General features: G+C 44.8%; 4 protein-coding genes across 7 annotated transcripts; 2 read left to right on the top strand and 2 right to left on the bottom strand.

Annotated features, from left to right (window-relative positions):
* Positions 1-94358: 94358 nt before the first annotated feature.
* Positions 94359-125707, bottom strand: PURG (purine rich element binding protein G). Its single transcript, XM_040325346.1, has 4 exons — positions 125590-125707; positions 99726-99789; positions 95678-96960; positions 94359-95519 (listed from the first exon to the last, which is right to left on the bottom strand). Exon 3 carries the CDS (start codon positions 96940-96942, stop codon positions 95968-95970), a length of 975 nt encoding a protein of 324 aa, XP_040181280.1. The 5' UTR covers positions 96943-96960; positions 99726-99789; positions 125590-125707; the 3' UTR covers positions 94359-95519; positions 95678-95967.
* A 63-nt stretch (positions 125708-125770) lies between these two features.
* On the top strand, positions 125771-383719 carry WRN (WRN RecQ like helicase). Of its 2 annotated transcripts, none has more exons than XM_040325345.1 (35): positions 125771-125999; positions 139525-139633; positions 149707-149822; positions 152788-152933; positions 157303-157451; positions 159007-159156; positions 162241-162313; positions 162396-162510; positions 163127-163475; positions 166283-166363; positions 179987-180122; positions 191853-191928; positions 203511-203578; positions 206638-206746; positions 208988-209056; positions 218014-218096; positions 221703-221809; positions 225014-225201; positions 229806-229980; positions 243129-243310; positions 248027-248128; positions 261455-261547; positions 271337-271472; positions 287394-287564; positions 288781-288878; positions 296307-296382; positions 298917-298987; positions 302321-302387; positions 304171-304283; positions 306192-306306; positions 343150-343287; positions 346112-346274; positions 370939-371153; positions 376455-376610; positions 382363-383719. In XM_040325345.1, the coding sequence occupies exons 2-35, from the start codon at positions 139553-139555 to the stop codon at positions 382471-382473; spliced, it is 4278 nt and encodes a 1425-aa protein (XP_040181279.1). In that variant the 5' UTR covers positions 125771-125999; positions 139525-139552; the 3' UTR covers positions 382474-383719. The 2 variants fall into 2 exon arrangements, with proteins under 2 accessions (XP_040181279.1, XP_040181278.1); XM_040325344.1 differs by having other exon boundaries at positions 376452-376610.
* A 47257-nt stretch (positions 383720-430976) lies between these two features.
* PPP2CB (protein phosphatase 2 catalytic subunit beta) lies at positions 430977-473619 on the top strand. The gene is made up of 7 exons (XM_040325343.1): positions 430977-431398; positions 443851-444060; positions 460590-460763; positions 462874-462963; positions 464473-464634; positions 469038-469156; positions 472908-473619. Exons 1-7 carry the CDS (start codon positions 431297-431299, stop codon positions 472978-472980), a joined length of 930 nt encoding a protein of 309 aa, XP_040181277.1. The 5' UTR covers positions 430977-431296; the 3' UTR covers positions 472981-473619.
* Positions 473620-496264: 22645 nt separating this feature from the next.
* Positions 496265-574304, bottom strand: UBXN8 (UBX domain protein 8). Of its 3 annotated transcripts, none has more exons than XM_040325340.1 (8): positions 574172-574303; positions 567075-567197; positions 560173-560243; positions 555221-555343; positions 528216-528347; positions 509440-509481; positions 499425-499499; positions 496265-496805 (listed from the first exon to the last, which is right to left on the bottom strand). In XM_040325340.1, exons 1-8 carry the CDS (start codon positions 574299-574301, stop codon positions 496641-496643), a joined length of 861 nt encoding a protein of 286 aa, XP_040181274.1. In that variant the 5' UTR covers positions 574302-574303; the 3' UTR covers positions 496265-496640. The 3 variants fall into 3 exon arrangements, with proteins under 3 accessions (XP_040181274.1, XP_040181275.1, XP_040181276.1); XM_040325341.1 differs by having other exon boundaries at positions 528216-528344; positions 574172-574302; XM_040325342.1 differs by lacking the exon at positions 499425-499499 and having other exon boundaries at positions 574172-574304.
* Between the last annotated feature and the right edge of the window lie 2412 nt (positions 574305-576716).

Genomic DNA, 576716 nt, shown 5'->3' with positions numbered 1-576716 from the left:
AGGCAACACCACAGCTCAGTCATATGTGGACCTCGGAGCAAAGCTCACCGGCCACCTCAGGAGTCATGAGGTATGGCGTGGCAGACCAAGCCTCTTTGCAAAGGTGTGCCCACGCTTGCTGGTCGGACTGAGTAGACTACAAGGATCTATAATATCCAGCCTGTCTCTCAGCCAACAGTTGAAAGAAGATTCTTCAAGAAAAAGTAAAGTAAAATAAAATAAAATTTCTCCTCAGGGCGCTGGGCCCAAAGGGAGCCATACGTCCTTCTCCTTTGCTAGGCAGAACGAAACTGAGGCTGCAAGCTGCAGTGAGGAGGGTTATGTCTGGAGGGACCGCCCCCTGGGCGGGGCTGTTCAACTCTGTTAATGTAACATGTATTTAACTATTTAACATGTTTCTGCCTAGTCCTCTCCTGTAAACAGGGAACATAACCCACTTGTCAAGATTTAAGGAGCTGTGTCCGTCCATGGACGATAAGAGAAAAGGGACCCGGCTTGCGGCAGGGTTCCTTCCCCTTGGAGGACTGAGGGAGGAGAGTGCTCTTCCCTCCTGTGACATCCTTGATAATGTTGTCCAGTGAAGACACAAAAAGCCTCCCACCCTTTGAAGGGTAAATCCGCCAGGGCCTTCTTAGAGGCCTGGTCCGCAGACCAGCATTTTAGCCAAAGCAGGCGGCGTAAAACCACCGCTGAAACAGAAGCCTTGGATATCATGGGTGCTGCATCTAATGAAGCATCACAAACATAGACAAGGCCCTGGACCAGCTGGTCAGCCAGTCTAATCACCTTGGATGGGAGCTGGTGCTCCTCTGTGGCCTGGAGCAAAATCTTTGCCCACTCAGTAAGTGTCTGAGACACCAGGGTAGTGGCCACAATAGGCCGCAAGGCAGACCCCAGCATGGTAAACATGGAGCGGGTCAGTGCTTCGGATCTTCTATCAGTCTGATCCTTAAAAGCAGGAGTTCCCTCTATAGGGAGAGTGGTCACCTTGTTTAGCCGGGCGACCGGAGGGTCCACCACCGGAGAAGAAGTCCACTTCTTTAAAAGGTTCTCCTCAAAGGGGTACCGAACCGCCAAGCGGTGAGGGACTACAAAAGCCTTCTGCGGCTTTTCCCATTCTGCATCAATGAATTTATCAAAGAAGGACACATAAGGAAAAACCTTAACAGAGCGGTTTGATTTGTGTGACCCAAAGGAGACAGAGCCCTCAGCGGATACCTCAGCTGCACTATCCAGCTTAAGAGAGTCCCTTACAGCATTGATAAGCTCCCTGACAAGTGCCTTATCATGCCCTAACCCAGTTACAGTGTCTTCCTCACCAGGAAGGTCCTGGTCCACATCCTCAGATAAAACAGAACCAGGTGCCTGAGCCGCAGCCAGGTCCTGGTCTGAATCTGAACATTCCTCTGGGGATAGCGGAGGGAGGGAGCGCTTTTTACCCCCCTTAGTGCCACACTCCGCTTCCACCCTGGCAACAAATATTTTTTTGCATTTTTTGCTGTGAAAATGACAATGGTCCCAAAAATGTGTCAAAATTGTCCGAAGTGTCCGCCATAATGTCGCAGTCACGAAAAAAATCGCTGATTGCCGCCATTAGTAGTAAAAAAAAAAAAAAAATAATAAAAATGCAATAAAACTATCCCCTATTTTGTAAACGCTATAAATTTTGCGCAAACCAATCGATTTTTTTTTACCAAAAATAGGTAGAAGAATACGTATCGGCCTAAACTGAGGGAAAAAAATAATTTATATATTTTTGGGGGATATTTATTATAGCAAAATGTAAAAAATATTGCATTTTTTTCAAAATTGTCGCTCTATTTTTGTTTATAGCGAAAAATACCACCAAAAGAAAGCTCTATTTGTGGGAAAAAAAGGACGTCAGATTTGTTTGGGAGCCACGACCGCGCAATTGTCAGTTAAAGCGACGCAGTGCCGAATCGCAAAACCTGGCCTGGGCATTTAGCTGCCTAAAGGTCCGGGGCTTAAGTGGTTAAATGGACTGTAGTGCAAATCTGCAAAAAGCACTAAAAATGCATAGGTGTGAATCCAGCCTAAATGCGAAACAAATCCCTGCAATCCTTTAGACCTGGTTCACACCTATTCAGGTTGCAGTTTGTATATTCCAAGTACATTTCATTTTTCAATACTCGTTTTTGATCCATTGAAGTCTATGGAACAAAAAACACAACTCATCCACGACCCTTTCCATAAAATGCACAGATGTGAATGTGACCCATAAGAAACCGTGTTAAATGCATGTAAAAAGCATAAAAAAAGCAGGATAAGGCTCGATTCACACCTATGCATGTTGCTTTTGAGCGTTTCTGCAGTGCTTTTTGCGGTGCTTGCCGCGTTTTTCGACATGCGTTTTGACCGCAACTTTCCCACAGTGTTCTTCCTCTGCCGCTGCTCCTCTTCCGATGCTGTGTCCTGCTGATCTGTCAGCGCCGATGTCCTGCATTACTTCAATAACGGCAGGGGCGTGGCAATCAGATTACATCATCCAGTGGCCACGCCCCTTGTGACGTCACAAACCTATAATGCCCCGGGTGGTGACGTCACAAGGGGGCGTGGCCTCCGAATGAGGCAATCCGATTGCCACGCCCTGCCGTTATTTAAGAAATGCAGGACATTGGCACTGACAGATCAGCGGGACACAGCATCGGAGGAGAAGCGGCGGCAGAGGAAGAAAAACACTGAACAAAGAAGACAGAAGAACAGCGGGAAGCCCAATGACAACTGATGACTTATCAGTTGTTTAGGACGCAGCGGCTGACTTCCTGGCCCCCTCCTTAGCAACCAGCTATATACAGTGTAAAAAAAATAATAATAAAAAAATGCAAATCTCAGCAAAATCACAGTAAAATCACTGAAAAAAGGCATGTCGAAAAACGCGGCAAGCACTGCAAAAAGCAATGCAGAAACGCTCAAAAGCAACATGCATAGATGTGAATCCAGCCTTAACGTGAAATGAATCCCTGCAATCCTTTAGGCCTGATTCACACCTATGCATTTTAGGTGCTTTTTGCATTTTTCAGATTTGCACTACCATCCATTTACCATGGTTTCCTATGGAACAAATCTGCAAAATGCAAAAAGCACTAAAAATGCATAGGTGTGAATCCAGCCTTATAGCCTAGGAAGCTGCCATGGAATCTGATCTTCTGCCATAGTGCTGTAAATGTGATCAGTTATGACACCGGCCATTTGATGGCTTGACAGTTTGTGAGCACAAGCAATGGTGATAGTTATCATTTGGCATGTCATGAATGTAACCGTTTTGGAAAACTGTTAACTCTGCTTTAACTTAAGGCCCCACACGGGGCGGATTTCACACCCCTCTAGCTCTGGGTCGGATCCTGTCCGCTCGCTAACAGCTAACACATCCCCTGCTGATCAGAACAGAGCGAGTAGATGACACTTTTAAGTCCACTAGAGTTTCATAGACATAGCTTGCTCTACTCTATGGGCGTCCGAGATTATCAAAACTGAATGACAGAGCTGGCGACTCCAAATCCTGGTTGGCCAGGAGTAAACAGACTTTGCTGTCCATTTACACCCAACCTCCTCTGATCTGATTTGCCTAAATGTAAGAGCAGGCAGGATCCAACCCAGAGCTAAAGGGGTGTAAACGTATACAAGTCCATTTACACTATAGCGCAGAACCTGGGGGGGGGGGGGGGGGTGTACAAATACTGCGGCAAAACAGCATACTGAGGCAAAACAGAGGGGCCGTGCTGCAACTGCGTATAATGCACACCATGGGGATTATTTACTAAAGGCAAATCCACTTTGCACTACAAGTGCAAACTGCACTTGAAATTGCACTAGAAGTACACTTGGAAGTGCAGTCGCTGTAGATCTGAGGGGTAGATCTGAAATGAGGGGAAGCTCTGCTGATTTTATTATCCAATCATGTACATTACATTATTTTCCTTGCATGTCCCCTCGGATCTACAGCGACTGCACTTCCAAGCCCACTTTCAGTGCAATTTCAAGTGCACTTTGCACTTGTAGTACAAAGTGGATTTGCCTTTTCATAAATAACCCCCATAGTCTAACTGCCTGTGATTACCACAGCGCCGACTTCCTGCACGTGGGGTTTGCGAACATGCCTGAGCTCATCCTTATTTAAAATCTGATCTTTGATCTAAAATCTAAAGCCCTGTACATGCGATCGGAAAATCGAACGAAAAATACAGATTTCGGTGCGATCGTACGATAATCCGATTGTTAGTACAGAGCTTTCGAGAGCCAATCAGGATCAGTTCATCCAATATTATTTGATCGGACAAGCACTAAAAAAAAAAAAAAATTGTACGAGGCCAGATCGTACGATTTTCGTTTAATCAGTACAGTCGTCGTTCGAAAATGTAATACAAATACACCACAACACATTTACATCACTCTAGCATTTTTATTCTATCGGACGAGAATTTTTCCTGCCTTTAGTAAACTCTTCAGGTTCGATCTGAGATTAGCATGCAAAAGAAAACGGACGATCATTCGTCTGATAATCTCATTGTGTGTACCAGGCATAAGCTTTAAAATCAAATTTAAGATCTAATTTTGAATCTTTTAAATCAAATTTAAGATCCAGGGTTTGACAAATTTGCTTGGAATCTAGGAGCCAGCTAAAAAGTTAGGAGCCAGAAAACGCACCCCGTCCCGACGAGCTTGCACGCAGAAGTGAACACATACGTGAGTAGCGCCGGGATATGTAAACGATATTCAAACCACACATGTGAGGTATCGCCATGATCGTTAGAGCGAGAGCAATAATTCAAGCTCTAGACCTTTTCTGTAACTCAAAACATGCAACCTGTAGATTTTTTTAAACGTTGCCTATGGAGATTTTAAAGGGTAAAAGTTTGTCGGCATTCCACAAGCGGACGCAATTTTGAAGCGTGACATGTTGGATATCAATTTACTCGGCGTAACATTATCTTTCACAATATAAAAAAAATTGGGATAACTTTACTGTTGTCTTATTTTTTAATTAAAAAAAGTGTATTTTTTCCCCGAAAAAGTGTGCTTGGAAGACCGCTGTGCAAATACAGCGTGACAGAAAGTATTGCAACGATCGCCATTTTATTCTCTAAGCCGCGGCCTCAATTACCGGCGGGCGCCATGTCACAATTTCTTGTCGCAATTGCGACCTGGCGCCCGGATTTTGTCTTAACAAGATCTAATAACGAATTTCACACTGAAGCGTTTTTACAGCGTTTTAGTGTTAAAAATAGCGCTATAAAAATGCTCATAAAACGCTCTCCATGCATGTCAATGGACCCTTTCACACGGAGTCCTGCACGCAGCATCTTTGGAGCAGCTTTTGGGCGCTGAAAAAAACGCCCCTCTCCATTGAAATGAATTAAAAGCGCTGTAAAAACGCCTTACCCTTTCACACTGAGGCGTTGCACTGGCGGGGCGTTGAGAAAAGTCCTGCAAGCAGCATCGTTGGTGCAGCTTTTGGGCGCTAAAAAAAAACACTCCAAAAACTCCCCTCTCCATTGAAATGAAAGCGCTGTAAAAACGCCTTAGGCTCCATTTACACCTAGGCAGACAAATTTGCGGCGTTTTGTACCGCGATTTTCGGCGACAAAACACCGGTATTGTCCGCCTAGATGTGCCCCAGATTGACCCCCTCTATGGAGATGGTTCCCATCTCCTAGCCGAACGCCGAAAGCCGCCTGAAAAAAAGGTTCGGGACCTTTTTTCAGGCGGCAGGCGTCCGGCGTGGAGATGTGAACCATCTCCATAGAGGGACATGTGTTTTCATCCCTCTGGCGGCAGCGGCGTAGCACTACAGGCGTTAAAATGCCTAGGTGTGAATGGGGGCTTACCCTTTCACACTGAGGCACTGCAAAAACGCCCTAAAACCTTAGGGCCTTAGCGGTGCTTTGCCAGCACATTGGGATTGCAGATGAGGCTTCGCACGAATAATGCTCGAAAAACGTTTGAATGACGCTCGAAAAACGCCCCAGTGTGAAAGGGACCTAAAATCGAATTCAAGATCTGAACTCTTAGCTTTAAAATCGAATTTAAGATCTAATATCAAATCTTTAAAATCGAATTTAAGATCTAATATCAAATCTTTAAAATCGAATTTAAGATCTAATATCAAATCTTTAAAATCGAATTTAAGATCTAATGTCAAATCTTTAAAATCGAATTTAAGATCTGAAATCTAAGCTTTAAATCGAATTAAAGATCTAAAAGAAGTGTGGAATAAACTCCTGTCGGTGTGAAGCAATCCTAAAATTACACATCAATCCCCTCAGCCAAAAAACAGAAGAGTACACAAGTGGGAACCGATATGAGAAAACACCTAACTCCAATAAATGCGCAGCAGGGGCGGTTGCTATTGGTTACAGCCGTTAAACACCCCCTATATACTATGACAGGACCATGCGCGGGGCTCAAGGAGCGGGCAGCGCAGGGCCCCCAACAATCATAGGGCCCTGGGCAAATGTCCCTTTTGTCCTGCGTTAAAGACGGTCCTGATTGTAGTGAGAGTAGAACGCTTACCATCGACTCCGTTCAACGTCTTTCTCCGGTCAGACAGGGCACTCTAACCCTCACTCACCAACGCCCACCAACAACCTGGCTCCTCTAACGTTCCGCTCTCCAAACTAACCAATCAGAGTGGCCGCTCAGCCTGTAAGGCGTCCAATGAGCAGACCATATCCAGAACGTCCTAGCGCAGCATGGCCTGACAGTAATGTCACCATCCTATAAAAAATGAGACCCCTTTGGCCGATCTCCTATTCTGAAGATGTGGGTGAGAACACTTACCTCACACAGCGCTGGGCACTTCTCCATCTGGCCGGTAGACAGTGATGATCCCTGATCCGGACGGTGCGTGGTCACGTGCTCCGTGCTGTCAGTCAGCTCTGTAGACAGCAGAGATCTCGGCGTTCTCTCCTTCAGACGCTGTGTGCAGTTATCAGTCAGTTCCCAGTGGCACGATCATGTCGCCAAGGGATTGCTGTAGCAGATAAAGTGACATCTTGTTATCCTGGAGCTAATTGGCAGTAATAGACGGTGCTGAGAGGTGGGATGTTGGGGGAAGCACCTGTGTTTGTTGTCACCTGTCACTTCTAACTACAGCTCAAGCTTTGTCATACTCCAAAGCTGGCCATGCACCTGTAGAATGGCGTCGCTGTATCGCCGCGTCCTCGTCGCCGCCAGTTGTGGGGAACCCATCATGACTCTGCCTTTGGGAGTAACTGCCATCATACCTAAAGGCTCGTACACACTATAAGAAAATGGGGCGAACGTTTTCATCCTAAGAACGATCGCACGATTTTCTGATAGTGTGTACACAACTTTCCACAACCGATTCCAACAAAAATTTCCAAAGAGACAAACTTTTTTCCTAAGTTAAAAAAATTTCTGTACGAGACCAGAATAGTAGGGTGACCAGACATCCCCAGTTTCAGGAGACAGTCCCGTGATTGAGGACACTGTCCCCGGACCAAGTCTGTCCCTGGTTTTGTCCCCAGATTGTCTTTGAAATTGCCCCTGCCCCCTATTAAATCCAATCAGTGCAGAATTAAAATAAAAAAAAATGGAATTACACACCCCCAATCCGCCGTGCCTACTAGCATAGGGGGGTTGTATTTTTCCCATTATCTGTGCCCCTTTCTGATGATCATGTGCTGGTCGGAGCGGAGGGAATATTTCTTCAGTTTCGGGCACATGCCCATTCAGCTCCGCTCGCATGTTCTTCTGCCTTGGCTCAAATCCTGGCCAGCCACTTGCCTATCTCCTTGCCTTCCCTGGAGGAATGATCTTCCTCCGCTCCCCATCCAGTAGTAGCCGGGGCCCGGAGAGTAAGACTTGAGAGGCTGTGAGGCGGGCGGCGACGGGCAGAGAGTCGCTGATTGCCGCCATTACTAGTAAAGAAAAAATATGTCCCCGGATTTCATTTAAAAAATCTGGTCACCTTACAGAATAGACCATTTTTTTTTAACTGCTTGCCGACCGTATATAGTATATATACAGTGAGGAAAAAAGTATTCGATCCCCTGCTGATTTTGTACGTTTGTCCACTGACAAAAGGATCAGGCTATAATTTTAGGCCTAGGTTCACACTGCTGCGAATTCAAAATCGCGGTAAAATGTGCGATTTTACCGCGATTTCGCGGCTGCGATTTCGGCCGCAATTTAATGTAAATCGCGGCCCGAAATCGCAAAAAGTAGTACAGGAACTACTTTTTGAAATCGCAGATGCGGCGTCGCACTGATTAGGACAGTGCCATTGCCGACAATTGCCGCCGATTTGAGATGCGATTTGACATGTCAAATCGCATCTCAAATCGTTCCAAATCGTACCCAGTGTGAACCAGGGCTAATGGTAGGTTTATTTTAACAGTGAGAGACAGAATAACAGCAAAAATATCCAGAAAAACACAAATTGATTTGCATTTTAATGAGTGAAATAAGTATTTGATCGCCTATCAATCAGCAAGATTTCTGTCTCCCAGGTTGCTTCTATACCGATAACGAGCTGAAATTAGGAGCACTCTCTTAAAGGGAGTGCTCCTAATCTTAGCTTGTTACCTGTATATAAGACCCCTTTCACACTGTACGTGCTTGTTTTAGCGGCGCTTTAGTGCTGTTTACGCGGTGCTTTTGGAACGCTAGCGAGGCGCTTTTAACCGCAAAAAAGGGGTTAAAAATGGTTATGGCTAGTTGGGGAGCCACAGTCCAGTCTGAATCATGTGTCCGGGTTTCAGTAATCCTGAAACCTGGACACATGATTTAAAACCCGGACTGTCCGGGTGAATCCTGGACAGGTGGCAACCCTAAGCAGCCCCTGCCCCAGCTCAGCAACAGTTGCTAGTCATTCAGGAGGAGATACTGCTGAATTCCGAATGCCTGTTTTTTTTAAAATGTTAGCTCACCTTTACAAAAAAACTGCCTGTGCAGTTTGTAGATTAAAACGGAGGTCCCGTTTAAAAAAAAAATTAAAAGTCAGCAGCTACTAACACTGTAGCTGCTGACTTTTAATAAGGAGACTTACCTGTCCAGGGTGCCTGCGATGACGGCAGCCGAAGCCGAGCAAACGCTCGGGGCTCGGCTGCCCCGCTGCCATCCTCGGTGAGGAAATCAGGAAGTGAAGCCTTGTGGCTTCACCACCCGATTCCATACTCTGCATGCGTGAGCCACGTGATGTGAATGGGTGATGTCTCCTGGGACACACACAAGGTCCCAGAAGACACCGCTTCCCCATTCCCCAGGAGGCAGCCGAGGAGGAAAAGAAAGAAGACGGACCGCGGATCAGGAAGTGGCAGATTAGGACGATCTGCCTAGCAACAGTTTAGGTATGTATAAAAAAAATAAAAAAACATTTATTTATTTTTGCAGCATTTTTGATTTTTTTTTCTTGGTGGAGCTCCGCTTTAAAGCAAATTGTGCAGCTCTGACTAAAGATGAATAATACCCTTGCTATAGGTGTAGGTGATTTACATACATTATGAAGCCTGACTGGAATACTCCCAGGACGTTGCTAAGTGAGGCCTAGTCGTCACTGTTCACCTCCACCATCACAGGAGTGAGCTCTTTGTCTGATTCAAACCCCTTACATACTCTCGCTCCCCCCTGATGCAGTAGCTCTGAGCTCAGCATTTAAGAGCTCACTCCTGTGATGGTGGAGGTGAACAGTGATGATGACTAGACCTCCCCTAACAACGTCCTGGGAGTACTTGGCAACGTCCTAGTAGTATTCCAGTCAGGTTTCATAAGGTATGTAAATGGCCTACACTTATAATAAGGGCATTATGTAACTTTAGTCAGAGCTGCACAGCTTATTTTTATCTACAGATGCCTCCTATCTGCATAGGTAGTTTTGTGGTAAAGGTGAACTTTCCCTTTAAAGTTTTCTGACAGACAAATGGGCATTTTATATGTAAATATTGTGCTTGGCTCAAGGTTGTAGCATTCACTTCAGTGGTGCAGATCCTATAAAACAGCTTGTCAGACTACATTGTACTACAGAAAAATGGCTTCTGATCACACACACAGGACACAAACTCAATGAGACCAAAGGCGAAATCAGGTCATGTAAGATGGCTTCAGCCAGTGCCGATCCTGACCTCCCTGGGGCCCTAAGCAAATTGACATGGCACATTAAAAATGAGAAGCGGGGGGCGCTGACGACAGTGACATGTCACATTAAAGAAAGTTGAGAAGTGGGGGAGGGGGTGTTCTGCTGTCGCAAATGACTCAGCCAGCGAGTTTAGAAGTGGGATGAGGGGGCGAAAATGACTTCTCACCGGGCGGGGCCTCTAGTAATTTGGGGGGCCCCGCCCTTCGCAGCTTTGCGGGGCCCTAAGCGGCTTGCATAGTGAGCCTATAGGGAGGATCGGCCCTGGCTTCAGCTATGCTCTCCACCCGCAGGAGAGGTCCCTCCTACATGTTTCACCTGCCTCAACGATTAAGCTGTCTAGGGGGCGAAACGCATCTAAGAGACCTCTCCTGTGGGTGGAGAGCATAGCTGAAGTTATCTTACACTGTCTGGTTCAGTTTTGGTCACAGTGAGTCAGTGTCCTGTGTGCGATCATGCCATTTTTCTGGGCTGCATTTCGTGTTGGGACTAAACGTCAAATGCGACAGAGGACATTATTTTTGTTGTGGCTGCGAAGCAAAACACATCCCTAAGTGGCTGCATGTTCTATTTTAAATGGGAGGCCAAGGGAGGTAAAACCATAGATCACTTGCCTGTTTTTACAGTCACCTGTGTGAATGAGGCCAAATGGCCTATTTTCAGCAGCGCTTTACCGCCGCTTTTGCTACGTTTTAACCCCCACTAGCGGCCGAAAAAGGGTTAAAAGCACCCGCAAAGCGCCTCTACAGATTTCAATGGGCAGGGGCGTTTTAGGAGCGGTGCAAAGAAGCTGCTTGCAGGACTTTTTTTTTACGTCCTGCCAGCGCAGCGCCTCAGTGTGAACGCATTCAGACTTTCACATTGGGACTACAGATGAGGCTTCTTTCAGGCGCTTTACAGGCAGCACCTGAAAAACGCCTCCAGTGGCAAAGGGGTCTTAGAACCCTTTCCCACAGGGGGTTTTACAGGCGCTTTAGCGCTAAAATAAACTGCCTGATAGAAGCCTCATCTGCAATCCCAATGTGAAAGCCTGAGTGCTTTCACACTAAGGCGCTGCGCTGGCAGGGCGTCAAAAAAAGTCCTGCAAGCAACTTCTTTGCAGCGCTTTAGGAGTGGTGAATACACCGCTCCTAAAGCGCCCCTTCCCATTGAAATCAATGGGAAGCACCAGCAAAGCGCCTTGGCAGCTGCGCTTTGTGGGCGCTTTAAACCCTTAATTCAGGCACTAGTGGGGGTTAAAAGCGCCCTGATAGCGCCCAAAAAATGCAGGTAAAACACAGCTAGTTTTAGCGGCACTTAACAGCGTTTTTCAATGGTACCTAAAATGCGGTGCGGTTTTCCTGTGATTTTTGCACGATTTAACACGTGGCAATTATGGCATTGCATTAAGCTCGTTGCCCAAAAAGGAGCTTCTTTTGGGTGACGTGCTTCACGTAATGCAATTTCCAGGTCAGATCAAAAACTAAGGCTTAAAGTGGAGGTTCACCCTAAAAACAAGTATATACCATTCAATCCAGCATACTGCCGACATGTACAATATGCTGTTTTTTTTATTTTTTTTACAGTTTACATACCGTAGCATAGGTATTTTCCCCCCGGCTTCCGGGTAGTGAATCCCGCGGGAGTGGGTGTTCCTATTCAGAGACTAAGTGATTGACGTATGACAAAAGCTTCATCCCTGGCGCATAATGCGCGTCACCAGTTTCCAAAAGAAGCCGAACTGCGAGTTGGCTCTATACGGCGCCTGCCCAACCGACGTTCGGCTTTTTTCCGAAACTGGTGACGCGCCTTTTGCGCCGGGGGTGAAGCTTTTGTCATACGTCAATCACTTAGTCTCTGAATAGGAACGTTCACTACACGGAAGCCGGGGGGGAAAATACCTATACTATGGTATGTAAACCGGAAAAAAAAAAAACAGCATACTGTACTTGTCGGCAGTATGCTGGATTGAATGGTATATACTTGTTTTTAGGGTGAATCTCCGCTTTAAGGGCCAATTCACACTCCAACACAGAGCATCCGTAGAAATCCATCGCTCTGGCCGCTCTGCATTTCCAGCTACTCTATGGGGCAGTGTGGTGTGCAATTCATTGCATCGCACTGTTCCCCTTTATTTTATTTGTATGAGCTTCACTTTAAGTGTACAAAATGCACACTTCGCTCACTGTAATGTTGGCCGTGTGCTGCGCTGCCTGACATTGCAGTGCAATTCAAGTGATAAAATGCAGCACCCATTGTGAATGGGACACAGAACAATTGTTCCTGTTTGTCCCTGCAGTGACAGGCATTTTACTAGGCGGTAAAACGTCTGTCACCGAACATAGTGTGCATTGGCCACGAACATAATCCAAAGGTGAGTCCAGAGGACAGACCTGAGGTAATTTCTGGCCCTCACCCCACCCTGTAACAGGAGAGGATATACAAAAAAAAAAGGTTACACTGACTGGCCAGCAGTTTTCCCTCCAAAAGACTTGTCACCAATGAGTGCTGACTGAAGATCTGCCCAGCAGCTGAGGTAAATCTTCCTAGCAACAGCCGATAGCAAAAATACAAAACAGAAGAACCAGCAAACCAGCCCCCATAGAGACATACACACCACAGTCTTAATAGCCCTCTATTATGAATAGAATTAATATAACCACTTCAGCCCCAAAAGTTTTACCCCCTCCCTGACCAGGCCATTTTTTGCGATACGGCACTGTGTTACTTTAATTCGGGATTTTCCTAGTTATCATGACGGAAAATCTGAGTTATATGATGACAGGAGGCGAATATCTTGCATTAATCTTTCTTTTTAATGCTCATAGCAGAAAAACATAAACATTTGTTTCTTTAAATTTTTGAGAAAAAACTTCATAGAACTACAGTACCCAGATGCCCCATGGACCCCTCCCCCATGTCCTTGTCTCTATATAAGGGGCTGTCTGGGTCTCCTCCTCCTCTTTCTTTATGCGACGTTGACAAATCCAAAATTTCTCGTAACTTTGCCGTAGTAGACAACGCGTTCCACTGTGGTCTGGAGATCTGTCCCCAACGCTGGGAGTAGGCCAACCGGGCCTTGTCGACAGTAATACCTGGAGGATGCTCCGACGGTCATAATAGTGCTCAACTGGAACAAAAACAAAATAACCGTCATACTGGAACTCCAGAACCTTTTCTTATCTTCCGCATAGGCGTAGACTCCACCCATCAATAGCCTGAAACGAGAAAAGACATCGTGATAGGGTGGGTAGGGTGGGAAGATATTCGCCTCCTGTCATCATATAACTCAGATTTTCCGTCATGATAACTAGGAAAATCCCGAATTATATATCAGACAGGAGGCTTCATATCTTGCATGTTTAAAGCTAACAGACTTAGTATGATACATGCAACAATGTTAAAATATTGAAGAGGAAACATGACTTTGAGGTCGGAAGTAATAGCGACGAAACGTCGTTTCTGACGACCAATCCGCCGCTAGTAGGAGGTCTGAGAGAGAACCGCCCGATGTGACCACCTTAGTAGCCATGGCCCCTCTGGTGGAATGAGCTCCGAAGAGCGAGATGTCGATCCCAGCCATTTCCATGGCCGTTCTCACCCATCTGGCCAATGATGCTGAAGACACTGGTAGGTGGGGTTTCACATAAGAGACCAGTAATTGGGTACAAATGGGCGACCTCAGGGTTGCGGTCCGATGTTCATATTGCTGTAAACATCGCACCACGCAGATGTGTGGGTGGTCAGTGAAAAGGGGATAGAACACTGTCTGTATTCCCGTTTTCGTCCGACGAACCACAGAGAATCTAACTCCTTCTGGCAGGAATTGGCGTCGGGATATGTCTAGAGCTCTAACATCCGAGACCCTTTTTATGGAAATAAGGCATAAGAGGGTAGAAAGTTTGACAGAAAGTTTCTTCAGAGAGAGGGCCTCATTGTCCCCCCACGAAGTGAAGAGTTGTAGAACCCGAGAGACATCCCAAGTGGATTGATACCTTGGTCGGGGAGGTCGTTTGAATCTCACTCCCCGTAGAAGTCTACAGACCAGAGGGTGTTTACCCACCGGTGCTGCGTCAACCTGACAGTGATAGGCCGATATGGCAGACCTATAGACATTCAGAGAACTGTAGGATCTACCTGTCTCATACGCGTCTGCTAAGTAGTTCACTACCGCTGCTACAGGTGCATGAACGGCATCAATTTGCCGTTGATCACACCAACGAACCCACATGGTCCAGGCAGATCTGTACGCCGACCTAGTCCCGGGGGCCCAGGCCAGGGCGAGGAGATCTCTAGCCGATTGTGAAAAGTTGATGTCAGTGGTTCCGAACCCGATACTAACCATGCTAACAGTGGGAGGTTGCCCTCCAGCAGCAATGGATGGCAACCCTTGGACGCGTTTGATAGGAGCTGAGGTGAGAAGGGAAGCAACCGGGGGTAATCGATTGACATCCCCAGCAGAAGGGGAAACCACGGTTGCGTCGGCCACCAGGGGGTGACCAACACCACCGTCGCCCCTTGAGTCACTACCTGTAGAAGGGTTCTGGTGATCATATTGAACGGAGGGAACGCATACTGTGTCCCTCTCGTCCAAATTTGTCGGAATGCATCGACTGCCAATGCTTCCGGATCCGGCCTCCAGCTGTAAAAGCGGAGTAGTTGTCTGTTGAGGCGGGAAGCGAAAAGGTCCGTATGAAAGGGACCCCACATTGTTTGCAAAGTCAGGAAAACTGAACGATCCAGTGACCAGTCGCTGGAATCCGTCAGATAACGCGAGTTCCAATCTGCGACTGTGTTGGAAATCCCGGGGAGGTATTCCGCTACCGGGGTGGTATTTATTGACAGACAGAATTGCCAGAATTCTGACGCGATGTCTGCTAATATCTTGGATTTTGTTCCCCCCAAGCGGTTGACATATTGAACCGCTGCTATGTTGTCCATGCGTAAGAGTACGCATTTGTTGGACGTATGTGGAAGAAAACTTTTGATCGCAAAGAATGCTGCCAAAAGTTCCAAAGCATTTATGTGGAGACGAGTTTCCTCCACTGACCATTTCCCCCCGGTGGTAATTTGTCCGCATCGAGCGCCCCAACCTTGGCGACTCGCATCGGATTCTATGATCACATCTGGGTATGAATTGAAAATTGTTCTGCCGTTCCATTCTACTGCGTGGCGGAGCCACCACAGCAATTCCTCCACTGCGTCCGAGTCTAACGAGACTTCGTCTGCGTATCGCAAGCCCTGGCGCAGATGGAGTGTTTTTAGGCGCTGTAGAGCGCGATAGTGTAAGGGTGCTGGGAAGATTGCCTGAATAGACGCCGATAGAAGGCCTACTATACGAGCAATCAACCGCAGGGATACCTGCCCTTTGCGCAACGTGGCTCTGATTTCTTTGCGAATCAGAGCTAGTTTCGCCTTCGGTAACAGGAGCAAAGCCTGTTTGGTGTCTACCAGAAAACCCAAGAATTCCATCTCCTGAGATGGTACTAGAACGGATTTCTTGTAGTTGATAAGGAATCCGAGTTCCCTCAGCAAGGACACCGCCCATTGGCTGTGTAGGGTCGCTTGTGTTCTGGAACGTGCCATGATCAGCATGTCGTCCAAGTAGATGATTAGGCGTACCCCCCTGCTCCTCAGAGCAGCTACTACTGGTTTGAGTAGTTTGGTGAAGCACCAGGGGGCTGATGACAATCCGAATGGAAGGCAGGTGAACTGCCACATTCGGTCCCGCCACAGAAATCTTAGGAAAGATTGAGATTGCTTGTGCATAGGGACCGTAAGGTATGCGTCTTTTAGATCTATTTTTATTAGCCAGTCTCCTGGCCACAGGAGGTCTCGTAACAGGTGCATACCTTCCATCTTGAAATGGCGGTAGGTCACGTGTTGGTTGAGTTCCCTCAGATTTATGACGGGGCGGTAGCCGCCGTCTTTCTTCTTTACTAGAAAGATGTTGCTGACGAAGCCATTGGAGAGGGGATCTACCTCCTGAACCGCTCCTTTGGACAGAAGTTCTTTGAGTTCTTCGTCTATTAATTCTACGTTTTGAGTAGCAAAATGAATAGGAGGGGGTATGACATTCAGTGTTGGGGGAGACACGAACTCTATCCGGTAACCCGTTACCGTCGAGAGGATCCATGCGTCCGCCGAGATCGTGGACCAGGCGTGGGAAAAATACATCAATCTCCCCCCCACCTGTGTGTGTGGAATCGTATGTAGAGATAAACTCACCGGTCGGTGGTCTCGATCTGGGGAATCCACGTCCTCCGCGTCCTCTCCAGGGGCGTCCGCGAGGAGGGAAGAAGGGTGGTGGTTGAGCCATAGGCATGGCGTACGGCTGTGGAGCAGGAGCATACTGCTGGTTTGGTCTTGCATAGGGCCTGTACTGAGCCATGCGGCCGGTAGATCGCCCTCTGCCTCTACCGGCCTTGCCAAAAACCTTGCCCGGTTGAGATTTCCGTAGCGAGGTCTGTGCCTTGTCTAGGCTTGAAAATAAGCTGACAAACTTATTTATATTCTTTATTAGGTCATCACCGAATAGAAGGCCATCGGCGGATGGTCCCGGTTCGTTCTCAGCGAGATGACTTAGTTGGGGATCCAACTTCATCAGTATGGAACGTCGGCGCTCCACTGAGCAGGTCGTGTTGGCAGTGCCCAGCAGGCATATAGCCCGTTGCGCCCAGCCTCTAAGCTGTGTCAGGTCAACAGGTTGGGCTGCTGACGCCGCCTGTTCTGACAAGTTTAAGATTTTGGTGAGCGGACCAAGGAGGTCCAATATGCGGTCTTGAATGACTTTAAAGGACCGCTCGATGCCTTTTTTGGCGTATTTCCCGGATCTCGTGAGATATTTAAGTAATACCGGGTCTATCTCTGGGGTGATAGCCACTTTGTTTGCCACCTGAGGTCTGGGGCATTCTGCCCGCAATTTATTGCGGTTACCTCTATCTAAAGACCGTCTGGTCCATAATTCAAGATATTGGGCCACATGAGGTAATGGGGTCCAGTCCCCCGAACGAGGGTGCGAAATCTCGTCCGGATTAAACAGGGATTGCCCCTGGGCATCCAATATGGCATTATGTAACACTTCAGTGTTGGCATCCGCCGTAAACCCCGTCTCCTCTTCCTCACTTATGTCAGAGTCAGAGGTCTCGGCGTTGTCAGACAATTCAGATTCGTCTTCAGACGTGTCAAATGAATTTGGTTTAATGCGCCTGGCGGCTCTTTGCCCTTTTATAATCTCCTTGGGGCCCAAGGGTCGCATGTGGTCTGGCCTGTGTGAGGCCTGGCAGGTCTGGTCAGATCCTGCTTGGGGCACATTATAAACTTCCCCTGCCGGGGAGTCGAGGTGCACTGACAAGTGCTTCAACTTTTGGGATGCCTTGCCCTTAGTAGGGGGGCAGCCCGAGGTGGATGGCACTGGTAACTGGTGTTTTGCATTGGCTGTCAGCGCTGCATGGATTGACTTTGAAATCAGTTCTTGAATTTGGGCTGTGGATAGCAGATGCGACGCATCCATATCCACTACCTCTTTTGCCAGTCCATCAGTATTTGCCATTCTTACCACTTTTAAATTTTAAATATATATATTTTTACAATATTTCTTGGATCCAGAGAGCTTGTCAGGGATAAATCACTGACACTCTCCCACTATTTGTTAATAGGCAGGGAGGGGGGGTTAGGTCACTCTATTCCCGATTGGTCTAGTCAGGGACAGTGTGTCTAATCGTTCCCCCCAAGCGTAGTAAGGTACCTGACCGAGGGTTATCTGGCAGCAGGCCGTATCGTCCCCAGCGCTCCCCTGTGCTCTCCGTCCGTACAGTGAGAGTCAGGGAGACGGCGCGCTGTTAGTAACTCCTCGGCCGTAATCTCGCGAGATTACGGCCGAGAGTGTTCTGATAGGTCGGCTGACGGTGCAGAGGCGTGTCGAGGACACGCGTCGCTCGGCCACGCCCCCGTGCAGGAGAAAAAGCCCGCGAAGCGCGGCTGAGTGAAGGGGGGAAGGTGGATGAGGAGAGGGCCGTGTACTATGGAGCCTGACTAAGCCAGGAGGTCAGTCAGGGTAATACACGGATCGGAATAGCGGGATTACCGCGGCAACCTGTAATAGAATTACATAATAGACCTATACCAAACATTCAACATCCATATATACATATATAGGATTAAATAAATAAATAAATAATGACAATCAATATGACACAAAAGAAAAAATTGTACTTATCTCTATGCCATGAGCAGAAAGAAAGAGGAGGAGGAGACCCAGACAGCCCCTTATATAGAGACAAGGACATGGGGGAGGGGTCCATGGGGCATCTGGGTACTGTAGTTCTATGAAGTTTTTTCTCAAAAATTTAAAGAAACAAATGTTTATGTTTTTCTGCTATGAGCATTAAAAAGAAAGATTAATGCAAGATATGAAGCCTCCTGTCTGATATATAACTGACAATTGCACGGTCGTGGGACGTTGTACCCAAATAAAATTGATGTCCCTTTTTTCCCCACAAATAGAGCTTTCTTTTGGTGGTAATTGATCATCTCTGCGGTTTTTATTTTTTGTACTATAAAAAAAATAAAAAGAGTGAACATTTTGAAAAAAAAAAATATATATATGTCCTTTCTGCTGTAAAGCATATCCAATAAAAAAAAATTAAAAATCTAATTTCTACATGAATTTAGGCCAATATATATTCTGCTATGTATTTTTGGTAAAGAAAAAAATCTCAATAAGTGTTTATTGATTTGTTTTTGCAAAAGTTATATTGTCTACAATTTATGGGATATTTTTATGGCATTTTATTTCTTTACTAGTAATGGTGGTGATCAGCGATTTTTAGCGAGACTGTGACATTGCGGCAGACAAATCGGACACCTTATGCCTCGTACACACGGCCGGACTGTCCGAGAAAAAAAGTCAGACAAGCTTTTTTTCTCGGAAAGTCCGGCTGTGTGTAGCCTCCATCTGACTTTTTTACTCGGAAGTCCGACGGACCTTAGATAGAGAACCTGTCTCTATCTTTGCAAGTCCGACCGTGTGTACAAGGCATAACGGACACTTTTGACACTTTTTTGGGGACCAGTTACTGTACTAATGACACTGGGAGGGAAGGGGTTAACACCAGTGGGGATCAAAGGTATTAAGTGTGTCCCTAGGGGCTGCTTTCTTACTGTGGGGTGGGGGGGGGGGTTGCTTTGACTGGGTGAAGACAGCGATCAGTGTTCCTGCTTATCTCCATCTTCTCCCCTGTCAGAACAGTGCTCTGCCTTGTTTACATAGGCAGATCGCCATTCTGCCTCTCTGGCGAACGATCGCTGGACCCGCTGATTGGCATTCCCTGTGTCCAATCAGTATGCGATCGCACCTCCGGCGGCGCACGCGCACCCTCAAGCGTCTGTAGCACGAAATCACGCACAGGTATGTGATTTCGCGCAATAGAGCCGACCTGCCCCAGTAAATATGCAGTATGCAGTCGGCAAGGGGTTAAAAACAAACGAGTGATAAGAGTGACAATCCCACAGGGCCACTTTTCTAGTTTTTTCTTTTGCGGCCCTAACATTTCAGAAGCAGGTAGGTAGTGGATGAAATTTTAAGGACTTTCAGACAAAATTTGTTGATTTATCAATGTCAAGATCAAACAATTTTTCTAAATTTCTGTAAAAACGTTCTATTAGTGTGGGCCAGTTTTTATTTCCACTTTATTCCAAACACTGTTCATCATTGCTAATTACCTGCTGGCACATATCATCTTCAAAGACGCTTTGTAATGGAATCTGTATTTCAGGGGTGCCCAACCTTTTGAAGGCCGAGGGCCACTTAAGTGACTTGGTAAACAGTCGCGGGCCACAATGAGCAGAGTGGGCAGCTGACAGGTCTGTGTCCAGTCTGCATATGCAAAGCAGACACAGGCACAGCCCAATCTACGCTATGGGCCCTCTGATCCAATCAAATAGAAGAAGATGGATCCACTTCTGTTTTTTAGCAGATAGGATTGGAGGTAGGCGGGTGTAAACGGACAAAAGTCTGTTAACAGCTGCCGCTCCATAGAGGTGAATGGAGGGTCCGATTGTTCGTGTGAAAGGGGCCTAAGGCTGCTTTTACACTGAGTTCCCATTCACACCTAGGCGTTTTGTCGCCTGTAGTGTGACGCCGCTGCCGCCAGAGGGCTGGAAACACATTGCCCTCTATGGAGATGGTTCACATCTCCACGCCGAACGCCTGTCGCCTGAAAAAAGGTCCCGGACCTTTTTTTCAGGCGGCTTTCGGCGTTCGGGGACCATCTCCATAGAGGGGCGCATCCTAGGGGCACATCTAGGCGGACAATCGCGGCGACAATCTAGGCGCAAATCGCGGTACAAAACGCTGCTATTTGCCGCCACAATTCGCGAGAAAAAACGCCGCGATTTCGTCCGCCTAGATGTGAATGGAGCCTAAATGTCTGTGGTCTACCCACACCGTGGGTGCGGCGCAGTGTTGCTGTGGTTTTCCTACTTTTCCATAGACGTTTATTATATCCTGCAGGTTTGGTGCACTTTCTGAAAAGCCACTTGCTTCCTCTACTGCTGCCTTCACTAAAAATTTAAAAAAATGATATATGTATACAAGTAAGATATGAGTCCTCCTGGTTGTGCACTGTTCTGGGTACAACCAGGAGGACTCATATCTTACTTGTATACATATATAATTTTTTGGAATTTTCATTTTTTTTCAATGGTTTTCCCTCTGTGATATTTCAATTGTGGTTCATCACATTCTATTACTGTCACCTCCTCACCTTAAAGCGGAGGTTCACCCTAAAAAACATCTATGTACCATCCCATAAAGCATACTAGCGTCAGCTACAGTATGCCTTTTTTTTTTTTTTGCGCTGTACTTACAGTTTAATGCTTTAGTTTCGTTTCAGACTCCCGCGGGGAGTAGGCGTTCCTATGAAGAGGGGAACATGATTGACGTCCGGCTATGGCGCGTCACGCGTTCCAAAAATAGCCGGAGTAGGACTCGGCGCTATACGGCGCCTGCGCACAGACTAGGAGCTGACTGCGCAGGCGCCGTATATATCCGAGTCCTATTTCGGCTATTTTCGGAACGTGTGACGCGCCATAGCCGGACGTCAATCATGTTCCCCTCTTCATAGGAACGCCTATTTCCCCGCCGGAGTCTGAAACAAAACTGGACGATTAAACGGTAAGTACAGCGACAAAAAAAAAAAAAAAAAAGGCATACTGTAGCTGACGCTAGTATGCTGGAATGGATGTTAGATAAAGAATTTATTTTTTTAGGGTGAACCCCCGCTTTAATGGAAGCCTAGTAGGCACACCTAGAGGGCTGACCTGCCCTAGATACACACTCTTTCAGCACACCACATTTTTCTATTTTTCATTTTTCACTCACACGCCCATTGGAGGGCCCAATTTATCCTTTTTTTGCGTATCACCATCTCATTCATGGTGGTGGTTTGGAGTTGTCCCAGTAACTGGAGAGCAAATCCCACCGCTGCCAACCAATGTGACGAGATCCTTCCTCGCCCAGGTCCTGCTCTCCCGACACTCCTCTACTACCAGTGAGTCAGCTTGCAGATTGCAACGTCTGATGGTCCAGTCATCCAAGGTTCCGGGATCCGAACTACAGCTATGTGCCATTCGGACCCATTAAGAACAAACACCAGGCAGGCTGTATGTAAGTTCCAACAGGACTCTTTATTTTCAAGTACACAGCACACTTTTATACAGAATTTTGGAACATCCCACTCCCAACAACCGCTTTCCTATTGGTCAATTGTAAAGTATATCCAGTCTTCACTCAAGTCCTCCTTGACCATGCAAATGAGGACTTGAAATTGTCAACAGGGATTGGTCCAATAGCTTGGATAGAAAGACTTGTGTATTGAGACAGAAGCCCCAGGGGGTAATCAATGTACACAATAACCCGGGCTACTTAATTACTACCTCTGAGAGGTTACATTGCTTTAGACAATAGAATGCTAATTCAATACAGCTGACAGGAGGCTTCTGACCTTTAGAACAATAAACACATACATCTTCACACATACATTCTAGATTCAATTAACCTTCAATCCATAGTTTTTTTAGCCAGACGGAGTGTCTCCGACACCCGCTCTTAGCCTGCAGAGCACAATAAAAGGTATTTCTCTAGCTGGTTCCACTTAGCATTTCAATAGCCGGTGTCCTTGCATTGAATGTCCCTCTCCTGTGTAACAGATGTCAAGTAGAAACACTTTAATATCTTAAGATCCATGACATTACTTCCCCTGGGAAACAGTCCAACAGCCGCAGTGGGACCCAAACGGGTCAACTCGAGGATGTTGGAAAAGTAGTCTTAAGGTTCCAGGACTGTCCGCTGGGATGACCCATCTGCCTTCCTGTTTTGAGGTCCTGGCCCATAATCGGATGGCAAGAGGCTCACATTCAGTCCTCTCCAAAAGCCCCTGTCCCGGCTAGGTCTGTCACACATCTCCCCCTTTGGCAGGAGACTAACACTGGGAGAGATCCCAATTCCGGTACCCACCCAGTACCCCAGATACCTTGTCCCAAACAGAGCATTACTCACCCAGCCAATCTCTGCCTCTCTCAGAGAACACGCCTGCCGCTGGGGAGAGGCCTGGACTGGCCCTTCTCCCTGGAGTCCTTTCAGCCGCTGGAGAGAAGACAGGGTGGCTGGGCTCAGTTCATCATGCTGTTGGGAACCTGGGCCAACTGGCCACCATTCCTGGGGTATACCAGTGGAGACTGAAGTCCCATCCACTGATGCTAGGTGAAAATCCCCCGGTGCTTGCAAAGCAAAGCCGACATCCTCCTGTCTCAGTGCCGCACCATTTTCTGGGGTTGTGTCAGTGGAGATCGGAGTCCCATCCACTACCACAGGAACCCCCTCTTCTGTTAGTTGAGAGCAGAGGCCCGGGGCACTCTGCTCTGTTGCCAGCTCTTCCGCTGGGCTGCTGTGAGTGGAGACCACAGTCCCATCCACCGATATCTGCTCAAGCTGTAGTGGTGTGCAGCAGCCAGTAGCATCCTGCCCTGCTGCCAGTGATTCAGCTGGGAGTAACAGCTTCACTACCTCAGCTTGTTGCTGGGGAGGGGGGCCAACCGCCCCGGCTCCCTGGAACTCCACAGTTGGTCCCGGTGCTGGGCAGAGATGGCTAGCACTCTGCCCTGTTGCCAGCACTTCTGCTGGGGGGATGAACATTGGGGTAGTGTCCAATTGCTGGGGAGGGAGAATTGCTTCCTCTACTCCCGGTGGGGATATCTGCTGTTGGGACAACAGCTCATGCAGATCCTCTCTCAGACTCTCCGGATCCCCCTCTTTTTCTGATGCTGGGCAGATGCCAGAGGCATTCTGCCCTGTAGCCAGCGCTTCTGCTGGGGCACCCGATGAGATACTCTGGACTTGCTGCTGATCATCATTTCCCAGCCTTCCAGCGCCTGTCTCAACTCCCCTTTCTGAGACCTTCATGCTATTAGCTTGTCTCGCTGCCTGGGGGACCTCCGGTGCGTTCTTGCATTCTAGCGCTCGCAGTGCCCTCTGTATCATCGCTGCTTCTTCCAGTGCGGTTAGAACGGGAAAACGTAGGGTCACCCCTGGCCCCATTTGCTCCTCATCTTTTTGACTGTCTGCTATTTCTCCCAGACAGTCCCAGGCAACGGGAGCCCCACCCTGCTGCTGAGCAGAGTCTAGCAGCTGTCTGTAGGCGGTCTCCAGCTCCTCTTGCCGCTCTCGTTCTCTCTGTTGCCGCTCTCGTTCTCTCTGTTCCTGCAGCTGGAGGTCTCTAATAGTATTCTGTATGGCCGTCTCTGATGGGTTAGCACCATATAATGCTAACCGTTGTTGAACTCGCTGCTGGAACAAGTCTTCAACTGACCGGGGTCCTGCATCACCATCCCTCTGATCCATCTCGGCTAGCGCAATGATCAGGGTGGCCTTGTTCTTCCCACCGGTTCCTCCACAGCTCTCAAGCAAGTCTTTTAGCATGGTTCTCCTCCAGGCTGCATAGCTGGTCATTCATGGTGGTGGTTTGGAGTTGTCCCAGTAACTGGAGAGCAAATCCCACCGCTGCCAACCAATGTGACGAGATCCTTCCTCGCCCAGGTCCTGCTCTCCCGACACTCCTCTACTACCAGTGAGTCAGCTTGCAGATTGCAACGTCTGATGGTCCAGTCATCCAAGGTTCCGGGATCCGAACTACAGCTATGTGCCATTCGGACCCATTAAGAACAAACACCAGGCAGGCTGTATGTAAGTTCCAACAGGACTCTTTATTTTCAAGTACACAGCACACTTTTATACAGAATTTTGGAACATCCCACTCCCAACAACCGCTTTCCTATTGGTCAATTGTAAAGTATATCCAGTCTTCACTCAAGTCCTCCTTGACCATGCAAATGAGGACTTGAAATTGTCAACAGGGATTGGTCCAATAGCTTGGATAGAAAGACTTGTGTATTGAGACAGAAGCCCCAGGGGGTAATCAATGTACACAATAACCCGGGCTACTTAATTACTACCTCTGAGAGGTTACATTGCTTTAGACAATAGAATGCTAATTCAATACAGCTGACAGGAGGCTTCTGACCTTTAGAACAATAAACACATACATCTTCACACATACATTCTAGATTCAATTAACCTTCAATCCATAGTTTTTTTAGCCAGACGGAGTGTCTCCGACACCCGCTCTTAGCCTGCAGAGCACAATAAAAGGTATTTCTCTAGCTGGTTCCACTTAGCATTTCAATAGCCGGTGTCCTTGCATTGAATGTCCCTCTCCTGTGTAACAGATGTCAAGTAGAAACACTTTAATATCTTAAGATCCATGACAGGGGGAAATACCTATACTACGGTATGTAAACCGAAAAAAAAAAAAAACAGCATACTGTACTTGTCGGCAGTATGCTGGATTGAATGGTATATACTTGTTTTTAGGGTGAACCTCCGCTTTAAGGGCCAATTCACACTGCAACACAGAGCATCCGTAGAAATCCATCGCTCTGGCCGCTCTGCATTTCCAGCTACTCTAGGGGGCAGTGTGGTGTGCAATTCATTGCATCGCACTGTTCCCCTTTATTTTATTTGTATGAGCTTCACTTTAAGTGTACAAAATGCACACTTCGCTCACTGTAATGTTGGCCGTGTGCTGCGCTGCCTGACATTGCAGTGCAATTCAAGTGATAAAATGCAGCACCCATTGTGAATGGGACACAGAACAATTGTTCCTGTGTGTCCCTGCAGTGACAGGCATTTTACTAGGCGGTAAAACGTCTGTCACCGAACATAGTGTGCATTGGCCACGAACATAATCCAAAGGTGAGTCCAGAGGACAGACCTGAGGTAATTTCTGGCCCTCACCCCACCCTGTAACAGGAGAGGATATACAAAAAAAAGGTTACACTGACTGGCCAGCAGTTTTCCCTCCAAAAGACTTGTCACCAATGAGTGCTGACTGAAGATCTGCCCAGCAGCTGAGCTAAATCTTCCTAGCAACAGCCGATAGCAAAAATACAAAACAGAAGAACCAGCAAACCAGCCCCATAGAGACATACACACCACAGTCTTAATAGCCCTCTATTATGAATAGAATTAATATAACCACTTCAGCCTCAAAAAGCTTTACCCCCTCCCTGACCAGGCCATTTTTTGCAATACGGCACTGTGTTACTTTAACTGACAATTGCACGGTCGTGGGACGTTGTACCCAAATAAAATTGATGTCCCTTTTTTCCCCACAAATAGAGCTTTCTTTTGGTGGTAATTGATCACCTCTGCGGTTTTTATTTTTTGTACTATAAAAAAAATAAATAGAGTGAACATTTTGGAAAAAAAATAATTTTTTCCTTTCTGCTGTAAAGCATATCCAATAAAAAAAAATTAAAAATCAAATTTCTACATGAATTTTGGCCAATATATATTTTGCTTTGTATTTTTGGTAAAGAAAAAAATCTCAATAAGTGTTTATTGATTTGTTTTCGCAAAAGTTATATTGTCTACAATTTATGGGATATTTTTATGGCATTTTATTTCTTTACTAGTAATGGTGGTGATCAGCGATTTTTAGCGAGACTGTGACATTGCGGCAGACAAATCGGACACCATATGCCTCGTACACACGGCCGGACTGTCTGAGAAAAAAAGTCAGACGAGCTTTTTTTCCTCGGAAAGTCCGGCTGTGTGTAGCCTCCATCTGACTTTTTTACTCGGAAGTCCGACGGACCTTAGATAGAGAACCTGTCTCTATCTTTGCATGGTCAAAAGTCAAAAGTCCGACCGTGTGTACTAGGCATAACGGACACTTGACACTTTTTTGGGGACCAGTTACTGTACTAATGACACTGGGAGGGAAGGGGTTAACACCAGTGGGGATCAAAGGTATAACGTGTGTCCCTAGGGGCTGCTTTCTTACTGTGGGGGGGGGTTGCTTTGACTGGGTGAAGACAGAGATCAGTGTTCCTGCTTATCTCCATCTTCTCCCCTGTCAGAACGGTGGTCTGCCTTGTTTACATAGGCAGATCGCCATTCTGCCTCTCTGGCGAACGATCGCTGGACCCGCTGATTGGCATTCCCTGTGTCCAATCAGTGTGCGATCGCACCTCCGGCGGTGCACGCGCACCCTCAAGCATCTGTAGCACGAAATCACGCACAGGTATGTGATTTCGCGCAATAGAGCCGACCTGCCCCACTAAATATGCAGTATGCAGTCGGCAAGGGGTTAAAAACAAACGGTTGATAAGAGTGACAATCCCACAGGGCCACTTTTCTAGTTTTTTCTTTTGCGGCTCTAACATTTCAGAAGCAGGTAGGTAGTGGATGAAATTTTAAAGGGGTTGTAAAGGAAACATTTTTTTTTCATAATAAGCATCCTTTACCTGCAGACATTCCTCTTTTCACTTCCTCATTGTTCGTTTTTGCTCAGAAGTTGCTCTATTTCTTCTCTGTTCTGTTCACTTCCTGCTTGTCTGATTTTACTGACCACCGTGATGGGAGGCTTTACTGCGGTGGTCAGTAACGTGCTCACCCCCTCCTGGGAACTACATCTGTGTGGCAGGACGCTCTCTACGTGTTAGAGACTTCAAGGAGGTGTGAATTACTGGGCGTGCCGCAATGCATACTGGGAAATGTAGTTCTTACATGAACGAACGATGCAAACCAGGAAGTGAATGAGAGAACAGAAACTAGAATACCGGAGGTGATATAGATGAAGGAATATAATAGGTATTTACTCGTTTTTTTAACAGAATCATTACACTATTCAGTCTGTCTACCTTGCAGACATTAATTTTAGGCAAAAAAAAACATTTTCCTTTAGTGACCCTTTAAAGCGGGGGTTCACCCGTACATAAAACTTTTTCCCCCTAGATGGATGCTCGTTTTGTCTAGGGGAATCGGCTAGTTGTTTTAAAATATGAGCATTACTTACTGTTTACGAGATGCATCTTCTCCGTCGCTTCCGGGTATGGGCTGCGGGAATGGGCGTTCCTATTTTGATTGACAGTCTTCCGAGAGGCTTCCGACGGTCGCATCCATCGCGTCACGATTTTCCGAAAGAAGCCGAACGTCGGTGCGCAGGCGCAGTATAGAGCCGCACCGACGTTCGGCTTCTTTCGGCTACTAGTGACGCGATGGATGCGACCGTCGGAAGCCTCTCGGAAGACTGTCAATCAAGAAGGAACGCCCGCTCCCGAAGACCCATATCTGGAAGCGACGGAGAAGATGCATCTCGAAAACGGGTAAGTACAGCTCATATTTTAAAACAACTAGCCGATTCCCCTAGACAAAACGAGCATCCATCTAAGGGGATTTTTTGAAAATGTTATCTTATGGGTGAACTCCCGCTTTAAGGACTTTCAGACAAAATTTGTTGATTTATCAATGTCAAGATCAAAAATTTTTCTAAATTTCTGTAAAAACGTTCTACTAGTGTGGGCCAGTTTTTATTTCCACTTTATTCCAAACACCATTCGTCATTGCTAGTTACCTGCTGGCACATATCATCTTCAAAGACGCTTTGTAATGGAATCTGTATTTCAGGGGTGCCCAACCTTTTGAAGGCTGAGGGCCACTTAAGTTAAGGTGACCAGATTTTTAAAATGAAATCCGGGGACATATTTTTTTACTAGTAATGGCGGCAATCAGCCCGTCACCGCCTCCACCCACCTGACAGCCTGTCAAGTCTCACTCTCTGGGCCCCGGCTACTACTGGGTGGGGAGCAGAGGAAGATCACTCCACCAGTGTAGGCAAGGAGATAAAACAGGCAGCTGGCTGGGACTTGAGCCAAGGCAGAAGAACATGCGAGGGGAGCTAAATGGGCACCCGAAACTGAAGAAATATTCCCTCCACTCCGACCAGCACATAATCATCAGAAAGGGGCACAGATAATGGAAAAAATACACCCCCCTAATCTAGTAGGAGCAGCGGAGTGTGGGGGGGGGGGGGTGTAATTCAGATTTTTTTTTTTTATTCTGCACTGACTGTCTTTGAAATTGCCTCAGCCCCTGTTCAAATCCAATCTGGGGACAAAACTGGGGACGCACTTGGTCTGGGGACAGTGTCCTCAATCTGGGGACTGTCCCCTGAAACCGGGGATGCCTGGTCACCCTAACTTAAGTGACTTGGTAAACAGTCGCGGGCCACAATGAGCAGAGTGGGCAGCTGACAGGTCTGTGTCCAGTCTGCATAGGCAAAGCAGACACAGGCACAGCCCAATCTACGCTATGGGCCCTCTGATTCAATAAAATAGAAGAAGATGGATCCACTTCTGTTTTTTAGCAGATAGGATTGGAGGTAGGCGGGTGTAAACGGACAAAAGTCTGTTTACAGCTGCCGCTCCATAGAGGTGAATGGAGGGTCTGATTGGGTCGGACTGTTCGTGTGAAAGGGGCCTAAGGCTGCTTTTACACTAAATGTCTGTGGTCTACCCACACCGTGGGTGCGGCGCAGTGTTTCTTTTGGTTTTCCAACTTTGCTATAGACGTTTATTATTTCCTGCAGGTTTGGTGCACTTTCTGAAAAGCCACTTGCTTCCTCTACTGCCGGCTTCATTCACAACACTGATGTTCTGAGATGGCAGGTGGGCAACCTGCAATCTGGGCTTGCCAACCAGCCATCCCAGAGCAGGAGGTCGTGGGCCACATCAGAGGGCTCGGCGGGCCACATGTGGCCCCCGGGCCACTGGTTGGGCACCCCTGCTGTATTTAGTAGTTGTAGCACTACCCCCGAAGGAGCTGCTGGTTTGATTTGGGTGGCATGTTACCTCTTGTCTTCTCGCCGTCTAGGGTACTGGATGAGAGCTGTAATAAATTCAATGGGCCAGATCCACAGAAGAATTACACCGGCGTATCTATTGATACGCCGCGTAATGTCAAATTTCCCGCGTCGTATCTTTTTTTTGTATCTACAAAACAAGATACGACTGCATCTGGGCTCGATCCGACTGGCGTACGTCTTAGTACGCCGTCGGATCGTAGGTGCATTTTTCCGCCGGCTGCTAGGTGGCGTTTCCGTCGAATTCCGCGTCGAGTATGCAAATTAGCTAGTTACAGCGATCCACGAACGTACGTACGGCTGGCGCATTTTTTTACGTCGTTTGCGTTCGGCTTTTTCCGGCGTATAGTTACCCCTGATATATGAGGCGCACTCAATGTTAAGTATGGCTGTCGTTCCCGCGTCGAATTTTGAATATTTTTACGTCGTTTGCGTAAGTCGTTCGCGAATTGGGATTTGCGTAGAATGACGTCACCGTCGTAAACATTGGCTTGTTCCGGTTTAATTTCGAGCATGCGCACTGGGATACCCCCACGGACGGCGCATGCGCCGTTAAAAAAAAAAAGGTTGTTTACGTCGGGTCACGACGTATTTACATAAAACACGCCCCCATCACATCGATTTGAATTGCGCGCCCTTACACCGCCAAAGATACACTACGCCGCCGTAACTTACGGCGCACATTCTTTGAGGATTCGAAAAAAGAAAGTAAGTTACGGCGCAAATATGCGCCGATGTACGTGGACCCAATGTCTTTTCTGTGCTTTTATTACCCAGCCGGGTAAAAACGATAGAAGTAGAAGTAGGTGAAGGGATAGAAGAAATGGAAATTCAGGGTTAACTGGCACGGAAACAGTCCTGCTTCCAATGATAAATCTCTTCACCACTCTAGCCAGAATGGGTACAGTGCACCCGGACAGGCCTCTCTCACCAGCCTAGCAGCCAGAGTGTCACTCGGAACTTTAGGTTAAAGTCTCTGCCACAGACCCTTCTAAAGGTGGAGACAATCTCGGTCCAAAATCCCTCTCAACTGGATTCAGCACCCGGATCTCCTTCAAATAGCTTCAATTGCATCAATAACTGACAGGCGACCAGCGTCCAGCCTCTCAGCCTCGTGCTCGGTGTCCCTCAGACAGGTTCTCCATCAACCGGCTTCCTCCACTTTGGACGGACAGCACAGGACCACTTGTAAATTTGTAGACTCAGGGCTAGATCCACGAAGCAGTTACGCTGGCGTATCTATTGATCTGCCGTGTAACTGCTAGTTTGCTCCGGCGTATCTTTGTTTTGTATCCACAAAACAAGATACGCCTGAAGCTGGGCTAGATTCGACTGGCGTACGTCTTAGTACGTCGTCAGATCTAAGGTGCATATTTACGCAAATTAGCTAGATACGGCGATCCACGAACGTACGTCTGGCCGGCGCATTTTTCTACGTAGTTTTCGTAAGGCTTTTTTCGGCGTATAGTTACCCCTGCTATATGAGGCGTATCCTATGTTAAGTATGGCCGTTGTTCCCGCGTCGAATTTTGAAAATTTTACGTTTTAAGTCGTTCGCCAAAAGGGCTTTGCGTAGACTTACGTTCACGTCGTAAGCATTGGCTTGTTGCGGGTTAATTTCGAGCATGCGCACTGGGATACCCCCACGGACGGCGCATGCGCCGTACAGAAAAAACGTCATTTACGTTGGGTCAAGTAAAATTAACATAAAACACGCCCACATCTTTAACATTTTAATTCCGTGCCCTTACGCCGGCAGATTTACGCAACGCCGCCGTAACTTTAGAGGCAAGTGCTTTGTGAATACAGCACTTGCCTCTCAAAGTTGCGGCGGCGTAGCGTTAATACGATACACTACGCCGGACTAAAATTACGATCCGCTACGTGGATCTGGCCCTCTGTCTGCTTACTGAGCCTACTAGGTAGATTGATGCTCCGGACCAACGTGGCCCCCGGAGCCAGCAACACACACACCCCGGCCAGGAGGGCCACACACGGGGGTGGTAGGACGACTGCCCAGGTGGAAGGCGTGGGGCGGCGACGACCCAAACCAATGGCGTCTGCCCCTTAAATACACCTCCCCAGCATGCACAGCGAGGCGATCAACCCTCCTGATTGGCTGCCAAGGAGGAGTATCCACACTACCCTGATTCTACTGCTGCCCCCTACCGTCTGGGGGGTGACTGAAGTCCCCAGACAGGAGGATAGGCACACAGCACAGCCAGGGCTGGAACAGAGGCCTCAAATTTAGCCAAATTAACATGGTCAGAGCCAATAAACTCTCTGACCCCCTTCTAAATATACAAGAGCACCTGCTATAAAAGTAGCCAGGCACTACACAGTCATCATAAGGCGTTATTGTGACATTTATCTAAAAGGGCCCATTCACACCATATGTGTTGGGCAGTCCAAACACATAGCTGAGGCATTTTCCTTTATGCGCTGTGTTAACCCGACCCTATATGATTGTTTTTTTTCATCGCAGCCGGTCAACCTAGGTCAATCGAAACCATCATCGTCTTTTCTTTATTGCTCGTCCATGTCATTTTGTGTCTCTCATATGATGTCCTGTTTAATTGTGTTGTCGAATAAGACATCGGTCACTCAGTTTTATCCCACTGGCACTGCCACCGTAAAAGGGATCTCTTCTCACAATTTTCAAAGCGCTTGTTTTGGTTACATTCACTCTGACGATTTAGGCCTGAGCGGCAGGAATCTTCTGATTCCTGCTGCAGACCTGAGCTGCTAGATGCGACTGCCGGCCCTGTTCATTATGACAGGTTGCTGGTGGCTGCCACTATTAATGGCTTTTTGCACAGTCAGCAATAGCCGTGCTGATCACTGCTGGACGCACTTTGTGCAGACAGCCGCCAATAGCTTTGGAACCCCGGCGACCTGTCATTATAGCCACATCCAGCCGCATAGGCTTAAATCGCTGTTATAAAATGAGCCTCATGCCGCGTACACACGACCGTTTTTCATGACGAGAAAAAAGCTTTTTTTTTAATTGGTTGTGAGTCGTGAAAAACATTGTTCTTTTGCATGACATAAATAACGGTTGTGTGTGTATATGCGGCATTACAATCAGGGCTCAATTCCTGCGGGAACGCGTGGGAACGGAATTCCTGCACTTTTTTCACAGCAGTTCCCTTTGCAGGACTAGAGCAGCTGAGAGCAGCCGAGCCACCCGAGCCAATCCTTCACTAAGCGGCGACGCCCAGCTCCAGTCACTGTCAGGGGCAGGAGAACATTAGTAATCCTTTATGTTACTGGCCGCTTCCTGTATATGGATTCATCAGGTAGTGTGCGGGTATTCCGTCACTTCCTCGATGCCACAATGTCTCCTGGGAGCTTTTGTCATTGTTCCCAGGAGACATTGCGGAGGTCTGCCACGAGTTATCGTGGAATTTAGAAAGAACTTGCTACCCGATGAATCCAAATACAGGAAGCGGCCAGTAACATAAAGGATTACTAAGGTACAGTGGATTACAATTGTTCAGATAAATGACAGCGGGGCTAAGATAAATGTCACTGAAATATGATATTGTGATTCCTATAACTGCAGAAGGAGGAGTGAGACTGCAGGCTGTGGTGGGGGTGCAAAGATGGATACTTCAGTAGGGAGATCCCTCCACTGATTAAAGCGGAGGTTCACCCGTATATATGACTATTTCCCCCTAGATGGATGCTCGTTTTGTCTAGGGGAATCGGCTAGTTGTTTTAAAATATGAGCAGTACTTACGGTTTACGAGATGCATCTTCTCCGTCGCTTCCGGGTATGGGCTGCGGGACTGGGCGTTCCTATTTTGATTGACAGTCTTCCGAGAGGCTTCCGACGGTCGCATCCATCGCGTCACGATTTTCCGAAAGAAGCCGAACGTCGGTGCGCAGGCGCAGTATAGAGCCGCACCGACCTTCGGCTTCTTTCGGCTACTAGTGACGCGATGGATGCGACCGTCGGAAGCCTCTCGGAAGACTGTCAATCAAGAAGGAACGCCCGCTCCCGAAGACCCATACCCCGGAAGCGACAGAGAAGATGCATCTCGAAAACGGGTAAGTACTGCTCATATTTTAAAACAACTAGCCGATTCCCCTAGACAAAACGAGCAGGAATCTAAGGGGAAAAGGTAAAAAAACAAATAAATGGGTAAACTCCCGCTTTAATGGCTTGTTCAAACCATATTCTTTGGGCTACATACTATATAGTGTCAAAAGTGTTGGTACACATGCCTTTTCAGAAACTTTAATGGCATCCCAGTCTAATGCTGGCCATACACTATACAAAAAATCGTCCGAAATTCGGTCGGTCAGACAGTTCTTTCGTTTTTCGAACAGTTAATGGGCACAAAATCGATAATCGTTGGGACGTTTTTGAGCTGAAAAAACGAAGGACAAGTTTGGAAATTTTCTGCCTAACGAACGATAAATTGGAAGGTTAATGTGTTTCCCGTCCGAACTTTCTGCACTAGGTATATGTAAAAAAAAAATGTTGTTTATTTATGTCCACTGAACGATTTATCGGTCATTACATGATGGCAATATCGTTTGCGCTAATGACCGAACGTTCGTTTTTCGAAAGTTCGTTCGGACGACTGTTCGTAGAGTGTATGGCCAGCATTAGTCTGTAGGATTCAATATTGAGTTGGCCCACATTTTACAGCTATAACTGCCTCAGCTCTTCTGGGAAGGCTGTCCACAAGGTTTAGGGGTGTGTCTATGGGAATGTTTGACCTTTCTTCCAGAAGCGCATTTGTGAGGTCAGGCACTGATGTAGGACGGGAAGGCCTGGCTCGCAGTCTCCGCTCTAATTCATCCAAAAGGTGTTCTATTGGGTTGAGGTCAGGACCCTGTGCATGCCAGTCAAGTTACTCCACCCCAAACTCACTCATCCATGTCTTTATGGACCTTGCTTTGTGCACTGGTGCGTAGTCATGTTGGAACAGGAAGGGGCCATCCCCAAACTGTTCCCACAAAGTTGGGAGTATGAATTGTCCAAAATGTCTTGGTATGCTGACGCCTTAAGTGTTCCCTTCACTGGAACTAAGGGGTCAAGCCCAACCCCTAAAAAACACCCCCACACCATAATCCCCCCTCCACCAAATGATTTGAACCAGTGCATAAAGCAAGGTTTATAAAGACATGGATGAACAAGTTTGGGATCCCCCGCTTGCTCGTCACTTCCCTTTCTTTACCTGCCGGGCTGCATCCTCAAAGGGTCTGGTATCGATTTGGGGGGGGGGGGGTCCACACCATGTATTTGTTTTTATTTTGGTGTGGGGTTTCCCTCCAAATCCATACCAGCCCCTTTAGGACTGGAATGAATCTGGTGGGTTCTGTTTTTTTCACACATTTATTTTGCCGGCAATTATTTTTGTATATTCAGCTGTCAGCGGGGTACCTCACTGACAGCTGATGATACATCGGTTGTTAAAGGAGAAGTCCAGCCTGAGTTTTTTAGGCTGGGCTTCTCCTGTGAGTTATAGGAGTGCAATTTAGTTTTGCACTCCTGTGAACGGTTTTCAGCGGAGAGCGGTCTCAAGTCCGCTCTCCACTGACGTCACTGCCATCAGTCGGGCAGCGCGTCATCATGTTTACCAAGTTGAGATACACCAGCTGCCTTGATTGATGGCAGTCTCAGCGAGCCACTGAGATGGCCACGCCCGCCCCTCCACGGCTCAGCGCTCCAATGAGCGCTGAGAAGTAGAGCAGAAGCGATGCTGACTGACAGTCAGCATGGCTCTGCACGGGGAGGAGTGAGAACCAAGCCATCGGCGGTGTTCGGTGGCTCGGTTCTCAGTGCAGAGACGCCGGGGGACAGATGCAGCATCGGTCTGATGCTGCATCCACTGAGGTAAGTATGATTAGGAAAAAATAAATAAAACCCATACTTCTCTTTTAAGGAAGCAGCAGACGGCTTCCCAGTCCACTCCTTAGCAACCAGCTCTATACAGTGTTTTTAATAGGCAAAAAAAAAAACGCACGGCAAAACGTACGGCTAGTTCAGTTCCTGTGTTTGAGGTGCAGCAAAATTCCATTGAGCAATAAACATGACAGTATAGAGGCTGCATTTGACTTGCTTTGCATGTTTTTTCTGTAGATGTCCCATGAATCAGCTCCAAGCCTTTTCTGCCACTTTTTGTCTACATTTACTGCACTCTTTTGCTAGAATATTTCTTAGAGCCCCCAAATATTCTAAATATTATTAAAGCAAAGGCCCTATAAAATAAGTTGGTGGGTGTTGCAATTTTTTTATGTCACGTGATATTTGCGCAGAGTTTTTTCAAATGCAATTTTTGGGGAAAAATACACTTTGTTTTTAACTAAATGCAAAAAAACACAATACATACCCATTTTTTTGTAAAATATAAAAGATAATGTTATGCTGAGTACATAGATATCAAACATGGCACACTTTAAAATTTCACACACTCACGCAACGGCATCAAAACATAAATGTTTCTATCCATAGGCGATGCTTCAAAAGCCCTTACAGGTAGAGATGGGTAGAGATGGGCTGAACACCCCCTGAACGGCAAACTCCATTGAAGTCTATGGGAGCCAAATATGAGAACTCAAAAGTCCCCAATTTGAAGGCTTATATGCAAGTAATTGGCCATAAAAGGGTATGGGGGTCCGAGTACTGCAATGAGGGACATGTATCAATACAAAAAATATGTTTTAAAAACAGTTAGTCCACTCTCCCCACAGTCAGAAACACCTCCCTAGGGAACACTTAACCAATTGATCACCCTCTAGTGTTAACCCCTTCCCTGCCAGTGTCATTTATACAGTAATCAGTGGCTATTTTTAGCTCTGAACGCTGTACCAATGTCGATGGTCCCAAAAAAAGTGTCAAATGTGTCTGTCCACCGCAATGTCACAGTCCCGCTAAAAATCGCTGATGACTGCCATTACTAGTAAACAAATAATAATAATAAAAATGGCATAAATATATCCCCTATTTTGTAGACACTATACATTTTGTGTAAACCAATCAATATGTGCCTATTGCGATTTTTTTACCAAAGATATGTAGAAGAATGCATATTGGCCTAAACTGATGAAGAAATGCTTTTTTTTCCGGATTTCTAGGTAACTAGAGTGCCTTGCAAAAGTATTCACCCCCCAGAAAAAAGTAAATGTGCATAACAATTCACCCCCCTAAAGTCAATACTTTGTAGAGCCACCTTTTGCAGCTATCACAGCTCCAAGTCGCTTTGGATAAGTCTCTATGAGCTTGCCACATCTTACCACTGGGATTTTTGCCCATTTCTCTTTGCAAAACTACTCCAGCTCCTTCAAGTTGGATGGTTTGCGCTTGTGAACAGCAATCTTAAATGCCGCGTACACACGATGGGAAATTCTGACAACAAATGTTCGATGTGAGCTTTTTGTCAGAAATTCCGACCATGTGTAGGCTTCATCGGACATTTGCTGTCAGAATTTCCGACAAGAAAAATTTGAGAGTTGGTTCTCAATTTTTCCGACAGCAAAAGTTCTTGTCGGAAATTCCGATCGTCTGTATGCAATTCCGACCCACAAAACTCCTACACATGCTCGGAATCAATTCGACGCATGTTCGGAATCATTGAACTTTATTTTTCTCGGCTCGTTGTAGTGTTGTACGTCACCGCGTTCTTGACGTTCGGAATTTCTGACAATATTTGTGTGACCGTGTGTATGCAAGACAAGTTTGAGCCAAAATTCCATCAGAAAAAAAATCCACAGTTTTGTTGTCGGAATTTCCAATCGTGTGTACGCGGCATAAGTCTGACCACAGATTTTCTATTGGATTGAGGTCTGGGCTTTGACAAGGCCATTCCAACACATTTACATATTTCCCCTTAAATCACTCAAGTGTTGCTTTAGCAGAGTGTTTGGGGTTGTTTGGGGTCATTGTCCTGCTGGAAGGTGAACCTCTGTCCTAGCCTCAAATCACACACAGAGTGGTACAGGTTTTGCTCAAGAATACCCTGTATTTAGCACCATCCATCTTTCCCTCAACTCTGACCGGTTTCCCAGTCCCAAATTCTGAAAAACATCCCCACAGCATGATGCTACCACCACCATGTTTCACTGTGGGGATGGTGTTCTTTAGGTGATATGATGTGTTGGGTTTGCGTCAGACATAGCGTTTTCTTTGATGGCCAAAAAGTAAAATTTTAGTCTCATCAGACCAGAGCATCTTCCTCCATACATTTTAGGAGTCTCCCACATGCCTTTTCGCAAACTCAAAACGTGCCATTTTGTTTTTTGCTTAAAGTAATGGATTTCTTCTGGCCACTCTGCCATAAAGCCCAACTCTATGGAGCGTATGGCTTATTGTCGTCCTATGTACAGATATTCCAGTCTCTGCTGTGGAACTCTGCAGCTCCTCCAGGGTTACCTTAAGTCTCTGTGCTGTCTCTCTGATTTATGCCCTCCTTGCCCGGTCCATGAGTTATGGTGTGCGGCTGTCTCTTGGTAGGTTTGCTGTTGTGCCATATTCTTTCCATTTGGTTATCATAGAATTGATGGTGCTCCTAGGGATCATCTAAAATTTGGATATTTTTTTATAACCTAACCCTGACTTGTACTTCTCAACAACATTGTGCCTTACTTGTTTGGAGAGTTCCTTGGTCTTCATGGCAGTGTTTGGTTAGTGGTGCCTCTTGCTTAGGTGTTGCAGCCTTTGGGGCCTTTCAAAAAGGTGTGTATATGTAATGCCAGATCATGTGACACTTAGATTGCATACAGGTGGACATCATTTCACTAATTATGTGACTTATGAAGGTAATTGGTTGCACCAGAGATTTTTATGGCCTTCATAACAAAGGTGGTGAATACATATGCAAATGCCAATTATCAGTTTTTAATTTCTGAAAAATTGTTTTATGTATATATTTTTCTAATTTTACTTCAGCAACTTAGACTATTGTGTTTTGATCCATCACATATAATTCAGATAAAAAAAAAACATAAGGCTGTAATGTAACAAAATAGGTAAAAAGCCAAGGGGGGTGAATACTTTTGCAAGGCACTGTAATTCCTCTTCTGCTGAGGATACAGTGGTTTGGGACACTTTCAAAGCTGTGATGAGGGGGGCATAGATTTCTACCATAAAAACCATTAGAAATTAGCATTATTCCCTCCGAGTGACTTTACAGGATGAGGAACATAGGTGTGAGGAGGCCTATGCAACTAACCCTGGTAACTTGATCTATGCAGCTCTGTTGGGAGCTAAGCGTCAACTCGCTCTGCATGACACCAATCTGGCACACACTAACCTTCTTCACAGGGTGGAGTGTCTTTTCAAAAAGGGGGATAAAAATAGTTAGCTATTGGCAATGCTAGTAGCTGATCAGCGTGCTAAAGTTAGTGTTCCCTGTATCCGTTCCCTGATTGGGGAGCTGGTCACGGACCCTGAGACCATTATGTCCATGTTTACTGGCTACTATTCCTCGTGTATACCCCTATTACTTCCAATGATGAGACAGAGCTCATACCCTCTTTGGATGCGGATGACAGAGCCTGGTTCGATTGTGACATTGCTCTTACTGAGATTAGGGTGGCCATCCACTCATTTCCCCTGCATAAATCCCCAGGACCGGCTGGGTTCCTAGTAGAGTGGTATCCCAGTAGAATGGTACTCTGACCCCGGGTGCAATCTCTATATTCTTATTGTTTTGAGCATACTACTTTGACGATCTGAAACAAACGTTTGACTTGTCCAACCCTTGTCTTTTTAGATACCACCAGCTGCAACATGCCTTTATCTCCCAATTCGGCTTCACTCATGTGGAGATTCAGCCCTCCTCTTTGGAGAATGTACTATTCGATGACTCTATAAAAAAAACCTGTTCTGAATTTTACAAAGAAATGTTTCCTGTCCCTTCACCTTTGGTGACTAAATGCAAGAAGAAATGGGTAGAGGATGTCCCTGATCTTAACGGAGAGGACTGGGATGACATGTGGAGTTTCCCCTTTGCTCATTGCTGAAACAATGAGGGCCTCCTTTCTCCCAAACCAGAGGCAGTGTCTGGTGATTAAAACATTCCCCAGGGGAACAAAAGTAAGGCAATAAAGGTTTCACCTGCCAGTCAGTGCTGAACAAATATTTAAAGCGACAGGCGGACAGTTACACTTACTACACTGTGATGCCTTGTACACACGACCGGTTCTCCCATCTGCAAAACTGCCATGAGAGCTTTTGGCCGGGTAAACCGGCCGTGTGTATGCTCCATCGCAGTTTTCCCGACGAGAAAACTGCTGAAAAAAAAGAGAACCAGCTTTCTTTTTTCCTGCCGGGAAAACCAGTTGTGTGTATGCTTTTCCGAGGGGAAAAAAACTTGCAAAATCTGAAGTATGAGATGGGAGCGCTCTTTCTGGTAAAACTAGCGTTCGTAATGGAGATTTCACATTTATCCTGCTTCAAATAATTGCATCGTTTAATGCAGCACATGAAAAGCGCAAATCGTCTCTCACCAAACTTTTACTAACACGAGGATCAGCAAAAGCAGCCCAAAGGGTGGCGCCATTTGAATGGAACTTCCCCTTTATAGTCCCGTCATACGTGTTGTACGTCACCGCACTTTGGATGGGCGGTATTTGGCCTGAACGTATGCAAGGCAGGCTTGAGAGGAATCCTTTAGGAAAAACATTGTTTTTTTCCCTGCTGAGAAAAATGGTCGTGTGTACGGGGCATAAGAGTTCTTCTATGGTGGAGTCTGTTCCCTTATCCTCAGCCTATCTCGGAGGGGGTCTCATAGCGGAGAGATGTCTACCTAGGATCCACCTATCCTATTCAACCAAAGCTCAATTTGACGTATTGTAAAAGTGGTCAAACACCTCTGGTGAGTTGCCATCTACCTCATGAGCACTCATGGCGAAGCTTGTATTTGAAAGAACATCAAATAAGACGAATTTATTTCTACATGTATATGGTGTTAGGAATGTCACTTTGAACTTTATTAGTTTGCTTTTTTGCACATGGTATACTTATACCAATTTATATGATGTATTCATTAATGATGTTTTATAGCGCCAACACCTTTACCTTTGCTTATTCACTTATTAAGTTTACACTTTTTTTAAGGGGCAGTTGTCATTTATAACAAAACATTATTTCAGGCACCACATTCAACCCACATTTTTTTCACATAGAAACTAATCAGTTTCCAGGTTTTTTGTCAAAGCTTAATTGAACAAGCTGAAGTTAGAAGTTGATTGGCTACCATGCACAGATGCACCAGATTTTGCACTCTCCGATTTTAGTAACTCATCCCTTACCTGTCAATGCATCTTTCAACACAACAGCCACACCACATCTCCTTACTGTACTATTTTTAACGCCTACACTAATGTAGCATATCAGCTTTCATTCTAATACTCTACAAGCAACACAAGTACACAGTGTTCACCTTGTTTATTTGTTTTTTTCTTTTTTGAAAGTTTTTTTAAACTTTATTGACAGACAACATATTTTGTGACAACATGTATGAACAAAATAATAAAACACCCATTTGCATTGATACCCCAAAAACTGTGCAAGTCAATGTAAATCAAAATGTAAAAACAAAATACAGCGGGGATCGAAAGTTTGGGCACCCCAGGTAAAAATTTGTGTTAATGTGCATAACGAAGCCAAGGAAAGATGGAAAAATCTCCAAAAGGCATCAAATTACAGATTAGACATTCTTATAATATGTCAAAAAAAGTTAGATATTATTTCCATCATTTACACTTTCAAAATTACAGAAAACAAAAAAATGTCATCTGCAAAGGATTGGGCACCCTGCAGAGTTAATATCTTGTACTGCCCCCTTTGGCAAGTATCACAGCTTTTAAACGCTTTTTGTAGCCAGCCAAGAGTCTTTCAATTCTTGTTTGAGGTATCTTTGCCTGTTCTTCCTTACAAAAGTCTTCCAGTTTTTTGAGATTTCTGGGCTGTCTGTCACGCACTGATCTTTTAAGGTCTATCCATAGATTTTCAATTATGTTGAGGTCAGGAGATTGTAAAGGCCATGGCAAAACCTTCAGTTTATGCCTCTTGATGTAATCCCCCATGGATTTTGAGGTGTGTTTAGGATCATTATCCATTTGTAGAAGCCATCCTCTCTTTAACTTCAGCTTTTTCACAGATGGCATCAAGTTACCATCCAAAATTTGCTGAAATATTATTGAATCCACTTTTCCTACTTGTGAAATGTTCCCTGTGCCACTGGCTGCAATACAACCCCAAAGCATGATTGATCCACTCCCACGCTTAACAGTTGGACAGAGGTTCTTTTCATTAAATTCTGTGCCCTTTCTTCTCCAAACGTACCTTTGCTCATTCCGGACAAAAAGTTATATTTTAACCTCATCGGTCCACAGAACTTGTTTCCAAAATGCATCAGGCTTGTCTATATGTTCATTTGCAAAGTTCAAACGCTGATTTTTGTTGTGAGGACGTAGAAGAGGTTTTCTTCTGATGACTCTTCCATGAAGACCATATTTGTACAAGTATCTGTTTATAGTGGAATAGTGTACCACAACTCCAGTGTCTGCCAGATCTTTCTGGAAGGATCGTGCAGTCAAACGTGGGTTTTGAATGGCTTTTTTCACAATCCTGCGAGCTGTTCTGTCTGATATTTTTCTTGGTCTTCCAGATCTTGCTTTAACTTCCACTGTTCTTGATGACTGCCATTTCTTAATTACATTCCGAACAGAGGATATTGACATCTGAAAACGATTTGCTATCTTCTTATAGCCTTCTCCAGCTTTGTGAGTGTCAACTATTTTCAGTTTCAGTTTTCTAGACAACTGCTTAGAAGAACCCATGGTGCTGATTGTTGGGGCAAGGTCAGATGAGTCTGGGCATTTAAAACCTTTGAGATTGACATCACCTGGTCTTCCCAGATGATGATTGAGAACAATCCATGACACTGGCAGGTCTCAGCTTTGCAAAGGTGGCAGTGCATCCTATAAATTCTGCAGGGTGCCCAAACTTTTGCAGACACCATTTTTTTGTTTTCTGTAATTTTTAAAGTGTAAATGATGGAAATAAAATCTAACTTTTTTTGGACATATTATAATAATGTCTAATCTGTAATTTGATGCCTTTTGGAGATTTTTCCATCTTTCCTTGGCTTTGTTATGCACATTAACCTCTTTACCACCAAGGACGTCCCTGGGACGTCCTCCACTTTGAGCGGTGATATCTCAATGATGCCTGCAGCTACAGGCATCATTAAGATATCCCCGTCTTCAGCCGCCGATTCTCTGCACTATAAGAATGATCAAAGCGGCGGTTCCACCGCTTGATTGTTCTTATAGGCAGCGGGAGGGGCCGCCGCCATCCGGTGCTTCTCGGGGCTCTCCCGTGCCATCGGGGGCCCGGAGAGCGAATCGGTCAGCGTCCGCTGCAGAACCATAGAGATGACTGGTGACCAGACGGTCACAGTCATCTCTATTACCGTCGGAGGACCGGGCGCGACGTTATGACATCACGCCCGGTACCCGGAAGTAAACAAAGCCGCAATCGCGGCTGTTGGCTTGTGATCGGTGATTCTTTTTTCACCGATTTCATGCTTGTAAGCCTGGAGGAGAGATGTGGGGTCTTATTGACCCCACATCTCTCCATAAAGAGGACCTGTCACACTGATTCATATTACAAGGGATGTTTACATTCTTTGTAATAGGAATAAAAGTGATCAAAATTTTTATTTTTTTAAAAAAAGTGTAAAAATAAAAAAAATTAAGTAAAATAAAAATAAAATTAATTTTTTTTTCCAAAACGCCCCTGTCCTCGATATCTCGCGCACAGAAGCGAACACGCATGCAGGTCCCGCCCACATTTAAACACCGTTTAAACCCCACATGTGAGGTATCGTTGCATGCGTTAGAGCGTGTGCAACAATTCTAGCACTAGACCTACTCTGAAACTCGAAAATAGTAACCTGTAAAAAATGTTAAAGCGTCACCTATGGAGATTTTTAAGTACCGAAGTTTGGCGCCATTCCATGAATGTGCGCAATTTTAAAGCGTGACATGTTAGGTATCTATTTACTCGGCGTAACATAATCTTTCACATTATACAAAAAAAATTGGGCTAACTGAGCTTACATTCACCCCAGGGCTGAGTCCATGGCTATAATGGGAAGTTAGAACAAATGTGGGCGCCAGTCACTTTAGTATTTTTCAATGCTTTAATGTAGAACTTGGAAGCAGTAATAGGATAGAGGGTTAGGGGAGATTTCAGATACCTTTAGCAGATCACTGACGGACTCCTTGAATCCAAAGGACGAAAACAGCTTTCTTTTAGCAGATTTTGAATTTACCTGGATAGGTCTTTCACAAAGACCTAGCAATTGGTATGGTTTCTGGATAAGCCTCTCTCACAGGACTTAGCAGCCAGTAGCACTCATGGATAAGTCTCTCTCACAGACCTAGCGATCAGTATGATTTCTGGATAAGCCTCTCTCACAGGCTTAGCAGCCAGAAGAACTCCTGGACAAGCCTTTCTCACAGGCTTAGCAGACCGTAGCTAGTTACCTTGATGTCAAATTGTAGAACAGCTTCACAGTACCAGAACCTTTAAGCCAACCCGGCAGTACTGTGAGGGTAGTTTAGCTTAGATGCGCCCTCCAAACGAGTCACAAGGCCCTCCTGAGAGACCAGCCTACATCCTGGCTCTCTCCAGCAAAGGGTCCTCCCCTGGATTTTTTCAGCTTGGCTCGGCTTCTTCCACGCAGGAAAGACAGCCTAGGACCACCTCAGGATTAGTAGGCCCCAGACAGGCTTCTGGGCCTACTTGCAGGGCTTGCAGTAATGTGCCCTCTGGCCAGGAGAGCCATGAGGTAAGAACTGACTAGAGCACATGGTGTCTGTCCCATAAATACCCTTTCCCAAAATGCACAGGGACCAGGAACCTCCTACTGGGCTGTTTCTGGAAAAATAATATTCATTACAGCTCAACTTGTTGTAATTCTCATACTGGCTTGTGGTACCAGTGACACCTACTGGCAACAGTGAAAAATGCACAACTAACCAAGTTCAAGACAGAAACCAAATAAACTATATACAATCAATCTGAGCTGTTTGCTGCTCAGCCAAAATTTTTTTTTACATTATAGCCCCATTTCTTTAGGAACAGGGGGCTACATGTTCTATTTAAAGTGGAACTTTACCCAAAAGGGGAGGTTTTGCTCTTCTTCCCCCTCTCACTTTTTTTGGGAGGGGGGAGCAGGTACCATTATTTTGACAAGTACCTGCTCTCCCACTTCCAGTCGGATTGTCGCACTGATCCGAGTGAAAGTTAGGCCCCCCTCCTTCCCCTGCAGACTGTGGGACAAATCACAAAGCTCGCACATGCACAGTTGGAAGTTGACTGAGAAGCCACAAGGCTTCACTGCTGGTTTCCCTTTGTCAAGATGACGGTGCCTAGACCCAAAGCTGTCTGAAGAATCGGCTTGCAAGGACAGTGCTGGATCCAGGGGCAGGTAAGTGTCCTTATATTAAAAGTCAGCAGCTACAGTATTTGTAGCTGCTGACTTTTAATTTTACTTTAGGGAGACTGGAGATTCTCTTTAAATATAGGTTGGGGGATAGGTGGAGTTATGTAGTCCAGCAGGCATTGCTTACAATGCTGGTTGGTATTTTAGTGCAGCAGAGGCACCGTGTTGTCAGCCTAAACAGAAAGTTAGTATCACACTGTATTTCTGGCGGGTCAACAGGTATTTTTCTGTGTTTGCAACCTTTATAAAACTATCACATGGAGAGTAGGGATGAGCTTTGTATTCGAGTCAAACTCATGTTCGACTCGAACATCGTATGTTCGATCGTTCATCGAATTATGAAAGTTTTTGGGCCGTTCGCGCCAAATTCGAGTTACGTTTCACAGCCCATAATTCACTGCGGCATCGCAGTGCACGGATGGCTGATGATTGGCCAATCACAGCTTGCAAAAAACGGAGAGCCATAATTGGCCAAAGCCAGGGTGGCTTTGGCCAATTATGGCTCAGGGGGTTTAGTACACGCCCCACACTATAAAAGGCCGCCTGCAGGTCGGCCTGTGTAGTGTGTTGCGGTGGTTAAAAGAGAGAAGACAGAGAGAGAGAGAGAGTGTACTTTTTAGTAGGTAGATAGAGCAGGCAGGCAGGCAGGCAGGCTAGTCAGTTAAAGTTACACTGTGTAGAGGATATATATGCATCCCAGGTGTTGTATATATATTTATACACTGTATAGTTTAGCTAGATCAGCTTTTCCTAATTTACTGGCAGGCAGGTGATTGTGCTAGCTGCAGTATTCTCACGTGGTGTGTTGCCTGTGTCCTCTGCAGTGTGCACCATAAAGCTACGTGGTGTGTGTACTGCCTTTGTCCTCTGCAGTTTGCACCTAAAGCTACTTGGTGTGTACTGCCCGTGTCCTCTGCAGATTGCACCTAAAGCTACGTAGTGTGTACTGCCCATGTCCTCTGCAGTGTGTACCTAAAGCTACGTGGTGTGTGTACTGTCTGTGTCCTCTGCAGTGTGCACCTAAAGCTACGTAGTGTGTACTGCCCGTGTCCTCTGCAGTGTGCACCTAAAGCTACATGGTGTGTGTACTGTCTGTGTCTGTGCTATTTTTCTCAATGATTTTCATCCATATTGCAGGGACCAGACATTACATTAAAGCCGCAAGCACTTTTAAATTACTTTTTTCTTATAGTAATCTCATTTTGTGCAGGGACAGTTCTAAACACGTGCCACTTCACAGGCATACTATAGACACCCAGAAGGTATGATATTTAACCACTTAAGCCCCGGACCATTTTGTTGCTAAATGCCCAGGCCAGGTTTTGCGATTCGGCACTGCGTCGCTTTAACAGACAATTGCGCGGTCGTGCGACGTGGCTCCCAAACAAAATTGGCGTCCTTTTTTCCCCACAAATAGAGCTTTCTTTTGGTGGTATTTGATCACCTCTGCGGTTTTTATTTTTTGCGCTATAAACAAAAATAGAGCGACAATTTTGAAAAAAATGCAATATTTTTAACTTTTTGCTATAATAAATACCCCCCAAAAACATATATACATTCTTTTTCCTCAGTTTAGGCCGATACGTATTCTTCTACCTATTTTTGGTAAAAAAAATCGCAATAAGCGTTTATCAATTGGTTTGCGCAAAATTTATAGCGTTTACAAAATAGGGGATAGTTTTATTGCATTTTTATAAAAAAAAAAATTTTTACTACTAATGGCGGCGATCAGCGTTTTTTTTCGTGACTGCGACATTATGGCGGACACTTCGGACAATTTTGACACATTTTTGGGACCATTGTCATTTTCACAGCAAAAAAAGCATTTAAATTGCATTGTTTATTGTGAAAATGACAGTTGCAGTTTGGGAGTTAACCACAGGGGGGCGCTGTAGGAGTTAGGGTTCACCTAGTGTGTGTTTACAACTGTAGGGGGGTGTGGCTGTAGGACTGACGTCATCGATCGAGTCTCCCTATAAAAGGGATCACTCGATCGATGCAGCCGCCACAGTGAAGCACGGGGAAGCCGTGTTTACTTACGGCTCTCCCCGTTCTTCAGCTCCAGGGAGCGATCGCGACGGAGCGGCTATAAACGAATAGCCGTGCCGTCGTCCCGGATCGCTCCCCGTGGGTTACCGACCGCCGCATGTAGCGGGGGGGGTACGCCCATATGCCTGTATGTGCCATTCTGTGGACGTACATGTACATGCGGCGGTCGGCAACCGGTTAAAGGAATTTTTCATTTTTTTAAATTTAAGCATCATTAAAATCACTGCTCCAGAAAAAACAACAGTTTTTAAAACTTTTTTTCCATTGATACATGTTCCCTGGGGCAAGACCCGGGTTCTCAAAGAGATTTTTAACGACAATAACTTGCATATTAGGCTTTAAAATGAGCACTTTTGAATTCGAACGGTCGAGTCCCATAGACTTCAATGGGGTTCTAAATGTTCGCGCGAACGGTCGGTCCGTTCGAAGGTTCTGGTGCGAACCGAATGGGGGGGGGGGTCGTCTCATCCCTAATGGAGAGATGTACATTTAAAAAAAAAAAAGATAATTCTCAGGCATATGCTTTACATAGCTATCTTTAGCTATTTCCTACTAATTAGCTAGCACAAAGTGCTATGTGATATTTTCCATCCATGATTTTCTTTCTCTCTTTATCCTGCTCTTTACATACTTCTTTAAAGTGTAAATCCACTTTTGTAGAGAAAAAAACATTCCCCTCTGGGTAATCTATGTACATTGCAAGGATTATAACAACCTTTGTTGCAGATTCCTACCTTTTTGTTATTCTAAAGAAATCCTTGTTTGTTCCTCTGTGCCTCTGTTCTGAGTGGGTCTAATGGGAGTGGTTTCATAATTATCTGTCAGCTGTGCAGCTTCAGAGCACTAATGAGGAAATCTGATGGGCCTGCATCCCTTTAGATGTGTTACTATTGAAAATGTTGCTCCAAAAATGTCATTTTTGTTGCAGCAGATGCCTAAAATCTGATTTGTATCTTAGGCAGACTTCTGAGAAAATTGGTGAGCCAATCACACAGGCAGGAAATTATGTTTCTGGGGTGTGTCCAGTACACATTCTGTGTACAGAACAACTCCAGGTAGCCACATTGCAATGCATTTTCAGAAAATAACAGTGGCTGCAGATTGAAAAGGAAAGGTAATAAATCAATTGCAATATGACTTGTATCGCAATTATATCCACTACATTATTTTCTCTTTATTTGCAATTTTTTTCTCCTCAAAAGTGGAGATACCTTTTAACCACTTGACATCCGCCCGCCGTCAAATGATGGCGGGCGGAATGGTCTATTGTTCTGACAGGACGTCATATGACGTCCTGTCTTTTAAAGCCTCTAGGGCGCGCGGCCGGCGCGCGCGCACCCGTCGCGTCACTGGGAACACAGTGCGCGTGCCCGGCGGCCGCCGGGCACCCCGCGATTGCCCAGTAACTGTGCAGGGACGTGGGCCATGTCCTGTCAGGGACAGAGGAGACCGATGCTGTTTTCCTTGTACATAGGGACACAGATCGATCACCTCCCCCAGTCACCCCCCTCCCCCCACAGTTAGAACACACCCAGGATACACATTTAACCCCTTCCCTGCCCCCTAGTGGTTAACCCCTTCCCTGCCACTCACATTTATACAGTAATCAATGCATATTTATAGCACTGTTCACTGTATAAATGTGAATGGTCCCAAAAATGTGTCAAAAGTGTCCGATGTGTCCGCTATAATGTCGCAGTCCCGAAAAAACGCAGATCCCCGCCATTACTAGTAAAAAATAAATTAAAACAAAATCATTATGTCCCCTATTTTGTAGGCAATATAACTTTTGCGCAAACCAGGTTATTGCAATTTTTTTTTTTTTTTTACCAAAAATATGTAGAAGAATACGTATCGGCCTAAACTGAGAAAAAAGTAAAAAATATTGTGTTTTTTTTCAAAATTGATGCTCTTTTTTTGTTTATAGCCCAAAAAATAAAAACCGCACAGGCGAACAAATACCACCAAAAGAAAGCTCTATTTGTGGGGGAAAAAAGGACGTTAATTTTGTTTGGGAGCCACGTCGCATGACCGCGCAATTGTCAGTTAAAGCGACGCAGTGCCGGAAGCTAAAATCTCGTCTGGGCAGGAAGGGGCTGTATGTGCACAGTAGGCAAGTGGTTAAACAAATCTCCTAGCTGTGAATGTGCGATGTGGCTCCCAAACAAAACTTGCGTCCTTTTTTCCCCACAAACAAAGCTTTCTTTTGGTGGTATTTGATCGCCTGTGCGGTTTTTATTTTTTGTGCTATAAACAAAAAAAGAGCGTAAATTTTGAAAAAAAACACAATATTTTTTACTTTTTGCTATAATAAATATCCCATTTTTTTTTAAAAGAAATTAATTTTTCTCAGTTTAGGCCGATACGTATTCTTCTACATATTTTTGGTAAAAAAATCGCAATAAGCGTATAGTGACTGGTTTGCGCAAAAGTTATATAGTGCCTACAAAATAGGGGACATAATTATGATTTTTTTTATTATTTTTATTTTACTAGGAATGGCGGCGATCTGCGATTTTTATTGGGACTGCGACATTATAGCGGACACATCTGACACTTTTGACACATTTTTGGGACCATTCACATTTATACAGTGAACAGTGCTATAAATATGCACTGATAACTGTATAAATGTGACTGGCAGGGAAGGGGTTAACACTAGGGGGCGAGGGAAGTGGTTAAATGTGTAGCCTAGTGAGTGAGTCTAACTGTAGGGGGAGGGGACTGACTGGGGAGGTGATCGATCTTTGTCCCTATGTACAAGGGACACAGCATCAGTCTCATCTCCCTGACAGGACGTGGATCTCTGTGTTTACACACAGAGATCCACGGTCCTGCCCAATTACTGGGCAATCGCGGGTGCCCGGCGGCCATCGCGGCCACCGGGCACGCTCATCGTGTTCCCAGTAACGCGGCGGGGGAGCGCGCGCCCCCCTAGCGGCTTTAAAAGACGAGGACGTCATATGACGTCTTGTCAGAACAATTGAGCTAATGTGCCGCCGTCAATTGACGGCGGTCGGTAGTAGAGTGATTAAAGCTTTTTATTATGCTGTATAGTATATATGTATATATGGAAAGAAATATCCTAGCTATACTCTGAAGTGTGTTTTAACTAAATAAACAGAATGCACAGAAGTAATTTTCTTCTCATTAATGCTCTGTAATTCTGGAGTGTGGTTCTGCTTCAGTTCTCTTTTTCATCAAACCAAAATGGACCCCTGCTGTATATTTTTTAGTCTTATTCCAGTACTATAGTAAATCAAAGCTGTGTGCTAGCTTAGTCTAAAGCAGCATATAAGAGCGGAGTGCTTACTAATACAGATATACAAATAAAATCTCATCTATTTTGTATACTGTGAAATATTACTTGACATATATCACCCTGTATTGTGTGAATTGTTTTAACCTCTTAATGACCATGCACAGAATATCTACCTAATTTGCAGCGTGTTTCCACATGACAGGATCGAACTGTTTACTAAAAGCTTTAGTCCCAGAGATAGTGCTGAGAACCAATCATTGTGGCAGAAGACAAAGCAGAGTATAGTAATTACACTGCTTATGTTCTTCTTCTTCCTTCCTCTGTTGTTTCTCGCAAATTGAAATAAAACAAACCAAAAAAAAAAAAACAGCACTATAACGTCCCTAAACATACAAATAAATACAATTGATATACAGTAACTGCATAACCTATAAAAATACATGCAAAATTCACATAAAAATAAGTTATGCAAACACAGAAAAGAGAAGGGAGCAGGGAGTATGGAGCATGCAACCTTAGCTCTCTGTGCCATATCTGTCAGACACAGCAAAACAGCAAACTGATCTCATGTAAAAAACCTTCCTGTATGCAACCTTCATAGCCACAGGATATTTCCCTCAACTGCTATCTTTTGGCATTGTATGGGTTAACTTAACAGCAGCCACTGCTAGTGTGAAGAGTGGCAGCACTTGGATGCCCCTTCTTGTTCTCTGCACCATTGAGAGATTCATACTTCTATTTTCCCACAATGCATTATGTTCTGTAAATAGAGGAGCGGATGAATGACAGGATCTCTACAGTGGAACTGGGCGCAGCCCTCCACCTGGTAATTTAAAGCTTAACAAAAATCTGCCAAAATCTAAATGCACAGATCAAATACATATATGGGAGCTGTTTTCCTGCAAGAGGATTTGCATTGCTATCCATCCAACCTTGAAATTTACACAGCTTTGTGTCACAGCTTAGATGGGAGGAGCATACTACCGATACCACTTAGCCAGTGAAGCTGCAGCAGACTGATGAGTAGAGTTCGGCAAACCGTTTGATCTGAGCAAAAGCTTGGCCTGAACATCCTGTTCGGCAAACACCCGAATTTGCAATGTACAGTGCATTATAAGCCCTATTTGGGCAAAGCTTTGCCCAATCAGGACACAGTGAATAGCTGTTTTTTTTGGAGCAGGCCGGTAAGCCAGTCACTGAGTCCTTAACCACTTACTGAGAACTTAAATCCCCTTCTTTCCCAGGACATTTTGCAGCTTTCAGCACAGTCACTTTTTGAATGACAATTGCACGATCATGCTACACTGTACCCATATGACATTTTTATAATTTTTGTTCACTAAAATAGAGCTTTCTTTAAGTGGTATTTAGTTTGCAAACAGTTAATATTTCTCCTTCATTGATGTGCGCTGATGAGGCTGCACTGATAGGCACTGATGGGCCCTGATAGGTGGCACTGATGGGGCTGCACTGATAGGTGACACTGATGGGCAATGATAGATGGCACTGCAGGAAACTGATAGGCACTGGTAGGTGACATTTATAGACAGCACTTATAGATGGCACTGATTGGTGGCACTGATGGGTACTACTTAGCAGTGCTGATATGCACTGGTGGGCACTGCTTAGCAGCAGTGGGTCTGGAGTGTACAGGACCGATGTCTGCTTTTTTTTCCCTCCTGCTAACAGTGTGAGGAAAAAAAAAATCAGAATACCGGCTATGTTTCATTGTCTGACAGCTAATCGCGTGGTAAGGGGCTGACTCGCTGATCACAGAGTGAGCCGCAGGTACCAGACAGGGGGCACACAGGCAGCTCATGCATGGGAGGATGTACATGGATGTCCTCATGGCAATTTAGACTATAGTGTGGTTGGGAAGAGGTTAACAATTGTCATCAGCTTCAATGGACTTCTCCGCTGACAGCTGAATGAAAAAAAAATTGCTGGAAATAAAATAAAAAAAAAGTGAAAAAAATGGCATGGGGCTTCCCCCATCCATACCAGGCCCTTCAGGTCTGGTATGGATGTGACAGGGAACCCCACACCAAAAGTAAAAAAAAAAAAAAATGGTGTGGGCCCCCCCCCCCAAAATCCATACCCAACCCTTATCCGAGCATGCAGCCTGACAGAACAGGAAAGGGGACAGCATGAGCGAGTGCCCCCCTCCTGAACTGAACCATACCAGGCCACATGCCCTCAACATGGGGGGTGCTTTGGGGCACCTGGGCAGTAGTTGTGGGGGTCTGTGGGCGGGGGGCTTATTGGAATCTTAAATCCCCCTTTAACCACTTCATTACCAATTTTCAGCGCTGACGCATTTTTAAGGACAATTGCGCGGTCATACAACACTGTACCCAAATTATTTTTTTATCATTTTTTTTAACACAAATAGAGCTTTCTTTTGGTGGTATTTGATCATCTCTGCGATTTTTATTTTTTGCACTATAAACAAAAAAAGACAAAAAATTCAAAAAAAAACAAAACAATATTTTTCACTTTTTGTTATAATATCCCAATTTTTTTTTTTTTATATTTTTTTCCTCAGTTTAGGCCGATACGTATTCTTTTACATATTTTTGTTAAAAAAAAAAATCGCAATAAGCGTATATTGATTGGTTTGCGCAAAAGTTATAGCGCCTACAAAATAGAGGATAGATTTATGATTTTTTTTTATTTACATTTTTTTACTAGTAATGGCGGCGATCTGCGATTTTTTTTTTGTCAGGCCTGTGATATTGCGGCGGACATATCGGACACTTTTGACACTGTTTTGGGACCATTCACATTTATACAGCGATCGGTGCTATAAAAATGCTTTGCTTACTGTATAAATGTGACTGGCAGGGAAGGGGTTAACACTAGGGGGCGAGGAAGGGGTTAAATGTATTCCCTGGGTGTGATTCTTACTGTGTGTGGAGGGGACTGACTGGGGGAGGTGACCGATGCTGTGTCCCTATGTACAAGGGACACAGCATCGGTCTCTTCTCTCCCTGACAGGACGTAGACATCGTGGCCGCCAGGCACGCGCATCGGCATCTCAGCAATGCGCCGGGCACAGTTTTTCCCCGCGCACGCGGGGAATGCAAATAAAAGGACGTCCACCCGGCAGTTGAGAGCCGCGCTGTGGATGTCTTTTGTCTACAGCGCAGGTCTCAAGTGGTTAATAAGTGGGCCCCCAGATTCCACACGCTAAGTAAATGAGTATGGGGTACATTGTACCCCTACTCATTCACATAAAAAAAGTGTAGAAACCGAACCCCCCAAAAAAATGCTCTGCCCACAACGAAGGCTAACCGCTGAATGCCTGCTCTGCTGTTTGACAGTTCTTGAATAGGTAAGGGGTGGGGCCACCTGGTGACATGGCCCCCTTGTGACATCACCGACCCAGCATGCAACAGTCAGTGATGTCACAAGGGGGCGTGGCCACCAGGTGATGTACCCAGATGGTCCCATCCCTTACCTATTTAAGATTAGGGATGAGCCGAATATGCGAACAGGCAAAAAATGTGTTCACACGTGAACACTGTTAAAGCCTATGGGACACGAACATAAAAAATAAAAAGTGCTAATTTTAAAGGCTGTCATAAAAAGTATTTGGGGACCTGGGTCCTGCCCCAGGGGACATGTATCAATACAAAAAAAAGTTTTGAAAACGGCCATTTTTTTAGGAGCAGTGATTTTAATAATGCTTAAATGAAACAATAAAAGTGAAATATTCCTTTAAATTGTACCTGGGGGTTGTTCCAGCGCCGTAATCCTTCTACGAGTCCAACCCGCCGCTATGAACAATACCCCCTCAATAGGAAGCTCCCGGCCGAATGACGCGAGACTTTTATAACCGAGGGCCGGGCCACCTCTGACGTGGATGGGTGACCCTGCGCCCCCCCCCACTGACGCAACAGGGGGTTTCCCCCATGGTGTCACGGGAAACCCCTGTGGCGTCAGAGGGGGCGGGGTCACCCATGTCAGTTTTTTTCAATTACTTTTATCTGTATTGCCGGGACCCGACAATTCATTATAGTAGCGAGTAGTTTTAAATGACTTGTTTTTCCTTTAGAAATGTCATTTTGTGCAGGGACTGTTATAAACACGGGAAACATGCGCTACTTTACAGGCATACTATGGACACCCCCCAGGTATGAAATTTAAAGTAATATTTCACTTTTATTGTTTCACTTTAAGCATTATTAAAATCACTAGGAGGTTCAGAGTCAGGGGTGCTGGGAAGAAGGAAGGTGCAAGGGGGTTCAGTGGTAGTGGTGCTGAGTGGGAGATGTCAGGATGCAGAGTGTCAGTGGTACTGGGTAAGTCACAATACAAAAGCTGTATACTTATAAGTAGGAATGGACAAATCTGCCTAGGTTCAATTCACAGAGTTCATAAAATCCTGCGTTATAATTCACAAAACCCAAATTTAGCAGCAAATCCCATGTCCATAGGGGGGGTATTTTGATATTAAGTTCTGGGCCATTGTTAGGGCAAGCTAGGGTAAAAAAAATAGGATTTTTGTACTCACCGTAAAATCCATTTCTCTGAGTTCATGGACGGACACAGCAGCCTTTGACCTTAGGGTTATATCCGCTTCCTTCCAGGAGACTTAGGCAGAAACAAAGCACTTTAAGTGTTAACACTTTCCTCAGTGCAGCTCCTCCCAGGGGGCGTGGTTCCCCGGGTATAACCCACACCCTGTTTTAGCAGCTCCAGTTCGTAACAAGCAGTACAAACAAAAAGGAGGGGTGGGTGCTGTGTCCGTCCATGAACTCAGAGAAATGGATTTTACGGTGAGTACAAAAATCCTATTTTCTCTTCCGTTCATGGACGGGCACAGCAGCCTTTGACCTTAGGGATGTCCCCAAGCAGTGTCAAAAAATTTGAGGGGTGGGAAAAACAATACAGCAAACCAAGCTACACCCCAAACAAAACCGGAGTTACTCAACGGAGGAACTCCAACTTTAAACTGCCGCCTGTAACACCTTGCGGCCGAAGGAGGCATCAGAAAATGCACTCACATCCACCTTGTAAAACTTTGAAAAAGTGTGGACCGACGACCAGGTCGCTGCCTTACACAACTGTAACACAGAGGCTTGATACCGGAAAGCCCAAGAGGCACCGATCGCCCTGGTCGAATGCGCCGTAACCCGAAAGGGAAGCGCCTGCCCCTTTAGGGCATAAGCCTGAAGCCCAACCTGTCGTATCCACCTAGAAATGGTGGCCGACAAGACTGCCAGACCTATTCTGGGACCAGCCACCGATACGGACAGTGAGTCTGACTTCCAGAACGGAGCCGTAGCAGAGAAGTACACCTGTAAGGCCCGAACCACATCCAGGGAAAGTAAAGTGGCCTCCTTCTGGTTTTTCGGCTAAGGATATAAGGATGGAAGAACAATGGGCCAAATCCACAAAGCAGATGCGCCGACTTAACTCGAGATTTCTAATTTTACTCCGCGCGTATCTTTGCGCCCGATCCTCAAAACGAGATACGCCTTAAAATCCGTATTTTCCGTCCTACCTAAAATAATTACACCGGCGCATCCTCGGACGCAAATTACGCTAGTCACGCCGCTGTTTTTGATAGGCAAAGATGCAAATGAGGAAGATAGGGCGATCCACATAATTAAGTGTGTGCGCCGTAGATTACGCCCTGTGCGCACCTGTTAGTTTCCCTGCGCAAATGTACACGTTATAAAAGCAGCCCTAATTTTACACATGCTGTGTAAAGGTCTGCTGAAGCAACAGCATTGAGGAAGAGCTAAGCACACATATTTGCTGGACTTCAATCTGTCTGCCAACATGCCCGGGCCATCCATGATCCTAACGGCACTCGCTACTTTAGAGGCGCAAAGAAGGAGGAGGGCACGGAGGAGGAGGAGGGCACAGGAGAGGGTATACCGCCCACGCCGAGATCTCTTTGGCATGCCTGCTTCTGAGGTCTATGGCAACTTCCGTTTTAACCGGGAAGCCATCCTTGAATTAACCCGAATCCTGCAGGATGATCTCACCACCCCAACCCAACGATCCCATGCCCTGCCACCTCTCATCAAAGTAATGGCAACACTCCATTTCCTTGCCACTGGGTCTTTCCAACGCACATGTGGAGGTCTGGCTGGGATGGCACAATCCTCCATGAGCAGGTGTGTCCATCAAGTAGTCCCTGCAATACTGCGGCGCATGGGCAATCAATTTCAAAAACCCACCCAGGAGGACCAGCGATTGCAAACCATGACGGACTTTTACTACATTGCCCGATTCCCACGGACCATCGGGGCCATTGATTGTACCCATGTGGCACTATAGCCCCCCCATGAGACAGAGCACCTGTTCCGGAATCGGAAGCACTGGCATTCCATAAATGTCCAGGTAATCGTAGATGCCCATGGCCTCCTCTGGCACGTCTGTGCAAAATTCCCTGGATCCTGCCATGACAGCTATATATTCCGGCAGACCAAAATCTCCAGAGATTTGGAACTGAACATGTATGGAGACAGCTGGCTGATTGGTGAGTGACATGGGTGTCAGGTATGTCCCCCCCATGATGCAGACATCACGAGGGGCACATGCATGACTAACATCCTCCTGTCTTTTCCCTTCCAGGTGACTCTGGATATGCCCTGGGACCACATATGATGACCCCATTCAGGAACCCCCAAACCCCAGGAGAGCAACGCTACAACGAGGCTCACATACGCACCCGGGCAGTTGTGGAGCGCACATTTGGGCTGCTGAAGTCCCGCTTCAGATGCCTGGATAAGTCTGGGGGTACATTGTTGTATTCCCCAGACTTTGTGTGCCAGATCATCGGTGCATGTTGTATTCTGCACAACTTTGCCATGAGAAGGGGACTGGAGATTGACATACGTGCTGACCTGACCCCCGACCCAGGCAATCCCCCCCTAACCCACTCTACCCGGTCTGCTGAGGGCAGCAGCCAGGAGACGCCTCGCAGAAGACATCTTTTCACAGTAAACGCACATGAATAATGTCACAATGAGAATGTTTCTTTTCACAGTAAACGCACATTAATTATGTCACAATGAGAATGCATGAATGCACACAACTGTGGTCCCTAGCACAGACACATCACATGCACATCGAATTGGATTAGATCCAAGTACCCCCCCCCCCCCTTTGGTACTTGGGACCAGTAACGCCATGCCACGGCTTCAATTATGTCACTGTGCATTCATACACCATTTAGGAACCTGGGATCACTTCTCCCTGGTCCTGGGGATCCCTTCTCCACCAAAACTGAGGGTGACACCCTTATTTTATCAGGAATGCCACCCCCCCACATTCACGCACATAAACCAAATCATAAGTACAGTATAATAAACAAAATCATAAAAATAAAAAATAAAGTACCCCTGCAAATTAATTCCGGCGGCGAGTGCTCCGTCTGGGCTGCCCAAGGGCACGGGCACGGCCAACTGGAGGATCTTCACGGGGGGGGGGGTGTTAGCAGGGAAGGGAGTATCTTCATGGGGGGGGTGAGTGAGCAGGGGAAGGAGCCTCCCCTGGTGTCTGTCCTCCTGCTGGCCTGCCCTCCAAGGCCACTGCTATCCTGTACAGACAGCCAGTGATGGCAGCCGTATTGGCCTGGCCAGCCCGGTTATTGTCCTGCACAGCCCGGGTATTGTCCTGCACAGCCTGGGTCAGGGCAGTCACCTCCTGGGCCACGCCTGTTGTGGCGGTCTTCAGGTCCCACAAACATGTGATGACCCCCAAAGAGTTTGTGGCCACATCACCGAGTGACTCCCTCATTGCACCCAGGCTGTGCTCCATCTTGGTAAGAGTTTTTTTAATCTCACCCAGAGTGCGGGTCTGCCGGGCATTGTCCTTCTGCAGACTGGCCGGCAGACGCTCAAACACCCCCCTGGTCTCCTGGGTCACCATCCTGCCTGCCCCTGAGGCTTGTGGCTCTGGAGGAGGGGAGAGAGTGACCCTTGTGGTTTGCAGCCTGTTGGGGGAAAGGTGGGAGTGGCTACCCCTGATGGTGGCCTGACTGCTGCCAGCCTCTGGGGTAGCCTCAAGGGTATCCTCAAATGTCATTAGATCAGAGGCCAGAAGGATTTCCCTGCCAAGCTGCAGATCTTCTTCTTCCACCCCCTCATCCTCCTCCCCCTCATCCTCCTCACGAGGGGAGGTTTGGCCACTCCCCTCCCCTGGGGACTCCTCAGCAGCCTCCTGTCCTTGGGGTGGTGCAGCAGCCTGGCCTGATGGCCCAGCATCCTCCTGGCCTGATGGGCCAGCAATCTCCTGGTCATCTGTGGAGGACACCAAACAATCACAGGTTTGAGGATCCACACACTTGGCACATCTTCCCTTCCCCCACCCACACATGCTAATCACCAGATAGAAAAACAAAAAATGTACCTGGTCTCACAGGAACATCAGAGTCAAAGCCATGCAGGCCCACCACCTGCTCTGGTCGGAAACACCGGGCCACTGCCCATTCCTCCTCAGTCAGCCGTATGGGGCATGGTCCCCCTCCTCCAGTGCCCCTCCTATGGGCAGTGAGCTTTGCCACCTTATTGCGGACCACGCTCCTCAGATCATTGATCTTTTTCTGTATGCCAGCGGGGGTCCTCGTCTCCCCCCCCCCCCCACCGCATTTATCTGATCTGTAATTTTTTTGTATATATTCTTCCTTTGGGCCGGGGAGGTGTTCCGGCTCTCAAGCCCATGTAAATATCGCCCATATTGGATGATATACCTGGCAAGGATTTGCTTCTCCACATGTGTAAAATTAAGCTTCCTGCGCTTGGGTGCCATCACAGACACCACTCAGCAACAAGAAAACTCACAGGACAAACAAACAAAAATACACACACAACAAACAAACAACAATCAAAAACACACAGGCAGACAGCTACTACAAAGTCAAAAACAAACACACAAAAAACAAACACAAAATCCAAGCAGAAAAAAAAAAAAAAAAAAAAAAACACAGCAGAAACAATCAAACAAAAAATACACTTATCAGAAACAAACAACAACTACAATCTAATACTCCTCCAAAACTTCTCTATCACACACAACTCACCAACAAACACTGACAAACGTTCAGAGCAGAAGCAACTTGCTCTAGGAAGGGAACACAGGGAAATACTTTTGCAAGGGAAGTGTGTTTGACTGGGGCTATTTACACACAGGGCGATCCTCAAACTAAGTATGCTTGGCCTTTTACCTATCTCACTGATTGCGCCGAGCAAAGTTCTGCACATGCCCAGTGAGCAGCAGATTCGTGCGCGCATGCGCAGTACGGCCGGCCCTTCATTTGCATGGGGTCACGGCTCATTACAATGAAGCACGCCCACTTCCTTCCCACTTGCAATAACCCCGCCTTACGCCTCGGAATTTAAGTTACGTAAGCGCTATTTTGTGCGCAAATGCGCTGTGGATACGGCACTTACGACACCAACTTAGGGCGCCGTAACTTAAATGACATAAGTTTTGAAAAACTTAATTTCCGCCGCTGTGGATTTGGCACAATGTCCTCATTAATGTGGAAAGCCGAAACCACTTTCGGGAGAAAAAACGGCTGCAGCCGCAGCACCACCTTATCCTCATGGATGACCAAATAGGGAGCCTTGCAAGACAAGGCCGCCAGTTTAGATACTCGTCTGATCGAGGTAATCGCTACCAGAAAAAACACCTTTTGTGACTGAGTCAACAAAGGGGTCTTTCGGATGTCCCCAAAGGGAGCATCCTGAAGCACCGAAAGGACTAAATTCAAGTCCCATGGGGGTAGTGGATGGCGCACCGGAGGAGCCACATGTCGGACCCCCTGTACAAACGTACGCACCAAGGACTGCGCCGCCAAGAAATCTGACTCTTAACCGTACTCAAGGCGAGAGCCTGATCCACTCCCCGCTGTAAAAAACAGCAGAATCCTAGACACCACGTATGAAGGAGGGTGCCACTTCATCTCCTCACACATAGAGATGTAGGCCTTCCACGTACGATGGTAAATCCTACGTGAGGTAGACTTCCGTGCACGCAGCATGGTAGAGACCAACGAGCCTAACAGGCCTCGGTCCATCAGTACCTGGCTCTCAACAGCCACGCCGTTAAAGCCAGCGACTGTAAAGCAGGGTGGAAGATCAGACCCTGCGACAGAAGATCTGTTCTCAGAGGTAGACGCCAGGGGGCGTCTGCCACCAGACGCACCAGGTCCGCGTACCAGGAGCGGCGCAGCCAGTCTGGGGTGATCAGGATTGTTGGAATCCCTTCGGCTTCCACTCTGCGCAGCAGGCGAGGAAGAAGCTTCAGAGGAGGGAAGGCGTAAATCAGTCGATAGTGACCCCAAGGAGCCACCAACGCATCTGATGCGTCCGCCCACGGGTCCTTCAACCTGGCCGCGAACCATGGCACCTTCCGGTTGAGACGGGACGCTAGAAGGTCCACGTCTGGAGTGCCCCACTTTTTGCACAGACCCCGAAACACTTCCGGGTGAAGTGACCATTCTCCTGGGTCCACTGATTGGCGACTTAAGTAGTCGGCTTGCCAATTCTGAACACCCGGAATGTACACGGCCGATAGAGCCGGAACGGACCTTTCGGCCCACCGAAGGGTGTGCGCTACTTCCAGCGCTGCAGCCAAGCTTCGTGTGCCTCCCTGATGATTGACTTACGCCACGGCCGTGGCATTGTCGGACTGGATCCTGACCGGTCGACCCTGCAGCTCCAGGGACCACCCGGCAAGGCACAGCTTGAGTGCTCGGAGCTCCAGAACATTGATCGGCAGGCGAGACTCCTCCTGAGTCCAGCGCCCCTGGGCTGACTGGGTGCCCCAAACGCCCCCCCAGCCGGAGAGGCTGGCATCCGTCGCGACCACTGTCCAGTGACATCGCAGAAATGACTTCCCGGCCCGAAGCACCGGAGACGTCAGCCACCACACCAGGGAAGACTTGACCAGTTGACTCAACTGAATCTGGGAATCCAGAGAAGACGGGAGCCTGTCCCAACGTGACAGAATCTCCTTCTGTAGTTCCCTGGTGTGGAATTGGGCATAAGGAACTGCCTCGAAAGAGGCCACCATCAGACCCAGAACCCTCATGCAGAATCGAAGAGACGACCACTTCTGGGTCAACATCTGCTTCACCACAGATTGCAGAGTCTGAAGTTTCTCCGTTGGGAGAAACTCTCTCGCCTCCGGAATCCAGGACTAGCCCTAGGTATTCCAGACACAGAGACGGAACCAACACTGACTTCTGGATATTCAGAAGCCAGACGAACTCTTGGAGAGTCTGACACATGATAGACACGTCCTCTTCTAATTCTGAGCCTGAGGAAGCTCTCAGGAGAAGGTCGTCCAGATATCCCACGATAGCGATCCCTCGCTGTCTCAGCAGGGCCAGTATAGGGGCGAGCACCGTGGTGCCTAGGCCAGGCCGAACTGGAGGGCCACAAATTGAAAGTGGTCCTCCCCGATCGCAAAGCGCAGAACCTCTGGTGCCTTGTGCATACGGAAACATGCAGGTATGCGTCCATGATATCCAAGGATGCCATGAAGTCCCCCTGATGGAGCGCTGCTATTACCGAGCGAATCGACTCCATCCTGAATTTTTGCACTTTGACAAAGCAATTGAGGGCCTTAAGGTCCAGGATTGGACGGACCCCTCCTTTTTGGGGGCTACAAACAGATTGGAGTAAAACCCCTGAAACCGTTCCATCGAGGGAACTGGCACAATCACTCCCCTGACCAGAAAATCCTGGACAGCCCCTGACAGAGCCTGCCGGCAAACCGGAGGAAACTGGAGGCTGGAAGGAAAAAATCTGTTTGGTGGACAAGAGAGAAACTCTGTCTTGTACCCCGAGGAAACTACTTTGCAAACCCAACAGTTGGAGAGGAGAGACCTCCACGAAGCCGGCCCCCTACCCAAGACCCGGGCGGGGGCAGACCTTCATGCGGAAGCAGGTTTGTCCGCAGGCTTGCGGAACCAGGGGCGCTTCTGCCCTGCAGCGGGCGCCTTAGCACCTTGCAAACTTTTTCCTGCAGCACAGGGCGCACGAAAAAAACGCTTTGGGGTAGTAAAAGAGGGCCCTTGCCTACGACGAGGCTCCTTGCCCTCCCCAGACTGTGGGAGCAGTGTGCTCTTACCACCTGTGGCATCCTTAATGATGTCATCCAGGGACGCCCCAAAAAGCCACTCACCCTTAAAGGGCAAATCCACCAAGGCCTTCTTGGAGGATCGGTCCGCAGACCAGCATTTCAGCCACACAAGGTGGCGTAGTACCACCGCATAGCCAGAGGCTCTGGAAAGCAAGGGAAGCGTATCCAGGGCCGACTCACAGACAAATGTTAGACCCTGAACCAATTGTTCAGCCAGGTCCTTGCAGGTCTCGGAAGCATCCTGCACCTCCAGCTTCTGCAGCAATAACTTTGCCCGTTCGTCAGTGTCTGCGACACCAGAGACCCCGCCACAACCGGTCTCACAGCCGAACCCACAACCGTGAACATAGAGCGGGCCACAGCCTCCACTCTCCTATCAGTGGGGTCCGTAAAAGCAGGAGCCCCCACCACAGGCAATGTGGTGGCCTTACTCAGTCTGGACACAGGAGGGTCCGCTGACGGAGGAGAGACCCACATATATTATATATATATATATATATATATAAATATACATTTTTTTTTTTTAAAGTCCTCCTCAAAGGGATAACGGACCGCAAAGTTTTTTAGGAACAGCAAAAACTTTTTGTGGCGTGTCCCATCCTTACATAGCAAATGCTCCAAATAAGGAACACAAGGAAATACTTTTTTTGCGGTGCTGGGTGGCTTGCGGAACCCAAAAGGGACCGGCACAACTGGTGCTCCCGCCAAATCCTCAAGTTTATGAGTATCACGCACAGCAGAATAAGAGCTCCAACAAATTCTATAATTTACTGACCCTGTGGCAGAATCATCCTCACAGTCCGTGTGGGTTAAGCCTGCATTGACAGAGACATCCCCAGAAGCAGGCTCAGGGAGGGGGCGCTTTGTACCCCCTTACTGGGCACCAGCTGCTTCAAACCTGCCGAGAAACGCCTCAAGTACAGCCGACATTGCCTCAACAGATACGGCAGGAGCAGGGGAATAAAGTATAAATCAGGCATTGCTGGGGCAGAAACACCAGGTTCAGGTTCATATTGCCCCACCGCTGTGTACTGCAAGACAGAACAACCCACCGGTCACCTCCTGGCTGCAAAAATAGAAGCAGAGGCCTCCCAGGGACTCACCACCCCACCCAGCTGCAGAGAGAGCTGAAAACCTGAGGTGTGCTCCGATGTGCTGGCTGTGCTGTGTCTGTCACCCCAGGGAAGAATCACAGCGTTTCACAGCACTAAAACTGTCACAAGAGACCAAGAGATTTCCAAGATGGCCACCGTCTGAGGTAAAAATCACCTCATACAACACAGCAGCACCCCCCCAGAGTAACAACACAGTCCCCCAACAACACACGGGCCCCGGCGGTAATAAAGAAAACCCAGGAGGCCCCCCTTTACAGCCGCTACCCAGTCAGGGGAAGGAGGAAGGGGAGAGAGGAAAGCAGGGCGGACCCTCAGTCGACCTCCCCAGGGAAAACACCAGCCATACCTGAGCAAGGGGCCACTACTTACCTGTCCTGCGACCACCGTCTGGAGGTATCCCAGACAGAACCAACGTCCACTAACGGCATGGCTGTCGGCCAGACACACTGTGACAAAGCCATAGAGACCGGTCATATGTGTGTCCTGGAACATGTAGTTCCCCGGCCGCCCCTGGAGCAATGGGGCCTGTCGTGGACGACCCAGAGCTGAGGGCCGGCACATGCTCGATGGCCGAACATGGGGGGACTACAAGAGTCAAGACCCAGCCTGTGACCCAGTCGGCTGTTGATAATAGAATCACAGGATTCAAAAATGCAGGAACAAAATAAAAAAAAGCGAGAAAAATCGCAAGAAAAAAATCTCCAGAGTGCCTGCCTCTTCTGTCGTTAGGCAGAAAAAAACTGGAGCTGCTAGAGCAGGGTGTGGGTTATACCCGGGGAACCACGCCCCCTGGGAGGAGCTGCACTGAGGAGTGCTTTGTTTCTGCCTAACTCTCCTGGAAGGAAGCCGATATAACCCTAAGCTCAAAGGCTGCTGTGTCCGTCCATGAAAGGAAGAGAAAGGGCATGGAATGCTGGACACTGCCCTGGGCATCTAACAAAGCAAAAAAATTAAAACTTTTTAAAATACTGCATAGCAAGGAGAGGGTCCTTTTCATCTTGATGACTACATAGAAGAAAAAAACAGTAATCATTTAAATTACATGCTTGGGACATAACATTAAGGTGTATGGAACAGTATGACAATTACAGTGTCGTAATTTGGCATCACATCTTTTGTGTAGCTCTCACCCCCAGAGGGGCTGCCAAGAATAGTCCGGTTCTCCCAAGTAGTAGAGAGGCTGCGAATCACAAAAGCACAATCCCATACACACCAACAATTCTGGCTCAGTCTAGGGGATGTCTTTTTTTTTGTATTTATTGCTGAAGAACTTTAACAGGAGAGACACTTAGGGTCACAGGATATTCCCACATGATCAGTACAATGCTGGGAAGACAAACTTTCTTCTAATAGCAGCTTTCTGGATATAGCAAGGAATGGCCAGTATATCTAGGACCCTGTCTCAACAGTCCATAGGGCACCCTTTGGCACTTTGCTTCCTTCTGGCACATGTGCAACTAACAGTCCCCAGCAAGGTCTTTACTTCAGCCAGGAGACAGCCACGGTAGAGACTTTTTATTTATTTTTGCTAATCTTAACACTTTTAAAGCCGATTTCCATGTTTCCTTTAACTTTAAATAGCAATTTGCTTAACTATGTGCTGCAGTGTCTCTGAGCCCTGCATGTAGCTTCAGCTACATACAGTACACAGTGCTGTGTTACGGCTGGGAGACTTTCCTTCTCACACCCAATGCAGAGTCGGTCTCAGCCATTCATAGGCAGATATGTATTCTTTCAATGAATACAAAGCATTCTATGACTGAGTAATGCCCTGTACACACGATAGGTTAGTCTGATGAAAACGGTCTGATGGATTTTTCCATCAGTTATCCGATGAAGCTGACTGATCATCAGTCTTGCCTACACACCATCAGTTAAAAAAACGATCGTGTCAGAACGCGGTGACGTAAAACACTACGACGTGCTGAAAAAACAAAGTTCAATGCTTCCAAGCATGCGTCGACTTGATTCTGAGCATGCGTGGATTTTTAACTGATGGACGTAGCCAGAGACGATCGTTTTTTTCTATAGGTTTTTTTATCCATCAGATAATTTTAAAACAAGTTCCTATTTTTTTAACCTATGGATAAATAACCGATGGGGCCCACACGCGATAGGTTTGGTCTGATGAAAACAGTCCATCAGACCGTTTTCATCAGACTAACCCATCGTGTGTACGCAGCATTAGAGTGGCGGGCTTATGATATTACACTCTCCAACTTGACCAGTCAGAGAATGTTTTGTATTTATTCACAGAATACAAAGCTGCCTATGAATGGCCAAGCACCGTTTAGACTGATTCTGCATTGTTTCAGGTGTGAGATGAGAATTCTCTGTGTCACAGCTTGAACCCAGCACTGTGTACTGTATGTAGCTGAAGCTACATGTAGTACATGCTGTACTTAGAGACACTGCAGCACTAGGTTAAGAAAATAGTTAGTTTGGACCAGCTTGGCCCAAATAAACTATTTAAAATGAAAGAAAACAAGGAAATCAGCTTTAAATGGTCGGTTCACCCAAACACGTATTTGTTTTTTGGGAGACGCCTGGAAAGTTAAACCACCTGACGGTTTCTTATATGGGAGGGGGGGGGGGGTGCCCCACTCTCCCATTTGTATTGGAATTCACTTTATGTTATGATGACTGCAACAGAAGAAACTTTGTTGTGGCAAATGTACCAGAAGAAACTTGAAGTAGGAACGCTCAAAACTTCTAGGAAAGAAAACTTTAGGATTATGGCAAGATCACACTGTTGGGCTATTCAGGACATAAAAGAAGACCAGAAGGTCCAAATAAGGCCATCATGCCTTACCTATAACTAAAGTATCACTTGTGGGTAGACTAGCCCTTTAAGGCAGGGCAAATACTGTATTATAAAGTAGACATGTGCAGTTAGTTTCGTTCAGTAATGAAATTCAGACAAAATTGTTGCTATGTATCCAAATTACAATCGTAATGAATTTAAATGAATCCAAATAAATTTTGAATTATTACCATACTGCTGATTTTCTTGAAAGACTATGTATATTAGTGTTAGAATATAGCTGTCTTCTGAAATTCAAATTTAGAAAATACTAGAATGTAAAAAGGAAAATCATAGAATAGAAAAGAACAGATTTGAATAGGATAGATTAAAATAGAAAGAAAATAGCCATCTTCCAAAAAAATTATTTTGAAAATAGAATAGAAAAGAATAGAGAAAAAAATTGAATAGAAAGATTATAGCTGTCTTCCAGGATTCAAATTTCAAACAGAATAGAAAATAAAAGAATATGTTTAAATAACCAAACTCCTTGTCCAGCATAATCAGACTTCATTTGTTAATACATAATGGGGGTTATTTACGAAAAGGCAAATCGACTTTGCACTACAAGTGCACTTGAAATTGCACTTGGAAGTGCAGTCGCTGTAGATCCTAGGGGGACATGCAAGGAAAATAAAAAACAGCATTTTAGCTTGCACATGAGTGGATGATAAAATCAGCAGAGCTTCTCCTCATTTCAGATTTACAGTGACTGCACTTCCAGTGTAATTTCAAGTGCACTTTGCACTTGTAGTGCAAAGGGGGATTTGCCTTTTGTAAATAACCCTCATAGTGTACTTCATTGCATCCCTGGACCCTCCTTTAATGTAGGTAGTACTTGGATCTCAACTTGATTGTCACCTAGCAGGTTAGGACCAGCTGTTCCAACTCCTACAGTTACTCTGCTTAGAAACAAGGACATACTGTACATGCTCTGCTGAACTATAAAGAAAAGAACACAGCAACACTGACTTGCTATGCTGCGTCTAAAAACAAAATTCACGTAAAAGCACATTTCTGCTCCCCTATATGCAAGTGTTATATCTAGTGCAGTGCTATCTCTGCACAAATAAAAGTAATCGTTGTAATATGTGCAAGCTGGTGTTCTGTGTTTTTTTTTTCAATAATGCCACAACTTGTAGTCTTGCCTAATAGGTCCCATATTAAAGTCCTGCACCAGGTGTCTTATGCCGCGTACACATGATCAGAATTCCCGACAAGAAAAGTTTGATGTGAGCTTTTGGTCGGAAATTCCGATCACGTGTAGGCCCCATCGGACTTTTTTTGTCGGAATTTCCGACAGCAAAAATTTGAGAGCTGGTTCTCAAATTTTCAGACGGGAAAAGTTCTTGTGGGAAATTTCGATCGTCTGTATGCAAATCCAACGCACAAAAATCCTACGCATGCTTGGAATTATTGAACTTCATTTTTCTCGGCTCGTCGTAGTGTTGTACGTCACCGCATTCTTGACGGTTTGCATTTCCGACAACATTTGTGACCGTGTGTATGTAACACAAGTTTGAGCCAACACTCCGTTGGAAAAAAACGTGTTTTTCTCGTCAGAAATTCCGATCGTGTGTACACAGCATAAACGTAGAACTATAGGCAAAACTTTTTAGAGTAGAAGGTTATATAACCCATTATATTTTTCCGCTGTATCCTATTGGGGAGATTTCCCCTCTCTTCCTGTTCCATAGTCAAATAGGAAGCGAGAGGGAATCCCTTGGGCCCCCCAGGTCACCAGAACTAGTATGCTCATTGGAAGATTTCCCTCATTACTTTTCTTGGGACGACCCAAAATTTGGGATTTTCTTTTACTTTCAATAATGGTAAACAGGACAACTAGAAAGGGTAATTCGCCTTAACAGGGACACAGACAGCAAAAAACAAAACAAACAAGTCCTAATCCCTCTCCACTCTATCCAAAACTGAAAATAAAAGTTTGGACTTTAGTTAGTTATACGCCAGCACACCAGTAAATAGCAATAAAAAAAATTTACTTGCACAATGTAAATCTGTGCGGCCCCAAAACATTGTTGGTTTAGATGACATGCAATTGGAAGTCTTTTGCTTACTATGTACTGGTGTGCTGGCAGCTGTTCCGTTTGTGGTTTTAAAATCTGGCACTGCTAGAGCATGGGCTAGGTTGTAGTAGAGGGGGGTTAACTCGGAGAAAGGAAGAAGCACCGCTCACCGACCCAGTGCATGCCTTTGCCAGTGCCGCTCCAGCCATGCCCCACTGACATGTTTCGCAGGGTGCAACATGTTAGGAGGGACATTGCCAGAGTGCACTGGCTAAGGCCACACTCATTCACATAGTCATGCACTGGGTTGGCGAGCGGTGCCTCTTCCTTTCTGCGATGATGCTTCCATGCCTCTGAATGGTGCATACCAACGGGGAGATCTTTATACCAGCTTAGAGCAGCACTGCAAGTTATACCTGGATCACAGAGGGGTGGCAATTGTTAAATTTTATGCTAAGCAGTTGAATAATAGCCACTCACAGACTTATGCTGGCCATACAAAGTACGGAAAAACATTCAAACCCAATTTTCAAAAAAACAAACATTCGGCCGAAATCGCTCAATGGACATAAATTAATACATTTTTTGTTGTTTTTTTTTTTGGCTCAAAAACATCCCAACTGATTACTGATTTGTCCCATTACCTGGCCAAAAAAACGAATGAACTGACTAAATCAGTGGTCATCAACCCTGTCCTCAGGGCCCAGTAACAGGCCAGGTTTGCAAGATAACTGAAATACATCACAGGTGATATAATTTGCTGCTCAGTGATTGCAGTATTCTAGTCTGCATCTCCCCAAGGTAATACATAAACCCTGGCCTGTTAGTGGGCCCTGAGGACAGGGTTGATGACCACTTGACTAAATGACTGAATTTTCACAGATTATTCGTGTAGGCCGGTGCAAATTGTAACGGCAGTTCCTTCTAAGGCCCCGTACACACGGTCGGACCGAACCGATGAGAATGGTCCGACGGACCATTTTCATCGGTTCACCGCAGAAGTGGCCTGATAGTCTGATGTGTGTACACACCATCAGTTCAAAATCCGATCGGGTCAGAACGCGGTGACGTAAAACACACGACCTGCTGGAAAAAATGAAGTTCAATTCTTCCAAGCATGCATCGACTTGATTCTGAGCATGCGCGGGTTTTGAACCGATGCTTTTCTGTACAAACCATCGGTTTGGTCCGATCGGGCAGCGGTCCATCGGTTCGGTTTTGAAGCATGTTTTAAAATTATGGACCGGAGGAAAACAGACCGATGGCCTATAAACACGGTCGGTTTGGTCCAATGAAACTGAACTTCGGTTCATTCTCATCGGTTCGGTCCGACCGTGTGTACGGGGTCTATGGCTCACAGCGGCTAGGTGTGGCAGCCGGCCCTATTCAGTATAATTACAGGTCACCAGTAGCTGCAGCTATTCATGACGTCAGTTGCGCAGGAGCTGCCGGACGTGCCATTGCTTCAGTGACAATGACTTCGGCATATGCAAACACAGGGGATATTTCCTAAACCGTGCAGGTTTAGGAGATATCCTGGGTAGCTACAGGTCAGCCTTAATATAGGCTTACTTGTAGCATAAAGTGTGTTGTAAGGGTTTACAACCACTTTAAACTGAATCTGCATAAGTCACATATCAGCCCTTGTTCACACCAATGCACTTTGACAGTTCAAAAACGCATGACAAGTCAAACCCTTTAATTGGTAATGGAACTGTTCAAATCATTGAGACTCAAATCGCAGAGACTTTGAAAAAGGTCGCTGCACTACTTTTCTGTGATTTCATTGCGACTTGCATTGACTTCACAAGCTGCAATGAAATGGCTGATCTGCGGCTTTGAAATTGTGCTGAAGCAGTGCGATTTCAAAGGCGCACTGGTGTGAACCAGGGCTTAGTGGTTTGGTAGAGTCTTATAAACTCTTCATTACACAGATCATATATACTTCAGTGATACAATGAAAGAAACATAATGCAAGAAAGCACTTTATTAACTGAAAGGAAAACACAGACTCCAGAATACACACAGAAGCAAATTTATTTTATTATTTTTTTTTAAGACAGAACAAATATAGTGGCAAACATCAAATAAGCAAATTTACCATATAACTGGGGTAAACAGAGACTTCAAATACAAAATATAATTAAGGGGTCGTATTTAATAGTGTTTGAAGAGCAGCTCAGGTCTCCATGTTTGTTTCTACCTATTCTGGTAAAATGTATTTCAGGTTTAATCCAGCAGGCCAAGAAACTTTAACAATGGGACTATAAAGGAAAACGTGATTTAGTTTAATAAAACAATTATGAAAAAAGCTTCTGTGTTATGAGGAAAATAGCACTAAAAACGCCATTGCTTATTATGCTTAGAAGGCACAGATTCAGAAGCTCTATGCAGCCATTTGCCTGTTATCTGTGCTGTTAGGCAGTGAACTATTTTTGGAATTTTCAAAAAACAAACTCCCATTAGAAACGCTCAAGAATGATGAATCATTTATGTTTTATTACCTGATCTAACCATCTTTTTGCAAAAGCTAAAAAAAAATGTAAGCCTTTCAGAATTGTCTTTAATTTTATACTTTTTTGATAAAAAAAAAAAAAAAAAGCAGTCAGATTTTTTTTCTTAAACTAGGTTTCTTTACACGTTATCTCATTACATATCTTCTAACATTTACTAAATGCATTTTATATATAAAACACATGCCTAAGTGTATGCACTGGGTGTGAAACTGTGTGCATATCAGCTGGCAGGTGCCCTGCCTGCAGGGTACATTGAACCCCTACAAATAGTGCTGATGAAATATTGTACAAACTGAACCATATCCACATGTGTCTAAGGCAATTATAGGCGGTTGTGTGCAGAAGGATTAAAATGCAAAATATATTCAACATTAATAAGTGGCTGCCCAAAGTGAAAATACGATAAAAGGCTCAAGCTATTTCTATCATAATCTTTGCTCATTGTGCATAACTATAAACCTTAATGTTCATAAAAAAAAATTAGGCCACATTCAGGAAGTCCTGATGAAAGTGTAAGGCCCCTTTCACATGAGTGGTCCAAATCACGTCTGGCTGTCTATTTATGAGACAGACCCAATTGGACCCTTCATTATCCTCTATGAAATGGCAGATGTAAATGGACTTGTTTGCATTTACACACACCTACCTCCAATTCAATCTGGCAAAAACAAAGGAAAGGGGGATCTGTCCACCTCTTTCTGGCTGGATCAGATTGGAGGGCAGTCGGGTGTGAATGGAAAACCAGTCCATTTACATCCAACTGCTTATAGAGCATAGCGGGGTGTGTCAGTGAACAAATCTCTTGCTGAGCAAACTGGGAGTTAGGCAAAGTATGGCTCGTGTGAAAGGGGCCCAAGTGTTGTTTTAACAGACAATTGTATGAGTAAAGGTTTAAAATCCAAGGGGCGATCATAAAAGCCCTGCTATGCTACATTCAACAGCAAAACCTGTCAAGGGGTAGTGAGAGCGGCTACGAACAAAATGGAGTGCCCCGTAAAAACCAAGAGGCAAAAATTCGAGAGGAAAGGCATTTTACATGCCGCTGCTATGATCTGTTTATCAGCTATGAAAATGTGATTCGCTAGCACACGTTGCAGCCTCGTCAAGTCCAATATAGGTTTATGAAGCAAAACTTCCCAAGGGTTTTTACATATATTGGAGTGAAAAATGGTATTGACCATTGCATAGACCGATATTTTTATCCATCAATTTAGCCTCTTACAATACTCTGTTTAGCTTCTGCACTCCTTATGTATCTATATAAAAGGCCTGAAACAACCTTTCCAGTAAAAATAAAACAGATTTTTGGCAGGGCTTAAAAATAGAGCCGTAGGAAAACGATATATCAATATTCCATTGTATTGGGAAGGGCTTCTTGTACAGTTAAAATAAACATGAAAAAATAAAAAGATAAAAAATGGTTAAACAGAGCTTCCAATCAAGCAAAATCACATGTAAAAAAAAAACAAAAAAATAAAATAAACGGTCAGATAAATAAAAACAAAATTATGAAAAATTTAGAATGTCAACTTTCTTGTAAAAGCTGAGCTTCAACTTTGCCTTTTACCATTTGGGTAGTATGACTACATGTCACAACAAAGAGGCCTGAAGGAAAAGTCACAGAACTTATGTTTTTATTTTCTATCAATCAGTATCCCCTTGTGCAGGTTTGCACCAGATTCACTTTACTGTACCGAAAAGGAGATGGCAGAAGTATGGGTAGCAACAGTCACCCTTATATTTTCTGGGTTTTGACATTTTTGCAAAGAAATTTAGTACATGTCTTCGCACCGCATGATGTCTGTAGCTAGATTAAGTTTCTTCTTTCTGCTATGTGGATTAAGGTGTGACCAGATATAGTTCAATGTAATGATTAAGATATGAATTAATCTTGCAGCAATAATAGTAATGCTGAGCATCTACAGCCTTGGAGCAGTAAAAATGAAAAATGCTTGCAAGGGATACACAACACCCTGGACTATTGTAAACTTTTCAAAATAATTTTGTAAATTTTTGGCAGAATTTACCTCTTTTTACCATGTAGTCACAGGTCTACTGAAAGAAATCTGAATTTACGGATTGCCCTTATACACACACAATTGATACACTCAATTACCTTAGTCAAAGCATAAGAAAATCTCTAAAATTTCAAATTCAGTAGAATATCCCCATTTAGTGACACGTATGTGTACTTTACCTACACAATCAAAAATGAATACTCATATCTTCATAAATATAAAAATCTAAATGGATCTAAAAAATTTTTCTTCAAGATTTAAAGTTAATATGGTAAATTGATAGCCTCTCACTGGGTCTCAACCTAATCCTTCTACTTTGGGGGGACTGTATTTGGGAAATGGATAAATACGTAATGTTTTAAAAACATACCCATGTTCATTGCAATAATCCTTGGAGATTTGAAAGGATTTGGGAAAAAGTGGATTGATGCATTGTGTTTAAATTTTAATCAAAATCCTTGATAAATACTAGGGGTTAGTGTTTTCTGTCGCCCCCTTACTTTGGCTTGGGGCGCGGGAAGAATGTAAAAGATTTATATACTACATGTGCCACAGTATTTCTGGATATCTTTGAATATTCCAGAAAATTTTTGAATATTTTTGATGATCTATGAATATTGTATAGAGTATCTGTGATGACCATGCATCTGTGATTATCATTATCACTGGATGTAGTTGTTTAGAATGATGATTTAACCTTTGTTGTTGTGCATTTGTTGTAAAATTTTCAAAAGTGAAATAATAATAATAAAAAAATATGAAAATGAACCAATTCAATACACACGATTCTTGCCAATGACTGGTGGTTGCCTTGTCAAGGGGAGCAGGGTGCATTAACAAACAAAGCATTATACAGAGAAGATTTGCCTATATAGTTTTCCGAGCCATCAGTAACGCCAAATGTATGAGAAGTGCATGACTGTTGTAGATCCATTAGTACAACATTTTAATGGTCATCTTATTTGTATTGGGCAGTACTGTGGCTAAGTGGATAGCACTTCTGCCTAGCAGCACTGGGGTTGTTGGTTTGAATTCCAACCATGGCACTACCTAAACAGAGTTTGCATGTTCTGCCTGAGCCTGCATGGGTTTACTCCCACACGCCAAAGACATAGTATGTGTATGTATGAATGAATGCAAGTTAGGGACCTTAGATTGTAAGCTCCTTGAGGGCAAGGACTGGTGGGAATGTACAGCACTATACAAGTACCCTAAATATATATAAATATTGTTGATTAACATAGACAAATAAATTTGGTGGTAAGATATACAGCCATCTATTAAAATGTGAATCTTGGTAGAAAACTGATGTTGAACGTTATTTTGTTTTAAGGTGCTATTTTCCTCGGAATATTGAATATGATTGATTTGTTTGCCAGGAAAAAAAAAAGCTGAAGAAAATGGAATCATGCAAACCACATGCCAAAAATACCATGCAAAAACATTCACGTAACAGTTTACATAACATCAATATGTCAAGGGATGGTGGATCCACAAGGCTTGTCAGCAAGGTATACCATTCTAAAACACCTACTTATTATTTATAGAAATGTACATAGCTATTTTACATTGGAGTGATACTATGAATCCTTGCAAAGCCCAGAAAGGTTCTTGGCCGTATCAGGATTGAGTGGTAAAATTGTAACTCCATTTGTCTTGCAAAAGAGACTCAAGTTAAATTGTCATTGAAATTCCTTGGTTAGAACAGAGAGGACTGAGATCTGAGAATGGAACATGGGTTTATGAAGGATCAGAGCTGCTTTCTCAAAGAAAACAAAAATCAAGAGCAAAAGAATACCCCACATACAAACAGGACAGAGATTGTCAATCAGTCTCTGAAAGAAAATTTTCAAGTGTATCAAAAAATTGTTCTGTCATTACAAACAGACAATGCTGCAAAATAGGACTTAGTATCTTCAAGCTTTGCTTAGCATGTGTGCAGTTAGCGTCCACAGAAGCACCATAGAAGTAGCACCACAGATATGTTTTTTTTTTTGTTTTCTTTTTTAGAAGCTAACTGTCAACGTGCATTGGAAAACTTGGAACTGGTGTTGATACACGCTAAGGTCCAAATAACAAGGCCATTTATAGTTATTTCAATACAGTACAATACGTTTTAAAGAGAACACGTTTAAAATACAGTACAAAAGGAACTTCACCATGCACCCTGTGGAAACTGGAATATGGAAAACCATAACGGAATAACAAGCACATCATGTCATATGGCGTTAAACACCAGATTCACCATTTTAGCCTGTTTATTCTTTTTTTTTATTATGTTAGTAATGCAGCTGTAGATAACTGCACCTTGCAAATGAAGAATACAAACTAAACCTGCAAGGTGAATTTGACACATGTATGAACACAGACAGCGGCCTGTAGCATTAAATAGACATTGATATCAGTCACATCTCACTAAGACTATGGGCCACATATTAGTTATTGCAATGTGTTGCAGCAGAGTTTATGTCAAAAATGTGGCTCCACCAGAGGGGTTATAGTTTTCCACATCCGTAGCAGGAACATATTTGCTACAATGAACAGAGATATACAATCGGAAAACAATGTACAAATTATACACCAAGTTAAAATTCACATTTGTTGCAACACCAAGCTTTGTCCACTAGGCTCCAGAAATCATAATACCCCGTGCCCTCTGAGAACAATCTTTTTTTTTTAAATTAGATGGGTTTGCCACCCTTGGGTATGGTACAGAAACCCTCTCCACTAGCCTGCAGATAATTACTAACAGGAGGCACCTCTCTCTGACCTCTGGCAATCGGCTGTTTTCTAGCCCCATTTCCTTGTAGGATTTAATCTTAACTTCTGAATTGAACTGCATTCACTGGGATTCCAAGACCAGGGAGCTATATCGTGCCAGCCAAGCATGTCAGAGCGCTAACAGAAATAGCTCACCAAATGGTTCAGTGTTTTCAACATTATAGCTTAAGATAGGAACCCTTTTGACATGTTAGTAAAAATGCACTGTATCCATAAATGTTACAGGGAACACTAGAAGGCAGAAGAAGGCACTTGACTGTGATGTTACCTACTTCAAGCCAAAAGTGCATTTTCAACCTACTGTGGCTAAGGAGACAGACCCCAAGTACTGCATTAATATTTATTGGTTTTGAGGTTAACTACTGTATAATAATGATAATAATAATAATAATAATGTACTGTACAAGAAGGTAGGAGGTATAGTACATGCATTTTGATGGGGAGAAAAATCAGAGACACAAGCAATATACAAATAAAAATACAAGGTTCACTGAAAGAAGGGAATGTAATACTGTACATACAGTACACACCAACAGCTTAGATCCAACCATCATATACTAAACTAGAAACAAAAAAAACGAAATTATGTAGATCTATTATGCAAATACAACAAAATTATATGTGCAATATTTTGTATACTACTTTCAGAGGATATACAACACAAAAAAGGTTTATGGGTTAAGCATCTATTACGCTTACCAACTGGGGATTTAATCTAGGATATAACATTTTTTTTTGTCATGCATTTTACTAAATGAGAAGTAAACCATTAGGACATAATAAAAAGTAAAACACCAAGGATTGCATAAAGTTATTTTCCAGTCTCTTAATTGATATAAGAGATCAATTATTTTAAAACAGATGAAAGGAAAAGTGGTGGTTATACTTTCAACCTTTAACCTACACCAGATAAAAATGAAAGTTGGAGTCCTACTGCTTAGTATAGGTCTTCCCTTCATTCATACACAAAAGTATCTGTGTCTTTTGTATGTAAATCAAATGAAAGGACTCAAATATAATATACTAACTACATGTGCTTCTTACAAAGCTCAGCTTTTACTCATAGTTTTGAATGGGTGCCAACAACATAATCATGCACTAGCTTTATATCTCTGGGACTCCATGGTGAGATTCTTCAACCAATATCCAAGTCCTCCTCAACAGCCAGTTGCCACTGAAAAGCCAAAGATGAGGCTCTCCCCTAATACATTCTAAATCCATGTGGGGAGGGGGAGGGAGAGCTCTTGTGGCTGAGGGTGTAGGCAAACTACTGTGGAGATATCTCAACATTAGCACTTCTACGGCTGGCCATAGACAGAGAGCAATTTTATTTCCTGCAACCACAGTCAGTGTTGATGGGGGGGATCCCTCCCACGTAGCCATTGTGTTCTCCTGGTGTGGGGCCATAGGGAAAACACAGTGATTATTGCTAGTGGCTACAACAGCCACTCGCAATAATTGCATGTACAGTCTGTACCCAAGTCGATTGATCAATCAACATGGGTAAAATCAGCCTGCCCATACATGGTTCAAATCTGCTGAACCTGCAGAGACTCAAACCATCTATGACCGGCTTAAGAGATACGAGAACCTGATGCAAGATTCAACGGTCATCAACACTGAAACGGTCATTAATAGCTAAAGCTGGCCTTTAATAAGATGATCTATAAAAAACAATTTTTGCAATAAATGAATGAATGATCTCATGATACTGTGATAAGGGACATACATTTGAGGTTTTACAGAGAAAGCAGCACCTGTTTAAAACACAAACATTTTACACAGACCCTGTTTATTTTGAGAAGTAACAACTTGTAGTTAGTAAAGAGCTCAACTGACACACCTTGATTACAAATTAACAATAATTGCAAAAATGTAAAGCCGACAGTTAGAAAGTTAAACCCAAACCTAAAAAAAATACTCTAAAATCTATTTGGGCTGTCTTACTATTATAAAAAGGAAGAGAAAAATACAAGCTGACCCTTGTATATATTAAATAAATCCAACTGAAATGGCATATTGGTTAGGAAATAATAAAAAAAAAATAAAAAAAAATAATCTACACAGAGGGGGCTTGGCAACAGAAGTAAAAAAAAATGTAACACTACAATAGCAACCTAAATAAATCTAAACTAAAAGATAACATAACCACGCAACCCTCAAATATTGGTCAAGTACTAGAGCTAAGAGGAATAGGAAGTTAGATTTGGTAGGTTTATAATAGCACCGCAAGGAAAACTTACACAACATCACCAACGGTAACTGTAAAGTACATTTCCAAGTCACACACATTTATATTTACAACATAATAAGCACCAAAATTACCAACGTGTTTGTGGGGTATCTTGTGCTAAATTAGGCCTCACAGAGCCAAAGAAAGCACTACAATATAAGCATACATTGCTTCCTCAGCCTGTTCGCTAGTCTCCAAGAGGTGATAAGGTGGAAGATCATAAAGAACCCCTTTAAATAAAGTGCTGGATTTAAATGCTGCAACTGGCCACACTATCACCTCTGGTAACCATTTTTCAGTCCATAGGAAACACTTGGACCACTTAACCTACTATTCCTAACTTGGCATGTTAAAATTGCTCATCAATTATTATAGAATGTAGAATAAAAAAACGATAATATCCAACCTCTATGAGAGCTGCAGCTCTCATACAATGAAGGGATTTTCCTCTACCCTTGTCTTGTATTCTGTGGACAGAATACAAAGGCGTTCAGTGAATGGAGAGGGGAGAGGAGGGTTCAGATAAAAACTAAAAAAAAAAAACACACGATACCTTAAAAATTGCATGCTCTCATTACTTCAGCACTGGAAGTACAGGGCTAGCTGTACTTTTCAGCGTGGGGGGGGCTAACATACATAATTACAGGTAACTTTTTTTTTGTACACACCACAAAAATCAGTCTGCCTGGAATTCTGCCCCAAGGTATTTTACTTTTATTTTAAAGCAGATGATAGTCGACATAACTGTCCATTGGAAACTGCAAATTAACACCTTTTTAGATTTTTGCTTATGTAATTTGCCTTTTACCTCTGATCAGCCCGGAATAGTTTTGCATATCAATGTGTTTACTTGAACCAATAATTATAAAGACAACCATATCTTACAAGTCAGTTCCCATTGATAAAGTAAGCTAAGGAAAGGAATCCATGTTCCAGAATGCTAGTTTTCTTGGAGAATTGGAAAATTATAAAATTTGGACAACTTTCCTGAAAGTTCACCAAATCACACCAAGGGCGTATTTAGTAGAAAACAGAGTAAAGAAAATTAATAAAATGCACAGAAGATTGTTACTGTTGTGGTCTGCTGCACCGGAAAAAAATGCTGAATGCCTGTTTGGTCCTTTCCTGTATGTTGGCAAAGTATTCAAAATGAACACAATGTGTTCGCGTGTTAACATGTGGCACGTGTGTTAATGCAATGCACTGAAACAAAGAAGTGTGAATTCAGTCCGACTTATTTTTGCCAAAGCATAAATGGTGACTAAAGACAACAACCCACTTTTGTTTCACTTTTTTTCCTTTAGATTTAATAAATTCTGGCAACATTGCTTTTGTTTTTGCTGTGTTCCCCATTATATTTATGCTTTAATATAAAATAGCCAGAAAGACATTGCAATATATATATCTTTTACAGTTTTTTTTTTTTTTATTGGTGTCTAACAGAAGTTTTTAATAAAAAATAAATCACAACTATAACATACTAAATATTTAGCACATGCCAAGTTCTTAAATGCAAGGCAAATGAACGTGAAAACATCTAAGGAATTTTCTGAAATAATTTGTATGTGTGTCCGTATGCATGTAGTACCCTATAGCTTTCTATGCCTTAGACACTGTAATATTTAGATATTTTCAAAAGTGCTTTGTCTCAATAGTGTCTCTGCACTGCCCATAACAAAAAGGCATTATTCATTATCACTTGATTTCCCATTACTGATCCATGTGGGAATAACCGCTTTATGTAAAGATTAAAGTGGAGTTCGGGCCAAAATTACACTTTTTAAATAAAAATACCCCAATAATACACAAGCTTAATGTATTTTAGTAAAGTTAGTCTGCAAACTAAGGTCTGTTTTGTTAGATTACAGCATTTTGAAAGGTTATAAACTAGCATTAGACCGTGGCCATCTTAAGTGTGGGCATTTGAAGCCAGACTGTATTACTTCCTGGATTTCATGCTTGCAGATCTCGCACACGCTCAGTGCTGCACAAGCGGTGTAATAGGTTTCATGTCAGGTTTCCATAGCAACGGCATTGTTAGAGGAAGTTGTCCTTATCTATGCAAACCTCTCCTCCCTGCAGGAACCCGGAAATATACCGCATGCTCAAAGAATATTATTCATGAAAAATATATATAGATATCTTGTTATATATATTTCTTGTTCTGTGTGTGTGTGTGCTCCTCCATCGCAGCGCCCCTGGCAAATTGCATCGCCCCAGCACATCGCATTGCCCCCGCCAAATCGCATCTCTTCCACCGTAACGCCCCCCGCCAAATGACATCATATTGCCCCAGCACATTGCATCGCACCCCCAACAAATCGCATTGCCCCAGCAAATCGCATTGCCCCCCGCCACATTGCATTGCCCGTCAGCCAAATCGCATCTCTATCGCAGCGCCCCCTGCCAAATTGCATCGCGCCAGCACATTGCATCGCACCCACCAAATCGCATTTCCCCCACCAAATCGCATCTCCTCCATTGCAGCGCCCCCTCGCCAAATGACATCGTATTGCCCCAGCACATTGTATCGCACCCCCACCAAATCGCATTTCCCCGCCACACTGCATCTCCTCCATCGCAGCGCCCCCGCCAAATTACATTATATTGCCCCAGCACATTGCATCGCACCCCACCAAATCGCATTGCCCTTAATAAATCGCATCTCCTCCATTGCAGCGCCTCCTCGCCAAATGACATCGTATTGCCCCAGCACATTGCATCACACCCCCACCAAATCGCATTGCCCCCCGTCAAAATCGCATCTTCTCCATCGCAGAGCCCCCTGCCAAATTACATCGTATTGCCCCAGCACATTGTATCGCACCCCCACCAAATCGCATCTCCTCTATCACAGCGCCCCCGCACATTGCATCGCACCCCCACCAAATACTGAGAAGCGGGGGTGGGGGGCTGCAGGACATTTAAAAAAAGCGGAGAGGCAGGGGGGGTGTAGATCGGGGTGTTCACGGGTGCCGCGATTCGCGGGATATAAAAAAAAAAGGATGTATCGCGGCACCCGCCCGCTTCTCCGTTTTTTTTATATCACGCGAATCGCGGCACCCGCAGACTCCCCCCACGCTCCTCGGCGGGGGGGGGGGGGGGTGCGCGGGTGCAGCGATTACCGCAAACGGGGTAATTTAAAAAAAACTGGGGGCAGGGGCTAGCGTCCGGCTCCTTGGTAACAGGGAGGACAGGACATCAGCTGCCCCTCTAGGCATGAATGGCCAATAAGAAACGGGAGGGCGTGGCGTAGGGAAATCGCTGCACAGCAAACAACTGCCTTCTGCCAAACATCTCCCAGGAGGCATTGCGGAGGGGGGATGGCTCGCACTACTTTTGGTGCCGTCTGGTGCGATTTCAGCCCATTCAAATGAATGGGCTGAAATCCGGGTGCAGTGTGATTACATGTGAATCACACAGGACCCCACAGTGCAATCCTGTGAGATTCATGGTGTGAACCGGCCCTAAAGCTATACTTCTGTGAAAGGCACACACTCAGGTCATGTGAGTGCGTTATTGATTAATAAAAGTTTTTATTTCACTAGTGGTGTGCTTCCTTTGTGTTCTTTTGTTTACTGGAGGGAAAAAAGTATTTAATCCCCTGCTGATTTTGTGCGTTTGCCTACTGACATTAGCAGTCTAAAATCTTAATGGTAGGTTTATTTTAACAGTGAGACAGAAGAACCAAAATGATACATGATTGATCACATGATATTGGCATTACACACGTGGGCTTGTATACAGGCTGCAGTGGAAATCACCTCCTACCTGAACTCTCAGCACTGGAGAAACTGTGCAGTTTACTTTTTTTCCCCTCCCTGTAGGCTGCAAAGAGAAAACCTATTCGAGGTATCAGTGGCATCAATTTTTAACATATATGTGGAAGATGCACTCTATATATAGAATAAGTATCATTACAAATTACAATTTTTACATTGTTCTGCCCCCCATGGGACAACGTGATTGCAGCACCAGGTGCTTCTGAAGTCTATTAAAAAAAAAAGGACCTGCCTCCCTCCCCTTCCTCGCGTCCATCCATTTGGACAACAGCCAGGAAGGAGACAGATCCCCGATAACGGCAGCTTGCCTTTGCTAAGATCACTTTCCGCAGGCAAGCTGCGGCAAGTGGAATGCAGACACACAGGAGGCCAAAACCCTCACCTTCTGCATTCCTCGTCTCAGGAGAGACAAGATGCCATTATGATGCAGTCATTCCTTTCCTAACCCCTCTCTCCTTCCCAGACACAGTGGAAGGAGAGGGGGGACAGGTTGGACTAGGCATGGAACAAACTTCTACATGTACTTTGTCCCACGCATGACAGAACAATGTATAAAACGTAATGAATGTTCTTCTTTAAGATGCCTCTACATAATTTTGTCTTTACCCAATTAAAAAAAATATTTATCCTTGCATGTTGAGGCAACGGATATACGTAAATTAATATTACTTGGATGCCACCATACATCTTTTTACCAGTTATCCAAAAATTTGAGATTTACAAAATGCATGAGTGCACCTGAAATCAACTCCTAAACACGACCCTTAACCTCAACCTTGACATGGCACTTTTATCCAATATCTAACAATAAACCATAGGTTTACCTTAAAGGGGGAGGTTCGCCTTTACAGAAAAACCTGTAAAAGTGAACTTACACAGGACGCCCTCCTCACCCCCCACTGACCTGGAGTGCAGCGATCACCCGCACTGACACTTTGTTATTTGTGTAATAAAAGCTTCACTAACGTTTTAACCTGGAGGCGCCTTTTGTTTTCTTCTTCCTGTATACATGTTTGGAGTCCCTGCTCTGGTCTCCCCTGCTTTGAAAGGCTTGCCCTGGGACAGCGTTTTTGGGACAATCAGCTCTACACAGAACAGTGTCTCTTCCTTCATGATCCACTGCATCACTAACTAATCCCAGGTTTTACTATTTATTTTTCATCTTCATTTTTAATTTTTGTTCTAATATATATATTTTTTAAATCTTTTATTTTTGTAATAAGGATTCATCTCCTATCCAGCGGACTTTATCCTACCCCTGTGTCATTTATTTGCAGCGCCACAAATTTCTTTGTTGCACTGACACATCGGGTCGCTGTCTCACCCTCCGGTGTTTAGAAATCCCCCACAGCTTAATCTCCAAAATGTACCAGGAGGTACCTTTAGGTCAGCGCCAACCAATCAGAACCTGTATAGCCCATCCTGTCACAGTGGGTGAAGAGGGGAGAAAACCGCGGGGATTGGACCGGACCAACTGCGATACGAGCGAGGGACCACCGGACTCCAGGTTAGCAGGACCACAAGTGAAAAAGATGTACTTGAAAACTATTTTGCAAGATCCTCAGCCCACCTACATGAACCAGCCTGGCCAACATTAGCAATATCTGGCATCAGTACACAAAACAAACAGTCTCTACCTTCCAGAATCTGGTAAGAAGATCTGAAGCATACCAACCAAGTGGACACAGGAAACCATAGAACACTGGGTATAATTTTTCTTGCATTTGTTGTCCAACCAATTAGGAGAAAAAAAAAAAATGTAGACCTCGTCTGGCTGCCTTAAAGGATCACTAAAGGAATTTTTTTTTTTAGCTAAATAGCTTCCTTTACCTTACTGCAGTACTGGTTTCATGTCCTCATTGTTCGTTTTTGTTTTGAAGTAGCTGTAATTCTGCTGTGATCTCCACACTTCCTGGTTGCCTGTTTCCTTATAACCATGTTACTGGGAGATTTTCACGGTGGTCTAAGCTGTCATTACTGTGTGTCTAAAACTCCTCAGAACCAATCAGATTCATTTTAAAAACAAAACACTGCCCTGGATTTGTTTGTTTTTGTTCTGCGAGTCTTCCCGACTCACCTCTCACCCGGAACTTCATGTATGTACCTTTAAAACCGAAAGTGAAACTAGAGGCACATTATATGATAGATTAAATTCAATTTTTAAAAGGAATCAGTTAACTTTTATGTCTCTATACCCAATAAACAGTCATTTCAGCAAAAAAAAAAAAAAATTTCCTTTAGTGACCCTTTAAGTCTAGAACACATTAGAAAAATAGATGAAAATATTCATATTCAGAAAGGCCCTTCCATTTTCTGTTCATTAGTATACTGCTTTCGAGGGCCGATGTTGACTCTTCAGACTAAAATTTCAGAAGTGACATGCTGGAAGTGTTCTCAGTTAGCAGAGCAAACGATTTTCGTTCAATTAGTACAATATTCATCTTTAAAAATAAATCAAATGATGAAAGACTGTGCATAATTGGAAGCAAGGATCTACCCTGGAACAAGTTTAGGTGGATCTTCACACAATACATTTACAAACTTCAAGATTGTTCAGATTAATAGGTGTGGGCATAAAATAATAATTGAGATACAATGTGAAAATTTATGATTTTACATTTTGACCATAGATCAGCTTTAAGGTTCAAAACTTGGTAACCTCCCTACCCCCAGCATATGACTGGCCAAAGAAGGAGCAGCATTTTGATGAGGTCAAATTTTTCTTTGTCAGCATATGTACAGTACATTAAAGTGGTTGTAAACCTCGGACATGAAATATGAATAAATCATACCCTCCATCGTGTGCACTTGTCTCAATCCAGGGCACTAAGTGTTATTTTTGTCTGCTGCTTCTTTCCTCTACTATCTAACAAGTTTTCTGGACACCAAGAGATAAAAAGGTGAAAGGAGAGGGAGCTCCAACACACATCCTGTGATTGACAGCATCAGCTCTGTTCCGTCGTGCGGTGTGAAGGGGGAAGAGGGGTGTCCCTTTCCTTCCATCAACTCTCCTCACTGAGCTCTGTTGAGTGTAACTTCAGTTTGCCACCCCTGCTTTCTAAAAGCTCAGACAAGCTGTATAAATTGTGAATTTTGAATTGCTGCACAGAAGACAAGACTGCAGATATACAGGTATAATATGTAAGAGTATTTGTTTCATCTTTGTGCAATATGAGGCTAGTCACTTCACGAGGTATATGTAAGGGTTTACAAGCACTTTATCAACATTTGGTTGGTCCCTAGAGCTGCCACCCCTCTCCCAGTCAATGTTTAAACTGAACTTTTATACAGTAAATATTTAGGCAGGCATTAGGAATATTGCATGATTATGGTGTATTTTCTTAAAAGATAGGATTATAATTTAAGCATTCTGAATGTTTAAACTGTTTAAAGCTTTAGAAGCAACTTTTTTAAATTAAATTTGTTAAAACACGTAATTCACAAAAATAAAATTAAATTCAGAAAAAATTACAATATACAGAACCTCATATAAATGTACTTTTTTTTCCTCAAAAATAAGTATTTTCCCACCAAAAAATATCATTACATGCAGGGGGAACTTCTATTAGGTTGCCTTGGTTATCTTCTATGAAATCTTGAAAACTGACTATTGACTATTAATGCAGCTTGCATTCATGGCTATGAATCCTCATTCATTGTAAGAAAAACCCTAATTTCTATGGCTGTAAATTCATACCAATATTTCTACAAGCGCATCTAGGATACTTTCTAAACCCTTAGGCCTCTTGCACACAATATTCTGGTTTGAGCATCTACTTTTCCAGACAATTTTTTTGTATGTATTTGCACATATTTTCACACATATGTGGTCGCAGAATTTTGTGCGCATTTACACGAAAACATATTCCCTTGTTCTTGTAAATGGACATTTCTACCCCATTTATGTGCAATCGTGCATATTTGCAAGCATGAGGCATACATTTCTGACCAAAAAGTGCAGATTTTTCTATTTTTTTTTTTACTGAAGAATGCACACCGCTTGTTTACGCAAAAACAAACAAACAAAAAAAAAAAGCTGTACTGAGCTTTTTCAAGCTGCAGTGTGCAAGAGGCCTTACTGGTATTCTTGTGATATTGCAGACACTGCAATGCATGTTAATATCCTTTGAGCCTTTTGTTTCTCTAGTACAATGAGCTGGAGTGCTCCACTCTGTCCACTACTAGGGAAGGTGTTCAGTCTTGAGTGTTAAAAGAGGTATGGTCAAAGCTTGTTTGGTCATACCTCATGTGGGTCACAGGGGTGCACTTAGTTGTGCTCTTCTGTGACCCAGAATCGACTGACAGTTGGCTAAAGTCTGCTTTTGGCTCACATCATACAGCAGCTCCTAGCTCTGGATGTATCCCAACAATGATGTTGGGATCCACTGAGATGCCGGACTGGCAGCTGTCTCGGCCTCCAAGTGCACTGCTGAGTGCCTAAGCTGCCTGCTTCAGCCCAGCGCTGTGGTAAGCATTGAAGGGGCAGAGAGTGGGGACTGACAGTCACCACTCTGTGCTCAGAGTGGACCCAGGAACTGAGTGATCAGCAGTCATGTGTTCATAAATTGTTTGGGCTTAGAGCCAGCAGGAGCAAGCTGCAGCATCTGACCAATGCTTCAGCCATATAGGTATGTGTGTTTGTTTTTTATTTCTCTGCACTTGTCCATATGCATTTTTGGGCCTCTCTGTAAGCGCATCATCACAGTCCGTCTGCTCAACCACTACACTACTTTTTTAAAGCTTTAAATTAAAATAAACTGAATTGACCAGAGCTAACGGCTTACATTTAAATGTCAAAGCTTACAAAATGGAAGAAATTAGCAATTGTCTGTATCAGACAGGAAATTGCCCTTAAACCAAGGTGTATAATGTAATGCCCAGTTCAAGTAAGGTCATTGGCGTAATAATGTATAGTCTTGGTCCTATTAGGATATGGTCTGTGAGGTTGCGTTTTGTCTAGTAGTGATACATCTGCGTGAATATGGAAAAAAAATTAAAAATAACTTTGAATCATGGTTGCATTTGGGCCCATTCACACCAGCAGGCACGCATTCAGGTGTGCATAAAGTGCACCCATGCTATCCTTTACAAAGCAATGTAGTGCTTGCCGCATTATTTTTTTTTTTTTACTTTACGAAATTGGAAACTCTTACTGGTAGCACGCGAGTGCCTTTTTTGGACGCCAACCAATTGCAAAAAAAGTAACACGTACTACCTTTTTTCAGCACACACCAAAGTGTGCTGAACTGATGGGCAGTGTTGCCAACACAGCTCCAACCTAACGGGGCTGGTGTGAGCAAACCTCTGTAAAAGAACAGCAAATTCTATGTTAAGCGTAACATGCTACGATATCTAAAAAAAAAATATATATTTTTTTTGCTTCAAACACATTTTATATTATTTTATTTTATTTTATATTATTTCAAAATTGTAGACTATATTTTTATCATTTAAACTCTAAATACATATCCATTTTTAAAACTTTATGGTAGAAAAACAACTAAGTTTTTTTCTGCTAAAGAAATACCATAATAGCAGAACTCAATTTAATACACAAGATAATATGATTTATGTACAAGACTGAAAATGCTACAGTAATCTATCAATCCAATTTTAATAAAAATTCTACAATCATACAAGCAATAAAAAGGGAAAAAACATTGCACATTTGAAGAAAAGGAAGGACTCCCACTATGCCAAAATCCAATAGGTATATAGAAGGGTTGAAAGAGTAAAACTTGCAGAAAAAGGCGGACTCTGTGGGCATAATTATATATAAAAAAGTATTTTTATTACAAAAATTATTAAAAATTACATTTAACAGACAACACCCTATTACTTGACAAGGTCAACAGATACCCTACAGAAGAGACCTGGAGGTATGGATCCTTTCACTAAGTAGATGAAAAAAATCCATGATAGATGCAAATGAGCAGTATGTGTATATATCAGGACATACTGGGTAGGTGCAGTTATGAAATAAAAAATTATCCAAAAAAAAAAAGAAAAAAAAGGAGAGAATATAAAGTATCTATAGTTTTTAAACATTTATATATGTTCAAAAGTATTAAGCAATTATACATATGTATCTTGGGCAAACAAGACAAAACCACATAAACGATTGCCTGATAGGCCTTGAAACCAGGTATAGGATGACACTACACAAAGACAAAATATGAATCAAAGCAACCAATTAGAGCATGGATCTCCAAACATTCTAAAGAAAGGGCCAGTTTTCTGTCCATCAGAGTTTAGGGGGGCCGGACTGTGCCCAGCGGGAGTAAATAATGCCCAATCTTGGGGAAGAAATAGTTGGTGTCGTTGGGAGCAATAGTGCCCCATTTTTGTTGTCAGTGGAAAGAATTATGCCCCAACGTTGGTGTCAGTAGCAGGAAAGCCTCAAGGGCCGGATAAAAGCAAGCAAAGGGTCAAATCCGGCCCCAGGGCCGCAGTTTGGAGACCACTGCTTTAGGGGGGGGGGGGGATCAACTCCTGGGTGTTAAAGGCATTCAACTATTCACATGTGACACCTGGACCGAAGAGGGCGAAGGGAATCAATACTCCAAAATAACCAAAGTCACTGATGATTCTATAAGTGAAATAAATAGTATTCTATGAAATGTCTCTCAATCTATACATATGTAAAAGGCCTATACCTATTATATGATGTGAATCAATTGAATCACCCTGCGGATAAGAGGGGGACAACATCAACCACCAAGGTTTAGGTGTGAATATCTGGGGGTACACATAATATAGTTCCATATGTCGTCAATTCCCTAGATATAGAATATATATGTCTAAATGGCGCCAAAACAATTGAACGCAAGTGGAGCCGCATCTTGCCACTGACATCATGTCCGTGTCATCCCATACAACGCAACACGGCCACGACGCAACACGGCCATGCATGCCCCAAAGTATGCGTCGGGAGATAAAAATGAGGAAAAACTGATGGCTGTGGGTTTTTTCCTGGCTGCTGTGGCGGTGTCCTTGGCTGTCCCGTTCAGATGTGTCTGAGCATGCGCAGCATTTTCATGATGTTACGATTGTGACATCACTGATAAGATGTTCCGCGGCACATGACTTGTGCACTGACGCCATGGAGATGTTCATCTCCCGACGCATACTTCCAGGCATGCGTGGCAGTGTATGGGATGACATCAGCGGCAAAACGCTGCTCCGCCTGTCTTAAATTGTTTTGGTGCCATTTAGACATACATAGGGAGATAGCGACCGCCCCTCCCTTTTGCACCAGTGGGGACACCTGTACGTTTACGATTTCAAGATGAGGCGAGTTAGACGTGGATGGTACCCTTCAAAATCTCCTGTGATACCCTACATCTCTTGGCATTATGGCGGTTGTCATTTTGTTCAACGCCATAGATACAGGATGTGATATAATACATGAAAGGCTTATACTAAGCTTTGTCGCTTTGCATACCTAGGCACCCCTACTCTACTCAGGATTTTTGGGTCTCCAGTAGTTGAGCCCCCCAGGTGAGGGATACCCAATATATTCTTGAAAGGTGCAAGATTTTAATTCCTTTTCCCCCTCTCCCTCTTATAGTATATATGCAATCTTTATTCCTCCACATAACATACTGATTTACTCACAGGCTTCTTCCTTCCTATTTTTGATGATTGGTCAATTCCACCTGAAAGTACATGCAAGAGGCAGCTGTAACTTTGAGAGGTCTCCTTACTATTTTTGATGTGAGCACCATGTAGCTTTAATAGAAATACAGCTTTAGACTTGATTCAGTTACTATATGGAAATATATATGGTTTACCCCCATATATTCACACGTGAACCTTGGTGGTTGATGTTGTCCCCCTCTTATCCGCAGGGTGCTCTAATTGATTCACATCATTCGGTTTCTAATAAGCAAGATACATCATATGATATGTATAGGCCTTTTATATATGTATGGATTAAGAGACATTTCATAGAATATTATTTATTTCGCTTATAGAATCATCAGCGACTTTGGGAATTTTGGAGGTTGGATTCCCTTCCCCCTCCTCTTTGATCCAGGTGTCACATGTGAATAGTTGAATGCCTTTAACACCTGGATTTTGATCCCCTTGAAGGTTTGGTTTAATTCATATTTTGTCTTGTGTGGTGTCATCCTATACCTGGTTTCAAGGCCTATCAGGCAAGTATATATGTGGGGTTTGTTTTTCTTGTTCACGTACATAAATTTTCCAAAATACATACACACACATAAAAATAAATTGCTTAATACTTTTGTGCATATATAAAATGTTTAAACAATGGAGATACATTTTCTCTTTTTGTAGAATTTTTTATTTCATATCAGCACCTACCCAATATGTCCAGAGGAAGCTATGTAATTTTGAAATGCATTGACAAGCAAGCATGGAGGAGTTTATGGACCTAAACCCCTGATATATTCACATACTGCTCATTTACATCTATCTTGGGCTTTTTTCATCTATTTAGTGAAAAGATCCATAACTCCATGTATGTTTTATTGGGTATCTGTAGACCTTGTCAAGTAATAATAGGGTGTTGTCTGTTATATGTCATTTTTAATAATTTTTGGAATAGATACAATTTTTTAGAACTGCCTCATGATATGCCCACAATGTCCGGCTTTTTTTAGTGCGTTTCTACTCTTTCAACTCTTCTATATTATATTGCACATTTGCTCAAAATCAGTGACACATATTAGACCTAAGAATCAAAAACCAAATAATCAAAATGACAGTGACGTGGAAAATTAAACATTCCGGCCCAGATTCAGATACAAATGTGTATCTTTATGCGGGCGTAGCGTATCTCCTATACGCTACGCCGCCGTAACTTTGTGAGCCGCGTATGGTATTCAGAAAGCCTGCCTAATTCAAATGTTGAAGATGTGGGCGTGTTTTATTAAAATTATGTGTGACCCCATGTAATTGAAGTTTCTAACGAACGGCGCATGCGCCGTCCGTAAACGTATCCCAGTGCGCATGCTCCAAATTACGCCGCAATAGTCAATGCTTTCGACGTGAACGTAAATTACGCACAGCCCTATTCGCAAACTACGCAATTGACGGAAAATTTGACGCCGGCCCGACGTCCATACTTAACATTGCATACGCCTCATATAGCAGGGGTAACTTTACGCCGGAAAAAGGCTTAGGAAGGAAAAAAATGCGCCGGGCACACGTACGTTTCTGAATCGGCGTATCTAGGTTATTCGCATATTCTACGCGGAAATCTACGGAAGCGCCCCTAGCGGCCAGCGTAAAATTGCACACAATTATACGCCGGCGTATGCAAGTTACGTCGGCGGAGGAAGCCTATTTTTAAGCGTATCTGCCTTTGAGAATCGGCGTAAGGATACGACGACGCAGTTTTTAAATTACGGCGGGGTATCTGGAGATACGCCACTGGAAAAAATCTGCTGCTCCCACGGTGTCGTACTGGAATGGGTTGGTTAATTCAGTAATACACATGTATAACGCTACATAAAGGTCAAGGGGTTGTAATAAAAAGTTTGCTAGGGTTTGGAAGGCTTGGCTTGACTCTCCGGAAACGGTGGGTTAGGTTGCTAGGTTAATAGGATTGGAATGCACTCCCCTCTGGGTTTCTTTTGAATGGAGATGTTGTGTATAGAATAGCGTGGGATTGTCACAGGAGGACAAATTTTATCACAAATTCAATTTTATTTTTCAGTTCAAGTTATGTGAAGTGTTCTACTTCAATTCTACTTACTTCAAATTGGGTTGTGTAACATTATTCCTGGAATGTACAGGGTGCTTCGGTATGGGATTGTTGGGCAAGGTGTTTGGTCGGGTGTGGGGGGGTGGGGAGTTTTCAAGGGTTCTCTATGTCACCGTTTTGTGTGTGTCGGCCCTGCGTGGCCAATATCAGGGTGGGTATGTTGCCTACCTGGTGTTTGTGTTGTTTTGTGTGCAAAAAAATATTTAAAAAAAAAAATGTATATATATAAAAAAAAAAGAAACTTCAGCTTTAACTCAGAACTTAAGGTGCTTGTTTCTCCACAATTTTCCACAGCATAGGAATGAAGCAATGACCCATCCAACCTGCCCAAAACTGAGAACTTTAGTTTGTATGAAATTGGTCTTTTTAAGAAGAGCCACATTCAGGATAAAGCAGTACATCTACATATTAGATTATATGCACTTTTTGTATTCAGTTGTGACTTACAGCTTTATCTTTTTTTATTTGTTCCTAAGGCAGGCCATATACGGGGCAAATTTCCTTCCTGTAACCATGGGTTGCAGACAGACTGTGTTGACAGGGAAATCCCTCACGTGGAGCCTATAGCAATAATTTCACTTAATATTTGTCAGGCTGGTTGTATCCAAGTTGATCGATTGATTCGCTTAGGTACATTTTAGCTTGTCCATATACATGGTCTGAATCTCGGCCGGTTCCTGCTAAAACGGTCTAGATTCGAACCATCTACATCCAACAGTTGTTCTAATCTGCAGAAGTTTGTGGACAGTAGGTGAGGTTCATTGTTAAATTAAACCGCATGGTTTATTTAATTAATAGATTGGAATGATCAGTACACACACACACACATATATATATATATATATATATATATATATATATATATATATATATATATATATATATATATATATATATATATATACGGTATGTAAAGTTCTATAGTACAGAAAGGTTCCAGGCCCTACATTTTATGGTAAATTATTCTGTAACTCCAACTTGTGCATTCAAAAACAAAATGCAGGAATATGCAAGTATATTTTCTTTTTACATACTTATTGCTAAACAGTATGTCCTGCCAGCAGCACTTTTACTGATCCCATTACAATCAGAGGTAGGTTACAATTTAATTGCCAGGGCAATTTTAATGATTTGTAAACTGTGCCTGGATTTACATGTTAAAGGTGGCTATTAGCTAGCGTAAAAATATGTGAGCTGGCATTGCAAGGTGCCAGTTATGGCGCTGTAATCCTATCATTGCTATATACTAAGACTGAACCCAATCAAGTATGTAGATAGTTAGAACTTCAAACTTGCATGCTTGTTCATGTATGTGACTCATTAGCTATTAAAGTATTAATGAAGATACCATGGTAGCTCCCATTTTTTACGTTTTTCACACTTCATAAAAATGATTGAATTGCATTTGATGTCTGACAGATGACTACCTTGAAGTTTGCCTCTTCTTATGCTGTAGACCAAATGCTGACCTATTTGTAACCTATGTTGTAACAGTTTCCTGATGTTGTTTTGCTTCTTTATGGTGTATAATTTACTGCCTGCAGAGAGCCGACTGTGTCTTTTTAAAATTAAGAATTTACAAAAAATTATGGAATTGCTCATGATTTCGTGATTTTAATGCAAACCCAAATACGGTATTTGATATATTTCAAGATTAAACTGAAGAAAGACACAGACAAGGGGTGTATATTACACTTGGCTTCTACAAAGCATATACAAAAAAAACTTCCCTTATTTCTTTAATGAACGTTCAATCACTAGGATACCATTGATTTCTGCAGGAAGTAGACATGTACCTAATTTCAGGCAAGGTAAGCTTTTTAAACAAAAAAAGTATTTCACCTGTGATACTTGGTGAAAAAAAACAAAAAAAAAAAAAGAAGAGGTTCTCCATAAAAGAATAATCATGGACTAAAAAAAGAAAGGATGCTAATCTTGACAACACAGAAGGCAATCACCTACACCATCAATCTACAACTTATGCTGCGTACACACGATCAGGCTTTTACCCAGCCAAATCACATCGGGAAAAAAAATAGAACATGTTCCATATCTAAACTCTGATGGAATTAATCGGAATTTCCGATGAAAAAAAATCAGATGGGGCTCCACACGATCGGAAAATCTGATGGAAAATGTTCATCAGACTTTCTCCATCGGAAATTCTGATCGTGTGTACGGGGCATTAGACCCCTTCTGTCATTTCAAACAATGTGTTTTTAGCTGGGAGAAAAAAATAAATAAAATTATATCAGATAACATATTGTATTCATACAGCTCTAAATTAATATTATTCAAGGGCTGGCTGGTCAAACCAGCAAGAAGACATAGAAAGTTAGACAAAACTTACTACACAGACCAAAATGAATGTACATTGCAACGCCTGAAGAATACTCAACTGCGTAAGTTACTTTAGAAGGCCACCTAATCTCAAGGGTCTACTTAATTGAAAGCTTTATGTCCCAAATGGTGTAATAGCGAGACAAATTATACGTACAATGCATAAAACAGGCATTACCTCTACATATAAGTTCAAGCAAAACTGATATTTAAATTTTAACTAAAGATATCTGTCAGCCGTACTAGGGCAAGATCATCCTACAGTACATTGGCACCTACAACAGTAATAACAAGTACAGGGAAAAGGGTTTAACGCTTCTGCACATAATATACAGCTGTGAGGCTATACAGTACCATCTACTAGGATACAGCTGAGAATGCAGGCACATTGATCTTGCTGCTGAAACCCCTTTAAAAGTAAAGAGGGTAAGCTTTTTTTAACCAACACGTAAATTATCAGTTTTGAAAGGACGGACCCATAAGGTGCTTCATTGTAACAGTCCAGTGTGGATAAATACAAGCTAACATACACCTATTCTGGAAACAAGATATGAACTAAATAAAAAGAAAGGGATCAATTTTGGCTATTATTAGCTAAACAAGCACATTTTACCACGGTTACAAGCATTTCAGACATTCTCTAAAATAAAAATAAAAAATAATTAAAGTGATCATTGCCAAAGACAGAAAACATATTGGAGAATAACGTTAGGATAAAGTGATGATGTGCTTTGGTGCAGACTTCAACATTTTTTTAAATTTAACTGAATTTATTTTGTAATTTAACATGAAGGTCACTGAACAAGAATTGGAATGAGAAATGGCATTTCCTGACAGACAAAGAAAATGCCATTTGTTGACAAAGGAATTACAGTTACCATGAATGTGGGATATACATGGCCAAAATGACCTGTTGTTACATTCGTACATCCGGTTAGCCATGTGAACATGTTCTTCGTTACTACAGGCACAGTGATTAGCAGCAACAGCGTTCAGTGATACTTACTGTATACCCCACTTATAATCTTTACTAAAAGGTAACTCTATAGGTATGCTCAACATGCATAACTATGATATACATACATTTTGCAATTAACTAAACACTAACGGTGTATAGCTATATATAGATATATTTATAGATATATATATGTATTTTTTTTTCTTTAAATAAAAATAAAACTTTTCAGTGCTTGTACACCAACATACAAAGTCAGCAACCCTTGTGCAAAACAATACGCAAGTAAGGGCAGATTTGGTATGGTTCGGTTGTCCATTGTTATGAATGAGAACCCTATGCCACTATTCAGGTGGGACAAAGGTTTTCTATTTAAGCATCCACGTTTTCTTTGCTAAGAGATGCTGCATAAACATTTCAGTCAAACGACATCTAAATAAAAGAATACTTGAACATTCATCAGGTTTTTTTTTTTCAATGTGACCAAATACGCACGCACGCACACAGGAAAGAAGACAGGGAAGAGAGAGTATTTAAACTTACAGTATAAACAAACTTCCATGGAACAACAGGCCTATACAGGGGTGCACCATTATATATATATTTATATATAGAGAGAGATATATTCATATATAAAATAGCTGTGATGGGAGAAGTTTTGTTAAAAGGCATAACTGAACACTCTTTTACCTTTTTAAATTGCTACTTGTTCATCCCATACTTCTTTCTGTGCAGCTATTTGTGTTGGTTTTTAACAGTTTTAAATCTTGAGATGTAGAAATCCTTGGCTGGAAACAGTGTAAACAGTTAACACACACTGTCAGCTTCCATTCTACTCTTTGTCACTGATGGTTCCTGTGTCCGCTAAACATTCAGAACTCCAACAGAAGAGCTCTGCAAACATGTAAATGCATTTCCTATACATTCACAGTAATAAATGCCCTGTAAATAAGCTTGGCAGAACTTTTGTTTTTATCAAATCAAAATGCACAGAAAAAAAAAAAAAAAAAAAAAAAAATGTTTTAGATAATATTTCTCATGTGTATAATATATCTATACATCTATAAAAGTAGAAATATAGATATATGTAATTAGCTTTGATAGTGCAATTCAAGTCTTACCTAAGGTATCTTAAATGTTGAACTTTGTGCTGATCAAAAACATACTTGGAATAGTCTTGAATTATTGAAGCAGCTCCAAGGGAGGCTGGTACGCTCGTAAGAGTATTTGTGTTGTAGATAAACCTAAATACCAGACTCTTGATGTATTATTTTTGTCCAAAGGTATTCTGCTAAAAAATAAAGAAGTTAACAGAAAATGAAAAATAGGGAAATCTTCTAAAATACTATAGCATTTGTCTTCAATAAAAAGCTTCATTTTTTTTCCGTATGATGTTCCAGTGGCATTTGATCTACTCAGGACACTCTTGCTCTTCACTACTGTCCACACGTATATCCATTCTCTTTTCTTTATGGCCATTGTAAATTTTTCTCATTTCTTCTTCATATTTGATAAAATTGTCACCAAACCTCGTCCATACCTTGTAAGGAACTGTAATAGTGTTGCGGTAGGGTGGTCTAACCTCACTTACCCTTAAGAATATGCCATAACGGTTGGAACCAACATCAAAGTAGAACCTTTTGTTATCCACTCTGAATGATGTTCCTTCTGGAAGCTCAGGGGGTTCATCTGCACCACCTCTTCGCTCTTCAATGTCTCCTTCTCCATAGTCTTCAATAAGCTGAACCAGAGCATCCCTAAATTCAATCATACCTTGAGCTGGCAGAACAATAGTTTGCTCCTGACCCAGACTCTGGCCAAAATAGCCAATCATCCCAGGCCCTCTGGTCATAGTTTGTCTAATTCTTAAAAAACGTCCACGCTGGTTTTCTTTAAGGTCTAGATAATATTTTCTGTTGTCTCGTTCAATGTATTCAGTCTTCAGAACACTGTGTGTTGTAGGTTCTTCTGATCCAACAGACCCTGAAGGCGATACTGGATGCGGTCTCCTCCTGGAATCGTGCTCTTTTTCACTTCCATGGTCGCTGCGTTGGGAATGACTGCTTCGAAGACCCAGGTGGGCATAATGCTCAATGAAATCTCCCAAACAATCCTTTAATTCAGCAGCAACGGACAAAGATAAAGTCAGTTTACTTTTTCTGATGTTATCCTGTCGTCCTCTACCAATCCACACCTCTGCTATCTTCAAAAAACGGCCTCGAGCACTCTGCTTAACATCCAAATAAAATCTCTTTTTCTGAATGTCTACTCTCTTAGATGCCAATTCCTGTATCTCTAAATTCTGGGAGGAGGGGTAGTTGTATTGTTGTGGGTAAACATTTCTGCTCATGCTTGCACCTTCCCTTTGGCCTCTTCCTCGCTCCATGTTTATTCTCTCAAACAACTGTAAAAAGAAAGCAATAAAAGATATAACAGATTGGAATAGTAAAAAGATGAATGCCTTGTAGAAAACCCTGGTATGTGGTTTTTGACCTACTACTTAATGTGCATAAAAACAACTTCAAGGGCAACTATATTTTTTAAGTTTCAAGCATGATGTGTTTTCATACATGAAAGAGATCATCTTAAAGCGGACCTTCAGTAATTTTTTCATCTTTCCATCTATTAAATCTTCAGCCCTTGTCGTTTTAACTTTGGATAGTAAAATATTTATTTTCTGACAGTAAATCCCTTATACAGCTCACTTCCTGATTCTTGCCTAGGCTTATGACATCATGCAAAGCGCTTTCTTTCATCAGAGTTTGCAAGGAAGGGAAGATGATGAGTCATAAGAGGTCCAATGAGAGCTGTAGAGCTGGGGTGTGCCTCTGGGTGTCTGTGTAAATCCAAGAAGTGAACAGGCTGCAGCTTCAGATACCCACAGTTAAGATGGATTCAGCCAGACTCAGTGGAGGAAGATTTCTGCAGCATACTTGAAAAGTACAAAATCACAGTATATATAAAATATGCAAAGTGGTTGGAGGGAAACTTTAGAATGTTTTTATTAAAAATTATGTGAGCAGACCGCAGTTCCTCTTTAAAGTGTAACTAAACCCACATCATAAAAAAATAAATAAATGCTATAGTACAAAATATTCAAATAAATAGGAAACCTTAATTTTGTTTGCAAATATTAAAGATTCTAATTACCAGCAAGAACAAGTCCTTTCATTTAAAGAGCACCTGTCATTTCAGATCCATCATGGCAGCGCCCGTTTGTGGGCATCCACTCACCTGCTGCCACCACGTCCCTCACCTTGTTGTGTCACTGCCGCATCACCAACTGTCCCATTAATCTTAATGGGGCTGTCGGTGAGTGAACAGCGGCTCAGAGAGGACAGTTGCACTTTAAAAATTATGATTTAAATCAAGCCTTTTTACTAGTGATTTAAATCGACCGGATTTAAATCAAATACACACTGGGACAATGTAAATGAAACAGTGTGTGTTTAGCATTACTTTAAAGCGGATGTGCCATGGGAACAAAATATTAAAAGTCAGCAGCTACAAATACTGCAGCTGCTGACTTTTAATATTAGGACACTTACCTGTCCTGGAGTCCAGCGCCGATCGCAGCAGAGCACGAGCGATCGCTCGTCACTCTGCTGCTCCCCCCGCCATCCACGCTGAGGGAACCAGGAAGTGAAGCGCTGCGGCTTCACTGCCCGGTTCCCTACGGCGCATGCGCGAGTCGCGCTGCGCCCGCCGATTGGCTCACACGCTGTGTGCTGGGAGCCGAGTGTTCCCAGCACACAACGGGCGACAGACGGGATGTGACGGAATGCCCGTCTTTCGCCCGTATCGTGTGGCCGGAAGTGGGTGCAAATACCTGTCTTTAGACAGGTGTCTGCACCCCCCTCCCCCCTGAAAGGTGTCAAATGTGACACCGGAGGGGGGGAGGGTTCCGATCAGCGGGACTCCACTTTAGGGTGGAGGACCGCTTTAATGTAGATTTATCAATGTGGGCCAATGCACTTAAGAAAAACAAAACAAAATTGTTTACACACACACACACACACACACACACTATATTTTACTTACGGCCTGCTTTATACCTATGCATTTTTAGTGCTTTTGGCATTTTGCAGATTTGCACTACAAAATGCGTTCCATAGGAAACCGTGAGGGATGGACTGTAATGCAAAACTGTAAAATGAAAAAAGCACTAAAAATTCATAGGTGTGAATCAGGCCTAGATAATATTGTGATATGGTAGCCTGGTGCACAGTAATTGACTACTGCAGGGGGCATTTACCCCATCTGTTGCAAAACTCTAATATCCCAATTACTGAAAGGGGCAGCGGTAAGTATATGCTACGGAATTTCATCCGGGGTGGGGGTAGCTTAATTTTACTTTTTTTTTCTTTAGTTAGTTCTTGAGGTACAGGATATCAGTATATGTGTGTGTTTTAAAGGAATCCTCACATTAAAAGGAAGTGGAAAACAGATTTACTAAAACTGGTGCACAAAGAATGTAGTGCATATGTGCATAGTAAAATCAATCAGCTTCTAAGGTTTAGCCCTGGTTCACATTGCAGGGATTTGGCATGCAATTTAACATGTCAAATCACATGCCAATTCAGCAGCTATTGCTGGCAATGGCACTGCCCAAATCGGTGAGATGCCGGCTTTGCGTCGCCGCACCGATTTCCAAAAGTAGTTTCTGTACTACTTTTGGTGACTTCGGGGGGGTGCAATTTTAATAGATATATGTGCAGAAACCTGCACAGATGACTCCCAGAAGTCGGGACTGACACGCGGGAATGAAATCATGCGATTTTATTCCCGCTGTCAGTGTGAACCTAGGCTCAATATTAAAGCTTAGTTGAACAAGCTGAAGTTAGAAGTTGAGTAGTTACTATGCACAGCTGCACTAGATTCTGGGTGCTCCTGTTTTAGTAAATCTCCATGGTCTCCAAATAAAACACCTTCCCCTTCAAATATCTCAAAATTGTCAACACTTTTTGGGATTAAAAAAGTGGATCCAAAATAATTGATTGCAATAACAAAGAGCATTGTTTTTGCCTCCTGGATCTTCTTGTCTGATATGATATACTTCATTTTCATATGAACTGAAAACTTCACACACTTAAAATATTGCACAAAGAGGAACCAAATGCCTTTATATTTCACCTACAAGCAAAGTTGAATGCACACATAAAGACTCACCTGTGCCAAAGCAAAGATATCATCAAGGTCTTTCAGTACTTTCTCAACACCAGAGTTACAGCTCCTATTAAAGAAGATTAAATAATAAAACGCACAATTAAAATATGCTATTGGAAACACAACAAAATTAAAGAGAACAATCAGACAAATGTAAGGTTGCCATTGCTGAATTCACGTTCTGGAAATTCTAATTTACTGGCTGTCATACCAATGAAATGACATTATGCTGAATTTAGGTTGCTTTAACCACTTCAGCCCCGGAAGAATTTACCCCCTTCCTGATCAAGGCACTTTTTGCGATACGGCACTGCGTCCGACAATTGCACGGTCGTGCAACGTTGCACCCAAACAAAATTGCCGTCCTTTATTCCCCACAAATAGAGCTTTCTTTTGGTGGAATTTGAGCACCTCTGCGGTTTTTATTTTTTTGCGCTATAAATAAAAAAACAGCGACAATTTTGAAATAAAAGCAATATTTTTGACTTTTTGTTATAATAAATATCCCCGCAAAATATATATATAAAAAAAATTTCCCCTCAGTTTAGACCGTTTATATGTATTCTTCTACATATTTTTGGTAGGAGAAAAAAAAAATATTGCAATAAGCGTATATTGATTGGTTTGTGCAAGAGAGTTTACAAAAAAGGGGAGAGATTTATGCCATTTTTGTTAGTAATGGCAGCGATCTGCGATTTTTTCATGACTGGGACATTATGACGGACACATCGGACACTATTTTGTGATCAGTGCTATAAAAATGCACGGATTACAGTGTTTACTGGCAGGGAAGGGGTTAAACACTAGGGGCAATCAAAGGGTTAAGTGTGTCCAAGGTAGTGATTCTAACTGTGGGGGGATGGACTACCACTGACATGACAGCAATCACTGCTCCCGATGACAGGAAACAGTAGATCCCTGTTATGTCACTAGGCAGAACAGGGACGTGCCTTGTTGACATAGGCATCTCCCCATTCTGCCTCTCCGCGTCAAGCTCGCAGGCTGCCGGTGAACATGGAGTTCACGGGGCCCATGGACACAGAGAAAGCGGCCACGTGGCAAATTAAAGGGGACGTAAAGTGGTCGGCAAGTGGTTAACTGCCACCCCAACATTCTCGTTTTTGTCAGAATTGCTTCTCTCTTTATACAAGTCTATAGGAATGCAAAATCTGCTTAAAGTAGGTGAAATTCATGTCACAAGGAGGTGAATTGCAAGTAAAATGCACCTGCAATGATCTTAGAAGGGTCTCACCACGATATGAAAAACACTTTGCTGGCCAAATTCCTTCAATTCGATCTTCTCTCTGTCGCAAGCTAAATATAATGTTTCCACAAAGACCATTCTATATTCATATACTAAATCAGGGTTTGACAAATTTGCTTGGAATCTAGGACCCAGCTAAAAAAGTTAGGAGCCAGAAAACGCACCCCGTCCCGACGAGCTTGCGCGCAGAAGCGAACACATATGTGAGCAGCGCCCGCATATGTAAACGGTGTTCAAACCACACATGTAAGGCATCGCCGCGATTGGTAGAGCGAGAGCAATAATTATAGCCCTAGACCTCCTCTAACTCAAAACATGCAACCTGTAGATTTTTTTAAACGTCGCCTATGAAGATTTTAAAGGGTAAAAGTTTGTCGGCATTCCACGAGCGGACGCAATTTTGAAGCGTGACATGTGGAGTATGAATTTACTTGGCGTAACATTATCTTTCATAATATTAAAAAAAAAGGGGATAACTTTACTTAAGTGTAATTTTTTCCCAAAAAAAGTGCGCTAGTAAGACCGCTGCGCAAATACGGCGTGACAGAAAGTATTGCAACGATCGCCATTTTATTCTTTAGGGTGTTAGGATAAAAAATATGTTTGGGGGTTCTAATTAGAGGGAAGAAGATGGCAGTGAAAAATGACATTAGAATTGCTGTTTAACTTGTAATGCTTAACTTGTAATACCAACGGCCACCACCAGATGGCGCCAGCTCGCACAAGGAAGAGCTGGGGACTTCACAAGGCCGCGGCCTCAATTACCGGACATCACGGGCCTCCCGCGATTGAGCGGCGGGGGAGGTGGGGCCTAGTCCGCAGCGATCCTGGGGAAAAGAACCTGCGTGGACTAGGCCGAAGCCTCACCTAAAACATCCTGCCCGCAGCGATCCTGGGAAAAAGGCCGCGACCTTTTCCCGGGATCGCGGCGAGCAGGATGTTTTAGGCGAGGTCGCGGCTTCGGCCTAGTCCGCGGAGCGCCGGTCCTATGAACAAAATATTTTTATTTTTTGCCCACCTTCCAAGCCAAGTCGCCAGGACGCTATTTCTAGTCGCCATGGCGACCGGGATTTGTCGAGCCCTGTACTAAATTATAACATACTGTGTAACAAATAATCCATAAAACTGCACTATATCAAAAGGGGAAGGATTACATGAAAGACAACGAAAGGCTTTGTTAAACGATGGATTCAATCTTCCTACAGTGAATGTCAAGTCAAAACGTTATTCTTCGTTTTGGATAGAGTGGGTAAGTGTTATAAATCCTGTCTGGTTTTTACTATTATGTTACTATCTCAATTAGAGAGTTACCCTCCATTCCCGTCCTAACAAGGCTTTACCAAACAGGAAGTGCTTTACCGGGATTATGGCTGAAGCTGTCAGAAATAACCCCAGTATCTTTTTCAGCTGGATTTCTCTTGAAAGCATTGTGAGAGGCTCATGAGCCGCTGGAACCCTTTCAGAAGCAGGAGGGGACTCCTCCCTTTCCCTGCTGTATCTTGGGCTTACCGTTTTTACCGGGGCACCTGAGAAACGATCTGACAATGCGGCCAGCTGGTCAAAGAGGCGATAAAAGACTAGATTGTCTGATTGCCTCCATGGCCTAGGAGTACCGGAGCGTAGTCATGATATCACTTCCAGTCCAGGGTGGAAGTAAATTTTAGTTTTTTAAGCAAAAGATCCAAAAATTATATATTTTTTTTAATCTTCTGCTTTTAAAAAAAGGAAAAGAAGAGATTTGGGGTATTTTTAAACACTAGATATCTCCATAAAGAGGACCTGCCATATTTATTTCTATTACAATGGATGTTTGTAATAGAAATAAAGTGATCAAAAGAAGAAAGAAAGAAGAAAAAAAAAACGGAAAATTGTATCATACATACCAGTAATTTTCCTTTCCTGGTGCCTATCCATGGCAGCATACCTGTGACAAGCTCCGCCTTGGCTCCTCCCTCAGGATTAGTGAATATTATAAAAGAGTCGGTGAACACCGCCCCCACATTCTCCGTAATATAGAACACCGAGGGTGGGAGCGTATGCTGCCATGGATAGGCACCAGGAAAGGAAAATTACTGGTAAGTATGATACAATTTTCCGTTTTCCTGGTGCCTCCATGGCAGCATACCTGTGACAAATAACTAGCTGAAACGGGTGGGATGCTGCTTAGAAGTTTTATTACAAGGACATCATTAACAAAGGTTAACAAAGAGAGGAGGCGACGGCTGACTTGATCGCCTGTCTGCCAAACTCTACCGAAGAAAGAGCTCCTGGGTCCACCCGGTAACGTTTCATAAACGTGTGTTGGGACGACCAGGTCGCTGCCCTACAGATAGTCTCGATCGACATGTTCGCCCTTGCTGCCCAAGAGGCAGAGACTGCCCTCGTGGAGTGCGCCTTAACCGTCAACGGAGGATCCAGACCTCTTGCCCTGTACGCTTTATGAATTAGCTTCACAATCCATGAGGAGATTGTTCTCGCTGACGCCTCCTCACCCTTTCTTTTCCCCCAGGGGATTATGAGCAACTTGGAAGAGTTTCTGAAAGACGCTGTGGCCTGGATATAATGCTTCAGTGTGGAGGCAATGTCTAGCTCGTGAAAAGAGCCCGAGTCCTGCTCTAGGAATGTTGGGAGTGCCCAGGGCTCCGACATGGATAAGGATGATGCAACTTTGGGGATAAACCCACGAACTGTCCTGAGTTCCACCCTGTCGGGGTAGAACACAATGTGATTGTCGTCTGCTCCTAGAGCTTGGAGCTCTGAAACCCGTCTGCCCGATGTTATGGCTATGAAAAATGTAAGCTTCAAGGTTAGATTCCACAGTGATGCTGAGCCCGAAGGGGCAAAAGGCGGATTGACTAGGGATTCTAGGATGATAGCGAGGTCCCAGGTGGGAAAAGACTGCCTAGTTGGTGGCCGGATCCTTCTGACGGCCTTGAAGAATTGGACTATTAGTAGGTCCTCGGCCCACCTCTTCCTGGTTGCAGATGAAATTGCTGCTACTTGTACCTTTAATGTACTTAGGGCAAGACCCTTGTTTAGGCCTGCCTGCAAAAAATCAAGAATTTGAGAAGATGATGGAAGCTCCGGATCGCCGCTTTTGTCAGACATGAAGGACCTGAACTTGTTCCACACTTTCCCGTATATATTGTTTGTGGAAGGCTTTCTAGCCCTTAGGAGGGTAGCAATAACTTCGCTGGAGCAACCTAGAGATTCGAACTTTTGCCTTTCAGTCGCCAGATGTGAAGGTTCAGCCTGCCTGGATCTGGATGAGTGTGACACCCCTGTGACAGGAGGAAGGGAATCAGCGGAATCTTGACTGGGGGTTGCATACATTGCCATAGGAAACCAGGGACGTCTCGGCCAGTATGGTAGAGCTGCTATTACTATTGTGGATTCGATCATTACCCTCGCCAGGAGTTTTGGTATCAGAGGCCGTGGCGGGAATGCATAGGCCAGATCGCATGTCCAAGGGGCTGTGAGAGCGTCCACTGCTTCTGCTTGGGGATGCGGTAGCCTTGAGATGAACCTCGGAAGCTTGCAATTGCTGGCAGTTGCGAATAGGTCCAGCTCGGGGGGGCCCCCAGTGGTCCGTTATCCAATTGAAGATGTTGGGGTGAAGAGACCACTCGTTGGCGTCTACGAACTTGCGAGATAGGAGGTCGGCTTGCACGTTGAGACGTCCTGGCAGGTAAACTGCCCTTAAGTCCTCGAGATTTTTTTCTGCCCACAGGATTATGGGTTCCACTTCCCTCAGCAGGGGTCTGCTGTGTGTCCCTCCTTGACGATGTATGTAAGATACGGCGGCCCTGTTGTCCATCCGTAAGAGCACTGGTTTCCCTGAGATCTCGAACTCTAGGGCTAGAAATGCCCGGCAGACTGCACGGATTTCCAGGATATTGGATACCAGGCCTGTCGCCTGAAAAGACCATCTGCCTTGTACTGAAATTTGATTGCAGTGTGCGTCGGTGGTAATTATGGTCCAGTTGACATGCCCTAACGCACGTGGCTTCATCAGAGTTTGTTTCTTCATCCACCAATGGAGGCCTCTGAGCATCAGGGTCGTCAGGCATATGTGTTGAGCTAGAAATCGTTTGTTCCACTGCCTCAAGAACTCCAGTTGAAAATATCTCAAATGCCAATGGGCCCAAGGGACCATCGGGATGCAAGATGACATCCTGCCTATCAGGCTCAGGCAGTTTGAGGCAGTCAGATATGGTCTGGAACTCACATTCTTCATCTGTCGGATGATAGACTTCACCTTCTGGGGTGGAAGGGACACTGTACCCTTCCCTGTGTTAAAAAGTGCTCCCAGATAGATCATTTCCTGGGTTGGAGAAAGATGACTCTTCTCCTGGTTTACCTTCCATCCGAATCTCGTCAGTGCTGTCAAGAGAACTTCTCTGTGTTCCAGTAGCTGGGCTGGATCTTTCGCTAGGAGAAGAAGATCATCTAAATAGTGGTATACTCTGAGCCCCTGTTCCCTTAAAGGGGCTATGAAGGCGATCAGGATCTTCGTGAAGACTCTTGGAGATGTGCAGAGGCCGAAGGGGAGACTGCGAAATTGAAGATGCACTTGGCCTACTGCGAACCTCAGATACTTCTGGAAGGATGGGAGTATAGGTAAATGCAGGTAGGCATCCTGCAGGTCTATGGACAGCATCCAGTCCCCCGGTTGGACTACCCGAATGATCGTTTGTAATGATTCCATCTTGAATTTTTCTAGGAAGATGTAGCGATTTAGCCTTTTCAAGTCTATGACTGGTCTCCAACCACCCGTTTTTTTGGGGACCAGAAACAGAGTGGAATAAAAACCTGAAAACCTTTCTGATGGAGGTACAGGAACCACCGCCTGCTGATCCTGCAAGGAGAGAAGATATTGTTGCAGCGCTTCTGCTTTTTGAGGAGACTTTGACATCTCTGTCGGAGAGAAGAAATCTTTGGGGGGGTTTGTCTAAAAACGTTCAGAAATGACCGTATTTGATCGTGGAAACTACCCACGGATCCTTGCATTCTTGCTCCCAGATCTTTGAGAAGAGTTGAAGTCTGGCTCCCACAGGGACTGCTTGGGACGGCTTGGCGTCAAAAAGACTTAGTGGGATCCTGTGGAGTAGAGGCTGTTGCCTGTCTGCGGTTTTTCAGGAAGGTGGACTGGGTGCTTCTCCAGTTTTGTCTGAAGCCTTTTCCCTGCCTGGGTTGACGATAGTCCTTATTCTTAGAGTACTGGAATCTAGGCACAAAAGACCTGGAGCGCCTGGGCCGTCTGTCTTGGGGTAACAGGCCCGATTTCCCACCAGTGACGCGAGAGATGGCTTTATCTAATCTCTCCCCGAAGAGGGCTTTCCCATCAAATGGTATCTTGCACCAATTCTGTTTCGATGCAACATCTGCCGACCAAGGCTTCAGCCACAGGGCCCGCTTGGCCAATACTGTGTGGAGCATGGATCTTGCGGAGCATCGAATTGAATCGATGGCAGCTTCTCCAATAAAGTCTGCAGAAAGTTTAAGTTCATCTAAGGCTTTAATAATGTCCTCCTTCGGCACCTCCTGCTGGATGGCCGCCTCTATGTTATCCGTCCACACACGTAGCGCGTTGGATACTGATGTCAGGGCTATTGTGGGTTTACAGGCATTGCCCGCCATCTGGTAAGCTTTCCTTAAATCTAGGTCCATTCTCCTATCGAGAGGATCTTTGAATGAAGTCGAGTCCTCCATCGGTAGTGTAACGTTCTTTGCTAATCTTACCACTGCTGCATCAACTGTTGGAGGGCCTTCAAGCATTGCGGAGTCTGCCTCTGAGAGGGGGTATAGTTTCCCCAGGCGATTGAGGGAAAATCTTTTCTCCGTTCTCTTCCACTCTTCCTCAATCACGCCTTTAATTTCATCCATGAGAGGAAAAACGGAAATCTGACGCTTGAGATGGGGAAAAAAGGCTTTAGACTTTTTGATCTCTGTCTCGGGCTCATCCCAGCCGATTGCTTGTTTTACGGCTTGTACATAGGGTTGGACCATGGCAAAGGCAAAGCCAGATGCTTCCATGTCGTCAGAGGAGTCACCTGAGACGTCATTCTCTTCTTGAGGTTTAGAGGAGGAAGCAGGCGCTGGGCGCAGCATTCCACTTGTGGAGGGCCCTGGGAAGGCCTCCTCAGCCGGATGGTCCTGAGGAGGAGACGCCGGCTGCTGTGGCGGCATTGTGGCTACCAACTCCGCAAAAGAATCTTTTATTGCCTTTTTAAGGAGGTCCGCCACCTGTCTGCTTTCGGACTCTCTGTCCGTCGCATAGTCCTTCAGGCAGGTTCGGCAAAGCCGCTTATGTGGAAGTGGGGAAGCCCCACAGGCCTGGCATTTTGGAGATCTCTGTCTCGGGGAGCGTGAGTGATGGCGCTTCTTGGCTGATGCCTTCTTGCCATTTCCATGGTCATTACGCTTTGGAGACCTGCCTCTGCTGAGACTAGAATCAGAATCTTCATGTCGCCTGAAGGTCTTCTTAGACGTCTTCTGGCGTACAGGGCTGTAATAAATAAAAGGTACCAGCCTCAGTGCACTCTTTTTTTTTTTTAAAAGCATAGACCTACCTGGATGTAGGTCCTTACCTTAGGTGTGGAGTAGGTTCTTGTATGGGCGGCGAATGGCTCATATTTGGCGGCTTAACGGAGGCAGCAGCTAAGGAAAAGATCCGGGAGAAAGCAAAGGGTTAACACTTTAAGTCATATCCTGGCTCAGGGGGTGCTATTGGTTCCTTATTTATATAAATATTAAGCTCAGGTTTTTTTTTTTTTTGGACCCCCGACCCCAAAGAATTGTTCCGAGAAGAAAAGGGAAAAATTCGTCCCCCTTTTTTCTTTTTTTTAAAAACCCCCTTTTTTTTTTTTTAACCGGGAAAAAAAAAGTTATTAGGTTCTGGAGCTCTTGGTGGATGACCTTCTCCCGACAGCCTCAGAGCCCTTCTGAGGCCGTCGGGGAGTTAAAATAGGATCCACCAGTCCAGGGAACACCTCCGCCCTGAACTCATTGAGTTACTGGCAGGAAAACCTTACCTTTCCCCTTAACCAAGATTGCCGCCGCGGCTTCCGGACCTATCGCGCATGCGCGAACCGGCGGCCCTAGGACCCGGAGATCCCGGCCGTCGGCGCCTGCGCAGAACGCGGCGGAGGACGCCGCAAGTAAATAAATAATGATAGGGATGGCGTGCGCGCTCCCTAGGGGGGAAGACTACAGGGGAAGGGGCGCACTTTGCGTGGAGATGGATCAGAAATCCATCAGTGTAGAGGGGGGCCCGAGGAGGAAGAGGGGGGGAGAGAGAGGAAAAACAAAAAAAAGGCTCCAGTATGCTGGGTGTACAGTAAGAGAGGGGGAGAGGAAAATAAAAGGAGAGATGAAAGATGTAAGGATAGCTGCTGCCTCTGAGCCCTGAAGAGCTAATGCCTGATAGATGCCTGACAAACACAGGCAACAAACACAAAGTTGCAGATAGCATTCATATCTAAGGGCTAAGTCTGCTTGTCCCAAAAGAACCTACAGAAGGGACTCCCAACCTTATCAGCGCGTTTAGCTGCCCAAGAGAAGGGACCGCATCCGGGAGAGGCTTGAACCCGGATGGACGCTGCCGAATGCATAAGGTAAGGACAATTTGTTCCAGTAAATTCACTGCCATGAGGTTTGAGGAAAAAAAGGAGAATGTGGGGGCGGTGTTCACCGACTCTTTTATAATATTCACTAATCCTGAGGGAGGAGCCAAGGCGGAGCTTGTCACAGGTATGCTGCCATGGAGGCACCAGGAAAAGAAAGTAAAGAGCCCCCATCCCTCCATGCATACCCAAGTTGTGCACGCATATGTAAATGGTGTTCGCACCACACATGTAAATGGTGTTCGCACCACACATTTGCGATATCGCCACAAACGTTAGAGCAAAAGCAATAATTCTAGGGCTAGAACTGCGTTGTAACTCTAAAAAGGTAACTTGTAAAAATTCTTAACGCATCGCCTATGGAGATTTTTAAATAACCATAGTCTGTGGCAATTCCACGAGAATGTGCAATTTTAAAACATGACAACATGTTAGGTATCCATTTACTTGGCGTTACATCTTTCATATTTAAAAAAAAAAAAAAAGTGTGTGTGCATGTGTCTGTGTATTTTTTGAATTCATTAAAGTTTTTTTTTCCCTAAAAAATTGTGTGTCACTGCTGCGCAAATACCGTGGGACATAAAATATTGCAACGATCTCCATTTTATCCCCTAGGGCACAGGTGCCAAACAAAAGGCCCACGGGCTGAATCCAGCCCTCCAGGCCATTTCATGTGGCCCTCGCACCTCTCCTGCAGCTGCAGGAGAGCTCCAGCCCTCCTCTAGACCGATACTTTCTGATTTCAAGCAATGCATCCAGCTTCTTCCCAGCAGCAGCATAAGGAAAGGGGGTGCACTGTGATGTAAGGGAGAGTGGGGGACTGAACTTCTGATGGTGGGGTGGCTCTTGACATCTAATGTAAAGGGGAGAGGGATGCGCTGGACATCTAATCTTACAGATATAACCAGCCCTTTTGAGGGCAATCATAATGCTCATGCAGCCCACAATGAAATTGAGTTTGACACCCCTGCCCTAGGGTGTCTGCTAAAAATAAATAAAAATACATAATGTTTCTTATATGTTTTGGGGTTACAAGTCATTTTCAAGGAAAAAAATACTGACTTGTAGATAAAAAGTGCCAGAAAAGGCTTGGTCATCAAGTGGTTAAACATTATGTACTGAAAGGAGAGGTATTAGTATCATATATTTGCACATCTATACATTTTCAAATCTATGTGAAAGCCACACTGCCTCATCAAGCCCATCTACGCAGTTTGGTCCCCAATTCTAGAATAACAAAGCACCTACCCTGGAGCATACACAGCAATAAATAGATTAAAGGCATGTATGCCTGGAGGTATCTGATTCTTGATAAAAAAAGGTGCAGAGACACACCAGAGGACCAGAATATCAGAGCACAGCACAAAGGCAGCTGAAGGCTTCAAGCATGCCTCAGCAATCAATAACTAGCAATTTAAAGAATGGTGCATGTTACCAGTACACTTACCAGACAGTCAGCAAAGCACCCAAGATAGGGGTTTATTAGTCTGAGTGTGGGTGGTCTTCAAACTTTCCATCCTTCAGACTTTATGCTGGCTGGAATGTGGCCATTGTGAGTAGAAAATGCTTTGGTGTCAATGGTATTAGTGGGAGGAATGGTGCCGACTCTTGGTTGCAAGAGAAGAAATAGTGCCCTATCATTGTGTCAGTGGGAAGAATGGTGCTCCATTGTTGGTGTCATTCTGAAAAACAGTCCCTTGTATTAGCAGGTGAAATATTGCCAATCATTGGTGTCAGTGGAAGGAATGGTGGTTCATTGCTGGTGTCCAAGGGCCAGTTAAAGGCAAGCAAAGGACTGTATCTGGCACTGGGCCACAGTTTTGAGACCACTGGGGTGGAATTAGGGACCGTGAGTGCTTCCATATAGATTTTCAAATATGTCCTACTAGCACCCGCTCTTAATATATAGGGTCAGATCCACAAAGCAGTTACGCTGGCGTATCTATTGATACGCCGCGTAACTGCTAGGTTGCTCCGGCGTATCTTTGTTTTGTATCCACAAAACAAGATACGCCTGAAGCTGGGCTAGATCCGACTGGCGTACGTCTTAGTACGCCATCGGATCTAAGGTGCATATTTACGCTGGCCGCTAGGTGGCGTTTCCGTAGATTTCCGCGTCGAGTATGCAAATTAGCTAGATACGGCGATCCACGAACGTACGTCCGGCGCATTTTTTTTACGTAGTTTCCGTAAGGCTTTTTTCGGCGTATAGTTACCCCTGCTATATGAGGCGTATCCTATGTTAAGTATGGACGTCATTCCTGCGTCGAATTTTGAATTTTTTACGTCGTTTGCGTAAGTCGTTCGTGAATAGGGTTTTACGTAGAATGACGTTCACGTCGTAAGCATTGGCTTGTTGCGGGTTAATTTCGAGCATGTGCACTGGGATACCCCCACGGACGGCGCATGCGGCGTTCAGAAAAAACGTAATTTACGTTGGGTCAAGTAAAATTAACATAAAACACGCCCACATCTTTAACATTTGAATTCCGTGCCCTTACGCCGGCAGAATTACGCTACGCCACCGTAACTTTAGAGGCAAGTGCTTTGTGAATACAGCACTTGCCTCTCAAAGTTGCCGCGGCGTAGCGTTATTACGCTACGCCGGAATAAAAATACGATCCACTACGTGGATCTGGCCCATAGTGTTTAAGTAGTGCTGGCCATTTCTTTCATTTGAATTTAAAGGGGTTTTCCACCCATTTTGTAAGTTTATTAAAAGTCAGCAGCTACAAAAAGTGTAGCTGCTGGCTTTTAATAAACCGACACTTACCTGCTCCACGGCTCCAGCGACGCGCCGGACGGGGCTCCGCTCCTCGCCCCCCCTCACCGGCCGGCGTCTTCATGCTCAGTGTGGGAACCCGGCCGTGACAGCTTTCGGCTTCACGGCCGGGCACCCACTGCGCATGCGCGAGCGGCGCCGTCTGATTGGACAGGCGATCGCCGAGGACCTGTCACATGTCCTGGGCGATCGCCTACAGCAGCCCCTTCCTGTAGGTGATTAAGCTTAATCGCCTAGGCAATTAGGCTTAATCGTCTACCCGGAAGGAGGAAGTGGGACAGGAAGTCCCACTCCTCCTGAAGCCCCCACTCCCCCCCCCAAAAAATTACATGCCAAATGTGGCATGTAAGGGGGAGAGGAGTGGGTTAAGAGGAAGTTCCAAATTTGGGTGGAACTCCTCTTTAAGCAGTAAAAATCCAACAGGGTTTACACGCTTTCCCTTTTACAAAAAAAAATAAATAAAAAATAAGTTTTTCAATAAGGCCCTTTTCAGACGGACGGCTGTTTTGCCGAAGTAAAAAGCACTACCAATGTTTTGTGAAATTCAAGGCTCCAGGCACTGCGATTAGCTGCATTTGCACATTGCGATTACATGCTTTTACGTGCGTTTAATTGCGGCCGCGTTTAGCTGCGGTATTCATTTCCATAGCAACCCTTTTTATTTTTTGGGATTATGATGTGCTTCCTGTTCTTTTTTTTCCAACGCTGCTATCCGCAGTTGACAAAAAAGACTGTGATTACCTGCGGTTATGTGCATATAGCTGCGCTACATCGCACCTGGACGCATTCAATAAAATTTTTTCTATTCGCACCAAACCGCATGTAACAAAATCGCACGTAAACGCTGTGTGTGAATGGGGCCATAGGAAAACATTTTGTGCTTTTAGCTGCGGTAGAAAAATAGAAAATCCGCAGCTAAAAGCACCATTCTATCCTTCCGTCTGAAAGGGGCCTAACACTTGCATCGTTATTTCTTTCTACAAAAACAAAATAATATTCAAGCATGTATTATTTTATTTATTTATTTAAAAAGTACCTTCTATTGAGCCTGCTTCACATTTATTTTGTTTGCTGCTGTGGTCCTACTTCCCATTAGACCCCTTTTAGACTTGTCCAACTTGTCCTGCGACTTAGGACTGCAAAGTCACATGGCAAGTTGTTCCTCTATGATTTCCAATGAGTACCATTCATATTTGTGCGACTTCAAGGTAGTCCCTGTACTAAATAGAGCCACACATGAGCCATTGACGTCACTTCAAGGTTACAGTCGCCGCCCACCCCCCCAATCTGCTAATTTCAGAGGCAGCACATAAATATACAACGGCATGAGGATTAATACATGATCCCATGCATGCCTGGATGGATAGTCACTATTCAAGCACGGCCCAATGCAAGTACAGAATCTAACCACATCAGATCAACCAGCCCTTTGCTTAAAGCGGGGGTTCTCCCTAAAAAATTTTTTTTTTCTAGCATGTCATTCAGCATAGTAGCGTGAGCTACAGTATGCCTTTATATTTTTTTTTGGCGCCGTACTCCCTGTTTAATCGCGTAGTAAAGTTTCAGGGGAATGGGCGTTCCTATGCAGAGGGCTCGTGATTGACGGCCGGCTATGGCGCGTCACGGAAATAGCCGAAATAAGTGTTTGCTCTTCACAGCGCCTGCGCAGTCAGCTCCGATGTCTGTGCGCAGGCGCCGTATAGCGCCGTGAAGAGCCGAGACCTACTCCGGCTATTTTCGTGAAGCGTGACGCGCCATAGCCGGCCGTCAATCACGAGCCCTCTGCATAGGAACGCCCATTCCCCGCGGGGAGTCTGAAACTTTACTACGCGATTAAACAGTGAGTACGGCGCCAAAAAAATATATAAAGGCATACTGTAGCTCGCGCTACTATGCTGAATGACATGCTATAAAGTTGTTTTTTAGGGTGAAACACCGCTTTAAGTTGTTTGAGGGTTAGTTTAGATCATGATCTTTGTAGTATACTCACTTCCAATTACAAATAATTTAATTCCTCAATTTTATTTGCCTATAGAGCTTCTACCCCTCTTGCATAATCGCAGTTGGGTATTGGACTACATTGAACGGATGACCTACTTGAACTATGTTAGCATTCAAGATTAATAACCGTATTCAATAAATATATAAGTTCTTCCCGTTTATTGTATTTTGGTTTAGGGTCACATTTTTCACATTTATAACACATGGTAGCTTCTGTATACTTAATGTATTGTCACAACATTCCCACTAGTACACAGTGGGTTGATATCACCCAGTCACTTAATTACACCATTTCACCTCACATTATTTCATTCTTGAGACTACCTTGTTTGTTGTTTGACAGTCTTGTATAGCCGGATTCAAAAAGACTTACGACGGCATATCAGTAGATACGCCGTCGTAAGTCCGAATGCGCTCCGTCGTATATTGGCTAAGATACGACCGGCATAGGTCTCCAACGCCGTCGTATCTTATGTGCATATTTACGCTGGCCGCTAGGTTCGTGTACAGGGATTTACGCGTCGAATATGCAAATGACCTAGATACGCCGATTCACGAACGTACTTGCGCCCAATACGCTGTTTACGTAAGGCGTTTTTCCGGCGTAAAGATAAACCACCAAAAAGATGGTGCAGCCCATGCAAGGTATGGACGACGGAACAGCCGTCGTATTTTACGTCGTTTGCGTAAGCGTACGTTAATGGGGCTGGGAGTAGGTTACGTTCACGTCGAAAGCAATGAGTATTTGCGACATGATTCTGAGCATGCGCGCGCATGCGCCGTACAAACGGCCCTCATTTACATGGGGTCACGGCTACTTTACATGTAGCACGCCCACTACCTGCCTAATTTGAATTAGGCGGGGTTACGCTGGGCCATTTGCGCGTCAGTCCTTTTACACAGTTAAACATTAAGCAATGGAACACTGTGTATATCTGTATTTGCATCACTGTACCATGGAATATGTATTGTATCCTATAGCCTGTATTTATATTTTAATTGTAACATGACATTTGAATTTCTTAATAAAGAATGTTTTTACTTATTTCATCTTGGACATAGTTATATTGCTGCTAAAACCCCCCTTTGGGGGAATTTTCCTATTTCATTCATTTCGGGGGGGGTGGGGGGAGGGCAGCCTCCATATCTCTACCATATGTTTTTTCCCCCATTTTGTCCCTGTACTACTTTGGTTTGACTTTGATGCGAGTTACACAGGCAGTCCCTGAAATCGTGTCGAAATTGCAGTAGTGTTAAAGGGTCTTAGAGGTTCGCCCCCTCACCTCTTTTCGCCGCCGCCATCCAATTAGAAAGTACTGTGGGATCTGGCTGTTAAGCGGAAAGGCTTCCTGCATGTATCCTTACCTGTCAAATGTCTCCCTTCTGTCTGTTACAAGAACTGAAAAACTGCAGATTCTGTGGGTGGATCTGTTTGGAGCTCGGTGGGTGGAGTCGTGATGTCAGTAGACTCCCCACCCTCCTCTACACTCCCCTTGTCAACATGCATTTTCTTCTGTGTATTTCTTACACTGAACTTCTGCTATGATCACTAACATCCAGTCAAAATCCAGGAAAGTCACCACATGACTTCAGAAAAGGAGTGGTGGTGGGAATTAAAAAATAATGCCTGTCTCCAGGCTAGTGCATGAGATATGTAAATAACCTGTCACTCACAGCCAGGGGGCAAAATGGACTAAGGTTTTTCTTTGTAAGTCCATTTTATTTCACTGAACAATAAAAGAGGATTGCTCAGAGCTGGATCAACTCTGTGTGGCAAGACTGGGCATTGTACATTGTGACATCAAAAAAAAAAAAAAAAAAAAATGTCAGGTTTACATCCACTTTAAGGAAAGGAATATACCACAAATGGATTTAAGTACCCAATTGTGAGAACAGAAGCATAAGTCCCCCATAGTAAACTTTGTGCCCATTGCTACTCCATCACCAGTGAATACTAGCAGTGTCATTTAAAGTGGAGTTCCACCCACAATTTCACTTTTTAAATATAAATACCCCTGTAATACACAAGCTTAATGTATTCTAGTAAAGTTAGTCTGTAAACTAAAGTCCGTTTTGTTAGGTTGTTACATCATTTAGATTTATATAATTATTAATTATAGTTTATAATCTAGAAATAGACCGTGGCCATCTTAAATGTGGGCATCATGAAGCCAGACTGTATGACTTCCTGGATTTCAGCTTTGCATATCTCGCACATGCTCAGTGCACAAGCAATGTAATAGGTTTCAGTCAGGTTTGCAAGGACTACTGGGAAACATGATGCCTATCCCAGAAGCCCTTGCAAATAGCCTAGGCTAATAAGGAGGAGAAAGTAATGAAGGACTACAAAATAAAGGTATTTACAAGCAACAAATTAAATAAAAATTGCCCATTCTGAACACTATGAGATTAGAGCATGCAGCACAGACAAACATAAAAAAATGGGTGGAACTCCACTTTAATGAAAACATGCACCTCCGAAACAATTTATTTCAGCACAATGGATAGTGATCGGTAGGGGTGCAACGGATCACAGTTGATCCGTGATCCGAACGGGTCACCCCCTTCGGATCGGATCACACTGTGATCCGCGGATTGCCACGGCTCCGGAGCTAGGCCGAAGCCGCGGCCTTTCCTAATGTTACGGCGGCGGCTCCGGAGCTAGGCCGAAGCCGCAGCCTTTCCTAATGTTATGGCCGCGGCTTCGGCCTACCTCCGGAGCGCAACCATAACGCTAGGAAAGGCCGCGGCTTTGGCCAAGCTCCGGAGCCGCGGCCATCTTGGTACACCCGGCGGCAGCCCTCCTCTGTTTACACCCACAGAGGAGGAGCCCGCACTCGGACACACCGCTCGGGGAGTGCCTGTCGGTACTAGCTCAGGGGGGGGGTCACTGTACTGAGGAGGGGTCACTGTACTGAGGGGTCACTGTACTGAGGAGGGGGGGTCACTGTACTGAGGAGGGGGTCACTGTACTGAGGAGGGGGTCACTGTACTGAGGAGGGGGGCCACTGTACGGAGGGGGGGGATCACTGTACGGAGGGGGGGGGGATCACTGTACGGAGGGGGGGGGATCACTGTACGGAGGGGGGGGGGATCACTGTACGGAGGGGGGGGGGATCACTGTACGGAGGGAGGGGATCACTGTACTGTACGGAGGGGGGGTCACTGTACTGAGAGGAGGGGGTCACTGTACTGAGAGGAGGGGGGGGTGTCTGCACTGAGGGGGTACTATAGTTGGTGGGGGGGGGGGACATGTGGATATTACAGTGGGGGAGATTTTTTTTTTGTTGCCGATCCGAAAAATGATCCGATCCGTGACTCCTGATCCGAGGAACGATCCGAACTGAGTTTTTTGATCCGTTGCACCCCTAGTGATCGGTAAATAAATCGCACTCTGTGCCACTCAAGTTGTAAAAGTTTATGATATTAAACTATAAAATTAGCACATGAAGAACATTGCTGACCTTTCACCTGATTTTATGCTTGGATAGGCTCTGCATAGGACACAGTTAAACTAAAGAATGTTTCTGTTTCGAGCTTCTTGACTGAGCAACAGACTGACATTCATCATTTTCAAACAACTTTCTTTTGTTTATCTGGAAAAAAATCCTGAGCATTGCAGGAATGAGGGAAACTATTCTGGGCCTACTGATGGTGTCAGAGTGGGCTGTGAACCATTAAAATCGAATTTTACGTTTCCTGGCAAGATTCAGGGCTCATTCAGGAGGTGCAAAGCCCTGTAAAGCAAGGAGAGCCTTTTATCTTTGTGTACTGGCAGCCAATAAAAGTAAATAAATACACAGAGATCTCCTGGCTTCTCCTGTGGGCAGATCTTTAGCCGTCTTGATTGGCCAGCACAAGATGATATCACCACCGCGCAAGGGCAGGCACTGTGCTAGAATGCTAGCACAGCTCAGTGTACATTCTACAGATTGTGAATGGGCAGGTAAGAAAATGTTATTGCAGAAGCGACATCACATGTCTTTTCTGCAAAAAATGCCCCGCTTGTTCACAATTTTTTATTTTACTTTAGATACGCTTTAAATTGTGTGTCTCAACCCTCTAACTGACACTTTAGCTGGACAGCATGTCCTGTTAAAGGAAGTAAAAAAAAAATAACAGACTTACTGGCCAGATACCACTTCCTTACTGGGCACTTAAACCCACCTCCTGCCCAGAACAGCTTTCAGCGCTGACGCATTTTGTATGACAATTGTGCGGTCATACAATGCTGTACCCAAATTAAATTTTTATAATTTTTTTCACACAAATAGAGCTTTCTTTTGGTGGTATTTAACCACTTAAGACTCGGACCTTTATGCAGGTAAAGGACCTGGCCAGTTTTTGGGTTTCGGCACTGCATCGCTTTAACTGACAATTGCGCGGTCATGCGATGTGGCTCCCAAACAAAATTGGCGTCCTTTTTTCCCCACAAATAGAGCTTTCTTTTGGTGGTATTTGATCACCTCTGCGGTTTTTATTTTTTGCGCTATAAACAAAAATAGAGCAATATTTTTTACTTTTTGCTATAATAAATGCCCCCAAAGAAGATATAGTTTAGGCCGATACGTATTCTTCTACATATTTTTGGCAAAAAAAAAGAAATCGCAATAAGCGTTGAACGATTGGTTTGCGCAAAATTTATAGCATTTACAAAATAGGGGATAGTTTTATGGCATTTTTATTAATATTTTTTTATTTTTACTACTAATGGCGGCGATCAGCGATTTTTTTTTGTGACTGCGACATTATGGCAGACACATCAGACAATTTTGACACATTTTTGGGACCATTGTCATTTTCACAGCAAAAAATGCTATAAAATTGCATTGTTTATTGTGAAAATGACAATTGCAGTTTAGGAGTTAACCATTAGGGGGCGCTGTAGGGGTTATGTGTGACCTCATATGTTTTTCTAACTGTAAGGGGGCGGGGCTGGACATGTGATGTCATTGATCGTGTTTCCCTATGAAGAATGGGGAAGGTGTGTTTACCCATACCTCTCCCCGTTCTTCAGCTCCGGGGGGCGATCGTGGGACTTCAGTGGCGATCGGGTCCGTGGGTCCTGTGGCCACGGAGCTTCGGACCGGGTCGCGGGCACGCGCAACCCACGGCTGGGCACTTAAAGGGGACGTACAGGTACGTGCCTGTGCCCAGCCGTGCCATTCTGCCGACGTATATCTGCAGGAGGCGGTCCTTAAGTGGTTAATCACCGCTGGGGCTTTTATTTTTTTGATAAACAAACAAAAAAACATGGAAAATGTTGAAAAAATAAATACATAATCATGTTTCATAGTTTGTTATAAAATTTAGCAAACGGGTCATTTTTCTCCTTCATTGATATGCGCTGATGAGGCGGCACTGGTGGGCACTGATAGGCACAGATAAGGCAGCATTAATGGGGACATATAAGGCGCTAATAGGTGGCACTGATAGGCGTCACTGATGGGCGGCACTGGTGTGTACTGGCAGGTGGCACAGGTCCCGGTCTCCCAGATCAGGACCGATGTCCCTCTGACAGCCGCCGGTGATCAGCTTTTTTTTCTCCTCACACTATTGGCTCTGTTTACATCACATGATCAGCTGTCATTGGCTGACAGCTGATCACGTGGTAAGGGGTCGGGATCGACCCCTTACTCCGATTCGTGATCGGCCGAGTCTCATTGACTCACTAATCACAGCGGGCGCACAGGCCGCTTGAGAACGGGAGAACGTCCATGGACGCCCTCCCGGATATCAGGTCTGCGCTGTAGCCGTCTTTCGGCTATAGTGCGGGTCTGAAGTAGTTAAAAATCCTAAAAAAAAAAAAAAAACTGATGCAGCCAACGCATTTAAAGCAGAACTATATCCTCCTTTACGTTAAAGTCGAGAAAGTTACCATCTTGGTCTCACTTTTGTCTGTAGTTACCATGGTGTAGAGCTGCACGATTAATCGTGGAGAGAATCGCAATCTCGATTCTCCCCGTCCGCGATCTCCCCGCAGGAAGACCCACGATTCTTCTGTGTCTGTGGACGTAAAATTAGAATGCTTTATATAGGAATAAGGAGCTGGGGAGCGCAGTGCATCTTGGGAGTTGTAGTTTCAGGCTGAGGCGCTGCCCTTCCGCTCGGGACTACAGCTCTCTTCCCGCTGACACGGGCTACGTCCCGCCCACTGCTTTTGGATTTCCCCCTGAAATCAACAGGTCGGTACTGAGTTGAGTTCCTGCTTCTTATCAGTGGGGGTGGGGAGGGTGCACTATGTGTGTGGTGTCCATAGAGGAGGGACAGAGTCGAGCTTCCCCACAGCGGCTCCTATCTGCCACCCTGTGCAGTGTACACGGCTCGTCTGACACTGTTTTTATATGTTTAGAAGTACTGCCGTGATTGGTAACCGGCCCTCACAAGGGGAGCCCTGTGTGTACAAAGTTGACATAGCCTGACAAGCGAAGCAGGCCTGAGGGGCCCTCGGGGTGGCAGGGGCCCCGGAAACTGGGCTGGAGGGTGGCTCGTATCATCTGTGACGGGGACATACACACCTGTGTGCTGCCAATGGCACAGGGAGACCTCCTGCGTGTGTTTACACTGGGGGACTACAGTTCCCAGCATGCACCTCTCTTGCAGTGCGTGATAGGACTAGAAGCTCCAGCATGCCTTGCTCCTCTATTGCAGCCTGTGATAGAACTACAAGTCCCAGCATGAATGCTTTGCACTTTCATTGTAGCCTAGGTTACTGGGTGGCTGGGCTAGAACTACAAGTCCCAGCATGCTCTGCACCTCTCTTGCAGTCTCTAATAGAACCCAATAAGTCCCATTGTACTCTGCTGAATCATTGCAGCCTGTGATAGAACTAGAAGCTCTGGCATGCCTTGCTCCTCTCTTGCAGCCTGTGATAGAACTAAAAGTCCCAGCATGCTTTGCATTTCTATTGCAGCCTGGAGTCCTGAGTGGTTTGGCTGGAACTACAAGTCCCAGCATGCCGTGCAGCTTCACTATAGCCTGTGATAGAACTACAAGTGCCATCATGCTTTGAATGTCCATTACAGCCCGGAGTCCTGAGTAGCTGGACTGGCACTATATGTCCCAGCATATGCTGCACCTACATTACAGCCTGTGATAGAAGTCCCAACATGCTCTGCACCTCCATTAACACCATGGGATCCTGGGCATCTGGGCTGGGACTACAAGCCCCAGCATGCACTGCAGAGCTGCTCCTGTCATCCAGGGGAAGAAACCAGGAACACAGGTGGTGGTAAAATTCATAACATATTATAATGGATAGCAGTTGCCGGTATTTTAAGTCCTTTCCTCACATGCCCCCCTTTAATAGCCTGAAGTTTTTGAGAATTGTGATCTTCATTCTAAGCAAAAGAATCGCGATTCTCATTTTTCCCCAGAATCGTGCAGCTCTACCATGGTGTTGCACATGTGTCCAGTTAGGACACCAGCCGTTTGATGGCTTGATAGTTTGACTGAAAACAAATGTGACAAATATTTATGCCATGGTATTTGATCACCTCAGCGGTTTTTATTTTTTGCGCTATAAACAAAAATAGAGCGACAATTTTGAAAAAAATGCAATATTTTTTACGATAATAAATATCCCCAAAAATACATAAAAAATAATTGTTTTTCCTCAGTTTAGGCCGATACGTATTCTTCTACCTATTTTTGGTAAAAAAAAAAAAAAAAAAAACGCAATAAGCGCTTATCGGTTGGTTTGCGCACAATTTATAGCGTTTACAAAATAGGGGACAGTTTTGTTGCTTTTTTATTAATTATTATTTTTTTACTACTAATGGCGGCGATCGGCGATTTTTTTCATGACTGCGACATTATGGCGGACACTTCGGACATTTTTGGGACCATTGTCATTTTCACAGCAAAAAATGCATTTAAAATACATTGTTTACTGTGAAAATTACAATTGCAGTTTGGGAGTTAACCACAAGGGGGCGCTGATGGGGTTATGTATGACCTCATCCGTGTTTCTAACTGTAGGGGGGTGTGGCTGTAGGTGTGACGTCATCGATTGTGATTCCCTATATAAGGGAACACACGATTGATGACGGCGCCACAGTGAAGAACGGGGAAGCTGTGTTTACAAACAGCTCTCCCCGTTCTTCAGCTCCGGGGACCGATCGCGGGACTCCAGCGGCGATCAGGTCCGCGGAGCTTCGGACCGGGTCGCGTACACGCGCGACCCCACAGCTGGGCTTAAAGGGCAACGTTCAGTTAAGTTGATGTGCCTAGCCGTGCCATTCTGCCGACGTATATCGGTGTGAAGGGGTCCTTAAGTGGTTAAAGAAAGTTGAAAAACAAGGAGACTTACTGGCTGGACACCTAGGTAATAAACTATGATATAAGGGGACTCAAAAAACAAGGACTGCACTGTTATTGCTACTAAAAGATTTTTGTTAAACATTGCCTGCCAACAAACACAAAACTATGTGTTTAAGCTTTTTAGCGCCACCCTTTGGGCAACTTCTGCTACTGGTGTGTTATGGTGAGCATTCCTTCCGAGCATCTATGTTTGTAGCTTGGAGTTTTGTCCGATGGACTTGTGTAATCTGATCGTGTGTACGAGGCTTAAGTCTTAAATAGAGTTTATCTTTCAATGACCTGTGCTGTCTATGGTGCTGAAAAGCCAAATAAAAATTAATTATATAGATTTGCTGATGGCTATTAACCACGACACCCAAATCTTGAGTTTACATTAAAGAGGTTGTAAAGGTAAAAAAAAGAATCCCTAAATAGCTTCCTTTACCTTAGTGCAGTCCTCCTTCACTTACCTCATCTTTCCATTTTGCTTTTAAATGTCCTTATTTCTTCTGAAATCCTCACTTCCTGTTCTTCTGTCTGCAACTCCACACAGTAATGCAAGGCTTTCTCCCTGGTGTGGAGAAAGCCTCTTGAGTGGGTGAGCAGGAGTGTCAGGACAACCACTAACACAAAGCTCCTTTCTCTATCTGCAAAGTAGACAGTGTCCTGACACTCCTGCTCGCCCCCTCAAGAGGCTTTCTCCACACCAGGGAGAAAGCCTTGCATCACGGTGGTGAGTTACAGACAGAAGAACAGGAAGTGAGGATTTCTCAGAAGAAATAAGGACATTTAAAAAGCAAAATGGAAGGATGAGGTAAGTGAAGGAGGACTCCAAGGTAAAGGAAGCTATTTAGGGAAAAAATGTTTTACCATTACAACCCCTTTAACATTTTCTTTGCTATCCATGGTCCTGGAAAGCCCAATACTAAATACATGATCTAGTGTTGCTAATGGCAATCTTAAAGCGGGAGTTCACCCATTTAAAAAAAAAAAAAAATCTCCCCTTAGCTTCCTGCTCGTTCGGTCTAGGGGAATCGGCTATTTATATTAAAATATGATCCGTACTTACCCGTTTTCGAGATGCATCCTCTCCGTCGCTTCCGGGTATGGGTCTTCGGGAGCGGGCGTTCCTTCTTGATTGACATTCTTCCGAGAGGCTTCCGACGGTCGCATCCATCGCGTCACTCGTAGCCGAAAGAAGCCGAACGTCGGTGCGGCTCTATACTGCGCCTGCGCACCGACGTTCGGCTTCTTTCGGAAAATCGTGACGCGATGGATGCGACCGTCGGAAGCCTCTCGGAAACCTGTCAATCAAGAAGGAACGCCCATTCCCGAAGCCCATACCCGGAAGCGACGGAGAGGATGCGTCTCGTAAACGGGTAAGTACTGCACATATTTTAAAATAAATAGCCGATTCCCCTAGTAATAACGAGCAGGAATCTAAGGGGAAAAAGTGTTCTCTATGGGTGAACCTCCGCTTTAACCTCAACATTCAGCTAAGCTTTTCTATCTTTTCATCCTACTGTGTTGTCAATTGTGCTGGAAAGCTAAATAAATGTCAGTGTCTAGATAATCATGACACCCAACTAAGGCCTTGTTCATGCCATGGTGCAGATGCCAAGGGCTAAAAAAAAAAAAAAAAAAAATGGTTCTCTATGTGCTCTGTTCACACCACACCATATGAATTGTTCCTATGCAGAAATCTGCAACATGAATGCAGTATTCTTCATGGGAAAAAAATGGACATGACATCAATATCGGTGTGAATAAGGCACATAACTGATGTGATGTCCACATGCATGAAAACTGATGTCTCTGCAAGTAAAATCTGCTCGGTTTTTACGCATGCTTGTCCGTGTACGGACTCCGCTTTGCTCAGCAAAGATCGACCCGCTGATTCCTGTCGAGTAGGCGGATGAAAACGATAGGGTTTAGTTTCACTTTAAAGTGGAGATTTAGTCAGAAAATTAAATCCTGCTAGATCACTTCAGGTTGGCCCCTTTTGCAAGAATAGCTATGTAAAACATGAAAAATAAGTGTCTATACTGCTTAGTATCCAGTATCTCACCTTGCTTTGCACATGCTCCATTGCTCTCTTATTTTAGGCTGAGTTTGTAGAGGCCGATCTGCTGACAGCCTAAAAGCAGAATTACACCCTCCTATGGTTTACAGCCAAGGAAGCTGTTTGTTTGATCTGCAACCGCCATGGTGCTGCACACGTGTTCAGTTAGGACACCAGCCATTTGATGGTTTGACAGTTTGGTTGCAAGCTTAAGCAAATGGGACAGTTAGCAATCCACACATTCAAGGAATGCAACGTTTTTTTAAACCCGTAACATCAATGGGTTTAGTTCCGCTTTATGATTTACTGCTGTTCAGGGGCTCTGGACTTCAGAAAAATGTCAGCCTTCAGCAAGAAGAAACAGGAGCTATGCTGGAAGCAATATATAGCACACTCATTTTGGTAGCATAATTATTAATGTGGAAGATATGTTCCTTGCTAAAGAACATTATTTCTTTATCAAGCTGTTATAAGTAAAGTTCCACTTTAAGGTAAGCTGTAAACGATAACCGTTTCAGATATTATGTTTATGATAGCTGTTAACTGATCTGTCAAACCATCAAATAGCTGGGGTCATAGCTGATCAGCGGTGATGTGCTTAGGTAAGTTCAGAAGCTAGTTCGAACCCACCTGAGCAGGCCTGCCAGGAAGCGGTCACTGAATTGTGGCTGCTGTCAGGGCATTTCCTGCAGCCACACATATACAATGGGCGTGTATATGTGTACCTGCCAAGGCCGAGAATGTCTTGCACTCTGATGATTGGCCCAGTGCAGTGACAGCTACCTGGCCAGCTTGCTCAGATGGGTTCAGACTAGGATCTGAACACACCTGAGCCCATCCCTACGGATGCAAATCAAACAGGGGCTAAGATGGCAGCTTCTTTGGCTGTATGGGAAAGGAAGGTGTGGATCTGCTTAAAAGAGATTATTTCTTCTACTGTTCAGTGTTTACTAAAGTGGTGTGTATGAAACATAAAATGTATATATTTTTCAATTTTAATAAGGAGCGGTTTTCATTTTTTTTTGCTATATCTGATGGATTTTCTGCAGCCTCTTTCTGTATACTAGCACTCGCTCCAGTGATGGCTGCACATCTTTGCTTAGGTCTGGCTTCCTGTGCATGGCCAATTGCAGTGAATGCAACAACGCAAGAAAGCCCCTTGGAGACAGGGACAGCGTGTTGTCACCCTGCAACAGCACATTTATGGCAGGATCACCAGCTATTTTAATAAAAGCTATTAAAAAAGACGCTAACGCGTTTAAGAGATTTTATTGGTTGGGTCGACATCTACCTTTACAGAAAGAGGGGGGGAGGGCATACTTGTACGATACAACAGCCCACAGCGATCATCTCTCCGGCTTACATCAGACATCTCATCTGCTTACTCAGGGTAAATGCACGATACAAGTTTGCAAGCGCATGCTAAAAATAGAAAAAAAAAAAAAAAAAAAGCACCGTGCAAATCGAACGCCGCGCTTGTAGCATTAACTGGATGGGCAGATCAAGCCTTGGATTTACCCTCTGCACTGACATCCTATAGAAATGGGCAGGATGCATGTGTGATCAAATCTATAGCAGCCCATTTCAAGGTGTAGAAAGCATAAGAGGTCATGCATCCATGAGCAGTGTCGTGCATAGGGTTAGGGGAAGCAGCAATGGCCGGTAAATGTACCAGCCATCCTTTCCTGACCTTGCAGCTTTCCCTATGAGGATAGCAGAGAGCTACAGACATGCTGGGGGAGGGGAGGGTGACAGGTCCCTGCACCATGTCTGTCCTGTCACAAGCTTCCATGCATTGTAGCCGTCCGCAGCAGGAGAGGCCTCTTACTCACTGTTACATTGCAGGCCTCCCCGCTCCTTGGTTCAGCCTGGACACCTGCGCTCCTCCTGTTTTCATGGCCGTCCAGGAATGATTTCTCCATCTGCGCGTTGGCGCAGAATGACGTCACCAGCACGGAGCGGCAAGGTCCTGGAGACAAGCCTGACAGGGCGGAAGCTGTCTACACTCTCGGACGGGATTGTGGGGGACACGGCTTGGACCAATCACAAGGCCGACTAGAGTGCGGGCGGAAGAGTTCTCTCTTGTCGGCTTCAGCTGAGCGGGTGACGGCGCGCCGACTGAACGTGCCTGGCTGTGAGGGCTCAGTGTGTGGGATATGTGTTGTTGGGGGGCTTAGTATGCCCGGCTGTTGTCCTCCCCCTTTCTGGAAAGTTCTAATAGACGTACAGTGACGTTTGGCAAGTAAGTAAAACTTTTCTGGGCGGTCTCACCTGTCCTGCCATGTGTGGGAAGAATACAGCCCTAGGGGGTGAGCGGGTTCCTCTATCACAGAATGGACTGGAGGGAGACAACTGAGATCACGTCATGCAGAATGCATTTACTGCAATAATGCATGTATACATACATCATATACTGGGGGGGAGGTTTACGGAAACTGGAGTGCAAAATCTGCTGCAGCTCTGCATAGAAACCAATCAGCTTGTTCAATTAAAGTGATTGTAAAACGATCACCTTGTAAAGCAACCCATTCAGTTTAACCACTTCAGCCCCGGAAGAATATAAATGTCACTGTCAGGGAAGGGGTTAAACACTAGGGGGCGATGAAGGGGTTAAGTGTGTCCTAGGGAGTGATTCTATCTGTTGGGGCTGGGCTACCACTGACATGACAGAGATCACTGCCTGTCAGTAGATTTTTGTCCTGTCACAATGCAGAACAGGGAAATGCCTTGTTTACGTAGGCACCCCCCTCCCCCCCCCCGTTCTGCAGCGCTGTGATACAATCGGGTTTGCGTGGTCACGGAGAGTGCGCCAGCCACGCAGCTTTTTAAAGGGGAAGAACCTGTACGCCCATTTGCCCTCCGCTGCCATTGTGCCAACGTATATCGGCGTGCAGCGGTCGGCAAGTGGTTAAAATAGAAATAACAAACATGTTTGTATAGATCTATAAAAAAGTACAGATTTTCCCTCATAATAAAATATTTACACAAAGAATTTGATGAAACTACTCATTCTGCACCAAAACTCAAGAAAATCTGGGAAGTATCTGAAATGATTCTAAAGAATTTACAACAGAGCTATGTGCCAGAAAGAGATATCGGCATAGATGAAAGTCTAATGGCCTACATCAGCTGGGTACAATACATTGCATCAAAGAGAGTACGGTTTGGTGTAAAATCCTTCATGCTATGCGAATCGTCAACTGGCTACATTTGGGATTCAGTCCTATACCAGGAAAAGGAACAAAATTCTATCCAAAATATAACTATGGAATGGCAACATCTTCCGTTCTTTCACTGATTGCGTAAATACTAACAACTTTTACACATCTCTTGATCTGTATGAGTTTCTTATGTAAAACAAAACCGATGCCTACGGGACCGTTAGGGTTAACCGGCATGACATGCCGCCAATGTTTGGAGAAATGGTTACCTGGTAGAAAGGCAAAATGATGGCACTGCGATGGTGTGACAAGGAAGATGTGTGCCTAAATGAAGCCACAAGTAGTGATAGATTACAATAACACCATGGGAGGTGTTGACAGAGCCGACCAAGCAATGACATTTATACCTAGCAATGAGGAAACGGCAAAAGAAGTACTACAAGAAGATCTTCAGTAGGGATTAGCCGAACACTCCCTGGTTCATTTCGCACTAGAACCTGCGAACGGACCGAAAGTTTGCGCAAACTTTAGAACCCCATTAAAGTCTATGGGACTCAGCGTTCAAAATCAAAAGTGCTAATATGCAAATTATTGTCCTAAAAAGGGTCTGGGGACCCGGATCCTGCCCCAGGGAGCATATATCAATGCAAAAAAAGTCTTAAAAACTACCGTTTGTTTTTTTCCGGGAGCAGTGATTTTAACCACTTTTATACTGGGCACTTATTCACCTTCCTGCCCAGACCAATTTTCAGCTTTCAGCGCTGTTGCACTTTGAATGCCAATTACACAGTCATGCTACACTGTACCCAAACTAAATTTTTATAATTTTGTTCCCACAAATAGAGCTTTCTAGCATACTAGCTCATTATGTGTCACTTACCTGAGAGCGAAGTCCTCAGTCCTGTCCACCGCCGCCATGTCCCCTCTGAGATTTCTTCCTGTTATCGCTGCTCCGGCACTGTGATTGGCCGGAGCGGTGATGGCGTGCCCAGAACCAAAAATTTTCTTACAAGCTATCGGCATGATCATTGAGGAGTAAGACGATAGTCACTCAGCATCAGCATAGACAGTCTTAAAGGAATCTGACAATTCAAAAAAAAAAATATTTCGGTTACATCAGCATCAGGTGCTTGGTAGTTGGTGGTGATCCAAGACTGATTCATTTTTATGAAGGTCTATTGAACGACCGAGTCGGTGGACAGGCGCACCCTGTGATCAGTTACAAAGCCTCCAGCAGCACTGAATATGCGTTCTGAAAGAACGCTGGATGCAGGACAAGCCAGTAGCTCAATCGAGGCACATGTGTAAGACTGCGCTGTGTTTTATAAGCATTTTAATAAATAAATAAATAAATTGCATACTGTGCAAGCTCTGGCCAGTGATCCATCCTCAAGACCCAGTAACCCAGAGGATTTTCGGTGGAAAAGGTGTCCAAGTCTGATCTTGCCCCTAGGTATTCCTGCACCATGTAAAACAGACGCTGGCGATGGTTGCTGGAACCGATCATACCTTGGGGCTGCGGACTAAAAAATTGTCTGAACGCATTGGTCAGACGGCAACCTTCTCAACCACTCCTTCTTTGACCGGAGCCTCAGCAACACGTTGTCAAGGACCAGGATTTTGTAACCTCCCAGTCTCTGGGAACGCATTGCACAGACCTTTTTGCAAGGCCTCCCGAAGATGTTTCATCCTCTGCGACGGCAAGATAAGGTCTGCAACCTTACCCATTTAACGTGGATCAAGGAGGGTTGCCAGCCAGTAATGATGCCTCTCCTTGATACCACGAATGCAAGGATCCTTCCGCAGGCTTTGCAGGATCAGGGAGGCCATGCAGCGTAGGTTTGCTGAGGCATTCGGTCCGGAGTCCTCTGGGTCACTCAGGACGACATGATCCACAGCCACCTCCTCCCAGCCACGTACAAGTCCATGGGTTTCTTGGGACTGTAATTGATTCCTTTTGAAGGCTGATGCTGAGTGCTAGGCTCCACCTCCATGCTGACAGTCGTCGTCCTCCTCCTCGTCCTTTTCCTGTGTGATAGGTGGGCCAGCAGGAACACTGTCTGAATAAAGGGGGCCTTGAGAGGTAAGGAAGTCCTCCTGTTCCTCCCTCTGTTCTGCCTCAAGTTCCCTGTCCATTATTCCATGCAGCGTGTGCTCCAACAGGTGGATAAGAGGGACAGTGTCACTGATGTATGCACTGTCACTGCTCACCATCCTCGTGGCCTCCTCAAATGGTGACGGGACAGTGGATGCATCCCTGATCATGGCCCACTGGCATGGGGAAATAAACCAAGCTCCTCTGACCCTGTCCTGGTGCCATATTGGCACAGATACTCATTAATGGCCCTCTGCTGCGTGTGCAGCCGCTGCAGCATGGCCAACATAGAGTTCCACCTGGTGGGTATGTCACAGATTAGACGGTTCTTGGTCAGGTTGTATTCCTTTTTGGAGGTCTGCCAGCCGAGCACTGGCTTTATATGACTGGAAATGCACACAGAGTTTCCTGGCCTGCGGACATCCTGTAAGCCCGGGTACCTACCCAAGAACCGATGCACCACTAAGTTAAAGAAGTGAGCTAAACAGGGCACATGGGTCAGGGGAGGGGAGAGAGGAGGTTGGCGCCATTGTTGCAAACCACCATTCCTGGCTTAAGCTTGCGTGACGTCAACCACCTCTGAGCCTGCCCCTGCAGAGCTGACAGAACCTCTGCCCCAGTGTGGCTCCTGTCCACCAAGCACACCAGCTCAAGCACTGCATGGCATCTTTTTGCCTGCGTACTTGTGTAGCCCCTTGAACGGCTACGGAGCACCGCTGGTTCCGAGGACAAAACACAGGAAGAGGCCATGGAGGAAGAAGAGGAGGGGGTGGAGGAGACAGGTGTGTCACAATCGCCATTAGTAGCATTTTGGAGGTGTGGTGGCGGAACAACCTCCAACACTACTGTACCTTGTCCTGCATCCTTCCCAGCTGCCAGCAAATTCACCCAATGCTCCGTGAAAGATAGGTAACATTCCTGTCCATGCCTGCTGGACCATGAGTCAGCGGTAATATGCACTTTACCGCTGACCGCCCTGTCCAGCGAGGCATGGACATTGCCTTCCACATGCCGCTAGAGAGCCGGAATCGCCTTCCGTGAGAAAAAGTGGCATTTGGGAACCTGCCACTGAGGTACCGTACATTCCACAAACTCGCGGAAGGGGGCAGATTTTTCCAACTGGAAAGGCAGCAGTTGAAGTGCTAGCAATTTAGCCAAGCTAGCATTCAACCGCTGGGCGTGTGGATGGCTGGGAGCGAACTTCTTTTGACGCTGCAGTAGCTAGGGCGGAGAAGTTTGCCTGGTACAATCTGACGTTGGTGTACCGATAGCGGATTGCCCGCAAGTACTTGGCTGTGACACACCTAATTCTACACCTTCATTCCTCTCGGTGCAGGTTTCAGAAAGGACTGAAGGTATAGTGGGGTTGGAGATCCCAGCTGATGAGGAGCAAGGAGAGGTCCGCTTTGTTCTTTGGTGTGGGTCTTTTAGGTACGCTTGCCAACGAACTGCATGGCAGGTCGACATATGTCTGGTCAAGCATGTGGTGCCCAAGTGGGTGATGACTCGATTGAAATGACTCTCTCTCTCTCACCGCCGCCGCAACACACTACACAAGGCTGCCACGCAGGCGGCCTTATATAGTGTGGGGCGTGTACTAAACCCCCTGAGACATAATTGGCCTAAGCCACCCTGGCTTTGGCCAATTATGGCTCTCTTTGCTTACGGCGCTGTGATTGGCCAAGCATGCGGGTCATAGTGCATGCTTGGCCAATCATCAGCCAGCAATACACTGCGATGCCGCAGTGAATTATGGGCCGTGACGCGCCACTCGAATTTGGCACTAACGTCCCATAATGTTCGAAATTCTGCGAGCGGCCGAACAGACGATGTTTGAGTCGAACATGGGTTCGACTCGAACTCGAAGCTCATCCCTAATCTTTAGGCATCTTCTTGAGCAATGCTTGTGGAATGCCTACATTCTGCTAAAAAAAAGTGACAAGCCTGTGATTCATTCTGACATGCCGTATTTTTCGCTTCATAAGACGCACCTGACCATAAGACGCATCTAGGTTTTAGAAGAGGGAAAAAAAGGAAAAAAAAATTCTGAACCAAATGGTGTACTAAAATACTTATTATAGTACTACTATAGGTGGGTGGTGGACACGCAGCAATACCACCCCTCCTATCAAATCGGCTATACCTGGGTGGTGGTGGTGGTGGACACAGCAACCTCCCCTCCCTTCCCAGATCAGCTCAGGGTGGCCAGGCAGACACAAACACCCCTTCAGCCTCTTCTATCACAGCAGCTCAGGTGACTAGGCAGTGGCTACCATGCCAGCGCACACCTCCCACCCCCTCATCACCAGCTTACCTCAGGCAGTGGAGGACACTGCTATTACAATGCACAACCCCCTCTGGCTGGCTCTAAGCCTCAGATGCACCCGGGCAGCAGCTAGGAAGGAGGACTGGGGACATAGTTTGCAGCTGCCGGTGGAAAGAGCAGGAAGTGAGACTGGACCAGACCACGGCACAGGGGTGTTACAGCTAAAAAGAAAAAACAGCAAAGGCTCTTGCTGCTTTTCGGAATGGTATCAGATTTGGCGGGTGTCAACTGACCTGGGTGCGGAGTGCACCCCCATAACGATGCCACTGACACCCCCAAGTTTTGGCATCCCGGCAGACCGCCTCCCCCCCACTTCCACTTGGTATGCACCTGCAAGGATCTGCCTCTCATCCTGTCCTCTCTCCTCCACAGAGAAGCCGAGCGTCAATATTCTGACGCGATGGAGGGGCAGTGCCTGGATAGTATTCGCTCCATAAGACGTAGGGCCATTTTTCCCCCATTTTTTTGGGGAGGGGGGGGGGGGGGTGACGACTGCGTCTTATGGTGCGAAAAATACGGTAATTTGGAAAGTTGCCGAACGGATCTTTGTGAACCACCAAACACTATGAATGGCTGTGAATAGAGCTGTACGTCAGGGGGTTGGCATTGTCAACCCGGAACGCCTGACTGGTCGTCACTTCATGGACTACATCCCACCAACCGAGAAAAAGTCAGCACCTACAAAAATGTGCGTGGTTTGTTGCTCAAACGAGATGGCAGTGGAAAGAAAATCCGAACGGAAACCAGGTTCCATTGTCCTGATTGTGACGTTAGAGTTTGCAGTCCCTTGTTTTAAATTTTTTCATACCCGGGATGTTTACTAAACCAATATGAAGTGACTAGTAATATTGCACCCTTGTGTTTTTGATTTGATTACATTATTAAATAAAATGTATTATTATATTATTTGTTACTTATAGTTATTTATTATTTTGTGTTTCAAACTTTTATCATACCTGGGATGTCTACTAGACTTGTTTGAACAGATTTAAGTGACTTATTCCTAAGAATTACAGGCCTACAATATAAAGCAAAAAATGTCCATGCAAAACAATGTACCGCTTTGACATTTTTAAAAATCGGACATAATCATACCGCCAGGGAGGTTAAACATGTGGCCAAAAGTTTTGAGAAATGACACGTATATTAATTTTCACAAAATCTGCTGCCAGTTTTTCTTTTATTTATATATATATATATATAGCAATTTGCATATACTCCAGAATGCTATGAAGAGCGATCCAATTAATTACAAGGTCCCTCTTTGCCATGAAAATTAACTTAAAGCGGTGGTTCCCCCTTAAAAACAACTTTTTTTATTCCACTGCCCCCCCACATTCCATCACGATTAAGGCTCTTATTATTTTTTTCCTGCTGTACATACCTTAGTACAGCATCTTCACCCGTGCATCCAGGTTGCGAGTCCCTCACATGCTGTTGGGCGTTCCTCACATGCTGTTGATTGACGTTTTGCCCAAAAACGAGCTCCCCCCTGTCGCGTAAGCCGCGTCACGGTTGGCGAAAGGAGCCGAACGGCGAGTCGGCGCTATACTGCGCATGCGCATCGCCGTTCGGCTCCTTTCGCCAATCGTGACGCGGCTTACGCGACGGGGGGAGAGCTCGTTTTTGGGCAAAACGTCAATCAACAGCATGTGAGGAACGCCCACTCCCGCGGCACTCGCAACCCGGATGCATATGCTGGGTGAATATGCTGTACTAAGGTATGTACAGCAGGAAAAAAATAATAAGAGCCTTAATCGTGATGGAATGTGGGGGGGCAGTGGAATAAGAAAAAGTCGTTTTTAAGGGGGAACCACCGCTTTAACTCCATGAAAAAAACATTTCCACTGAATTTGTGAAGAAGGCTTCAGGGCATCCAAGAAAGTCCAGCAAGCGTATGGACCATCTCTTATGGTTGATTCAGCTGCTTTTTTGCAATGCCTTTTCCAGCATGATGGAGCACCTTGCCATGGGGCAAAATTCATAACTTGGTGGCTTGGGGAACAAAACATTGAACTTTGGATCCATAGCTAGGAAATTCCCCAGACCTTAATCCTATTGAGAACCCCCCCACAAATTCTGACAAACTCCAAGCATTGATTATGCAAGAATGGGTTGCCATCAGTCAGGATGTGGCCCAGAAGTTGATTGACAGCATGCAAATTGCAGAGGTCTTGAAAAAGAAGGGTCAACACTGCAGTAGTATTGACTCTTTGTATAAACTTGAAGCCTTTGACACGTATGAAATGCTTGTAATTATACTTCAGTATACCATAGTAACATCTGACAAAAGATCTAAAAGCACTAAAGCAGCAGACTTTGTAATTATTAATATTGGTGTCATTCTCAAAACTTTTCGCCATGGATGTAAACAAAAAGTGGCATTAAAAAGCCGGGTCGACGATTAATCTTTAACAAAACAAATAAACAAAGCTGATTGGCTACCATGTATAGCTGCACCAGATTGTGCACTTTCCAATTTTTTTAGTAAATCAACTCTTGTATGTGTATAGGTTGTGTTCACATTGTCATAACGTACACACAGCAAGGACAATCTCTAACAATATACACTGCTCAAAAAAACTTTTGAATCACAACTCCTGGGATATTGATCTGGTCAATTAAGTATCAGAGGGGGAGGGGTGTATACAGAGGGGGTTGTTAATCAGTTTCAGCTGATTTGCTGTTAATTGAAATTAACAACAGGTGCACTAGATGGGCAACAATGAGACGACCTCCAAAACAGGAATGTTTTTTCAGGTGGAGGTGTCTGACATTTTTTTTTTTTTCCTACTCATCTTTTCTGACTGTTTTTCACTAGTTTTGCATTTGGCTCGGGTCAGTGTCACTACTGGTAGCACAAGGTGATACTTGGACCCTATAAAGTTTGCACAGGCTGTCCAACTCCTCCAGGATGGCACATCAATACATGTCATTGCCAGAAGGTTTTCCGTGTCTCCCAGCACAGTGTCTCGAGCATGGAGGAGATTCCAGGAGACAGGCAGTTACTCTAGGAGAGCTGGACAGAGCCGTAGAAGGTTCTTGACCCATCAGCAGGACTGGTATCTGCTCCTTTTGTGCAAGGAGGAACAGCATGAGCACTGTCGGAGCCCTACAAAATGACCTCCAGCAGGCCACTGGTGTGAATGTCTCTGACCAAACAACGATTGTCGGGCAGAGACACAGGACGGAGCTCTACCTATGAAAACCAGGCAGAGCTCCAAACAGACTTCATGGGGGTGACCTGAGGGCCCGACTTCCTCTAGTGTGCTCTGTGCTCACTTCCCGGACACTGTGGAGCTTGATTGGCATTTTCCATTGAACACCAGAATTGGCAGGTCTGCCACTGGTGCCCCATGCCTTACACAGATGAGAGCAGGTTCACCCTGAGCATAAGTGACAGACGTGAAAGGGTCTGGAGAAGCAGAGGAGTACTTTATGCTGCCTGTAACATCGTTCAGCATGACCGGTTCGGTGTTGGGTCTGTGATGGTCTGGGGAGGCATATCCATGGAGGGACGCACAGACCTCTTCAGGCTACACAATGGCACACTGACTGCCATTAGGTATTGGGATGAAGTCCTTGGACCCATTGTCAGACCCTACGCTGGTGCAGTGGGTCCTAGGTTCCTCCAGGTGCACGACAATGCCCAGCCTCATCTGGCAAGAGCATGCAGCCAGTTCCTGGAGGATGAAGAAATAGATACCATTGAATGGCCCCCACGCTCACCTGACCTAAATCCAAAAGAACACCTTATGTTTCGGTCCATCCGGTGCCGCCAGGTTGCACCTCAGTCTGTTCATGGGGCTCAGGGATGCTCTGGTCCAAATCTGGAAGGAAATACCCCAGGACACCATCCGTCGTCTCATTAGGAGTATGACCTGATGTTGTCAGCACTTGGGGGCCATACAAATTACTGAGGACCATTTTGAGTTGTTGCAATGAAATTTCAGCAAAATGGACTAGCTTTCGGCATAATTTTTTCACTTTGATTTTCGGGGTGTCTTTGAATTCAGCCCTCTGTAGGTGGATAATTTTCATTTCCATCAAATGATGGAATCATTCCTAACACATTACCCAGTCCATATCAGTATAGATATCCAGCATGAGATTTTTGCCTGTTGATATCTGATATGTTTTCAAAGTGTTCCTTTAATTTTTTTTGAGCAGTGTATTAACCACTTCCAGACCGCCCCATAACAGATTCACTGCTACAGGTCGGCCGTTCTGTGGGGAATCGCATATACATGTGATTCTGCACTTCTGCCTAGGGGGCGCACTGCTTGTGCTGTGATTACTCGCAGCAGAAACCGAGTCCTGGGTGATGGATGTCCGTCGGCACCCACCTATTGTGGGGCAGAGACACAGGACGGAGCTCTACCTATGAAAACCAGGCAGAGCTCCATTTTGACAGGAGGAAAGTGAGGGATTTTGTATTCCTGCAAAGCAGGGAAAAAAATCATCACATCCCTTTAGTAAAAGCAGCACTGTATCTAAACTGTATCTGAGCACTACATTTTTTATATTTAAAGCAAGCTCCCCCATCCATCCATGTCTCAGTGCTTTATTTTGTTGAGAAATTGCTTTGAAGCACACCCCATGGCATTTCTAGCTTTGACCATCTTGAGTACGGCGCATTTCACTCTGAGAAGTTTTAGGTTTAGCACTAAAAATAGCGCCTAAATACCGCCTGAAAAACTCCTTCCCTGCAGTCTCAATGTGAAAGCCCGAGGGCTTTCACACTGAGGCGATGCGCTGGCGGGACCGCTCCAAAAGTCCTGCCAGCAGCATCTTTGGAGCGGTGTGTTTACCGCTCCTTCCTATTGAAAGCAATGGGCACCGTGGTAATACCATCGGCAATGCGCCTCTGCAGAGGGGTTAATACCGCACCGCTAGTGGCCGAATACCTCTGCAATTCCGCGGCAATTCAGACGGTATAGCGCTGCTAAAAATAGCGGCGCTATACCGCCACCGCACATCCCACCTCAGTGTGAAATGGGCCTAAGGGTAGATGATTCATGTAGCATTTACTTTATGGAATCCATCCGCCCTTTGCTCAAGCATGCAGTCAAATGAACGAAAAATAAATGCCCATGAAGATTTTTGGGATGTGTGAATTTTTTTTGGACCTAGGCCAGAAACAGGAAGAAATGTAGAAAAAAGTTAAAATAAGTATATATAATATACCTTCCTGTCTATTTGCTAATGATAACAGTATAAGGATTAAAAATGGGTAATGTTGATTTAGAGAGCTTAGTTCCGCTTGCAGGAGGATTTGGCTTAGAAAGTAAATTACTTTTTTGTTTACTTTAAGCACTTCCGGATCGCCCACTGCACATATACTGCGGCAGTATTATATAATATAATTTTTTTTTCTTTGGATATGTATTATAGCAGAAAGTAAAAAGTTGTGTTTTTTTTTTATTTTTTTTTCTCAAAATTTACAGTCTTTTTTTGTTTATAGCACAAACAATTAAAACCGCAGAGGTTATCAAATGCTACCATAAAAAACACTCTACTTGTGGGGAAAAAAGAGCATCAGTTTTGTTTGGGTACAATGTCGCACAACTGCGCAATTGTCAGTTAAAGCGACGCAGTGTCCTTTCGCAAGAAAATGTCCTGGTCATTAAGGGGGTAAATCCTTCCGGGGCTGAAGTGGTTTAGGCTTGTGCATCACACAAGGCCTCTTTCACACTTGTCCTGTCACTTGTCATGCAACTTCCAAGTCGTACCCTATGATTTCCAATGAGTACCATTCATATATGTGCAGGGGGTTACAGTGGTGGGGCAGAGGGTTGTACAGTGATCTGAGGTGTGAAGGTCCATGAATTGGGGCTGATCTGAGGCGTGAGAGTGCAGGATGTTAACTTCTCACTATTTGAGCCAGTTCACACCACATGCAGTTCAGTGTTTTTTTTTTTTTTTTTTGCACCAAAAACACATGGAAAGTAGGTAATATGGTTTTTAATGGCATAGTTCACACCAGTGCTTGCAGTTTCAGAAATAAAAGTAGAACATGCTGCATTTTTCCTGCACTGGACTGTACTGGAATGCTGTAAAAAGCATCAAAAACAAACTGGAATGCATCGGAACACACTGGAACACACATGTCCTTAATTAAGGTTAAGAAAAGGAAGGGGGGAAAAATGCACTGGACTGCACCAATGACCCGTCAAAACCGCACTGGAACGCATTTAAAAGTCAAAAACGTGCATGCAGAAAAGCATAAGCGCTGCGCAAACTGTTGGCGCTATATAAATCCTGTATAATAATAATAATAATCAGGAACGCATCCGGACTGCATTTCTATGGTGTGAACTGGCCCTCACTCAAGTCGTTTACAGCATTTACTTTATAAAAATCCTTTCGGATTGGGAGTGTAAAGTAGAATTTTTTTTGTTATGAAATCGGCACGCTCAATTTCTTTGAAAACATTTTTCGGCACACTGTGCTCAAAAGGTTGCCTACCCCTGATCTAGGGCAATCAAGGGGTTATATGTGTGACCAACATGTGTTAATGTATGTGCTGTGTGCTGTTTTTACTTCCTGCTTTACAAGGAAAAAAACAGCACATTACTGCTGTCAGATGTTGCATACACGGGGCTCTCTTCGGTAATTACTGGATGCAATTGGTGGGTGCTGTCAACCAATCAGCAGCTGGCACCCGCTAATTGGTTTGTGTTGCAGGGAATCACAGCACAGCCAAGGCAGCAGGGGCACGCAGATCACATACTTGGTACGTGATCCTGCACAGAGCGGCCGCTGTGATGCAGTATATCTGTTGTGGACGGTTTGCAAGTAGTTAAAGAGATTGAGTGAATATCAACTTACTTATTCTATTGCACCTTATCCATTCTTAGATGTGATGGCTGCAATAATTTTAGGCTTTTTATTTTTTTTATTTTATTTTCATCTGGTGATCCAGCCAGTACATCGGTCAGTAATTTTTCAAAAACACAAGTTCTCCTGCGACGAATGATTACCATTGACAGGGGTGCCTACAATAATCAGCTTTTATTTATTCACATAGAACCTTTTTATTGCAAAAGAAAGAACAGTTACTGTAACTGCAGTGTGCGCTGGAGTTTGTCTTCAATTTGTTAGATGTACTACCGTAGCAGATTTAGATACACTAACACTTCCCTTCTCCAGGCCTGACATTGCTCAAGGTGCTCTAATACAGGAGGTGTGTTACTAGCCAGATCTCCAGGGGAAATGGGCGGGGGAATCCTTAAAAACACAATAAACCCCTTTGTGCCTAGGGGTAAAACATATTTTAATGCCTAAGCCCAATTTTGCAACTTTGACATCATCACAACTACTTTGTGCATCCAGGTGGATTAAACCTTGTGTTTTTCAGGATAAATTGGGCTTTCTTTTGGTGGTAAATGGTAATAGATATTTCCCTGATTTTTATTTTTTATTTTGATCTAGGTATTTTTTTCTTCTTTTTTTTTTTTTTTTTATTATTATCAGAAAACACAGGCTATCACAGCGATCAGGTGACCCAGAATCGGATGTTCTGGGTCCCGATCGTTAAAATGGGGCTTTTGGTGAGACCCCGGCCTCTGTGCTGGGAGCGCGCCATGTGGCACGCTCCCAGCGCAAAGGGAGATACGCAAATATGCGGCCCCAGGGAAAAAAGGCCAGACCAGTGGAGCTGCATATTTGCATACAGTCGGCGTAAAGGGGTTGATGCAATGATTAAGGCCTTTTATTGATTTATACCTACAGATAAGCCTATAATAAGGGTTACCTGCGGGTACAGTAAATCTCCTTAATGTACATGGTTTAGAAGATATTTACTTTAGCAGCAGCTGGTGACATCATGGCGCATGTGCACTGCTCTGTCATTGGGCGGCATACTATTCATTGAGAGAGCTGTGCCGGAGGTGTAGCTTCCCGCCTGCATGCACAGGAGTGAAATCATCGCAGCTTGGCTATTATAATGGTCAGAGCTCAGGAACCCAAAAGGAAGACCTGGGGAAGATGGAAGCCCTACCAGCAGTGACAGTGCGCTGCTGGAGAGCTTCATTTTGAGGTAGGTCATTCCTAGTGTGCTAGGGGAAAGAATGTTTGGGTGTTTTGTTGTGGTTTACTACCGCTTTAATAATTGGTAAGCTGCAATATAATACGTTTTTGGTTTAATGCCATGTTTATGTTTCATAAACCATTATTTTTGCAGGTGTTTGTTTCTTTTACTTTGTGTTTCTATGAAAATGAGCGGAGACCAAAGAAAGCTTCCCAGCTGGATGTCTGACAAGGATGCAAGTGGCCCTAGTGAAGTAAAAAAGGCAAGTGGGAATTCATTCACAATTCTTTTTTAGAGGCATTTTTAGCCACAAAATGTTTTCAAATAGTATGTACCAGTACATACCAGAAAGTGGCTGATATTCTTGTACTACAATCCATTGTGTGAAACATAAGTGCCTTCCTTCTTGATTCCTGTACTGCCCCATAAGCCCATGTCACCGGCCCATACACAGGAATATTTATTAAGCCACTATTGTCAAGGCATCATTTTTAAGATAGATGATGCTGTGTGCAAGGAACCTTACACCACAGCCTAAAAATGTAACATCTGTTGGGATGAAGTTTACAATAACCATGAATCCCAGGAGAGGAATTTCTTAAAGTGAACCTCTTGCCAGAATATTTATTTCAGAAGCGGCCTTAATGCATTTACCTTATTATTTACCTGATAAAGCCTCTCTTGTGTAGACATCCAAAAACCCAAGACTGTTGCTCAGTGCCACCATCTGGTATATCGGTAGCGCCAACAAACTCAGCCCTTGCTCAAGTGACGTTTTATCGTATAAACTTTCACTTTTTACCCAGCAGCTACATTATAGGTTGTATAGCATTGTTAACTTTGTCAACAAAAATATTTTTGTTGACTTAATTAACCAGTTAAGCCCCGGACCTTTAAGGCAGCCTAAAGACCCAAGGTGTTTTTACAGTTCGGGACTGCGTCGCTTTAACAGACAATTGCGCGGTCGTGCGACGTGGCTCCCAAACAAAATTGGCGTCCTTTCCCCCCCACAAATAGAGCTTTATTTTGGTGGTATTTGATCACATCTGCGGTTTTTAGTTTTTGCGCTATAAACAAAAATAGAGCGACAATTTTGAAAAAAATGCAATATTTTTTACTTTTTGCTGTAATAAATATCCCCCAAAAACATATATAAAAACATTTTTTTTCCTCAGTTTAGCCCGATACGTATTCTTCTACCTATTTTTAGTAAAAAAAATCGCAATAACCGTTTATCGATTGGTTTGCGCAAAATTTATAGTGTTTGCAAAATAGGGGATAGTTTTATTGCATTTTTATTAATTTTATTTTTTTTACTACTAATGGCGGCGATCAGCAATTTTTTTCGTGACTGCGACATTATGGCGGACACTTCGGACAATTTTGACACATTTTTGGGACCATTGTCATTTTCACAGCAAAAAATGCATTTAAATTGCATTCTTTATTGTGAAAATGACAGTTGCAGTTTGGGAGTTAACCACAGGGGGCGCTGTAGGAGTTAGGGTGCACTTAGTATGTGTTTACAACTGTAGGGGGGTGTGGCTGTAGGAATGACGTCATCGATCGTGTCTTCCCTATAAAGGGAATGACGCGATCGATGCGCCGCCATAGTGAAGGACGGGGAAGCCGTGTTTACATACGGCTCTCCCCGTTCTTCAGCTCCGGGGAGCGATCGCGACGGAGCGGCTATAAACAAATAGCCGCGCCGTGGTCCCGGATCGCTCCCCGATCGGACCCCCCACCCGCTAATAGGCGAGGACGTACGTGTACGCCCATGTGCCTGTACGTGCCATATTGTGGACGTATATGTACATGCGGGGGTCGGGAACTGGTTAACACTATTTTAGGCTACTAAAATACAAAAAAAAAATTAAAATGATTCAGATGACTAAAATATGACTAAAACTAAAATGCCTTTTTAGTCAAAAGAATATGACTAAAACTATGACTAATCGAAATTTGATATCCAAATGAACACTGCACTACCAAATAAGAATAGGTAGGGGGCATCTACTAAGCTGGTTTTCTTAAAAAAAAAAATAATAATTTTATATTGGATAATATATTCAGCCCTGGGAGGTTTTACTCCCTTAATGACCAGGCCATTTTTTGGCATACGGCACTGCGTTACTTTAACTGACAACTGCGCTGTCGTGAGACGTTGTACCCAAATAACATTCTACTTTTTTTCCCCACAAATAGAGCTTTCTTTTGGTGGTATTTGTTCACCTCTGCAGGTTTTTATTTTTTGCGCAAAAAAAATATATTTTTTTACTTTCTGTTTATAAAACATATCCATTAAAAAGATATAATTTCTTTATCAGTTTAGGCCAGTGGTCTCAAAGTACCGGCCCGCGGGCCATTTGCGGCCCGCGGACCAGTTATAAATGGCCCCCAGGCAGGGTGGAAGTGAGGGGAGCAAAAAAAAAAAAAACATTTTTTGAGCTGGCGCCATCTGGTGGTGAGCCGTTGGTATTACAAGTTATTACCACCAGATGTGAGCTGGCGCCATCTGGTGGTGGCCGTTGGTATTACAAGTTAAGCATTACAAGTTAAACAGCAATTCTAATGTAATTTTACACTATTTTCACTGCCATATTCTTCCCTCTAATTAGAACCCCCAAACATTATATATATTTTTTATCCTAACACCCTAGAGAATAAAATGGCGATCGTTGCAATACTTTCTGTTACGCCGTATTTGCGCAGCGGTCTTACAAGCGCACTTTTTTGGGAAAAAATTACACTTTTTTTAATTAAAAAATAAGACAACAGTAAAGTTATCCCCATTTTTTTTTAATATTATGAAAGATAATGTTACGCCGAGTAAATTCATACCCAACATGTCACGCTTCAAAATTGTGTCCGCTTGTGGAATGCCGACAAACTTTTTTACCCTTTAAAATCTTCATAGGCGAGGTTTAAAAAAATCTACAGGTTGCATGTTTTTAAGTTACTGAGGAGCTAGAATTATTGCTCTCACTCTACCATTCGCGGCGATACCTTACATGTGTGGTTTGAACACCGTTTACATATGCGGGCGCTGCTCACGTATGTGTTCGCTTCTGCGCGCAAGCTCGTCGGGACGGGGTGCGTTTTCTGGCTCCTAACTTTTTTAGCTGGCTCCTAGATTCCAAGCAAATTTGTCAAACCCTGACTTACACCAGTGCTGGTGGTAATAATGCGCTCGCTGACACCAGTGCTGGGGGTTAATAATGTGTTCGCTGACACCAGTACTGTTGTTTTTGAAGTTTGAAAGTTTGCATGCGGCCCCCCATGGCATATGAAAACTTGTCTTGTGGCCCTCAGGTAATTTGAGTTTGAGACCCCTGGTTTAGGCCAATATGTATTCTGCTACACACTTTGGTAAACAAAATCCCAATAAACGTATATTGATTGGTTTGTGCAAAAGTTATAGCATCTACAAACTAAGGGATAGATTTATGGAGTTTTTATTTACTTGTTTTTTTTTTTAATAGTAATGGTGTAGATCAGCGACTTGTGACAATTGGCGACAATAGTGGGACTGCGATATTGCAGTGGAAAATTGGACACCTAACTAACTTTGGGAACCGGTGACATTACTACAGTAATCCGTGCTAAAAATATGCACTAATGACACTGACATGGAAGGGGTCAACACCAGGAGTGATCAAAGGGTTAAGTGTGTCTTTAGGTATTGCTTTCTAACTGTGTGGGGGATGAACTCAGTAGAGTAACAAAGAGATCCGTGTTCCTGTGTAGCAGGAACACAAGATCACTGTGTTCATCTCTTAGAGAATGGCGGTCCGCCTTGTTTACATCAGCAGACCACCGTTCGATCTCTCTAATACTACTAGTACCCCCGAGAGACACAAACAAAGGTTAATACCCCCTGAAGACCTACAACTCCCCCCCCCACAAAGCAAGACATGGCCGACATGATTGATATGATCTGCCGCCTGGAGCGGACTATTTAAAGGGGAGATGGGAGCAACAAGGAAAGATATACATAATGTTTTACAAAGAGTTGAAGGGATAGAAGAACAACTAGAAGAACATAAAAAATGCAATATCAGAACTAAGAGAGAGAGCTGATATGGACTGGATAGAGATAAGAAATGCCCGATATAAATTAGAGGACCAAGAAAATCGCAGCAGGAGGAGAAACCTTCGGATTAAAGGGCTTCCCGAGGAAGTTAAAGATGAAGAACTGGGGGATGTACTTTGTGATCTTTTTAACGCTGCCTTGAAGCGGGACTTGTCTTTGCCTATGACAGACACATTGAAATTAAAAGATGTAATGAAGGGAGATACTCTGAGTCCCCTGATAGATCTACAAGAAAGGTTTGGAGCCAGGGAAGGCGATTGGTTGGAGGTATAGACAAGTCCAGCACTTTGTCCAATCTCTACCAAAGCCCCTACGGGCATTGGACGAGTAGAACGGAGGGGCAGGGGTAGACAAGGGATTTCAAACATATACAGTATACTACTGGCGGCGAGAGGGTTAGAGATGCCCAAGTCTGTAAGGGCCTGGGAAGTGGAACTAAAAATAAATTTACCGGAAGATAAGAAGAGACAGGTTTTGGATTATGTCCACTCTTCTTCTATAGATACTAAAACAAAAGAGATGAATTATAAGCTTTTGACCAGATGGTATTTTGTCCCACCAAGACTTCACAGAATAGACGGAGAAACGTCACCCTTATGCTGGCGAGGCTGTGGACAAGAGGGAACTCGCGCCCACATCTGGTGGCAGTGCCCTCGGATACAGATATTCTGGAAAGAGGTCTTAGGTCTGATAAAAAAGATTAGCGGGATAGAGGTGAAAAGCGACCCTTGGGCCTGTCTGTTCCACTGTATGAGGACCCCCAAGGAAAAAATACAGAATGTCACTGGCCCCTAACTTAATGAATGGAGCAAAGGCAGTAATACTTAAAAAATGGAAGGAAGATAAAGCCCCATCAGTGGGGGATTGGATTAGGGAGGTGGACAGGATGGGAGATATGGAGGAACTATTGTCAATCCAAAATGAATGTAGAGCAAGACATGAGGAGATCTGGGGAAGCTGGAGAGAGTTTAGGAGAACAGAAATTTTTATTAACAATTTAGGCCAATAGGGGGGGTGGGGTGGAGGAGAGAACACATGTTTTTTTTTTTTTTTTTTTTTATTATGCACATGCACCTTTTTAGAGTTTTTACACTTCAAGTATTTAGACTTGGACCTAAGAGGCCTCTGAGAAGGTCATGTCCAGTTCACACAAGCTGGGGAGGGATTGGGATTATACGCCTAGCCTCGTTAATTAGCTTTGGCATAGGGTAAATAGTCTAACACTTACACATGTTTAAAAATTTGTATTTTTTTTTTTTATTATTCAAAAACCTTTTAGAGTTCTTACACTCCAAGGGCCAGATCCACAGCCAGCGCCGCAAATTAAGTTACTCAAAACGTATGTCATTTAAGTTACGGCGCCCTAAGTTGGTGTCGTAATTGCCGTATCCACAGCGCATTTGCGCACAAAATTGCGCTTGCGTAACTTAAATTCCGAGGCGTAAGGCGGGGTTATTGCAAGTGGGAAGGAAGTGGGCGTGCTTCATTGTAATGAGCCGTGACCCCATGCAAATGAAGGGCCGGCCGTACTGCGCATGCGCGCACGAATCTGCTGCTCACTGGGCATGTGCAGAACTTTGCTCGGCGCAATCAGTGAGATAGGTAAAAGGCCAAGCGTACTTAGTTTGAGGATCGCCCTGTGTATAAATAGCCCCAGTCAAACACACTTCCCTTGCAAAAGTATTTCCCTGTGTTACCCTTCCTAAAGCAAGTTGCTTCTGCTCTGAATGTTTGTCGGTGTTTGTTGGTGAGTTGTGTGTGATAGAGAAGTTTTGGAGGAGTATTAGATAGTAGTTGGTGTTTGTTTCTGCTAAGTGTATTTTCTGTTTGTTTTTTTCTGAGTGTGTTTTTTTTTTGATTGTATATTGTGTTTGTTTTTTTCTGATTGTATTTTGCGTTTGTTTTTTGCGTGTTTTGTTTTTGAATTTGTAGTAGCTGTCTGCTTGTGTGTTTTTGCTTTTTGTGTGTTTCTTCTGTGAGTGTTCTTGTTTTTTGTGTGTGTATTTTTGTTTGTTTGTCCTGTGAGTTTCTTGTTGCTGAGTGGTGTCTGTGATGGCACCCAAGCGCAGGAAGCTCAATTTTAATCAGGTTGAGAAGCAAATCCTTGCTAGGTCCATCGTCCTATATGGGCGCTATTTACATGGGCCTGATAGCCGGAACACCTCCCCGGCCCAGAGGAAGGCGATATTAAAAAAGGTTACGGATCAGATCAATGCGGCGGGGGGGGGAGACGAGGACCCCCGCTGGCATACAAAAAAAGATAAATGATCTGAAGAGCGTGGTCCGGAACAAGATGGCTAAGATCACTGCCCATACCAGGGGCACTGGAGGAGGGGGACCCTGCCCCATCCGTCTGAGTGAGGAGGAATGGGCAGTGGCCCGGTGTTTCCAGCCAGAGCAGGTGGTGGGCCTGCGTGGGTATCAGACAGGTGTTCCTGTGGGGCCAGGTAAGTTTTTGGTTTTTCTATCTGGTGATTAGCATGTGTGGGTGGGGGAAGGGAAGATGTGCCAAGTGTGTGGATCCTCAAACCTGTGATTGTTTTGTGTCCTCCACAGATGACCAGGAGATATCAGGCCAGGAGGTTGCTGGCCCATCAGGCCAGGCTGCTGCACCACCCCAAGGACAAGAGGCTGCTGAGGATTCCCCAGGGGAGGGGAGTGGCCAAACCTCCCCTCATGAGGAGGATGAGGGGGAGGAGGATGAGGGGGTGGAGGAAGAAGATCTTCAAATTGGCCGGGAAGTCCTTTTGGCCTCTGATATGATGACCTTTGAGGATACCCTTGAGGCTACCCCAGAGCCTACCCCAGAGGCTGGCAGCAGTCAGGCCACCATCAGGGATAGCCCCTCCCACTCCTCCCCCAACAGGCCGCAACTCACAAGGGTCACTCTCCCCCCTCCTCCCAGGCCACAAGCCTCAGGGGCAGGCAGGATGTCGACCCATGAGACCAGGGGGGTGGCCGAGCGTCTGCCGGACAGTCTTCAGAAGGTCAATGCCCGGCAGACCCGCACTCTGGGTCAGATTAAAGTCACTCTGACCCAGATGGAGCACAGCCTGGGTGTAATGAAGGAGTCACTCGGTGATGTGGCCACCAACTCATTGGCGGTCATCACATGTTTGTGGGACCTGAAGACCGCCACAACAGGCGTGGCCCAGGAGGTGACTGCCCTGACCCAGGCTGTGCAGGACAATACCCGGGCTGTCCAGGACAATACCCGGGCTGGCCAGGCCAATACGGCTGCCGTCACTGTCTGTCTGACAAGGATAGCAGTGGCCTTGGAGGGCAGGCCAGCAGGAGGACAGACACCAGGGGAGGCTCCTCCTTCCCGTGCTCACCCACCCCCCCATGAAGATACTCCGTCCCCTGCTAACACCCCCCCCCATGAAGATACTCCCTCCCCTGCTAACACCCCCCCCTCCATGAAGATACTCCCTCCCCTGCTAACACCCCCCCCCATGAAGATTCTCCAGTTGGCCGTGCCCGTGTCCGTGGGCAGCCCAGACGGAGCAAACGCCGCCAAAATTAATTTGCAGGGGTACTTTTGATTTTTTTTTTTTTTTATATTTTTATGATTTTGTTTTGTATACTGTACTTATGATTTGGTTTGTGTGTGAATGTGGGGGGGTGGCATTCCTGATTAAATAAGGGTGTCACCCTCAGTTTTGGTGGAGAAGGGATCCCCAGGACCAGGGAGAAGTGATCCCAGGTTCCTGAATGGTGTATGAATGCACAGTGACATAATTGGAGCCGTGGCGTGGCGTTACTGCTCCCAAGTACCAATGGGGGGGGGGGTACTTGGATCTAATCCAATTAGATGTGCATGTGATATGTCTGTGCTAGGGACCACAGTGGGTGTGCATTTATACATTCTCATTGTGACATAATTAATGTGTGTTTACTATGCAAAGATGCATTCTGCGAGGCGTCTCCTGACTGCTGTTCCCTCAGAAGAGGGGGTACCCTGGGTTACTAAAGTCACTAGTCTAGCTATGCGCATGGATGCCCCTGGCATGTTGGCATACAGATTGTAGTCCAGCAAGTGTGTGTGCTCAGCTCTTCCTTAATGGTGTTGCTTTAGCTGACCATTACACGGCATGTGTAAAATTAGGGCTGCTTTTATAAAGTGTAACTTTACACATTGAAACTAAGAGAAGCGCACAGGGCGTAATCTACGGCGCACACACTTTAATTTTGTGGATCGCCCTATCTCCCTCATTTGCATCTTTGCCTATCAAAACAGCGGCGTTTCTAGCGTAATTTGCGCACAGAAAAGCGCCGGTGTAATTATTTTAGGTAGGACGGAAAAACAGGATTTTAAGGCGTATCTCGTTTTGAGGATCAGGCGCAAATATACGCGCCGTGTAAATTTCAATTACGCCGCGTATCTCGAGTTAAGTCGGCGCATTTGCTTTGTGAATCTGGCCCCAAGTATTTAGACTTGGACCTAAGAGGCCTCTGAGAAGGTCATGCCCAGTTCACTGAAGTTGGGGAGGGATTGGGAGTGTACGCCTAGCCCTGTTAATAAGCTATTTACCCTACGCCAAAGCTAAACACTTACACACTTTTAAAAATAATGATTTTTTTTTTTTCCCCCCCTTTTACATTAAGTAAGATATATAGCACTTGCACACTGTCACTTTATAGGGTGGGCTACTCAAAAATTGTAAAACTGGAACAAAGAGGCAAGATCCGTTGGGTCACGCCCACATACATGGGATTTTAAATGTGTAAAATATTCACTAAGTAGATTCTCCCTTAGGTAAAGGGTCACAGGCACTGGCACTTTAGTCTTAACGTGGGGATCTCTCCCCCCCCCCCTTCTTTCTTTTCTTTTTCCTTCCTCTTCTGTGTTTCCTCCCCCTCCTTTATAATCCCCCCTTGGCCCCCTCTCACGCTCTCTTCATAGATTATGGAGACCCTGACCTCCTTTGTAGAGTAATATTTTTGTTCAACCCTTAGCTTAGATAAGAAGTTAGTACCATAGAGAAGACTAGGAACCCGGTATCCCGGGGTATCTCTTAAGCTAAAAACTGTTAGATGGTTGAGGTGAACATGTTGAGACCGAGTGGAATGGGGAAGGGGAATGTATGTTACATTTTTCTTTATGTATATGTAAGAAGATTGTATCTATTTTGTAATAATGTTGAAATGAAAACTAATAAAGAAATATTTGAAAAAAAAAAAAAAAAGTTTATGAAACTTGGTTTTATTTATAAAGACATTTAAATGGTTACATAGTTAGGTTGAAAAAATACACAAATTCATCTAGTTCAACCATAAAAATAAATAAAATAAAAAATATCGTACAATCCCATATACCCAATTCTATACCCACAGTTGATCCAGAGGAAGGCGAAAAACCCCAGCAGAGCATGATCCAGTTTGCTACAGCAGGGGAAAAAAAACCTTCCTGATTATGTATCGCAACAGCTACATCTGTGTCTGTAGTGCATGTTCAAACCTTAATACCATAAATAATACCATGTTATTAGATTTTTACTCCAGGAGTTTCTAATGAGTTTGCAATTTCTAGAGAAATGCTTAAAGCGGAGGTTCACCCTAAAAATCATCTATATACCATTACATCCAGCATACTGCTGACATCTACAGTATGCTGGTATTTTTTTTTCGCTGTACTTACTGTCTTATAGTTCTTTTTCACCAGGCTTCGAGTTCTCACTCGGGGAGTAGGCGTTCCTATAAAGAGGCGTAGTTGATTGACGTGTGGGTAAGGCGCGTCACGAAAATAGACGAACTAGGACTCGGTTCTATACGGCGCCTGCGCCTGCCGTGTAGAACTGACTGATCAGACGCCATATAAAGCCGAGTCCTAGTTCGTCTATTTTTGGAACGCGTGACGCGACTTACCCGCATGTCAATCATCTACACATCTTCATAGGAACGCCTACTCCCTGGGGCAGTGAAAACCCAGAAGCCGGGTGAAAAGAACTATAAGTACAACGGGGGAAAAAAATACCAGCATACTGTAGATGTCAGCAGTATGCTGGATGTAACCGTATATAATTGTTTTAGGGTGAACCTCCGCTTTAAATAATGCATTACAATTTTACTAAACCGATTTTTGATTTTGGTTGACAAAAACAAAAAGCATTCAGATGAATAATATACGACTAAAACTAAAATGGAATTTTAGTCAAAAGACTATGACTAAAACAAAATCGAAATTTGACATCAATTACCATTGCAACTGTGAATTGATACTGTTTTTTGTTGTTACTTAGAAATTTGTGTGGAAGAAGAACATTTTGGAGGATAGTCTGCCATTCCTGGAATTCAGTGGTTCTGTTTACTATAGTTATGAGTCCAATGATTGCTCTTACTTGTCAGAGTGTATCAGGTAAGCATACAATGCAGTGCTTATAATGGTTAGCTTGCTTCTATTTTAGTAATGCAAGTTCAATCAGTAGCCATGTTTTTGATATAAATTGTCACTCTTGCTTTCTGGGTAAAACTCTGGTTTTTAGGTTCATAATATTAGATCGGCCTCGTCGGGTCCAGCGTCCGTCTGTGGCTTCGGTGGTGTCCTCCTCATCTGGTCCGGCGTCCTTCTGCGGTGTCCTCCCCGCTCGATCCCCCCTTCCCGCGCTGAGTTTGAACCACTGCGCTGGCATATACCGAGCACAGTACACTCGGGTATAGTCGGGCAGGCCCGGCTCCTCTCGCGGTCACGTCCTGTACGTCCAGGACATGACCGCGAGAGGAGCCGAGCCTGCCCGACTATACCCGAGTGCACTGCGCTCGGTATATGCCGGAGCAGTGGTTCAAACTCGGCACGGGAAGCGGGTATCAGCGCATATCACGCACCCACGATTTTGCCCTGATTTTCAGGGCAAAAAAGTGCGCGGTATACGCCGATAAATACGGTACTTTAACATGGGGGAATTCTTTTTTTTAATAGTGTCCTCGAGAGTGGATATGTTTTCTTCAGCTGTTCTGCTTGAAAGAATTTTCTGTTGCTGTTGGTAGATTCATGCCATGTATGTTAAATCATGGACGTCTCTCCAGTCAGCCAACAGTGCTGAATATGTTAAATCCTCAAAGTGTCTTTAGTTGGCCCACAAGCACATTTAATCTATTTTTTTCAGTTACATTTATTCATTACAGGTACTTGTATAGTGTGTGTCAATTTACGCAGAGCTTTACATCTAGATATACATTTTTACATTCACATCACTCCCTGCCCTCAAGTGGCTTACAATCTAAGGTCCCTAACTCGCATTCATACATACACATACTAGGGCAAATTTTGACAGGAGCCTATATACAAGAATTTCTTGTATAGTGGGGAGGAACTGGAATACCCCTAGGAAACTCACACAGACACAGGGAGAACATGCAAACTCCGTACAGGGTTCAAACTGACGACCCTAGGTGGAAGTGTTAACCACTTAGCTACCGTGCTGTATTGGTTTTCTTTTTGTAATAAACCTACAGTCCGCATCGACATATTGTCTGTGTTCCGTTTACCACAAGCCGCACAGTGTATCGGGGGATCCCTTGCTAACTTACTGGGATCAGTTCATCTGACCCCATCTCTGAAGACTCCCTATTGTATGGTATTGTGTTTTGACATCCTGTTACACCTAGTTAAACAGTTTCTTTGGTTCTATAGTTAAGCTGGGATACATTCCTAATATTGTCTATCTTGGGAAAGTTAGGGGCATTTCTCTATTCTCCCGTGTTTCAGTGACCATGCACTTTTATGTACAACTGCCCTTTTGTAATTCCCACTGTTGCACAAGGGCTAGGATTTGATAGTGCACAGTGAATTTCCTGTCCTGGACAGCACTTCACATTCCCACATTTTCTATCAAGGTGTAGGCAATCCTGATCTATGTTCTTCCTCCTTCTTCCAACCTCTTCTTCACAGGAGCGAGATAGAGGATGTTCTGATGATTTTCATTGTGCTGCCCAGGCAGATGTGGTGAACCTACCTGGATTCCATGGGCTCTTTTTAATCTTCGGGTTCTTCTGCCCCTCCACTTTGCTATTTTACTTCACAATCACAGTTTCTATATTTAACTGTATGGCTGTTTAAGCCCTATTTTTTTTATTTTTTTTTAAATCAGGGCAACTTTGAATCTCAAAAAAAGGGGGGAAGTTTGGGACTTTGAAAGAGGCACAAGAAAAGGAAACAAATGTTTAATCAAACAGGTTTATTAAGACAAGTATAAATATCATACACATCCACTATATACATGTATACAAATGGTAAGCTAATCAGCAGACCAGTGACCCAATAAAGGACATTCTGATGTAGAGGTATTGGCATGGAATAAAATGAGATGAGATAAAGAATTGGTTCATGACTTAATTTATTTCATGTCATTTTATTTCGTGCCGATACCTCTACATATAAATGTCCTTGATTGGGTCACTGGAGTGGTGATTAACATTATTATTATTATTATACAGGAAGAATCAGAGGGTCCTGCTTATTAGAGCTTACAGCTTACAATCAACTTACGATTTGTATACATTTATATAGTGAAGGTGTATGATATTTGTACGTGTTTTAAAAAAAAAAGTTGTTTTATATATATTTCCTTTTATGTGCCTCATTCAAAATCCCAAACTCACCCCCCCCCCTTTTTTTTGTTTTTTGTTTTTTTGCAATTGACAGAGATTGAGGTACCTATTCCCAGGTGCTTAATTCAAAGTCCCAATTTTTCCTTCTTGAATCTCAGGGCTTACAGTACTAACATACCAAGTGGGAGTAATGCTGGAAGTAATGCCATTTCTGTTGTAAGGACTGTTTAAAGTAAGTACTGGTGTAGAATTTTAATCTTGCAATTAAATAAATATGGAGTTACTTGCAGTTGGCCTCCCTCTGCACTGAACAGAATAAATGCTTGTTTATGCATAGGGTACAAGCTGTTTTACTTTATATGCCTTATCTCTCACTCCTCAACCTTTCTCCCTGAGACTTCATGGTTGTCAGCTGTCCATTGGTGTACTCATGTACAATATAGGGCTCTAGAATTCTACTTCAAGTAGGATTCCTTTTGTCTACTGTGTGTGATCACCTAACACACACAAGATGGCTTAGGAAACTGTAAATGCTGCAGGCCGATCGGATCTTGTCCTGCTCTCCTTGCATCTGTGTATTACAGTGTTCATTTTAGGACCAACCCAAGCATTTCTCAAAACACCTTATAAATCTGCTTCCCATACCTTCAAATTCATTTTTCCACTCCAAATCTTTAGAGAAAACATAATCAAATAATTTTACTGTGTTCTCAATTTTCCTTTTTCCCCTTTTTTTTATTTTCATGTTTCTTTTTTTTGTTTTCTTTTTTTAGAGAAAAACTTTCAGATGGAGCAGCAATTGGGTTTGACATTGAATGGCCTCCTGTTTACATTAAAGGGAAAACCGGAAAGGTTTCACTCATTCAAGTGTGTCTTTCAGAGTTGGAATGCTACTTATTTCATGTTTCATGCATGACAGGTATATTATTCTTTAAATTGGCTTACTATATAGGCCCAATTGCTCTTTTATTGTTTTGCTCACTGAATGGGTTGGAATTGGGACTGAGCAGATTACTCTTTATATGTTTATGTACTTGATAAAAATTGATAAAAATATGAACACGTATGATTTAAAGAACCTTATATATATATATATATATATATATATATATATATATATATATATATATATATAATGTGTGTGTATATGTATATATATATATATATATATATACTGCACAGTCATTTTACCACAAGCTTTATGAACTATGAGTATTCTGTAACAAAATAGCATTGTAAGATTCCTCAGATAAAAGCTGCTGTTCTCTGTTTTTTTGGTTGCACACTTATTTAGGATGGGCAAGCTAAATGTATTCAGTTTCGCCATAAGTGACCATCAGAGCTTATTGCTATGCAGGAATCAGCTAATGGCTTTCTAAGGCTTATTGACCACAGGCAGTCAATCTAAGGTCATATCTGCAGAGTTTTCGGCCAAAAGGCTGTTGATCTTTTAATTGTTTTTCTGACTGGGTTACCAATCTGTCATTATTTTTTGCTGTGGGCTGTTAACGGTTCTATTCCTTAGACTTGGACATTGCTATTAGTTTCTTTCTTCTACAACATGTGCCTCTGTCTATATAGATAAAATATATTTTTTAACCTTAAAACAACTCGGTCACTATGTTAAAAGGTGGGTTCACCTTTGCAATGTACTACATGTTCCACCTGTATTTACGGTGGAACATGTAACCTGTCCCCATCCCAAGGTGGTTCTCCCTGCACCCGCTGTCACCTGTGCAGGGCTCCACCCATACAGGTGAGCCATTCATTCACAGATTTCTGTGACTGAATAAACTACAAGTACCAACTGTTTTCAATGGACTGCGGGGGTGTTGATGAGCACTCTTGTAGCCTACTTACACATCCTCCAGCTTTCAAACGGAAAGCCCATAGACAGATATAGTCTGAAAGCCAGAGGCCATGTCTGCAGGAGCCCAGATTGCAACCGTGATCTACTAATCTTAGGTACAATGCTTTCCAGGCTCCTGCAAGAAAAAAATGCTCATTTTGTTTCCTGCAACAATATGTGCATTTTATTTTATTGTTTTTCTGTAAAGGTGAACTTGGCCTTCAAAGCAAACTGCTATCTGGTGGTATAAAGAGTGGGCATCTGGTGATGCTAGCATGTACATGCAGCTGCCCCCTTGCCGCGGCTGTTATGCCCTAATGATGAAGCTGAAAACACTTGCTGGTAGTGATAAGGCTTCCCAATTCTTAATTGTCTCCTTTGTTTTCCTTAAGTCCCGTGAGGCAGCCCATTATATTGCTAGGCGGTTAAAGATTTAGGGACAGCTGGTGGTGGGCAAGCTTAAAACTACCTGAAATTTTTTGCCTGTTAGAATGGACCTGCAGTTCATACTAAAGGCAGAGCCCTGGAGGCTGCTACAAGCATGTGCAGGCAGCTCTAGGTGCCTGAATTTTATACCTGCAGCAGTTTCTTTGATTTGGTTTAGTGCTTCAAGTAACAATCATAAAAGAAGTACAGGGGCTGCCATCGCTGACCACTTGAAAATGCTAGTTATGCTTACCAGTTCGACTAAATGCTAGGGGATTGATTTACTAAAACTAGAGAATGCAAAATCTGGTTCCAAAATTCAACTTGTTCGAGTAGGCTTGACAAAAAAAACCTGGAAGCTGATTGGTTTCTATGCAGAGCTGCACCAGATTTTGCACTCTCCAGGCTTAATAAATCAACCATTTTGAGTCACTGACTCAAGAATATAAAATGCTGGAGACATTTCTGATTTCTTACTTGATTCAATCTAATAAAACAATAGAGCAGTGGCAGTGCGTCCATAGAGGGCGCAGGAGCACCGCCCCCTCTCGCTCCTGCACCGCCACTAAAAAAGATACATAGATTCATGCATTTCATAAATCTATGTATCGTCGCCAGTGCCCACTATTCCGATGGCTGACCCACTGTTGAGCGGCGGCCATCTGAATAACGGCAGCTGGTTGGCTTTGGAAGTGTTGGCTCTGATAGGCTTTCCGATTACAGCCTGAGGTCTGTAATCGGCTTCCAAATAGTTAACCAGGGGACGCAGGGGGTGTGCGTTCCTTGTTTAACACTGACAGGCGTCTCAGCCAATCAGGTTCAACCTGATTGTCTGAAGCGTCATCGAGGGCGGGACTACTTCGAGGGATCGTAGAGCAAGATCCGAGGATGGCTGACCGAGAAAGGTAAGTGCCAGGCGGGAGGGGGGGGGGTTGCAATTGATGGGCACAATGGTAACAATTGATGGGCACAGTGGCTGTGTATGGCATGGCACAGTGGCGACAATTGATGGGCACAGTGGCGACAATGGCATGGCACAGTGGCTGCGTTTGGCATGGCACAGTGGTGATAATTGATGGCACAGTGGCTGTGTTTAACATGGCACAGTGGCGACAATGGCATGGCACAGTGGCGACAATTGGTGGCACAGTGGCTTCTTTGGCATGGAATAGTGGCGACAATGGCATGGCACAGTGGCGACTATTGATGGGCACAGTGGCGACAATTGATGGCACAGTGGCTGCGTTTGTTGGCATGGCACAGTGGCTGCGCTTGGCATGGAATAGTGGCGACAATGGCATGGCACAGTGGCGACTATTGATGGGCACAGTGGCGACTATTGATGGGCACAGTGGCGACTATTGATGGGCACAGTGGCGACTATTGATGGGCACAGTGGCGACTATTGATGGGCACAGTGGCGACAATGACATGGCACAGTGGCTGCGTTTGGCATGGCACAGTGGTGACAATTGATGGGCACAGTGGCAACAATTGGTGGCACAGTGGCTGCGTTTGTTGGCATGGCACAGTGGCTGCGTTTGTTGGCATGGCACAGTGGCTGCGTTTGACATGGCACAGAGGCGACAATTGATGGGCACAGTGGCAACAATTTATGGGCACAGGGGCTGCGTTTGATGGCATGGCACAGTGGCAACAATTGTATGGCACAGTGGCTGCGGTTTAAGGGGCACAGTGAGGCTGCAATTTTTTTAATTTTTTTTTTAGTTTGTTTGCGCCCCCCCAAAATTTTGAGCACCAGCCTGCAATAGAGGGTCAACATTACAGCCAAGCATTTAACATTTTCCAGGACGACAGAAAGAGATCTTGGATTCTTTTTAATAAGATGTTTGCTTGAATGTTCTATACCTGTGGTGTGAACACTGTGTTTAACTTGTTACCTATACTGTAAATAGATTTTGTTGAGGCTATACTATTATATATGCAGAAAACTTTATTACTGCAACATTTTATATTCCTGATATGTGTCTGTTGTACATAAAGTATCCTGTTCTCTTTACATTGCTATATTTGTGTAAAATATCTGGTGATACTGCCAGTCCCTCTTCTTTCTTTTTTAAAACTGAACATCCTAATCACCCATCTCAGAGTGGTCTGTTTTCTGGCTGTGCTGGGAGAATAGCCTGCCTGTCTTCCAATGGCCAAGACTGTGTTGGCATGCCCACCTGCGCAGCTAATGATTGGGAAGATCAGTGTACTGCTGTTTCTCTGTCTTCTGCTGACACCCACCTGCAGTCACCACCCCCACTGTTCTAAGCCCCTAAGGGCCCATTCACACTAGAAACTGCACATCTGCTGCGTGTTTTTTAAGGATGAGCTCCGGCGTGTTCGCTAATCACAAGCAGTAAGACATTTCCCAATATCTTACTGCCTGTGATTAGCGCAGCCCAGTGCCGACTTCCTGGTGGGCTGTGCGAATATGCCGGAGCTCATCCTTTAGTGTTTTATTCTTTGCACTTATGCATGCATTTTATGTGCGTTTTTTTTTTTTTTAATGTGCATTTACATGCAGTTGAGGCTTGATTTTCTATCTGCATTTGCCCTGTGAGGTCATTTCCTTCTTTCTCACCCTGGGCTTCTATGTGTAGTGTGATGCATTTCAGTGCGTTTTTGCATGCTTGCCCCTGTGAAAATCTGCGGCATGCCTTACTTTTTTACTGCAGCACACTGTACTGCAATAATGTGAACTATGCCATAAGCATTACCTTGATTTTGGACTCTATGTAGTTGGAGTGCAGCCAACTGCATCCCACTGCATTCGGTGTGAATGTGTTATGAAGTTGAGAACAGAGATTATGTGATCACATATTTAGAAAAAAATAAATACAAAATTTACAAATGTTTTTGCCTTTCATTTCTATTTTAAAACTGAATATTTTTTAATTTTTTTTGCAAGGTCAACAAATATACGGTAGTTAGTTCTTGTTTCTGAAACATGACGACTGGGATATATGTGATAATGTTTATAACTATTAGTTCTTACTCTGAACAGGTTTTCCTAAAGGTCTAAAGAGGCTGCTTGAAGATGAGTCTATAAAAAAAGTTGGTGTGGGGATTGAAGGGGATCAATGGAAACTACTGAGTGACACTGATGTGAAGTTAAAGGGATTTATTGAGCTTACTGATGTGGCCAATGAAAAAGTACGTTGTGCTACTTTTTTGTTTTATATAAAATTGTTTTGCGGCCTCCAAATGATGTATGCGTTACCTGCCTGCTGCTCTGTATACTCCTGGAAGGTACACTGGATAACAGATGATAACCAATGGTTCAGCTAGGACATAATCACAATGGAAAGAGAGGGGTAGAGTGGCAATATAGGGGCAAATGATCCTTTATGGCATGTTTCATTACTTTAGGAACATACCACCTATCAAACACACTCGGATTGCTCTTTAGGGGAGCAGCAGGGCCTGTTGCACTTGTAAATGAGCCCCTAGTTGCATTCAGTAGCGGCACCCTTAGTGGTCATTCACACCTAAAATTAGGGGGGGGTGTAGGGGTGGCAAAACCCTATGGTTGAGTCGTGGTTTTACCCCCCTCATTCCCTAACCCCTTTAGCTGCTGAGGCAACAGCCAAAGGTGTATACATGCTGCAACAGGAATTAGGCCACCTGTTGCTTTTGGTGGGTGCTACTGCCAGACAATCACGACCCATTCAATTAAATGGGGCCACTCTGCCAGTGCCCCGCAACTACATGCTTCTGTGGGGTCCAAGGGGTTAAAGCAGGTGGTGAGAAAACACAACACTGCCTGTGTTAACCCATTGTTTGCTGTATTCACAATGTTGCAGGGCAATTGCACAGTGGCCTCATTCACTTGAATGGGTCATACTGGGCAGGTGCCCACCAACCATGACAAGGCGTATAACTCCTGCTGTAGCTGCGACATGTGTACACCCCTGGCCACTGCAGCTAAAGGGGTGCGGTTGGGGTGGGGATGATAAACACATCTTAACTATGGGGTTTTACCGATCCCCAAACTGCATATATAAATGAACACTTACTGTTCTGAGCCCCCAATAAGGCTGCTTTCACACTGATGTTCTGTGGTTTACCTGCACCGCAGGTGCAATGCAGTGTGTCTGAGACTTTCCTGGGTTAGCTGCGCTTTGCCATAGACTTTTATTTTATCCTGCGGGTTAGTTGCACTTTCTGAAAGGGCACCAAAACTCCCACATTCGGTAGTTTTGGTGCCCTTTCAGAAAGTGCACCTAACCTGCAGAATATAATACACTGCACTGCACCCGTGGCGTGGTTAGATCGCAGCACATCAGTGTGAAATCAGCGCTATACTATTATGCCCAGGGTATTGCTTTACACTGACCCGTAAAAATCTTCTTTCCTGCTGCTGGCACCACTCTGGGGACCGCTAGCTGGGATAAGAGGTGAAGTGCAGTTGGTATCGTGAGTCAGGAGCCAGCACTACAGAGGAGGCATTGACTTATGTGGCTCTTGCTACAGCTCCAACTTTAGTAGTCCCTCTGCATTGCACTTTGCCTTGCACTCTGAGGCCCTAGGATAGTGAGTCACCAAGCCCAGACCACGATCCCCAGGTAAATGACAATCTACAGGTTGCTGCCCCCTGTTCTAAATGTTGTCCACAAAATTGATTTTCCATTATTATAATAGAAATCTGTAATTGTAAAGCAAAATAGTTGGTGATGAACGTGTGGATTAATTTTTTCTGTTTGTGCAGCTTAAATGCAGAGAAAAGTGGAGTTTGAATGGCTTGGTTAAACACCTCTTTAGCAAGCAGCTCCTCAAGGATAACTCGGTTCGTTGTAGTAGCTGGGATAAGTTTCCTCTTAGTGATGAGCAGAGACTCTATGCTGCCTCAGATGCTTATGTAAGTTACATTACCGGTTAATTGTTCTAATATTGGTCATTTAAAGTGTAATAATGTCTGACAACTAATGTGCATTTCTAGCCAAAAAAGGGTTGGTACTTTTTAAAAAAAATTTTTTATGATGATAACTTTGTTGTCAACGTGGCAGGAAGTGAGGAGTTCCCCCACTGAGCTACAAATATATATATATGCCGAGACCTACTCCGGCTATCTTCGGGGAGCGTGACGTGCCATAGCCGGCCGTCAATCATCTTCCCTCTGGATAGGAATGCCCATTCCCCGCGGGGAGTCTGAATCTTCACTATAGGATTAAACAGTGAGTACGGGGCAAACAAAAATAAATAAAGGCATACTGTAGCTCGCGCTACTATGCTTAATTTAATGCTAGAATGTTGTTATTGAGGGTGAACCACCGCTTTAAGTTTTATCTTCAGACTACAAACCCCTCCTCCTCTCCTTTTCATACCAAGGAATCATTTAACTGATGAGAGTGCAGTGCACAAATGGAGAACAGGAAGTTATCCGCTAACTCGATTTTTTTTTTTTGCAAGGTCAACAGATTGTTTTCCACTTATCAAACATATATAAAAAATTGCTTTCAAATGTATGTTTAACAGGCCAAAAAGGACCAAGTAAATGAAGTTGGCGGGTTATGGTTTACATAACTAGTTCAGACAAAATACAATATTTCCTGGCGCAAAGTAGGAGCTGAATAATAGGGTAAAATATACAAAATAATCCACAAATAGTCCATTAATTCATAAGGGACACATACAGGGCCAGACTTACTATTGGGCTTGACCTGGCTCAAGCCCATGGGCCCCGCCCAATAGGGGGCCCCGGGCTCAATCGTGGCAACCCCCGCTCGCAGGAAACCCCTCCCGCAATATCGCGGCAACCCCCTCAACAACTTTGGCGGATGGATTTAATCCTCGGCACCCCCCGCGCTCAACTACTTTGGCGGATAGATTCTCGGATCCAGCCCCCCCCCACCCCCCTCAACAACTATGATCGGTCGGCGGTAACAACCCACCCTCCGCCTTTCTGCTCCAGGGGGCCCCTTCGATTATTAAGCCCAGGGGCCCCCACCACCATAAGTCTTGCCCTGGACACATGCATACTGTATGTGTCCATATGAAAATAAGGATAGGAGGCGGCTGCTATCCTCAGAGTACAGACAGCTCTGCATCAAAGACAAGAATAGGGGAATAAAAGGGAGGCGCCAACTAAGTGTAGAGGTTAAAAGTTAATTTAATAACACAAGGATTAAGATTCCCTTACAAGATAATGTAGTATAAAAGGCTCATCAAGGGAAGGGAGGGGCCCATACCACAGCATCCTCTGGATTCAGCACCGTCCACAGGATTTGTGAGTTGTTACCAAATCCTCCAAGTGTCCTCTGGCCACCAGGAAGCAAACCAGCATGTAACACGAGCGGAAATGATGGCCGGGCTTGGCTGTTGGGAGATCAGGCTATGCGCTTGGAGCTCCAGTTCCTTCTACAGGCCTGTAGATGACTTGATAAGAACTCGCACAAACCTTGTGAACGGTGCTGAATCTGGAGGATGTTATGGCATGACATCTCTCCCTTCCCTGCTTTTGATGAGCCATTTAAGCCTTTTATACTACATTATCTTGTAAATGATTCTTAATTATTGTGCTATTAAATGAACTTCTAACCTATACACTTACCTGTAGGTGGTGCTTCCCTTTTCTTGCCTATTTCTTATGGTTTACATAACCTTTTAAGGATGACAATGTAAATAATTCTTCTTTTATGGCGTTTGTTTAAATAAATGAAAAAGGTTGGAGACTTTTTTTTTGTGTAGATTTTTAGTTTTGATAAACCCTCTCGCCGCCACCGACATATGGCATAGATTAGCAGCAGCAGCAAGAGGTTTTACACACACTCTTGGCTGCTGTAGTGCATGTAAATCTGACAAGACTGTCAGATGGAAGCAATCAAGTGACTGTACATCCATCTGATCGCCTCCATGGGCCCCAGTAGTGCACTTTTTCTCTTATGCCACCCCTAAACAATGTTTTCTTGGGTTTTGCTGTTTCTCCTGCGGTCAAAGGAGGAGGGAGATTGGTAAAAATAAACAAGGAAGTGACGTTCATTACATCACTTCCACGTTTGGCTATCACCCCCCCCCCCCCCCAAAAAAATCAAATAAAAAATTTTGAGACCACTACATACATAAATATACAAATTTTAAACGTATGCACCAGAGTTTCTTTAGAGCACATGAAGATTTTTTTTTTGTTACCAAAATCTCACATCATACATATTTGATGAACTGACACTTTTACTATATAAACTGGCACAGTCTAATATTTGGTGAACATTAAGGATGAGATTTCATGCCTCATTTTCACTATTTCATTTTTTTTTTTTTTTTAGCACATTGGAATTTTAGTTGAATTGTGTATATTACATTTTCTAGCACTTATGTCTCGCTCACATATTTGCAGAGACTGGTAGCGCAGCACTTTTGTGAATTACACGCCAGGGGTGCCCAAGTACAGAAACTTTGTTTGTGGTACACCTGTATTGCTGTGCACGAGTTAATGCAATATTTCTAGAACCATTATTCATGGTTAATGCTAAACTGATGAATTATAGGGACTTTTAAAGTGTTTCCTATGAAAAATGTTGACTTCCAAAGTGAATCATGTTTCACGGGCATGTGTAATTTTAAAGCTTGACATGTTGGGTATCTATTTGCTTAACACAACCTCATATTTTAGATTTTACCAAAATTGGCTAATTGTATTGCATTTGTGTGCTTTAAAAGTTAACTTTAGTGTATTGTTTTACAGAAAATTTGCACTTGATAAATCATTGCATTAATATTGCTTGTGACATAAAAATTTAGAACTACGATTTTATTCTCCAGGATCTCTACTTTCAGAAATTAAATAATGTTTGCAGGTTTTCACTTTCACTTATTTTAAAAAATTGCAAGAATGGCCCTGGCAGTGAGAGGGGTAACAGATTTCTTTAGCAGTCAAAGGCGATCTGATCAAGTAAAACTATTTTGAAGTCTTGCATGAAGTTTGAGATTCTTGTTTACTTTTCAGGCTGGTCTTCTAATTTACCAAAAACTAGAGAACATGGAGGAGAGAGAACGGGATCTGTTCCATGTCAGTACAGGTAATTTTCTATAGGCATTCGCTAAACAAAATTGACTTCATAAATGATATATGTACTGCTATGATTACTATGTGTATTACAGAAGATAGTTCAGCTTCGCTTGAGATGAAGGACAAGCTGAAAGCTCTGTCACAGGAGTGCCTTGATTTAGTGGATCAAGTCCCATATGATTTTGAAATCGGTGGAAAGGCACAAAGGTAATTATTTGTGTAACATTACCTTATTGTAAATCATGATCTATTGTAATGCAAATGTGAGGTGATGGAACAGGTGCTATGGCAGTTTTTATTGGAAGGGAAGTACTGTTTAAATCTTTGGCATTTGGTTTGCGGTTCTGGCATGCTCCAACTGAGCTTAATGGCTGTGTTTGACAAGTGTTGCCCCCTGTCAATTTCAGCAAGCTACATAAAAATTGCCACAAAGCATGTATACAGCCCTATCAGGCTGCAATGGTAGAATTTAGATGGGAGGTTGGAGGGTGGTAAAAACAAAGCTCAACCACCTGTTGTAACCACGTCCTGGCCACCTTTGTGAAATTAGCCACTCTGCAAGCTGAGATAAAACTGCTGCTGCCGGCTGGGGTGGCACATGTTCAGCCCTATCTGTAGCTGTAATGGTAGAATTTAGCTTTGGCAAAACTAGCACAAACCATCTGTTTTTACTGCCCCTGGCTGCTGCTGTGACAGGAGCCTTACTGCAATGAAATTTACTGATGGGACTGTCTGACACTTTTCTTGTCTGATCATTACCTGTAGCAAGATCTGAGCAACTGAAATGCCACATTTTTAAACCCATGAAAATATAATTTCTTAGAGCTGCAGATATTCTTGCAAAGCTTTCTGAGAGTCTGGAAGATGTCAGAAGTATACTTGCAGAAGCAACAAAGGCACAGGAGGACTCTAAAGAATTGGTTTGTGAAGGCTCACCAGAGGATAGTAACAAAGCTGGAACCTGTGTTTCTGATGGTGAAATCCACTCAGTTAATAAAGATGATGACTGCACACAAGAAACAAATGATAAATCTACTGAAGAAAATGATGCCCGTTTTAAGCAGAACTTGGACCAGGACTTTGGCATGACTTTAGGCATAACTGAAGAGGAACTTCAGCTGATGGAAACGATAGGGAAAATCCAATGCAAGAAAGATGATGAAGCTATAGAGGTGAGCTTTAAACATTAATTATATTGTACTCATTTAAGCTTATTTAAAGGACACCCCTCATTACATTTCAGATATGTATTTGTATCCTGGAAAATGGCAGGGATCCAGACAACCGCACTAAATTCAAACCAATTGTTAGTGGCGCTAGATCAATTATAAGTCATGCACCTATCTCGGTCCAGAAACATTAAAGTTTCTCTACAGCTGTAGGGCTTTTGACTGGCATTGACGATATGTGTGATGATGTCACAGCGGCCAGGCCCCACTCCTATGCATTTTGTTGAAATATGATGTCTTCCAGGGGTTCTGGAGTGCCATTCACGCATATGCTTTGATATATTCTGACAAAACTCGTAGGGGCAGGGCTTGGATGCTGCAACGTCCTCATGCATATCAGCAATCCTGGTCGGAATCCCCACAAATAGAGCTTTCTTTTGGTGGTATTTGATCACCTCTGCGGTTTCTCGGAATAAGTGTATATTGATTGGTTTGCGCAAAAGTTATAGCGGCTACAAAATAGGGGATAGATTTATAGCATTTTTATTTATTATTATTTTTTTACTAGTAATGGCGGTGATCAGTGATTTTTATCATGACTGCGATATTGCGGCGGACACATCGGACACTTTTGACACTATTTTGGGACCATTCACATTTATACAGCGAACAGTGCTATAAATATGCACTGATTACTGTGTAAATGTGACTGGCAGGGAAGGGGTTAACAATAGGGGCGATCAAGGGGTTAAATGTGAATCCTAGTGAGTGATTCTAACTGTAGGGGGAGGGGACTTACTGGGGGAGGTGACCGATCTGTGTCCCTATATACAAGGGACACAGCATCGGTCCCCTCTCCCTGACAGGACGTGGATCTCCTGTGTTTACACACGGAGATTCACGGTCCTGCTCAGTTACTGGGCAATCGCGGGTGCCCAAAGGCCATCGCGGCCGCTGGGCACGCGCATCGGGTTCCCAGTAACGCGACGGGTGCGCGTGCAACCGGCGGCACAAGCGCACCCCCTAGTGGCTCTGCAAGGCGAGGACGTCATATGACGTCCTCCCAGAACAAGAGCACTATCGTGCCGCCGTCAATTGATGCCGGCCGGTAGTAAAGTGGTTAAAGTATTGTACCCTTATTTATTTTGCTGCATAAATTTTTCAATACTTTTACTTTGACCTTAAATTTTCACATACAGTGGGGAAATTAATGATTTGATCCTCTGCAGTTTGCCCACTTACAAAGGACTAAAGGGTCTCTAATTTTTATCATAGGTGTATTTTAATTTCTAGAGACAGAATAGCAACCAAAAATCCAGAAAAAAACACAACACAAATGTTATAAATTGAGTTGCAGTTCACTGAGTAAAATAAGTATTTGATCCCCAAGCAAAACATGATTGGTACTTGGTGTAGAAACCCTTGTTGACAAGCACAGAGGTAAGATGTTTCTTGTAATTGGTTACCAGGTTTGCACACATCTCACATCTCACTCTTCTTTAGAGATCTTCTCTAAATCCTTTAGGTTTCTTGGTTTCTTTTGTCGCTTTACAACTTCGAAAATTTCAGCTCCCTCCATACATTTTCTATAGAATTAAGGTCTTGAGGCTGGCTAGGCCACTCATGACCTTAATGTGTGTCTTTTTGAGCCACTCCTTTGTTGCCTTGGCTGTATGTTTTGGGTCATTGTTGGGCTAGAAGACCAATCCACAACCCATCTTCAGTGTTCTGGCTGAGAGAAGAAGGATCTCATCCAAGATTTTACAATACATGGCCCCGTTTATTGGCTCTACAATGCGGCAAAGTTGGCCTGTACCTTTAGCAGAGAAACTTCCCCCAAAGCATAATGTTTCCACGTCCGTGCTTGACTGTATGGATGGTGTTCTTCTTGAGGAAGAGGACCTTGCGGGCACTGCAGGATTTCATTTCATTTCGGCGTATTGTGTTACCGCTCGTTTGTTAGGGGACTGTGGTCCCAACTGTCTTTCACAAGCTCCCCCTGTGTAGTTCTGGGCTGATTGATCCTTCACTTATCTCATGATCATACTTTCCCCATGAGTCAAAATCTTGCATGGAGCTCCAGACCGAGGGCTATTGATGGTTTTTATTCAGTATTTCGTATATTTGTGAATAATCGCTCCAATAGCTGTCTCGTTTTTCACCAAGCTTGTTGCTTTATGGTCTTGTAGCCCATTCCAGCCTTGTGCAGGTCTACCTTCTTGTCCCTGATGATTTTTGACAGCTCTTTGGGCTTGCCCATGATGGTGGGTTTGAATAAAAGAATTAGATTCTGTGGACAAGTGTCTTCTTTACACATAATGAGTTGTAAGGTGCACCTTCTTAAATGGACAGGACTAATCTGTGTACCACATGAGCACATACTGTAGCCAGTCTGTGGGAGCAAAAATTATTGTTGGTTGTTAGGGAATCAAATACTTATTTTACTCACTTAACTAATTTTATAACATTTGTATCGGTTTTTTTTTTCTGGATTTTGGGTTTTGTATTCTGTCTCTATCATTTAAAATACATACACAACTATTACACAAATTATAGACCCTTAATTTTTTTGTAAGTGGGCAAACTTACAAAATCTGCAGAGGATCAAATAATTATTTCCCCCACTGTCTATGTGATTATATTTTTATTTATTTATTTATATATATATATATATATATATATATATATATATATATATAAATAATATATATATATATATATATATATATATATATATATATATATATATAAATATTCTGTTGGCACTGTTTGGTGTGAACTGTGATGTTGATCCGTCTACTACACAACAGGAATATACAGACTTTGATGATGAAATTCACCACAAACCGGTCGTGGAGAGTGATGAAGAGCTGGAGAATGAAATGCTCAAGGTATACATCATCATCTTTTATCAGTAATTATGTTCTAACATGTTTTCTTTCTTTGTGACCACAGACCAGTTGCATATCAATCTATATTCAGTTATATGGAACACACTAACATTCGTGAAACGGACATTGAGAAAAATATAAATCGTGCTATCTCTAAACCGTGTGAAACAAATGTTTGAATCACAAAACACACAAAACTATGTAATATATTGATATAAATCATAAACTATGTGGTATATGATAGTATATATAAATCACTAATATACCAAAAAACAAGAGAGGTTGATAGCCACTAGAGGGCACTATATAGCACTCTCAAGTCCCTCAATAACAGTGAAACAGTGATAATATTGATAATGAACATCAAAAAGATTTGGATCATATCATTAGATCAATACATATTAACCAAATAAAAATATATATAGACATATAAATAAAACAAATATTGTAGCAATAAAGTCCATAAATGTTTAACACATGAAATGCCAGACACCCGTGCTCTGTGCCAAGTTCCAAAATTAGTTGAAAACGTGTCCAAAGCAAAGTGATGAATCCTCCACCAAACTATAGATTGGCTCCTTACCAAATCGCCATGATCCCTTATGACAGGGGATCATGAACAGCATATAATAGGTAGTCACTCCCAGTCTTGCAGTTCAGACAGATACGATCCTTAACATTGGGTCTCATCCACAAGTGATTAAACTTCACCAACATCAATGCCCACCATTTAAAAAACAATAACAGCTCCACATAGCGCATTAAATGAGTAAAAATTATTAATTAAAAGTTGTATTGCACTTGCAAACATGCAGTAAAAAATGCCTCGAATCTGATGTGCCGGCCGGTACACAAATTCCCAGACACCCATCCACTGGGGAAACGTTTGGAGCTCTTGGGTGATGACAGCACGCCGCTCCGCCCTACATCCGTTTCGTAAAATATTACTTCTTCCAGGGGCCATGACACAGACATGACTTGTGAAATTAAGTTTAGAGGCCGACTAGCTTCAATCAGTGTATTTTTGTCTTTGCTTAATCAAACATCATAGTACACGGGATCAGTTCATATTCATGGCTACTTGGGCAACGCCGCCACCTTTATGTGAATGGACACTGGCCAAAAAAATCAGCAATTTCACACCAAGGCGTGACAACTCCAAGCTCAGCTAGACCTCAGTCCTGAGTCAGTTTTTCTTCAGTCCTGAACGTGCCCCAACAGGTCATGTTTTCAGGATTTCCCTCAGATAAAATGGCTGTGGTAATTACTAAGGCAGTGAAACTGATCAAATTGCCTGTGCAAAATAATGGGAAGCCTGAAAACATCACCTGTTGGGGCACCTTAAGGACTGGAGTTGAGAAACCCTGCCTTAAAGGATCAGTAAAGGAAATATTTTTTTGGGCTGAATTGCTTCTTTTACCTTCTAGCAGTCCTGCTTTCATGTCCTCATTGTTCGTTTTTGCTTTGAAGTTGCTGTAATCCTTTGGTGACCTCCACACTTCCTGCTTGTCTGTTTCCTTATTAAAAAATAATGGGAGCTTTTCACTGTGGTCCAAGACGTGCTCGTCCCTGTCCTTTGAACTACAGCACTGTGTCTGAACGTGAACCAGAGATTTCAAGGGGGTGTGAGCATTGTGTGTCTAAAAGACCATAGTACCTCCTCCCTTTGAATAACTTTTGTTTCTTTCCCCTGCACTGCCCCGCCTGGACCCCGCCCCCTTGCTTTCTGGAGATATAGTGGGCGGTTTAGGCCTCTTTCACACGGAGTGGACCGTTTTTGTGTCCGCTCCGTGTGTGTCCGTCGGCTCAGCGGGGATCATCCGTAATCCCCGCTGAGCTGTCGGCGGACAGAGCGGTCCCCGCACACTGTGCAGAGACCGCCCTGTCTTTCCTCCGCTCTCCCCTATGGGGAATCGGATGAAGACGGACCGTCTGTCCGTCTTCATCCGATCCGTTCCGCCGGACGGAAGAAAAATAGTTTTTTCTTCCGTCCGAAAAACCTGACGGACGCAGATGGTTGCGGACGTTAGCGGATGCTCCATCCGCTAACGGACGCGATCCCATAGGGATGCATTACAATTCCGTAAACGGACTTGTAATAAACGGACAAACGGTCCACCAATGTGAAAGGGGCCTTATTCAAATAGTGTGAATGAGCGCTCCTGCCCGTTTTTTTTAAACTGCGCATGCGCGATGCGCAAAGGATACTGGGAAATGTAGTTTTCAACACTACGGTGAGGTCCATCACACAGACGAGCGCCGCCATACAGGAGATAAAAAGAAGAAACCAAAATCGAAACCACAGGCAACTTACATGATGGAATATAATTACTTTTTAAATGTTTTTAAAAGTAAACGAGTAACGAGTAAACTATTCTGTCTGTATTCATTGCAGACAGACATTTTAGCCCAATTTTTTCCCCCCTAGGTCGTCTTTCAGGACAGCACCTTAGAGAGATCCTGGCTCCTCCCCTTCTAGGAAACACCGCCTTCTTCCAAACTTTAAAGCCTCATCCTCCCACTGGCCCTTCAGTTATGGTGTTTCCTCCGGTGGGGAGACACCGCTGGGGAACCAGGGCTATTAGCTGGGGAGGCTAAGGCAGTGTTTTTAGAGAAGGGCAGGATCCAGGAGGTGCCTGGTTTTCTGTGCTCTTTTTTTCCTTTTTGAATTTTGGCGCCAGGTAAAAACGAGGGCGTTTGTTTACCTGTAGAGGCGACGTGCATCCCAAGCGCACTTTGGAAAGATGGCAGCTGGGAGGTCCGCTCTTTCGTGCGCCTAGGGTGGGGCTGTGTGCTGGATCCACTCCCCCCTCCACTTCAGCCTGTAGCTCAGTGGCTGCGTCGGACGGCGGGTGATGTCAGTTCCGGCGGGGGAGGCGGGTCTGACACACGAGGCCGCGTCTTCCGGTTCCGGACGCGGCCTAGAAAGGTGGACCGAGCACTTGGCTGGTGCGGTCACCGATACTGCTGTAGGGACAGCGCTTCTCAGACCGGAGGCCACCGTTTGCTGTGCGGGAGGATGTCGGAGGCAGAGGCTTCTAAAATCGCTCCTGGTGAAAAGGACTCCAGCCAAGCTAAGGTCAGTGGATCCCTGGGGTGGTGCTCCCTGACTCACAAAAACCCCTGTTAGCTCCACAGAGGTGTTTTTCCCTGCCTGGTGGTCGGTGGGAGTGGAGTGGTTCCCTGGTGGTGGTCGGTCCTGGGGATTAGTTACTCCTGGTGTTCTCTGTTATTTAGCTGGGGGGTTCTGGCTAACGCTGCTGCTCTCTCTTTTTTTCTGGTTTCAGAAATACACTAGCAAGTCGCTCCATGGCTCCAAGAGAAAGTGCCCTGTCTGCAGAACCACATTAGGGGAGACTTGAGACAAAACTCTCTGTAGGGGGTGTATGGATGCAGTAATGAGAGAGCAGGCAGCAGAACAGGGGGTAGATCTGGCGGCCTCAGTTAAGGAGCTTTCAAGCACCTTTCAATCGTTCAAATCTCTGTTTACTAATTTGCAATTGCCCCAGAGCACCCCTCCCCCAGTGCAACAGGCGGTTTCACCTGATCCACTGGAAACCCTCACCATTAGTGCGGAGAAACCGGCAGGGTCTGCAGAGGAAGTTGAGGAAGAATCAGGCAGCGCTCCTTCTGATTCTCAAGAAGAATCGGATGGAGATGGGGTGGACGGGGAGTCCACAAAATCCTCTCGTTACAAGCTATCTCTGGAGGAGGTGGAGGAGCTCTTAGGAGCTATCCACGCCACTCTAGGGATTCAGGAGGAAAGGAAAACGCTGTCCCTGCACGATCAAATGTACAGGGGCTTGGGGGAACAAAAGAGAAAAGTGTTCCCAGTCCATGACGTTTTGGTCGACGCCATCAAGAGGGAATGGCAAGACCCAGAAAGGAAACTTTTTTTCTCAAAGGTTCTAAAAAGAAGATTTCCTTTTGAGGAGGGAGAAACCCTAATTTGGAACAAGTCGCCTAAACTTGATGCAGCTTTTTCCCAGGTCTCTAGACATACTTTCCCTACGATCCTAAAAGGGGTGGCCTATTTGGCAGACGCCTCGGCGGAATCTATACATATGTCCGCAAGGTCTGCAGCACTGTGCAATTCAGCCAGAAGAGCCTTGTGGCTCAAAACGTGGCAGGGAGACAGTGCTTCCAAAGTGAAACTTTGTGGTATCCCCCTGACAGGGAATTTATTGTTTGGTCCTGGCCTGGAGGCAGTCCTAGATCGGACCGCCGACAAAAAGAAGGCGTTTCCCGTTAAAAAGAAGTTTGGGCAACAACCAAAAAAGAATTTTCGTTTTCAAAGAAAATCACAGACACCCAGGTCTGGTCCCCAGAAGAAAGCTTGGGGACAGAAGGGGAAGGGCTGAGGAGGGGCAATTTTTCACCCTCCTGAACCCCCCAAAAAGACCCAGTGACAGCCCAAAGGTGGGAGGAAGATTGGGGGTCTTCCTCCCACAATGGGAGATGATTACCTCCGACCAGTACATCTTGGGAATCATCCGAAGGGGTTACAGGCTAGAATTCTCAAACACTCCCCCCCTCAGACTGTTAATCACCAATCTACCAAAATGTGCGGAAAAGTCTTCGGCCCTCCTCTCCTCACTGCAGGAGTTGGAAGAGCAGCAGGTGGTTGTCCAGGTACCGACCAAAGATATAGGCGGGGGCTTTTACTCCCACATCTTTGTGGTCCGCAAGCCCTCGGGGAAGTTCAGGCTTATCCTCAACCTGAAACCCTTAAATATCTCGGTCAGGTACAAGGGATTTTGAATGGACTCGATCTATTCAGTAAAGGCTCTTCTCCCGCCAAACTGCTTTATGGCTTCGATAGATTTAAAGGATGCGTACTTACACATCCCCATAGCGGAGGACCATCAGAGGTTCCTGAGGCTAGCCATAAACACAAGGGAAGAGGTACTGCACCTACAATTCAAAGCCCTTCCTTTTGGCTTGTCATCTTCCCCCTGCATATTCACCAAGGTGATGGCAGAGGTCTTGGCCTTCCTGCGTCTCAGGGGAATCCTAATAGTCGCTTATCTGGACGACCTACTCTTGTTCGCTCCTTTCCCCGGAGCAATTGAACCAGGACTTGCAGTCAACCAGAGACATCCTGGAAAGCTTAGGTTAGCTCATAAATCTAGAAAAATCCAACCTAATCCCATCTCAGAGGGTGCCTTTCCTGGGATTTGTTTTGGATTCGACAGAGCAAAAGGGTCTTCCTTCCCCCCAGAAAAGATTCAAAAGGTGGACAAGGCCATGCTGTTTCTGCAGGGCAGTGGCCAAGTCTCCATAAGGAAGGCCATGTCCGCCCTGGGGTTGCTGACCTCCACTCTTCCAGCAGTGCAGTGGGCGGGCCTTCATTTCCGTCCTCTTCAACTGTTCATCTTGAAGGTCTGGGACCACAGTCGGGAATCATTGGACTCCCTAGTCTCTGTTCCAAGTCCGGTCAAACGGTCCCTCTGGTGGTGGAGAAGGGGAGCAAACTTATCCCAGGGTCTGGAGTGGATTCTACCAATTTCCAGAACGGTCACAACCGATGCCAGCAGCACAGGTTGGGGAGCACACCTGGGTTCCCGCTGGGTGCAAGGCACCTGGGAGCCAGTGGACGCAGTGAAGTCCTCCAATTGGAGAGAGTTGAGGGCAGTTTCCCTGGCCCTTGTCTCTTTCCAGAAAGAACTTCGGGGTCACCATGTACGAATTCGTACAGGCAACTCCTCAGCAGTGGCCTACGTCAACAGGCAGGGGGGTACGAGGTGCTGCTCCCTTTTAGCTGTTGGCGGAAACCATTCTCAAATGGGCCGAGATCAATGTCCTGTCCCTGACAGCCTTGCATCTGAAGGGGGATCAAAATCTGTTAGCGGACTTCCTCAGCAGAACAACGCTGAGGGAGGGCGATTGGTCTCTGAATCAGGAGGTTTTCAGTATGATAGTCCAGAGGTGGGGGTTACCATGCGTGGACCTATTTGCCTCCAAACAGAATGCCAAAGTGGACCTGTTCTTTTCTCTAAGCAGGTACGATGGAGCTTTAGGGATAGATGCACTAGCTCAGAAATGGACATTTTCCAGGTGCTATGCTTTCCCCCCTCTGGTTCTGATCCCTGCTGTGTTGAGGAAGTTTCAACAAGAGAACACAACCTTAATTCTAATTGCCCCGCATTGGCCCAGGAGACCGTGGTTTTCAATTCTAAAGAACTTGGCGGTAGAACCCCCCTGGCTTCTACCAGTTCGGGACAACCTTCTCACTCAAGGTCCAGTCTGCTGCCCTCATGTGGACAGGTGGAACCTTGCGGCCTGGTTTCTGAGAAGGAACTGCTAAGGGGCAAAGGGTTTTCAGATCGCCTTGTTGCGACTCTCCTAAATTGTAGGAAGAAGGAAACGCAAACCATTTACCGTAAGGTGTGGAGACGGTTCAACTCCTGGTGTTCAGAAAGCTCCTTTAGTATACACAGTTCTGTAGCAGTACTAGAATTCCTTCGGGCTGGGGCGGATAAGGGATTAGCTCTCAGTACCTTGAAGGGACAGGTGTCGGCCCTGAGTGTCTATTTGGAGAAGAATCTAGCAGCGGATCCCTGGATAGTGAGATTTTTTTAAAGCTTTGAGTAGACAGAGGCCAGTTGGTGTCGCCTCTTTTCCCGTGTGGGATCTTTCCTTAGTTTTGCAGGCCCTTACAGGAGATCCTTTTGAACCATTGGGGTCCTGCACCTTGAAGTTAATCACTCTCAAGACGGCTTTTTTAGTAGCAATTACGACGGCACGCCGAGTAAGTGAACTCGAGGCCCTCTCAATTAGAACTCCTTTTTTTCCAAAGAGAAGAAAGATATATAAAAGCAGAACAACATATACAAAAACATGTAAAATACCACAAATGATGCAAAACCAGAAGTAGAGACGGAATAAAATAAAAAAAAAATAAAAAAGGAAAAAAAAAAAGAAAGGGAAAAAAAAAAAAACTCCTTTTTTTCAAGTTTTTACGGATCGTATTGTTTTTAAGACAGATCCGGCCTTTTTGCCAAAGGTGGCCTCGAAATTTCATAGAGGCTAAGAAATTATTCTACCTACTTTTTGTTCAAACTCGGTGAGGGAAAAAGAGCTTATTTTTCACAACTTGGACGTAAGGAGGTGCGTCCTTCAATATTTGGAGTGCACCAGACAGTTTAGGAAGTCAGACTCCCTTTTTGTTTTATTTTCAGGGGCCGGAAAGGGTTCTAGAGCCTCCAGACGTACTATAGCTAGTTGGATAAGAACAGCTATCAGTCAGGCTTATGTGATAAGGGCATTAGAGCCTCCAGTGGGAGTCAGGGCACATTCTACCAGAGCAGCAGCGACTTCGCAAGCAGAATGGGCTGGTGCTTCTCCGGAGCAGATCTGCAGAGCAGCAACATGGTCAAGTTTTGCTACATTCGTTAAGCACTACAGACTAGACCTGCTGTCAGCACAGGACCAAGCCTTTGGCCGCAAAGTGTTACAGGCAGTAGTCCCACCCTAAGGTAAGGTGCTCGCTTATCCTCTCTAAGGTGCTGTCCTGAAAGACTACCTAGGGAAAAATGGAGTTACTTACCGGTAATGTCCTTTTCCAGGAGTCTTTCAGGACAGCACCGTTACCCACCCAGGGTTTGAAGATTGGAGAACTCATCACATAAGGACGTCAGGTAAGATGAGAAATTGTTGTATGACGTTGTCTTGTGTCTCCCCAGTTGGCCGGAGGTGCTCTTGAAGAACTGAAGGGCCAGTGGGAGGATGAGGTTTTAAAGTTTGGAAGAAGGCGGTGTTTCCTAGAAGGGGAGGACCCAGGATCTCTCTAAGGTGCTGTCCTGAAAGACTCCTGGAAAAGGACGTTACCGGTAAGTAACTCCATTTTTTTTCCTTTACTGATCCTTTAAGTGATGGATGTGCATCACATATGCCTCTCTCCGAAACAATTTTCTTTTTGTGTGCTTTTGTCCCATGTTTTTTTGCCTGTTCTGACCACCATCACTGAGGTAGGGAAGAGCTTTATCTGGATTGGTCTACTATAGCCTGAAGGCCAAGAACAACTGCACTCAAACCTTACATGTGAGAGCTGGGAGAGCCTGTAATGTGGCAGGTCAGCTCTATATCCTGTAAGCAACGATCTCCATGGTGTACTGTATATCTGTTAACCTACCGGATTTACAGGCCCCAGTAGTGATCCAATGGTGAGGAGTCAAGTCCCTGGAGGCACGGCGTGGCGTGCTAGCCATGAAGGGAGCTGGACTGATGTTGACTGATATTGACTTCATTGCACACGTCTGAGCAGCTGCCATTTTGTCTGTTCCCCTGGCATAATAACACATGTGAATGGAGGCTTCCAGGGTTTACAGCACAAATACAGCTCCAGCAGTCCTGCCATATGCTGTCACAGCCCCTGCACAGGTACAGTACGCCTACAGTGCATCAGTGTCAAGGCACAGCAAGTATTGAGACACTTGTATGTTAGGGGTGACTTGCCACTTTTGTGTCTGTCTAATGCCAGCACCCCTTTAGCAGGGGGGCTGATCCCTTACAGGGAACACTAATCAAGCCATGGCATTGCTCTGGCGTAGAGATGGTTGGGGGAGGACAATAGGATGGGCCCCCAAATCGGGTAGGAAGGACCCTCTGCCTAGTTAGGCCCTTCACCCTGTGATGTTCACAGAAATATTGTCTGCGATGGGGGCCACTGCGTGTGGATTGCTTGACATCTAGATTTAACAACTAGGATAGAGTTGTGTCCCGGACCAGGGATCCTCAGGCATTTGTAATAGATGCCCTGGTGACTCCTTGGGATCAATTTTCTGCAGTCTGTGCCATTTCTGCACTACAGCTTCTTCATCTGTTGCACAGGATAAAGGTAGAGGATGTCCTGGTTATTATGAGCGCACCTGCTTGGCCAAGAAGAATCTGGTATGCAGACATCATAAATCTCTTGCAAGACAAGCCATGGGCTTTTCAGATGTTTCTGTTTTGGCTTTTCTCCAGTCTTGTGTGGAGAAGTCTTTGGCTTTAGTACCATCAAAAGGAAGGATCTCGGCCATGGATGTTCTATTTCAAAGACCTATCCTGTCTCATTCCTTAGTAAAGAACTTTGTTCAAAATTTCACATGGATTGTTTTGCCTGTGCGACCCCCTTTGTCTTCTTTGAACTTTAATTTGGTCTCCTGTGTTTTGCAGACTCTCCTTTTGAGCCTCCCCCAAAGACTCTCTTGTAGCTGTTTAAGTGCAAGGTTCTCTTTTTGGTTGCCATTACTTCAGATTTCAAGGTATTGGAGTTGGCTACCCTTTCCTATAAGAACCCTTTTCTGGTTCTTCGTTAGGATAAGGTGGTATGGAGGCCTTAGTCTTTTTTTTTTTTTTCGTGTTTGTTTTTTGTTTTAACATAAGGTGGCTCTTTTGTTCCATCTGAATCAGGACATTGTGTTACCATCCTCTTGTTCTAATTCTAAGCAGTCTCAGGAAAAGGCGTTTCACTCTTTGAATGTTGTTCTAGGTGTTTGAATTTATCTGAAGTCTACAGCTTCATTTGGACAGTCTTGAGTCCCTGTTTCTTTTACCTGGGAGCCCTCACAAGAGTCAGGCTGCCACTCAATCCACCTTTTTCTATTTGCATTTGTCAGTTTACTTCTCAGGCTTATTGTATTAAGGGAAAGGTTCCTCCATTCCATTTGAAGGCCTGTTTCACCGAGAGTGCTTGTGCTTCCTGGGCAATTCAGCATCAAGCTTCTGTTAAAGTTTGTTTGGTCTTTACCTTTATGAAGTTCCACTAGATCGATGTTCACAGACACCAGTTTTGGGGCGAAAGGTTTTGCAAGCGGCTTTGTAGTGGGGTTTTCCTCTATTCTGCTTTGGGTTTTGGGCACATTGTTTTTTTTTATTTTTTTGTGTTCCCCCATCCCTCATGTTCAGTGCTTTGGAACATACCAGAGCACAAGGATTCCTCCCTTCTTTGGTTGGTTGGTTGCTACAAAACCGAGGCTTAGCTGAGCTGGAAAGGTTTATCTTTGGGCAGGGAATTCTTGCTTTTTTCTTTATCGTACACCACGGGACACAGAGCCTTAAATCATTACATAATGGGATGTATGGTCACCAGAGGTGATTGGACACTGGCACAACCAATCAGACAGTTCCCCTCCATATAACCCCTCCCATCAGGGAAGTACCTTCGTTTTTTCACCAGTGTCTAAGGTGTTGGACGCAAGGAAAATGTGCTGAAGAAAGCTATGCCTAAGAAGCCCTATGAGGGTAGAGAGCTACACTGTGGGTCCATCCAAGACGCTTAATTATATTACGCTAAAACTGGATGGTATACGGACCTCATGGACGAGGTGTTGCCTGTAGTGTCTCTCTCTCCGGAGGACTGGGCTCTGGGGTCCAGCACTTTCGCTCTATACGCTAAAAGTCCTGGTAAGAGTCTTTTACAAGGCCTAGGGAAGAGGGGTTGTAAAGGTAAAAAAAAAATCCTTTACCTTAGTGCAATCCTCCTTCACTTACCTCATCCTTCGATTTTGCTTTTAAATGTCCTTATTTCTTCTGAGAAATCCTGACTTCCTGTTCTTTTGTCTGCAACTACACACAGTAATGCAAGGCTTTCTCCCTGGTGTGGAGAAAGCCTCTTGAGGGGGCAGGGGGCAAGCAGGAGTGTCAGGACGCCCACTAATACATAGCTCCTTTCTCTATCTGCAAAGTAGATGGCATCCTGACCCTCCTGCTCACCCCCTCTCCCCTAAAGAGGCTTTCTCCACACCAGGGAGAAAGTGTCGCATTACTATGTTTAGTTACAGACAGAAGAACAGGAAGTGAGGATTTTTCAGAAGAAATAAGGACATTTAAAAGCAAAATCGAAAGATGAGGTAAGTGAAGGAGGACTGCAAAGGTAAAGGAAGCTATTTAGGGAAATAATGTTTTACCTTTACAACCCCTTTAAGTAGGAACCCATACCCCTGAAGGTTGTCACGCAGACTCCGCCGAGATGGGGGAAGATTGGTATCTGCCTGGCGGGGACAAGGTGACTTAGGAAAAAGTCCTAGGTTTTAAACTTGGTGACTTTTCCTATTTTAGAGTGGGTGTAATTTTTTAAGCCGCCACTGGAGGGCGTAGAGAGCTGAGTTTTCACTCGCCAAGCTCCAAAGCAGTGTCAGTCCAAACGACAAGCACACTCCTTTCGCTGCAAGATCTGCATTGCCCTCCTCCCTCTTCCACAGAAAGCTGAAGGATCTCCAAACACGCCATGAACCGCACAGGGGTGCGGAGAATGCCCCTAGGATGCACGCGGGGGTGCAGTTTATGACGATCTCAGTGGGGGGGGGGGGCAAACCTTGCATGTCTGGAGATTCCCTGCAAGAGACACAGCTAGGGTTGCCACCTCATCCCTTTAAAACAGAACACATATGAATTCCACAGGTTCTGAGGCTAATTTAATTTAGATAAGGCTCCACTTGAGTTCAATTACCACCTTAATCAGCCACAGAACCTGTGTAATTCATATGTGTTCTGTTTTAAAGGGATGAGGTGGCAACCCTAGACACAGCAGCGTTTAAGGGCACGTAAGATCTCCATGTGGTTGGCTGAGCACTCCCAAAGGATAAGACACCCACTCTGGCATGAAACTATGTGTTATTAGTTGCATACTTATATGTAGTTTGCTAAACATTAGTATATGCATTTGTTGGTACCTTGGCTTTGCTTGGCATTATTTCTGGGAGAAGCAAAAAAGCATTGCCGCCAGAGACAGGAGGCTCTAGCCACGCCTGCTCGGTACCCTCATCTCCTGTAATACCTTAAGTATTTATACAAGATGAGCCATTACCTCTATCAGGGGTTGCAGCCTCTACTGTGGTGCCTGTGCCTGCAATTGTCACTGAAGACACTTTGGCAATAGCCCTAAACAATTTAGAAGGGAGAATCACTGCGTTAATCGCAAAGTCCTCAGAAAAGGACAAAAAGCGAAGCAGACCTCCTCCTGTTTTAGATCTCCTTGCAGAAAGGTCTGAGGAGGATGAGGCCCCATCAGGGGATGAGGACTTGGAGGGATCCGAGCTATCAGAGGAACCTTTTTCTGCATCTCGGGTACTAAAATTACAGGTGCAATATTATACTGAAGCAGTGCACTCCACATTCAGATTACCCTCTAAAGAGTTAACTGAATCACCTGTCTCCTCTCTGGGCTCGTTAAAATCCCCACAGGCTGCTTGTGGCTTTCTGATTCATCCTTTATTGGAGAATCTGATTTACGCAGACTGGAAAATCCCAGATAAGCGTTTTGCTCCTTCTATGAAGTTTGAAGTGCTTTATCCTATGGAGGAGAAGTTTACCAAGAAGTGGAGTCTGCCTTCTGTGGATGCAGCGATTTCTTCTGTAAACAAAAGTCTAACTTGTAAGGTGGACAATGCCCGGGTATTTAAAGATTCTTCTGAAAAAAGGTTGGAATCTTTACTAAAATCATCTTTACTCCTGGCAGGTGCAGTAACCCATCCTGCTGTAGCAGCGGTGGGTATGTGTCAGGTCTTAAAGGACCAGGTGAAACAGGATGAAAGATCTGACTGCTGAACAGATCAAATTCTGGGAGAATATGCCCAGGGCCTTATTTTTTACAGTGGATGCCATTAGACATTCTATCCAACAGGCATCCCGCCTCATGCTGCAGCTGGTGTTTATGCGCAAAATTCTTTGGCTAAAGCATTGGTCAGCAGAAGCCCCATGCAAGAAGCTTTTAGCCAGCTTCCCCTTCCATGGCAAATACCTTTTTGGGGAAGATTTGGAGATATGTATCCTAAAGATATTGTGTGGTAAAACTTCCCTTTTAACAGAGAAGAAGAAAAACAAGCGTCCTTGTTTTAAGCGTTCCCTTTCCCCGGCTCCTGGTAGATCTAACTCCAGCCAGTGGCGACGGGATTTTCAGCCAGCCACAAAAGCTAAGGAAGACCAAGCAAGGAAAAACAAGCAGTGGGGTTCCAAAGGCTAACAAGCAAAACCCCAAAGCCTCTTCATGAAGAGGCGCCCCCACTCGGCTGAGTGGGGGGACGACTTTGGCAGTTTTCAGTGGCATGGCAGACAGAAATCCAGGACAAGTGGGTAGTATCCACAGTATCCCTAGGATACAAACTGGAATTTCAAGAAATCTCATCTTCTCAATTCCGAAGCTCAAGACTCTCCAAAGATCCACTAAAAAGAGTTTCCTTCTTCAAAGGATTGGATCTTTTGCTGTCCCAAGGGGTGATCACAGAAGTACCCCTAAAGGAGCAAGCTTCAGGTTTTTATTCAAACCTCTTTGTGATTCCAAAACCAAATGGAGACGCCAGGCCCATCCTGGATCCAAGATCTCTAAATCAGTTTTTGAACATTTGCCATTTCTGAATGGAAACTATTCGATTAGTGGTCGCCTCCCTACAAGGCGGAGAATTCATGGCGTCGATAGACATCAAGGACGCATATATACATGTGCCTATCCACCCCGATTTATTTTATACTATTATTTTTTACAGGGTAAAATATAAATAAAGTTTAATGTGAGCCATAATAAGAATAAATTATATCAATAATTGTTGATACTGTAAGTTTGCATTCCACTTTTACAGAAACATGTACTGTAGCAGTTATTTCATGTCTAGAAATAATTTTTGTGCTTACTAAATTTTTCAGTCTGTAGAGGATCTGGAAAACAGTCCTGAGTATGACACTGGAAAAAAATCATTCTCCACGAATAGTAAATATTTAAATAATGTTGTGGATGATGAAGAAGATGAAGGCATCGAAGAAGAGATTGAAGAAGACTGGGGTAAGCTCTTCCAAATTTAAAGGGTGTTCTGTTAATTTTATAGATATGCAAATCCTATCCTCATATCGATTAATGATTTTAAATTAATAGCTACTGCAGTAGGGCACAGACACAAAACAGTACACCCAGCATCTTTCCATCGGCACATTTGAAGTTTGTTTATACACATGATTACGTCGGTATCACATTAATATTACAGTTATACTTTTATGGTAACATAGGCAGGATAATTTCTAATCAGGACTCGAAAAATGCAAACATATAATCAAAACCTTATTAGTGCCGTGTGCACTACATAGGCAAAGTATAAAAAATAAAATCCAGTTGTATAAACAATGTTCAATTTCTTTTACTGGGGTAACCACTTTTGAGGGAAAAAATGGCAAATAAAAAATAATATAGCATTTACATTTACAATTGCACCACAAGTCTTCTTGTAATTGAATGTTATTAAAAATTACCTTTCCTTTTCAATCTGCAGTGCTGTAATTTTCTGTAAAATGCAACATGGCAACCTGGAGGTGCTTTGTACACAGAAATTTAATTTTCTGCTTGTATGATGGGCTTACTCATATTTGCAGAAGTCGGCACTAAGATACAAGTGAGATTTTTGGCATCCCCTGCAACAAGAATGTCATTTTTGGTTAGATACTTCTAAAAGGAAATCGCGTCTAAAGAAACGCAAACCCTGCCATCTCGTTAGTACCCAGCAAGTGCAGCAGCTGATTGATATCTATGAATTCATTTCCATGCTCATTAATTTTGCACATGGACACAGACAAACAAATAGCCATTTCTTCAGAATAACAAAAGGTAGGAACCTGCAGCAAAGTTTGTAAACCACTTCAGCCCCAGAATAATTAGCTGCCCAATGACCAGGCCTTTTTTTGCGATTCGCCACTGCGTCGCTTTAACTGACAATTGCGCGGTCGTGCGATATTGCACTCATTGCACTCAAACAAAATTTACGTCTTTCTTTTCCCACAAATAGAGCTTTCTTTTGGTGGTATTTGATCACCTCTTTTTTCTTTCTTGTTTTTTTTTTTTGCGCTATAAACAAAAAAAGAGCGACAATTTTAAAAAACAAGCAATATTTTTTACTTTTTTACTATAATATCCTCAAAAAATATCGAAAAAATAAATGGTTTCCTCAGTTTAGGCCGATATGTATTCTTCTACATATTTTTGGTAAAAAAAAAAAAAAACGCAATTAGCGTATATTGATTGGTTTGCACAAAAATTATAGCATCTACAAAATGGGGGATAGTTTTTTTGGCATTTTTATTCTCTTTTTTTTTTTTTTTTTACTAGTAATGGCAGCGATCTGAGATTTTTATCGTGACTGCAATATTGCGGCAGACACATCGGACACTTTTTTGACACTATTTTGGGACCATTGTCATTTATACAGCGATCCGTGCTATAAAAATGCACTGATTACTGTGTAAATGACACTGGCAGGGAAGGAGTTAAACACTAGGGGGCGATGAAGGGGTTAAGTGGGCTACAAGTGACACAACAGTGATCACTTCTCCCGATGACAGGGAGCAGTGGATCACTGTTCTGTCACTAGGCAGAACAGAGAAATGCTTTTGTGCTCCGTGACATGATTGCAGGACACCAGTGGACATCGAGTTTGTGGGTCCCATGGGCAAGGTCACAGAGCTCGTGGCGACGCGCCCGCTAGGCCGTGGACTCAAAGCAACGTATGGGTATGTTGCTTTGCCTGCCCGTGGCATTCTGCGGACGTATTTAGTCGTGAGGCAGTAAGCAAGTGGTTAAAATCCTTGCAGTGTACAAAGATCACCCAGAGGGGAATGTTTTGTTGATAAAAAAAAAAAATGTGGAGTTGTATTTTAAATGTTATATTTATTGCAGAGAACAGTTTTATGCACAGTAGTATTTGCTGCAATTTAAGAGCAACTGATTTCTAGTCGCCAGCATTGCCCATTACTGAAATGTATTGCTGTATATTTATTACATGCTGTATGTACGGAGTGTGTGTGTGTGTGTGTGTGTACAGTATATTGTGTTAATTTAAAAGTTTGGAATCACTTAGAAATATTTTTCATATTTCTGGGCCAACAAGGCTGAGAAATTATAGTAAGAGAATGTAGGATGTAATGTCATATAATTGTATTAATCCATGAGAGTGCTCAGTTTTCAACAATTTCAGACCTTTTGGCATTCTAGCTGTTCGTCTTTAAGGATATTTTTACCCATGGCTTTTTGTTACTATTCTCAAAGGTGCAGTTTGGGATTTAAGCTTTTCCCACAAAATTGTGATACATTTGAGATATTTTATACCCAAAAGGGACACCCCCTTAGGGACTTTATAGGCAAATAAACAAAAAAACAAAACAGTGAGTTAAAAGGTAAGTTTACCAACTTTATTTCAGAATCTTAAAGTTAAAATGTAAATTGGCAATATAGGTATATGTGTACAAAACATAATATTATACGGTCACAGATGCTCTCTATGTCCAAGATGTCACAGTGTAAGCTGCCTGAGTGTGGCCAAGTAGCTCTAAGGCCCCGTACTCACGACCAAACATGTCTGCTGAAACTGGTCCGCAGGCCAGTTTCAGCAGACATGTTTGGTCGTGTGTGGGCGCGAGCGGGCCGAATTCCAGCAAACATTTGCCCGCCGGGCCTTTTCCCAGCAGACAAATATTCCTGGACTTGTTTTAAAACAGACCGCTGGAATTCTGCCCGCTCGGACATGTACGGTCGTCAGTACAGACCTACCGTACATGTCCAGGCGCCCGCCGTCCCTCGCATGCGTCGAATGACTTCGACGCATGCGTGGAAGCATTTTAAAGGCGGGCCGCCCACGTCGCTGCGTCATTGTCGCGGCGACACCGCGTCATCGACGCGGCGACACCGCGGACACGCCCCGCGTATTGTTTACGCGCGGACTTCTGTACGATGGTGTGTACAACCATCGTACAGAAGCCCTCTGGCAGACATGTATGGTGAAAACGGTCCAACGGACCGCTTTCACCATACATGTTTGGTCGTGAGTACCCGGCCTCATATGCCTGGCATAACACATGCTTTTATTCTCAGTAGATGTTCCTACTTGGTACACTATATACTATGTGGTCCACCCGGTCTACCCCTGAAGAAGGAATATGTTTTTAAAATGCGTTCGGTTTCTTTGTCTGGATGCTATGTGTTAGAGCTATTTTGCACACTTTAACAATATCAAGGATACTACTAAAAGGAAGAACACCCATATTCCCCAGCAGCAGAAGCAGAATAAGAAGAATGCTGCCAAGTCATCTCTCTCTGACTGTCAGGTCACATCCCTTTCGTTTTCCTGCTTCCTCAATTTCATTTTTGAGACCCCCAATGTTTGCTTCTAATCCACTGGCGTTTCAAGTGAAATTCTCAGACAAACCTTCCTTTGAATCAGCATGCGCCCCTACCTTCCAGCACAGGAAGTCGTCTGTCACACCTCCTAATTTTTCAGGTTCAACCTTCCTGGCTTCTGCAGACTTCAAATATGCCTATTTGTGTATACTCATCTTTCCAATGCATCAGCAGTTTCTATGCTTTGGCATTGGGCCCCTACATTACCAGTTTGTGGTCCTGCTTTCGACCTCTCCTCTTTACCTCAGGTGTTAACCAGGGTGCTGGCTCCAGTATTGGCCCTGTTGCATTCCTGAGGCCTGCCCATTGGGGATTCTTGGATGTCCTCCAGAGGAAAGAGTCAGTAAGGGCTATGGTGGATAACGCTGGAACAGATTTTTAGCTTGGAGTATCTAGGTCTAGTCTTGGACATGTCCCATGCCAGTGTCTATCTTCTCAGGAAAAACAGATACCCCAGTCTCAGGGATGTACTTTCAGTCCAGAAGCTGTCTGCTCTCCACTTGAACATACAAGTCTTGGGGCTGTTGATAGCCTCTTTTGAGGTAGCCCCCTTTACCCAATTTTAGTCCAGACATTTGCAATGCAGTAGTCTGTTGTAATGGGACAAGTCAGTCCTGTCCCTGGACAAACCTATTTGGTTGACGTCTGAGAACAGACTGTCCTTAGCTTGGTTTTAGAAATATTGCTCTGGATTATGTGAAAATTTCTGCTTCCTGCCTGTCAGACCCATAAACTTGTGTTAAAGTCGACTTTGTTCACTATAGTTGGCCATAATCCTCTTTTAGAAGAGGGTTTTCAAAGTGTTATGGAGGACTTTATGATGTAAATTACCAAGTAAATATTTGATCCTTACCATATAGGCCACAAACTCACTAAAACACGTTCCTCTGCAGACTCTAAATTGCTGTAGTTGCAGACTGATGAGCCTTCCTCTGAGGAGTCGGTCTTCTGCTGACCATCACTCACCTTAACAAGGCGCTTACTATTTCAGTGAAGAATGTCCCTTCTTTTAGGGCACATATGTCAAACACAAGGTGCACGTGCCAAATGCGGCCCTCCAAGCCTTGTCATGTGACCCTCACACCTAGTTTGGAGCTTCATTGTGCTGGAACTTTATTCCACGACCTCTGGCACTCACCCTCTGTTCCCACTCCCTCCTGTCTTCTGTGTTCACAAGGGACAGCTTTTCTCTCAGGAACTAACAAATCCCTACAAGCACTTATGGCAAAGCTTGATGGGGACATATCTACAGAATCTGAATGATCTCCCTGCAAGGAGAGGCAGAGTAGCCTACATCAGGAGGTACTACAGCCAGGTCAGGTAGGAGAGAGAGATACGAAGAAGCTTTGGGAGAGGGGGGGGTTGGTGTTCCACACTGTGCATAGTGCACCCTCAAACTCTGCACTCTATACACAGCACATCCCTAAACTCTACACAACACACCCGTAAACTCTGTACCTAACGCACTCCTGAACCCTGCACTCTGTACATAGTGCACCCTGAACCCTGCACTCTGTACATGGTGAACCCCTGCACTCTCTGCATAATGCACTCATGAACTCTGCACTTAGCGCACCCCAGATACAACCGGCCCTCTGAGGGCAACCATACTGCTAATGTGGCCCACAAAGAGACTGGAAGCTTTTCTAGGCCCATATTTTCCTTGCAGGTTTATTTTGCACCCAGTTATGGCTGTAGTTCTTGTCCCCAGACCATGGCTAAATCCCTGAAATGTGATCTCACTGTTGCTAACATTGACCCGCTGAGCATTGATTACATGATGTCTCTGGCTTTGAATTTTTGCTGTGATGACTTGTTGGATCATCTGTCTCGCATTGGTCCTTATGTCAGTACACCTGTGCACGGCTTTGTTCCTGATGGGCTGGACTGTCAAATTTGGTTTCAAGAAGTGTTTACTCCGCACAGCCTTGGATGGTATCTTCAAAGATGCTACTTGAGTAAGCGTACTTTTCTTCCCCAGCTAAAATAAAGTCTAAGGAACAGACTTGCGAGTCTTCTATTTCTCTTACCACCTTCCAGGACGGCACCCGAGAGATGATGGCTCCTCCTGCAGGAAACACAATCACATGACAGTTTAAAAGGCCCCGCCCTTCCCCTTGCTCCTCAGTATTGATTGTGTTTCTCCAACACAGCGACACGTTTGTTTTGTTTTGGAAACCTAGAGACCGGGGAGGGTCGAAGGTACCCCTGTGAGACAGGTTTAAGGGAGGCCGGGGAGGGCTGAACTTACCTGTAGACTTTGGTCCAAACTCACAGGTGGCCCTATGGAAGCACCAGTGCTCTGAGCTGCGGGGAGGTGAGCCATCACTGCGTGCTATCGAATCCACCACCATTCGAATCGCCGTTTTCCCGGGTCTCCAGACGTAAAAACGCCGCGCTCCAGGCCTCATTCTGAGACAGGAACTGCATCACAGGAAGTGGGCGGTTCCGGACGGCGTAACCCGGAAGTTCCCAGTGGAGCGAGGAGACAGCGTGGGTGGTGGACGGGTCGGCTTGCGGTGACCAGTACAGGAGTACCGACAGCCAGGACCGAGTCACCCTCCTCATGGAAGAGGACGGAAAGACCGACACGACCGCTGGCAGATCCAGGTCGGGGGGCGGTAAGTACCAATCCCCCTGGAAAGGGAGGGGGGAAGTGGTGAGAGTTCCCAAACTTTTAGGGAACGACCGGAGCAGGATCTGGTCCCTTCTCGTCTACTTCCTCCCCTCCCCAGTACAGCCAGCAGTCTTGGGGAAAGACAATTTAAATGTACATTTCATGTCTTTTCAGAAACCCCCAGCGGACCCCAGGAGGCCTCAGCTCAGTCTCCTTCCGCTACAGGGCATAGTTCCTCTAAAAAATGTGGGAATTGTAGAGAGAAGCTCCCCAAGTCCTACACAAAACCTTTCTGCTACAAATGTATTAATATACTGGCGGGAAAGGAGGCTGCTGCCATGATGAAGAGTTTTCTCTCATCCATGCAAACAGAAATGTTAGCAACAGTCAGAGCCTTTCGGGAGGCAGCCGGGCAGTCGGCACAGACTGAAACAGAGGAACTTACCCCTAAGGAAGGCACTTCCTCTCAGGAGACCCCCTTTTCTAAGGGCCCAAGTGTTTTCTTTACACCTTCACAAAATCCCCCTTTGGGGGAAGCAGATGGTGAAGAGAGTGAGGTAGCCAGTCTACCTAGGTCTAGGCACAGCTCAGGGGAGGTAGATGGAGACTCCATTAGTCAGTCTCAGGAGGACACACGTCCAAGAAAACACCTCTTTGCTGTAGAAGATCTAGAGAGTCTCCTCCAGGCTATCTACGCCACAGAGGAAATTCCTGAGACCCCTAAACCTACCTCAGCACAGGATAAAGTTTATAGGGGCCTGAGTGACGCTCAATCTAAAGTATTCCCCCTGCACAAATCCCTCAAGGAGTTAGTCCTTCAGGAGTGGAGAGACCCTGAAAGGAGAATAATCAAACAAAAAACCTGGAAAAGAAGGTTCCCCTTCTCCCAGGAAGATGAGGAAGTCTTTTTTAAGCTTCCTAGACTTGATGCGGCTTTGTCGCAAGTCACTAAATTGTCTGATCTCTCCTTTGAGGATACAGGTAACATCAAGGATGTGATGGACCGTCGAGCAGAGTCTCTCCTTAGGAAAGCTGGGAGGCCAATGCGGCAGCACTAAGCCCAGCCTTAGCAGCAGCATGTGTAGCTAGGAATACAGATGTTTGGGTAGAGACACTCACCGACCACCTCGCCCAGAATTCGGAGGCGGAGGAGGTAGTTGAGTCACTTACAGTAGTAAGGAAGGCGATTGCTTACCTAGCAAATGCAGCTACGGAATCTGCAAGGGCAGCAGCCAAGACAGCAGCCCTCATTAACTCTACTAGGAGGGCAGTTTGGATCAAGGCCTGGGAAGGAGATGCTACATCCAAGGGAAAACTCTGTGGCATCCCCTTTCAAGGTTCCCTGTTGTTTGGGAAAGACCTGGATGATGTCCTGGCTAGGTCATCAGAAAAAGGTAAAAAATTCCCAGTTAAACCCAAAAAAGAAGGTTTCAAGAAAACTTTTCGAGGCCCCCAGGGGCAGGGTAGACAAAAAGCCAAAAAGGAACCTTTCAGGCGTTGGAACTTTGGCAAAGGGAACAGGAAGAACAACCTCCTTTTCCCTCCTCCAAAACCCAGCGACAAACCGTCCAAGTGACGACGTAGTCAGAGTGGGGGGTCGACTATCTCAATTCCTTCCCCTATGGGAAAAAATTTCGAACAGTCATTACATCTGCCAAATAATTCAAAAAGGCTATCGCCTAGAATTTCTGGCTACACCCCCCACCATGATCACCATTACTCACCTTCCCAGGGATACCCTGAAAAGGTCTGCCCTCTTGGAGGGCATACAGGACTTAGCCAAACAACTAGTGGTAGTACCAGTACCAAAAGCTCAGCAGTACCAGGGATTTTATTCCCATATTTTCGTAGTACGGAAACCCTCCGGGAAATACCGTCTAATAGTAAACTTGAGAAACCTGAACAAGTTTCTGGAATACAAAAAGTTTGCTATGGAAAGTATTTATTCGGTAAGAAAGAACCTCATGAAGGAGGTCTTCTTGGTGACCCTAGATCTCAAAGATGCCTATCTCCACGTGCCAATCCACGTGGATCACCAGGTATATCTGAGGTTTGCGGTCGTGGTGGAAGGAGAAACCTTCCACTGGCAGTTCAGAGCACTACCATTCGGGCTAACCTCCAGCCCAAGGATTTTTACAAAAGTCCTTGCAGAAGCGGTGGCATACCTGCACCTTCAGGGCATATCCCTTATACCTTATTTAGACGACTTGCTGATTTCAGGAAAATCAGCCGCCCAAGTCACGCTGGATGCCAACAAAGCAATGGCACTCCTAGAGAGCCTAGGGTGGATAATCAACATAGAAAAATCCTCCCTCAACCCAGAACAGGTCAAGACCTTCCTGGGATACGTAGTGGACACCAGGCAGCAGAGACTCTTCTTACCAGAAGAAAAAGTTTTAAAACTAGCCTCAGCAGTCGGGAACCTTATCAAAAACCCCAAACTCTCCAGACGAAATGTTCTGAGAGTTCTAGGCCTGATGTCAGCAAGCATCCCAGCGGTGGTTTGGGCTCAGCTTCATGCAAGGGCATTACACTTCTTCTTCCTGTCCTCATGGGACAAAAGGAAAGAGTCCTTAGATCAGGATATACTACTCACCCCCCAGGTTCTGTCCTCCCTGGAGTGGTGGACATCTCCCCAAAACCTGAGGGGAGGGCGACCGTGGGCTCAGTGGAACCCAGTGAAGGTTACCACGGATGCCAGTTCCTGGGGGTGGGGCGCCCACCTGGAGGGGAAAAAAGCGCAGGGGCAATGGGACAGCTCACTAGCTCGCAGGTCATCCAATTACAAAGAACTCAGAGCAGTGGGGGAAGCCTTAATAGCCTTCCAGGAAGACATCAGAGGCAGAGAAGTCCAAGTAAGCTCAGACAACTCTACAGTAGTAGCGTACCTAGGTCACCAGGGAGGGACCAGGTCCAGTCCCCTACTAGAACTTTCCAGGGAAATACTAACCTGGGCAGAAGAAAGAGTACTCTCTATCTCAGCCATATACATAAAGGGGACGAGCAATATAGAAGCAGACTTCCTCAGCCGTCACAAGTTGAGGGAGGAGGAATGGGAACTGAACCCAGAGGTGTTTCAACACCTAGTCCAGTATTTCGGGGAACCGGAAATAGACTTGTTTGCCAACAGACTAAACAGGAAGGTAGAAAGGTATTTCTCGATTTCCTGGGAACTACAGTCGGAAGGTCTGGATACGCTATCCCAGACCTGGCGCTTCGGGCTGGCCTATGCCTTCCCGCCGGTAGCGCTCATTCCGCGAGTTCTTCAGAAACTCAGCAGGTCTCCAGGCCAGATTCTTCTGATAGCACCATGGTGGCCAAAAAGAACTTGGTTCGCAAACCTAAGAGCCATGGCAATGGTGGAGCCTCTGAAGCTCCCGTACAGGGCAGATCTCCTCAGGCAGGGCCCAGTACTCCATCCAAAGCCGGAATTCTTCCAGCTAGCAGCCTGGTTAGTGAGCGCCAGATTCTAGAACGCAAAGGCTGCTCAGAGAGGGTCATAGATACCCTTCTCATGAGCAGAAAACCAGTAACTCAAAAAATTTACCAAAAGGTATGGAAGACCTTCTGTTCCTGGCGTAAGGAAAGACAGGTAGCTTCAACTTCTATCCCGGTTATCCTGGACTTCCTCCAGGATGGGGTAGATTTAGGATTAAAAGTTAGTACCCTTCGGGTCCAAATAACGGCTCTTTCAGTCTATCTGGATAAAAGATTGGCGAAAGAGGACCTTATAAAACGTTTCTTGTTAGCTAGAGAAAGAATTTCTCCAGTCCAAAAATATAATTGTCCGCCTTGGGACTTAACTAGGGTGTTAGAGGCGTTATCTATACACCCATTCGAACCTCTGGAAGAGGTTCCCCTTAAGTTTCTAACCTTAAAGTTGACTTTTTTGTTAGCCATTACTTCGGCCAGGAGGGTAGGGGATTTGCAGGCGCTATCAATGAAAGAACCCTTCCTGAGGGTACAGCCAGATAGGATCACCCTCAGAGCAGACCCCCTGTACCTGCCGAAGGTGGCATCCCTATTTCATAGGACGCAAGACATACTATTGCCGTCCTTTTGTTCTGAACCAAAGAACGAAAAAGAAAGAAATTTCATTTGTTAGACGTGAGAAGGTGTCTTCTCATTTATCTAGAGAGAACTAAAAGTTTTAGAAGATCTAACCACCTGCTAGTTCTACATGCTGGGCCCAGGAAGGGACTGCAGGCATCAAAAGCCTCAGTCTCAAGATGGATTAGAGAAGCAATATCCAAAGCCTATGTATGTACTGGAGCAACAGCTCCCAAAAAGATCAAGGCTCACTCTACCAGAGCCATAGCAACTTCCTGGGCTGAGAAAGCAGGGGCCTCCTGGGAACAAATCCGCAGTGCGGCCACCTGGTCCAGCCATCATACATTCCTGAAGCACTACCGTGTGGAAATGTTGTCACAGCAAGACTTAGCCTTTGGTCGAAAGGTGCTACAAGCTGTGGTCCCACCCTGAAGGGAGGCCTGTGTTTATTACTCAATTATCCTCTCGGGTGCCGTCCTGGAAGGTGGTAAGAGAAAACCAACGTTAGACCTACCGGTAACGGTATTTCTATGAACCTTCCAGGACGGCAGGCCTACTTCCCACCCTATGTGGAGGGAAAAAAGGTAAGTACCTGTAAGGACTACGTCCCTTGTGAACCAGTTCAGGATTACTCTATTGCATACTGAGGAGCAAGGGGAAGGGCGGGGCCTTTTAAACTGTCATGTGATTGTGTTTCCTGCAGGAGGAGCCATCATCTCTCGGGTGCCGTCCTGGAAGGTTCATAGAAATACCGTTACCGGTAGGTCTAACGTTGGTTTTTTTTTATTACTTCTCTGAAGTGTCCCCTGTCCCTTTGACTTGGTTCTTCAACCACCCACAAGATCTGGCATTCCAAGTCTGCCAAATCTACCGACAAGCTCTCTTTGGCATAAAGGTGTGCCCCTAAATTCCAAAGTGAGGGGATGTCTGTTGTCATTAACAGTTACTTAAAGGTTTTGCATTCCCCTTGCCCAGATGCTGAGGTTGTTTCCTAGGGTTATAACCTTGAGCTTCGTTCCCTGCTCATTCACTTCTGAACCACTAATTTCCCTGTGTCCCTTCAGAACCTGCCGATCTCCATCAGAAGCTCTCTGGACTCTTGGACTGAGAGTCACTACTCTCTGTTCCAAGCTGACTACGAACTGAACGATCAGCGGTCATGTGATTGTTCAGCTCTCGGTCTTAGAGCCAACGTAGTACAGCTGCAGCATCAGATTGATTCTGCAGCCTGGAGGTGAGTATTTATTTTTATATATGGGTTTGTTTTTGTTTTTTTATACAGCTTAAATTTCTCCTTTTTAGCAATGTGCTATTCTGTGATGCCTGATTGTTGAAAATTTCTTAAAAATATCCCAAAAGTTAACTCCATTATTTCAAACAGTAATAGCCGTTTGTAAAATGTTTAGCTTTTTGAAACATAGTTATGTCTTGGCTATATTTATGCATTTATTTTATGGTTCTTGATGATAAAAAAAAAAAATATCAATGCTTTAAAAAAGCAAAGATAGTTCTTATTGATGCCAAACTTTTACATTTTGTATTCTTCTTTATGAACTACAGCGGATTACAATGCAGTGTACTGCGTCACAAAAAAACCTCTGTGCTGAAAAAAGTACAGCATGTCCTACTTTTTTTTCAGTTTTTTTTTTGTTTATTATTTTCATTTAAATTTCTCTTTTTCCAAACAGATCCAAGTGTGCCTGAACCAAATACTGACCAAATAGCTTGCTTGAAGACCTATTTTGGTCATTCAGGTTTTAAACCGTAAGTATACACTGGGTAGGGATCAGGCAACATTTTTCATTTTTTTTAAAAACTATATGAAAAACATTTAAACACTATTATGCTTCAGGGGTTACTCAGAAATATTTGCAGTTTACATGATGCTATTCATCTAAAGAGTTGTATAATTGATGATGTTATATATTGTATTTGTTGAATCCATTGAAAGGCCTCAATTTTTTTCTTAAAGCGTATCTAAACCCAAAAACAAAAATGTAATATATTTTAGCTTACCAATAATTGGATGTGGTGGCTGTGTTCGTTTTTCTTTTTTAAAGCTTTTATCCATTTATTTTCAACTGTTGTTCAGCTAGTAATACACCTCCTGCCTTGGGGTGGCTATACTTTTGCTGGACAGCTTGATCTGTCTTGACCTGGAAGTTTAGAAACAACAGACTTAATGGCTGGTTTACCAAGTAAAAAACTGTTATAAGAGGAACTGCTGTGTTAATGCTAGTGAAGGAAAGTATTTTATATGTCATTTTTTTATTTTGGCCATAGTTGCATTTTAATTCTTACTGTCCGCTTTGGAAATTGTACCTGCTACTTTTTCTTTCACCAGTGAAAAATATCAATACAAATTGCATTCTAAAATAAAAAAACACTATTGTGCCAAAAAAAAATATTCCTTTAATAGTGTCTTCTTGCATGATTATTTGGAGGTGAAGACAACTAGAAAAGAGAGGGTTTGGTTAAAATTTATACAAAAAAAAAAATTGGGCTAACTTTTTTTTTTTTATCATTCATTAAAGACAGTGCGCAAATACAGTGCGACATAAAATATTGCAACAACCACCATTTTATTCTCTAGGTTCTCTACTAAAAAATATATATATAATGTTTTGGGGTTCTAAGTAATTTTCTAGCAAAAAAAGAAAAATGATTTTAATTTGAAAACAGCTGTCAGAAAAAGGTTTGGTGTTTAATTGGTTAAACGTTCCTAATTTACATACAGAAGTCTATTCCTTTGATGTAAAAGTCAAATTGATACAATGTTTAGACTTAACATTCCACTGATAGAATGTTTTCAAAACTTGGCAGACTGCCCAGACTTTGACTTTTGGTTGAGAGCAGAGAGGAATTTTTTTGCATACCAAAGTGCAGAAAGAAAATTATTTGCATACCAAAAATTGTGAAACCCTGTGTCAAGATTGCAAGGGAAAAAGATCACTTATTGATTCTTGAAGATTAATCGTGCAGCTTTATGGGAGAGTGCAATAAAATCATCTCCTAAAATGTGTTCACAAAGTCTTGCTGGTATACAACTCAAACGTTTCAGCCTAGAATGGAAGGGATCACTGCAAAGGCTTAAATTAGTAAATTGATGCAGACACATTACATTTGGAAGCAATTTCATTAGCAAATTGCTAAACAGGCACTGCACAGGGCTTGACTATAGGGATGGTGTTCTTGTCATGAATATGCAACAAGTCTGTCTGCTTACCTGATCTCCATGTGTTCATTAGAGGCTGACCCTGCTCTGGTTCCCCTTTTTATCACTTCCTCTTCCTGTATGGCTCCACCCTAGTCCATCCCAGGAAGCCTATATTAACCGTTGCTCTACAGGTCTGCAGTGCTGTTCAACAGTGTTCCTATGCTTAGTTCCTGTCTGCAGTGTAGTTTGCTAGTTCCTGTTTGCAGAGTGCTACGATCATCTTTCCGTGTACCGTTTTGGCTTGTCCTCGACTTCCTTGTCTGCCTGTGCCCCTGACTATTTGCATGTCCCATGGTTATCCTTGTCTGCCTGTTGCCCTGACCTCGGCCTGTCCATCACCACTGTTTGTCCTGCTGGCTGCTTCCCCTTTCTCCCTGCGGAGTGTGACTTAAGGAATCCCGGGAACGCGACCTGGACCCAGTTGCGGCCAAGACCATCCTTACCATCAAAGGCTCTGGTGAATACAAAACTGGGTCTTAGACTCCGCGCCCTGGGTGATCTTAAGTTCACGCTTCGTCTCTGCTAGCAGTAGTCGGCCATAGGGTTCACCACCCTGTGGTGCATCCCTGACCCCAACGGGGTGCACTCGTCACCTGGCTACAGGTGACCTGACAGTTTGAACAGCCATGAACCCGGCCGACGTGACGCTCCCCGCAGACGATCCATTACAGTACATTGTTCGCAGACTCGAGACGCATGAAGCTAATCAGGATCAGGCGATGCGTTTCCTTCAGGATCTGGCTTCCCGCTTTGATCAGTTTCAGACCTCGCTGGGAACCCCGAATCCGCAACCCCAAGTACAACCAGCAGCTGCACCTGTTGCACCAGTCGCAGAGTCGCATTTACTGAAGCTATCACCTCCAATCCGTTTTTCTGGAGACTCCAAAGCCTGCAGTGGATTCCTTAGCCAATGCACTATTCATTTTGAGCTCCTGCCCCAGTACTTCTTGTCTGATCGGGCCAAGATAGCCTATATCATTTCTCTCCTCTCCGGGGAAGCCTTAGCCTGGGCTGCCCCTCTGTGGGAATTGAATGATCCAGTGGTTTCTAGCCTGCCTGTTTTCTTGAAACTTTTTCGGAATATCTTTGAAGAACCGGCTCGTGTCTCTTCAGCAGCCAGCGCCCTTTTACGTCTCCGCCAAGAATCCCGTTCAGTGGGACAATATGCTCTTCAGTTCCGTATCCACTCAGTTGAACTGAGCTGGAACAATGAGGCCTTAGTCGCAACCTTTTTGCATGGCCTATCTGATAGAGTGAAGGATGAACTAGCAGGAAGAACCATTCCCACTGATCTGGATGGAGTGATCTCCTTGTGTAATCAGATCGATATTCGCTTTCAGGAAAGGACCCTAGAAAAGCGACGCCAACATCCCTTGGCCCTTAGCCTGAGCTCCCCTCTCTTCGACCCGTGGAGCATCCCTTGCCAACTGAGGAACCCATGCAGCTGGGTGGGACCAGGCTATCTCCTGAGGAACGTGCCAGGCGCAGAACTCTAGGCCTGTGTCTATACTGTGGGGGCAAAAGTCATTTTCGTGACACTTGCCCTCTTCACCCCGAGAAACGCTCGGGTTCAATACATCTGGAAGGTGGAGTATTGGATCCAGAAATATCTCCTTCACCTTCTCGTCTTTTTCTTCCTGTGTCCCTTCATTTTGGTTCTTCTTCTCATTCGGTCTCGGCATATCTGGATTCCGGAGCCGCTGGCAATTTCATGGACTGGGAAATCGCATCGTCCATGAGACTTACCCTTTTGCCCCTCACCACACCATTGGTGGTCTTGGCGATTGATGGCACTGTTCTCCCGGGGGGTCCTATTCGCTTCCAGACAGTCCCTGTTAAGATGTCGATAGGCACACTTCACCAGGAGTGGATATCCTTCCTTGTTCTACCTAAGGCCTCAGCTCCTATCGTTTTGGGTCTTCCTTGGTTAAGACTCCATTCTCCTCACATTGACTGGACTGCCGGACAGATCCTGGCTTGGGGTCCCTCCTGTTCCACGTCTTGCTTACCCAAGGTTGCCCCAAAAGAGAAACTTCCTGTTGCCACCATTCCAGTATCTTTTGCTCGTCCTAACACATGTAGTGGTGTCCGGAATGTGTCCTGCAATAGTCAGGCTGATGCACTTTCTAGCCAATGTAGCACTCTGGATGAGGAGCCTGTCTGTGAACCTGACCCGATCATTCACTCCAGTTTACCGTTGTCTGTCCCTAAAACGCACAGCCAGGCTAACTTGTCTGCGAGTTCTGCAGTCACTACGCCTTGTGATGCGATTCGGGTAATCACTACACCGGACTATGCTATTTCGGCCTGTGCATCAGCTATGCCAGGTCAGCCCATGCCCAGTGAGCCTCCTACCTTTTCTTGTTCAGGCCCTCCTGCAACCTGTCTAAGGGGCTCAATCCATCCTTTGGATAGATTGCCTCATTCGGCCAAATGGGGTTTTCTACCTTGTTTTCAGGGCTCTCTGCATTCTGCTGGTTTCCCTGCTATCCAGCTTGACTCCTGTGCCCTGTCACCTTCTAACCAACCTGACTTCAGGGTTCCTCTGACCTCTGCCCAGTCTGATGGTCCTGTGCTTAATTCCCAGTTCATCTTTAAGGGTCTGCTTGCTCCTCCTCAGATTCCTGTTGACCCTCTCATGCCCTTACTTATTCCTAAAAGGCCTTTGGTCCTCAATAAATCCTCTCCTCCTGTCCCTACTTCAGTTCTGGTCAATGAGGATACTCAAGTTCTGGATTCTCGTCTCTGCAGAGGCATTCTTCACTACCTTGTGCTTTGGAGAGGATTTGGTCCTGAGGTGGCGTCTTGGATCTCTGCATCTGAGATCTTTGCGCCCCGTTTGTTGAGGAGGTTTCTTCTGGGATTCCCCTTTAGCCCTGGCTCCAGGCTGGGGAGGGGGAGGGGCCTTAAGAGGGAGGGTACTGTCATGAATATGCAACAAGTCTGTCTGCTTACCTGATCTCCATGTGTTCATTAGAGGCTGACCCTGCTCTGGTTCCCCTTTTTATCACTTCCTCTTCCTGTATGGCTCCACCCTAGTCCATCCCAGGAAGCCTATATTAACCGTTGCTCTACAGGTCTGCAGTGCTGTTCAACAGTGTTCCTATGCTTAGTTCCTGTCTGCAGTGTAGTTTGCTAGTTCCTGTGTGCAGAGTGCTACGATCATCTTTCCGTGTACCGTTTTGGCTTGTCCCCGACTTCCTTGTCTGCCTGTGCCCCTGACTATTTGCATGTCCCACGGTTATCCTTGTCTGCCTGTTGCCCTGACCTCGGCCTGTCCATCACCACTGTTTGTCCTGCTGGCTGCTTCCCCTTTCTCCCTGCGGAGTGTGACTTAAGGAATCCCGGGAACGCGACCTGGACCCAGTTGCGGCCAAGACCATCCTTACCATCAAAGGCTCTGGTGAATACAAAACTGGGTCTTAGACTCCGCGCCCTGGGTGATCTTAAGTTCACGCTTCGTCTCTGCTAGCAGTAGTCGGCCATAGGGTTCACCACCCTGTGGTGCATCCCTGACCCCAACGGGGTGCACTCGTCACCTGGCTACAGGTGACCTGACAGTTCTTAGGGTCATAGTAAGCATTTTTCTTCCTCCCAAACATGGTGAGTCCCCCTTCTCAAGAAGGCACATGTACAGGCATGCCAATGAACATTTAAATTATTCGGAGAAGGATTGGGAGAAAGGGCTGTGGTCAGATGAGACCAAAATGTTGCTCTTTGGCATTAACTCGACTCGTGGTTGGAGGAAGAAAATTGCTATGACCCCAAGAACTCCATCCCTACAGTCAAGCACGGAGGTGGAAACATGATGCTTTGGGGCTGTTTCTCCTCTAATGGTACAGGCCCCCTTTGCCACATTGAAGGGCCAATGGACAGGGCTGGAAATGTGTAAATCTCGTGCCAACCAAATGTATATTAATAAGTTAAAAATGAACTATAACTAAAATAAGCTGCACCCCAAAAAATCAGTGTGAACTGAAATATGTGATAAGTGAAAGGAGGGTAGGGGGCGCTAAATAACAGTAATAATAAGTGAATAATGCCAATACAATTGCATAAATGTGCATAACACAATTAAAAGAAATTCAAACATTGATATAATCAAGTGATGTGAAAAATGGCACCTTACCAAATGTTGTTGACCCTTTTAATTAAAAAAGAGGTCAATCATAGCTTGATATCACAAAGTGTGTGGCTTCATGGCTTCATGTAGTGCTCAGACTCCTTAGATTCAACCAAAACTCTGGTGTCAATAAAGGAAAGAAAGCGCAATAGTGTAATTCCGTATTTAAAAAAAAAATATATAAAACAAAGCGCCAAATGGCTCCTTTACTCTTGTCAGTGCCTGTAACCCCGGCACTGAGGCTGGAAAGCATTAGTTGGTGGAGAGATGGCCCCTGACGCTGGGGAGGCTGGCGTGCGTTCCACCTCCAGATTTGGTGAACCAGCTACGCAACTTCCGGTTCCGCTGGTTCACCAAATCTGGAGGTGGAACGCACACCAGCCTCCCCAGCGTCAGGGGCCATCTCTCCACTAACTGTAACGCTTTCCAGCCTCGGTGCCGGGTCACAGGCACCAACAAGAGGTAATGAGCCATTTGGCGCTTTGTTTTATATTTCTTTTATTAAAATACGGAATTACACTATTGCGGTTTCTTTCCTTTATTCCGTTTATTTTGTTCGAATCTAAGGAGTCTGAGCACTACATGAAGCCACACACTTTGTGATAACAAGCTGTGATTGACCTCTTTTTTTAATTAAAAGGGTCAACAACATTTGGTAAGGTGCTATCCTCTCTTTGAGCACAGGTTGGGTGATCTTTTCACAGTCGGTGAAGGTGGACATTAGTTACAGTGGATTTGAAGGCTATTGATCGAGCACATATCACTTGTTTAAAGGACTTTTCAACCAGTCACTTTTTTCTATTAGTGGTATTTACCACAATAATGAACTGCAGTTTGATTTTGTTTATGTATTGATTAAGTCTGGTGTGTTTTTTGGGTATTTTTCACATCACTTGATTATATTAACGTTTGAATTTCTTTTAATTGTGTTATGCACATTTATGCAATTGAATGGACAGGGCTGTTTATTGTAAAATATTGGATAAGAACCTTCTTTCCTCAGCCAGAACACTAAATATGGGTCGTGGATGGGTGTTCTAGCATGACAATGACCCAAATCATCCCATCCAAGGCAACAGTAGAGTGGCTCAAGAAGAAGCACATTAAGGTCATGGAGTGGCCTAGTTAGTCTTCATAGAAAATGTACGGAGGGAGCTGAAACTTCGAGTTGCCAAGAGACAGCCAAGAAACCTTAAAGGGGTTGTAAACCCTCAGTTTTTCACCCTAATGAATTCTATGCATTAAGGTGAAAAACATTCTATAGTGCAGCTTCACCCCAGAGCCCCCCTTTTCTTACCTGAACCAGATTGTTTCAGCGACAGGGACAAGCACAGCAGCTTCAGCCGCTGTCTCGGGTCCTCATTGGATAGATTCATGGCAGCCGCAGCCATTGGCTCCCACTGCTGGTAAATCAAATCCAGTAACGCGTGAGCCGGGGGGCAGGGCCGAGTTCTGCTGTCTGTGTCAATGGACGCAGCAGCAGGACTCTAGAGCACGCCTGCACAAGTGCCCCCATGGAATGCGGCTCTCCGTGAGAGCAATCAATGAGGAGCCAGGAGCATAGCTGTGGGATCCCAGAAAAGGAGTATCGGAGACCCCTCTGTGCAAAACCCTTGCACAGAGGAGGCAAGTGTGAAATATTTGTTATTTAAAAAAAAAAAAAAAAAAAAAAAACCCTTTACAACCCCTTTAAGGATTTAATGAAGATCTGTAAAGAAGAGTGGATCAAAACCCTACCTGAGATGTGTGCAAACCTGGTCACCAACAAGAAGAAACGTCTTCCCTCTGTGTTTGCCAACAAGGGTTTCTCCACCAAGTACTAAGTCATGTTTTGCTTGCGGATCAAATACTTATTTTACTCACTGAACTGCAACTTAATTTATAGCATTTGTTTTATGTGTTTTTTCTGTATTTTTGGGTGGTATTTTGTATCTATCATTTAAAATACCCTACTATGATAAAAATTATAGACCCTTTATTTCTTTGTAAGTGGGCAAACCTACAAAATCTGCAGGGGATCAACAAAAAAAAATTCCCTACCGTTTTAAGAATACTTGCTGAAGAGAAGTAATGTAAACATGAAAGAAAAGCATATAAAACATATGCAGTACATCTTTGCAATACATCTGACAATATTTTATACTATACCTTTTTTAAATACCCAGAAAATACAGAAAAATAACCTTTGATCTGAGAGAATGAAGCTAGGCTACTAATTTCTAATTTTGGGTTGACAACACACATTATGAACATGGATTGTGAACTGAGTGGTGTCAGCTCTCTCCGTGCTCTTTTGCCAAATCAAACCCATTGTCCTCCTATCCATAGCTAAAGGACTAATTCACTTGTAGTCCAAAACACCAACAGAAAGCATAGGACAGCTCTGAATTTCTGTAGTGATCCACAGTATTTTTCTTTTTACCCCTTTAGCCAGACATAACAAAATTATTTCAATGGTATATTTAACCAGCCAAACATACGCAAATAAGTAGCAAAATTTTTAGGATCCCTCCCCATCAGCAGAGCAGCACAGGGAAGTGTCAGTGAGAGACTAATGCATTCCAATTTCAGAATTCCCCAAGCCGCACCTGCACTGAGGGGCAGGCACTGTGCCCCCACACATTGTAAAAGATGGGAAACACTGGGGGTTATTTACGAAAGGCAAATCCACTTTGCACTACAAGTGCAAAGTGCACTTATAAATGGCACTGAAAGTGCACTTGGAAGTGCAGTTGCTGTAAATCTGAGGGGTAGATCTGAAATGAGGAGAAGCTCTGATGATTTTATTATCCAATCATGTGCAAGCTAAAATGCTGTTTTTTTATCTTCCTTGCATGTCCCCCTCGTATCTACAGTGACTGCACTTCCAAGTGCATTTTCAGTGCAATTTCAAGTGCACTTTGCACTTGTAGTGCAAAGTGGAGTTGCCTTTTGTAAATAACCCCCAATGTTTTTTCTAACTTAGCTGTAGCTGCGATCGTCAGCTTTTAGGATGGGGAAAAGATTGGGTGCAGTTCTGCTAGGGGACAGCGATCCCTGTTTCCAGGAGGAGGAGGACTGTCATTGGCCACTGTTAAAGCCAGTCACAGTTCTGCTAGCCCCGCCCACCATCTGGAGGCAGATGACTCGCTTGGTTGCCACTACCAATCTCGGAAAGAAGGGATTTCACTGTGATTGAGAAAACCACAATCAAGTGACAATTTGTGAAATTACTGCTGAGCTTCTGGGAACTTTGTTGAAATTATTCCTGAACTTTAGTGTCACTTACCACTGAACCCCTGCACTCTGTGTCCCTTTAAGCCACAGCCAGTATTCAGCGCAATGAAAATCACACCCAACTTTTGCTCTTCTGCACCGCACTTTTTCTCAGCTGCGGGGGCCCAACCTATGATCCTGCACACAGGACCACTGCTTTCAGAAAATACCCCTGACCTGAGCTCATCATTGCACATCCTTTCCAGATACTTGTATGTGACATCACATACAAGCATGTGGGCTAGATGAGAGAGGTGGATTAGCAGGATGAGTGTGTCAGGACAGGTAGATGTGTCTCATCTCTGCTTCCTTTCACCACTCTGCATATCATAGATGAGAAGAGGGTACAGCGGTGGGGAAAATGAGCGGAAGGGGTTCAGCGATGAGACAGATGTGCAGGGAGGTACCGTGGTGGAAGAGATGAGAAGGGGCTTCAGCAGTGGGACAGAAGAGTAGGGGGGAACAGTAATGGGGCAGATGAGCAGGGGGGTTCAGTGTTGGGCCAGATAAGCAGGGGGTTACAGTGGTGGGAAAGATGAGCGGGGGGTTCAGTGTGGGGACTGATGAGAAGGGGGTTCAGCGGCGGGACAGAAGAGCGGGGTTTACAGCGGTGGGGCAGTTGTGAAAGGAGGTGTATTGGTGGGGCAGAAGGGGAGGGTGTTACAGTGGTTGGGCAGAAGAGCAGGGGGGTTACAGAGGTGGGGCAGAGGAGAAAGGAGGTACATTAGTGGGGCAGAAGAGCAGGGGGAACAGAGGTGGGACAGATGTGCAGGAGGTACATTGGTGTGGCAGATGAAAAAGGGGGTTACAGTGGTGGGACAGATGAGCAGGTAAGTTCAATGTTAGGACAGAAGAGAAGATGGTCCAGTGGTGAGACAGAAGAGCATGGGGGTATGGCGGTGGAGCAGATGTGCAGGGGGGGTTACAGTGGTGGGACAGATGTTTAGGGGGGACAGTGATCTGAGGTGTGAAGGCGCATGAATTGGGGCTGATCTGAAGTGTGGAGTTGCAGGAATTGGGGCTGATCTGAGACGTGCATGCAGGATGTTAAAGGGGTTGTAAAGGTTTGTTTTTATTTTCTAAATGGGTTCCTTTATTGCTTCGGTCACTTTCTTCCTTTATTTTTATGGTATGCTTTGTTCTGCTCTCACCCAGAGTGATTTGTCATGTACTATGCTTTTTGTTTTCCCAATAAAGACCAACCTTGTTGTTAAAAAAAAAAAAAATAGGTTCCTTTAAGCTAGTGCATTGTTGGTTCACTAACCTTTTTCCTTCGACTTGCCTTCTAAAAAATTTGTTTAATTTGTCTGAATTTCTCACTTCCTGTTCCTCCTCAGTAAGCTGTTCTGGCTGACCAAACACTGCTCGGATGATGGGGGCAAGCTTACTGAGGAGAAACAGGAAGTGAGAAATTCAGACAAAGAAAATTTTTTTTTAGAAGGCAAGTCGAAGGAAAAGCTAAGTGAACCAAAAATGCATTAGCTTAAAGGATCCTATTTAGTAAAGTAAAAAACAAACCTTTACAACCCCTTTAATTTCTCACTACTACTCAAGTAGTTCACAGCATTTACTTTATAAAAGATCCTTTTTGTGATTGAGAGTGTGAAGTTGACATTTTCTTGTTATAAAATCGGCACTCTCAATTTCTTTGAAAATATTTTTGGGCGCAAAAGTTTGCCTACCCCTGCTTTAAGACTTATTGATCAGGGGTAAGGATTGTTACACATGGAAAAAAATGTTGCTTTGACTTCCATTCTAATAAACAAAGTAACCAGACTGTTCATGTCTCTTACTATATTATTACTTGATAGGTTAGCTTTGTAATAAAAATGATGTTTCTTTACACAAATAAGCTAGTTAGGTGAACAACGCTCAAAAACGTTTTTTCTTGTAAGATACAACCAACATGAAACAGATCATAGGTTGTTGATACTATTTTGTCACATTATTAGTAAGCAAATCTAATTGGCACTTTACTTTCAGTGTTTTATAATACTTTATATATAATTGTTATTATTTATTAAAATACCTGATATGGACTACACATCCAGATGAGTTACTAGGTGCTGATGTTGAGTTCAGGACAACTGTGGATGAGGCTGCATCTTTTAGGCCTCATGTATACTGCTGCTGGTAAACCTACATTTAGGAGCAGTTGGGCATGTTTTTTTTCAGTTGCCCCTGAACTCTCCTCTGTTATCTTATCAGTACATGTACACAGAGTCGTTTATAGGCTGCTGAGTTTAGAAGCATTTTTTGGAAGCAAAAAAATGCGTTCAGGACGGATGTTCAGAGGCATTTGAAACGCCAAGTGCTTGTAAACGTGGTAACTCGCGTTTTAGCCGTGTTTCATTTCCACGCGTTTTCAATGGAGATACATTTTTGAGAAAAATAAAAATAACGCTTCTAAACACAAACGTGACATATAACTGCGGCAAAACTGACGTTTCTAAACGTCGGTAACTATCTGTTAAGTAAAATTTTTCAGGAGGGGTTTTAAAACGTCCCGTGTACATTAAGCCTTAAAACAAGTCAGAGATGACCATACTTTTATCCTTACAGATTCCCTTTAAGATAAACTGAGTGAACCCTTTTACTTCAGCAGGGTTTCCTGGATAGCACTAGTAGCTCAGTTACTAACACATGTTGCCTTCAGCTGCTTTATTTAATTACTAGTTTTACTAATTTCATCAAATCTTCTGTTCTATAGATTTTTGCAATCATAACGATAACATTTCTTCTTTAACGCAGAGTTCAGTGGAAAGTCATTCATTCCATTTTAAAAGAAAGAAGAGACAACCTTGTTGTCATGGCAACAGGTAAATGCATTATAATGCAGTGCTGCACTAAAGCAATAACCGCACAAGACAGTGATTTCTATAAATGGTCTCTGTAGTCAACCTCTGCATCACATTAGTGTGGAGGGAATCAGGCTTTTGGCTGCAGCATTGCTCACATTCTGTTTCCTCAGTCTTTTATGGCAGGGAGGGGGAGGGAATGTGAAACATCAGGGGTAACACATGAAATGAAGAATAGGAGGGACATGGAATGAGGAACAATAAGTACGTTTCATTACCCTCCTTAATTACACACATATATTCATATTGTTTTTGCATTTTTTAGTACTGCACAAATGATTTACTTGAGAAAGAGAATCTTTCATTTTAGTGAGAATCCGTTAACACTTCCAGTACTTCCAGCTCTAATTTAAAGAAATCTGCAGAGAGAAATGTGGAGGATGTTATTGCTGACCCCCTGTAGAAGTATTATCTGTCCACTTCTGGCTTCAGTACTTTCTAAATTACTTACCCAGAATAAACATGCAGATCGGCAAAGAAAGAAGTCAGAACGCCTGATTCAATGATTTATATAGTATCAAAGCCTTTGAATCTGCATGACAGCCAGGGAACTGACATTTTCAATCTTGGTTACCAACGACAGCAAAGCCTTTGGATCTGCATGACAGCCAGGGAACTGACATTTTCAAGCGTGGTTACCAATGACAGCTTTTACTGTATATGTCCACACTACAGATTCCGCCTAAATCTACAGTTACTGTGTTCAATTGTATTAAGACAATTGTGTTCACTTTCACCTAATTCTTTTTGAACAACTGTGCAGTGTTCCTTCAATTCATATCTGCCAGCTGGTGGGAGTAAAGCTATGTAACACAATGTGATCATGCTCTGCTGCTGGCAGGGCTATTATAGGAAGTGGGGAAGAATGTTATTAGCACGTTTACTCTAATGAGCGCCATAAGTGAAAACCCTGTTTAATGCAAAGCCTGTCATACATGAGGGATAGTTTCCACCCTTATTATAAATTCGTAAGTTGAGGTTTGTGTTGTGTTTTTACAGCTGGTGGTTGTAAAATTCTAACTAAAGTTGCCCATACTCTATGCCAATTTTGGCCCATTTCTGATGAATCATGCAAAAGTTGCTCAGTTGTGCTGCTTAATTTGCTGACTGAGTAAAACACTAGTCCATGTGCTTGTGCAAGAACTATTTGTCTTCATTATCTGGGCTGCAGTGATAGTAGGCAAGTTTTGGTAGACAATTAGGTTTATTTACTAAAACTGGAAAGTGCAAAATCTGGTGCAGCCCAGCAAAGGAACCAATTGGTTTCTAACTTCAGCTTGTTCAATGAAAGTGTTACTGAACCCTGTAATTTGAAAACAGTCCACCCCCGCAGTGCCCACAGCTTATAAATTTAATTACCTTTAATTTACCTTAAAATCCTGCCACTATGTACCTTTTTGGCTAATCTGTATACCACGGTCACAGGATAAACTTCAGGGTCTGCCTGAGTGCTGAGTGTTCAGATTGGAGATTTCCACTCTAGCCTTTGTCCTCATGCTGTTATGGGAGGCGAATCTTCCATCAATCAAGATGTGACATCCCACACACTGTTCTTTTTTTAGTTATTGGGCATGGAGAAGAAGGGAGGGACTTGGCTGTTTTTTAGGATCTGTGTAAACGCCCACATGTGTGATGTCCATATCATGTGAAGTGCTCTGATCAACCAGGACATTTTTTCTCCAGCAATTAGAGACCAACACTGAGCATGTGCAGCAGTACTACCCTCACTGTGTCTTATCTGGCCTTGCCGAGAGAGACCCTGCAGGAGGGGAGAATCTGTCCTTGCAGGATCACAGAGCCTTTTTACACAATACAGAGAATTAACCCCTTAAGTTTCACAGTAAGTATAACGAGCATGCTATTTTGCATATACAGACAGATTTTACTGTTGTGGGTTTAGTAACACTTTAAGTTTTGACAAAAAAATGGAAGCTGATTGGTTTCTATGCAGAGCTGCACCAGATTTTGCACACTCCACTTTTGTTAAATCCACCCCAATGTATTCATGATCAGGCAGCTAGTGCAGCACAATTCATAGAGTTGCCAAATACCCAAGTTTAGTTGATCAAATAATACCTAGATTAATACCCAAAAATATCAGACCGAGGGCTAAGAATTTATAACCAGTAATGCATGTGGTCTCCCTACAGCTGATCTTTTCCAAATTATTGATTTGCCATACCTTGTTCTGCACTGCCTTTTTCTGTGAGGGGACCATATTTTTAGAGGAGCAGGGTTTTACTTCCTCATGTCAGAGCATCAAGCAAGGAGGGCAGTGAGCAGCACATTAGTGACCTCATTAATTCTTACTCCAAATCACCTAAGAATAGCAGTCGGAGAAAGCAGTGCCTTAGATCTCCCAGTGTGGGTATAGTTTAGGTTAACTTTCTTTCTTTCTTTCTTTCTTTTTTTTTTTAAGGTTTTTAAGTCAACTTTAAAGCGGGAGTTCACCCAAAAATCAACTTTCTGCAGTTAGATCCAGCATACTGCTGACATCTGCAGTATGCTGGTCTTTTTTTTTTTTTTTTTTTACTTATCGTTTTAGCAGTAATTCTTCTATTGCTCCGAGCGGGGATTACTTCCTGGTATAGGCGTTCCCTTCAAGACAAGCAAGTTGATTGACAGCCTTCGATAGCGCGTCACGGCTTTCGAAAATACACGAGTGCCGCTCTGCAATTTACGGCGCCTGCGCAGTCAGCTCTACACGGCAGGCGCAGGCGCCTTAAACAGCCAAGTGTCACCTCGGCTGTTTTCGGAGGCCGTGACGTGCTATCGAAGGCCGTCAATCAACTTGCTTGCCTTCGGGAACGCATATTCCCCGAAGGATTCCCCGCTCGGAGCCATAGAAGAAATACTGCTAAAACGATAAGTACCAAAATAAAATAAAAAAAACAGTATACTGTAGATGTCAGCAGTATGCTGGATCTAACTGCAGAAAGTTGATTTTTGGGTGAACTTCCGCTTTAAAATATGATTCAGTATGTGTAAATAGATCTATTCATTTATTTATTTCCCATTAGGTTATGGAAAGAGTTTATGCTATCAGTTTGCACCAGTTTACACCTCTGGTATTGGGATTGTCATCTGTCCCCTGATTTCACTCATGGAAGACCAAGTATTGCAGTTAGAGTAAGTTTCACTCTTATATTTTGTGTAGACTTCTGTTTGCTTTCTTCCTGTGAGAATTTCTTCATTTACCTGGGTAATCGCATTTTGTCAAAACATATTGCACATGTATTTGTGTTGTTTAGCTACAGTGTCGGAAAAGTAACCAGGCTTATGTTATATTGCCTATGTGGTCTTATGAAGAATTTGCCTGAGGACCTGAATATTTTCTTGGTTACAAATACAAGTATTTTCTGTTGTAAAGGCATTCAGTGTTTTAAGTTTATAACATACATCCAATACTGAATTTTCAATTGTGGGTGGAATGAGATTTTTGGCAATACTTTTTATCATTATACCATACAAACAGCAATAACCAGTAATTATTATAAAAAGCTGACACTCTTAAAGGGTTGATTCACCTTTACTAAAGAAAAACTGCTTATGCAGATAAGGGACATCTGTAGATAAAAACAAGACAGTTGTGACTAAAGTTGAATAATGCCCTTTCTATAGATGTAAGCCTTTTTCATATCTTATGAAGCCTGACTTGAAAACTTCTAGGATGTTTCTAATCTAAGCCTAGTGTTACTGCTCACCTTCACCATCACAGGAGTGAGCTCAGAGCTACTGCATTAGGGAAGAGAGAGCATGTGTGAAGGGGTTTAAATCTGAGAAAGAGCTTGCTCCTGTGATGATGCAGGTGAGCAGTAATGGTAGGCTTCTCTTGGAAACATCCTAGAAGTATTTCAGTCAGGCTTCATAAGGTATGTAAGTGGCCTGCGCCTATAGAAAAGACATTATTCAACTTTGGTCTAAACTACATGGCTTTTTTTTATCTACAGATGTCCCTTATCTGCATTGGCAGTTTTTTGGTAAACCCAAGGGTACTTGGGGAACTCAGTCAAGTAATTGCCAGACCATTGTACCTAATTTTTACTGACAGTCTACTGACTGGAATAGTACCAGCGGATTGGAGAAAAGCCAATGTAGCACCAATATTTAAAAAGGGCCCAATATGCATCGCTGGGAATTACAGACCAGTTACCGTAACATCAATCGTATGCAAGTTCTTGGAGGCGGTGATAAGGGACTATATACAAGATTTTAGTAATGAAAACGGTATGCTTAGCAATAATCAGCAGGGATTCATGAAGAATCGTTCTTGCCAAACCAATCTATTAACCTTCTATGAGGAAGTGAGTTGCCATCTAGGTAAAAGAAGGCCTGTATCTGCATTTTGCAAAATCATTTGACACTGTTCCCCATAAACGTTTACTGTACAAAATAAGGTATGTTGGCATGGACCATAGGGTGAGTACATGGATTGAAACCTGGCTACAAGGCGAGTTTAGAGGATGGTGATAAATGGGGAGTACTCGGAATGGTCAGGGGTGGGTAGTGCGGTCCCGCAGGGTTCTGTGCTGGGACTAATCCTATTTAATTTATTCATAAATGACCTGAAGGATGGGGTAAACAGTTCCATCTCTGTATTTTTGGACGATACTAAGCTAAGCAGGGCAATAACTTCTCCGCAGAATGTGGAAACCTTACAAGAAGATCTGAACAAAAATATTAAGTCCACTGAAAACTCAAATAGGTAGAGTCCCAATGTGCACTATTAGTGTGCACACAAATGGTCAATCCTGAAAATAGAATCCTCCAAAAACGTCAACACCACCGTGACAACAAATGTGTTTTCATACTGAAGTGAGCATCCACCACCTACCAGAAGGGCAAGCTCGATTAGCAATCAGCTATAGCCCTGCCGCGGCCTTTAGGGACTGTAGTGACTCACAGGGTTAAAAGTTTCCAGATCAGGCTTCCAGTGCATTCACAGACTCGTCCAGATGAACATGGATAGAGAAAAGGTGCACCATAGCGTAATTCCATACAACGTATTTATTTAAAAAGATGTAAGGGGTACTTACAAAGCAGATAAAATCATCAGACATATGATAAAACGCGTCTGAGAGGATGCACAGTGACGTCACCACGCTAAGGTGGAAGGGCTCCGCTTGTTGTCAGCTTTTTGTTCAGTTTTGGATGAAGAGTAGAATTGTTTTTATTGGAGAAACTTTCCTGCACTTCTATTTCTTGTGCACTACACTGGAAGTAATGCAAAGTCCCCAAAGCAGGATTACAGCTGTCAATACGGCACTTTCTGACTCAAAACATAAGATATATAGTTTTGGCAAAAGTTCATCTTTAAACATATATTCCTTTTACGCACACTTATTTTATTGTGTTTCTCTTTAATGTTAGAATGTCAAACATCCCTGCTTGTTTTCTTGGATCTGCGCAGTCCAAAAACGTCATGCAAGATGTGAAGGCGTGAGTATTTCAGTTTATCAATATTGTTGATGACCCTTGTTATGGAATAAGATAATTCTTGTCTACAGTTTTCCAAATTTTAATATTTAATTTACTACAAGGAAAAGTTATTTATATACACACATACATACATTGTGAAAAGTATTGGGATGTCTGCCTTTACATGCACATGAACTTTAATGGCACAATGAAAGCTGTCCACAAAGTTTAGGAGTGTGTCTATGACAATGTTTGATCATTCCTTGAGAAGCGCATTTGTGAGGTCAGGCACTGATGTTGGACGGGAAGGCCAGTCAAGTTGCCTTGCTATGTGCACTGGTCCAAATCATTTGTTAGAGGGGGGATTATGGTGCAGGGTTGTTTTTCAGGGGTTGGTCTTGGCCCCTTGGTTCCAGTGAAGGGAACTCTTTAAGGCATCAGCATATCAAGACACTTTGGACAATTTCATACTCCCAACTTTGTGAGAACAGTTTGGGGATGGCCCCTTCCTGTTCCAACATGACTGCGTACCAGTGCCAAAAGCAAGGTCTATTAAGACATGGATGAGTGAGTTTGAGGTGGAGGAACTTGACTGGCCTGCACAGAATTCTGCCATCAACCCAACAGAACACCTTTGGGATGAATTAGAGCAGAGACTGCAAGCCAGGCCTTCTTGTCCAACATCAGTGCTTGACCTCACAAATGCCTTTCTGGAAGAATGGTCAAACATTCTCATAGACACACTCCTAAACTTTGTGGGCAGCCTTCCCAGAAGAGTTGAAGCTGTTTTTGCAGCAAAGGGTGGACCAACTCAATATTGAACCCTACAGTCCCAATGCTTTTGACAATATAGTGTATATACAGTGGGGAAAATATTTTTTTCTTTCGTTCATGGACGGACACGGCACTCTCTTGACAAAATGGGGTATTCAGCCTTCAACCAAGGAGAGGACTAGGCAGAAAACAGGTTAAATGTTTAAACACATCAAAAAACTGTACAACTGGGGGCGGTCCCTCTAGGTACAACCCCTCTCCATGCACCATGCAGCCCAGTTTTTTTCTGCCTAGTAAAGGAGAAGGACATGGCTCCCTTCAGGCCCATGGATCTTGGAGGTTTTTTTTTTTCTGTCCCTTAGATCTGCTAGCAACTGCCTCCTGGGTGATAGGCTGGATCCCAGATCCTTGGAGTCTCCCCAGATTTCGGCCATCAAGCGCGCTAGGTTTTCCACGACATGCCCCGTCGTTCCAGGGGTGGCCAGTGTGCTACGTGCTCCGGGGTACACATATGACCGGGCTCTATGCTTGAATCACAGTGTGCCGGGCCGACAATCACATCCGTCGCTAAGTGCGGAAGATGGCCTGTCAGGGATGCTTCCAGCGAGTCCAAGCAGGACAGGTAAGTGGCAGTTTTTTCCCTACTTTGGTGGGGGGGACATGGCTGGGCATTCCTGGGGAGGTCGATTGAGGGAGTTTTCACCATGTTTCTTCTCTCCTTTCCCTCCCTCCTCCCTGTGCTAGACTAGCTGCGTGTATCGGGGTTCCGCCTGGGGGGGGGCGTCATCTGCTGGCGGAGGGCCTCTTTTGTGTTCAGCCATTTTCTTGTGGCACGCGCCTTTTTTACACAGTCTGCCACTCGGTGGCCATTTTGGCGGAGGTTTTGTCCTCTAGTGTCTTGTATTGCGGCGCGAACGGCAGGCGCACACCACAGGGGGACAGCGTGACTCTCTCAACGGCGCTGAGAGGCTTCTCAGGCGGGAGACGGACGACAGGGCTGTGCAGTATCCGTTATTGGGTGGTGAGTCCTCTGGGGTGATCCCTCGTTCTCTGCGGTAGCTAGGAGGGTGGATAGTTGCTTTGGCCTTAGTCCCTGTGTCACACACGTGGGTCAGCATGGCGTCAGAAGCTGGCGCCTCCTCCCCAGAAACACCTGAATTGGCAACTGGTGCCCCTGCACCTGCGGTGTCAGTGGATGCTATGTCGACGGTCCTGGAGGCCTGTGTTGCCAGGGTGGAAGCGGCGCGCGGGAACCCGGGTGGTAAAAAAAGCCACCCTCCCCCCGCCATCTTCCAGGGACAATTCTGATGCTGAGTCGAGCCCGGCTGCGGCTTATGGCCCGGATTCTGATGCATCAGAGACCGCAGGCTGCGGCCATTCAGATAGTGAGGATGGGTCTGGGTCAGCACGCGAAAAAGCTCTGGTAAGTGATCTCATCACTGCGATAGGGGACACGCTGAAAATGGAAGACTCTGCAGAAGCAGCTGAGGTATCGGTCTCTTTTGGGTTCCGCAAGCCGGTCCGCAATGGCAAGGTGTGTCTTATCTTGATAAGCTCTTATACAAGGATTGGGAAAGACCCCAGAAGGTTTTTTTTGTTCCAAAAAAATTGGCGGTCCGGTATCCCTTTGAGGAGAGCTTCCTGAAGGAATGGACCTCTCCTCCGGTAGTGGACCATCCTGTGTCCAGACTCAACAAAGTGACCACAATTCTGGTGGAAGGGGCTCCTGCTTTCAAGGACCCTGCTGACAAGAAGGCGGAGGCAATCGCCCGCTATCTATAGTAGGTGGTGGGCTCAGCAGTGTGCCCTGCAGTGGCTGGGGCTCTGGTATCTCAAACACTGACTGAATGGGCAAAGATACTGCTCCAGGGGCTTAAAGCTCGTCAGGCAACTCCGGATGAGGTGGCTTTGGCCGTCCAGCTAGTGCAGGGCCTTAAGTTTGTCTGCGAGTCTGACCTGGAGACTATTCCCTTGTTGTCCAGAGCCTCGTTCTATACAGTGGTGTTGCGTTGCCTGATCTGGCTTAAGTGTTGGTCGGCGGACCAGTCTTCTAAAAAGGCCCTGATGGATTTACCTTTTAAGGGCGACAGACTTTTTGGGGCCTCTCTTGATGATATTATTAAGGATGCCACAGGGGGGTAAGAGCACGCTGCTCCCACAATCTAAAAAGAGTCAGGAACCACGCCGCCGGTAGGGACCTTCCTTCACCACGCACAAGTGATTTTTTTCGTCCGCCCAGTACTGCGGGTAAACGCTCCCAGGCTGACAAGGCACCTACTGAGGGTCAGAAACTACCCTGGTTTCGCAAAACCACAGTCAGAATGAAGGTTTGCCCCCACCCATCTTTCGGGTGGGGGGACGTCTTTGCGACTCTGTGGTCGTCTCTGATCTCCGACCGTTGGGTTTGCAAAGTGGTCTCCTTGGGTTTCAAGATAGTTTCTTTCTCGTCCACCGAGCAGATTTTTTTCCCTCCAGCTTCAGCCGTAGCATCGGGAAGCCCTGTTAGGGGCGGTTCAGGATCTCCTGGCTCATACCTGTTCCGTCGCAGGAACGGTTTCAAGGGTTTTACTCAAACCTATTCGTAGTGCCAAAGAAGGACGGGGTCCGTCCAATCCTGGATCTCAAAGCCCTCAATTGCTTTGTGAGAGTGCAAAAGTTCAGGATGGAGTCAGTTCGCTCTGTTGTCGCAGCTCTCCATCCGGTGGACTTTCTGGCGTGCTTGGACATCAAGGATGCATACTTGCATGTCCCCGTCTGCACCAGACATCAGAGATTCCTGTGGTTTGTGGTTGGGGAGGATCACTCTGTTTGTGGCTCTCCCCTTTGGCTTGGCATCAGCACCAAGGGTGTTTACCAAGGTGCTGGCTCCGGGTTCTGGCCCTGCTAAGACAGCGTGGCATCGCTATCGTGGGCTACTTGGACGGCCTTCTTCTGAGGGCCACTTCAAGCTCAGAATTAGAGGAGGGCGTGTCTATAGCATGTCAGACCCTCCAGAAATTTAGTTGGGGCGTTGAACACCCAGAAGTCGGTTTTGGCTCCGACTCAACGCCTTGAATACCTAGGGTTGATTCTGGACTCTTCAGTGGCGAGGGTGTTTCTTCCAGTGGAAAAACTGCAGTCTTTTCGGACGGCGGTGCAGCGGTTGACATCCCAAAGCTGGTCGTCACTCCATTTTTGCATGCGGGTCCTGGGTCTCATGGTACCTTCTTTCGAGGCGGTGCCGTATGCTCAATTTCACACTCGAGTGCTGCAGAAGGAAATTCTGTTCCGATTGGACAAGTGCCCATCGTCACTGGATCGCCAGATACGAGTGGGCCACCGGGTCAGGGCCTCCCTGGTTTGGTGGCTGACATCAAGGAGAGGGGTTGTACCTAGAGGGACCGTCCCTGGGGCGGTACTGTACAGTTTTTTGATGTGTTTAAACATTTAACCTGTTTTCTGCCTAGTCCTCTCCTGGTTGAAGGCTGAATACCCCACTTTGTCAAGAGAGTGCTGTGTCCGTCCATGAACTCAGAGAAAAGGATTTTACGGTGAGTACAAAAATCCTATTATTTGATCCCCTGCAGATTCAAGTTTGCCCACTTACAAAGAAATGAAAGGTCTATAATTTTTATCATAGGTATTTTTTAAATGATAGAGACTGAATATCAACCAAAAATACAGAAAAAAAACACATGATACAAATGTTATAAATTGATTTGCAGCTTAGTGAGAAAAATAAATACTGTATTTAATCCCCAAGCAAAAAATGACTTGGTAATTGATAGAGAAACCATTGTTGGCAAACTTCTTGTCCTTGGTTACCAGGTTTGCACAGATCTTCTCTCAAACCTTAAGGTTTCTTGGCTGTCGCTTGGCAACTGGAAGTTTCTCCTCCCTCCATACATTCTGTATAGAATTAAGGTCTGGAGACTGGCTAGGCTACTCCATGACCTTCATTTTCTTCTTCTTGAGACACTCCTTTGTTGCCTTGGTGGTAAGTTTTCGGTCATTGTCCTACTGGAAGATCCATCTTCAATGTTCTGGCAAGGGGAAGAAGGTTCTCATCCAAGATTTTACAATACATGGCCCTGTCTATTGGCCCTTCAATGCGGCAAAGTCTTGTACCTTTTAGCAGAGAAACGGCTCAAAAACATAATGTTTCCACCTCTGTGCTTGACTGTAGGGATGGTGTTCCTTGGGTTATAGTCGGCTTTTTTGTTCCTCCAAACACGGCAAGTCGAGTTAATGCCACAGAGCTAAATTTTGGTCTTCTCCTGACCACAACACTTTCTCCTAATCCTTCTCTCAATCATTTAGATGTTTATTGGCAATCTCCAGACAGGCCTGTACTAAAGCTGCACGATTCTGGCCAAAATGAGAATCTCAATTTTTTTGCTTAGAATAAATATCACGATTCTCGCGGTGTTACATCATCTTTCACATTATCCAAAAACATGCGCTAACTTTACGGTTTAGTTTATTTATTAAAGTGTGCTTTTTCCCAAAAAATTGCATTTGAAAGACCGTTGCGCCAGTACAGTGTGACATAAAATATTGAAACAACTGCCATTTTATTCTCTAGGGTCCCTGCTTAAGAAAAAAAAATATATATATATTATGTTTGGGGGTTCTAAGTAATTTTGTAGCAAAAAATACTGATTTTAACTTGTAAACAACAAGTGTCAGAAACAGGTTTTGTCTTTAAGTGGTTAAACTTCCCTCATTTACAGACTGTTAGATCAAAGGAATGAACTTCAAAGTGTTACAATGTTTCTCTTTATCTCCATCTAAGCAATGTTGTCATAAACTTGGCAGGCTGCTTTTTTTTTTTTTTTTTTTTTTTTTTACAGCTGTCAGCTGTGAGCAAAGAACGCTGCAAAGAATCGGGAAAATGCTGTGTTAAGATCGCAAGAGGGGAAGAATTGCGATCTGATTCTTTAACGATTAATCGTGCAGCTCTAGCCTGTGCATGTGCCTTTTAGGAGGGTGACCTTGCAGGTGCTGCAGGATTTCAATCCATGGCGGCATATTGTGTTACCAATGGTTTATTTGGTGACTGTGGTCTCAACTGCCTTAAAATCATTCACAAGCTCCTCCTGTGTAGATATGGGCTGATCCCTCACTTTTCTCATGATCATCCTTACACCATGAGGCAAATCTTACTTGGAGCTCTAGACCGAGGGCGGTTGATGGTTATTTTGTATTTCTTCCATTCGAGAATTATCGCTCCAACAGTTGCCTCCTTCTCACCAAGCTTCTTGCTGATGGTCTTGTAGCCCATTCCAGTCTTGTGCAGGTCTTCAATCTTGTCCCTGACATTCTTTGATCGCTCTTTGGTCTTGCCCATGATGGTGAGGTTTGAATGGAAGGAGAACCTTAACCACTTGAGCCCCAGAAGAATTTCCCCCTTCTTGACCAGACAAACAATTGTTTGTGTCTGTTTTTCTCCCACAAATAGTTTTTTTTGGTGGTATTTGATCACCTCTGCAGTTTTAATTTTTTGCGCTATAAACAAAAAAAGCACGTCAATTTTGAAAAAAAAAAAACTATTTTTTACTTTTTGCTGTTTTTCAACATTAAACCTCATTTGCCATGTAGTTGCCCACCCCATTGATTTGTTTAGATCTTCTTGCAAGGTTTCCACATCCTGCATAGAAGTTATTCCCCTGCTTAACTTAGTATTGTCCACAAATACAGAGATTAAGCTTTATATCCTGTCCTCCAGATTGTTTATGAATAGAATAAATAGGATTGGTCCCAGGACAGACCCCTGGGGGACCCCACTTTCCACACCAGACCATTCCAATTACTCCCCATTCAACACCACCCTCTGGACTCGACCCCTCAGCCAATTTTCAATCCATGATGAGAAACCTTAGTTTGTAAAGTAAACGTATATGGGGAACCGTGTGGAATGACTTTGCAAAATCCAGATACACCACATCTACAGGACTTCCTTTATCAAGATGGCAGATCAATAAAGTGATCTGGCAAGAACGATTTTTCATGAATCCATGCTGATTACTGCTAATAATACCGTTCTTATTACTAAAATCTTGTTTATAGTCCCTTTATCATCCTCTTCAAGAGCTTTATTGATGTTAGGCTAACTGGTCTGTAGTTTCCAGGGATATATCTTGCCTCTTTTTTAAATATTGGTGCTACATTGGCTTTTCTCCAATCAGATGTTACCATTCAAGTCGACTGTCCATAAAAACGAGGAACAATGGTCTGGCTATCACTTGACTGAGTTCCTTAAGGACCCTCGGGTGCAAGCCATTTGGTCCTGGTGACTTAGTCGTATGCAAAAGTTTAGGAACCCCTGACAATTTCCATGATTGTCATTTATAAATATTTGGGTGTTTGGATCAGCAATTTCATTTTAATTTATCAAATCACTGAAGGAAACCGTAATATTTCAGTGGTGAAATGGAGTAATAGTAGTAATTGGATTAACAGAAAATGCACAATATGCATCAAAACAAAATTTAGACAGGTGCATAAATTTGGGCACCCTTTTTGTCATTTTGTTGATTTGAATACCTGTAACCACATGGCACTGATTAATTGGAACACACAATTAGTTTAGTGAGCTTATTTAGCCTTGAACTTCATAGATGGGTGCATCCAATTATGAGAAAGGTATTTAAGGTGGCCAATTGCAAGATGATCTCTTTGACTCTCCTCTGAAGAGGGGCAACATGGGGCCTCAAAACAACTCTTAAATGACCTGAAAACAAAGATTATTCTACATTAAGGCTATACAAAGTTATCGCAGATATAAGCTGTCAGTCTCCACTGTGAGGAACATAGTGAGGAAATGGAAGACCACAGGCACAGTTCTAGAAGTGGCAGGCCACATAAAATATTGGAGAGGCAAAGTCAAAGGATGGTGAGAACGGTCAAAAACAGCCCATGGACCACCTCCAAAGACCTACAACATCAACTTGCTGCAGATGGTGTCACTGTGCATCCTTCAACAATTCAGCGCACTTTGCACAAGGAGAAGCTGTATAGGAGAGTGATGTGAAAGAAGCCTTTTCTGCACACACGTCACAAACGGAGTCGCTTGAGGTATGCAAACGCACATTTGGACAAGCCAGTTTCATTTTGGAATAAGGTGCTGTGGACTGATGAAACAAAGATTGAGTTATTTGGTCATAACAAGGGACGTTCTGCATGGCGGCAAAAGAACACAGTGTTCCAAGAAAAACACTTGCTACCCACAATTAAGTTTGGTGGAGGTTTAATCGTGCTGTGGGGCGGTGTGGCCAGTGCCGGTACTGGGAATCTGGTTAAAGTTGAGGGTCACATGGATTCCACTCAATATCAGCAGATTCTTGAGAATAATGTTGAGGAAGCAGTCACAAAGTTAGTTACGCCAGGGCCGGATATTTCATCAAGACAACGACCCAAAACACTTCTCAAAATCTACTCGGGCATTTATGCAGAGTAACAAGTACAATGTTCTGGAATGGCCATCCCAGTCCCCAGACCTGAATATCGTTGAACATCTGTGGGGTGATTTGAAGCGGGCTGTCCATGCTCGGCAACCATCAAACCTAACTCATTACAGGCTATAGGAAGTTTCTAGAGGCTGTTATTTCTGCTAAAGGAGGCTCTACTAAATATTGATGTGATTTTTCTGTTGGGGTGCCCAAATTTATGCACCTGTCTAATTTCGTTTTGATGCATATTGCGCATTTTCTGTTAATCCAATAAACCTCATTTCACTACTGAAATATTACTTATTTGATAGATCAAAATGAAATTGCTGATCCAAACGCCCAAATATTTATAAATGACAATCGTGGAAATTGTCAGGGGTTCCCAAACATTTGCATACAACTGTATTTATGTTACATTTTTAATGTTTATTTCTAATTCTATCCTCTGTTAGCCATACAGGTGCTTCCTGTGACATGTTGTGTAAATAAACATTACAATCTTGTTTGCCGAATTCCCCCCCCCCCCCCCCCCAGTTCCCTAGTGAAGACTGAGGAGAAGAATAAATTCAAAACTTTCGCCATCTCTCCGTCTTTTGTAACCATATTCCCTTCACCATCCTTTATGGGGCCAATGTGTTCTGACCTCCCTTTCTTACTAATCCAATTTTCTCCCCCAGTGTTTGGCTTCAGCTGTATTTGTATACTTTTTAAAAGGAATGTGTGAAATCAGTTTACAAGAGATAATATTTTTCTTTTTCTTTTTGGGTTTCTTAGGGGCAAAATTAAAGTTATTTACATGACTCCTGAATTCTGTTCCAGAGGCATTACATTGCTTCAAGACCTAGACGACAAATTTGGTATATTAACAGTTTTGTTGTGTTTTATTTGAAGTTGTTAATGTGTGTGTTTTGTTATTTAAATGTTAAAGTTAGGCTAAATGGTATTTTACCTCTGAGCTTTTCTTAACACAGGTATACAATACTGGCCAGTCGGACAAAATATTTTTTTAATACATTTCCTTTTAAGAATACATATAACAACAAGGGGGGGAGTTAAGGTGGGTTGGTGGAGAGGGAATATGCCAATTGATACAACAAATGTATGTAGCCCTCTTTTTGGAGGGGGTAGGGGAGAGGTTGGTTATGACAAATGGCCCTCCCCAAACAGGATATTGCACTAAACCTGTAGTTCAATAATACAACAAGAACCTTTGCTAAGTGGACAAGCGAGTTTGATAATAAAAGTTGGCAGTGCCTCCACCCAGGACAGGGCCTCCTAGAGGGAATGCCCTTACTGGGAAATTAACCAGTAATCCAATCAAAGTAATTGGGACCAGAGGAACAACTCCAGTATAGAGATAATACAATCTTTATACAAGAAAGAATCGTTAATAGTGCTAACATCCAATGTACAAATAAGTATTGTTGGCAAAGAACCCAACAAGAGTCCTAGTGGAATTCTGCACATATACCCAGGTATATATATATATAGTTATTAATAGAGATGCCTTCAGATGAATATTGTAGCAAAGTTCAGTGGCAGGGGCCCCTGAGAATAGTTACAATGCGATATCCGTCTTTGTGTTGGAGACCTGAAATCAAGATCTGCAATAATGGAGAGATCCTCCAAATGTTGTCCAACCTACCTGGAACGCAGCTTCTCACTGGCAAAAACTGTGGTGTGGCACTGAAACTCAGTCAGCCTATCTACTCTGTGCTTTTAGTCCTTAGTAGTTTTAATCTGATGTGCAACCAGAACTCTGACTACCAAAAGTGCCCTACGCAAAAACAGCTATGGAATCCAGACCAAGAAGACAGGGTTAACTAAAATAACAGAGCTGCTTTTTAATGAACCGTATTGCAATAGACACGTTTACCTACTAATATACTGGAAGGTGATCACTATATATACAGTAGCACAGACCTAGCTATCCATTCCATATAAGTTATTTTTTAGTAATATAAAAATCCAAAAGAGTTGAATGTATTTTATCTTATCAAACATGCCATCTTACTAGAACTGACCTTGTGGGAAAACGGAGGGCAAGCTGGTAATGGATCTTGGGGTATAGGTAGTGGTGAGGGAGTGGACCACTGTAATAATTGACTGAGTAGGAGCTCACCATGGACCATGAAAGAAAAGGAAGAATGTGGTCTGTTTTGTTCTTGGTTACAATCAGATCAATTGCAAGCAGATAATTTCTTTGCATGTCCTTCTTCTCAGAAGTAATATGTTATCCTTTATGACCTTTCACCCTGGCATTTTGTTGATGATTGAATCCTTCTTAAGTGTGTTGCACTATTGCATACCCAATATAACAGTCCCATATACCAGTTAATTAGAAGTCCATAAATAGTAATAGTGCGAAATGTGAGAAATAAATCCAGTAGTGCATAAAATATCACATGCTTTCAAAATCCAGTGCCGTGAATACCTCCACCATCACAGTGCGCCTACCAGCGCAACAGATCCCGCAGTGCAAAGGTCAAATCATGCAAATCAGTTTGATCCTCCAGGCTGGTGGCTCTGAGAACCCTGCTGCATTTGGAAGGCATGCACTCCCATACAAAAGATGACTGCTATCACTAAGGAGCAAACTTTTCTTCTGTGCTTCCAGTATTCAGCATATATCACTCGAATACATTTATTTAAATAAATAAAAATATAATCATAATTACAAGGACATTAAAAAGATGTACACACAATAACCTTGCCTGCGTAATGATGTCACCACTATTGGCCCTCGTCTGACACGTTTCGTTCCACAGAATGTGCTCAGAGGGTTTCCGGAGTTTTGATGATGGTGAAGGTCTACAGTACCTTTTGATTATAATGCTTTATGTCTTTGGTCGGATTATCAGAATATGCTGCAAAATTCCTTTGTCAAATGTTATGTTTGTGATATATCATTTTGATTTCTAGCATTGCAATTTGCTCTGAAAAATTCTATTTTTTTTTTCTTTTTTTTTCTTTTTTTTTCTTTTTTTTTTCTGGAAAGTTTCCAGAACGAGAATTTGTGTTTTTCCACTTTTGCAATCATTCACAGCATATCTAGAAATATTTTATTTTCTAGGTGTTTGGAGACAGTCTTGGGCAGACTGCAGCTATTTGAAATAAGAGGAAACGCGTTCGGTTCCCAGTGACAAAGAGGGACACATTGCGTTTCCTCTCATTTATGTATAATGCAGAAGCCCAGCTTCTAGATCTCTAACTTATTTTGGGACAGGCAGTATTTAAATCTAGTTTTCTACTGATAATGAGATCTTCCAGCACAGTACAGACAGGGATTATTATGGTAAACAGTAACTTCCCAGCCCCCTCTGCATAGCAGTTGAAAACCTCTGTTCTAGAGTTTCCAGTAAAGAGCAAGTAAAATACAGGCAGCATTTTTGGATATTTTCTAAGTTATGATCTGTGAATGAGAACATGTAACAAATATAAAGTAAATGTTATCCCAGTTTGACTGCAAAAGTGGAAATACACCTTGAGGTGTTTTTTTTAAAAAGTTCAGAGTTTCTTCCTGTGAAACTACATATGCCTTCATTCTGTGCAAATAGGGGCAAAATCAAATGATATCAGGCTATGTTTATTCCAGGATAAATGTTATTTATTCACACACAATAGTCAATCAGGAAAATGTCACATTATGGCCACTGGATGCAGATGATGATCATAGGAAATAAAAATTTATTAACTATGATCCTCTGCTCCATCTAGTGGGTTTCTAATGATAATTTTTGATTCGCATTTGACCTGGAAAGAAAATAGGCTAATAGTCAATTTTCCTCCATTCGCAATTAACGAATATACGCTGTTCTTGCCGTTCACAGGACGAATAGGCTTTACAATTATTTTTATTATAAACACACCACTAAGTATTGCTAAGGTGAAAGTAGAATGAGAAGCAATATATGATTATCATCCACTGGAAGAAAATATAGAGAAAGATTGGTAATGAAGTGGATTTGAGAGAGAGAGTGATAGAAGTAGCTGATCATTGGCAGGGTTTAAAATAACCACTTTTTCTTCTGATATGTGAAGTTCGGGTGCAGCTGTTTGCACTAGATGTGACCACTTTGTATCAAGTGTTAGGATAGTGGGAGGAAATGTTGAAACTTATTGGGAAAGAGCAGGGCTGAGCAGCTGCAGGATCTTCTATATGTATGAAGGGACAGCTGGACAGGAGTGCTGGCGATTTTAAATCTGGGCTGGAAAACTGCTCTGAGCACTCTTAGGAAATGGTATCCATAAACCTTATTTAAAAAAAATAAGTATTAATCCCTTCAGTTTGTTTTTTAATATGAATAGGGTAAAAGTTTAATGTTGTGTGAAATTAAAAATCCACTACAGTCATTATTCATTGGATCACATATTTTATATTATTATAATTTTTTGTCTGTTTTGTTCCAATTTCCTCCCTCCTTCCTGTCTTCTGAGCTAATTGTATGCTCTGTGTTTTGTAGGTATAACTCTTATAGCAATTGATGAAGCCCACTGCATTTCAGAATGGGGTCATGACTTCAGAAGTGCCTACCGGGACTTGGGCTCGCTCAAGAAAATGCTTCCATCTGTAAGAATTCCAGAAACTTTTGTTCACCTGAAAGGAGATGTTTCCTTTGTCTCCAGTAGATTGACACAGCTATGGTTTTAAATAAGTACACAATTTTGTTTTAAATCTCTCCCTCGCTCCTAATGCTCTCTGGCCCTGCATTGTTTGGGTCCTGGATTTAATATGGCTTGGGCACCACCAAAGTAGTACAGGAAACTTTCCCAAAACTGCTGCATGCTGAGTAACATTGATACGAATAGACACTGTTGAAAACAACGCCGTTTCCCTTTTCATGCGTTTCTGTTTGACTCAAGTCACATCTGAAATTGCGCTAGTGAGCACCAGGCCAAAATGAGAAGTTAATACCCATATTTGGTTTTATTAACTAACCATTTGCTAAACTGGCTGTAAATTACTTTTTTTAATGAGAGTAACAAAAAAAAGTACATAGATTACTGTCTGCTAATCTCTGATATAGGGAACGTTGTGTATTTATAGTAATTAAAGGCTTGTAAAGGTGAGAAAAGCAATTAACAGCAAAGCAATATATCACTATTGTACACTTTACTTTTATCTACCAGGTGCTGATCGCTCAGTAAAATGCTTTACAGTGCCATGCTTAAGAATCTGTAATTGCTTTATTAAATTAATTTAAAGTGACCCTAAACTCTGTTTAAGGAAGATTGTAGCCATTCTCTTTTGATTGTTTCCGAAATGGACTAATCACTATGGATTATGGCCCCTAGTCTATCTTGGGAGAAAGCAAGAGAGGGCAGTTACTCTCATACATACAGTGGGACCATGGACCCTCTTAGCGGAAGTCAGACCACAGCAGCAAAAATAAAGGAATTTGGAGGAGGCTAAGAGCAATAGAACTGTACTGCAGATGGGCAGCCCCTACAGGCAAAAGGTACATCACTGCCTGTTTCTGTGTTTAGGGCGCTTGCATGCGCCCCCTGCCAACAACCACTGTGATTGTACACAGGGAATATGTCAGCAGGTCCCGGGAAATGATTCATGGCCAGGATCGGCTGTGTCCAATTACAGCCCAGTGCCCTGTGTTGACAATCAATACATGGCTCTGTACAGAGGGAACAATCTCTTGGTTTCTTAACCCTGCATAGCGGGGGGTAAGAAACAGAGACCTTTTAATAAAAAGTAGCACACATTACACAAATTAATACTTGTTTGGGTACACATTTAACACCTTAATTTCCTGAGATCTTAACCCCTTCCCAGCAAGTGTCATAAGTTCAGTGACTGTGTATAGTATTATCACTGATCACTGTATTATTGTCACTGGTGATTGTGTCAGTTTCTCAATTCTACTTCTTTTTTTTTTTAGCTACTCAATTCTTACCCAATGTCCATTAGTGTCATATTGGCCACTGCACTATCACAGTCCCATTAGAAGTCGCTGATCACCGCCATTAGTAGTATACAAAAATAAAAAATTCCATTATATATACCATAGTTTTTAGACACTAAAACTTTCATACAAACCAACCAATATACACATATTGGGATTTGTTTTAACAAAGGCATGTAGCAGAATAAATTTTGGCCAAAATATATGAAGACATTTTATTTTTGTATTGGATTTGTTTTATAGCAGAAAGTAAAAACATATTTAAAATATATTGGTAAAAATTTTCGGTCTTTTTTTTTTTATAATAATAAAAAAAAAACTTAGTGGTGGTCAAATACCCCCAAAAGAAAGCTCTATTTGTGTGTTAAAAAATTATATAAATTTATATTGGGTACAGCGTTGCATGACCAGGCAATTACCAATCAAATTAGCGCAGTGCTAAATAGCAAAAATATGACCTGATCATGAAGGGGGGGTAAATCCTTCCCGAAGCGGAGGGGGTTAAAATATTAACACATACTTAATTTTTTAATTTTTTTTTATTTCTAGACCAATGTTAAAGTGGATGTAAACATAATTCATGAAATTTGACCTAAGCACATATGTGTAGTGTTTTTCTTATCTCCCTCCATAGCCCGGAGTCCCGTGTCTTTCTGCTGCTCGGTTCTTCTGTTATCAGCATGATAACTTCTGACAAGTTGTCAACAAGATAAAACCAGCCTGAAATTTGTGTCCCAGGAGGTTGATATGAATAAATTGGCAGAGAGCTTGTCTTGTCACAGCATAGCTCTGCAAGTCTCTGCCTATTTGAAGTTGGGGGGGGGGTGGCTGTGCTTTTCCTCCAATCAGCTGTCTTGGCTGTATGCCAAGAAGCCACTCCCAGTGCTGAACAGGAAGAGAAAATCTCTAACACCATATGCACTTTCTAAAGAATATAGAAAGCTGAAGACAGCAGATGTACATGTAAAACTTACATAGTAAGATTTGTTTAATCTCTCTGTATCATTTGAGGCTATTCACTTCACAGGGCATTGGAGAGGGCTTACATGCACTTTAAGTGTCACTTTAATGTGTTGTGTAATTAAACAGATATAACCGAACAATATTTGGAACCAGATACAATAAACACCTCTTGAGGAGTTTACACTAGTCCAGAAAAGTGCTTGGACACTTCTACCTAAGGACATTGTTATGAGAGAGAGAGACTGCTATTGCTGAACTTTATTTGGAAATGTTCGTTCTCTAGCTGTCGTTTTTTTATGCCGTGACTACAATGTGGTCTGTGTTGCTGACCTGGAACAAATGTAGAAATTGGTTCTGGCACTTTTCTTAGACTCATTTCCAGCATACTTTTTCGGACTGTGACTGAAACATACTGAAGACTTAGTTGGGTATCTTGTATTTTTAGGAGGCCTGTAATGGTAGTCCCATGTAAATGCTAAAATTACAAGACCTTGAAATACATTTTACCAAATGAACAAGCCACCCTAACGTAGTCCATCAATCTCCCATTGTCATTAAGCAGTGCTAATCCTGCTTATAATTCTCAGTGTGGACTTGCTGATTTCATCACAATATTATTTGTTTGATTTGGTTAGTAGGTAAGATCTCTATACACTAAATGCGGTCCACTATGGAACATGTGCAAAAATGCCATTAATGACATGACAATTTTAGTTCTGTCATGTTCTAGTATACATTACCTTTTCCTTATATCTATGCTGTCTTTAGGAGGATTTGTGACTTTTCAGCAAGCTGTGTTGGCTTCTTTGAATTACAAAGTAAATCACGTTAGAAAATGACTTAATGACTAATTAACCAAGTCTGCTTCCGTTTTCTGTTCTCAATCAATCCAGGTACCTATTGTTGCTTTGACAGCAACAGCCAGTCCCTCAATTCGTGAAGATATTTTGAAATCCTTAAATTTGCGCGATCCACAAGTCACGTGCACTAGTTTTGATCGTCCAAACCTTTTTCTGGAAGTAGGAAGGAAGACTACAAATATCATACAGGATCTTCAAAAGTTTCTTACTAAGAAGCCAAGGTAAGGGTGTGGGATGTAAAGCATTGTAAGTGCATGAGATGTAAAGCATTATATAAGCATAGTTGTTTTTATACAAGGTGTTTCGATTGTGTAACCACACATAGCAAACATGCATCATGCCTTCCTCCTCCCATCATCTTACCCTATCCTCTATATCTCCATTGAGAGGTAGAGATCTACCTGAACAGCATGAAAGAGATCAAAGATCACCTGGGTTCGGCACCCTTTTTTTCAAAGAAATTGCCTAGCAAGGCCTAACTAAATAGTAAGGAAAACGTATTAAAATATAATAAAACAAATGTCAGTGCAGAACTATAAAGTTAGTCTACCTTAAAAGTGGACCGTGTCAGTCAGGAGGGCAGTGGACAGTGTATGGATGGTGTCAACAGGGCAGTGGACGGACTATCAATGTGCTTACAAATAAAAATCTAAAAAATTGCATTTGTGTTCAGCCCCCCTGGCTCAATACTTTGTAGAACCACCTTTCGCTGCAATTACAGCTGCAAGTCATTTTGGGGATGTCTCTACCAGCTTTGCACATCTAGAGAGTGACATTTTTGAAAAATGTCTCAAGCTCTGTCAGATTGGATGGAGAGCATCTGTGAACAGCAATTTTCATGTCTTGCCACAGATTTTCAATTAGATTCAGGTCTGGACTTTGAATGGGCCGTTATAACACGTATGCACAATATGCTTTGATCTAAACCATTCCATTGTGGCTCTGGCTGTATGTTTAGGGTCGTTGTCCTTTTGGAAGGTGAACCTCCGCCTCTGTCTCAAGTCTTTTGCAGACTGTAACATGTTTTCTTCTAAGATTGCCCTGTATTTGGCTCCATCCATCTTCCCGTCAACTCTGACCAGTTTCCCTGTCCCTGCTGAAGAAAAGAATGATGCTGCCACCATCAGGTTTCACGTGGATGGTGTGCACAGGGTGATGTGCAGTGTTTTCTGCCACACATAGCATTTTGCTTTTAGGCCAAAAAGTTAAATTTTGATCTCATCTGAACAGAGAACCTTCTCCCACATGTTTGCTGTGTCCCCACATGGCTTCTCACAAACTGCAAATGGGACTTTTTATGGCTTTCATTCAACAATGGCTTTCTTCTTGCTATTCTTCTATAAAGGCCAGATTTGTGGAGTGCATGGCTAATAGTTGCTCTTTGGACAGAGTCTCCTATCTGAGCTGTGGATCTCTGCAGCTCCTCCAGAGTTACCATGAGCCTCTTGGCTGCTTCTCTGATTAATGCTCTGCTTGTCTGGCCTGTCAGTTTAGATGGACAGCCATGTCTTGGTAGGTTTGCAATTGTGCCATATTCTTTCCAATTTCGAATGATGGATTGAACAGTGCTCCGTGAGATGTTCAAAGCTTGGGATATTTCTAAACTTCTCCACAACTTTATGCCTGTCTGGTGTGTTTCTTGGCCATCGTGATACTGTTTGTTCACTAAGATTCTCTAACAAACCTCTGAAGGCTTCACAGAACAGCTGTATTTATTGAGCAATACGGGAAGTAATGAAGGTTTGAGAGCAATCCATTACAGCATTGGAGACCAGAAACCTGATCATCTGGGTATCGTTATCCTCCTGATTTCTATTTCACCTAGCCGTGGTGTCTGACTTGGTTTTATATTATCAGAACTCTGGAAACCATTTTATTTATTCCAGTTTGGCAGCACATATTGGATCATGTAATGGATGTGCAATAATTAATTAAGGTTAATGATAGCACTGTATTAACCCCTAATTCATGTATTTATACTGAGTTTAAATTACAAATAGGTGGACTCTAGGTGCCCTCTATTTACTAGTTAGGTGATTTCTGAAGGCAATTGGTTCCACTAGATTTTGGTTGGGGGTATCAGAGTAAAGGGGGCTGAATACAAATGACCGCCACACTTTTCAGATATTAATTTATTAAAAAGTTTGAACAATTTGCCTTCCACTTCACAATTATGTGCCAATTTGTGTTGGCCTATCACATAAAATCCCAATACAATACATTTATGTTTTTGGTTCTATCATGACAAAATTTGGAAAATGTCAAGAGGTATAAATACCTTTTCAAGGCACTGTAGTTGCACTTTAGGAATTGTAATGGCATGCTTTGTTGAAGACCTGTGTTGTCTGAATTCTAATTACAGAGGGATTTTGGCTGGTAAGCGTATTCAGCTAGAATATCATGTAAATGGATTGAGGAGCTTGCTGTCTAAGTTGCAGCTGAGACACTGAGAGACAGGCTGTATTTGTTAGGAGTCTTTTGTCAGATTTCATGGTAGCAAAAATGCACAGATGTTGTCACTGATGGGAAGGGCTTGAAGGCCAAATACAAATTTAATGTAAATAATTTCTCTGAGGGCCTCCTTCAGGTAAAGTAAAAGGATCATTTTACCAAACCTATCATTAGGAGTAAAATGAGTCTAAGGAATGAAAATTCATGTGGTGATAATTGGCATAGTTTTATATTCTCTGTCTTATTGCAGGTCTATGCAATTTTACTAAGTTTTTATATTTACATTGCCACAGTTTGCAAAACATGTGAACATAAAAAATACATTTGTAACCATTAGGGTTTCATACGGGCATTCCAATCATGTCTGCCTCTGTTTCTCAGGCAGATCTGATGGGAAGCTCCATGCAGCTCTATGGACAGGCAGGTGTAAACGGATACGTATATGTCCTTTTATATCGCCTACCTCAGAGTCTGTTCAGGTCCTGAATGGACACAAATCTGTTCATATTGGGCTGCCCATAATTCCATCAAGGGTCTGCCCATGTCCGCCTGATCAAGACAAGTTAGCTGATTTGAACACTGCTTTTGGTTGATAGTGTGGAGGTGTAGTAATGAGAGATACAGATTATTGAGCATTGCCCGTCGAAGATATGTAGGGGTGTTGTAATGAGAACTTTACATTTGAGCATCGCATGTACTGTAAAGAGGTGTGAAAATGAGACCTTATAGGCTGGCCACAGATGACCTCTGGCTGATCGGAAAAAAAACAACAACAAAAAACTGTTTTCTCCACCAACACATGCAATGTGGATAGAGGAATCCCCTTTTCTGTGCCATTGTATTGTCACAGTGGCTGCAGCCAAATGATCGAGAATTTTTTTCCAACAGTCACATTTGACAGAAGTTGATCGACTTCTGTAAAGCGAGAAAGGCCAGAGATGGATTGAAATTTGTCCGGTCCCTGCTGAACCAGCTACATTTCAATCCATCTATAGGGCAGCTTTATAAAGGTCTTGTGCTAGGGGGTTTGAATTTGAACATCACTCCTGTCAGATAGTGTAGACATGTGGTGATGGGAGCTTCAGATTTGCACATCACCTGTGGCAGATAGTGTAGAATGCTATGGTGAGTGCTTCGGAGTTGAGCATCTGCTGTGTCAGGTAGTATAGATGTCTGGTAATGAGAGATTCAAGTTCAAGCATTTCATGTGGTAAATAGTGTAGATGTGCGGTAATACAATTTTGAGGCATCTCCATGAACATTGTAGTGAGAAAATGTATTCTAGGGCCATATTTACTCAATGCAGCCTCATCTATTATATTTTACCAAAAATGTTGCATTATATTTTGTCTGTGTGCATTCAATTATTTTAGTGTATTTTTCTCTGAAAATAAGCGTTTGATAAACATTTGCACAAATACCATGCAACATAAAAAATTGCAGCTGGTTCCATTATATTCTACAGAAACAAATGCAGATTTTAACATGTTTGTGAACATTTTTAAATTGACCCCTATAGAAAAGTGGTTAAAGGTAAAGTGGCTGCACTATTGTAACAATTTGAAAGTGATTGTAAAGTCAAATGGTTTTTCATCTTATTGCATTCTATGCATTAAGTTGAAAATTCTTCTTTGCTGCAGCTGCCTCCAGTGCCCCCCCCCCCCCCCTTACCTGAGTCCATTTGATTTAGCGATGTGCATGAGCCCAGTGGCTCCAGCTGCTGTCTCTGTCCTCATTGAGTAGATTAATAGCCATTGGCTCCCACTCCTGTCAATCAAATCCAGTGACACGGTCTCGCTGTTGGTGTAAAGGGACAGCAGTGGGACTCGGCGTGGGGGTGTATGTTCGCACGGGTGCCCCCAATGTAAGCGGCTCTCCATAGGGGCACCCGATGAAGGGGAGGATCAAGAAGCGCTGGCCGGGTACCTCAGAAGGGGAGGATTGGGGCTGCTCTGTGCCAAACCCTTGCACAGAGCAGGTAAGTATAACATGTTTGTTTTCTTCAAAAAAATTGAACCTTTACAACCCCTCTATGGTCAGCGTCTTACAAACGTATATTCCTAACAGGTTCTTTATAAGTTCATTTTGTAATGAAGATCTTGGTAAGGAAAGCTAACACTCACTTAGCTCCACTGATTTCTTTTTTTTTTTCTACATTGCATCTTTTATTAAATACTGCTTTTCTTGTTAAATGTGACAGAGAATGGTAATCTGAAAGTTCCCAAGTTAAAAAAAACTATTCTCTGTTTGATCTAATGCAAGATTTATTAAAAGCAGACATTCCTGTTTCTATGTTTCCAACTAGAACAGCAGATCTGAGCATTGCTTACTTTGTTATGATAAAGAGATACTAAACTGGGAATACCTCCTGCAGGTCTGGATGGGAATTTGAAGGAGCCACAATTGTTTATTGTCCCACCAGAAAGACATCTGAACAAGTAACCTTAGAATTGTCTAAGTTGGGCATTTCATGTGGCACTTACCATGCTGGAATAGGGATCAAGCCAAGAAGGGAAGTGCACCATCGCTTCATGAGAGATGAAATACAGGTAAGATTTTGGGTCTAATGTAAAATAACTGCTCTTGGGATTGACCATACATGCAAGATTTTTCTTAGACTTTAAAAGATAAAAAAATAGTTGCCAGGGATAATACACCTAGATCAGGTCGGCTTTGTGAGTGGCCGTGAGGCTAGGGACAATACCCTAAAGATCCTTCTTTTAACTGATTATACCCGGTCTCACGAGGTCCCATTGTGCCTCTTAACGGTCGATGCCGAGAAGGCATTTGACCGTGTAGACTGGCAGTTCCTTCGACTATCCCTGCAACAAATAGGCTTGGGACCTAATATGATCGCAAAGATAATGTCCCTTTACTCTTCTCCATCTGCTAGGGTTCGATTGAACGGCTCGCTATCTCCAACCTTCTCTATATCTAATGGGACTCGAAAGGGTTGCCCACTGTCCCCCCTCCTCTATGTTCTTACAATGGAACATTGCTCTACGTAACAATCCCTCGGTCCAGGGCATAACAATCGGGCCCACCCATACTAAACTCACCCTTTTTGCGGATGATCTGCTCTTGTTCGTGACACACCCACATACATCCTTGCCTTCAGTGTTGCAGGAGTTTCAGAAATTTGGAGAGGTTAGCAATTTCAAGGTGAACTACACCAAATCTGAAATCCTTAACGTATCTTTGTCCAAGTCAGACCTACGGAGACTATCCACTACTTTTTCCTTCAAGACTGGCTCTACCTCCATCAGGTACCTCGGAATTCAAATCCCGGCGGATCCATCCCAACTCCTTTCCCTGAACTTTACCCCCCTACTTCTTAGGACCCAAGCAGATCTAACTACTTATGCGTCCAAACGGATCTCATGGCTAGGTAGAGTAAATGCCCTGAAAATGGATGTCCTCCCTAGGTTCCTATATTTGTTCCAAACCATCCCTATTCATATACCTAATTTGTACTTTAAGAAGCTGCGCCGGATGTTCTCCAAATTAATTTGTAATGCTGCACGTCCCAGAATACGATATGAAACATTATCTCTTCCAAAGGTTAGGGGGGAGCTGGAGCCCCAGACGCCTCCTTGTACCATAAGGCTGCGGTGCTCACTCGTATATTAGACTGGTTCCATCACTCTTCAACCAAACACTGTGTTCAGTTGGAAAGCCACATGAACCCAGTTGAACTCTCCGCTCTCCCATGGTCCTCACCTACGGTTCGGGGGGGGGGGTTCGGGCCCTTTAGGCAACCTTACCCTTCAAACGCTCCAGATTTGGGATCGCCTGCGATCCAGGAGGGGCTTGTCGAACCACATGGGTCCTATGACTCCCTTCTTTGGGACCCCGGCCTTCCCGCCGGCCATGTCCGTAACGAGATTCGGATCATGGCGAAAGGAGGATCATGGGAGGCTTGCCCAGGTCCTTCGAGCAGACCCCACCCTGAGGGCTGATACCCCGACCGATCCGACCTCCCGACACCCCATGCGGTGGCTTCAGAGGCAACAGATTACTTCTTGCATTAGAACCTTCCCATCCATTCCGGACATCCTTGCTGAACCAACGGGGTTTGAGGCGCTGCTTCTTCAGGCGGAACCTCCAACACATGTGGTATCTCAACTCTACTCCATGTTGCTCAGTATCTTCTCCCCTGACCCCCCACCATTTACAGTGGCCTGGGAGACGGACCTTCGTCACTCTATTTCCCTTATAGACTGGAAGAAGTGTTTTATCCTGACGCACAAGCTATCCTAAATCTACGCATTACTCTGTGTAGTAAAAAATTCTCTGTAAAGCTTTTTGTAATGAGATACTATAAGAAATATTAAGGTCCAGCTATACTATCCACTTGTTTTTAACATTTTTATGTTCATTTCATATGATTTTTGTATTGTTAAATGTTATATTCAGTCACATATATTTTTTACATATTGCAGGTCCATGTTTGTTTAAAAACTTGGTTAAGTGTTGATAACATGGTACTGAGCTGGTTAATTATCCGGACACCATCATGTGGGGTGTTTTTTCCAGCTATAAGTGGCCAGTCTGGTGGGATAACAATTAAAGGGTCACTAAAGGAAAAAAACATTTTTTGCTGAAATGACTGTTTACAGGGTATAGAGACATAAAAGTTAACCGATTCCTTTTAAAAATGATTACAAATAGATAAAAAATCAATCATATAATGTGCCTGTAGGTTAGTTTCACTTTTAAACTGTTTTCATGTTCCTGTGAACTAGAGAGACACACAGAACAAAAACAAACAAATCCAGGGCAGTGTTTTGTTTTTAAAATGAATCTGATTGGTTCTGTTAAGTTTTAGACACACAGTAATGACAGCTCAGACCTACAGTGTAAAGCTCCCAGTACGATGGTTGTAAGGAAAAAGACAACCAGGAAGTGTGGAGATCAGAGCAGAATGACAGCCACTTCAAAGCAAAAACGAATAATAAGGGCATGAAACCAGTACTGCAGTAAGGTAAAGGAAGCTATTTAGCTAAAAAAAAAAATTCCTTTAGTGATCCTTTAAGCTTTGATAAAGCACAATTAATGTGTGAAAAACGATAGCCGTCCTCCCCTGCTGGTACATGTTGTAATCACTATGTACTTTATACATGAATAAAGGTGTTTTGTATCTCAGTTTCGGTCTGCAGCCATACGGATTTCTTTTTACTTGATTACTACAGCTTCGACTGGGTGGGCATCCTACCTTGAGGAGATCATGCCGAAGTCAGCTCACCTTTGAACAGCATGAATCTTTCTGTCTCTGAGCAGAGGGTTTCACTAGCCGCAATGATTATAGCTCTCTGGCCTTTTTTGGGGAGCTCTGGGGGTGTGTGCCTACCCTTAGGGGTTAATGTGCCATAGCTGGGGATGACATTCACATATTCACAGCCAGCAATGTGTGAGATGTATGGCCGTTATATGGCCGTTATAAATTTGGAGCCATTTTCTGCTGCATGGTTTCCTGGATCATTTTGCGCAGACCTGGCTCCATGCTTATAACAAGCTCTGCAGTCCCTACACACCTAGCAAATCTCAGGACATTTTTGAGTTTCCTGCTACCTTCATTGACACTGCCACTTCAGCTGGTAACCCTTCTTGCTCCACAGGTTTCATGAATATCCCTAGTGGAGTCTTCCTTACGAAGGAAAAGCTCATGATTCGCCATGCCCATCTTCATATTCCTCATATTCTTTACTCCAAGAAGCAACAAAACCTTCTTTTCTACTTGAGGGTTCTGGGCCTAATGGAAGCCTCCTTTATTGCAGTCCCATATGCCCAGATTCACTCCAGACTGTTTCAACGCAACATTCTGGAGGACAAGAAGTCTCAGTCTTCGGACCTACGCATGGAGGGTCACAAGGTTAAGCCCTGGAGTCAGTAAAATCTTTCCTGTCTCTGCTGAAAGGTCATAACAAGCCAGCCTTTTAGGCTGTGGTGGAATACTGGACTATTTCTTGGCCCAAGGGACTTGGATGGAAGTTCGTCTCCTGTTCAGCATTCTGGAGCTCAGAGTGTTTCACTTATGGGTTCAACATGGGACTGTGGGGTCATCTGACCAGAATTTTATAATAAAAAAAAAAAATGCCACAGAAATGGCTTGCATTAGCAGTCCCCAACATTGTTGATACCAGGGCCCAGTCTTGTGGAAGACAACCCCCTCCACGGACCAGATGGGGGGGGTTGTATTGGGGTTGGAGCTTGTCATCTGGGGAAGGGGGTGTTGGGGTGCAATTCCACATGACAGAAATTCACTGGAAGTCTTGTGGTGTGAGCAAAGGCTTCTATTAAGCTGTGGCAGACTAAGCACAGACTGCGCACTGCCAGGTGCTGTAGACAGGGCAATCGTGCACTGTGACCAGTGTTGTGGTGGCTGTGGGCACTTTGAATTAATTCTCTGGGTGGAAAATGGTGCTGGGAGAAAGGTTTTGTACGCAGGACTTCAGGCCGCTGTCATGCTGTGCGTCGAGGTCATGCCGAGGATACTCCCATCTGCGTTATCCATGAGGCGTATTGGCGCCAAGTGCCTGGTGGATGTTTCCGCTCATGTGCTGGCGTCACCTCTCCCCTCACGCGCCTGCCTGACGTTGGTGGTTACCCATTGGCTGTCTTTGAGTATTTATACTCCCCCCAGTGTGTTCAATGACTCCTTGTGGCTGGTTGTGTGGACACTATCCAAATTTAGTCTAGTACAGCGATCTAGACTCTATGGTAATAATTTTACTTTTTATGTCCCCTTCTCTGTCTTTTCACGCTGTGGGTCTGCTTCTGGTCTCTTTTGCCTTCCTTGTTTTACAGATCTATTGTATTGCTTCTTGCAACTCCTTATTTTCTATTTACATGTAGGCATATCTTGCACACTCTGTTGCTCTATTTACCAATGTTTGGAACCATTATTGGTCCGTAATTCACATACCTACTTGGTACATTGCACTGTGCTTTGTCCAATTATATATATTAATTTATCCATCTACATAGATTTATGGTGATGTTATATAACCCCTCTTTCACGGGACATCATTTTTCTTGATTAATTGTTCCCTGATGGTCTGTCATCATATGCCTTAGGATATACCACCTCAACTCCAAGGACTGATAAGTACCCTGGCTTGCTTTCGGCCCTTGTCACTACTTACCCAGACTCCAACTTGATTCATAAAAGGGTGGGTTTCTTTCCACTACTTTATTTTCTTTGTGTCCCCTCTCCCATGCTCAGACCCATTGATGACTACCATTATTTATTACCATTTTTAGATTTAGATGCATCTGCTCCTGATGACTGGAACTATTCCACGAAACGCGTTGAGCAATTGGATGCTAATTACGTGTTACACTGCATGAACATCTTCTAAACTCATATTGTATTATGCTGATAATATTATGTATTTCTTTACTTTTTACTCACATGGATCAAATTAGTCTGTTATTATGTATTACTATTTATTATGCTATGATGCTTTTATGTATTACATGTATGGAATAAATCAATTTTTTTTTTACACAAATCATTCTTTGTTTACCTTGATATATAGCGGTTATACTATTATAAGCTACTCGTCAGACATACTTGCTATCCATGTGTATCGCATGCTTCATATAAAGTCCCAAATTTTCCTTTTTTGTGCTACCCTTGCAATTGGAGGTTATGAACGATCGTGTCCTAAACCTCATATAAAGTTTTTAATCCTTTTTAGCTGGGAGAAAGGTAGTGGGCGCCCCCTGGTAGTTGGAGATGTGGACATTACAGTGGGGGAAGATGTGGATATTACAGTGGGGGGAGATGTGGATATTACAGTGGGGGGAGATGTGGATATTACAGTGGGGGGACATGTGGATATTACAGTTAGGGGGATGCGGACATTAAATTGGGGGAGACTAAGGACAGTGATGTGGGAGAGCTGAGAAATGTAATGTGGGGGTAATGAGGACAGTAATGTGAAGGGGGCTGAGGATAGTAATGTGGGGGGATAATGTAAATATGGTCAAAAGACAGGACTGGCAGTGGGGGGTTGGTGTCAAGGAAGTGCGAGAACATTACTGTGGAGGGGGATGATCTAAAGGAGGACCTGAGGACACTCATCAAGAGAGAGAGGACTGTGATGTGCACTGGGGACTGAGGATGCTGATGTAAGAATGGATTTAGATCTGTACATGTGCATTAGGTGCACACGTCGTGGGTAGGTTGGCCCATTTTAATGGGCTGCACTACCCTCAAGAAACACGGAGAATGACGTCTTTGATGTCTTTTCAAAAATAGTGCGGCAGCAACATGCGGTTTGGCACATGCAAAAAAGCGCCACATTTAACGACATGATGTTTGGACCTCGACTGGAAGAAAATGTTGCTGATTGGACCACAGTGAATTTAAATTCATTACCCCTGCCTTAGGAGGTATGCCTACCCTGGTAGGCCTAGCTTGGACCCTTAGCAGGCCCAACATTGTTGATAAGCCAGGGCAGGGTTTCTCTGTATGTTGTCACTGTGTACTGTGCAGTTTTAAAGGCAGAGGAAATGGAAGTTATTCAGTTTATTGTGTTAACTCCTGCACCTTTGTCTCTAGTGTTTCTTAAGTTGCAAATTCTTTCTGTCTGACTTCTGCCGAGAATGCAAAAACCACATCTGCCCCATGGAAGTCACTGGAGGAAAAAGTACTTTTACTTCACAAAGCACAACTTATGGGCCACCAAAACAAACTGCCATAAATCCATACCAGACCCTTATCCACGCATGCAGGTCAAAAAAGAGGTGGGATGAGGACGAGCGAGGACCCCCTCTTCCACCGAACAATGCCAGGCTCTGCCCCACCCCAAAGCACCTTGTCCCCAAGGGGGACAAGGGCCTCTTCCCGACAACCCTGGCTGTGGTTGTGGGGGACTGTGGGCAGGGGCTTATCGGAATTTAAAAGACCCCTTTAACAAAGAGTGCCTCTCTATCCCAGCCACCTCCCTATGTAAATGAATATTACCCATTCACCCAAAAAATTGGCAAAAATAAATAGGAAATTTTTATAAAAGAAAAAAAAATGTCCCCTGATGTAGATCCATTGTCAATCACGACGCCCACCGGAACTGAAAATAAATGCTCCGCCCAGGGCGAAGTTTAACTGCCGGATACCTTCTCTGCCGTTTGACAGTTCTTAAATGGGTAAGGGGCTTGTCCCCCTGATGACATCACCTTTTTCTACTACCTACAATGTGTTTTTTTCTTTCTCGTACATCACGGGACACAGAGCGGCATATTCATTACTAGTGGGTTATATGGAGTACCTTCAGGTGATGGACACTGGCAATCTCAAACAGGAAGTGCCCCTCCCTATATAACCCCCTCCCATAGGAGGAGTACCTCAGTTTTTTCGCCAGTGTCTTAGGTGTTGGTGCACGTTGAGGCTGTGCCTGTAGTAGTCCTTGGGACCAGGGCCAGCTGACCGGATCCGTCCAAGGTGCTTCATAGCCAAAGTGGGCGGTACCCGGGCCCCAATTCGTGGATGGGGTTTTGCCTATAATGCCTCTCCTTGGAGGGCTGGACCCTGGGTTCCAGGTCTGGTTTCTAACCTAGAGAATACCTGTTGCCAGTGGTGCTGTATAGGTCCAGGTTGTGGTGTTCTTTTTAAGACCCCAGTCCCTGAAGGTCTATGACCATACCCACGGTGAAGGGTGAAGATTGGGCCTCTTGCAGAGCAATACCCTGCGGCGTGGAAAGGTAAGCAGGGGGCCTACGGAACTTGGTTTGTCAGTAGGCTTCCTACAGGGGATTCTTGGGCAGCCTATTTATGCCTCTGTGCATGGGCAAAGGAGAACCACAAAGTTTTCAAACGGGATGGCTCAAAACACCCAGGTATGGTTCCCCTGGCTGGGCTAGTAGGCTGCTGCTGCTTCTGTCACAAGGAGGGCCTTTTTTTGGGCAGGGTGTTCCACAGACAAGGAACCATACCATTAGGGAGACAGTTTAAAGCTTCCCTTTTACCTGTGTCTGCTGCTCCAGCGTCTAGGGTCCTGGTGTCTCCTCTCCACATGGCTTCCTGCTTCCCCTAGCGGCGTTTAACGCGCGCGTGCGCACGCTTTTACTTATCTGTGCGCGCGCTTGCGCGCATGCGCGCGGCGACGCCGCGGGGAGGGGGCGGTTGACGCCGGACGGCTCCTCCCCCCTACACACAGGGAGGATAAATCCTGGAGGGCTGTTCAGTCTGTAAAGGCTGTGAGGGGACACGGAGCAGCGATGCTGGCTACAGCATAGGAAGGTTTGACAGAGCTTTCTGGCACAGTGACACCCGGTGGCAGTTGTGGGAAGTACACCTTACTAAGGAGCCTCTGGCTTAAAAGTTTGCATTCAAGCCTGTGTACTAAGCAGCGCCTTTGAACACTTAGGGTGCTCACCTAGCCCAGCATTAGGGGGTCAATACCAGATAAAAAAAAAAAAAAAAAAAAAAAAATATTTTTTCTGGTTGAAGCCCTTGGGGCTCAGTATTGATTTTCCCTTTTTATAGGTTATGGGAGGTTTGGAGTCCCTCTAACATTACCCTATCCTATTGTTTCACATTTATTTGATTATATGTGTATTTTCTCCAGCTATTACAGTCAGTTGTATACTAGCGGAGTGCCTCAGAATTTGTATATTATGGCTCCTAAGGGTGCAGGTAGCGCTAAGAACGCTAAAACGGTTAAAAAACCAAAAGGTTCTCCATCGGGTTCTGAGGATATCCAAAATCTAGTGGCCCCTACTACTCCGGAATGCCCGGAAGTTGTTGTCCTAGGTGAGCCATCAGGGTTGCTAGGTGCTATGGCTGGCCCTACTCAACCAGCTCCTTCCTATGTAACGGAAGAGATGTTAGCCTCCACCTTGGGTGGATTGGAAAGGAGGATGGCCGCTCTAATTACGGCATCTTTGGCAGGGAAGAAGCGGGTTAGATCCCCGTCTCCCAGGTCTGAGTCTCTGGAGGCAGAGAAGCAGTTGAAGGGTTGCTGCATACTGGGGGCAAGAAGAAAGACTGTGGGTTCAGTCCCTAACGGATATGGTGCGGTTGGCTTTTAAGATACCTGTGCCTCAGCCTCTGGCCTCCGCGGTATCCTCATTGGGCTCCCTGAAAGCGCCCCAAGCCAATTTGGTATTCCCGGTACATCCTTTGTTAAAGGACCTGATTTTTCAGGACTGGGCTAAGCCAGACAGGTAACTCTTAGAGGAAGAGTTTTCAAAGAGATGGGCTGTCCCTACTGTGGACGCAGCCATCTCATGTGTGAACAGATCTTTAGCTTGTCCTGTAGAAAACTTGCAGGTGTTTAAGGATCCGGTTGATAAACGCTTGGAAACATTACTTAAGGCCTCCTTTACTTCAGCAGGGGCGATAGTTCAGCCCGCTGTGGCTGCTATTGGAGTGGCCCAAGCATTATCAGATAAGACTAAGCAAATGCTTAAACTTATCCCTGCCCAGCAGGCAGAGGAATTTTGGATATACCCAGGGCTATACGCTTTACGGTGGATGCTATCGAGGACTCCATCCAGCAGGCGTCACGTTTATCCTTATTTCTAATCCATATGAGAAGGCTCTTATGGTTGAAGAATTGGGAGGCTGAGCCCCCGTGCAAAAAACTCCTGGTAGGGTTCCCTTCCATGGAGGACGTCTCTTCAGAGAAGACTTGGATAGATATATTCAGACTATATCAAGCGGCAAAAGCACTCTCTTGCCAGTCAAGAAGAAGGCCTGAGGGCCCGCATTTAGGCGCCAGCCCTCCCCGGGGCAGGGGCCCTCTAATACCAAACAGTATCGACGGCCTCCTGCAAGATCAGGCATTAACAATAAGCCGCAGGGCCAAGCCACTGGGGGCAAGAAGCAGTGGTACTGCAAGCCTGCGAAGCCAGCCCCCAAGTCGGCCCTATGAAGGGGCGCCACCACCCACGATGGTGGGGGGAAGGCTGCGTCTCTTTGCAGAGGTTTGGGAGGCCACCATTCCCGACTGCTGGGTACGGTCTTCCGTGACCACGGGCTACAAGCTAGAATTTCTAAAATTCCCTCCTCCTCATTACCAGGAGTCAAGAGTACCAGGCGACCCTGTGAAAGGAGCCGCATTGATGGCGGCATTGAATCATCTGCTATGCCAGAAAGTGATAGTAGAAGTACCAGTCCGGGAACAGGGATTGGGGTTCTACTCCAACCTGTTTATCATCCCAAAGCCCAACGGCGATGTCAGGCCAATTTTGGACTTAAAGGGAGTAAATGCGTATCTAAAGGTCCGCTCATTCCGGATGGAAACTATTCGGTCAGCTGTCGCCGTGCTCCAGAAGGACGACTTCATGGCGTCCATAGACATAAAGGATGCTTACCTTCATGTGCCAATTTTTCAGCCACATCAAGTATTTCTATGCTTCTCGGTGGCTCAGCGTCATTTCCAATTTGTGGCGCTCCCCTTCGGGTTGGCTACGGCCCCCCGGGTATTCACGAAGGTCCTAGCCCCAATCCTAGCCAATCTAAGGATCCAGGGGGTCACGGTCCTGGCTTACCTGGACGACCTCTTGGTCGTAGACCATTCGTCTCCTGGCCTGGAAAGAGCAGTGGCCCTCACGGTTCAGTACCTCGAGAGGTTCGGCTGGGTCCTAAATCGAGACAAGTCAGCATTCCTGCCCACAAGGCAGCTGGGTCTCGGCATGAGATTGGATACAGAACAACAGAGGGTGTTTCTACCCCTATTAAAGGCCATCAAAGAGCTAATACAAATGGTTCTAAGCAAGAGAAGGCCAACCGTTCGCCTATGTATGCGGCTACTAGGCAAGATGGTGGCCACATTCGAGGCGGTTCCGTACGCTCAGAGCCACACTCGCATCCTGCAGGCAGCCATCCTGTCAGCCTGGAGCAAGAGGCCTCAGGCCTTAGAAATTCCTTGGCCACTCTCACCAAGAGTGCGGCAAAGTCTAGCTTGGTGGTTAAACCCTCAGAATCTCCTGAAGGGAAAGACTTTCAGTCCTGTGACCTGGAAGATAGTAACCACAGACGCCAGCCTGATGGGCTGGGGAGCAATTTTGGATGGTTGCACTCGCCAGGGCTCTTGGGCAGCGGCAGAGAAGCAGTTGCCCATCAATATCTTGGAGCTCAGAGCTGCTCGACTAGCCCTCAGGGCTTGGACGTCCAAACTACAAGGGTTCCCGGTGAAAATACAATCGGACAATGCCACGGCGGTGGCATATATATAAATCACCAAGGGGGAACCAAGAGTCAAGCCGCTCAGAAAGAAGTGAGCTTGATTTTCTTGTGGGCAGAAGCCCATGTGCCCTGCATATCGGCTATATTCATTCCTGGAGTCGACAACCTACAGGCGGACTTCTTAAGTCGCCAGACTCTGTTGCCGGGGGAGTGGTCTCTGCATCCACAGGTCTTTCAGACACTCCGCCAGAAATGGGGAGTGCCGGACGTGGATATCATGGCATCAAGACTGAACAAGAAGCTAGACAGGTTCATGTCCCGCACAAGGGATCCCAGGGCCTGCGGAACCGATGCGTTAGTTGCCCTTGGCATCAGTTCAAACTTCTTTAGGCATTTTCCCCGCTCCAGTTACTACCCCGCCTGCTGCGCAGGATCAGGGTGGAGCACATACCAGTCTTCCTGGTAGCTCCAGCATGGCCCAGAAGGGCATGGTATTCACTAATCCTAAGGATGGTAGTGGGAGACCCTTGGACTCTTCCTCTACGGCCAGTACTGCTATCGCAAGGTCCGATCCTCCACCCTGCCTTACGGCATCTAAATTTGACGGCCTGGAAGCTGAATCCCTGATTCTCAGGGGTAGAGGTCTGTCTCAGAAAGTAATCTCTACCCTAATCAGAGCCAGGAAACCGGTCTCTAGGGTGATTTATTACAGGGTCTGGAAGGCCTATGTAGGCTGGTGTGAGTCCAAGTTATGGCTTTCTCGTAAGTTTACCATCGATAGAGTATTAAGTTTTCTCCAGCTAGGAGTGGGTAGAGGACTGGCATTAAGCACAATCAAAGGACAGATTTCAGCTTTGTCAGTATGGTTTCAGCGGCCGCTGGCCACCCACTCGCTGGTTAAGACCTTCATTCAAGGGGTCTTACGTATTAATCCTCCAGTTAAATCCCCGCTTTGTCCGTGGGATTTAAATCTTGTTCTGTCAAGTTTACAGAAACAACCTTTTGAGCCGTTGGCTGAAATTCCTTTGGTTTTACTGACAAGGAAGTTAGTATTTTTGGTCGCCATAGTTTCCGCCAGAAGAGTATCGGAACTGGCAGCCTTATCCTGTAAGGAACCATATCTTATTTTACATAAGGACAAGGTCGTTCTCCGCCCTCATCCTTCCTTTCTACCAAAGGTTATATCCAGTTTTCATCTAAACCAGGATTTGGTATTACCATCCTTCTTTCCTAAACCTACTTCCAGAAAGGAAGGGTTGCTGCATACCTTGGATATTGTCAGGGCCATGAAGGCCTATCTTAAAGCTACAGAGAAGATCCGGAAAACAGATGTGTTGTTCATTTTACCGGATGGGCCCAAGAAGGGGCAGGCAACTGCAAAATCCACCATCTCGAGGTGGATTAAGCAGTTAATCACTCAGGCCTACGGCTTGAAGGGGTTGCCTCCTCCGTTATCATTAAAGGCTCATTCTACTAAGGCCATGGGCGCCTCCTGGGCAGCACACCACCAGATCTCTATGGCTCAAGTTTGCAAGGCGGCAACCTGGTCTTCTGTCCACACGTTTACAAGGTTCTACCAGTTGGACGTAAGAAGGAATACTGATGCAGCCTTTGGGCAGGCAGTACTGCGGGCTGCAGTTTGAGACCCTCGGATTCCGGGGGCTCCCTTTTGAGTAAAATTTAAAATTTAAATTTATTTTTCTCAACTAAGTTGGATTTATTATGATTTGAGTATATCTCTAAATTAAATCCTTTTGTCTTGGGAAGATGTCTCCCTCCCCTCATTGTAAGCATTGCTTTGGGACATCCCACTAGTAATGAATATGCCGCTCTGTGTCCCGTGATGTACGAGAAAGAAAAAGGGATTTTTAATACAGCTTACCTGTAAAATCCTTTTCTTGGAGTACATCACGGGACACAGAGCTCCCACCCCTCTTATGGGGACCTTTTTGGGAGGCATACTGCTTGCTACAAAACTGAGGTACTCCTCCTATGGGAGGGGGTTATATAGGGAGGGGCACTTCCTGTTTGAGATTGCCAGTGTCCATCACCTGAAGGTACTCCATATAACCCACTAGTAATGAATATGCCGCTCTGTGTCCCGTGATGTACTCCAAGAAAAGGATTTTACAGGTAAGCTGTATTAAAAATCCCTTTTTTTCCATTCGGATGTCGGTGGGGAAGCCCGTTGACAGCTGATGAATGATCCTTTAAGGATGCCGCGGCTGGCTTCCCGGCCTGGTCCTTAACAACTAGCTGTTCACTGTGCCCTGATTGGAGAAAGCTTTGCCCAATCAGAGCTTAGAATGTCCTGATTGGGCAAGTTCGGGTGTTTGGAAGTAATTGTGTCTCTCTAATTACTACAGAATGAAGCCTCTGTAAATATTAGAAAATTAAAACAGCCAGCATTGGTAAGCTGAAATCCTAATGTTTGCATTTGAGTTTAATACCGCTTTAAGTATTTTTTTCATACTGTATATTTAGTTACAGTTAAAGTTAAAAACTTGATATCTTGTCCCTTGGAGTGTATAATAAAAGATGACCATTATTTTCTGTCAGTGTGTTGTTGCCACTGTTGCTTTTGGTATGGGGATCAATAAGCCGGACATTCGCCAAGTTATCCACTATGGAGCCCCTAAAGAAATGGAATCCTATTATCAGGAGATTGGAAGAGCTGGAAGAGATGGGCTGCCGAGCAGATGTCATGTTTTATGGGCTCCCACAGATATGAATTTTAACCGGTAAATATGATCTGCTAAGTCAGTAGTCAGGAAAAAATGTTGTCTGGGAAAAAAAATCATTATTCTGATGGGGTGGGTTCGATGGACTTGGACAGACATCGAAATGTACAGCCTAGGTGTTGGATGTAGAAAGTACAGGGATTGATTTGAAGGCTAAGGCTGGGTTCACACTGGTACGACAAATGCTCCGACATTGGGAGCTCATGTTGCATGACGTGTGAAAATCAATGTTTGCCTATGGGAGCCGTCTTAACTGGTCCGATTAAAGCCAGTCCGACTTTGAAAATGCTCCCTGTACTACTTTGGTCGGACTTTGATCCTACTTCAGCCTATTGAATATCATTGAAGTCGGGAAGGCAGTCTTGCATGATCCGACTTTGGCATGCGACTTGTGCTCTGCTGATCTTGAGGGGGAACTCCACACCAAATTTTAAATAAAAAAAGCGCATGGTTTCCCCCTCCAAGAGCATTCTTCGGTCTGGTATGGATTTTAAGGGGAACCCCTACGCCCCAAAATCCATACCAGACCCTTATCCAAGCACGAGCGCCCCCCTCCTGAACCGTACCAGGCCGCATGCCCTCAACATGGGGGGTGGGTGCTTTGGGGCATGGGGGCACCCTGCGGCCCCCCCACCCCAAAGCACCCTGTCCCCAAGTTAATGAGGATAAGGGCTTCTTCCTGACAACCCTGGCTGTTGGTTGTCGGGGTCTGCGGGCAGGGCGCTTATTGGAATCAGATCCCGGCCCCCCACCCTATGTGAATGAGTGAATCGTACCCCTACCCATTTACCTGGGGGGGGGTTGTAAAAAAAAAAAAACTAGACAGGTTTTTAAAGTAATTTATTAGGCAGCTCCGGGGGTTTTCTTCCGACTTTGGGGGTCTCGTCCGACTTCTCCGCTCTCCGGTTCTTCTCCCGCTCTCTGGTGCCTTCTGCTGGGCTCCTCCGCTATGTTCATCCAGCTCTTTTACTAGCGTTGGCCCGGTCTTCTCCGTCATCTTCTTCCCTCTTCTCTTCTTCCGATGTTGACACAACACTCTCTCCCGCTGTAATGCTGTGACTTCATAAGGGGCGGGGTCACCGGGTGACATTGCCCCATGCCTATGCAAGTCGTTGTGCACCCCATTACAGCGGGAGAGAGCATTGTGTCAACATTGGAATAAGACGACGGAGAAGACCGGGCCAACGCTAATAAAAGAGCTGGCAGAAGATAGCGGAGGAGCTCGGCAGAAGGCACCGGAGAAGTCGGAAGAGATCCCCAAAATTGGAAGAAGATCCCCAGAGCTGCCTAATAAATTACTTTAAAATCTTGTGTTTTTTTTATTGACACTTTTTCCCCCCCAGGTGAATGGGTAGGGGTACGATGTACTTGTACCTCATACTCATTCACATAGGGTGGGGATTTGGGGGCCCCCTTATTAAAGGGGGCTCCCAGATTCTATAAGCCCCCCGCCCGCAGACCCCGACAACCAACAGCCAGGGTTGTCGGAAAGAGGCCCTTGTCCTCAACATGGGAAAAGGGTGCTTTGGTGTTGGGGGGCCGCAGGTCGCCCCAAAGCAGCCACCGCCCATGTTGAGGGCATGCGGCCTGGTACGTTTCAGGAGGGGGGCGCTCGCTCGTCCCCACCCCCTTCCTGACTGGCCGGGCTGCTTGCTCGGGTAAGGGTCTAGTATAGATTTTGGGGGGACCCCTCACGCTTTTTTTTTCCGGCCTAGGGGGTTCCCCTTAAAAAACATACCAGAACAAAGGACCTGGTATGCTCTTGGAGGGGGAAACCATGCCAGTCTTTTATTTAAAATTTGGCGTGGAGTTCCCCCTCAAGATTCATACCAAACACAGTGCCTGGTATTGGCGGGGATCCAAGTCGAATCCCCGTTCATTGAAGTCTGACGCGTCTCTGACTTCAAGTCACAGGGCAAAGTCGGATCCAAATTTGGGCGAGTGTCGTGTCGCAGCAGTGTGGACCCAGCCTAACACATGTCACCCTGTCTGCACTTCAGTGCTGCTGGAGAGTGCAAAATCAGGCTCACTTCTGCATAGAAACCAATCGGCTTTTAACCTCAGCTTGTTCAATTAAGCTTTGGCAATAAAACCTTGGTTTATATGCAGTGAGCTTAATTTTGCAATCTCCAGCTTTAGTAAATAAACCCTGAAACATATAAAATATAGATGCGCTAATATTAACTTAAAAGGTGATAAAACGTACAAAGAAAACTAATCAGGGAGAACACTCCATAAACTGTGAATTACTAATATGTCCTTAATTAGTGCACAGTGATTAGCAGGATTCCATGCAGGGAAAAAATCACTCTCTTCAATCTGAATGCTAATCCAGCCCTCCACCGCTGTGATCAGATGATACAGGCACTCACAGACAGGGATTGCATGAAAGAAAAGAGAAAAAATCTCATTGCGCAATATTCGATGACAGATCAAAAAATGTAATCAGAGCATTGACATATGCACTCACGAATCCCCGCTTTCAGTAAAGCATGAAAACGCCACTCAGTATGTTGTTTCCTCAGCTCGATCCGATGCACTCGGATTCGATCGCAGGCTCCTCCCTACGCGTTACATCACAGGCACGCGACTTACTCATGAGTAAGTCGCATGCCTGTGATGTAACGCGTAGGGAGGAGCCTGCGATCGAATCCGAGTGCATCGGATCGAGCTGAGGAAACCACATACTGAGTGGCGTTTTCATGCTTTACTGAAAGCGGGGATTCGTGAGTGCATATGTCAATGCTCTGATTACATTTTTTGATCTGTCATCGAATATTGCGCAATGAGATTTTTTCTCTTTTCTTTCATGCAATCCCTGTCTGTGAGTGCCTGTATCATCTGATCACAGCGGTGGAGGGCTGGATTAGCATTCAGATTGAAGAGAGTGATTTTTTCCCTGCATGGAATCCTGCTAATCACTGTGCACTAATTAAGGCCCCTTTCACATTGAGGAGTTTTTCAGGCGGTAAAGCGCTAAAAATAGCGCTGCTATCCCGCCTGAAAAACTCCTGCACTGCAGACTCAATGTGAAAGCCTGAGGGCTTTCACACTGAGGCGATGCGCTGGCGGGAGACAAAAAAATCTCCTGTCAGCAGCATCTTTGGAGCGGTGAGAGGAGCGGCGTGTATACCGCTCCTTCACCGCTCCTTCCCATTGAAAACAATGGGAACCGCGGCAATACCGCCCGCAATGCGCCTCTATAGAGGCGCATTGCGGGCGATATTAACTCTTTATCGGCCGCTAGCGGGGGTTAATACCGCACCGCTAGCGGCTGATACCCGCGGCAATTCCGGCGGTATAGCGCCGCTATTTTTAGCGGCGTTATACCGCCACCGCAGCTCCTGCCTCAGTCTGAAAGGGGCCTAAGGACATATTAGTAATTCACAGTTTATGAAGTGTTCTCCCTGATTAGTTTTCTTTGTACGTTTTATCACCTTTTAAGTTAATATTAGCGCATCTATATTTTATATGTTTCACTGTTTGGATTTGGTATCACTCAAGATAGCAGCTTTATTATTTGTTTTTTTATTTAGGTGCACGTGGAATTGATTATTTAATTAGCGCTGTAGTATATTTTTCACAGTAAATAAACCCTCATGCTAGTTAAAGGGGTTGTAAAGGAAATTATTTTTTTCTCTAAATAGCTTCCTTTACCTTAGTGCAGTCCTCCTTCACTTACCTCATCCTTGGATTTTGCTTTTAAATGTCCTTATTTCTTCTGAGAAATGCTCACTTCCTGTTCTGTCTGTAACTACACACCGTAATGCAAGGCTTTCTCCCTGGTGTGGAGAAAGCCTCTTGAGGGGGAAGGGGGCGAGCAGGCAAGTCAGGACACTCTCTACTTTGCAAATAGAGAAAGGAGCTGTGTGTTAGTGGGCGTCCTGACACTCCTGCTCGCCCCCTCAAGAGGCTTTCTCCACACCAGGAAGAAAGCCTTGCATTACTGTGTGGAGTTACAGACAGAAGAACAGGAAGTGAGGATTTCTCAGAAGAAATAAGGACATTTAAAAGCAAAATTGAAGGATGAGGCAAGTGAAGGAGGATTGCACTAAGGTAAAGGAAGCTTTTTAGGGGGAAAAAATGTTTTCCTTTACAACCCCTTTAAAGCTGAACTAGAGTCACCCACCAGCCCCCCCCCCCCCAATTGCAATGGTTAAATGCTTTTTTTTGTCTAAAAATAATAGTAATATTACAATAATGATAATATAATCCTCCTCGCTGTCAGGAAAAATGTTTATATAAGTCCAACTCCCTCTGAATGAAATGACCAATAACTCACAAAGAAAACTGTTCAAAAAATAAAGCCATAGAAAAAATACCCACTCTCATAAGAACCCAACATGTTTGCCTATAAGGCTTCATTAGGGGTGAAAATAATGACATTGTGCAAAAATATGTGTCCCATATAGGCCATAGTGGTCTATCTCGGGAAGGTTTTGGTCCAACCAAAAGATTTGCCTGGAAATGGGCTTTGAGCTGTCCACTTGGTCCCAAAGGGATATAAAACCTGGATTCAGTAAGAGGAGTATTTCTTGATCATTGAAACACATTTATTTTTCTTCAAAGTAATGTATTCCTATTTTTTTGGGGCTAGCAGATAATTTAATGAATTGATGCTATTGCTGACTTTTTGTACTGTCTTGTGCAATTACCCTGTATGTTTTCTGCTATATTTGGAGTATCTTTTTTAAATTATATTTTTTTTCTTCCAAGGCACATGCTGGGTGAGATCCAAAATAAAAGTTTTCGAGAGTACAAACTGAAAATGTTAGCAAAGATGGAAAAATATCTTCTTTCAAATAGTTGCAGACGCAAGTATGATAACATACTGATTTAAATTTTATACTTCAAATACTATTAAGTTTAAAAGGAGAATACTGCATATTCAGAATGCTTTTCAGAGAACTTGCTTTGTGAGAACCTATTTGAAATTATGCATGCTAATCTAATTTGAATTATTAATAGTAATTAGGGTAATGTAATGGATCACACAAGTTTAACCCTATTTGCTGTGGTCAAAACCAACCTTAACGTTACAGTCCAAATACATACTTTGCTTAAACCTGCTCCCTCCCCCATTCTAATGCCCCGTACACACCATCACTTTATGTGATGAAAAAAAAAACGACACTTTCTGTGAAGTAAAAAATGACGTTTTTGAAACTTCAATTTTGAAAGACGAAGTTGCCTACACACCATCGTTTTTCTCACAATGTTCTTGCAAAGTGAGGTTACGTTCCACCACGTTTTACCATTGAAGCTTGCTTCATAAGTAGCTTCTGGGCATGCGCGGATGAAAAAACGTCTTAGAAAACGACGTTTTTTGCTACACACGGTCAATTTCTGTGAAGTAAAAAGTGCACTTTTGAAAAACGACACATAAAATTGAAGCATGCTTCAATTTTTTTTGGTCGTTTTTTACAAGACATAAAACGACATTTTCCCCCACACACAGTCAATTAAAGTGACGTTTTTAAAAACGTCATTTTTTTTCATCACATAAAGTGATGGTGTGTACGCGGCATAAGACCTATACCAATGACTTTGTAACGCAAATTTGTCGAACACAAGGCCCGTGGGCTGAATCCGGCCCTGCAAGCTATTTCATGTGACCCTCAAACCCAGGTTTTTTTTTTTGCAGCAAGTAACATGACAAACCTCACCGCCTCTGGCTTTCGCCCTCTGTCACTTGTTAACATAGAAGCCATTTGTGTTTACAAGGACAGCTGGAGATGCAGGTGCAGTGTGGGATGGGGAATCACGTGGTAAGCTGCACTGTGATCCCCAGCTGTCCCTGGGTGGACAGATGCTGACCAATGATCTCCCTGCCCGTGAGAGAGAGGCAGAGCTGCCTACACTGCCCGAAGGTACTAGAGCTTGGCAATGGAGGTGGGATTTGAGGAAGATTTTTTTTTGGGGGGGGGGGGTGAAGTCTGTGTGGGGGGTGAGGTGAGTGGTGCATTCTGTACTCTGCATATAACGCACTCCTGGCATTTATTGCCCTTTTAAGAGCCTCCTACTGTGCAATTTAGACCACCATTCAATGCAGTTCAGCAAGGTGTTCTTCCACTTATTCTCTGGGGGGAAAAAATGCTGTGTTGTGTGTGTGTGTGTGTGTGTGTGTGTGTGTGTGTAATAAATATATATATAATTATTATTTTTTTCTTTAATAAGGGATCACATAATCTCTGTTCTCAGCTGCATAGGGGGCTTGGCCAAGTGATGGTGGATCCTCCAAGATCAGGCTGTTCTCCCAGTGCAGCCAGAAAACTGACCACGCCTGTGCTCCATGCCTAACGTGGTTATTTAAAATAGGAAATCAGGGGGACTGGCAGGAACACCAGGTATTCCACACAGGAGGCAATGCAAAGAGAACAGGATACTTTACACAAGTATATGGTATAACAGACACATGTCAGGAATATGAATTGTTGGGGTAACCTATATTCTTTAATGTACAAACAGTTTTGCTACTTTTGGCACATGTTAGTAAAACTACATGTCGCAACTAGTGTATCAAGGTGAATTATACCTTTTATTTTTTCAGGCTAGATTGGACCTTCGTTTGTTGGTAAATGTTGATGGATAACTCCTGATTTTGTTTTATTATAAAGCAAATTGGCCCAAAATAGTGATATACCCCTAGTAGGGCCATGAAACATTAGTACACATTTTGTTCTTGTTTTTTGCTTTCCCTTACTTAGAAGTTGTAAAGGTAAAAAAAAAAATTCCTAAATGGCTTCCTTTACCTTAGTGCAGTCCTCCTTCACTTACCTCATCCTTCGATTTTGCTTTTAAATGTCCTTATTTCTTCGGAGAAATCCTCACTTCCTGTTCTTCTGTCTGTAACACCACACAGTAATGCAAGGCTTTCTCCCTGATGTGGAGTGTCGTGCTCGCCCCCTCCCTTTTTTTTTCCTTGCTGAAGAAGATCTTAGATGAGTAACGGCACAGGGTTGGACTACAGAGTAAATGATCACTGTCATAGCAATTCACAGGCTATCACAGTGATCATGTGATCGGGATCCGGTTCTCCTGGGCCACATTCATTAGTAGGAGACCTGGGGTTGTCACCAACAGCTTTCTCTCAGTACTGGGAGCTCACGATCAAGCACGATTCCATCACAAACAGAGTAACACATGCAGAATAAACCCATTTCCTGAATGCCACATACAGTGCCTTGAAAAAGTATTCATACCCGTTGAAATTTTTGACATTCTGTCATGTTACAACCAAAAACGTAAGTTTTTATTCATTGAGATTTTATGTGATAGACCAACACAACGTGGCACATAATTGTGAAGTGGAAGGAAAATTATAAATGGTTTTCAAAACGTTTTACAAATATGTGAAAAGTGTGGCGTGCATTTGTATTCAGCCCCCCGAGTCAATACTTTGTAGAACCACCTTTCTCAAGTCGTCTTCCAGGACGGCACCCTGAGAGAGGACTGGTCCCACCTGACAGGAAACACAATCAATAAAGAGGTTAAAAACCCCATCCCTCCCTGTGCTCCTCAGTTTTTTTTATTGTGTTTCCCCACAGCAAATTTATTTTTTATTTTTTCCTAGACCCAAATCCGTTTTTGTCTTAGGGTGGCAGCAGTATTGTAAGAGATCTGAAGAATCCTGGGCACAGTGGAGGTTCCCAGAACCTTCCTTACCTGATGGGGTGATCAGGGTACAGGATGCTGTGGGTCGGCATCTTTCTGAGCGGCAGTAGTAACGTTGTTCCTTCCAGGTCTCCGGAAGTGACGTCACAGCCAATTGAGCAGGACACTTCTGGTTTCGGCAAGGCTTCCAGATAATGGCGGCGGAACGCTCAGAATGGCGTGGCGGTGCTCCCTCCAGGAGTGAAATCCAGATCGGCAGGGGCCAGACATCTATATCCTACTCTCGCCAGGACACTGGTGTTATGGAGGAGTGTAATGGCCACAGCAATGGAGGAGACCACGGGGGGTGAGTCTACCCAGCTGGCAGGGGTAATGGGGGGTCCCCCCAACCCTTACCCTTGCATGGTACGGCGGATGGTTCTTTTTTCTTGTACCTAATTATGGTACATCTCTTGCAGAGATAGAGGCAGTTGCCCAGGGAGTCGCCAGTAGACCTAAATCTAAAACCACCTCCCGTTCCAAGAGGTGTGGATATTGCAATGATAAATTGTCGCAGGACCACACCAAACCATTCTGCTACAAATGTATCCACAAGTTGTCTGAAAAAGAGACCTCTCGGGTCATGAAGGATTTTCTCTCCGTACAGACGGTGATGTTGACAACCCTCAAAGCTTTCCAGACAACTCTAGTAAAGAAGCCCCACTCTAGTAAAGAAGGTTTGTCCTCGCAGGAAAGTTCATGCACTAACAGGGATAGCAGGTGCAGGTGTCCTGAGCTCCCGAAAACCCTTGCTTCTTAGGATTCTGAGGAGGAGGCAGAGGCCTCCGATTGGAATTTTCCTGAGGAGGGAGAGGATGTAGAGGATAGCCAGGAGGAGGAAGAAGACTCCAGGCCAGGCAGACACATCTTTTCGGCTGATGATATGGAGGATCTCCTGGGGGGCAGTATACTCCTCAGAAGATATACAGGAGCCAGCAGAGCAGGTTTCTACCCAGGACAGGATGTATAGAGTCCTGGCAATGCCGCAGTCGAGGGTTCTCCCAATCCACCAGTTCCTCATGGATATCATTTTGAGAGAGTCAAAAGAGCCGGATAGGAAACTTGAAATTTTAAGACCTGGAAACGCAGGTGCCCCTTTAAAAAGGAGGAGACATTTTTAAGACACCCAGACTGGATGACTCTAGCACAGGTGTCCAAACAATCTGACCTCTCCTTTTGAGGATGCAGGCAATATCCGGGACCAAATGGACCGCCAGTCCAAGACCCTCCTGAGCTGGGCCTGGGTGGCCAATGCAGCAACCATGAGTTCAGCCCTGGCATCAGCCTGTGTGGCAGGGAACGCGGACATGTGGGTGACCAAGTTAATGGATCACGTAGCAGGTCTTGGACTCCTTGGAGGTGATTGGAAGGGCGGGAGGTTACCTGGCGGATGCAGCAGTTGAAATTGTGCGTACGGCTGCAAAATCTGCAGCCCTCCTAAACTCTGCCAGGAGCGCCTTGTGGGTCAAAAACATGTTTGTGTGGTTTGCCATTTGAAGGGTCCCTACTCTTTGGCACTGTTTTGGACCAGGCCCTATCTAGATCTACAGAGGAAGGGAAGAAGTTTCCCATGAAGCCTAAAAATGATGAGGATTTTTTTTTTTTGCGAGGCCCCCCAGTTTAATAACCGTTTCAGAAATTGTAAGGAAGGCAAGAAATGGGGCATCAGCAAGGGCAAGCAAAAGGGAGGTCTCGGGTCCCAAAGCCTGCTGGAAAAGATTCTAAGTGACACCAGGGTAGAGGGGAGGCTCTCGCAGTTCATCACACAGTGGGAGAGTGTCACGCAGAGTCCCCTTATCCTGCAATGGATAAGAGAGTGCTGTAAGCTGGAGCTTACCTCCAGACCCCCTCCCAAATTTCCTTCTAACCCATCTACCCAGGGACCGACAAGAAGTGGTAGATCTCCTAAAGAGCGTCAGGCAGTTGGCAGATCAGGTCGTCATATTGCCGGTTCCAGCAGAACAGTGCTGGCAGGGGTTTTATTCTCACATTTTGTGGTCCCAAAACCCTCGAGGAAGTACCGCCTTATAATAAATCTAAGAAGACTTTCCTTATGGAAAGTGTGTACACCTTCAGGAATCATCTCTTGAAGGAGGTCTTTATGGTCACTATAGACCTAAAAGATGCATACCTACACATCCCCATTTTTCAAGAGCGTCAAATCCTTCTGTGCTTTTCACAGACCAAGGCATCCAACATTGTCAGTTCTGCACCCTGCCCTTCAGTCTGGGGGCCAGCCCAAGAGTCTACAAAGATTCTTGCAGAAGTCATCTCTCACTTCCATCTCCAGGGGATTGCACTGATCCCCCTATCTGGATGACCAATTGGTCTGCAAACAGTCCCAGGACCTCCTACTCTCTGACCTGGACAAGGTGATACACGCCTTAGAATCCCTGGGGTGATCAATCAGCCAGGAGAAGTCTTCGCTGGTTCCATCACAACCCAAGGGCTACCTGGATTTCCCGGTGGATTCAGTGGCACAGAAGCTGGTACTACCTGAAGAGAAGGTAGAAAGTCTGATGGGAGCAGTTATGTCCATCATAGAAACCAGAGAGGCCTCCCACAGGAGCATTATGAGGATTCTCGGATTAATAGCATCCTGCATTCCCGTGGTACCTTGGGCCCAGCTCCACTCCATAACTCTTCAGTAATTCCTGCTCTTCACTTGGGATGGAAACATTAGACAGGCAGGTTTCTATTCCAGGGGAGGTAAAGAAGTCACTTCAGGGAACTCCTGAATGTCAGAGAAGCTCTAAAAGCATTCGAGGAAAGGATCAGGGGAAGAGCGATCCAGATCCTCTCCGACAACTCAACGGTGGCCTTCCTGAATTGCCAGGGAGGAACCAGGCCTCACACACTTATGAGCTTAATTTGGCAGTACATATAAGGGGTGTCTGCAACGTAAAAGTGGACTATCTCAGTTGGCAGCCTATTCACCAGGGGGAATGAGAATTAAATCCTGGGGTATTCGCTCCTGTGTGTCGGCACGTCAGAGATAGACTTCTTTGCCCATAGAGGGAACAGAAGGGTTAGAAGGTTCTTTTCTCTGTCCAGAGATGAGGGGTTCCGAAGGAGGTGGACGCGTTGGCACAAGACTGGGAGTTCGACATGGCCTATTCCTTTCCCCCCTTAGCCCTGAACCCGAGAACAGTGCAGAAACTGAGTCTATCCAATGGCAGTCAGATATTGGTCGCTCCCCGGTGGCCCAGGAGGACCTGGTTTCCTACCCTGGGAAATTTGGTCAATGCCCCCAGACCCCCCCCCCCCCCCCCCCCCGGCAGCGCCTCCTGGAACCCCAGGGCCTTCTCCTTCGGGTCTACTTTACCACCGGAAGCCCGTATTTTATTATTATTTTTTTTTAAGACAACGGCTTGGCTCTTGAGAGGGAGAGCCTGTGATCGAAAGGGTGTTCCTGAGAAAGTAATCAAGACCCTTTTACTGAGCAGGAAGCCGATTCCCAGATGCATTTATGCCAGGGTCTGGGGGGTCTTTTCTCGTTGGTGTCAAACAAAGGGGGTCTTCCAACAGGATATCCCTGCGATCATGGACTTCCTCCAGAAGGGTGTGTATCAAGGCCTGGCAACCAAGACCCTCAGGGTCCAAATGGAAGCCCTGCCCAGCTTTTTGGACAGGAGTTTGGCTCTGGAGCCCTTGATTAAAAGTTTTTTGACAGCTAGGGAGAGGATGTCCCCCGTTCCAATGAGTAAATTTCCACCATGGGACCTGTCCCTAGTCTTGGAGGCCCTAACCAGGGCACCTTTTGGGCTGTTGGCTCAAGTTACACTTAAGTTGCTTTCTCCTAAGACAGCCTTTCTTCTGGCCATTAAAACAGCCAGGAGAGTAGGCAATCTACAGGCTCTGTCAATAAAAGAGCCCTTTTTCCTATTATTTGAGGACAGGGTTATACTCAGGCAGGATCCCCTGTACTTTCCTAAAGTGGCCTCAGGATTTCACAGGTCACAGGAGATTGTCTTTCCTTCCTTTTGCGTTAACCCTTATGCCGCGTACACACGACCGTTTTTAATGGTCTAGAAAAAACAACATTTTTTTCAACCCGATTATTGTTAAGCCGGCCTTGCCTACACACGATCTTGAAAAAAAAATGCTCTAGCAAAGCGCGGTGACGTACAACGGCACTATAAAGGGGAAGTACCATTCGGATGGCGCCACCCTTGGGGCTGCTTTTGCTGATTTTGTGTTGGTAAAACTTTAGTGAGAGACGATTCGCGCTTTTCAGTCTGTTACAGCGTGATGAATGTGCCATTTCCATTAAGAACGGTAGTTTTACCAGAACGAGCGCTCCCATCTCATAACTTGCTTCTGAGCATGCTCGTTTTTTTCATGTCGTTAAAGCCCACACACGACCATTTTTTACAACGTTAAAAACACGAAAATTTAGAGCATGTTCAAAATTTTTAATGCCCATTTTTAACTGGAGCCCACACACGATCGTTTTTAATGACATTAAAAAAAAATTACATTTTTTTACATCGCAAAAAATGGTCGTGTGTACGCGGTATAAGAATAAGGAAGGATCTTTTCATTTATTAGATGTCAGACGGTCTGCTACTTTTATTTAGACAGAGTAAAAGAATTTAGAAAGTCCAATCATCTGTTAGTCAGTTATTGTGGAAAAAAAAGAGAGCACCAAGAACAACCATAGCAAGATGATTAGACAAACCATGCCATAGAACAGGCGCATTCTACACGGTCTCTGGCGACCTCTTGGGCAAAAAGGGCCAGAGCATTGGTAGAGCAGATCTGCAGAGCAGCAACCTGGGCAAGCCAGAACACGTTCCTGAGGCATTACAGGGTGGAGCTGCTGTCACCTCAGGATCTGACATTCGGTAGAAATGTCCTACAAGCTGTTGTCCCTCCCTAAGGTAGGCCAGAGCTACCTGCTTTTCTTTCAGGGTGCCGTCCTGGAGGACGACTTGAGAAAGTGACCAATTACCCTTACCGGTAACGGTGTTTCTGAGAAGTCTTCCAGGACGGCAGGCCTATATCCCACCTATTTTGTGTTTATTATTAATGTATGAACATTTGATGTGTCTTCACTCTCGTGCACTGGTGTGGGTCAATACTTTTCACAACTGAGGAGCACAGGGAGGGGTGGGGTTTTTAACCTCTTTATTTATTGTGTTTCCTGTCAGGTGGGACCAGTCTTCTCTAGGGGTGCCATCCTGGAAGACTTCCCAGAAACACTGTTACTGGTAAGTGTAATTGGTCATTTTTGCTGCAATTATAGCTACAAGTCTTTTTGGGTATGTTTCTACCAGCTTTGCACATCTGGAGAGTGAATTTTTTGCCCATTCTTCTTTGCAAAATAGCTCAATCTCTGTCAGATTGGATGGAGAGCTTCTGTGAACAGCAACTTTCAAGTCTTGCCACAGATTCTCAATTGGATTTCGGTCTGGACTTTGAATGGGCCATTCTAACACATGAATATTTGATCTAAACCATTCCATTGTAGCTCTCGCTGTATGTTTAGGGTCGTTTTCCTTCTGGAAGGTGAACCTCTGCTCCAGCCTCAAGTCTTTTACAGACTCTAACAGGTTTTCTTGCCCTGTATTTGGCTCCATCCATCAACTCTGACCAGCTTCCCTCTCCTTGCTGAAGAAAAGCATTCCCATAACATGATGCAGCCACCACCAGGTTTCACCGTGAGGATGGTGTGTTCAGGGTAATGTGCAGTGTTGGTTTTCTGCCACACAGCATTTTGATTTTAGGCCAAAAGGTTACATTTTGGTTTCATGTGACCAGAGCACCTTCTTCCACATGTTTGCTGTGTCCCCTAAATTGCTTATCGCAAACTGCAAATGGGACTTCTTATGGCTTTCTTCTTGTCACTCTTCCATAAAGGCCAGATTTGTGGAATGCATGATTAATAGTTGTCCTGTGCACAGATTCTCCCAGCTGAGCTGTGGATCTCTGCAGCTCCTCCAGAGTTACCATGGGCCTCTTGGCTGCTTCTCTGATTAATGCTCTCAGTTTAGGTGGACGGCCATGTCTTAATAGGTTTTCAGTTGTGTCATACTCTTTCCATTTTCAGATGATAGATAGAACAGTGCTCCGTGAGATGTTCAAAGCGTGTTTTTTTTTTTTTTTTAACCTAGCCCTGCTTTAAAGTGATTTTAAAGGCACATTTTTTATTCATTTTTTTTTTAAATAACAAACATGTTATACTTCCCTTCTCTGTGCAGTTAATTTTGCACAGAGAAACCTGTATCCTCCTTTTCTCGGGTCCCTCTTTGCTGATCCTAGCCCCTGCCTCCTTTTGAGTGCTCCTCAGCCAGCAGCTTGCCACAGGGGCCACCGAAGCGGAGTCAGAGCTGCGTGTATCTATTCAGACATGGAGCCCCGCCCCCTCTCTCCCCTGATTGCTAACTGACTTTGACAGCTGTGGGAGCCAATGGCACGGCTGCTCTGTCTCAGCCAATCAGTAGTGTCCTGGGTGGCTGAGGGGATCGTGGCTATCGCTGGAGAGAGTAGGGGCTCAGTTAGGTAATTGGGGGGGGGGGTGATGGGGGCTGCTACAACTCCTTTAAACTTCTCCACAACTTTATCCCTGACCTGTCTGGTGTGTTCCTTGAACTTCATGGTGCTGTTTGTTCACTGAGTTTCTCTAACAAATCTCGCGAGGGCTTCATAGAACAGCTGTATTCATGCTGAAAATAAATTACACACAGGTGGACTTAGAGGTATCAGAGTAAAGGGGCTGAGTACAAATACATGCCTCACTTTTGACCTATTTATTTGTAAAAAAAAAAATGAAAACCATTTTTTTATTTTCCTTCCACTTCACAATTATGTGTTGGTCTATAACATAAAATCGCTATAAAATACATTTACGTTTTTGGTTGTAACATGACCAAATGTAGAAAATTTCAAGGGGTATGAATATTTTTTCTAGGTATTAAAAGGGATTAAATTGTTGCCATGATAAAACCTGCAACCAATTTTTGCAGACATCATTCATACAAGAATTTCTGTCAGCACTGCAGGGGCACAGCAGGCTCTGACTGCCAAATAGACAGTTTGTTCCAATGACTATAGTAGGCAGAAAAGCTACAGTTTTGGAGGAAGCCACATGCATAAGAGGGACTCACAGGTTGTTCTGTGGAATTTTTTTTTTAAGGTAGCGCTAAGCTTTTCACCTGGTTAAAGAAGTTGATAGTGTATTATCTTTATTCAAAGTGCATCTGCCTTAACAACCAATCATTTTTCTCTAGTCTAATAAGTCAAAAATTAAATTAAATAGCACATAATGTCATGCATTTTGCACAATAGATTGTGAGTATGGCTTCTAAATTAAACAGTGGCTGTTTTAAAGTATGTATCTATATATAAAACTCGTGTGTGTGTGTGTGTGTGTGTGTGTGTGTGTGTGTGTGTGCATGTATGTATGTATGTTCCAGCATCACGTCCAAACGGCTAAAGACATTAACATGAAACTTGGCACACATGTTACTTATATGTCAGCAACAAACATAGGATAGGTGGTTTAACCCTTACCCACCCCCATTTGCCATGGTCGGGGTTTTTCTTTAAAGTCCCATTCAACTCTATGGGAAATACATGTTACTTCATAACTTCCAAACGGCTGTACATATTTCGATAACACTTGGTCACATGTTACTTATATGTCCACTTAACCACTTCCAGACCTTACGTGTTTTTCAGATTCGGTGTTTGCAAGACTAAAACAGTTTTTTCTGCTAGAAAATTACTTAAAACCCCCAAACATTATATATATATTTTTTTCTAACACCCTAGAGAATAAAATAGTGGTCATTCCAATACTTTTTGTCACACTGTATTTGCGCAGCGGTCTTACAAGCGCACTTTTTTTTGGAAAAAATTCACTTTTTTGAATTAAAAAATAAGACAACAATACATTTGGCCCAATTGTTTTATATATTTTGAAAGATAATGTTACGCCGAGTAAAATGATGCCCAACATGTCACGCTTAAAAATTGCACCCGCTCGTGGCATGGCGTCAAACTTTTACCCTTAAAAATCTTGATAGGCGACGTTTAAAAAATTCTACAGGTTGCATTTTTTGAGTTACAGAGTAGGCCTAAGGCTAAAATTATTGCTCTCACTCTAACGATCGCGGCGATACCTCACTTGTGTGGTTTGAATACCGTTTTCATATGTCGGCGCTACTCGCGTATGCGTTCGCTTCTACGCGCGAGCTCGTCGGGACGGGGCGCTTTAAAAAATTTTTTTTTTGCTTTTCGCATTTATTTTTAATTATTTTAGAATTTTTAACACTGAAAAAAAAAAAAAAAAAAAAATTATCACTTTTATTCCTATTACAAGGAATGTAAACATCCCTTGTAATAGAAAAAAGCATGACAGGTCCTCTTAAATATGAGATCTGGGGTCAAAAAGACCTCAGATCTCATATTTGGGCTTAAATGCAAAAAATAGAAAAAAAATAAAAAATGTCATTTTTTCAAATGACCAAAAAAAAAATTTGTCTCTTTAAGAGGCTGGGCGGGACTGACGTTTTGACGTCACTTCCGCCCAGCCGAGCTATGGGGACGGGCGAAGGAGATTTTTCCTTCAGTCTCGTCCCCGCTCACCAGCCGACAGCATCCGATCGCCTCCGCCGCTACCGACGGCTCCGGTAAGCGGCGGAGGGCGCGGGAGAGCGGCGGGAGGGGGGGGGGCCCCTCTCCCGCCACCGATAACGGCGATCTCGCGGTGAATCCGCCGCGGAGACCGCCATTATCGGATTCCAGACCGCGCACACTAAAGATGGATACCTCGGTTGTGACAGCAGCTGCTGCCGTTACCGAGATATCCGTCTTTAAAAATAGGACGTACATCGTCGTGCGCAGGTCTGGAAGTGGTTAAACTATAGGATAGTTAATTTATCCCTTAACTACCCCCATTTGTGAGGGTCGGGGTTTTTGTTTAAAGTCCCATGCAAATCAATGGGAAATGTATGTTCCCACATAACTTCTGTACGCCTGGAGATATTTCAATAATACCTGGTACACATATTACTTATATGCCAAAAAAAAAAAAAATATATGACAGTTAAATTAACCCTTACCTACACCCTTATATAAAAGATGGGTATATTTATATTACTATGATTTTCCTCCCCAAAAGGTTAAGATAGGAAGACCGGGCAACGCCGGGTATTCAGCTAGTTGTAATCTAAAGAAAGATGGCAAATTTGATTGCATGTTTCATTGTTGACAAACTAACTAGTTTATTAACAAAAGAAATTTATTCCGGACCTAATGGTAATGACTAAGCGCTAACATTTGCGCGAAATGCATCTACCTCTTTGTCCCCTGCTCCATCTGTCTACCACTGGTCATATCAAGCTTCAGTAAAAGGATTTTTGGAAGTGCAGCCGTCCGGAATCATTTTCTTATGTTCCACAGCATGTGAGCTGGGTTAGCACCTGACTAGTGTGTGGGGATTAACCAGAGACTCGCTCACCTCGAGCGGCTTTTCTAGTTTATTAACAAATTCAATATCCTAAAACAGGGGCGCCCAACCTTTTAAAGCATGAGGGCCACTTAAGCGACTTGGTAACTGGTCACGGCACAATCAGTGGTTTACATCTGCTACTCCTTAGAGGTGAATAGAGGGTCCAATTGGGTCGGACTGAAGTGTGAAAAGGGCCCATGGCTACTTTCACACTGATGCGCTGTTGTTTACCCGCACCACGGGTGCAACGCAGTGTACCTTTGGCTTTTCTGCACTTTGCAATAGACTTATATTATATTCTGCAGGTTTGGTGCACTTTCAGAAAGCTCACCAAACTCGCAGGTAATAACAGAAGTCTATGGCTCAGTGCAGGTAACCCACAGGTGCTCTGCATCTGTGTATTAGTTTGAAAGCAGCCCAGTAACCACTGCAGAACACATATGCCCAAATATACACTGTGATTTTAGTAATGAATTGACCTTTATTAACATTATTCTATTCTATTCCATCCCAAAGCAGAAGGTCGCAAGCCACATCAGAGGGCTCCACGGGCCACTGGTTGGGCATCCCTGTCCTAAAATGTTAAAAAAAGAAAACATTTACCTAAATATGGTAGCATAGATATGCCCAGTTCTAAATGATTTTCAGTAATAACTGGAGGCTGTACAAGACAGTTTTCTGCTCTCTGCAGTTTGAATATATGGGAATTTGTTTTTTAGGAACTGTGTGTGGTAATAAAAGCTGTTGCTTTTTTTTTTGAGTGATATAATAGACCGACAGATATATAAATAAAATAACATTATTTTATAAAGTTGACTTTGGTTTTGAGTGACATCTCTTTATAGTTTTACCACGTCCATCTGCTTGCCTTTCATTGAGAATGACATCACTGTCTGTGAATTAAACAAAGCTGAATAATTGCGTCCCCTAAGAACAAATTAATGAAGATGGTTTTAGCCCATTGTTGTGCTCATTCAATTTAACGTGTAAATTCTTGTTCTTTTTTATTTACTTCACTTTGTTCCCTTGTGTAGGATCATCTTGTCTCATTTTGAAGACAAACAACTCCGTAAGGTCTCTTCTGGTATCATGGGAACTGAAAAATGTTGTGATAACTGCAAGACCAGGTAAAAGCTCTCTCCCGAGAATGAATGCCCGGACAATTATATATTTATATATTTTTTACTTTTAAAAAGCAGTGCAAACTGTAGCATAAGACTGTTACTACAATGGTTCCTGTTATACTTGCTTTGTAGTACTCCTATTTTTGCCCTGAAAACTACACTTAAACAATTTATAAAAACTGGAAAAGGGCAACATAGATGTAAAATTGCAACCTCTAATGCAAATGCATAAACCAACACCTAGTAGTACAATAAACCTCTTGCTGAAAAGACGCAACCTGTAACTAAAATCACTTTCTAACATTAAGCAACGAGCATTTGAGATCATGCTCAGTTTATATTTTGGGCCTGAAAGTGTGATATTTTACTCAACTCTTGTTTATTATAATTCATAGTTTTCTGTATCTCTAATACAGCAAAGTTTTCAATAAAACTCAAAAGAGCAAATATCCTACCTAGGTGATTATATGGAAGCTCACTTATTTTCCCATTTGAGGCCCAGACTTTCAAACCGTGCACATGATTTGTACAAAAAAGGAATGATTATTTTTGATACTTTACCACTTCCCGCCCACCCTGTTGTCAAATGACGGCTGTAGCTGGGATCATTTATGCTGACTGGGCGTCCTATGACGTCCAGCAGGATAAGCCACTCGCACACGCTGATCGGTAGTGCGGTGTGTCATTGTGACACACTGCATCTCAGATCTTGGTAAAGAACCTATTATGTAGGCACTTTACCATGTGATTAGCTGTGTCCAATCACAGCTGATCACATGGTATCCAGGAAGTGCCATTAATCGGCTTTTCCTCTATTCATGCTGACAAGGCCAGAGTAGAGGAAAGCTCATCAGCAGCTCTCCTGACAGGGCGATTTGCGCTGTTAATCAGCGCATCGATTATCAGTGCAGGCCCTTCAGGCATGCCCAGCAAGGTTGCCAACCCATGCCCACCAGGGATGGCAATCCGTGCCCATTTTAGGGTTGCCAATCAGTGCCGACTTCAGGAATGGCAATCAGTGCCTCCTCATCAGTGTTGCCTATCAGAGCCACCCATCGGTGCCACCTGTCAGTGCCCACAGTTCTGCATATCGGTGCTGCATATTAGTGCTTTATCAGTGTCCGTCAGTGAAGAAGAAAAATTACTTATTTGCAAAAATTTATAACTGAAACAAAAATAAGTTTTTTTTTATATTTAGCAAAAAATGTAAAACCCAGCGGTGATTAAATACCACCAAAAAAAAAAATCTCTAGTTGTAGGAAGAAAAAAATGATAAAACTGTAATTTGGGTACAGTGTTGCATAACCACACAGTTGTCATTCAAAGTGTGAGACCCTGAAAGCTGAAAATTGGCCTGGGCAGGAAGGGGGTGAAAGTTCCCGGTATTGAAGTGATTTAAACAATGACAGCAAAATTTATTTTGCTAGTTTTCTGAAAACTGAACATTTGTCCGCTTTGTGTGAATTTATTTGGAGTTATTGCAACACATGTAAGAACATGTGTTGCTACAAATAAACTTCAAACTACTTTTTAGTGAGTACTGCTTACTCTACATATTCAGGCGCTTAGGATTGCAGACCGTCTCTAACGTAAATCATCTGGGAATTGGGTAGATGGCACTGGAACCTACGGCTAGAAGTGGGTAATAGTCTTGTTTTAAATTGTTGTCATGGTTACGTTAATATGATTCTTGTCGAGCATCTGATTTAGAGGTAGGCTGCTTCTGCAAACTGATGGGTCCCAATTGCAACCTTGGGTTATGTAGGCAAAACTCTGATCCAGGGATTGAAGTGCCACACCATAAGGCTATATTTAGAAAGAAGTTTGATTTGGTGTAGTATCCAATGCTTTCAGCGGGCCAAAATCTGCACTTTATCAGGGTTAAAAAAAAATGTAGCGTTAACAGTCAAAATCCTGGGGTATTTGGTGATTTTAGCTGGTGTGCGCACATTGCAACACAGGGTCTTGCAGACACTGGTTTAAGAATAAAGAAAGAAAAGTAATGTATTTTATTTCTTATGCTTTTCGATAACTAGCAATTACTGTTAATGATACATATGTGTATTTTGTTTGGTAGGTCATAAATTAAATCTTTGCAAAGTTTTAATGCTAGATTGGCTATGGCTCTGTTCTTGGAGCCTTTCTAATCTACTCATTTTGACTGTGCCACATTAGAGAATCTCAGGCAAAATGCTAGATGAATGCTGCTTGCCATGACACCTGAACTATGCTAATGTATTTGCAATCACTTCCATTCATATTTTTTATTCTTTTCATCAAGTTTGTAGATGGTGTTGACTTTCTTTCTTTCTTCTCTTTCTATGTTTTATTTCATTTACAGATTGAGCATTTGTTTTTATTTCTTAAACACAATTGAGCATCTTCTAGGACAGTGGTCTCCAAACTGCGGCCCGGGTGCCAGATGTGGCCTGTTGCTTGCTTTTATCAGGCCCTTGGGGCACTATGTCATCCACTAATACCAACAATGAGGCAGAATTCATCCAACTGACATTAATGATGGGGCACACCTCCTCCCACCAACAAAGGAGTACAATCTCACCCAATGACACCAACAATGGGGCACAATGACACCAATGATGGAGCACAATCCTTCCCAAAGATGGCGCATTGTTTATTCCCACTGACGTTGGGACCTTTTCTACTCCCAATGGCCACAGTCCGGCCCCCCCAAAGTCCGAGAGACAGTAAACTGGCCCCCTGTTCAGAAAGTTTGGAGACCCCTGTTCTAGGAGATGAATGTACCTTGCACCATGCAGTAGCATTTTTCCATTTTGATATATAGCAGAACAAGGACTTTGATTTACAGAGTTACAGTGAGGTTATCAGAGACGTGTTAAATATATTTCTGATGGGAAAATGGAGGATGGATACTGGCAAGAAAACTGTGGGCCAGCCCAGGATAATCTCTTTCACCACTGTTTTCAACCTGAAATCCTGTTATTCTCTGCTCCTAGAGTTAAATTTTTCTTCAGGGTTTTACAATGGCTCCAACTAACTCTGACAGCAGAGGCTATATGTGAGCTCCTTGGCCTCCTCCACAGATCCTTTAGCTGATCTGCACAATGCCATGCTTCTAAAATATCTGGTGCAATGTATCTTTCTAACGCTGACCCTGGAGGATTGCCCAGTTGTCTCCAGTCTCAATTCTTTTAGAGTTCCCAAAGCAGCACCAGCTGTTTTTGAGTTCTTCCTATATAGGGATTTGAGTCACCTTGACAAACTTTGACACCTACCAAATGCTTAGTAGTTCCCATTTGGAAAGAATTTTGTAAAACCTTGTTATACCCACAAGGGACAACATCTCTTTGGACCAGTCCTTGAAATTAGTAGCACCCACCTGTCTTGGCACATGAAACTTTCAGAAAGGTTTGCAAAGTCTTAAAGGGGTGTTTCAGTAATTTTTTTATGTTTATTAAAAGTCAGCAGCTACAAAAAGTGTAGCTGCTGGCTTTTAATAAACATACACTCACCTGCTCCACGTTCCAGCGACGCGCCGGCCGGGGCTCCGCTCCTCTCCGGCCGGCGTCTTCATTCCAAGTGTGGGCACCCGGCCGTGACAGCTTTCGGCTTCACGGCCGGCACCCACTGCGCATGCGCATGCGTCACTGCGCCATCCAATTGGACAGGTGATCGCCTGGGACCTGTCGCGTGTCCCAGGCGATCGCCTACAGGGAGGGGCTTCAGAAAGGCGATTAGACTATTCGCCTTAGCAGCCCCTCGGCGGAAGGAGGAAGTGGGACAGGAAGTCCCACTCCACCTGAAGCCCCCACTCCCCCCCCCCAAAAAAAAATTACATGCCAAAAAGTGGCATGTAAGGGGGCGAGGAGTGGATTAAGCGGAAGTTCCACTTTTGGGTGGAACTCCACTTTAAGCATTTTTGTTTCTTTACCCCTGGATTATGAATTCTAGGTTTCCCAAAATTAGTTCTATGACCACCCACAAAGCTGGTGGTAGAAAGCCTGGTATACCATCAAAACATTTTTTTGTGGTATCTGCTTGCTGCTTCCCCATGGGCAACTCACATCTAATCTTCCTGTGTCATCACACAGATATCATATTTCCATCTAGCCTGTTGGAGTCTTCTAAACTAAGATGTAATTGCCCCAATTAATGTGACAGAATGGTTTCAGGAGTTGTACTCCTAACCTGATTACTGTTCTCTTTCTCAAAGAGAACATCTGCCTCATTTGGAACCTGCAAGTCCAAACAATTCTGCATGGTATCCACCAGATCTCCCATTGCTTCCCTTATCCGATATTCTTTACTCTAGATTGGCCTGGGCAAAAGTTACTTTGCTGGCCTGGTAAGGTTCCTGACTGCTGCTTTTGTGGTCTCTAACAAATTGTTAGATTGGGAGCATGTCTAAATCCTTGCTGCTTACAGGATAGGAAGGATGTTCCAGAAAGATCTATTATCCCTTGCCTAAGACCCTTGTTTTTTTTTTAAGTTGGGCCTATGAACAATTGTTTGCTGGTTGCCCACCCCTCAGTTGGACTATTTTATGACATCTAGAAGGTGAATGTCTTTCTGTATCCCTCAATGATAGAGAAATAAAATGGGATATTTTTACTTTTCTTGGGGTCCATTAGGAGACACAGGTCGTGCCCCTCCATGTGCTTGATCATGTTCTCGGTACTGATTTGCTACTAAACTGAGGCATGCTGGTAGTGGGCGGGGTTATTTAGGGCTGGTCAACAGATTTTTCTTGTTTGGCAATGTGCAGTTGTAGGAGATGGTATAACCCAAAGGCTAAAGTCTTCCTGTGTCTTTCAATGAATAAAAAAAAAAAAGGAAGTTATGGCGAGTGCAGAAATCTTATATTTTTTAAGACTTCAGGTTTTTGAGAGGATATATGAATGGTGATTGGGTGGGTGATTGAAAAGTTCACTGTGTCTATTCACAGATCCTGTTTCATTCATGGAAGCTGTAGTACTGCTTCTGTGAATGGAGGAGCTGGGCGGAAATGGCAGGCATATTCAGGCACTCTTGGTGGGAGCTTGTGACAGCTTCCACAGTTCTGTTAACCCTTGCTGCACTGGATTATTAAGGCTGCTGGGGTGAATGTACTCCTAATGTCCCTTGTGTGGATTTTGTGTTGTTTATTTTATTTTTTTGGTTGCACTTGGACTTGCCTTGAGTTCTATTTGCCTTTTAGGTCACTAAGGTCGTTAATGTCAAGATTCATAAATATGCATATAAGACCCAGACCTATCAAATACTCATTAGACCCAACTTGTGTTTTATAGCTCTGCTGTAGTCTGTCTTTTTTTATTTCTGAATGGGAGAGCGAAATTGCTAAAAAACAAAGTAGAAAAATTCTTATCTTGGCATACACCTCCTTCTTGTATACTAACCTGGAAGACTATAATTACGGTACAAATTATTAGCCAGATGGTATATACTCCCTACATGAAGTATGATCCCCAATCATCACCTGTGTTGGAGGGGTGTGTGCCACCAGGGTTTTTTGCAACAGGTGGGCCTGCCCAATTATATAGATTGCTGCAAAGATATTCTCTGCTTGGTTTAGAAAGTACTCTCTCTTATAATCCTTGGACAATTCTCTGCCACAACACCTTGTCCTCTGTTGACAGTATAACAAGTCCTTGATACCCCATCTGTTAAATGCAGATTACAGTCTGATATCAAAATATGGAAGATCATCCATCCCACACCTTCTCAGGGAATAGCTATTCAGAGTAAAAGATTTCTCATTGAGGAGATTGCATATGAAAATAAATCAGTTTATTAGCAATTTTGCATTAATTATGCTGGCTGTTTTTAACAAATTACTGTTATTTATAAACCCACACAATGAGGTAGCCCAGTAAAGATCTAGAAAAGAGAGTGTGTTTATGTTTTTCTTGCCTATCTGGCTCAAAGTGATACTAAAGCCTTGTTTTTTGTTTTTTTTTCATTTAAAAATAACAAATATGTTATACTTGCCTGCTCTGTGCAATGGTTTTTCACAGGTCATCCTCTTCTCGGGTTCCTCTTCGACCCTTCTGGCCCCTCTCCCCTGCCAAATGCCCCCATAGTATGCAGCTTGATATGGGGGCACCTGAGCCAAGTTGCAACTCCCTGTGTCCATGTTCCTTTCATACTTGTGATGTCATTTTTTTATTTTTAATAAAGATTTCGAGGAGTGCAGCAATATTTTGGACTTTTGTATAGGGCTGCAACTAACGATTATTTTCATAATCGATTAGTTGGCCGATTATTGTTTCGATTAATCGGATAATAGACTTAAAAAAAAACCGCATTTTTGAATTCTTTTGGGCCAATTTGTTGTTGGGCAGATTACAAAACACAAATTGCCGCAAAAACACATTACATGCTTTTCTGCAGCTGCTTCATTGAAGTATATTGAACCAAAAAAAAAAATGGCACCGTTTTGCGTTAAAAAGTCCTTGCCCTTTCCAAATACGCAGCAGCTGAAAAAAAATCATGGATGTGAACGTGTCCCATAGGAAAACATGTAAATGAACTGTAGTGTGTTTCTGCAAAAAGGGTTAAAAAAAAACAAAAATAAGTACAAAAAGAGCAAATAATTGCTACTGTAAGGGGTTCATTTTTTTTTACTGTGGGACAGTGAAAGTAATATTTACAGTAGCGATTTGCCTTTTTGTACTATAAATGGCTAATTTTAGTTTTTTTTTTAACCCCATTATGTTACTGGCCGATTAATCGATTATGAAAATTGTAATCAATTAATTTCATAATCGATTAGTTGTCGATTCATCGATTAGTTGTTTCGCCCCTACTTTTTGTATACTTCTTGGTCTCACAGATGAACTGTGCAGCACCTTCGTTCCTTGCTCACAACATACCAGAATGGCATTGGGAGCTGCATTGACTTGTTTTTTTGTGAGTTTTAGCGAATGTAATCAATTGGTGTACTATAACCCACCCCATATTATTTAGAAATATGAGGGCATGGAGGAGGGGGGAAGAAGGGAAGTGTCATTGACCACTGTGTATACACACTCTGGGGCAGATCCAAAGAGATCTGCACCCGCGCAGCGTATCTGAGATACGCTACGCCGCCGTAACTTACCCGGCTTTGGTTCGAATCCATAAAGATTTTGCGCCGTAAGTTACGGCGGCATAGTCCATCTCTCGCGGCGTAACGGCGTGTAATTCAAATCGCCGAGTAGGGGGCGTGTTTCATTTAAATGAAGCGCGTCCCCGCGCCGAACGAACTGCGCATTGCGCCGTCCCTAAATTTCCCGCCGTGCATTGCGCTAAATGACGTCGCAAGGACGTCATTGTTTTGACGTGGACGTAAATTACGTACATCCCGATTCACTGACGACTTACGCAAACAAAAAAATAAATAGCAGGTTTAACTATATGTCGAAAAAAGCCGACTAGAGACGAGGTAAAAGAATGCGACGGCCGCTCGTACGTTCGTGGATCGCCGGAAATAGCTAATTTGCATAGTCGACGCGGAAAACGACGTGGACGCCGAAGAATTGCATCTTAGATCCGAAGGCGTACGAAGATGTACGCCTGTCGGATCGAACCCAGATGCCGTCGTATCTTGTTTTGAGGATTCAAAACAAAGATACGACGCGGGAAATTTGAAAGTACGCCGGCGTATCAGTAGATACGCCGGCATACTCGCTTTGTGGATCTGCCCCTCTGTACTCATGTGGGCAGTGGTGCATTTTGGTTTTGTGATGCCCTAGGAAAGACTAAAACACCAGGCCAGTAAGGGGTGTGTAGTGTTCTATGAGGTGGGGGCGGGGTTTATAGGGAGGGGTGGGCAACTGAAACTGCATGTTCAGTAGATGACAACAGCTGGTCTTCACAATCTCAGCTGCAGTAGGGACAAAGGGAAGATGGAAGGGATAGGTAAAGGCAGGATTGTTATATAGCATACAATGAGTTTTTCAGCGCCTGGGTTTAAGGGAAAGTGTTGGAAGGAATTCTGAGACAGTGGATTATGCTGCCTCCTTTAGGAGAATTTGACACTGGGAACAAAAGTGTTTAATAGGTAGTAAAATCCCTCCCACTCATGCTTCAGTTTTTTTTTTTTTGCTGTTGTCCTAGGAGAATGGGCATCTTTTCTTCTCAGAAAAAAGCAAATACAATTTTTTTTTTTTTTTAAGACATTTTCTTCTTCAGTCAAGGTTGTTTTGGAATAACGATCGAGGTATGAGTGACTCTGCCTAATGATATGTGATATCCCCAAAAATGGTACAAACTAAAAATAAATGTAAATATAATAAAGTGACCTCAGTGTGCTGTCTCTTTAAATACTTTATTTTTTCTATCGCGTTAGGCCAAAAATTCTATCATGCTGGGGTGCTTGAAGCGATCAGACATCTTCCATCTAACAGCCCACAGTTGGTTTGTCTGATTTACACATGTTTAAAGCCCCCTACTGCTGCTGACGTACAAAATAAGTCAGCGGTAAAAAAGGGTTAAAGGCTGCCCCAAGCCACTGTATTTTTATGAATAAGTAAAATCTGAACTGTAGATTAAACAGGAGAACATTCAATTTCCAGAAAAAATAAAGGGGAGGGAGGGTGGGATATTTTTCCCAACGTAACTTCACTCTGACTGAAGGCCTCCTAGGACCCCTAGCTTGCCTACTCCCTGCAGCTCCACCTGTTAATGTCCTAGACACCAATCAAATGAGTACCATTTTTTTATGTTTTAGACAGAAAAATTCCATCAACACAAATTTAGCCCGGCCCCACAAATGCAAAACTAGTACAGTCTAATATTGATACCGACTTTCCAATCTAACCCATGATTTTTCTTTATTTAAAAATCCAATCTAACCCATGATTTTTCTTTTGGTCTTTTTTACCCATGCAATCACCCGTGACATAAGAATAGCGGTGTAATTCATTTTTTAATCTGGTAGCCCCAAACCACCTTGTGCCTTATCTCACCTCCAGACTTATACGGGGCTTTTTGTTCTGCCAAATGAACCTAAGCAATAGCGTGTTTAATATTTTAAAATATGTATTTGGGATTGGTAACATCTGCAGTTTATATAATATTTTAGGAAGGATTACCATTTTAAAACAGTTTATCCTACCTACCCATGACCTTTGTCTAGAGGCTATTTTATTTAAGTCGGTTTTGATGACATTCAACAGAGGGATAAAGTTCAGCTGGTAAATAGTCTCTAGTGAGGTTGTTATTTTAACTCCCAAGTATTTTAACTTGGTATCCCTCCATACAAATGAGAAGTCCTGTTTGAAAATTCTCTCCTCCTGTAGCCTCACACTTTTATATTGAGGATTTTGAAGTTTGAGACCTCACCATCGTTTTTTAGGGTTTTCATAAGGTTGGGGAGGGTTGTCCTGGGGCTTGTAATATAAAACAAAATATCATCGGCGTAAGCCGCTAGTTTATATTCCTCCCCATCGATTGATATTCCCGATATTGTGATTTTGTCTAATCCCAGCCAGCAAGGGTTCCAATACTAGAACATTCGATTTCGCCCCATTCACATAGAACAAATGTAGCAGCATTTTTGCTAGGCAAATATCTTTTTTTTTTTTTTTTTTGTATAATTGCACACCTAATGTTTTTTTTTATGTAAGGACTGGTACAAAAGACATGCAAAATATTTTTTTGGGGTTACATTTCCCTGTTATGTGATCACATGGTCTTGTATGTCATATATTCTCCTATATACACTTATGATAGGGTGCTTTTTTACCCTATTAACTAATGTTTTGTTATTTCTGTATTTGTATTGAATGAAAACTCTCAATAATAACTTGTTTTTTATGTGTGTTTTTGTAGATTAAAATATAACCTTAAGGATGTAGAAGATAGTCTTGAAGACTTTGGTCCACAGACCCTTCAGCTCTTATCTGCAGTAGAAGCGTTGGGTGAAAAATTTGGCATTGGTGTCCCTGTTTTGTTTCTTCGTGGATCTGTAAGTATCTGTGGTAAAGTTTTAAACCTTATATTTGCCATTATTTCTTTCCATACCACTGCAGGGAATGCATCATTATGGTTTGATCTACTGATGGCAACATTCGTTTTTTTTTTATCTTATGTTAAACTTTATAACCAGAACAGCCTGCTATGTATTTCTATTGAACTTTCTTGCAATCATGCATGACCGGAAGGTGGATCAATAGACATACATAGCAGGTGAATAGGTTTATATTCGTACTATAAAGAATGGGAATTCATAGTTGTCATTCCCATACTCTTATTGTACAAGTTTTAACATTTTTTTCACTATTGGGGCATGAAAGGTTTTAACAAAATCACTCGTCTGCAAGTCGTTCAAAATACGGCCGTTCGACTTGTGACTGGGAAAAAAACATGGGAATCAATCTCACCTTCTCTGAGATCCCTTCATTGGTTGCCGGTAAAAGACAGAATCACTTTCAAGGCACTCTGCCTAATGCATAAGTGTATTCAAGGTAACGCCCCCCAATATCTATGCGAAAAAATAAAAGCCCAAAACCCCAATCGCATTCTGCGATCCACCAATCAAAACCTACTCCAGATACACAAAGCCAGATACAAGTCAAAGGAGATCGAAGATTTGCAGTCCAGGGACCTCGACTGTGGAACGCTCTACCAGCCACCATCCGAATGGAGTTAGACCACTTGGCCTTCAGGAGAAAGATTAAAACCCATCTCTTCTGAGGTCAAAGGGTTCCTTGCCCTGAGAATGGATACAGCGCCCAGAGGCGATTCAGTTCGCATGTGCTGCGCTATATAAGTTTTTCACTCACTCACTCACTACCAGGCCCTGGTCTCACTGAAGTTGAGAACCACTAAAATATAAAGATGGACATCTTTTTGAAGTTATTTTTGTCATTGCTGAGCTGGTCTACATGTACAGTTATTTGGATCAGCCTTTCCTAAGCCTAAATTTAGATTGTTGTATCCAGACCCCACTACACTTGGACATGTAGTGCTATTCTGCAATGTGACCTTTGGCCACAGGTTTCTGCATTGTGGCATCTTCCAGACGCGTACACACGATCGGAAATTCTGACAACAAATGTTCGATGTGAGCTTTTTGTCGGAAATTCCGACCGTGTGTAGACTCCATCGGACATTTGCTGTCGTAATTTCCGACAACAAAAATTTGAGAGCCGGTTCTCAAATTTTCCGACAGCAAAAGTCCTTTTCGGAAATTCCGATCGTCTGTATGCAATTCTGACGCACAAAAATCATACGCATGCTCGGAATCGTTGAACTTCATTTTTCTCGGCTTGTCGTCGTTTTGTACGACTGCGTTCCTGACGTGTATGCAACACAAGTTTGAGCCACCATTCCGTTGGAAAAAAATCCACGGTTTTGTTGGAACTTCCGATCGTGTGTACGCGGCATTAGAGTTAGCTGTGTAGCATTTTCCAAGCCCAGAGAAATGACAATGCATGAGCCCCTGACCCTGTCTCTAAGGACTCACCTTCTGAATACGCAATGCACTGGAAACTACCTAGTTGCTAGGACTGCCAATCACCTGTAAGTTTCCCACTTCTTGACAGTCTCATTGTGAACTGGTTAGCGCTGAAGTCATCCACTGGGTAGAGTGTTGCATATGTGTGCTCCCTCTCCTGCCCTTCAACATTAAAGAAGCATCTTTTTCCTGCTGCTCCTATTTGCAAGAGACCTTGAATTCTATTCCTTTTTAATTTTTACTGCCCACGTACATTAACCTGGTCTCTTTCAGTCACCTGACCATTCACTTGTTGCTGGGTTTTTCGAGTACCAAATGCTACATTGTCTAGCACTGCAACATATCTTATTCTGGACACAGTCGGCTATTTCTGCTGTACCAGGTGCCCCAACTCGCACTCGACTAGCTGTTGCCGTGCTGCTAACAGCACAAATTCGGAGTCCCCTAACTCCAGTGGCTTGGAATTTTGCTTTCTGCTAAAGTATATGCCATCTTTATAGTCTTCCTTAGTCTGAGGTGGGTCCCTCCTCAAGGGAAGAATGTTGAGTCTTCTCAGAAGAAAATACAATTCCACGAACAACAAAGGTACCTTCAGATACCTTGTGGTTTCTGCTCATAGCCTTGTGGTGTTTGATCAAATTAGGCAAATGTGACAGGTTCACTTTAAGGTGTACACAGTTTAATTTTGTAGATATGTTTGATACTACAACCACATCTAAGTAAAACTTTTTGGCTTTTATGATCGCTTTCAATCAATTTTGTAAGGTTGAATCAAACAGGAAGAAATTACCATCTGCAAAAAATATTTTCACAGAAGTATAAAACTAGGATTTTTTTTTCTATTTCTGTCTTTTGCAAGTTGGAGAGTTGACTGACTGACTACCTCTAAATAATATATATTTGAAATTTCGGAATTTCAGTCCAATTTGGAAAACTGCTCTTGTGTGCGATAGAGTTGAAAGAAAACAATCCTAAATGCAATCAAAACTTCTTGAATGAAGCAATAACCACAGTATGGATGCAAAAAGGACTAGAATAGGCCTTAAAGACAATGGGGCAGATCCACAGAGCGAGTACGCCGACGTATCTACTGATACGCCGGCGTACTTTCAAATTACCCGCGTCGTATCTCTGTTTTGAATCCTCAAAACAAGATACGACGGCATCTGGGTTAGATCCGACAGGCTTACGTCTTCGTACGCCTTCGGATCTAAGATGCAATTCTTCAGCGTCCGCTGGGTGGCGTTCACTTCGTTTTCCGCGTCGAATATGCAAATTAGCTATTTCTGACGATCCACGAATGTACGAGCGGCCGTCGCATTTTTTTCCGGCGTCTCTAGTCGGCTTTTTCCGGCGTATAGTTAAAGCTGGTATTTAGTTGCGTATAGTTAAACCTGCTATGTTAAGTATTGCCGTCGTTCCCGCGTTTATTTTCAAATTTTTTTTTCCGTTTGCGTAAGTCGTCCGTGAATCGGGTGCGACGTCATTTAGCGCAATGCACGGCGAGAAATTTAGAAACGGAGCATGCGCAGTTCGTTCGGCGCGGGGACGCGCTTCATTTAAATGAAACACGCCCCCTACTCGCCGCATTTGAATTCCGCGCCGTTACGCCGCTTGAGATGCACTACGCCGCCGTAACACGGCGGAAATTCTTTATGGATTCGATTTAAAGCCAGGTAAGGTACGGCGGCTTAACGTATCTCCGATACGATGCACCGGGGCAGATCTTTGTGGATCTGCGCCAATGTTTCCAAAATAAGCTTTGGCCTATTCACACTGCATTTTCGTGTGCAAAACTCATTCATGCTGGTGTACATTTTTAAATCAAATAACTTTTTATTGAAAAGATATGGTTGTTTACAGCATAAAGGAACATATGACACAGCATAGGGAGAGACAAGGAAATAAGGCACACATTCGCCTGTGTAGCAGGTATTAAAGTAGTAAGTAATGCGGACCATCGTCAAGTTCCCAGGCACTAGCTAGCACAAAGCTGAGGTCGTATATCATATCATAGTCAAACACATAAGTGTACTGCAAAACATTAAACATGGGGGGAGTCACAGGAGAACTCCCAATAGGAGGGAGAAAGAAAGAAGGGACAGAAAATAAATAAAATGAGGGGTAGAGAGGAAAGAAGAGGGAGAGGTGATCGAGTTAGCTCATTTACCTTATCATGGCTGGTCCTCCCGAAGGCGCCAGGGCCCCCAGACAATGTCGTGGGTTTCCAATCTGTCCTGTATCCTGGCAGTCATTCTCTCCATCAGCTCCACATCCTTGATTCTAGCATGCAAGGCCTCTGGGCTAGGGGGGGAGCGTTTTTTCCAATTTAGGGCTATAAGGCAGCGGGCAGCTGTGAGGATATGGCGTGTTAACTTTTTACAAGGCGTAGAGACTCTCAGGGGAGATAGGCCAAATAGGAAAAATTTGGGGGACATGGGGACCTGTGTATCAGCAGTCGATACACCTCGGTCCAGTAGGGGGTGATCAACGGGCAACTCCAGTAAATGTGGAAGAGGGAGCCTTTATCCCCCTGACATCGCCAGCATCGATCAGAACTAGTGGGGTATATGGCGTGAAGCACGTCAGGGGTCATATGGGCAGCACAGTGGTGCAGTGAGTAGCAGCAAAAGGTTCGCTGGTTCGAATCCCAACCACGACACCATCTGCCTGGAGTTTGCATGTTCTCCCTGTGTCTGCGTGGGTTTCCTCCGGGTACTCCGGTTTCCTCCCACACTCCAAAGACATGCTGGTAGGTAAATTGGATCTCGTCCAAAAAAATTGGCCCAGTCTATATGTGTGTATGACTGTGTGTCCCTAGTGTGTCATGATCCTACGGGGTAAAAATGACCGCACCAGCCAAGCAGATACTGGCTGGAAAAAGCGCCCAGAGGCGATTCAGTTCACATGCGTTGCGCTATACAAGTCATTCATTCATATACCAAAATAGAAGGACCTTATATGCATTCTCCTTATACAGCGTACAAAGTGAGCTCTTAGCTGCCTGGGACCAGATAGTCCGCCATTGCTCTATGGGTATAAACGCTCCGAGGACAGTCCACACGATCGCGACAGCCGACGCCAAAGTCGTCGGAGCTGTGACATGGAGCCCAGCAAGCGTTCAGGGGGATCCTCCACATTCGCACTCCAGAGCAAGTTATTAGGGTGAGTCGGGGCTAGCCAAAATGTTTCTGGTGTACATTTTTACTGCAATGTGTTGTCAACACGAATTGCAGTGCTCTATTTTTGTATTTCTTTACTTTACATTTCAATGTATTGTAAAATGCCACAGCATGTTGTGTTACAGAAAACTGGAATGTGCTGCACAAAAATGCAATATATTCTACCTGTTTTCTGCATGTGGGTTGGTACGAACTGAAGCAATAGGACATAAGGCAAATTGCCTGTTTGTTTTTGTTTTTTTACAGAAACCTTTGCTCAGCAATGCAGCCCAATGCAGTTGATGCAAATGAGCCCTAATGCCTGATTCACAGCTTTGCAGGTTGCAGTTTGCTTATTGCAGGTGCATTTTTCATTTTTTCAATGCATGCTTTTCATCCATTGAAAACTATGGAACAAAAAAACAGAAAAAAGTCCCTGGTCCTTTCCATAAAACACAGATGTGAACTACATCCATAGGAAACTGTACTGTGTTTCTGCAAAACTGAAAAGGCAATAAAAAATGCATAGGTGTGAACCAGGCCTAAATCCTTCATTGGAGTCAGATGCACTGCTCCTTTTGTTCTCCCTCCTTCTTGAAAAGATATACCCAAGAAAAAAAATAAACTACACTGGTTAACAGTCAATAATAGGGTGGCTGCATTAGTTGTTTTCTTTTTTCTGGCTAAGAATATTTTCTGAAATTACAAAAAAAATCCTGTTGATCTTGCTAAACATCTGGTGGCTTTGTAACAACTAACCCCCCAAATCTAAACAATTTTGTCATCTTTTCCACCTATCTTCTGTGAACTATAGTGCAACTGTCCTATGTGTAATGGAGATGAAAGGGGAAAGTGTTTTGTAGATTCTATCAGGAAAGCAGCTTAGTATCATAACACTGCTCCTCCATAAGTTTATGAGTGATTATTGCCACCCAAGGACAGGAGGCGTTGAATTCAGCTGTTAGGAAAATATTAGAAAGTACTGCCGAGGGCAGTTACTTTTTGTTGACCTTTGGAGCCCAACATTTGGTAGCATCCAAACTGGGATCTGGCAGTTATGAACTAATAGGCTTATAACATTAACCACTTCCATACCAGGTACTTACGCAGCTTCCCGCCCAAGCCAATTTTCAGCTTTCAGCACTGTCGCACTTTGAATGGCAATTGCGCGGTCATGCTACACTGTACCCAAACAAAATTGGCGTCCTTTTTTCCCCACAAATAGAGCTTTCTTTTGGTGGTATTTGATCACCTCTGCGATTTTTTTTTTTTGCGCAACAACTAAAAAAAGGCTGAAAATTTGGAAAAAAAATTACGTTTTTATTTTTTTCTGTTAATTTTTTTGTAAATAAGTTTTCTCTTTCAATTACGGGCACTGATATGGCGGCACTAATGGGCACCGATGAGATGGCACTGATGGACATCGATGAGGTAGTACTGACGGGCACAGATGAGGTGGCACTGATTGGCGGCGCTGGTATGCGACACTGATGGGCACACATAGGCGGCACTGATGGGCACACATAGGCGGCACTGATGGGCACACATAGGCGGCACTGATGGGCACTCATGGGCGGCACTGGGCACTCATAGGCGGCACAGATGGGCACTCATGGGCGGCACAGATGGGCACTCATGGGTGGCACAGATGGGCACTGCTAGGTGGGCACTGGGCATGGATGGGCACTGTGGGGTGGCACTGATGGACACTGGGGTGGCGCTGATGGACACTGGGGTGGCGCTGATGGACACTGGGGTGGCGCTGATGGACACTGGGGTGGCAGCACTGATTGTTGCCAGTCAGTGCCCATTTGTGGGCACTGACTGGCATCTTTTTTCTTTATGTTTTATTTTTTATTTATTTTTTTGACTTTTTTTTTTTTTTTTAGCTTTTTTTTTTTTTTGCCCACCCTGGTGCTCCAGGGTGGGCACCCTGGTGGTCCAGTGTGGCGATCCGAGGGGGGGCTGCGCTGATAAACAATCAGCGCTAACCCCCCCTGTCAGGAGAGCCGCCGATCGGCTATCCTCTACTCGCGTCTGTCAGACGCGAGTGAGGAAGAGCCATCGGCGGCTCTTCCTGTTTACATCGTGATCAGCCGTGGTTGGACACGGCTGATCACGTGGTAAAGAGTCTCCGCCGGAGGCTCTTTACCGAGATCGGAGATGCAGGGTGTCAGACTGACACCCCGCATCACCGATCGCCGCGATGCGCGCCCCCACGGGCGCGCGCGGCATGAAATCCTGCAGGACGTTCTAGAACGTCCTGTCAGGATTTCATAACCACTTCCCGGACGTAAATCGGCCATAGGCCGGGCGGGAAGTGGTTAAACAGGTTTGCATTAAGCTTCATGTCAATTGTTTCATGATTTGCACAGATACTGCAACTTCTGCATATCTAAACAATACAGTGGCTCTTTTAAAATAATTTTTGTTTTTGATTCACCTGTCTTTTGCATTATGTAAAAAAGTTAGTACAAATTGTCTTTGCAAAAAATGCAATATATAAATCTTTAAAAAGCCATTTAAAATAATTTACCAGACGAAATGATTATTTTTGTTTTTCATACACCTGTACATTTTATCCCTCATGATAACTAGCTGCAGATGGGCTTTCAGGCAGTCCCAAAATAGATCACAGGAGGGGGATCAGGTTTCGTCTATTTATATGAAAAACTAGTCAGTCTGGTGAAGTGAAAGTTCTCCTGGGAACTTTCGAATTAGGACGTTGTCATTGATGAAATTTTATACTGCCTTTGTTACGATGAAAGATAAAGAGATCTCCAGAAAGGAAACCTCTAAAGTAAAAAAAAAAAGAAAGAAAGAAATAAGTGGTTTGCTGTGTCTGATCACATTTAATGAGATGTTTCTCAAATCAGTCTGCAAAGGCAGCAATCATAACTGATTTGTAGTTTCAATGTTTTCTGCTTTTAATGCTAAGATATCACTTTCATTTAATTATTAGTCGGTGTTCCTGTTAATAAACCACCAATTGTTGGTGTACAGTTTAGATCAAAACACTTTATAAGGGCCTGTTCAGATGCAAATCAACTGCTTTAACCACTTAAGCCCCGAACCTTTAGGCAGCTAAATGCCCAGGCCAGGTTTTGCGATTCTGCACTGCGTCGCTTTAACTGACAATTGCGCGGTCGTGCGACGTGGCTTCCAAACAAAATTGACGTCCTTTTTTTCCTACAAATAGAGCTTTCTTTTGGTGGTATTTGATCACCTCTGCGGTTTTTATTTTTTGCCCTATAAACAAAAATAGAGTGACAATTTTGAAAAAAAATGCAATATTTTTTACTTGTGGCTATAATAAATATCCCCCAAAAACATATATAAAAATTTTATTTTTCCTCAGTTTAGGCCGGTACGTATTCTTCTACCTATTTTTGGTAAAAAAAAATCGCAATAAGCATTTATCAATTGGTTTGCGCAAAATTTATAGCGTTTACAAAATAGGGGATAGTTTTTTTTTTTTTTTTACTACTAATGGCGGTGATCAGCGATTTTTTTCGTGACTGCGACATTATGGCAGACACTTAGGACAATTTTTACACATTTTTGGGACCAAAAATTGCATTGTTTATTGTGAAAATGACAGTTGCAGTTTGGGAGTTAACCACAGGGGGCGCTGAAGGAGTTCAGCTTCACCTAGTGTGTGTTTACAACTGTAGGGGGGTTTGGCTGTAGGTCTGACGTCATCGATCGAGTCTCCCTATAAAAGGGATGACTCGATCTATGCAGCCGCCACAGTGAAGCACGGGGAAGCCGTGTTTACATACGGCTCTCCCTGTTCTTCAGCTCCGGGGAGCAATCGCGAGGGGGCGGCTAAAAACGAATAGCCGTGCCCTCATCCCGGATCGCTCCCTGAGGCTTTCCGACCGCCGCATGTCCTGGGGGGTCCCGATCGGACCCGCGGAAAGGCAGCTAAGTGCGGGCACGTCGTTCTGCCTGTCCGTGCCATTTTGCCGACGTATATGTACATGCATCGGTCATTAAGAGGTTAAAGGCGCAACTAATCCTTGTATTCTTCCCAGTTTCGGCCATCGAGCGTGTGCCGACTGTAGCTGCGCGCTGGGTCGTCCACGACATGCCCGTTGCTCTACGGGTGGCCGGTGAGCTATGTGCTCCAGGGCTTGCATAAAGACCGGTCTACAGGGCCGAGTCGCAGTAGCCTGGCCGACAATCATCTCTGTTACCATGCGGAAGATGCGCCGTCCAGGATGCTCCAGCATAAATCCACAGGAGGGTAAGTACTACTACCTTGCTTCGGCAAGAAAATAGAGCTGGGCATCCCTGGAGAGGTGAGTAAAGGGCTCTATATTTCCCTTCTCCCCTCCTTCCCCTTCCCTCCTCCCTAGACTGCTGAGGTGGGGGTTGCCCTGGGGAGCTCCACCTGAGAACCAATATAAAGTATAAGTGCATAGATATGGCATAGTTGTGTCCATGTTGTCAGCTGCTGCTTCCCCCTTTAATGTAGAGAGCTGCATAAGAGATTCTGCTGCTGTGTGTCTGGCGACCATTTTTTCTGTGACCATGCTGGATTGTTTGTAAACCTGGCGGCCATTTTCTTGTAGCCACTGTTGGCCTCTACTCGGAGCTCGGCGGCCATACTTCTGGGGTCTATATGCACTACGGTGGCCATTTTCTTGTAGCCGCTCAGCGCTGGAGGTGTTGCTCACACGGCGCCAAAGGGGGGGCTGTACCGCGTCTCCCGGCCGCTCAGCGGCCTGCGCCCCAAGAAGGGCGCTTAGAACAGCTATTTCCGGCAGCATTTCCCCATGAAACTGGGGCCTCTAGCATCCCGCCCAGCGGCCATTATTTGGTAGCCCATGAAAGTATTACAGCATTGGCGGCCATGCTTTTGGGGCCTCAGTATGCTTGACCTCTAGCGCCAGAGCGGCGGCCATCTTATAAATCAGCAGCCAAACAGACACACGCTGCTGACTAGCAAACAAGCTGATAAGGACAGCAGCCTTGTAGATAGCAGCCATTTAGCAGACTGACAGTTATATTCAGTGGACAAGAAGCAGCTCAGCTAAATGGCACTGCACTGCACTGCTGGTTCCAGGGTGGTGAGTCCTCTGGGGGGGGGGGGGTACCCCTCATCTCTGCTGCAGTTAGGAGGGTGGGTTGTCCACCTTGCATGGAATCCCTGTGTCAAGCGTGTGGGCAGCATGGCGTCAGAAACAGACGTTTTTTTCCCTGAAACACCTGAGCTGGCAATTGATGCCCCTGTACCCGATGTATCAGTGGGACGCTATGTCGGCAATCCTAGATGCCTTCATTGCCAAGGTGTAATCCGCGTGTGGAAGAACGGGGGCTAGAAAGCACCCCCCGCCATCTTCTGGGGACAACTCCGATACGGAGCCAGGTCTAGCTACCACTCAGGACCCTGCCAGGTATCTGACGGTGCAGACCTAGAGCGGCCAGACAGTGAGGATGACTCTGAACCCAGGTCAGCTTGCGAGAAGGCTCTGGTGAGTGACCTTATCACTGCAGTGCGAGGTACCCTAAAAATAGAGGGGTCTGTAGAAGCAACAGAAGCGCCGGTCCCCTTTGGGTTCCGTAAGGCGACACGCACTGCTAAAGTGTTCCCTTTTGTGTCTTATTTAGACAAACTTTTATACAAGGAATGGGACAGACCACAAAAAAATGTTGTACCTAAAAACCTAGCGGTATGTTACCCACTGGAGGAGAGTTTCTTAAAGAAATGGACCTCGCCCCCCATAGTGGACCCTCCTGTGTCCAGACTAAACAAGCTTGCTACCCTTCAAGGACCCGGCGGACAAGAAGGCAGAGTCACTCACGGAGTGGGCAAAGTTACTGCTCAATGGGTTACAAACACATCATGCTTCCACCCACGAGGTAGCCCTAGCGGTGGCTGTTATGTCAGCTAAGACGGGTTCTGAGCTGGCAGCCTTGTCATGAAAGGCTCCCTATCTGATCTTCCACAAGGATAAGATGGTGCTGCCTTAGATTCTTCCTATGGTCATTTCAACCTTCCATCTCAAGGAAGACATTGTACTGCCATACTTGTGTCCTCATCCGTCGAATCCTAAGGAGACGACGTGGCATTCCTCGGACGCTGTCCGAGCTCCGAGAATATACTTGTCTGTTACTGCTCCGTTCCGGAGTTCAGACTCACTGTTTGTTTCGGTGGCTGGTCCCAAGAAGGGCCCAGCAGTCTCATCGGCCACCATTTTGAGGTGGACCCGACAGATCCTGATCAGGCTTACGCCATAAAGGGTCGAGCGCCTCCCTATCATGATGCATTCGACCAGGGCAATGGTGCCTCTTGGGGTTTCTGACATCAAGTGTCTGTTTCCCAGGTGTGTAAAACTCACACCTTAACTAAAGGTGAGCATAAAATCCAATTTTTTTTGCAGGTAACAGCGAGACGCAATGAACTACCTCGATGCTCCATAGCGCAGTGATAGTTCATTGATGACTACAAGCTAACATCCTCTAAGGACGTTGGGACTTGTAGTTCATTCAAACATACAGAACTCTGTGTCTGAATGACCCGGCCATTTTGTTTTCAAACCATGACAGCTAGTACGGGAAACTTTTCTCCCCATACCGCTGACACAGAGAGAGGGGCAGCGGGCAGTGGCTGCAGCAGTGGGACAATGTAACCTGTTCAACCCTAAAATTGGATAGAACATGTAACATGTTCCCTAAGGTCAACTTATCCTTTAAAGTGATTCAGTTTCTCTGTCATGAATGTAGCTGTATACAGAATATAAATTGTGAGAGAGAGAGAGAGAGACTTGTAAAGCGCAACACATGCAAACTGAATCGCCTCTGGGCGCTGTATCCATTTCATGGGTAAGGAACCCCTTGACCTCAGAAGAGATGGGTTTTAATCTTTCTCCTGAAGGCCAAGTGGTCCGACTCCAGTCGGATGGTGGTTGGTAGTGCATTCCACAGGCGAGGTCCCTGGACTGCAAATCTTCGATCTCCTTTGGACTTGTATCTGGCCTTGGGTATCTGGAGGAGGTTTTGATTGGTGGACCGCAGAATGCGATTGGGGTTATGGGCTTTTATTTTTTCGCATAGATATTGGGGGGCGTTGCCTTGAATACACTTATGTATTAGGCAGAGTTGTGATTCAAATGAGGTGCCAACATCCTAATATATAATTTAGAGCAGGGTTCTCAAATGATCATGACTCTGCCTGTGGGAGTCATGCTTACATAGTTAGTCAGGTTGAAAAAATACACAAGTCCATCCAGTTCAACTATAAAAAAAATAATGATAATATAATACAATCCCATATACCCAATTCTATACCCACAGTTGATTCAGAGGAAGGCAAAAAAAAACAGCAGAGCATGTTCCAATTTGCTACAGCAGGGGAAAAAATTCCTTCCTGATCCCCCGAGAGGCAATCAAATTTTCCCCGGATCAACTTTACCTATAAATGTTAGTACCCAGTTATATTATGTACATTTAGGAAAGAATCCAGACCTTTCCTAAAGCAATCTACTGAGCTGGCCAGAACCACCTCTGCAGGGAGTCTGTTCCACATTTTCACAGCTCTTACTGTGAAGAAACCTTTCTGTATTTGGAGATAAAATCTCTTACTCTAGATGTAAAGAGTGCCCCCTTGTCCTTTGTGTTGACCGTAAAGTGAATAACTCAACACCACGTTCACTATATGGACCCCTTGTATATCTGTACCTGTTGATCATATTCCCCCTTAATCTTCTCTTCTCAAGAGTAAATAAATTCAGTTCTTCTAATCTTTCCTCATAGCTGAGCTCCTCCATGCCTCTTATCAGTCAGCCTGCTTAACTGTCAGCCTTGCAATGCCTCAACTTGTAGTTTTGCAACAGCTGGAGGGCCGCCTGTTCGAGACCACTGATTTAGGCCCCTTTCACACTGGGGCAGGACGTGAGGTGGCGGTATAGCAGTGCTAAAAATATACCGTCTGAATTGCCGCGGAATTGCAGCGTATTCGGCTGCTAGCGGTGCAGTATTAACCCCCGCTAACGACTGAAAAAGGGTTAATACCGCCCGCAATGCGCCTCTGCCGGGGGGCATTGACGGCGATATTACCGCGGTTTCCCATTGTTTTCAATGGGAAGGAGCGGTAAACACACCGCTCCAAAGATGCTGCTTGCAGAAGAATTTTTTTCTCCCGCCAGCGCATCGCTTCAGTGTGAAAGCCCTCGGGCTTTCACATTGAGAATGCAGTGCAGGAGTTTTTCAGGCGGTATTTAGGCGCTATTTTTAGCGCTAAACTGCCTGAAAAACTCCTCGGTGTGAAAGGGGCCTTAGAGGAACCAATACAAAAATACCCAAATATATAAAAACTTAATTGACTTTTCTTTTATACAGAGAATAAAATTGTATAAAAACGGTGGCTAATTAGACAGAGAAAAAAATATTCACTCATAAATACACTATTTCAAAATCTCAATATTAGAGTATCCATAAGATGACAAACACGAATTCCTGTAAATGACATATATGCTTTGTTGTAAATGTGGTAATCAACACACAAAGAATATAATGGGATTTAGCCCTTGCCCACTGCATTTCAAGTAACTTTTCCTCATGGGCAGAGATGAAACTTCAAGATCTGTATATTGATACACAATAAGATCGTAAATGCCCTGGACATGGTTAAACAATGAGAGTATATACTTATTAGCTTATGCAAGTTCAAATCAATCCAGCCCTTGAATCCAGTGGGCACCCATGGCACATGGAGAGGGGAGGAGCCTGCAAAAACTGTGACAGCTAATCAGCCTTATTTGGAAAAATAACTAATAACTACTATCATGTAAGAAAGGGGAATCTCGCAGGACCACTATATACATATAAATCCCAACAATTTGTCCTATTTCCCACAAAGTGATATTTTTACAATCCCATAGCTCTGGCAGAACAAAAACCTTAAACCTTATATTTATATGCTATCACCCTAAATGCAGCTTTGTAAAAATGTGCACAAAAAATTTAAAATAACAAAAGGAAAACAGTAATTGTAACTAGGGTTGTACCGATACCACTTTTTTAGGACCGAGTACAAGTACCGATACTTTTTTTCAAGTACTCGCCGATACCGAATACCGATACTTTTTTTTAAATGTGTCCCCAAATGCAGCCATGTCCCCCCACAAATGCAGCCATGTCCCCCCACATATGCAGCCATGTCCCCCCACATATGCAGCCATGTCCCCCCACATATGCAGCCATGTCCCCCCACATATGCAGCCATGTCCCCCCTATATGCAGCCATGTCCCCCCTATATGCAGCCAGGTCCCCCCATACCTAGATGCCGCCACCGCCGCATGGGTTAAACAGCGTGCGGGGAAAATCACAGCTTTCATTTGAATAGCTGTAGTATTGCGGATGGGGCAAGTATTCTATTTAGGTATCGGGGGTATTTGAGGGAGTACAAGTACTCCCGCAAATACTCGGTATCGATACTGGTATCGGTATCGGGACAACCCTAATTGTAACTTTTGTTTTTTTATAGTTCACCACTGTGAAAATGCATTTTCATAAACAGTGTACCCTCTGTTCTCCAAGACCAAACAAAGCACTAGTTTGTAACAAACATCTTCCAACTGTGTGTGCCTGAATAACTCACTAGATATACAGTATCTCAAAAAAGTGAATACACCCCTCAAATTTTTGTAAATCATTTTTTTTATATCTTTTCATGTGACAACATTGAAGAAATTACACTTTGCTTATAATGTAATGTAGTGAGTGTACAGCTTGTATAACTTTGCTATCCCCTCAAAATAACTCCACTCACACAGTCACTAATGTCTAAACCGCTGACAACAAAAGTGAGTACACCCATAAGTGAAAATGTCCAAATTAGCCACCAACATCCCCCCCCCCCACTGTCATGTGACTCATTAGTGTTACAAGGTCTCAGGTGTGAATGGGCAGCAGGTGTGTTTCAATTTGGTGTTCTTGCTATCACTCTCTCATACTGGTCACTGGGAGTTTAACATGGCACCTCATGGCAAAGAACTCTCTAAAGGATCTGAAAAAGAAGAATTGTTGCTCTACATAAAGCTGTCCTAGGCTATAAGAAGATTGCCAAGACCCTGAAACTGAGCTGCAGCACAGTGGCCAAGACCATACAGCGGTTTAACAGGACAGGTTCCACTCAGAACAGGCCTCGCCATGATAAACCAAAGGAGTTGAGTGCACATGCTAAGCGTCATATCCAGAGGTTGTCTTTGGGAAATAGACATATGAGTGCTGCCAGAATTTCTGCAGAGGTTGAAGGGGTGGGAAGTCAGCTGTAATTGCTCAGACCATACGCCGCACACTGCATCAAATTGGTCAGAGGAAGCCTCTTCTAATGATGATGCACAAGAAATCCCTCAAACAGTTTGCTAAAGGCAAGCAGACTAAGGACATGGATTACTGGAACCATGTCCTGTGGTCTGATGAGACCAAGGTAAACTTGGTTCAGATGGTGTCAAGCATGTGTGGTTGCAACCAGGTGAGGAGTACCAAGACAATAGTGTCTTTCCTACAGTCAAGCATGGTGGTGGGAGTGTCATGGTCTGGGGCTGCATGAGTGCTGCCAGCACTGGGGAGCTACAGTTCATTGAGGGAACCATGAATGCCAACATGTACTGTGACATACTAAAGCAGTGCATGATCCCTTCCCTTTGGAGACTGGGCCACAGCGCAGTATGCCAACATAACGATAACCCCAAACACCCCTCCAAGACCACAGCCTTGCTAAAGAAGCTGAAGGGCTTGTGTTCTCTGGTGCAGCCCTTTGCATGGATGCTGCTGAGTTACACCTCCTATACTTTACGCTGTACGTACAACTTGCGCGCACCAGTCGTAGCCTGCGTCGGGCGCAAGTACGATCGTGATTTGGCGTATCTCCCTCATTTGCATATTTGAAAAGATAATCAATCGGAGCGCCATATGCCCCCACTCTACGCTGGCGTAGGCAGGTTACGTCGGTGGAATGAAGCTTGTTTTTAGGCATATCTTAGTTTTGTGGTCACGGCGCATAGATACGACGGCGCATATTTGCACTTGCGCGGCGTATCTCGAGATCGGCGCAAGTGCTATGTGAATCCGGGCCACTGTGTCTAAATGTATTCCTATGATTCTAAATAGGGATAGCTACTTCCCGTTCCATCCATAAGTGTTGATTATAAATATGCTGTAAACCATTTTTTTTTTTTTTCAGTTACACACTTGATAACCAAGCATAAGATGTTTTCTTCATTGTAAATCAATTTTTTATTTTTTTTGCAATCATAGACTTCTCAGCGTTTACCAGACAGATATCGCCGCCATCCTCTGTTTGGTAAGGGAAAATCTTGGACTGAGGTTTTCTGGAAGGCTTTGGCACGGCTATTGATCACTGAAGGCTATCTCCAAGAGTCCACTGGTCACAGCAAGTTTGCAACTACATGTGGTCTTGCAAACAAGGTAAAACTTTTTAAGGAGAAATTGCACTTTTTTTGTTTTTTACAGTAGAGCTGCACGATTCTGGCCAAAATGAGAATCACGATTTTTTTGCTTAGAATGAAGATCACGATTCTCACGGCGTAAAATCTTTTACATTTATACAAAAAAATATGGGCTAACTTTACTGGCTAGTTTTTTTTTTTAATTCATTAAAGTAATTTTTTCCAAAACGATTGCATTTAAAAAGACTGCTGCGCAAATACAGTGCAACACAAAATATTGCAGCAACCACCATTTTATTCTCTAGGGTCTCTACTAAAAAATGATATAATGTTTGGGGGTTCTAAGTACTTTTCCAGCAAAAAAAATAATGATTTTAACTTGAAAAGAGCTGTCAGAAAAAGGTTTGGTGTTTAAGTGGTTAAACGTTCCTAATTTACATACAGAAGTTTATTCCTTTGATGTACAAGTCAATGTGATACAATGTTTAGACTTAACTTTCCACTGATCAAGAATGTTTTCAAAACTTGGCAGGCTGCCCAGACTTTGACTTTTGGCTGAGAGCAGACAGGAAATTCTTTGCATACCAAAGTGCAGAGAGGAAAAAATTTTCATGTCGAAGATCTTGAAACCCTGTGTCAATAATTCGCAATGGGAAAAAGATCGCGATAACGATTCTTGACGATTAATCGTGCAGCTCTATTTTACAGTATGCAGCTCTGGGTGGGAAAAAGTACATGTTGTACCTTGTCCCATTGTCTAAGGTGCCTTGTAACACTAGCTACAATGTCAAACAGTCCTCCCCTTTTGACGTATGACTGCCTGGCACCACAGATAGCAGGTAGATGACTGCATTGCTAGCAAACGCTTGTCTCTGGCACTGGCAAGAGGGAAGTGAGGCGCCGCACCTCTCTGCATTCCTTATGCTGGTGCTGGCCACCAGCTCAACATATATTATTGTACTGAATCAGGAAGCAAATGCTTCCAGCCTAGTTCTGCCCTGGTTTAGAGATCAAATCACTACTTATCAAATTAACTGCGGAAGCAGTTAAGATTTCCAAAATAACTCCACTCAGGCATTTGGAGGACAGATTTGGTTATCTCTAAAACCGTTTATAATGGAGAATAGATATCGATGTTTAAAATCTTCTATTTCTCAACCGATCAAACGGTCGGCACAGAACCTGTTAGTGATTTTAAGTGCTTTGATTTTTTATTTAATTTTTGTCTTTGGCAGGGAAGAGACTGGATGAGTAAAGCCATGAATGAGTCCTGTCCATCCCTGCTTCTGCAACCAAATGAGGAGTTGTGTTCTCAAAGACCGCCTGCTGTAAGGTAACTTGTCACTGAGCAGCCAAAATCCCATTTTTTTTTGCAGTACCAAAGATAAATGTAGGTAGCGCATCATTTTTGTGTGTGTGTATGTATATACAATGTGGGTGGCTTTATATCAGAATAACTTCAGCAGAAACGAGAAGTGATCCATTATTGACTTTAACCACTTCAGCCCCGGACCATATTGCTGGTCAATGACCGGGCCCCTTTTTGCGATTCTGCACTGCGTCGCTTTAACTGACAATTGCGCGGTCATGCGACGTGGCTCCCAAACGAAATTGGCGTCCTTTTTCCCCACAAATAGAGCTTTCTTTTGGTGGTATTTGATCACCTCTGCGGTTTTTATTTTCTTTATCGTACATCACGGGACACAGAGCGGCATTCATTACTATATGGAGTACCTTCAGGTGTAGACACTGGCAATCTCAAACAGGAAATGCCCCTCCCTATATAACCCCCTCCCATAGGAGGAGTACCTCAGTTTTTACGCCAGTGTCTTAGGTGTTAGTCATGGTTTAGCTTGCCTCCGCATCCTTGGGATTAGGTGAGCTACCGGTTCTGTCCAAAAAAGCCTCAGCGCTAAAGTGGTCAGTAACCGGACCCCAAACCCTTGGGGTATAGCCCATAATGCTTTTCTTTTTAGAGAGCTGGACCCTGGGCCCAGAACTTAGAAACCTTTGGGTACCTAAAGTTTTCTGTTGCCAGGGTGCTATATGGGCCCAGGACAGTGGATCCTTCATAGGAACCCAGGGCCTGAAGGTCTAGACATCCCCACGGAGATGGGGGAAGATTGGGCCTCTTGCTTGGCAAAGTCCTGCGGCATGGAGCAGGTAAGTGAGGGGAAAACTTGCGGAACTTGGTTCTTAGCAGGTTTTTTTCTGGGGGGTCACAGGGGACATGCCTAAAGTTATGCACTGCATCTGGCAAACTAGTCACATATCATAAAGATAGGATGGCTCTCTATGTATTATTCCCCATAAGATGTGACCTCCCTTGTAGTGTTGGAAAAGCATTGAGTGGGGCCTGTGTTATATAAAAATATATGTGTGTGTCAGAGAGCTTTGCTTACCTGCAGGCCTCCAGGCGATGCTCCATTCAGTCTTCCTCCTCAGAGCCTGCAAGCAGGCAAAACGCTGGCCTCCTCATGGTTCCAGGCTGCAGGCCGCAGTTTGCTGGAACAGAGAGGTCCCTTCCTCCCAAAATCCCCCCCCCCTCCCCCTGTCGGGAGGGGCATTTCCTGTTTGAGGTTGCTGGGGGGGAAGGGCGGGTCAGTGGCTTAAAGGAAGGGGCGGCCCTTCCTTGTTTGTTCCATCAATACTTTGGAACTGAGGAGAAAGACCAGAGCGGCAGCACGGGGCGCCGAGGACACACAGTGGCCAGAAAGGATATTGCAGTCTTCAGAGGACTGTTTTGTCAAGCCTAGAAATAGGCTGTTTCTTTTCCATCTCATAGTTTTTCTTTGCAATACTACTCAGGGGGACAGAATGTTTTTTCTTTCCTGGATTTGAAACAAAAACGAAAAAAAAAAAAAAAAAAAGTCATCTAGGGGAGAGGAAGCATTTTTTTATCCCCCAAACAGGTGTTTGGACAATTAACTTTTATAGTTCCAAATACCAATAGGTAGCAGGTGTACCTCGGTATTGTACCATGGTATGCCGCTGTTTTCCCTACAGGGAGCCTTGGGGCCATCGGGATCTGGGGCTGGAGCTGACGCGGGTCAGTCCAACCCTAAGATGGTCACGGAGGAGGTATTACTCACCTCTTTAAAAGAGATGAGAAAAGCATGGGAAAAAAAAAAAAAAAATGATATCCGCAGCTATGCGGGGCAGTAAGCGGAATAGATCTCCGTCGCCCGAGCGCGGACCCTCAGAAGAGGAGGTCCTTTCCTCAGGGGAATTGGACGACCTCTTGGACACGGACCAAGTAGGTTCAGGGATCGAAGACCCGGATACAGAGGAGTCTGGGGCAGTCTCCCTGAGGGAGAGCTGGTGGATTCAAGGATTGTCGGACTTGGTCCATAGGACATTCAACTTGCCAGTACCAGATCTCCAGGTATCGACGGTTTCAGCTTTGGGCTCACTGAGGGCGCCTCAAAGCAATGCTGTGTTTCCGATCCATCCTCTATTAGAGGGAATTTTGTTCCAAGATTGGAACAAGCCAGATAAGATCTTCTTACCACCTAAAAGGTTCTCTGTCCTATATCCTATGGAAGAAAAATTTTCCAAAAGATGGGCTACTCCTGCAGTGGACGCAGCCATCTCATGTGTTAACAGATCGTTAACATGCCCTGTAGAAAACATACAGGTGTTCAAGGATCCAGTTGATAAGCGCTTGGAAGCACTACTTAAGAACTCCTTCACTACTGCAGGGGCAGTAGTACAGCCAGCTGTGGCTGCGATTGGGGTCGCTCAAGCATTATCGGATCAATTTAAGCAGATGCTTAAACTTATTCCGGCCCAGCAGGCAGAAAAATTTTCGGATGTCCCTAAGGCCATATGTTTTACGGTAGACGCAATCAAGGATTCTATCCAGCAAGCGTCACGTTTATCGTTATCCCTTATCCATATGAGAAGACTCTTATGGTTAAAAAGCTGGGAGGCTGAGCCCCCATGCAAGAAGCTCCTGGTAGGGTTCCCCTTCCATGGAGGACGACTCTTCGGAGAAGACCTAGATAAATACATTCAGACCATTTCAAACGGCAAGAGTACTCTCTTGCCAACTAAGAAGAAGGTTCAGGGACCTGCGTTTAAACGACAGTATTCCCCTGGGCAGGGGCCCTCTAATGCCAAGCAGTATCGACGGCCTCCTGCAAAAGCAAACTTCGGCTTCAACAGCAGATCACAAGGACAGGCTGTTAGAGGCAAAAGGCAGTGGTTTCGCAAACCAGCAAAACCAGCCCCCAAGCCAACCTTATGAAGGGGCGCCCCCACCCACGAAGGTGGGGGGAAGGCTGCGACTCTTTTCAGAGATTTGGGAAGCCAGCATTCCCGACGAGTGGGTACGGTCTTCCGTGGCCACAGGCTACAAATTAGATTTCCTAAGGTTTCCTCCTCCTCATTTCCAGAAGTCGAGGATTCCAAACGATCCGGAAAAGGGAGCCGCATTAAGATCGGCATTAGATCATCTACTTTCCCAGGAAATAATAGTAGAGGTACCAGTCCTGGAACAGGGGCTGGGTTTCTACTCCAACCTATTCATCATCCCAAAATCCAATGGAGATGTCAGGCCAATTTTGGACCTAAAGATGGTAAATGCATATCTAAAGATCCGCTCATTTCGGATGGAATCCGTGCGGTCAGCAGCTGCCACACTCCAGAAGGACGACTTCATGGCGTCCATAGACATAAAGGATGCCTACCTTCATGTTCCAATTTATCAGCCACATCAAAGATATCTACGCTTCATGGTGGCTTCGCGTCACTTCCAATTCGTGGCGCTTCCCTTCGGGTTGGCTACGGCCCCCCGGGTGTTCACGAAGGTCCTAGCTCCAATCCTAGCCAAACTAAGGATCCAAGGGGTCACGATCCTAGCATACCTGGACGACCTCCTAGTCATAGATCACTCGTCTCCCGGCTTGGAGCGAGCAGTGGCCCTCACGGTCCAATACCTCGAGAGGTTCGGCTGGGTCCTAAATCGAGAAAAGTCAGCTTTCCAGCCCACAAAGCAGTTGGAATATCTCGGCATGAGATTAGACACAGAACAACAAGGAGTGTTCCTACCTCTGAGGAAGGTAAAAGCCATCAAGGAATTAATCCTACTGGTTCTAAGCAAGAAAGAACCGACTATTCGCCTATGTATGAGGTTACTAGGCAAGATGGTGGCCACATTCGAGGCGGTACCATACGCCCAGAGCCACACTCGCATCCTACAGGCAGCCATCCTGTCAGCATGGAGCAGAAGGCCACAGGCCTTGGATATCCCGTTGCCGCTCTCATCAAGAGTCCGACAAAGTCTGTGTTGGTGGTTAGACCCTCAGAATCTACTGAAGGGGAGGTCTTTCAGCCCAGTGGCTTGGAAGATAGTGACCACAGACGCCAGCCTGACGGGCTGGGGAGCAATTTTGGATGGTTGCACTCGCCAAGGTACTTGGGCAAAGCCAGAGAAGCAGTTGCCCATCAACATCTTGGAGCTCAGAGCTGCTCGACTAGCCCTCAGGGCTTGGACGTCAAAATTGCAGGGGTTCCCGGTGAGAATTCAATCAGACAATGCCACGGCCGTGGCACACATAAATCACCAAGGGGGAACCAGGAGTCAAACCGCTCAGAGAGAGGTGAGCTTGATTCTTCTATGGGCAGAGGCTCATGTGCCCTGCATATCGGCAATATTCATTCCAGGAGTGGACAACTTTCAGGCGGACTTCTTAAGCCGCCAGACTCTATGGCCGGGGGAATGGTCTCTGCATCCACTAGTCTTTCAAGCACTCTGCCAAAGATGGGGAGTGCCGGACGTGGATATCATGGCATCGAGACTCAACAAGAAACTAGACAGGTTCATGTCCCGCTCAAGGGATCCGATGGCCTGCGGAACCGATGCGTTGGTTTGCCCTTGGCATCAGTTCAAACTTCTTTATGCGTTTCCCCCGCTCCAGTTACTACCCCGCCTGCTGCGCAGGATCCGGGTGGAGCACATACCAGTCATCCTGGTAGCTCCAGCATGGCCCAGAAGGGCATGGTACTCACTAATCTTAAGGATGGTAGTGGGAGACCCTTGGACTCTTCCTCTACGGCCAGACCTGCTATCGCAAGGTCCGATCCTCCACCCTGCCTTACGGCATCTAAATTTGACGGCCTGGAAGCTGAATCCCTGATTCTCAGGGGTAGAGGTCTGTCTCAGAAAGTAATCTCTACCCTAATCAGAGCCAGGAAACCGGTCTCTAGGGTGATTTATTACAGGGTCTGAAAGGCCTATGTAGGCTGGTGTGAGTCCAAGCGATGGCTTTCTCGCAAATTTACCATCGATAGAGTATTAAGTTTTCTCCAGCTAGGAGTGGATAAAGGATTGGCATTAAGCACAATCAAAGGACAGATTTCTGCTCTGTCAGTGTGGTTTCAGCGGCCGCTGGCCACCCACTCGCTGGTTAAGACCTTCCTTCAAGGGGTCTTACGTATTAGACCTCCAGTTAAATCCCCGCTTTGTCCGTGGGATTTAAATCTTGTTCTGTCAAAGTTTACAGAAACAACCGTTTGAGCCGTTGGCTGATATTCCTTTGGTTCTACTGACAAGGAAGTTAGTATTTTTGGTTGCCATAGTTTCCGCAAGAAGAGTTTCGGAGCTGGCAGCCTTATCCTGTAAGGAACCATATCTTGTTTTTCATAAGGACAGGGTCGTTCTCCGCCCTCATCCTTCCTTCCTTCCGAAGGTCATATCCAGTTTTCATTTGAACCAGGATTTGGTATTACCATCCTTCTTCCCTAAACCTACTTCCAGAAAGGAAGGGTTGCTGCATACCTTGGATATTGTCAGGGCCATGAAGGCCTATCTTAAAGCTACAAAGAAGATCCGGAAGACAGATGTGCTGTTCATTCTACCGGATGGGCCCAAGAAGGGGCAGGCAGCTGCAAAGTCCACCATTTCTAGGTGGATTAAGCAATTAATCACTCAGGCCTACGGCTTGAAAGGGTTGCCTCCTCCAGTATCATTAAAGGCTCATTCTACTAGAGCCATGGGCGCCTCCTGGGCAGCACACCACCAGATCTCTATGGCTCAAGTTTGCAAGGCGGCAACCTGGTCTTCTGTCCACACGTTTACAAAATTCTACAAGTTGGACGTAAGAAGGAATACTGATACTGCCTTCGGGCAGGCAGTGCTGCAGGCTGCAGTTTGAGACCCTCGGATTCCGGGGGCTCCTCTTGTTCGAGTTAAATTTAAAAAAATTTATTTTTCTCAACTAAGTTGGATTTATTATGATTTGAGTATATCTCTAAATTAAATCCTTTTGTCTTGGAGATGTTCTCCCTCCCCTCATTGTAAGCATTGCTTTGGGACATCCCATATAGTAATGAATGCCGCTCTGTGTCCCGTGATGTACGATAAAGAAAAAGAGATTTTTAATACAGCTTACCTGTAAAATCTTTTTCTTGGAGTACATCACGGGACACAGAGCTCCCACCCCTCTTTTTTTGAGGACCATTTTGGGAGGCATACTGCTTGCTACAAAACTGAGGTACTCCTCCTATGGGAGGGGGTTATATAGGGAGGGGCATTTCCTGTTTGAGATTGCCAGTGTCTACACCTGAAGGTACTCCATATAGTAATGAATGCCGCTCTGTGTCCCGTGATGTACTCCAAGAAAAAGATTTTACAGGTAAGCTGTATTAAAAATCTCTTTTTTTGCGCTATAAACAAAAATAGAGCGACAATTTTGAAAAAAAAAGAATATTTTTTACTTTTTGCTATAATAAATAGGGGTGTGGCGGCGAACCTCAAAAAAAATACTAGCTACCTAGTGGCACGAGCGACACTAATACAGCTGGCAAAAGGGGGTAAAAGGGTTAACTAGGGGGTGATCAAGGGGTTAAAAGTGTTACGTCCCCCCCCCCCCAATAAAGGTTTTAACCCCTTGATCACCCCCTAGTTAACCCTTTCACCCCCCTTTTGCCAGCGTCACTAAGCGATCGTTTTTCTGATTGCTGTATTGGTGTCGCTCGTGCCGCTAGGTAGCTAGTTTTTTTTGAGGTCCGGAAGTGGTTAAATAACAAACATGTTATACTTACATTCTCTGTGCTGTTGGTTTTGCACAGAGAAGCCCAGATCCTCCTCTTCTCGGGTCCCTCTTTGCTGCTCCTAGCCTTTTCCCTCAGCCAGCAGCTTGCTACAGGGGGAACCCAAGCTGAGTCAGAGCTCTGTGTATCTATTCAGACATGGAGGCCTAAGGGCCTCATGTACACTGCTGGATGTGGTTTCTCCGCATCCCATTCGCATTGTAGGAGATTGTAACCGGCTATCTGTGGAGCCGGTTCACACATCTCTGCAGTGGCTCCGGTGCGAATTGCACAGTAAACCTGTGTGTTTATTTGGTCCATTTCAGGTCTGAATTCAGCCCAAAATTTGGGCTGAAATTGGACCTGAAATGGTGAATTGAGACGCACCGGACTCCTGTTGTGAGCCGCTTCATTCTCAAGCGTGAATCCAGCCTTAATGTTCAATGTGGTCCCAGGCTAATACTGCCCAGAGAAGTCATTTCAGAGCATAGATTGGCCTGCTGTTGTTGTTTTATAGGTGGTACCAAAGGCAATAAATTGTATTGAGTTCCTTGGTGATTCACTTTCATTTTTTTTTTCAATTTGTTTTCTCGGTTATGAAGTCTACATTTAGTCAAAAGTGGACAATGCCTGTGTTTTTTTTCTTTTCACTTTAATCATAGTTTTTCTGCCAAAATTGTTTTAAATCGAAAATGGAATTGTTTTTAACCACTCCACTTTTGAACAGTTTACAGCCTCGCTCTCCTTTGGTCATTCAGCCTTCGCCTCATAGGACGTCCAGTAAACCTGTTGCTGACAATCAGGTTAGCTTTATTTTCTTACAATGCCTTAGTTAGTTTAAGTGGCTAAGTAAGTTTTTAAACAATATATCCTATGTGATAGAAAAAGTAAATTGGGTAAATGTAGTTTCTCTCCCCAGCTACTTGGATGGGAGCTTAGAAATTCCATGCTTCATTTTGTACACACAATAGGTTTCTGTAAAGTTTGCATAATGTCTTAGAAAATATACAGTTGTGCTCCTAAGTTTACATACCCTGGCAGAATTTATAATTCCTTGCCCATTTTTCTGAGAATATGAATAACAAAAAAAATTATTTCACTCATGGTTAGTGTTTGGTTAAAGCCATTTATTATCAATCAACTGTGTTTACTCTTTTTAAATCATAATGACAACATGAACTACCTAAATGACCCTGATCAAGAGTTTACATACCCCAGTTATTAATACCCTGAATTGCATCAATTTAACATCAATGACAGCTTGAAGTGTTTTGTGGTATTTGTGTGTAAAGCTGCCCATTCCTCTTGGCAAAAAGCCTCCAGTTCCTGTAAATTCTTGGGCTGTCTTGCATGAACTGCATGTTTGAGATCTCCCCAGAGTGTCTCAATGATATTGAGGTCAGGAGAATGAGATGGCCACTCCAGAACCTTCACTTTATTCTGCTGTAGCCAATGACTGGCCTTGTGTTTTGGATCATTGTCATGTTGGAATGTCCAAGTACGTCCCATGCGCAGCTTCCTGGCTGATGAATGCAAATTTTCCTCCAGTATTTTTTTAATAACATACTGCATTTATCTTGCAATCAATTTTGACCAAATTTTCTGTGCCTTTGTAGCTCACACATCCCCAAAACATCAGCGATCCACCTCGTGTTTCACAGTAGGAATGGTGTACCTTTCATCATAGGCCTTGTAGACTTCTCTCCAAATGTAGCGTTTATGGTTGTGGCCAAAAAGCAACATTTTGGTCTTATCACTCCAAATTACTTTGTGCCAGAAGGTTTGAGGATTGTCTCTGTGCTGTTTGGCATATTGTAATGCTTTGTGGCATTTGCGTAATAAAGGCAACTTGACCTTGCAGCCCATCTTTCTTCAAGTGCCTCCTTATTGTGCATCTTGAAACGGCCACACCACATGCTTTCAGAGAGTCCTGTATTTCACCTAAAGTTATTTGTGGGTTTTTCTTTGCATCCAGAACAATTTTCCTGCCAGTTACGGCTGAAATTTTAGTTGGTCTATCTGACCATGGTTTGGTTTCAACAGAACCCCTCATTTTCCAGAGTTTGAACACTGCTGATTGGCATTCTTAATTCCTTGGATATCTTTTTATATCCCATTCCTATACAGTTTTAACTACTTTTTCTCACAGATCCTTTGACATTTCCTTTGCCTTCCCCATGACTCAGAATCCAGAAACATCAGTGCAGCACTAGATGAAAGATGCAAGGGTCTGTCAGGAGTCCAGAAATTCATTGACCTTTTATATACACACACTAATTACAAGAAAACATATCACAGATGAGGATGGTTACCTTTAATAGCCATTCAAGCCCCTTTGTGTCAACTTGTGTGCATGTTATCAGGCCAAAATTACCAGGGTATGTAAGCTTTTCATCAGGGTCATTTGGGTAGTTTCTGTTGTCATTATGATTTAAAAAGAGTAAACACAGTTGATTGATAATAAGTGGCTTCATCCAAACACTAACCATGAGTGAAAGCAAGGTTTTTGTGTTATCGTTCATAATCTTTGTAAAATGGCCTAGAAATCATAAATTCTGTTAGGGTATGTAAACTTATGAGCACAACTGTATGTGTTTTGCTTGATCAAACAGCTTCCTTGTCTTTATTTAAACTAAACGCATATTCACTATCTGTAGTGTTTACTTGTCTCTCTCCAAAGCTCTAAGTGTAGTTTCTCTCTGGTACTTCATTCCTATGTTATTAGCACAAGAAATTTCTGACAAGTTTTCCCGATACATGAGATAACATGAGCTAAAATTTGTGTTGGGGAGGGAGATGAGCACACAGCTTGTCTATTCAGAATACAGCTCTGCATGTTCTTTCCTTCCTCTGCCTATGTGGAGGGGGGTGTCCCTTCCCCCAATCAGCTCTCACACAGCGTAACTGCAGTTCTCTACCCCCCCCCCCCCCCTCTGTACTTCTCACTGGTGCAGAAGGATTTTATCACAAATTATCACTTTGAAGGGTTGTAGAGAAGAGAAGACTGCAGTTAAAAAGTAAAACTTATGTAGGAGAATTTGTTTCATATCTGTGAATCATCTGAGGCTATTCACTTTACTGGGTATATGTGAGGGTTTACATACGCTATAAAGTAGATATTATTTAAAAAGTGATCCCTTTTCGGTGAATTTGCCAAGATAGAACTCTGGACTTTGCCACTGGAGATTTTATTGTGATGTGTTCTGGGGCAGGCATATACCTTCTAAGGCATGTCAGCAGTGGTAGCTTCCATGTTTTGTCTGACTGATAGATTTTACCATTTTGTTTGCATAGCGGCAAATGGAAGATTACTGTATGAAATTGCATGTATTTACAGACATTTTCCCTGAGAGGCAAGTTCTCCTTCCAAGAGGCTGAGAAGCTTCCTAAAGTGGAATCTAAAACCAGGTATTTTTTTTATTTACAGTTTAGGCTAGGTTCACACCACGATTTTACCATCCGATAAACGGACCGTTAAATCGGATGGAATCGTATGTGACAAAATCGTATGTAATCGTATGTCAAAATTTTCACTAAAAAATCGGATCCTGATTTTAAATAATGTCTGGGAAAAAGAAGATTTTTGAAGTTATGGATATTCAGGGGAACCCCGCCGTCAATTTAAAACAAAAATGACGTGCGGTTCCCCCTAAATATCCATAACCAGACCCTTCAGGTCTGGTATGGATATTCAGGGGAACCCCGCCATCAATTTAAAACAAAAATGACGTGCGGTTCCCCCTAAATATCCATAACCAGACCCGTTATCCGAGCACGTTGACCTGGCCGGCCGCAGAAAAGAGGGGGGGACAGAGTGCGGCCCCCCCTCTCTCCTGAACCGCACCAGGCCATATGCCCTCAACATGGGGAGGATGTCCCCATGTTGATGGGGACAAGGGTCTCATCCCCACAACCCTTGCCCGGTGGTTGTGGGGGTATGCGGGCGGGAGGTTTATCAGAATCTGGAAGACCCCTTTAACAAAGGGGACCCCCAGATCCTGACCCCCCCCCCCTGTGTGAAATGGTAATGGGGTACACTGTACCTCTACCATTTCACGAAGGAAGTGTAAAGTATTGTAAAAAAACACACTGACACCAAAGAATAAAGTCCTTTATTAAAAAAAAAAAAACATCCAGCGGTGACAAATCCACTCGTTCCCGGCTTCCTGCGTTGTCCTGATCCTGCGACGGCTGCGGGTGATCTCCCGCGATGAGAAGATCCAGCGTCGGGTGATCTCCGCTCCGGCGATGTGAAGATCCATCCATCCGGCGCAGCAGCATCCCGGTCCTCCTCTCACCGCTGGGCACAGCCCAGAGAATGAGCGGCTGAAGCTGTAACATTACGTATATAGAGGAGGCAGAGCCACCTGTCACGTGACCCCGCCCCCTCTGACGTACCCTCTGCTACGTCACTGGGGAAGCCCGAGAAGAGGAAAGGTCTTTCCTCTTCTTGGGCTTCCCCAGTGACGTAGCAGAGGGTACGTCAGAGGAGGCGGGGTCAAGTGACGGGTGGCTCTGCCTCCTCTATATAAGAAATGTCACAGCTTCAGCCGCTCATTCGCTGGGCTGTGCTCAGCGGTGAGAGGAGGTCCGGGAGGACCATGATATTTAGGGGGAACCGCACGTCATTTTTGTTTTAAATTGACGGCGGGGTTCCCCTGAATATCCATACCAGACCTAAAGGGTCTGGTTATAGAATTTGCGGGGACCTCCGTTCGGGTTCGCTCAACCCTAGTAATAAAAAATCGGGTACGATTTATCGAATAAAAACGCACAGTCATCTGATTTAGTACGATTTACATTGACCACAATATAAAAAAAAACGGACACGATTTTAATACGATTTCAAATCAGGACCAAAAATCGTGGTCAAACACGATTTTTGATACGATTTTAAATCGTATCAAATCGTATGCGGATCAAATCGGATGCACTTGGGGACCTAAATTAATGAATGGCAGTGAATGGATCCGTTTTGCCATACAGATTTGTACGATTTTAAAGCTAAAATCGTGAGTAAAAAAAGGATGACAAAATCGTGGTGTGAATGCACCCTTAGAAAACATGCATCATAATAAGTATTAAATATAATAAAAAGTGCAAAGCAACGTTTCTGTGTCAAATTCTCCCATCTACACCTATGTGTGAATATGTCGCCTAATAAACCTCAGGCGCTACCTTCTATGCATACTGTATATGTATTCATAATATTTAAATATGCAAGAAGCACAAAGTAAAGAATAGACAATAAAACACAAAGCCAGCTATTTTACACATTACATTAATCAACATTCCAGTGATATAAATATATACACTGAAAATAATAAAAGTCCATATATTTGGTGAATTATATCCACTGTGTGCTTGTAACTATTCTTGTGCAGTTTTCCCATGTGAGTTCTACCATCTTTCACTCAGCGTGCTCATCTGAACGAATTGACCTATCGAATCAGTAGGTCACTATGCGCTTTCCCTTTTAATCCTCTCCTTTAGGATATCTCCAGATTTACCATCAGACCAACTCCTCTCTTAAAGGGGAAAGCGCATAGAGACCTTATTGACTTTCTAGACCAGTGGTGGCGAACCTTGGCACCCCAGATGTTTTGGAACTACATTTCCCATGATGCTCATGACCTCTGCAGCATAGTTGAGCATCATGGGAAATGTAGTTCAAAAACATCTGTGTTGCCAAGGTTCGCCATTACTGCTCTAGACCAACTTGTTCATTTGAGCACACTGTGTTGAAAGGTGATGGAACTCACGTGGGAAAGTTGCACAAGAACAGTTACAAACACACAGTTGATTTATATCACCAAATCTATGGATTTGTTTTGAGGATTATTTTGAATATATATTTTTAATATATCACTGGAACATTGCTTAATGCACGTAAAATGTTATGTTTATGCTTTATGTTTTGATGTTTATTCTTTACCTAGTGTTTTTAGTACATATTTTATTTTCAATTTTTCTGGGTGAATTTGATTGGAATAACTTAATAATGGGTTGCACAGAGAATCATTAATATAAATTATAGTGAGTATTGCAGACCATGATTGTCAATAATAAACCCCTTCCTTCCCCTCCCACGTGCAGAAACACAGCAATTTATTTTATTAAAAATCCTAAGGAGAAAAATAAAATATATACTTACTGTACTTCTGCCCATGGCGCCTAGATGACATTATAACCCTTCTGGAGAGATCCTGGGCAGGCTGAGGATCCCGAATTTCACAAAGACACTCCTGCACTGTGATGTAGCCTCTTACAAGATTTCAGAAATTTCAGTGTTCCTAAGGTCTCATCAGAAAGATTGTGATGTCGCCAGTCTCGTCTTTCTCAAGCTTGTGCCTCGTTGAAGTTTGGAAGTAAACGTTATCACTGAGTGTTCACCTTTCAAGACCTGCGAGTTTCACCAGGTCGTTTGTTATGCTTTGCTCTTGGATATTTGTGCAATGGATTATATATATATATATATATATATATATATATATATATATATATATATATATATTATGGTCTGCTTTAAGATTGCAGTCTGTAAAGCTTTCATGTCATCACAATCTTTCTGATGCGTGTGTTCCTGTATGTCAATAGAATTCTGAACATTTGTCTTTAATAAATGCCTTGAAAAATGAGTACTTATAGACTGAACTTGTACACAGTAACAAGAGCATGTTTATTTGCCCACTATGGTTCACTTAAAAAATTCTGTTATTTTATTTATTTTATTCGGAGCAGTTTGGGGACTCGGCAACCATGTAAGCCACCTGAACCCACAATTTCTGCAAGAGATATGGAACTGCAGGTTTGTTGTATACATTTTATGAAGCGCTTGTTACTATTCTTAGAGTATTGCATTTGAAAGTAACATAATTTAATTATATTATTGTAAATATTTTAGTTTTGATCATGTAGTGATGCAAAACTTGCTGTAGGTATTTAGGCTGCAGTCATGCTACAACGTTTTGAATCATGGGCAGATTTGCCGCGGATTTGACAGCACCGAGGTGTGAATGACAAAACGTGGGACTCGTATTCAAGATGCCATTCATTTGCATGAAACCTCTAATCGCGGTGCGGGTTGCAGCTAGCTGCTAAGACTGTCGCTTCCCGTCCCTCCACAGCTTAGCGCTCCAATGAGCGTGGAGGAGGAGAGCTGCTGACTGACAGGCAGCAGCTCTCTGCTCGGGGAGCTGAGAGAATCGAGCCAACGGCGGTGTACGATGACTCGGTTCTCAGTGCAGAGGTGGTGGGGACAGATGCAGCATCGGACCGATGCTGCATCCACCTAGGTAAGTATGATTATGGGGAAAAAAATAATCTCTTTTAATGGCACAGCAAGTGTGATGTGCATCCTTCACGTGTTCTGTGACCGCACACAGAAAAATGCACTTTTGTGCACGTTCCTTAAATGCTTAGATGTGAATAGAGACTCAATAAAGATCTGTTTACATCACAGCATGGAATTCATAAGAATTTTGTCAACCTCTTGCCACCAAACCAAATATTTATCCTGACAATTGGCAGGTCTGTGTAACTCTGTAGGAACATTTAATGCTTTTGTTTCCAAGGTCTGCATTCATATTATCACACCTTTCAGTGTCATCTTGTATTTGCAAGTGAAGTGGAAAATTACTGCATAAGGCTTTAATTCTTCCAGCACTTGTACACTGCATTGTCCTTCGCTTTGTGAAAGCATACATTAGTCAGAAGCCTTTGTAGGGCATTTAACATTCTGTGAGTGGACAGCCAGTAATAACTGTATAGTGATAATTCTTGTAAAAACATGCATAAATAACTACATAATTTCCAAGTGGGACAATCTCTCATACAGAAGCAAGTTACACTGGATGATGGGTTGAAATGCCACCTGAGAATGTGGAGGTTAAGGCGGTAGTAAACCCGCAACTGCTGGGAAAATAAAAAAAATTCCTGGAAGGCAATGTCAAAATGCGCTACATTATGAGAAATGTACCTTTTAAAACAAAGCCCTCCAGCGCCACAATGTCACTGCTGAGGGCTGACATCTTCCCCTGGTTTTCCTTCCAGGTTCATGGCCTCCTACTACATGACTGGCTAGGGGAGTGATGATGTAACCTATGTGCATGTGCACAGGAGCCGCCATTTACAGCACAGGCTCTGAAGGTCTAGCACTGTAAGCCGGACCTTCAGCGTGCATGCGCTGATGATGTCACTGGCTGCATGCACTTTGAATATCTCCTAAACTGTGCAAGTTTTGAAGATATTCACATACAGGTAAGCCTTATATTACGAGTTTAATACCACTTTAAGGTCTCAAGCTGTCACACAAACACATTGTAAATATGGGTTAAGTCACCTCTATGCAGAATTGTGTATAGGGCTTAGGCCATTTATACTGCACAAATTGAAACCTATTGATTCAGAAATGTTTATTGTTTGGAAAAATAGAGTTGTTTTAAACACAAGATTTATAGCCTTTAAACTTTAACTATAACAAAAGGCGCTGCTTGGTATACGCATTGTGATTTCTATCTCTATATATTTACTACACTCTCTGACAATTTTGTTGTCTTCTAAAAGAACAACTTGTGTTTTATTTTCTACAGACTACACTATATGGCAAGCTGGTATCAGCTAGGCAAAAAATAGCCAGTGAGAAGGACATCCCACCAGCTGTGTTGGCCACTAACAAGGTTCTTGTGGACATGGCTAAAATGAGGTACAAAAAATATTAACTTCTATTTTTTATTTGTATGCCTAACCGCAAAAGATTCATAGAGCCTGCTAAAATATGATTCTGGGATAAGTCAGATTTCTAAAATATCTGAGATTTCTGAGATAGTAGCTCAGATTTCTGAGATGATAATTGGATTTCTAATAGCCAGTGGGATTTACTCAAGGGGGTTCGGGGGAACTTTTGTACAGTTTTCCAAAAGTGCATTTCACTAGGGGAAATACTTGCCTGCAGTTCCGATTAGTCTTCACTTGGTGGCTCATTTTGCTTGGGGGTATCCACTACAGCGTATTTTTATTCACAGTGCAGTGCGCAAAAACAAAACCCCAATTGTGAAAAAAAAAGCTCACATGCAAAAATGTGCACCTAGGGTGGTGATATGGTAGTGCACGAAATGGAACCTCTATCTGACCAGCCCCCATAGCACAAGACTCCTGACAAGTTTAAGGCACACTCATGTCTCTAGCCAAAAGGCCCGGCAGTCCTCTCTGCTCATGATCAGTCTAGCCAACCAAACAAGTACAAGATAGGGGCCTCTCCCAAAGAGAGAGCCCCCAAGGAATGAACCTTATGGCCATACATTCTCCCCCTAGACATCAGGGTAGGCCTGAAGATCCACACCCCACCATCTTGAGTGAAAAGGAAATACATGTGACATGTCGGAAAAAAAAATGCTATTGCAGGTATTTCCCATTACCCTGGCACCCTAAGGAAGCTTCTTAAGCTGCCTTGTGCTTGCGCTGGCCCTGTGTGACAGGCAGAGCCAGGCTGTCATTAGTACACAGCACCAATCAGTGAATGGTGTCATGTGGGGGAAGTGATGAGGAGCTCCGATGATGCCAGCCATTGTAGTCAGGGCTGGCACAAGGCTCCCCGGCTCTGGCAGTGATGAAGGGGGGAGAGGGGTTAATGTTGTCCCCCCCCTCCCAGGACAGGTCCATGATTATTATGACAGAGAAGTGTCTACTCACTGATCTCCCTCTTCCCCCTAATGGATGATGAGGTGTTGGGGATTCCCTAGGTCGATCTCGGCTGTCTCCGCTCTGCTCCTCCAATGGCTGCACATAGCCCGGCACCGGCTTGACATCGCAGAGGGAGGCAGGCAGAGACCGACACTGGCACCACTCAGATCCCAAGTAAAGATGGTTGCTACGGGCCGATTGAATGGCTGCAAATCATGCCCCCCCCCCCCCTTCATGTGAGTCAGTGTGTGATCACGGCTGCAGAGCAGGGAAGAGACAAAGACAGGCCGAGCTTTGACATCCCCGCCCTGCAATAATCTCCACCACCACAGGAGACACACTCCTCACTGGGGACTACAGACACTGCACAGAGGATAGCCTGAAGCCAATGGACATGGGTGTGACCTAGGCGGCTGCCTAGTTTGCCTAGTGGTAGCGCCGGCCCTGCTTCATCATTACCAAGCTCTGTGTTTTAAGCACTTTAATGCCAGTATGTTACTTTATTTACAAAAAAATAGCGGCAAAAAATTAGGTCACATTGGGGTGTCTACTTTCCAAAAAGGGGTAATTTTGGGGTGTTCATACTGTCCTGGCACCTCCTAATTGGTAAGTTCTATAACAAAAAGGAAGGCAAACATTTTTTTTTATTATTTTTTTTTTAAAAATTCTTTATTTCCCCCCTATTTATAGTAAAAAAAAAAAAACTCAGACGTTCTTGAATACCAGCAAAGCAAATTTCTATTTGTATATAAAAAAAATATATAAAAATAATTTAGGTACAGTGTTACATGACCGAGCAATTGTCAAACAATTACAGCACTGAAAAATTACCTGGCAAAAAAAAGGGGGTTATTACAGGATGATACACACTATATCTTGTTTCATTATGTTATGCCTACAAAGTGATGAATATTCTGCATTTATTTTGAAGACCAACAACAATTGAAAATATGAAGAAGCTTGATGGAGTCTCAGAAGCCAAAGCTAACATGTTGGCTCCTCTTGTGGAAGTGGTTAAGGAGTTCTGTGTGGCCAACACTCTGAAGGTATAGTTTTATCTTTTCTTGTGATTTGATATGGTCAAATATTTTGGTGAAATTTAGTGTCAGTCTGTAGGTTAAAATGCTCTTTTTATGTAGCTCAGTGGATTTTTACAGTTAGAAGAATTATGCAAAGTCTTTATGAGCTTAACAAAAGGGTGCCTAGCAGGCAATTCTGATGCTAAACAGCCAAGCTTTGGTCTCATTCAGTTTGGCCCTAAAGTGTATGTATACCCCAACTATAAATATATCTTTTTGCTCCCTTTTGGTGTGTTAAATGTAACATTAAATGTTTTTCTCTTCCGTTCATAGACGGACACAGCATCCTTGACAGTAGGGTTATGCACCTTCCTTCCAGGAGAGACTTAGGCAGAAATGTACAGCACTTAAAACGTTAAAGCCTTTCCTAAGTGCCGCTCCTCCCAGGGGGCGTGGCTCCCCAGGTATAACCCACACCCTGCTCTAGCAGCCCCAGTTTTTTTTCTGCCTAACGACAGGAGAGGCAGGCACTCTCTGGAGTCCTGAACTCTGGAGTTTTTTTCTTGCAATGTTTCTCACTTTTATTATTTTGTTCCTGCATTTTTTAATCCTCTGATTCTTCTATCAACAGCCGACTGGGTGACAGGCTGGGTCCTCGACTCTTGTAGTCCCCCCATGTTCGGCCATCGAGCGTGTGGCGGCCCTTAGCTCAGCTTTGGGACGTCCACGACAGGCCCCGTTGCTCCAGGGGCGGCCGGGGAACTTCGGTTCTAGGGCACACATATGACCGGTCTTTTATGGCTTTGTGTGGCACAGTGTGTCTGGCTGACAGCCATGCCGTTTAGCGGACGTTGGATCTGTCTGGGATACCTCCAGCCGGTGGTCGCAGGACGGGTAAGTAGTGGCCCCTTGCTCAGGTAAGTGGTCTGGCTGGAACTGTTCCCCTGGGAGGTCGACTGAGGGCTTGCCTTGCTTTCCTCTCTCCCTTATTTTTCCTCTCCCTCCTCTCCCATTGGGGCGGCTGTGTAGGGGGGGTTTTCTGGGGTCTCATAATTACCCGGACCCGTGTGTGTAGCGGGGGCTGTGTGTTATCACTGCAGGGGGCTGTGGTGTTCACTACAGGGCTTTTTCTGTGTGCTGGGCTGGCTGTTTGCTGTGTCACTGTCTTTTTAAATGCTGCGCAACGGTGGCCATTTTGCCTGAGCAGCGCTCTATATATCTTGGCGGCCATTTTAGTGTGGTCCTGGGCTGTTTTTTGATCGTTTGGCAGCCATCTTATAATTCGCTTGGCCTCTTGTGACGGCTCTGGCGCTGCAAAAAAGACCACGAATGTGTCTGAGGAGAGACAGACGCAGAGCTGCACGGCTAATCAGCACACCTTGTCCTTCACAGACCGTGCTGCACCGGGAAGGGTGGTGAGTCCCAGGGGCCCCCATACTCTGTGATAGCAGCCAGGAGGTGACCAGTGTTTTTTTTTTTCCTGCTTTGCAGTGAGGGTGACACAGCGCTGGCATTATGGAACCTGAACCAGGTACTTCTTCCCCAGCAATGCCTGAGTTAACCCTTGACGCCCCTCCCCCTGCTACATCTGTTGAGGCAATGTCAGCTGTCCTGGAGTCCTTTCTTACCAGGTTTGAAGCGGCTAGTGCCCGTATGGGGGGTAAAAAGCGCCCCCTCCCTGAGCCTGCTTCTGGGGATGCCTCTGACGCAGAATCTGACCATGCTATTGCTGCTTCTGGTTCTGTTCTGTCTGAGGATGCGGGCTTAACCCACATGGACTGTGAGGATGACTCTGCTTCAGAGTCAGTTGCTGACAAGGAATTTGTTGGAGCTCTTATTTCTGCGGTGCGTGATACTCTGAAACTTGAGGAGGTGGCGGAGGCACCTGCCGTGCCAGTCGCTTTTGGTTTCCGCAAACTGCCGACCACCGCTAAAGTGTTTCCTTGTGTTCCTTATCTGGACAATATGTTGTATAAGGAATGGGATACACCGCAAAAAGTTTTTACCGTTCCAAAAAACTTTGCAACCCGTTACCCCCTTGAGGAGGACTTTTTGAAAAAGTGGGTCTCTCCTCCGTCAGTGGACCCTCCCGTGTCCAGACTGAGCAAGGCTACCACGTTGCCTGTGGAAGGGGTTCCTGCATTTAGGGACCCTGCTGATAGGAGAGTGGAGGCTGTGGCCCGCTCCCTATTCACGGTGGTGGGTTCAACGGTGAGGCCGGCTCTGGCCGGGACCCTGGTGGCGCAGACCCTGACTGAAAGGGCGAAGCTCCTACTGCAGGAGCTGGAAGAACGAGACGCTTCCGAGCCCTCTAGGGATCTGGCTGAACAATTGGTTCAGATTCTAAAATTTCTCTGCGAGGTGGCCATGGATACGATACCTTTGCTTTCCAGGGCATCCGTCTATGCGGTGGTTTTGAGCCGCCTTGTGTGGCTGAAATGCTGGTCGGCTGACCAGTCCTCTAAGAAGGCTTTGGTGGATTTGCCCTTTAAGGGTGACCGGCTTTTTGGGGCTTCCCTGGATGATATCATTAAGGATGCCACGGGTGGTAAAAGCACGCTGCTCCCACAGTCTGGGAAGGGTAAGGAGCCTCGCCGCAAGCGAGGCCCTACTTTTACTACCCCTAAGCGTTTTTTTTGTGCGCCCAGCACGGCAGGAAAAGGTCCGCAAGGTGCAAAAGCCCCCGCTGCGGGGCAAAAGCGCACCTGGTTCAACAAACCCAACAAGCCTGCGCCCGCATGAAGGTCTGCCCCCGCCCGGGTTTCGGGTGGGACGACGACTTCGCGAACTCGCGGATCGGTGGAAGTCCCTTCTGTCCGACCGTTGGGTTTGCAAAGTGGTTGCCTCGGGGGAACAGATTTTTTCCTTCCAGCCTCCAGCTTCCTCCTGTCGGGGGCTGTCCAGGGTCTTCTGGACAGGGGGGTGATTGTGCCGGTTCCCTCGCAGGAACGGTTTCAGGGGTTTTACTCCAATCTTTTCGTGGTCCCCAAGAAGGAAGGGGTTCGCCCTATCCTGGACCTCAAGGCCCTCAATTGCTTTGTCAAGGTGCAAAAATTCAGGATGGAGTAGATTCGATCGGTGATAGCGGCACTCCACCAGGGGGACTTCTTGGCGTCCTTGGATATCATGGACGCGTACCTACATGTTCCCATTTGCACAAGACACCAAAGGTTTCTGCGCTTTGCGATCGGTGAGGATCACTTTCAATTTGTGGCCCTCCCGTTCGGTCTGGCCTCGGCACCTCGGGTTTTCACCAAGGTGCTCGCCCCGATACTGGCCCTGCTGAGGCAGCGAGGGATCGCTATCATGGGATATCTGGACGACCTTCTCCTGAGAGCTTCCTCAGGCTCAGAGTTAGAGGAGGACGTGTCTATCACGTGTCAGAATCTCCAAGAGTTCGGCTGGCTTCTGAATCTCCAGAAGTCAGTGTTGGTTCCGTCCCAGAGACTGGAATACCTGGGACTAGTCCTGGATTCTGTGGAGGCGAGAGTGTTCCTCCCATCGCGAAACTGAAGACCCTGCAATCTGCAGTGAGGCAGTGGTCGACCCAGAAGTGGTCATCTCTTCGCTTCTGCATGAGAGTTCTGGGTCTGATGGTGGCCTCCTTCGAGGCGGTTCCGTATGCCCAATTCCACACCAGGGAACTACAGAAAGAGATTGTCACGTTGGGACAAGCTCCCGTCTTCTCTGGATTACCAGATTCAGTTGAGCCATCTGGCCAAGTCTTCCCTGGTGTGGTGGCTGACGTCTCCGGTGCTGCGGACCGGGAAGTCGTTTCTGCCGTGCCGCTGGACAGTGGTCACGATGGATGCCAGCCTCTCCGGCTGGGGGGGCGTTTGGGGCACTCAATCTGCCCAGGGGCGATGGACTCAGGAGGAGTCCCGTCTGCCGATCAATATTCTGGAGCTCCGTGCAATCAAGCTGTGCCTTGCCAGGTGGTCCCTGGAGCTGCAAGACCGACCGGTCAGGATCCAGTCCGACAACGCCACGGCCGTGGCGTACGTCAATCATCAGGGTGGCACAAGGAGCTCGGCTGCAGCGACGGAGGTCGCACACATCCTTCGGTGGGCCGAAAGGTCCGTTCCGGCTCTGTCGGCCGTGTACATTCCGGGAGTCCAGAATTGGCAAGCCGATTTCCTAAGTCGCACAACTCTGGATCAAGAGGAGTGGTCTCTCCACCCGGAGGTGTTTCAGAGTCTGTGCCAAAAATGGGGCACTCCAGATGTGGACCTTCTAGCGTCCCGTCTCAATCGGAAGGTGCCACGGTTCGTGGCCAGGTCAAGAGACCCGTGGGCGGACGCGTCGGACGCGTTGGTGGCTCCTTGGGGTCACTATCGCCTGATTTACGCTTTCCCTCCTCTGAAGCTCCTCCCTCGCCTGCTGCACAGGGTGGAAGCCGAAGGGATTCCAACAATCCTGATCGCCCCAGACTGGCCGCGCCGCTCTTGGTACGCGGATCTTGTACGTCTGTCACAGGGTCCGATCTTCCATCCTGCTTTACAGTCGCTGGCTTTAACGGCGTGGCTGTTGAGAGCCAGGTACTGAAGGACCGGGGCCTGTCGGGCTGGGTGATCTCTACTATGCTCCGCGCACGGAAGTCTACTTCACGAAAGATTTACCATCGTACATGGAAAGCCTACATCTCTATGTGTAAAGAGATGAAGTGGCATCCTCGTACATACGTGGTGTCCCGGATTCTGCTGTTCTTACAGCGGGGAGTGGATCAGGCTCTCGCCTTGAGCACGGTCAAGAGTCAGATTTCTACTCTGGCTGTTTACTTTCAGTGACCCCTGGCGCACTCTTTGATTCGCACGTTTGTACAGGGGGTCCGCCATGTGGCCCCTCCGATGCGCCCACATGGGACTTGAATTTGGTCCTCTCTGTGCTTCAGCGAGCTCCTTTTGAGGACATCCGGAAGATCCCCTTGTTGACTCTGTCACAAAAGGTGGTTTTTCTGGTAGCTATTACCTCTATCAGACGCGTGTCTGAACTGGCGGCCTTGTCCTGCAAGGCCCCCTACTTGGTCATCCATCAGGATAAGGCGGTGCTGCGTCCGCAGCCCTCCTTTCTTCCAAAGGTCGTTTCGGCCTTTCACATTAATGAGGACATTGTTCTTCCATCCTTATGTCCTCAGCCGAAAAACCAGAAGGAGGCCACTTTGCATTCTCTAGATGTAGTTCGGGCCCTTCAAGTTTACTTATCGGCAACGGCTCCGTTCCGGAAGTCGGACTCACTGTTCGTGTCGGTGTCTGGTCCCAGAAAGGGTCTGGCAGTCTCGTCGGCCACCATTTCCAGGTGGATCCGACAGGTTGTGCTTCAGGCCTATGCCCTGAAGGGGCGGGCGCCTCCTTTTCGGGTCATGGCGCATTCGACCAGGGCGATCAGTGCCTCTTGGGCTTTCCGACATCAAGCCTCTGTATTACAGGTGTGTAAGGCAGCGACCTGGTCGTCGGTCCACACCTTTTCAAATTTTACAAGGTGGATGTGAGTGCATCTTCTGATGCCTCCTTCGGCCGCAGGGTGTTACAGGCGGCAGTTTAAGGTTGGAGTTCCTCCATTGAGTAACTCCGGTTTTGTTTGGGGTGAAGCTTGGTTTGCTGTGTTGTTTTTTCCCACCCCTCAAATTATTTTTGACACTGCTTGGGGACGTCCCTACTGTCAAGGATGCTGTGTCCGTCTATGAACGAAAGAGAAAATAGAATTTTTGTACTCACCGTAAAATCCATTTCTCTGAGTTCATAGACGGACACAGTACCCACCCCTCCTTTGTTTGTACTGCTTGTTACGAACTGGGGCTGCTAGAGCAGGGTGTGGGTTATACCTGGGGAGCCACGCCCCCTGGGAGGAGCGGCACTTAGGCAGAAATTTACAGCACTTAAAGCGTTAAAGCCTTTCCTAAGTCTCTCCTGGAAGGAAGGTGCATAACCCTACTGTCAAGGATGCTGTGTCCGTCTATGAACTCAGAAAAATGGATTTTACGGTGAGTACAAAAATCCTATTTTTTTTATTATATTTATTTAACAAGTGCAAAAAAAAGTGAAAATTGCATGCGATGTGAATTCGGCCATACAGATTGTATGACTGAATTTGCATCGCATTTGTACCGTTTCATGTCCGAACTGACAGTTCGCACTGCGATATGCAAACTGATCTGGGGTGTCATTAACTTTGTATTGACACCTGCAGCAGTTCACATAAGGCAGTGTGAACTGCCTTTGCGAGTCAGGTGTGATGTGGGAACCCACAGTAGATTTGCAGCGTTCCTGCATCGCACCCATGTGAACCGAGCCTTAAGGTTGCATTATGACTTTTGACATGTTTAAAACTGTTCAGCGAGGTGATAAAGTACACAGATTTGTACAAACAGGAAAGAGGGGGTTTCTACACACACTGTTGGTGGCTACAGCCACCGGTAGTGTGTGTATATCTGACAAGCCGACTCATGGCTGTCAGATGAAAGCAGTTCAGCACATCAGCAGCTGCCAGATTGCTTCCACATCCCCCAGATAACAGACGTGCACCCCGCAGATGGGCAAGCGGAGCCTGGGACTGGCATGGCGGGTGCTGCCGGGAAGAGGGGAGGGAGCTGAGTGGGCATGCGCCCCTTGCTGACCTGGAAGCAACCTGTATGACCTCACTTCCAAGTCCCCCTTTCACAACAATCTAATGCAGTGTGATCTGCACTGCATTAGATTAAGTACACTCAAGCACATAAAATCCTCCCACCCCCACCTACACGCATATAAAAATGTAAAAGCACGTGGCTGGGCCACCTATACACAACAATTTTGATTTTGATACTCTTGTTACATTTCGTTGTGCACGCCAGTGTGAAAGCAATATTTCTACCGCCAGACAGACCTCCTCCATAACACTAAACTGATGACCTGTAAAGGGCTTTTAAAGCGTTGCCTATTAAAAATGTAGGGTACTGAAGTTTGTTGCCATTTCACAGGCACACATTTAAAGTTTGACATGTTGGGTATCTATCCAGAGCAACCTCTAACAATTTATTTTAGTGTATTTTTTTCATGAAATTTCAGCATTTTGTAAACCTATGTGGTAATATTGTGTAACATAAACAATTGGAACAACCACTATTTCTTTATCGTACATCACGGGACACAGAGAAGCATAGTAATTACTATGTGGGTTATAGAGTCTACCTTCAGGTGATGGACACTGGCACGCCCTTAAGGCAGAAAGTTCCCTCCCCTATATAACCCCTCCCATACCGGGAGTGCCTCAGTTTTTTCGCCAGTGTCTAAGGTGTTGGTCACGAGTGAACATGTGCTCTAAAGAGCTCCACTGGAGGGATCCATGCTGGATTTAAAAACCCTCCATATAAACCGGATCCGTCCAAAGTGATTCTTAGCCAAAGTGGAAGGTACCCGGACCCCCGGTTGAGAAGAACGGGGTTTGGCCTGTAATGCTCCTCTTTTGAGGGCTTGATGCTGGGTATTCAGTGCTTTGGTCAATTTCCCAATACCAAAAGCTTACTGACAGGGTGCGATATGGGTCCAGGGGTGTGGTATTCCTGTCCATGGACCCCGGTCCCTGAAGGTCTGCAGACTCGGCTCTCCGTGATGGGCGAAGATTGGACTGCCTGTATTTTGCAGAGTCCTGCAGCGTTGGATAAGGTAAGTGAAGGGTCTTTCAGAAAGTTTCCTTCTTTTGAGCCATTATGCTAGTTTTCCTAAAGTTTGCCTGTCTGTGCCTCTCTCTCCTTTCATTGTCCTGGTGTAGCAGTGATTGTGAGGTTTATCTATAATGAGTACTTGCCTGAGTGCGTCATTTAGCCTCCACCTGCTGGTAGTTGGTTCCTGGGGAAGGTTCCTCCAAAACTTTGGCTACAAGGTGTTTGTTTTTGGTCCTCACATGCTGGCTACGGCTGACAGCAACCTTGTGCACGGGCGCGTCAGCGTCACATGCAAGCGTGCGCAATAGTCATCATAGGCGCACGCACAATAGCCTACTTTTATGCGTCCCGGCAGCGTGTGTACACGCGCGCGGCCTCGGAATAGGTGTGCGCGGCGGGACACGCGCGCATGTGCACGGCCTTGTAATAGGCGCGCATGGCGGCGACGCGCGCACAAGGATTTGTTTCAGCTGCTCTCTATGAGCCTGAAATTGCAGGACAGAGCAGGTCAGGTGAGTTGCACCTAGTCCATAAAGCTCAGTCTACCTCACCCATCCTGGCTGACGGTGAACACAGAGTTTTTTTGTGCATAATTTGACAGTGGCATTTTCTTAAGGCGCATAGTGTGCGCTGCATCTCGCTGACCATCAAATAGCAGTGTCAGTGCTGGTCTATAGGTCCGCAAGTGGATGCAATTCCTGGCTGTGAGTACCTCAGCTTTACTATAGCAAAAGGGCTCAGGGACTAAAAATGCAAAAAGACAAAGGGTTCGCCATCGGGCTCAGAGGATCTCGGGCATGCTCCTGCGGCTTTTTTCTTTCCTGATAAATTAGAGGTGTTTCTGTCTCCTGAAAAAAATATATATATTATTTTTCCCATGGAGGAGAATTTCACAAAAAAATGGTGTGTCACTGCAGTGGACACAGCTATCACCTGTGTGAACAAGACTCTGACCTGTCTGGTGGACAACGTGCAGATGTTTAAAGACCCGACAGATAAGCGACTGGAGACGTTGTTAAAAACATAATTCGTCACAGCCACAGGGGTAACCCAACCTGCAGTAGCAGCTATTGGTATCTGCCAAGCCTTAAAAGACCAGATGAAGCAGGTCTTGAAAGATGTCCCGGCTCAGCAAGCTCGGGAGTTGGCCGACTTTCCCAAGGCATTATGCTTTGCAGTAGATGCCATCAAGGACTTTATACAACAGTCCTCCCGCCTTACGCTACTTTTAGTACATATGCGTAGGCTGCTCTGGTTGAAAAACTGGTTTGCTGAAACCCCTTGCAAGAAGCTTCTAGCCGGGTTTCCCTTCCATGGAGAGCGTTTGTTTGGGCAAGATCTGGATAGGTATATCCAGAAAATTTCCAGGGGCAAAGCACGCTGTTGCCAGTTAAAAAGAAGTTTAGGGGTCCCCCCTCCTTTAAGAGGCTCTCCTCTCCAGTTCCTGGGCCTTCTGGCCCCAGGCAGTCCCGACGGCCTCCCGGAAGGTTTAATGCAGGAGGAAAACCTCAAGGGCAATCTCAGGCTCCCAAGAAACCCTGGAACCGTAAGCCGGCCAAGCCTGCGTCTAAGTCAGCATTATAAAGGTTCACCCCCACTCAGCCGGGTGGGGGGAAGACTTCAGCTGTTTGCAGGGACCTGGCAAGAATGGATCCAAGACAATTGGGTTCTCTCCACGGTTTCCGAGGGGTACAGGCTGGAGTTGCAAGAGTTTCCTCCACCCTGCTTCCTGGCCTCAAGCATCCCGAAAGACCCAGGAAAAAGAAAGTCTCTAGCGTTGGCCTTGGATCATATGCTCTTCTCTACCCATCAACCCTCAAGAGGCCAATTTAGAGGGGATTTTATGGGAAGACCAGCCCAACAACAAAGTCATCCACAATCGGGGGGGGGGGAATGGAGGGGATGGAAAGAACCTTACAAAATCCCCTACAAAACCCCTACTACCCCTGTCCACCCCCAGAAAACAGACCCCGAAAAATAGGGAGACGAGGGGGAGGAAGGACGAAAAAGAACTCGAGACAACTGAATGAGGGTTTATTTAATCTGGCAGGAGTCGACTTCTCCAGTGCAGAATTGGAAGTTCTGTCAAAAGGCATGAAATTCTGCCCAGACAAAAACATTAACAAATTTGAAGTTTTTATAGAGGTTGAGAAATATATAAGGAAACTCAATATTAAAAAACATTTTTCGCAACAGAGTACCAGTATACCTATTGCTGAAGAAGACACCTTTGTTCATACAGGATTGAAAAACAATTCTGTTTTCAATCCCAAAAAGGGAACCCACCATCATGTGGAAGTTTTTAAAAATATGATCCAAGGAGATATCAGAGATTTGGAGGTCAAACATGCAAACAGTAAAGGTCTAATAACAGAAGGAATCAAAAAGCTGGAGGAAAATAAGAACATCAATATTCGCTCCGCAGATAAAGGGGGGGGGGGGTAGTGGTTCTCAACAAAGAGAGCTACTACAGGGAAATTCAAAGAATATTGGAAGATGTAACCACATACAAACCACTCCGAGGAGACCCTCTGGTAAAGCTGAAGGAGCAACTCCAACTGTGGACATCAGAGGGCACATCAAAATCCATTTTGACTACAAAGGAGGCACGGTATCTAGTTCCCAATACACCTAGGACTCCTGTCCTTTATATAGTTCCTAAGGTGCACAAAGACAAGACGAACCCACCAGGAAGGCCCATAATAAGTGGAATCGGATCCCTATATTCCCAGATTGGTGAATACCTGGACACATTTCTCCAGCCCCTGGTCACCAAAGGTAAATCATCCCTGAAAGATAGCCGGGAACTTATTAAATCTCTATCCTCCCTAACGGTCACAGAGTCTACCTGGTTGGTTACAGTAGACGTTGAGTCTTTGTACACCAACATCCGACAGGAGGATGCCTTGGAAGCAGTAACTCTGGCACTTAGGACTGATCCTAGGTTACCGGAGGTCCAGGTCAAGTATCTTGTCGATGGACTACAACAGGCAATGGGGAACAATTACTTCTGGGCACTGGGATCGTTCTACAATCAAATCAAGGGTGTTGCAATGGGGGCTCGATATGCCCCCAGTGTTGCAAACCTGGTATTGAACAAATGGGAGGAGGAAACCATCTATCAAGACAACCATGTACCCCTCATCTATTACATGAGATATATAGATGATATTATTCTCATGTGGGAGGGGTCCTGGACCACTTTGGAAATATTTTTGAACGGATTGAACAATAACCAATACGGACTCAAATTTACAGCTACGTCAAGTCTGGCATCCATCAACTATCTGGATTTAATTCTATCTAAAAATGGTGATAAAGTCAGCACGCGTACGTACTTTAAAAGTACAGATAGGAATGCATTTGTACCAATCAACAGCTGCCACCATTCCTAAAGGACAATACATGAGGATCCGTCGTAAATGTGATGATATCTCAGATTTCCAATCCCAATCCGAGATCCTAACAGAGAAGTTTAAAGAAAAAGGATACCTCCCTCAAACACTAGAAAAAACAGCTCTATAAGTACTTAATATGGACCGGGACCAACTTCTGACCACCAAGAAAAGGGCCCCATTTTCAGGAGATCTGGCCTTCTTTTCAGGTTTCCATCGCCAATACCAAAGCATTGAAAAAATCTTTAAGAAACACTGGCCTATCCTGCTTAAAGATAATGACTTGGCCGCAATTTTACCCCCCAAACCCAAATTTGTGTATAGGAGGGCACCAGGATTAAGGAACATGATTGCTCCCAATGTACCGGACCCTCCACCTCGACCTCCAACTTTTCTCGATGGATCAGGTTTCCATCACTGCACTAGGTGCAAATCATGCAAAAACACCACTAGAACAAGCAGAAAAATCACCAAATTTAAATCCAACATAACACAAAAAGAATATACGGTGAAACCTCTTATAACTTACTCGAGTGCCCATGTTCTCTACAATATGTGGGTCGTACCACCAGAAAATTGAGAGTAAGAATTAACAAACACGTAGCCAACATTAAAAATGGCTTCCCTAACCACAGCATGTCACGGCACTTCGAACAATACCATGATAAAGATCCCAGAAAGCTATCATTTGTTGGTATAGACAGGATAACCAGTCACTGGAGAGGCACCAACATGACACAGGCTGTCTCACAGAACGAGACCATGTGGATCCATCGTCTGGGGACGATGCATCCGCATGGCCTCAACATTGAGCTAGACCTGAACTGCTTCCTCACTAATTATTGATATAGGGTATTGAGTAAACTAAAATGTTCATTCATTAATTTTAAATTTTAGCATGATTCATTTATTTAAATTTAAAAAAATGAATTTTTTTATATACTTGGTCTAAATAGAATATGTCATGTAAACTATCAGCCGATTATTACTTTAACAACTAGTGAGAATTGGTAATCTAGGTTAACAATAGGAATGTCACAACCAATCCTTTCCATAAAGGGGTTAACCTGGATATGGTAACATTACCCAATTTACAGTTCGTTTGTATGGTTTAAATATTTTAGGTTCTCTGGCTTCTATTTTTAATATGTCCCAACCCAGTAACAGTTTGGTACATTTTTAGTTTGTTGATATCATAGCCGTTAACGCAGTCCATTACGATAATTGTACTAAACTGTATGAACCCTGTAGAATGTAGGGGGCGTGACGGTATTGCCACTGAACACGTTACTGTAGCATCCAATCCGCTACTGAGGCTGGTATCAGTCGCTCCCCGCCCATACTAATTGACGGACAAATAAATATACCTAAACAGCGTGGTTGGGCACGCCTCCTGAGGACGTTCACCACGAAACGTACGTCGGGGCGGCACCCAACCACGCAATTGTACCTGTCACTTCCTGTATCCTGCATCGCTGGCTCCGTTCATCGTGGACGTGGAACGCACGCTCGAGACACGAGCTGAGCATCCAAGCGCCCAGGATCTTGCATTTTGACCCTATGCTACTGAGCCTCAGTGCCGGGTTTGAGGCACCTCAAAAAGTAAGCGGCCACTTGGCTCCCTCTGTACATTATTTTTAACATTTATTAAACAAAGTTACACTATGTTTGGCCATATTTTATTTTGCATGCATTCATAGGATTTCTATTGATTACAACTGTTACCACTGCTAGGACGTATTTGCCACTACAGGTGATCCTGTGACAAGCCTTCAATGTCCTCCTTTTTGATACCAAAATAGGGGGCATTTTCATTTGGTAAGGAGCCAATTTATCCATTCACTTTGGGTGTATGTCAGCATTATGGTGAAGGTGGACCAATAGTTTGATTGGAAGCACGCAACTTTCTTCAATTGAGGACTACTTAAGGGAACAACTCTTTCCAACCACTTATGCTTTTATTGGACTTTATTATCATTATTAACTTTTATATGTTCTGGCACCATCTACTTTTGAGCACTATAGATATCAGCATCATAGTAATCTTGGACTTTTTTACTAGATCATTCACTATTAACAGGTAGGTGTTATAGTATCTTACATTTCGTATATTAATTTATATTTAACTATGTATTACTACTGATTGAGTAGCGCACCCACTTATATATATAACCCCCAAGGGGTGATTATAGAACTACCAGTGGAAGAGCAAGGTTTGGGTTTCTATTCAAATCTTTTTACCGTCCCAAGCCAAACGGAGACATAAGACCCATTCTGGATCTCAAGGCCTAAACCAGTTCCTAAATGTCCGATCCTTTCGGATGGAATCAATTCGGTCAGTGACCGCCTCCCTGCGAAGAGGGGAACTATTAGCGTCCATAGATATCAAGGACGCATACCTACACATACCTACCATATTTATCGGCGTATACCGCGCACTTTTTTGCCCTGAAAATCATGGCAAAATCGTGGGTGCGCGATATACACTGATACCCGCTTCCCGCGCTGTTTGAACCACTGCGCCGGCATATACCGAGCGCAGTATAGTCGGGCAGGCTCGGCTCCTCTCGCGGTCACGTCCTGTACGTCCTTTACACGAGAGGAGCCGAGCCTGCCCGACTATACCCGAGTGTACTGCGCTCGGTATATGTTGGCGCAGTGGTTCAAACACAGCGCGGGGATCGAGCGGGGAGGACACCTCGATGGCCGCAGAAGGACGCCGGACTGGACGAGGCCACCGATGGACGACGGGCAAGACACCGACGAGGGGCATCCAAACTGTAAGTATTTTTATTTTTTTCAGGAATTTTCCTTCAAGTTCGGGGGTGCGCGCTATACGCCGGGACGCGTTATAGCCAGATAAATACGGTATCTTCACGGCCGTCAGAAGCTGTTACGCTTTGCGATAAATCAGCGCCATTTTCAGTTCATGGCTTTACTTTTCGGACTAGCCACGGCACCTCGGGTGTTCACGAAGATGCTGGCCCCCCTGTTGGCCAATCTAAGGTCTCACGGCATATCTATAGTAGCCTGTCTGGACGATCTGTTGCTGGTAGATCGCTCAATTACCGATCTGAATCAAGCAATACGCAGAACCGTGAGGTACCTGGAGTCCATGGGTTGGATTCTCAACCTGGACAAGTCCGCTTTAGTTCCTGTGAAGAGGCTGGAATATTTAGGTCTGCTCATAGACACAGATCAGAGTAAGATATCTTTGCCTCAAATGAAGATCGATTCTTTAAAGGGAACTAGTCCAGTTGGTCAGTTCAAAGCGCCAGCCTTCCATTCGCCTTTGTATGCGACTCCTGGGGAAAATGGTAGCCTCATTTGAGGTCGTCCCATTTCCAGTTCCACTCAAGGAGACTACAACACGCCATCCTATCCGCTTGGAACAAGAAAGCCCAAGCCTTAGACTTCCCTATGTTGCTCTCCCCTACAGTTCGGCAGAGCCTTTGCTGGTGGCCGGTTCCCCAGAAATTGCTAAGGGAAGTCCTTTGTTCCAATATCTTGGCGGGTTGTAACTACTGATGCCAGTCTGCTAGGCTGGGGTGCAGTCCTGGAGCAGCTATCTCTCCAGGGAAAGTGGTCGGTCTCCGAGATATCTCTACCCATCAACCTGTTAGAGATTCGGGCAGCTCGTCTAGTCCTATCAGCATGGACAGACAAGTTGCGGGGGTATCCAGCCAGGATATAATCTGACAATGCCACAGCTGTGGCATACATAAATCACCATGGTGGCACGAGGAGTCGTGCGGCCCAAAAAGAAGTGGATCAGATCCTGATTTGGGCAGAAAAGCATGTCCCGTGCATATCGGCGATTTTCATTCCGGGAGTAGACAATTGGCAGGCAGACTTCCTAAGTCGCCAGCAGTTGCTCCCAGGAGAGTGGGTTCTTCACCCCAGACATCTTCCGGGGCATTTGTCAGAGGTGGGGAACACCAGATGTGGATCTCTTTGCATCAAGGTTCAACACGAAGGTGGACAATTTTCTGTCCCGAACGAGGGATCCGCTCGCTTGCGGAATAGATGCGCTGGTGTTCCGTGGGATCGGTTCTCCCTGATCTATGCGCTTCCTCCACTGCAATTGTTACCCCGCCTCCTTCGCAGGATAAAGTCGGAAGAAAAAACAGTAATTCTGGTCGCTCCAGCTTGGCCCAGAAGGGCTTGGTACGCAGAGATTGTAAGGATGTCAATAGGACATCCATGGATTCTTCCGCTCCGTCCAGACCTGCTCTCTCACAGGAGCCAATATTCCACCCTTCCTTGCGGTCTCTATATTTAACGGTCTGGCTGTTAAAACCCATATCCTTAAGAGGAGGGGTCTCTCTAATTCTGTAATGTCTACACTAATGCCAGAAAGCAATCTTCTAGGCTTATTTATTACAGAGTTTGGAAGGCATATGTGGCCTGGTGCGAAGCCAAAGGGTGGCATCCTCACAGGTATCTCATTGGCAGAATACTAAAGTTTCTGCAGTTAGGGGGCAGACATAAGATTAGCCTTGAGTTCCATCAAGGGCCAGGTCTCGGCCTTATTAATATTTTTTCAAAGGCCACTGGCTGCACATTCTTTGGTTAAGACCTTCTTACAGCGGGTGATTCGTATTAATCCTCCAATTAAAACCCCCTTGTGCCCGTGGGACCTGAATCTGGTTCTCTCTGCCCTACAGAAGCAACCCTTAGAGCCTCTGGCTCACATTCCCTTGGTCCTCTTGACCAGGAAGGTGGTGTTCTTGGTAGCCATAGCCTCTGCTAGGAGGGTATCGGAGTTGGCGGCCCTTTCATGTAAAGAGCCTACCTAATTCTTCATAAGGACAGAGTGGTCCTGCGGCCTCATCCGGCCTTCCTCCCCAAGGTAGTTTCAAACTTCCATCTGAACCAGGATCTGGTTCTCCCTTCTTTTTTTCCAGAACCTAGTTCTGCAACAGAAAGATCGTTGCATACTCTGGATGTACTGAGTGCAGTAAAAATCTATCTTAAAGCTACTGTTCAGATTCGGAAATCTGACTTTTCTTTCTCGTACATCACGGGACACAGAGCGGCATATTCATTACTAGTGGGTTATATGGAGTACCTTCAGGTGATGGACACTGGCAATCTCAAACAGGAAGTGCCCCTCCCTATATAACCCCCTCCCATAGGAGGAGTACCTCGGTTTTTTCGCCAGTGTCTTAGGTGTTGGTGCATGTTGAGGCTGTGCCTGTAGTAGTCCTTGGGACCAGGGCCAGCTGACCGGATCCGTCCAAGGTGCTTCATAGCCAAAGTGGACGGTACCCGGGCCCCAATTCGTGGATGGGGTTTTGCCTATAATGCCTCTCCTTGGAGGGCTGGACCCTGGGTTCCAGGTCTGGTTTCTAACCTAGAGAATACCTGTTGCCAGTGGTGCTGTATAGGTCCAGGTTGTGGTGTTCTTTTAAGACCCCAGTCCCTGAAGGTCTATGACCATACCCACGGTGAAGGGTGAAGATTGGGCCTCTTGCAGAGCAATACCCTGCGGCGTGGAAAGGTAAGCAGGGGGCCTACGGAACTTGGTTTGTCAGTAGGCTTCCTACAGGGGATTCTTGGGCAGCCTATTTATGCCTCTGTGCATGGGCAAAGGAGAACCACAAAGTTTTCAAACGGGATGGCTCAAAACACCCAGGTATGGTTCCCCTGGCTGGGCTAGTAGGCTGCTGCTGCTTCTGTCACAAGGAGGGCCTTTTTTTGGGCAGGGTGTTCCACAGAGAAGGAACCATACCATTAGGGAGACAGTTTAAAGCTTCCCTTTTACCTGTGTCTGCTGCTCCAGCGTCTAGGATCCTGGTGTCTCCTCTCCACATGGCTTCCTGTTTCCCCTAGCGGCGTTTGACGCGCGCGTGCGCACGCTTTTACTTATCTGTGCGCGCGCGCGGCGACGCCGCGGGGAGGGGGCGGTTGACGCCGGGCGGCTCCTCCCCCCTACACACAGGGAGGATAAATCCTGGAGGGCTGTTCAGTCTGTAAAGGCTGTGAGGGGACACGGAGCAGCGATGCTGGCTACAGCATAGGAAGGTTTGACAGAGCTTTCTGGCACAGTGACACCCGGTGGCAGTTGTGGGAAGTACACCTTACTAAGGAGCCTCTGGCTTAAAAGTTTGCATTCAAGCCTGTGTACTAAGCAGCGCCTTTGAACACTTAGGGTGCTCACCTAGCCCAGCATTAGGGGGTCAATACCAGATAAAAAAAAAAAAGATTTTTTCTGGTTGAAGCCCTTGAGGCTCAGTATTGATTTTCCCTTTTTATAGGTTATGGGAGGTTTGGAGTCCCTCTAACATTACCCTATCCTATTGTTTCACATTTATTTGATTATATGTGTATTTTCTCCAGCTATTACAGTCAGTTGTATACTAGCGGAGTGCCTCAGAATTTGTATATTATGGCTCCTAAGGGTGCAGGTAGCGCTAAGAACGCTAAAACGGTTAAAAAACCAAAAGGTTCTCCATCGGGCTCTGAGGATATCCAAAATCTAGTGGCCCCTACTACTCCGGAATGCCCGGAAGTTGTTGTCCTAGGTGAGCCATCAGGGTTGCTAGGTGCTATGGCTGGCCCTACTCAACCAGCTCCTTCCTATGTAACGGAAGAGATGTTAGCCTCCACCTTGGGTGGATTGGAAAGGAGGATGGCCGCTCTAATTACGGCATCTTTGGCAGGGAAGAAGCGGGTTAGATCCCCGTCTCCCAGGTCTGAGTCTCTGGAGGAGGATATCCTCTCCGACTGACGAATTGGAGGATCAAGGAGACCAGACAGAGGGAGGTCAGGATCACCTTGACCATTTAGGTTCTGAGGATTCTACAATAGAGGAACCTTTTTCAGCTTCTCACGCAGAAAGACTGTGGGTTCAGTCCCTAACGGATATGGTGCGGTTGGCTTTTAAGATACCTGTGCCTCAGCCTCTGGCCTCCGCGGTATCCTCATTGGGCTCCCTGAAAGCGCCCCAAGCCAATTTGGTATTCCCGGTACATCCTTTGTTAAAGGACCTGATTTTTCAGGACTGGGCTAAGCCAGACAGGTAACCCTTAGAGGAAGAGTTTTCAAAGAGATGGGCTGTCCCTACTGTGGACGCAGCCATCTCATGTGTGAACAGATCTTTAGCTTGTCCTGTAGAAAACTTGCAGGTGTTTAAGGATCCGGTTGATAAACGCTTGGAAACATTACTTAGGGCCTCCTTTACTTCAGCAGGGGCGATAGTTCAGCCCGCTGTGGCTGCTATTGGAGTGGCCCAAGCATTATCAGATAAGACTAAGCAAATGCTTAAACTTATCCCTGCCCAGCAGGCAGAGGAATTTTGGATATACCCAGGGCTATACGCTTTACGGTGGATGCTATCAAGGACTCCATCCAGCAGGCGTCACGTTTATCCTTATTTCTAATCCATATGAGAAGGCTCTTATGGTTGAAGAATTGGGAGGCTGAGCCCCCGTGCAAAAAACTCCTGGTAGGGTTCCCTTCCATGGAGGACGTCTCTTCAGAGAAGACTTGGATAGATATATTCAGACTATATCAAGCGGCAAAAGCACTCTCTTGCCAGTCAAGAAGAAGGCCTGAGGGCCCGCATTTAGGCGCCAGCCCTCCCCGGGGCAGGGGCCCTCTAATACCAAACAGTATCGACGGCCTCCTGCAAGATCAGGCATTAACAATAAGCCGCAGGGCCAAGCCACTGGGGGCAAGAAGCAGTGGTACCACAAGCCTGCGAAGCCAGCCCCCAAGTCGGCCCTATGAAGGGGCGCCACCACCCACGATGGTGGGGGGAAGGCTGCGTCTCTTTGCAGAGGTTTGGGAGGCCACCATTCCCGACTGCTGGGTACGGTCTTCCGTGACCACGGGCTACAAGCTAGAATTTCTAAAATTCCCTCCTCCTCATTACCAGGAGTCAAGAGTACCAGGCGACCCTGTGAAAGGAGCCGCATTGATGGCGGCATTGAATCATCTGCTATGCCAGAAAGTGATAGTAGAAGTAACAGTCTGGGAACAGGGATTGGGGTTCTACTCCAACCTGTTTATCATCCCAAAGCCCAACGGCGATGTCAGGCCAATTTTGGACTTAAAGGGAGTAAATGCGTATCTAAAGGTCCGCTCATTCCGGATGGAAACTATTCGGTCAGCTGTCGCCGTGCTCCAGAAGGACGACTTCATGGCGTCCATAGACATAAAGGATGCTTACCTTCATGTGCCAATTTTTCAGCCACATCAAGTATTTCTATGCTTCTTGGTGGCTCAGCGTCATTTCCAATTTGTGGCGCTCCCCTTCGGGTTGGCTACGCCCCCCCGGGTATTCACGAAGGTCCTAGCCCCAATCCTAGCCAATCTAAGGATCCAGGGGGTCACGGTCCTGGCTTACCTGGATGACCTCTTGGTCGTAGACCATTCGTCTCCTGGCCTGGAAAGAGCAGTGGCCCTCACGGTTCAGTACCTCGAGAGGTTCGGCTGGGTCCTAAATCGAGACAAGTCAGCATTCCTGCCCACAAGGCAGCTGGATTATCTCGGCATGAGATTGGATACAGAACAACAGAGGGTGTTTCTACCCCTATTAAAGGCCATCAAAGAGCTAATACAAATGGTTCTAAGCAAGAGAAGGCCAACCGTTCGCCTATGTATGCGGCTACTAGGCAAGATGGTGGCCACATTCGAGGCGGTTCCGTACGCTCAGAGCCACACTCGCATCCTGCAGGCAGCCATCCTGTCAGCCTGGAGCAAGAGGCCTCAGGCCTTAGAAATTCCTTGGCCACTCTCACCAAGAGTGCGGCAAAGTCTAAAGCGGTGGTTAAACCCTCAGAATCTCCTGAAGGGAAAGACTTTCAGTCCTGTGACCTGGAAGATAGTAACCACAGACGCCAGCCTGATGGGCTGGGGAGCAATTTTGGATGGTTGCACTCGCCAGGGCTCTTGGGCAGCGGCAGAGAAGCAGTTGCCCATCAATATCTTGGAGCTCAGAGCTGCTCGACTAGCCCTCAGGGCTTGGACGTCCAAACTACAAGGGTTCCCGGTGAAAATACAATCGGACAATGCCACGGCGGTGGCATATATATAAATCACCAAGAGGGAACCAAGAGTCAAGCCGCTCAGAAAGAAGTGAGCTTGATTTTCTTGTGGGCAGAAGCCCATGTGCCCTGCATATCGGCTATATTCATTCCTGGAGTCGACAACCTACAGGCGGACTTCTTAAGTCGCCAGACTCTGTTGCCGGGGGAGTGGTCTCTGCATCCACAGGTCTTTCAGACACTCTGCCAGAAATGGGGAGTGCCGGACGTGGATATCATGGCATCAAGACTGAACAAGAAGCTAGACAGGTTCATGTCCCGCACAAGGGATCCCAGGGCCTGCGGAACCGATGCGTTAGTTTGCCCTTGGCATCAGTTCAAACTTCTTTATGCATTTTCCCCGCTCCAGTTACTACCCCGCCTGCTGCGCAGGATCAGGGTGGAGCACATACCAGTCTTCCTGGTAGCTCCAGCATGGCCCAGAAGGGCATGATATTCACTAATCCTAAGGATGGTAGTGGGAGACCCTTGGACTCTTCCTCTACGGCCAGTACTGCTATCGCAAGGTCCGATCCTCCACCCTGCCTTACGGCATCTAAATTTGACGGCCTGGAAGCTGAATCCCTGATTCTCAGGGGTAGAGGTCTGTCTCAGAAAGTAATCTCTACCCTAATCAGAGCCAGGAAACCGGTCTCTAGGGTGATTTATTACAGGGTCTGGAAGGCCTATGTAGGCCGGTGTGAGTCCAAGTTATGGCTTTCTCGTAAGTTTACCATCGATAGAGTATTAAGTTTTCTCCAGCTAGGAGTGGGTAGAGGACTGGCATTAAGCACAATCAAAGGACAGATTTCAGCTTTGTCAGTATGGTTTCAGCGGCCGCTGGCCACCCACTCGCTGGTTAAGACCTTCATTCAAGGGGTCTTGCGTATTAATCCTCCAGTTAAATCCCCGCTTTGTCCGTGGGATTTAAATCTTGTTCTGTCAAGTTTACAGAAACAACCTTTTGAGCCGTTGGCTGAAATTCCTTTGGTTTTACTGACAAGGAAGTTAGTATTTTTGGTCGCCATAGTTTCCGCCAGAAGAGTATCGGAACTGGCAGCCTTATCCTGTAAGGAACCATATCTTATTTTACATAAGGACAAGGTCGTTCTCCGCCCTCATCCTTCCTTCCTACCAAAGGTTATATCCAGTTTTCATCTAAACCAGGATTTGGTATTACCATCCTTCTTTCCTAAACCTACTTCCAGAAAGGAAGGGTTGCTGCATACCTTGGATATTGTCAGGGCCATGAAGGCCTATCTTAAAGCTACAGAGAAGATCCGGAAAACAGATGTGTTGTTCATTTTACCGGATGGGCCCAAGAAGGGGCAGGCAACTGCAAAATCCACCATCTCGAGGTGGATTAAACAGTTAATCACTCAGGCCTACGGCTTGAAGGGGTTGCCTCCTCCGTTATCATTAAAGGCTCATTCTACTAAGGCCATGGGCGCCTCCTGGGCAGCACACCACCAGATCTCTATGGCTCAAGTTTGCAAGGCGGCAACCTGGTCTTCTGTCCACACGTTTACAAGGTTCTACCAGTTGGACGTAAGAAGGAATACTGATGCAGCCTTTGGGCAGGCAGTGCTGCGGGCTGCAGTTTGAGACCCTCGGATTCCGGGGGCTCCCTTTTGAGTAAAATTTAAAATTTAAATTTATTTTTCTCAACTAAGTTGGATTTATTATGATTTGAGTATATCTCTAAATTAAATCCTTTTGTCTTGGGAAGATGTCTCCCTCCCCTCATTGTAAGCATTGCTTTGGGACATCCCACTAGTAATGAATATGCCGCTCTGTGTCCCGTGATGTACGAGAAAGAAAAAGGGATTTTTAATACAGCTTACCTGTAAAATCCTTTTCTTGGAGTACATCACGGGACACAGAGCTCCCACCCCTCTTATGGGGACCTTTTTGGGAGGCATACTGCTTGCTACAAAACTGAGGTACTCCTCCTATGGGAGGGGGTTATATAGGGAGGGGCACTTCCTGTTTGAGATTGCCAGTGTCCATCACCTGAAGGTACTCCATATAACCCACTAGTAATGAATATGCCGCTCTGTGTCCCGTGATGTACTCCAAGAAAAGGATTTTACAGGTAAGCTGTATTAAAAATCCCTTTTTTATTCGTTCTGCCGGATAGTCCCAGAAACGGACAGGCAGCGTCTAAGTCCACTATTTCTAAATGGATTCGACAGGTCATTACTCAAGCCTATGGCTTGAAAGGAAAGATTCCTCCGCTTAAGGTTAAAGCGCACTCCACTAGAGCGGTTGGCACTTTCTGGGCAGTGCATCATCATGCCTCCATGGCTCAGGTCTGTAAGGCCGCGACCTGGTGGTCAGTCCATACTTTCACAAAATTTTACCAATTGGATATACGAAAGAGTGAGGAAGGCGCCTTTGGGCGCAGTGTGCTGCAGGCTGCAGTTTGATTCCTCACATCTGATGGTGCCCGGCGAGCTTTGGTGTCTCCCTCCCCTCATTTGGCATTGCTTTGGGATGTCACACTTAGTAATTACTATGCTTCTCTGTGTCCCGTGATGTACGATAAAGAAAATCGGATTTTTATAACAGCTTACCTGTAAAATCCTTTTCTTGGAGTACATCACGGGACACAGAGCTCCCGCCCCTCTTGATGGGGATATTGGGACACTTATTGCTTTGCTACAAAACTGAGGCACTCCCGGTATGGGAGGGGTTATATAGGGGTTCCTGCCTTAAGAGCATGCCAGTGTCCATCACCTGAAGGTAGACTCTATAACCCACATAGTAATTACTATGCTTCTCTGTGTCCCGTGATGTACTCCAAGAAAAGGATTTTACAGGTAAGCTGTTATAAAAATCCTATTTTTATTTTCTAGGGTGTATTTTAGAAAATGTATAGTTTTGAAGGTTTATGCAATTTTTTAAAAAAAATTAAAAAGGGGATGCTACACAGTGCTAAACATGGCCATGTCCCAACTTTTTGAGACATGTTGCTGCCATTCATTTCAAAATCATCTTATTTTTTTAAATGGTAAATTTTTTTCAGTTTAAACCTTTGATATATTTTCTCTTATTCATTAACTGTTATCGGTAGGAGAAGATTTACATCCAGCACCACATTCCATATTTTTGTTTTTGAAACTCGCTACTCTACAAAGAAAGGGACTTTAACCACTTCAGCTTCAGACAGTTTACCCCCCCTTCATAACCAGGCCAGTTTTTGGGATACTGCACTGCGTTACTTTAACTGATAATTGCACAGCCGTGCAACGCTGTACCCAAATAAAATCGATGTCCTTTTTTTCCCCACAAATAGAGCTTTCTTTTGGAGGTATTTGATCACCTCTGCGTTTTTTATTTTTTACACTATAAACCAAAAAAATACTGACAATTTAGAAAAAAAATATATAAGTTTTACTTTCTGCTATAAAACGCATCCAATAAAAAATGTAAAAAAATTGAATTTCTTCAATTTAGGCCAATATGTATTTCTCTTTCGTTCATGGACGGACACAGCCATAATCTTGACAACGTGGGAAATAGCCTTCCTTTAGGAGTGACTAGGCAGAAAGTGTTAAAAAATTCAAAGCTGAACAGCCCCGCCCAGGGTGCGGTCCTACTGACTATATCCCCTCAGCCAGCACCAAGCAGTTCAGTTTTTATCTGCCTAGTTGAGGAGAAGACATGGCTCCCTTCGGGCCCATAGGCCTGAAGGCTTTATTTCAAATCTACTTTGGATTTTGGTTTTATTTTTTAATATATTTTTTCCTGTGATCTTCGATCAACTGCCGACTGGGTGACAGGCTGGATCCCAGATCCTTGTAGTCCCCCCCCCCCCCCCCCCCCCCCCCCGGTTTCGGCCATCGAGCGTGTGCCGACCATAGCTACGCACTGGGTCGTCCACGACATGCCTGTCGCTCTATGGGTGGCCGGTGAGCTAGACACTCCAGGGCACGCATATGACCGGTCTATAGGGCCGAGACGCAGCTGGGCCGACAGTCACCTCCGTTACCTTGCGGGAGATGGTCTGTCTAGGATGCTTCCAGCACAACCCTCAGGAAGGGTAAGTAGTAATCCCCTGCTTCAGCAGGAAGACTGAGCTGTGCATCCCTGGATGGGTGAGTAAAGGGCCTTATCCCCCTTCTCTCCTCCCTCCCTTCCCTCCTCAGACTCTCTGAGCTAGCTGCTGGGCAGGGGTTCTTCTGGGGAGCTTCACTTTGGGAACCATAAGTCACTAAATCAGTGTTTAAAGCTGCATAAGAGATTCTGCTTACCTGCTCTCCATGCTGTCGGCGGCCATGTTTGGTGTGTCCATGCTGTATTTCTTTACTTGCACAATGTATAAAGCTGCATAAGAGATTCTGCTTATCTGTGTGCCCTGCTCCATGCTGTCGGTGGCCATGTTTGGTGTGTCCATGCTGTGTTTCTTTACTTGCACTGGCGGCCATATTCTTGTAGCCGCATCTGTATTGGCCTCTAGCGATGCTCCGCGGCCATTTTCCTGGTGATTTCTGCGGATGTGTACTGACTGCTGCACTGTGGTTTTCTGCCCTGTTGGCCTCTAGTGTCAGATCGGCTGGCATTGTAACATGAATCAGACCATTTAAAGACAGCAGATGAACAGATACACGCTGCTGACTGAGCAGTCTGAAAGATTGACAAAAATAGCAGCCCCACAAACAGCCTTCGATCCCTGGGTGGTGAGTCCTCTGGGGGGGGGCGAACCCCTCGTCTCTGCTGCAGCCAGGAGTGGTGGGTTACTTGTTTGTGAGTCCCCGTGTCAGGTGTATGGACAGCATGGCGCCCCCCGAGACACCTGAGCTGGCAATTGATGCCCCTGCACCCGATGTATCGGTGTGGACGCTATGTCGGCAATCCTAGATGCCTCCGTGGCCAAGGTGGAAGCAGCGCGTGGGAGAACGGGGGGCTAGAAAGCGCACCCCTCCCCCGCCATCTTCTGGGGACAACTCGGATGCAGAGCCGGGTCCAGCTAGCGCTCATGACCCTGGCTCTGAGGTATCTGAGGATGCGGACCAAGATCGCCCAGACAGTGAGGACGACCTCGGACCCAGGTCAGCACGCGATAGGGCTCTAGTAAGTGACCTTATCACCGCAGTGCGAGATACTAAAAAAATATAACCAGAGCCGTGCAGCACAGGCTACCCCCCCCGGGACACATGATATCTATTCTTTATTAAGACTTCCAACCTTCTGGCTTGTCCTGTATTGGACATTGCAGTGCGGCTGCCCGTTTTTTGGACTTAGTTTCCATCCTGGCTTTGTCCCCTGCTGTGCTGGTCCCGGTTTGTTACTTTGGCTCTGGTTATATTTCAGATTCTATCTATATTTATTTGATACATATGGGTCTGTCACCAACTATAGGAAGCCTCTTTTTATCTAGCTGCATTAAGCTTTTTCCATAAGCTATATACCACTCGTACATCTGTGACTCTATTTGTCTTCGGTGCATTCGGATGGCTAGCGATTTAACTGATTTATGAAATTAGCAATACTTTATTGTCAAACTGTCTCAAACTCGTCCTGAAGAAGCCGCTAGGCGAAACGCGTAGGCGAGATGAAAGGAAATATTGCTTGTGAATGTATATTTTGTACTTTTTCTATGTATTTTACTGTATGTATTTTTTGTAATTAAAATGTATATTTTTCTAATTCCAATGTCCCTGTGTTGCATTTAAAAAGTCCGCCTTGTCACTACCCCGAGTAGTAAATTTTTTCTTGATTCAATATTTCGGATGTTGGCAAATGTGAGTGCCTTTTTTGTTTCCCTTCCCTATCTTTTTGGGATAAACCACAGAAGGTTTTTTCAGTCCCTAAAAATCTAGCGGTGCATTACCCTCTTGAAGAGTTTGTGGAGGGGGCTCCCGCCTTCAAAGATCATGCGGACAAGAAGGCTAAGGTGATCACCCGCAACCTGTGCACAGTAGTGGGTTCGGCGGTACGCCCAACCATAGTTGGGGCCCTGGTGTCTGACACTCACTGAATGGGCAAAGATGCTGCTCAATGGGTTACAAGCATGTCAGGCTTCCTCGAACGAGGTAGCCCTAGCTGACCAACTAGTTCAAGGCCTAAAATTCATTTCTGAATCAGCCTTGGACACTATTCCTCTGCTGGCCAGAGCTTCAGGTTAGGCAGTGGCGTTACGCCATCTACTTTGGTTAAAGATTTGGTCCACCGACCAATCTTCCAGGAAGCTCTGATGAACTTGCCCTTAAAGGGCGACAGACTTTTTGGACAACCAACTCGTCGTGAAGCCCTATTTGGGGCAGTTCAAGACCTGCTGAAACGCAGGGTGGTTATTCCTGTCCCAGTACAGGATCGGTTTCAGGAGTTTTACTTCAATGTGTTCATAGTACCAAAAAAGAAGGACGTTCTCCCAATTCTGGACCTCAGGGCCCTCAATTGCTTTGTGAAGGTACAAAGATTCCGGATGGAATCGGTTACTCTGTCGTCACTGCCCTCCAACCGGGGGACTTTCTGGCATCCTTGGACATCAGGGATGCCTTTTTACATGTCCCCATATGCACAAAGTATCAGAGACTAATGCGCTTTGCGGTCGGGGAAGACCACTATCAATTTGTGGCTCTCCCCTTTGGCCTGGCATCGGCACCAAGGGTGTTCACCAAGGTGCTTGCCCCAATTCTCGCCCTACTAAGACAACGTGGCATCGCTATCGTGGGCTACTTGGACGACCTGCTTCTGAGGGCCGCTTCAGCCTCAGAATTAGAGGTGAGCGTGTCTATAACCTGTCAAACCCTCCGACACTTTGGGTACTGAACATTCAGAAGTCAGTAATGGTACAGACTTAACGCCTAGTATATCTGGGGTTGATTCTGGACTCCTCAGAGGCAAAGGCTTGTTTCCCTGTGAAAAAGTTGCAGACCCTTCAGGCTGCGTTGCGGCAGTTGACATCCCAGAAATGGTCGTCACTCCGCTTTTGCATGCGAGTCCTGGGCCTCATGGTGGCCTCCTTTGAGGCGGTACCATATGCTCAATCTCACACGCGAGTGCTACAGATGAAAATTCTGTCCAGATGGGACAAGCGCCCATCATCCCTGCATTATCAAATCCGGGTGAGCCACCTGGTCAGGACCTCTCGTTTGGTGGCTGACCTCACCGGCACTTCTGTCCGGAAAGTCGTTCCTTACCTTTCACTGGATAGTCATCACGACGGACGCCAGCCTTACCGGTTCGGTGGAGTCTGGAGGGTTCAGTCGACCCAGGGTCGCTGGTCCCCGGAGGATCCCCACTTGCCGATCAATGTCCTGGAACTTTGGGCGATCAGGCTGCGCCTCTCCACATGGTCTCAGAGGCTACAGGGGCGTCCAGTCAGGATCCAGTCGGACAGCGCCACTGCTGTGGCATATGTCAACCATCAAGGAGGAACAAGAAGCTCGGCTGCAGCGTCAGAGGTAGCTCACACCCTAAGGTGGGCAGAAAGGAGCGTACTGGCCCTGTCGGCCGTATACATTCCGGGCGTGGAATTTGCTTTAAGTACAATTAGGGGGCAGATATCTGCCCTGGCTGTCTTTTTTTCAACGACCCCTGGCGGCTCACTCTCTAGTGAGAACGTTTGTACAGGGGGTTCGGCATGTGGCCCCTCCACTACCTCCAAGGGGATTTGTGTAGCAGACGTCCCTTGGCGTCTACCGCTATGAGAGGACCTGCTGTCGCAAGGTCACATAAGTCATCCTGCTTTACAGTCAATGGCCCTAATGGCATGACCTCTAGGTGCCTCAGAAACCACCGTTTGAGAACATTAGGGAAGTTCCCTTGTTGACACTTTCCCAGAAAGTTGTCCTTTTGGTGACTGTTATGTCAGTTAAGACGGGGCTGGCAGCCTTGTCATGAAAGGCTCCCTATCTGATCTTCCACAAGGATAAGGTGGTGCTGCGTCCGCGGCCTTCTTTTCTTCCTAAGGTCATTTGGACCTTCCATCTCAAGGAAGACATTGTACTGCCATCCTTGTGTTTTCATCGTCGAATCCTAAGGAGATGACGTGGCATTCCTTGGACCTTGTCCAAGCTCCGAGAATATACTTGACTGTTACTGCTCCGTTCCGGAGTTCAGACTCACTGTTTGTTTTGGTGGCTTGTCCCAAAAAGGGTCCAGCAATCTCATCGGCCGCCATTTCGAGGTGGATCCGACAGATCCTGATCAGGCTTACGCCATAAAGGGTCGGGCGCCTCCCTGTCACGATGCATTCGACCAGGGCAATGGTGCCTCTTGGGCTTTCTGACATCAAGCGTCTGTTTCCCAGGTGTGTAAGGTGGCGACCTGGTCGCCCGCTCACACTTTCACTAAACTTTACAAGTTGATGTGAGTGCATCTTCAGATGCTTCTTCGGCCGCAAAGTTTTGCAGGCGGCTGTTTAGAGTTACAACTCCTCAGTTGAGGAGCTCTGTTTTGCTTTGGGGTGAAGTTTAATTTTATGCTGTTCCCACCCCTCATTTTGACACTGCTTTGGGACGTCCCACGTTGTCAAGATTAAGGCTGTGTCTGTCCATGAACGAAAGAGAAAATAGGATTTTATACTCGCCGTAAAATCCTTTTCTCTGAGTTTATGGATGGACACAGCACCCACCCCTCTTTTTTTAGGTTTGTACTGCTTGCTACGAACTGTACTGCTTGGTGCAGGTTGAGGGGATATAGTCAGTAGGACCGCACCCTGGGCGGGGCTGTTCAGCTTTGAAGTTTTTAGCCTTCCATTAGGAGTGACTAGGCAGAAAGTGTTATTTCCCACGTTGTCAAGATTAAGGCTGTGTCCGTCCATGAACTCAGAGAAAAGGATTTTACGGTGAGTATAAAATCCTATTTCTTCTACATGTTTTTGGTTAAAAAAAAATCCAATTTTGATTGGAATTTTGTACATGATCAGTTTGCACAAAAGTTGTAGCATCTACAAACTGTGGGATATTTTTATGGAATTTTTTATTTATTTATGTATTACAAGTAATGGCAGCCATCAGCGACTTCTAACAGGATTGCGGCGAACAAATCGGACAGTTTTGGGGACCAGTGACACCCAATACAGTGATCAGTGCTAAAAAATATGCACGGCCACTGTACTAATGACACTGGCAGGAAAGGGGTCAACCTTGGTACGATCAAAGGGTTAAATGAGTACTAGCTAACTGGGGGGATGTGCTTTAACCACTTCAGCCCCGGAGGATTTGGCTGCCCAATGACCGGGCCATTTTTTGCGATTCGGCCCTGTGCCGCTTTAACTGATAATTGCGCGGTCGTGCGACGGCGCTCCCAAACAAAATTGATGTCCTTTTTTCCCCGCAAATAGTTTTCTTTTGGTGGTATTTGATCACCTCTGCGGTTTTTATTTTTTGCACTATAAACAAGAAAAGAGCGTCAATTTTGAAAAAAAAATATGTATTTTTTTACTTTTTGCTATAATAACTATTCCCCAAAATATATAAGAAAAACTATATTTTTTTTTAGTTTAAGCCGATGTGATATTTTTACCCAAAATAAGTAGAAAAATACATAATAAGCGTATATTGATTGGTTTGCCCAAAGGTTATAGCATCTACAAAATAGGGGATAGTTTCCTGGCATTTTTATTAATATTATTTTTATTTTTTTTTACTACTTATGGCGGCAATCATCGATTTTTATCGTGACTGTGACATTATGTCGGACACTTTTGACCCTATTTTGAGACCATTGTCATTTATACAGCGATCAGTGCTATAAAAATGCACTGGTTACTGTGCAAATGACACAGGCAGGAAAGGGGTCAACCACTAGGGGGTAAGGAAGGGGATAAGTTTGTCCTAGGGAGTGATTCTAACAGTGTGGGGGCTGGGCTCCCTGTGACACAACACTAATCACTGCTCCTGATTACAGGAAGCAGACGATCAGTATCCTGTCACTAGGTAGAACAGGGGGATGCCTTGTTTACAACAGCATCCCCCTGTTCTGCCGCTCCATGACATTATAGTGGTATACGTTGCTTTTTGCACACCAGCCATTCTGCCGACGTATATCTACTGGCGGCGGTCGGCAAGTGGTTAACTGTGGGCAGACAGAGAGTCTCGTTCCTCTTTAGCAGAAACACAGGATCTCTGTCTTCCCTACTAACAGAATGGCGATCTGCCTTGTTTACATAGGCAGACTGTCGTTCTGCCTCTGTTGGGAATGATCGGCGGGTCCCTGCGGACATTGGGTCCGCCAGTCCTGCTGATTGGCTCCTGCTGTGTTCAATCACATCTGGAGCGGGTCGTCGGCCGAATGCTCGTAGACCCAGAAGTGTAGAATCGCGTACCTGTACGTGATTCTGCGCAGAGGAGCCACCGCCCCACCGTAAATGTACATGGGGCGGTCGGCAACAGGTCGAATGCTAATTACTACACAATAGCTTTAAAACTAATTTTAACACTTCATTTTATTAATTCATTAAATTCAAAAGCCATATTCAGGTTTCATTCCACAATAACAGACTGATTATTACATATTCCATATTACAGCAGATGCAATAATCTTGACGTGTTTCGCCTATTACGGCTTCAGGAGTTTATGTAGCAAGCTGGACTGCATAGTGAACCACTTTAGTAAAATAAGATGAAAATTGTCTGTATATGTATCAAAACATTGGAACCAGCAGTTTGATGACCACCATGCAGCCAATGGGAGAGACAACGTGTCAGAGAATGGAGACCATAACTATGTTAAACCACTGGGGAGGCATCCACAGACCCTGTCTCTGCTGATGGAATTTTTAAAAACTAACATAACATGAGATCGTATGTCTGTGGATTGGTATTCCTCGTGGCTCTTTTTTTTAAGGACATTTTGTGGTAATTGGCACCTAAATTTTTTATTGTGGCTAAAACATGGGGTTATGAGATTTGCAAATCATTGCGTTCTATGTAGATTTTACACACACACACACAAATATTATTTATTTAAATATTATTTATTTATATATATATATAATATATATATATATATATATATATATATATATATATACATTGTGCAAAAACTTTAGGCTGGTGTGAAAAATTGCTGTGAATGTAAGAATGATTTTAGAAATAGAAGAGTTATCGCTTAACAAAATCGAAAGTAAATGAACAAAAGAATTCCAAATCAACATTTGCAAGTTATTTTGGACAAAATAATTATCTTTATCGTACAGTACAGGACACACAGGTTATCGGCTCGTACACACCCTCTGGACGCCTCCCCTGTAACCCCATAACACTCAATGAGTTTTTAGTATTTTACTAGTGTCTTAAGGTGATAGACCTTCTCTCCCTTATAAAGAAGTCGCTCTTGGCTTAACTAGTTTATTAATATTGTTGGATTTTTCAACCAACTCTTAATAACTACTCTGTACCAGCTGTACCTGGACCCCACGCTATTGGGGACAGCCTGCGCAATGCACGTAGTCAGCCGCTGGGTGGTATACAAGTCCAGGACTGTGGTCTGTCCCTATGCAGCGTAGACCCCAAGGACCCTTTGGGGCTATGCCCACCGGGATGGGTTAGACCTGGATACTATATAGGGTCCAGTGTTGTGGACAGGTAAGACAAGGTTAACCTACATCTCTGACGGTTACTGCTAGAACCGAGGCATGTTTGTAATTTATTCACTTTACAGTGTACATTATGCTAACTTTGTGGTAAAGATGGCCATAGATGTGTATTTTTTTTTCTTCAGCCAGTGGGCTGGACAGGCAGGACATAGGCTGCTTTAAATCTTGCCCATGAGTTTTTTGCTGGCAAAGTTGTTAGGACAGCCCATATAACCCCCCATACCTCCGCCCCCAGCGATCCCATTTTTTTTTTTGCTAGTGTCCTTAGGTGATGGATAGCCATTCTCTACTGAGAGCAGGTTTCTGGCTTATGATTCTGTTGGAATATTGAAGACTTCATTTGATTCTTCACATGGAGAAATTCATTCTTCCCCTGGTTGCATCAACACAAAAAAAGCCCTCTAAAAGGGATATGCTATTATTTATAAGAAAACTGCAAAAACCTTTGAATCCCGTTGTGTAATCATGAAGAGACAGATATGGCAATGGAATCCCATAAAATAAAAATTGAAGAAAATGAGTTGGCTCTACAGCTGTTCGCTGACAATTCTTCAAGACTTTGGAACTAAACTGTGTAAGGATAAATTGCAGATCCTATTTAGGATGTCCATGGGTTAAAGCCCTGGTCCCGATGAGCTAACTAGACCATACTACAATGGATTTTCTCATATTTAGCCCACCATGTGTGCAGAAGAAGACAGCGATAAAATTCCTTCAGAGTCCTTGGAATAGATCCTGGTGATAGCCAAAACTAGAGAGAGACCTTGCCTTGTGTCATCACCTTAGACATCACACTTTTTTACAAACAGGCTGGTGCTCAATTTATCTAATGTAGATTACTCCAACAAAAAAAGTTTTATGACACAGTAATGAGCCAAAACCAACCCCTCAGAGGTGTGAATTTTTAAGTCTGCTAAGAAATTTAAACTGTTCTTTGGCTTTCCTTTTAGCACACGTGCATTAAATTGACACTAATTATAGTGAAAACAATGAAAGCAACCACTTGCGGAAAGACATCTTCAGCCAAAGAAAAAAAATCCTGCAGCAGCCAGAATCATTGATGATGAGATTTAGGGAGTCGATTTTTAATAGGTGGCTGTATTTGTTATGGAAGTATTCCAACCATGTACAGGAGCATGTGGACACACCCCTTTGCCCTCCTCCTCCACTCTCCCAAACACACAAGTACAGATCCCTGGCCTCTGGACACACCTCTCCGCCCTCCTCCTACACACTCTCAAGCATTGATCCTGAGCCTCTGGACAAACCTCACACCCTCCTCTGCACCCTGATTCATAGATTTCCAGCCTCTGGGAACACCTCTCCGCCCTTCTTCTCTGGCCACACAGAGCTCTAAGAAGAGAAAAAAAAACCTGTCTGAAGACTTCTGGGATTTCTGACGATGATATCCCAGGAGAGATTGGAAGCAAACACTGTCATTCGCCTAGGCAATCTGAACAGGAAGTACATTGGAAGAATAAAAAAAAAAAAAAAGTATGCAGAAAGCCAAAACTTTTTTTATTACTATCCAATAGTGTTCTAAGAGGGGGACACATTATTTCAATAACAGAAACTTTAAAAATTGGCTGAATATCCACTTTAACTTCAAATTCCCAATACAGCACTTGAAGTGAGACACCTCCTGTGACTTGCACAATTCAGCTATAGCCTTCACCATAAAGCAAAATAGTAACTTGCCACACATTGAGACCTTAACAGTTCTGCCAAGTTGGGAGTGGGACTTCACCTACATGCAGAAGTGACCACCAAGAGGAAAGGATGGCAACCACTAAACCTCAAATAGTTTGACTCCAGATGATTAGAGGTCAATTTTGCTTTTTTGGTATATAGCCAGTCAAGGATATAAGCAATTCAGAGAAAGGGGAAAACATTTATGAAATTCAATGGAACACATGGTACAAATGATTTATTAAATTTTTTTTTATTAAATGCTGGAAAAATAGCCACATAAAATGCTATCGTTTCCAGCAACGCTGATGACATTATGAAGTCCGTGGCTGAAGATCTGTCCCTTACGTGTTTGGTTTAAACAGATGTCCTCAGGTGCTGCAGTGGCACTGGCTTATATACAATTAGACTCTTTAGTAGTAAAGGCAGATCATGTATCTCACGTCTGGGAGTGGCCACTCAACACAAATAACTCCCCTAGGATCGTAAACCGTGCAGCAGATATATAATATGAGACACACAGGTAATTCACACCTTTATTGTTGTCAATGGAAATGGGAAATATTATACCTAAACCATGGAAGTAGCCACAAATCTATCCATAGTTACTCCATACAAGAAACAAAAATATTTTTATAAAAGCAGTAGACTGTGAGTATCTCTCTTCCACCGTTGCCCATAGCTACAACAAACCTAGTGCTTCACCAATGTAAACAACTAATTTTCCACAATACACAGTGTTTTTTTTTAAAAGAATGACTCAATTTTAAAACCTTATACCTGTGCAACCACACACAGCCAATTAATAAAACCAGTACTACAGGCGTGGCCTAGAATTTTAAATGATGGCTGCTAGATACCACTACTAGTGCCCAAATAGTGCCTAGCCTCAGTCATTAACAAGATGGTGTCTGTGCATTTAGCAAGAGTTTGTAATAATGGTACAGCATGTTTCACAGTGGATTTTAATAAACATTATTGCGCTATGGATCTACCATGTCATTTCATTTCTCTCATGAGCTCGATCCATTGAAGCAGTCTACATAACCTTGGGCATTGACACACCACCCAGAAGTCTGTTAGACCTGTCTATGTAAATGCCTAGGGGGTTCATACGTGCAAGTGATAGCGCACCCTGGTGGGGGCAGGCACAGGGGATCACAGTGAATACCTGCACATTTGTGGAGCTCCTGTGTATGGAATTTTCTGTTGAAGTATTTTGCATATCTTTCACTGGGAGCCTACTTGGATTCACACATTGGACTTTTTGATAATTTGTTAAATTCACAGTAGTTTATGCATAAGCGCTGTTACGGGAGTCACTGTGGGCGGTGGGCCCATGGAACCCAGTTACCCTGTGTCTGTTAGGGGCACAGGGTGACTGAGAAAATGATGGACACTGAGAATGCGGTTTGGATTACATAAAATGGAACGTTAATATTTATTAACAATATCCCTCAAGATATCTGATACATTAATTCCACTGTATCAGAATAAAGGAACATTTGTAAGAGTTTTATAGACTGTTGCCATGCCGCCTGCAATCCATGATTAATCAAAACAGTGCTTGGATGTGGATTCCATGGTCTGCAATGTAGGATACAGACAGTCTTCTAATTCTGAGAGCTCCTGCTATTGTGAGAAGGTGTCCTGTGTTTATATTTATGATGTGTGTTGTGTCTTCTGAGCTGAAAGACCGCAAGGCTGACCTGAAAGGTCATACCTCTGAGTCACATAGGCTGGGTAAACGATTAGTTAATTAGCTCCATGTTAATTTATGTTTCTGGTTACAGTGTATTGGTAGGGTAATATGATCAGGAGGGGGGAAACCTCCTTCTGAATTGTATATAAGACTGTATTCTTGTTCTAATAAACAGTTCCATGTTCTTACAAGCTAGAGTTGGCTAGTACTGTAAGTTTGGCTGTAATATCTGAAGGTCCAGACGGGAGGAAGCGGTGTACTGATGGAAGCACTCAAGCGGAGTGGGGGACGTTCCGTGACAAGCACCTTTCTCTTGTACTGCACTGCACTTTATGTACAGTGGGCCAATTTCAGATAGAGATACGACGGCGTATCTCCTGATACGCCGTCGTATCTCTGAGTTCCGACGGTCGGATCTATGCGGCTGATTAATAGAATCAGGTTCCGCATAGATCTCCCTAAGATCCGACAGGTGTAAGTGACTTAAACCGTCGGATCTTAGGCTGCAATCTCCCGCTGGCCGCTAGGTGGCGTTTCGTTTTTTACATGCGACGAACATGCAAATGAGGATTTCCGCCGTTTCAGAAACGAACGACCACCCGGCGCATTTTTTTTACGTCGCTTGCGTTCTGATTTTTCCGGCGTATAGTTACCCCTGCTATGTGAGGGGTATCCTATGTTAAGTATGGCCGTCGTTCCTGCGCCGAGTTTTGAATTTTTACGTCGTTTGCGCAAGTCGATTCAGAATACGGCCGAACGCAAGTTACGCTCACGCCGAAACCAATGACGTCCTAGCGACTTCATTTGGAGCAATGCATGCTGGGAAAAATCGCGGACGGCGCATGCGCTGTTGGATCGGCGCAGGGACGCACCTGATTTAAATTGTAGACGCCCCCTAGCCGCGGAATTTGAATTCCGCCGGGGGATTTGCGATACGCCGCCGCAAGTTTTGAGGTAAGTGCTTTCTGAATTAAGCACTTGCCTCAAAAACTTGTGCCGGTGGATCGTAAATCAGATAGGTTACACGGATCTAAAGATCCGCTAACCTATCTGAATCTGGCCCAGTATGTTTGCAGCATTTGTTTAGATTTGCATTTCATGCATTGCCCAAAATAGAGCAAATAAAAGTTTGTTGTGGGGGTTTACAAATGCTTTAAGGCAGTGGTTCTCTACTACAGTCCTCAGGACCCACCAACAGGCCAGGTTTGCAAGATAACTGAAATACATCACAGGCGATATAATTTGCTGCTCAGTAATTGCAGTATTCTAGTCTGCATCTCCCCAAGGTAATACTTAAAATCTGGCCTGTTAGTGGGTACTGAGGACAGGAGTTGAGAACCACTGTTTTAAGGTGTCAGGCCTCTGTGCCCAGCTGGAAGGAATTTATAGAATAGGCTGCCCAGAATTGGGCAGGCCACCCAATGAAGATGTTGGTTGAGTGTGCACAGATAAACGTGTACTCTTATCAAGCTGCTATGAGAGGGGATCTGGGCCCATCAAGAGTAACTACTTACTAGGCTGCAAAGTGTTTTGGCACAGGATACCTTTCATCTGCCCTTTGATATGAAAAATCCGATTTTTTTTTTTGTAACGCTTCTTTGTGGTAAATGTCATATATAACAGCTTTGATTAGCTGTGACTACTAACCCAGATTAAAAAATATATGTATTTTTCTATTTATTTGCAGTATTGAAAGAATCAAGTTGACAATGTTATATGAATATGTGTCCATGCTTAAATATTATGTTGTAGGAGGTGTTTTTGTGTTTATGGAAGGAGTCTTGAGATTTTGTTGAGCCCTGGATCGCATTAAGTATCGGAGCCAGACGAATTAACAGGGTGATCTTTGTTTTTCTTTTTAGGCAGATTCTTTTTCCGTTTCGGAATCAGATGTAAAACCAAATCCAATTGTGTCGGTATCAAAAGGTCCAGTTAACATGCCACTCCCAGAGTCTCAACGCATTACTCACTCTCTGTTTCAGGACCAGAAACTGTCTTTGGTGAGTTTAGTTCTTGAACTGTTTTTGCTAGTTTACACTGTCATAGTAATTCATACAGCAATTATTTTAAAGCACCCAAACATATAAGCATTAAATGCTTTCTGTACATTGGTTCAGCTTGGAACAATGTAAGTATGCATATTCTATACTGGGCTGATCCCTTTGGAAGCAGAGAATCACTCAAACTGTTGCTGCAACAATGATCCTCACTGTCTTCTGGAAGCCTTCTAGCTTGCTCAGCATGGGCACCAATCAGAGAATGCTTTGCATTCTCTTAATGAATACTAAGGGTTATCTGATTGGATGAGATTGAGAGGCTGGTTGATGATGCCACAATCTTCACCTAGTGGAGTCAGAGAGTGCCTTGTAATGAGAAAAATACAAGGCATGGTGTCTGTGTCGAGTAGGTGACTCTATGTGGTTACTATGCAGAAAAGTATCTGCTCAGTGTGAGATTTGGAAGACAGTGAGGATCAATACAGATTGGCCAGGTATGGAATATGCCATATTTACACTGGACCAAGTTGGGCCAATGTAAATATGCATGAAAAAAAAAAGCATCTGTAATTCAGAGTTAACCACTTCCAGTGCAAGGCCGTCATATGACGTCCTTGACTTTCAGAGGGAATATCTGAATGATGCCTGCAGCTACAGGCATAATTCGGATATCCTAGTTTTCAGCCGGCCACTGCACTATAAGAACAATCGTAGCTGCAGTTCTGCCGCTTGATCGTTCTTACAGGCAACGGGAGGGGACATCACCCCCCTCCCGCCGCCATCCAGTGCGTCTCTGGGCTCTCCTGTGCCATCGGGGACCCGGAGAAAGAATCACCCTGCCGCTGGATGACAACCATAGAGATTTCCGGTGACCAGATCGTCACCAGTCCTCTCTTTGACCGTCGGAGGTCTGGGCGCGATGTTATGACTTCACGTCCGGGCCGCGGATGTAAACAAAGCCGCGATCTGGTAAGCATGAGACCGGTGAATTATTATTTTTTCGATCTCATGCTTTCCAGCCCGGAGGAGAGATGTCGGATCTCCATAAAGAGGGTCTGTCGCGAACCATTCCTATTACAAGGAATATTTCCAGGGATGTTTACATTCCTTGTAATAGGAATAAAAAGTGATCAAAAATAAATAAATAAAGTGTAAAAAAAATAATAATAAAAAAAGTAAAATAGAAAAAAAAAAAAAAAAAAAAAATATATATATATATATATATATATATATATATATATATATATATATTTAAATGCCCCTGTCCTCTGTAGCTCGCGCTCAGAAAGAACACGCAAGTCCTGCCCACATATGTTAATGCAGTTCAAACCACACATGTGAGGAGTCACCGCGTGCATTAGAGAGTGAGCAACAGTTCTAGCACTAGACCTCCTCTGTAACTCTAAACTGGTAACCTATGGAGATTTTTAAGTACCAAAGTTTGGCACCATTCCACAAGTGTGTGCAATTTTAAAGCATGACATGTTTGGTATCGATTTACTTGGCGTAACATCATCTTTCACATTATACAAAAAAATTGGGCTAACTTTACTGTTTTGTTGTTTTTTAATTCATGAATTTTTTTTTCCAAAGAAAACGCGTTTGAAAAATTGTTCCGCAAATACCGTGCAAGATAAAAAATTGTGTAAAAAGGGTGTCTGCTAAAAAAATATATATAATGTTTGGGGGTTCTGAGTAATTTTCTAGCAAAAAAATATATGATTTTTACATGTAGGAGAGTAGTGCCAAACTAGGCCCGGTATGGAAGTGGTTAAACAGGCCACATACAGTATATACAATGAATTTGCATACATATGATTCATCCTGTTCGGCTGTATGTTGGACCAAAAACATTTTCTTTAGTATTGCACAAATAGAAGAAGGATGAGAAGCTCTATCTGTACCCCCACTTTCTGTCAGCCCAACAACCGTTTCACTAGATAGGAAGTGAGGATATATCTGCAACAGGGACACCGACAGCAACACAAATCTGACAGAGATTTGTATCCTTCCTTTACCCTACTAAAGGAAAGCATTTTCATTTTTGTCTGTGTTGCTGTTGGAGATCTACCCTCACTTGCTGTTTGTTAAAATGGTGTGAGGTGGACAGGCAGTGAGGGTAAACTATCTTTATCTTTATCTCATTATCCAATACTGGGCTGCCCTAACATAGTGCATGTTGCTGCACATAAAACACGCTCGCACTGTCATACATTCGGTGTATACAGAGCCTTAGCCCCTGCCTGGACAAGATACGTGAATGTGAAGAATTTCTGAACCTTTACTTCAGTAAGTCTCTCCCAGCCAGGGGCATTGATAAGATTGTAAAATAAGTACCTCTGGGCCCTTGAAGAACAAAGATGGTGTGGCATATGTCGTGAATAATTGGTGTGGCCTCACTGCACTGATAGTAAAAGGGGCATACTTAAATAGAACTGGAGCATATTTACTCACATATGCCAATATACCCAATAAATATGCATTGATTACTGTGCCACAATTACAAGTCCCACAGATACAAATAAAGCTCAACACAATCATTTTTAAAAGCTGAACTCTAAAGACACAAATTATAGCTCTAACGTTTTGAAAGGAGCACTGAATATTAGAAAGAATATACTGATGGTGATGTTTTTCTTTGCTTTAAAAAGCTCTGTACTGGCTGTACCATAAAGTGAGAGTTTCATTAATTTGACTGTAAACGGGAGTGCGGCTTAGTGGGGCTGCAATCGCTGTCCCCAATCATTATACAAAAATTAACACACAAACTCCTAAATACTCCACCTTCATATTTAATACAACATTAACTGTATTTTATTTTTTGCAGCAAAAAATTGCTGATGCCAGAAGTATAAGCTTGGCAGCAGTTGGCATGCATCTTTGGCAAGCTCTGAAAGCAGGCTATCCACTCGATGTGCACCGAGCTGGCTTGACTCCTGCAATACAGAAGACCATTACTAATGTGATTAAAAGTCCTCCAATAAACTCAGGTTAGGAACTGATCAAACTGTACTTCTGTTGCACAGTAACTGTGATTCTTTGCTTTTTTTTTTTCTTGTTTTTGGCTATAAAAGCAGTCGGGATTGCATCACACAGGTAAGTTTTAGATTGACAGTGAACTACTTACTAAAATAACTAATGACAATATTAAGGAGACCAGGAATAGCTTAAAGAGCAGTCAGTGCCACTGCTGATCAATGCTCCTGCTCACTGGCAGGCAGAGGGACTTGCAAACTCATATAACAGGAGACTGTATACTCTACAGACACCCTAACTGTGGACTTATGTTAAAAGATCCAAGATGGTTGGGCAGTCTTTGATATTTTCCAAGAATTTGAAAAGGTTGTGGGATGTCCTCTGTAAATCCTGGATTTGTATGATTTTTGAGATCTTACAGTAACTATCCTCTAATGTCTCTTGGTACCTAAAAGACCCAGTCTCCTTAAATTGTTCAAAGCATATGACGGTGTAAAACTGCATTTTAAAACTGCTGAATAATAGCATATCAAAATTATGAAAATGTTTCTTTATTCTGTGCTGTGACATAAGTACTGGATATTGTAACATGAAGAGGGATTAACTAGCCCAATGTAGATTTGTATTGAAAAAAAGAGCTTAGAGCGACCTCTATTGAGCAAATATGTCTTTACAAGTTTGAAGTGCCAGCAATAACATAATTTCCTGCTATTGTGATGCCATGTGTCTGGTAATGGTAATAAAATATGCATACTGAGTGCATAAAATATGCATTATATTTCAGTGCTATGTAAAGTAATATCAAGGCTCACAATTTGTTAACTTGCAGACCGATCTCTGGTTGCGTTTATCTTATTACATAAAATCGTTTGAAATAAAAAAGGATAAATGCATAAGTAGACCAGAGAAAACTAGTTGAATGGAAACTTTATTTGGTACAGTAGCCCTGCCAACCAATTTATTTCTGTCCATTTTTATATCTGAGCTGCTGTGATTTGATTTTACTTTAACTATTGTGGCAGATGGACCTTGTGATACCTGGAAAATTGCTGGTGTATGCCAGATTTTGAAGAGGCAGGCACTCTGATTGCACAGCTGTGTGCTGGGCTATTTTAATTGTAAACGAACTATGGCTCAGTGACCCACCCAACAAACAGAAGGTCTGTGCAAGGGAGTCCGATGGACTCGTATTCCTCCGCAGGAGTCAGAGGCTGCATGGAAGAAGCCAGAGCATGCATGTCTGCAGGAGGCAGATGTAGTCTGTGACCGAGCAGCAAGGAGCTGATCCTGAGTAAGCTATTAGAAAGCTTGACTCCAAGGAACTCTTTTGGTCTAAGGAGAAGACCCAAGGCCTGAGCTGGAGGCTTGAAGCAGGTGTGTGGCAAGAGATTAAGCCAGGAGGCTGAAATCTGATTGTGCAAGATACACACAGTAATGGTGGAACCCCCTCCATGGGCTACTAATGTTTTTTGTGAACTTTTCCATTCTTTCAATTAAAAGTGGGCTACCAGGCCCTTAAAAATCACCTCAATCTTACATTATACATTAATTTAAAAATAATCATCAAATAGATGCCCTTGAAAATAAAGGACAATCCTGTTTTCTCAAACCGTTTTCCAGGATTGCACCCTGAGAGATGAGTGGTCCCACCTGACAGGAAACACAATCAAGATAGAGGTTAAAATCCCCACCCTCCCTCTCCTCCTCAGTTTGTGATTGTGTTTCAACACAGTGAAACAGTTTTTTTTTTTTTTCTTAGACCTAAGGCCCAGGGCTGGAGGCCTCCCCCCTGGGAGCTGGCCACAGGCTTGGGAAGCCTCTGGGTCTGGTAGGGATTGCCCTTCCTGGGGGTCTTCCCTTTTTCTCAGGGGGGGGGCAGGAGAAGAACCCCCCCTGAGAACTGAAGGACCCTGGGCACAGTGGAGGTTCCCAGAACTTCAGGAACCATATGTCCTGCTCCCCCTCCTTACCTGACAGGGTGTCAGATTACAGGTGGATGCCATTCCCAGATCTCCCTGGGACCCGCCCGTTTGGTGCCTCTCCCTGCCCCTGTATCGGAACCCGGCATATGAACTGCGCGCGTGTGTATTCCGGTGGCATGTTGCTGAAGACGGGCTTCTCCTGGTCGCCGGAATTGAGTCACACCGTGCGCCTCGCTAAAGCGGTGCACTTCCAGCGATTTCAGGGAAAATGTCGGCAAACGTTCGGACGGCGCTGCAAGAGAGAGACTCAGACTTGAACTCCAGATAGATCAATCGGTAGTCCACATCTACTCTGGCCTGGGGGGGAACTCAGACCATGGAACGAGAGGAGGGGCCGGCAATGGCCACAGCTGTCCAATGGACCATGGGGTTAGTCTACCTAGCTGGTGGGGAATATGGAGGGGGTGGGTCCCCTAGCCCTTACCCTAGCAGGGTACAACAGTGTTCTTTCTGTCTCAGACTAATTGGGCTCTTCTCTTACAGGAACGGAAATCATTGCCCTGGGATTTGCCAGTAGACTTAGGTCTAAGGCTCCTTCCTGGTCCAAGAGGTGTGGGTTTTGCAATGAGAAATGGGCACCAGACCACACCAAGCCATTTTGCTCCATATCCGCCCAATCTTTGAGCAGACATGTGTTGGGTGTGAATATTTTAAGTAACATTGTCACATTGCAAGTAGTGGGTAAAGTAGTAGGTCTGCCTAGAGTAAATTATGTTGCCATCCGACTACCATCGCCCAGGAAGCTAATGCTCAGAGGCACGCAGGCATGTCCTGGACCTGAATATGGCTGTGATGGGGTAGGAATGGCTGGCAGACATAAAAGACTGCATTGATTTCAAAGTCTTGTTTCATAAGAAGTTGCCCCCTGTGGAACACTTGTTCTCATTCTGGGGTCCTTAAAGTCGAATTATTAATCCCAGATATACTGGGCCAGAACTAGGTGGAATCTGTGAGTTGCACAGACCCATCAAGTGTCCGGGGCTGTAATGCAGCATCCTTAGCCACCTGGTCTGCTTCCATATGCGAGTCTCAAATGCTAGAATGGCTACCTCAGCAAGAACCTGGAAAGCTGAAAACAGCCAATCAATTTAACCTATTGCTTGATTGTTTTACCTGCCAAAGTAAAACAAACTTCTGGCCCTTCGAATTAAACCAAAAAGCCCTTTATCTCTCTATATAAATATATCCACCGACCCCGAATAAAGGATCCAACTGAATACAAAGTGTCCTTTTGGGTGCAAACTCAACACGTCCTTTTAACCGGCCTCCAAATAGTAACTACATACTGTAGCAGGACCGATCTATGTGTAGGTGTGGTCTGGCAGGTGGGCTCGCAATGTGGTCTGGAGCATAATTGCGTAGACAACAAAGGGTACATAACCCTGAGGATATCATCTACCAGGTTAGTCATCGGCCGCAAAGGATACATTTCTAAAAGTTGGGCTGTGTCCACAAGGGGAAATTTTAACTTGGCATTTTTCTTTTGTTCTTCTGTCCACTTCCTTTATACTGCCCCTCACTTCCATGTTTCCTATCTACTGCTTAAAACCATCAATGCTGTACCTTCATTAAATGTAACCATGTTGCTACACCTAGAGGCAGCACCGATTTCCTGTAATACCATACATATAATGTTTACCTAGCAATATAAACAATACAAATAAAAAGTGCACAAGTTCCTTTAATATTCCGGCATGCTAAACCGACCCGGTCACACATAATATTTTTTCTTTATTCTCTCCCAGAGGAATCATAAATGTACTTTTTTTTTTTTTCCTCTTCACAAAAATGTGAAAGGAGTGTGGGGGCTTCTGTGGAGGAGCTCCTCTCCACTCACATGTAGTATTAGAAAAAAATACCATACTCCTTAAAGTAGCTCCTTTAGCCAAAAACTGACTAAGCCATGGACCCCAGACACCGATTAATTACTTGCCACACAGAGCAGAATTAAGTGAGAATAATAGTTTCTTCACCGTGGCCACTTTTCTGCTCAATATGAGTTTTCACATTCTTAGTCTGGTTCTCCCCCATTTAATAATATGTCACTTCGTGACACAAATGATAATAAAAAATACATTTTGTAGTGACAAACCTTCAGTAAATTTTACCTCACAATGTACGTATAACCTTAAAACCTTAACTCTAGGTTTCCCTTCTTTAAACAAATAACCTTTACTGATCTCATATTACCACTAATATAATATATTACCACTAACCAATAGGATTACTTACTCACCAAGTATTCCCTGCGGTTTCTATGATAAAACACTACACAGTAGGTGAGATGTCACATCTTGGATGATCCGCCTCCCATAAAAGCATGAGGACACAGGCTATAGTGGTTTTCAAGAGGTAGTGATGCCCATAAACGAGATAACACCACTGTACATGCTACTGCACTCTTCTATATTACACATGCAACAATCAGCTATGATGTACATCCCACCTGGCACTCCACTGCCAGCTTGCTAACATCCTACCTCCTGTCATAGTTATAGTGGGTAAGGTTGAATAAAGACAACAGTCCACCCAGTTCAACCTGTGTAAGTGTACGTGAGTCTGTTTTGATCATTTCCCATATCCCTGTATATTGTTTTCTTTAAGATGCACGTCCAAGAGTCTTTTAAAAGACTTATCAATACTCCCCGCTGACCCCACGGCTTGTGGAAGAGAGTTCCACATTCTTACCGCTCTGACAGTAAAAAAAAAACCTGCGCTGCTTTAGGCTAAACCCCTTCTCCAATCTCATTGTGTGGCCCCCTGTCCTCTTACACTCCCTGAGATTGAATAGCCTTTTTCCACATAACATAGTACAGGTGTCTCCAAACGTTTTACTTCGAGGGCCACATCATATATTTTAGTGATTTTTGCTCTGGTAATTTTTTTATGCTAGAGGTTTATAACCACTTTAATCAAAGATTGATTTTCTGCATAAGAGGACTCACATAGTGGGGTAGGGTTATAGAGCGGGTGTCCAGGGGGTGTATTCTCAAAAGCTTTGTCAGTGTCCAATCACATGATGTTTCAAGCCTATAACCCAAGGTTTGTGAATACTCATCCTGCATTGTACAATTAGGATAGACCTTTGCCCCGCCAAGCATTTTTCCCCACAATATAATATTTGTGCAGGGTTCTTAAAAAGTAGATAATCCCTGTTGTGAACCCAGCCATCCGTTGTCTTAACCACTAAAGCCCCATGATTTGCCTCCTTAATGACCAGGCCATTGTTTGCGATACGGCAATGCGTGCAACACTGTACACAAACAAAATTGTGATTTTTTTCTTACTCACAAATGGAGCTTTCTTTTGGTGGTATTTCATAACCTCTGCGGTTTTAAATTTTGCGCTATAATCAAAGAAAGACCAATAATTAAAAAAACAAATATAAGAAAAACAAATTCATTCATCAGTTTAGGACGATCTATATTTTTCTACATATTTTTGGTAAAAAGAATCGCAATAGGCATATATTGATTGGTTTGCACAAAAGTTTTCGCAACTACAAACTATGCGATAGATTTAGGGACTTTTATTTTTTATTGTCTTTACTGGTAATGGTGGTGATTTTTAGCAGGATTGAGACATTGCGGCGGACAAATCTGACCCCAAATGAGGAATGGGAAATACTGCGCTGTCAAGTAATGCTAATATGTACCAAATGGGCTGATGCGGCTAATACTGTGAGATATACACAATAAAAAAGGATATAGCTGCGCTGCATAAAATAAATTATAAATAGTACCTAATGTACACCCAGAATGGAATATTCTTAATGATGTAAATAAACCAAAAAATATAATTAAAGACACCATAAATTGATATACATGTGCAATCCAATGCAGTGACAATATCTGTCAATATGTGTGGTATCGATAGAAAAAAAGAGAGAGCTCCACTGATGATGAAAACAGATGGGTCTCTGAACACACGTATTGTGACACAGTGAACACACAAAAAATAGTTCAAATTTAAGTGAAAGTCCAAATAATTAAGATAATTGGTTGTTCTTCCAGGACCTGACCAATATTAATATCCGTGAAGACATGCAAAACACCTCCAGAATAGTGCTGTTCTCAGATTGATAAAAAGGATTCCTCCACCAATAAAAGTACTGCTTACCAAATTTAACAGATCTCGTATTACGGAGATCAAATGCGCTTGATACTCGTATCTCAGCCAAAATGCTAATGGATCCCTGTAGTATTCTTCCACTTTCTGGTGCATGTATCCCAATAGGATCTATAAATCATCCGCTCATCGATAATACAGATTCTGCTTGTGGCCCATTCACTCTGTTCTACTTCTTTACTACAATTCCCATAGTGCCTTGCAGAACCGGTTCTTTCACTTGAATTTTCACTATTTTATGTGTGTTCACTGTGTCACAATACGTGTGTTCAGAGACCCATCTGTTTTCACCATCAGTGGAGCTCTCTCTTTTTTTTTTCTATTGATACCACACATATTGACAGATATTGTCACTGCATTGGATTGCACATGTCAATTTATGGTGTCTTTAATTATATTTTTGGGTTTATTTACATCATTAAGAATATTCCATTCTGGGTGTACATTGGGTGCTATTTAGAATTTGTTTTATGCAGCACAGCTATATCCTTTTTTGTTGACCCCAAATGAAACTTTTTGTGGACCAGTGAAATTATTACATTGATCATTGCTATAAAAATGCACTGGCAGGGAAGGGGTTAACTCTAGGGGTGATCAAGGGGTTAAGTGTGTTCCCTGGGTGTGTTCTAACTGTAGGGGGAATGGGCTGGCAGGAACATGACAAAGATCTCTGTTACCGATCAAACAGAATATTGGCATGCATTAACCACTTTAGCCCCAGAAGATTTGGCTGCTCAATGACATTTTTTATGTGATACGGTACTGCGTCGCTTTTACTGACAATTACACGGTCGTGCAACGCTGTACCCAAACAGAATTGACGTCTTCATCTCTGCAGTTTTTATTTTTTGCGTTCTAAACACAAAAAAGAGCGCCAATTTTAAAAGTTTTGTAGTTTTTGCTATAATAAATATCCCCATTCTTATTTTTTATGAAAGCAAATTTTTTCTGCCGATTTATGTATTCTAAATATTTTTGGTAATAAAAATCCCAATAACTGTATATTGATTGATTGGTTTGCGCAAAATGTATAGCATCTACAAAATAAGAGAAAGATTTATGGCATTTTTATTATTATTATTTTTTTTACTAGTAATGGCAGTGATCAGTGATTTTTATCGGGACTGATCGGACACTTTTTTGACCAATTTTTGGGACCATTGACAATTTATACAGCGATCAGTGCTATAAAAATGCACTGATTACTGTGTAAATATCACTGGCAGGAAAGGGGTTAACACCAGGGGGCGATCAAGGGGTTAACTGTGTTCCCTCGTGTGTGTGTGTGTTCTAACTGTATGGGGATGGGAGTGACTAGAGGAGATGACAGATCGTTGTTCCTAGCTAGTAGGAAACTAACCACTTCCCTACCAGGCCTATTCTGGCACTCCTCTCCTACATGCAAAAATCATATTTTTTTTACCTAGAAAATTACTCAGAAACCCCCAAACACTATATATATGTTTTTTTTTTAGCAAACGCCCTGGGAATAAAATGGCGATCATTGCAACTTTTTATCTCGCACAGTATTTGGGCAATCATTTTTCAAACTTTTTTTTTTTGGGAAAAAAACGGTTTCATGAATTTAAAAATAACAAAACGTTAAAGTTAGCCCAGTTTTTTTGCATAATGTGAAAGAATATGTTACCCTTCAAAATTGCACATGCTCGTGGAATGGCGCCAAACTTCAGTACTTAAACATCTTCATGGGTGACGATTTAATTTGTTTTACTGGTTACATGTTTTGAGTTACAGAGGAGGTCTAGGGCTAGAATTATTGCTCTCGCTCTAACGTTCACGGTGATACCTCACATGTGTGGTCTGAACACAGTTTTCATATGTAGGCGGGACTTACGTATGCGTTCGCTTCTGCGTGCAAGCTATCGGGGACAGGGGCAAAAAGAAACATGTTATTGTTAATTTTACTTTAACCACTTGCTTACTGGGCACATATACCCCCCTCCTGCCCAGGTGAAATTTCAGCTTTCGGCACTGCGTCGCTTTAACTAACAATTGCGCGGTCGTGCGACGTGGCTCCCAAACAAAATTGACGTCCTTTTTTCCCCACAAATAGAGCTTTCTTTTGGTGGTATTTGATCGCCTGTGGGGTTTTTATTTTTTCCGATATAAACAAAAAAGAGCGACAATTTTGAAAAAAATACAATATTTTTTACTTGTTGCTATAATAAATATCCCAATTTAAAAAAAAAACAACACATTTTTTTTTCTCAGTTTAGGCCGATACATATTCTTCTACATTTTTTTGGTAAAAAAACGCAATAAGCGCCTACAAGTTATAGCGTCTACAAAATAGGGGACAGAATTATTATTTATTTATTTATTTTTTTACTAGAAATGGCGGCGATCTGCGATTTTTATTGGGACTGCGACGTTATGGCGGACACTTTTGACACATTTTTGGCGCCATTCACATTTATACTGCGATCAGTGCTATAAATATGCACTAATTACAGTATAAATGTGACTGGCATTGAAGGGGTTAACACTAGGGGGTGAGGAAGGGGTTAAATGTATTCTCTGCATTGTGTTCTAACTGTAGGTGGAGGGGGGGTGACTGGGGGGAGTGACCGATCTATGTCCCTATGTACAAGGGACACAGATCGGTCTCCTCTCCAGAGACAGGACGCTGTCTCTGTGTAAAACGGCAATGAGAGATGATCTCATTTGTTTACATATGAGATCATCTCTCATTGGCCGCACAGATCGCATCGCAAACGGCCACTCTGATTGGCCGTTCGCGGCGATCTGTAATTGGCTGTGTCCAAGGGACACGGCCAACACAGAGTTTCCCCGCTGCGGGGAACGCGCAAAGGGGCGGACGTCAATTGACGTCCACTTGGATTTTCGGATCCGCGCTGTAGCCGTCATTTGACTATAGCGCGGATCCCAAGCGGTTAAACTTTTTACTTTGACACTTTAAAAAAAAAATTATCACTTTTATTCCTATTACATGGAATTTAAACATCCCTTGTAATAGGAATAAGCATTACAGGTCCTCTTTACAGTGAGATATGGGGTCAATAAGATCTCACCACTAGGCTGGGAAGCCTGAAATAAAAACAAATAATAAAAAAACGATCCTGGCTTCCCAGCCAAGACAAGGCGGCGCCGTTTTTTTTTAATGCAGAGGCTCCCACGGACTAGAACGCCACGGGGATACCCGCGATCGTCTCACGGTAAGGAAGGACAGGGAGATGCTGATGTAAACAAGCATCTCCATGCTCTGCCTAGTGACAATAACCGTGATCACCGCTTCCTAGTGACAATAACCGTGATCACTGACTTGTCCTGTGTAGCCCATCCCCCCATCAGTAAGAATCACTCACTAGGGCATACTTAACCCCTACAGCGCCACCTAGTGGTTAACCCCTTCACTGCCAGTGTCATTTTCACAGTAATCAGTGCATTTTTCTCTTCTGTTCATGGACGGACATGGCAGCAATTGACCTTAGGGTATTATCCTCCCTTTTAGGAGATTGACTAGGCAGAAAAACAGCATGTTAAGTGTTAAAACACTCCACACAGTACAGTACCTCCCAGGGGGTGGATCCCCCGGGTACATCGCCCTCTCTGCATCATGCAGCCTCAGTTTTTTTCTGCCTAGCAAAAGGAGATGACTTGGTTCTTCTGGGCCCATGTGCTCTGGAATTTTTTTTGCGATTTTCTCGCTTTTTCTTTTTTCCTGCATTTTTGGATCCTGGGATCTACAATCAACTGCCGACTGGGTGACAGGCTGGATCCTCGATCCTTGTAGTCCCCCCATGTTCGGCCTTTGAGCGTGTGCCGGCCTTTAGCTACGCGCTGGGCCGTCCACGACATGCCCCGTTGCTCCAGGGGTGGCCGGTGAGCTATACGCTCCAGGGCACACATATGACCGAGCTCTATGTCCGTGTCACAGTGTGCCGGGCTGACAGCCATGCCGTAACTGTGCGGACGTTGGTTCTGTCCGGGATGTCTCCAGCCGGTGGTCGCAGGATGGGTAATTAGCAGTCCCCTTGCCTCGGCATGGTGGTGCGGCTGGTGCATTCCTGGGAAAGTCGATCGGGGGTCCGCCCTGCTTTCCTCTCTCCCTTCCTCTCCCTTCTTCCCCGCATTCTGGGTGGTCGGCCGTGAGGTGGTGGTCCGCCTGGGGGGCTCCGTCCTGTGGCTGGGGGCTGCGGCTTTGTCAGGATTGCTGTGTGATCTTTATTGTTGCCATGTGTGCGGGGGGGCCTGCCCCGGGGGTCCTGGGTGTTTTACTGTGTTTTTTACTGTGTGTTCTACACTCTTCACGGCAGCCATTTTGCCGGCGCCGGGCGCCTTTGTTGACGATCGGCGGCCATTTTCTTGTAGCCCGCATGCTGTTTTTTGGATGACGGTGGCCATTTTGGAAGGGGGTTTTGCCTCTAGTGGCCAAAATAACGTCGCGAACGGCTCCAGCACACTTCCTAAGGGACGGCACAGCACGGACAGCGCTCTGGGCAGTTAGCAGCAGCAGTACAGCCTGGTCGGGTGGTGAGTCCTCTGGGGGGTCCCCTGTTTTCTGCTGCGGCCGGGAGTGTGGCCTGTGGGTCTTGCCTTGCAGTCCAAGGGCGGCAATTGGGTGGGTCAGCAAGGCGTCCGAACCGGAGGCTTCCCCCCTAGACATGCCGGATGTTAACCCTTAGTGCCCCTGTTCCTGCGGCCTCTGTGGATGCTATGACGGCAGTCCTTGAGGCGTTTTTGCCTGGATCGAAGCGGCGAGTGGCGGTAAAAAGCGCCCCCTCCCCCCGCCTTCTTCTGGGGATGTCTTTGACATGGAATCTGGCCCTGCTACTGCGTCCAGCCCTGGTTCCGTAATGTCAGAGGATGCAGGCCTAGTCCACACGGACAGTGAGGATGACTCTGCTTCAGGGTCAGCACATGATAGGGCGTTTGTTGGAGCTCTTATCACTGCGGTGCAGGATACTCAAAAACTTGAGGATTCGGCAGTCATCAGAGATGCCGGTACCTTTTGGGTTCCGCAAGCCAGCCCTCACCGCAAAAGTGTTTCCTTGTGTTCCTTATCTGGACAAATTTTTGTACAAGGAATGGGATCGGCCGCAGAAAGTTTTTTTCTGTTCCAAAATGCTTTGCGGTCCATTACCCGTTTGAGGAGGACTTCCTAAAAAAGTGGGCCTCTCCTCTGTCGGTGGACCCCCCCTGTGTCCAGACTGAACAAGGCGACCACGTTGCCTGTGGAAGGGGCTCACGCTTTTAAGGACCCCGCAGATAGGAGAGCTGAGGCTGTGGCCCACTCCATGTTCACAGTGGTGGGGTCGGCGGTGAGACCGGTCTTGGCCGGGGCTCTAGTGTCACAGACACTTACTGAACGGGCAAAGTTGTTGCTTCAGGAGTTGGAGGCGCATAATGCCTCTGAGGACTGTGTGGCACTGGCCGACCAGTTGGTGCAGGGCCTAAAATTTGTCTGTGAGTCAGCCCTGGATACGCTTCCCTTGCTCTCCAGGGCCTCCGCGGTAGTGTTGCGCCTCCTTGTGTGGCTGAAGTGTTGGTCTGCGGACCAGTCTTCTAAAAAGGCCTTGGTGGACTTACCCTTTAAGGGTGAACGGCTTTTTGGGGCGTCTCTGGATGACATCATAAAAGGTAAGATTACTCTGCTCCCATGATCAGGTAAAGGTAAGGAGCCTCGCCGTAAGCAGGGGCCCTCCTTTACCGCCCCCAAGCGTTTTTTTCGTGCGGCAGGTAAACGTTTCCAGGGTGCTAAGGCGTCCGCTGAAGGGCAGAAGCGACCCTGGTTCCGCAAGCCCAACAGGGGCTGTTCAGGATTTGCTGGTCAGGGGAGTGATTGTGCCGGTTCCTTTACTGCAGAGGTGTCCAAACTTTTTTCAAAGAGGACCAGATTTGATGAAGTGAACACGCGTGAGGGCCGACCATTTTGCCTGACATTCTTGAACCATTAAAATTCAGTCTATGTGTGTTCATCCGAGCAACTAATACACTGCCCAACCAGAATTCTCTTGCCTTTGTGGCTGTGTGTGGTGAAGAGATGAACTTGGGCGTGTTATTTGGATACACTGTATATATCTCTTTTGTGGCCCCAACGAATCCCAGAGCGCTGCTCAGGACTAAGGATGAGCTTGGGTGTGTTATTTGGATATTCTGTATTTATCGCCGTATAACACGCACAGGCTTACCATTGCCATGAATGCAGCCTCACCATTGCCATGAATGCAGCCTTACCATTGCCATGAATGCAGCGTCACATGTGCCATGAATGCAGCCTCGCATGTGCCATGAATGCAGCCTCGCATGTGCCATGAATGCAGCCTCGCATGTGCCATGAATGCAGCCTCGCATGTGCCATGAATGCAGCCTCGCATGTGCCATGAATGCAGCCTCGCATGTGCCATGAATGCAGCCTCGCATGTGCCATGAATGCAGCCTCGCATGTGCCATGAATGCAGCCTCGCATGTGCCATGAATGCAGCCTCGCATGTGCCATGAATGCAGCCTTGCATGTGCCATGAATGCAGCCTTGCATGTGCCATGAATGCAGCCTTGCATGTGCCATGAAAGCAGCCTTGCATGTGCCATGAATGCAGCCTTACCATTGCAACCAATGCAGCTTTACCATTGCAACCAATGCAGCCTCACATGTACCATGAATGCAACCTTACCATTGCCATCAGTGCCGCCTGATTAATGCCCATCTGCAGCCTCGGAGGGGACAGGGAGAGGGGAATGAGTGCCGACAGATTACAAACATGAGAATCTCTTGTTTACTCGGTTACCTCTTTCATACAAAGTCCTGCCTCCTATGATAGACATAACAGTCATTCAATGGCATCCCAGGAGACTGGACTTCCTATTACAGACGTCGCTGATTAAACAGGAGATTCTCTTCATGTAATCTGATGGTGCTCGTCCCGCCCCCTCCCTGTCCCCTCGGGGGGCAGCGCCAATAAAAACGGTATATATCTTTTGTGGCCCTGGGGGCCACAAACAATATATATATCAAAATCCCCGGGGGGGGGGCGTATTAAATCACCGGGGTGGCCGCAATTGGCCCGCGGGCTGGACTTTGGACATGCCTGCTTTACTGGAACGGTTTCAGGGGTTTTACTCCAATCTGTTTGTAGTCTCCAAGAAGGAAGGGGTCCGTCCAATCCTGGATCTCAAGGCCCTCAACTGTTTTGTCAAGCTGCAAAAGTTCAGGGTGGAGTCGGTTCGCTCTGTGGTGGCGGCACTCCATCAGGGGGATTTTCTGGCGTCCTTGGATATCAAGGACGCGTACCTGCATATCCCCATATGCGCAAAGCACCAGAGATTTCTGCGCTTTGCGGTCGGAGAGGACCACTTTCAATTTGTGGCCCTCCCTTTTGGCCTGGCCTCAGCACCACGGGTTTTCACCAAGGTGCTCGCTCCGATTCTGGCCCTACTGAGGCAGCGCGGGATCGCTATTGTAGGATACCTGGACGACCTTCTTCTGAGAGCTTCTTCAAGCTCAGAGTTCGAGGTGGATGTGTCTATCACCTGCCAGACCCTCCGGGAATTCGGTTGGCTGCTGAATGTCTAAAAGTCGGTGTTGATACCGTCTCAGCGTCTGGAATACCTGGGGTTGGTCCTGGATTCCTCGAAGGCGAGAGTTTTCCTTCCAACGGAGAAACTACAGACACTGCAATCGGCGGTGCAGCGATTGGCGACCCAGAAGTGGTCGTCGCTTCGCTTTTGCATGCGGGTTCTGGGTCTGATATGCTCAATTCCACACTCGAGTGTTACAGAGAGAAATTATTTCGCGTTGAGACAAGCTCCCTTCGTCTCTGTATTACCAGGTCCAGGTGAGTCACCTGGTCAGGTCCTCCATAGTGTGGTGGCTGACATCTCCGGTACTTCGGGCCGGGAAATCGTTTCTGCCGTGCCATTGGACGGTGGTCATGACGGATGCCAGTCTCTCCGGCTGGGGGGGTGTCTGGGGTATCCAGTCAGCCCAGGGGCGCTGGACTCGGGAGGAGTCCCGTCTGCCAATCAATGTCCTGGAACTCCGGGCGATCAGGCTGTGCCTCTTCAAGTGGTCTCTGGGTCTGCAGGGTCGACCGGTCAGGATCCAGTTCGAAAACGCCACGGCTGTGGTGTATGTCAATCATCAAGGGGGCACACGGAGCTCGGCTGCAGCGACGGAAGTCGCGTACATCTTCCGGTGGGGCGAAAAGTACGTTCCGGCTCTGTCGGCCGTGTACATTCCGGGGGTACAGAACTGGCAGGCGGACTACTTAAGTTGCCAAACACTAGACCAAGGAGAATGGTCGCTACACCCGGATGTGTTTCAGAATCTGTATCTGAAATGGGGCACTCCAGACATGGTTCTTCTGGCATCCCGTCTCAATCGGAAGGTGTCGCGGTTCGTGGCCAGGTCAAGAGTGGGCGGACGCGTCAGACAAGGTGGCGCCATGGGGTCACTATCGCCTAATCTACGCCTTCCCTCCTCTGAAGCTTCTTCCTCGTCTGCTGCGCAGAGTGGAAGCCGAGGGGATACCAACAATCCTGATCGCTCCGGATTGGCCTTGCCGCCCCTGGTACGCAGATCTGGTGCGTCTGGTGGCGAACGTTCCTTGGCGCCTGCCTCTGCGAGAGGATCTTCTATCGCAGGGCCCTATCTTTCATCCTGCTTTACAGTCGTTGGCTTTAACGGCATGGATGTTGAGAGCCAGGTGCTGAAGGATCGAGGCCTGGGTCGGACTCGGTGATCTCTACCATGCTCAGGGCGCGGAAGTCTACTTCCCGGGAAAATTTACCATCGTATGTGGAAGGCTTACATCTCTATGGGTGAGGAGATGAATTGGCACCCTCATACATACGTGATGTTCCGGATTCTGCTGTTCTTACAGCGTGGAGTGGATCAGGCTCTCGCCTTAAGTATGGTTAAGGGGCAGATTTCAGCCTTGGCTGTTTACTTTCAGCGACCCTTGGCGGCGCACTCTCTGGTGGGTACGTTTGTGCAGGGGGTTTGACATGTGGCCCCTCCTGTGCGTCCTCCACTGCCTCCATGGGACTTGAATTTAGTTCTCTCTGTGCTGCAGAAGTCTCCGTTTGAGGACATTTGGAAAATCCCTTTACTGACCCTTTCCCAGAAGGTGGTTTTTCTGGTGGCAATTACTTCGGTCAGATGGGTTTCTGAACTAGCGGCCTTGTTTTGCAAGGCTCCTTACTTGGTCATCCACAGGGATAAGGTGGTGCTGCGTCCGTAGCCGTCATTCCTTCCTAAGGTTGTTTCGGCCTTTCACATTAATGAGGACATTGTTCTTCCATCCTTATGTCCTCGGCCGACGAACCCGAAGGAGGCCACATTGCATTCCTTGGACGTGGTTCGAGCCCTACGGGTGTACCTGTCTGCTACGGCTCCATTTCGGAGGTTGGATTCACTGTTCGTGTCAGTGACTGGTCCTAAGAAGGGTCTGGCGTTCTCGTCGGCCACCATTTCTAGGTGGATCAGACAGGTCGTGCTTAAGGCCTATGCCCTAAAGGGGCGGGCGCCCCCCTTCCCGGTTACGGTGCTTTTCGACCAGGGCGATTGGTGCCTCTTGTGCTTTCCGCCATCAAGCGTCTGTTTTACAGGTGTGTAAGGCAGCGACCTGGTCGTCAGTCCACACCTTCTCAAAGTTTTACAAGGTGGATGTGAGTGCATCTTCGGATGCCTCCTTTGGCCGCAAGGTTTTACAGGCGGCTGTTTAAGGTTGATGTTCCTCCGTTGAGGAACTCTGGTTTGTTTGGGGTGAAGTTGGTTTGCTGTGTTTTCCCACCCCTCGATTTTTTGACACTGCTTGGGGACGTCCCTAAGGTCAATTGCTGCTGTGTCCGTCCATGAACGGAAGAGAAAATAGGATTTTTGTACTCACCGTAAAATCCATTTCTTTGAGTTCATGGACGGACACAGCACCCACCCCTCCTTTGTTTGTACTGCTTGTTTACGAACTGAGGCTGCTTGATGCAGAGAGAGGGATGTACCCGGGGGATCTGCCTCCTGGGAGGTACTGTACTATGTGGAGTGTTTTAATACTTAACATGCTGTTTTTCTGCATAGTCCATCTCCTAAAAGGGAGGATAATACCCTAAGGTCAATTGCTGCTGTGTCCGTCCATGAACTCAGAGAAATGGATTTTACGAGTACAAAAATCCTGTTTTAAAGCACTAATCGCTGTAAAAATTACAATGGTCCCAAAAATGTGTCTGATGTGTCTGCCATAATGTCGCAGTCACGATAAAAATCGCAGATCGCCGCCATTACTAGTAAAAAAAATATATATATATTCATAAAAATGCCATAAAACGATCCCCTGTTTTGTAAACGCTATAACTTTTGCGCACACCGATCAATAAACGCTTATTGCGTTTTTGTTTTTTTACCAAAAATGTGTAGAAGAATACGTATTGGCGTAAACTGAGGGGAAAAAATTAACATTTTTATATATTTTTGGGGATATTTTTTATAGCAAAAAAATATTGCTCTATTTTTGTTTATAGCGCAAAAAAAAAACGCAGAGATGATCAAATGACACCAAAAGAAAGCTCTATTTGTGGGGAAAAAAATTACGTCAATTTTGTTTGGGAGCCGCATCGCAAAAAGACCTCCAGTCTTTAAGCTGACAAATAGTCCGGGCTGGAGTGGTTAAAGGAGCCGATGTACAGCTACGACGATTTGCTGGACCGTGCTGACCTGACGCTGTATGACGGCGGCTGGTCGGCAAGTGGTTAAAAAGGGGATTTACTCAAGAGATAAAGTGATAATTCTCTACAATACTCTGGTCCAGCCTCACCTGGAGTATGCTGTCCAGTTCTTGGCACCAGTTCTCAGGAAGGATGTACTGGAAATGGAGCGAGTACAAAGAAGGGCAACAAAACTAATAAAGGGTCTGGAGGATATTGGTTATGAATTAAGGTTACGAGCACTGAACTTATTCTCTGTGGAGAAGAGACGCTTGAGAGGGGATATGATTTTAATTTACAAATACCATACTGGTGACCACACAATAGGGAAAAAACTTTTCTGTGGAAGGGAGTTTAATAAGACACGTGGACACTCATTAAGATTAGAGTAAAAGAGATTTAACCGTAGACTGCATAGAGGGTTCTTTACTGTAACAGCTGCAAGGATGTGGAATTCACTTCCACAGAAGGTGGTTTTAGTGGGGAGCAGCGATAGTTTAAAAAAACTATTAGATAAGCACCTGAACGAACACAACATACAGGGATTTACAGGGTAACACTGACATATAATCACACACATAGGTTGGACTTTTTTTAACCTCACCTAGTATGTAACTATATCATCAAAGCCTCCTTTCCTCCAATTCCATCATTGCTAGGTGGATCAGACAACTCATGAGGACTCCCAAGGACAAGGGTACCACCAGTACCTCTACGTGCTTACTCTACCACTTCAGTGAGCGTTTGCTGGGCTTTGCAAAATTCAGCTTATTGAGTTTTTATTTATTTTGCATGCAATAGTCAATTCATCGAAGTAAAGAATACACTATAAATTTGGTAAATATGTGAGAAGTACAGCAAAAAAAAGTAGATTGTCAGTTCGGTAAAAAAAAAGAAAAAAAAATCACTTATGCCTGCCTTAACATATAGGCAGTCGATAGTTTATAAATGTACAAAAAAAAAACAATGAGTGGAACTCTCCACTGGCCAAAATGTTATAAGAAAACAATAGATCAATGTGGAGATGCTATGCCCATTGCTTAGGAATGTAGATAAAACATTGCACTAGTGGGAGATCATTCTGTTTTGTGCATTAAGGCTCACTAGAATGTTTGTTTGGTTTCATAGTTTTACAGTATTTCTGTGTGCATTTATTCTCAGGACAGTTTACCTCTTGTGCACTGTTGGCCTGTGCACAAAAACTATGCTAAAACAACATAAAAGATAACACAAAATTTGAGATTTTCCTAGCTTGTGACGGAAAATATTGATTATATGAAGACAGGAGGCGAGTATCTTATGCATTAATCTTCCTTTATTAATGCTCACAGCAGAATGTATTTTTTAAAACTTTCAATGTAAAAACTTTTTCAAAACAACTACCACCCCCAGCAGTCCATATAGTCTCTAACCACGCCCTTACGGAGACCTCTATATAAGGAGACTGTCTGTGGTGGTTCCTCCTCTTTCTTGATGCGATGCTGTCTAGAGGAAGAAATAATAACACCAACGTAGGGTAGAAGTGCAACTTTGGAGTCCAGACCAGCCGGTCGATGTCCAACAACTTCCTGAGGTAAGGATAACCACTGAACCGTGACCCAACGGGGTCCAGGAGCTTGCAATCCCAACAGGGGATTCAAAGTAGCAACTGTATATCAGCCTGTAAAAGGAATTCCCTCATCCTCTCAACCGAAGAATCCGTCGGGAAGACGCATCTCGAGGTTCAGTAACCTATGAAGGAGAAGAAACAACAATCGTAATAGGGAGGGTAGGGAGGGAAGATACTCGCCTCCTGTCTTCATATAATCAATATTTTCCGTCACAAGCTAGGAAAATCTCAAATTATATATCAGACAGGAGGCTCATATCTTATGCAATTTTAAAGCTATCTGTAACAAGCATGTAAACACACAAACCTAGTGTATAGTAATCTAAGAGATAACTGACAGTGAGATATGATCCTGCGGTCTGAAATAAAATTGGCGGAACGTGCTTTCCGAAGACCAGTCAGCTGCTCTCAAGAGATCGGAGAGTGAGCCTCCTGAAACGAGCACCTTGGTAGCCATGGCACCCCTGGTGGAGTGGGCACCGAACAGGGTGACGTCAATCCCCGCCATTTCCATGGCGGTCCTCACCCAGCGTGCCAGCGAGGCAGACGAGACAGGGAGGTGAGGTTTAACATAGGAGACAAGAAGCTGGGCAGAGCCCGCGGGTCGTAAAACAGAGGTCCGGGCTTCATACGTCTGTAGGCACCGGACTACACAAAGTAGCGGATGATCCGGGAATGAGGGATAGAAGACTGAAGTAATGCCGGTTTTTGTTCGTCGCACAATGGTAAATTCTACCCCTTGTGGCGAGAATTGACGCCTGGAGACATCTAGAGCTTTAACATCGGACACTCTCTTGATGGAGATCAGACAAAGAAGGACCGTTAGTTTTATAGATAAAAGTCTCAGAGAGAGGTCCGCGTTGTCCCCCCAATTGGCGAACATATCAAGCACCTTAGAAACGTCCCAGGTCGCTTGGTATCTAGGCCTAGGGGGGCGTTGAAACTTTGCTCCTCTCAGTAGGCGACACACTAATGGATGTCTGCCAATAGGCAAGGAATCTACAGGACAATGGTATGCCGAGATCGCTGACCGGTAGATGTTAATAGAGCTATACGACCTACCAGATTCGAACGAATCTGCCAGGTAGTTGACCACTAATGGAATAGGGGCTTGTATGGGATCAACCTGTCGTTGATCACACCAATGGACCCATCGTTTCCAGGCTGATCGATATGCCGATCTAGTCCCGGGGGCCCAGGCCAGGGCGAGGAGATTCTGAGCCGATTCTGAAAGGACTCTATCAGGGGTTGTGATCCTGAGACTAACCATGCAAGGAGAGGAAGGTTGTCCTCTTGAATCAGGGGGTGAAGTTCCCCGTTCGGACCGGTGAGGAGGTGGGGAAACTGCGGGAGCAGTCTGGGAAAGTCTATAGTCATCCCCAGAAGTAGTGGGAACCAAGGTTGGGTCGGCCACCACGGAGTAATCAGAACTACATTTGCTCCCAGGTTGGATATCCGTAGGAGAAGTCTGGAGATTAACTGGAAAGGGGGGAATGCGTAGTGTGTTCCCTCCGGCCAGGGTTGGCGGAGAGCGTCCACCGCATAAGCCTCCGGGTCTGGCCTCCAGCTGAAGAAGTGGGGCAGTTGATGATTGAGCCTGGAGGCGAAGAGATCGAAAGATAGCGGACCCCAAAGCTTTTGTAAGAGAAGAAACATTGACCGATCCAGTCTCCAGTCGCTGGAGTCGCGAAGGTAGCGAGAGTTCCAATCGGCCACCGAGTTGTAGACTCCCGGAATGTATTCCGCTATGGGGGTAATGCCGTGATTCAGACAAAAATGCCAGAAATCTTTTGCAATATACGCCAATGTTCTGGATTTGGTACCTCCCAGGCGGTTGACGTACTGCACCGCCGCCACATTGTCCATGCGAAAGAGAATACAACATGTGGGAGTATGAGGTAAGAAACTCTTGACAGCGAACAGGGCTGCCAACAGTTCTAGTGCATTGATATGCAGAGACGTCTCCGCAGGGGACCAGGTTCCCCCTGTGGAGGCTGCGCCGCATCGTGCGCCCCAGCCCAGACGACTGGCGTCCGACTCTATGACGATGTCCGGGCTGGGGTTGAAGATGGTCCTGCCGTTCCACTCGACGGCATGATGAAGCCACCATCATAGTTCTTCGGTGGTGTCTTGGCAAAGAGGGATCTCGTCCGAGTACCTGAGGCCTTGTCGCAGGTGCATAATTTTGAGCCTCTGCAGGGCTCTGTAGTGCAATGGGGCCGGAAAAATGGCTTGGATAGAGGCCGCAAGCAGGCCCACCAGTCGAGCTAGCGTACGTAGGGAAAGGTATCCTTTGCGTAATGCTGATCGAATCTCTTTGCGGATAAGCGTGAGTTTGGTTTTGGGCAGACTGAGGGTGGATAGGGTAGTGTCCACCGTGAACCCCAAAAATTCCATCTGCCGGGATGGGATTAAAACTGATTTGTCGTGATTGATCACGAAGCCTAGTTTCTGGATAAGGGATAATGTCCAGGACATGTGCAGAAGAGCTTGGTTCTTGGAATAGGCCATGAGGAGAATGTCGTCGAGATATATAATCAGACGAACTCCCCTGCTCCTTAGAGCTGCCACCACTGGTTTCATCAGTTTGGTGAAACACCATGGGGCTGATGACAGGCCGAATGGAAGGCAAGTAAATTGCCATATCCTGCCCTTCCACGGGAATCTCAGTAGATGTTGGGATTCTGGGTGTATGGGGACTGTAAGGTATGCGTCCTTCAGATCTATTTTCACGAGCCAGTCTCCAGGGTGGAGAAGGTCTCGAAGGAAGTGAATCCCTTCCATCTTGAAATGACGGTATTGGACGTGTTGATTTAGGCCCTTGAGGTTGATCACTGGGCGGTAACCTCCCCCTTTTTTGTGCACTAGAAAAAGATTGCTCAGGAACCCTGGGGAAGAAGGGTCCACTTCTACAATTGCCTGTTTGGTAGCCAGGTCTTGTATCTCCTTGTCTATGAGAAGGCAGTTTCGTTTTGTAAATCGGATAGGGGGAGGAAAGATGTTGAAAGGTGGTGGGGTTAGGATGTCTATTACGAACCCCCCTACTGAGTTTAAAATCCACGCGTCTGCCGTAATCGCAGACCAGGCGTGGGTAAAAAACCTCAGACGGCCCCCTATGGGAATGTGATGGAATGTGGTGTAAGTCATACTCACCAGTTGGAGGTCTGGATCGAGGATAGCCGCGTCCCCCGCGTCCGCGCCAGGGTCTGCCTCGTGGAGGAAAAAAGGGTGCCGGTTGAGCCACCGGGGCGGTGTAGGATGGAGCTTGGTAGTGATACGGGTTAGGGGTTCTACCCTGTGGCCTATAGAAGTTGGCACGGCCGGCAGAACGGCCTCTACTTCTGCCGGCCCTGTTGAAAACCTTATTGTTTCCTGTTTTCCTTAATGAATTCTGAGCCTTGTCCAGGCTGGTGAATAACCCAACGAATTTGTTTATGTCTTTGATGACCATGTCACCAAAGAGCATACCCTCAGCTGATGGACCGGGTTCAGATTCCGCCAGATGTGAAAGCTGGGGATCTAAGCGCATGAGGATTGATCTGCGCCGTTCCACGGAGCATGCCGTGTTGGCAGTGCCGGCCAGGCATAGGGCTCTTTGTGCCCAACCCCTCAGTTGTGGGAGATCAACTGGTTGTCCGGAAGCGACGGCTTGCTCGGACAAATTGAGGATCTTTGTAAGTGGACCCATGAGGTCCAGAATGCGGTCCTGTATTGAGCGGAAGGAACGTTCAATACCTTTTTTCTGGAACTTCCCCGTCTTTAGGGAGGTATTTGGTGAGGACCGGGTCCACCTCTGGGGTGGCTACCACCTTCTTGGGTATAGAAGGTCTAGGACATTCCGCCCTCAACTTGTTCCGCGCAGTCCTGTCTAAGGACTTTCTGGCCCATAATTCCACATGTGGTAGGGGTGTCCATTCCCCCGAACGCGGGTGGGTGATTGCGTCCGGGTGGAAAAAGGGTTCCCCAAGGGCGTCCAGTAGGACTTGATCCTGTGTGGCAGGATTGGCGGCCGTGTCAGGCGCCGTGGCCCCCAGCATCTTCTATATAAGATTCGGAATCTGAGACGTCCGATCCTTCAGAGGGATCAGCCGAATCTTCCTCCGAGGAGTCATTGAATGAATCCGGTTTAGCCCGTCTAGTGGCTCTATACCCCTTCTGAGTCTCCCTGGGGTCCAGGGGTCGTGAAGTCTCGGATTGATGCTGGGGTTGGTAGACCGTGGTAGGGGCTACCTGTTGCAGACTGTTTACTTCCCCTGCCGGGGAGTCATGCACCACTAGGGTGTGCTTCCTCTTGTGTGAGGATTTACCCCTCTTAGAGGGTGGTTCATCCCGTTGGGGTGGTAATGCTGGACTATTGGAGGATTGTACCGTCCAAGCAGATGGGGTGGTGGAGGCCAGTGCAGCCTGAATGGATAGTTGAATAATATCCTGTAATTGTGCGGCACTCAGGGTATGAGAGATGTGTCAGAATAGTGCCTCTGGAGCAGCGCTCCGATTGTATGGGTCTAACAGGGAGTTTTAGGGTAGCTGGTGATACCTAATGATCTCCCACCGTGGCTCCGTCCTATCCTCCCTTCCGTAGGCGCCGAATGGCGACGGAGGGGAGAGGAGCCTGAGATCCCCAGCGACCCGGGAACGAAGTCTCGCGAGACTTCGTCCTCTGGGCGCTGATTGGTCGATGGGCGAGGGACGGAAGCTCCGCCCCCCGAACGCGCGCGTAGAGAGGAGGAAGAAGGGAACCTCCTTCAGAATGGCGGCGCTCGGGTAAGAACACGCAGTGCGGGAACGCACATTGACAGATATGAGAGGAGGGGGGAAGCTGTCCCCCCCGATCGTGGGACACAGCGCAAAACCAATAATGTAGTGCAAACCAGAATTATGGGTGACAAAACATCAATGGGAATAGAGAATAAAGACATATAAATAATACAGTGTATAAAGAATAAAGATATATATAATAAAGGTATGTTATGAATATAGAGTACAGCGTATAAATGCTGAAGAATGGAATATTCAAGAAGCAATAGGTGAAAACATTTCCTAAACTGCTAGGATAAAAATGCTTATCAAGAAATCAAGTACTTATCTTTGCTGTGAGCAGAAAGAAAGAGGAGGAACCACCACAGACAGTCTCCTTATATAGAGGTCTCCGTAAGGGCGTGGTTAGAGACTATATGGACTGCTGGGGGTGGTAGTTGTTTTGAAAAAGTTTTTACATTGAAAGTTTTAAAAAATACATTCTGCTGTGAGCATTAATAAAGAAAGATTAATGCATAAGATATGAGCCTCCTGTCTGATATATAATTTTAAGGTTATTCTGAAGAAATTAATAAAAAAAATATTAAATAGTTTTTAAAAATGTAAGAACAAGTTAAGATTTGAACATTTTACATCTAATCTAGAAAGGGAGGTATGGCATGTGTATCGGGCATACAAGATATATTTATATAATATATAAGCATAATGATTTGAGATATATACTATATCTGCCTATGAATGTATAAGCCCCATATATTGTGGTAATTTTTTTTTATGTAATTTTATTTTAGACCAGGCTTTTAGATATGTAATCTATAGACAGATGAGAGCCAAAGAAACAACAATCTTTGGTAATGATTATGGTTGTCATAGAGAACACTGTTCAAACATTCATTCAGACATGCTAATGAATTTATTTATAGTTGATAAGAGAGACTGAGTCCTTGTAACACTGGAAGCTAGACAGAATTTCGTAGCAGCTAATATTCCTTTTTTTTCCCCATTGGATTATAGCTGAACTGTATGCCAGCAGCTAACGCTTAAATGCATATTAGTTTACTGTTCAGCTAAAGGATTTGTAATTCTGTACTGCTAGTTTTGTTATATAAACACCTCTGCCACACTTACTCCTAATTCCTCAATTCGGCTTTTATGTTCAACTTTGTAGCATCCAGCCTTGGTAGGCAAGGATTTGGCATTATCATCTCAGTCCTATTAGCAGTGCAGTAATCCAAGAAGTCATAAAACTGAATAAGAAAATAAAATGATCTTCCTGGGTGTGCAGTGTGGCAGAGGTGTGTAAATTGATAAGAGCAATTCTTCAACATGTAAAATAGTAGATATATGTGTTTTGACTGTGAATTTAGCCTTTGTATTTCCATTTTAGTGTGGCTACTATTGAGAACCAAAACAGAATGTGTTTCTGCATTATGGTTGAAATGAGAAATGATGCCGGACATACTAAAGAATAGCTATTACATAAACTTGAATTATGCTTATAGGCTGTATGTGTATTCACAGATCTTTCAAGTTTTCAAGCTATTCGTTCTTTGGTGGCACCTGAAATCGAGATATACTTAATAAGAATGGTGATTACACTACTTGAAAAAGAGGGGAATGGTGGAAGTGAAAAAAAGCCAGAGTCCTCAAGCAAATCATTACAAGGCCTTGATGTGCAGCCTGGGAGGTCATCACAGTCAAAGATTAGTTTAGATAACGGCTCCTGGATTGAGAAGGTTAGTAAAATATAATCCTAATCTTGCTAATTGAATGCAGTGATTATTTATCCTTAAATTTGGATGCAATTTGTGGAGCATGTACTTTACTCGGTTGCCTTCCGGCCTATTGTACAATGGCAGCTGGCTCTTGTTCATATGACGTTCTCTTATTTTTGCGGGGGCACGCAGCGTGGTGGTGCAGACACAGCGCATCACTGATCTGGGTAAAGAGCCAATGACGTTGTAAATGTATACAAATGCAGGTTATCGCCATTTCCTTTCCTCAGTGCTGCCAGCTTTCCTGTAACAGGGGACATTTACATGGATTAGTGCCCTGGTTATCAATGTAGCATATCCGTGCAGCCTCATCAATGCCCATCAGTGCAGCCTCATCAGCGCATATCAGTGAAGAAGAAAGATTACTTATGTGCAAATTTTTATAACAGAAATGAAGCAAAGGTTTTTTTGGGGGTTTTTTCATACTTTTTGGGTTTTATTAGTTTAGCAAAAAATAAAAACCCAGTCGTGATTAACCACTTAAGGACTGCCTCCTGCACATGCACGTACAGGTACATCGCCTTTAAGAGCCCAGCCGTGGGTCGTGCACACGACCCGGTCTGAAGCACGCGATCGGTCACAGGAGCTGAAGAACGGGCAGAGATGTGTATAAACACACCTTCCCCGTTCTTCACAGTGGCACTGTCATTGATCGTCTGTTCCCTGATATAGGGAAAGACGATCAATGACATCACACGTCCAGCCCCGCCCCCTACAGTTAGAAACACACATGAGGTCACACATAACACCTACAGCGCCCCCTAGTGGTTAACTCCTAAACTGCAATTGTCATTTTCACAGTAATCAATGTTTTTTTATAGCACTTTTTGCTGTGAAAATGACAATAGTCCCAAAAATGTGTCAAAATTGTCCGATGTGTCTGCCATAATGTCGCAGTTATGAAAAAAAATCGCTGATCGCCACCATTAGTAGTAAAAAAAAAATATTAATAAAAAATGCCATAAAACTATCCCCTATTTTGTAAACACTATAAATTTTGCGCAAACCAATCGCGCTTATTGCGATTTTTTTTTTTTTAAATAGATCGAAGAATATGTATCGGCCTAAACTAAGGAAAAAAACATTTTTTTTATATCTTTTTTGGTGATATTTATTATAGCAAAAAGTAAAAATATATAGAATTTTTTTCAAAATTGTCGCTCTATTTTTGTTTATAGCGCAAAAAATAAAAACCACAGAGGTAATCAAATGCCACCAAAAGAAAGCTCTATTTGTGGGGAAAAAAAGGACGCCAATTTTGCTTGGGAGCCACGTCAGTTAAAGCAACGCAGTGCCGAATCGCAAAAAGAGGCAAGGTCCTTAACCTGCATATTGGTCCGGGTCTTAAGTGGTTAAATACCAACAAAAGATCTTGCATTCTACTCAATGTTTGGTACCTTATCTACTTTACTATAGTGAGGTATTCTGGATAAATAAGAAAAAATGTGATACTGCGCTAAACTGACTAAAAAACAAATGTAAATATAAGCTGCAACAAAAATTGTGATATACACACAATATAAGATCAAAAACAAAACAAATAAGTTGCGCTAACCAAGGGTGAATGAAGAATATCAATTTGATTGATATAATTAAATAGTGTCCATATACAAAAAATCGTGAATAATACAAGTATATAATAAAAAGTTTTTAAGTGAATAGATTGTTGAATGAAGTTGTGCCCGTGACTGAACACACAAAAATCCTCCACCGGTGCAGTAAATGGATAATTGTCTATGCGCTTACCAGAAGGGCAAGCAAACAGGGCTTGCAGCTGAACTCCCCAGCTAGGGTCTTTACTGGAAGTCCGGATGGTATTCCTCCAATATAGGTGGATAGATCCAGGATCCAAGGAGCATGAAAATAAATGTACAGGCAACAAATGGTGATGTACCGTAGATAACACGAATATAGGCACACCAAGGGAAAGCCTCCACCAAAAAGAATCACCGAATAAGGGGGACTCTTACCAGATAAAAGTTATTAGGAGCTTGTGGCCAAACCCAGCCAGGGCCTTTAGGGGTTAACTTCAGAAAGCATCAACCAAAGCAAACGACTCCCTCACACAGTATAACCGAGTAAATCACCATAAAAAAGAGGAATTCCACATAGTGATGTACCGTAGGAAAACGATTTAATAAGGTAGATAACACTTACATAAAAACAGATAAAATCAGCATATAAATTTCGAGCCGGCCGGCTACTACGAACGCCCGTCCTCTGGACCTAGACGCAGCACGTCAAAGCGTCTCCTCCTCCCGACGTACGTTTCGTCAGTATGTGACGTCGTCTGGGGAACGGGCGACGCAATGACGTGTCGCGCTTATATAACAATACAAGAACCAAGCCTCGATATGGATACAGTCCCGTCTAACACGCGACAGGGAACAGCCAATCGCGGAAGCCGCAACACATAACAAGGCAAAAACTGCATAGACGCTCATTATGATGATAATGATCATTACAGCATCGAGGCAGTATTTAAAATCATACCAAAAATTAACATATAGGTAATGATCACAATAACAAAATGATAAAATGATGTTAACATGATAATAAGATCTAAAAAGATCAGGGCTATGTACACTCTCGAGTCGAGCCAACCACTATGGCCCAAGACAGAGTGCCGATTGCCACGCATAAAAGAATGGGGCCCAAAAATTCTTATTATAGAATATTATGATATAACGACAGATATATATAAGGGAGATAAACCCCACTATACGTAGGTTGATGAAACAGCCAACAGGCTGGATATAATAAAACCCTAATTGTACAGTACATGAACTCCCTTAAAGGGCCAAAACGTAAAATTAATAATAAATAAAATTGTATTAATAATAAGGCCAAAAAAGAGAGAGGTCCTTAAATGACATTACTAACACATATATCATAGGTATTAGTAGACAACCCTCTCCAAATCCACATATAACCATAAGGGGAATAGGGGGGAATCAGGGCGTATATGCTCGAGATTACTTGTAAAATAGGTTTTATCAATGTAGGAATTGTCGGGTGTGCTCCCTTAATGGGTGCACACATAGACGAACTCACGTTTTTTCTTCCACTTCTACCTCAGAGGAACATAAGATCAAACCATTCATAACCTGTTCTACTGTAGGGGTAGTGTACCTGCTCCAATGCCCATGTGGGTTACAATATATTGGCAGAACGAAAAGACCTCTTTCAGTCAGGCTTAATGAGCACATTACGAACATCCTAAATGGATATACCAACCATTCAGTGTCTAAACACTATTTATTATCACACAACAAAGACCCCTCCAAAACAGTGTTTCTGGGGATCGACAAGTATACCCCACACTGGCGAGGAGGATCTTTGGTTAGAAGTATTTCTAGACTTGAAATGGGATGGATCCATAAGGTCAAATGCTATACTCCCCACGGATTAAATGTGGAGGTAGATGTTAATGCATTTATTAATAATGCTTAACTAACTTTTTATAATTATATTAAGTTATCCGACCTTATTGTATGACAATTTGAATTGAGTCCTTCATAGGCCGTATTTGTTATATGACAACTCGAGTCGAGCCCGCCATAGGCTGTATTTTGTGTGGATCCTTTATGGGGCGAGCTCCACTATTTTACAAGTAATCTCGAGCATATACGCCCTGATTCCCCCCTATTCCCCTTATGGTTATATGTGGATTTGGAGAGGGTTGTCTACTAATAACTATGATATATGTGTTAGTAATGTCATTTAAGGACCTCTCTCTTTTTTGGCCTTATTATTAATACAATTTTATTTATTATTAATTTTACGTTTTGGCCCTTTAAGGGAGTTCATGTACTGTACAATTAGGGTTTTATTATATCCAGCCTGTTGGCTGTTTCATCAACCTACGTATAGTGGGGTTTATCTCCCTTATATATATCTGTCGTTATATCATAATATTCTATAATAAGAATTTTTGGGCCCCATTCTTTTATGCGTGGCAATCGGCACTCTGTCTTGGGCCATAGTGGTTGGCTCGACTCGAGAGTGTACATAGCCCTGATCTTTTTAGATCTTATTATCATGTTAACATCATTTTATCATTTTGTTATTGTGATTATTACCTATATGTTAATTTTTGGTATGATTTTAAATACTGCCTCGATGCTGTAATGATCATTATCATCATAATGAGCGTCTATGCAGTTTTTGCCTTGTTATGTGTTGCGGCTTCCGCAAATGGCTGTTCCCTGTCGCGTGTTAGCCGGGACTGTATCCATATCGAGGCTTGGTTCTTGTATTGTTATATAAGCGCGACACGTCATTGCGTCGCCCGTTCCCCAGACGACGTCACATACTGACGAAACGTACGTCGGGAGGAGGAGACGCTTTGACGTGCTGCGTCTAGGTCCAGAGGACGGGCGTTCGTAGTAGCCGGCCGGCTCGAAATTTATATGCTGATTTTATCTGTTTTTATGTAAGTGTTATCTACCTTATTAAATCGTTTTCCTACGGTACATCACTATGTGGAATTCCTCTTTTTTATGGTGATTTACTCGGTTATACTGTGTGAGGGAGTCGCTTGCTTTGGTTGATGCTTTCTGAAGTTAACCCCTAAAGGCCCTGGCTGGGTTTGGCCACAAGCTCCTAATAACTTTTATCTGGTAAGAGTCCCCCTTATTCGGTGATTCTTTTTGGTGGAGGCTTTCCCTTGGTGTGCCTATATTCGTGTTATCTACGGTACATCACCATTTGTTGCCTGTACATTTATTTTCATGCTCCTTGGATCCTGGATCTATCCACCTATATTGGAGGAATACCATCCGGACTTCCAGTAAAGACCCTAGCTGGGGAGTTCAGCTGCAAGCCCTGTTTGCTTGCCCTTCTGGTAAGCGCATAGACAATTATCCATTTACTGCACCGGTGGAGGATTTTTGTGTGTTCAGTCACGGGCACAACTTCATTCAACAATCTATTCACTTAAAAACTTTTTATTATATACTTGTATTATTCACGATTTTTTGTATATGGACACTATTTAATTATATCAATCAAATTGATATTCTTCATTCACCCTTGGTTAGCGCAACTTATTTGTTTTGTTTTTATTCTGGATAAATGCTTTCTTCTTTAATACCAAAAATCCACATGAATTGCATTACAAATGGGGACACCCTCCTTTACCCTGGCAGTTTGCATTTTGTTATGAACCCCGGAGCTGCCAGTGATAAGTAAAAGGTTATTCGGCCCATTGACAGTTTAGGTGATTTAGATTTTATAGTAATATTGCTTTTACTATTCCAGAAACCAGTGAAGGAGAGCACAACTGACAAACAGATGGCTCCCACAAAACTGGAGCTGCCGAAGACTTCTTCAGTAGCCCCTATCAAGCTTGCTTCATGGAATCAACCAGGGGAAGATGAAGATACTGAAGAACTATTTTCGGAATCACAGTTGCAGGTAAAACTATTAAAGTGATTGTAAACTTTCATTTCTTTATCGTACATCACGGGACACAGAGCAGCCATAGTAATTACTATGTGGGTTATAGGCCACCTTCAGGTGATTGGACACTGGCATAATCAAAGACAGGAAGTTCCCCTCTATATAACCCCTCCTATACAGGAATTCTAAGGCAGGGGTGTCCAAACTTTTTTCGAAGAGGGCACGATTTGATGAAGTAAACGTGCAGGAGGGCCCAGCATTTAGCCTGACATTCTTTGAACCATAAAAATTTGGTCTAAGTGTGTTCGTTCGAGCACGAATACACTGCCTACCAAGAATTCTCTTGCCTTTGTGGCTGTGTGAGTAAAGAGATGAGCTCAGGCGTGGTTATTTGTATATACCGTATTTATTGGCGTATAACACGCACCTTCACTTTAAGAGCGAAGTTTCAGGATTTTTTTTTTAATTTTAAATAAGACTGCAAAGCAAAATAAGGATCAGTGCCCATCTGCAGCCTCACAGGTGCCCATCTGCAGATCCACCATTGCCATGAATGTAGCCTCACCATTGCTAGGAATGCAGCACCCACCATTGCCAAGAATTCACCCCCCACCATTGCCAAGAATTCACCCCCCACTGCCAGGAATGCACTCACCATTGCCAGGAATGCACTCACCATTGCCAGGAATGCACCCACGAGCACCAAAGATTAGAGAATCTCCTGTTTACACAGCGCCTCTTTAATAGAAAGTCCCGCCTTCTTTGATAGACAGAACAGTCGTCCAATGGCAGAGCCGGAGATGGGACTTCCTATTACAGAGGCCAGCCGTAAACAGGAAATTCTCCTGTGTATGTACGGCGCTCGTCCCGCCTCCTCCCTGTTTTCCAAGGCATATACATATTTGTGGCCCCGGCGCTGGGAGATCGTCGGGGGCCACAAAAGATATACATGTCCAAACAACCAGGCGGGCTGTTCAAAACCAGAACGCGGGCCGGACTTTGGACATGCCTTGGTTAAGAAGTGCTAACAGAGCTCCGCAAGAAGATCCTTCACAGGATGAGTGGGGCTATGCAGACGGATCCATTCAAAATCCCAAAAGGGCTAAGGTGGATGGTACCTGGGCCTCGAGGAAGAAGAACAAGGTTTTCGCCTAAATTTCTTCTGTTTTGAGCGCTGGACTATGGGATCCAGCAACCTTGGTCATAACAACAAACCAAAGGCTTGCTCTGGCATAGTGATATATAGGTCCAAGGCAATGAGACTCTATACAGAGAGGACCCAGTCCTTGAAGATCTGTCATGACACGGCCCGCGGTGATGGGTGAAGGTTGGGTTTGTCTGTGATATTCCAACAGCCCTGCGGCGGGGACTGGTAAGTGTAAGAAGATCCTTAAATTTTATTTTTGGACTTCTTGTGCGAGTAGAGATGTTGTCATGCCTGTTTTTTACCACTAGAGGGTGCAAACCTAAACATTCCTAGTATCAACATACCATGCTTCTCCAGGCTCAGTGTCAGCATTGCTTGTGGACAGCTTTGCCTTACTCCACTCCTGTCAGTCCTTCAATAAGGGATTCGGGGAACCCCCGCCCGCTGAGCGCCAAGCGTCCTGATGTGGGCTCTCTCCCCCCTGAACCCAACCCCCCCCCCCCCCCCCCGGTCCTATTCTGGGGATTGCCACGCTCGCGCAGGGAAGGCTATTTAAAAAAAAAGGAGAAAGAGAGAGGGGAGGCTACGTCTGGGGGGGGGGGGGCATGGCTTAGCGAAGCCGACGCGCACGATATACACGGCGCATGCGCGAGGCAGCTGCCTTTAAAACACTCACTCTGTAGTGAGTCTGACTGAGGGAGAGACACAGCAGCATATCTGGGCACGTAAGCAGTATATTGTGTTGTATACAGGCATTATAAAGGCACATCTGCTCAGCATCAGCCTGGTCACTGATGGCAGCATATAAAACATTGCTTGACTAAAGCTCAGCAGCAGATGCGTTTTATTAGTACCTCTGCTTTGTGCTTAGGACTATGTATTCCCAAAGAGGGAATATAAAAACAGTAAGGAGGGGAGCGCAAGGGCGCAGCAGTCAGGGTCTGAGGATCCTATTCTCACTTCCACAGTATCATCCTCCCCTGAAATAGCTGACCAGGCTGAGCCATTGTTTGTGTCAGGCATTGTAGCTACTTCCAACACTCCAGCCTCTGCATAGGTCACTAAGAACAATTTGGCTGCAGCATTTGCTGGTTTGAAGGGGAACATGGCTGGTTGTTCGTTTCTTCCCTGGCTGGAAGAAACGGGTCCCTCTCTCCTGCCCAGATCCCTCAGGGGAGCAGGAATGGGCAGAGGATGTTAAGTCATTCTTGGGGGACCAGGTAGAGAGGGAAGAAGGCTCCTCTTTTAGGGGTTCAGCCTCAGAAGAACCCTCCCCCTGTCTTGCAATCCCAAAGATTGCTAGTTCAATCCCTTATGGAGTCTGTCCATTTGGGATACAAGTTGCTTCTAGCAGAGACGGCCAAAGTTCCTTTTTTGGGTTCTCTAAAGCCTCCTTAGGGTTCACGTGCTTTCCCTATGCACCCATTACTGGAGCAACTTATATATGCGGGCTGGGATCACCCGGCCAGGCACTTTATTCCTCCTAAGAGATTCTTGCTTCTTTGTCCCATGGAGGAAAAATTCACTAAGAGGTGGAGTTTACCAGCAGTTGACTCTTCTATCTCTTCCGTGAATAGGAGTCTCACTTGTCCAGTAGACAATGTCCAGGTGTTTAAAAATCCAGTGGATAAGAGTCTGCAATCCTTTGTTAGAGCCTCATTTGCTGTGGCTGGCACAGTAGCACAGCCTTCAGTAGCAGCAATTGGTGTTTGTCAATTTGTAAATGACAAAATTAAGCAGGTCACCAAGAAAGGGCCTGCTCAAGGAGAGGAGGTCCAGGAGTTAGCTGAGCTGCCAAGGTCCTTATGTTTTGCGATTGACGCTATTAAGGATTCTATTCACCAGGCGTCACGTCTTACTCTCCTGCTGGTGCATATGCGTACATTTCTGTGGCATTGATCAGCTGAGTTACCATGCAAGAATCTATTGGCCGGTTTCCCTTTTCATGGGAAACGATTGGGGATGATTTGGATAAATATATCCAAAAAATTGTTTCAGGTGGTAAGAGTACCCTTCTGACAGTTAAGAAAAGGAGTAGATGTCCTTCATTCAAACCTTTTGCCTCTCCAACGTCAGGGCCTCAGCCTCTAGGCAGTCGCAACGGCCTCCACCGTCGGGCTCAAGAGCTAAGCCTCAAGGCAAAGCCCAGGGCCAGAAGAAGTCCTGGGGCAGAAGTCTGTGCAACAGAATCCCAAGGCCTCCCTGTGAAGAGGCGCCCCGCTCAATCGAGTGGGGGGAAGGCTCCTGCAAGATGCAGGGGCTTGGCAGGGAGAGATCCAGGACAATTGGGTCATCTCCACAGTATCTCTGGGTACAAAACTAGAGTTGCGAGAGTTTCCACCATTTCGATTCCGAAGATCGAATCATCCTAAACATCTGCTCTTTTCGCATGGAATCAATCCGGTCAGTAGTATCCACCCTGCGGGGAGGAGAACTTGTAGCGTCAATGGACATCAAGGATGGATCTCTACATGTGCCAATTTTTCCCCGCTCTCCAGAGGTTCCTGCGATTCGCAGTAGAACGTTGCCACTTTCAGTTTGTGGCCTTGCCCTTCGGATTGGCTACCACTCCCCGTGTATTTACAAAGGTCCTGACCCTGCTTCTGGCAGGACTAAGAGCCAGGGGGATAGTGGTATTGGTATACCTGGACGACCTATTGCTGATGGATCAATCCCTGGCACGGTTTAACTAGAGTGTCACCAGTACGATTGAGTATCTGGAGCGCCTCGGTTGGCTTCCATCTCGTCCAGACCTGCATGGAGCCGATATCTAATCCTGCCTTACAAACGCAAAATTTAACGGTTTGGCCATTGAAGCCCACGGTTTGGCTATTTAAGGAGTCTGGGGTTTTCAGGTTTAGTGTTAACTACCCTGATTAATGCAAGAAAGCTGGCCTCTAGGACCATTTATTATAGGAACTGGAAGCCCTATGTTTCCTGGTGTGGAGCCAAAAGATGGCATCCTCGAAAATATGCCATAAGAATTATGACTTCCCTACAATTAAGAGTAGAAATTAAGCTAGCCTTGAGTACAATCAAGGGTCAGATCTCGGCCTTGTAGGTATTTTTCCAAGGGCGAATTGTGTCACATTCTCTGGTCCGGGCTTTTATACAAGGAGTAACGCACATAAGTCCGACCAGTTAGGTCACCCTTGTGCCCGTGGGATTTGAATATAGCGTTGTCTGCTTTACAAGGACAGCCTTTTGAGCCAATGTGCCATATTCTCTTGATCCTTTTGACAAGGAAATTGGTGTTCTTGGTTGCGATAACCTCTGCAAGAAGAGTTTCAGAGTTGTCAGCTTTCTTTTGTAAAGAAACATTCTTGATTATTCATAAGGATAGGGTTTCCCTACCTTTTCTTTTTTCCAAAACCACGTTCTGCAGAGGAGAAATTATTGCATTCTCTAGATGTAGTAAGAGCAGTTAAGATCTATCTAAGAGCGACAGCTGAAAGACTGACGCTTTGTGCTGCCGGAGGGCCCCAGGAAGGGGCAGGCAGCTTCAAGATCGACTATTTCAAGGTGGATTCTTCAGGGTATTATTCAGGCTTATAGTTTGAAAGGAAAGGTACCGCCTTTTCAAGTTAGAGCGCACTCTACCAGGGCAGTAAGTACTCCATGGGCAGTGCATCACCAAGCCTCTATAACTCAGATTTGCAAGGCCGCAACTTGGTCATCAGTGCAGACATTCATTTGATTCTATCCAATGGATGTAAGACAGCAATAGGATGCCACCATTTGGACAATACTGCAGGCAGCACTATAGGTCCTTGCATCTGATGGCCGCCTGCTTTTGATGTGTGTCTCCCTCTCCTCAAAGGGCATTGCTCTGGGACATCCCACATAGTAATTACTATGGCTGCTCTGTGTCCCATGATGTACGATAAAAAAATAGGATTTTTATAACAGCTTACCTGTTAAATCCTTTTCTTGGTGTACATCACAGGACACAGAGGTCCCGCCCCTCTTAATGGGATATACACATATTGCTTTGCTACAAAACTGAGGTACTTCCTGTATGGGAGGGGTTATATAGAGGGGAACTTCCTGTCTTTGAATATGCCAGTGTCCAATCACCTGAAGGTGGCCTGTGTAATGGTTTTGCACAAAGCAGCCCCAATCTTCTGGTGTCCCCCACCGGTGCTTCTCACTCCTCCACCAGCGCATGTCCCCACAGACCGTGCAGCTCGGTCCTGCCTTCCACGCCCTCAACACAGCATTTGATTGACAGCAGCGGTAGACAATTGTTCCAACTGCTGGCAATCTGCCCAGTGGGGAGGGAGAGAGCAGAAAAAGCACAATAATGGATTGAGAATGGGCTCAGGCAAGTATAAGGGGGGTGAGGAAGGGGGATCCTGTGACGCAGAAGGTTTTTTACCTTAATGCATAGAATTTATTTTTTAAACTGAACACTACAAGCAATCTACAATTTTAAAAACATCAGCAATTTTTTTTGTTAATCTTGCCTCTTTTTTTTTTTACCTAGAGCAAAATGTTAACTGTTAAATATTGTATGTGTAATTTGCTGCTTCTTACCAGTCAGACTGTCTTTGTAGTTGTTTATGAGACCAATTAATATAATATTAGGTTATATGATCCTTTGTTCTTTTTATATTTCAGACTTCAAAAAGAAAACTGCCTGAATGGTTTGGCGCTTCCAAACAAAATTCCACACCATCCAATTTTGTCAAAAAAGCCAAAACAGGAACAAAGAAAGGCCTTTTTGGTTGAAATAGATATATAAATGCTGTCAGCATTTTTAGCAGGTGTACAATATAAACGTGCTACAAGGTAGCAATATTTTATACCATAATATAAACTGTGAAATATTTTCACTTAGTTCTAAGTATATAATTAAAGTGCCAATATTGTTTGTTAAATATATAAGCTTTAATGGTATATTGTGGCTCTCAATGTATTCTTAATGGAGACTCTGTTATCCTTTGGGCTCAGATGAAAAGAATTTGACCAAATATATATGGGCTGCCTACAGAAGAGACCTATATATATATATATATATATATATATATATATATATATATATATATATAAAGATATGTTCACACACTGCATTGAGCACTGTAAAATTTCATTGCGACATTCCCTGGACTTATGGTCAGATTGTGAATATGCTACAGGAAATGTATTATTCGGCATTTGTAAAATTCGTTTTTTTTAGTTTTTTTACATTTTTGTGAATTAATGGTTGATAAATGCCCTGTGATTTTCAATTTGACATTATAAACCTGAATTATACTACTTACACGTTTCCATTATAGTGCTACTATATTGCTCTCTACTGGTTTTGTGAGCTACTGCTTTTTTCACATCATCATTGCACTCTTAACTGCCTGATTGACACCAATAGTATTACCTAGCTAGGGACCGAAGGCTTAAAATTACCGAAATGCCCTATTTTTCTTCAACATGGATGAAGCTGCCATTTTATTCATGTTTACTTGCAAAAGAAACATATAATAATTTGTGCTTTCTTATGTTCCTAGTGATGGGTGGGTTGATGTTACTTGAAAGTAAATATAGTGCTTTTTACCATGTATGTGGTCCTTAACAATTCAACTACCGTGAGCAAACCTTTTTAAAACCCTGCTCAGTATCTTATAAAACCAATGTAACAGCGGTGAGTCTGTGAATGACTGCTGGGATCTTAGCCAGACTAACCTGTTGTTTCTCCTCCATGTTTAAAAGAAGATATTTTTATTGGTATATTGTATGTCACAATGGGAAAAACTCACCTATGGCAGTAACATCAAACCCAAGCAGAGATATCATAAACTACAAACAGAGGACAGTAACCATTACTTAAATATATATAAAAAAAAGATTGGAATTCTTTCTGTAGTGTGGAGGGTGTGAACAGAGCTTCACACTAGTTTATACCTTTGAATTGTATTTTGGATATGTCTATAAATGGTGTATGTTGAACAATTAAATAAACACTTTTTTCAATGTGTAAAAAGATTATGTGCTTTATTTATAATACAATTGTATTGGGATCGGAAGATGAGGGGTGTGTGTAGATATATTGCTCAAAAAAGGAACACTTTGAAACCATCAGATAACAATGGGGAAGAATATCAGGCTGGATATCTATACTGATATGGACTGGGTAATGTGTTGGGAACGAAAGCATGCCACATGGTTTGATGAAAATGATCAACCTACAGAGGGCTAAATTCAAAGACACCCCAAAAATCAAAGTGAAAAAATTATGTAGCAGGCTAGTCCGTTTTGCTGAAATTTCATTGCAGAAACTCAAAATGTTACTCAGTAGTTTGTATGGCCCTCACGTGCTTGTATGCATGCGTGACAGATGGTGTCCTGTGGTATTTCCTCCCAGATCTGAACCAGGGCATCACTGAGCTCCTGAACAGACTAAGGTGCAAGCTGGCGGCATTGGATGGACTGAAACATAATGTCCCAGAGGTTTTCTATTGGATTTAGGTCAGGCGACCGTGGGGTCCATTCAATGGTATCAATTCCTTCATCCTCCAGGAAATGGGTGCATACTCTCGCCACATGAGGCCAGCAATTGTCGTGCACCAGGAGGAACCCAGGACCCACTGAACCAGTGTAGGGTCTGACAATGGGTACAAGGATTTCATACCGATGCCTAATGGCATTTTCTAGCCTGTAGAGATCTGTGTGTCCCTCCATGGATATGCCTTCCCAGACCATCACTGACCCACCACCAAAACCGGTCATGCTGAATCATGTTACAGGCACAGCAGGTTCACGTCTGTTGCATGTGCTCAGGGTGAACCTGCTCTCATCTGTGAAAAGCACAGGGCTTCAGTGGTGGACCTGGCATTTTTGGTGTTCAATGACAAATGCCAATCGAGCTTCACAGTGCCGGGCAGTGAGCACAGGGCCCACTAGAGGATGTCGGGCCCTCAGGCCACCCTCATGAAGTCTGTTTCTGATTGTTTGGTCATGGAGAGATTCACACCAGTGGCCTGCTGGAGGTTATTTTGTAGTGCTCTGGCAGTACTCATCCTGTTCCTCCTTGTACAAAGGAGCAGGTACCAGTCCTGCTGATTGGTTAAGGACCTTCTACAGCCCTGTCCAGCTTTTCAGTAACTGCCTGTCTCCTAGAATCACCTCCATACTCTTGAGACTGCTGGGAGACACAGCAAACCTTCTGGCAATGACACGTATTGATGTGCCATCCTGAAAGAGTTGGACTGTCTGTGCAGGGGTCTTCTATAGCAGGGGTCTTCAAACTATGGCCCTCCAGTTGTTCAGGAACTACAATTCCCATCATGCTTTGTCTTGTCATGTCTGTGAATGTTAGCGTTTTACAATGCCTCATGGGACGTGTAGTTCCACAATAGCTGGAGGGCTGTAGTTAGAAGATCCCTGCTCTTATAGGGTCCAGGTATCGCCTCATGCTACCAGTAGTGACACTGACCCTAGACAAAAGCAAAACTAATGAAAAACAGTCAGAAAAGATGAGTATTTTTGGGGTGTCTTTGAATTCAGCCCTCTGTAGGTTGATATATTTATTTTCTATCAAACAATGTGCCATCCTTGCATTCCTAACACATTACCCAGTCCATATCAGTATAGATATCCAGCATGATATTTTTCTCCACTGAGATCTGATATCTTTTCAAAGTGCTTTTTTTGAGATGTGTGTGTGTGTGTGTGTGTGTGTGTGTGTGTGTATATATGTATATATATATGTGTGTGTGTATATATATATATATATATATATATATATATATATATATATATATATATATATATATACACACACACACACAGTATCTCACAAAAAGGAGTACACCCCTCACGTTTTTGTTAATATTTTATTATATCTTTTCATGTGACAATCTCTCATACTGGAAGTTCAACATGGCACCTCATGACAAAGAACTCTGAGGATCTGTTGCTCTACATAAAGATGGTCTAGGTTATAGACGTATGAGTGTTGCCAGCATTGCTGCAGAGGTTGAAGGGGTCAGACTGTCAGTGCACAGACCATACGCCGCACACTGCATCAAATTGGTCTGCATGGCTGTCCCAGAAGGAAGCCTCTTCTAAAGATGATACACAAGAAACCCCGCAAACATTTTGCTGAAGACAAGCAGACTGAGGGCATGGATTACTGGAACCATGTCCTGTGCTCTGATGAGACCAAGATAAACTAATTTGGTTCAGATGGTGTCAAGCGTGTGTGGCGGCAGCCAGGTGAAGAATACAAAGACAAGTGTGTCTTGCCTACAGTCAAGCATGGTGGTGGGAGTGTCATAGTCTTGGGTTGCATGAGTGCTGCCGTCACTGGGGGAGCTACAGTTCATTGAGGGAACCATGAATGCCAACATGTACTGTGACATACTGAAGCAGAGCATTATCCCCACCTTTCGAAAACTGGGCCACTGGGCAGTATCCCGACATAACCCCAAACACACCTCCATGACAACCACTGCCTTGCTAAAGAAGCTGAGGGTAAAGGTTATGGATTGGCCAAGCATGTCTCCAGACCTAAACCATATTGAGCATCTGTGGGGCATCCTCAAACGGAAGGTGGAGGAGTGAAAGGTCTCTAACATCCACCAGCTCTGTGATGTCATAATGGAGGAGTGGAGTGGCAGCCTGTGAAGCTCTGGTGAACTCCATGCCCAAGAGGGTTAAGGCAGCGCTGGAAAATAATGATGGCCACACAAAATATTGACCTTTTGGGCCCAATTTGGACAATTTTACTTGGAGTATACTCACTTTTGTTGCCAGCGGTTTAGACATTAATGGCTGTGTGTTGAGTTATTTTGAGGGGACAGCACATTTACACTGTTATACAAGATGTACACTCACTACTTTACATTGTAGCAAAGTATAATTTCTTCAGTGTTCTCGCATGAAAAGATGTAATAAAATATTTACAAAAATGTAAGGGGTGTACTTACTTTTGTAAGATTGTGTGTGTGTATATATATATATATATACTGTATGTGTGTGAATATATATATATATAGTATAAGCCGACCCGAATATAATCCGAGGCCCTAATTTTACCACAAAAAAATGGGAAAACGTATTGACTCGAGTATAAGCCTAGGGTGAGAATGCAGCAGCTACTGTAAGTGGAAAAGAGGGTCAACAATGCCCATTTGCATGCCTCACTGTGCCCATTTGCAACCTTACTGTGCCCATTCTCACTGTGCCCATTGTAGCCTTACTGTGCCCATTCTCACTGTGCCCATTGCAGCCTCAGTGTACCTGTATTCTTGACAGGCTGCGGGCATCCATTTTTCAAAAGTCGCGGCCGCCTTCTGGTCCCATTTGTTTCGTGATACCTGTCGGGTTGCAAGCGTCCATTTTTCAAAAGTCGCGGCTTCCTCCTGGTCTGTGATAGACGTTTGACACTGTGTTCGGCTACCGCCTATCACGCAGGTCCTCTCATCCTCGAACTCAGTTTCCCAGCAGACACTGTGTTCAGTGTTCCGCCAATCACGGACCTTCTTTCATCCTTCGGACAAGAGGACCTCCATGATAGACTGAACACAGTGTCTGCTGGGAAAGTCCAAGGATGAGAGGACCTCCGTGATAGGTGGTAGCGGAACACGGGGGAAGCCGCGACTTTTGAAAAATGGATGAAAGTATAAGCAGAGGGGGCTATTTTCAGCCCTAAAAAAAGGGCTGAAAATCTCATCTTATACTCAAATATATATGGTATGTATGTATATGTATGTATGTGTAATTATATATATATATATATATATATATATATATATTATATAATTAGGGCTGGGGAAATGTAAAGATTAATTCCTCGATTAATCTTTAATTTTTTTGATCGATTTAAATTCTTGATGTCACCGGACAGCCTGACTTACCCTGCTGGATGCAAGCAAACTGCACCCATTGGATTGAGGTACCTTTGCACCTGTGGAGCAGGAGGATGCATCAGGCTCCATCAAGGGAAGGGGGCAAAAAAAAACATTGTTTTCCTGTCCTAAGCAGTTCTGTGCAGACAATTCTTTGTGTATCGGCAACATCTGTTCCGTGCGAAAGACTTAAGGGTATATTGTCAATAAAATGCGATCATGTCTGCTTCCAGAAAATGTAAACACTCTGGTATGTCTGTGTGACTGGCTAAAGTGATGCCTACTTGCCTACTATAAAGAGACTGACAATCAATATACTAGATACGTTTTATAATTAAACTTAGTTTTATAAGAAAAAATTACGTCAGTGCTACAGTTTGAATTTAAAACGTATTTGTGTGAAAGTCATGGATTGTGAAAACTAGTGACGGGTGATTGTATATAGTGTATACCACATTTACCACTGACTAATGCAGAGTTGCAATGCAAGGAGATCAGCTAAAAGTAGTTGGATCTGTAAGTGCGTTATAATTAATCGAAATTGGTCGATTAATCGATTTAAAAAAATCGATTAATCGAACATGAAAATTTTAATCAGTAACAGCCCTAATAAATATATATATATATATATATATTTATGTGTGTATGTATGTGTGTGTGTGTGTATATATATATATATATATATATATATATATATATATATATATATATATATATATATATATATATATATATATATATATATATTATAGTGACATGGGGGATCATTCGTTCTAATGGTAGATGTGTTTTTCAGTGATTCAAGACAGTCAGGAATGATATTTTAGGGCATGGCAGCCCATTTTTATTAAAAGGCAAAGAAAAAGGCTTTAACATAAAGGTTTCCCATGCAGGGGTTCTTCTCCAGCAAATTCATACAACCAAAAATTCCATGCCTCCTGGCTCCTAGGCTTACTTTGCCTTGCAGTTCCCTGCTGAACCGGCCTACTCCTGGCCTCCACAGGATTATCCAGCCCCCTGGGTTTGCCCACTGTCCCCCAGACTTCAGGACTGCCTTCATCCTTCTTGGACTTGCTGGTCACCTCGGCTCTCCCAGCCTCCCAGACCCTCCTTGGAGCTGTCCTGACCTTCTCAGTCCTTCAGACACAAAGTCCCCCCCCCCTGCTGGCTGTCCACAAGACCCCGGAGTGCAGTTTTCTCCTCTCAAAAACTGGAACAGGAAGTTTTCCCCAGGGGTTTTCTAGCAGCAGAGAATTTGTATAGAAATAGATGTAAAAAATAATTAATTTTTCTAATCTGTTCTTGAATTTTTTTAGATTGTGGCATGATGTGTGGCTTTTTGTTATCTGTTAGGGTGCTTCACTTTGTCAGACAGCTTCTATTTATGTGATTTCTTGATTCAACAGGTCTGGCAGTAATCAGGTCTGGGTGTGGCAAGTGAAAATGTAACTTTAACACATAGGGCCAGGCAAGTTTGAACAGTTTTTTTCCCCTTAATAAATTAAATAATAATTAAAAAAACTGCATCTTGGATTTACTCGGGTTAGTTTTGTGTAGTATTACATTTTTTTTTTTATCTGAATCATTTGCATGTGAGAAATATGCAAAAAAAAACAGGAAGGGGGTGAATAATTTTTCAAAGCACTGTGTATATATACAATAATTTTTATTTACACTCACAGTACTGTGCAAAATGTTTAGGCAGGCGTAAAAAAAATGCTGTAAAGCAAGAATGCTTTCAAAAATAAATATTATATGTGTTTATTTTTATCAATTTGTAAAGTGAGCGAACGGAAGAAAAATCTAAATTAAATCAATATTTGGTGTGACAACCCTTTGGCTTTAAAGCAGCATCAATTCATCAATAGCTCAAAACAGTTAAATGAGCTGCCAATACACCACACCGGACCTGCGCCATTTTTGGAAACACAGTGCACCACAACTGTAGTATGTGTTGCAAAGCATTTGGATTTGGTGACAACCCATGTAACCGTAATATTAATGTGTGTGTGGTGCATTTCCATGCATTGCAACAACACATTATAGCAATATACAGGTTTCAATGGGTCCTCAAAGGAAAAAATATTACTAAACTATTTATACCATTTATTTTTTTTGCATGTTTTTCCTGTTACTAATTCTTTATTGGATGTTCTTTATTGTATTTGGTAATTATTCTAGATTCAAATGAAGGTATCCAGTTTCTCCATCCTTGTTCACAGTAATGTAATCACCAGGTGATTCTGAAATATAGATAGCTACATGAGATGTTTTGTTCTTCACAAGATAGCCAAACATCTATCTTCCATCAGCAGGCATTGTTTTTGAACACCACCAACGAACTGTAGTAACATGCCTGTTCATAGAACAAAGGCTCTGTGTTTGTCAATAAAGGATTGTTTTGTTATAATAACCTATAATTTTGCAAGTACCTGAGACTGTGCATTCCTTGTAACAATTTTAGAGGCTCAGTAATGCATGGGAATTACCATGGCTCATAGGGATAAATTCTATAACTTTAGGCTGCTGCACCTAGTAGCCAGGTTTCTGTTTATGTTCACTAATTAAATTTAGATTCTTGTGGTTTCTGTAGTAAGGGGGTCTACTTTTCACCTGCACCATCTTAACAGAATAACGCTATAATACCTAGACTGTATTGATAACAAGCTTGATATTAAAATGATAAAGCAAATGTAGATTTTAGTAAAGAGCTAAGCTTGTAAAACAGAAGCAACTTTTGAGTGCAGCTGGATAAATTAACATTATGAACATGCTTAGTCTACCTGTTACCTACATGCAATTTCAACATACACTAGCATGGCTTACCCTATCCCAGAGCCCAATGTAACACTTTGGAGAGAGCACTGGCTCATTTAGGGATGCCAATAGCTAGAGCTGGACTTGGCGAGAAAATTATTATTTGAAAGTCCTATTGTGACCGATGTGGCATACAACATCTGATCTGGTATTTTCCGAAATCACAATATGAATTAACTTCCCGCCCGGCCTATAACAGATTGATGGCTGGGTGGGTCTTTTATCCCTCTGAGTGGACATCATATGATGTATGATGTTGTCTCAGAAAGGTACCACGCAGCAATGCGATCAGATCACATGACAATTGTAAACAATGGATGGCTTCCTTTCATGTCATCCATTGTATACAATTGTGTTGCTAGCTGTGATTAGTCACAGTGGTCACATGTTACAGGTCAATCACAGCTAATTACAACAAAAGACACTGAATGAATCAGTTTCAGTCAGGAAAAATGGTTAAACAAGATATCTACCTAAGTATTCAAATATAAAGTGTGTTAGTGAACAATATGATAGCAACTTAATGATGAAAATAAGAGTCTCCATTTCCCAGTAGACTACAGTTGTATGGAAACGCATCCAATTGGAGAGTACTTGCAATGCTATCCATCTAGTTGGCAGATTGACACCGCCACTAGAGAGATCATTCATGATGGAATTTTTTAAACTTTAGGCCCCTATCACACTGGGGCGGGAGCCGCGGTGGCGGTATGGCGGTGCTAAAAATAGCAGCGCTAGACCGTCGGATTTGCCGTGGGATTTGGCCGCTAGCAGTGCGGTATTAACCCCTGCTAGCGGCCGATAAAGGGTTAATGCAGAGGCGCATTGCGGGCGGTATTGCCGCGGTTTCCTATTGTTTTAAATGGGAAGGAGCGGTATACATACCGCTCCTCTCACTGCTCCAAAGATGCTGCTTGCAGGAGATTTTTTTCTCTCCTGCCAGCGCATCGCCTCAGTGTGAAAATGACGGCGCCCCAGAGAAGTAAAACCACCCTGCGGCCGTACATAGTCGTACGGCCGTCGGGAAGTGGTTAAAGGGGTTGTAAAGACAAAAATATTTTCCTCTTAAATTAAAGTCTGACAGTATCTGATAGAGTAAAAAGTAATGTTTTGCATTATAACTAGTTTGATACCTGTTGAAATCGAGCTGTTTTATTCACCCCCGTCACTCCTGAATCATTATTCTCACTGACTTCCTGGTTTGCGGTGCGCATTCATTCTTGCTACATCATGGCCTAATGGGAACTACAGTTCCCATTAGGCTTAGCCTCCATGCCTGTGAGGGATAAGAGAGCATCTTCACGCAGGGCTGTAGTCATAGGGAGGGGGTGAGCACATTCTGCTTTCCACCATGCAAAACGGCTCAGATGCTGGTGGAAAGCAAGAAGAGGAGTGACAGGAAATGGCATTTTCAAACCTGGATTACTGTATTTTGGAGGTCAAAAGGAAAAACGAGGTAAGTGATATTTAAATGCTCTAGCTTACAGCAATCAATTGATCTAATAAAAAACGAACCTTTAGTGTTCCTTTAAGTTATCATATTGTTCACACACACACATACTTTATGTTTGAACACTTAAAGCGGATGTGCCACTAAAAATATATATTAAAAGCCAGCAGTTACAAATACTGCAGCTGCTGACTTTTAATATAAGGACACTTACCTGTCCTGGAGTCCAGCGCCGATCGCAGCAGATGACGAGCCGATCGCTTGTCACCCTGCTGCTCCCCCCTCCATCCACGGTGAGGGAACCAGGAAGTGAAGCGCTCCGGCTTCACTGCCCGCTTCCCTACGGCGCATGCGCCAGTCGCGCTGTGCCCGCCGATTGGCTCCCGCTGTGTGCCGAGTGTTCCCAGCATACAACGGGGGACGGACGGGAAGCAAGGGAAAAACCCGTCTTTTGCCCGCATCGTAGGGCCGGAAGTGGGTGCAGATACCTGTCTGTAGACAGGTATCTGCACCCCCCTCCCCCCTGAAAGGTGTCAAATGTGACACCGGAGGGGGGAGGGTGCCGATCAGCGGGACTCCACTTTAGAGTGGAGATCCGCTTTAAGTAGATATCTTGTTTATTCACTTTATTTGGTTCATTATAATATAAAATTCTACAGGTTGCATGTTTTGAGTTACAGAGGAGGTCTAGGGTTAGAATTATTGCTCTCATTTTAACAATCTCGATGATACCTTACATGTGTGCGTTGAACACTGTTGTCATATGCGGGTGCATCTTTATTTATTATTTATTTTTACTTTTTTTTTTTTTTTTCTGTTCTTTTAAAAAAAATAGTGTCACTTTTATTCCTATTACAAGTAATGTAAAAATCCCTTCTAATTGAAAAAAAAAGCATGACAGGACCTCTTAAATATGACATCTGGGGGACTTCAGATCTCATATTTACACTAAAATGCAATATAAAAAAAGTCCCTTTAAGAGCTATGGGCAGAAGTGATATTTTGACGTCGCTTCTGCCCTGCAATTGTATGGACCTGAGTGGGGGCCATCTTCCGGTGAGCGGCGGAAGGCGCTCTCCCGCCACAGATAAAGGTGATCTTGCGGCGAATCCGCTGCTGAGACCACTTTTATCTGAAAGCGGACCGCCTGCTGAAGAAGTGGATACCGGGGTTATGGCAGCTAGCTGCTGCCATAACAATGATATTCCACTTCAAAGTACCGCCATATTATGATGGCGGGTGGTCCGAAAGTGATTAAAAGAACAGCGCACCATTAGCCATTTCTATTATTTCATTCCTTCCAAGATTTCAGTTACAGCAGTTCTATACCAGACTAGCGCAGATATATTTTATTTATTTAAATATGGTTGCTTATACCAATGAAATTTGTTGGTATAAACAATCATGTGTAAAAAAAAAAAAATCCTGCTCACTTCCCTACAGTAGTTTAATTTTACCATGGTAACACTGTATTGCTCTTGTCACAGTATGTTAAAAAGAAAAGTAATAAAAAGAAATAAAAAAAAATCACAATTTTTTATTTTGTTTTATAAATTGTCACCAGTCATTATCCACGATCAGCACCACACTAGTTATATGATAATGGTGTACTGCACTGGTGACAGTAGGTAAAACAAAACAAAACATTGTGATTTTTTTTTTTTTTTTTACATTTCTCTTTCAAAACGTGACAAAAAATTACAACCTCGAAAAACTTGCCATGCCTTTTATACTAAATACCTTGGACTGACTACTGACTAATTTGTACTTTCCTGACAGACTCCATGGCAGCCTACGTGTGGGTTAATCCCGCCTCTCATACCTCATAGGACCCTACTCCCATAAAGCTTTGCTTCCTGGCCATAGACAGTGTTCCTTTTTTGTGCTCCTCCTAGGACCTATTTAATTCTAATCTAAAGGTTCAGTCCTGGCGGTGTTTTTTTTGGGAGAGTATATGTACTGGTGTCCAACATGTCCCAGCTATTAGCAGGGTGGAGTGAACAGTACAAACTGATGCCTGGTGGAGCTTACTATCCAGCCATTGGCTGGCAAGCAACGTTGGTCATTTATCCTGGCTATTAGCAGGAGGCCCTTTCCCCTATAAGAAGATGCCCAGGCGGTGTATTCATGCTCCCTGTTCCAGGCTGGACCGTATCGTTGGTAAAGTATTGTTTTTATCATATATCACATATGGCAGCTGTTTATGTGTGTTGTTTGTTTGCGCCGGACAGCCTTACCTGTTGGTTAATGGCCGCTGGAACGCATGCTGCGTTCCACTCCTTCCTCCACTCGATTTCCCTGTGTGTGAGAGCTTGCGCGCGCACGCGAGTCTCCGGCTCGCGCGTGCGCAGTAGCGTCTGTCTGCCGTTTCGCGCATGCGCGCACGGTAGCCAGGGTCACGCCGGACACAGCGCAGGCGCGCGGCGGGCGCGGTGACGTCATTCAGGGCGGCAAGTTTAAAAGGCTGTCAGTGACAGCTGATCCTGGGGGTTCTCCTAGGATCGCTTTCTGACGTCCAGGCACGGTTCTTGTTGGACAAGGTAAGGTGCCCTGCGGCACTCGGTACCTATATACTGCATCAAGTTTGCTTCTATTGTGGTTTGCCTATGCCCAGTTATGGTAAACATGGAGCGGGTCATCGCCTCGAACCTCCTATCAGTATGGTCCTTGAAAGCAAGGGTCCCTTCTATAGGGAGAGTGGCTACTTTATTTAACCAGGCAATCGGAGGGTCAACTACCGGAGGAGAAGCCCATTTTTTCAAAAGGCTGTCCTCAAAAGGGTAACGGACCGCCAGGCGCTGAGGAACCACAAAGGACTTCTGCGGCTTTTCCCATTCCTTATCAATGGACTTGTCAAAAAAGGACACATAAGGAAAAACCTTCACAGAGCGGTCCGACTTGTGGGACCCAAAAAAGACTGAACCCTCAGTGGATGCCTCAGCTGCACCATCCAGCTTAAGGGAGTCCCTCACAGCACTGATAAGCGCACTAAAAAGTGTCCTGTCCTGTACTGACCCAAGCGAGGAGTCTTCCTCACAAGGAAGGTCCTGGTCCACATCCTCTGACAACCCAGAACCGGGGTCCTGCGCCACAGCCGGACCCGGGTCTGAGTCAGAGCATTCCCCAGGAGATGGCGGGGGAAGGGGCGCTTTGTACCCCCCTTACGCCTGCATGCCGCTTCCACCCTGGCAACAAATGTTTCCAGGACTGCCGACAAAGTGTCCATGGGAACCGCAGGTGCAGGAGCACCGGCTGCCACCTCTGGCTTGTTTGGGGAAGAAGGACCAGATACTGACTCCATTACATAGACAGCTCTCAGGGACCTATTTAAAACCTAAAAGTCCACCCTCCTTGCTGCGACGACCTGGGGGTTACCCAGGGGACTCACCAACCCAGCAAGAGACTGCTCAAGGCTGCTGCCTGCCCTCTGTACACAGCGTGTGTTGTGAGGAAAAAGCTGTGAGGTAAAGTCGTGAGGTAAAAATCTGTGAGTAGATATGTGCTATGCACCGTTTAGAAAGCAAGCACTAGAGGCAAAAACCCCACACAAAATGGCCGCCATACGCCTCAGAGATAACAGGGCACGACGACAATAAAATGGCCGATCACAATAAAAAGGTCCACAAGCCATAATCATCAAAAAAGTGTAAAGCCCTCTACACACAATCGGTTTGTCCGATAAAAACAGACCGATGAACTGTTTTCATCGGACAAACCGATCGTGTGTGGGCCCCATCGGTTTGTTTTTCATCGGTGAAAAAAAATAGAACATGTTTTAAAATTTTCCTATGGATAAAAAACGGATAGAAAAATCTGATCGTCTGTGTGGAAGTCCATCGGTCAAAAATCCATGCATGCTCAGACTGAATTAGGAGATGGGAGCGCTCGTTCTGGTAAAACTAGCATTCGCAATGGAGATAGCACATTCGTCATTCTGCAAATTATTGCATCGTTTAATGCAGCGCATTCTTTTCTTCTTTCTAATGCTAGAATTAGAAGAAGTTGTTTTGCTGCTGATATTTATACAGAGTTCTGACAAACTGATTTATTTTATTTTTTTCTTGTGATCTCATGAATAATCGTATTTATTTTTAAAGCCAGATCTCCATAATATATATATATATATATATATATATATATATATATATATATATATATATATATATATATATATTTTATCAAGATCTCCTTGTTTTGTTTTTTTTGCTTTTAATATTTTCTGGTGATTTTTGGCATTATGTGCTAGTATGCATTGCATACTAGCACATTATAAAACACTTCCCTTAGAACAAAGCCCTCCACTGGCACCGCTGAGATGGCTGACATCTTCCCCCAGACTTTCTTCCAGGTTCGTGGGCTCCGGCGCTGAGAGTGGCTCCAGCACCACAAACAGTGCACGTTTAGGAGATATTCATTTTACCTACAGGTAAACCTTATTATAGGCCTACCTGTAGGTAAAAATAACAAAGTGGGCTTTACTGACGCTTTAGGCTAGGTTCACACTGCTGCGAATTTGAGCTGTTGCGATTTCTCAAATTTGCAAGTCGTTTAACATTAGTGCCGTTCACATGAATGCGTTGAGAATATAAGCTGCAGGAAAAAAGGGTCCTGTGCAAGTTTAATCCATATGCGATGCAAATTCTGCTCTATAGACTGGCATTCCCTGAAATCGCGGCAAAGATAAAGCCGCAAAATCTCTGTAAAATCGCGCGATTTTGAATTTGCAGCAGTGTGAACCTAGCCTTAAGGTACTAAATCACAACAATATTTATTCATATCATAAGAAATACAAAAAAAATACTTGTTGATTGCTGTTCCACACACAAATAAACTTAATATACAGTCATGGCCGAAATTTTTCCAGAAAATCAAGTATTTCTCACAGAAAAGTATTGCAGTACCACATGTTTTGCTATACACATGTTTATTGCCTTTGTGTGTATTGGAACAAAACAAAAAAAGGGAGGAAAAAAAGCAAATTGGACATAATGTCACACAAAACTCCAAAAATGGGCTGGTCAAAATTCTTGGCACCCCTAACTTAATATTTGGTTGCACACCCTTTGGAAAAAATAACTGAAATCAGTCGCTTCCTATAACCATCAATAAGCTTTTTTCGCCTCTCACCCGGAATTTTGGACCACTCTTCCTTTGCAAACTGCTCAAGGTCTCTCTTATTGGAAGGGCGCCTTTTCCCAACAGCAATTTTAAGATCTCTCCACAGGTGTTCAATGGGATTTAGATCTGGACTCATTGCTGGCCACTTTGGAACTCTCCAGTGCTTTGTTGCCATCCATTTCTGTGTGCTTTTTTACGTATGTTTGGGGTCATTGTCCTGCTGGAAGACCTTAAGATCTCGGACGCAAACCCAGCTTTCTGACACTGGGCTCTACAGTGCGACACAAAATCCTTTGGTAATCCTCAGATTTCATGATGCCTTGCACACATTCAAGGCACCCAGTGCCAGAGGCAGCAAGACAACCCTAAAACATCATTGAACCTCCACCATATTTCACTGTAGGTACTGTGTTCTTTTCTTTGTAGGCCTCATTCCGTTTTCGGTAAACAGTAGAATGATGTGCTTTACCAAAAAGCTCTATCTTGGTCTCTACTGTCCACAAGCTGTTTTCCCAGAAGCATTTTGGCTTGCTCAAGTACATTTTGGCAAACTGTAGTCTTGCCTTTTTATGTCTCTGTGTCAGCAGTGGGGTCCTCCTGGGTCTTCTGCCATAGTGTTTCATTTCATTTAAATGTCGACAAATAGTTGGCGCTGACACTGATGCTCCCTGAGCCTGCAGGACAGCCTGAATTTCTTTGGAACTTGTTTGGGGCTGCTTATCCACTATCCGTACTATTCTGCGTTGCAACCTTTCATCAATTTTTCTCTTCCGTCCACGCCCAGAGAGACAGTGCCATGGGTTGCAAACTTCTTGATAATGTTGCGCACTGTGAACAAAGGCAAATCTAGATCTCTGGAGATGGACTTGTAACCTTGAGATTGTTGATATTTTTCCACAATTTTGGTTCTCAAGTTCTCAGACAGTTCTCTTCTCCTCTTTCTGTTGTCCATGCTTAGTGTGGCACACACAGACACCCAATGCAAAGACTAAATTAACTTCTCTCCTTTTTATCTGCTTTCAGGTGAGATTTGTATATTGCCCACACCTGTTACTCGCCTCAGGTGAGTTTAAACAAGCATCACATGCTTGAAACAATCTTATTTATCCACAATTTTAAAGGGTGCCAAGAATTTTGACCAGCCCATTTTTGGAGTTTTGTGTAACATTATGTCCAATTTGCTTTTTTTCCCTCCCTTTTTTTGTTTTATTCCAATACACACAAAGGGAATTAACATGTGTATAGCAAAACATGTGTTACTGCAATACTTTTCTGTGAGAAATTCTTGATTATCTGGAAAAATTACTGTACATAGATCCACCCAAGAAATTCCAATACTAAGTTTTACATTTTAATTATTTTACAGCACTTGATTCCATTATTCAAATATGTATGTCCAAAATTCAATGTGTTTCCCGGGTCAACACTAGCTTACTCAGGAATAAAAGGGGGACAATAATCTGGACAGCAAAAACTCAACATTACAAAATTAAAAGCAAGATGATGCTCCCAATGAGGAATGCCTACAGTTACTCAGCATCTAAGCCACAGACAAGTGGCCTCATGCACCAGCCAAGCTTAGAGCCACATGGGCCACAGTGCCTCTCACGTCACTCCAATTGGATACTGATGCCAAATGAGCCAATGGCTCCCACTACTGCCAAAAGCCAAGTGCAAGTCCCTTAAGAGCCAAGGCTCTCATGTACATCGCTGAATCGAGATGGGGCTCAGGTAAGTATGGGGGGGGGGGGGGGCGCTGTGCACAGAAGGTTTTTTACCTTTATGCATAGATTGCATGAAGGTAAAAAACCTTGTGCCTTTACAACCACTTTAAAGAACACTATAACCACAAAGCTGCCATGATGAAATTAAAACTACACAGACACCACTCACAGGGGCAGTGTGAGAAGGGAGCTACAAGTCATTTGAGCTAAGTCAACCCTTGGACACTAGATATTGGGTAGTAATGGGTGCCTAGGGTATTGGCAAGTCTCCCATGCTTCCCTAATCATTACTCATTGCTAGTGGGGTTCCACTACTAAATCCTGTATTTCTCAACCAAGGTGCCGTCTGGATTGCTCCTGGCTGCTGCGAGCATGGGACCTGGTTCACCCTGGATCAATGTCATAAGTTGCCATAGTGCAGGAAAGCCAGCTGGCCACCAGCACATAACAACTAATAACACTCTAAGGCCAGGACAATTATTTATTGGTGATGGCAGCCAGCATTGTGGCAGTGCATGACTGATCCAGGGTAAAGAGTATACAGGACTGAACCCAGCATTCAGGAGAGGACGGATGTACAGGTCTCCTCCACCTCCTGACTCTATTTTTGTTGAGAAAAAAATATTCCCCTCTGTGATCTATGTACATTGCAAGGATTTTAACAAACTTTGTTGCAGATTCCTACCTGTTGTTATTCTAAAGAATTCCATGTGTGTTCCTCTGTCCCCATGTGGTAAAGTGAATCTAATGGGAGTGGTTTCATAATTATCAACCAGCTGTGCAAAGCTGCTGGGCCTGCATCCCTTTAGACGTGTTCCTATTGGGAGAATCTGACCAAAAATAAAATTTTTGTTGCAGGGGATGCCTGAAATCTGACTTGTATCTTAGTGTAGAGTTCTGGAAATATTGTTGAGCCAAACACACAAGCAGGAAATTAAGGGGCAGATTCACAGAGAAATGCCCAGACGCAGCGTATCAGAGATACGCTACGCCGCCGTATCTTACCTGGACCAAGTCGAATCCAGGAAGATTTTGCGCCGTAAGTTACGGCGGTGTAGTGTATCTCTTGGCGCGTAATTCAAATCGGCTGGTAGGGGGAGTGATTCATTTAAATGAAGCGCGTCCCCGCGCCGATTGAACTGCGCATGCTCCGTATCGAAATGTCCCACCGTGCTTTGTGCGAAATGACGTCGCAACGACGTCATTTTTTTTAACTTCGACGTGACTTACGTCCATCCCTATTCACGGACGACTTACGCAAGAAAAAATAAATTCAAATTTCGACGCGGGAACGACGGCCATACTTTAACATGGCAAGTCTATCTATACGCCGCAAAATAGCAGCTTTAACTATACGCTGGAAAAAGCCGACTAGAGACGACGTAAGAGAATGCGACGACCGCGCGTACGTTTGTGGATCGTCGGAAAAAGCTCATTTGCATACCCAACGCTGAAAACGACGCGAACTCCACCCAGCGGGCGCCAAAGTATTGCATCTAAGATCCGAAGGCGTACGAAGCCGTACGCCTGTCGGATCTTACCCAAATGCCGTCGTATCTTGGTTTGAGGATTCAAACTAAAGATACAACGCGGGAAATTTGAAAGTACACTGGCGTATCAGTAGATACGCCGGCGTACTTGCTCTGTGAATCTGCCCCAACGTTTCGGGGGGAGGGCGTTCTGTCCATATTCTGTGTACAGAACACTTCCAAGTAGCCATAATGCATTACATTTTCAGAAAATTACAGCCGATTGAAAAGGAATGTTAATGTTTAATAACATTCAATTACAATATGATTTGTGTCGCAAATGTATATGCTATTTTTTCTTTCTTTGCTATTTTTTTTCCCACGAAAGTGGAGTTACCCTTTAAGGCAAAAAGTAGTCCTAATGTGAGGAGGGCACTGTATGATTGGGGGATCTGGGATGCAGGAACGGTGTGATTGGGTGGGTTTCGTAATGGGGGGGGGGGACTCTGGTGTGATGGGGTAACTCATGTAAAGGAGGCCTCTCTCTGACGTGATGAGGGGACCTCTGATGTGAAGGGGTTGAGAAAACGCTGGCCTAATCTGTTGTAACCCACTTTAATAAATAAAATGTATGAATTAAGTTTATCATTTTGGCATGCAGTGTAACTGTGAAACAGACTGATTTTGCTTTGCAGGCTGCAGATAAACATTTGAATAGCTTATAGTCAACTGAACTACAGTAAATCGTCTTTAATGCTATTTGTTTTCTTTCGTTAATTTTGTCGATTAAAAGATAGAAGTAGGTGAGCTATAACTGGTACTTGCAAATGTATGTCAAGTAGTGAAGTACATTTATTTCACTTGTCAACAAAAATAGATTAAGGATTCCAGTTACCATAGCAACAAAATTCCTTGCCATGCAACTATACATAGTAACAGAGAGGCACCCATAATCCTTTTTTTACTCATTTTCCTATTACATCTATCTCCTGGTTCTAGCAAATAACAGTAGATTAGAAGTATATCATTAACTATTGGTTTGCCTGCTTCAGCAATTCTATTTTGTTGTGTAACTCTAATCGTAATACTGCTTACAATTATATGAGCCAAATATTTATTCAGAAGTAAGAAAGAGGGGTTCTTTATGGGAAGAGACAGCACTCTAACTAGTTATTATGCAGTCTCTAACCATCGTTAACTGGCAGAATAGATGACTAAGAGAGAAAACTGAGAGAACTAGTGTTCTTACAGACTCTCTGGGGGGTCCCTAAATGCCAACTGTGAATTGCCTTAGTTGAATGACTTGAAGCAAGCTTTTTTTGTTCTTAACTCTCTCATAACTTTACAACCGCAATAAGCATATCGTAGCATGAATAGTATATAGTCACACTGACAATGTGCTTACTGAAACTGCTAAGTGGAAAAATAGAAAACTGTTATTAAATACCTACCAAAATGTTCCTTTCCTTATGTAGTACTACCCCCAAAGGAGCTGCTGGATATTTTCAGGCGGCATGTTACCTCTATTTCCTCGTTGTCTAGGGTAATGGATGAGAGTAGAGAAAGTTCAATGTCCACACTTTTCACTTCCTTTTTAAAGATTTATTTGCTGAACTTGGTAAAAGAAGTGGTGAAAAGGGGTGGAAGGGTAACAGGTAAATAGGTTCAGGTGTATTAATTCAGTTGGGAAACACTTCTGCTTCCAACAACACAGCTTTCGTCGCCACTCTAGCCAGAGTGGGTATTGCGCACCTGGATAGGTTTCTCTCACTACCCTAGCAACCAGAATGTCGGAATATGGTACAGACCTTCCCACAGATGGAGATACTTTTGGTCCGGAATCCTCGTAGCACAGGATTCAACACCCGGATCTCTCCAGATTAACTTCTTGTATAACTAGGAACTGACAGGTGATCACCATCAAGCCTTTTAGTAAACAGTGCATCCTTCAAAGAAGTTCAAGGCCTCTCTTGAGACACCAGTCTCATGCTCGGTCCTCTCCAAGATAGGTCCTTCATCAAGCGGCTTCCTCCCTCAGGACGGACAGCGCAGGATCACCCTTGAAAATGTAGACCCAATCTGCTTACTGGGCCTACATGGAAGATCACAACCCCGGACCAACATGATCCGAAGCCAGGGTTACAGGAACGCGCACCCCCGGCCAGCAGGGCCACACACGGGGTGGTGGGAAGACAGACCCAGGATCGACGACCCCGGTCTAATGACGTCTGTCCCTTAAGTACCCCTCCCCAGCATGCACAGTGGGACGATCAATCCCCACTGATTGGCTGCTGAGGGGAAACACCCAAATCACCTTGACTTAGCTGCTGCCACCCTTGGCCTGGAGTAGGAACAACACCCCAGGCGAACAATAGTGGTAACTCACAGCACAGCCATGGCTGGAACAGAAGTGAAATTTGCTCAAAATCACATATGTCTGAGTCAATTAACTCTCAGACTTCCCCCTAATTTTAAAGCAGCGCCAGCCCAACAGGAGCAGGCCGCTACACTTACTAACTCCATGGCAGCATACAATTGGGTAGACTCCGCTCTCGCTCCTACCTCAAAGCCCCCCCCCCTCTCAAATTTTGAGGCTGATCTAATCCATGTGTTCCATGACTAGCTTACTCAACACCTGGGAGGGATCCTATGCTGCCATACATATCATGAGGTAAAGTAACATTTTTAATAAAGTAAAAAAATTATAAAAAAAAGTTCTTCAAACGACGGCCATACTTTATACAGCAATACGATTGCTGTGTAAAGTTAAGGCACCAAAAACGACGACTAACTTTGCGACGGGAAACTAGACTAGCGGCGACGTAGCGAACGCGAAAATCTGTTGTGGATCGCCGTAACTCCTAATTTGCATACCCGACGCTGGTTTACGACGCAAACTCCCCCCAGCGGCGGCTGCGGTACTGCATCCTAAGATCCGACAGTGTAAAACAATTACACCTGTCGGATCTTATGAATATCTTTGCGTAACTGATTCTGTGAATCAGTCGCATAGATAGAAACAGAGATACGACGGCGTATCAGGAGATACGCCGTCGTATCTCTTTTGTGAATCTGGCCCCAAGTCTTTACCAAGTAACTAAAGACCTGTTAGTTTAACGTCTACACTACACTTTTCACTTCTCCAAGCAACAATAGGTGTTGGTTTCTTATCCATGATTATGTATGGAAGGAGCCCAGGGAGTGTTGAGTTTTACTTATACCTGCCCTGGGAGTCTTGTTCACACTCTGGCTTTTCTCCTCACACTCTGGCTTTTCTCCTCCTCATGTCTCAGAGCATGTCTCTGTGCAATGTCACCAGGTAACTATCCCGCTGATTTCCTCTCTATCACCAAGACTGCACACCTCTTTGTTTTTCTTCACCCTTTCTCCTTTGGGGTATTGCATGATTTTCATGTGATTTTTCCGTTTTTATTTATTATTTTTTTCTCTATGTGATATACGATTCCCTTCACTTTGTACCTACTACGCTTTTCACTTTTTCAGGCAATAATGGGTGTTGGTTTATAGTTCATGAATACTGTATGTGTACACTGGTACTATTCACACATATTGGTCCAATATCATTTACTCTACAGACATATTTTAATTTTTTACCTTTGCCTATTACGTTTGGAGGGTGCTTCTGGGGTGTCTCAGTGCGCTCGCTTCTGCCTTGGGTTCATTGCCTCAGCTCCCGGGATAGACTTGCCTCGCAGATCCTGACTTGCAACACTGCTTATTTAGAACAATTTATAAGTAATATATACACGTAAGTATTCCAATTCCAGGGAGATACACATCTTGTTCCCCCCTTGCCCCACCTTCTTTTTTACTATATGGGCAAAAAATTCGATCCTATTTGGTACCTTTTTTCATTATTTTCAGATACGCTATGCAACTGGCCACGAAACCTCAACTGTGATTCATTTGTATCCTATAACCCATTTGTACCCATTACTCAATAAGCATTTGGCTTTTTATACTAGTTACCTCTATGGGATACTATGCGATTTACATGACTTCTTCTTTTTTGTATGCCATCGCCTTGTATATAGATAAAAATACTCATGTTCAACCATGCATTACATGTTTATGAGGTATGCTTTGTTTATAGGCCAATTAAACAATTTTATAATTTCTCCTACCACGTGTCTTGTGCCTCACTCAAAGTCCCAGAAACCCCTTTCTTATTTCTGATTTAGGGATGGAGGTGGATGTTATCATGCACCTCATTTAAAGTCTTAGAACCCCCTTGCTGATTTCTATAGTTGGGAAGATACTGAAGAGTTTAATAAAAGACCACATAGATGAGTTCTTGCTGGAAAAAAATATTTTAAGCAACAGACAGCATGGAATCATGAAAGACAGGAGTTGTCAAACAAATCAGATTTATTTTTATGAGGAGGTAAGTAAAACCTTGGATAGAGGGATGGCTGTGAATGGAATATACTTGGATCTTTTATAAAAGCGTTTCACACATGGTCCAAGGTTATTAGTGGTGTACCCCAAGGTTCAGTGTTGGGACCCTTACTTTTTAATATCTTTCTAAATGATATAGGGTCTGGGATTAAAAGTACCATTTCAGTCTTTGCAGATGACACTAAGCTATGCAAATTACAAGCCGACCCCAATGCACTGTTTAATTGGAAAAATTAGGTTTAATGTTGATAAATGTAAAGTTATGCACTTGGGGGCTAAGAATATGCATGCATCATACATACTAGGGGGAGTACAACTGGGGGAATCCATAGTGAAGAAGGATCTGGGGGTTTTGGTAGATCATAAGCTTAATAATAGCATGCAATGCCAAGCTGTGGTTCCCAAAGCGAACTATGTCTTTTCTTGTATTAAGAGAGACATGGACTCCAGAAAGAGAGATATACTTTTGCCCCTGTACATATCATTAGTAGTACCTCATCTGCAATATGCAGTTCAGTTTTGGGCACCAGTTCTCAGAAAGGATATCGGGGAACTGGAGAAAGTGCAGAGAAGGGCAACCAAATTGTTAAGCAGCAAGGAGGAGCCCAGCTATGAGGAAAGATTAGAGCAGGGGTGTCAAACTCAATTATATCGTGGGCCGCATCACCATTATGATTGCCCTCAAAAGGACTGATTGTATCTGTAAGATTAGATGTCCAGCGCATCCCCTCCCCTTACATTAGATGTCAAGAGCCACCCCACCATCAGAAGTTGAGTCCCCCACTCTCCCTTACGTCAAAGTGCACCCCCCTTTCCTTATGCTGCTGCTGGGAAGAAGCTTGAAAGCAGAAAGTAGGGGTCTGGAGGAGGACCAGAGGAGGGCTGGGGCTGGAGGACCAAAGGAGAGGTGTGAGGGCCACATGAAATGGCCTGGAGGGCTGGATTTGGCCCGCGGGCCTTGTGTTTGACACCTGTGGATTAGAGGAACTGAATTTATTCTCTCTTGAGAAGAGGAAATTAAGGGGGGATATGTTCAACATGTACAAATACATAAGAGGTCCACATAGTTGTAAAATTGTGGAATAGACTCTCTCAAGAGGTGATTCTGGCCAGCTCAGTAGATTGCTTTAAAAAAGCCCTGGGTGCTTTCCTAAATGTACATAATATAACTGTGTACTAATATTTATGGGTAAAGTTGATCCAGGGGATATCGGATTGCCTCTCGGGGTATCAATACGGATTTTTTTCCCCTGCTGTAGCAAATCAGATCATGCTTTGCTGAGGTTTTTTTCCTTCTTTTGGATTAACTCTGGGTATAGGATTGTGTATAGGGGATTGTATGATCTATTTTTTATTGGTTGAACTAGATCAGGCATGTCCAAAGTCCGGCCCGGGGGCAAATTGTGGCCCCCCTGTTGATTTAATATGGCCCCCCTGGGGATTTGGATATATATATATAGCCATTGCAGCCTCACATGTGCCCTGGGGGCCACAAAACATATATACTGTATTTATCGGCGTTGCCTTGGAGGGGACAGGACGTGCGCCGTCAGATTACATAAAGAGAATCTCCTGTTTACTTGGCGGCGTCTGTGATAGGAAGTCCCGTTTCATGAGATGCCATTGGATGACTGTTCTGTTTATCATAGGAGGCGGGACTTTGTATTAAAGAGGCCACAGAGTAAACAAGAAATTCTCCTGTTTGTAATCTGACGGCACTTGTCCCTCCCCCTCCCTGTCCCCTCCGAGGCTGCAGATGGGCATCGATCAGGCTGCACTGATGGCAATGGTAAGGCTGCATTCAGGGCACATGTGAGGCTGCATTGATTGCAATGGTCAGGCTGCATTCATGGCAATGGTGAGGCTGCATTCATGACAATGGTAAGCCTGTGCGTGTTATACGCTGATAAATACGGTATATCCAAATAACACGCCCAAGCTCATCCTTAGTCCTGAGCAGCGCTCGGGAATTCGTTGGGGCCACAAAAGAGATATATACAGTATATCCAAATAACACGCCCAAGCTCATCTCTTCACCACGCACCGTCACAAAGGCAAAATAATTCTTGTTGGGCAGTGTATTAGTGCTTGGACGAACACACTTAGATCAAATTTTAATGGTTCAAAGAATGTCAGGCAAAATGGTCGGCCCTCGAGCATGTTCACTTCATCAAATGTGGCCCTCTTTGAAAAAGTTTGGACACCCCTGAACTAGATGGACTTGTGTCTTTTTTCACCCTGACTAACTATGTAACTAATATTGTGATTGTTAGAAGTATTTAAAACCAATTTTCCATTTTTGCTGACCAGCTCCAGGGCAGCATATAATTAGGAACTAACTAATCCCAACAATGCTTTAATCAACAGAAACTTTAACTGTAAAAATAACAGGATAAGGATGCTAGCTTCCCTCCACAGTGAGACATAAAGCTGTTAGTGTAAGATCATGCCTACAATCACTTTCAACGCCTCGTGACAGGGATCCTACAAAGTCCACACACTCCTGGCTGAGCGTGTTGTCATTACTTTGTAGAAGTCAAACCTTAGCCTTAGCGCTGAATCTGGTGACGTTTTTTTCCCTCTAATTGTGCCAGGAAAAGGGATAAAGCAATAGCCAAAATCTATAATAAAGCCAAAGCTTGTGAGTGAGCTTGAAGAATGCCGACAACCAGCAAATGGAACTGGTTATTCTAAGTGGTCTTGCATATAGGGAGAATAATACCCAAACTGGACAGAATGTCAGAAACCATGAATCAGTACGAGACAGAAGTGCAGTTAAAATCACACTTGTTTAATATTAATAATAGTAAAAGGTAAACAGACCAACGTAGTCAAATCATAGCCAGAGTTCGGTAACCAGAACTGTTGGTTGACCAAGGTGAACATGAAAACCACAGAGATGCTTCTTTAATGCAGGAATGCTCTGCAGAATAAATGACTGTGTTGTGTTGAGAGTTGGGTAACTCCACAATTAAATCCAGAGTCCTCTCTCCATTGGGTATGGGTTGTAGGAGGCCCACTGGAAGGTGTCTTACTCTGAGCACACACGGAACAAGCAGCTACGAAGGCGGCTACATCAGCATGTAGACTAGGCCACCAGAATTGTTGGATAATACCCTAAAAGAGTTGATTCTTCCCTGGGTGGCCAGCAGCATTGGGAGAATGGTAAGTCTAGAGCATGGCAGTACAGAGACTCTCAGAGACAAAGGAGCAGTCACAAGGTTTCTCAGGAGGAGCATGGACCTGAGCAGCAAGAATTTTGGCACCCAAATGAGAAGTGAGACAGGTGCGAACCATAGCCAGATACGATCAGGAGGAATCAAAGTAACAGGAACCGATATCATCTTGGAAGTGGAGGAAATTTGTTGCGACAAAGCGTCAGACCTTACATTCTTAGTACCGGGTAAGAATGAGACAATGTAATTGAAACTTGACGAGAAAGGAGTCTATCGCGCCCTTCTGGGAAGAATGTGAGATTCTTATGGTCAGTAAGAATGGGAACCAGCACAGTCTCGTTGAGACAGAAGGGTGCCAACTAAAGACCGACTAAGGTTAACCCGGCCACGAGGGGGTATGGCACCAGGTTGAATGTCAATTGCGCAATCATACGACTGGTGTGTAGGCAAACTACCGGCTTGACCTTTGTCAAAGACATCACTAAAATTAGCATCTCAAAGTATATCTCAACCTGATTGAGAAACCCTCTGCATTGAACTGGATCTCCCCCAAATCACTGGGGAAGTGTAGCAGAACCAGACATACCTCTTATAGAGGTAATACTCGAGGCGGGTGCCTGCACAGAGACTGGAGCAGCAGCAGAGAGACGGCCTGCAACACAGGTTGTACAGGAGCAGCCACAGTGGGAGATTCCAGGTGAGCGATTCAGGAGCGTCTGTAACACTATGACAAACTGATCCATACGGTAATCCTGCTCATCCAAAATATTACCAATAAGTGGATTGACTGCATCTACTGAATTCATGGCGGCCTCCTACTGTCAGAAACTATGAATCAGATCGAGACAGAAGTGCAGTTAAAATCACACTTGTTTAATAATAATAATAGTAAAAGGTAAACAGAGCAACAATTCATAGCCAGAGTTCGGTAATCGGAACGGATAGTCACACAAGCCAGGACATCAGGGAGCCAGAGATCAGCATACTTCAGGACAGGCCAGGAAATCGGGAAACTGGAGAATCGGTGTAGTGGAACAGTAAGCAAGATCAAGAACCAGAAGGGACGTCAGCCAAGTGAGTCTTCAACGGGTACACAGGAGAGAGTCTCTGGATGTGTTGACCAAGGTGAAGGCAGCGATTATCTGAACTAAACAGCTTAAAGGGTCACTAAAGGAAAACATTTTTTTTTTGCTGAAATTACTGTTTACAGGGTATAGAAACATAAAAGTTAACTGATTCCTTTTAAAAATTATTAAAAATTGATTAAAGTCAATCATATAATGTGCCTCTAGTTTCACTTTCGGTTTTAAACTGGTTTCATGTTTCTGTGAAGTAAAGAGACCCACAGAACAAAAACAAACAAATCCAGGGCAGTGTTTTGTTTTTAAAATGAATCTGGTTCTGAGGAGTTTTAGACACACAGTAATGACAGCTTAGACCACCTTGAAAAGCTCCCAGTACTGTGGTTATAAGGAGCCAGACAAGCAGGAAGTGTGGAGATCACAGCAGAATTACAGCTACTTCAAAGCAAAAATTAACAATAAGGACATGAAACCAGTACTGCAGTAAGGTAAAGGAAGCTATTTAGCTAAAAAAAAAAATTCCTTTAGTGATCCTTTAAGTAACCAGCAGGACTGACAAACAGGATATCATCAACAGGTGAGTCACTGTGGAAAGATTTAGAGCTGACTTTAAACTACAACTGAGCGGCCTGCTCTGGGAAGGGCTGAGCTCAGCCCTGACACAGAACCCCCAAAAGGCTCCTTTGTAGCTCAAGGTTCAGATCTCTGCAAACCTTCTGGCTTTATTCTGGCCTTCTGACAATGTCTAGTCCAAGGATGATGAATAAGATTAAAAACAAGTATAAAACAACAGCTTTATTGGCATAAGTCAATTATATTAATAGCAGTGTTCAAGTGCAATCACTGAACAAACTGACAGGCATTATGATGGCACATTAAAAGCTCTTTGACATACCAAGCCTTGGGTGTGCAAGCAATATCGGCAGCTCCTGGTGAGATGTAGAGACAGATATAATGGAACACACATACCTATCCCTGTAGTAAAGGGGTGATATCACGTACCTGATGCTGGATACCAATGGAGAGGTGGCCCCCGTGAGACGTAGCAGATCTTTGGTAACACAAAAACTGGAGAGAAGTCAATTCAAAGCCAAGGTCAGGTGCCAGGTGGGTTTTAGAGCAGACGTGGTCAGGTGAATAGCCGGGGTCAAACACAGGACAGTGAGAAGAGAAGATCCGTAAATCAAGCTGAGGTCAGGTCAGGGAGGTGGGCAGGAGACAGGTTCAGGACAAGCCAAGTCAGTAACAGAAAATCACAGGAACAAGGGGATCATAGTAATAACGCACTTAAAGGAGCTGAAGATCAACCAGCAACTGCAGATGCTGACAGGCTTACTTATAAAGGGTGTTTGGCCCAAAGCTGAGGCTGTGCATGATTGTGCACCAGTGCACCTGCATGGTCTGGCATGCATCCGTGTGCACACCTGTTCGCTAGCGTGCATTTGTGCGCTCACCTGTTCACCAACGTGTTTTGGTGCACCGATGTGCATCCGAGCATGCTTCTGCGCATTTGTTATGCACCAGTTTGAGTTCTGGTGCCCATTCAGGTGGATACCCCTTCCATTTAATCAGATATTGGATTTATCCCACGCTTCCTGCAATCCAGGATTGACTCTACCTCATATTCTGTTTCCTTTCCAACTTTTACTGGTGGCGGAGGTGGTTTCGCTCTCCCTGCAAAATTGGATCTGAAACAGCTGGTTTGAGCAGGGAGACGTGGAAGACCGGGGTAAATCCTATATGAATCAGGCAGAGAGTTCATATGCTACTGGGTTTACATCTCGTTTGATTTGAAAAGGACCGCTATATCTTGGTCCCAGCTTCTGTTATGGGCAAGGCAGTTTCAGGTTGGCGGTTGACAGCCTGTTATGTATGAACGTACCCGGTATTTAGTGCCTAGTTGCAGGAGAAGGGCTCTCTTACAGCCCTGGCTCACGAGTTACTGAAGTGGGGACAGCAAGCTCAGGAGCACAGCGAGGTAGGAGTGCCGGAGTGATGGTGGAAGTCAGGCGCTGGATGGTGATCCTTCAGGAACAGCTGGAACTGAGGTGGGTTGGAGCAGGAGCAGCGGATCAGCAACCAGAAGCTGGGCATACTGGTACAGCGGCAACAGGAGCTGGTGAGGCAAGCTGGGTTAAGAACAACAGGCAGAAGCGGAGTCAGACAGGCTGTGTCACAACAGGCAATCAGGTAGTGGATGCAAAAGGCTGATGCGTAGTCACAGGTTCAGGCAAAGGGTCTGGCAGCAGATAGGCAAATCAGGTGAGCAAGGTCAAGCACGCCAAAGGTCAAGGGTTGGAGAGGTTCGGGTAGTCAGGCAGAGCCGGGTCGGTATAGGGTAAACAGGTAAACATGAATGCAGGATACAGGTATACAGCTGCAGATTAGACAGCACTGCATCAGTGCTGCTCGTGGGTTTTTAAAGGGGAAATGGCGCCAAACCCGTATTAGCGTGCACGCGTGCGCACCCGTCATGCACGTGAGCGTGTCATTGGCCCATGCGCGTGCGCATTTGGCGCGCGCAGACACGGATAGCTGCTGCTGCCTAATTTGTGCAGCAGGATATGTGCGCGCGCCGTTGTCGAGCAACAGATCCCTGACACAGCCACAATTTGTCCCCAACCTTAAGGGAAGGATTCCCCCTTCGTTTTCTACCAAAATATTTTTTGTAATCTGTCTGAGCTTATTGTATGGACTCCTGGAGCACTCGATAAATGTCTTGTACGAAAGCAAATCTGTCCTGTATGGCGGGTACTGCAGATTCGGGCATAGTTTCTGGAAAAGCATAAGGATGGAATCCATAATTGGCCCAGAATGGGGACTGGTTGGTAGTTGAATGGATAGAGTTTTTATGGGCAAAGTAAATATAGGGTTTGATTTGTGTGTTTCACCCAATATTTTGGGGGTGTTAAGCAGACGATAGGCAGAGTTCCACTTTTAAGGCATTACAGAGGGCTTTCCAAAACCTGGAGGTAAATTGTACCCCCCGGTCCGAGAAAATGTTATTGGGTAGTCTGTGAAGTCTAATGATTTCCTTGATGAAAGTAGTCTCAGCAGCAGATGGAGTACCCATCATTGGCAGGAAGTTGGCCATTTTGGATAGCCAATCTACTGTACCACAACCAGGATGGTAGTAAAACCCTCAGAGGGGAGCATGTCTATGATAAAGTCCATGAAGATCATCCCCCAGGGACGATTAGGGATAGGTTAGGGCAGTGTTTCTCAACTCCAGTCCTCAAGGCGCCCCAACAGGTCATGTTTTCAGGCTTTCCATTATTTTGCACAGGTGATTTGATCAGTTTCACTGCCTTGGTAATTACCACAGCCATTTCATCTGAGGGAAATCCTGAAAACATGACCTGTTGGGGCGCCTTGAGGACTGGAGTTGAGAAACACTGGGTTAGGGTCTCAATATCCACCAGGCCTTAGCTTTGTCGCCTTTTCTACGTAGACATACCGAGATCGATTTAACATAGGATCTACAGTACCGACTAAGGTAAGGCCACCAAAAGGACCACCGGATGAGTTAATTTATTTTACAAGCCCCAAATTGTGCAGCATGTTGGTGGTCGAGAACTTGAGAATTGAGACCTTGCCTCCTGAGGTACGAAGACCTTATCCTGGTGCCACAAAAATCCATCGTGCCTCCTTAACCACTTGCCGACCAGCACACGATGATATACATCGAGACAATGACATGGGCAGGCAAATGGGAGTACCTGTACGTCCCTTTAAATTTGACGCTCATCGGGCACGCCCGCCGTGTGCCTTGTGAGTGTGCCTGTGGGTCCCAGGAACTTGATGTTCCTGGGTAGCCCATGATTGCAGTCGGCAAAGGTAGAACAGGGGGATGCCTTTGTAAACAAAGCATTCCCCTGTTCTGCCTAGTGACATGTCAGTGATCTACTGTTCCCTGTGATCGGGAACAGTGATCAGTGACGTGTCACTGGTAGCTCCTCCTCCTAACAGTTAGAATCACACCCTAGGACACACTTAACCCCTTCAGCGCCACCTAGTGGTTAACCCCTTCACTGCCAATGTAATTTTCACAGTAATCGGTGCATTTTTATAGCACTGATCACTGTTAAAATGAAAATGGTCCCAAAAATGTGTCAAAAGTGTCCGATGTGTCCGCCATAAAGTTGTAGTCATGATAAAAATCGCAGATTACTGGTAAAAGAAACTGAATAATAAAAATGGCATAAAACTATCCCCTATTTTGTAGACACTATAACTTTTGCGCAAACCACTCAATATACACTTATTGCGTTTTTTTTTTACCAAAAATATGTAGAAGAATACATATCGTCCTAAACTGAGAAAACGCAAAAAATAACCACAGAGGTGATCAAATACCACCAAAAGACAGCTCTATTTGTGGAAAAAAATGGACATAATTTTTTTGGGGGAGCCATGTCGCACTTGTCAGTTAAAGCGACGCAGTGCCGAATAGCAAAAAGTGCTCTGGTCTTTGGCCAGCCAAATAGTCCAGGGCTTAAGTGGTTAATGAGTTGTGTTCGGATTCAAGAGGCCTGTTCGATGGATGACTTTAGGCTGGGCTGGATCAGCAAAAAACTTTGGGCAGATAAGATGGTGCTTGGGGGAGCACACTCAGCTGATTTGGGGAACATCTGCGATAGATCATCTGCCTTCCCCATCTTGGATCCTGGGCAGTAGGCTAAGTGGAAATGAAATCTGTAAAAGAGTAAGGCCATCTAGCTTGCCGAGGTCTTAGGTGTTTAGTGGACCTTAAGTATTTCAGATTTTTATGATCCATGAAGATCATAATCTGGTAATAAGTGCCCTCCAACAGGTATCTCCATTCTTGGAAGGCTACTTTGATTGCCAGGAGTTCTCTATCGCCACAACATGCTTTCTTTCGGCCTGGTTCAGTTTCCTAGAAGGCTAATGGATGAAGCAGAGCCATTGAACCCTGACGCTGAGAGAGCACGGCTCTTATTGTCACTTCGGATGCATCCACCTCAAGGACAAAGGGGAGTGCTGGGTACAGGTGTTGCAACATGGCAGCAGAGGTGCTCAAAGGCTGCTTGAGATACCTGGTTCCAGAGGAAACATGTATGCTGGCGAGTGAGCTGAATGATTGGAGAAACTATGGTTAAGAAATCTTTGACAAATTTCTGATAAAATTTGGCAAAGCCTACAAAGCTCTGGACCCCTTTTCTGTTAGAAGATGAAGGCCACTCGAGAATTGCTGAGACCTTCCGAGTATCTATGGAGACCACAAAACAAACTCCTTCCTGCTTATTTGCCACACACATGTGCTCCTGTATCCTACAAGAATCCATGTCAGTGTAAACAGAAAATCAGTATTAGCTTGGGACTAAAACATCAGGTTTTTTTTGTTTTGTTTTTTATGCAGCCCCTACACTGTATGTGGATATGGATAGCTAACTTTTGTGTCCCTTTATCAAACAGCGGTAAATTACCGCTGTTGATTTCTCGGGCATTCTCAGAGATCGCTTGTTTTTTTTTGTAAAGTGGTGTAGATGGCTTCTCCTTTTGAGGGGTGAAGCGATCTACAAACGCTTCGAACAGTGGAGAATGCCCCTTGCATACTTTTGAACAGTCCCAAAATTCAGCTTTGTCCCTTGTTACATGATGAATCGGCAGAGCCGCCGCTAGAGATCCGGGGGGTCACCGCCATTTTTGCGAAGTGCAGCTCTCATTGAGGCCGAGTGGAAGAAACAAGAGTCGGAGCCCAGGTTGTGGGCCAGGCCACAGGGGCGGGGGGTTGGCGGCAGCACCATTTCTATTGGCAGCTGCTTTCATTGCTACCTGGGCTCTGCCTCTTGTTTGTTTCGCATATTAATAAAATAATAAAGTTAAAGTCCCCCTACATAAATAATTTATAACCTCCTCTACCAGTTTTGGGGGTTTGTGAAAGGCAGGGGGGATTTTTACTGTCTTGGGAGCTCTGATTGAGGAAGAAGGAAGTCAATAATCTCCCTCCTCAGTTCTCCAGTGATTCTCTCTTTGATTCTCCACCCCTGGGCTGGAGAATATGGGAGAGAGAATTCTCACGGAGATCACCAGTGAGGTGCTGAGATCACACCATTGTAAGGCTATTTTCACAATGATGTGCTTTACAGGAATTTTTGCGTTAGACTAGCGCCTCTCCTGTCACTCCAGTGGGAAAGCCTGAGTGCTTTCACACTGGTGTGGTGTGCGTGCGGGACATTAAAAAAAGTCCTGCAAGCAGCATCTTTGGGGCGCTTTAGGAGCAGTGTATACACCGCTCCTAAAGAGCCCCTGCCCATTGAAATCAATAGGCAGCACTGCCAAAGCGATTCGACAGCGGTGCTACACAGGGGCTATTAGCCCTTCATTGACCGCTAGCGGGGGTTAAAAGCACCCCGCTATCAGCTGAAAAGCGCTAAAAATGGCGGCGCTTTACTACTGATGCCGCCACCGCCCCAGTGTGAAAGTGCCCTAAAGACCGTTTGTTTATGTCAATGACAGATTCTCTGTGTGTTGAGATAATCAGCGGAGAACATGTTCTCCCCTTATCATCTTTGTTTCATAAACCGGGTCGCAGCTCATCTCGGTTTCATAAATGGACACCTAAAACAGCAAGGACTTTTGTACAAACAGGCCTTAACATTTTGACAGAAAATATGTAGCTTGTAGAATACAAGTCAGCTCTTGCAGCTAAGACAACATTATATTTTCTACAAAAAGAGTCCTCTAATTTCTCAAAAATTTGATATTTTAGTAAACAGAGTTTAAAGCTCCTGGTACTTAGACAGAAAAGTGTTTTGCAAAACCGGCTTCTATTGTTTCTCCAATTAGTACAGCTTTTAGTACACCAGGTTAGGAAATTGATTGTCAGCTTCTGGTATTATAACAGCATTTTATTTAAACTACATATGCTGATAACTTTTCACCTGCCTGTTACACCCCACCACAGTATTACAACAAAATGACAGCCAGGCTTTTATATGGAGAGAAGGGTATTTAATGTGACAGAACCCAGATACCCTGACTGGGTATCTCCTCCAAGACGTTGCTTCCCAATGCTCTGGAACACGCGATCAGTGAACCTGACTATAGTTACCCCAAGAACTAGACAACACCAGTTTTGGAATAAACCAGAATAAGAACTGTTTATTTGAACAAAGGGATATACACTCAGGACAGGACAACCCTTTCCTTTGCATAATGAAACAGAGCGATGTAGACTTTATCTCCTCCAGTAACATGTAAGCCAATCAACATACACATATACATCCCATAATACTTCGCTCCCAAGGCAGACAGAAATAATAGAACAATGGGAAACAGGCACTTAAACACATAACAACCTCCACCCCACCTCAAACGATCTAGCAATCTTAAAGGTGAAATTATTTATCTTCATATATTTCTTGAGGGATATTGGGCCAAATTCTCAAAAATGGTGCGTAACTTAACTTTAGGGAGTTAAGTTACACTGCCGCAATTTTCCAAAATTAAGTACCGATTCTCAAAGCACTTACCCGGAAAATTGCGGCAGCGCAACTTAACTCCGTCCGTCGCAAGGCGTTCCTAGTTTAAATGAGCGATTCCCATTTAAATTAGGCGCGCTCCCGCGCCGGACGTACTGCGCATGCGTGTGACGTCATTTTTCCCGACGGGCAACGCGCGAACGTAATTTACGCCGGGCTTTGTGGATCGCGACGGGACAATAAAGTTGCGTCGGGAAAAAAAAAAATACGCGCCGGGAAAAAAAATTCTAATTTAAAAAAAAATCGCGGCGATCGAAAAAAAGGTCTGATTTTACATGGTGTACTAAATTTACACATTGTAAAACCAGACCTAGTTTTGCGCAAGCAAATCGTAACTTACGCAGAAACCACAATGCTTAAAAGCTTTGTGGATCTGCTTAAGTCCTCATTTGCATACGCAAAGCGGCATTTCAATGAGAAATGCCCCCAGCGGCGGATGTGGTACTGATCCTAAGATCTGACAGTGTAAGTGTCTTACAGATGTCAGATCTTCTGCCTAACTTTGGAAAAATCCTTTTGAGGATCGTTTCCAAAGTTAGGCACAGGGATACGCAGGCTGAACAGCAGTTCCGCCTGCGTATCTCCTTTGAACATTTGGCCCATTGTTCAGAAATATTACAATTTCAAGTGAAAAAACCTCTTCATTCAGCACACACCACACAGTGCAGACCAGACTGGGCTTCTTGTTCGCCCTGTGCTCCTAATAGAAACAGGGTAACTTACACATAGGAGGGGCCGGGGGAGCTGGACAAGGAGTTTCCCGACCTTTCTAAGGTAAGCTGGGTTCCATAGGCTCTCCAAACAAAGTAACTCCCATCACATATCTCCCCTTTCGGCAGGGGACTAACACAGAAAGAGACCCCAAATGTGTTATCTTTGAAGTTAGTCCGAAGTTTCAGTCCCCCAATGTCTGTACCCCCACAGTACCCCAAACACATTGTCCCAAACAGAGAAATACTCACCCAGCCAACCTCTGCCTCTCTCTCAAAGAACATACCTGCCGTTGGGGGAAAGTGTGGACTGGTTCTTCTCTCTGGAGACCTTTTAGCCGCTGGAGAAAAGACAGGGTGGCTGGGCTCACTTTGTCATACTGTTGGGGATCTGGGCTGTACAGTAGCCCCATCCACTACCACAGGAAATACATCTTTGGTTTGTTGAGAGCAGAGGCCAGCAGCACTCTGCCTTGATGCCAGCCCTTCTGCTTGGTGGCTGTCGGTGGAGGCCTCAGGCCCATTCATGGACACCATCTCAAGCTGCAGTTGAGAGGCGTCGATTCCATTCTCTCCCTGGAACTCCTGCGGAGTTGATAGTTGTGTGCAGAGGTCAGTAGCGTTCTGCCAGAGCGGATGATGTGAGTGCTAAAGCGCTAACTGTTGGGAAGGGAAGACAGTTTCCTCCACTCTCGCTGACTGTTGAGAAGTGAGGATCCACCTGTATCCAGATGTGCTGCTGGGAAGTGACCATCTCCTTCTCACCCTGGGCCTCCAGGAACTGCCACAGTTGTGGGGCAGAGGCCTTGGACCCTCTGTCTGGTTACCAGAGTTTTAGCTGGAGAAGTTTCTTGTAACTCCACAGATGCTGGTGGTAGGAAATCCCATGTCCTTGTCAGTGTTGTGTGAGAAAGGCCAACTGACTCTTTCTTCAGGAAGGCCAAAGCTGCTGTTGGGGCTAGGCAGAGCTCAGTGATGTTCGGCCCTGATGTTCTTCCAGCTTCTCTGACAAAGATGTTACCGGTGCTAGGCAGAGGCTAGCAGTGCCCTTCCCTGTTGTCAGCACTTCAGTTTGGGGACAGCAATCTCTGGAGTTTCTACTGCTGATTCTGGGGCATGCTGCTGAATGTGTTCTAGCAGTTCCCTGTATGCCCTTTCCAGATGCTGTTCTTTCCTTAGAAAATACTGCAGATCAGATTTAGGCTCTGAGATCCCCTATAAGATGGAGCATAGCCTCTCTGTATTCTTGCAGGTCCTCAAGGGTAGGTTTCCCTTCATCGTCAAACACAAAAACATTTGTAAGGCTCTCCTACAGCAATCCAGGGCCGCTAAAGTCATATCCCTCTGGAGAGCATTCTGTGGTCTCCTCTAAATATTCCTGCTCTGCACGCCATTGCAGAGTCCGATAACGATTGTCCAGCTATATCTCCTGCTGGACCAGCCTGTCCAACTCAGTCACCCATTGCTCCTGGGGCCTGCTCTCCCAGTAATGCCATCCACAATGCTAGTTGGTCACTGGCCTGTTACTCTGGAGTTGGAAGGCACTTGCCCTGTTGTATACCAGTGACCTGGAGGGCTCCAATCCAGAGTCCTACCCGAATATGCTACATGAGCTTCAGGTGTTCATCCGCAGACACAGTCCTGGAGTATGCTGAATGTACGATCCACAGCAGCCCCGGGAACTCTGATGCAGGTACATATCTCCTCTGGGGTGACCGAAGTCTGCTATAATGATCTTGGATCCCGGGGGAGGTTTGGATGTCCCAGATTTCAGGAAGTATCCTACTGGTTGCCACCAAATGTGACAGATCCTGGACACCCTGACTGGGTATCTCCAAGACATTGCTTCCCAATGCTCTGGAACACGAGATTAGTGAATTTGGCTATAGTTAGTCCAAGAACTAGGCAACACCAGTTTTGGAGTAAAACAGAATAAGAGCTGTTTATTTTAACAGAAGTATATACACTCAGAGGACAACCCCCCCCCCCTCCTTTGCATAATGATACAGGGTGATGTAGACTTTACCTCCTACAGTAACATGTAAGCCAATCCACATACACACATACATCCCATAATATGTTGCTCCCAAGACAGTCAGAAACAATAGATCAATGGGATACAGGCACTTAACAAACACATAACAATCCCCACCCCACCTCAAACGTTCTAGCAGTCTGAAAGGTGAAATTATTTATCTTAATATATTCGTTGAGGGGTATTGTTCAGAAATATTACTGTACCGAGTGAGATAACCCCTTTATTCATTCAGCAAACACCACACATATAGAACCCTGGATAACAGTAGATTGAAATGTTGAGTCCGGTGTGGTTGTACTGGGAGTCTGGTTAGTGCAGACCAGACTGGGCTTCCCGGTCACCCTGTGCCCCTAATAGACACAAAGTGAATTACACATAGGAGGGGCTGGTGGAGCTGGACAGGAAATTTCCCGACCTCTCTAAGGTAAGCTGGGTTCCATTGGCCATCCACCCAAAGTGACTCCCGTTACACTTTATATCTACATTTTTAAGATTCTGTGTTTTTAATAATCAGAATTTAACAGATAAGCTATTATGAGTGCCTTGACAGTTGGCAGAATAAAGATTCTGAGTCCATGTACCAGGAGCTTCTGTCTTTTTAGTCTTCTTGCCAGATACATACAATGATATTCAAGAATCCCAGTACAGGAAATCTACTGAGTAGGCTCCTAAATATTTTTTAGTTTACTAATTGCCAAAAATCCCAAGTACATCTCTCTTTGAAGCCATTACATTGGGGAGTAATATTGTTCTTTAACAGCAATAATTTTGGCTCTGGAAATGTCAAACATATACAAAGCATTTTAGCTTGGGCTGTTATATGCTACATGGAGCAAAGTTGGTTTCCTAAAGCTAATTTTACAGTAATACTGTGCAACAAAGCTGTAAGCCTCACTCTGTCGCCACAAAGAAATTTATAAAAGAAGACTGTTTCTGTAACGGAAGCTCATCAATACCAACTTTTCTGGTGTGCTGAAGCAACACCACTTCACTGCTTCCCAGACACTGTAGGTACTGTATTCTACACTTCAGGATGTGATACTTACTCCTCCTTCCACACACAGTTGTTCCTCCTGCTGCCTCTTACGCCACCAATATAGATCCTCACACAAAAATTCTTTACTTCTTTCATTTGGGGTTTATGCCCCCCTAGGATAACATGTGGCACTTCACAACTCCCCATTCTAAATGAAGGTATGGCACTTATTGAATTGCAGCTTAGTTATTTGGCTTCACAGCTAGTCCATTTACATTAGTGGATGTTTCCACTTCTTAACAATGCGTAATATCTAATGAAGCAGCTGTTAATTTGTTTGACACCCCCACCAATCCTATTTAGAGATAAAACCCCCATACTGCCACTGGAACTGCAATTTCAATGTTAACTCTTACAATACAAAGGTTTTTTTGTCATGAAATACAAGATTCTTAATCCACAAACAACACCTTGTAGAATAACCCACACAAAGATAATTAAAAAATTGGACATGGTGCCAGGTAGGCGCCCTGTATCAGTTATGATTTATTACAAATGTCACCATACATGTGTAATAATATTTCTCACCCACAGGTGGTTTAGTAAGCTTTGACGTTGTGTTTTAAAATGGCTGCTGCATATTCAATTAATTATGCTGTTGTGGGGGGAAGAGCAGCCATGTGTTGCTGACATCACTTACAATACGACCTGTGAGTGGTCAAGAGGAATGATTAGATCCTGTGGGTGGTCTCTAGTATACAGGACTATAAGGCCTCGTACACACGACCGAACATGTCTGCTGAAACTGGTCCGTGCGTGGAAGAATTGACCTTCCAGGGTCACGCACGTCGCCGCGTCATCGTTGCGCCGACGGTGCGGCCACGTCACCGCGTATCCTGTCCACGGGGATTACGGTTTGATGGTGTGTACAACCATCAGACCGAAATCTCCGAGCGGACATGTCCGATGAAAACGGTCAGCGGACCGTTTTCATCGGACATGTCCCCTCGTGTGTACGAGGCCTAATAGTCACTAGCATACTGTTTGGGGAGAAGTCTGTTTTGAGAGGAACAAAATAGATTACAGCGCACGCAAACATTACATTTAAATCCTTCAAGGCTATTTTAAAACACCTGAACATATTCAAAAATATGGGGATTTAGTCACACTATACGGTCATATAGTGCTAAGCCCTCTTACTGCATCAAAGTACCCAATTATCGGTGTTATAGGAGGACTCCTTTCAGTTCTCCCATAAAGAGTGTATTTCTCCCATGGTCGAGATGCAGGATCTTTCATTCTATTAATAGTGTAGGACCCACTGATAATGGGGTACTTTGACGCAGTAAGTGGGCTTAGCACTATATGACCATATAGTGTGACTAAATCCCCATATTTTTTAATACGTTCAGTTTTTTTTAAATAGATTTGCAGGATTTAAATGTCACTTTTGTATGTGAGCGCTATAATCTATTTTGTTCTGTTTGTGGTATTATAGCAGCACCATCCTAAACACATTTTTAGGGCGTGTCTGTTGTTTGTTTTGAGAGGAAGGCTATTGTTTGGCAGTCTGTGAAAGGACCAAGCATGCAGCCAGGATTTCTGAATTGTCCTATTTCCAGTGGAATCTGTTGCCAGAGTTGAGTATTACCTTTATTTGGGATATTGGAGAATAGGAGTGTATGTTTAAGTCTTGTAATTTGGTTCAGTGGTTATGGTAACCTTTCATGTGTAAGGAATTGTATGTATTTTGATGTCCAGTGAAGTTTTGTTATACAGTATGTTTTTTTTTTAAACTACTCTTGGTGTGTCTGTTCATTTGAAATATGCACTAGATATTTGAGTGATTGTCCAGTATACCTTCATTATAAATGTTGTTGTTTTCCACATTTGATAACCGCCCCATGATAATAAGTACCTTTATCAATGTACTCGGTAGGCCAGCTCAAATCCTTTAATGTACTTTAAGCAGAGTTCCACCCAAAAGTGGAACTTCCGCTTGAGGCACTCCTCACCCCCTTACATGTCACATTTGACATGTAATTTTTTTGGGGGGCAGTGGGGGCTTCAGTAGGAGTACTTCCTCCTTCCGCCCAGGGACCGCCTCTGCGACTTCTCCTCTCGCCTTAGGTGGCCCCTCCCTCTAGGCGATCTCCTGGGACCTGTCACGTGTCCCAGGAGATCGCCTAGAGGGAGGGGCCACCTAAGACGAGAGGAGAAGTCGCAGAGGCGGTCCCTGGGCGGAAGGAGGAAGTACTCCTACCGAAGCCCCCACTGCCCCTCAAAAAAATTACATGCCAAATGTGACATGTAAGGGGAAAGGAGGAAGTACTCTGTCCACTCAGTGAGCGCAGCGCTGCTCGCGCATGCGCAGTGCATGCCCGGCCGTGAAGCCGAAAGCTGTCACGGCCAGGTGCCCACAGAGTAAATGGAGGCACTGGCGGAGAGGGGAGAGAGGAGCGACGCTCCGGGCGGCCGCATCGCTGGACTGTGGAGCAGGTAAGTGTCTGTTTATTAAAAGTCAGCAGCTACACTTTTTGTAGCTGCTGACTTTTAACTGCTTGCCGACCAGCCGCCGCAGTTATACGGCGGCAGGTCGGCTCTGCTGGGCGAGAGCACGTAGCTATACGTCACCTCGTCCAGCAGCCAATAGGGGCCCGACTCCTGTGCGCGTGCCCGGCGAGCACGTTTGCCGACGAGCACACGCGATCACTCGTTACAGAGCGAGGGCCGGGAGCTGTGTGTGTAAATACACAGCTCCCGGTCCTGTCAGGGAGAGAAATGCTGATCTTCTTTTCATACAACTTATGAACAGAAGATCAGTCATTTCCCCATGTCAGTCCACCCCCCTTCAGTTAGAACACACACAGGGAACATAATTAACCCCTTCCCCGCCCCCTAGTGTTAACCCCTTTACTGCCAGTGGCATTTTTATAGTAATCCAATGCATTTTTATAGCACTGATCACTATAAAAATGCCAATGGTCCCAAAAATTTGTCAAAAGTGTCCGAAGTGTCCGCCATAATGTCGCAGTACCGAAAACAAACGCTGATCGCCGCCATTACTAGTAAAAAAAAATATTAATAAAAATGCCATAAAAATACCCCCTATTTTGTAAACGCTATAACTTTTGCGCAAACCAATCAATAAGTGCCGAATCGCAAAAAGTGCTCTGGTCTTTGACCAGCAATATGGTCCGGGGGTTAAGTGGTTAATAAACCTAAAAAGGCTGGAACTCCCCTTTGGTTGTAAATAGGGTTGTCCCGATACCGATACCAGTATCGGTATCGGGACCGATACCGAGTATTTGCGAGAGTACTTGTACTCCCGCAAATACCCACGATACCTAAATAGAATACTTGATCCAAGCACCCACCCCCCCAGCCGCCACCGCCGCAACGAATGCCGTCGCCGACCCCGTCGCATACCGCAACGCCACCGCCTGGGTTAAACAGCGTGCGGGGGAATATCACAGCTTTCATTTGAATAGCTGTAGCATTTCCCGCCGCGCCGCGTATAGACACTCCCCCTTGCTCGGGATCTCTCCAATCCCGAGCAAGGGGGAGTGTCTATACGCGGCGCAGCGGGGAATATTACAGCTATTCAAATGAAAGCTGTGATGTTCCCCGCACGCTGTTTAACCCATGCGGCGACATCTAGGTATGGGGGGGACATGGCTGCATATGTGGGGGGACATGGCTGCATATATGGGGGACATTGCTGCATATGTGGGGGGGACATTGCTGCATATGTGGGGGGGACATTGCTGCATATGTGGGGGGACATGGCTGCATATGTGGGGGACATGGCTGCATATGTGGGGGGACATGGCTGCATTTGGGGACACATTTAAAAAAAAGTATCGGTATTCGATATCGGCGAATACTTGAAAAAAAGTATCGGTACTTGTACTCGGTCCTAAAAAAGTGGTATCGGGACAACCCTAGTTGTAAACCTCAGACATGAAATATGTACAATGCATCTCCCTCTTTAGTGTGTACTTGTCTCAATTAAGAGTACTAAGTGTAATTTCTGTCTGCTGCCATTCTACTATCAGCATGAATCATTTCTGACAAGTTTTCCTGACACCAAGAGAAAAAAGATGACAGGAGGGATCTCCAGCTGATTAACAGCCTCTACTTTGTTCCTGTGTGAAGAAGGGTGTATCCAATCAGCTCCCCAAAATCTATACCAGACCCTTATCCTAGCACACAGCCACGCAGGTCAGGATGGATAGATAAAAATAGGATTTTTGTACTCACCATAAAATCCTTTTCTCTGTTGTCCATGGATGGACAGAGCTCCTTAAATCTTGACATTTGGGTTATGTTCCTGTTCATAGGAGAGGACTAGGCAGAACATGTTAGTTATCTTAAAACATGTAACTTTAACAGAGTTAAACAGCCCCGCCCAGGGGCGGTCCCTCCAGTCATAACCCCTCATCCCGCAGCATGCAGCTCAGTTCGTCAAAAAGCAGTACAAACCTAAAAAAGAAGGGGTGGGTGCTGTGTCCGTCCATGGACGACAGAGAAAAAGATTTTACAGTGAGTACAAAAAATCCTATTTTCTCTTTTCGTCCATGGACAGACACAGCTCCCTAAAGCTTGACATTTGGGACATCCCCAAGCAGTGTCAGAAAAACGAGGGGTGAGAACAGCAATCAAAAACCAACTTCACCCCAAACAAGCAGAGCTCCTCAACGGAGGAGTTGCAAACTCAAACAGCCGCCTGCAAAACCTTTGCGGCCAAAGGAAGCATCTGAAGATGCACTCACATCAACCTTGTAAAATTTGGAAAAAGTGCGAACGGACGACCAAGTCGCCGCTTTACACACCTGTGAAACAGACACTTGATGTCGGAAAGCCCATAAAACACCAATGGCCCTGGTCGAATGCGCCGTGAAAGGGATAAGGAGGAGCCCTCCCCTTAAGGGCGTAGGCCTGGATGAAGGTCTGCCTGATCCACCGAGAAATGGTGGCCGGCGAGACCGCCAGGCCCTTCTGCGGACCAATTTCCCACCACAAACAGTGAGTCCGACCTCCGGAACGAAGCTGTGGCGGACAGGTACACCCGCAGAGCACATACCACATCCAAGGTATGTAGCGCAGCCTCTTTGGGATGCGACGGTCGAGGACACAAGGACGGAAGTACAATGTCCTCGTTCAGATGAAAAGCTAAAACTACCTTCGGAAGAAAAGAAGGTTGCGGGCGTAGAACAGCTTTATCCTTGTGGAGTTCCAAGTATGGAGACTTGCAGGACAAGGCCGCCAACTCAGAAACACGCCTGACAGATGTAATGGCTACTAGAAAAGCCACTTTCTGAGATAGCGTCAAGAGAGGAATTTCCCTGATGTTCTCAAAAGGAGGCTCCTGAAGAGCCGAGAGCACCAGTTTCAAATCCCACGGAGGAAGCAGTGGTCTAATTGGGGGAAGCACATGTCAAACCCCCTGCACAAAAGTACCTACCAGTGAGTGGGTCGCCAAGGGTCGTTGAAAGAAAACAGCCAAGGCTGAAATCTGGCCCTTAATGGTGCATAACCTCCCTGGCAGTATGATTCATTCAGAAAAAAGGTGCTGAAAGCGGTACCATTATTTGCAAGGAAATTTGGTGAGTTGTACTGTAGGCCTGTAATTTTTAGGAATAACTCACTTAAATCTGACCAAACAAGAGTCTTGTAGGCTTCCCGGGTATGAAATTTTTTTAAAAACAAAATTATAAATTATAATATAATAAATAATTATAACAAATAATAATATAATTCTAATAAAAATTATTCAATAATGTAATCAACTCAAAATCACTGAAATTTGCTCAGTTGCAGAATTGTCGCTGTCATTACTTTTATTTTTTTATGACGAATTTCCCCACAAATCGCTATCGCACAATTCTGCAAGTGATTATAATTTATCGCTGTTTTCTAGCTGCTCTAAAACCATTTTTAACATAAAAAGACACTTTTGGTTGCTATGGACAATCTACAGTTTGCAGGGAGAAAGAACCGTTTTTATTATATAAAAGTACATGTAGGACACTGGGCAGACCACTAGGGACAAGGGGGGGTGTGTGTTTTTTTTACATACAGTACTGTAATCTATAAGATTACAGTATACTGTATGTAATGTGTTTGTTTATGTTTTTGAATTTGGCGCCGTTCTCCGCTCCCGTGCGTCGTAACGTCGCAGGGAACGGAGATCGGCGGCACAGGAGGACACTGTGTGAATCGAGCGAGGTCCCGCTCGCTCACACAGCGCGGTGGCATCGCTGGATCCAGGGACAAGGTAAGTAAACCAAGCCTGTGGATCCAGCGAGGCGAGCCCGAGTCTGACTCGGGGGTTACCGATCCTAGCACAAAAATCTAACCCCGAGTCAGACTCGGGAATACCGCCAGGGGGGTTAAAGCAAGTTTCAGATCCACTCCACGCTGTAAAAACAGCAGGACCCTGGAAACCGAAATACATCAGTGGACACCACTCCATCTCCTCGCACATGGAGATGTAGGCCTTCCAAGTGCGATGGTAGGTTTTCCGCAAAGAAGACTTCTGTGCCCTTAGCATGGTTGAAATGACCAAATCCGCCAGACCTCGGTCCCTTAGTACCTGGCTTTCAATAGCCATGCTGTTAAAGCCAGCGACTGTAAAGCAGGATGAAGTATGGGACCTTGAGACAGAAGGTCCTCCCTCATTGCAGCCGCCAGGGTGCATCCGCCACCAGGCGCACGAGGTTGACGTATTAGGGACGCCGGGACCAATCTGGAGCGATTAGAATCACCGGGAGGAAGCAACTTTAGTGGGAGAAAGGCATAAATAGCCGATACTGACCCCACGGGGCCACCAACGTGTCTGACGCGTCTGCCCAAGGACCTCTGGACCTGGCCACGAACCCTGACACCTTGCGATTGAGTCGAGAAGCCTGGAGATCCACGTCCGGTGTGCCCCACCTTCGGCAAAGGAGTTGAAACACCTCCGGATAATGACCATTCCCCCTGATCCATCATCTGGAGACTTAGGTAGTCCGGAATGTAAACGGCTGATCACAGTCCAATGGACTAGGTACTCCAGACGCTGAGTCGGTACCAACATCAACTTCTGGATGTTCAGTACCCAACCAAATTCCCAGAGGGTCTGACTGGCTATAGACACGTCCTCCTCTAATTCTGAGCAAGAAGCAGATCTCAGAAGAAGATCGTCTAGGTAGCCCACGATAGCAATGCCTCGCTGTCTCAGCAAAGCCAGAATCGGGGCGAGCACCTTGGTGAAAACTCTTGGTGCTGATGCTAGGCCAAAGGGAAGAGCCACAAAATGATAGTGGTCTTTGCCGATCGCAAAGCGCAGAAACCTCTGATGGCTGGTGAAAATGGGGACATGCAAGTATGCGTCCTTGATGTCCAGGGATGCCAGAAAATCCCCCGGATGGAGCACAGCAACCACCGAACGAATGGATTCCATCCGGAACTTTCGCACCCTCACAAAGGCATTGAGGGCCTTGAGGTCCAAGATTGGACGGTCACCGTCCTTCTTTGGGACTACAAACAGATTCAAATAGAATCCCTGAAACCTTTCCTCCAGGGGCACAGGTAAAATGACCCCGCACCTGAGCAAGTCTTGTACTGCTCCCATCAAAGCAGACTGACGAGCCGGAAGGAGAGGAAGATTTGAGGGAAAGAATCTGTTTGGCGGACAAGAAGAAACTCTATCTTGTACCCCAAAGTGACCACCTCGGAAGATCTGCTGGCTGACCCTGACTAACGAAAATTACCGCTTCTTTGCGGAATAGGAGGGCCCGGCTTACGGCGCTGCTCCTTCCCCTTTGAGGACTGCGGGAGAAGTGTGCTCTTACCTCCAGTGACATCCTTAATAATGTCGTCCAGCGAGGTACCAAAAAGCCTCCCAACTTTGAAGGGCAAATCTGCCAGAGCTTTTTTGGATGCTTGGTCAGCGGACAACCATTTCAGCCAAATCAGGCGGCGCAGTACCACCGCAGGTACAGAGGCTCTGGAGATCAAGGGGGCCGCATCCAGAGTGGCATCACAGACATACACAAGGCCCTGTACCAATTGGTCAGCCAGCCTTACACACTCTGGAGGAAGCTGATGCTCCTTTACTGTCTGTTGCAAAATCTTTGCCCATTCAGTGAGTGTCTGAGACACCAAATTTGCAGCCAATATAGGTCTTAACGATGACCCCAGCATGGTGAACATGGAGCGGGTCACTGCTTCGGACCTCTTATCAGTAGAGTCCTTAAAGGCAGGGGTCCCCTCTACCGGGAGAGTGGTTACCTTATTTAGCCGAGAGACTGGGGGGTCCACGACCGGAGGAGAGGCCCAGTTTTTCAAAAGGCTCTCCTCAAAAGAATAACGGACCGATATGCGCTAAGGGACCACAAAGGATTTATGCCGCTGTTCCCATTCCTTATCTATGAATTTATCAAAGAAAGTAACATAAGAAAAAAACTTTCACAGAGCAGTTAGATTTGTGTGACCCAATAGAGACAGACCCCTCTGCGGAAGTCCCAGATGCATCTTCCAGCTTGAGAGAGTCCCTCACAGCATCAATAAGTGCACTCACAAGTGCCCTGTCTTGCACTGACCCGGACGAGGGGTCCTCCTCACCAGGGACGTCCTGGCCCTTATCCTCTGACTTACCAGAACCGGGGTCCTGAGCCACAGCTAGGCCCGAATCTGAGTCAGAGTATTCCCCAGACGATAGTGGGGGAGGGGCGCTTTTTACGCCCGCACGCCGCTTCCACCCTGGCAAAAAATGATTCCAGGACGCCGACAGCGTATCTATGGGAACCGCAGGTGCAGGGGCACCGTTTGCTGCCTCTGGCAATTTAGGGGAAGAAAGACCAGATACTGACTCCATATTCACCCACTGACAGCCCTCAGGGACTAAGTGAAAAACACTTGATAAGTCCACCCTCCTTGCTGCACCAACTGGGAGGGGTGGGTTACCCAGGGGACCCAGAGGGAGACCGCTGCCCGCCTTCCTTGTATACACAGCGTGTGCTGTGAGGAAAAAACTGTGAGGTGAATGAGCTGTGCGCCGTTCAGAAACCCAGTGCTAGAGGCCAAAACCCACTCCAAAATGGCCGCCAGACGCCTCAGATGAAAAGGCGCGGACCACAAGAAATTGGCCGCCCGCAATACCGACCTGCGCAAAAAATGGTGCCCGAGCCCCGCGATGTGGACGAGAAAGCCTTGCAAAGACTTCCCAGGAGACAGACCCCCCTCACAAAAAGCAGACCCCCAGCACCCCACAGGGACCCTGGTCGCAGCGGGCCCTTGGGCAGGAGGGGAAAGGGTGACAGAGAGCAGGGAAAGGGAGGACAGGAGAACCCCTTAATCCCTGGAATGCCCAGCTGTTTCATTCTGCCGAGGCAGGAGGAACCGTACTTATCCGTCCTTGCGAGGACTTGCTGGCGCGTCCCTGACAGACCCACAACTGATGGTACGGAGTAGCTGTCGGCCCGGTCCACTGTGAGTGAGACAACAGCAGCCCAGTCATATGTGGACCCCGGAGCATATGCTCCTCTGGCCACCCCTGGAGCCATGGGGTATGTCGTGGTCGACCCAGCGCGTAGCTAAGAACTGCTCACGCTTGATGGCCGGACTGGGGAGACTACAAGGATCTATAATATCCAGCCTGTCACCCAGCTGGCAGTTAATAGAAGAATCACAAAAATAAAATAATACAAATTTCTTCAGGACTCTGGGCCCAAAGGGAGCTTCTCCTCTGCTAGGCAGAAAAAAACTGAGCTGCATGCTGCAGGGTTATGACCGGAGGGACTGCCCCCTGGGCGGGACTGTTTAACTCTGTTAAAGTTGGATGTTTTAAGATAACTAACATGTTCTGCCTAGTTCTCTCCTATGAACAGGAACATAACCCAAATGTCAAGATTTAAGGAGCTGCGTCCGTCCATGGACGAAAAGAGAAAAGTGCATTTTTATATATACAAATATATAGATCAGACCAAAATGAGGGACAAATGAGGAGAAATGAGGGACATACGTGATTTTTGTGCACCCGGGCTGTCCTGCTGCCGTAAATGTACATGTGGCGGCCCGAAAGCTGTTAAAATTGTGCAAACTCATGGAATGGCGACAAACTACAGTACTTAAAAAAATCTCCATAGGCGGTACTTTAAATATCTCTACAGGTTACCAGTTTAGATATAGAGGAGGAGGTCTAGTGCTAGAATTATTGCTCTCACTCTAACGTTCACGGCGATACCTCTCGTGTGTTTTTAACGCTGTTTACATTTGTGGGCCCGACTTACATAAGTGATTCTGGCATGGTTTGGGTCTCCAGCGCTCGGGCCTCCCAGTGGGACCCTCTTTCTTCTTGGGATAACAGCCGAGTGGCTGCTTAGCTGCATCGGTTGTTATCACAAGAAAGCTGATCGTCGGCGCAAGAAAACTGTACCCGGGTGAAGCGCGAAGCAGCCTGCATAACCCCAGTACAACCCCTTCAAGCCGAAGGCCGCATATTTGCATTACTTTGGTGTGAAGAGGTTAACTGCCACTAAAACAAAGCCCTGTGTCAAAAACAAAGATAACAATTTTATTTAGGTACATATTGTTCATTCAAAGTGTGACTGCGCTGATCTCGAAGACTGGCTTGCACAAGAATAGGGTGAAAGTGCTTGCTATTGAAGTGGTTAGTAACCACGAAGCCAGTCCCACATTTTTCGCAATGTCGCGCTGTCAATAAAGTACGCTGGGTGAAAAAAAAAATAAAAAAAACCCGGTTTGCTCGTTTTCTACGCATGCGTCCAACGCTCTTAGTCAACGCGGGTCGTAAAGCGCGACCGTCCTGCGCTCTTCCACAGCCCAGCGACAACTACGGGCGCGCGGCCGTCCAGTCTACGTCTTGGCTCCGCTGTTTACCACAGTATCCCGCGGACGCGCACGTTTCTCTCTTTGGCTCCTCCCTTCGTTCCGTTTGGCGTCTTTCGTGCGCAATAGCACTCTTCCTCTCTGTTCGGTGCGCGCTCCCTGTACACGGGAGGGGGGTGAAGGCGAGATTGAATGAGGAGAAGGAAGGAAGGAACGACACAGCGGCGAAGCGGCCTCCTCCTCTGACACGCATCGGGTGTACCGCCGTAGCTTGTTCTCCACATAAAGCGCCGCGGCCCAGAGGAGGAGGGTGTGACAGGGGAGGGTGGCAGCCGAGTGACTGTGTCGTATCGTGTTACTGGCTGTCCCGGGAGGGGTGCTGCTAGATAATGGAGGACAAAACGTTCACCAAAGAGCTGGACCAATGGATCGAGCAGCTCAATGACTGCAAGCAACTCAACGAGAGCCAAGTGCGCACGCTGTGCGAGAAGGTGAGCCGTTACTGCACCATATTTCTGTGTCATGATTTTCTAAAGGCGGCCGATCACCTGGGTTCTGCCAATGGCCCCGATCCCTCCCTAACAATCACAGGGGAATCTATGCTTCCACCCCCATCCCAACGCCCCCCTCCCCCACACCCGCCCTTTCTATACATACCATACATTGCTAATCACTCTTATTCATTTCTAGCCTCCTGATCCAAGGTTAGGTGTTGTCATTTCGGCCCTGCCTGTTTTATTTCTGTACACTTCGGAATGACATCATGATTTTAATATAAACGTGGGTGCCAATGATAGCACTCATGCTGTATTTTTGGGCAAATTAAATATAAATGAGTGTCTGCAATAATGCCTTCAGTAACTTTTGTGCTCGCTGTCCTGATGGCAAGACACAGATCAACGTGCAATGATGGCTTTCTTTTTATTTCCAGGCATGGTGGGCTTTGTAGAAGCTAAACATTCGAAATGTTAGAACAGATCATAAACCATCCCAGTTATTTAACGATTAAATTGGGGCTGCATGCCTGTGCGTTTAAACACTCTGTCCCACGTTCCATGGCATATGTGGACTCGCACAAGCTGTTGCATAGTTTTGGTTGCTAGGCACAAGAAACATAAGAAGGAAATCTTGCTGAAGAGATTGCTGCTGTCATATTGATTGCACAGGGGATAAAAAATGAAAGTGCTTGTAAACGCAAAATAACAAACACAAAAAGGCATGATGAGCTAGTATGCATTGCTTACTAGCTCATTATGAAATACTTGCCTTAGAACAAAGCTGTTGCAACGGACTTCATACACTGATGTGACCGGCAACATGTCTCCTGGAGTTATTACCGTGCTCCGACGCTGCGATTGGCCGGAGCAATGATGACGTCACTCCCGCGCATGTGTACGGGAGCCGCCAGTCATGGCACAGCTCCTGATATAGCACAAACAAAACGTTTCTTCATTGCGCATGCGCTGATGAGGTCGGCATATGCGGATACAGTGAATATTTCATAAACGGTACAAGTTTAGGAGATATTCACGGTACCTACAGGTAAGCCTTATTATAGGCTTACCTGTAGGTTAAAGTGGTGTAACAGAGTTTACAACCACTTTAAAGAAATTATCTTATGCCTTTATGTCCAATGGACACACTCGTGTTCATGTTTTATTAACAGCTTCCCGTCCAGCATACGTATATATGTGCCCTGGATGGGAAGTCCCTTTACCATGAAGCCCAGGTTCGGGTCAGCTGCCCACTGAGATGATGGAGGAACATCAGTTCCCCTATCACCTCTGGGACAAATGAACCTGGAAGTGACACAGATTTTGTTGCTTCCAGTTTCGGTGTGGTACTCATGCGCAACAGGTTTGTCATAGTGACTTTAGCTTGGGTTCGCACACGGTTAAAGCGGGGGTTCACTGGAATTTTTTTTTTTTTTAACATTGGCTTGAGGCTTATTATGGGAAGCACAATCGGGTGTTTTTTTTTTTTTTAAATCTATGCAGTACATACCTTTTTAGAGATGGATGTTCTCCGCGGCTTCCGGGTATGATCTTCGGGACTGGGCGTTCCTATTTGATTTACAGGCTTCCTACCGTTGCATACAGCGCGTCACGCGTTGCCGAACGTCGGTGCGGCTTTATACGGCGCCTGCGCACCGACGTTCGGCAACTCGTGACATGCTGTATGCTACGGTCGGAAGCCTGTCAATCAAATAGGAACGCCCAGTCCCGCAGTCCATACCCGTAAGCCGCGGAGAACATCTTTCTCTAAAAAGGTATGTACTGCATTGATTTAAAAAAAAAAACACCCGCTTGTGCTTCACACAATTAGCCTCAATCTAATGTTAAAAATTTGTTTTTTGGCTGAACCCCCGCTTTAACTCTAAAGGCCTTCACAGGTTACCAATTTAAAGTGGTTGTAAAGTGAAGGATGCACTTCTGTGTGCTGCTCCCCCAGCTCGTCACTTATACTAATGTGAGTGCAAAACTTGTATGGCGCAACATTTGCGAACTGAATTGCCTCAAGACGCTTGGCATCCATTTTCATTCTGTTTATCCTTCAGAATAAGTGGGTCTTGAGGTTTTTTTTCTGAAGGCCTGGTGATCAATTTCCATTCGGATATTAGTCGGGAATGCGTTCCACAGTCGAGGTCCTTGGACTGCAAATCTTCGTTCTCCTTTGGACTTGTAGCAGGCTTTTGGGATTTGCATTAGTAGAACGCGATTTTGGTATCTAAATAAATATTGGGGGGCACTTCCCTGTACACATTTGCATCAGGCAGAGGGCTTTAAATGTGACTCTGTCCTTTACGGCCAGCCAATGGAGGGATGAGTCCCCCCCCCCCCCCCCCCTCAATTCAGCAATGTGCACTCTGCTGTCCTGGGTCTCACTGCTGTCACTCACAGCCAGTTGGTCTATGAGGAGAGAGCGGAGGTGTGGCTGAGAGACGACTGTCTTATGGACACGCAAAGAAGTACTTGCATCAGTGCCCCTTTGCAAGCAGTCTGCTATTGGGGGCACTGAAGAGTATGGGTGATGAGAAACCGAAATGGGCAACACATCACTAAGGATAATAGATTGTAAAGGTACAATCAAAGGAGCAAAGGAGCATAAAAACAAATGCGGCTGCTGTTTGGATATTTTGACATCTAGCCCTGCCCCCACTGTATGGGCAGGATCTTGTGAGTCAAGGCAGCAACACTGTGTGGCTGAAAAATAAATTAAAGTGATTGTAAACACAGATATCAAAAATTAAACTGACCACTTATAGCTAAATGAGCAATGCAGCACAACTAATTTTGCAGTCAGACAGGGATAGTCCTCTGCAATCCTCTCCGCTACTGGAATTTTTTTTGACACATGCAGAAAATGTCGCCACACCCACTCTCCTTTGATTGACATGCAGAGGAGATACGTTCACGAGCATGAGTGAAGGGTGCGTGTCTCCTGCTGCCCCAGACTGAGTAAAAAAGCATTTAGTTTTAAGTACTTGTAAACCTCATATGCATAATTTCTCCAATACATGCGCTATTTTATAGTTTATGTAAAGATCCAAATCGCTGTATTACCTCTGTATGCCCATCTCCTAAACTTATCACAGCTCTTTGGAAATATTCGGTTCGTGGGTCGGTGGAATTGTGACATCACTGGTCCCAGCTGTACAACCTACGTCCAGCAGGGAGTGACGTGTGTGCACACTTCCAGCATGGTGTGCGCTGCTAAGCGGGTGAACGCGCGTGTGTGTACAGCAGGGATATGGGGACCATTGAGGTTATGACTTTGACTCCCGATTTCTGATCCATAAAAATGCCTATGGACCGTAAATTTTTGGAGGCATGGGACAGGCTTAGAGGTGATACAGAGGCTTGGATTTTTACGTAAACTATAGCATGGTACATGTATTGGTGATATGATGCATATGGGGTTTACAACCACTTTAATGTATGCATATGGAGGGAGCCCACACTTTTTTTTTTTTTTTTAATAGGATTTTAGTGCAGCAAAGGCCACTGTTATCGACTTGCAATGGTTTTCTGACAGAACACTCTTTTACTGTACTTCAGGTGTTAGGGATAAAACATGGGGAAATGTGCATGCTTTGAGACATGCTGATTCCCCCCCCCCCCCCCTATATATATTCTGAGTTGAAACACCAGGCAATTGTATTGTTTAGATTTGATCAGTGTTGGAGAAATGTTGCCCAGAAAATTCCAGTACTGATGTGCAAAGCTAGTGGAGACCTCCAATACAGCTAAAGGCCAGTGTCGGTGACGTCAGATTGAGACGCTTAAATTATTTAGAATTTTTTGGCAGTTGACCATTTGACCTGATTCATGTGGATTTTATCATTCCAATAGACTTGCAGTGATACAGGCCCTAAGGCCCCTTTCACACTGACACGTTTTTCAGGCGGTTTGGCTCTAAAAATAGCGCTGCTATACCGCCTAAAAAAATTGAGCCCTGCAGTCTAAAGTGTGAAAGCCCGAAGGCTTTCACACTGAAGCGGTGTCCTAGCAGGACCGCTCCAAAAGTCCTGCTAGCCGCATCTTTGGAGTGATATAGGAGCGGTGCAGAGGCGCATTGCCGGCGGTATTACCCTTTTTTGGCCGCTAGCGGGGGTTAAAACCGCACCGCTAGCGTCCGAGTATTGCGGTAATATCGCGCCACTTTACAGCCACCACACCTCCCGTGCCCAGTGTGAAAGGGGCCAAAAGGTGGTTGAACAAAATACTGGTGAGGAGTAAATATCTGTAAGCAAAATTATAAATTTCTTATGCATCTTAATGGATCTTAGTTCTGGACTGTGAAATGTTTTCACTTAGTTTTTATTGAGTTTGTAAAAAGTACAGAGCAAAATAACAGTGAACATTCCAAACATTGGATAGTTTAAGGCTCGGTTCACACTGAGGTAACCTGTCAGGTGACTTGGCTTCCTGACAAGTGGTGCTCCATTCAATGCAATGGAACTGTTCTAATCAGAGCGACTCAAGTTAGGTTCCTATAGGACGACTTCGAAGCGGCTTGCATTGACTTCTATTACAGAAGTAGTTTGCAAGCTGCGCTAAAGTCGCATGTGTGGGGTGGCTTTAGAGCTGCCCCAGTGTGAACTTAGACTCAAAGTGTGAAAGTATTATGCTTCTTAGTAACAGTAATACAGTCAAGGAGTAACCGTATTTGATGAAATGTTAACAGTGAAGCTCTATAACCGTATGTAGACAGGGGGAAGATGGGGGGGGGGGGGGAGAAGAACCAAGGCGGCAGGGTGATGAGATTAAACCTGGTTATAGGGTAGGAGTATCTTGTAGTAGGTTTTAACTGCCTATTGTACCAACATTTCCATTGAAGCCATAGTATAATGTGCTTGGAGTAAGTTGTTAAACGTTCATAGGAGTAATGAGTGTGTACATTGTAGTTGAGTAATGTCAAATAGCATATTAGATATGTCTGACCAAAACTCATTTAGATATGACCAAAACATGTGGTACAGAGGGCCTAAATGGCCACGGTTCCTCCAGGATTTGGGTGTGGAATTTTGCTAGTTTTTGGGGTGTTGGATACCACTGCAGAGTTAGTTCCCATAGTGACGTACTGCTTGTGGTTTTGTATATCGAGCGTAGGGCCGTTTGCCATTGTTGATCAGTAAATTGTTGTTGTAGGTCTTCCTCCCATTGCCTTAAGGGCATTTATTTAGTAAATTTTCTTTATCATACATCACTGGACACAAAGTTAGGCTATTCCTTACTTGGTTTTATGCCATCTGTAGGTGAATGGACACTGGTAGACCAAAGGTCTTAGACAGGAAGATGTCCAGTTGGTATCAGCCTCTTGGTCGAAAATGCTTTTGATCTAGACTCTCAAGCCTCGTACACACGATCTGATTTTCCGATGGGAATTGTGTGACAGCCTGTTGGCGGAAAATCCATCCGTTTGTACGCTCCATCGGACAAATGCTGGCAGGCTTTAAAATTTCCCATGGACAACGGTCTTTTGAATTTTCCGATTTGCTTGTACACAAGTTTGTCGGACAAAAGTCCAAAGTACAAACACGAATGCTTGGAAGCAATGCTTGCCAAACACATTCGCAGAAGGTGCCCAAAGGGTGGCGCTATAGAGCTGATAAAACACTTAGTACGTTTGTGTTTGTTGGCCGACTATTCTTTGCCGTTTTGTATGCAAGACAAATTCCTGGCCAACGCCCTTCGGGCAAGTCGGCTGTGTCCGTAGAATATCCGACCGTGTGTACGAGGCTTAACCGAGATGGTTCGTTCTGCCTTTATCCACTTCAATACCGGGCTTTAAAACCCACCTCCTTCCCGGGCCTATTCTGGCACTTCTTTCCTACATGTACAAATCCTCATTCTTTTGCTAGAAAATTACTCAGAACCCCCAAACATTATATATGTTTTTTTAGCAGACACCCTAGGGAATAAAATGGCGGTCATTGCAACTTTTTATCTTGCACCGTATTTGCGCAATAATTTTTTAAACGGCTTTTTTTTGTAAAAAAAACGGTTTCATAAATTAAAAAATAACAAAACAGTAACGTTAGCCCAATTTTTTGGTAAAATATGAAAGATGATGTTACGCCGAGTAACTAGATACCTAACATGTCACGCTTTAAAATTGCGTACACTCATGGAATGGCGCCAAACTTCGTTACTTAAAAATCTCCATAGGCGACACTTAAAATTTTTTACAGGTTGCCAGTTTAGAGTTAGAGGAGGTCTAGTGCTAGAATTGTTGCACACGCTCTAACGCACGCGGCGACACCTCACATGTGTGGTTTGAACGTTGACGTTTACATACGTGGGCGGGACTTACGTGTGCGTACGCTTCTGAGCGCGAGCTACCGGGGACAGGGGCATTTTAATTTTTTTCTTTTTTCTTTTTTATTTTACTTATTTCTTTATTTTTTACACTTTTTTTTTTTTTTTTCAATCGCTTTTATTCCTATTACAAGGAATGTAAACATCCCTTGTAATAGGAATGTGCATGACAGGTCCTCTTTAAGGAGAGATGCAGGGTCAATAAGACCCCCACATCTCTCCTGCAGGCTGGAAAGAATGAGATCGTGAAAAAAAATTCACAGATCTCATTCAAACTAGCCGCAATTGCGGTTTGTTTACTTACGGGGACCCGGGCGTGACGTCATCACATCGCGCCCGGGCCTCCGACGGTCATAGAGATGACTGGTGACCAGATGGTCACCAGTCTTCTCTATGGCAAACATCCGGCGGACGGCGATCATCTCTCCGGGCCCCCGGTGGGACGGGAGAGCCCGGAGAAGCACCGGATGGCGGCGGGAGGGGGGGATGTCCCCTCCCGCCGCCTGTAAGAACGATCTAGCGGCGGAACCGCCGCTATGATCGTTCTTACGGTGCGCAGGATCGCCGCCGCTAAAAAATGATATCTCAATGATGCCTCCGGGTGCAGGCATCATTGAGATATCCCCCCGCAAAGCCCATCACGTCATATGACGTCCACCCAGGATAACAGGTCCCCGTTTTGGACGTCATATGACGGCGTGCGGGTGTCAAGTGGTTAAGTTGCCTCTCTGGTCCTCTTTAGGGTCTCTAAAGCCTCCTTTAGGCTGCAATGGCTTTCCCCTTGCACCCTCTGTCATCCTCAGGAAAAATGCGTGATTGGGAGAATTCTTTAAAGTCGGCTGTGGAAATCAGATTGGCCTTGAGTAAAATCGGGGTCATATTTCAGCCTTGTCGGTATTCTTCCAAAGGCCTTTGTTTGTGTTTGTGTTGTATACATAAAACCTCACAATGGGACTCTTGGGCTGTGCACCATTGTGAGGCTCTTTGTTGGATGATTTAATTCTTTGGTGTTGAGTGATGTGAATTTTTGGCATGTTGACTAGTGTGAATAAGGTTAGTGAGGAGTTGTCTGTATCGGTATACAGGCGATGGTTGAGACTTTGGGTTTCCTAGACATATGTTGTAGCTAGTTTTTGAGGTCCCCGGGGGTAGGGATCAGGAGGGCCAGAGAGACTTGTAAAGTTCTCAATTACCGGTATCTGTATTCTATAAGTACTATTAAACAGCTCGCCTGACAATGCAGGGAATAACATCAAAGCAAAGAGGAAAATCGGCAGGTTTTTATATCTAGAGCTGCTGAGGTATGACTGGGTAAAACTTTGTGAACTGGTTGCAACAAGCAGAGTACCTGAACTGGAACGTAGTGCTATGTTAGTCATAATATTGGAAACGCTCACTTTGGTGTAGAAGTTTTAGCATAGTGGCACCCAGATGGGGACGGGTTGTTTCTCCCGTAGTTAACTTGAGTTGTAGGGTCGGCGTTGATTCCCGATGCCTGGAGCAATTTGAGACCTTCCTCTACTGCAGGCATCACTAAATGGCGGCCCGCGGTCCGTGTCCGGCCCGAGCTGCTGCTCTTTCCGGACCGCGGCGATCTCGCCATTTAGCTGCCGCTTTTGTCCCCAGCCTTCTCCGCTATTTGTTAGCAGAGAAGAGGAGCAGACGGCGGGAGGCGGGACAATCCCGGACCGTGGGCGGGACCCGAGAGGTAGCTGCCTGTCATGTTAGATGGAGGTGATTGGTTGCTAGGGGGCGGTCCTAGCAGCCAATCACCAGTTCGCCGGAAAGTCAACCCGACAGCTCCCGCGCCTTCAGTCCACGACTGTCCCGCCTCCCACCCTCCGCTCTGTGAAAGGTAGGAGTGGAGAGGGAAGGGAGGAAAATGTATGAAAAGCGGGGCAGTGCTGTGTGTGTGTGGAGGGGGGGTCATGTAAAGGGGGCAGTACTGTGTGGGGGGGTATGTGATGGGGTAATACTGTGTGGGGGGATATGTGATGGGGGCAGTACTGTGTGTGTGGGGGGATATGTGATGGGGTAATACTGTGTGGGGGGATATGTGATGGGGTAATACTGTGTGGGGGGATATGTGATGGGGTAATACTGTGTGGGGGGATATGTGATGGGGTAATACTGTGTGGGGGGATATGTGATGGGGTAATACTGTGTGGGGGGGATATGTGATGGGGCAATACTGTGTGGGGGGATATGTGATGGGGCAATACTGTGTGGGGGGGATATGTGATGGGGCAATACTGTGTGGGGGGGCAATACTGTGTGGGGGGGATATGTGATGGGGCAATACTGTGTGGGGGGGATATGTGAAGGGGCAATACTGTGTGGGGGGGTAATACTGTGTGGGGGGCATATGTGATGGGGCAATACTGTGTGGGGGGATATGTGATGGGGCAATACTGTGTGGGGGGGATATGTGATGGGGCAATACTGTGTGGGGGGGCAATACTGTGTGGGGGGGATATGTGATGGGGCAATACTGTGTAGGGGGGATATGTGAAGGGGGGTAATACTGTGTGGGGTGATATGTGAAGGGGGACAGGGCTGTGGTGGGGGAGATGTGAAGGGAACAAGCAGCTGCGCACAAAATGAGGTGCTGCACAGAAAACGTGAATGCACTAAAATGCAAAGTGCAATTTTCTGCACATGGAAATTGCATGGTACAAACGCATCATGCAGTTTCCATGTGGCTGCCTTTTTAAAAAGATGCCAGGACCTTTTCCCAGCAGAAACACAGGCGCAGCAGCCCATTCAAACGAATGGTGTGTCGTGCCTGCACCCCTGGGCTGCGATGTAAAGTATCGGGTTAATCGCACAAAACTGCGATGCGGACCTCGGCTGGAATAAAATTTTACTAATCGGACCTCCATGAATTTTAATTCAATACCCCTGCTCTACTGTGTAGATGTTATTTTCCTTCTCATTTTAAGTGACCATTATTTATTGGGGAAGCCCCACTGATGGGGAATGTTGTGAGGTTATGGTAATTGAAAAGTTTAATAATGGCGTTCAGCTGGCAGGTAGATTTTGACAGGTCTGCGTCCATTTTGTAGTTTGGGTCAGCTCCCAGCTCTGTACACTAAACGCCTCGCTTTCAGGGTGGATTCGATTTAAATAGCCAATAAAAAGGCTTGATTTAATTCAACTCAAGTGAAATCATAATTTTTAAAGGGCAACTGTCATCTCTGTCCCACTACGGCTCCTCCTTTGACCCGCTGTTAACTCACTGACAGTCCCATTCACTTTAATGGGACAGCTGGTTATGCAGCAGTTAACACAACAAGGTGAGGGACGTTGCGGCATCAGGTGGCGCTGCCATGATGTCTGAAATGACAACTGCTCTTTTTAAATGTAAGGACTCATTCTTGCTGGTGGTTGGAAAACCTTAATTTTGTTTTTAAATATTAAAGATTCTATTTAAAATAATAAGCTGTCAATATAGTAAATATTCCCAAACTGGGTCTCTTTTACAGCCTGCTGCTGTTTTGCTCCTCAAGGGAGGAGTAAAGCACTTCTAGCTATGTGCAGAAAGATCACAAGGTTTATAAGCTGCTGAGGTGGTTTCACTTTAATTTTTACTGTTTGCCCTTCCTCCTCACATTTAGCCTGGTACAGATGCATTTCCCTTCAAACACTCGTACAGTTTGTAGTGTACATAGATTTGCAATGGGATAAAGGAATCTTCCTGAACTTTGTTTTATCTCATGTTTACTGTGAAATTGTGTCTAACAAGCGCACTTTTTGGGGAAAAAATTACACTTTTTTAAATAAAAAAATAAGACAACAGTAAAGTTATCCCCATTTTTTTTAATATTATGAAACATAATGTTACGCCAAGTAAATTCATACCCAACATGTCACGCTTCAAAATTGTGTCCGCTCGTGGAATGCCGACAAACTTTTACCCTTTAAAATCTTCATAGGTGACGTTTAAAAAAATCTACAGGTTGCATGTTTTGAGTTAGAGGAGGTCCAGATAGAATTATTGCTCTCGCTCTACCAATCGCGGCGATACCTCACATGTGTGGTTTGAACACCGTTGACATATGCGGGCGCTGCTCACGTATGTGTTCGCTTCTGCGCGCAAGCTCGTCGAGATGGGTGTGTTTTCTGGGTCCTAACTTTTTTAGCTGGCTCCTAGATTCCAAGCAAATTTGTCAAACCCTGTGTGTGTGTATATTTCTCTATCTTTGGAATTTACATAACCAAGCTCCATTTCGTGCTGAATAAACTACGTTTTATATTTTAAGATAAAATTATTAAAATATATCTTTAGCTGTCTGGCACAGTCATTAAGAAAAGATGGGAGAATATTTTCAGGTAGTCACCTTATTTTTACGTTGTTGCGGTGAGACCTAGGTGCGCCATCTTGGTTCTTAACCTTTGGTGATCATCTTGTGTATGTCCCAGGGCATCCACAAAGTCATTAACTGTTTCTGTCACTTCTCCCATTTGATTTTCAATTTGGGTTACTCCGTCTCCCATTGAGTGCATTTCTGAGTAAATTTCATAAACCATAGAGATAGCATTGTGAAGGGAATTTTGGAGAGAGCTGGGCATCTTTTTATTTTGGTGTCTAGCACCGGTTGATTAGATGTAGGAAATTATTCTATAGGGCATGAAATCCTAACCTGTTGCCCTCCAGCTGTTCTGTACTACAAGTCTCATGAGGCATTGCAAGGCTGACAGTTGCAGGCATGACTCCCAAAGGCAGAAGCATGATTGAATTTGTAGTTGCACAACAGCTGGAGGGCCGCAGGTTGGACAACCATGCTATAGGGGATGGCTATGGTGATTGCACAGGAGTAACATCTAATAGAGGGCTGACCTCCGTGCCATGTTGAGCAAAACTTGTCTGTAATACAGTATAGAGCTTATTTAATTTTATTGGCACACAAGTATAGTTTAGTATGTTAGACCCCTTTCACATCGCTTTCACACCGGTAAAGTGCCTCTATTCAGTGTGAAAGCCCTAGTGCTTTCACACTGGAGCAGTGTGCTGGCAGGAAGCTAAGTCCTGCAAGCAGCATCTTTGAGATGTGTGGGTATCGGCACTTTTAACCCTTTTTTTTTGGGCCGTTAGAGGGGTTTAAAAGCGCTGCAAATACTATGGTAGAGCAGGTAAAAATAGCGCTTTACTGCCGACGCCTGGGTGCTGCCAGTGTGAAAGTTCCATTGGTTCAAAAAAGGAAAAACAACTTTTAGGTTTTGCCATACATGCACGTTTCCCAATTTTTCATATTTTTAAAATTCTGCAAGTACTGAAAATACCTGTTGATATGCCAGGAAGTCAGCGTGCTCTTAACATCCTCTTTGAGCTGACAACAGTGTTTTTATTGCACTAAAATCCCAAGCATTGTTCTCAACCCTGCCTGCTGGACTACAGAATGCTACCAATCCTTTTTTTTTTTTTTTTATCCCTTTCCACATGGAAACATTAAAGAGGTAGTAAACTCAGATTTTTTATTTTTTGAACCTGTAAGGCATAATGAGCTAGTATGCACTGCATACTAGCTCATTATGAAATACTTGCCTTAGAACGAGGCGTCGGCAGGTGATCTCGATCTACGCCAATGGAGCTAATATTTTCCCTCTGTGTGTGTCTTCTGGGTATCGCAGCACCGGCGACGTGAGCAGAAGACTTATTTCCGGCAAGTCCGACAGCGTCTCCCTCAGAGCGAATGCGCCACTTTATTATAGGCTTTGCCTGTAGGTCAAAGTAAAAAAATACTTCACTACCGCTTTAATTTCCCTGGAACAGAGTTGCTTTAAAATCTAGGAGTCTGCAACAGACACAATGCTGTATGTCAATATGTGGGGCCTTGGCACAATAAGAGTTGTCAATGAACTGCTCCAAAAAAATGTTTATAGTACAAATGGTAAAATAACTGACGAGTTTTAGGACTAAAAATTTAATGAAGAATAAGGCATTTTATTGTATTTATTTCCTGGTAGTTTTAAACTGATATTGAATTTCTGAAGAACTTTGATGCCACCATCCTTTCTGTTGGTACTTTATCACAGAATTGGCTTATTATACAACTGTTAAAATGATAAAAAAAAAAAATTTGGGGTGAAATGTGTATTTATAGTGTGTAATTTATCTGCAGGCAAAGGAAATCCTTACAAAAGAGTCAAATGTTCAAGATGTAAGATGTCCTGTAACAGTTTGTGGAGATGTGCATGGCCAGTTTCACGACCTCATGGAGCTCTTCAGAATTGGAGGGAAATCCCCAGATACCAACTACTTGTTCATGGGAGACTATGTGGACAGAGGATATTATTCTGTGGAAACAGTAACTCTTCTTGTAGCATTAAAGGTAAGAAAATGCGTACAAATCTCTTGGTTGTTCAGACATGTAAAAATGTTACAGTACAGGTATATATTTATTTAAAACAATGTTTGTCCCCCCCTCCCTTTTATCATACCCAAACACAGACCTCTGTTGCAGTGCAGATAGTTTTTGGGTCTCTCCTGGGTGGACAGTATTCATATCAATTTCTTTCCTGTCCATTAGGAGACATTTTGGTTTATACTGTAGTCTACAGGAGGATTTAACACAGGAAAACAGACATGGAGCATCATAGGGCAGAGCACCTCCTACTATGAGCATGCCTTGTTTTGTTTTTTTTGTGTGTGGTGGTTCCCCCCCACCCATGGGCGTCCGCTCCATAAGGCAAGGGGGGTTGTTTGCCCCCCCTGGAATCGCCAGAGAGAGCCAGGAGCAGGGCCGAACTGGCCCTGGGGCCGCTTAAGGCGGCGACTGCAGCGCTCCCCTCCTTCTGTCCTCCGGCGCTCGTATCGTATGTCATGGAGCTGGGTCTGTGTGCAAGTTCCTGCCCCCGTAGTTCGGCTCGTCTGATAGTCTTCTAGTGTTCCGCCTATCACACGAGCCGAACTAGGGGGGCGGGACCTTGCACACAGACCCAGCTCCGTGACATACGATACGAGCGCCAGAAGACAGAGGGAGGGGAGCGCCGTTTTATATTGTTTACCAGGCCTGTGCTTTGTTTGTGCCAACATCTGTTGCCACAGGTAACACTAGACTATTTTCTGATGTGTTTTTAGCAAGTCTGGAAACGCAGAGCAAACACAACACAGAGTTGTAGCCTACGGCATAGTTTCTAGTTGTCCCTTATTTGGAGTGCCTGTCCCTCTTCTGGAATCAAATCCATTTGTCCCTCATTCCAAAAGACCTGAAATAAATATACTGTCAATATAGTGTAGTGTTTCAGTCAAGGGAAAGGGGTGCTGTGTAATGTAAAGGGGTCCAGTGATGCAGGGTGCTGTGTAATGTAAAGGGGTGTAGGGTGCTGTGTAATGTAGAGGTCCAGAGGTGCAGGGTGCTGTTATGTAAAGGGGTCCAGAGCTGTGGGGTGCTATGTAATGTAAAGGGGTCCAGAGGTGCAGTTGTGACACAGTAGTGACAATAAGATATTGAAATATGCAGGGGGCACAGAGGGGTGTTTTGACATTTTAATGTGGGGGGCGCTTTTAACCCCCGCTAGTGGTCGAAGAAAGGGTAAAATGCAACTGTATCGCCGAAGCGCCCCCCCCCCTAAAAAAAAATTCAGTAGATGCCCATGCCCCCACCCCCTCCTTATCCTAGCAAATTTTTTTTCTGGCGCTTTCTCCACTGACTCGCAGCTGTCCGGTGTGGTTCTGTTGAGCCTGGCCTTTTGGACTATACCACCTCTGTCCATTCCTAATGTCTGGTTGCAAGAAGTGGTATCTTGGGAGTTATAAACTCAAGTTTTATATAACGGAACCAAATAAAATTCCCAGCTCAACTCAAGTTTTGTATCCTGCCCCCTGCTTGGTTTCTGGCATCAAATCAGGGCAGTCTTTAAGGCAGGGCAAAGGGGGAATCTTTCCTGGGCCCTGTCATTGTTATGGAGCCCAAAGCAGCTGCCCCATACTTGTCAACTATCCTGGTTTAAATTTACTTTGTCCCTTGACGTTTTAGTCTTGTGCCGTGTTCCAATATCTGTGTGAAGTACTGCGACTAATGCTTCTCAGCTCTGCCCTATTTACGGGTGACTTCCCTGCAGACCCTGTGTTTACATGTAAATAACCAGCATTGGTATGTAAATATTGGTGGCATTGACATGTAAATTGTGACCACCAGTGGCATCGATATGTAAATAAAGGTTGCACTCATATGTATATTATGCCCTCCTGAGCTCATATCCATCACCTATACTGAATGCAGCCCACTAGGGAGGTAAAGGGGCAGAATTGAAAGTCCTGCTCACCTCCCCAGTCCATAGTGTGCAGGCAGTGAGGAGATGTGCTGTAACCTCTAGCAACCAATCAACAAGCAGAAATGATGTGCCCTAACCTCTAGCAACCAGTCTGTAAGAGGTGATGACATGGTATACTGTAACCTCTGGCAACCAATTGCAATTGCTTTCTGATCTGATACAGTAAACTGATTTTGAGTCTAGCTGCTATTTATTGTATGTCTCAGAGAGTGGAGAGTGAAATTGCATGGAAGAAAGGGTCCCAAGAAATGTTTTGTCCAGGGTCCAATCAATATTAAAGATGGCCCTGCATCAAATCTTCTCCTTCAGAGACCAACCAGTTTCATAAATTGAATTGTTACACCACACCTGTTAAATGCAGCAAAGGCATTGATACCTAGATATTGGAAACAACCCAAAGTCCCTAATATAATGGAATGGTAAAGGGAGGTAGAGAGGATAATGGAAGCAGAGAGATGGGTACATACGGTTAAGGACCAACAGGACAAATTTAAGGATGTATGGGCAGGGTGGATATATTACTCTCCTGAAATAGGGTAGGACTAGCCTGGGGCAGGGAGGCCCGGGGGCGGATGGAGAGGGAAGGGTGAGACTATACATTTGTCTCTTTCGTTCATAGACGGACACGGCATTCTTTGACATTGGGGTTATATCCGCTTTCACTAGGAGAGTTTAGGCAGAAAAAAAGCACTTAAAGTGTTAACAAACACAAACCTCAGTGCAACTCCTCCCAGGGGGCGTGTCCCCCCCGGTATAACCCACACCCTGCTCTAACAGCCTCAGTTTTTTCCTGCCTAACCGTCAGGAGAGTCAGGCACTCTGGAGTTCCTGTACTCTGGAGATTTTTTTTCTTGCGATTTTCTCGCTTTTTATTATTTTGCTCCTACATTTTTGGAATCCTGTGATTCTTCTATCAACAGCCGACTGGGTGACAGGCTGGGTCCTCGACTCTTGTAGTCCCCCCATGTTCAGACATCGAGCGTGTGCCGGCCCTTAGCTCAGCTTTGGGACGTCCACGACAGGCCCCATTGCTCCAGGGGCGGCCGGGGAACTTTTTGTTCTAGGGCACACATATGACCGGTCTCTATGGCCTTGTCACAGTGTGTCTGGCCGACAGCCATGCCGTTTAGCGGACGTTGGATCTGTCTGGGATACCTCCAGCCGGTGGTCGCAGGACGGGTAAGTAGTGGCCTCTTGCTCAGGTAAGTGGTCTGGCTGGAATTTTCCCCTGGGGAGGTCGACTGAGGGTTGCCCTGCTTTCCTCTCTCCCTTTTTTCCTCTCTCTCCTTCCCAGTTTCTGGGTGACGGCCGTGAGGTGGGGGCCCCGCTTGGGGGGCTCAGTCTGACCTGGGGGCTGCTACTGCTGTGGGTGCTGTGTTTTTCTGGGCTGCCATACGTGCGGAGGGGGTCCTGTGGGCCTGTGTACTGCGTGTGTCACTGGGGCTTTGCTGTGTGTTTTTTGAAAAAAAAGCTTTTTTCGGGCGCCATTTTGCGGCTGGCGGTGTTTTATGGCGCAGTTGTAATTGCGGCGGCCATTTTCTCGGAGCCCGCAGACATATCGGCGGCCATCTTGATACAGCTCTTGTGCCTAGGATGACGGCGCGTACGGCTCTGCACATTTTCCTTTTGGATGGTGCGGCACAGGCAGCGTTTTTGGCTCTCGGCAGCGGCGGTCTGGTCGGACGGTGAGTCCTCCGGGGGGGGGGGTTTCCCTGTTCTCTGTGGCGGCTGGGGGGATGTCCTGTGGAGCCTGCCAGTACTAGGGGATGCTAACCCTTAGTGTCCCTGTGGCCTCCAGGGATGCTGTGCTGGCAGTCCCTGAGGCGTTTTGGGTCAGGATGGGAGTGTTGGAGGGATGTGGGAATTGCACTTGTTCCCCCCTCTGCCTCTCCCTGGGTATTTTTTCTGACAGGGAATCAGGCCTCGCTGAGGCGTCTGGTTTTGTTTTTTTGTCAGTAGCTGCTGGCTGAAGTCCACACGGACTGTGAGGATGGCCCTGTTTCAGGGTCAGCACTTGATGGTGCTGTTGTTGGGGCTCTTAACACTGCGGTGCGGGTTAGCTATGGTGGTTTCGGAGGTGGTGTCAGTCCCTTTTGGGTGCCGTCTCTCTCTCTCTCTCTCTCTCTCTCTCTCTCTCTCTCTCTCTCTCTCTCTCTCTCTCTCTCTCTCTCTCTCTCTCTCTCTCTCTCTCTCTCTCTCTCTCTCTCTCTCTCTCTCTCTCTCTCTCTCTCTCTCTCTCTCTCTCTCTCTCTCTCTCTCTCTCTCTCTCTCTCTCTCTCTCCTTGTTTTTTGAAACAAGGCTGCCACATTACCTGGGGAAGGGGCTCCCGCTGATAGGGGTGCTGTGAATGTGGTCGCTCCATATTCACAGCGGGGGGGGGGGGGGGGGGGGGCGGTGGTGAGTCCGGTTTTGGCCGGGACTCTGGTGTCGCAGACATTTCCCGGACGGGGAGCTGGAGGCGCAGAATGCTTCTATGACCTGCGTGGTCCTGACCGACCAGTTGGTACTAGGTCAGATATTTGTCTGTCGACCCCGGATATGCTCTCCAGGGCCTCCGCCATGTTTTCTGCCCTGCCTTGTATGGCTGGGGGTTGGTCTGCGGACGGTCTTTTCAGTAGTCCCTGGTGGTATTGCCCTGTGGGGGTGTACGCAGGGGTGTCTCTGTCATCATAAAGGATGCCACGGGCGGTATGAGCACTCTGCTCCCGCAATCTAAAAAAGGGTAGGTGCCTCACTGTAGGCGAGGGCCCTCATTTACTGTTCCCCATGCGTTTTTTGGTTTTCGCCCGCCAAGTGCGGCAGGAAAACATTTTCAGGGGGCTAGGACGTCCACTGAGGACACAGGCGCCCCGGGTGCCGCAAGCCTGCTTCCGCTTGGAGGTTTGCCTCCGCTCGCATCTTGGGTGGGGGGCTGGCTCCGCGAATTCGCTGCTCGGTGGAGGTCTCTCCTCTCTGACCGTTGGGTTGCGAGGTAGTTTCCTCTGGGTGCGAGACAGGATTTCTCTCGTCTACCAAACGGGTTTTTTCCCTCCATCCTCTGGCTCGCCGGTTGGCTCTGTCAGGGGCTGTCCAGGATCTTCTGGTCAGGGCAGTGATTGTGCCAGTTCCCTTGTGGAACAGGCTCCGGGGTTTTTCTCCAATCTGTTTTGTGGTCCCCAAAGGAGGACGGGGTCCGTCCAATCCTGGGCCTCAGGCCTTTGTTTGTTTTTTTGTAAAAGTGCAAACTTTCAGGATGAGGTTTTTCTGGCGTCCTTGGATGCCGTGAACGCGTACCTGCATGTTCCCATATGCTCAAAGCACCAGAGTTTCTGGACTTTGCGGTCAGAGAGGACCATTTTTCATTGTGGCCCTCCCGCTCGGCTTGGTGTCGACACCACAGGTTTTCACCGAGGTGCTCGTTCTGATACTGGCCCGGCTGTGGCAGCGGGGGTTTGTTATTGTGGGATGTCTGTACGAAATTCTCCCACACGCTTCTTCGAGCTCTGAATTAGTGGAGCCATGTCTGTCACGTGTCAGACTCTCCAAGAGTTTGGCTGACTTCTGTTTTGTCCAGAAGTCAGTGTTGGTCCCGTCTCAGGGACTGGAATTCCTGGGACTAGTCCTGGATTCCGCCGGGGCGGAAATATTTTTCTCCTATCGGAAAGAATTCAGACTCTGCAATCTGCTGGGCAGCAGTTGTCGACCTAGTAGTGGTCATCTCTGCGATTCTGCATGAGGGTTCTGGGTCTGACGGTGGCCTCTGTCGAGGCGGTTCCGTATGCCAAATTCCATGCCAGGGTGCTACAGAGGGAACTGCTGTCTCGTGGGGACAAGCTTCCGTCATCCCTGGATTACCAGGTTCAGTTGAGTCACCTGGTCCCTGGTGTGGTGGCTGACTTTTCCGGTGCTTCGGGCTGGAAAGGCATTTCTGCCATGTCACTGGACGGTGGTCGCGACGGATGCCAGCCTCTCCGGTTGGGGAGGGTTTTTTTTGGGGCACCCAGTCAGCCCTGTGGCGCTGGACTCAGGTGGAGTCCCACCTACCAATCGGTGTTCTGGATCAGGCTTTGCCTTGCCTGGTGGTCCCTGGATCTACAGGGCTGACCATTCAGGACCCTGTCCGACAACGCTGTGGCGTACGTCGACCATCTGGGAAGCACACGGAGTTCTGTTGCAGCGACGAGGGTCGCGCACATCCTTCGGTGGGCCGAAAGGTCCGTTCCGGCTCTATCGGCCGTGTACATTCCGGGAGTATGGAATTGGCGGGCCGACTCCTGAGTCGGACTGCGCTAGACCAAGGAGAGTGGTCTCTCCACCCGTAGGGGTTTTCAGTGTCTGTGCCGAAAGTGGGGCACTCCATGCGTGGACCTTCTAGCGTCCCGCCTCAACCGGAAGGTGCCATGTTTTTTGGCCAGGTCAAGGGACCCATGGGCCAACGCGTCAGGCACGTTGGTGGCTCCTTGGGATCACTGTCGCCTATTTTAAACCTTCCCTCCTCGGTAGCTTCTTCCTCGACTGCTGCGCAGAGTGGAAGCCGAGGGAATTCTATCAATCCTGATTGCCCCAGATTGGCCGCGTCGCTCATGGTACGCGGACCTGGTGCGTCTGGTGGCAGACACCCCCTAGCGTCTTCCCCTGGGGGTTGATCTTCTGTTGCAGGGTCCGATCATCCACCCTGTTTTTTACAGCCACTGGCTTAGCGGCGTGGCTGTTGAGAGCCTGGGGCTGTGGGCCCGAGGCCTATTGGGCTCAGTGGTCTCTACCGTGCTGCCTGCACGGGAGTCTACCTCACATAGGTTTTACATCATACGTGGAAGGCCTGCATCTCTGTGTGAGGAGATGAAGTGGCACCCTCGGACATACGTGGTGTCCAGGATTCTGCTGTTTTTTACAGCAGGGAGTGGATCAGGCTCTCGCCTTAAGTACGGTTAGGAGTCAGTTTTCTGCTCTGGCTGTTACTTTCGATGAGCCTTGGCGTCGCACTCCTTGGTGCGTACGTCTGGTCTGGGCGTCTGGCATGTGGCCCCTCCACTACCCCCATGGGACTTGAATTTAGTCCTTTCGGTTCTTCTGGATGCTCCCTTTGTGGACATTCGGGAGATTTTTTTGTTGACTGTCACAAAAGGGGAGCAGGTTTAGCTCAGCGCTAGAGTACCTGCCCTTCATGCATTTGACTCTGGGTGCTAGCCCAGGAAGGTCTGCGTCGTCACGTGGCCATGGCTCAGCGTGGGCATTTCCACTGTGATTTTTTTTCTGGTAGCAATTACCTCGATCAGACGAGTGTTTGTCTGTTCTGGCGGCCTTGTCTTGCAAGGCTCCCTACTTGGTCATCCATAAGGATGAGGTGGTGCTGCGACCGCAGCCGTCTTTTCTCCCCAGTGTCGTTTCGGCTTTTCACGTTGATGAGGACATTGTTCTTCCATCCTTATGTCCTTGACCGAAATGCAGGGAGGTGGCCACTTTACATCCTCTGGATGTGATTCGGGCCCTACGAGTGTACTTATCTGCTATGATTCCGTTCGGAAGTCGGACTCACTGTTCGCGTCGCTGGCTGGTCCTACAAGGGGGCCTGGTAGTCTCGTCAGCCACCCCTTTTTCGGGGTGGATCCGACGAATTGTGCTTCAGGCCTATGCCCTGAAGGGGCTGGCGCCTCCCTTTTGGGTTACGGCGCATTCGACCAGGGCGATCGGAGCCTCTTGGGTTTTCTGGCATCAGGCCTCTGTGTTACAGGGGTATATGGCAGCGACCTGGTCGTCGATCCACACTTTCAAGGTCTTACGAGGTGGATGTGTGTGCATCTTCTGATGCCTCCTTCGGCCGCAGATGTTACAGGCGGCGTTTTATGGTAGGAGTTTCTCTGTTGAGCAACTCCCGGTTTTGTTTGGGGTGTAACCTGTTTTGCTGTGTTATTTCCCACCCCTCGAATTTTTTGACACTGCTTTGGGACGTCCCTAATGTCAAAGAATGCTGTGTCCGTCTATGAACGAAAGAGAAAATAGGATTTTTGTACTCACCGTAAAATCCATTTCTCTGAGTTCATAGACTGACACAGCACCCACCCCTCCTTTGTTTGTACTGCTTGTTACGAACTGAGGCTGTTAGAGCAGGGTGTGGGTTATACCGGGGGGCCACGCCCCCTGGGAGGAGGTGCACTGAGGTTTGTGTTTAACACTTTAAGTGCTTTTTTTCTGCCTAAACTCTCCTAGTGAAAGCGGATATAACCCTAATGTCAAAGAATGCTGTGTCCGTCGTACAAAAATCCTATTTTTTTTCTCTCTCCCCCCCCCCCCCCCCCATGGGGGCACCAGAGAGAGAGGATTTAGCATATGGGAACGAGAACAGACTTTGGCCCCCCTTTCCTTCTCTTTCTTTTTTTTTTTATCTTTTACTTACCGTTTTATTATATATTTTTTTTTTCACAACACTAATTTGGATTACTTGCACAGTAGAGAGGAGGAAATAATTGAGTCAACACTGGATGAAGAGCACAGAGGGCTGGGGGGGAAGGGGAAAGAAATAAGGGAGAAGCAGCTCCCCCACCCCCCCTTCTTTTTTTTTTTTTTTTTTATCTGAAGGATTTTGGTGGGATGGGGTCATAAGAATGGGAAGTGGGGTTTCAAAGAGATGTCACAGCCGCGAAATAAAGAACTATTAAGTTATTTTCTTTTTATTATAGGGTGTTATTAAATCCCCCCCCCCCTTCTCGTGTGGCAGGGGGGGTCATAAGGTGATGGGATTTAAAGAGCTACGAAATACGTTTTTTTTTTTTTTTTTTTTTTTTTTTTCTCTCCCTCGTATCTCTCTCTACCTCTTGTAGGTGGAGGGTGGATTGGGGGGGGGGAGGGGAAGTAAGACAAAATCTGAGTGCTCCTGGGGGGGGGGGGCTAATTTTATGTATTTTTATATATGTATGGTGAGGTTTTTTGTATTTTTCTTGTTTTTATTTGTTCATGTTTCCTCTTTTTTTGTGTATGTGTTGTAATTTGTTATAAAGAAAAGAAGCAATTATATAAAAAAAAAAAAGAGACCAACCGGTTTCCAGTTGGCACTCTGTACTTCCGAACCAAGGGGTCATAGCCCCAGTTTCGGTTGCTGAATGGTTTCAAGGGTGTTACTCCAAAGGCGTTTCAGGTCTGTTGCAGATGGCTGAATGTGGACCTTCTGGCCTCCATGTTCAGTATCAAACTGTACAGGTTTATATCCAGGTCCAGGGGGTTCCTGGCAGAGGTGTGAATACCATGGTTTCTCCTCCGATTTTCAGGGCTCCCCGGGATGTAGCCTGGACCGGAGGAGAAGCCGTCCGAAACCAGCGTGTAATGGAACTGAGGTCGGCAACTGGAACTGACGTCAGCAGAGAGCGTAATGCGGTTGATCCCTGGGCAGTACCACGTTTCTTCGGAGACCCCGGGTGGGAAACGCCAGCATTGATCCAAGCAGGCATGGCATTCTTTTTCCAACATGTGAGCTTCATTATGACTGCACAATCACATCCAGTAATCGGTCTTCCCTATGCCACCATGCACCACTCTGCGACCTGGGGTTTGTCAAGCCCTTGGAGATGGAGAATCTAGATGGAGAGATATATCAGTCCTCCCTATGTCACCATGCACGATCTACATTTTAAAATGTTTAATGTAAAAAAGAAAAATCTATATCAAATTTAAACTCAAGAAATATATATATATATATATATATATATATATATATATATATATATATATATATATATATATATATATATATATATATATATATATATATATATATATATATATATATATATATATATATATATATATATATATATATATATATATATATATAGCAAAAAAAATGTAATTTCTCTTATCGTCCATGGATGGACATGGCTCCTTAAACCAGGGGGCGGTCCCTTCAGACATAACCCTCCTCACTGCAGCATGCAGCCTCAGTTTCGTTCTTCCTAGCAAAGGAGAAGGATGTATGGCTCCCTTTTGGGCCCAGCGCCCTGAGGAAAAGTTTATATTTATTTTTGACTTCTGGCGGCTGAGAGACAGGCTGGGTATTATAGATCGTTCTAGTCTTCTCAGTCCGGCCAGCGAGCGTGAGCACACCTTTGCAAAGAGGTTGGGTCTGCCACGACATGCCCCATGACTCCTAGGATGGCCAGTGAGCTTTGCTCTGAGGTCCACATATGACTGGGCTGTGGTGTTGTCTCACTCACAGAGGACCGGGCAGACGACCACCTCCATTGCGCTTGTACGCCTGTCTGGAATGCGTCAGCGAAGTTATCGCGTGGACGGGTAAGTTATCGCGTGGACGGGTAAGTACAGTCCCTCCCTCTTAGGTGGGGTGGTACGGCTGAGCATTCCTGGGGTTTGGATATCCTTCCTTCCCTGCTCCCTTTTTTCCCTCTATTTCATTGCTGTGGGGGGGGGGGGACCTTGCTGAGGGATTGTGCGCTGGCCTATGTTTTTTTACTGCCGGGGGTCCTCCTTTTCTGCAGCGTTTTGCTGCTATTCTGGAGGCTCTGGCGCCATTTTTTGGGTGATTTTTCAATTCCTATTGAAAATCCCATTGGCGGCCATTTTGTTGTAGCTGCGCTGTAAAGGAGCATATTGCGGTCGGCCATTTTCCTGTGGCTGCGTCAGGCTCCATATGCTGCGCTCGGCGGCCATCTTGCCTGAGTCCTTGGCCTCTAGTGCTGATTCCTACGGCGCCGTTCTCCTCACACAGCACCACCGCAGATTACCTCACAGCTACCTCACGGTTTTCTCCTCACACACAGGTGTGTGCTGGAAACGGGCAGCGGCGCTGAGCAGGCTCCTCAGGTGTGGTGAGTCCCCTGGATAACCCCCCTCCGGTCAGCGCAGCAGGAGTGGTGGGTTTTTTGTTCAGGTCTGAACTGGGCCCTGGGAGTTTTTCCTTATAATGGTGTCAGTATCTGGCTATGGATTCAGTATCTGGGTCCTTCCCCCAACATGCTGGTGATGGCAGCAGGTGTTGGCACCTGGGATTCCCACAGAGGCTTTATGGTTTGTCCTGGACACTTTTGTGCCAGGATGGGGGCGGGTGGGGGTTAAGAGTGGACCATGGACCAGATACCTGGGTCGGTGCAGGATAAGGCATTATGGGTGCGCTTCTCACTGCTGTACGGGACTCTCTTCGGCTGGATAGTGCAGCTGGGTTTCCGCCGAAGGGCTCGGTCTTTTTTTGGTTCACAATTCAGACCGTTCTGTGTAGGTTTTTTCCTTCTATGCCTTTCTTTGATAATTTCTTAGATGCGGAATGAGGAAAGCCGCTGAGGGCTTTTGTAGTCCCTCACCGCTGAGCAGTTCAGTGCCCTTTTGAGGAGAGCCCTTTCAAGTGGTGGACACTCCGGGTGTAATATATAGGTGACCATTCTCCCTATTGCGGGAGGCCCCGCTTGTATGGATTTGACTGATGGCAGATCCAAAGCATTGACCCTTTCCATGTTTACCATGCTGGGGTCTGACTTGCAGCCTATTGTGGCCGCTACTCTGGGGTCTCAGTCACTCATGGAGTGAGAATTTTGCACCAGACAGTGGAGGAGCTCCGACTCTCCCCCGAAGTTATTAGGCTAGCGGACTCTAGGGCCTCATATAGGTCTGTGATGTTTCGTTGAATGCAGCGCCCTTGTTATCAAGGGCTTCTGTTTCAGAATGGGTTTATGCACACGTGGTGTAGTGGTTAACTCCATTACTTGGCAGCAAGTGTGACGGACACTGACACCAATCTGCCTGGAGCTTGCATTGTTGCTCCCTGTGTCTGCGTGGGTTTCCTCCAAGGGCATGTGTGCATACACACTACGTGTGTATTATGGGCAACCCTCCCAGGCAGTCAAAGGCCCAGCTGGGGGTCTAATCCGTCCCTGGGTGTGTAAATCCTGCCACTGTATGTAGCCTTCCCTCCCTGTCTCTAGGTGGGGGGGGGCGGCTTGCAGGTTCAAAATTCGGTGAAACCTCCCTGCTCTCAGACCATTGGGTCCGTGAGGTGGTCCCTTCAGAGAACAAAGTTCTTTCCTCGTGTCTTCCTCTCTCGGCCAGTCGGTCTGCCTTGGGCGGTGTGGGACTTGCTAAGCTGCGGGATAATTTTACCTTTTCTGCAGGACGAGAGGTTTGGGGTTTTCTATGGGCCTCAGGCCCTGAATATCCTTGTGAACGTCGGGTAGTTCCGCAGTTTCCTTTGTTTGATAGCTACGCTCTATCCGGGGGACGTCCTCGGACATCAGGGACGCATACATGCATGTCCCGTTTTGCGCATGTCAGTGTTCTTTCTGTGCTTCATGGTGAGAGAGGGCTCTCGGTTGATCTGGCGTCAGGACCATGGGTTTCCAGCTAGGAGCTCGCACTTTTCCTAACTTTGTTGGGACAGCGAGGCATTGCCTCGTTGGCTACTTGGACGACTTTCTTCTGAGAGCAGCTTCTGTCTCAGACCTAGTGGATGTGTTCTTCCCATTCAGACCCTCCGAAGATTCTGGTGGGTGTTAAACATTTGGGCCAGAAAATGTAGCTTAGTGGCAGCAAGCCCACCTTCCATGTGTGCGACCCAGGGTTCAAATCCTGAGCATGCTAGGTTCCGACTGTCGGGTAAGCGTGGGTCAGCATGGCGTCAGAAGCTGGCGCTTCTTCCCCAGACATTCCTGTGATAGCAACTGGTGCACCTGCGGTACCTGTGGACTCTTTGTCGGCGGTCCTGGAATCCTTTGCCAGGGTGGAAGCAGTGTGTGGGTACAAGGGGGGGGGGGTAAAAATGCCCCCCACCATCTTCTGGGGAAAGCTGATTCAGACTCGGGCCTTGTTGTTAGACAGGTCCCCTGTTCTGAAGTGTCAGAGGATGCAGACCAGGACCATTCAGACAATGAGGAAGACGAGGTGTCCGGGTCAGCGCAGGAAAAGGCGCTTGTTGGAGCACTTATCACTGCAGTGCGGGAAACCCTCAAACTGGAGGACACGGCGGGGGCATCTACTGAGGCGCCGGTCGCTTTTGGGTCCCACAAGCCAGCCGACACTGCTAAGGTGTTTCCTTCCGTAACTTATTTTGATAAGTTTATAGACAAAGAATGGGAATGACCGCAAAGGGCCTTTTTGGTCCCAAAATGCATGGCGGCTAGGGCTGCGCATCTTCACCAGTCTCACAATTCGATGCGATTACGATTATCAAGTCCGCGATTCGATTCCGGGATGCATCACGATTGCAGCGCAAGTGCGCATGGCTCTCCCCCCAAAATACTAAAGGAGACGATCAGAGACTGTGGACGTGCCACAGGAGACGATCAGAGACTGTGGACGTGCCACAGGAGACGGTCTAGATTTCTCCTCCATACAGCCCAGTCCCTGCCTGCAGTGACAATGACTTATCACAGGTGACACATCAGATTCCACTACATGCCCGTACCCCCCCCGTGTCCCCGGATCACAGCACCCCCTCCTCCTCTGTACTTACATGCTGTTCTGCGCACAGAGGATGATTGGAGGGAACAATGAGGAAAATACATTTGCCTGATTTTCTTATAGTGTGCACCCCACTTTAGGCTGGATTGTCACCATTTAATGCATGTTATGCATTTTATTGTGGATTTTTAAAATGCACAGATGACAATGAACTCTCAATAAAAATATCAGTACAGCGAGGACTTGGATTTTTAAATACACTACTGTGATTTTTTTTATTACAATTGGCACATTTTCTCACATGAGTAAAAACAATAGCACTTATTAGAGAATCTGATCTTTTTTTCATACATTAAGCCCTGGTTCACACTGGGTACGATTTGGAACGATTTGAGATGCGATTTGACATGTCAAATCGCATCTCAAATCGTCGGCAATGGCACTGTCCTAATCAGTGCGACACCGCATCTGCGATTTCAAAAAGTAGTTCCTGTACTACTTTTTGCGATTTCGGGCCGCGATTGACATTAAATTGCGGCTGAAAATCGCGGCAAAATCACGCATTTTACCGCGATTTTGAATTTGCAGCAGTGTGAACCTAGGCTAAGTGATCGCTCTGCTCCTTAAAATCACATAGATGGTGCCACACCACAGAAGTAAACTTCAGAGGTTGTAAAAAATAGGGCTTGTAGAATAGTAATCTTATCAGAGGTTGTAAACATTACTTGTGTCATTGCAGCCTTGTAATGAGATGGGCGATCTGCCTGCTCACCATCCCCGATCTCCCTCCATCCCGTTCTCATCAGGAGGGTGTTTGTATATGCCGCGCTCATTTGACTGCCCGGCCCGCCTCTCTCCTCTCTGCTCTTACGTCTCACGTCTCTCCTGGCGTCAGCCCTTCCCGCCTTTCTACTGATCTGATAGTCAGTGGGTGGGGCTGACGCCAGGAGAGATGTGAGATGTAAGAGCAGAGAGGAGAGAGGCGGGCCGGGCAGTCACATGAGCGCACCATATACAAACACCCTGCTGATGCTTACGAGAAAAGGTAACATCTGAACGGAGCGCTCTCCCGGGGGGGGCGGGGCTAAACATCGATTATCACGGTCGCATGCATCGGTGCCACCCGAATCGCGATGCACCGATTAAAATTTGACACCCCTAATGGCGGCCCGTTTTTTTTTTTTTCCCCAGCAAACTAGTTGGCATCAGAGCATTTCTGACCAATACCCACAGCACTTCCGGAGCTTCAGGGAACCAGGGTGAGCAGTTCTTCTTCCCAGAAGCAGGCCAATGCCGAAAATCTCTAACTTCCAGCTGAAGCACTGGCAATCGCACAGGGGGTCCAAGACCTCTGCCCCCACTGGGCTCCCAGGGTGAGAAGGTGGCAGTTTCTTTCCTATCAGCAGACCAGCATCCCGGGAGGGAATCCTCGCTCCCCAGTGGAGTAAGCCATTCCCCCTCTCCGGCAGCAGGCCAGGCAGAGGAGGTGGTCGTCCTCCCCTCTCCAGCAGCAGATCAACAGTTTGGGAGTGAAGGAAGCTTTCTTCAATCCCCAACAGTCAGCCTGAACGGAGGAAATTATCTTCCCTCCCCAGCAAGGATCTGTGCACCTGGGAGACGTGAAATTATGTAGAAGCCAGATGAGGGTACGGTAGATCGAGCAGCTGGCTATTCTCCCCAGTGGTAGGTAAAGGACCAGGTAGGGGAGGAAGCAGTCTTCACTCCCCAGCAGTAGTCTGAGATGGAGGGAGGAAGCCGTCCCCGTCCCCCCTCCCCAGCAACAGGCCAAGGACCAGAGAGAGGTGGTGGTTGTCCTCCCTCCCCCAGTGACAGATCCACAGTCTGGAAGAGGAGGTAGTCGTCCTTCCCCCAACAGTTAGCTGGAGCGGATGATGTGGGGTCCCCAACAGTAGCGCTGGCATCTGGACAAAGTGCTACCAAACTCTGCCCAGCATCGGTAACAACTCTGGAGCTCCAGGGAGCCGGGTCAGGTGGCCCTCTCTCCCGAGTGACAGGCTGATGTAAAGAAGCTTCTACTCCCAGCCGAAGTGCTGGCATCGGGGCAGAGCACCGCGGGCCTCTGCCTAGTACCTACAGTGTCTCCACGGCGCCAGGGCAGTTGGCTCCTCTGCCCAGCAGCAGACTGAGCCCTGTAACACTAAATATCATTCTATGTGACATCAATGAAGACCTTGACTTACAAAAGGCAAGTGTGTTGCAAACAGAGCCTCTACTTTTTAACAAATAACTTTTTCTCCCTCAGGGTACCAGGCCAATTTTTTGCGATACGGCACTGCGTTGTTTTAACTGACAATTGTGCGGTACCCAAATAAAATTGATGTCCTTTTTTCTCCCGCAAATGGACATTTTTTTTATTTTTTTTAATGGTATTTTGATCACATCTGCAGTTTCTATTTTTTTGCGCTATAAACCAAAACAGCAGTTATTTTGAATAAAAAAAATCCTTTCTGCTTTAAAACATTCCCAATTAAAAAAAAAAAAAAAAATCGAATTTCTTTCAGTTTAGGCCAATATGTATTCTGCTACATATTTTTGGTAAAAAAAGATCCAATAAGCATTTGATTGGTTCGCGCAAAAGTTATTGCATCTACAAACTATGGGTTAGATTTATGGTATTTTTACTTTAACTAGGAATGGCGGCGATCAGGGGGAGTGTTTAATTTTTTGCCGGACTGTGCCATTGTGGCGGACAAATCTGACACTAAGTGACACTTTTTCTGGAGGCCAGTGACGCCAATATAATCTGTTCTAAAAAAAATGCACTAATCCCTGTATAAATTGCTTTCAGGGAAGGATTTATCACCAGGGGAGATCAAAGGGTTGTGTCCCAGGGAAGTGTTTTCTGATTGTGGGGTGAGTGTTGCACAACGGATTTCCTCGATGACAGATCAGCGGTGTGCCTCATTTGAAGGATCGGCGGGTCGAGGATCCGCCTAAAAAAAACGGACAGACAGATCCGAGCGGGGTCTATCGTGTGAAAGGGGCCTAAGTAGTGGATATGTGTGAATTGTTTTTGGAGACTATTATTTAATGTCACTTTAAATGTACAGTAGGTAGCGTGTACTTTCAATTTTTCTACTTTACAATTTATGACTTCATAGCGGGCTTTTTTTCACATTGATTTTCTCAAGGTCAAACTTGGAACAATTCACTTTATATTCTGAAAACCTATATCTTTTTCTTTCTTAGGTTCGTTACCCAGAGCGCATCACAATATTGAGAGGGAATCATGAGTCTCGACAAATCACTCAAGTTTATGGTTTTTATGATGAGTGTCTACGAAAGTATGGAAATGCAAATGTATGGAAATATTTTACAGATCTATTTGACTACTTACCATTGACGGCTTTAGTTGATGGACAGGTATGTTTATCGTTAAAATTAAATTTTTTTTTTTTTTTAAAAAAAAAGTTATACGAATACATTTTTATGTTGCAGCAATTCAGATTTAGTTAATATTTATTAAAATAAAGCAATTTTGTTGCTTGCAAGGGGTCAGGAATCCCTAACCTACCCAGTCCCCCCCCCCCCCCCCCCCCTGGAATGCTTGAACCTGTTATGTGGCTAGTTCTAAAATTTCGTAGAGAAATATAAATCTTTAATTGCTAGTTGTCTAACCTAACGTTAATACTTTGTCACTGACTTCACACATACCTGCAGTTCCAGAAATTCAGTGTTAAAAATCCAAACCCGGAATTCATCTTTATCTACTTGCCAGCAAGCTACGTACCTGTACCTCACTGGACTTCAAGTGGTTATATGTCTTGTAAAAGCAATCCTAGCGGCTATCTAAACGGTTCAATTTTAAAAAATCAAAAGCATTTTGTTTCACTGATCTTGGTGTTATAAACTTTTGTGCGGAGGAGGGATTTTGGGGTCTTGTAAGTCCTAGATCTCTCCATAAAGAGTACCTGCCACATGCCTATTGCTGTCACAAGGGTGATATGTTTGGTATATATTTACTTGGTGTAACACCCTCTTATATTTTGCCAAAAATCAGGATATGTATTGTGTTTTTTGCATTAATTAACCCGGAGGATTTGGCTGCCAAATGACCTGGCCACTTTTTGCGATTCATCACTGCGTCGCTTTAACTGACAATTGCGCGGTCGTGCAACGTTGCACCCAAACAAAATTTTACTTTTCCCCCCCCCCCCCACAAATGGAGCTTTCTTTTGGTCGTATTTGGTCACCTCCTGCGGTTTTTATTTTTTGCGCTATAAACAAAAATGAAGCGTCAATTTTGGAAAAACCCATATATATATATATATATATATATATATATATATATATATATATATATATATATATATACTAATATTCCCCAAAATATATAATTTTTTTTCCTCAGTTTAGGCCGATATGTATTTAACATATTTTTAGTTTAAAAAAATCGCAATAGGCGCTTATTGATTGGTTTTCACAAAGGTAATAGCGTTTACAAAATAGGGGATAGTTTTATGGCATTTTTAAAAAAGTTTTTTACTAGTAATGACGGCGACCAGTTTTTATATATTTTTTTTCTCTCCGTGATAACATTATGGCGGACACTTTTGACGCTATTTTGGGACCATTTATACAGCGATCGGTGCTATAAAAATGCACTGATTACTGTATAAATTTGACTCGCAGGGAAGGGGGTTAAGTGTGTCCTAGGGAGTGATTCTAACTTTGTGGGGGCTGGGCTTACTGTGACACGACACTGATCCCGATCATAGGGAGTAGACAGACTATCGGTGTCCTGTCACTAGGCAGAACGGGGAGATGCCTTGTTTGGGGGGGGGGGGGCGGCCTTTGGTGAGATACCTACCAGTGGTCTAAATGGACCCCTGACATCGCTCCTTTGAGACAGAGAATGGGACTGAAGACCGATTTCCCCAGTCCCTTTCTCTGCAGCCTCGGCTACACTAAAGCTAAATGGACAGACAGAGGCTTCTCATTCATTCATAAACTGAAGTATCGTAAACCGTTTACGATGCTCGGTTATGACTGGACAGTCAGCGATCACTGACTCTGTGCATTTAGAAAAGGAGTCGGTAAATAACAGATTTACCAACTTTCCTCTGCTATCCTTCCTGACAGATCTAGGACAGTGGGGGACCTTAGGAGCACAGAGGAAGAATGTAAGGAGGACTCGGGGGACAGTATATCTATTTCAATAAAGCAGCTGAAAGCCAGGGGAGGGAGAGGAGGGGGGAGCCTGTCGGCTGCTTTATTGAAATCTATACAGGGAGATAGGTGCTTGTAACTGCCCCCACCGCCGCACTGATCATCCCGTCTGCCCTGGTATCGGATTAGGGATCTGAGCCTTTGATACCGGCATAACCCTAGTGACTAATATTGCTGTGTAAACTATAGGCATTTTATGCACCCCCTTTTTTTTCCCTTTTTAATTCAAACCAGCACTTCAATTTCCATTTAAAATGCAAATGTGTCCTATTTTAAAATAATCTTACAATGGATTTCATTTCAGATCTTCTGTCTTCATGGAGGGCTCTCTCCATCTATTGATACATTGGATCACATCCGTGCTTTGGATCGCTTACAGGAAGTTCCACATGAGGTATTTTGGTGACAGCACAAGTATATTTTAGTCGCTTGCAAAACTTTAGAATGCTGGAAAACAGACCATTTAGGATAATGTATTTATAGTGAGAGAAATATATTCCAATTACAGTACAGACCAAAAGTTTGGACACACCTTCTCATTCAAAGAGTTTTTTCTTTATTTTCATGACTATGAAAATTGTAGATTCACACTGAAGGCATCAAAACTATGAATTAACACATGTGGAAATTATACATAACAAAAAAGTGTGAAACAACTGAAAATATATTTCATATTCTAGGTTCTTCAAAGTAGCCACCTTTTTGCTTTGTTTACTACTTGGCTCACTCTTGGCATTCTCTTGATGAGCTTCAAGAGGTAGTCACCTGGCGCAGCACCCCATCACTCTCCTTCTTGGTCAATTAGCCCTTACACAGCCTGGAGGTGTGTTTGGGGTCATTGTCCTGTTGAAAAATAAATGATGGAATAGCATGCCGCTGCAAGATGCTGTGGTAGCCATGCTGGTTCAGTATGCTTTCAATTTTGAATAAATCCCCAACAGTGTCACCAGCAAAGCACCCCCACACCATCACACCTCCTCCATGCTTCACGGTGGGAACCAGGCATGTAGAGTCCATCTGTTCACCTTTTCTGCATCGCACAAAGACACGGGGGTTGGAACCAAAGATCTCAAGTTTGGACTCATCAGACCAAAGCACAGATTTCCACTGGTCTATTGTCCAGGCTTGTCTAGGCTTACCTGTAGGTAACGGTGGTTGTACAGGGTGTACAACCACTTTTAAGATGTTTGTCGAAAGAATTCCTTCCGTTTCTGCAGTTTTCCAGTTGCTTGCTACTCTATGTAATTGTTTACCCACTAAATGATCCCTTTGCTCCTCCTAATGTCTAATCATCTAAAGGTAGCAGCTGTATCTATCATTTTATGAACGGCTTCTTATGTCTACCTGAGAAGGCTCAAGCCAGCAGCTTGGTGATCCATGATCAGTCTTTCACTTGGCCACTCTGCTAGACAGGAGAGGCACAAACTTGGTTTTCAAGGTTTGACAGACTTCTAAACTGTCCTGCTGGACAATCTTAATGATGGTAAACTTCATTTTTTTTGTTTGTTTTTTTGTTTCACAGTTAAACAACTTTTGCCTGCATAGCTCAGCTTTACAGTGCTCCTTATGTTTAGGGTTTTTCTGTTCTTCACTCTCCATTTAATCCTGGTCCCTTCTGTTGCTTACCTTTCTCAATGTTAACCCCTGAAACCTTTGTTGTAAACTTATTTTTTTCTATTTAACCTTACTTTTTCTGTAAGTAGTTAAAACTAAAAAGGGTTTTATAAAAATGGTCAATGAAAGTGTAGCAACAGTATTTTGGGCAAAAAAAACTTGCTACTTTCACCATTTTTCTTTTTAGATTGTTCAGAAATATAATCTAGCCCATTATTTGTTCCAAACTGCATGCATTCCCTGTCCTAATTATAAGTGTGGTATCAAAACATCTCTCCATGTGTTCCAGGGCCCTATGTGTGACCTTTTGTGGTCCGATCCCGATGATCGTGGTGGCTGGGGTATTTCTCCAAGAGGTGCAGGCTACACTTTTGGACAAGATATCTCTGAAACTTTTAATCATGCCAATGGCCTCACTTTGGTGTCACGAGCTCATCAGCTAGTCATGGAGGTAAGGCTGGTATTACAGTGGTTTATTTGGAACAAAATATAAGTTGCCATATCTTCTGTTTCTGTGTGTTTTATGTTCTGGTCTGGGTACATTTGAATGATATACCATTGTATAACAAGAGTAGTGACTTGGAACAAGTCGGTTTGGAGACATAAAAATTATTTGCCAAGAGAACTTCTATTGCAGTCCACAGTGAGCACCTCCAGCCTGTCCTGCCTCTGACAGAATGGAGCAGTTCCCTGTTTTTTTTTTTTTTTTTGTTTTTGTTTTTGTTTTTCCCACCAAGCTGTACTGTGGCAGGTCAAGATAGAAGGCTGAGTGCATTTCTCAGCCTTTTTTTTTTTTTTTACTTCAGAAAGCTTTTATTGAGCAAAAACAAGAATAAAAAAGTGAACAGGGTATACATACATTATATGATTGTAGTCAATATCAAGCGGTATCATACAGAATAATTTTACTGTGTCAATTCCTTGTGGAATAAAAGAAAAGGGAAAAGGAAAAAAATAAAAGAGCAGGCAACAGCAACGTTCACAATCAAGAGACAGGAAGCAATAGCATACTATTATGGGTCAGCTACCCGTCAATCCAAGCGCCCCCCTCCCCGGGGCTCCCGTACTAGTGCATGGGTGTGGCTGAAGCAGCCTCCCCTAGTTGCAAGTGCTTTGAGCCACCTATCCCATATCTTTTCATATTTAGACGGGCACCCCCTATGCAGATAGACCAGTTTTTTATATGGCAAAACATTATTAACTTCCGCCAGCCATTGGGAAAACACTGGAGGGTCCGGTCTCATCCAGACTCGAGCAATAACCTTCCGGGCCACAAAAAGTGTCTCATGCAAAAATATTGTACGAAATTTGTTCATTTCCGCATCCGGAAAGATGCCAAGCAGGCATGGCTTTGGCTGCAGAGTTATTGGGGATCCCATTTTGTCATGTAAGAATTTCACGACTTGTTCCCAAAATGCTTGAATTTTAATGCACTGCCACAGCAAGTGGGGAAAAAAGTGCCCTGAGTCCGGCCACACATCGGGCAGGTTGCTGGATAGTCCCTCCTGTATCTAGATATCCTGAGTGGCGTGAGGTAGGCCCTATTTACTATAAAGGTTTGTGTGAGGCGGTCCGACAATTTGGGGGATACAAGTTTACATGCATCTAGAGCATCGCTCCACTCATCTTCCAAGGGACCCACCACCTCCTCCCACCTGGGTTTCAAGGCATAGGCCGATATGGTCGCGCCCGGGAGTGTAAGCATAGTGTGGAATTGAGAGATCAACTTTTTGGGGTCTGGGTATTTAATTGCTGCCATCAGGGGGTTATCAGCCAGCTGTAAGTCGTCTTGAGGGAACTGGGCACGGAATGCGTGCCACAACTGTGCATACTGAAGAAACATATGGTCCGGTAAATAAAATTTGGCTTGCAGTGCACGGAAAGATTTGTTTCCCCCCCCCCCTGGTGACATGGGAGGTGTAGTATATCCCCCTGGAGCTCCAAGCTCCCGTGTCCTGGATGAGATCCAGTTCGGGCAGGGCTTCATTGTGCCACAGGGAGGTGTAGCCATGTGGGGACGTAATGTGAAGTCTGTTTGAGGCCACACTCCACACCCTCCTATAGTGGTACAGCAAAGTACGGCGGTCCCCGGAAGGTCCCGCCCCACCCGCTATCACCACCAAGGGATCCTCCGTCGACTGGGCCCATGCTGGACACAGGAGGCGGAGGAACCTAATCCTGTCCACCTTGTCTATATGGAATATTTGTGACAGTTGTGCAGCCAGATAGTATGCGTTAAGGTCGGGGAGTGCCAGTCCGGCTAGGTCAGTCGGGTTCTTGAGTCTATGCCAGGGGAGTTTGTGCCTTGCGGCGCCCCATATAAATGGTTTAAGGAGAGCCTCTAATGACTTGAAGCATCTGAGCACAAGGTACACCGGGGAATGCCACACCATGTACAAGATTTTAGGTAGCAGAATCATTTTAACTAAACTTATGCGGCCTGTAACTCCCAGTGGGAGGCGGCCCCAAGCCTGGGTCCTCTGTTTCAGCATATCGTACACTGGCGTGACATTCAGTGGCACATAATCTGCCGGGTCTCTGGTGGTCCGTATGCCCAAATATTTGATCTCAGCGACTCTCTGCAGCGGGAGGAGGGCCCTGTCCCGGGAGGGTGGGTAGCTATCGAGTGGGAGTATCTGGGACTTATCCCAATTGATTCGGAGACCCGAGAAAGTGCCGAATCGCTCTATCAGGGCCAATGGAAGGGAGTCGCAAGAATCGTCCAGGTACAAGAGGGTATAGTCGGCGTATGTGCTTATCTTCTCCTCCACTCCCCCCCTCTGTAGTCCCTTTATACCAGGGTGTGTGTGAATGGCTATCACGAGTGGCTTCGCCGCCAACGCATACAGCAGCGGCAACAGGGGGCAACCCTGCCTAGTGCCTCTGTGTAGGGGAAATTGGCCACCGGGGCTTGGTAGAGGAGCTGCACCCACTTAATGAATTTGGGCCCTAATCCAAATTTTGTAAGGCAAGTCCAGAGGTATCGCCACTCCACCGAGTCAAATGCCTTGGCTGTATCCAAGGCAACAATTATTCTAGACCCCGGGTTCTCATGCCTAGCCTGGAGGTTGATAAATAGCCTTCTGAGGTTGAAGGAGGTGTTTCGGCCGGGCATGAAGCCCGCTTGGTCAGCGTGCACTTGGGACAGGACCACTGCGTTGAGGCGAATGGCGAGTACCTTAGCTAGAATTTTGATGTCCACCTGCAGCAGGGAAATAGGGCGGTACGATTTTGGTAGGTGAGGGTCCTTCCCGGGCTTGGGGATCAGTACTATGTTGGCTTCCCTCATTGAGGGCGGGAGTTCAGAATTATCAAAGATGGAGTTGTAAAGGGCGAGAAGTCTAGGGACCAGCGTATCTGCGTAGGTAGAGTAGAACTCCGATGGCAGGCCATCGGATCCTGGCGCCTTAGATTTAGGGAGACCAGCCACCGCTGCGGAGATCTCTTCCGCAGTCAGTGGCTTCTCCAATGCCTGAACCTGTTCCTCGGTTAGTCGTGGGATCGGTAGGTCAGCTAGAAAACTTTTCGCCAAAGAGTCATCGGCAGGGGCCACAGTTTCATACAGTGAGGAAAAAAAGTCGCTGAACATGGAGGTCACCCGGCCCGGATCAGTCACAAGGTCACCCCCCTGAGAGCGCAGGGAAATCACCACTGGGGGTCTCTCCTCAGTGTACCAGATAGGCGAGTAGTTTCCCGGCCCTCTCACCGTGCTCGAACGTTCGTTGTCTAAGGAAGAAAAGTTTGCGCTTCGACTTCTCATAGTGCAGTTGGTCAGCCGTCCTGGAGCAGTGTTTGAGGTCTGCAGCTAAGTCAGCGGTCGGGTTGTCAGCGAATTCCCTCTCCTTTGCTGTGACAAGGGCTGTGGCCCTATCCAGAGCCTCTGCAGACTCCCTTTTGAGGGTATTTATATGGGACGAGAGCGTCATACGGGCGTGCAGTTTGAAGGCTTCCCAGACCGCCTGCGGTGACGCAGAGTCAGAGTTACCGTCAAAGTACCGTTCCCACTCCGTCGCCAAGTCTGCATCCACCGGAAGCAGGGTCAGCCAGAATGGGTTTAACCGCCATGAGGGTGGTGGACGGGCCCGGGGCAGTGATAATTCCGTCCAGCAGGGGCAATGGTCAGATAGGGACCTAGGGGAAAAGCCGGCATCCCTCAGTCTAGGGAGAAGGGATTTAGATATTAGTATTAGGTCTATACGGGACATTGAGTGATGTGAGGCTGAGAAGCAGGAGTAGGCCCTGTCCGTGGGGTGACCGTAACGCCGCGTATCTACGAGGTTGAAATCAGCGAGGAGTCTCGCGAATGTCGTGGGATGCGACGCTGTCTGTATGGCCGAGGGCCTGGCCATCCTATCCAGGGAGGGATCCAGCACATTGTTAGTCACCCAGCCAGACTGCCGGCGTATCAGGGTGAAGGGCCATAAAGTCAAAACCAGCAATTAGGACAGTGGATTGAAACGGGGGCGGAATATAGAGTGCCAATATTAAAAACATTTCCCCATACAGTTTAGCTTTCAAGAAGACATACCTCCCCACCGGGTCAAGTACTGAATCCTGGAGCTCAAAGTGGGCCGATTTGGCAATCAATAGAGAGACCCCTCTAGATTGGGATGTGTGTACCGAGTGGAATCCCCAGCCCACCCAAGGGCGTCTAAGCGTTCTTTGGACTGAACCCTCGGCATGGGTCTCCACCAGGGCCACCACATCCGCCCTCAGTATTTCTCAGCCTTTTAATACATAGTTTAAAGGAAGCGTTTGACAATGTATAGACGTTCTTTCTTAGAGGGTTGTGTGTGTAAAAAAAACTCACTGCTGATATTACATGTGCATTTAATTTTTTTCTCTTTTATCCAGGGTTACAACTGGTGCCATGACAGAAATGTGGTTACCATTTTCAGTGCACCCAATTACTGTTATCGTTGTGGAAATCAGGCAGCTATTATGGAACTGGATGATACCCTTAAATACTCCTTGTAAGTACCTTACATTTTGATTAGAAAAGTAGAAACCATCTTAAAGCGGAGTTCCACCCAAAAATGAAACTTCCGCTTTTTGTCACAATTGGCACCTTTTGGGGGGGAGCAGATACCTGTCTAATATAGGCATTCGCTCCCACTTCCGGGCATAGATATCCGCGGATATCTACGACGTGTCCGACGCCTCCTCCATCCCCCCTGCTGTCTTCTGGGAGACGCAAAGGTTCCCGAAGACAGCAGAGACCATTCAGATTGCGCATGCGCAGTAGGGAAGCAGGAAGTGAAGCTGCAAGGCTTCACTTCCTAATACCCTTACTGAAGATGGCAGATGGGGCGGTGGTGGAGGCGGAGACAGGGCAAGGGAGGAGGCGGAGACAGTGACGTAGCGTGGGTTGTCAGCACCCGGGGCAAGGCAAGTAATATGTGCCCCCCCTAACCTCCCTTCCTTTGGGGATAAGTGGTGGGACAGTGGGGATAAGTGGGGGGGGGGAGGGACATTTGGGATAAGTGAGAGTAAAGGAGGGGCATTGGGAATAAGAGGGAGGACATTTGGGATAAGTGGGGGCAGAGGGTGGACATTTAGGATAAGTATTGTAAGCCGACATGGGTGGAGACAGAGCGGCGGTGGAGGCGGAGACAGGGCGGAGGCCAGAGTGGCAGCCTAAGCCGAGACAGGTGAAGACGTGGTGTGGGGGCGTGGGCAGAGACAGAGCGGCACAGTAAGGGGAAGATGTTTATGCCTGCGCTCAGAATGACTGGCCGCGCATGTACTAATTTGCCGCGCCGCTCGCGGGACTGAGGGACTGGGATCCCAACCTGCCAAAATGAGGAGGCTGCTGTGCGGGCCACATTACAAGGGCCGTATTCGGCCCTCGAGCCTTGTGTTTGCCACCCCTGTTCTAGTAGATTTGAAGCCATTTCTTTAGAAATTTGGATAGAAAAGTGAATGGTTAAAGGCCAAGTTCACTTTTGTTCACCTTTTTGATTTTTTTAATTTTATTTTTTATTAATTTTTCCCTCTAAATATGTATCAATATAGCATTGATGTACTTATTTTGCGAGAATCGGCTTTCCATTTATTCTACCCACACTTACCTCCCTCTTCATTGATGTTTAAAAACCCTGCTCTATTACTTCTGCCTTACTTCCTGAACATACTTTAGGTCCTGACATAGGAAGGAGTTGACCAGCTGGTCTTATTAGCACACACCCTGCAATCTACCCTCAGCTGCTTAACAAACTTTTTCCTGTTTCATGACCTAAGTATGTTAAGGAGCAGGGTTTTTAAACATCCATGAAGAGTGAGGTAAGTCTGGGTAGAATAATAAAAAAAAATACATTAATGCTGGAATTTAGGGGGGGGGGGGGATTGTTGAACAATGGTGAACTTAATTTTAAAAACTCGTTAGGTTTTTGTTTTACATTTGGGAGATTTCGGTCTACTGCCTGTTCTGTAAACAAAACTGAACAGGGGCTGTAAGATGAAATCTTGTTACTGTAACAAGTGTCCCCACTGGAATATTTTTGGAGTTCCCATCACTTTCAGTCCTGGTGACTATGATCAATCTAACGAGGCGGCAATAAAACAAAGTTTTGACCCCCCTCAACAATGTTTTCAAAGCTTTAAAAAAGTTTCTTTAGAACCCTGTTGAAATAACTTGTGCTGCTTGGTGAACCTGACCCCTATGCATTTAGAGTAGACTTGCTTTTTTTACTGAATGTCCCTTTATAGTTACAGTAATAGCTTCAGTCCTTCAATTTTATAGTCCATATAAAAAGATTATAGCAATGTGATAGGTTGTGTAGCCATAAAATGTCCATCCACAAATGGCAGCCTGTACAAGGGGATTAGAAGCAAAATCCAGCCGGAGCGACAGAGTATAAAGGAGAAGAGAGGCACCTCTAAGTGCAGCAGTATAGCTACATTTAGGCAGCTAAAGGACCTGGCCAGTTTTCGCGATTCGGCCCTGCGTTGCTTTAACTGACAATTGCGACGTGGCTCCCAAACAAAATTGGCATCCCCCCCCCCCCCCCCACAAATAGAGCTTTCTTTTGGTGGTATTTGATCACCTCTGCGGTTTTTATTTTTTGCGCTATAAACAAAATTAGAGCGACAATTTTGAAAAAAAAAATCAATTTTTTTACTTTTTGCTATAATAAATATCCCCCAAAAATATATTTAAAAAATATTGTTTACCTCAGTTTAGGCCGATACGTATTCTTCTACCTAATTTTGTTAAAAAAATCGCAATAAGCCTTTATCGATTGGTTTGCGCAAAATTTATAGCGTTTACAAAATAGGGGATAGTTTTATTGCATTTTTATTTTTTTTAGTACTAATGGCGGCGATCAGCTTTTTTTTTTTTTTTTTTTCGTGACTGCAACATTATGGCGGACAATTTTGACACATTTTTGGGACCATTGTAATTTTCCCAGCAAAAAATGCATTGTTTACTGTCAAAATGACAATTGCAGTTTGGGAGTTAACCACAAGGGGGCGCTGAAGGGCTTAATTGTGACCTCATTTGTGTTTCTAACTGTAGGGGGGTGTGGCTGTAGGTGTGACGTCATTGATTGTGTTTCTCTATAAAAGAGACACACGATCAATGACGGCGCCACAGTGAAGAACGGGGAAGCTGTGTTTACACACAGCTCTCCCCGTTCTTCAGCTCCAGCTGCAACTGTCATTTTCACAATAAACAATGCAATTTAAATGCATTTTTTGCTGTGAAAATGACAATGGTCCCAAAAAAGGGGCAAAATTGTCCGAAGTGTCCGCCATAATGTCGCAGTCACGAAAAAAATCGCTGATCACCGCCAATAGTAGTAAAAAAAAAATTATAAAAATGCAATAAAACTATCCCCTATTTTGTAAACGCTATAAATTTTGCGCAAACCAATCGATAAACACTTATTGCGATTTTTTTTTTTTTTTTTTTTTATACCAAAAATAGGTAGAATACGTATCGGCCTAAACTGAGGAGAACTTTTTTTTTATGTTTTTGGGGGATATTTATTATAGCAAAAAGTAAAAAATATTGCATTTTTTTCAAAATTGTCGCTCTATTTTTGTTTATAGCGCAAAAAATAAAAACCGCAGAGGTGATGAAATGCCAAAAAGCTCTATTTGTGGGGGGAAAAAGACGCCAATTTTGTTTGGGAGCCACGTCGCACGACCGCGCAATTGTCTGTTAAAGCGACGAAGTACCGAATCGCAAAACCTGGCCTGGGCATTTAGCTGCCTAAAGGTCCAGGGCTTAAGTGGTTAATGAAGGTACAACATTTAGCAACTCGCATGGTTGATGATTAAGAGGCACATCTGAGTAGGCAGGTATCCGGGGTAAAGCTGTCCACGTAGACCGTCCTGCTCACCTCTGGCTCTCACCGCTGTGGGTCTGCAATCGTGACAGAGAAGACTACCCTGCAGTAGAGCGATCTAAAAAGTGAGGCTTGGAGCGCAGCATGGAAGGGACGACGTCCAGTGGCGGTGAGGAGGATGGTTTATGTGGACAGCTTTACCCCGGATGCCTGCATACTTGGATGTGCCCATGTGACATGATGTCAAATCAAAGTTTGTTTTAAAAAAAATAAATAAAAAAAAATTGTCTCGCCTTTGAAAAACGCTCTCAAATCAAGTTACTCTCAAACCAAGTTTTTAATGTATGTGGAAATTTGAATTGTAGCATTCAATTACTTATAATGCCATAGCAGGGATTATTTTCATTGAGTTCTCTTTATTTTCCTACAGCCTTCAGTTTGACCCAGCTCCTCGACGTGGAGAGCCACATGTTACTCGACGCACTCCTGACTATTTCCTATAAGCAATTGTAAACACATTGCCTTCATCTGTGCAAATATATTTGGCATTTAAACCAGATAAATGTGTCTGTATATAGACATGGAAACCAACAAAAGAAAACCAAAATGTTTTAATTAAAAAAAATTTGGATCCTGCTTTTACATTACACTGATCTGCCCATCGAAGAAATATTATTTGCATTTTGCCAGTTTATATTTCAAAATAGGCTAAGAACCCATCACGGACCAAAATGTGCCATACTGTTGACTAAACATTTAGCACAATTTGAGACTGCGGTCCATAATTACAATCAGTCCATTAGTCAGTTTGCCTGCTGTATTTGTAAGTCATGTTTCCTACTAAACTGTTCAACCAGTAAAGGGTAACTTGCAAGGCCTTTATCTCCCTTTGCACCTACTTTGTACATTTTAGTTGTAGTGATAAGCTGGCATGACGGATAACATTTGGAGTTATTTTTAAAAAACGCACCTGCTAATCAGTCACTGTATATTTTTTTGTTTTTCAAAAGTACAGATACATTGGAAAAATCTGACCTGAGTGTATGCCATAACATTAATGTACGTTTTTCTGTATATTTGTCAAAGTGCTTGCAGCTCCTTTGGTGTATTTGAACAAATAAACTTTCAATTGTAGACCTCCAGTGTGTGAAACTTGGTGTTTAATGTGTACATAGTCCATCATAATCCTGTAAAGTTCTTGGATGCCAGCTAGCCTTTACAATAGTACCATGACTAATTTCCAAATTTAGGTTAAGCCTTGCTTCCAGGCTCTGATATTTAACTGTTAAATGGCACACTTAAACCTCACTGAGTGCCTTCTAACCTGGAGACGTTTGCAGTACCGCTCCTCTTCCCCTGTTGCTCTCACTGCTGCCATCATTAGATTTAGTCTTTCTAGGTCCAGAATCTTCAACCATCTTGGTTGGGCCAGTAATGGATGACGGCAAGTGATTATGCTCAAAATGTGAAATTGTAGGAATTGTATCGAATCCATTCTGGACCTCAAATCATTTTCTGAAGGTCACAAAGTTTAGGATAGAATCTTTGAGATCAGTCATAGGGGCCCTTCAGCCAGTGCAATTTGTGTGATTGATTGATATCAAGAATGTGTATTTAAACATCCTTCGCTTTTTTAACACACTTAACTTTGCTATTCAGTTTGAGGACAGCCACTTTTAGGTCATTCCTATCCTCTTTGATCTAGCCCATGGCTCCCTAAAACTTTACAAAGATTATGATATGGAACTTCTAAACTCAACACCTTATGGGTGCAAGCTGGGGCTCTTCGGTCCACTGCAAGTTCTTTGGCGAGAGCTTCCTATGCATCATTGTTTAGAGGTAGTACCATATGCTGAGTGGCATTCCAGACCCCTGCAACACAACATTCTTTTGGCCTGAAAAGTCAGCCCTGTTCCTCGATCATTTTATGTGCCTGTCATCCAGAGTATTAAAGTCTCTGATATTGGTGGATGTCAAATCCATTGCTAGAAAAGAGCCACTCCCTCTGCTGAACCTAATTGTTCTCACCATGGATGCCAAACTGTTGGGCTTGAGAGGAGTGCTAGGGACAGCCACAGCACAGAGGACTTGAACTTTGAAGGAAGCTCAAATTCCAATCAACATCTTGGAACTGAGAGCAATTTCTTATTCTTCTATGGTCTGACAATGCCAAGGCTGTGGCTTGCATAAACCACCAAGGAGGCACAAGATGTTGTGCAGTTCATAAAACTGCATACTACCCAACATCCTTTAGCCGGATGAGGGACAATTTAGGTGCCAAAAATACATGCCACACAAATTGTTACATAAAATACATTGTATATACACAATTACAAATTCAAATTGATGACCTAGTAATAATCCTTATATCTCCAGAACATTATACATAGAAAAATGTCAATGCAAATTGCCTCACCACCCCCACCTATGGCATGGCACAAATGTTGTTCTCATTTCTGAAATTCCTGTAGCAAAGTTTCTATGTATGAAGGCCAATCGGTCTCAACACGTTTTGCTGTCTGTCTCTTGAAGAAGCAATCTAGGTTATAATACCAAGCTGGTAAGTATATATACAAGTAATAGTTATAACTTTTACCCAAAATTCCTCATTAAAATGTACTAATATTTAGATGATAGTATGTGACTGATTTCAGCTTTACACCCACTGGATCTATCCCACTGTGAGAAGAAAGTCAAGATGCGCACATAGTATAAGTAACCAAATTGCGGCATCTTTGGAAGTATACATATGTGTTCTGGCAGAACGAAGAAGACCTTAGAGATACTAAAATGAAATTTAAAGTGGATATATTAACTTATTCTAAAGAGTTGGGGGGAAAAAAGAAAGAGATCCAGGTTTGATTGAGATCTGGATGATTACACTAGACAGGGTTTACAAGTGAACTCTGCTGCCAGTTAGACAGCTGCAGAGGGGTGGATTTGACAAGTGGAAAGAGGGCACATCGCAATTGTCATTTTCAACACCTCATCTGCAGGTTCATTGACTGCTTTTTTTTTTTTTTTTTTTTTGGAACATTGCGGCACGGGGAGATCAAGGCGTATACAAACTCACTCTCAAGCTGCTGCAGGAGGAGGAACAGCAAACAAAAGTATGAGAGGTGACGAACAATGCAATATGGGGAACTGACAGAACCCAGAAAATATAGTTCACAACATCAGTGACTGTTTCTGGTTTTAAAAAAAGAACTAGGACTTAGTCCAAAAGATTAATTTGATTATTTATGACCAAAATCTAAACCATTTGTTTAGTCCAATAGATGGAAAGTGCATTTTATTCCTTAACCGAACGTACCCATTGCCTTGCCAGAGTCACTTCTCAATGAGTAAAACTTCCTCTTACAACATATACTCCAGTGGAAGTGTTTAAAAAGAAAAAGTCTCGATGTGAAAACTTTCTGTTGGAAGGGAATTATAGGGATTGTATTCCCAAAAATATGGCAGGATGAAGGGAAGGCTTTAGATGACCTTCGTGAACTAACTGATATCCTTATTGGCGCTACATTGGTCATTTTCACAATATGGCGGAGCAACGTTTGTAGTCTTTGGAAATTTTCCGACATGGTAAATTAGGAAAATTTATTCTTACCTGAAATTTTCTTTTCCTGTAGTCCGTAGGCGGCACACAATGGGTTAAGCTTTCTCCTAACCCCAAAAGGAAGAAAGAGTTAAACTAGCAGTGAGACAAGTTAGATTTAATTGATTGCCCATAGTGGGACCACCTGTCCCTGCCCTATAAACTGCCCCCAATAACACCAACACACGTATTTTATGCAGCAATAGAGTAAATTTAATGGGAGGGAGAGCTGTGCCGCCTACGGACTACAGGAAAAGAAAATTTCAGGTAAGAATAAATTTTCCTATTCCTGGTCGTCCTACGGCGGCACACAATGGGATTTGCAAAGCAATGAAAAAAAGGGGGGGATCAATGGTTTAAAGCCGCCTGAAGCACTCTTGAGCCAAAGGCCGATCCCTCGGACGATACTACATCTATTCTGTAGTGCTTTATGAAGGTGTTCGGTGAAGCCCACGTCGCCGCCTTACAGATCTGGTCCATTGGAATATGATACCTCTCTGCCCAGGACGCAGCTGTAGATCTTGTAGAGTGAGCCTTAAGGAGAAGAGGGGAATCTTCGCCTTCCAAAAGGTAACAGTGTTTGATAGTGTCTCTTATCCACCGTGCCAGTGAAGATTTACTTGCTTTTTTCCCCTTGTTTGGGCCTTGGAACTGTAGAAACAGGGCCTCAGACTGTCTGAACATCGAGGTTCTCTGCAAGTAAGCAGAGATGATCCTCTTTACGTCCAAAAGGTGTATGTTATCTTCAGATCTATCTTTGAATACAGGCAACACAATTTCCTGATTGATGTTTGAGGAGGTGGAAACCTTGGGGAGGAAACCCGGCATAGTTCTAAGGACTACTGCGTCCGAAAGTAATCTGAGATAGGGCTCCTTGGATGACAGGGCCTGCAGTTCACTTATTCTTCTGGCGGACGTAATTGCTACCAGAAAAGTGCACTTGAATGTGAGGAACCTTAAGGATGAACTCTCCAGAGGCTCGAAGGGAGGTAATGTTAACCTTTTTAGTACTAAGGGCAAGCTCCAAGCTGGCAATGGTTCTTGGAAGACTGGTCTTATTTTATTAATTGCCTTGAAAAACCTGCTGACGAGAGGAGTTTTTGAAAATATTCCGTTCAGGCAGGAGTTAATAGCAGTCAGCTGGACCCTTAGGGTGTTTGGCTTCAGGCCCTTTTGGAAGCCCTCTTGTAGGAATTGTAAGAGAGATGCTACCTGTTCAGGAGAGGATGAAGTCCTGGCGCACCAGGCGGAGTAGAGGGACCATATCCTGCCGTAGACTTTCAAGGTAGCGGGCTTCCTTGAAGCCATGAGGGTAGCTATAACCTCCTGCGACAGGCCTTGAGCTGTCAAGGATCTGAGTTCAAATTCCAAGCCGCAAGCTGGAGTTTCTCGAGGTCCGGATGTAGCATCCCTGATTGGAGAAGAAGGTCCTTCTGGATGGGTAGTTTCCAGATCTGGTTCCTTGCCATATTCAAGGCTAGCGGAAACCATGCCCTCCTGGGCCAGAATGGTAGGATTACTACTGCTCTCACCTTCTCGTCCCGAATCTTCTGCAGTACCTTCGGGATCAGCGGAGTTGGGGGAAAGACATAGACAAAAAGTTTCCTCCAGCTCATTGAGAGAGCATCTATTGCTAGCGGACCCCCCATACTGGAAAGGGAGCAGAACCGGGGGAGCTTTTTGTTCTGGGAATTCGCCATAGCATCCATCTCGGGTAAACCCCACTTGGAGGTGATCTTCCTGAAAACCTGAGGGTTTAGTTCCCACTCCCCTGGCAGGATCGAGTTTCTGCTGAGCCAGTCCGCTCTCACATTGTCTACACCCCTGATGTGGGTGGCCGTCAGGGAAAACAGGTTTTCCTCCGCCCAGAGCATGATGCGGGCACACTCCTTCTGCATGGAGGGGCTCCGTGTTCCTCCCTGTTTGTTCAGGTAAAAGACTGACGCCAAATTGTCTGACTGTACTTGAACCGACTTGTGGAGAAGTTCGGACTTGAAGTGAATGAGTGCCTTCCTGATCGCAGTAAGCTCTTTTAAGTTCGAAGACATCTGAAGCTCTCTCCGAGACCAGGCCTCTTGTACCCAGTGGTCCCCTACATGGGCACCCCAGGCTGAGCCTGAAGCATCCGAGGTGAGGACTGTTTGAATCGGAGTCCTGAGGAGTCTGCCTCCCCGGAAACGTTGAGGGTGTATCCACCAGACGAGGTCCTTCCTCACTGTGGGAGAAATGATGATAATCCTGTCCAAAGAGTCTTGGCTCCTGTCCCATTGGGACAGGATGCAGTTCTGAAGCATCCTGAAGTGGGCCCTGGCCCATGGAACAGCTTCCAGGGACGAAGTCATCGTACCTAGGACTTTCATTGCCTTCCTCACTGAGCAGTGATTGGATTGTAGGAGATCCCGCACTGCCTGTTGGGCATTGGAAGCCCTCTGAGGAGAAAGGAACAGCTTCATCTGAAGGGTGTCTATTGTGAACCCAAGGAAGGAAATGACTGGAGTAGGGATCAGAGAGGATTTCTTTATGTTCACGATGAACCCGTGAGAGTCCAGCATTCGGAGGGTCTCGAGAAGATGTTGTCTTAACACAACTTTCGAGGGAGCCCTGACTAGCCAATCGTCCAGATAGGGTGTCACATATATCCCCTGTAGGCGAAGGGCTGCTGTCAGGACCACCACGACTTTTGTGAAGACTCGAGGTGCTGAGGTGATGCCAAATGGTAGGCAAGTAAACTGATAATGGAGAATCTGATGGTTGCAAATCAGAGCTAACCGTAGATACTTCCTGTGAGATCTTAGGATAGGGATGTGCAAGTATGCGTCCTGGAGGTCGACTGACGCTAGGAAGTCTCCCTCTTCTATGTTTGCAATGGCAGACCGAATCGACTCCATCCTGAATTTGCGTTTCACGAAAAACTGGTTTAGGAAAGAGAGGTCTATTACTAGCCTCCACCCCCCGGAGGCTTTGGGAACTGCAAAAATTGGGGAGTAGAGGCCCTGGAATTTCTCCCGATCTGGAACTTCTTCTAGAGCATGCTTTTTTATAAAATCCTCCACTAACTCTAGAACTACTGGGTTGGAGGGTTTGTTGAGCGTGAACCTCTGCGGAGGAAAAGAACTCAGCTCTAGGGAGTACCCTCTGGAGACGATGTCTGTTACCCAGGAGTCCGATGATGTCTTTTGCCAGACCTGAGAAAAAAACCTCAGCCTGCCTCCCACAGGAGGAGAGGCGTTGGTGGCGTCAGGCTTCTTTGGGCTTGTTGAAGGGCTGCTTTTTGGCCGCGGTTGCATCCTGCTTTTTCTTATAGAACGGTCTTCTGCCCCGAAAGGAAAAATTCTTCTTTGGGGAGTATCTGGATCTTCCATAAAAAGGTCTATTAGGCCTCCTCCTCTCTACGGGAAAAGATGCGTCCTTCTCCTCATTGTAAGATTTAAGGATGTCTTTCAAATGAGGGCCAAACATGGATGAAGGGTGAAAAGGCATATTAACAAAACTGAATTTAGAGGATAAATCACCCGTCCATTGCTTTATCCAAAGCGCCCTTCTAGTCGCATTAGATAAAGCGAGGGATCTGGATGAAAACTTTAGAACATCTACCGGGGCATCACATAAAAATTCCGCGGCAGACTTCATCATATGAACATCTTTTAGCAAAGATTCTCTAGACACCCCCTCTTCTATATCTAAGGATAATTGACTCAGCCAGACCCTTAGTGCTCTAGCTACTGGAATTGAGGAGGCTGCAATTTTTGAGGTGGAGGCTGCAGCCAGATAATTCTTTTTGGCTAAGCTATCCGCCTTGCGTTCTAAAGGGTCGGACAATTTGGAGGATTCGTCAGAGGGAAACAGCGATTTTTTTACCATCCGGGCAGCCGCCAGATCCAGCTTGGGTGGATTTTCCCATTCGGACGAAACCTTAGAATCCAACCTATAAGAGGTTTTAAAGCGGGCTCCTGCATCAGTTTTTTTGTCAGGGTTGGGCCAGTCCTTCTTGAACCAGTCAGCAAGAATGGGGTGAAACGGAAACTTCATATCTGGGATTTGAGGAAAGTAATATAATTGGTCTTTCTTCGGCCTAGCCGACACATCCTTGGATGACTCTATAGTGTCCTTGACCGCCGACAGCAGCTTGGGAACTTTGTCTTTGGGTAATAAATACAAATCGTCATCTAGGTCCTCAAATAGTATCTCCTGATCCGAAGAGGAAGCACTACATTCCCCAGAGGAGATAGTTGCAGTGGGGGAAATACCCCTGGAACTTCTCTTTCTTTTCCTGGGCACCAAAGAGTCCTTAATTTCTTTAAAGGTATTGGACATTTCCCCTTTAAACCACGATAGAAATGAGTTGGCATTGTCAGACGGGTTTAAACATGATGCACAGGTGTCACTTGTATAAGACTCCGGCATGGGCTGCTCACATTTGCTACAAAAGGTGTGTTTGGACTTTCTCTTGGCTTTACCAGAGGACGCCATCTGGGAAAAAAACAAGAGATAAAGAAATCCCTCTTTAGAACTGCCGAAGCCTCCACACTGGTGTCTCAACAGAAATCCCAAGACATGCTCTTACCTCTGACCGGCCAAGGGATCTGCTGCCTAAGGCTGAGTGTAGCCATAGCAGATCCCCGCCGGCCAGAAATAGTGTGGACACTCAGACCGGAAGTGACGCGGCCGCGGTATGTGGGAAACCCCCCAGAGATGAGACCCCTCTGTTATCCATACCATAGTTAAACTAGTAGTGAGACCGACAATGTATGTCCCCGAGTGGGTGTAGAGAGGTAAACGGTCGCCACAGGCGCTTACCTTACCGTCCCTCCGGTCTCTGGACGCGATCTCCGGAACTCCCGGAAGTGCGTCATCAATACGCGCGGTCCACTGTGACGTTTCCGGCCTGTGGAGCGCAAACAAGCCTCTGGTATCCATGTAGCCGTTTGGACGGGGAAAGTATGGCGGCCTCTCGGGAGATACTTCCTGCTGCCGGACCAGAGGATGATGGGGCACAGGCTGAGGGACCGGAGATAGCACCCGGTATACAGCCTCCCCTCCGCTCAAGAACCCGGAAGCACCGGGGGTGAGCACTTGCCTCACGACTTCTTCTTCTTCTTCCAGGTATGAAGAAAGAAAAAAATACGTGTGTTGGTGTTATTGGGGGCAGTTTATAGGGCAGGGACAGGTGGTCCCACTATGGGCAATCAATTAAATCTAACTTGTCTCACTGCTAGTTTAACTCTTTCTTCCTTTTGGGGTTAGGAGAAAGCTTAACCCATTGTGTGCCGCCGTAGGACGACCAGGAATACATTTTTCACTCATTGAAACATGAATACGGTTTTTAGACATTTATGTTGAGCAGGGTAGAGTGTATACTGACATCTTCACCAAACCCACTGATTGTTACCAACTTTTGAAATTTGAGTTTCTATTCTCCACATGTGTTCTGATTGCTGGTACAACTGTTGCAGGTAAAACATTGTAAGTGAACCAGGCAAACTAAGAGGTTACAAGATATGATGGTCAAATTTTAGGAAAGGGGGTATCCACAGGATTTATTAAAGTGTAAATTACAGAAGGGGTGACGCCACAGGAATCTAGCGGTCAAAAATCCACGAGGATGCATAGCATTCTGTTAGTAAGGCTTTTTGCCAAACAGTGGTCACAAGTGTACCCAGAAATACAGGGGATTCTGATTCGGGGCTTTATGCAGGGGTCCTGTAGTAAGAGATACTCTGGTTAAATCTGATATACTGGATCCCCACACCAAAGACAGAGGAAACATTTTTTTGTTTGGAGTAGAACACAGTCTTTTTCTCGGTTATAATGTATACAGTATTACCTCATTTTGAAGGGAAAACAATTTAAACATTCCATGTGTCAATCGTATTTATGCTCTCATTTATCTGTGCAATTTTGTTTACGTAGGAGAGACCATCCATAGTGATTCAAGATAAAATTGCTGAACAGACATTATTCACATAAAGAATCCGGTTTAACCTGTCTCGAGGCATTATGCAGAGAAATTTTGCTACATGAAATTCTTCAGATATTAATCAGAATGCTTTAAGTATAAAGCGGCTCGGTTCCACAACAAAGGGTATCAAAATGCTACTGTAGACTTTTCTGCCTCTCCCTTGCCACAATCATGTGACGCGTCATCACATGGCGAGGGGAGGAAAGCCAAAGGAGGGCTTGGGGCATAGCGTGAGGCTGAAGTCTACCCAGTGCAGAGTGGCAGTCATGCATATTCTGGGAGTGGACACTGCTACACTTGAGCCCTGTACTGCTAAGTAGGGCAAAGAGTGAGATACAGTGATGCTTACTGGACTGATTCTGTCACTGAACTGCTGTGGGATTACAGAGCCCACTGTTCTGTACTTCCTGTATCCAGCCTGCTGTGCTGAATCCTGAGGTACAGAGGAACGGAGTGCCACCTGGTGAGAAACTGCTGTTGGACACTGGCTCAAGAGGAAAGACCCTTTTGCTGGTCTGGGGGGGGGGTGGGAGAGAGAGATCACCCAGTGTTCAAAGACCATAGGGTAGAGATATTAGACAGCCCATTAATCTTACAAAAGTTGAAGGGTATTGCCTGTAATTTCTAGCAAATCAACCTCCCACCCCTCTTTCCCCCCCCCCATTTTCCAGAACACCTAATACTTTGAGGATTTTACTCTCGCATTTGTTTAGAAGCCATTGGTAAAACACTGGATTAAATCAATTTGAAGAAATTCAATTTATCTCCATCCCAAATACAAAAATTTTAAATGGAGATAATTTTACACAGTGCACAAAACCCTCTTAGGCCTGATTCACACCTCTAGCTATTGTTAGTCATGGAACGAGGGTGTTCCTTGAACCTAACGTTACATCTGTATCCTTTAGGACAAATAAAAAAAAAACTTGTCTATGTCCCAAATAATACCCAGGTGCTTCCTTCTTAGAAATGATCTCTCCATCCAGCACACAGAGTGAAAAATCTTCCCAACATTTTTCTTTCACCACTGTGTATTGACCTGGTATACAAAGAACATCATGGTCATGCCTCGGAGCGAGGGAAATATCAACCTGCCTCCAGCTTCCATCCTCTGTGATCACATGTGGGTCATTTATCCTCAGATGCAACAAGGTAGAATCCCCAGTCAGTAAGCCCATTGATGCCACCCAATACACAGTTCTGCACTTCTGTATATGGCAATCAATGAAGAAGCATAACACCTTTCCACAATCCAAACTTGCCCATCCAGGCATTTGACCATCACTTTTGATTAGTGTAAGCGGTGTGTTTTGGCAAAGTCTTACTGAGCTGTGATGCCTCATAAGGCCACTGCCCCTCATACAGAGATGTACAATCAGCTTGAAGTTGGTTGATACCTCTGCTTGCCCCTGTGTGCATGCCAAAGCCCATGACAGATTACTGACCACACTCTCTACCAACCTCTCAACATGGTGGACAAAATCATGAGCCACTTTAACCTGGGTATTTATGTGACTTTGTGGAATATTATTAAGGATGCCACCAATCTCTCTGAGTAACAAAGCCTTGTTTACTGTCTGAAGCTATGGCTGAGAGTTTGTTCCTCAGGATACTGATATCCACTCCATTAATAACACCCATCTCAGCTCCTATTCTCCCCAATATAGTGCTGAATACATCCCTCCTCTTTCTTAAGAGTGCCTAAATAGTTAAGGGTAAAATGTGCATTCAAACAATTATGCTTTTTAGTGTCTAAAAACAGTGTGCCAACCTGCAATTTATTTATTTTATGCAAAAAGGAAGTGTTATCATGTTCCGACAGAACATCACAACACTTCCTTTTTGCATGAAATGCTCGTTTTTACTGCCTAAATGTGAGTACCCTATTTTACTTAATAAAAACAGTTTGTACATACGGTATCACACTATTTGGGACCTTGTCTCTCCTGCATATGGTGTAATCATTGGAAGCACCTCCAGGATTATAGTAGGATGGATAACTGCCAGAGTGCTGCACAGTGACACACACTGTGAATGCTTTAAACCCCAGGAGGGGGTGAAGTATCCGGTGAGTGCGGGCCACATAAGAGCACTGTTTGAGGTGGTCACTGAGTGCAACATTGGAACAGAAGTTCACTTGGCATAAGCACAATTGAATTGTGACACAGAGAGCACAGCAATTCACCTATTGATTCAGCACATGTATTAATACTTGAGCATTTTGTACTAAATTCTTATTTATATCTAATTTTTTATTTGTTTAATTCACATTTTATGCACATCCTTTCATTGCACAAATTGCAAGTTGGCACACTGTTTTTAGACACTAAAAAGCATAATTTTTCAAATGCACATTTTACCATTCACTATTTAGGCACTCTTAAGGTAGCGCCACTCCTACATTCATACCCTATTCAATCTATTATTCCATCCAGGTGGAATAAATTACGTAGAGGCAGCTACCTGTAGGGGGTGTCAAAACTCCACATATATTGTACATTGCCACTTTATTCATTTTTTATTTTTACTTCCACTGTGCGGATTCATTTATTTTTCTCATCCCTCCTCTTTTGGTTACTCCTCAGAAATAAGCGTTCTGCATGAACCTCATTCTTTGTTCACACATCTCTGGGAGTAAGCCACTGGTACAATGACCGCACTTGATTCAGTGTATAATATGTAATAGGTTTTTATGAACCACTGTGAGATGCTGAAGCGCCCTGTGGTGAAGGCATACTGTACCCTGGTAGCCAGCGTTGGTTCCCCCTTTCTCTAACAAGGCATGTTTCTGTGTGTAGTCACTGGCGTTACCTGTGCAAGGTTCAACCAGGCATATCTCCCCCATATCCAGTCCTGGTGTCCCACTTGTCCAGTAACTGAGAACCTCTCTGTAGGACTGCCAAGATTTAGACACCACCCCCACAAAGAACTTTTCACCCCATTGATGTGTCACCTGACACCCTCTAGTCTGACCAACAGACACCTTACTATGCATACTGCACCATATTAATTCAGTTATGCCAATACACGCAACACATTAAAAACATGATTTCCTTCTTTCAATTACTTCCTCTTAAAAAAAAAAAAAACAGGTCTATGGATCGCAACTGCGGAGACTTCTCAGGTTTGAACCCAGGTTTCACTCTTAACTCAGTTAAGAGTTTGGGTTCTATCATCACAGCCTCAGTAAAGTATATGGCGCTTATTCCAGCATAAGCAACAATAAAGTAAATCTTGGTATTAATGGTATAGATCAGGTATAGGGATCGGAGTAGCCGCAGTACTGGGACTGCACACTAGGGGTCAGCCTGACCAGAGAGAGAGCTCAGTGGTACTGGTATAGTACAGACAGGACTGGGTTCCTTATAGACAAAATAGTCTACACAACATAGTTCATTGGTTAATACTGATAGTTACTGACATCATTGGCAGAGCATGATGGTGAGTACATCTGTAGAGGGGTTAAGTGTATCTGCGTACTGAGTAACCTTGAGGTGCAATCCTCATAACATGAATATCCTAGTAGTGAACACAGGCATGGATGCGAGCATCAGGCATGGTGAACAGTGCTTAGTAATTTGTATCTATAGCAGTGAGCATAACATGAGAGCTGTAGTTCAGGATTAGGGAACTCCAAAGTACTTGATAAGGTTAGCAATAAACTCAGGCATGGAAGCAAAGCGTCAAGCATGGAGAGTGGTGCATATGATTGGCATCTATAGCAGTAAGCATAACATGAGAGCTGTAGTTCAGGATTTAGGGAAACTCCATAGTACTTGATAGGAATAGCAATAAACTCAGGCATGGAAGCAAAGCAATAGGCATGGAGAGCAGTGCATAGTAATTGGTATCTATAGCTATGAACTTTAACATGAGAGCTGTAGTTGAGACTTTAGAAGTACTCCATAGCACTTGATAGACTTAGCAGTGAACATAAACTTGGAAGCAAGCGACTAGCATGGAGAGCAGTGCATAGTAATTGGCATCTATAGCAATGAACTTTAACATGAGAGCTGTAGTTGAGGCTTTAGAAGTACTCCATAGCACTTGATAGACTTAGCAGTGAACATGGAAGGCATGGAAGCAGAGCGACAAGCATGGAGATCTATGCATACTAATTGGTATCTATAGCAGTGAACTTTAACATGAGAGCTGTAGCTGAGACTTTAGAAGGACTCCATAGCACTATGAATATCATTAAACTCAGGCATAGAAGCAAGGCGACAGGTATGCAGAGCAGTGCAAAGTAAATGGTTTCTATAGCAAAGTACTTGCGGGTTAGAGATAGCTGGGCATGAATGAGCGTCCTGGGAGCCTGGACCTGGTTGATGTGAACGGTGGCGCCATGCAAGGAATTCTGATGGTCCAGTTCAGGAAGCTGGGAGCTGAAAGCAGGTGAGCCTGGAAGCCCAGCTAACAGTGGCGTTCTGTCAGCAATAGAGGAACGCCATACTGTCAGTGCTGGGGGTTTAAATAGGCCGCACTAGAGCGGACCAGGAAGTACCACTAGGTGGCGCACCTCCGCAACCATCGTGGAGCGCAAGGCTGCAGGAAGTGAGAGGAACTTCAGAAAGACGGATGTCAGTTGTAAGGGAAAGAACCAGCTATAGTTGAACTTAGTGCAGAGTTATTAGGGAGGCGTTACACATACTGAGCACTCGTGGTGGAAGACCTAGAAGTTTTATCTTAGAGCATTCCGTTTTGGTGTTGGGATTTATTCACTTATGAACTTTGTGCTTGCTTATTTTTTTTTTTTTTAATAAACATTTTTATTGAAGATTTTCAGCAATACAGCAAAATCCATGAACATAAATACATTGTTCATGTCTCAAATCACGTCTTAACAGGGTCTTATAATAATAATTACTTATAAAGGTACATGTATATATATGTATATCACATGAAACAGGTCAAAGAAACAACATATATGCATGGATCATAGTCCATGAACCAGTATCAGAATGTAAGCCGTAAATCCCCCGCTAACCGAGGAGTTCGAAACCTCATTAGTTCCCATTCTTTGTATGTGAAAGAGGCTCCCCTCTGCCCTACCCACCCCTAATCGGGGACAATCTGTGGGCAGCGCAGAGAGGAGAGTGGTGAAGGTCGAGGTAGGATAGATTTAACTTAGCCCTTTCCCATCCTACCCCTTGAGAAGAGCCAGGTCGGACACAGTGTCCAGAGAGGGGGTTTACATCCCTGTGCGGGGAAGAGGGGGGGGGGGGTGGGGGAGATGGGAAGTACACAGGGGTGGAGGAGTGTCTGATTGTTAGGTCGATGGGTAAATCTGATCTCAGATGTTATGCTAGGATTTTCTTGGGCACTAAAAAGTACTTATGTAGGGGGATTTCTATATAGAGTCCAACAAGACCATGTTTGTCTGTATTTCTCGTGTGTATCCTTAGATTGGTGGATAAGGCGCTCCATTTCTTCTACCCTGTCAACACGTGTATGCCATTCTTCAATTGTTGGAATAGTTTTAGACTTCCAGTATATGGGGATACATTGGGTGGCTGCATTTATTAAGTGAGGAATTAATGATCTTCGGTATTGTACTCTTGGTATGGGGGTGTGATGTAGCAGGAATTGCGCTGGGGCCAGGTTTATTGGTATAGTTGTAATTTGTATGATGCGTTCATGTACAACCTTCCAAAACTGGACTAATAGAGGGCATTCCCACCAAATGTGAAGAAATGAGCCTTCCGCCCCATCACACCTCCAGCAAGAAGGGGAAACTGCCGGAAAGATTTTGTGAAGCTTTTCTGGTGTTCGGTACCACCTGGTGCAGAGTTTATATCGGTTTTCTTGTGCGGAGACATTAACAGTTCCTTTATGTGTGTGTTCCCATATAGTGTTCCAGTCTTCGTCAGAAAGGGACATGGAGAGATCCTTGTCCCAGGCTGAGCGAATGTTTGAGGAAGGGGACGATTTTGGGGTTAGTAATGAGTGTAGTATAGAAATCAGATGTCGCTTTGGTTCTCCCGCAGTGCATATTTGTTCTAAGGGTGAGAGATCTCTGCACCATTTCGAATGAGATTGAGTGGGACCCAAAAAATGTTTAAGTTGGAGGTATTTAAAAACAGACATGTTCACCTGAGGGAAAGCTTTTGTTAATTCAGGGTAGGTTAATAGGTCTCCATTGTGGAAGAATTGATGCGCTCTAATGGCTTGGGAGATGGTGCCCGTCACAGGATGTTTGTAGGTTATATTTGGAATGAAATCTGGATTGTGTGATAGGGGTGTCAACGGTCCCGGGGAGGGAATTATTTTCAGGGTTCGACATGTCGTCTTGAAATTCTGAAGTGTAGGACCTATTAAAGGGTGGTTAAGGCAATCAGAAGGGATCGAGCGCTGATCTATCCATGGCAAATGGGTAATTGGGAAGGAGAGGAATGCATTTTCCAAGGCAATCCAGTCCTTGTTTCCAGTGTGGAGATGCCAATCTACGAGTCTAGTGAGTAAGCAAGATTTGTGGTATAGGGCAAGATCGGGTATACCCAGGCCCCCCTTGTGCTTTGGTTGAGACAGTTTATCCCAGCTCAGTCTGGGTGCTTGGCCAGCCCAAAGAAATGTTCTACAGTGCCTTTTGAATGTTGAAAAGAAGGCCTGTGGGATCATGATTGGAACCGCTTGGAGAAGATATAAGATTCTTGGAAGGATATTCATCTTAAGGATTGCTGATCTACCAAACCACGAAAATCTACCATTGTTCCAGTCCACTAGGTCAGTTTTAATGGTTGAGAGAAGTGGTAGAAAATTTAGTGAGAATAGCTTACCGAGATCTTTGGGAATTTTAATGCCTAAGTATGTGAAATAATCAGACTCCCATTTGAATGGAAAGTTTTGTTTACATAGATCCACTACTGGGGTTGGAAGAGAAATATTAAGAGCTATCGATTTGTCAAAATTAATTTGTAAATTGGCTAAAATGTTAAACAGTTTAAAGTCCTTCAAGAGATTGGGGATTGTAGTTATTGGATCCGAAAGGAATAGCAGGACATCATCAGCGTAAGCCGCTGTCTTGTAATGCTTTCCCCGGATCTCAATACCCTTGATCGCATCGTTCGCCCTAAGTTTTCTAAGAAAGGGTTCCATCGAAAGGATGAAGATGAGGGGAGATAAGGGACAACCCTGACGGGTTCCATTGGCGATGGAGAAGGCGTCCGATAGGTGGCCATTTACCCTAACCCGGGCCGTGGGACCAGAGTACAGCAGTTGGATCATCTGGGTGAGACGCGGTGGTAATCCCATTTTAGTCAGGACCGCCTGCAAAAAATCCCAGGCCACTCTATCGAACGCCTTCTCAGCATCCAAAGACAGAAAAAAACCACTCTTTTTTGTGGAGGACAACCAGTGATGAATGTTGAGAGCTTTTATAGTATTGTCCCTGGCCTCTCTGCCAGGAACAAAGCCGACTTGATCAGTTGTGATAAGATTGGGGATCAGTGGGAGAATACGGTTGGAGAGTATTTTGGCATACAATTTGATATCGACATTTAGTAGTGAAATCGGTCTATAATTGGTGACAAGCGTGGCATCTTTGCCAGATTTGGGGATCAGGGAAATATGGGCCTCTAACAAGTCTTTTGTGTGTGAAGGGGAGTCCGGAAGGGTGTTAAAGGTGGAGAGAAAGTGGGGGGATAATGCGTCAGAGAATGTCTTGTAATAACTTAGTGGCAGACCGTCTGGGCCGGGACTTTTCCCCGGTTTAAGTTGGCTTATTGCTAATAAGACTTCTTCCACAGTGATTGGGGCCCCTAGGTCGGCGATGTCGTCAGGGGCGGTATATGTTGGGCAATATTCCGATAGGAACTCCTCTATCAAGGTCCTTCTATCAGGCGCTGTTTCTTGTTGACGGGATTTTTGTAGATTATATAACCCAGAATAATATCTGACAAATTGATCTGCTATTCCATTGTTAGTAACTATGGACTCCCCGGAGATGGCCGTGATATTGTTAATGGTATGGGATGCCTTTTTTTTTTGTAAAGCAGCTGCTAAAAGTTTACCCGACTTATTCCCATATTCATAGAAAAGTTTACTTGTCAGTGTATGTTTACGGGCGAGTCTTTTCTTGATTTCGCCAAGGAGTTCTTCACGGGCTTTAACTAGCTCATCGTGTGTTTGGGTAGCTAATGTTCGTTTGTGTGTTAGTTCCAGGGCCTTAATTTTCCCTGATAGCTCTAAAATGCGCGCTTTCCGTGCCTTGGCTCTCTTTGCCATAATTGAGATAAAATGTCCTCGGACCACACATTTATGGGCGGCCCAGACAAAGGGAGCAGACGTGTCTTCAGTTATGTTTTCCGCGAAATAATTAGAAAGGACCTTAGATATATCAGAGGTGTGATTATTGTCTAGCAAGATAGAGTCATCCAGTCTCCAAATGGACGATCTGGGACGACTCGTAGGGATCGATAGTAAAATAGTGATCTGACAATAGCATTGGGTCGATAGTGGCGTTTACTAGGGCGGTAAGATCGTTTTGTGAGAGGAAAAAGTGGTCTATCCGTGAGTATTTTTTATGCAGTGGTGAGAAGTATGTGAAATCCTTCACGTTTGGATGGAGTGTTCTCCAAGTGTCGTGAAGGGATAAAGTAGAGAGGGCGGACTTAATGGCTTTCAGAGCACTGAATTTTAGACAGGTAGAGCCATTGGATGTGTCAAGGTCTGGTTGTAGGGGGACATTGAAATCCCCGCCTAAAATGAGGGTACCTCTTTGGAAGGATGTAAGTTGATAAAGGGTCGAACGGAAAAAGGGAACTTGTTTTGTGTTGGGGGCATAAATATTCGCTATTGTGTACATCACATTGTGTATGGTACCCCGCAGGAATATGTATCGTCCCTGAGGGTCCCTCTGAGTATCTAGGATTTCAAAAGGACAGTGTCGAGAAATTAATACCGACACTCCCTTGGATTTTGCCTTATTATTGGGGGCGTGAAACACCAGTGGGAAGTTTCTATCAGTTAATTTGGGTATTGTATCTGCACGAAAATGTGTCTCTTGGAGGAAGGCTATGTGTACTTTTTCTTTTTGTAGTAGAAAGAGTAGACGAGACCGTTTTTCGGGAGTATTCAATCCCCTGATATTCAGGGAATATATTTTAATGCGACTCAGAGGTCCCGCTTTCTGTGCAGGGGGTAAGGGGGGTGATACCGGGATCATGTCTGCAGCGCACTAAATCTGATGGGAAAAGGAGAGGAACTGTGTTAGGCAAGGGGCAGGATGGGAAGTATACCGCCCTCAGGTGCGGTCAACAATGGCAAGTACAATGTTGGTAGAGCGGGCCGGGCGACCCGTAAGTTTTAGATACCGATTAAGTGGTGAAGAGTAATTCACTCACTTACTATTTACAAGGAACAATCGGAAAATTACAGTGGGTGCGAGACCCCCGGGACCCCACCACAATCCCAAGAGCACCCACACACCCCTGTTGCGGGGTCAGCCAAGCCAGCCAAGGGGAGAGAAACACAATTACTGAAGTTTTACCTATGAGTTTCTAGCAAGATTTTTAAACAAGTAAATAAATGTAACCAGTATTAGCCAAGCCACCTCAGAGTGGATTCAGACTGAGAGAAGACAGGGAGCTTATTAAAGATGTAATAGGTACCAATTTTGTTAGTGACCTAAGGCAGATCACAGTCAGTAGTTAATTTTGGATCGAAAGGGGTTTCTCAGTGTGAATCTCACATTCTGATCAATGCAAAGAAAGAAAACTTTTTCTTATCCCATAAGGAAGTGTAATCAAGAGAACCTGTTTAACAATTAGAAAATACTATATAGTCGCTAATAACATTGAAAGTGATCCATTTCAAGACTACAACTTAACCGGGCCTGTTCTGCAGTCTCCCATGCGGGAGAAATGCCAGTGGTGCGGATATGCTGCCGAACACACCCGGTCAAAACTGTTTACCTGTTACCGTCGATACTCCAGGGTCTCGGGGAAGCAGTGACGAGATAGAAGGGAGGAGAGGGGCCCGAGAAACCCTGGGTCTCTGTTAACACAGGTATGAGAACCTAACTGTGATTGGTTTTGGGTTTGAAGTAGAATACTAAAGTCACACTACCCCAGTGTAGTGAAGGACAAAATGACTCAAACAATGGAGGACGAGATGGCAGTCCAATGTTCTTTGGTTGAGATACATCTTAAGTGACCCTAAAGCAAGATCTGTGGTCAGGAATTTTCCACTGTCGACCCCAGAGGGAAGATTATGTAGTTAGGCCCCGTAACACCAGGTAGTGTGAAAAAAAAAAAAAAAAAAAAAACTTTGTGATCTAAGTGAGCAGGAGAGAGGTATCTCTCAGTATCGGGGACAACGATGAGGGGTGAACTTGGTAGGGCAACGGGGAAAACTTTCCCATTAAGAACTCAAGAGAAAGGGGTAAAACGAAGCATGTCAACAAGCAATTGATGAAACTATCAGGGGCTGTTGTATGATCTAGATCAGTGTCAAGTCCATTACTCGTTCTGATCTCTTCTGGCCCTCCTGGCCTCCGGTGGGGTAATTTGGTCTTGTTCTCGTCTTACTCCAGAAGAGTTCTGAGGGGTTCTTGAGTTAGAGGGAGATCTCATCCTGCGGAACCTGGTGGCTTGGGTTTCCATGGGTGTTTCAGGTGGTTTCCCTCTTCTCCCAACTGACCGGCGGTAGGGTGCGTACCAGTCAGGCACTGAAATCGGTGGCAGGCCTAGTGTTTCACAGAACCTGGGCAGGTCCTCCGGCACTCTCAAAGAGGCATTGCGACCTTGGTTTGAGGCTGCCAAACAGAAGGGGAATTTCCATTTATACCTAATGTCTTTTGACCGCAGCACCTCCAGCAATGGTTTAAGATCGCGCCTATGTTGCAGGGTGATTCCTGAAAGGTCTTGGTATAATTGGACCGGGGTTTCACCGCAGTACAGTCTCTGACCCCTGGCCCTACTCAGGATTTCTTCTTTTAGTTTGAAATTAGTCATACAACATATTATGTCCCTAGGGGGGTCTGTATCTCTGCCCCTTGGGCGCAGGGCACGGTGTATTCTCTCAAAATCGATGAAGGTTTGAGGGGGTTTACCTAGAATCGAATTGAGAAGGGAGGTGACTTCTTTTTGGATTTGCTCTCCCTCAATTACCTCAGGCATACCTCTCACGCGAAGATTCCGGCGTCGGCCTCTGTTGTCTAAATCTTTCAGCTGTCGATTCACTTCCCTCAGCTGGAGGGTATTGTCATCTATCTTTCTGGTGGATTTTTGTAGAATTACTTCGTGTTCATCCGTTATCTGTTCAGTAACTGACACCCTATCGGCAAGAGAGCGCAGGTCTATGCGGAGTTCTGCTATTGCTGCGGCAAGGGTGTCCTTGATATCTGCCGCTACTGCTCTTAAGTCAAGTAAATTAATTTGTTGTGTTCCAGCACTCCCGGTGCCCGCCATAGCCCCCATTGCTTGAGAGGATATCTCTGGTTCTGGAGCTGTCAGCACAATTTCTGTGGGAGAGTGTGAAGGTGCTTGAGATGTACTCTGAGTACGACCCCGGCGGGTGGGTGCCATGCTCTCTTGGGAAATGCGATGTTGATCCGTGATGCTATGTCCTGCTACTCCAGTGTGTTCTCTGGGAGACCGGTAACGAGATGCCGAAGAATGGCGTGATGAGGTTCCCATACTCGCCGGTACCCGAGTGGAGACGGAAAAGGACAACAGAATTACTTTCTTTTTCCCCGGGCAGTCTGTACTTTTGTATACTGCAGTTTCTCCTTACGGTATGTTGCAAGGGGGTATATTGCTGTTTGGCAGTGAGGATATTGAGTTTACTCAAGGATATTATCGGCCACCAATGGGTTGTCCAAGCGGGCTGACAGAATTTGCGGATTTGCCCACCCTTTCATGCCATGCGTGGCGTATTGCAATTAAAGTTCTTCCCCTGCCTTCCTTTCAGAATGGTTGGTGGGTTAATAGGGGGTCTGAGGTGCCGGGCAAAGAGAGCAGAAAAGTATCTCCAGGAGGAACTTAATGTTCAACTGTATAGGGTGAGGGCCGGGATTGCGGACCAGCAGGCATTTCCTCCAAGGGGGGTGATGTCTTGACCATGTCCCCAAACCCCTCTGATCCCCACTTCTAGGGATATTGTGGTGAAAGACCGTCAGCAGTGTTAAATGTGTTCCTCAGAAGCCTCCACAGGGAGGACCAATATGGCCGCCGACACCGGGTGTGTATGCCTAACTCAGGGGCTTGCAGGTAAGTATTACCTGGTGCTGAGGGCGTCCTCGGGCTGTGCGGTCCCCGGTCCACTAGGTAGTGGGGTGTTCAGGAGCAGGTGAGCACTGAAAACTCTGCTGGGAGCCTTCACTGAGGGGACCAAGATGGCCGCTGCGTCAGACTGGGGGCCGATGCGGCCTATCGGCGGGTCCGTGAGGTAATGGCCGTCGTTCGGTGGTGTCCCCCCAGACAGCGCGGTGCTCGGTCAGGCTGAGGAGGGATGTTGAAGAGCACTGGGGGTCCGTTTGGGTCGTGCGGCTCCAACTCCGGAGGTGACAAGATGGCCGCGGCTCCGTGACTAGGCCGAAGCCGCGGTCTTTCCTGAGGTGCGTCCCCGGGACCGGGGAATTCGTCTACGGTGGCCGCAAAAAGCACTTTTTTTGTGCAATACGTGACACGTCCGTAGGCAGAGGGGTCCTCTCAGGCTCGCAGGGTGGTTTCCTGGCACTTTGGAGGCAGGATGCTGTCGTGAAAGCTGATGTGCTTTCTGAGGCGGCAGGAGCTTAGAGGTTAGGCGTCCATACTCTCCGCCGGCTTGGCCACGCCCCCGTGCTTGCTTATTTTTTCATTAATGTGCACATTTAAGTTTAATGCAATTTTCTTTGTGCTAGTTTTTTACATGAACATGTATAGCGCCTTATTCTTTATTTTATAATTTTACACAATTTAGTGATTTGTTCACTTTAAAGGGGGCAGCTGTTTGGTTATATGTTCTTATCCCCAAAAGGCTCCATTTTTTTGGTATACATTTTTTCATTCTTTGGGGATGTGCCTGAACAGCAATTGTTAATAGCTTCATTTGGTATAGGGAAAAAAAAAAAAAAAAGGATTCACTTACCCAGTTCTCTGCCCTGCAGCAAGATCAGTCCCTGCAGCTTCTTTTCCACCATGCTTTTAGCAGTCTAGGATCCTGACCTCATCAGGACAAAAGCAGAGTCCATGGCTCTGCCATGGACATCATGATGCCAGGGACAGTACACTGGCGAAAGCGTAGGGGACCAGAGGATCAGGTAAGTAAAACCTTTTCTCCTCTACCCTTGACAATATGAGCTATTAACCCCTATGGTGCAGTTGCAGCCCTACTGCAAGGGATAATTTTTCAGTTGCCCAAAGTTGGGATTTGAGTAACTGTTAGGCCCCGTACACACGACCGAGTTTCTCGGCAGAATTCAGCCAGAAACTCGGTCGGAGCTGTATTCTGCCGAGAAACCCGGCCGTGTCTACACTTTCGGCCGAGGAAGCCGACGAGGATCTCGGTGAGGAAATAGAGAACATGTTCTCTATTTCCTCGTTGTTCAATGGGAAATTTCGGCTTGCCGAGATCCTCGGCGGCTTCACAAGGAACTCGACGAGCAAACCGATGTGTTTTGCCCGTCGAGTTCCTCGGACGTGTGTACGGGGGCCTTACTTTATGGTATAGACCAGGGGTCCTCAAACTTTTTAAACAGTCTACTTCACTGTCCATCAGACTGTTGGGGTCCGGATCAATGCAGCCTCTCCAGTGCCCATCAATGCAGCTAGTCTTTCCAGTGCCCAGCAATGCAGACAGCTTTACCAGTGCCGAGCAGTGGTCTGGGTAAATGGCCCTGGATGTAGTTTGGGGACCCCTGGTATAGATCATAGGTTATTATACATAAAGCAAAAAGGTGGTCCAACAAAATAATGAGGGGTGATCCTTTTTCCAAATCAGTGATTCTGTTTTTGAATTTTCTGACTTGTTGGCGGTATATCTTTATCTTGGGTGTTATAAGTTGCACTAGTAAATACAGCTAGTGAATAGAAAGACTGTGTCTTAATTTCAGGCGGCAAAGGAACAAAATGTGATTATTTTAAAAGGGGGGGGGGGTGATTCTTTTCTAAACCCACCATACTGTCTGCCTGACAATATAACAATTTGACCAACTTACCCATAATTATCTTGCTTAAAGGCTGCCTTGGGGTGCACGATCTGTGTGCATGTCCGTAATCAATGTCTTTCAAAAAGGCAGTCAGCACCTCCAATCTAACAAATAAACAAACTTTAATTCTGGAAATAAAATCATCACAAACTGTTGTAGTAAAATCATGCTCAAGCCAAATAACACATTTAGATCTTTACCAGTTTATTAAAAAAAAATGCATACTTGAACATTGAAAGTGATACAATCAGAATTGACAAGGCCAGCAAGTAATAGTATTATGGAATGCCAGCTTATTATGTGATTTTTTTCACACATTTACAAAGGTGCCAAATAGACCTGAATTGTGTAAATGGCCCCAGCTCTAGTGTCATGTGCTGATATCGCAGCAGGATAGTCTGCCGCAGTCCAGTATCAAAAATACAATTTTGTAGGGCTTGTTGAACCCCAAGTAGGGCCACAACAGTATTAGGTTCATATATTACAGTACATCTTTTTCTTCAACATTCAAAACTGTATGTTTTGTAATGCCGATATTCTCCAATGTAAAATCTTTTCTCGGTTCAAGATAAGATTTAGGAATTGATGTGCAAATTGTATAAAATACAGGATGGTATCCAATTTTCATCATCCAGTCCAACAATACCTGCAAAATAAAAACCATAGAAAGTCTGTTGCAATTTGTAAAACACAACTATCACAAAAAATGTCCACGTTTCTGTCATTTATACAGTGAAAGATGACTGCTATCTGCAAACTGACAATTCCATATTCAAGTCAAGGAACCCAGAGAAACACACATCTTTTTCTTGTGCTTTTGCCAATGCCATGGATTGAATGTTGTTGAGGGACACCAGTTCCTTTCTCTTCTCCTATATGGTTTCTCTAAATAGAACTGTACAGGCATTGAACTTGCTGCTGTGTTTTTCTTGGTCATTCTTTAGGGGCAATGGGTTTTCTGTATCGACTTAAGAATGCAGCTATTGTATCTGATTCTTCTGGCTGTGGATTGTTATTCTCCAGGAATGAGTCAGATCTGTACAGATTATTCATAAAGAATTGATGTAGAAAAATAGAAGTGACGGCAGAAGAAAAGGATGTATAGATCTATGTGTTTCCCAAGCATGGTTGAATCCACTTACTGTTGATTAAGGCACAACTACTTATTCGCTAAAATAATACTTCATAGTGTTAGTTTTGAACCTTCTTCCTGCTAGCTTGAGGTCATATCCTGTGTTCTTAATTTTAACTTCATATTGATTTATATCACCCCTTTGCCTTCTTTCCTCCAAACAGTACATATTAAGTTCCTGAAGTCTTTCCTGATATTTTATGCCTCAGACCTTTCACCTATTTTGTTGTTTGTCTCTGGACTTGTTCTATCTTATCTTTTTGTAGGTGAGACCTCCAGAACTAAACACAGTGGGGTTGATTTACTGTAACTGGAGTGTGGCTTTGCATAAAAACCAATCAGCTTCCTTTTTTTTTTGGTCAAACCTTAAATTTAGAAGCCGATTGGCTACCATGCAGAGCTGCACCAGATTTTGCACTCTCCAATTTTAGTATATCAACCCCAGAATTCTAAATTAGGTCTAACTAAATAGGGGAATCAGGACCTCCTTCCTCCTGCTGGTGACCTGTCTAGTAATGCATCCTTAAACTCCATTTGCTTTTTCCACTGCATGGCCACACTCTTTGCTTATCTTCTGAAATAAGTACCCCCAAATAGTTTTCCTTTGTAGTGCTGGTCAACACTGCAACCCCGATATTGTACTCAAGTGATTATTTTTCCCTAGGTGCATGATTCTACATCTGGAAACACTGAACTGCGCTTTCCACCACTTTGACCAATTTCCCAGCAATACAAAATCCTGCTCCATGTTAGACACCGCCGGGGATATCAACCCTATTACATAACTTTGTGTCTTCAGCAAAAAAAAAAAAACATACCTTAACCTAAAGTTACATCACTTACAAATAGATTAATTAGAATAGGACCTAGTACAGAGTCTTGTGGTATACCACTAGTATGTATGTAGCTGCATGTATCCGTCAATGTCACTGAAGCAATATATAGCACTGTAGCAGCAGCCCCTGACTAATTATGGATATGTTTCCTGTTTTATGGGCAGCAACAAGTGTGAGCCAGGAAGCTGAGGAAATATTACTGGTTTGAGGTTACCTCAACTGACTGCACAAAGCATAAGACAAAAAGTAAAAAATATATTTTCTGTAGGTTCTTGACAAAGAATGAACTGACAGTCTTTATTCAACACAGTCACCAAATACATTATACATGTAACATATATCCCCAGTTCTATTTTCATGTTAGAATGTATTTAAAGTAGATGTTCTATTCATTACTATGTGGCTAGTACCCACCTACATTATGTGCTGCCGCTCACCACCTTCTTAAGAAATAGGACATGTGCTACAAATATCTGTCAAAGTACATTAAGCAGGTTTATTGAAATTAATGGTATCAGTGTGATTCTGCTATGCTCAGATGTGAACAGAGCCTTATGCCGCGTACACACGATCGGTTTATCTGATGAGAAAAGTCTGATGGACCGTTTTCATCAGACCAAACCGATCGTGTGTGGGCCCCTTCGGTTATTTATCCATAAGTTAAAAAAATAGGAACTTGTTTTAAAATTATCTGATGGATAAAAAACCTATAGAAAAAAACGATCGTCTGTAGGCATGTCCATCGGTTAAAAATCCACGCATGCTCAGAATCAAGTCGACGCATGCTTGGAAGCATTGAACTTCATTTTTTTCAGCACGTCGTTGTGTTTTACGTCACTGCGTTCTGACACAATAGTTTTTTTAACTGATGGTGTGTAGGCACGACTGACCATCAAGACAGCTTAATCGGATAACTGATGGAAAAATCCATCAGACCGCTTTCATCGGATTGACCGATCGTGTGTACAGGGCATTAGGATTACATAGTATGCAGATGATGGGAGCCTTTAAAACATGAAAGAGGAGCCTAAAGCTCTACCTACAGGCTTGAAATTAACAAGAAAATATAATTTGTAATATTTCATATTTATCTGACATAAAAACATTTTTTTTAGTCCTGACAATACTCAAAAAAAATATAAACAAAGCCACTATACATTCCCTTCAACTCTGGGTAATAAATTAGTTCTGGGATCTCAGATCTGTACGATCGTGTATTAGTAGCCAGACATATATGGATCAAACACCATAGTAACTAACATTTGGTTATGTATCAGAGGTTTCTCGCAATACTTACAAGAGAACTGTAAGACTTGTAAAACCGTCTTTTAAAAACACGCCCACTAGGACACCGTAAAGCAATGCTGACCACCTTTAGGAAAGATGACATTACATTAATCCTAGCTAAAAAATTACAACATTTTTTATATTTCAAAATATTCAAGAATGTTACCAAGGTTTGTCAAAATCGAGAGTTTGAGGACTGGAACGGTTATTATTGTAGGGTGTTAAAGCACTACATTTAACGTTGCTGTAAGTGTTATATAATAAAGGACAATTATAATACAGCGCAATGCAGTGGCCGACTATCTCTTTTCATCTCAGTAGTAGGGTCAGTCCAATGAAAACATGATTTTCTTTTTTATCTACACTAATACAATCCATCAGGCTTATTGGGCTGTTTTAGTACAATGCATAGCCCAAGTAACCAATCAAAATATTCTCTCTGGTCGGATAATAATAAATAGGATTCTAGCTGTCTCCTGTTGGTTACAACAGTTTGCACAATATTAGGAGTTATTGCCAGATTAGTCAATGAATGTTATGAGACAGTATTGACAAAATTGGAACTGATCATTTTTAGTTTTCATACTTGCAACAGGCCTTAGCATGTCCAAACTGACCAAACAATTTTGTAAATGTGTATATACTGTATGCACAGCCTAAACTGTTAGATTTGTTTTTGTGTGGTGGATGCCTCACGGCTCCACACACCGCTTCTGCATCTCCTAAAAGACACTGAGACGAAAATGTTTGAAATATAGGCATGGGGAAATAGAATAGCAAGGGGATAGGGTAACCTGTATATTTGGGCAGGGGAGACTTGCTCCTGATGATGTCGGAGTCTCCAGAATTCAAAATTGACAGGATGCTGTCAAGATCCCGAAGGTTAGGGAGATGCTATGGTTAAGATGTAATTGTCTGAATAGAGAAAGGTGTTCCAGTAGAATTACCTACGCTTTAATGCTTTCTCTTTGCATCTGCGGAATCATGCGAAAGATCCAGATATCTGCTTTTCAAGACTCAAATTAATCTTATTTGGCAGTGGAAGAAAAAAACATTTATACAGTGATCAGTGCTAAAAATAGCCACTGATTACTGTATAAATTAGACTGGCAACAAAGGGGTTAACACTGGGGGGCGATCAAGGGGTTAAGTGTTCCCTAGGGAGGTGTTTCTAACAGCGGGGGAGTGTACTAACTGGGGGTAGAGGGAGATTACTGTTCCTGATCACTAGGAACAGACGATCTCTCTCTACTCCCCTGTCAGAATGGGGATCTGTTTGTTTATATTTACAGATCCCTGTTCTGGCTCTCTGCGCATTGGCTCCGGTGACGCAGCCGTGCCTTCTATTGCTTATAAAGCTGTCAATGTACACCTACGGCGATTCACACAGCCATGCAAACCTGCCGCAGTATGACGACAGCTGGTCGGCAAGCAGTTAATCTGTTCTGTACGACAGCTGCTGATGCAGGAAACATGAAATCCATAGTTTTCCCAAAACGGGGACTGATTGGTGGTAGCATGAACAGAATTATTGTATGCAAATTCGACACAAAAGAGCAAGGCTACCCAGCTATCTTGAGCAAGTGGGGGGAGAGGGGAAGAGAGAGAGAGAGAGAGAGAGAGGCAGAGAGAGAGAGAGAGAAGGGTCAAGAGAGAAGGGGCCGAGAGAGAGAGAAGGGGCAGAGAGAGAAGGGGGGGGAGAGAGAGAGAGAGAGAGAAAGAAGGGGGAAAAGAGAGAAGGGGGCAGAGAGAGAAGAGGGCAGAGAGAGAGGGGGGCGGGGCAGAGAGAGAGGGGGCAGAGAGAGAGAGAGGGGAGCAGAGAGAGAGGGGGACAGAGAGAGAGAGAGAGAAGGGGCACAAAGAGAGAGAAGGGGGCAGAGAGAGAGAAAAAGACAGAGAAGGGGCAAAGAGAGAAGGAGGGGCAAAGAGAGAGGGGCAAAGAGAAAGAGAGAGAGGGGCAGAGAGAGGGAGAGGGGGGCAGAGAGAGGGAGAGGGGGCAGAGAGAGGGAAGGGCAGAGAGAGAGAGGGGGCAGAGAGGCAGAGAGAAAGGGGGGAAGAGAGACTGAAAGAGAGAAGGGGCAGAGAGAGAGAGAGGGGGCAGAGAGAAAGAGAGAAGGGGCAGAGAGAAAGAGAGAAGGGGCAGAGAGAGAGAGAGAGAGAAGGGGCAGAGAGAGAGAGAAGGGGCAGAGAGAGCGAGAAGGGGCAGAGAGAGCGAGAAGGGGCAGAGAGAGAGAAGGGGCAGAGAGGCAGAGAGAGGGGTCCGGGTCTGGTCAGTGCTCAACTCACTCAATTGAATGGTCTGCGGGGGGCTTTAATGTGGCTGTCGGTTGCTTGTTTAATCTTCCCGCTCCCTCTTGCTCTTCATGGATGCAACGCATGGGCAGGGAGAGAGGGACGGAAGCAGTGTGTATCACAAACTGGCTGAGGAGCAGTGTGCAAATCCCCTCTTCTAGGGCATCTGCATCGAGCCGGCTGTCACCCGCTGCCCACACAGAGATGATCCAGAGGATGGAGCGACTCCTGTCCCCGCCGACCAGCCTGACCTTTCAGTAACCTATCAAAGCGGCAAAGGAAGTGCTCTGTGCTACAGGTGGTGGGTGACACCGGCAGTAAAACACTAAAGCACCCAGCAAGCTTCCACCATCCCAGCCCAGTTCACCCCCGAATTGCCACCTCGGCCTATGGTAGGGCCGGCAGTACAGCAGTGCTTAAAAGAATGGCTGCACTGTGTCCATGGCTGTGCCCTCATGAGTACATGACTCTCCTCTGTACATAGCCCTACTCTGTACATGGATGTGCCCTGCTCTGTACATGGCTCTCCCCAGTACCTGGCTGTGCCCCCTGTGTAGGTAGGTATAGGCTTGCGTACATGGCTGTGCCTTCCTGTGTAGGTAGGTATCGGCCTGTGTACATGGCTGTGCCCCCCTGTGTAAGTAGGTATGAAGGTGACTTACCCCTCACATCGTCTACCTGCAGTACAGGCCCCCGGCTCAGGCCTCCTCTCAGTAGCAGTACATATGCCCGCATTTATATTTATATTTATTATTTTTCTCGTTAATTGATCTATCTCCTTGCGTCCAGTAAATTCAATATAGAATATGACTCATCATTTATTTTATTATAATTAATTATTTATTATAATTAATTTCTATTATTATTATTAATTTTAAAATTAAATTTGTTCATATAATTATCTTCCCGATCCCCTTTTTGTCCACTCCTTACCCTTTTTTCCCCCTTTTTAGCGGTTATATTCATACATATCTATCGTGTAATTGTGTACAGATTTACAAGACTGTATAAGTTTATAGATAAATATACGTTTTTCATCTCACGTTTAATATTAATTTGTAAATTTAATTTGTTTGTTCGAATCATTTACACCCATTCTCCATATCTTTAGTTCGGGTTGTCTCAATTAAGCTGATTTCTGTCAATTAAGCAGAGCGCTTTTAAGTCCCGTGTCCCTGTTTCCTTCTCACACTTGATAAAGGAGCGTGCATGCCCATTGTGAGCTTGGTGCATGCTCTGAAACGCGTTGTGCTTCTTTCCCTGTGGTTCTTCCCCTCACCTTGCTGACGTCACACGCTAGTCGGCGTCCTCACAGCACGAAGCTCCGCCAGTCTGTCCCGGACTTTAAGATCTACGATCGGGACCCCTTCCATCAGACATCGCAGTGTCTCTGCCTGGTCATCTTACAGCTTAAGATGGCATCTGTTTGCAGGATCCACAGCGTGACAGACTCAGCAGGCTTCGTTTTTCTCCATCTCCCGGGGTGCTTGTTATCCATTGCTTAAATGTAAGTGTGGAATTACATGTTGCTGCCTTAATTAAATATTTGCACTCAGAGGCGCTTTCTTTTTGTATTTTTCCTCTCAGTAGCAGGACCACCATAGTAACAGATGATTAGCAGGGCCATGTCCTCTCTGTATGTCGGCCTATTTCCCTCAGCCAAGCGGCTCTCACTCCACATCCATCTCCTCAATGGTAGCAAACTGTAGGTGAAAGATGACTGCTATCTGCAAACTGACAATTCCATATTCAAGTCAAGGAACCCAGAGAAACACACATCTTTTTCTTGTGCTTTTGCCAATGCCATGGATTGAATGTTGTTGAGGGACACCAGTTCCTTTCTCTTCTCCTATATGGTTTCTCTAAATAGAACTGTACAGGCATAGAGAGAGAGAGAGAGAGAGAGAGAGGCAGAGAGAGAGAGAGAGAAGGGTCAAGAGAGAAGGGGCCGAGAGAGAGAGAAGGGGCAGAGAGAGAAGGGGGGGAGAGAGAGAGAGAGAGAGAAAGAAGGGGGAAAAGAGAGAAGGGGGCAGAGAGAGAAGAGGGCAGAGAGAGAGGGGGGCGGGGCAGAGAGAGAGGGGGCAGAGAGAGAGAGAGGGGAGCAGAGAGAGAGGGGGACAGAGAGAGAGAGAGAGAAGGGGCACAAAGAGAGAGAAGGGGGCAGAGAGAGAGAAAAAGACAGAGAAGGGGCAAAGAGAGAAGGAGGGGCAAAGAGAGAGGGGCAAAGAGAAAGAGAGAGAGGGGCAGAGAGAGGGAGAGGGGGGCAGAGAGAGGGAGAGGGGGCAGAGAGAGGGAAGGGCAGAGAGAGAGAGGGGGCAGAGAGGCAGAGAGAAAGGGGGGAAGAGAGACTGAAAGAGAGAAGGGGCAGAGAGAGAGAGAGGGGGCAGAGAGAAAGAGAGAAGGGGCAGAGAGAAAGAGAGAAGGGGCAGAGAGAGAGAGAGAGAGAAGGGGCAGAGAGAGAGAGAAGGGGCAGAGAGAGCGAGAAGGGGCAGAGAGAGCGAGAAGGGGCAGAGAGAGAGAAGGGGCAGAGAGGCAGAGAGAGGGGTCCGGGTCTGGTCAGTGCTCAACTCACTCAATTGAATGGTCTGCGGGGGGCTTTAATGTGGCTGTCGGTTGCTTGTTTAATCTTCCCGCTCCCTCTTGCTCTTCATGGATGCAACGCATGGGCAGGGAGAGAGGGACGGAAGCAGTGTGTATCACAAGCTGGCTGAGGAGCAGTGTGCAAATCCCCTCTTCTAGGGCATCTGCATCGAGCCGGCTGTCACCCGCTGCCCACACAGAGATGATCCAGAGGATGGAGCGACTCCTGTCCCCGCCGACCAGCCTGACCTTTCAGTAACCTATCAAAGCGGCAAAGGAAGTGCTCTGTGCTACAGGTGGTGGGTGACACCGGCAGTAAAACACTAAAGCACCCAGCAAGCTTCCACCATCCCAGCCCAGTTCACCCCCGAATTGCCACCTCGGCCTATGGTAGGGCCGGCAGTACAGCAGTGCTTAAAAGAATGGCTGCACTGTGTCCATGGCTGTGCCCTCATGAGTACATGACTCTCCTCTGTACATAGCCCTACTCTGTACATGGATGTGCCCTGCTCTGTACATGGCTCTCCCCAGTACCTGGCTGTGCCCCCTGTGTAGGTAGGTATAGGCTTGCGTACATGGCTGTGCCTTCCTGTGTAGGTAGGTATCGGCCTGTGTACATGGCTGTGCCCCCCTGTGTAAGTAGGTATGAAGGTGACTTACCCCTCACATCGTCTACCTGCAGTACAGGCCCCCGGCTCAGGCCTCCTCTCAGTAGCAGTACATATGCCCGCATTTATATTTATATTTATTATTTTTCTCGTTAATTGATCTATCTCCTTGCGTCCAGTAAATTCAATATAGAATATGACTCATCATTTATTTTATTATAATTAATTATTTATTATAATTAATTTCTATTATTATTATTAATTTTAAAATTAAATTTGTTCATATAATTATCTTCCCGATCCCCTTTTTGTCCACTCCTTACCCTTTTTTCCCCCTTTTTAGCGGTTATATTCATACATATCTATCGTGTAATTGTGTACAGATTTACAAGACTGTATAAGTTTATAGATAAATATACGTTTTTCATCTCACGTTTAATATTAATTTGTAAATTTAATTTGTTTGTTCGAATCATTTACACCCATTCTCCATATCTTTAGTTCGGGTTGTCTCAATTAAGCTGATTTCTGTCAATTAAGCAGAGCGCTTTTAAGTCCCGTGTCCCTGTTTCCTTCTCACACTTGATAAAGGAGCGTGCATGCCCATTGTGAGCTTGGTGCATGCTCTGAAACGCGTTGTGCTTCTTTCCCTGTGGTTCTTCCCCTCACCTTGCTGACGTCACACGCTAGTCGGCGTCCTCACAGCACGAAGCTCCGCCAGTCTGTCCCGGACTTTAAGATCTACGATCGGGACCCCTTCCATCAGACATCGCAGTGTCTCTGCCTGGTCATCTTACAGCTTAAGATGGCATCTGTTTGCAGGATCCACAGCGTGACAGACTCAGCAGGCTTCGTTTTTCTCCATCTCCCGGGGTGCTTGTTATCCATTGCTTAAATGTAAGTGTGGAATTACATGTTGCTGCCTTAATTAAATATTTGCACTCAGAGGCGCTTTCTTTTTGTATTTTTCCTCTCAGTAGCAGGACCACCATAGTAACAGATGATTAGCAGGGCCATGTCCTCTCTGTATGTCGGCCTATTTCCCTCAGCCAAGCGGCTCTCACTCCACATCCATCTCCTCAATGGTAGCAAACTGTAGGTGTTCTGTCAAATAATGTCTCCCATCGGATAATGCATCCGACGAACCACGCATGCGCAATGATGGCTCTGTACTGCATGCAATGGCATTTTACAACATGCGATGACACGGTACAGTATGTGATGGCATTGCACAACATGTGATGACACTGTACGGTATGCAATGACGCTGTACAACATGTGATGACACTGTACGGCATGTGATGGCATTGTACAACATTTTATAACACTACTTATGCGATGGCTTAGAGATTTGAAGTTGATTACAGCTGTGTACAGAGCGAGGCAGAATCTGACAGTCAGATTTTGCCTCTAAGCTTTATAATGTGTTCTATCGATTAATGCCCTCACGCTTTACAATGCCTCCCGTTGGATAGTGCCTCCGATGATCTGCAAATGCGCCGTATGCAACGTCACTGCAGCTGTTCTACCCATCATGATGGCATTCTTTTAGTCTGTAATACGAAGGCCGCGCAGGCGCGCTGCGTCGGCGAGATCAGTTGGTTTATTTGATGCCTGGAGAAGAAACCCCTTCTTGTGCACGAACTCGCGCATTGGGCAATACAGCCACCTATGACGCGGTTGGACTTTTTGATAGGTTGGAGATTTTGGCCATCTTCACTTCGTCTGGCCGCATGGAGGATACACTCTGGATGGGTGTCCACCCTGCAGATTCCCACACGCTAGAGTCATCAGCCTATGGTCATTAGACAAATGAACCCCTTTTCTAGTGTAGCACCCTGCTCCTATTGAGTAGGCGCTAGATTTAAATTCAGTGTTATCTGAGCTGTAGTTAGCTCAGAATGATTATGTTAATTGCTGGTTTCTGTGTCAGTTCAGCTGCGCTTTGCATTTTTTCCACTTGACCCTGGGTGTCGCTGTCATTTTGGGTCAAGGTTGGAAATACAGCATGCTGGATGTATTAAGTGTTTTCTTCCCAGAGACAACCCAGTGGGAGTGTTCCTGTCGCCAGGTATTCTGGGAGAGAATACTTAATGTACAGACACTGTTTATTGAGGAGCTGTGACCTGATGGCCCTCCTGGCATAAGGTGTGTCGTGGCAGTTCTTCTGCCTCGGGGCCTTCTGGCCCGAGGCTTCATTGCTGAAAGTAGGCCAAGGAGTCCTGGGGCCTTACTGATCCAGGGGTGGTCCTGTGCTGTCTCGCCTGCGGGGAGAAGCTGATCAATTGGAGGAACCAGGGGAGGAGTTTTCCCAGAGAGGACTGAGCAAAAAGGCCAGTGTGGAGACTGTTTCTCCTCTGGATTGAAGAGAGTACCCATGATCCGCAAAGCAAGGTATCTGAATCGCCCCTAACCCTCCATCCCTCTTCTTGAAGTTGTTAATAAACGCATTGGAAAAAATAAACCGAGTGTTTGGACAGACATTTGTGGATAGCTCTCCAATGTAACCCCTAGCGCTGATGGTAAACAGCGGGGTAGCGGCAGACCCAAAACTAACCAGCAGCTCCTACAGGGGTAGTGCTACACTAGGTTCTAGTCAATGTATTTGTGTAATGTTTCAAGCTCAGTCTCTGAAAGCAGCAATATTCGTCCAAAAGGAATCGGGCAATAACTTGATTGGACATTCGTAAGGAGGTGGCAACGCGTCGACTTTCTTTTTATTGAAAATGTCCAGAAAGTCATGGTAGACTGCAGGGACATCATGGCTGGCGTTGGAAACTATCTGGACGGTAAGGCAACTTGTAGGTGACACAGATTTAGGCACAATGCAATGCTGAAGGCAGTAGATTGATATAAAGGAGAATTACAGAAAACATTGGTGAGCAGAGATCATCAAAATAAAGGAATTCTTAATGGCCTGAATCCGTTAAGGTAAGTATAGGTTAAGTCTCTTTTGTAACAGTCCCAGATCTACGAATAGTCCCATCAGCCAAATTAACTTCAAGTTTACATTTCTTGGCTTGAAGTCGAATTCGAAAATGTCTCTTGCTAGAGTAATGTTCATAAAACTGCATGCCACAGAATCAACAATTGCTGGAAGTCTGACCTCCCTTCCGCTACCTGTAACAAGACATTCAGAACAAGGTGAGTTCGAGAAGGTCAAGGAACTTATGGTATGTAGAGCTCCAGGGAGAGAACTTACTGGGTCTCATAGGACAGTTGTGAAGTAAATGTCTGTCTCCTCCACAGTGGAGACAACATTTTTGGCTTTCCGGCAGCAAAGCCTTTCATTGGAGGTCAGAGCAGAGCGGACCACGCCAATTTACATAGGCTCTCCTTCGGAAGTAACTGGAGTGGCAGGCCAAGGTGCAGGAGCAGGTGGGACTTTAGGCAGCAATCATTAAGGCTGAGTGCAGGGCACCCCTGAAGGTAGGGACCAGGAGTGCTATGCCCAAAGGAGCAGGGGTTGCTAGCTGAGACAGGCTGAGTGATTAGGAGATGTCCGCTGGATGGTGGCTGGACATGCAGGATGCACTACTGGGCAGGAGTCCCTCAGATGTACCAGATGAGAATTGTCAAAAGGGAGAATCAAAAGCAGGGTCAGGAGCCAGGCCAGTAGTCATACACGGAATGTCAGCCAGGGGTAAGGCAACAAGCAGAGTCAGGAGTAAGCTGGGGTCATACACTGATAATGAGGCAGCAGTGGAGTCCAAAGAGCAAGCCAAAAGTCATACACGGATCAGAAGGCAGAAGCGGGGTCAATGGAGCAAGCCGGGGTCAAAGAAAGGTCAAAGGAAAGCTGGGTCGGTAACAGAAAATCCAATAGTAACAGAAACTCTGGAACACATGGGGAAGCTGAAGATCATCCAGCAACTAATGGATCAAGCTGCTGGCTTTAAATAGTCCACTGGGCACCAGAATCTGTTGCGTGCACCCTGTCGCACGTGTCTGCGCAATTGCGCCCTAATGTTCGCGGCCGCATGTGCATTTGCATTGCCGAATGTCTAGATGCCCAAAATCTGCGATTAACAGATGTGGCAGTTCTTCGGCGAACCATTCTCTGACATGGAGGAAAGAGGCATGGAATCAGTAGATCAGCAGCATCAGGGGGGATATAAATTTGGTTTCTGGCATGTTTTCACCCTCCAATAATCTGGGGGTCACATGAGAGGGTAAACTGCTTTACAGTTTTGGGTTGAGGTACATACTTCTTTGCAACACTTAAACACGTGGATTTGTGTGGATTTTGGGACCATTTGTGTTTTTAAAACATATTGTTTATTTGATAGCACATTCTTGCACTTTTACATATTTTTGTAAGTTAATCATTTAGGTTTAGCTGCTATATAGGTTTATTTATATCTTTATGAATATATTTTTTCAGGTTGCATTTTTGCTCATCAAAGTATTAAGTACGTGTGAAAACAGTAAAAGCTAATTGCTTGCCATTAACTGCACTTTGCAAAGCCTTTATAAATAAGCAATTTAAATTCCACTATTAATATGACATTTCAGCATGGTCTCAAGCAAAAACATAGTACATACCCCTTCTTCTAGTTCACTGGGTTCTTCTGGTAAAGAAATGACCTGTTAACAAATAATAATGTTACTGAACAGTAATACGTTATCTTCACAAATACTTGTTGCATCATTTACAAAAACAAATAGCAAAATGCAATCATATTAAAATATGGACACCACAAAAAAAGAAAATTATTTGGTAGTTCACATATTGAACATCTGGTATGCTGTGCTACTCTATCTCCTGGGTCCTACTTTGATAACCTGAAATGAAGCCTCTTAAAGTTTGTCAGGCCAAAAACTTTTTATTTTTTTCTAGTTTTGCATAACATGGGGAAGGACTGAAACTCCTGTGTCTTGTTGCAAAAGCATGTCTCTTCTGCAATAAACAGTTTAGGTTTAGTTCTGCTTTAAATCTTAAACCAATGACAACTACAAAACAAAACCCTAAAAAAAAAATTATAAAAAAATTATAATGCTGTAATCATACAATAAAATGAATCCAAGTCCATTAATCAATCCAACTGAAGCCAAATTGCAAACAAAACACCCATACAGTGGGCTGCCTGCAAGTGTTAAATGTTCGTACAGTCTGGGGCAGCGGATTGAGGAGTGAATACACACTCCTTGTCCCACCAATACTGTGATCGGTCCCCAGCAGTCTAAACTGTAAGCTGAGACTGGCTCTGATCACACTCCAGCCTTCTCAGCATACCATACAAGATTAATGTCCCTGTATTGTATGTGACGATGCTGAGGCATTGGAGTGGGGTGTAAGGTAAATAACAGCGCCCCTTCCCCAAGAAATAACAAGCATTTAACCCTTGCAGTGCTCACACCCTGCACTACAAGGGTAGAGAATTGAAATTTCCTGGAGTTAAGCATTAAAGCCTCATACACACAGGTTTCCAGTCGGGAAAACTGCCATGAGAGCTTATGGCCGGGGAAACCGGCCGTGTGTATGCTCCATCGCATTTTCCCCTGACAGGAAAACTGCAAAAAAAAAAAAGAAGGAGAACCAGGTCACGTTTTTCCCGCCAGGTCCCTGGCGGTTTTTAACCCGGCAGTTTTCCTATGGGAAACACAGCGATGGAGCATACACACGGCTGGGATTTCCAACCAAAGTTCACATGGCAGTTTTCCTGTCGGGAAACCCGGTCGTGTGTAGGGGGAAAAAGTTACCAAGCAGGTTCTCGGTTTTCCCGGTGGACTTTTTACTGCTGTGAATCCCGTACGCGTATACAAGGCTTTACAGTTAAGCAAATCCTTATATTTGAAGCTCAACTCCAGGCAAAGTATTGCCTCTCTCAGGTACTAAATAATGTCTGTGCATAGGCGTGCGCACAGGGTGTGCCAGGTGTGCCCAGGCACACCCTAATGCAGAACAGATTCCCCCTACTGACCTGGCTCCCCCTCCTTCCCCCCACAGCACTGCCTGCTTCCCCCCTCTCCCACCGGTTGTTGTTGTGGATGTTTTAGGATGATTGGGGGAAGGGGCCAGTAAATATGCCATTTACCGGCCCCTTCCCTTTCTGAATAAACATCATGAGTGATCGGTAGAGTGCGTTTGAGCTTTGGGGTGCACACCCTAATGCCAAAGGCTGGGCACACCTATGTGTCTGTGTATGAAGAAATTCAGCCTCTATTTGTTCAGATTAGGTGCATTTTCATCAATGGGTACACAGACAGCAGCAGTGTTAATTTTGTTGACGAAATTACCACTATTTTAGTCCACAAAAATACGACTAAAACAATTCAGATGACTAAAATGGCATTTTAGTTAAAAGACAATGACTAAAACGAAGTCGAAATTTGGCGTAAAAATTCAAGTGATTTTAAGTGATCACCTTGTAAAACAATCCAGTAGGTTTAAAATAGAAGTGAAAGGCGAAACATTTACGAATTAAAAAAACACAAATAACTTTTTTTTTTTATAAATTATGAAATTTCCTCTGTTCTCAGCTGCATAAGAGTTTCATCACCAATACAATTCTATACTATTCACACATCTGCATCCAAATATCAGAAAAAGACTGGATACAGCAAAGGCCCCTTTCACATGGGGCGGACTCTGCCATGAGCAACCTGCTGAGCAGGAAATCTGTCTGGTGATCCCTGCTGAGCAGCGGATGGCTGGTCTGTGTCTGCTCCACTTATGCAGAGCAGACACAGCCCACTGTCCTCTATGGGCGGTCAGATGTAAATTGACCATCTGTCTGTTTACTCCCAACAGCCATCCGATCTGCCAGACAGATGGAGAACATCTGTCTGTTTTTAGCGGATAAGATTGTATCAGAAGTTGGTGGGTGTCAAAGGACACAAGTCCGTTGACACTAGGGATGAGCTGAACATCCAAAAAATGTGTGGGACACAAACATAAAAAAAAACAAAAGTGCTAATTTTAAAGGCTTATATGCAAGTTATTGCCATAAAAAGTGTATGGGGACCCAGATACTGCCCCAGGGGACATGTATCAATGCAAAAAAAGGTCTAAAAACTGAAGTTTTATCAGAAGCAGCGATTTTAATAATGCTTAAAGTGAAACAATAAAAATGTTCCTTTTAATATCGTGCCTGGGGATCTCCTAGTCCACCTGTAAAGTAGCGCATCTCGTGGCTGTAATGTATTGCTGGATCCTGGCAATATACATATAATTTTTTTTTTAAACAGGGTGGGTTCCACCCTCCCCCCCCAGCCCCTGCGGCAAAAATAAAAAAATGGTGTTGTGGCCCTCCCCCAAAATACATACCAGACCCTGCAGGTCTAGTATGGGTGTTAAGGGCACCAAAATAAAAGTAAAAAAAAATGGCATGGGTGTCCCCCCCTCCTGAACTGTAGCAGGCCACATGCCCTCAACATTGGGAGGGTGCTTTAGGGTTCCCCCCAAAGCACATTGTCCCCATGTTGATGGGGACAAGGGCCTCATCCCTGCAAACCTTGCCCGGTGGTTGTGGGGGTCTGCGGGCGGGGGGCTTATCGGAATCTTGAAGTCCCCTTGGGTAGGGGTACATTTTACCCCTACCCATTCCCCCAAAAAGTATCAAAAAGTAAAAATGACAGGAAAGAGTCCCGTGATGTCCACCCATCTTTAATTACGATGCCCGGAAAAAAAACAAAAAAAGGGAAAATCTCTGCCTTCATGGGAGGTGTCCCCACGATTGCCATCTTTTCCCTTTGACAGCTCAAGGGCGGGGCCATCTGCTGACGCAACCAAGTGACCCCGTCCTCTTCTGCCGTCATGCGACGTTGGAGGGGCAGTGTCACCCATAAATGTTACTGGGTGGTCCCGCCCCCTTGACTATATAACAGCTGTCAAAGCAAAAATACATCAGTCGTGGTGACACCTCCCATGGAGGAGGCAGAGTTTTTCCCTTTTTTTTTTGGGAAAGTCTGCACCGTGATTGAAGATGGATGGACATTGCGGGACACTTTTTATTTATTTTCTAATAAAGGAATTGTCCAAAACTGTCTCCTGTCATTCTTGCTTTGACACTTTTTTTTGGTAAATTGGTAGAGGTACAATGTACCCCATACCCATTCACATGGGGGGCTGGGATCTGCTTCCAGGTTCTGATAAGCCCCCCGCCTGCAGACCCCCACAACCACTGGGCAATAATTGTGGGGATGAGGTCCTTGTCCCCATCAACATGCCCCCCAAAGCACCCTCCCCTTGTTGAGGGTATGTGGCCTTGTACGGTTCGGGAGGGGGGGTACTCTCTCGTCTCCCCTTTTCCTGCAGACTGCCAGATTGCGTGCTCAAATAAGGGTCTAGTATGGATTTTGGAGGGGACCCCCACAACATTTTTTTTTCTAATTTTGGCACGGGGTTCCCCTTAAAATTCATACCAGACCTGAAACGCCCGGTATGGATTTGGGAGGGGAACCCCCACACCATTTTTTTTATGTTGGTGCAGGGTTCCCCTTAACCACTTCAATACACTATTTATATATATATATACACACACACACACACAGACACTACACTGCCTGAATATAGATTCTACACTGAATATCTAATCTACACTAAATGCAGAGTATATACTAGGCTATATAGATATAGATATATATTATACACATGGAGGTGAGCATGGGAGGAGGTGACGGTGGGATGGAGAGAGCAGGAGGTCCTGAGAGGAACAAAGAGAACGAGTAGGTTGGTATTTAGAGACTAGGCTAGTGATGTAGCTGGGGGCTAAATTGTGGATGGCTTTGTAAGTACAGTACCTGCCACTGATATTGTGTCAAGCTCGTCTCTGTTAGCGGCGAGATTGACACCTGCGAGCCCCGTTGTGAGAGCCAGCGCCGGGCTCTGTCGCTCCTCCCGCTCGCCGTTTCTAAATGGATTCCTATGGATGCACGGCATCTCGTAAGGGCCATGAGCGCGAGAAGCACAGCCTCGCAGCTGTGATTTCCAGCACGATCCCATCTCGCTGCAAACACAATATCGGCAGCAGGTACTGTAGTTGTTAGTATTTTGAATTTAATTTGCTGGCTGAGCGGAAGCCAGTGGAGGGATTGACAGAGAGGAGTAGCAGACCCAGAGCGATTGGTAAGGTGGACGAGTTTGGCAGCAGCATTTATGATGGATTGAAGGGGTGATAGACTATGTAGAGGTAAGCCAATGAGAAGGGAGTTGCAGTAATTGAGGCGAGAGATGACCAGCGAGTGAATGAGGAGCTTTGTTGTGTCATTGGTTAGAAAGGGGCATATTTTGAAGATGTTGCGGAGGTTGAGGTGGCGCCAGCTTTGGACAGTGATTGGACGTGGTGCTTAAAGGAGAGTTCAGAGTCCTGGGCTACACCTAGAACCTTGGCATGTGAGGATAGGCTTATAGTTGTGCCATCAATTTTGACCGAGAAATCAGGGGAAGGGACACGTGGGGGAGTTAGAATTATAAGTTTGGTTTTGGATAGATTGAGTTTGGGAAGTGATGTGACATCCAGACTGATATATCTGATAGCAAATTAGAGATGCGTGACGAGACAGAGGGAGTGAGCTGAGGGGTAGAGAAATATATTTGGGTGTCGTCAGCATAGAGGTGGTATTGGAAGCCATGGGAGGCTATCAGCTGACCCAGGGAGGAGGTGTAGATTGAAAATAGGAGAGGTCCAAGAACAGATCCTTGGGGGACCCCAACAGAGAAAGGGAGAGAAGGAAGTAGAGTTGTAAGAAACGCTAAAAGTGCGGTTGGATAAGTAGGAAGAGAACCAGCGAAGAGTACAGTCATGGAGACCAAAGGCGTGGAGTTTTTTTTGAGGAGGGGGTGGTCAACTGTATCAAAGGCAGCAGAGAGATCTAGGAGTAGGAGTACAGAATGGTGTCCATTGGTTTTGGCCATTAGTATATTGTTTGTTAGTTTTAGGAGAGCAGTTTCTGTGGAGTGTTGAGGACGAAATCCAGAATGAAGGGTATCAAGAAGGCCATTATCAGCAAGCTGGAAGCTCAGTTGGTTGTAGACCAGATGTTCAATGAGTTTGGATAAGAAGGGGAGCAAGGATAAGAAGGGGAGAAAGGATATGGGGCGTAGGCTGTTAAGATTGGATGGGTCCAGGGAGGGCTTTTTAAGCATGGGGCTGACAAATGCATGTTTTAGAGTGTTGGGGAAGATGCCAGAAGAGAGGGAGAGACCAACGATGTGGGTTAGAGAGTGTAGAATAGAGCCAGAGGGTGAACGTAGCGAAGGTACAGGATCCAGAGGGCAGGTGGTAAGGTGGACGAGAGCATGTAGTTTAGCAACCTCGTCTATAGTGGTTGGGTTGAAAGAGGTAAGTAATGATTGTACCTGTGGGCATGAAGTGTAAAGCGTGGAGGGTATCTGAACAGTAGAGATCTCCTTGCGAATTGTATCAATCTTCTGTTTGAAGTGATTGGCGATCTCCTGGGCAGTGAGTGAGTTTGCGGGTGGAGGCAGTGGAGGACGAAGTAGAGAGTTGAAGGTAGAGAAGAGTTGACGGGGATGGGATGATAAATACATCAAATACACTGCCTGCATGTCACTAACTAAGCTGCCTAATCTCTTTTCATTCATTACACTGAATGAAATTTTAAGCAGCAGCAGAGGTTGTAACGGTCAGGGGTTAACACCGTTCACGATCTCCCATTCCATCAACCCAGGACAGCTTCCGACACTCCAACCATCCAGCAGACCCGATCCATTCCATAAGAATTCCCTCAATAACGAGACTGACAAGCTCTGTTACTGAGTCAAAATGTATGAACACTTTTAATGGTTAGCCTTCAGGTTTATATACAGTTTACAAGGCATGTTTCAGTAATCACAGGAACAATCAAACTCTCCACCCACACATCACACACTGGGGGGCTTCAATACACCTTCAGATGGGCTAATTACTAAACATTCCAGACAGCCCGTCTCCGCATTAGAGGAGGTAATTACCACAGCTTGACAAGTCACATTCCACACACAAAAGAGTATTTAGCATACATAATGAGAGATCCAGTTCAAATCCACCTCACCCAAGTCCAGACGCAATTAGCATATCAACAGCCTGTGCTACACAGAGGAATGAGTCACATTGACCGGTAAGCCAACAACTTGTAATTAGTTCTTTGCAGACATTAAAGAATATATTGTGGATTACTGTCCATGCTAAAACAATCCAACATATGTCCCTTATTTCCTGGCTCAATACATGGCCAAAAGTGACTCCCGTTACAGAGGTGTATTTAGGTTTTGTGCTGCCCTAGGCCTGACTAAACTTGCGAACCCCCTAATTTAAATATGACCCACCCCTTTGTGTCAAGGCCACACTCCTTCCTTTTTAAGACCTGCCCTGTCATCTTCATGGGAGGAAGACAGAGGAACGCCATGGGAAGAGGACAGAGGGACGGGGGTGGGAAGAGGACAGAGGGACGGGGTGGGAAGAGGACAGAGGGACAGGGGTGGGAAGAAGGACAGAGGGACGGGGTTGGGAAGAGGACAGAGGGACGGGGTTGGGAAGAGGACAGAGGGACGGGGTTGGGAAGAGGACAGAGGAACGGGGTTGGGAAGAGGACAGAGGAACGGGGTTGGGAAGAGGACAGAGGAACGGGGTTGGGAAGAGGACAGAGGGACGGGGTTGGATAGAGGACAAAGGGACAGGGTTGGGAAGAGGACAAAGGGACGGGGTTGGGAAGAGGACAGAGGGACGGGGTTGGATAGAGGACAGAGGGACGGGGTTGGGAAGAGGACAGAGGGATGGGGTGGAAAGAGGACAGAGGGACGCCGTGGGAAGAAATCAGAGGGGGACGTTGTGGCGGTCAATAAGGCCTAGAGGACAGAAGGTTAGGCACTTCCTAATGGCTCAGTCCCTGGAAATAGTAATGGATAATGGCCAACCAGACCCAGGGAAATCCCAACAGTGATCCCTCTGGCTGTACGTTCGCTCACTCTGGGTTGCCCGGGGTGACTCTAGTCAGTAGTGTAGCATGTCTGTATCCTGGCAGTGGCTCTGTCTTTCTCCCTCTCTGGTGGTGTGGGTACACTGGGGCCAGAACTACATTTCCCATGATGCCCCCAGAGTCTTCTGATTGGCCCTCTGCTTTGGCCAATCATGGGGAGGGAAACAACGGGCAGAAAGCTGGGCGGCGGCGCGGAAAATCCAATTGGAGCCGCTCTCTCTTTTCTCCCTTCAGCTTACAGGAAGGGAAGGGGGGCCGCGGGGGAGATACAGACAGCCCGCAGCTCTCCTCTCACTGTCACAGCGCCGCTGCCGAGTTCTCTGGCAAACAGCACTGTGACAGGGAGAGGAGAGCTGCGGGCTGTCTGCATCTCCCCCGCCGCCCCCCTCCCCTTCTGTAAGCCGAAGGGAGAAAAGAGAGAGTGGCTCCAATTGAATTTGCCGCGCCGCCGCCCAGCTTTCTACCCGCTGTTTCCCCTCCCCATGATTGGCCACAGCAGAATCACGGCCGTAGGGAGGGGCGTCGGCTCTTATTTAAACTGCTTCCTGGCTCCTCCGCACCCGACGCGAGCCATTGCACTTGCACTACTAAGCAGTGATAGTGGCCCTGCGTGCGGGAGTAGGGAGGCGGGTGTGAGTGCCATTTTCGTGAGGGGGGGGGGGCAGCCGGCCGGCCTTGTCGACCTAGGCCAGAATACCTCACTGAGCAGCAGCTTTAAATAGTGTGGGGCGTGGACTTAGCCCGCTGAGCCATCACTGGCCAAAGGCACCCTGCTTTTGTCCAATTATGGCTCTCACAGCAGAACGAGCTGTGATTGGCCAAAGCATGCACCTGACCTGCATGCTTTTGATCTCGCAGTGCATTATGGGGCATTGCCGCAAACGCCCCATAATGTTCAAAATTCGGCGAACACCCAATGTTCTACTCGAACATTGGCCTCATCCCTAGTTGACACACAACGCTCCATAGACAGCAATGGATGGTTCGATGAGGTTCGCCTAATAAACAGGCATGTGAAAGAGGCCTTAGTAGAAAAAACTCTTTAGTGTTTTTATCGATACATTTTTGTGCACACAATGATACTCTCTCTATTCCTGCCCCCCCCCCCCCAAGAGCCCTTAAAAATGTATGAATACATCAAACTGATATTTTCAGTTCTTTTATCACATAATTTGAGCATTTTGTACTGGATACAGCCCAATATGTCATGGTGACACAGGTACCCTTACCTCTTGTTTTTACACACATATCAAATCTTGAGTTTACCACCTGCCTAGCCTTTAGGAAGCAGTGCGTATGGGAAGATATAATCTCTGGAATTCAAGTTGAACAGGAAACACTGACATTGCAAGGCATACAGAAAGAATTAGAAAATGATCTCATTATCTGTTTTCCTCAAACAATACACCTGCTAAGCTTATTTGCATCTAAAATTATCACATAACTACAATGCATTTTTGGAACAACCCTTCCTGTTGTAAAAAAATAAATATATAGCTATAGTTATTAACATAAACAGATATCAATTTCCCATGATAAAAAAATACACGGCTATTAGTTAAAGTATATGTAAACCCACACCTTGTAAAACAAGCCATTTGGTTTAAAATAGAAATGCAAGGCGGGTGTCAGCACAAGTCTGATCATTGGAGGAGAACAGGCTGAGTTCTCAGCACAGCTAGAGAACTGACCATGCTGTGCTCTAATGCCAAATGTGGTCAGTTTTTAATAGGAAAGCAGAGGGACTGGCAGGAACACAAGGGATTTCACACAAAGGAAGCAATACAAAGTGAACAGGATACTTTATCATACAAGTAAATGGTACAGCAGGCACATATAAGGCAGGGTTTGACAAATTTGTGTGGAATTTAGGAGCCAGCTAAAAAAGTTAGGAGACAGAAAATGTGCCCTGTCCGCCGAGCTCGCGCGCAGAAGCGAACACATACGTAAGCAGCGCCCGCATATTTAACCACTTCCATACCAGGCACTTACACACCTTCCCGCCCAAGCCAATTTTCAGCTTTCAGCGCTGTCACACTTTGAATGGCAATTGTGCAGTCATGCTACACTGTACCTAAACAAAATTTGCGTCCTTTTTTACCCCACAAATAGAGCTTTCTTTTGGTGGTATTTGATCACCTCTGCAATTTTTTTTTTTGCGCAACAACTAAAAAAAGACTGAAAATTTAGAAAAAAATTAAGTTTTTATTTTTTTTCTGTTCATTTTTTTGTAAATAAGTAAGTTTTCTCTTTCAATTACGGGCACTGATATGGCGGCACTGATGGGCAACGATAAGATGGCACTGATGGACATCGATGAGGTAGTACTGATGGGCACCAATGAGGTGGCACTGATGGGCACTGATTGGCAGCGCTGGTATGTGGCACTGATGGGCACTCATAGGCGGCACTGATGGGCACTCATAGGCGGCACTGATGGGCACTCATAGGCGGCACTGATGGGCACTCATAGGCGGCACTGATGGGCACTCATAGGCGGTACTGATGGGCACTCATAGGCGGCACTGATGGGCACTCATGGGCGGCACAGATGGGCGGCACTTATAGGTGGCACAGATGGGCACTGATAGGTGGGCACTGGGCATGGATGGGAACTGTGGGGTGGCACTGATGGACACTGTGGGGTGGCACTGATGGATCCATGTTGCCAGTCAGTGCCCATTTGTGGGCACTGATTGGCATCTTTTTTTTTTTATTGCTCTCTGTCTGTCAGACGCGAGTGAGGAAGAGCCATCAACGGCTCTTCCTGTTTACATCGTGATCAGCCGTGATTGGACGCGGCTGATTACGTGGTAAAGAGCCTCCGCCGGAGGCTCTTTACCGAGATCGGAGATGCAGGGTGTCAGACTGACACCCCGCATCACCGACGGGCGCGCGCGGGCATGAAATCCTGCAGGACGTCAATAGACGTCCAGTCAGGATTTCAGAACCACTTCCCGGACGTCAATCTGTTATTGACCGGGCGGGAAGTGGTTAAACGGTTTTCAAACCACACATGTGAGGTATTGCTGTGATTGGTAGAGCGAGAGCAAAAATTCTAGCCCTAGAACTCTTCTGTAACTCAAAACATGCAACCTGTAGAATTTTTTAAACGTCACCTATGGAGATTTTAAAGGGTAAAAGTTTGTCGCCATTCCATGAGCTGACGCAATTTTGAAGTGTGACATGTTGGGTATCAATTTACTTGGCGTAACGTTATCTTTCACGATATAAAAAAAATTGGGCTAACTTTACTGTTGTCTTATTTTTTTATTAAAAAAAGATTATTTTTTCCCAAAAAAGTGCACTTGTAAGACCGCTGAGCAAATACGGTGTGCCAGAAAGTATTGCAACGACCGTCATTTTATTCTCTAGGGTGTTAGAATAAAAAATATATATAATGTTTGGGGGCTCTAATTAGAGGGAAGGTGATGGCAGTGAAAACACTGGGGAAGCTCCATTAGAATTGCTGGTTTACTTGTCAGGCCAACGGCCACCACAACATGGCACCAGATCACAGAAGGAAGCATAGGCCTGCAGAAGGCCGCAAACCCACGATCGCGCGGCGGGGGAGCGCACGGAAACACAGGATGGGGTATCCTGCGTCTCCGTGCACCCCCACCTCCCCCGCCACGCGATCATGTCGGGCCGCACCGGCCGGTAATTGGGGCCGCGGCTTTACGGCCTTATGCAGGCCTAAGCTTCCTTCCCCGGGCGCCAGGCCGCTAATTCTAGTCGCAATTGCGACCGGGCACCCGTATTTTTTCGAACCCTGATATAAGGAATATGAAATGTTGGGTTTACATATTCTTTAATAACAATTTTTTTTTTTTAATAAATTATGTTTGGAAGGAAAACCTGTCCAATATTCCATCTCGAAACAAAACAAACTTTAGGCATACACAAGTAACCTATACTTCAAACACCATTAGGAAAGAGCTCTAATCTTTGCACTTAATGACAAACCATGGGAAATTGTTTGTAAAATGAACTCCATCAGCACTAAAATTCAGGAAAGTGCTGACAAATAAAAACAATAAAAAAAAAAAAAAAACAGTTTAGTGATTTTTCATGTAATTTACAATTATTGAACACCCAAACATGCTATACGTCTTCTTGGCTCCTACAGTATGAACATACAAAATGAAAGAAGCATTCCAAGGTCAGCTTTTCAGAGATTTTCGGCACATCCCAAAAGCTACCGTAAGCCCCAAAGGACTTTTTCTTCAATGCTTTTCTGTATGTCGGTGCTAATGATCCCCAGCAGCCTATTTTCAGTCACCATCTGCCTATACAGACACGCTACAATGGTGGATACAGGCCATTTCATGGGGCGCGTTTTCTGATAATGAGAAAAGTACAGCATGCCTTCACAATAAGTGTCGGCACAGCCGCTTACAGCATTTATTGGAAGCACAGAATGAAAATGCACCAAAGCAAATGGTACACAGGGACACAAACTTGTCACCTTATACCAAGAAGAGGTTAACCACTTAAAGCGGGGGTTCACCCTTAGAGGGCACTTTTCCCCCTTAGATTCCTGCTCGTTATTACTAGGGGAATCGGCTATTTATTTAAAAATAGGTGCAGTACTTACCCGTTTACGAGACGCATCCTCTCCGTCGCTTCCGGGTATGGGCTTCGGGAATGGGCGTTCCTTCTTGATTGACAGGTTTCCGAGAGGCTTCCGACGGTCGCATCCATCGCGTCACGATTTTCCGAAAGAAGCCGAACGTCGGTGCGCAGGCGCAGTATAGAGCCGCACCGACGTTCGGCTTCTTTCGGCTACGAGTGACGCGATGGATGCGACCGTCGGAAGCCTCTCGGAAGACTGTCAATCAAGAAGGAACGCCCGCTCCCGAAGACCATACCCGGAAGCGACGGAAGAAGATGCAGCTCGAAAACGGGTAAGTACTGCACCTATTTTAATACAAATAGCCGATTCCCCTAGACCGAACGAGCAGGAATCTAGGGGAAGAAAAAAAAATTTTTTAGAAATGGGTGAACTCCCGCTTTAAGGACAGAAGGTGTTTTTCAGATTCGGTGTTTACAAGACTAAAACATTTTTTTTTGCTATAAAATTACTTAAAACCCCCAAACATTATATATATTTTTTTTCTAACACCCTAGAGAATAAAATGACGGTCATCGCAATACATTTTGTAACACCGTATTTGCGCAGCAGTCTTACAAGCGCACTTTTTTTGGAAAAAATTCACTTTTTTGAATTTAAAAATAAGACAACAATAAATTTGGCCCAATTTTTTTATATATTGTGAAAGATAATGTTACGCCGAGTAAAATGATACCCAACATGTCACGCTTTAAAATTGCGCCCGCTCGTGGCATGGCGTCAAGCTTTTACCCTTAAAAATCTCGATAGGCGACGTTTAAAAAATTCTATAGGTTGCAGAGTAGCCCCAGGGCTAAAATTATTGCTCTCGCTCTAACGATCGCGGCGATACCTCACTTGTGTGGTTTTAACACCATTTTCATATGCGGGCGCTGCTCGCGTATGCGTTCTCTTATGCGCGCGAGCTCGTCGGGACAGGGCGCCTTAAAATTTTTTTTTTTTTGTTTTCTTATTTATTTTTATTGATTTTATTATTTTTTACACTGAAATAAAAAAAAAAATGATCACTTTTATTCCTATTACAAGGAATGTAAACATCCCTTGTAATAGAAAAAAGCATGACAGGTCCTCTTAAATATGAGATCTGGGGTCAAAAAGACCTCAGATCTCATATTTAGACTTAAATGCAAGAAAAAACAAAAAAAAGGAAAATTTGTCATTTAAAAAAATGACAACAAAAAAATTGTCTCTTTAAGACGCTGGGTGGGACTGACGTTTTGAAGTCACTTCCGCCCAGCAGAGCTGTGAGGACGGGTGGGGGCCATCTTCCCCTCACACATCAGGCAGCAGCACCCGATCGCCTCTGCCGCTACCGAGGGCTGCGGTAAGCGGCGGAGGGTGCGGGAGTGCGGCGGGAGGGGGGGGCCCTCTCCCGCCACCGATAATGGCGATCTCGCGGCGAATCCGCCGCGGAGACCGCCATTATCGTTTACAGGCCCGCCCACTGAAAAGATGGATACCTCGATTGTGGCAGCTGCCGCTGCCGTTACCGAGATATCCACCTTTAAAAACAGGACGTATATATACAGTGGGCGGGCGTTAAGTGGATAAAAAAGCACGGCTGAAAAGGGGAGGTTTCCCCCACTGGGGATTTTCTCAGCAGCAGAGGCTTCCATTTCTTCCCTACTTCTTCCCTACTACCACTATTCCACTTATCTTTTCAGTCCCAGCTACTTTTTCACCAATTTCCTCCTATCACTTTGTCTTTCCTCACCCCTGCACATCCTCCCATATCTTTTTTCCTACCTATCCTTGTCACTCACTTCCCTCTTCCTGCCCCGCCCTTTTACCCCATCCTTCCCCCCCCCCCCTTTTTTTCCTCTTTCTTCCCTAGCATTTTCACCATTTGTTCAGTTTGGTTTGCTGTTTTGTTAATTTCATCACCTCCCACTACTTCCCATGCACCACTCCTTCCGTTCACCCGTTATCACTTTTCACTTAAATTTAACTTCTGCTCCCGTCCCCTTTTCTTCCCTTTTCCAAACACATCTTTTTACCTCCATTCATCTCCAGCACCACTTCACTACCTCACAGGGCTGGACTGGGACGAAAATTTGGCCCTGGACATCATCCAGACTGGCCCACTTTGATGGGTCTCTCCCATGGCGGCCGGACAACTCCCGCACCCCCCCCTGGCCACCCAAGCCCCCTCTCCCCCTAGCCACTAGCCATTCTACTTTATTAGAGTAGAACGGCTTGTACTGGTACTCTTATATGCAGTACTAGTGGGGAAGCTAGACATTATTTCACCCGGGACAAAGAATCAGTACGGTGCCCCCGCTTATGGGACAAGATTAGGCAGAAGTGAGAAACTCCCAGGCCATAGCTGTTGAGTCAGCTGTCTGTCCCCTCCCCCATGCTCCTCTGTCGCCCCCCCTGCTCCTCCCTCTGCTTCTCTGTTCCCCCGCAGGTGAGCGATGCGGGGAGGGAGAGGAGGTGAGCGCTGCGGGAAGGGAGAGACAGAGGAGCGGCGGTCCGCTGTCACTGAAGCTGGCCCACTGAGCCATCGGCCCACCGGGAAACTCCCTGTAGTCCCAATGGCCAGTCCATCCCTGCTACCTCACTCTGCTTACCCACACTTCTTTTCCCTCTTTTTCATTCCTCACTCATCTCCAGCACCCCCATAGCACCACCTATTACACCGCTCACTCACACTCTCTTCAGGTCTTCCTTTACTCTTCCATCATTCACACTTGCACTCATCACATCACCTTTCCTGTTTTTATTCTCACCTCTACACTTTATACACATTCACATCACATTTCCTTTTTTCCTGTCACACTTCAATTCCCTTTCACTTCGCATCCCTCCCATTTTTACCATCACCACCATTTTTCACCCTTTCCCCTCAGTCTCTTTTTCATTCACATTCCTATTCCATACCCACAGGTGGTTCCCATCTATTACTTTATCTACCAACATATTAGCTACATTTAATAATCCTATAAAACACATATATTTTTCTATTTACAAGAACGGTGTATGTGGAATTCTTTGCTGCGTCAACGCCATATAGCGTGTTTTTGTTAATTTCTACCTCTCAAGTACTATACATCCACCATATATGTGCACGTTGAGCTTCTACCTGTAGGTGTGACTGAATATCCACCCACCTATAATTAAACCTTTGCACTAGACCTTAGAATTTCATATTTGTGCAATATATCATATACCTACAATGGTGTCTCCTGTTAATTTGCTGCAGATTCTGGTTTCCTCTTCTCTCCCCTACGCCTTTCCTGTGCGTGGGAAATTGCTCCTATTTGCGTGACTCCCTGTAAGCCACGCACGGTCAGATGGGGCCAACATTAATAGTCATTCTCGAACATATTTACCAATCACGCTGTAATGAAAAGGGGCTCATGACCAGAGGTCTTCTAAAAGGTCTTTACATGATCCCAACACGAGGTCCCCCAATCAGCCAATGCTCCAAAAGAGGGTGTGACCCATCCTCTTTTGGAGCATCGGCTGATTGGGGGTCCTCGTGTTGGGATCATGTAAAGACCTTTTAGAAGACTGCTGGTCATGAGACCCTTTTCATTACAGCGTAATTGGCAAATATGTTCGAGAATGACTATTAATGTTAGCAACATGCTTTTAAACTATAAATGTATTCACCAAATGTAATCCTCTAACAGCAAACATATCTTCTGAAGAAGACCCCGAAGGGTCGAAACGCGTCAGTATTTATGTATCTACCGACATTGTGGCATTCTTATAATGTTGTGTAACACATTGCGTTTGCACCCCAAGTATTGACTTTTTAGCTTCATGTACCAGAGCTCATAGTTTATCTGTCAAATGTCTATTTGTCATGGCTGACATCAATAAAGAATTTTTTACCAATCATATTTACTTAATTTCTTTCAACCTCTGCTGCCGAGAAAACCCCCAGTGGGGGAAACTTCTCTTTTTCATTAATCGGGGTGTGCAGCAACATTTTTTCTTTCTCTCAGAAGTGTCTGCCCCTCTATTAAAATAAGACGACTGTACCTTTGGGTCCACAGTCTTTTAGTCATTCCTTCCACCCTTCAGCAGGCCAAGGCTCAAACATTTCTGTCACTCATGATTAGTGTTTGGCTGAAGCCATTTATTATCAATCAACTGTGTTTACTCTTTTTAAATCATAAGGACAGAAACTACCTAAATGACCCTGATCAAAAGTTTACATACCCTGGTGATTTTGGCCTGATAACATGCACACAAGTTGACACAAAAGGGGTTTGAATGGCTATTAAAGGTAACCATCCTCACCTGTGATCTGTTTGCTTGTAATTAGTGTGTGTGTATAAAAGGTCAATGCGTTTCTGAACTCCTGACAGACCCTTGCATCTTTCATCCAGTGCTGCACTGACGTTTCTGGATTCTGAGTCATAGGGAAAAAAAAGAATTGTTAAAGGATCTGCGGGAAAAGGTAGTTGAACTGTATAAAACAGGAAAGGGATATAAAAAGATATCCAAGGAATTGAGAATGCAGTGTTCAAACTCTAATCAAGAAGTGGAAAATGAGGGTTTCTGTTGCAACCAAACCACGGTCAGGTAGACTAAAATTGTTTGGGATGCAAAGAAAACCCCACAAATAACTTCAGGTGAAATACAGGACTCTCTGAAAACATGTGGTGTGGCAGTTTCATGATGCACAATAAGGAGGCACTTATGGGCTGCATGTTGGCGGGTGGAGGCAGTGGAGGACAAAGTAGAGAGTTGAAGGTAGAGAAGAGTTGACGGGGATGGGATGATAAATACATCAAATCACCTGTCCGTCACAAGACGCACACCCTACCCTTACAAGTGTTCTTCACTATGCGGCCCTGTCTAGAACAGCACAGCCTTTCCCGCAATAACATACGCTTCTAAGTTTGCACTGTTGCCCTATTCATTTCTTAGTTACTGTACTGATATAAGTCACAGACATATAGCTTACCCATAGGAATGAATGAGGCCATGGCATGCATGGGCACCAAGAGGAAGACAAAGTGGGAACTTTTTCACTGGAAAGGCTGGGCTGGGCTGCACAGCATAGGTAGCTGGATGAAGTAGAAAGGTAAGTATTTGAGCTGGTGGCCTATACTTGACATGTTATTTCAAATATATCAGCAACAGATGTTTGCTAGGACTTTATAGTGGGTGGGATCAGAAATACAAATGTCTCAGAAACAAATGTCCCCAAGACCTTAGAGTGGACACGATTAGAAATACCCAGTTGTAGCTTCTGTGTAACAGAGGTTCCCAGAACACCAGGCTATTGCTTATGTCATTTGTTTGCAGTGAACTAGTGTGATACATTACTACTATCACCAGATGAAAAACAAGAGGCATGAGTCAGTAACCTGTTTGCATGTCAAGGCTTAATTAGAATTGTTGGCATGTGATGAAATAGTACGCTGTGATCCTTAAAAAAGATCACAACGAGTTTATAATAATTTGCTCTGAGATGTATCAACCATATTGAATCCTATACCAGCAGGTACCCAGAGTAATACCTGGTTTATCCTATAACAGCAGGTACCCAGAGTAATACCTGGTTTATCCTATACCAGCAGGTACCCAGAGTAATACCTGGTTTATCCTATAACAGCAGGTACCCAGAGTAATACCTGGTTTATCCTATAACAGCAGGTACCCAGAGTAATACCTGGTTTATCCTATACCAGCATGTACCCAGAGTAATACCTGGTTTATCCTATAACAGCAGGTACCCAGAGTAATACCTGGTTTATCCTATACCAGAAGGTACCCAGAGTAATACCTGGTTTATCATATACCAGCAAGTGACAATGGAAAATTAATGGACTAATAAATTGGACTTTTGGCGGTACAGGTAGTTAATGTAAAAGATCTATAAATATTTATTTATAAAAAACGCATAGATAGAAACTTGTATACACAATTTCATAAGACAATGACAGCATATGATTTCAGTCCATTTAACACAAAGTAAGAAAAGGGCTTATACTTATGCAAATACATTCATTGCATAAGAACGCATAGCATCAGAAAGATATGTGAAAAACTCTTAGTGTTTGAAGCTGAATCCAATATGCGTAATAGTAGATCTTGCTTTTACTCTCGACATGTTTTGCGTACACGACGCTTCATCAGGAATATAGGAGTGGATCAATCGAATCTCGAAAAATACGTCGATCCAGCCACTGATAGTAGGGTAGGGAGTGTACAACGCTTTATACCTAACCAGCCTCCTGGGCATGTGGTAGGTGCTCGTTGTGTGTAGAAGTCAAAAGGTTGGGCTATAACACAAGCTGGTGGTAAAGGATGGGCGTAAAGGCCCCGACCGAGATTCCTCTGGCACACCCTAGGCTTGAATAGGCTGCAAAAAACAGGTTGCCAAATGGCCAAGCATTGGAGAGGAGGTAACCACCTCAGCACCGACAGACAGAGGGGTAGTTCTGTCAATGGGTATGACGGTGTCTGATCCGTCGCAACAAAGTCAGCCAGGGGGAGAGACCAGAGAGCGGAGGGGGTCTATACACAGATGCCGCAATCCTGTGTGTAGCCAAGCAAGTACCCAGAGCAATACCTGGTTTATCCTATACCAGCAGGTACCCAGAGTAATACCCGGTTTAGCCTATACCAGCAGGTACACAGAGTAATATCTGGTTTATCCTATACCAGCAGGTACCCAGAGTAATACCTGGTTTATCCTATACCAGCAGGTACCCAGAGTAATACCTGGTTTATCCTATACCAGCAGGTACCCAGAGTAATACCTGGTTTATCAGCAACCCATTAAAATATATGAAAATACCTTTTTAGGCTGTGGCTGTTCAGCTTTCAGTACAGGCTTTGTAACATGCTCTGGAAGTTTTCTTTTCCTAATAGCCTTTTCATTTGCGGTTTCCACTCCATCTACATTATCTTCAGACTCCTCTGCCTCCTGCTGGGTGAAATGGAAAAATCAGAGATTATGAAGCAAGCCTATGTTTATTCCAGTTATGCAAGGCATTGCCATAATTAACATTCTTATGTTAATGTTTGTCCTGTGAAACACTACAAATTGAGGATACACTCTAGCTATGTATAAAATACAATTTCTCTGATAAATGCTTAACGGAAAAGAATAGTATGCTGCTTTCAAGGGAGTCTGTAAGTAACCTGCGCTGCCTGTGCATTGGGGGCCACATCACGGCTGGCTCAGAATCCTCTGTTTCCTCGACTTTCCTTCTACTAAGCTGTTCCGTATCCTCCAGCTTCCGCCCTGCTCAGTGACTATGGAACAGTTTGAGAGGCAGGAATAGAGAGATGATGGCAGTCTGTGCTAGAGGAACGCGAGAACTTAAATAAGGGGAGGAGGAGGCAGTCTGAGCAGAGGAAGCAGCTGAACATCCTACACTGATAGACCTGCAATATCCTCTGTCATAATCCTGCCCCCCCCCCCCTGCACCAATAGCCCTTTCCTTGCCGTCACACACAACTAAGGCCCCGTACACACCATAGAATCCATCCGCAGATAAATCCCAGCAAATGGGTTTCAGCGGATAGATCCTATGGTGTGTACACGCCAGCGGATCTGTTTCCGCGGATATATCTCCCCTGGGATGGATTCCAGCAGATCGAATATTCGCTGACATGCAGAACATATCCATCTGCTGGAGTCCATCCCAACGGATGGATCCGCTGGTCTGTACAGACTCACCGGATCCATCCGTCCGAAGGGATCCCCCGCATGCGTCGCAATGATTAGACGCATGCGTGGAATTCCTTATATGACAGCGTCGCGCACGTCGCCACGTCATAATCGCGACGACGGCGCGACACGTCATCGCCAGAGGATTTCGGCGCGGATTTCAATGCGATGGTGTGTACACTCCATCGCATGAAAATCCGCCGAAATCCTCGAGAGGATTTATCCGCGGAAACGGTCCGCTGGACCGTATTCGCGGATAAATTCTATCGTGTGTATGGGGCCTAAGAGTAGGGCCGAAACAACTAATCGATTAATCGACAACTAATCGATTATGAAATTAATCGATTACAATTTTCATAATAGATTAATCGTCTAGTAACTTAACCCTTTCATGCCTAAGCCTATTTATGACATTTGGTGTATACAAGTTAAAATCCTATTTTTGGCTAGAAAATTACTTAGAACCCCCTAACATTATGGGGTAGATTCAGAAAGAATTTACGTTGGCGTATCTATTGATACGCCGCGTAAGTTCTAGGATGCGCCGGCGTATCTTTTTTCTGTATTCAGAAAGCAAGATACGCCGAAACTTGGCTAAAGATACGACCGACGTAAGTCTCTTACGCCGTCGTATCTTAGTTGCATATTTACGCTGGCCGCTAGGTGGCGCTTCCGTAGATTTACACGTCGAATATGGTAATGAGCTAGATACGCCGATTCACAAACATAGTTACGCCCGGCGTATCTATATACGTCGTTTGCGTAAGGTGTCGGACAGGCGTAAAGTTACCCCTGCTATATGAGGCGCAGGCAATGTTAAGTATGGACGTCGGGACAGCGTAAAATTTTCTGTTGTTTATGTCGTTTGCGTAAGTCGTCCGTGAATGTGGCTGGGCGTAAGTTATGTTCACGTCGAAAGCATTGACTATTTGCGGCGTGATTTCGAGCATGCGCACTGGGATACTTTCACGGACGGCGCATGCGTCGTTCGTTAAAAGCGTCAAATACGTGGGGTCACTAGTAATTAGCATACAACACGCCCCCTACCAGCCTATTTTGAATTAGGCGGGCTTACGCCAGCCCATATATGCTACGCTGCCGTAACTTCGGGAGCAAAAAATTTCTGAATACGGGACTTGCCTGTCAAAGTTACGGCGGAGTAGCGTATATGGGATATGCTACGCCCGCCTAAAGATAGGCAAATTTCTCTGAATCTAGCCCTATATATATTTTTTTAGCAGAGAATCTAGAGAATAAAATGGCGATTGTTGCAATATTTTATGTCACACGGTATTTGTGCGGCGGTGTTTTAAACGCAACATTTTGGGAAGAATAAAAAAAAATGAAAAAGTAAAGTTAGCCCAATTTTTTTGCATAATGTGAAAGATAATGTTACGCCGAGTAAATAGATACCAAGCATGTCACGCTTTATAATTGCACGCACTCGTGGAATGGCGACAAACTACGGTACCTAAAAATCTCCATAGGCGACGCTTTAAACTTTTTTTACGGTTACCAGGTTAGAGTTACAGAGGAGGTCTAGTGCTAGAATTATTGCTCTCGCTCTGATGATCGCGGCGATACCTCACACGTGTGATTTGAACACCGTTTTTATATGCGGGCGCGTTTTCCGTATGTGTTTTCTTTGTTGCGCAAGCTCGTGGGGAGGGGGGCGCTTTAATTAATTTTTTTTTTCTTATTTATTTTATTTATTTTTATAATATTAAATTGTGTTTTTTTTTTTTACATTTTGATCACTTTTATTGCTGTCACAAGGAATGTAAACATCCCTTGTGACAGTAATAGGTGGTGACAGGTACTCCTTATGGAGGGATCGGGGGTCTAAAAGACCCCCAATCCCTCCTTTACACTTCAAAGTATTCAGATTGCCGAAAACGGCGATTCTGAATACTGTGTACTTTTTTAAATCCGGCGCCATTGGCAGCTGAGAAACCCGGAAGTGACGTCATGATGTCGCTTCCGTGTTTTCAATGCGGAGACTGAATCAAAGCCGTTTACGGCTTAGTGTCAGTCTCCAACTGGACACAGAAGGTGGCGGATGGAGGATCGGGTCTCCCGGTGGGACGGGAGGCCCGGTCAGAGCGGCGAGAGGCAGCGGGAGGGGGGGGGATGTCCCCTCCCGCTCCTCCGGCATAACAACCAAGCGGCTTTTAGCCAGCTGAATAGTGAACTGCTGTGGTTGGCATTTAGGCATGTGATTAAAGGCCATGCTTGATGGGTGCCATGATGTCATGATGTCATGATACAGAGACAGTATACAGATACAATACACGGACACAGTATGCAGACACAGTATACACACAGACAAACACACAGTATACAAACCCAGTATACAGACAATATACAAACACGGACACACACAGTATACAGACACAATATACAAACACGGACACACACAGTATACAGACACAATATACAAACACGGACACACACACACAGTATACAGACACAATATACAAACACGGACACACACACACAGTATACAGACACAATATACAAACACGGACACACACATACAGTATACAGACACAATATACAAACACGGACACACACACACAGTATACAGACACAATATACAAACACGGACAGACACAGTATACAGACACAATATATGGACACACACACACAGTATACAGACACAGTATACAAACACGGACAGACACAGTATACAGACACACACAGTATACAGACACACACAGTATACAGACACGGACACACACAGTATACAGACACAATATACAAACACGGACACACACAGTATACAGACACAATATACAAACACGGACGTATACAGACACAATATACAAACACGGACAGACACAGTATACAGACACAGACACACACAGTATACAAACACGGACAGACACAGTATACAGACACACACAGTATACGGACACACACAGTATACAGACACAATATATGGACACACACACACAGTATACAGACACAGTATACAAACACAAACAGACACAGTATACAGACACACACAGTATACAGACACAGTATACAGACACGGACACACACAGTATACAGACACGGACACACACAGTATACAGACAAGGACACACACACACACACAGTATACAGACACAATATACAAACATGGACACACAGTATACAGACATGGACACACACAGTATACAGACACGGACACGGACACACACAGTATACAGACAAGGACACACACACACACACAGTATACAGACACAATATACAAACATGGACACACAGTATACAGACACAATATACAGACACGGACACAGTATACAAACACGGACACACACAGTATACAGACACAATATACAAACATGGACACACAGTATACAGACATGGACACACACAGTATACAGACACGGACACGGACACACACACACACAGTATACAGACACAATATACAAACACGGACACACAGTATACAGACACAATATACAGACACGGACACAGTATACAAACACGGACACACACAGTATACAGACACAATATACAAACACGGACACAGTATACAGACACAATATACAAACACAGTATACAGACACAATATACAAACACGGACACACACAGTATACAGACACAGACACACACAGTATACAGACACAGACACACGCAGTATACAGAAACAATATACAAACACGGACACAGTATACAGACACAATATACAAACACGGACACAGTATACAGACACAATATACAGACACGGACACACACACACGCACACACAGTATACAGACATACACAGTATACAGACCCAGTATACAGGCAGACACACACAGTATACAGACACACACACAGTATACACACAGACACACTAAGCATATACATACACACACAGTATACACACTTTTCATCTATAAATCAATATAATTGAACACACTGCTGCTGCCCCCATCTCCTGGCATGCTGGGACTTGTAGTTCAACAGCAGTATACAGACACGTTCAGTGGTAATACAGGAGAGGAGGCTTAGCCTGTGTTTTGGTGGGCAGGTAATCTGTAGGGACTGAGATGTAGCAGAGATTGGGGCAGAAGTTCAGAACATGCTTCCTCCAGGAGAAGTGCACTTCTCACACACAGAAAAACGATCTAACAGCCTCAGAGACAGCTCTGCTAGAGTAAACTCAACCCCCCCTCACCAGAGAAAGCACTGATAAAACGACATTTAACTTACCTTGTTTTAGCCTGAAGTCCATCCCACACTCCATGCTGCGTCCCCCTCCCTCTCCTCCAGCTGTCGGCAATCTCCTGCTCTGTATTCAAAGAAGCCGCACGGGGGAAGGGGGGCGTGTACACCAGGTTCCCATTGGCTGAGGAGGTAGTGAAGGGGTGGAGCAGCTATTGCCTCCGAAATCTCACTTCAAAATGATGTCGGTGTCATACATTTCAGGTACAGATGTAAAAATACACAGATTTTTACAATCTGTCCCTGATTTTTCTAAGGCTGGCAACCCTGATGGGGCCCCCTAGTGGCATGGGGCCCTCGGTCACTGCCCGAATGACCGAATGGTCAATCCGCCCCTGCTGTTGAGAAATAGATATCTGCCTCACCAGCAGTGCATAGTTTTCAGCCAGCTGGAAAATTTATAGTTGTGTGCCATGCAAAGTAGTAATTCCTTTTTTTTTAAGAATCAACTAATACCAACACTAATAATAAATATTCACCTAGAACTGCCTTCTTTAACCACTTAAGATCGAGATGTTTATGCAGGTAAAGGACCTGGCCAGGTTTTGCGATTCGGCACTGCGTCGCTTTAACTGACAATTGCGTGGTCGTGCAATGTGGCTCCCAAACAAAATTGGTGTCCTTTTTTTCCCACAAATAGAGCTTTCTTTTGGTGGTATTTGATCACCTCTGCGGTTTTTATTTTTTGCGTTATAAACAAAAATAGAGCGACAATTTTGAAAAAAAACACAATATTTTTTACTTTTTGCTATAATAATTATCCCCAAAAAAGATATAAAAAAACATTTTTTTTCTCAGTTTAGGCCGATACGTATTCTTCTTTCTATTTTTGGTAAAAAAAAAATCGCAATAAACGTTTATCGATTGATTTGCACAAAATTTATAGCGTTTACAAAATAGGAGATTGTTTTATTGAATTTTTTTATATTTTTTTTTGCCGAAAGAAGCCGAACGTCGGTGCGCATGCGCCGTATCTACTTCTTCATCCTCCAGAAACTGGCTGCATGCTCGGCCACATGAGGCCGGGTATTGTCGTGCACCAGGAGGAACCCAGGACCCACTGCACCAGCGTAGGGTCTGACAATGGGTCCAAGGATTTCATCCCGATACCTAATGGCAGTCAGGGTGCCATTGTGTAGCCTGTAGTGGTCTGTGCGTCCCTCCATGGATATGCCTCCCCAGACCATCACTGACCCACCACCAAACCGGTCATGCTGAATGATGTTACAGGCAGCATAAAGTTCTCCGCTGCATCTCCAGACCCTTTCACATCCGTCACATATGCTCAGGGTGAACCTGCTCTCATCTGTGAAAAGCATGGTGCACCAGTGGCAGACCTGCCAATTCTGGTGTTCAATGGAAAATGACAATCAAGCTCCACAGTGTCCGGCAGTGAGCACAGAGCACACTAGAGGACATCGGGCCCTCAGGGCACCCCCATGCAGTCTGTTTCTGATTGTTTGGTCAGAGACATTCACACCAGTGGCCTGCTGGAGGTCATTTTGTAAGGCTCTGGCAGTGCTCATCCTGTTTCTCCTTGCACAAAGAAGCAGATACCGGTCCTGCTGATGGGTTACGGACCTTCTACGGCTCTGCTCAGCTCTCCTAGAATCTCCTCCATGCTCTTTAGATGCTGGGAGACACGGCAAACCTTATGGCAATGACACGTATTGATGTGCCATCCTGTGCAACCTTTATAGGGTCCAAGTATCACCTTGTGCTACCAGTAGTGACACTGACCCTAGCCAAATGCAGAAAAGACGAGTAGGGGAAAAAAAACGTCAGACACCTCCACCTGAAAAACCATTCCTGTTTTGGAGGTCGTCTCATTTTTGCCCATCTAGTGCACCTGTTGTTAATTTCAATTAACAGCAAAGCAGCTGAAACTGATTAACAACCCCCTCTGTATACACCCCTCCCCCTCTGCTACTCAACTGACCAGATCAATATCCCAGCAGTTCTGATTCAAAAAAGTGTTCCTCTAATTTTTTGGAGCAGTGTATATAATATATATATATATATATATATATATATATATATATATATATACATACATACATATACACATATATATATATATACACACACACATACACACACACATATACAGTGCCTTGCGAAAGTATTCGGCCCCCTTGAACTTTGCGACCTTTTGCCACATTTCAGGCTTCAAACAAAGATATAAAACTGTAATTTTTTTGGAAGAATCAACAAGTGGAACACAATCATGAAGTGGAACGAAATTTATTGGATATTTCAAACTTTTTTAACAAATAAAAAACTGAAAAATTGGGCGTGCAAAATTATTCAGCCCCCCTAAGTTAATACTTTGTAGCGCCACATTTTGCTGCGATTACAGCTGTAAGTCGCTTGGGGTATGTCTCTATCAGTTTTGCACATCGAGAGACTGAAATTTTTGCCCATTCCTCCTTGCAAAACAGCTCGAGCTCAGTGAGGTTGGATGGGGAGCGTTTGTGAACAGCAGTTTTCAGTTCTTTCCACAGATTCTCGATTGGATTCAGGTCTGGACTTTGACTTGGCCATTCTAACACCTGGATATGTTTATTTGTGAACCATTCCATTGTAGATTTTGCTTTATGTTTTGGATCATTGTCTTGTTGGAAGACAAATCTCTGTCCCAGGCTCAGGTCTTTTGCAGACTCCATCAGGTTTTCTTCCAGAATGGTCCTGTATTTGGCTCCATCCATCTTCCCATCAATTTTAACCATCTTCCCTGTCCCTGCTGAAGAAAAGCAGGCCCAAACCATGATGCTGCCACTGCTATGTTTGACAGTTGGGATGGTGTGTTCAGGGTGATGAGCTGTGTTGCTTTTACGCCAAACATAACGTTTTGCATTGTTGCCAAAATGTTTGATTTTTGTTTCATCTGACCAGAGCACCTTCTTCCACATGTTTGGTGTGTCTCCCAGGTGGCTTGTGGCAAACTTTAAATGACACTTTTTATGGATATCTTTAAGAAATGGCTTTCTTCTTGCCACTCTTCCATAAAGGCCAGATTTGTGCAGTATACGACTGATTGTTGTCCTATGGACAGAGTCTCCCACCTCAGCTGTAGATCTCTGCAGTTCATCCAGAGTGATCATGGGCCTCTTGGCTGCATCTCTGATCAGTCTTCTCTTTGTATGAGCTGAAAGTTTAGAGGGATGGCCAGGTCTTCGTAGTTTTGCAGTGGTCTGATACTCCTTCCATTTCAATATTATCGCTTGCACAGTGCTCCTTGGGATGTTTAAAGCTTGGGAAATCTTTTTTTATCCAAATCCGGGTTTAAACTTCTCCACAACAGTATCTCGGACCTGCCTGGTGTGTTCCTTGTTCTTCATGATGCTCTCTGCGCTTTAAACGGACCTCTGAAACTATCACAGTGCAGGTGCATTTATCATCATTCGTCATTTAGGTCAACATTGGATCATTCAGAGATCCTCACTGAACTTCTGGAGAGAGTTCGCTGCACTGAAAGTAAAGGGGCTGAACAATTTTGCACGCCCAATTTTTCAGTTTTTTATTTGTTAAAAAAAGTTTGAAATATCCAATAAATTTCGTTCCACTTCATGATTGTGTCCCACTTGTTGTTGATTCTTCAAAAAAAATTACTGTTTTGTATCTTTATGTTTGAAGCCTGAAATTTCGCAAGGCACTGTGTGTATATATATATATATATATATAATCACACATAAAAATAAATAATACATTTAAATAAAAAACCTTTCACATTTTGAATTGTAGTCAGACTGAATATGGAGTTACCTCAAAGGCTCTAGACCACATTTTCAAGTATGCTTGTACTGAAACATAATTTGATCTTAAAAATTAAAAACAAAAAGATATCTGGATGCTTGCCAAACAATTGCCAAGTGCTGTAGCCTGTACATTAGTTTATTCCTGTCTGGCAATTTAAACCATTTTTCATCTCATGGCTTTCTAGACATATTTCAGATTTCTGCCAATTTGTCTTTGTCATCTACATACATAATTTCCATTGCGGTCTCTTGAATGACACAGGCTGTATTGTGCTTGTACTTTTTTCAAAGCATTTCAACAGAATTCGATTGCAGGCATTTCTCTGATTAATGAATCGTGTGTGGTACACAAATATTTACATGTAAGCAGACCAAGCAGCAAATCTATTAAATCTAATATGAAAAAAGAACTAACAATGATAAATGTGCATGTGTCATCAGACACAATAGGCTATAAAACTATATTACAGCACGTATACAATAATTCATTTTAAAATGGCCAGATTGTAAGTGTTCATATAGTAAGACAAATTCCATATGCGGTTTAACACATCAGAATATACCCAAAGCAGACATACTGGGGGAGATTTACTTAACCACTTTAGCCCCAGAAGGATTTGCCCCCTTAATGATCAGGCCATTTTGTGCGATACGGCACTGCGTCGCTTTAACTGAAAATTGCGCAGTCGTGCAGCATTGTACTCAAACAAAATGAATGTCCAATTTTTCACACAAAAATAGCTTTCCTTTGGTGGTATTTGATCACCTCTGCAATTTTGAAAAAAAAAAAAAAATAATTTTTTACTTTCTGCTATAATACATATCCCTCAAAAATATATATAAATAATAAATAAAAACGTATTCATCAGTTTAGGTCAATATGTATTTGTGATACATTTGCCTATATGTCTCAGTTTACTGCTCCCTGCTAGCCAGGTTATTGATGTGCTAATGTCCCCTCACTATTTCTAAAGGTTAATTGATCTATTGTGTTGTGTGAAGGAGAGCTGGGTTTAAGTGGCTTGTGTTAATTATTCTGATTGCTTCATTGTGGTAATTATGTCTCTATATGCGGGGTCGAGCGGTCTGGTTGATGTATTCAGTACAGCTAGTGCTCAGCGTCATTGATGTCATTGTCTAAAGAAAATGTGTTTCAGCATCGGCCCCGTCGTGTCTACCTATAATCTGTATGGAAGCCCCAGTGTGAGGGGGGCGGAGATTTGTCATTGTAACAGTTTTGGAAATGACATATAAGCTGTGTGTTATAACATTAAAGTCTGTGTTGTTCAAGCAGTAAGCTGGTCTCATGTGTGGCTTTCTGGGCGATTCCAGGGATATCCCTCCTCGTGGAATATTGGGGTGATTTTCGTTATGGGAAGAAGGGAACGTTGACGGGGATATCATACCGATACCGTCACAATTGGTTGGTAGCAGTGGGATTTTTCCCTTCTATTCCCCTTCACACCCGGATTCCAAGCAGACACTGGAAGAACTACTGGAAGTTCGTGGAAGGATTGCTAGCAACAAAACCAAGCGGGTCATCATAGCAGAATCAATGGAGCTAGACCAGGAGGACGGGATTGCAGCAACGCCAGCAGTACAAGAGATGGAGACACCAGTGATTCAGGAGGAGGAATCGCCAGCCAACAAGCTAATGAGAGAGAAGCTAGCGTGGTTCGGCCCGAACCCAACGCCAGATGTGGTACTGAAAGTGATGGACATGTTAGTAAACGCAGAGCTACAGAAGGCTAAAGAAATAAGAGACGCAGAGCTACAGGAGGCTAAACAAATAAGAGACGCAGAGCTACAGGAGGCTAAAGAAATAAGGGACGCAGAACTACAGAAGGATAAACAAATAAGGGACGCAGAGCTACAGTTAAAACTGGCAGCAGTCCAACAAGCAGCCGCACCTTCTGCGAACAGTGAGTACAGCACAGCAGACGCAAGGAAGATTCCGTTTAGCGCTTTTAAAGCTTTTGATGAAAAGGACTGTGAGATTGATAACTTCCTGGCGGATTTTGAGCGACAATGTAACCTGCACCGAATAGCTAGAGGAGACTGGGTTTCAATATTGTCAGGCAAACTGTCAGGCAAAGCTTCTGATGCTTTCCGGACCGTGCCAGATCAGGATATCCATAGCTACGCCCGGGTTAAAGAAGTGCTCCTGGCTCGTTATGCAGTAACCCCAGAGTCCCACCGACAGAAGTTCAGGGACTCACGCAAAACCACGAAAGACTCTTATGCGGAATGGGCATGCCAATTGTCCCGGTCGGCCTCTAACTGGGCTAACAGCAGCCAGGCCACCACCGCAGAGGACATTTTGCAACTAATGCTCCTGGAGCAATTTTACAATCACATCCAGACGGACGTCAAGGATTGGGTGAGAGATCGCAGGCCCATGACTCTACCAGAGGCCGCGAAGTTGGCGGATGAATATGCAGATACTCGCAAGACGAACCAGGTCACACCACAGGAACAACCTCCACCACAAACGGTGCCCTCACACCCACCAACCGCTAGATACCAACCTCCTAACAGACCGGTGACATCTAGCCCTCGCTATCATTGCCAGGAGGGCAACGAACAACGCTGCTTCCGGTGCAAACAGCTGGGTCACTTCAAGCAGAATTGCCCCATGAATGACAACACCAGGTCAAATTGGTCTCAACCTGGGTACCGCCCACCAGCAGCAGCCCATTGTGTAGACTCGGCTTGGGATCCAAAGGAGCTGGGTCAGGAAGAACCATTGGGCACCCCTTACGAAGCCCTCATGGTACAATCTGTTATTACGGACAACAGGGAACACCATTGTCAGCTGGTCATGGGCGATACAGCCCTGAGCCGGAGGGGCCCTGGAGGGAGCTGGGCAGAAAGAGGCACCGCCGGCCACCCTTCAAGAAGAAGAGGTCCTGGAAGCCGTATAACAAGCTGACCTGGGAGGAGAAGAAGCGACTGGAGGAGAGGGAGTCGCAGCGGGCGTCCCAGATGCGTGCCGAGATGTTCGCCAAGGGCCCACCGGTGGCCCCTTACACCACCACCCAGTTCCTGATGATGAAGGACCACGTGGAGAGCCTGCAGGACATGAGCAAGCAGGAGCTGATCCGTGAGTACATAGAGCTGGAGGAGTGCATAAGCCGCAGGGAGGAGGAGAACAACCACCTGAGGTCACAGCAGCATGAACTGGAGATGGAGCTGGAGAAGCTCCAAGAGGAGAACCGGCGGCTGCGGAGGGAGCAGGGGGTGGCTGACCTTATGGGGCTCTGATTCCCCTCCCCCCCCCCCGGACTCTGAGCACCAGTGCTACAGCATTTCAACAAATATAACTTTTTCTTTTTATGAATCTCCTGGGATTGTCACTTCAGAGCCATAACCTGCCCCCTCCCATAGCGGGACACCTAGACGGCGGCGCACAGACCCATTCGCTGTCTTCACACTGACTTCTGGTGATTTTGCAGATCGCACAAAGACTTGGGGACTGACCGGCGTGTGATCTGACGACCCGGTGACATACCTGAGTCTGAAGCAGTTGCCAAGGGAGGTCAGTCATGCCAAACGGAGTTAACCTCTGACTAATAGCTCTGAACCCGTCAACCCTACTGGACCAGGGAAGGTCCAACCGGGTTTGCCGGAGCAGGGAGCAAAAGGGGGGCCATTGTGATACATTTGCCTATATGTCTCAGTTTACTGCTCCCTGCTAGCCAGGTTATTGATGTGCTAATGTCCCCTCACTATTTCTAAAGGTTAATTGATCTATTGTGTTGTGTGAAGGAGAGCTGGGTTTAAGTGGCTTGTGTTAATTATTCTGATTGCTTCATTGTGGTAATTATGTCTCTATATGCGGGGTCGAGCGGTCTGGTTGATGTATTCAGTACAGCTAGTGCTCAGCGTCATTGATGTCATTGTCTAAAGAAAATGTGTTTCAGCATCGGCCCCGTCGTGTCTACCTATAATCTGTATGGAAGCCCCAGTGTGAGGGGGGCGGAGATTTGTCATTGTAACAGTTTTGGAAATGACATATAAGCTGTGTGTTATAACATTAAAGTCTGTGTTGTTCAAGCAGTAAGCTGGTCTCATGTGTGGCTTTCTGGGCGATTCCAGGGATATCCCTCCTCGTGGAATATTGGGGTGATTTTCGTTATGGGAAGAAGGGAACGTTGACGGGGATATCATACCGATACCGTCACAGTATTCTACATATTTTTGGTAAATAAAAAAAAAAATTTGCAATAAGCATTGGTTTGCACAAAAGTTATAGGCCCAGATTCACAAAGACTTACGACGGCGTATCTCCATACGTAAGTCGTACGCGAATAGGGCTGTGCGTAAGTTACGTTCACGTCACAGGCATTGAAATACGTATCTTTGGGCGTAAATATTTATGGACTTTTTAGATTTCTTAATTGTTTTTACTGGTAATGGCGGTGATCTGCGATTTTTAACGGGACTGCGACATTGCGGCAGAAAAATCGGACCCACATTGACACTTTTTGGGGACCAGTGACATTATTACAGTGATCAGTGCTAAAAAAATGCACTGGTCAATGTATAAATGACACTGGCAGGTAAGGGATTAACACTAGGGGGCGAAAAGGGGTTAACGGTGTTCCCTGGGTGTCTTCTGTGTGGGGGATGGGCTTACTGGGATAACACAGAGATCGCTGTTCCTGATCACTAGGAACAGCAGATCTCCATGGTGTCCCACCAGAATGGGGATCCGCCTTGTTTACATAAGCAAGTCCCCATTCTGCCTCTCTGTACCGCGATCCGTGGGCACCAGGGTTGGACTGGCCATCGGGACTACCGGGAGTTTCCCGGTGGGCCGATGGCTCAGTGGGCCAGTTGTCACTCAGGGGCGTTGGGAGGGGGTGGCTAAAGCTCCGAATGGGTCCCCAAAAAGCCCGGAGTCCGCCCTGACTGTAAACATCCAGTGATGATTGGTGGGCAAGTGGGGGCGTGCGGCCGCAGTGAGAGTGGAGCTGTCAAAACGATGTCGGGGATGGGCGGGGTCAATATGCGGGGGCACCCCCATCATCAGTGCTTAGATGTGACAGCTCCACTCTCACTGCAGCAGCAAGCCCGATACCAATGTGCGGGGCCCCTTTCCTCCAGTACATTTGCAAACACTGCCTGTATACACTCTGACAGTCAGAATGTATACAGGCAGTGGGGAGGAAGGTGGTGGCCGCACTCGTTGCAACAACTGCATGTGCACGGTTCCAGTGCAGGCTGCAGAGTATCGCTGCTGGGTGGCGTGCATGTGCAGGGTGACAACAGTGAACCTGTTGAACATCCTGCCTGTGTGTCCTCTCAGACCTCTTCTCTCCCGTGTAACTCCTCCTCCTTCCCCCCCACAGCCGCTTTCATCCATACAAACAATAGAAGACAGACTGTCCGAGCAGAAGGCGGAGCTGTCCAACTTTTCAAGTTAAAAAGCCTGTGATTGGTTGCTAGGGGCAGTCCTAGCAACCAATCGTCTGTCTGTAACATTGAAAGTTGAACAGCTCCCGCCTTCTGCTTGGACGCTTCGCATCCTCTGAGTGTCTTCTCCCTGCTGTGTAAGGTAAGGGAGGGGGCACTGACATAAAGGGAGCTGTGTTGGTTGCAAAGAAAGAAGATGGCTGTAAAGGATACCAGAAAGGAGGGGACTGTGGAAGGAGGGGGGACAGTGTTTGTGTAATGAAGGGGTGTCAGTGTTTGTGTAAGGAGGGGGGGACAGTGTTTGTGTAATGAGGGGGGACAGTGTTTGTGTAATGAGGGGGGGACAGTGTTTGTGTAATGAGGGGGGGACAGTGTTTGTGTAATGAGGGGGGGACAGTGTTTGTGTAATGAGGGGGGACAGTGTTTGTGTAATGAGATGGGGGACAGTGTTTGTGTAATGAGGGGGGACAGTGTTTGTGTAAGGAGGGGGGGACAGTGTTTGTGTAAGGAGGGGGGGACAGTGTTTGTGTAAGGAGGGGGGGACAGTGTTTGTGTAAGGAGGGGGGGGGACAGTGTTTGTGTAAGGAGGGGGGGGACAGTGTTTGTGTAAGGAGGGGGGGGGGACAGTGTTTGTGTAAGGAGGGGGGGACAGTGTTTGTGTAAGGAGGGGGGGACAGTGTTTGTGTAAGGAGGGGGGGACAGTGTTTGTGTAAGGAGGGGGGGACAGTGTTTGTGTAATGAGGGGGGGACAGTGTTTGTGTAATGAGGGGGGGACAGTGTTTGTGTAATGAGGGGGGGGGCAGTGTTTGTGTAATGAGGGGGGGGACAGTGTTTGTGTAATGAGGGGGGGGACAGTGTTTGTGTAATGAGGGGGGGGACAGTGTTTGTGTAATGAGGGGGGGACAGTGTTTGTGTAATGAGGGGGGACAGTGTTTGTGTCATGAGGGGGGACAGTGTTTGTGTAAGGAGGGGGGGGCAGTGTTTGTGTAAGGAGGGGGGGGACAGTGTTTGTGTAAGGAGGGGGGACAGTGTTTGTGTAAGGAGGGGGGGACAGTGTTTGTGTAAGGAGGGGGGGAGACAGTGTTTGTGTAAGGAGGGGGGGAGACAGTGTTTGTGTAAGGAGGGGGGGAGACAGTGTTTGTGTAAGGAGGGGGGGGACAGTGTTTGTGTAAGGAGGGGGGGGAGTGTTTGTTTCAGGAGGAGGGTCAGTGTATGTGTCTGTGATTTTTTAAATATGCAGCAAGGCAGGGGGGGGGGGGTAAATGCACTGTCGCTGGTCATTGTAACTGATTTATTAGACCCCTTTCACACTGAGCCGCCCATAGCGTCGGCAGTAAAACGCCGCTATTTTTACTGCCGACAACTGCGTATAGTTTACTGTTTTTGTGCGTGTTTGCAAAAATTAAGTGGGCCGGTCTGGATGAAGTCCAGGGCCAAATTTTTGTCCCAGTCCACCCCTGGCGGGCACCCACTGTATCTCATGAACGGACCGACGTACAGACACGTCAGTTCGTGCAGCCGGGCCGCCCTGCCACAGTATATATCCAAAAGTGGTTAATGGCTGTACACACGGACCAAATATCGGGTGGCATCAGCTGGTACAACAGAAACTTGGCAGGCATTTGGTGTCGTGTATATAGCAGCTGGTCTGACAATAGCCTGACAATAGATTGAAATGGAAAGGTACATTTTCAATAACATTCAATTACAATGACTTGTGTTGCATTTGCATACGCTATATTATTTTTTCTTTATTTGCAATTTTTGCGAAAGTGGAGTTACCCTTTGTTGTGGAAATTTCTATAAATGTATGTTGTCAGATGTCCCCCCAGTGTCGATTTTGCTGTAATGCGCTCAAGTGAGCGTATTCACACATACAGACATTGGTGGAAGGCCACTGGCGCAAACACCTTTTCATGGACACAGCAGATTTGCGAGCTCCTTTTAGGGACGTTCATTTATGCCTCAGCAAGGGACTGGTCACTTCTTGTCGACTGCATTAAATGACTCCGAGTGGACAGATCTGCGTACATGGAAACTGTAGCATAACGATACGAAAATAATGGTTATCTGATCCATGATTTAGTATGGTTTGCAACATTGGCTTTGGTTTGGTTTGCACACGGCTTTGTGCAGTGACCATGCTGTCCGATTCCTTTGTCTCTCACAGAGCATGGTCACTGCCCCCAGCCGTTTGCACACACCACTACTAGCATTGTTTGAATCACATGTCTGTGATTGGTTCTTCTAAAAGTATACAACATGTCTGATTGGCTGTTTTGTGAAGCCACACCATTTGTTACTGATGTTGACCCTATAAATAAACAGCAGGCTGCTCCTAGGTCAGTGATGACTGGGAGCGATGGATGAGAACAGCTGGCGTGATGGTCTCTTGACTTGAATGTATGGCAGGGAATGGATGGTGAGTGAATCTATTTAGTTTAAAGATGGGTTATTTCATTAAGACGGAGTATGTGCTTTATAGCACAGGACAAAATGGCGGTATGCTCTGCGTACAGCCAATTTTGCCATCACAGCTGGCGGGCCAATTATAGGAGTGGATTGGGCCCCCTTTGGGCATCGGCTCAGATGGGGAAGAGTAGTTTTATGTTCCGATGCGTGGGGGGGCTCTGCTCTACAAAAGAACAAATTTGTCGTCTTTTTGAAATAATGCTTGAAGTGTGACCGTGTGTGATTGTGTGCGTTTGTGAAATCGATTGGATGTGTGTGTGTGACCGTGGGTGATGTTGTGCGTTTGTGAAATCGATTGGATGTGTGTGTGTGATTGTGTGCGCTTGTGAAATCGATTGGATGTGTATATGTATGTGTGATTTTGATCGTGTGTATGCCTGAATGCTGTATGATTGAACAGATTGAAGTTATGTGCCCATGGTTTACAGTGAAACTGCTTGAAAAAGCCACCTTTTGTGTAGCCGGGCATGTTCCATTATGCAAGATGGCTTCTCTGGCCATGAGGCTCGGGGGAGGGGTGATTTGTTTGGTGGGCAATGTGGCTTGGGGGAGGGGTGGACAGTGTTCTGATTCTGTGTTTCTTGACTTTGCAACTTTCAGAACAAGGTGTACGTTTAATAAACCGTGATAAGTGGAGATCATGATGATCACGGCTGATCACTGCTTATCACAGAGCATTGCCGGTTTAATAAACTGTGATAAGGAGCAGAGAACAGATTCTTCACTTCACATCACAGCACATGGATGTTTTGTCACAAACGGCCAGTTTAATAAACCGTGATATGAAGATTTCACAGCTCTTCACCTGAAATATCTCCCTTCCAGATTCACCAGCTCAGAGGTGGAGAATATGGGAGAGAAGCTGGTGTGATAAGAGGAAGAAGGCTTATTTCTTCCTAATTTCAACACCAGTGGGTTAAAAATGAATATTAACAACAATATACGTGTGTGTGTATATGTATGTATATATATATATATATATATATATATATATATACACACACATACAGTATCTATATAACACGTGTGTGTGTGTGTGTATATATATATATATATATATATATATATATATATATACATACATACATACATACATACACACACACACACACACATATATACCGTATTTGTCGGCGTATACGCGCACTTTTTTTCCCCTAAAATCAGGGCAAAATTGTGGGTGCGCGATATACGCCGATACTTGCTTCACGCACTGTGTTTGAACTTTGCCGCCGATCCCTGCTTCCCGCGCTGTGTTTGAACGCTGCCGCAGACATATACCGAGCGCAGTATACTCGGGTACAGTCGGCCAGGCTCGGCTCCCTTCTAGGTTATGCGAGACTAGCCGAGCGTGCCCGAGTGTACTGCGCTCGGTATATGTCGGCGGCGGCGGCGTTCAAACACAGCGCGGGAAGCAGGGATCGGCTCAGAGACAGCGCAGGAGCAGCGGGGAGGACACCACGAAGGTCGCAGACGGACGCCGGACCGGACAAGGCAAGACACCAAAACTGTAAGTAATAAAAAATAAATAAAATTCAGGAATTTCACGTCCAGAGTAGGGGTGCGCGCTATACGCGGGTGCGCACAATAGGCTGATAAATACGGTATATATATATGTGTATATATATATGTGTATATATATATATATATATATATATATATATATATATATATACATACATACACACACACACACACACACACACATATATATATATATATATATATATATATATATATATATATATATATATACACACACATACACACATATACATACAGTATTTATATATATATATATATGTAATTTTATATATATATATATATATCTATATATATATATATATATATAGATATATATATATATGTTATCACATGTCTGAAAACATTAGTTACATGTTATTTTAAACGTTAGTTTCACTGTTTGGATTCGGCTGCACCATAATCTCACAATATCTCACGAGATTACAGGCAGTCCACCCAGTTTTACACAGATCTCGGCTGTTTTCAGAGAAAAAACTTCACCTCTGTTCACCATCTGAGAACTGAAGTTCTCAGTTTATTAAACCGGCTGCCTAAAGTTAGATATAACATTTTATGATGCATAAGAAACTGAATAGATTGTGATTTTTTACCTTTGCATGGGACCAAGGAATGGGCAACCAGCATGGCTGTCTCATCATTTTGCAAAGTTGGGAACCCTCTGTAAACAATAGCATACAGGCTTTTTATGTTGGAAGGTTTTAAATGATGTGACCTCACTGTGTATATTTCTTAAATGGCTTGTTATAAAGGGTGATGCCGCAGTTTGTACATGAGCTTTGAGAAAAGAGTGTTTTTGTTTTAATGTTGCGCATGGAACTAACATTTTTTTGAAATGTGCTGTTTTAGTTGGCAAAAGGTCCGATTTGAAGGAGCCTAAAATTCGTGAAGGTTGGTTTGTTGTTTTTAGAAAATGTTTTAAAATGTTCATTTTTGATGTTTAGTGCGAATTGAGTAGCGCGGTCTTTTCTGTGTTGGAATCTGGTGGACAACATTTTTGTTTTCCCTTGTGTGTGTGTGTCTGTGTGTAGTACTGTCTGTCCTGTGGTAAAAAAAGGTGATTTGGAGGCGCAGTTAAATTGTTTTTTTTTTGCAAGTGTAAATGGCGCCATTGTTGCTTGGCTTGTTGTCGGCCATTTTGAGATGCAGTTTAAGCACCATCTTTTGAATAGGGCTAATTTATATACAGGATCTGACTAACCTACCAGCTGACTTTGCAGTGTAAGAATGGAGGCTTTTGTGTAGAATTTCGTTTTTGGGTGAAAGACTCTGCTTTGCATGCACTGAATTTTGATGGATTGTGGGACTGGCTTTGACTGCGTTTTTTTGTGCACAGCAATGTGCGTTTTTGTGTTTGAATGTTTGGGAGTTTCCCTGGGGGCAATTCATTGTTTTTGAAGATCGTAGGGTCAGGGGGATCAACCCTTTTCCCTTTCCTGAACCAAAAGTATTTTGTTTTAAAGGGAAGAGGGCGGAGGAGATTCAGTTCTGGCTTTGTTAACTACTGTATAATACTTCCAGGGGATATATATGTAGTCCATGGATTTTTTTAATGTGTTGAGACAAGGCAATGAAACTAGGCTTCCCCCTCCCCTTCCTCTTCCTGTCATTATGTAAATAAACCAGGTTTTGGGGTTTAAGAGCTGAGCATACAACAGGAAGGTCTTTTTCAGCATGTATATACGACAGGAAGTTGGTGGGAGGAGTTTTGGAGTCTTCTGAAAGATGAGCAATGAGATTTGTGTCCTGAAGGGACAATGAAAAATATTTTGGCGGTTTAAAGGTTTCTGTGAAGTTTTATACTGTAAATACAGTTTTGGGTATGTGAGAGCGAAAGGGGGGGGGGGCATCACCATTGTTGTTGTAACATCTAGATGCAGGTAGAAAGAAGCCATAAAATTGTTTTGAAAAGTGGAGGATTTCATGGTGCGTTGTAAGTTGTCTGATGAACACATTTAGGAGGCTTTATATCGCGAGACAGGTCGGGCCGTGTGAAATAACCGGAATTCCTGTGCGCGATTGTATTAGCATAAATGTGAGGAGTGGTATTCTAATGCCCCGGTGAGGCCGTGTACAATAATCGGTAAGTCCGGGGGTCGGTTATGATTATAAAGGCGCAAGTCATAACCGCTCTGAAAATAAAGCGCATGGTACTCTGGACGCAGAGGTCACCAAAAAAAGCGTTTTGAATCGGCATGGGATGTGCCGCCCATGCAGTGCACCAGTCAGACAGCTGCACCGCACATGAGGTCTGGGTTTGGGGCTCCGGACATGAGACCCCTTAAAGAATGACATAGGTGGTCAGAGGGTACAGTAAGGTGTACTCCTTTGGAAGGTACTCTGGCTGGAGGTACGAGACCTCAGAATAAAAATACCTTAGATGTAATGATGAGTGTGGATGGAGGTGTGGTACATGTTTTGGTGACCCTCAGAGGAGAACGTTGTATAGCTGGTCTATGCAAGGCTCTCGAGCTGTTCTCATATTTTCCCCATTGTATTTTCTTCTATTGCTGAAAATGAAGGCAGAATTCTATGAATATCTCCTCCACATTTGTATATGAATGTTTGTATGTAGTAACGTGAATATGTTCGAATTTACCGCGGCGATCCGCCGACGCGTTGCAGCTGTTGTATTTTTGTAGGAACGGGGAAAATAAGGGTTACAGAGGGTTTTGTTTGAATCGGTTTTGAAAGAATGTCACTGAAAATGTACAGGAATATCATTTTTGTTTGCCATTCTCTGCAGGATAAATATGAAGGATGGAGTAATAATTTCTGCTTATAAGTATTTTTCAGGTCCAAGGAGCTTTGAATGCGTAGAGGAAATAAATCTTCGTCCTCCCGCAACACCGCGAAACGTGCCAAAACCCCCGGCGGAATTCCGGCCTCGTCTGCTGCTGCTCCTACTTCCAACATGGCGTCACAGACGGAGGACGGCGAGAGGGACTCGGCCTTGCTGGAGCAGAGTAATTTTGCCGCTCTGATGCAGGCGATTACGGACTGTAAGTCCACGCTTACGGGCAAGATTGAGTCGCTCCAGCTGGATCTTGGACGGATCCGTAGTGATGTGGACACTGTTCGAGGCAGAGTCACTACGGTGGAGCGCAGGGTGAGTAACGCTGAAGACCTGCTGCAAGACCACTCGGCTTCCCTGCACACTCTCAAGGCTAAAGTGAAAAGCCTGGAGTCCCGCGCAGAGGAAACAGAGGAATAACCGCTGCATAGTGGGACTCCCGGAGGGGGCTGATCCCACGACCTTCACGGAGTGGCTGCTCCGCTCACTTTTGTCCCAGGCTTCTTTTTCGGCCCACTTTGTGGTAGAACGGGCGCACAGGATGCCGGCAACCAGGCCCCCTGCTGGGATCCCCCCCTCGCACGTTCATATTGAAACTTCTCAATTTCAGAGATAGAGACACAGTGTTCAGAGAGGCTAGGAAGCTGGATGTGCTGCGTTATGAAGCTACCAAGCTTATGATCTTCCCTGACTATTCGGTGGATACCCAGAGGCAGAGGAGGTCGTTTGACCATGTCAAGCTCAATCTTCGTAACAGAAAAATTAAATACAGCATGCTTTTTCCGACAAGGCTCCGTGTGCAAGATGGCGAGACGGTGCGCGTCTTTACATCCCCGGAGGACGCCTCCAGATGGCTGGATACTCTTCCCAGGGCCGGATGGTCCTTCCCTGTCTGGGTTCTTGTTTATTGGGTACTGGGCCTCTCCTCCCGACATACGTGCTCCGGATGTCCCTACCCTGCCTGACTTGGAGAGTGAGGTATGAGTGCTAATTTTCTGGAGGGGGGGCTGCCTGCCTGCTTGGTTCTTTGCCTGTCTGGATTATTGCTGTTCTTGGATCGCTTTGCACCCTGGCACTGGCACAGATGCATGCGGTTGCAGCGTAACGGATTGCGGGGGTTTTTCACCTTGATTTGTTCCCCTTTGCGTTGTTACGCCTGTTTGGGACATGTGTGTCACTGAAGACTGCAGCCTACGGGGGGACATTGACACTTGGCTGCTCCCCCCCCCCCCTTGCTCTCCTAGGATTAGCCCATGTACCCGCTCAGGTCCTATGAAGTAACGACTAGTAAGTTTGTGCCCCCAGGTCTCCTGGGTGATCACTTTTTCTTCAGGTACACTTTATCCTGAATTGACAGTTTTTCATTGATATCTTTTTTTTGTTTTTTTGCTCATGCTGCCGGGCCGGAAACCTCTCTGCTGGATGGACTGAGGCAGTGCTAGTTTGCTGCCTGCCCTGGTGCGCCACGGTACAGGACCCCTATTGGCGGTAGCCATGTTTCGTTCTGGGATTGAAATGCACCCAAGTTCGAGGGGTGGCGTGGGGTGGGGGGAAATGTTTGGGATATGTTTTGTATGGTTGGGTGGCCTCCACCCCAGGTTTATAATGCACTCCTATTTTTGGTACACTTTTTTATGATGTATTTCTTGATACTGCAAGGTTTCTACTGCCCAAGATTTCTGACTATTATGATTTTTATGCCTCTGGTCAGTCTTGCGATGTTGGCGCCTGAGGCGCTGCGGGTGGAGATTTGGCTTGCATCACATTGTTTACTGTATGCAACATGGCCCCCATAACTGGAATGTCCGGGGGTTAAATGATAAAGTTAAACGTACATTAGTGTTTAATTTTCTAAAACGTCACAGCCCTCACATATGCATACTCCAAAAAAAACATTTGATGGGTAGTAGAGTTTTGGCCCTTAAAAAACCCTGGGTAGGGCTTTCTTATCACTCACTCCTCCTACTCCAGGGGGGTTAGTATCCTTATCCGCAAGTCCCTGCCATTTGAACTGTTAAATCTCCACCTGGACGCTGAGGGGCGTTATGTTGTTATTCATGCCAGATGTGCCAGAAGTGAGATGGTTATTGTGGGGATTTAAATACCTCCTCCAGCTAATATGTCATTGTTACATAAACTTGCTCTAATAGTTGCACAATACCCGGCTGCACAGAGCCTCTTGGCTGGTGATTTTAATATGGCCCCTGTCCCACAGATAGATAGGCTTTCCCCTGACCCATCTTTGGACTCTCCTTGTCTAGATGGGCAGAGGCGTGCGGGCTAACTGATGTTTGGAGATGGAAGCACCCGCAGGAAAGACAGTTTACGTGTCACTCAGCCACCTTTGCATCGTTTTCCCGTATTGACCTCATTTACTTGAGTGATAGTTTGCTTCCCCGTACTCTGGCTGCCTCCATTCTGCCACAGGGTATTTCTGACCATGCTCCAGTCTGCTTGCAGCTGGATATTGGTCTAGATGCAGGTCCCCCTCTGTGGAGGCTGTCCAGTTATTGGGTATCTGATGAGTGGGTTTCCCTGGCTGTGGTAACTGAACTAGCTGCGCCAGCGATTGTATGGGATGCTTTTAAAGCCCATATTCGTGGCGTATGACGCAGATAACTTACTGTCCTTCTTGGAGACGGTGGACTTTCCGCAGCTTACCTCTGAAGCCCGCAATAGACTAGATGCCCCCTTTACCCTGAAAGAGATACAAACGGCGGTGGCTTCTCTTCAGTCGGCTAAGACGCCGGGTCCAGATGGACTCCCGGCGGAGTTCTACAAGGAGTATGGGGAGGATTTGCCCTCCTGTTTCCATTCCCTTCTCCTCACTATGTTAGAAACGGGTCATCTCCCACACTCAATGTCAGAGGCGATCATTGTTGTTGTGCCTAAGCCAGATAAGGACCCTGAACTTTGCGAGTCTTACCGCCCAATTTCTCTGCTCAACATGGAATGCGAAGATCCAAACTAAGGTTCTTGCTACTCGTCTAAACTCAGTCATTTTGTCTCTGGTTCATGAGGATCAATCTGGCTTCATGCCCGGTAAGGGCACGGACGTCAATATCAGGCGCCTCTATACCAATATTGCGCATTTGGGGGGCGGCACCCCCCTGGGGTGGTGGCGTCCCTTGATGCGGAAAAGGCATTTTCGACTTGGTCGAATGGCCCTTCCTATGGCAGGTTCTGGGCAAGTTTGGCTTTGGCCCGAACTTCATTTCCTGGATCTGACTGCTGTATGGGTCCCCAACGGCCAGGGTTAGAACGAATGGGATTCTCTCTTCACAGTTCCTTCTCGGTCGGGGCACTAAGCAGGGATGCCCGTTGTCTCCGGGCCTTTTTGCCTTGGCCATGGAGCCCTTGGCTATTCAAGTTATGGCATCCCCTCTTATACCGTGTATCAGCGTAGGGCCTATCTGGGAGAAAATCTCCTTGTATGTGGACGACGCCCTGTTGTACCTGCCTGATGCCCAGGAATCCCTTGACGTGGCTCTGACCCCGATAGACCGCTTTGGGGTATTCTCCGGCATTAGGATCAACTGGTCGAAGTCGGTCCTCTTTTCCCTGTCCCAGACGCCGCAGCCCCCTCCTCGGACTGGTTCCCAGCTAACGTGGGTGTCACGATTTAGATGCCTGGGCATAGACATACAGGCCAATCCCTCTCTTTATCTAGAGGATAATGTGTACCCGGGTATACAGCACCTGATCCTAAAATACCAGCAGTGGAAATCATTGCCCCTCTCCCTGGTGGGCAGGGTTAATCTTAAAAATGACCTTTCTCCCTAAGATTCTTTATGTGTTCAGGAACACCCCGGTCCCTATCCCTAATACCTTTTTTGTTAAATTGGATCGAGTAGTCAGTAGTTTTATTTGGGCAGGTGGTACCCCCAGAATAGCTAAATCTAAACTACAACTACCATTAATGATGGGGGGTCTCTCCCCTCCCTGCTTTCGCCAATACTACTGGGCTGTGATCCTCGTGACCGTCCGTTAGTGGTTTGCACAGGCTGAGTCTAACCCGGTGGTCACCCTGGAAGCGGTTATTCTGGGATCGTATGCTGCATTGAGTAACCTTGTGTTCAGGGGGCCGAAGGCACAGGCTGGTATGACCGTGTCCATATCCCAACTACGGTTAGTGTTTGGGAACAGATGTCGAAATCCATTTGCCCCTCTCAGACGATTTCCCCCCATGCTCCGTTATGGGGAAATCCACGATTTCCCCACTTGCAGAAAATCCCTGATCCCAGCGTATGGGCTAGGTTTGGAATTACCAAGGTGCAGCATGTGATGCCGGCTGGTATTCTCCTACACTATGACACCCTTTAGGCCAAATTTCACTTGCCTTCTTGTATGTTTTTTAGATTCCTGCAGTTACGCCATGCTATCCAGGCGCAATTTCCCCAGGGCCTGGACTCGGATGACTGGGATGAGGGGATCCAGCAGTACATTCCGCTGATAATCTGAGCCAGGGATAGATTTATGAAGCTTAAGTTTCTACATTTCTACATAAGACTTATTATACCCCCTCAAAAGCTGGCTAGGATTTATCCCTCCTGCTCGGACCGGTGTCCCAAATGTCTGACTGAGGTGGGTACCTTTATACACGTAGTGTGGACTTGCCCTATTATTCAAGATTTTTGGAGGGGAGTGGTGACTGAGATTAATGAGACTGGAGGGCTGCAGGTTGACCTACATCCTAGAATCCTTCTGCTGGGTGTTTGTGACACTGTCACGTCCAATAAACATAAACAGCTATTTGTCTTCTACTCTGCCTTTTATGCCAGAAAGGTAATTTTGTGTAAGTGGAAATTGGCTGACCCGCCGACGATCTCACAGTGGAGGTCAATGGTGGATAGGGTGCTGCCCCTTTACAAGCTGACCTATATGGGCTGGAAATGTCCCCGGAAATTTGGTAAGGTGTGAGGGAGATGGGTGAGGAGACGGCCGATTCCGGATTAGCGCTGTTTAATGCTGGAGGCTGGTTACCGGATATGGTACTGCTTTGTTTGTGGGAGGCCGATTTGGTTTGGGTGACCATCACTTGGAAATAAGGCTTCTAATCCTAATGTGTGATCTTCCCCGCTGTATGTGACAAATAAATGAACCCAACTGCTTTGCTAAATGACACACCTCAGAAAAGAGCAAAAACAAGGCATTGCAACCACGTGACCACAAAACTAAACTACTAAAAACAGTCTTACTAACATAAATAAGCTTATGGTAGAGGAATGATATTAGCCATCTCGACATACAAGTATTATTTAGTTAATGTGTGTTAACAGACACTTTAATAGTGTCCTTCACTTCAATCACCACTTTAATTTAAATGAGTGTCCACATACTTTGGGTCATAGAGAAGGTGTGATGGTTAGGTGTTTTGCAAACTTTTGGCCATATAGTGTACCATACCCCATACACCATGCAACTGTAAATGATGCTTGAACCAATTGTGCATTTCAAAGCCTCATAAAAGGTGCCTCCTGCTCTCAAGCTGATCCAGTTATGCCCCGTACACATCATCGGGCTTTTGCCCGGCCAAAATCACATCGGAATTCCGACGGAATTCCATTGGAGTAAAAGAGAAAACGTTCTCTATCTAAACCCCGATGGAATTCCTCAGAAAATGTCAGATGGGGCATACACACGGTCGGAATTTCCGATAGAAAAAGTCTGTCTGACTTTTTTCATCGGAAATTCCTATTGTGTGTACGGGGCTTACGAGAACCATGAGATGCACAAAGTTCAAAGCAAAACAGGAAAGGAAGTTGATAATTTCAAATATAACAGGGTGATCTAAACTCTAATGGACAGACAGACTCTTCCACTATCTGTTCATGGAGAGCAGGCAATAGATTTGGTTTGACAAATTCAGTACATTTGAGTCTTAGTACAAAACAATAGTATATAAATGTAAAACTGAAGACAGCCTGCCTTCCGATCTTACTTACACCAAGTGCATGACCTTCAGTTAATTTCCAGGTTTGGCCTGTCATCCTATAAAAGGTTTCCTCTTGCTTTTTAAGTTTTTTAGCTTCACGTGGCTTTAAAACATCCTCAGAGTATTCCCTTGCCTGTCAATGATAAATAATCCAAATAAATACAGTGTCTTCTGAAATAGGCAAGTGTTATGACATTCCTATAACCCTGGATAACGTACTTCCTAACATGCAACATATAGATTAAGGGCTCTTTCACACGGGCGGACTGTATGTCCGCTTTTTCATCCATCTGTGTACGGATGAAAAAGGGACATACATTGGTCCCTATGAGATTGCGGGTGTCAGCGGATGAACATCCACTGACACCCGTTCTCACCCGGTTCCGCAATGCTCTGATTCTGCAGACTGAGGAAAACCCTATTTTTCCATCCGTCTGCGGATCGGATTGGGAGAACACGGACAGACAGGCCGTGTTTATCCGATCCCCCCATAGGGGAGAGCGGAGAAAAGACAGGGCGGTCCCTGCTGAGCAAGCGGAGGTTCACGGGGCGGATCATCACGGATCTGTCCCGTGTGAAAGAGGCCTAAGGCTTGAGTAATTTGAACTATACATATTGGGGTTGATTTACTAAAACCGAAGAGTGCAAAATGTGGTGCAGCTCTGCATAGAAACCAATCAGCTTCCAGTTTTTTTTGTCAAAGCTCAATTGAACAAGCTGAAGGAGGCTGATTGGCTACCATGCAGAGCTGCACTCGATTTTCTACTCTCCACTAAAGCTGGCCATACACTATACAATTTTCTTCTTTATCTTCCTTTAGATTTACCTTCAACTGTGTAGTACAATGGCCTGCCTGGTTGTACACAAATTGAAAGTGTTTAGATTTGACCTCATATTATATGATTTTGGCAACTCTAAAGTAAATCTATAGAAGAAAATTGTATAATGTATGGCCAGCCTTAATAAATCAGCCCCATTGTGTATATAACAGTGGCAACGGATCTGTAATTGTATGCACATACTTTGTTACCAATCCTACATCTTCTCTACTGAAAAGGTGATTCATATTTTAAGCCCCATAGACACTATCAGTTTTCCTGCAGGTTTTTCTCTTCAGGTTTACCAAAACCATGTAGTGCAAGGGCCTGCCTGATTGCATACAAATTGAAACTCTTAAAGTTTGACCTCATATTAGATGGTTTTGGTAAATCCGAAGAGAAAAACCTGCAGGAAAACTGATAGTGTGTATGGGGCTTTTGCCAACAATCTGTTGCTATTGGCCTGCCTGCGCTCTTCAGTCGTCTGTATTTAGAACACTAAGATAGGAATATTAAAGTGTATGTGCCACCAAAACAGTTTTTCTTATATTTGAATGAAGTGCAGTATGATTATAACCTCTGTCATGATTCACTGTTTTCCGAAGCACCATTAGAGAGATTTTCCCTAATTTCCTGTTTAAATTACAACAATTCAACTGAAAAAAGGGAAGGCAAAATCTGCAACAGCAATACAGACAGAAATAAAAATTTAGTTCTTGAGTAGGGAAAGCCAAGAACCCTTTTCATATTATTTATTTATACATACATACACACATTCTTATGAGAACACCAAATATCCAAGAGTTCAAGGTTTTTAAACATAAAAGTAAATCATGGCAGAGGTTTTTCAGGGGCCAAGCACACTCCATCAGAGCTTACAAAATTTGCCTCTGCTTAAAGTGATTGTAAAGGGAATTTTTTTTACTTGCTCTGTGCAATGGTTTTGCACAGAGCATCCCTGATCCTCCTTTTCTCAAGTCTCCAACTGGTGCTCTGGGCCCCCTTCTTTCCGAGTGCCCCCATAGCAAGCCACTTGCTGTGGGGGCACTCGTGCGTGTTTGCTCTCTGTGCCCATAAGACACAGAGAGCATGTCTCAGCCCCACCTCACTGGCTGCGATTGACAGAAGAGGGAGCCAATGGCTCCTGCATCTCAGCCAATCAAGAGGGAGAGGTGAAAGGAGGGGAAAAAACTGCGCTAAACCAAACATATATGTAAAAAAGCATCCAGCACACAAACAAAATAGACGGCTCTCTAAGCCGAAACACGTCGGGTTCGTTTTATAGCATCCCATACTGCTTTTATTACTGTTCACGTGATCATATTTTTTACTCATGTTTTTGTTCATCTAATCTATATATATATATAAAACTCAACGTGTCTGTGTGTGTATGTATGTATGTATGTATGTTCCAGCATCACGTCCAAACTGCTAAAGATATTAACATGAAACTTGGCACACATGTTACTTATATGTCGGCAACAAACATAGGATAGGTGGTTTAACCCTTACCCACCCCCATTTGCCATGGTCGGGGTTTTTCTTTAAAGTCCCATTCAACTCTATGGGAAATACATGTTACTTCATAACTTCCAAACGGCTGTACATATTTCGATAACACTTGGTCACATGTTACTTATATGTCCACTTAAACTATAGGATAGTTAATTTATCCCTTAACTACCCCCATTTGTGAGGGTCGGGGTTTTTGTTTAAAGTCCCATGCAAATCAATGGGAAATGTATGTTCCCACATAACTTCTGTACGCCTGGAGATATTTCAATAATACCTGGTACACATATGACAGTTAAATTAACCCTTACCTACACCCTTATATAAAAGATGGGTATATTTATATTACTATGATTTTCCTCCCCAAAAGGTTAAGATAGGAAGACCGGGCAACGCCGGGTATTCAGCTAGTTTTAAATAAAACCTGTCACGGTTTATTTTGACCTGCACCATTTGGAGCACCTTTTTCTTTTATTTTGCCAATTTTGCCTTGTGAGCCCACTGGGGTTCCTTATATGTCCTGCATTGGAAGTCGCATCCACCCAGTTTCTGTGATTGGTGGTATTTATCTCATCGGATTTATACAGCCATCGCCATCTGGGGAGGTCTTCTGTGCAGAGTTCTAGGTCCGTCGAGACCACTACGCTCACAAGACTTACTGTTATCCAAAACAGCAAAGTCCACACCTTCTGGTAAGAGTACCCATTATACTTAACTTTTAATGTGATGCCTTGGTGATCCCTTCAGGCAACTATATACTCTACGTTCACATCAACATATTCATCCATCACTTTCTCTTCAGGTATCTGAATTTATGCACCTATTTGTGTGATCTATTTATCCAGTGTCACAATCTTCATGACGCAGGGTTCTTACACAGACACATATATATATATATATATATATATATATATATATATATATATATATATATATATATATTAGGGCTGTGCAAATTATCTTTTAATTAATTGATTAATCTTTAAAAATTTTTGATCGCTCAAAATATTTTTGATCAATTAAAATTATTTTGATTGGTACTCACCTCTCCGCCGGCTTCTGGGCCTTCAGGGAGTTCCGTCGGAGATCCAGTAACGTCACGGACACCGGCGGGGCTTGCCGTGTCCATCTGAAGGGCTCCTTTGCTGTGCCTTCATATCTGCATGGCAGTGGGACCTTACTATCTGCCACACGCAAGGGCTGTTACACTTCCCTCCATAACTTCCCTCTATCAACCTGGGATTCTACAACCATCCACTGGGAGTTGTGATAGTTCCCTTCATGGGACATCTAAATGCCGACGGACTGATGTTAACCTCTCCTCATCAGGATTCAGCAGTGGTATCGTTGTACACATTTTTATACCAGTATCATACTTGGCTACATGTTTTTATGACTGCTTTTGCTCCCGTTTGGTATTACTCGCACCATTTTTACAGTTTATGTAGCTGCATCTATTTTATCTCCAGTGCAATATTTATTTGGTTACCTACTTGAAGACTATAAAAGTTTTAATGCTATTCCCATCGAGCGCTGCCTTTGTGTGTTTTTTGTATACTGCTATCCATATGGTTGGTAGCTGCACTGGGAATCAGCCTGCAAGGAGATCAGCTAAAAGTAGTTGGATCTGTATGTGCGTTATAATGAATCGAAATTAGTCGATTAATCGATTAAAAAAAAAATCGATTAATCGAACAGAAGATTTTTGATCAGTAACAGCCCTAATATATATATATATATATATATATATATATATATATATATATATATATATATATATTGTGTCATTATAACTATTGAGCACAATATCAATAAGCGCTGCACTATTTTTTCACCAATTAAGAGGGAGAGACCTGGTAGAGCCTCAGGTCTCGAGCACATCGCTGCATCGGGATCTGGCTTAGGTAAGTATTAGGGGGGCTGAGGAGTGAGCTGCACACTGAAGGTTTTTTATCTTCATGCATAGAATGCATAAAGGTAAAAAAAAACTTCAGCCTTTACAACCACTTTAAATGGACTCAGGTAAGCAGATATAAAATAGATCTGCACTGTGATTTACTGCTTGGAATGGTTGTTAGTGACCACAATAAAGGCTGTTTGGTGTCTTGTTTGGCTTATGCCCTGTACACACGATTGGTTTTTCTATCGGAATAAACTCAGACGGGTTTTTCCGACGGAATTCCGCTCAAGCTGTCTTGCATACACACGGACACACCAAATTCTGACCGTCAAAAACGCGGTGACGTACAACATTACGACGAGCCGAGAAAAATGAAGTTCAATGCGTATGCGTCAAATTGTTTCCGAGCATGCGTTTTTTTTTCCTCCGTCAGAATTTCCGATATAAATTTTTTACAACGGAAAAAAAAAAAGAACATGTTCTCTTTCTAACTTCGTCGGAATTTCCAACGGAAAAAGTCAGATGGGGCATACACACAGTTGGAATATCCGATGAAAAAAATCCATCTGACTTTTTCCATTGGCAATTCCGATCGTGTGTATTAGGCATTATACTCACCCCAAAACTGTTTTAAGTAGTAAATCTCAGCGCTGGTCTAAGCCTTACCAATTCCATAAAAAAAAAAAAAAAACATAACAGAGAAAATAGGGCATTTTATTTTAATATTCTCACCTTTTTGTTTAAAGAATCTTGTTGACATTTTCTCACAATTTCTTGCTGTCTGTCGATTTCATCTTGTGGCACTAAAGATTTTTTTTTTAAATGAACAGAAAGAAATATTACCTGCATATAGAGAAGTTATGAATGTCACAAGTACCTAGGAACAAGCCAATTCTAACAGGAGGTCCCATTGTAATTTCAAGGTCCTTTTAGATCAGGGGTCTCAAACTCAAATTGCCTGAGGGCCACAAGACAAGTTTTCATATGCCATGGGGGGCCGCATGCAAACTTTCAAACTTCAAAAACAACAGTACTGGTGTCAGCGAACACATTATTAACCCCCAGCACTGGTGTCAGCGAGCGCATTATTACCACCAGCACTGGTGTAAGTCAGGGTTTGACAAATTTGCTTGGAATCTATTAGCCAGCAAACGCACCCCGTCCCGACGGGCTTGCGCGCAGAAGCAAACACATAAGTGAGCAGCGCCCGCATATGTAAACAGTGTTCAAACCACACATGTGAGGTATCGCTGCGATTGGTAGAGCGAGAGCAATAATTCTAGCCCTAGACCTCCTCTGTAACTTAAAACATGCAACCTGTAGATTTTTTTAAACGTCACCTATGAAGATTTTAAAGGGTAAAAAAGTTTGTCGGCATTCCACAAGCGGACGCAATTTTGAAGCGTGACATGTTGGGTATGAATTTACTCAGGGTAACATTATCTTTCATAATATAAAAAAAAAATGGGGATAACTTTACTGTTGTCTTATTTTTTAATTAAAAAAAGTGTAATTTTTTCTCAAAAAAGTGCGATTGTAAGACCGCTGCGCAAATACGACGTAACAGAAAGTATTGCAACGATCGCCATTTTATTCTCTGGGGTGTTAATAAAATAATAAAATAATAAAAAATATATATAATGTTTGGGGGTTCTAATTAGAGGGAAGAAGATGGCAGTGAAAATAGTGTAAAATGACATTAGAATTGCTGTTTAACTTGTAATGCTTAACTTGTAATACCAACGGCCACCACCAGATGGCGCCAGCTCACATCTGGTGGTAATAACTTGTAATACCAACGGCTCACCACCAGATAGCACCAGCTCAAAAAAAAAAAAAAAATTTTTTTTTTTTACTCTTTGCTCCCCCCACTTCCGCCCTGCCTGCGGGCCATTTATAACTGGTCCGCGGGCCGCAAATGGCCCGCAGGCCGGTACTTTGAGACCACTGTTTTAGATAGAGGCAGATATTCGGAAAGTAACTGCACGTGCCTTCCACTTAGCAAAAGCTACACAGATGCTACAGTGCTAGTAGATGTAAGTGCTACCACAAGTCATCTCGAAATTCACTTTTCATTTTGAAAAATAAACCACCATGTAAACATTTAAAGTTCACCTTGGATACCTGTTTTTTCCTGTTCTCACATTTTGTTTTTTCAAAATTAGCTGGTTGCCACATGCAGGGCCTTACTGCTGACACTTGAGGATCGCCCTGCAGCGCTGCCGGCTTCTACTCTTCTTTCTCCCTCCGGCGCAGGAGGATCGGTTGTTGGATCTGCGCCCCCATAAACCTGCTGTTCTGAATCCTGCTCCCCTGCAGCACTTCTAGCCTCACTCCTCTCCTCTCCCACCGGCAGGCACACAGGGGGATCAGTTTCCGTGTGGAGAGCTGGGAGGAAACCGGTAAGAGAAAGGGACTGATGTCCTCAGTTCATTTCTCTGTCTCAAATGTGAGACATCAGGGGTCTGTTTAGACCCATATTTCACCAAAGGACCCTCCAAAAGGGCAGTTAGAAATTTAAAAATAAATAAAAAAAGTACAAAAATAAATTAAAAGGACTGGCAGAAATTATATCCCCATCAAATAGGACCCATTCAAGTGAATAGCACATCTCTGCAAAAAGGTTGCGCTATCTGCGGGGTTAAATCAGGTGATGAAACGGAAATATGCCTCCTCACTGCCTGTCAAATGCTCTCTGAAGAGCAGTCAGCATTTGGATCACTCTTCAGACAGCGTTTTGAGGAAGCATATTTCCTATTCACCGTCTGATCTAACCCAGCACTAGTGCAACCTCTTTGCTATTCACTTGAATGGGTCTCATTCGATGGGGGTATAATTTCTGCCATGGCTGAGAAGCATAGCATCGTGGCCAAGGCATTTTAGCAAAAATAGCTTTTGCTATTTTCAGAGGTGGGGGATCAGGTAGGCTGTAAAGAGCCCCATGACTTCTAACAGCAGCCCTGGCCACATGTGACCTATCAACATACATAGTCTAGAACAGGGATCCTCAGACTACGGCGCTCCAGCTGTTGCGGAACTACACATCCCAGGCATTGTAAAACGCTGACATTCACAGACATGACTAGGCATGATGGGAATTGTAGTTCCTGAACAACTGGAGGGCCGTAGTTTAAAGACCCCTGGTCTAGAACAATGCTGGTTTAATTAATTACTTCTAGTGTCTCCTTATTGCAGGGGTGGACAAATGAATATGGAATTCAGGAGCCAGTCTGTTCAGTTCAGGATCCATTTTTATTTATTTTTTAGAAGCCAGCTTCGCTGACAATTGGAGAAAACTTTAAAAGTTAGGCACCAGCTGTAATTTAAAGCGGAGCTCCACCCCAAAGTGGAACTCCCGCTGATCCGAACCCTCCCCCCCTCCGGTGTCACATTGACACCTTTCAGGGGGGTGCAGATACCTGTCTAAAGACAGGTATTTGCACCCACTTCCGGCCACAGTCTACGGGTAGACTGCAGGCAGGACGTCACCTCCCGACCCCCCCCCCGTTGTGCTCTGGGAACACTCAGCTCCCAGAGCACAGCGGGAGCCAATCAGCAGGCGCAGCGCAACTCGCGCCGTAGGAAACCGGGCAGTGAAGCTTCACTTCCTGGTTCCCTTACCCTTACCGAGGATGGCGGGGGGGGGGGGGGGCAGCAGAGTGACGAGCGATCGCTCGTCCTCTGCTGCGGACGGCGACTCCAGGACAGGTAAGCGTGGCGATATTAAAAGTCAGCAGCTGCAGTATTTGTAGCTGCTGACTTTTAATTTTTTTTTTTCAGCGGACATCCTCTTTAAGGAGCATTGGCTACCTGGCTCCTGGAATTTGTTCAGCCCTGTCCTATTGGTCAGTGAGTCTGCTAATCACTAGAGCAGGGGTGTCCAAACTTTTTTCAAAGAGGGCCAGATTTGATGAAGTGAACATGCTCGAGGGCCGACTATTTTGCCTGACATTCTTTGAACCATTAAAATTTGGTTTAAGTGTGTTCGTTCGAGCACTAATACACTTGCCCTTGTGGCTGTGTGTGAGTAAAGAGATGAGCTCAGGCATATTATTTGGATATACCATATTTATTGGCGTATAACACGCACCTTCACTTTAAGAGGGAAGTTTCAAGAAAAAAAATGTACAATTTTAAATAAAGAGCTGTGAAGCAAAATAGGGGTCAGTGCCCATCTGCAGATCCCCAATTGGCAGGAATGCAGCACCCACCATTGCCAGGAATACACCCACCATTGCCAGGAATGCACTCATCATTGCCAGGAATGCACTCACCATTGCCATCAGTGCAGCCTTGGAGGGGACATGGAGGTGGCAGGACGAGCGCCAAAGATATCCTACAGGAGAATCTCCTGTTTACACAGCCGCCTCTTTAAGAGAAAGTCCCGCCTCCTTTGATGGACAGAACAGTCGTCCAATGGCAGCGCCGGAGACGGGACTTCCTATTACAGAGGCTGCCCTGTAAACGAGAAATACGCCCCTGTGTGCACGGCACTCGTCCCGCCTCTGGGCCAGCCAGCCAGCCAATATATCGTTTGTTGTACCGGAGCTGGGAGATCCTGGGGCGCCACAAAAGTTATATAGGTTTAGATAACCAGACGGGCCATTCAAAACCAGACCGCGAATGGCCCGCGGGCCGGACTTTGGACATGCCTGCACTAGAGCAACCAATAGCAGGCTTGAGAGTCAGGGAAGAGTGGGGACAAGCTTGATGTTTACAGAAAAGTTAAGATCTGCATCATAGTTCAAGTGCCTAAATTTCTGCATCTCCTGATCTTTTCGACATGTGTCTTACTTTAAAGAAAAAAAAAGAAAACTTGACCACACAGATGACTGATGGAAGATCCCCAGATGGATCATTTCTCTAACTTCCCTCTTGTTCTTTTGTTTCCTGCCAATCTTGGCATCATATCTCTACAACTTTCTTGTTTCCTTTCTTACCTAGATACTCCTGCACACATTTGTGGGAATGAGGTCCCCCATATGGGACAGTTATAGTGTCTGGTAGTAGAAAGTGCCTTAGAAATCGTACAATACAGGACAGAGGCACTATCCCTACCTAGACCAATTTACAGGAATGTTTTGATCTTATGGTCTATAAATATGATAAAGTCACGTGACAGTGACGCAACGTGTTGGGAGGAGGGGCTTAGGGACGTCACTTCCGGTTACGGCTGTGACTGGAAGTCCCCGCATTTTTTACACTGTTTTACCTGTTTGGCATTTTTTTGCCATTTTATTGTCATCTAATACTTTTTAAATAAATTAAATCATATATTTTTGAAACTACTACATCATGGAGATCTATTTTTGTTTATAGTGCAAAAAATAAAAACCACAGAGGTGATCAAATACCACCAAAAGAAAGCTCTATTTGTGGGGAAAAAAGGACGTCAATTTTGTTTGGGAGCCACGTCGCACGACCACGCAATTGTTAGTTAAAGCAATTGCGTGGTCAGGGGGGTGCAGATACCTGTCTAAAGACAGGTATTTGCACCCACTTCCGGCCACAGTCTACGGGTAGACTGCAGGCAGGACGTCACCTCCAGACCCCCCCCCGTTGTGCTCTGGGAACACTCAGCTCCCAGAGCACAGCGGGAGCCAATCAGCAGGCGCAGCGCAACTCGCGCCGTAGGAAACCGGGCAGTGAAGCTTCACTTCCTGGTTCCCTTACCCTTACCGGGGGGGGGGGGGGGGGGGGGGGCAGCAGAGTGACGAGCGATCGCTCGTCCTCTGCTGCGGACGGCGACTCCAGGACAGGTAAGCGTGGCGATATTAAAAGTCAGCAGCTGCAGTATTTGTAGCTGCTGACTTTTAATTTTTTTTTTTCAGCGGACATCCTCTTTAAGGAGCATTGGCTACCTGGCTCCTGGAATTTGTTCAGCCCTGTCCTATTGGTCAGTGAGTCTGCTAATCACTAGAGCAGGGGTGTCCAAACTTTTTTCAAAGAGGGCCAGATTTGATGAAGTGAACATGCTCGAGGGCCGACTATTTTGCCTGACATTCTTTGAACCATTAAAATTTGGTTTAAGTGTGTTCGTTCGAGCACTAATTGTGGCTTGCCCTTGTGGCTGTGTGTGAGTAAAGAGATGAGCTCAGGCATATTATTTGGATATACCATATTTATTGGCGTATAACACGCACCTTCACTTTAAGAGGGAAGTTTCAAGAAAAAAAATGTACAATTTTAAATAAAGAGCTGTGAAGCAAAATAGGGGTCAGTGCCCATCTGCAGATCCCCAATTGGCAGGAATGCAGCACCCACCATTGCCAGGAATACACCCACCATTGCCAGAAATGCACTCATCATTGCCAGGAATGCACTCACCATTGCCATCAGTGCAGCCTTGGAGGGGACATGGAGGTGGCAGGACGAGCGCCAAAGATATCCTACAGGAGAATCTCCTGTTTACACAGCCGCCTCTTTAAGAGAAAGTCCCGCCTCCTTTGATGGACAGAACAGTCGTCCAATGGCAGCGCCGGAGACGGGACTTCCTATTACAGAGGCTGCCCTGTAAACGAGAAATACGCCCCTGTGTGCACGGCACTCGTCCCGCCTCTGGGCCAGCCAGCCAGCCAATATATCGTTTGTTGTACCGGAGCTGGGAGATCCTGGGGCGCCACAAAAGTTATATAGGTTTAGATAACCAGACGGGCCATTCAAAACCAGACCGCGAATGGCCCGCGGGCCGGACTTTGGACATGCCTGCACTAGAGCAACCAATAGCAGGCTTGAGAGTCAGGGAAGAGTGGGGACAAGCTTGATGTTTACAGAAAAGTTAAGATCTGCATCATAGTTCAAGTGCCTAAATTTCTGCATCTCCTGATCTTTTCGACATGTGTCTTACTTTAAAGAAAAAAAAAGAAAACTTGACCACACAGATGACTGATGGAAGATCCCCAGATGGATCATTTCTCTAACTTCCCTCTTGTTCTTTTGTTTCCTGCCAATCTTGGCATCATATCTCTACAACTTTCTTGTTTCCTTTCTTACCTAGATACTCCTGCACACATTTGTGGGAATGAGGTCCCCCATATGGGACAGTTATAGTGTCTGGTAGTAGAAAGTGCCTTAGAAATCGTACAATACAGGACAGAGGCACTATCCCTACCTAGACCAATTTACAGGAATGTTTTGATCTTATGGTCTATAAATATGATAAAGTCACGTGACAGTGACGCAACGCGTTGGGAGGAGGGGCTTAGGGACGTCACTTCCGGTTACGGCTGTGACTGGAAGTCCCCGCATTTTTTACACTGTTTTACCTGTTTGGCATTTTTTTGCCATTTTATTGTCATCTAATACTTTTTAAATAAATTAAATCATATATTTTTGAAACTACTACATCATGGAGATCTATTTTTGTTTATAGTGCAAAAAATAAAAACCACAGAGGTGATCAAATACCACCAAAAGAAAGCTCTATTTGTGGGGAAAAAAGGACGTCAATTTTGTTTGGGAGCCACGTCGCACGACCACGCAATTGTTAGTTAAAGCAACGTAATGCCGAATCGCAAAAAGTGGCCTGGTCCTTTAGCTACAAAATGGTCCGGGGCTTAAGTGGTTAATATTTATTAAGGTAGATGTTCCAAACTTTTTCTTTAAAACAGCACACAATGATCATATGGCCTTACCTGTTTGGGAATGACTAGCTGGACGAAAAGAGGAAAAATACGGAGTCAAATAATTAATGGCCAATGTAACAAAGGCCAGAATCAAGATGAACCTTCCGCCCCAGAAAGCAATCTCTTTCAAACCTAAAAAAAAAGGACAGCAAGAAAAACAAATGACTTACGGCAATGATTTTAACAAACAGACACAATAGTGTTTTAAAATGTCAAAAGGATGGGTTTAATCGATTAGTGTTATAAGCACTACAAAGCCATCAATACGATAATAATCTGCTTTTTCACAGCGCTTGAAAGGAAACCTGTAATTAACACAAGCAGGATTTGCTGAAGACATCCATTTTTAATCCCTTCACTTAGCTTTGATCACTTTGGGGTCATTATTTGTGGCTTATCATAGCTTCTACTTTATTTTAAAAGTTAAAAGTTTTTAAAGAAAATATACAGGCACTGAAGGCCTATGAAATACTTTACAGTGGAAGGGAAAAATGCAATTGTTCTTAGCAACCAATCAGATCTCTGAAGCAGAACTGTGGTTCCGTCAAATTTCTCTTTGTGTTATTGAATAAACCTGTATTTTTTTGTACAGTATTCCGAATGGGCCAACAAAGTAATTGCTATTGGTTACTTTCAATATAGAGATCATGTACCCATATATGCCGTCCCGATGATCAAATCCCAAAATTTATTCTGCAGAGGCATTCAGGACAAGGTCATTATGTACAGTTTATGCCAATAAACCGATAGCCTGTGGACAATACAGGTTAGCTCAATTGTATTTAAAGCAGAAGGAAACCCACTGATTTAACAGTTTCAAAAAACTTTTGCATTTACGGCATGAAGGGAATGCTAACTGTCCCATTGATTGTGCTTTCAACCAAACTGTCAAGCCATAAAGTGGCAGGTGTCATAACTGATCACATGTGCAGCCATAGGCGTGTGCACAGGTTGTGCCAGGTGTGCCTTTATCCTCTGTCCCTTTCTCTGTGACAAAAGTGAGACATCAGGGGTCTGTTTAGATCCCTGATAACTCACCAAATGGGGCTCCTAAAAAATTAATTCAAATAAATTATTGTAAAAAAATATTGTAAAAAAGAATAAGAAAGAAAGAAAGAAATAATAAAAAAAATAATAATTGTAAAAGAGTAAAAATAAACAAATAATTAAAATAAACTACTGACACCAATCTCTGACCTACTAACATTGTCCCCTGCTCTACTAACACTATCTATCTATCTATCTATCTATCTATCTATCTATCTATCTATCTATATATATATATATATATATACACACAGACACATGTGAGTTTGAGCTATGGGGTGTACACCTATGTGTGCAGCACTGTGGCAGCTGCAGATCAAACAGGGGCTAAGATGGCAGCTTCCCTGGCTGAAAAGGATAGGAGGGTTTACTTACACTTTAAGATAGGTAGCATGTCATCTAAATCTTCGATTACTGATGCTTTCCAGCAGGGGTGTCCAAACTTTTTTCAAAGAGGGCCAGATTTGATGGAGTGAACATGCGCGAGGGCCAACCATTTTGCCTGACATTCTTTGAACCATTAAAATAAAATGCAAATTAACTAATACACTGCCCAACAAGAATTCTCTTGCCTTTGTAGCTGTGTGTGTGGTGAAGAGTCTAAAGGATGAGCTTGGGTGTGTTATTTGTATATACCGTATTTATCGACGTTTTACACACACCTTCACATTAGAAGGGACGTTTCTGGGAAAACAAATTCAAATAAAGAACTGTGAAGCAAAATAAGGGCCCGTGCCCATCAATACAGCCTAATCGGTGCTTATCTGCAGCCCCACCATTGACATCAATGCAGCCTCACCACTGACATCAATGCAGACCCACCACTGACATCAATGCAGACCCACCACTGACATCAATGCAGACCCACCACTGACATCAATGCAGACCCACCACTGCAGACCCACCACTGACATCAATGCAGACCCACCACTGACATCAATGCAGACCCACCACTGACATCAATGCAGACCCACCACTGACATCAATGCAGACCCACCACTGAGTGAGTGAAAATCTTGTATAGCGCAACACATGCGAACTGAATTGCCTCAGGGCGCTTGGTATCCATTTCCTACTATATTTTGCCTTCAGAATAGATGGGTTTTGAGTTTTTTTCTGAAGGCCTGGTGATTCACTTCCGTTTGGATACTTGTTGGTAAAGCGTTCCATAGTCTAGGTCCTTGGACTGCAAATCTTCGTTCTCCTTTGGACTTGGGTATTTGGAGTAGATTTTGGTTGGTAGATCGGAGAACGCGATTGGGGTTGTGACATTTTAATTTTTTACGTAGATATTGGGGCGCACTTCCTTGAACACATTTGTGCGTCAGGCAGAGCGCTTTAAACGTAATTTGGTCTTTTACGGGCAACCAGTGGAGGGACCTGAGGGAGGGAGAGATTGATTCCCAGGGGTTTTGTTTTCTAATTACAAGTCGTGCCGCCGTATTCTGGACGACTTGTAGACAAGCAATTTGGTATTTTGGGAGTCCGAGGTAAAGGGCATTTGCATAGTCGAGTCTGGAGTTGATTATTGTTCCCACCACGACTGCTGTGTCTTCTTTTGGGATGAAGGGAATGAGTCTACGTAGCAGGTGCAGCAGATGGTGGGATACGCTGACTACTGAACTTATTTGTGCATCCATTGTCATGTCGGAGTCAAAAGTGACTCCGAGACTTTTGACTTTGGTGCTAGGGGTGATGGTTTGTCCCAAAATGGGTGGGGTGTCCATGTTGTCGTAGCAAGTCTCTTTCGGTTGGCGTGGAACAGAAGAAGTTCTGTTTTTGATCCATTGAGTTTAAGATAACTCTCCGTCATCCAATTCTCTATCAGAGTGAGGCCCCGTACACACGACCGAGTTTCTCGGCAGAATTCAGCCAGAAACTCGATCGGAGCCGCATTCTGCTGAGAAACCCGGTCGTGTGTACACTTTTGGCCGAGGAAGCCGACGAGGAACTCGTCGAGCCAAATAGAGAACATGTTCTCTATTTCCTCGTTAGTCAATGGGGAAACTTGGCTCGCCGAGATCCTTGGCGGCTTCACAAGGAACTCGACGAGCAAAACAATGTGTTTTGCCCGTCGAGTTCCTCGGACGTGTGTACGGGGCCTCAGGCATTTCTCTAGTCCGAGATAATGATCCTTTTTGTTGCTGATACGAAAGTAAAGTTGGGTGTCATCTGCATAGGAATGGTAGAGTAAATTCTGGTTACTGATGATTTCGAGGAGAGGGGGCGGAGATAAATATTGAATAGTACGGGCGACAAGGGAGGGACTCCGTATGACACTGTGCGTTTTTCAGAAGTGAAAGGACCTAGTTTCACTATTTGTGATTGGTTTTCCAGAAGGAAGGAGAACCAGGGTAGATCCGAGTTTGCCACTCTAGCTACTTCAGCTAGGTGCGTCAGCAACAATTTGTGGTCTACTGTATCAAAAGCTGCACTCAGGTTCAAAAGTATCAGAAGACAAGATTCTCCTTTGTCTGCAGCTTCGAGAGCGTCATCCCATATTTTGAGAAGTGCTGTTTCCGTCCCGTGACCAGGACGGAAACCCGATTGAAGTGGATCCAGTAGTTTGTGGGTGTCTAAATGGTGTTGTAGCCAGGCCCGGACTGGCCATAGGGCGTACCGGGCATTTGCCCGGTAGGCCGCCAGGCCGCTTGTTCTAAATTCGATCTCCCATGCCTCCTCCACTCCTCTCCCGGCCTTCTGTCATCTTCTTCCAACTCCTGGGGGGACGAGGCAATGCCGAGCGAGCAGCGCCGGCCGTGGTTGCTCGGTGACAGGCCCGCCCCCAGGGGTTGACTAACCATTCAGGCTCTCGGACTGAGTACCCGTGGGCCGAGGCAAGTAGAGGGAACTATGAGAGTCTCCAGGATTGAAGGGGTAGGATGGATTCGGCCGTGGGGTGGATGGCGTGAACGGGCTCCTGGTACTGAGAGGAGAGAGAGAGGGACCGAGAGAGCCCGGGAAGGAGGAGGACACTTCCTGGACTGAAGTGTTACTTGCTGACTGTGACGGTGGGAGGAGGGACCGGCGAGCAGCTAAGAACCAGAGTGTGACAGCCCGCCTTCTACACAGAGAAGGGTGAGACCCCTCTGAGAGGAAACATGTGTATATCTGGGGGATCTGTACTGTACTTAAAAAAAGTAAAATGCCAAGTCCTATGCATTGCCCCATGTGTCATGCTTTCTTTATTGAATGCCATGCTGCAATCTGCGGAGACTTCACTTTCCTTTGCTGTAACAATTTTATGAAGCATTCTTGTTCTGTATAATGGTGGGACATACATAGCAGACATACTAATCAACCCACCCTTTTTCTCTCAACCTCCCTCTCCCTACCTCCCCTCTCTCACTATCCCTCTCCCCTTCCCTCTCTCTCACTACCCCATCCCCCTCTCTCACTACCCCATCCCCCTCTCTCACTACCCCCCAACTTCCTACTCCCCCCCTCCCCCTCTCTAACTACCCCCCACTTCCTACACCCCTCTCTCACTACCCCCAACTTTCTACACCCCCTTCTCCTCTCTCACTAGCCCCCCTCTTCCTACACCCTCTCTCCCACTACCCCCCCTACACTTCCTAGACTGCCTCCCCCTCTCTCACTAGCCCCCCTCTCCCTACACCCCTCTTTCACTACCCTCCACTTCATACACCTCCCTCCCCCTCTCTCACTAGCCCCGCTCTCTCATTACCCCCCTTTTCCTACACCCTCCCCCCCCCATTTCCTAAACCCCCTCCTCTCACTACCCCCTTCTTCCTACTCCCCCTCCTCTTACTACCCCCCTCTCCCTCCCCTCCCCCTTTCCCCCACTACCCCCCTCTCACTACCCTCCTCTTCCTACATCATTCTCCCCCTCTCTCACTACCCTCCTCTTCCTACACCCTCTCTCCCTACCTCCCCACTTCTTACACCCCTCTCTCCCCACTCTCTCACTACCCCCTCTCCCTACACCCCCCTTATTCTCCCTCCCCTTCTCCCCCTCTTCCTACACCCCTCTCTCCCTCTTCTCCTCCCTCCCCCTTCTCTTGCACTCCCTCTCTCACCCTCCCTCTCCTTCTGCCTCCCTATCTCTCTTACCCCCCCTCGTTCCCCCTCCCTCTCTCTCCTACTTTCCCATCTCCCCATCTTTATTCCCTCCTAGACATAGATATATGGCAGCAAGTACGTGATCTAACACTTTCAGGTAGGCAGTGCACATCTCCAGCTACCCGCCCGCGCTGTGATTAAACACAGCAGATGTCGATCACCGGGTGCAGGTGCACCCGCCAATCATCATGAAATTACACAGGACAGAGCCCTGCCTGTGTAAACAAGGCAGAGCTCTGTCCTGTCAGCGGGGAAGTAATAGATTTTCTTTACCTGCAAAGCAGGGAATAAAATCCATGACTTCCCTTAGTAAAAGCACCAATCACAGTACACACAAACCTCTGGCTAGGCACACATTTAACCCTTTGATTGCCCCTGATGTTTAACCTCTTCCCAGCCAGTGTCATTAGTACAGTGACAGTGCATACTTTCAGCACTGATCACTATATTATTGTCACTGGTTCCCACAAAGTGTCAGTGTCCAAATGTCTGTCGCACTATCACAGTCGCTGATCGCCATCATTACTAGTAAAAACACATAAAAAAATCCAGTATATATTCCATAGTTTGTTGACACTATAACTTTTACGCAAACCAATCAATATACTGTACGCTTATTGGGATTTTTTTTTTACCAAAAATATGTAGCACATAGTTTTGATTTTTTACATGTTTTATAGCAGAAAGTAAAAAATATTGGGCTGGATTCAGGTAGATTTGCGCTTTTTTTACGTAAGCGCGCGCAATTTAAATGATCCCGTAGGGGGCGGGAATCATTTAAATTAGGCGCGTTCCCGTGCCGATCGTAGAGCGCATGCTCCGTCGGGAAACTTTCCCGACGTGCATTGGGGCAAATGACGTCGCAAGGACGTCATTTGCTTCAAAGTGAACGTGAATGGCGTCCAGCGCCATTCACGAATCACTTACGCAAACAACGTAAATTTGAAATTTCGCGACGCGGGAATGACGGGTACACGTAACATTGGCTGCCCCTGCTAATAGCAGGGGCAGCCTTACGCGAAAACCGCCGTACGGAAACGACGTAAACTGCGTACGCAGGGCTTGCGTAACGTTGTGAATCGGCGTTAGTATTCAATTTGCATACTATACGCTGAGCACAACGGGAACGCCACCTAGCGGCCATCGCAAGAATGCAGCCTAAGATATGCGGGCATAAGAGCCTTATGCTGCGCATATCTTAGGCTGCAGTCGGCGTAACAAGGTTCCTGAATCAGGAGCATTCGTTACGCCGGGGCAAGTAAGCAATTGCGCTGTGTAACTATGGTTACACAGGCGCAATTGCTTCTTGAATCCAGCCCATTGTTATTTTGTTTTTCAAAATTGTCGGGCTTTGGTTATAGCCCCAGAAAAAAAAAAAAAACAAACACAGAGGTGATCAAATACCAGCAAAAGAAAACTCCATTTGTGGGGAAAAAAAGAACATACATTTTATTTGGGTACAGCGTTGCATTACTGCGCAATTGTCAGTTAAAATAACGCTGTGCCGTACCGTAAGTACAATAAAAATATAATCATCCCTGTAAAGTTGCATAAAAAATAACACGAAACACATTTTGTTTCCATTTGTCTGCATATGATCTTAAAGACAATATTTAGTATCTTATTTTCACTTGGATTTTCTAGCTCTGAATTCTCAATGATAGAAGACAATGTGCTGCCCCCTGGTGGTCTACGAGAGATTGCTTCTTCCCTAGAATTCAGCCCAAGCAGCCACGTCTGTTCTAATGGAGTCTATAGAAAGACGGGATTTGCAAATCAGGCACTTGCTTTGTATTCTCCTGAAAGCCTTCCACTCTGCAGGGTATAATATGATTTATGATTGCAATTCCCAACAGATGTATGAATATTGTACAGTGATGATCAGTCCCATACATACAGATATACTATGACAGCCCTTCACCTGTGTGTGTGTGTAGCGATCAGCAGTGTAATAGGATGACAAGTGTATCGTGTACCTATTGGCTGACTCGTGGACACCAGCAGGATGAAAAAAGAAATGATCAATAAGCAGAGGATCGGTGTCCCGCTCCCTACCGCTGCCATGTCTGTGGAGGAGGCGGGGCTAGCTGTCAGTGCTAGGAACATGTGACCGGAACACTGCACATCATCGGTGACACGTCATTACTTCACATGACATCATATGACATCATGCTCTATTGCAGATCAGTGCGATCTACTGCTCTTTTTTCTGCCAACTAGAACACGTTCCTAAAACGGTACTACTGATAGGAAAGGCACAATAAATGTACATTCATAAAATAAAAAGGTGCATTGATTACACTTTTGTGTTGCAACTGGCAGCAACTTATGGTGGGTGCAAGGTACAACCTTCTACATTGTTTACAGCTCAGCCACAGTCCAAGCATTCCTTCTGGGATCTGAAAAACAATCTTATATGCCAAAGGGGAAAAAAAGCTGCCTTAAAGTGGTAGTAAACTGCTGGGCGTTTTTTTTTTTTTTTTATACCTTGCAAGGTAAAGGCATAATGTGCTAGTATGCATCACATACTAGCTAGCACATTATGTTAAACTTTCCTTAAAACTAAGCATTCCAGCGTCACATAACATTGTCACCGCTGCAAGTGAGCAGAGACCCCTTTACAGAGTTGCCCTTTACATCAGAGTCAACAGTATTCCCCCTTATATCAGCCCCGTTTTATATCAGGGTTCACCTTTACATTCCAGAGTCCACAGAGATCCCCTTACATTGTAAGTGGAAATTCTGCAAACTATGATGTAAAGGGGGAATTTGTGAACTGTAATGTAAGGGGCGCTCTGTTGACTCTGATGTAAAGGGGGCTCTTTAGATTCTAGTGTAAGGGGGCTCTGCAGACCCTGATGTAAGGGGGGTCTGAGGACTCTGATGAAGGGGCGCTATGTGGACACTGATGTAAGAGGCACTCTGTGGACTCTAAAGTAAGGGAGGCTCTGCGGTCTCTGATGTAAGGAGCTCTCTGTGGACTCTGATGTAAGGGGCTGTCTGTGGACCCTGATATAAGGGGCTCTCTGTGGACCCTGATGTAAGGGACACTCTGTGGACGCTGATGTAAGGGGCGCTCTGAGGATGCTGATGTAAGGGGCGCTCTGAGGATGATGAAGTAAGGGGCGCTCTGTGGACTCTGATGTAAGGGGCGCTCTGTGGACTCTGATGTAAGGGGCACTCTGTGGACTCTGATATAAAGGGGGCTCTGCAGACCCTGCTGTAAGGGGGCTCTGCAGACCCTGCTGTAAGGGGGGCGTCTGAGGACTCTGATGTAAGGGGCGCTATGCGGACACTGATGTAAGGGTTGCTCTGAGGACTCCGATGTAAGGAGCGCTCTGTGGACTCTGATGTAAGGGGGCTCTTCAGACTCTGGTGTTAGGGGGCTCTGCAGACCCTGATGTAAGGGGTGCTATGTGGACACTGATGTAAGGGGCACTCTGTGGACTCTAAAGTAAAGGGTGCTCTGTGAACTCAGATGTAAAGGTTGCTCTGTGGACTTTGATGTAAGAGGCTCTCTGTGGACTCTGATGTAAGGGTTGCTCTGTGGACCCTGATACAAGGGGGGCTCTGTGGACTCTGATGAAAGAGGCGCTCTGTGAACTCAGATGTAAAGGTTGCTCTGTGGACTCTGATGTAAGGGTTGCTCTGTGGACTCTGATATAAGGGGGGCTCTGCGGACTACGATGTGAGGGGGCTCTGCAGACTCTGATGTAAGGGGGGCTTGGCAGACTTTGATGTAAGGGGTGCTCTGCATCCCAGTGAGTACACTAATGTAAGAGGGACTCAGGTGAAAGGGGTGGTCTGTGGACTGGCTTTGGTGAGCAGAGACCCCCTTACACCAAAGTTCTCCTTTACACCAAAGTCAACAGATTTCCTCCTTACATCAGACCCCCGTTTAAATCAGGGTTCACCTTTACATTCCAGAGTCCACAGAGATCCCCCTTACAATGTAAGTAGAAATTCTGTGGACACTGATTTAAGGGGGCACTGGGGACTATGATGTAAAGGGGGCTTAGTGAACTCTGATGTAAGGGGCGCTCTGCGGCCATCAGAACTTGTGTCTGAATACCTAAACAGTGACTGCATCTGATTGGATGATACATCTTATAGGATGTAGCCACTGTTCGGCCAATCATTATAATTTTGAAGCTGGCTTTTGTTGCACTGGGTGGTGCCAACAGTGCCACCCATGGCTCAAATTTCGGCTGTTTCGGCAGAACATGTGTATGGTCGGCTAGCTAAACAAATAAAGAATTTTTACTAATGAACAGTACCTTCTTGTCTATGCTTCTGTGTGTATTACTGTTTTGACTGTGTATTGTGTAATGGACGTGTTTTGTGCTCATTTGCCTTATGTAGAAAATGGTGCAGTGCTTATATAGGAATTGAATCACTCATAACATTAACCACTTCCCGCCCGGTCAATAGTAAATTGACGTCCGGGAAGTGGCTGTGTAATCCTGACTGGACGTCTATTGACGTCCAGCAGGATAACATGGGGGCGCGCAGCGCGGCGAT

The sequence above is a fragment of the Rana temporaria genome, chromosome 1 (genome assembly GCF_905171775.1).
Source record: "Rana temporaria chromosome 1, aRanTem1.1, whole genome shotgun sequence".
Taxonomy (NCBI): domain Eukaryota; kingdom Metazoa; phylum Chordata; class Amphibia; order Anura; family Ranidae; genus Rana; species Rana temporaria.
This window is presented reverse-complemented; position numbering and strand designations above follow the sequence as displayed.

Coding starts and splice junctions, on each gene's coding strand:
- PURG (XM_040325346.1), bottom strand. CDS start 96,942: ATGGAGCGAGGAAGAGGCCAAAGGGAAGGTGCAAGCATGAGCAGAAAT.
- UBXN8 (XM_040325340.1), bottom strand. CDS start 574,301: ATGTTCCTAGCACTGACAGCTAGCCCCGCCTCCTCCACAGACATGGCA. Junction 567,198..574,171: donor GTCCACGAGTCAGCCAATAG/GTACACGATACA, acceptor CTTTTTTTTTAG/GTTTGAAAGAGATTGCTTTC. Junction 560,244..567,074: donor AGCTAGTCATTCCCAAACAG/GTAAGGCCATAT, acceptor AAAAATCTTTAG/TGCCACAAGATGAAATCGAC.
- WRN (XM_040325344.1), top strand. CDS start 139,553: ATGAAAATGAGCGGAGACCAAAGAAAGCTTCCCAGCTGGATGTCTGAC. Junction 162,314..162,395: donor TCTGTTCCATGTCAGTACAG/GTAATTTTCTAT, acceptor TGTGTATTACAG/AAGATAGTTCAGCTTCGCTT. Junction 180,123..191,852: donor AGAGATTGAAGAAGACTGGG/GTAAGCTCTTCC, acceptor TTTTCCAAACAG/ATCCAAGTGTGCCTGAACCA.
- PPP2CB (XM_040325343.1), top strand. CDS start 431,297: ATGGAGGACAAAACGTTCACCAAAGAGCTGGACCAATGGATCGAGCAG. Junction 444,061..460,589: donor CTCTTCTTGTAGCATTAAAG/GTAAGAAAATGC, acceptor TTTCTTTCTTAG/GTTCGTTACCCAGAGCGCAT. Junction 462,964..464,472: donor TACAGGAAGTTCCACATGAG/GTATTTTGGTGA, acceptor CATGTGTTCCAG/GGCCCTATGTGTGACCTTTT.